Source organism: Chlamydotis macqueenii, chromosome 13 (assembly GCF_036417535.1).
Source record: "Chlamydotis macqueenii isolate bChlMac1 chromosome 13, bChlMac1.mat, whole genome shotgun sequence".
NCBI classification, from domain to species: Eukaryota; Metazoa; Chordata; class Aves; order Otidiformes; family Otididae; genus Chlamydotis; species Chlamydotis macqueenii.
In genome coordinates this window covers 16,978,665-17,523,710 of record NC_141568.1, presented here as the reverse complement: position 1 = coordinate 17,523,710, position 545,046 = coordinate 16,978,665, and the positions used below count along the sequence as shown (strand labels likewise).

The 545,046-nt window shown below is 39.1% G+C and overlaps 10 protein-coding genes across 25 annotated transcripts; 6 read left to right on the top strand and 4 right to left on the bottom strand.

The window, feature by feature from the left end:
- The first annotated feature begins 27,307 nt into the window (after nucleotides 1-27,307).
- On the top strand, nucleotides 27,308-60,591 carry LPCAT2 (lysophosphatidylcholine acyltransferase 2). The gene is made up of 14 exons (XM_086757967.1): nucleotides 27,308-27,421; nucleotides 34,278-34,417; nucleotides 35,488-35,705; nucleotides 37,026-37,138; nucleotides 39,674-39,734; nucleotides 40,696-40,754; nucleotides 42,061-42,095; nucleotides 44,482-44,536; nucleotides 47,808-47,890; nucleotides 48,422-48,547; nucleotides 49,678-49,831; nucleotides 56,641-56,739; nucleotides 58,577-58,718; nucleotides 58,987-60,591. The coding sequence occupies exons 1-14, from the start codon at nucleotides 27,314-27,316 to the stop codon at nucleotides 59,229-59,231; spliced, it is 1,638 nt and encodes a 545-aa protein (XP_086614093.1). The 5' UTR covers nucleotides 27,308-27,313; the 3' UTR covers nucleotides 59,232-60,591.
- CAPNS2 (calpain small subunit 2) lies at nucleotides 51,073-52,163 on the top strand. The gene has a single exon (XM_010125833.2). The coding sequence runs from the start codon at nucleotides 51,330-51,332 to the stop codon at nucleotides 52,074-52,076; it is 747 nt and encodes a 248-aa protein (XP_010124135.1). The 5' UTR covers nucleotides 51,073-51,329; the 3' UTR covers nucleotides 52,077-52,163.
- A 24,498-nt stretch (nucleotides 60,592-85,089) lies between the features above and the next one.
- On the top strand, nucleotides 85,090-501,659 carry SLC6A2 (solute carrier family 6 member 2). 2 transcript variants are annotated; one of them, XR_015259980.1, is made up of 15 exons: nucleotides 85,090-85,546; nucleotides 107,593-107,724; nucleotides 112,046-112,283; nucleotides 125,819-125,957; nucleotides 126,770-126,904; nucleotides 131,385-131,488; nucleotides 134,043-134,167; nucleotides 134,890-135,002; nucleotides 137,592-137,720; nucleotides 140,369-140,468; nucleotides 148,181-148,281; nucleotides 150,697-150,864; nucleotides 153,712-153,783; nucleotides 155,385-156,908; nucleotides 501,643-501,659. XR_015259980.1 is itself a non-coding variant. In XM_086757868.1 (14 exons), exons 1-14 carry the CDS (start codon nucleotides 85,090-85,092, stop codon nucleotides 155,406-155,408), a joined length of 2,037 nt encoding a protein of 678 aa, XP_086613994.1. In that variant the 3' UTR covers nucleotides 155,409-162,846. The 2 variants fall into 2 exon arrangements, 1 of the variants encoding a protein (XP_086613994.1); XM_086757868.1 differs by lacking the exon at nucleotides 501,643-501,659 and having other exon boundaries at nucleotides 155,385-162,846.
- Nucleotides 218,424-268,729, bottom strand: SLC12A4 (solute carrier family 12 member 4). 4 transcript variants are annotated; one of them, XR_015260046.1, is made up of 25 exons: nucleotides 268,441-268,729; nucleotides 248,289-248,383; nucleotides 246,542-246,673; nucleotides 239,970-240,116; nucleotides 239,325-239,379; nucleotides 238,846-238,976; nucleotides 238,167-238,408; nucleotides 236,067-236,281; nucleotides 234,875-235,039; nucleotides 234,693-234,791; nucleotides 232,468-232,525; nucleotides 230,893-231,067; nucleotides 230,251-230,369; nucleotides 229,656-229,754; nucleotides 229,185-229,304; nucleotides 228,344-228,448; nucleotides 227,152-227,320; nucleotides 225,886-226,081; nucleotides 225,008-225,177; nucleotides 224,696-224,827; nucleotides 224,480-224,587; nucleotides 223,500-223,684; nucleotides 220,751-220,884; nucleotides 219,412-219,587; nucleotides 218,424-218,686 (listed from the first exon to the last, which is right to left on the bottom strand). XR_015260046.1 is itself a non-coding variant. In XM_086758288.1 (25 exons), the coding sequence occupies exons 2-25, from the start codon at nucleotides 251,979-251,981 to the stop codon at nucleotides 219,496-219,498; spliced, it is 3,315 nt and encodes a 1,104-aa protein (XP_086614414.1). In that variant the 5' UTR covers nucleotides 251,982-252,087; nucleotides 268,441-268,568; the 3' UTR covers nucleotides 218,424-219,495. The 4 variants fall into 4 exon arrangements, 3 of the variants coding, with proteins under 3 accessions (XP_086614414.1, XP_086614415.1, XP_086614412.1); XM_086758288.1 differs by adding an exon at nucleotides 251,810-252,087 and having other exon boundaries at nucleotides 218,424-219,587; nucleotides 268,441-268,568; XM_086758289.1 differs by lacking the exon at nucleotides 268,441-268,729 and adding exons at nucleotides 251,810-252,087; nucleotides 267,886-267,979 and having other exon boundaries at nucleotides 218,424-219,587.
- Nucleotides 278,583-318,066, bottom strand: LOC104484737 (dipeptidase 2). 2 transcript variants are annotated; one of them, XM_086758332.1, is made up of 11 exons: nucleotides 317,969-318,066; nucleotides 289,204-289,351; nucleotides 288,315-288,441; nucleotides 287,324-287,453; nucleotides 286,854-286,995; nucleotides 285,883-285,952; nucleotides 285,202-285,378; nucleotides 284,579-284,666; nucleotides 283,845-283,920; nucleotides 282,056-282,191; nucleotides 278,583-280,859 (listed from the first exon to the last, which is right to left on the bottom strand). In XM_086758332.1, exons 2-11 carry the CDS (start codon nucleotides 289,338-289,340, stop codon nucleotides 280,671-280,673), a joined length of 1,272 nt encoding a protein of 423 aa, XP_086614458.1. In that variant the 5' UTR covers nucleotides 289,341-289,351; nucleotides 317,969-318,066; the 3' UTR covers nucleotides 278,583-280,670. The 2 variants fall into 2 exon arrangements, with proteins under 2 accessions (XP_086614458.1, XP_086614457.1); XM_086758331.1 differs by lacking the exon at nucleotides 317,969-318,066 and adding an exon at nucleotides 292,792-292,949.
- On the top strand, nucleotides 305,200-320,828 carry LOC104484738 (galanin receptor type 1). The gene is made up of 3 exons (XM_010126901.2): nucleotides 305,200-305,907; nucleotides 307,535-307,600; nucleotides 320,449-320,828. Exons 1-3 carry the CDS (start codon nucleotides 305,200-305,202, stop codon nucleotides 320,764-320,766), a joined length of 1,092 nt encoding a protein of 363 aa, XP_010125203.2. The 3' UTR covers nucleotides 320,767-320,828.
- Nucleotides 323,409-325,656, bottom strand: DDX28 (DEAD-box helicase 28). The gene has a single exon (XM_010126902.2). It carries the CDS (start codon nucleotides 325,617-325,619, stop codon nucleotides 324,012-324,014), a length of 1,608 nt encoding a protein of 535 aa, XP_010125204.2. The 5' UTR covers nucleotides 325,620-325,656; the 3' UTR covers nucleotides 323,409-324,011.
- On the top strand, nucleotides 325,588-357,084 carry DUS2 (dihydrouridine synthase 2). 5 transcript variants are annotated; one of them, XM_086758193.1, is made up of 16 exons: nucleotides 325,588-325,725; nucleotides 326,163-326,302; nucleotides 330,434-330,479; nucleotides 331,854-331,945; nucleotides 332,899-332,942; nucleotides 333,739-333,799; nucleotides 336,749-336,796; nucleotides 340,120-340,185; nucleotides 343,350-343,420; nucleotides 343,874-343,960; nucleotides 345,998-346,166; nucleotides 347,121-347,242; nucleotides 349,928-350,071; nucleotides 351,257-351,344; nucleotides 352,009-352,082; nucleotides 355,912-357,084. In XM_086758193.1, exons 2-16 carry the CDS (start codon nucleotides 326,180-326,182, stop codon nucleotides 356,117-356,119), a joined length of 1,443 nt encoding a protein of 480 aa, XP_086614319.1. In that variant the 5' UTR covers nucleotides 325,588-325,725; nucleotides 326,163-326,179; the 3' UTR covers nucleotides 356,120-357,084. The 5 variants fall into 5 exon arrangements, with proteins under 5 accessions (XP_086614319.1, XP_086614318.1, XP_086614322.1 ...); XM_086758192.1 differs by lacking the exon at nucleotides 355,912-357,084 and adding an exon at nucleotides 353,290-354,071; XM_086758196.1 differs by lacking the exon at nucleotides 355,912-357,084 and adding an exon at nucleotides 352,709-353,432.
- Nucleotides 383,157-458,520, top strand: NFATC3 (nuclear factor of activated T cells 3). Of its 3 annotated transcripts, none has more exons than XR_015259991.1 (11): nucleotides 383,157-383,466; nucleotides 400,293-401,424; nucleotides 415,247-415,409; nucleotides 430,501-430,700; nucleotides 431,904-432,076; nucleotides 432,829-432,969; nucleotides 435,365-435,420; nucleotides 436,062-436,188; nucleotides 437,148-438,200; nucleotides 442,240-442,325; nucleotides 447,065-447,158. XR_015259991.1 is itself a non-coding variant. In XM_086757905.1 (11 exons), the coding sequence occupies exons 1-11, from the start codon at nucleotides 383,367-383,369 to the stop codon at nucleotides 456,225-456,227; spliced, it is 3,372 nt and encodes a 1,123-aa protein (XP_086614031.1). In that variant the 5' UTR covers nucleotides 383,157-383,366; the 3' UTR covers nucleotides 456,228-458,520. The 3 variants fall into 3 exon arrangements, 2 of the variants coding, with proteins under 2 accessions (XP_086614031.1, XP_086614032.1); XM_086757905.1 differs by lacking the exon at nucleotides 442,240-442,325 and adding an exon at nucleotides 456,103-458,520 and having other exon boundaries at nucleotides 447,065-447,166; XM_086757906.1 differs by lacking the exons at nucleotides 442,240-442,325; nucleotides 447,065-447,158 and adding an exon at nucleotides 456,103-458,520.
- ESRP2 (epithelial splicing regulatory protein 2) lies at nucleotides 480,516-526,915 on the bottom strand. Of its 5 annotated transcripts, none has more exons than XM_086757863.1 (17): nucleotides 526,620-526,915; nucleotides 526,223-526,375; nucleotides 525,153-525,281; nucleotides 506,707-506,820; nucleotides 504,741-504,855; nucleotides 503,908-504,006; nucleotides 503,732-503,786; nucleotides 502,779-502,889; nucleotides 501,949-502,081; nucleotides 501,727-501,769; nucleotides 500,892-501,193; nucleotides 499,237-499,458; nucleotides 497,841-498,027; nucleotides 496,420-496,612; nucleotides 495,244-495,421; nucleotides 484,895-485,006; nucleotides 481,726-481,887 (listed from the first exon to the last, which is right to left on the bottom strand). In XM_086757863.1, the coding sequence occupies exons 2-16, from the start codon at nucleotides 526,355-526,357 to the stop codon at nucleotides 484,917-484,919; spliced, it is 2,106 nt and encodes a 701-aa protein (XP_086613989.1). In that variant the 5' UTR covers nucleotides 526,358-526,375; nucleotides 526,620-526,915; the 3' UTR covers nucleotides 481,726-481,887; nucleotides 484,895-484,916. The 5 variants fall into 5 exon arrangements, with proteins under 5 accessions (XP_086613993.1, XP_086613989.1, XP_086613988.1 ...); XM_086757862.1 differs by having other exon boundaries at nucleotides 497,829-498,027; nucleotides 526,620-526,914; XM_086757867.1 differs by lacking the exon at nucleotides 484,895-485,006 and having other exon boundaries at nucleotides 480,516-481,887; nucleotides 497,829-498,027.
- Between the last annotated feature and the right edge of the window lie 18,131 nt (nucleotides 526,916-545,046).

Below are 545,046 nucleotides of genomic sequence, written 5' to 3'. Positions count from 1 at the left end.
CCATCCAGATACAACTTCCACTCTGGGAAGCTTTGGATTACTACAGACAACTCTCGTCTGGATGAACCAGTACTATTTTCACCTGTGCCAAAAGAAAAGATGGCTCTCCTTCTGAGCATCCTCATTCTCTCCAGAAATCATTAATCACCTTCCCAATTAGTCCTGCACCAGAGTCAGCAAAACAAGGCACAGAACAAAGTAGTTGTAATTGCAGAACGTCAGTATTCCAGTTTTTACAGACACTTGCCAATCTTCTCAGGACTGCAGGATCTACTGAGCCATAGCAGGGGTGTATGGTCTGTCCTGACCACAAACATTTTCCTATACTAGTGCTGAAAATATTCTGTAGCTTTAACGACTGCCAGGAGTTCCTTTTGAATGCTGCAGTAATTTCTCCCTAGAGAATTTAAGTTCTTTGTTTTAAGCATCCTCAACAACCATTCCGTCAAGATCTTTACGTTCTTGTGTCAATACTGCCCCAAACTGCAGGCTCTAGCATCCATATTTAATACGAAGAAGGGTTTTGAAACATAGATATATGAGAGGAACACTTGCAATGGGCTTTTTCACCTCTGAACTTTCTAAAACACATTTCTACTGATGACTGAAGTAGTTTGCTTTTTGTCTACAACTTACGTATATGCTTTGAAACACTGGCAAAACTACCAGCTTACCTTCTGTAATAATAACACCGTAATCCTACAAAGCTCCACACATCTGGTGCGTTTAAGGAGTTCTGCTCAGCTTCTTGTTTTGTTCTTGCCTGTGTAAATCTGATTACTACATTACTGGCAGAAACAGAGAAATAAATTTTCTATCCTTAAACCAACACATACTTCTTTGGGTTCAGTTTCAGACCTTAACCCCATCGCAGGTCAGTTGTAAATAAATCTGCATCTGTTCATGAACCGAAACATTTGTCAGATTATCACCTACATACATCAGAGGAGCTGGAGGAGTATATTGACCCTTCTCATTAACCTTGCACTTTTGACCTGTGAAATGCCAGAAGTCACCAAATGTGTCCTGGAAAGGTTCTTGGGTCTAATACCACTAGCTGGCAGCCACTTTTAAAACGTCACTGCTGGAACCCAGAAACAACCTGCTCCACCTTCAGGATATCACCTAGTCATGATAATGGAGAAGAAACTTAAAAATTACTTTAATGTATTTTCTGCATTTCTGCTGAACCAGATCACCCTTCCCAGGCCAGCTCTATTCACCTCTCTTGGGCACTGCCAGATTGTGCCCTTATCAGCGAAGCCACTGCCCTTGCCTTTCCTGCCCTCAACATGTTTCTCCTAAGACATTTTCAGAACTCAATCAAGATTTTTACCTACTTTTACAGAGAAAGAAACAACGGCCAAAAGCACAAGCGTTTATCTCAAAGCCATATAAAGTCTAGCACAAAACTCTGTCAAACCCTTACCCAACTTGTTCTACTTCTACAGTTTTATTAAATTGAAGTCAGATTCACTGAGGACTTTTTAGTGTCAGGGTAGAGTTGCACACATGCTGCACAGGGGCCTGCTGCAACACAGATAGAGCTCAGACACTCTTGCTCCTTGAGCTGAAGGAAATTTTCTATACAGTTATGAGCAGGAGAGGTTGTACGTACCCAGCAGGGCAGCTCCAGCCTAATGGAGTAAAGGGCAGCGGTTTAGTAACCGCTCTGTCACAACACATAAAAGGCAGCCAAGGCTATAATGAAATGCCACAGTTTAAACTCTTAAGAGAGATAGCAGCCTGAAACAGTTTATGTCTCACTAACACTCTGTATTTGTTAAAAATATATTTTCTTCCTGCTATTTTGTCATGATTTTACAAAGCAGCAGTTACTCACAAATTTAAGCAATTGACTGTAACTGTGCTGTTCTTTAAATAAGGAGGAGGTAAATCCTTTGGGCCCATTTTGTACAAATTATTTCTATTTACAAACCCAGACATGCATGATTTTAGCATTAAAGACTACGTGAATGAATGTTCTTCTGCTTTTGGAAGAGACGAAGCCAACAACAGACACTGGGCTCTGTGGGATCGCTGCAAATGCAGGGAGTTATACCTGCAAGGGGAAGCAGTCTGCACCAGACCGTTATGTAAAATGCCCATAAGTACTAAGGTATTCCAACGTAGAGAACTGTAGTAAGGACAAAAATATAAAACTGGGACAAACTCCCCAAAACAACAACAAAACTAGCAACTCTGAGACTCAGAGAAATACCAAAGTCAGGCAGAACTCAAGACATTTCAAAAGCTGCCAGCAAGGTTTCTCCACACCAAGCCTGTCAGAGTCACATGCTATTACTTGAAATACATCTCCTTCTGGCATCGCCTTTAAAACAGAACTGAGAGCAAAATGGTGGCCTGGAGAAGAGAAGGCTCCAAGGAGACCTTATAGTGACCTTCCAGTACCTAAAGGGGGCTTATTAGAAAGATGGGGACAGACTTTTTACCAGAGCCTGTACTGACAGCATGAGGGGTAATGGTTTTACACCGAGAGAGGGTAGATCTAGATTAGAAGAATCAGGAAGAAAAGTTTTACGATGAGGGTGGCAAGATGCTGGAACGGGTTGCCCAGAGAAGTTGTGGATGCTCCACCCCTGGACGTGTTCAAGGCCAGGTTGGAAGGGGCTTTGACCGATCTGATCTATTGGAAGATGTCCCTGTCTATGCAAAGGGGTTGGACTAGATGATCTTAAAGGTCCCTTCCAACCCAAACCATGCTGTGATTCTGTGAAACTAACTGATATAATTTTAAGAGGTATACACAATAGCTTGTTTAAACTATGTATTAAATATATGCCTGCATGTGTACACACATAAACACACATAAAAAATAGCTGACAGCTATATTACAATAACTTATATAACATTAGGGATTTAATATGTATGTTAGAATAGAATATTCTAGGTTCAAGGGGACCTACAACAATCATCTAGTCCAACTGCCTGAATGCTAATTGACCTTAACCTGCTTAGGACATGGCACCAGTTTTTCCCTTCTCCATAAAATATGCCACATTCTGAGCAAAGGACAATATGGTGAGATAACAGTGCAAGTATTCAGTCTGCACAGGTCTTCTTCCTTGGCAGCACTAGTGGAGAGAACAGTCAAGAATTCCAAACTAATCAGTTTATTGGGTTTATTGCTCAAACAGTAAGTCATTTCTCCGTAGGTGCAGTAGCTGAATGAGTGACCATTCAATAGGTCATAGCAGCATCTACCAACACTACCAGTCTGGTCAGCCTAACCAGCACTGGGAGGGCTGTATCCATACTACCTGCCAATATAATCTCTGGATCACTCTTTCAGCTCTTTTTGCAAATCCCCAAACTCCTTGAACACTTTAAAAGATCAGCTTCAGTCAGCTTCACCATGTGCATGCTCAGACTCTACCAGAAAACCAACAAGCCACTCTGAAAAAGGGAGACAAGAATAAAAGGCTTCACACCACTACAAGTCTGCATTCCCCCGCTGCAGACGCTGCACAATGAACCAGAGGGTGACAAAACAAAAAGCTGTCGAGCTTTCAGCTGTTACTGCCCAGTGCTTTCCTTTGGGATTTCTCAGAACTACTCCTGAGTGACTAACTCACTTTGCTGTTAAGAATTTGCCAGCATTGCCAAAATAAACTTAAAATTGTAAAAGCTTAATTGTTTTAATTCACAGTTTGCCCCTGGAGTTATTTGGCGGTGGTCTCCCCTTCATAAAAGACAGGAATTCACAATATCAAGCTATCCAAGTGGGCTTGTTTTTCAGGTCTCTAATCACTGCTTTAACCTTGGACATCTTTATTGTGTCTTCCTTATGCCCATTACAACAGCCATAACACTGCTGCCAAAAAGGCTGAAGCTAGAAAGCAGTTTCTCATTCCACAGTTGGATGTCAGGCAATGACAAAGACCCAGCAGCTCCACTGCACAAAGTTTCTGGCCAAGGAATTAGGAGATTCAGCCACGGATCTCCCATCCAGTGTCACATCACACAGTTAGTTAAGCCACGGAGACATTATTTCTTCTGTGGTTGTACTCGTAACAGACAATTCTAGCCACTGTCTGTCTCCATTGCTCTCCTTTCCAAGTCCCTGAATTTGACTTATGCAGAATCCCACCACAGTGGAGTCCCCTGCTATGGGACGGCAGCTGACTGTTGTATTAGGCAAACCAAGTTGAAGCAATTTACCGAGAGGCAAGTCTTGCATGCAACAGGAAGACAATCAGTCTGCGTTCCCTCTGCGGTCAATGCACTAACTGCTGAACCTAGTCCTCTAAAGAGAGAGAGTGATTTCTCACTATTTGAAGACTTGGCAAGGCTCATTAAATCCTTGCATTTCCATGCTTTCCTTTTCCATTAAGAAACATCTACTTTTCAGGGCCACTGGCAATTCTCTTGCTCAACAGCTCAGAAGCATGAAGTAAGGGGACTTTGTCTGTTGTTTCCCATGCGGTCAAAGAGTCTTCTATTTATGTCCTTTTAAAATCCTCATTTGTATGACTTCGTAGGAGTATTTTCTTTGGGAATAACGCCTTTCATCTACTCTTACATTTAGATGCCTTCCCATGTAGCACTGCATAGCACTGTCTCGGTCATCTCTCTATCTGTTCTATCACTGATTATGTGTGTACAATTGTGCCTTAATTCTATGCTCAAATAGGTAAATTCCAATTCCTCTCACTTTCATGCAGTATTTTTACATCTAGGAACATCCTGAAACTAAAAGGGAATAAGTTTCCAACCCAAAAGCTAGAACACCTGCCCAATGGATCTTCAGCTTTCAGGCTTTGCTTTGGCTTTTGCTTCAAGCAAGTCCTTTGAGGAAACGCATGATGTATCAAAGCACTCATGGCCTTTACAGATTTTGTTTTGGTTTCACTGCACTTCTACCACCTCTTTACTCTTTTGTTCTTTCAGGTTTGTTTCTTACATCAACAACTAGACATTTGGACCAAAAAAAAGAAACTGGCAGGGAGGAGTTAGCCATTACCTGCAAATCACCAGTTCAAACCCACTCTACGAAATAAGACCATGTCACCTTCAGATACTTTCGTCTACATAAACTATTTTCAGTAAATTGTACATGTACATGAAAATGTACATGTAAGTTCTGTACTATGGGCAGAAAAACTGGGAAATATCAGATAGTAGAAGTTGCAAGCAGATTCTGTGCTTGATTTGCTGTATTTTTTTTAGTGAAAACTTGGGATTAAATAGAACTTTTCCATTTAAATCTCAGCACTTCCCTGGCTGTTAATACATCTGCTACATAGACTCTTGTTTTCTACCTTTGATTCCAATTTCAGAATAAGGGAGTTTCAGCTATATGTATTCAAGCCAGAGAGGCCACATAAAAAGTTCAATGCCAACTATTTTATTACATATTTATCCTAATAAATACGTGTAGATATGTACCTATATTTGTATTTGCGTAAAGTACTGTATACTTGCATTAAGCAGAAGTTCACAGTTCAGTGTGGACATTTAGTACGCAATGCATAGCAAACAAGCAAGACATATCCCTATGTCAAAGGTCCTAACGTCTAAAATAAGACAAAAAGTGTGGCAGAAACTGGAGAAATGTGGTAGAATAGCGCGAGATATTTACTCTATCTAGATCTCACAGAAAATCTATTACAGGCACAGGAAATCAAGAGCACACCAGGATTTAGGTCATATTGCCTAACATATTTAGGAGCCAAAAAATTACAGATAAGTCTAAACTAGACCAAGGTAAGCAACTCCTGCTCAACCCCATAGGGGTCAGCAGGTATCTGGCCACATGATTTGGCCATGTTGTTTTGGGTAAGTCTTATGCATACATGAAACCTTAGCGTGTGTGATTATCTCAAGACTTCAAAACAAGGTTCTTTTATTCCTTTTAAAACTACATTCTCTTCAGGATAAAACAATGCTTATCACAGTAGGGTCATGCTCTCAGAAAGTACCCTTCACTTTGTCTACTATGAACACAGTCCATCTTGCCATGTGGCAAACATGCTTTTCTGAAAGATAACCAAGCATTTAATAAAAAAAACACTCTGCCACTCACAGATGGCATTCTTACCAGGTTACCTTCAATACAATAAATACAATTGATTTTTCCGCTGTGTTAGTAATTCTTCGCATTAAATTATTGAAACCCACACTCACCAATACATCTAGAAAGCTATTAAATATGGATTGCTTATACTACTCTGAGGTCTTTAGTCCACCATGAAATAAACACTGCAGTGGATTTTAGCCTGTTGAAAGCTTTCAGCATGCTAGAGCTAATGAGCAAACAGTGCAAAAGCACTTCATCAGTTTTCACAAGATATTGTGATAGGAAATTCAACCAGACAGGCAGGGTAAAACTGCGCAGGCAAACTCCTGTCCAGACAAAGTGTGAAGCTTGCCTGGCCAATCTGACATCCATTTGTGGTCTTGTCTATAGCATTATTTTTCCAACTGCTAGCTCCTTACTTGACACCCTTCACTAATGGCAACAGTAAGAAAAGTTCTGGGCACAAGTTTTCATGATTCTGCAGTACTAACCTCCCACAACATAAAATAAACATTATTTTGCCTCACTGAGTTCAAGTTTTCCACCAAGACAGGTCCCAGCATTTGGGACTGTATGTCAGAAGTCCAGTTTTCTGGAAAAAAAAAACCAACCAAACAGGAAAAGAAAAAACAACAATGCAATGGTGGCCCAGAAACTTAGCCAAGGAAGCCTCCACACGCTGATGATGCCAACAGCCTGGGCACTGTGGGTTCCTCAGGTTGCACGTGGGCAAGGATCCCATCATGGCAGCTTTGCTGCTTTCATAGAGAAGGAAACTCACCATTTTTGAGAAAAGGATTCCATACACTTGTTCCTGACCCTCCCTAGGAGAACAATGGCTCTGTGCCACCGTCCTTCCAAGCCACACAGATGCCTGCAAGTAGGCTTAGTTACGGTACCCCTAGTAGCCCAGACTGCCTTGGTCCAGCCATGGCCTCCACCATGTGAGGGAACCACATAATGGGCAACTCTGAGAAAGAAAAGCTGTGTAACTAATTCTGCTCTGGACCACCCTCAGAAACACCACCTTGAACACCAGCTGAGCATGATGGCTGACTGGTATTGCACAATTAACATTCCCAATGAAAGCATTTCTCCTGTGACCTTCTTGGAAAGCTTAAGCAATATGAACATCCCAGAATCCTTTGCACAAGTGTGACAAAATACACTGGAGACACAGTGCTACAGACAGCGCTAAATAAAAACTATTTGCACCCACTAAATGAGTTTGGAGAACCTACTTGCACCAATTGACAGAATGCGTGGCTCCAGCATTTAAGCCTGGATTCAATTAGGGGGAAAAAATCCCATAACTAGATTCAGGAATGTGAAAAGTTCCTGAAAACACAGGAAAGAATACTCCTAAAATTGAAAGCTGTGTGGATTCTGAAACTGCACAGGGCCTCTGTGCCTGAAAAATGAAAATATTTCTCTTTAAATAATTCTAGGCCTTGAAAAGTTCTGCTCCATAAATTCTAACCATGCAAAACTGGGTGTGATCTCAGAGAATTAAAACTAACATCAAAATAAATATTGCTAAAATATATTATGTTTCTAGGGCACACTGTCAGCTTTTAGTGTTCCTGTGAAAACTGTGTCTATTCAAAGACTGTTACACATAGGCAGTGAAGTCCTGAACTCATTGAGAATTTTTCTTTTATGAAGTTGAAGTGGTCTAGAGTCAAGGGAAAACATTCTTTCTCACCTTTTTAAACTTCACAGGTAAACACCAAGCCTAATTCACCTTCCTCAGCTCTCTCTGGAATATTTCATTCCTCCTCATTAGTATTTTACTCACTGCTGGCAAAGGAATCTGAAGGGCTTAAGAACACACGTTACAGCATCCATTTAGGTGCTCATTTTTTAAATTAACTTCAGTTTTTTAATGTGTTGAACTGGCCCTAGTTTCTCTACTTACAAAATTAAAGGTCATGATTCACACTTTGTAAGCCTACCATGTATCCTGACTAAATACTTTGCTATATAAGTGCAAAGATCTCTCAAAGTCATAAAAGAATCCAGAGTCCCAGCTCCATATCCATTCCACAGCACAATACAGCCCCATAGAAGAACCGCCTCCCCACATTTCCTAATCCAAATTTTATGAAAAAAAGAGGCCCTCTTGGGTTCACACTCACTGTGGGAATACAGTCTAGTTTTTCAAAATGAGATATCACCCAAAATGGACCAATGGGAAATGCACTGATGTTTTCAGGTATATCTGGAATTCCATGATTAGCAAACTGTTCACAACTTCTATTCAATTTTTTCATTGAGGTGATACATGAGTAAAATTAACTGCGGCAGGTACAGAAGTAGCTCCTAGAAACTAAGATGCTGGTTTAATACCTGTATCTTCATAGAAGATGTAGCTCCCTTGCTCGTCAATGCTAAAATTCTTAAGAATTATATTTAAATAACACGGTATGACCTCAATAACTGTGGCATGAGCTGGGCTGCTGTAGACACCACATGGCACACTGTGGAAATGCCAAAGGAGCCTCTGTAGAAATTATGGTGGAAATAATGTAACTAAAGTTCATGAAACTTAGACTTATATTTTTCTAAGTTTGGAAACAGGCTGCACCCTCACCAGACCCTTACGTACAATCCCAAGGTAGGCAGCTTATTCAGAAGGACATTTATGAAATGTGGATGTAAACTAGAAGTGTTCCTGACGCTCAAGGAGAGAACGGCCTCTGCAGTGCCAAGAAGTGGCTTTACAATAATTGATGGGTTTAGAGCAAAGCGAGGGAGAGTTACTGCAGTTGACACAGCATTGCTTCTAGTTTGATTTTATTTCTAGAGTCAGCAACCAGGCTGTCATACACAAACATCTGAAAAGAAAGCGATTCTGAAACACTTCACTTTAGGAAAGGTTTTCAGATAAACTATTGAGTCCAGTAACCAGACAAACAATGCCACTTGCAGGCTAAAATGAATCACTGCACCAGCCACCCTATGGAGCTCATTCAGTGAGAAATGATGACAAGAGCCTTCATCCAGCCCAAACCCACTCCTCCCCCACAGCAAAATCATGGCCCCAGAACAAGCCTGTACCAAAGGCAGCACAGAAAATAGCTGTATCCTTCGGTCCTTGCTGCAGAGCAAGAGACTGCCAAGCAGGAGGCTTGCAGGATTTTGTTCTCTTTGTGTCAGTTCTTTTCGGGTAATACCAAGCTATTCAGAAAGATTAAAGGGTATTTAAACATCAAAAGGAACACATATTTTGTCGGGAATAAGTGTGAAAATGCATTTACAAAGGCATTTCTTTAAAGAGAGGGAGAACCGTTGTATTATCTTGCACGGCTCTCATCTATACTCTGCTACATATACTCTGTGCTTATTTAGTGGAAGCTTTTCCCTCCTTCCTCCCCACGTCCCTCAGGCTCTGCATTTCAGTGACCATCCCTCCAAGCCAAAGGAGGAAAGTCATCCAAAGCCACACAGCCTTCAGCCAGGAGAGGGTGGGGAGCGATTGAGCCGGGTTCAAGGCATTTCCTCCTTGTAGGAGGTAAGTCCCCCACAGCAACCCCTGCCAGTCTGAGAAGCAAAGATCGTCTTCATAGCAGCGCAGTGTGCTGCCAGCAAACCTCTGCTCTGGCCCACATCTCAGCAGTATCTCAGCCATGCACTATTTATATTCCAACCCATTATCTGTGTTTTTTTCCAGACGTGCACAATGTTAAATTCTTTGTTCTTTAAACTGATACCACCTGAATGTAATTTTAACGGGTCACCTTACTGCAATTCTCTAGTATAATTCAACACATGAAACTGTTTATTTAACTCTACAATTCCCTTCGCAGTCATTTTTTTTTAGAGATTTTGGCATGTGACTAGCATGCCAACTCCTCAGCCAGGAGAATGGGAACTTAGGTAGACCTTGTCTCTATGAACGAAAGGTATGACACAACTACGGCATCATAGTGAAAACAGCGTCTGAAATATCTTTGTATGCTTGAGAATAGAGTAGATACGGTGAGAAATCCTGCTGAGTAGGAGTGATGACTGCTGCACGCTCACACCCCTTACACATGACTTTGGAGAACACCAGAAGAGGAAGGGCAGTGCAATCTAGTCTCGGATTAACAAGGAAACTACAGAGCTACCAGCCAATAACTTCACAGGATTGACCAAAACATACAGAGCCCATAAGTGAGAATGACCACAGAAAAGGGAAGTGGTAGAGTAAGTGGATATCTGAGGTAAGCAGCCCCATGGTTCACCTCCACAGAGGTTATGGCTGTTTCACCCTTGGGAAACCAGCACTGGTCTTGTCTCCCCCATGTCATCCATCCTGTACACCACTCAGCACTCACTGTCGGATCCTGAGGGGCAGCAGCATAAAGGTACACCTTGAGTCCAAAACTTACTCTTCTCGATCACACAGCTTTCAGAGCAGCTGCCACACTTAGGAAGATACCAAAGCTTCAAGCAGCATGGAAATATTACAAAGTATTGACAATATAAAATAAATATTCAAGCAGCTCAGAACTCTGATATTAACTACCTTGCCATTAGAGGGGCAAAGCAGAGGTCTTCCTTCTGCCTTTATTTGCAAGGGGGAGGAGGGGGCATCACAGGAAGAGGAATAATCATAGACAAGGTAACAGATTAATTATTACTATAGACAGAACTACTGAATTCCATTCCACCACTTGGGCGTGTTTCACACAACTACGAAGAGTTATCGGGATACAAAATCAATACAAAACATAGACCATGCTCCTGGCAGGCTCTTTACTGCAGCAGATGTTTGCCAATGAACAGAAATTTAACTGTGCCTTGATGGCATTTCATTATCCTGAGCTGAAGAATATCACTAAATACTTCACATTTCTATAGATTAATCTGTTCTCCCTTACTGTCTAATATCCATCACAATCTAATCTATACTGGCAAGGCCTCTCCATTTCCCTGATGGGATGGGCACATACTATTAACATGACCAGGTTTTATCTGTATCATAGTGGCTATTCACAAATACACTTTTAGGTTATAAAAATGCAAGATTATCTTGTTTATTAGGGGGGGGAAAAAAAACAACAACATTGACCTAGAATTAGACACAATAGCATTGCATTACGGATAAAGAAGGGATGTTCTTTTCTTCCTTAATATTTGCACGGTATTTTAAAATATAACTTGGTCTTCATGTTGACTTTGGGGAAGGGAGGGTTAAAGTGAAGCCCCCCCACCCTTCCTCCCTCAAAGTGCTTTGGAATAGTAGATACCCATTTCAACATAAACGTGGTACACCAAATTCTGATTGTGCATATGCTCAGTACTGGATTTCTAGCTTTTACTCATGAAGGAACATTGTGATAATTGAGCGTCATCTCCTTAAATGTCCCCTCAAATTTCAGCCACTGATTACTACTACATCTATCACAGTCACTTTTAGACAGGCAACAACCCTTGATTTAAAGACTGTAAACAACGGAAAATTTACCACATCCAGTGACTGTCTTTTTAAGCACTTCTGTTTCCACAATGCCATGAATGACAGGTTATTTTTCATCCACCAAGAAGGATATGAGGAAACCACAGGACATGACTGGGTTCCAAACCATGCTGTTTACGAACTGTGTGCAAACATACAAACTCTGGTAGCCGAGTTTCTATCCAAAGCCCTGTGTCAGACCTCCAGAGCCCCAGAATTATGCCATTTATACATGTGCACAAGAACTTCATATGAAGTTCATATCCATTCACATAGAACATGCTTTCAACAAATTTGTCCATAACACTTTTTACTCTTGAAGATTATTGACTGCAGATGTGTTTCTTAAAATGTGCTTCACGTTAGTTTGCTGATGGCAACTTTGTTTTATAATATACAGCCACTCAGGCTAACACTGTGCCCTAAGGAGAAGCTAGAACTACTTGGTCTTCCTAGAACCAAAGCATTCAACAAGGCTAACTTCACATTTTCACAAGTTAAATTAGAATAAATTAAATAATACAGCTATTAATTTTATTTATAAAAAAAAAAAAAATGTGTTTCCACCGTACTACTGTGTCCATCTTTTCAGGTAGACACGTATGAGGTCTGGACTTGTCAAACCCCAGTGAGACTTGGAGTCAATGAAATGATTCCTCGCTAGAGGAAGAAGTAAAAAGAAGCTCCTGCTTTCATCAACTTGCAATATTGTATGTGGTTGACACATAGTGGAATAAACAACTTTAAAACAGACGGATTGTCAATCACTCCATATTAATCCACGTTCATTTTATCAGTTCATTTGCCCACAGCAAAACCTAATTCCAACCTTTCCAAGGCTTCTGACGCAAAGTAATACAATGAATGATAAATAATACAGCTTACATACAAATTGATTTACACTTTTTTCCTTATCATTATTTGGGAAGTCAGCAGTATTTTCTTTCCAAAGTCTCTACACTACAACAACAAAAAGCCATTTCATTAAGTGCATTACAGCCAAGCAACAGAGGTAGAGAAGCAATTTCTTCAAGAGCTGAGCACAAACACAAATACAGCCTACTGGCATGGGTTCCGTCAGTCTAAATATTTTAAATCAAAGCAGCTCTGTATGCAATTAAAAATAAAATCAGAATAAATCTAAATATTTTAACATCAGGCAACCTCCATTCTACATTAAAAAAAAATTAAAAATTATATGTTCTTAAAAATCAACTGAATGGCAACAGGAAACCACAAAGAAAAACTCACTGGAATTCAGACATGGGATTGTGTTTCTCAGCATATATATTTTTTGTCATTAAAACCTATTAGTCTTACATCTCCATACCAAGGAGTAGTTCAAGAGCTTTAAGTAATAATAACAACACTATCTACATCAAGGCACATTATAAACATGAACTAATTAATCCATGGGGCTCTTCTGGGAACTGGAGAGTTTGCTGTGGAGCTGGGAGTCTAGGCTGCCACAGGGAGAGGCACCAGCTGCAGAACGCCACCTTCTCTGAAGAGCTGCAGAGCAACCACAGGCATCTGCTGAGCCCTCCCCCTAGAAGACTTGCATGGTGAGCAACAGGCAGGGCAGAGCAGAAGACAGCATGACCATTCTCCTCATAATTATGGAGCTTCTTAATTCTGGTGCAATTATGGGCAGCTAGTGGTAGACTACTAGTGCTAGTCCAAAAGCCAGCAGCTTTTCCAATGCAGCAGCAATAAAGAATCTCGCTGGTGTCATGACTCTGCCTTTGCAGAATGCGTAGGAACAACAGAATGCAGTCTCCATTTCAGAAAGACAGGGTCAGAGTACTCGGCATTCAGAGTTATTGACAGAAAATGCACAACTACTTGTTGGACTTCTCTCCAGAAAACATGATAGGAACTTCTGCACCTGTGGCAGTATGTTCTAGCTTCTTACTTAAGACACTGTCGAACAGATAAAGCAATCGATCAACCCACCATGCAACAGAGCAGCCCAAAATAGTGATTAGCTTTTTCATTATTTCAGTAAGACTCCAACTCATGCTGTACCAAGGCTCTGCTCAGGGGCATTTGATTACACCACTGTGCCACAGGATATTGGTAATGCTTTACATTGTTTTTTCTCTTTAGTTAAGCACAAGTTGGAACACTATTGCACAACTGTACATGCTAAAATCCCTGGCCTTTTATCTTGAAGTTCCTTAAACATGTTTATTGTCCCCTTAGAAGCATTTAAACGTGGCCACAAACTCTGTGCTTAACCATGCTATGACATAGCCTCTTTATTTGAAGCTCTCCAAGCATATTCAGAGGTCTTGACATACAATTCAACTTATTCATGCAAAGAGAGAAAGAAAGTTTACTATGAGATAGTTAATAGGAAGATGAAATCTCAAAAAAAAACCCAAAGAATTCACCAATGTTTCCATTCTTCCTTCATTAAACTACTTTCTTCTATGATGTTATCTCCAAGGGAGATGTGCCTTAGGTCTACGTAAAAGCAAGCAACTTGGCTTTCACGGATACGCACTGTGATTGCCAGTTTTGGCCACAGTGAACAGATCTCCTAAACCAGCCTGAGAACCGAGCCAACCTCACCTAATAAACCACCAGCAGATTTAAGAACACTGCAACTCTAACCTTTTTCTAGACCATGCAAAACTAAGCAATCACCACATCACTCAACGTAATACAGGTTGCAATATTATTATTATACTGCTCCCCTACAACATTCCCCTTTGGAAAGAAGGAGAAAAAGAGAAAGCTCTGCATGACAGATAACAGTTGTCTCACCTGAAGAACTACAAAAAGCTCTCAGATGTTATGTGACAGAGAGTAGTACAAAAGCGTAAGCAGAATATAAAACTGAAGTGGAGTCTCTGCCTTTCATTCTGAAAATATTATTCATATGATATTTCTGCAATGGATAGAGTCACAAACTGGGCTGTTAGACTCTACTCTTTTTTTAAAAAAAACTTGTCTTCCCACTTGGTTCCCAAATGGGTCCTCAAGAGATGCAAACGAAACATGTTGAAATGACCATCAAGGATATTTGCAAAAATTTGTAAAACAAATTAAAGATACATTTTCAAACTTTTGAGGCTCTAAGCCCAATTTCTTGGGAAACTAAAACTGGTGACTGGGAGAGTTAGTACAGTTACTGCGGCAGACTTCAGGCAAGGGCAACGCTGGCCTTGCATTTAGGGAAGGAAGTCCTTTGACACCAGAGACAGCTAACACTGAAAAACAACTGGCAGCAAAGCATTAACACCTCCAGCATCCAACTTTAATGCATTAATGGTTACACTAACCCTTGCCAACCTCTGAGCAGCATTCTAAGAGATACTTCAGGGTAAAGTAAGTGGATAAAAATTCTATCAAGGAAGAGGTGAACAGAAAGCATTCTTACGGAAAACCTAAATGCTTTCTACTAAAGAGTGATAAGCGCTCAGAAATAAATCTTGTGCCATACCTTATCTGCTAAGAGTGAAGCTATAAAACCTGGAGCAAGACATAAAAAAGGAAGAGGCAAAATGAGCTTATTAGCGCCCTTTTGAAGGTTTTTACTTCCTCCCCTCTCTCTTATTTTCAAAACTTGAACATATGTAAAAACATTGTGCAAATCGGTTCTCTAAGGCATTCTTGCTCTATGGCCACAAGTGGCAATCCAACAAGCACAGAGAGAGGTTTCAGAGATTTTATTCCGTATCTCATGGCCTAAACTGTGTTTTAGCTTGCTTGTAGGATTTACCACTGCGGTGAGAATACATTTTTTAAAGAAAAGGCAAACACTGCTATTTACAAAGAAAACACATTTCCCTGCCTACTGATATACAAGCTCTTAAGAAAAGTGTTTATTGAAATTTAAGTCTAATAAAGCAGTGGTTCAGTAGATTTCAGATATTCATGGCAGCACATTTTCCTTCAGAGGTTCTTTGTTTTGCTTTATCATTCATGACATTTCATATAGCCTGTTATGAGCTTTTGCAGAGGAACAGCACTTCTACCAGAGCAGCAAATTGCCTGGGTGGGAGAGGTTGATGCTAAAACATTATTAAAAGATCTTCCTTTCCAAAATAAGAAGTGAATGCAAAGGCATAAAATCATCTGGAAGCACAAATCCTTCAGAAAAACATCAGAAATAAATGAGGGATATTCTGATTTTTAATAAGAAAGTCACCTGTGCACCTGTCTGTTAGCTCTGCTTACTATACAGGTCTTCAATGGTCAGATGAAACACTGCACCATGATTTAACAAGACAGTACATACAGGTTAGAAAACTTTCCAGATTTCTGTCATTTATATGCTGAAAGACTCCAGCTGACATGGCCAGAGCACAGTTTTCCAAGACCAATTCCAAGGAGTTCTAAGCCCCCATACCAAAATCAAAATCTGAATTTATTTAAAATACCGATATTAATATTCACTATTGTAGCAACACTGAGATTAACATGACTTTCAAATCCTGATAATGGCAGCTTCTGGAAATGATTTGCTGCCCTGCCTCTCCAGCCCATTTGGTGATGGCTTTGATATATAAATTGTTAGCAGATCTATACACTCTGAAATTCTTCAGAGCAAAAGCCATGCTTCTTGTTTGACTTCATAACTGTCAGAGGCATCTCGCGAATATCAATACATTTTAAACTAGATTTATGCTGGGGTAAATCTCCACAAGGTCTTTTTTTGGTTTGTTTTTTGCTGAGATTTTTCTGTCTTTCTTTCATCCTACTGGTTTCTCCCCATCTACTCTCACTTTTTAATTTCCACAACAGTGGTGTACTGTATTTATCTGTAACTTCTTCTATGGATCATATGATCCATTTTAATGGCACACATCCTTTCAAATGACTTGCCTTTGTTCAATTAACATACTTCATCTTATGTTCACTTTCTGCCAAAATCCCTAGGCTATTCAAACATTCTTCACCCTGCATGTTTTGTTTGCAGGCAGCAATGAAGCTAACAGTTTCCTTAAAATTTCAAATTAATAAATCCCTGAGTAATTAGTTGAGATAAAGTGTCTATACTGAACCATTGGACTGCGGGGGTGAGGACCAGCACCACATAATTTAGCCTTCCAAAAATCCCAGATCCTTAGTTTTGGAAACTCTTGTATTGACTTAATGCTTCCTGACAAAGGGCCTGATCCTCTTTGTGCTGAAATTAGTGACGGAACTGCCACTGACCTCAATAACAACAAGGTTCCAACGCCACTAACCCAAGGCTTTGTTATTTCAAATTGCTTCAGTACAAATCATAGGCATTAAGAAATGTGTCTCCACCTCAAAATTAAATCCTTTGGGTGTGCAGCGGTAGATAAAACCACTTTGCACTGAGATAGCACTTTCTGTTTCAATGCATTTTACAATTGATTATGCCTTTCAATCCCTTCGGTAAGATAACCACATCGTACTACAGACTGGAAAGCCAGCACAGAGTTGCTGTCATTTGTCCAGTGAAGCATGGGTGAAATTCCAACACCCGGTCCCTGTGGGTCCATGCCCCTCTGCTGCTGGGAAGTAAGCTCACAAGTCTCTGTAACTAATCACCATTTCTCTTTTTGAGAGCTGAGCTACAGCTCCATAATCCTTTGTTAACATCCGTATCTGTGATCTGATTCCACAGAAGGAAAAGAGGTTATTGTTTTACTGCTCAAGGCCCAGTCCCAGTCTGTTGAACCTGCCTCACATATCATTGTCCAAAAGCTTCTCCAAGTCAGCTGGGTAGAGCTTAGGCAACGTTTCTAATCCTAAAGCACATTTCCAGACTCAGATCTTTGAAATACGGAATTCCAATGCTTGGGCAAAGCACCTGTAATCAACATCTGAAATCTCCCCGTTACATGAATGCCCTTCCTCAGAGCTTCCCCTGCCTTTTGGCTTGCCACCAACTTTGGCTACAGTCAGCAGAAAAAGCAGAATGTTTATTCTTAATGCACAACTAGCAGCAGGTCCCTGAAAACCACAAAGTTACATCACACCTTTTCCCTAGCGTTCACCCCTTTTTTGCAAGACTGTCATTGCTTCCACTCTTCCTGCCCTTTTCCTCTAAAAAAACATTTCTTTTAACCTGTACCCTAATGCTTACAATACGTCTCTGCTCTGTGCTTCATAGCAAAACTCTAGGCTGGTCCCTATGTCACATCAACTTTATCTGTGAGTACCTGTGCAGAAGAGACACTGCCACCGTCTTCATGGGTCCTGACTGCCAAACAGTATGAATACTTGATCTTGCTTTAAATTACCCAGCTTTCTCACCATCAGCAACAAATCTGCAGCATTTGAAAAGATGATGAGGTTCAGGGCAGTTTACATTAGCATCAGTTGAGCTCACACACCTGAATTTTGCTGCTCTCCTTACAATCTTGCAGCCACACCTGTCTTACTTATTAGGATGGCTTCAGTGTTGGCACTTTAAAGGACATCCAGAAACTTGTTTGAGCGAAGCAGCTATCTGTTAACACTAGAAATGGATGATCTTTGGTCATGTTCAGACTTACATCAATACACAGCGTAAAACGGACTCCATGGTTTGACACAACTTGTGCTGTGTCCTGGGCTTCCTACTGGTTTTGTTCAGTCACTGATACCACTGAATCTTCAGCTTTTTACCACTAAGCAAGTTCTTGATGATTTTCTCATTCTACACACTGTAAAAAGCCCATAGACTTCAACAAAATTATCTAAAGTTGGAGGACACCTTCCTACAGTTGCTAGATAAAAAAGGTTTATTGCATGCCTTCCTTTCCCCCCCTTAATTATAGTTATGAATGTCTTACTTTCCCCAGATACCTAAGCTGAGTCACAGGGAGCTGGTCAGAAATACCTCACTTCTCTTGCTTTTTTGCTCCCAACTCCTCTTTATTTCTTGCAAATGTATAAACAGAATTGGCCCGTCTGCATACTTGCTCTCCTACTATTATGGTGTACTTAAAACTTTAAATAATATGACAAAAATATGACTGCAGTATCTTTCTGACATATGGATGGAGTTCTGGAGGGCGCATAGTTGTGGTAAGAAGGGTTTGTTTTCCTTAGCTGGAGACACATGAGTTATACATTACTGTGAGGCATATCGCATTTACAATTGAATTTGCCCTGTTAAGACTTTCATACCCTCGGATGCAGAGCACAACTGGAGCTGCTTCTGCCAAGTAAGTTAGGAGACATTAATGAAGCACGCAGAACTGCTGCTGTCTGGAAGAAAGCTGATGGCAAACCAACAGACACAAGGTTTTGTTATATAATTTTGATCTGAACTAAAATAGCCACAATGCCTGACTGTACTGACAGAATCTCTGTGAAGGAGCTTGTGTTTAAAGTGGAGTTCTCAGCCTAGTTCTCAGCCTAGGCTGTGGCAAGACACCCATTACAACCCTTTGGCTTTGGAGTTGAGAAGAAACAGTGACAAGGCCACAAACCTTGTGTGACGATTAGGAAAGGAATGAGACAGACTCTAATTTCACTTAAACAGAATAAGCAAGATAAAGGTTTTCTCCCAAAATCTCCAATCTGCATCTCTTCCAAGCTCTGCTTGTTGCCCAGTCACGCTCCTGTTTGCATTACAGTTGCCAGTAGTGCAGGAGAACTGGTGCTGCGCTCAAGGATAACTGCCCTTGCGCTGGCGCAGCCCCTCTGGACACCAGTGGTGAGGAGGCGGTGGAGGTGAATTGTGAAGGTTGTTACAGGCAAGATAACATAAAAACAAATGAGCTAAGGGTAGCCCTGCTTTCTAACAGCTCCTTCCTACCACAGGCCTGAGGTAACCAGAGACTGGGCAAGGGGCCAGGCAGGACTGAATCTCTGCAGCCAAAGACTGGTGAAGTTGTTGAAAGACAATATAAAGGTGTTTTTGTCTCAGCTATCTGAGAGAGCCCCAGAACTCCGTTCAGACTGTAGAAGGCATCTCAAGAGGCATGGACTTGTCTTATTATTTAAGGTGTATATTGGAAGTCACATATTTGAGGCTCTTAAACTCAGCTGGGTGCTCTACTAGGAACTTGAGCAAATGCCTCAGTGTGTTGCTAGAGACTTTGGGCATTTATTTATTTTTCATATTAAGACACAAAGTGAAAACATTCTTCAGAGGCCATACTATACCATAAATTATTAAGAATTTTTTCTAATACTGACAGCTTAAAAATTGCATGAGCTGAGTCGTGGAACTTTAGAGCTGGAAGGAATCCAGCCCCTTCAAACACAGGAGCTAAAGTGAACTCAGATAATATCAGTAGAGACATAAAATAATTTAGTATACTGAATCAGTTGTTCTTTTCTCTTTCCCTTTTTCCTTATTCCATATAAAACTCCTGAAATTATTCTTACTGTACAATGCAAAATATAAACTATTTGAGACAATAAATGTGCAAGTAAACAAATATAAATATTTTAAAATATAATAGTGTACTAATAAAATAAAATTGTCTGCACAAATATAGAAATCACAGTGCTAATGGCAGCTTCCCATACTGATATTATAACCACAAAAAGGCTTAAAGTTGTGGTCCTTTTATTTAGATGACATAATATTGCATTTAAACAGGAGGTTCAAGAGAAGAGATACTTTAATTGAAGCAAAGGATTAAAGTTAAGAAATGGAAAATTCTGATTACCAAAGAAACAGCTTCACTATGAGGAAGAAATAAACATACACAACAACCTTTAGGCTATGGGAAATTCTCCTGAAGAGTATGCTGAAAATCACATTATTTGAGGCACTTGACATTCATCTAAATTTAATATTTATAAGTGTAGCATGAAGAAAACACTTGCACTTGTAGTGGGAAGGAGTATTATAAATAACTTTTCCAGATCTAGTTTCTACTGACAATAGGATCTACAATAGCATGAAATGAACAGAGCCTAGCATAAACTTCCCAATAAACAAAAGAAAAGGAGTCACAGTAGTTTATACAGATCAGTATCCATATATATCTATCAGTTATCTGACAGCAAGCAGCTTTTTATGACATTTCCCAGCAATGTAATGATCACTTAATAACAGAGGCTGGATAGAGATGACTAGGGATTTATCGCCCTCTTGTGAATAGGAAAAAAGTTACAATCTTTTAGCAAATGAACGTGCAGTTGTTGCTGCTACTAAAGAACCCTGTAGTAAAAACATACCTGTACAATTAATAAACATAAATTTGGATTACTAAAGGTACAACCACTGGTTACTGTAATAATCCATAAAGATTTTATCAGAAAAGGATAAACTGCAAAATTAAAAATAATTCAATTCAAATCAGACCAAACAAGGTATTTTTTCCATTTAAGCAGAAAGACAGCAATCTAAATTCCACAAAATCACTGCCTACAGCACTGAAGTCAAATGGCACAGACTAGCTCAAAGGTGTGCTAACCCTCCCTGATTGCAGTCCCAAAATATGCTTCTATTTCAAAAGGAGCAGGAGGATGAAAACATCTGGTTTTGCCATGCAGGAGAAGACGTGGCCTTTCAGCTGCAATGAATAACCATGGGTCTAGGTCCAACTTTGTTTGCAGACCCCAGTGAAGTTCCCAGAGGCAGGACTAGGTGTGTCTTAGTGCAGCACTCCACAGCAGCTCCAGAAGAAAACAGGCTAACACAACACTGGGAAGCAATCAGAGTTATTTTTAAGGATCTTCCTCTTTGTGGCACTTCTTTCTTCCCTGCTGCTCTGCACCCACTCAAGGCTCCTTTCCCTCTCTCTCTCCTGCTCCTCTCCTTTCCAAAGAGACCACTGCAATCATGATAAAAAACATTAAATGTTCAGGCAAAGCCATCACCCCTCATCTCGCAGAACTCCAGAGATGACAGAAAGCAAGGGTCAGCACCAGCCACTGGACACCAGGGTTTCCATTTCACACCTTGCACAAAGTCTCTGGCCATCTACGTCATCCCTTTTTCATGCACCCTTTACTAACATTTGGAGGGGCTGGACTAAAGGATTTTAAGAGAACACTTCCAACCTAAACAATTCTGTGATTGCTTACTCCCACACACTTCTCTCTGTTCCCTCATAAGACGAAGTGGCCACTATCCACTGCCAGTGTCCTCTCAGAGTCAGTCTATCACGTAACTGTAGGCTGTCCCAGGCAGGCACAGGCCCTTCCTGCGTGCATGCACAGCACATCCACTGTGTTAATATAAGTTAATTCTGTTCTTCTGTCACCACATCTAATAAAAAAAAACGTTTTTCTTCTGTACCTCTTCAACAAAGAAATCTTACCAAAACTCTCTCCTGAGATTATTACCAAGCCATAATATCAAGAAGCCAAGTGCCATCTGATCATGAATAACAGACAACTCTCATTAGGAAAAGCAAGAATAACGCTGTCTTACAGTAATACAAGAGCTTCTGTCTTGGTTATGCTGCCTTCCCTAATTTATAATAAACAAAGCATAAATCCTATCCAAATGAAGGCATCGAGTCCTACTAGCAGAACATAATAACCATTTCTACAAAAAGCTATGCATTAATACCACTTAGCATAATAAATATTTAAAATGATACTGCAGTAAAGAATACAAATTCACCTATGTCTTCCCTGTTCTTAGTAGTGACACTTAATAAACACAGCTTTAGAGCTACTATATTTAAATGTAATTAGTTCCATACATTTCCAGCTTAATAAGAAATAATACATATTCATTTCTGCTCATTAACAGTCGGTATATAACTCTTAGCTAATGAACATTCAATTATGTTCCCTGAATACATTGTGGGATAAATTCTCTTTTTGTTGCTCATATCAGTTCACTTCATTTCAGTTGCTTCTAATTAAAATTCTTTTGCCTCATGTAGACAAAACTGGGTTTTTTTGAGTCCCTGGAGTCTTCTTTAAGAGTTCTGTTTTATCTTTATGTACAGTCAGCTCCCTAATTAATGCTTTAAATAGGGTAAACTTTACTGAGGCTCCTAGGTTCAGTTCAAAGGAAAAAAAAAACAGTTAATTTTATATCTCATTCTCACACAATTCACTGGAGTCTCTCTTTTTCTTGTAAATCTACTTTTTTCTTTTGTTTTCAAGTGAATTCAATAATCAGGGAAGGTGCCAGTTTGAGAGCACTGGGAGTTGGAGATCCCCCATCATCAGTCTAGAGCTTTCCTTACCCCTTGAAACAGAAGAGAAATTCTTGTCAAGTCGTCCAGTTCTGCAGCCAGCTCAGGTGGGGAACTTTTACAGGAGGATTCTCCAAGGGGACATACTCAGTGGATTCCCTGAGATAATATTACCTTTATTTTCACTCAGCATCAGCAAGACCCAATGATATTTTTCCCTAATTTGTTAACAGAGCTAGCTCAGCAATCTATCTGCCTGTCTAGGACCAAAAATGTAACACAAGTCCTACTTACTCCACCGGGACTAACAACATGCAACCTCATCATTTACTTAAATGCCTCCCTTGCAGAGGTTGTTATTAGGTACGACTTGCCAACTGAAGCCACCAGGTTCTTGCCTCTGATGTTACTTGCCTTCTGCCTGTTAAGCAGTGCAAAGAGAAAGGAATTCAGCAGAAGCAGCTTCAAGGAACTCCTAGCATGAGGTTTTCCTCTCTGGTGCAGTATCCTAGGACGTATTCTTGGACTATTTTGCCTATACCTATGGGCCAGATTATCATACTTAACAGACAGCAACTTCCCTCTGATGAAAACAGCTAGGAACAGCTCTCAAGTGGAGCGAATCATTTGGAAATCTACCAGACAAATGCTGTGTGAATCCTATGTGCACCAATATAAGGGATGTAACACCAGCACAGGAAGTAATTTAGGGAAAAAGGGAAAGAGGCAAAGAAAGAAATTTCTGTAAGAGGAAATGTCTAGGAATACCCAGGAGAAAGCTTAGATTTAAGGGTGTTCCAGTTCTATTTAGCATTAAATGAAAACTCCAAGATACACGTATCTCTGCAACTGTCTTGGAAGAAAAGAGAAAGTGTGTCTGGGTTTGTGTATACGTGCATGCACACGCGTGTCCCTGCTTGGATGGATACATGTATGCCTGTCAGTACATCCTCCAGGCCACAAATACCTGAGCACTGTGAAACAAACAGTCCAGAACTGCTTTTCTTGTTTGAAGTCATACTAAAACAATAAATTCTACTGAGGGACGTGCAGAGCTAGATTCCCAGCAGACTGAAACTGATAGATAGAGCCCTAATGAATTTACACCATGTGTTATCCAGTCCACTGAACATTCCCAAGGATGATGTTTTTTATTCAATGCTAAAAAGATATTAGTTCTAAAGACTGTTAAGTAATGCTTGTTTCAGTTACCTTCTATAATCAGATCTTTTTTTCCCCAAGGTCTGCCATTTAATTTGTCCTTTATCAGTACAGATCTTGAAACAGTACAGGGTAATTCTAATTCCTCTTCCACAATAAGTATTTTTTCTACTATAGCAGCTGATATTGTCTGCACAACAGACCATGTTTATCCCTGTAGACTTCATCAAGGAGACAAGTACGTCCACACTGCTTAGCGCTGAGCCTGTATCTCCTCAAAGCCTCACACAATGCCTTTCTGATTCTGAGACAGAACTATCAAAAATGTTTATGGCTTTTTATTTAAAAAAACCTGCCACAGTGCCATTTACATAGCGTGATACTGAGGTTGTATGTTGCACGGCAAAGGCACAAAGACCTTTGAAGGTATAGGCTTACCAAGATAACACTGGAAGACTGTCCCAGGTGGAGAAAGACAAACTTGATGTGACTTGCATCACGCTTTTTGGTTGCAGTGGTCCCCGGAGAGAACATGCTGTCAGCTGTACCCAAACTGCCTCTTGGAAGGCATTAGTCGGCATTCTTCCAGGAGGGAAGCAGAGACTGAACCGGCATTAGGGCACCATGGCCTGTAAAGAAAAAAAGAAGTTAAATTGACAACAGGAACACATTGGCAATCTACTTCTGTTCTCATACCCATTTTGCACAAGTAGTTCTACATTTAATATCACAGAAAAGAAAGAGGAAAATCAGAATGGTACTTTGCACGAAGAAGTTCTGTAGCTAGTCCTTGAGGAAAGGTTGTTGTTGTTGTTCTTAGAAGAAGTTAACAGGTGCTGCCCTAACTTTTCTGTGCAGTGGTATTACACGTCTGCGGCCACGAGATGGCGGATTTTTGTCAAATGTAAGCAGGGAGCAATTCAAACACAAAGCAGGTTTTCAATTTCTATATTAAAAAATACCTCTGTGAGAGTGTTTATAAAGGTAAGACAACAGCTCTAATCAGAAGAATTAAATAGGGAAATGCTAAAAAGGGCAACTTCTTTTAGCTTCTGGCTCAGATTAGGAATTACTGATGGAAGATTTTTTAAAAATGTTTGCAAGGATTTCATATTCTGCAGTATATGATTTTGTCTGCCCCATGTTTTATAGAACTGAGATAGACTAGAATTACTTTGAAATTACTATAGCTTTTTAAAAATCATTATGATAAGAAGATCTGTTGGGATACATTTTTACAAATGCCAGGAAGAGAGAGTAAACCATCCCAAAGGCAGCTATGGTGAGGCAAAGATCTTAGTCCAATTTAAACTGTATATATAAATGATATTAAAAACTATAAAGCTCCACAGACTTTTTAAAAGCTGTTCATATGAGAGAAGAATCCCTATCTTACACTACGGAAATGTTTACTGAGTTTTAATGTATCACTAATACAATTCACTTGGATTGTGTACAGAAGCTACACCTGGATCCAGAGCCACTTTTCTTACAATACAGGCAATGTAGGTTAAAGCTCTTCAAGGAAAGCATACAACTTCCTACTGATCTGCAGAACTAAAGCTGTAGCTTCAACCTAGAAAATAATTAGTAGCAAGCTAATGCTACTGTTCCCTTGGTGCCCATCTCTAGCACCATATGCACCTTCTGGTGAAGGAAAGATATTGAGGTGGTTCCAGACATCAGTTTCATAAAAGCTTGGTGGTATTGTTCATTTTACCATAAATTCACAGACTAAAAAGGAATTACTATTCAAAAGAGATGCTGACATCAATTTAGCCAAAGAATTACATATGATCGCACCTTCTCACATGTTCTGAACATTGAAACTTCTTTTCCACTGTGCATGTTGGTGCCTGTGATGTTAAGCCTTTTTGATGGTGCTGTGGCTAATCAGCCTTAGGAGAGTAAAACAGTTATAATCAGTATCATTGTTTTTAACAAAAGTCCCAGTCACCAGAAACATTATTCTACAGAATAAAAGCAGCACGTCTCTAAACCCAGATGTTTCAGTATTTCCCAGATCGCCATCACCATTTTGTAGGGACAAATACAGTGTTTCTTAGAACTCCGTATCTCAAAGGACAAGTAATTGTTCTGAAATGGAGCCAAGAGTTATCATGTATCACTGTGAGTCACGGGGTCAGGCTGGTGATAAAAAAAGCAGATGCTACATAGGGATATATAAATACTATGTGTCAGACACAAATTAATCCTTCCTGCCCATCAGCAGCACTGGTCAGCCCTCCTAGGGAGTAGTACTTCCAGTCTGAGTATTTCAAGAATGTTGTGGACTCACTGGAGAAAGGCCAGAGGAAAGCATAAAGAATGATCAGATATCTAGAAACTATGGCCTAGAAGAGAAAACCTGAAAACACTAGGTTGTTTAGTCTAGCGAAAGCTTGAGGGAATCATAACACTACACAAGCATGCAAAAAGTAGCTGCAAAGATGAAAGCAAACAGTTCTCACATCCACTGAGAACGGATATAAATTGCAATGAGAAAGACTCTGCTTAGATACAGGAAAAAAAAAATCATTTCAAGAATTTACCAGAGAAGTGCTGGAATGGATCAGCTAGGGAAGTCACGGGGTTTTAAGAAGAGCTTGTACAATCACCTCTCAAGAATGATGGAAGTAGAATTGATCATTCATTCTCCTCTGGAGTTCCCCCTAGCCTTACTTTCTGTGACAGTTGTGCTGATCTGCTTCGTATACAGCTCTCGGGTTTCTCAGAGCACAGTGCTGGTTGCAAGGACTGGCAATCACAGAGAGACCCTGGAAACCAGCCAAGGGAAATCCTACACTGGTCAAGCTTCCACTATAGGCATGCTTCAGTTAGGCCAAATATATAATTATGATCACTCCTTAATCACCCGCAATTGCGAAACACAAATAATAATTTTATAATAATCAAGTTTTATTAATTCTGATTATATCTTTGTGGAAGAAGTCATGTCAAACTGGGAACTGAACTATGAGACATATGTAATTATTTTTGTAACAGCAGTAAAAACAGTCCAGCACCATACAGAGTAACGTTGTGTTAGGAAGTAGCAGTATCTTTGTGTGAAGAACAGATCCCACCACAAAAGTGAACCAATGCAGTCTCAGACCAGCGCTCCCTGTGCAGTCGGGCTGCTGGCTCAGCCCCTCGGCCGGAGCGAGCTGCCGTCAGAACCTAAACGCCCGTTTTCTAAATATGGTCGGGCTGAAACTTCTTTCGGGCTGGCGCCAGAAGCAGCGGCACTGCACTGGAAGGCGTGAGTGGCAGGAGGCGGTGAGAACGGAGCGTTTTACCGCACTGCTCAGCCTGAACCGCCCGGCGCCTGGCCTGCGGCCGCCCGCCCGAGTCACGGCTGTCCCTGCGGGGGCAGCTCGGGGCCCACCCGCGCGGGAAGGGATCGCGGGTGAGCCAGCACCTCAGGCCAGGCTGTAGTGGATTTCTAGACCTCACCCACTCGAGCCCGGCACCTCCCTTGGGTGTCCGCCTGGCACCTCCCGCCTCACCTGCCCCGGGAGCCTGCCCCGAGGCGGGGCTCCCCGCGGTGGGCAGGGCCGGCCGGCCCGGGCCGGACAGCCGCGCCGCGGCCCCCCCGGCGGCTCATGCGCAATCGCCCCGGGTGGCGGCGGGAGCATGGCGCCGCGGGTGCTGCCGCTGCCCAGGCAGCAGTCCTTCTGCCCGCCCATCGTCCCCAACCCCTTCGTCTACCCGGGGTGCCTGAGCGCCAGGGACAAGCTGCGGGTAAGGCTGGCGGCGCGGGCGGGAGAGGGCACCGGGGCCAGGGCTGCCCGGTGTTGGGACGCACGTCGGGGCGGAGGGGAGCCCGGCCGCCGGGGCAGGCTGTCACCGGTTTTCTGCCAGCTTGCCTAAAGCAGCGTTTCTTTAGCCGCCCAGAACCAAGGGATTGTCGCCAATGCGGCGTGGAGGCCCACGGTCGGTTTAAAAAGACCTCCTGGCGATGGGAGCATGCGACCGTGTCGATAAATACCGTTTAAAACTGGCGCTTGCCCCGCCCAAGCCGCTCTCCTCCCGACAGGAGCACGGGGGCTGCGGGGCCTACCCTGCTGCCCGGTTACACCCAGCGCCGAGCAGCGGAGGGACAGTAGCAAACCTGGCACTCGGTTAAACATCTACCGCTCCTGTCCTTTCCAGGAAAATGCATCTAGTAAAAGTACTTCCTTCCCGAGTATGGCACCATTTGCTTCCTGATCTAGTCCAGTGATAGAGAGCAGAAAATGAATACATTATATAAATAGTCAAAGCAAAGATGCAAATGGTGTTCTGTGTAAAAAAAAAAAAAAAAAAAAAAAGTCACTATTTTTGAAATGAAGTTCTTCAAGCCATGGTTCCTCAGAGTCCACAAACTGCACGCTTGCTCTACACACACACAGGCATATTCGCTTCAGACTTGAACTTCTAACACAAGACTTGCAACAAGCTTTTAACAAGACTTTGACAACCATTACAGATGACACTTTACTCCTAGAGAAAACAGGAGCCTTGTTGGACTCTGGGTTGCATCCTGTGCGAATCACAGGAATGAAATACTGTCCATCTATCCACGGTGACAGATGCCTGAGCTCTAGATGAAGATGATGATGACTTCTCTTGATATGATAAGCTAAAATAGAAAATAACTTTTTACAGTAATCCTGTTTCAGACGCTTAATTCACTTTAGGCTGATATTAAGCCTGGGTTGGGGAGGGGGCAGTTAATCTCTTAGTTCCATATTGCAGTGTGGACAACAAAAAAGGTATCCCCAGTTCCACTGGATTACTGACTGGTGTCACTGGGTGAACTGAATTAGGCTTCTGAGCTGAATGTGCCCCAGTACAGCTTGTGTACAAGCGCACACAAGACCCACAGGGTACTTAGACAATACACAGGATTGGCAAAGCAAATAGTATTTCTGGGCTTTGATTTTTAAAAATATTCTCTTTAAAAATTGAGCTGATGAACCAAATATGAACTGGCATCTCAGTGAGGACAATGAGGATGTCAGTGTGTAGGTGAACTTAGCATTTTCTGCTGATTGTTATAAATATCTGAGGCTGATGTGCAACTAAATATTTTATGTTTCATATAGCTCTTCCTCAATTTATAAACAATGTTTGCCCTGAAGGTAGCGGGGTGGAGGAAATGTAAGAAACCTGGAAAACAATTTCAAGTCCTTTTATCCCCTATGTTTTACTAGCATCCTGAAACACATTTCAAGTGCATCTGAATCAGTAGCTGTAGGCAGGAACCCTGAGGTAAAGAAACCAATTTCTTAATGAGGTTCCAGAAATGGATGGCTGTCTATGCTGGCTGTTCTTTCTAGAGGATACACAGACTACTTTCATAAGCTTGCAATTTTAACCTACAATTACTATTTTAGCTATAATAAATATATCCTACTTTTTTTTTCCTTCAGGAGGAAGGGAGTAAAAACATGGGATGTCTTAGAGCAAAATACACTCCATACATAACTCCACAGTGCACCTGGAAGGAAAAGCATCCATCTGGGTCAGGGCCCAGTGCTAGTGAGCTTTGAAGCAAAACTGCAGTCACAGAATTTTAAAGCAGAAAGACACAAGAGAGACTGAAGAGAGACAACCATTTGGTGTCGTTTGTTGCTCCCTTCTGTTCTTACTCCCCTATAGTCATGGAGACTTGGATACTTCCTACTCTCTGCTTTATCCTGTAAACCTCTGTTCCTCTCTTGCCTGGCACTATGTATCGGACCAGCTGGGAATCAGAGCCTTACCCAAGACTGTTACCGTGAACTTCAAAAAAGGGAAGTTTCCCTTCTCTTTCCATTTCAATCCAGTGTAGTATGTCTCCGTTCTTGCATGTTAAAGCATTGTTTTGTTATAGTCCCCCTGTTCTACACTCTTCCTTTAGCATACACTGATAAAAATAGATACAATTTCAATAGATACCTCCCTCTCTGGGAGGCCAAAGCTGGATTTTTTTTGTATGTTGGTGAACTCCTTGAATGTAAAGGCTGCTGTCCCGTGGTGAATGGAGCTTGACAGTGAGACAGGATAGCTGCATTTCATTCAGCTTCAAATATAAAATAGGCTGTAGCCAGACTGAAAAGTGGAGTGAGAAGATTTTACAATTTTTTGCCAGTCCTTGTATTGCTAATAGTTTACCAGCCACTAAGATTTTTGTCTTTCTTTAGACTGTGCAAAACAAGGATCAGTTGTGCTGTGCTAAACATCTACACGTCCCAAAAAATATTTTAAAACAGTTGTTCAGATACTTCTGGTTTCCATCCTCTGACTGAAGCTGGCCGCAGTTAACTGTTGGAATTTTTTCTTTTTTTTAGTTTTAGTTCTGTTCATCATGATTGCTCACTTGCCCTCCTAACTTCTGAACTGCAACTGTAAAGCACAAACACTGGGAACATCATTACTAGGTTCCACTTTATTCAGAAGAGATGCTCAGTGGATTTATGTCATGGTGAACTATGTAACGGCCCAACCAGCACACTAAAAGCGTTATTTTATTTTTAACCCTGTGCTTGTAAGTAAGCAGCTAGAGTCCCTGGCAGAGAGCTGTGACATACTCTGGATGCTCATGGAAGACCCAGTCTTGCTATGTGTGCACTGCTTTGGGAGACAGTCGATCTGCTCCCTGTTTCAGATGTCAGGGGAGTCCATTTGGAGTTGGGCTTCATTCTGGTCCCCAGCCTGCTCTTCTGCTGCTTCCTGGATAACTTCTCAGCAGCTGAAGTTGAACAAAATTTCAAATTGGACTCTGTGGCTTTCTGATAGACCTGCTCTCCCCTTCCCCAGTTCCTGACATCAGTGCCAGTGCAGTCCCGTGTATTGCCCAAGGGTCAGTCAGCTGTGGGAGTGGGATCTGGACTGCAAGCAGTACTGACTGCAGCAGTAATGGGCTATGCAGTTGCTGCAGACACCTTAAACAGAAAGTACACAGGTCACTCCAAACATGGGAAAAGGCTCTTTGGATGATTCAGAATAATTCTCTCTTCATTACTGTATACAGAAGCTGGAGTGCCTCTGATCCTACTTAGTAGTTACTAAACTTTGAACCGATGTTTTCTTCTGTATGTTTTTCTCCTATACTCTTGCTTTTCTAGCCTACCTTGACCTTTCTCTTTTCTGTCCTTTTCTTACCCTACTTTGCAGCTGATGGAGCACAAATCAACTCTGCCTCATTACACAGTGACCTAGAAAGCCAGTAGCTTGCATCAGCAAATCAGTACCACCTGCACATCTGCCTAAAATAGATTAGTGAATTTATTAAAGTTTTGAGGAAGGGATTGTTTTGCTTTTGTTACTGCATCCTTTATTTTTCACTGTAGGTCAGTGCATATATATTCTTTTTTTCATAAAGAAAAAAGTTATTTTAAGTCAAAACACACTGATTTATGCTAATGCTCTTCATTCTGTATAACTGAAAGCAGCTGAAATGTTGAACTGGGACTATAGAACATAGTACAAGAGGATGCATATGGAGGAAAAAAAGGCACATCGGATTTTGGGAGACAAGCAAGGAGTCTTGGTTGGTTTAACTTGCTACCTGACTTTTTTAGATTTGCCACAACTGGCGCCGAAGAGAGTGGGAGCAATAGATCTCCAGGGCCAAATCTGTCATGCCCAGCTACTGAAGGCATTTCTGTGATCCAGAGCAGTCCTTTTCCTGTTGTCCATGAAGTCATGGTTAAGATTCCATAGCTAGTTATATGCAACAGTTATATAAAAGGAGGAAATAATCATACCTGAATGTTCAGATCTCTCGTGGAAATATGTTATATGGCAGTGCTTACAGCACATAAGCAGCAACACCAGGTACCTGCTTCTCATGCTTATCCTCATTTACACTGTGTATCCACTGTCACTGTGCCTTTTCTAACACACAACCTACTCCTGAAGGCCCAGAATTCCTGTTAATCCTTGTCAGTATCACAGAGTTTAGAGCCAGAGGCCAGAGCCTCTCCTGAATATTGACAAGAGGACAGTAAGAGGACATTATGTGAAGACTGAAGAGATTTGGTGGGAGGGAAGGGACCACGATGATGAAAGGAAAATTAGAACCAACCTACTATATCAAAGAATTGGATAAATAATACTCAAAGATGCTTATATTCCAAATGTACTACAAACACTTGTTCTTTTTTAAATAAAAGAGGTAAATTAAAATCCACTGTGTTGCCTAACTATCAATAGCTTAAGTATGTAAGGTGCAAACTATTTTGTAAAACTTATTATTAAAAGCCTTGCTTTTTCTGTACAGCCATTGCTAAAGAGCTGACTAGAACAGCTGACTTTGAGAAGAACACTGTTGTTCAGTTGTAGATTTTCTAAAAAAAAATAGTAAAGTGTAAAAAATAGTAAGTTCACAAGCATAAGCTAAAACTAGCATAACTCTCCTTCAGTAAGGAGAGTTACCATACTTCTCACCTGATGGAGCTGTCAATCTGTGACCACTGATGCATGCTCATATAAGTTTTGAGGGACTTTCAGAAACATAGGCCAAATCAAATTTTAAAAATCACTCCTACGATTCAGCTGGGGTATGTATTGGTTCGTGCATATGTATGTTCACAGAGCTGATCCTCAGTGAGTGGTAGCTGAGCTGGCATCCTGGTTTCACCTGGGATGGAGCTATTTTTCTTCCCAGTAGCTGCTGCATTTTGGATTTGATATGTGAAGAACATTAATAATACACTAATGTGATTAGTTCTCGCTAAGAGATCAAGGACTTTTTCCAGCTTCCCAGGTTTTGCTAACGTGCAGGAAGTGGGGTGGGGTATGGCCAGTACAGTTGACCCAGGCTGGCCAAAGGAAGTATTCTGTGCCATAAACACCATGCTCAGTATGTAAGGGGGGTTGGCCGGTGGGCAGCTCTGTCGTCCTTTCTCTTGGGAAATCGCTAGTCTGAGATCACTATTTGGGATCGTTCCGAGATTGCTCTCGGTTCTGTTCTATGATCCCTGGTCAGGATGGGCTGTATCGGTCATTGAGTCACCAGGCAGTGAGAAATTGTGCATTGTTTGGTTTGTATATTCTATTATCATTATATTTTACTATAATTATTAACGTTACTAATATATATGCTATTATTATATTTTCCTTTACTGTCCTAGTAAACTGTATTTATCTCAACTCACAAATTTTCCTTTCTTTCCTGTTCTCTCCTCCATCCCATCTGGGAGGGGGAGGGTGAGCAAGTGGCTGGATGGTACTCAATTGCTGACTGGGGTTAAACCACGACAGCTGGATTCAGTGCCAAAAGGAGTTGAACCAGTTAGTAGCTTACCAGGAATGCTAGGCTATGACTTCCGCATGCTAACACAGCTCACCAGCCTCCCAGACCTGTGCTTGCTCAGTCTGCATACTGCTGTGTTGCGCCATAAAGGCCAACCTTCAGGATATAGTTTCTCACCTAATTTACTAGGGTAAAACAATTAAGAATTTCTTCCTGCCCTACCCAGTACCACAGCTAGCTGTTAACAACCTTGTGCCAATACACCTGTTTCCTGGAGCTGTGCAGGAAAAAATGCAAGCTAAAAATTCCTTAATAGGGGGGGCTGGGCTGCTATTTGAGGATTATTTGCAACTAGGGCATGTTAGTGTTTCTCCTTCCCCTTACTCCTCTTACAATGCATATGAAGAAGTGGTGAACAGCAGTGTTGGCTTGGATCTGTTTTATACGACTTTTGCTACCTAGCTTGGCTGGCTGGGACTGCATCAGAACTCTCTTGAGTAAGTTTGTTTTCCTTCAAGTTAAAGCAAGCTAACAACAGTTTTGTGATTGCAGGGAGAAAAGGGAACTAAGCTTTCTCAGTTTATCCTGAAAAATTCAAGGAGGTCCTAGCACAGAAGTTAATATCCAAGATGCTTCGAACAGAAGGCAAGGAATTAATCTTCATAATCAGAAGGGTTCTGCTGTTTGTTTACTGTGGGCAGTGAGCAAACCACTTCCAAAGGCTTCTTGGGGTAGCCAAGAGCTGCTACCCCAGCTTCCACAGGACTGTAAAGTCTGAACCTTTGCTGTGAACCACAGGTTCAGTTTTACTGAAAACTCCACTTTGCTTAAGTCCCAGCTAGGCGAAATGAAGTTGTGTTGCGTGTACACTACTCCAGGCAGTAGTAGTGAGGATCGCTTGCAGCAATAGTGTGACTTAACACAAGATTTGTCATTTTGAAAGGGCAAGAGTTCATTTTAGTCATCTTAATCCCACTTGGCTTCTAGACAGGCAGCTAGTTACAGAAGGCTCTGTAGTGGAAATATCTGTCAGCTGGGCAGACTTGTCTGGGCTGGTTGTATGCTGCAGACCGAGTCTAAATGTAAACTAAAGCCAGCAAACTGTTTACCTGTTCTGTCTAAAAACATCCAAGCCAAAAACTCTTATGCTCTGACATTCTGGTTCTACCTGAAATGGGAACCCGAACATGAAAATTAAATGCTGTGAATGACTGACTTCCCCATACGAACACTGGAATCATTAGCGCCTTCCTTACTAAATCACATAGCAGTGACGTTAGTATTTTAAAGTCCATATAATGTAACTACACCGAACTCAGTGTCATTCCTGTTGATACCATTTCTTAATATTTTTTTCCCCTCTTTTTTTTCCAGACTGTTCTTCAGGGGATTGTTTTGCTACCCCTCCGTGCCATATGCATTGCAGTCATTGTACTGCTAGCGTGGCTGTTTGCGTCAATTGCCACTTTCCGTCAACCTGGAAAAGGATCTGTGCCACTTAAAGGATGGAGAAGGTAAAAAGTGACCAATATCTGTGAAAACTCTGTGCTGCCTTTTTTTTTCTTAGTAATACAAAACCAGGGTCTAAAGCTTTTTTTATTCCCCCCTCACTCCTTTCCTCGTTTTGATTAAAGAGGAATCCTCAGTCAAATCTTAGTTCTACCCATTTAGGTGAAGCGACTTTTTGATGAATGCATTTTACAACAGTGGGGAAGCCTTTTATATAGGTAGATTTTCAGTTGTCTTGAGGCTAAACCAAATCTGTATAAAAATCTTTATAGACTATTGGTAGCCCAGGACTTATTTTAGTAATAATACTGATAGGAATATTTTAGTAAAGAAACTCATTAAGAAAAGTATTTGGTAATGTTACGTAGGCTGAGTTTCTGTGCAGCCTTCGTCATTCCTGCTATGCTATAATTTATGAAAAAAATTGCTTTGACAGCTCCTCTCTTAGCTATGTTGCCCTTAAAGGAGTATTTTACAGCTGCCTCTGTGGGTTCTGGGTTTCAGTCACTCTGCTTCTGACCTCAGAGTAATGCAGTTCCCTTCTGGCTGTGATGCACTGCAGCTGCACGCAGGAGGAGACACAGGAAGTGAATTCTAACAAGGCCAAGAGATTACAGAGTCCCATGAAGGGAACATGTTCCAGTAAGGGAACACTGTCATTTAATCTTGCTTGTTTAAAACTGATAGTAAGAGAACAGTACCAGAGTTACCTAAGTTCGTACAAAAAGGACACTAATCTGCTAATTACCCACCCCCCACTTGCAGTAGTGTTATGCTACAAGGCTGTAATATACAGCAAGAGGAATAGCATACCTTGGAGGAGGGTTTAGTGAGGTGATGCACATTGCCTTATCTTTAAATATATAATTGCGTTTCAACATGAAAAGGTGACGTTCCTCTCCCTACTCCTACTTCTTCTGCTTTAGCCCTACAGTGTCCCAGTGAGTATTGCCACCCTGGGCCTGGCCCCAGTGCTGGTGAGAACTAGGAAATCTTTCCTGGGTTTCTGTTTAGAGTACAAAAGAAATACTAACTAGAGGTGGATGGATGATATTTTTGTGTTTCTGTTTACTAGGAGGATGATCCAGACAACCCTCTCATGCCTAACTCGTACCGCATTCTTTGTAATGGGTTTCCAAGTTAAAGTAAAAGGGAAAATAGCAAGTCTACTGGAAGCCCCGATCTTTGTTGCAGCTCCTCATTCAAGCTTTTTTGATGCCATTATTTGTGCCCTTACTGGAATGCCATCCATAGTGTCTAGAGCAGAGAACTTGTCAACTCCGGTATTTGGCAGTAAGTATTTATGAAAAAATAAAATGTTAGAAGACAGTAGTGTGACAAGGCCAAAAATTTGATCTCTGAAAGTGATTTGGGGGCAGACTTTTTAAATCCTTAGGTTGCAAAGATCTTGACAGATTTTTTTCCAGTCAAATCCCTGAGACAAGTTATCTTTCTAAATTGGTCAGAATGTCTAAAAGAATGTTGTTTCTTTTCAGAGATGACATATATTATCACTTTAAATTGCTTTATACTGAAAGCATGTTTTGTAACTGCTTGGGCTAGAGGCTTTCTCTTAAAATTCTGCCAGTAGGTAGCTTGAGAAATCTGTTCTACTGCTCTCTTTTAACAGTGTGGCCCACAAATGTGGAACACGGATCAGTGAAGGTTATTGCAAAACAGACCCAAACTACAGCAGTCTGGAAAATACTGTATTTATAAGTTTAAACTTGCAGGCACTGTTATGGATTTTTTTTTTAATGGGAGTCAAATTGGGAAAGAATAAAAGAGAATTTACTCAAAAAGGAAATGCAGAGAATGCAAAAGATCAGATGACTCATGCTTCTATTATTTTCTTCTCCTTTTGGCACAAAAATAATTCCTGCTTGCATTATTACTAGAATCAGCTGTAGACTTTCTGCTGGCTGTATGTCTCTTGTCTCTACAGGGCTCTTAAAAGAATAAGCCAACAGTAACTCAAAACTAAACTCAGCAGGCAACACAGAAAAGTGACCTTGTAGGAAACAAACTGATAATATATTGACCTTCTCTTAAAATCACAGGAGTGGGACATAGAAGATAATTCTTCCCCAAGTTTCTCATCTCAACTCAATAGGTCCACATAGTCTGATGTAGACTTCTGATGAAATGAAGGTTGTTTTTTTTTTCTGTAATTTACACAGAAGTTGTGTATGCTTTGTAAATGAAAAGGTTACTTGTTGATTGCGGCCTGCATGAGTTAGGCTTGAGCATGGCTCACGAGCAGACACCCGATCAGGTCTTTTCCTTAGAATTGTGTGGAAATGCTTAGGGAAAGATAACAGCAGTACTAGCAGAATGCACTGGAGTGAATTTGGCATGTTTATACCTACTGTAAAAGCTCCTCAGCTGGCAACATAGATGTATCTTCTGTGTTTTACTTCTTGTTTTGCAGAATGAGGACAAGAATATTACTGTTCTTATCTATTTAGTCTGAAAGCTGTTTGTGCAGAGTATTATTCTCATACTCTCCCGGTATGAGAATAATATTTTTTTTTTTGCTACAAAGGATCCTTGAACCCATGTGTTTTCTAAGCACAAGCATAAGACAGATAAAATTTTTTCTGTCTTTCGCAGCAATCTTAAATTCCCTTCAGCCTGTATCGGTTTCTCGTCAAGACCCTGATTCACGAAAGAATACAGTCACCGAGATAACTAAGCGAGCATTATCAAGAGGCCAGTGGCCACAGGTAATAAATACACTACTACTGTTCTGTCATGTATTCATATTCCATATTCCCTGTGCATCATAATGCCGTGAGTGCCCAGTAGGATTCTGTTGATGTACTAAGATGAAGTCAGCTCTCAGGTATATGACTGGTTTAGGAAAGGAAGACGAGAGGCTGGTGCCCAAAAAGAGTTTTGTCATAACAAATAGGTCAGTTAAAATCCAGACAGTACCTATTGCTGTTCCAAAATGCAGATGCTCCTGACCTTCTCCCTGTTTAAGACTTAATGTGCTGTCTTCGGTGCAGCAGATGACTTGGATTGGTATATGTGAATCAGTGTTCTCAAGCTAGCTGATGTGTGAGAAGCTATGTTGCAGAGCTGTGCTCACAGCAGTTTGGGTATGAGCAGTTGATGAGTAACTCAGGCTGTCCAAGCTCCAGCATGAACAGTACTTAAGCTTAAAACATCATTTCACATGTGAAGAATAGCTGAGGTGAAACTCAGTTCAGTCTTTAGGTTAATAATGCAGTAAAATCAGGACTTTTAGATTGGTCTGAATTGTGATAAGATTTTAACATGGAAGCAATAGTTACTGATTCTGCACACTCTTTTCCGTGGTCATTCCTCAGCAGCAAGCTGCTGTTGCACTTCTAGGCCTTGGATGGCTTTCCATCCTGATGAGCTAATGGGGCAGGGGTTGCTCAGGAGGGAGAAGAATGATAAGGCAGCAGCTGTGCTGCTTTTATGATAGGCAGAGGGCTGGGATGGAAATCCGCATCCTTTGCAAGAAGAAAGACCTGAAACAGCTGTGAATCTGCTAACATCTCATTTGGCAGTGCCTCTCTGCTTTCCTCTTTTGCACTGACTATAGTCTGATGTTGCCTTCAGATACGACGAATACAGTACAATTGCCATGCTTGCTGGACACATATAGTCAGTGATATAAGACCTTTCTCTAAAGATATCCCATGTGGATTTGTGTATAAACTCATGCTTTGTGTTTTGAATTAGTTCTTGACTTGATTTCTTAGGGGTTAATTTGCTTAAAATAAAAAAAATTAAAACTCAAAATAGTGACTGGTTCAGTAGCTAAAGTCACAGGATCTGTTTAGTCATAGTTGGCTACTTCCTAAATGGTTGAGGAAAGTTAACTTTGCCTTCAATTTTGTTCCAATGAATGGCTCTTGAAGAAAATTAAGACAGGCTAATGAAAAAATAGACTTCAGTAGCAGGTATGTCTATGGCAGCTAGAGCTGAATGCACTGCTGTACTTTCTGAATAGTCTCTAGAAACAGAACATTCAAGGGTACCTGCTTCTCATCCTGAGAGAAGAGCACCACCTGCCACTTTTTTTTAATGGCATTACTTAGACATTTCGTGCATCACTTTCACTTAGTAAGCATCTTACAAAAACTTTTTAGTTAATGTTTGGGCACTTTAATTTGACTTATAAATTGATTTTTCTAAGCTGCCATCAATATTTTTAGAGCATCCATCATTTTTTTTCAATATGTCACCTATATGGAGGATTTTAAATATGCACACTTTAAAGCCAGGAAGGCTTCTTTTTTTTTGTGCTTACAAACTACACTGATGCTCATGATTTGCTAAACTGTAATGGATGAAGTGATTTCAGCAAAGCTCTAATATACCTAATCTCTGCTGCAAACAGCATGGGGAGGGAAGGGGAATTTGGCTTTACACCAATTCTGCACTTAGGATAAAAACTAGATCTACATTTTGGCATAAATAGTCAATGAGTCAAGTAATCTGGGAACCTCCAAGACTGAGTCAGCAGTACAACAGAGGGTGTCACTGGGTGATTCCTGGTCCTCTGCCCTGGCCACACCTTCCTCCTACTCTTTCTTTTTGTTTTCTGAGAAACTTGACCACAAAATTATGTCTGTCATATCCTCTTCAGAGTGCCTGGGCTGCGTTCTCTTAGCACAACAGAAAAGAAGGTGTAGCTGAATTCCCCATTCTCTCCACCTAAAACCAAAACATAGCAGGCTGGGCAGCACTTGTGCTTATTAATAGCATGAGGTTCTGATTATTGCTTCTCCCAACCCTGTACCAAAACAAAGGGGAAGGAAGGAATGGTTGAGGGAGCTGGCATCTCGACTCATGTTTACAGCGTCTGTGCCTGTAAATGCTCAGGTACCTTATGCACTCATGGCAGCCCACACTCTTGATGTCTGTACACCCAGCAGTTCAACAAGGAGCTGCCAGCAGAGGAACAGGTCTTGTATCATTACCGACACTAAACATTTCAAGTGAAACATTGGAAGGCTTTTGTACCATATTTCTGAACTGATAGAGGCTTTTCCCCATAACTCCTCTCTTACAAAGCATTTGTCTCCAAATCAAGATGGATCAGGTTATTATTACTGTGAGCACGCTTCACTTGTTTGTTCCTTTTGAAACAGTAATGATATTCTTGTGATGCACTGTAACATGTCACAGAACTTGTACAAAAAGTTAGCCTTTATGTAACTGATGCTGAAGGATAATATTTTTTTATGAAATGCCTGTGTATCTTTCTCTTTAAATCCAAGATACTGATTTTCCCAGAAGGCACCTGCACAAACCGATCCTGCCTGATCACATTTAAACAAGGTGAGAGATGTTGTTGCGTCATTGTTGGAAAATGTGTGAAATATTATTTTTTTATTTCTAGTAATGTAGTAATGTCTTACATCATTAAAGTGGCACTAAACCCACTATTTGATACTACTCAGTTTACTTTTCTGATTTTTTGTATTTTGTAGGATGCAAAACACCTATGATGTATATGGTAGTTGCTTGGGATTTTTTCTGGGTACAATTTTTATCTAGTTTATTTACCCAAAAACTTGACTGTGATTATTATGAGATGAACTACCAAAATACATGCTATTTACTATGTTCTTTTAGCTCAACTTTCAGTTGTGCCAGCTTAGATTCCTGTCTGTTTTGCCATGCAAGATGAAATCTCGTCCTGTAATGCTCAGTGAGGCAGGCCAATAGATTATCTTTAACACAGAAAGGTACTTGATAGCATCACGGATCATTAGATTGTTGTGCTGCACTTCAGTTAAAGGCATAGTGCTCTCCTTTCTTACTGTTGTACAGTGTCTTGGGTAGCAAAGTTACAAAACCAGTACTACCACCAGTACTTCACTTACAAAGATGACCAGAACAGGGAAGGGTTCAGGAAGTGCTCAACAGCCTTGTGAGCATTTAATCCTTTGGAATGAATGCCAGTTAATGGCGAGATAACAGATAATACACAGAAAAAGAGTTTAAACAATCCAGGAATCTTAGGCAGCTTTCTCCTTGAAATGAAGACTAGCCCTTTTCTGTCTTGTTAGCTGCACTGCTGATGTAAAAACAAAATAAAACAAAACCACAAAAGACAAAAAGACCCCCAAAACTCCCAAAAAAAAACCCCAAACCAAACCAAACAAAAAAACCAAAAAGAACACTTCCCATTTTAAAAATTTCTGCTCCAGATACCACGTCTTACATGAATCACTTCAAACTCCCAACTGCTGTATTAAGTTCAGTCTTAACAATGAGTACTAATTTGTGGTTGCAGGTGCCTTCATTCCACGAGTCCCTGTGCAACCTGTGTTGCTCCGATATCCCAACAAGCTGGTAAGCAGAACATTCTTCTGTCACTAACTAGTAATATGGAAGTCAAAATCCGGACCTAAATGGTACCTACAATAAATATTTTGTATTGTCACTGAAGAATCTGTTGTCCTGAGCTTTAGCACTGGAGAGCTCCTGGAAGCAGATGGGCTTCCTGAGTGTCCCCAAGGTGTAGCTGCTGTTCTGATTGTGAAAAATGTACTGCTGGGTTTCTTAGCTCTAGTTAAAGCAAGAGGGAGCACAGGAAAGTATTGCAGCGGAAGTTTGAAACTTCCTGCAAAGCCACAGAGCCTGTACTTTGAAGTCTAAAATGCACACAACTTCCCTACTAGTCATGATTTTTTGTCAAAAAACTCTTACTGCAAAGGGGCCTGCAAAGTTTCTGAACAAAAGCAAAGCTGAGCCGTGCAGTACCTCTAACACCCCCTTCCATCAGACACCTGAGGACGGCAGCTTTGCAGATCATAGAATCATAGATGGTTCTTTTCATGCAACTTTTTCTTCTTCTGCCAAGTAAATGGTTACACTTTCTGCCAGGTACAGAGGTACAGACGTGTGGGTCTGCTTCACTGACAGGTGTAATGCTGGGACATGAGTCTAGCAACTTGTTAATTTTTTTTTATTATCTAGTCATCCAGCAAATCCAGAAAAGACCAAACTTTTCATTCCATTTTTAAGATGAAAAAACAAGTGATTGTTATTGTTGTTGTTATTTACAAAGATTCCTTTGTAAAATCCTTTTACAGATCAATTTCAAAACAGTGAAGTGAACCGCTAAAGGGGATTAGTATCACATTTCACTGATAGGATTTATGGATCTGCAGTATACATTGTAAAAATAAAATACAGGAAGTAACAAACATAGAACAAGAAAAAGAGGCAAAGCAAAAAAAAACAAAGAAAAAGTATGGTAGATTACCTATGCAGAAATGTCCTTAAAAACTAAATCAAACATATTTATGAGGGTGCCTTTCTAAAGAGACTGGTGAAGTCCTCTGGAAAAGTCTAATAAGATTATTTTTATCTTACTTATGTTGTTTGGATCAGAATGAATGATTTAAATGCAGAATGATTAATATATAAATTTTATTTCCCATTGTTGACATTATCAAAAGTCTGCCACGTTATTTCCAGATTTTTAAGGCAAGGAATCCTAGTTGCCTTGACACCTTTATTTATTTTCACTGCAGGACTGTAAAACCATCATCTGCTTTTACTAAACTTGTGCCTGTTTTATATTGTTCCTTATCTGCTCTCTAACTTTCATCTGGTTCTGTCATACATGTCTGTGTTTTATTTTTTTCCTTAGGATACTGTGACCTGGACATGGCAGGGCTATTCATTGTAAGTTTCTTAATCCTACTGAAAATTACATATATATTTCCCCCCCCCCCATTGCTAAACAGTCTGCCAAACAGACTCAGCTAAGCTAAGACACATGTTCTTCTAGATTTGTTTTTATGAGGGGGAAATACTTGAGGATAATGCTGTCATGCAGTAGCTGCCCTATCTGAATGGCTAGAGAAAGGGTTTGCAAATGGGGAAGCATTATTTCCAGCTCTGCGACCATTTTGTTTAATTTTCTCCTATGGTTTGCATGTTACACTAGAGCAAAAGAAAGATTTCAAGTTCTTTTTCTTTGGGAAACAATCATAGTCATCAAAATCCATAGATGTTTACAGTTTCCCACATGGTACACAATCCATTAAAAAAAAAGTTATCTTATCCCCCCATGCTTATTAATTCCTCCATCTCATTTTAAGTCATATGAGAGTAAATTAAGAAGATGGCCAAAACAAGTATTAATTTTCCCCATCTTTTCCCATTCAAACACCTAGGATTCTTCTTTAGATATTTATTTTTGTCTGAGTCAACAAAAGCAATTGTTTTACGATCCGAGTGAAGAGGCTATATATAGAGAGTATCTGACATTGAAATATTATGAAAAATATTTCAATGAACCATTTAGGCAGTGGATCTGTGTTTATTTCTCAACACAGATGGCCTTCTAATAGCCTAAAATATTTTATTAGCTGCACTGAAAATATGTCTGGAAAATACTTTTCACCTTATAAACATTCATTAAAATGTGGATTTGCAGAATCCATACACCACATTTTCATGTGGAATATGTAGTGTATCTAACCACAGTAGTACTGATTTACTAAGTGACTATAATTTTTAAGGCAACTAATTTTGAAAAATGTCTGAACTAGTGGAGCAGATCATAAGCACCTTTTAAGCTATCATTAGTTAATCCTAGCACCTGCACACTTACAGAACGCACATTAGGAAAGCTGACCTAGATGAAAATGTCCATCTCTGTTTCCCTAGAGTTTTTTCTATTATTATTATTGCTGTTACAGTTATCAGCATACCGAGTAATGAACACTGACATTCAGTAGCATACAACAGATTTCCCCTATGAAGGATTTATGCTGGAAGACTGAAAAGGAGCTATGTCTTCAGTTAGGAGAGACGGTGTAGGAATAGGTGAAGAAAGAAATGAAATTAGAGGTATTCCTGTAGAAGGGAGGCGGCTGCCTATTCACTAAGAATTGAGAAATGCTCTAAGTCTGGTGGCTGGATGAAGAAGGCTCAAATCGAAACCTGAGAGCAGATGAAAGGAGCGTGGCAAAATCGTGGGAAGGGAAGGGATGGATGAGGTAGAATATAGAGATTCTTAACAAAAAAAATAACTGGAGCCAGGAGAAGAACATTCCCAACACAAACCTGCAGGTCACAAAATGCAGAACTGTCACACTCTGTAAAACTTCTGGATATTGCGGCCAGGATTAGACAGTACTGGTCTTCTCCAAAATCTCACCCAGTTTCTGCTTTCACTTAGTACTTCTTTCTTACTTTTGTGCCTTACTTGGAGGAATACCTCATGTTATGTGTTAGAAAATCAACTGTTAAGAGTGGATTCCTGCAGAAAGTAGAAAGGATCCCTTAGTTGTTCTCCTACCTTTTCCTTTTCTCTTTTTTATTTCGTCCAAAACAAGAACAGAAGAAAGACTGCTTGAAGGTTTTCTATTATAATTTACCTGATTTAAAGTAAAGAGCAAATGTGCATTTCTGCTTAAAAATCACAGTGAAAAGAACAAGTCAGAAGTGGATATGGTTATGCTTATCCTCTTTCACAGTTTCTTCCTCCCCCTACCTGTTGATATTAAAATTTATGACTTTTTCTGAAAGTATTTAAAGTCCCAAACTTACTGACACTTCATTAGCACGTTTTTGTAAACACTACTGTAATTTGCAAAATGGCTGGCGAATACTAACAAATCCTTGCTCCAGTTCTGCAGAAAGAAGTTACTGGTCCTATTTTGTGCATGAGAGAATAAAAGATAAAGTAAAGCTACTTCTCAGTAGCTTTGAAGCTTTTAAAGCTCTTAAAGCTGTAAAATCCAATATGTATTCACCTCTTTAAAGATAAAATAACATACATATATTATGCTGGCCAAAGAACGGTATAGTATTGTTAATATGCATGACAACAGACAACATGTTGCCTGCCTAATGAGCAAGCAGCAGGTATACGCAGAAGCCCTGTAGAAAAAATGTTGAAAGCAACATTTCAGGGAACTTCACTGCAAGGTACTTTAAAACTTTACCCAATAGTGGCTGTGTTTTCTGTTAGTGCTTTAAAAAGTTTCATCTACTGATACGCAAATACTTTGTTTTTAAGTCAAGTGTATTTTTCTTCCTCTTTCTTCGTTGCTTGCAGAAAAGAGCTGTGCGTAATGACGCTGTGTCAGCTCTTCACAAGAGTAGAAGTTGAGGTAAGAATTAGAAATACTTTTGTACTAAGATTCAGCAACCAGAGAATTTATACTTTAATGTAAATGTATTATTCACATTATTAGTCACTGCTAGTGAACAATAAACAAATGTCTCAGAAATGAGAACAGAATATATTTAGATTTGTTGTCCATATCTATGTGTCACTTAATCTGATGAGTTCCTAAAAGAAAGCTATCAGAAATGCCTTTATTTTTAAAGCATTGTAAAATCATTGCTAATTATCCCCGCATGCATTTTACAGATGTTAAAACTAAGAATTCTAATATGTTCTGTTAAAGGTAACAACTTACCTCTTTTTCCCACCTTCTCATTTCCCTGCTCCCTTCAAAGTATCCTTGTATTCCTCACCATCTTTCCAGACTGAACTCTAAATGGTTTCTGCAACTAAGAGCTTACTTGAGGACTCTAGTACTTGCACTGGGGAGAAAGCTGAGCCTTGTGTAATGAACCTGTTCTCTTGATCGTTAAAATCAGCTGCAGAGCACAAAGGTAGATGAGTGATGACTGAAACAATCTGTAACATCAGTACACTTACTCTAACTGCTCCCTGCCAAAGAGTCAACGTTCAAAACCCAGTAAGCAAGGAAGCACGTAACTGAGGTGCAATCGGTTTGTTAAGTGTTGTACTTCACATTTCTTACCAGACCACAAAGGATTGTCAGTGTGGACTAAATTGGCTTAGCAAACTGGGGAATGGTAAAATTTCAGACAGGTTTTGCTCTTTATTTGCAAAACACAGAATTCAGCAAAGTTGTGCAAGGCTTTGTGAATACAAGCAGTGTTGCTACTACTACCAATTAGTGATATGGTCTTTGTTGTGAAACAGTGACATTCATTTTAAGGGAGCATCTTGTTACTGTATAGTATATGCAGTAGACACATTTATAAAAGGTGTACTAAAAAGCCAGTTCTTCTAATGACTTTGTACAGAAGGACATATCTATGTAATTTATATATGTGGGAGAAAGAAAGAGTTCATGTAGACCTTCTAGTAGAAGGTTTATTTTCCCCTACTTCAGAGCAGAACTCAAACTTGCCTGTTACAAAATAAATCTCATGTTCCAAAAGGTGAAACTGAAACATGAAAAAATATGCAGCTTTGACAGCAGCATGTGTCCCCAAAGTGGAACTAATTTCTTCATAGCAATGCAAAAGTCCTTCCATTTCTAAAAAGAGAAGGGGCTGATTTGCCTGGGGAAGGAGGGAATCATACTACTCCTAAAAGAAGTGGACATTTCTGTTGCTGTCCCATATTGCGAGCTTGTCCTGCAGTCTTGTGCTGCCTCGATGTTCTGTGCATGAACAGGGATGTTCCTGTAGTCCAAGGGAGAACGCGCATGTCTAGTCATATTCTAACAAACTGTGGAAATGGAGATGAAACAGTGAACCTGGCAGTGAGTTTTAGGGCTGCAAAAGATACAGCATTTGGCAAATTCTGCAAGAAGAGAGACTGCGTCAAAAGCAGATCAGAGAAGTATTTTTGCTCCTAAAAGAGCTGTGAAGAATTTTTCTTACAGGACTGCAGTTTGACAGGGAAGGTATACTTACTAGTCTTCACCAGAAAAGCAGCGGGGTGTGTGTAAGATCGTGCCTTCCACCTCAGGAGGCCAAGAATCCAAATTCTTCATCTCCAGCTGTGGTTTCTGGCAAACTGGTTTTATGAATAATTGTAGGTTTTTTGTTTTTTGTTTTTTTTAAGGGGACAGAGGTGTTCTTTAACCTACTAGAAATTTAGGTTGCTGTCTGAGCAAGACCTCAGTCTCAAGTTATGTAATCACCACTTTCAAGATCATGACCCATGTTTTCAGAGATAAACTTCTGAGTTATGACTTCATCTCACCCAGTGATGACACAGTTCCCTGTGTCTGTACAGTGTGCCTGTGGTTCCTCGATTTAAGAGTTACATGACTTCTGAAAGGGAGTTGTATAAGCAGGGACCTATGCCAGACTAGAACAGAGCTGGCAGCTGCTTATACAAGGAATGAAATCTCAAACCTCCATGTGAACAGCTGGACCCCTGCTGTCCTTAAAGGGGAGAAAACTTTTAGCTCTAAACAGAAAATTGTTATGGCTATTTGACAGATAACCAATTCCATAAACTTACTGTTTTTAATCACAAAGAGGCAGCATCCCCTAAAAACAAACATTAAAAGGCTGTTCAGGATGGGCTGTATTTATATGGGACAGTTTCAGCTCTATTAGTGCAACACCAGCAACTGCAATATAACTGAAGAAACACTGACACATAATTAGCAACTGTGTCTTCCAGTGAACCATGAACAACACCTTACACTTATTGTAGAATTGCTGTGCTGTAGAAGTTAAGGGCAAGATAGCAGTGTGGGGAGTAGCAGAACTGAGATAAATTATAACCGTAACTGAGAAAAGGCATGGTAAACAGAGCTGCAAGCAAACACTGTAGACTGAAGTAAAAGAACAAAATGCTCTTCCACACAGACTACTTTGCAAACAAACAGATGCTGATTCATGCTGTGTTAGATAATAATTCATCTACAGGGCATTTTTAGTGTAATGCTACTTCAACTTCTTATATACTAACATTGAATAAATCCTCAACAGTAAATGTGTTGCAGTTTAGATACATGGGGTGTTTTCTATGTTTGGGAGGAAAAGGGGTTGTTTTGGGGAGTTTTTTACTCTCTGTTTGGAGTTTCCCAAGTTTTACAGTATTTGTATCGGGTTAGTGCTCTACTTACGATTCAGAACTATGATTCCTTAATGTTTTTATCATGGAAGAAAAACTTACAGGAAACTTATCGGTCACATGCTGGCAGATACAATTAACAGGCATGAGGCAGAACTGCAGAGTGTATTTTAAAAATTATAAACCTTACATACCCTATTGCAGTATATAACATCGCTTATCAAGGATCTTTGAAAAGGAGTGTGCAGTATTTCAGACACACATTCTTGCCAATGTAGCATTTAATTTTCTAAGTAAGTATGCATTTATTATACTTTCCTTCTTTGGGGCTTTGATTTTTCGTATCAAAAGCTTCTACCACTCTTTAAGAGGCAGGTTTGGATGAAGTATTTGTGTGGCTAGGGCAGAAGAGCCCGAGTGGTTTCTAAGGCGGTTGAGACCTCTAGTGTCCAGTTTCTTTACTGCATAGCTGATTTTTTTTTTTTTCTCCTGTTTTTCCCCCATCCCGAACAATAACAAGAAATTGTCCATGTTGCTAATAAAGTGGTGACTATTGAATTGATTGGATAACTCATCTCTTTCAGTTTCTGCCTGTTCATGTTCCTACTGAGGAAGAAAAGAATGATCCCATTCTTTTTGCCAACAAAGTCCGGCAAACCATGGCAACGTATGTAATCAGTCACTAATAAAATCTTTGAGAACTTTTCTTTCATATCCAGCAATTCCATATATATCCTAGCCATAAAGTACAATTAGTCAAGTCCCAGGTACTATATCTAGAAATTGCTCTAGGTTTTCACTAAGAGGTGTCAAATTCCTATACTAAAACACTCTGTTTTCACATGGAGCCTACAGAAGGTTGTCTTACACTGGAATATAGTATGTTCAATTCATGGAAAGCTGGAATAAATTGCTCCTGTATTTGCTTGGCAAGAATAAGTGGGAGGTTTGTTCTCCAGGGTTACTGGGCTGCATTTACAAGACTATAAATCTTAAAACATAATGTAGTTTCACAGTATGGTTTCACAGTTTCACAAAATGGTATGTATTGCTTTATCCTACTTGCAGCAGTGCAAGAATGAATAATCGTTTGTTTTGTATATTAGCATTAAAGCCAAACTTAGAGAAGGGAAACAGTCAACTAAAAATAATTTGAATATAAGAAAATTATTTTTCTTTTTCCTTTTTTTTTTTTCAGTGCTTTGAATGTGCCAGTCACTGATCACACTTTTGAAGATTGCAGACTGATGATTTCAGCAGGACAGCTGACTTTACCCATGGAAGCTGGGCTGGTGGAGTTCACCAAAATTAGCAAGAAACTCAAGTAAGGGAAGTTCAGCTGTTGGTAGCATAATTATTGCAGTGCTGCAGGTGTTGATGGCTATCTACAAAAGGATACATTTCCTGACAACCGACTTGGCCATGTGTAATATAGTGTATTTATGTATGCAACTTACATACTTCAACTGTATGGCAATCAGAGATGAGGAAAATCCTAGTAAAATCTAATCCCAAGTAGTTTTTGTGGGCAGTGTTACAAGAGGAAAAATGCATTTTTCTGATCTTTTAGATTTACCTCACCAAAAGGGGAGGAAGGTAGAGCAGTACGTATTTTAGGCACTTGATGGTAATCTTGGGACCCAGTTTAAATTGCTTTTGTGGAAATGCACAGGCAGTGCGTGGTAGGAAGTAAAAAACCTTCTATTTCAGCCAACGGCTTACTGTTCTTAGTTGTACTGTGCAGCCATGTCTTCCCAGTGGTGTTGACTCTTTCTGTCTGGATGCAGTGGAATTTGAGGACAGAATCACTTAATCATACAGTAACTCCATCAAATAACCTAGTGTGGCTGTGGCCAAATCTGAAGTACGTGTGCAGTGAATCTTGACTTACTACAGATTTGCTATATATCCATTTATAGAACTCTCTGGAGCAGTCTTCAGTAGCTACATGGCAATCCTAATTATTCTTACCGAGATGCAGCGGTGTATTTCTGCAGAGAGATCAGATACTTCTCAAGCTGTAGCAATGCTAGCGTTTGGGTAGAGAATTAGCTAATATAGCTGAGATCTATTCCCTTCTGTTACGGAAGTATTCACCCTAAAGCATGATACAGCAAAATAATGCTGCATCTAAGTTTATGGTAATAAAAAGCTCTCTGCTAGACTAGCCTAGTAACTGGACAGATGACTCCAGATTTGGGAAGTTACTCTAAAGAAGTCTGATATACCCAAGCATAGAACTGCCTGCTTTTAATATTAATAACTGAGGGGAGCAGTCCTCAATTGCTGATTTCATGTAAAATATCAGGTTGGAAGTACAGCTTTTCTAATGCTGTACACACATGCTCTGTTTGGCTATTTTTCGTCTTTGAACACTGTAATAACTCCTACTGAAATTCCATCTGTCCAAGATCCGCTATATAGAAATATCTCCTCTCCCTCATGTTTGCATAGCCTAAAATGGAATCATGTCAGAGAGCAGTTGGATACCTTTGCTGCTATTGCAAGTGCTTCCAAAGGGGGAAGAATTGGGATTGAGGAATTTGCGGAGTATTTGAAGCTGCCTGTTTCAGATGTCCTTAAAGAGCTGTTTCTACTCTTTGACAGGGTGAGTAGTTGGTTAACTAACTTGTTGACAATGTTTTGTTAAAAATCACCTCCCAAAAGGATATTTAATTCATTATATCCAGCTTTGTAAATGTTTCTTTGTTAGCAATTCCTGTAGGCAAGATAGGTGACTCTTACAGTTTCCTTCTTAAGTTTTGATGGGAAAAGGTTGGTCAGTTTGTAGCTTGTGAGATGACAGCCATTCCCTGGAACAAGTTGCTGCACCACCATCAGATTATAATCTTCATGCTGGTAATGGCTGAATATTTCCTTTTGCCTACCCCAGATAATGAGCTTATGTACACTCCGACAGCTTAACTGACGTAGCTGTAAGCAGATAATTTAAGGCAGACTGAAGCTGACTAGAGTGTATGTTCCTGCTGTGTTTGTGAGGGGTACTATTGGACATTATGAGGATTCCTCTTGCCTATCTCCAGCCATAAAGCATCTGTTCTGATCATTTAGACTTTCCTCCACAGTTAGTGGTGATCTCTCCCATTTTCTGCTTCTCTTTGAAATGAGAAAAACTGCTCTGTGGATGTGCCCCTCAGAGTACACCAGAAGCATCAGTGACTACAGTGGACTGTAGAATTCATCTTACTTCTAGGCTACAGGGCAAGCAGCACATTGTACTGCAAGTGCTTATGAACTAGAGTTTGTTTCTTGTTGTAGGACAAGAAACCTGTCCTTGGGAGGTCATTGCATTGTACATGCTGATTAAAACTGTTTCAGGATTTTTCCTGATAAAAAGTCTTTACAAGCTGTAAAAACAGAGAAGAGTCAGATGTATTTCCTTAATTGCGGAATGCAGTGAAGCTCTAGCAGAGCTAGGTACTCATCCTTTCTTCATTCTTGCCTCCTCATCTTGGACCATTGCCTCCTATGAACATGTAGTCTGAGTCATGAAGCACAGTAGATACCATAGAAATATGGTGTGGCAACCAAAATAATTAAGGGCAATCAAGACTCCTTTCACTTTCCCTATCTGGCGTAACAGCGTCAGTGACTAGAATTAGCAATGTAATGCTCAATTCACTAAAAAGTTGAAGGCATAAAAGATTGCAAGAACAGACGAGACTCTAGTAAAGCTTTCACTGCATTCACCTTTAAAGAGACCAGCTTAACTGAGAATAGCCACACTAAGGTGGCAAGGCTCTCTTCAAATTGCTTCAATTATGAGCACAGGTATTTTGAGACTTCTGCTCTGTGGCTTTCAGCCTCATCGTTGTTCTTTTTTTTTTTTCTAAAAAGACTCCTCAAATCACATAAAGTTAACTATGCAGAGAAGGAAAAAAAAAAGAAATAGAGGCGTACCAACAATTGGCAGAAACTACTGAGACCTGAGATAACTCTGGCAGCTGGAGACATGCACAGACACGGTGAAGTCTAAGCACGCAGATAAGCTGTGTTCTGCCCACGCCCAGCTCAGACACAATTTGGCTTTGGAGAGTTACAGAAGCACTGGATCTCTGAGTATCTCCCTTGAAAACATCTTCGTGATGTTCCTTGCTAAAGCTTTGCTGAGTGGAGGAAGTGGTGGTGGTCATGGAGGGAACCTTGCACGTGGCCTTGGAGGTCTCCTAACTGGAGGTGGACGTGGAGGGAATCTTGGAGGACTTGTTGGAGGTCTTGTCAATCTTATAAGTGAAGCAGCAGCTCAGTATAATCCAGAGCCACCGCCACCTCCTCGCAATCATTTTACAAATGTAGAAGCTTATGAGAGTGAGGAGATCAGACAGTTTCGTCGCCTTTTTGTCCAGCTGGCTGGAGATGATATGGAAGTGTGTGCCACAGAGCTAAGAGACATCCTAAACAAAGTCGTTTCCAGACATCCAGACTTGAAGACAGATGGCTTCAGCTTAGACACATGCCGCAGCATGGTAGCCGTGATGGACAGTGATACAAATGGCAGATTGGGCTTTGAAGAGTTTAAATATCTGTGGAACAACATCAAGAAATGGCAATGTGTATACAAGCAGTATGATACCGATCAGTCGGGCACTGTTGGGAGAGCTCAGCTGCCGGACGCCTTGAAGGCTGCAGGGTTCCACCTGAATGAACAACTCTGCCAGGTAGTTTTGCGCAGATACGCTGATGAGGACGGTAGCATGGATTTCAACAACTTCATTAGCTGCTTGGTACGACTGGACAGCATGTTCCGGACCTTCAAGTCCCTGGACCAAGATGGAGATGGACAGATCAGAATGACCATTGAAGACTGGCTGCAGCTGACCATGTATTCGTGAAGGCGCAGCAGAGAAGAATAAGCTTCATCTGGAAGATATACATGGAAGACTACAATCCTGTACTAGAGAACTGTAGTCTTTTCTTTGTTCTAAGGTAGATGTAGCTAGTGGTAGATAGCTCAGCTTAAAGTGTTGCAATTCCTCTTGTGCATGTATTAATCTGCTTTTCTGAAGGGTTTGTGTAAGTTGGACAGCTGCATAAGTCTGTCTCAGAAAACTATCTCTAGACTCTGAAGTGAAAGAGTATGTTGAAGTTATTTCTTCATGTAAAGTGGCTTGTATTTAACTATTATATTACAAGCTCCTAAGTTTGGTGTTGCTTTGTGATGTTACTGTTCTGATTTGTCAGCATTCACTAAGCTAGAATAAAGCTCTGCTTGCCTGAAGGCAATCACTGGTAAAGAGAGTTGTGCAGTTATTTCTAACAAGGGGAAAACCATGAGAGTTGCAATAACTATAATGATCAATGAATTTACATAATCATATTTAATTTCCTTCCTACTTCTGCTTTTTCATGCTTGTCTGCTGAAGCAAAACCTGAATGGTATTGTCAGTTCTACTTGCTGGCCAGGAGAAAATTGAAGACTTACATAAGGCTACTTTTACAATCTTTTCCTCTTTCCTACAGTTCCATTACCTAGTCTTTTCTCTCTTTTCTTGAAGCCTTATTATAGTTATAATGAAACCAACTTCGTATTTAGCAAAGCTTGCTTTTTAATGCAGTCACATAGCAGAGAGCCAGCCAAAATCAACCTCTGGCTGAGTTAAGTTTTATCAGCGTACAGCATCCCTTTCAAGCTAGTTACGCAGTTCTGTCCGAGATGTCAATTTTTGAGTAAAAGAAAAAGGAATAATATGAACTGTCGAAGGTGCATTTCTTGGAATTAAGGATTACACAGTTATGAAAACAGCTCTTGTGCTGCAATGTAAGAAGGCAGGTTTCTCAGCAGGGCTCTGCTGCTTTAAAAGAAAATTGTCTAGGGTGTGTACTAGCTGACTGGAATGTGAAAGGATGAGTGCAGTAGGCAGCCTGCGCACTACATGCAGGCTCCAGATGTAAGAGTCCACATGCCCCTGCCCCTCCCAGGGAGGCATCGGTGACTAATAGAGAAACACCATGTAATACCTGCAGGGCGTCTGAATGCTAATGGGGTATTGTGGTTTGGTTTAGTTTCTAAATTTCCATAGCTTTGATTTCTAAATCTTGCAGTTACACTTGGCAAACAGTATTTTCCAAACTGATGAAATCTCCTCCCTTATGTACCTGCGGAAGCCTTTTACTTGCAACTTAGGAAAAAGTAACTTCCAACTTTTGCTCAGACTTTTTTTCTCCTGCACTTTGTTTAATACCATACTGGGTGACAGAAACAGTAAAAATATTCATATTCGCCCAAATTGTGATGAAAGAGGTTAATTCCTTCTTAATGGCATCCACTCCCCTCCTAGTTATTCAATGGAGAAGCACAAAGTTATCCACAGTAGCTGTGAGTAACAGAAAACTGAACACGAGGGAAAGTGTGATACCTCTAGGTGAGCACCATCCTACCAGGTGTGTTTCAGAATTTCTCTTTCTGACCAGTTAGAACTTGCATGTAGCAACAGGCAGTGGAAATTTTGGTGTTACAGCAATAGCCTCTTAGATGTTGAGCCTGGATACGAACACAAGAGGTGCATCTGCAGTTCCTCCTCAAATGGTCCAGTTGTAGCCCCTCTACAGTAGCCCTGTAAGTGACCCAGGGTTTACTCAGCTAATCAGAACAGGAATGGCTAGTGCGCACACACACACACACTCTTGAATTTTCCTGTTGCCTTACATAGTGAGAAAAAAGTTTTGGGGCCATAGTACTTTAAGCTTTATTGACTGAATCTGTCTTGCAGAGAGCTTTGCCAACTGCGTAAAGCTGACTGATTATCTAGCCCTAATCTCCTTGTGCAACTCTAAATGGGGACTGTTTATGACAATGCAAAGTTTCTTGTTTCCCAAAGTGTAAGATTTACTGTATTATATTAAAAAAAACAAATAAACAAACCCCTAGTTACCATAGCATGCTATAGTGAAAATAGTAGCAGAAAACTAGTTAGCTTAAGTAAACAAGGATTGTTGAGGCTGTGCTATGTTTTGGTTATTTTGTGTAACATAAATACAAATATATAAATATTGATGTTCTACTTTGCTATTTAGAGAATTGGAGCTCAGCTCACATGTTGCTTCCGTAAAATATTCTCGGGTGCGTAGGCTGCAAACACGGCTAGACACGCATAGAAAGACTATTGCAAGTGCTTGTTTGCAGCGGTGCTACAGGAGCACTGAAGGTTTTCCTGCATTTTCAGTTTAACTCCCATCTCTTTTTTCCCAGCAACAGCCCTATCATTTCTCCTTAACCAAAATGCCAGAGCATTTGGAAGTTAGCCAGCACCCTAGGGTTTAGCAGAGCTAGTCACAACATGATCTCCCAAGTATAGTAAGTTTATTTCCCAGAGTTGTGTGTATCATAAATACCGCACTCAGTTTTGATTACTGGGTTTTAGCACTTTAGTAAAAGTAATATTTCCCTTATTAGCGATTAACCCACATAATTTTTCCATGTGCAGCCAAAGCTGGGTTAACTGATTTCAGAAGTTGTTTTTTAATGAGACTATTTTATTTAAAGTTTACTTCCAATTCTAATGGCATCAAACAATCCTTCACTAAGAACAGAGTCTATAAAACTTTCCAAAAATAATATGCCATGGAACTTTGTACACTCTTGCTTCAGTTGTTTTAAGAGTTTAGGTTTATAACAACAAATTTTTAAGTTAGATCTATTATTATTATGAGAACTATAATTCAGCCAAAATATCTAAGTGAAACTCTGCAGCACAGTGAGAGCACATATTTGTAAATAAAATTTGAGAGAACATTGTCCTTTTCTAATAATTAAAAACTGTTAAGTTTTATCCCTTAGACACACATAGACATGAAAGTAACTTAAAGACTATTCATATTTTTGCTAAAAAGTTTCCTTAAAATCACAGGCCTTTAAAGTACAAGATGTCCAAAGATCGCATGTCTTCAAAAAAGTTTGGTTAGACCATCAATATAAAGAAAGTAACAGTTGTCCATGCAAATAAGCATTGAAGGCTAAATGAAATTGTATCTCAGCAGTTTTAAATCCTGTCAAATAGAGCTTGATGAAGAAAAGCTAGTACTGAATCCACTATTACACACATTTTGTAATCAAGAACTATCTTAAGACCTAAATTCAATAACAAATCCCAATTTCATAGAACCCAAGATTTTCAAAGTGCTCTCCAGAGCAGCCTTAGCATTTCTCCACGGGCAAGCTCCATATTCCACTATTCAGCAGCAGAAAGCCAAGAACAGAAAGGTTAAGGCTGGTATGCTCAAGTGGGCATTAGAAGTTGGTAGGAGAGCCAGAAATAGAGTCTAGATCTGGCTGCTCACTACAGATTTACCCAGGAGACCACCCCTCTCGCTCGACTGGAAAAGCTTTATGCTGTCCTCAGATTTAGGGAGTCCACTTTTTAAAAAAATATTTTTCTTCTTGAAATGTGCAGCGCATTATCCACAGAAGGAACTCCACTTTACACTTTTGTTTGCTTTTAAGATGTTTTTGATGAATGCCCTTATTGTGAATGTTCCAAACTATGAGCTACTACTAATCATCTCTACTATGCTTTCATTAACTACTGTGTGTCCCTTCACCTAACGCTTCTTCCCTAGACTGGATGCTTCCCAAAACACTCAAGAAACTTTCAGTGTGGTCACAGGAACACTACTGACTTAAGCATGTATTTCAATGGGCATCTGCCATTTTCCCTATCTGCAAATATAATGCAGCTTACATATCACTTAATCACTTACATATCAATTAATCACTAATACCATCAAAGCAGGCTGCAAATGTTTTGTTGATGTAGCTTCATAGTTAACACATTGAAATGTTCATTCAGGTCAAAACTGGAATTATCAGAGAGGCTGTTACATGAATTCATTACATTTCTTGCTTAAAAGGTAGGACAGGATGTAGGGCAGTGCATTTGCTTCAAAGAAAGGCTTAAGATAGACCAGGTAGATTTACTGCATCATCAGGCTGAACTTTCACTGGCATATATTTTATAGCTGAAGGTTCTTAGGAAGAATTAACTCAAGGCAACAGCCTCACTGTTCTCCTGTTTATTCTAGGATGTTGCACTGGTCTCTGAACTTTAGCAAACGTTCCAGTGCTGCAGGAACTGTTTCAGTTACCTTAAACATGTGTATTCCAGTTCTTCCTAGAGGCTTCTCTAAAACTTCTCAAAAACTTGTAAGTTGTCTTTTTGATTGGGTGTTTATAAGACAGAAATTGATACTCAATTTCTAGCTATTCAAAATACATATATTGCTGCTTCAGCCCTAGTATGACATATATTTAGCGAGCTGTTAGTATTTTTTCCAGGAAGAACAAGTACTCCTAGCATTGTAAACCATCTTAGTGCATGTTGTATAGTTGATTTGTATAACAACTTTTAAAGTGATTTGCTATATAAACTATAACTACTGCCATACATACTTTGGTTACAGAATGGAGACGGCACCATTGACTTCAGAGAATATGTGATTGGTTTGTCTATTCTTTGTAACCCGGCCAACACAGAAGAGACTATTCGGATGGCATTTAAGGTAAGTTCAATTTAGTGTAAATCTGCAAACCTGACAAATCAAGACTGACTGTACACCTAGCTTTCAAATCATAAGCTTATAGCTTCAATCTGTTATGCAAATGTGAGTAAAACTCTTAAACCAATTGACATTTAGAGTATGAAGGGGAGGGGGAGAATTGCAGGCATGAGCTTCATAGAAAAGGGTTTCAAAAGCCATGCGAAGGCACTAATGAATATGTAACTTGGCAGACTAACTCCAGAAATGATTCAGCAGCACTTGCAGTTTTTTTGCCTGAGGTTTTTTTTTTCTGCTGTGATTCTTCAATGTCAAAAGTAGACAATAGATGGAGCAATATCCTCTTGTGGGTCAAGTGCTCTGTAGAGTCACTGTTGTTAACAAAGACATGGGGAAAAAAAAAAAATCAAGGAGGGCTATTTAGGACTGACACATCCAAAACTGGGCTGATTCTAAGAGAATCTATTGGCTTGTACCATGGTGTGCTGATAGTACAAGCAGTCAAGGAGCAGTAGCTCCTTTCAGATCTCCGTTACAAGCAGGCAATATGTGACCAGGGAGGCCCAGGATGTGAATCCTCAAATAGGAAAATGCTTGAGTGACTTCTTTTTTTTAGGAGATCTTTGACACAGATTCAGTTCTTTTATCCACTAATCTGTTCTTATGAACCATATTGAACAATACATTTGAGATATGCATCATGTTCATCTTAAACTGGACACTTTTTAGTACTGATGCATACTTGAGAAGTAACAGAATTTTTATGGCAATTCATTATATCCACCGGCTGCTTTACAGATAAGCACTACAGCTGTTCAGAGTGCTTTCTGCTTTTTCAAGGATGTTTTATCACTACAGATTCCTGTGGAGAAGCAAGCCTAGCAGTTATTGTTGCCATTTCATTGTTTTATTTTCTAGACTTTACTCTTCAGTATCTTAACAGTTGTGCTGATTATAAAATTAGTAATTTGTTTTAATTCCCAGTTCCAGCGGGAAATGGCTGGTTCAGCTGGTGGAAGCCTGTTTCAGTCTAAAATGGAACCATGGGTTTCCTTTTGCTACTTGTTTTCTCTGCCACTGAATGTACTTTCCTTCGCTATGGGAAAGTTTGCCTGTAGCAAGTATTTAAGAATTACAGCCAGCCATCCCTTGTGTTTCTCAAGGGGTTGATTCATAGCAGATGCTTACTATCAACTGCGCTGGGAAGTATGGGACAATCAGTGTACATCTACTGCCTGCATTCCAGTCACAAAAATTCCTTGTTAATTACACTCATTCCTTAGTAGGTGACAGACCACATATACTACAATTTAGGTAATTTATTTCAGAGTATAAACTAGGCAAGTTTAATCTGATCGTAACTTAATCAAAGTTAACTTAATGAAAATGACGACGGAAACCTAAGACATTCCCGTATACAGTGGCTGAATCCAGTAGACCCTTAGCATAGCTCACGGTAACAATTAACATAACCTTTGTTTTTATGTTTTGTTTTGTTTTTATCAGTTTTGTATGAGTTTTATTACTGAACTAATGCTGTGAGCTTGGTTTGTTGTTGCAGGTTTGCTATTCTTCTTCTCCTATTGGAGAATATTCTAATCCCAACTACAGCATGTACATTGCTTTGCTGCTAAGTGTCTGCTTAGTCTTATTCCAGAGAAAATACATAAAATCTTTTGCAAGAGAAAGTAGCTGAGATGCAACCAGTCTCTTTGAATCCCAGGCGTTGTTTGCAGATCAACTCTTGAATACTAGAAACCTAATATGGGTGGCTGATGTGCACAGAAGGTTCATAGGCAAACTGATGCTGAAGTATTTCTACTCATAATGTCTTTTCCAGCTCTTTGACATGGACGAGGACGGCACTATAACGGAAGATGAGTTTGCTTGTATCGTTCAGTCTGCTCTGGGGGTGCCTGAGCTTGATGTTTCTATGCTCTTTAAAGAAATAGATGCAGATAAGACCGGGAAGCTGTCCTATGGTAAGTTATGTCCTTTTGTAATGAAGAGTACTCTGATAGTCATGTTGACTGGGAGAGTGTCCTACCTTTTTTCTCCCTAAAATTATCTGATGGTTCTCATACTCTGTTTCTGGGGAAAACTGCTGAAGCACAAAGACTTCGTGTGACTTGCCTGAGATGCTTCAGAGGAAAAGTCACTGAAGATTGGCTTCAATAGAAGAAGCAGGCACTGAAATTTTCTTTGATTCTGTTGCTGCACTATAGTATCTGTATTTTTTATATTTTTCAGATAAGTTCAGGGACTTTGCACTCAAGCATCCAGAATATGCCAAGTTGTTTACTACATACCTAGAGCTACAGAGATACCAGATAGATATGGAGGAGGATGACATTGAGTCACCTGAAATCAAACACAGCCCAGTTAGAAAGAGTACAATCCCAATTCCAGAAACAACACCAATTGCAAGAAATAAAGTCTGTCCTGAAGGCAATGAAGAGGATAACTCCAGTACCTCTGACAAAAAGGATGACTGAGAAGAGTTAAAGAATTCAGCTCTTGAAATCTACAGGATTTTTTCCCTAGCTATTCATAAACAAAATTGATATAAAATAGAGATGGAAGTTATAATTTAAAAAAAAAAAGTTTCTTTTTTACTTTCACATCAGGAGGAGTTATTCCTGTTTGCGTGTAAGGGAAGAAACACTGTAACGGTTCTGTCCTTTATGTCGGTATCACAGTACTGGGAACATCGTTCACCGTCTTCCAAGTTCATGCTTCCACAGAAGTAACAGATGTGCTAAGAGGGGTAAGAGGTACCAGCACTGCAGTGACCTCTCAGAAAGGAGACTGAGGAGTCCATTTGTGTAAAAACAAGTGGAATTTTTGGTGCTGCTTAGTTCCTCTACATCCTCAACATGTCTTAAGGGGAAAAAAATTATGCCAGAGTCTTTTAATTTGCAATATCCCTTAGCCTTTCTCAAGTTTCTGAGACACACAAATGAGTTACCAGAAGCTGAGAGTTGAAGCTGATGTTTTCTTTTAGCTGTCCTTAGATTTCCCTTAACTACTTTGAACTATAAAGCCTAAGGTTCTGAGCAAGACATGCTGATTCACTGATGTTAACAGAAACAGCTTTAGGTTTAAAGGCTAGTTAAAGATGGAAATGGCTGCACTTCCAACGACAGAAAACTAACTGGAATTCTAAGATAGCAGCTCACAGTCTACCAGAAGATGCAGACAGTAAGACTCAAGAATTAATGGACTATTTCAAAATAGATTACTAGATGTTGTCTACAGTAACGACTGTTCAGGATCACATTAGGAGGAACATTTCAAACATCAGCCTATTTTTATTCTAGTAATTATCAACAGAGGAATGTGACCTTGCTCTGCAAATCTTAAAAGGCAAATATGCACTTAAGCCGTAGTTCCAGTAGTTAGTATCTACTCTGAAGTTGTCTGCTAGAAACCATGCTTGCATTACTGTGCCATTTCTCAATATATTCTTTGAGTTTGATTCAAAACCAAGCTCTTCCTAGTCAGTTATTTGAGTATGTTTTGCCTCAGTCCCCTCTAGTGCACTGGAAATTGGGCCTTTACCTTTTTCCGTCCTTCATTTGAATGCACTTTATATAGTATTTAAAATATATAGGTATTTGCACAAGTAACTTTTAAATAAAAACTTGAAAGCGGTGGAATGACTAGAGTATCTAGTACCAAAAATAACCAATTTTCAGCAGGTTTTATATATGAAACTGTAACCTCTGCCTCTAAGTTACTGCTTGCGTTGTCTGGCTGCAAGTTCATTGCCATGTTTAATATTTCTGTGTTTATAGTTGTGCCTGTCCTGATGTTTCACATGCTTAAAATAAATATCTATTTTTTGAAAGACTACTAGAACAGCTAAGTCTTTTTAGTACAGTGGGAAGGGTACTCTGTCTACCTTAAGGGGCTTGGGGGATTTCCAGGAAATCATTCTTATGACATCTTACCTTGATAAACACAATGCAACCTGAAGTTGGCATTTTTAGTTCTCAGTGTGATGGCACTTTTATTTATGGTAAGGGTAGAAAAGCAGGACAGAACTGATGCTCTTCCAAAGAGTTACTTCTGATGACTGTCTCAGCCAGAGGGGATATGATACAAAGAAGATTTGCAGGTACATGGAGAGATACCACCATTTTCTGATGGAAAACAAAGCATTGCCATTTAAAGGTAAAATGAGTGACCTCAACCATAGTTGAGAAGTAACAATCACAGCTTTGTGCAATATGAACATTAGGAGAGGATTTTCTTTCACTTTAGAAAAGGAGAAGCAGGAGTTACCCTAACCTGGCTGTACAGTTCGCTGGAATACATGTTAATTTCTTGGCAAAGATGCTTTTGCCTAGCGTGTTAACCCCAGTCATCAGCTTTTCAACCAGCAGTAACTTTTTCAAAGATGACTTCTATTCCAACCAGTAAGAAAAAGCTAGGTGGGTAAAAATGACAGACATCCACTTCAACGTCTTGGAATGCCAAGGGTGCCTTAGGCATGCTCCTGTTGAATCCAGCCACCTTCAACAGATGGAGCACTATGCTGCCCAGTAGCATAGCATATTTAGGACTAGTGATTTCATAAAAACCTATAAGTCATGCAAGCACTTTGCAATCAAAGCTAAAAATATTATGTATATAAATCTACGTATCACAATAGTTTAAGGAGGAAAGGCCACAAATGGGTTTGGTATGTAGCAATGATTCAGCTATGCTCTGAAGAGAAATCAGCTAAATGCTAGAGACACTAACTCAATATACACACATCTGCTTGATGTGCAGGAAGGGAATACGTTAATTTCTAGGCATCATCGTGCCTCAGGGAGCTTTTAAAAGGACCAAACTAAAAGCAGTCTGCAATAAACAGGCATTACATTAAGTGGCAGAGCAGGAACTAAACAGAAGAGAAGGTTAAAAATACTAAACAGAAAATGGTTCTCAATCAGGCATTGAGGGATGACACCTTTCTGCCTGAGACTTCCTGAGGTGCTTCTTAATTCTACAAGGTGCTTAAGGATCATTTTGAGTCCCACACAGTAAAGCTAGAAAGGTATATTTGGTCCTGTGTTAACATAGGAACTATCATTTATTTAATCAGTACTCCTCTGTCCTGCTGTAACATGGATTTTATGATAAATCCTTCACATATACCAAAATAAGACATTGTAAAGTATATAGAAACTAGCAATCTTAACCGAACAAGGGTGAGAATCAGATGAGGACAAATCCATTACAAGAGGAAACACAACTAGTTCTCAAGAACAGAGGTCCATGGGCTGCTGTTTTTCATGTTTTCTGATAACTTTGTACGTACACTATCAATAAATCTCATTTACATTTTTTAAAAGCTAGGCTCCTGTTAATACATGAAAGGCAATGGTGGGTCACCTAGAAAAGCGGACCTTCCTTGTTCACCCTGGAAGAAGGAAGATGTTACTACTGTAAATCCTGATCAATTTGTTTAAGGAAGGTGAATCAACAGGGTCTCCACTGGCCAGACTACAGGTTGATTTCCAAGGGAAAGATCTTCTGATCCAATAAAATTAAAACTGTATTTGCACTTCCTTTGCTGTTATCAGTGGCACTGCCTAAAAATGCAGAATTAGAGATAAGACACCCAGGTTTCAAGTCAGATCATACTGCTATATCAGATCTGGTCCTAAATGGCCAAAACCACATAGTTCCTGGCTGGTTGCTGTCCATCAGTAGAACTATGAGGGGCAGTAACACTTTCAGAAAGCACCCAAAAATGGATCTCCTATTCTCACAGCCAATAGCTGTGCAGCATCAGTCAGAGGTACCAAGCCAGGCAGCGGCTGCTGCTTCTGAGCTTTTGTACTCATCTACAGTCATCAGAACAAGTTAGGCACCAAACAGATATCATCTACCTGGACTTGTGCAAAGCTTTTGACACTGTCCTGCACGACATCCTTCTCTCTAAACTGGAGAGGCATGGGTTTGATGGATGGACCACTCGGTGGATAAGGAGTTGGCTGGATGGCCGCACTCAGAGAGTGGTGGTCAACGGCTCAACGTCCATGTGGAGACCGGTCACAAGTGGCGTCCCTCAGGGGTCCGTGTTGGGCCCAGCCCTGTTCAGCATCTTTGTCGGCAACATGGACAGTGGGATAGAGTGCACCCTCAGCAAGTTGGCAGACGACACCAAGTTGTGTGGTGCCGTCGACACGTTGGAAGGGAGGGATGCCATCCAGAGGGACCTTGACAGGCTGGAGAGGTGGGCCCGTGCCAACCTCATGAAGTTCAACCAGGCCAAGTGCAAGGTCCTGCACCTGGGTCACGGCAATCCCAGGCACAAATACAGGCTGGGCGGGGAATGGATTGAGAGCAGCCCTGAGGAGAAGGACTTGGGAGTGCTGGTGGATGAGAAGCTCAACATGAGCCAGCAATGCGCGCTTGCAGCCCAGAAAGCCAACTGCATTCTGGGCTGCATCAAGAGAAGCATGGCCAGCAGGTCGAGGGAGGTGATTCTGCCCCTCTACTCTGCCCTGGTGAGACCCCACCTGGAGTACTGTGTCCAGTTCTGGAGCCCCCAGCACAAGAAGGACACGAACCAGTTGGAGAAGGTCCAGAGGAGGGCCACGAAGATGATAAAAGGGCTGGAGCACCTCTCCTATGAGGACAGGCTGAGAGAGTTGGGGCTGTTCAGCCTGGAGAAGAGGAGGCTCCGGGGAGACCTGATAGCGGCCTTCCAGTACCTCAAGGGGGCCTACAAGAAAGATGGGGAAAGGCTGTTCAGTAGGGCCTGTTGCGATAGAACAAGGAGTAATGGTTTTAAAATAGAGGGGGATAGATTTAGATTAGAAATTAGGAAAAAATTTTTTACAATGCGAGTTGTAGAACACTGGAACAGGTTGCCCAGAGAGGCAGTGGATGCCCCATCCCTAGAAACATTCAAGGCCAGGCTGGATGAGGCTCTGAGCAACCTGATCTGGTTGGGGATGTCCCTGCTCCTTGCAGGGGGGTTGGACTAGATGACCTTTGAAGGTCCCTTCCAACCCTAACCATTCTATGATTCTATGAAATGGTATCCCCACAATGTTCTGTGGGTGTTACCTCCTCTCCCTTATCAGCCTGCTCTATAACATGGTGGTGGGGGGAAACATTCAGCGATTCCCAAATGGTTTGCAAGGGAAATCTTGCAAGATGGCTGCATGCTCTGTGTGTTCAACCACTAATGACCGTTCACGGGACTGCTGCACTGGGTAGTGGCTGCTTGGCCACACCTGCCACCTGCCTAGTAATTCCCATCTAAAACAAAGCATTCCCTGGCTCTCAGAAATCAGAGCAACATTTGTTGAGATCTCTTTTTTCTATGGTGGTCAGCACACCAGGGTCCTGTTCCTGGGTAATTCCTCAGGCACTATGCCAGTGCAAATAAATACACTATTCTGCCTGAGCAGGCTTCTAGTGGTGTTTGCATAGGTGCCAAGGGCTACTCAGAATGCATGGATGTGGAAAATTAGGGCCTAAAGCTTAGAAACTAAATGTTAAAAATGGCATTACATACACAAATACACCCACACTCTTCGGACAGTCTGCCCGTGAACTGTTTGACCACAGCCTTCAACAAGGAAAGCAGCCTGAGATTTCACGCCAAGAATTACGTAGCTTTCACTTTGAAAATGCCACAGGAAAAACTTTAAGATACACTTTTAAGAATGGTTTGGGAGGTTTCTAGTTACACTCTGAATGATTCGCTGCGAAGGTTGGATTTTGGTCAGTGGCCTTTGGCTTACATTTTTCCTGTCAGTTTTGCATTCCTTGCAACAGCCTGCCTTTCTCTCCACTTTCTCTCTCCATGTTTCTGTCTAAAACATAGCCAGTACCACCAAAAGCTGTATTCCACAATCATTAAAGTTAAGAAATCATAAGATTAAAACATAAAAATTACTGAATTGGGTGGGATTCAGGGGGCACATGCAGTATTCAGGTAACTACTACTGGCCTGCAGTAAGAGCAAACTTGTCAAAGGTTGCTAAGGATTTTAATGACATTTAATTAATTAATTTTAGATCTTTACTCAATGAAATAACATTTATTAGACTGACTAGCAGTAGGCAGACGTTTGTCAGCAGTGCTTAAGTTGGCAGACTCTCTGTTACTATACATAGCCAGAGAGGCAGAAAGTAAACATCTTAGGGGATTAGCAGCTATGTTCATAGCTGAGATGAAATTTGGACATTTCATTAGTATAAGATTGATTCTGACATTTCACAAAGCCAAAATGCAAACAAAAAAAAGTGTCTGATATAAATACAGTATGCAGCACTTACTCAGATAAAGTTCAAGAAGCGCAGCAGGTTTAGTGCCATGACAAAGGAAATACAGAAGGGTCATTTAAGGACCCAACTTCTGCAAAGCACTTAAGTGTATGTTTAATCCTGTGGGCAACAACCAGATACTTTGTACCTACTAAAAGCACACAATAATACTAATAATTAGAACACATGAAAAATTTCCATGGCTAGTTACGGTTAATAGCGGTAAGAATTATACTGCCTTTGCCACGGAAAATAATATCACAAATTATTAAATTTTATGAAAGTTTTAATTTATTGTGCCATCCTCTTACTTTAAGATATTCTGTAACAAGCACAGCTTGCCTGGTGAGACTTCAGAGACACATCACAATGTCATAATAGGAAATACTTAATTACCTTAGCTAGGCACTAGCTACTGATGTCTTTTTCTAAGCCCTGCATGCCACAACAGGTCGAAAGTAAATATATGCCCATCCTCTATTCTCAAATCACGATCATTCTACATTTTCATGCTGTTACAAGCTTTCATGTGTTAAAAATAAATCAATTACGTTAACTTTTTTAAATCTGTTTGTTTTTATTAGACTACCTAGAAAATATTCTGTTGAAAATCTTCTTTGTCAGGTTAAAATGCGGTGTAAAGCTACACCTGCACGCTCACTGCTTTGTTCTAAACTGGACATAGGTAAGACCAAGCATGTTTCTGTTGTTTCTAGAAGTCTCCCTGAGCATGCCATCTCTTGAAGTTATACAATGGCTGCATGAGACTCAATTTAGCAGTGTAGCAGTACTACAACTACATCAGAAATCCTTCTAACTAGGGTTTTATATAGGAGATTGTGGATTTGTATTTGCTAGGAACTGGTGGTAAAATTGAGGCATTTTGAGAATGTTCCTTAGCTTATGTTTCATTGTCAATTTGTTATTAGCAAGAATACCTAATAAACACACACAAAATTTATTCCTTTCCTGTAAAGCCAGCAAATAGAATTCATTTGCAGAAGTGAGAATTCATTAGATTAAACCTGTCATTGCAGGTGTGGGCAGAGGAAGACTGCCTAGCCTTGTCATATAATCTAGTCCATCGCTTAACAACTTCTGCTGTTAGAAAAGTTTTTTCATAGTCCAACCTGAATACTTCTGCAGGTCTTGTGTTCACCTTGCTCAAGGAGAACTGATTCATTTCTGCTTTTCTGCAGGGTAACTATTTATATCTGTACACACATATATACGCAGAGCTTCTCATGACGCCTGTTTCACTCATGCCTCTCCCAGCCTGCCTTTCTGAAGTGAAAAAGCAAAACCCCTTTCATTCTTTCCTCACAGCTTGCACTTTCTAGACTTCTTTCTATTTTCATTTAAGTTCTCCGGAGATCGCATTTCAGCTCCAGCTCTACCATTCCTCAGTACACTAGAAGGCTCTCTTTACATAGTTTGAAGCCAACAGTCCAGCTCATATACACCTAGCACAAGGCTTGGCTTTTGTAGAACACCACAGCATTGCCCACTCCTATGGGGGGCAATGGTTGATCTCTAAGCTCTAGATCCTCTTCTAAAGAACGGCTCCCTAACCAGCTTCTCCCTTTCTCTCTTCCTACAACTGCTCATTCCTGCCTACTGCAGTATCTTAGCTTTATCCTTACCGAACTTAAAAGATCAGTTTATCGGGAACATTTTGATCAGATCAGATTATTGTTAAAAAGAGCTTTCTTGTAAAAAAAAAAAAAAAAAATTACTTCCCTTTTGTTAAGGACATTATCTTCCTAAAACTTCACCAAGTATCTGACACTGCACTAGAAGCAAAGCACTACAAATTATAGAGACATGATGAAAGCTTAGAGGCTATAATTGTTCAAAAAGAACAATTTCCTTTCCAAAGGTAAACATCAGCCTTGCAGACAAAGATAAGGCCAAGTGCACAATTAGATACGAAAGTCTGCGCTTCTGCTCGTATCTCCTGATATCAAAGATTGCAGGAAAATTCAAAATGTTTTCTTAAAACGTAAAAAAGAAATGAACAGGAAAAAGTGTAGGAGACTAGAAGGAGTCATATCAGAATGGTCAGCAGCTTTTAGGAAAGCTGTTTTCCTCAATGCCGGAAGTCTTTGAAATGGGAGATAACCAGCCATGAACTACAGCAGCCATTCAAAGCAGAAATAATTTAAAATGTTTAGATTTTGTATGCTGGTCTTTTGAATGAAAGCATGCCAACCTCCATAATGTTATTTAATTGCATGCCTTTGACAGCCTGTCTCTTGTAAGCAGAGCAGTATATTATCAATATACACTGGGGAGAGAGAAACAGCACTTTCACCTGAACACAGGTTTGAACTATTATTAACTCAAAGCTACACCAAATCTAAACCAACCTTTGAAGTGAGGAGCAGGAGTCATTCTTTCTACCTTTGCTAGTGACAATTTAAAAGGCAAAAGTCTTCATATAGTGGAAACTTCTCTTTTAGTAGAAAAGATACTCTGTGGGCCAAAGAGAACCTACCCCTTCAGACAATGGCAAGTAATAGGAGACACCTTTGACAAAACTCTCCGTTATTATTCATTTTATCACAATAGACTTCTCAGCTCTAACAAAAGAAACAGCCATTGAACTAAGTATTGTATACAGCACATAAGGGTTTCTACCTCTCCTGAATATTTAAGTTTATAAATAGACAAGGCAAAAGGAAAGTGACTACCTTACCAAAACTTACACAGGAGGGCACTGCCATAGCAGAGATAGAAACACAAGAGTTCTGACTCCTGATCAAGTGAATTACCCATAGGCGGTTGTGGTGTCCCAAATCTCATAATCAAATTTGACACTGTCAGCTTTAGCACTCCCACTGATTTTTTTTTCTTCCAGATGAGAAAAGGTGAACACAGCATTAGATCATGAAAAGCACAGATTAAAATGGATTTGATCATTTATGGCAAGATGGTGCATTTAGGCACGTTCACCATCTTTTTCCCTATCAAAATATTTGTACTTCTTACCTGCAGCTATCTCTGATCTGCTTGCTGTCACTAGGCATTTTCAGTGATATCAGTTCTTATTCTTTCGACCATTATTTGGTGCATGCTAAGGTGCCAAAGAAAGAGACCTCTGGTCTCCATACAGTTACACAGGGGTACGTAGGCAAGCTCTGCCTTAGCAGACACCAGCCTGCCAGCACCGGTCAGTGTCTGACCTTCTGGTGGAGTCAGTCAGTCTCAATTTACTCTTCTTGCAGTCTACCGTGAACAATTTCACAGCAGACAAAAAATATCCCTCCCCTCCACCTAATCTCTTATTATTTTCCCAAGCGGAGTCCATCTAGCTTACATCAAAGAATTGGTCTCGTTAAGCCATTGTTTTATAAGTCTGCTAATATTTTTCCTGTCCATAATACAGAAGACACTGCTGATAGAAATATGTCAACAGGAAAACAAACAGGCAGCATTTGACATGCTATTAGTCCCAGTCTGGGTGGATAAATAAATCATAGATCAAATATTCATAAGGGGGAAAACACTGTTTATTTCCACGGGATTCATTACGCACACATCTCCCATACAGCACAGCGACAAACACATCCCACAAAAAGGATGTCACAATGTACCCAAGAAAGGGCTGTTGATGTGACGAGGACAATGTATTCCCTCCTTAGAAAGTGCTTCAGTCTCTTGGGAATATATCACACTGGTCATACAAAACAAAGCCAGCTAGAAGTGTTCAGCTATATCACTGTGTAAGGCAGGGTAATTCATCAAGACTGAATCATTCCTAATCACTGGATGTTTCTCTGAAAGTAATTTGTGCTATAAGTGCAATATTAAGTATTTCACCCCTTTCTTCAAGATACTGAAACTCCCACACTATTCTTAGATGAAAATATATGCTAATCCTCTTCTGGTTCTACATGAGGCCTACCCATCAGGATATCCCACCATCTTCTAACTAAGAAAAAATAAAATAACTTAATGCCATTAAGTTGTTAATCATCTACACATATTTCATCTCACAATGTTCTCCATAATAAATGATACTGATGTAGCAAAACTCAACCCAATTTATTTTGGTGATGCTTCCTAATTAAAACATCAGTAAAGCAACCACCTTGGCAATTGTTTCAGATGCAAATTAAGTATAATCAAGCCAGGAAGACAAGGTTAGCATCTCCTCCTAAAAACAGTGCTATTGCAATCAGGTCACTCAAACTCTAAGGAATAAAACACATACAGATGTGGGGGCTGCAGTTACTAGAACTGTCTTCAGTGGTGAAACGAGCCATCAAATTTGAATATCCATTTTGAATATTGATGCCTGTGATCCACTGGTGGCACCCACTTTCAGACAGTGGGCAATGATTAAAAAAAAAGCAAGAAGTTTTTTCTATTTATTCAGAAGCAGTTACTTCAGAGGAAGCATCTCAGATACGTATTTTTACCTTGATTTCTGGATAATGGCTGTGTGGAAGTGCCCAGAAACAGAAAGTCATGTTTAAAACTCAAGGGTACTTCTGTGCCTAAAGCACTATTTCCAAAAGCCACCTGTAGTTTAGAGGACTAGTTATAATTAAAATACATTTTTCAGTCCGTTTCTTCAGACTGAAGTGCAGAGCACAAAGAGCGTATGATAGAAGAGAAGAAAATTCCTGTTAACTCCATTTTAATTGTGAAAATAAGCTGTCTGCTGAACCTAAGCACGGGACTGGTAAAAAAGTACAAGGTGGTCTTCCTGCACTGCTTTCTTAGAGCAAAGACAGACTGACAAGAAGCCAGGCAGCATCCACAGCATTGGTGTAATAACAACTCTCGTCCTAGTAATGTGGTAACTGCAACTAGAGGCAAAGCAGCAGCGTGACACAGCCTGTTTGGCTTACAGGTATCTCCTCTTGCCAAATGCCAAGTAATTTTCAATCAGCATTGCTATGGGGATAATGGAAGACGTTTGCCACCCAGTGCAACAAAGCCCGTGTATTTTCTTTGCTGAAAGCCTCATTTACGCACGAGGAAGCTCATCTCATTTATATGGCACAGCAGCACATTGACTTAGTTATTGCTACTGAAAGTCGGTGCCGGCTCACAAGGCAGATCTGTGTGCACAGGATTTTTTCCAACAAAGGCAACTTCCATTCAGTTCTTTCATTATTTAGGGCAGGGTGAGGGAACGTTGCCATGCTGCCATATTTTGCTCTGGCCTCTTCTTACTTAGGACCTTCTAATATGACTAGTCAATGTTCATCACCATTCTCACTATAGCTTTGGTTTCTCATTAAGTGATAAATGGCTCAAAAGCCAGTGCATTTCTCTGAATCTCTGATAACCATGAGAGCACGTTTAATGAATAGTTTTAATTGAACACATTCAGTACTCGGTTACACCGCAGACCTTATTCTACAATGAACTGGCCTTATTTACCACTCCTGCTGTATGCTTGTAATCACATGGTGTGTCCCCTACACTGGACTGGATAAAAATATTTTTCAAAAACTGTGCCAAAAAAAGGAGCAAATACAAAACACTAACCTAAACCGCAGCCTTCCAGGAAATATTAATGCTCTTCCAGGCAATATTAACGCTAAACTCAAAGTAACTTCAGTCACATAACTGGTTCAATGAATGTCTGGCAATTAGCAATCTGAATTTCATTTGTTTCTACAGAACATAATAAACTGAACTTATTTCTTTTAATCTTTAAAACACTACCTAAACGGCTGCTTATTCCTCCCAGATTTAGTCAGTGCTCAGTCTTAAGCCACAAAATCATTTTGATCATATCGCTTCTCCTCTACCTTCACTTTCTCCATTTCTGCCTCTTCCCTGTACAGAATATTAAACACTGGAAGTAACACAGATACGTTTACATTTCAAATAACTACACTTACTAACTGGAGGCAAAGAGACTATACGGCCTCAATAAAAACACGTGTATTCAAATCACATCTGTACATCACAGTGGTGTGTGAAAAACAAAAGAACCAACGAACCCAGAAATACAGCAAAAGCTATGCCTAATGCTAAACAAATGGAATTGCCCGTTTATCCCTTCCTTGGGCCTTACTAAGTAAGTTTCTAGGAGAAGAGCAGCAGCTGAGGCTTTTTCAGAGACACATGAAATGACATCTCCTGACTCTAGGAACAGGTCTCCCTTGTTTGTTTGTTTTAAAAATCATTAAACAATCCTGAAACTCAACTGCATCCCTCTAGAGACATGTCAAGGGTGATTTTTTTACATATTATAGGCAAATGCTCACAATTAAAAACAAATGTGTGGGGTTTCCTTAAGAAACTCCAAATAAGGTCATACACCAAGTATGTTATCAAGGTCATTCCCTTGCTGCAACTGAGTAAAGGATGCATTCCAACAGGAGATCACATAGTAGACTTTAACAAATTCAGCAGACTTCAAGGGAGATTCAAAGGACGGCTGCTTCATTCCTGCAAAAGGAACCAATTAAAGACCCAGTACTAAAAGGAATTTTGAATGTACTGCTCTTGAATGAAACAATGTTTGAAGAAGGAAATGAATTTGTTTATGAGACACATTGTTGGCTTTGCTGAGTTTTACCACAACAGTTTTCCTCCAGGAGGAAATACATTATTAAACAAGAAGGAAGAAAGCCTCTCTCTATCCCAGCAAGGCAGCCTAACCCTAATGGCAGCAATGACATGGTAAGGCTCCTACCAGAGTTTTATTTGGCACTTTTAATTATAAACTCTCCAGAGCTGCCAAGTTCCAATTTACATCCAAATTCCTTCCAAAAGGTTGGGATTTTGACTTGAGCCTATTACATATTCTTACCTGTTTTTTCTCTAGGGTTTGGACTGGCCTTATGTTAGACATTTCGCAAAGCCTGTTGTAACAGGGCCCCAGACTCCACCAAAATACAAATAATTCATTCAGCACAGCATCTGACCCTTCGGGACACATTTTTTGGAAGCTGTGTTATCAAGTATATCTGTCAAGAAACAGGCCCCAGAAAATAGGTCCTACAAACTGTACACCAGAATCAGATAATTACATTGTATGATAATGAACTAGCACAGTTAAGGAAGCATCAACGCTGCCTTAGTGGTTCCTAAAAGTAAAAAAACTGAATTAGTGTGCCATCAGAGCTGTGTTGTTATACCACAGAAACAGAGCACGAAGCTTCCAGCACTTCTTTGTTCCTGGCCTCATACTCATTCCAGTAAGACGACTGTGCCCTGCTGCTGCCTCTGTAGCTCTGACCCCTTTTCTCCTTCTCCCCGTAGGGGCTGCAGAGACTTACCCAACAGTGGGGACTGGAACCAAGTTTTGCTGAGATCAACTTGGAAGAGGGAAAAAAGAAGGAGGGTAAGAGAAAATAGGGAAAAGTATAAGATAAATAATATGGGAGTCAGTGGTTAATGTTAATGATTAATTTATTGAGAAAGAGAATATTGAAGTACTGTTGCTGCATTAAACCCTGCTTTTGCCTCCTTACAGACACATAAATCAAGAGCTGCGGGGGCTGAAGCCCTTAGGAAAGGGAGGTGTTGAAGACAACTGCAGCAATTCGAGAACCAAAAGACGGTGGCAAACTAGTAACTGACCTAGATGTGGTAAAATACAGGTAGTTTTGCCGTCAGTAGCCCTCTCCCTGATGAAGTTATCAACCATACCAGCCTAATTTGGTTCTATCTTCTTATTTTCTCTCTTCTAGCCTTGTTAAGTCAGCATGCACTGACATAACTAAATGCACAATAGTCCTTCTAAGTAGAGTTTGCCTTCCAAATTTTACCTAGGGTCTCCTACAGCACAGCCTTGATTAATAAAAAGCAGGAAGCTTCAGAGAAGTTACACATTCAAACAAGTCATCCTTTCATCCTCAGACTCCCCTATAATTTCCTCTGTACTTGTTATTTTATTGAAAGGGCTCCTGTGCTAAGCAGAGATCAGAGTCTAGCAAATACACTAACCTATTCCTTCTCGCAACCTAAACAAACCAGCTCTTAGCTGACAGCACATCCAAGTTCTAACCAAGCAGTACCTAAACCTAACTTTTATTTTTCCTCTCTCATAAAGAAAAAATTAAAGAAAAAAGGAGAAGCCACATTTCCCAACTTCCTCTGAGAGTTTTGAGTCTAATTCAATTCATCTGCATCACACTGCCTTAGCTTGGAGCGCTCGCTGGAAGGACTCTGAACTCCTGACTGGAGCTGAGCTCAAGGCAAACCACACTGCTGCGTGGCGCAGCAGGAGACTGAGCCCCTCATAAAGAGGTACTGAATATATTCAACACTCCCGCCCCCAGAAAATCTGCAAACTGCTAATGAGATGCAGAAGCCAGGGATGAGACTGGCCCTTAGATTTCCTTCTGCAGTGTGTACGGAATCTCAGGCAGATCCTTGTCCAAACTTTGGAAATAAAAAACAAACAAACAAAACAACAGAAAACACTGGGATCACAAAAAATTGTTAAAAAATAGCACTGCCTACATTAATAATATGCAGACTAATAATTCACAACGGCCTGTCATTAACAGCAAAAGCTTCTTTGAGGAATTAGAAGTGAGCATGTAGAACAACTCACCGTTCTATGCTGCTCAGTAGCTTACACTGTGTATATGCTTGTATACCTTGATTTTTTGTAATAATGTTCTAGTTTGCTTTTGATTTGACATCTTTTCACACATTCAGCTCACTCTCCCTCCTCCACCTTTTTTATTTTTATTTTTTAAATTTCCATATGCTACTTTATGCAGGAAATTTCTGCACTGTACAGTTGCAGGACAGCACAACTGAGTGGAACATTATGTAATTAGGGCCTGATCCCAACTGCTTCCCCATCTCTACCTCCCTACCATGGCAGATCTGCAGAACATGAATTATCTTAGAGAGGTTTTGAGACGTCTCCCTGAATGCTCAAGTGGAAAGAGGCTCAAGTGGATTCCCTCTCCTGAAGACATTCAAAACCAAATTGAAAAACTCTCCTAAATTAATCTGGTTTTCTTTCAAAAAATAGTAAGGCATTTATTTTTATTGCCCTTCCACTTTTGAGCCCTTATAGTTCACATCTGCAAGCTTATGAGCTAGAAATGTAACTTTTTATTATTGAATGGAAGCTAGGTTTCTAGTAGAATCCCATAAATTCAGGAGGTAGGACTTTATGAAAATACCCCAAAATATTGTGAGGTTTGGGCAAGCTGGCACAAAGATGGAGGATCCCTGGGGAGCTGCAGTACAGCAGCCCATCTGCACCAGGCCACACCACCCATCAGCCCTCCCCAGCTCTGTTCCAACTCAGTCTCAGCACCAGGCACTCCCTGGGGCTGGCACTCCCTCAGATTCTCTTTGAAAAGAGATTCCCTCCTGCGGGAGATCCTTTCAGAGCACGCGCTGCTGTTCCACCCTGTGCTCATTTCTCTGGGTTCCTCTCTATGGCCAGAAGAGTGACTATATTCTATCATCCCAGTTCCTTCCCTTAGGCAGGGAAGGCAGGCCCAGGTCCCATCCCACGCCCACTGCACTGTCCTTAGTGTACGAATGGTGCCACTTAACACAGACGTGAATGGCTTCATTCAGGTTCCCATTCTGTACCCAAATCCAAAAAGAACAGTGGCCACAGTTCACCAGAGGCAAAAGCACAGATGAAGGGTAGGTGGGGGCATAGCACAGTGTTCTGCCATGCTTCGAGATAAGCTGTGCAGCAATTTACTTTGCCTTTCTGGTGCACAGTCATATTCCCTATGCCTAAATTTGAAAAATCTGAATTGGAGACACAGAGAAGGTAGCAGAATACTCTTCTGCTGAGATTACATGGACTAATCAATTTATAACAATGATCTGTGAAGGGGTATAAAAGACCACCACTGGGATAAAGAATGGGGAGAATGCAAATGCAGATGTTCACTAAGAAAGAAAAGGAACATAACTGTCAGCTTTTCTTAACAGGTTAAGTTTTCCTTGTACCTCATGAAGTGCAATGGGACTCCAGACAGCAACGTGGAATCCCAGTATTACCACACTTGCCACCATGACCCCTTTGTTCTCTAATGTGTGTCAGAAGGGCAATTATCCCCATATTGCACTACCCAGGAGATGGATTTCAGCTAGAAAAGAGACTGTATAGTCTGTAGATATACCCTCAGTCTACAGAAAAGGTAAGAATTAACTTTCAGAGGATCTGATTCTCTCCACGGACTAGCAGATGACCGTAGTGAAAGCTGAGCCACAGTTTCAGTATCTCTTCTCCTGTCCCTCTAATCTGTTTCCACCGTAATCTTCTGTCCCTGCACATGAGCACAGGATGAAGTCCACTGTTGACCCGCTATTGCAACAGGGTTCTAGACTCTGCTATCAAATGCGTCACAATACTCTCTCAGAAACAGCACAGAAACTGTTAATGACAGTATAGAGGTGAGTATATTCAACTTCCCCATCACATTTTCCCAATGAATGATAATTTTTGACCTTGACCACAAGCGATTATACACTCTCTCACCATAACTTGGACATTAAGAAAATGCAGCATGCAAATCTTCAGAAAGCAAAGGAGATTTTTTTAATGTTGAGCACACGGCCAAATGCCCCATCTTTCCTTCAGAGTGTAACATCTCACAGTTAATCCTTCCTGCTGATCAATATCTTGGTATCACTGCTCTTTTAGTACATAAAAATTGAAGCTTTGGTTCGGAAAAGTATCATCATATTTTTAAATTATATAATTTTATGTTTAGCCATTTCTATGCTTACGTTTTATTGAGATGCGAGCAATGTACTTTGATTAAGAACAGTTTGAAAGCTAATCACAGCAAGGAGGGACGACTGCATGTTTACCTGCTGGTAACAGCTCGGCTCATTTATTTGAAACAAACAAAGAAACAACTGATTCTTCAAGTCTACATCTAACTTCAAAATCAGCATTTTCACTCCCCTTCCTTTTACATCAAAGATTCTTGTCTGCTCAGGACAAGGAGCAATCAGGCAAAATTTGGTATTAGCCTTAGGAAACCTACATGAAATTAGTAGGTCACAAAAGTTTCAATTCCTGGAAATGGCAGAGAGACAGAAGACGTCTGGTGTGCAAGAGGACTGTCTGTCAGAGGAACGTCTGAGGCACAGCAATGTTCTAAGATCTAACATCAGCTCTTCCATTTGTGCCACAGCAAAACCTTAACTAAAACATTATCTTGACAACATTTCCTAGACTTTGATTGCTTGACTTTGCAGCGGGGACTGGCTTTTAACATTAACAGTCATCGGTCTCAAATATATCCTTTAAATCAGCGTATCTGCTGCAGCATTAAGGAAGTTTGTGCCTTCCTTATTTTCAAAGAGGTGTCTTTAATTTCTGCAGAAACCCACCGAGCTCTAGACTTTTTATAGGTCTATAGCATTTGACAGGAGTAAGAGAACAGGCACATAAGCCAAGACCCAGCTTCCCCTAAGCGCCCTTGCTGAAGTTCCAGGTGCAGCGGCAGTGGCAACGGCGGGGCCGGGCAGCAGCTGCGGGTGAGGCGAGGCCGCAGGGAAGGCCCGCCGGCAGGGGGCGCTTTAGGGCAAGGCAACCGGACCCAGGCCCGCCCTCCGCCCACAGCGCTCGCTGCGCGGGCCTGCAGCCTGCACCCCCGCCGCCAGCCAGGGCTTCGGCCGGGAAAGCACAGCCGCCCAGGAACCAGAAGCCACAGCACTGTAATTATTCTCTCTCTAGACACTTACTCAATAACCCCGAGCTGGACAAACGCAACCCCATCCTGGTACCTGTTTTACCTGCTCTCTGGGACACACGGCAGCAGAACTTGCTACAACATCCTCGCCGAGGCAATAGCGTCTCTGTCGATTTGTCTGCCTCCTTTTCTCAATTTCAGTAGTCACGCAATTACATGTTTGCTTTAATATATGTACACTCAAAGTAATAATAGTCATGTAAGTATAAGCTGACTTTAATATATGTATGCTCAAAGCAATAATACTTTTTTTTCTGTATCTTTTCTTTGCAAAATAAGGTTAATGCCTATTAAACCATTTGTGCTTAGTCTGGAAATGTACAAAAGGAATCAGAAGTTAAGTGAGTAACAATGGGGAAATCCTGTCTTCTACAACCCTTCAGTATTTCCATCCACATTAAATACAGACACGTGGGGGGATTTTTTCAAAGTTGCTCTCACTGTGTGAAGTTTGTCTCTAACTTTCCAAAGAACAGACATAGCTAGAAAATATAATTTTTTTCACTCGATTCTACAGCCTTCCACTCCAGTACTACTCCATTTGCTAGTGTTTAGGCACTGAGTGTCTCCAGAAGGAATTTACTGTATCCTACGTTACACTTTTGCTTTTACTTGCTTCTTCTAACACACAGACACGCATTGCACTCCCAAAACATCAACAGCTCTGGGTAATACGGCTGTCACAGTGCAGCCTGCCCTTTCCATCTTTAAGCTGGAATGCAGTGATACATACAGGCACACAGCTGCATGAAAGCGTGAGGACTGCGGGTCGCCTATGCTTTTCAGTGACAAATTATTTTAGATGCACAAGTTAACACAGAGATGGCTAATTATAGGGTTTTTTTCTCACTTAGAAAACATGTCCCTTCGCCAGGGATGTGCAATTTGGTATCCCCTCTGCTCTCTCCCAGCACTCTCTCCTGCTGATTTGGAAACTCATAGCCTGTGTACTTTGAGAGCTCAAGTGTCCACAGTCCCTAACCACACTTAGGACCTAAAAGTTAACTTGTTTTACCCAGACTTGCTTTTTCCCAGGTCCACCTTCCTTCAATTCAGCTTCTTGCTTCTAACCTTTCAGCTTATCAGCATTGATTTATTTAATATAAAGTACTGTGGTTACCTTAGATCAATTATACCTTTTTTTTTCTGTGCAATTTCCAATGCTTAATACATCTGTTACTGCTCAGCCGCAGGGACAACTTGTCCAGCTGGATCCTAAATTATTTCAATCCTTAATTCAATTGTATTTTTGCCACAGCCCAACCAATGAGCATAATTCTTTTATGGCTAAGAAGCCTCTTTAGAAATAATCCAATAGCCCATATTAAAATATAGGTCATTGTGAAAACTGCCAAGTGCCTGACTTGTCATAACTTTGAAGACAGGCTCTGAGTCTCCCTCAGCATTGCTGATTCTTTCGGTGCTTGGAGGCTTAATTTTAAAACAATCAGCTCAACAAAAACAATTTACTTATAACTGTCCAAACTAGTCAACGTTAGCTGGGAAGCTCATTTGCTACTTGGTGCTGCACTTGGATAAATGCTACAACTGAGGGCAACTGGAGGTTTCCAAGTACTAAATCAGTTTGCAACTTTAAGTATTTAAGGACCTGTTGCTATAGAACTGCAAAGGCTTTGGACAGTAAAAGTAAGTAAAACCCATTCAAACCTATACACGAGGTGACCACATGGAAATACCTGTAAGATCAATGTGTAAACTTAGGTAAGGCAAAACATACACAAAAGTTAAACTTTGAGTTCAAGTAATACTTGTGATGAGACTTGGATCCTTTTGAATGTTTGTATTTTTAAGATTCACTTTGTTTTTAAAAGAAATAAAGAACTTGTCTTGTTCAGTGTGTTGGAGGAGACTTTTCAGTTAGATACCAAGGAATTTGTCCTTCTGTCTCAAAGAGATGGAATCATAGTATCAATAGCTTAAGGAAATCTGTTGCCTTAGGACCACTGAAAGACACAGTGGTCCTTCCTCTCCAACTACCAGCAACAGAAAGGTAATTGCTTCTAGGCAGATAAGGTGACTCAGACTTTTTTTCTGTGCTTATGCATGTTCAGCATCTAGCACAATAGAACTCTGATTTGGGTGTAACTGCAGTGTAAGCCTTGGGCAACAGCAGTGTGAGTTGCTGCTTATACGCCTTCCATTATTGAAAAGGCAACTTTATTGAGTGCAATTCACTTGTTTCTGAGTACTCTTGAAAAAGCTAAAAATGACAGACAGAATTTAAGTAAGTGTGGCTTTCATTTCCACATCTCCTCTCCAGATCTGTGCATACTATTCTCGCTGGCTACAAAGGGAGTTCTGTTCCTATACCAAAGGAAATAATTTTGTCTCAAATATTAAGCCTAGTAAAAAGCACCAACAGTTAATAATTTAAATGTTCTCAGTGTTGGTTGGGCTTTAATGTAAGCAGTGGAATCAGCTGGTTTGCATTTGGAAAAAGAATCAGTTCTATTCTATCTTCATATCTAGGTGCATGATGCCTCTTAAAATGAATGAAGCTACATAAAGATTAGCTTTGAATATGTTCAATAAACAGTGTAGGACACAAAAAACGTAACACCAGAAGCCCGTGTTAAGGTGCCTATTTCTAGTTAAGCACAATATCAGTGCTCATTCTCAGTCTTTTTTTGCAGCCTGCAAATTAGACGTATTTTACTTGCTGTACAAGCAGAGATACCAGCAAGAGACTGGCACCAAGAGAAAGGACAGGTTCTCCCAGCAAGCAAGGACAGATTGCTCCTCTTTTCTTGTTTAGTCTTTTCAATAGGAGGAAAATAACATCCAGCACCTTGCCATCAGCAGTGCAGTAAAAAATCTAATCTTAGGATCATCTAAAATTCAACAAGTTTTCATATCATTATATATTTTGGGTCATCTCTTCAGTCTAGCTTTGGACATTGAGCAGCTGTCTTGTTCAGGGTATGCAGATGACAGAAACTACAAAGCATCTTGCGAAAGCCTTGATTTAGGGAGAAGCATATAGTCCCACGGTAAAACACTTTTCATGAATTCTACTCATAGGCATATAAGCACAGAAGACTGCTACATGCAAAACGAGCTTCCCAAAGGAAGCCAGATTAATCTGGTACCTTACTCTGATAACTGCCTTTTATAAAAGCAAGGAAAACGTGGTAGATATTAATCTATCATGACTTCACAAAAGCAGCTGCTACAATGACACTTGTAATTGTTAGTCTGAACAGAGGAGATAGATAGAATTGTTAAGACAGGAAAGGAACTGACTAAAGAGGATATAATACTATGTTGTGCTATAAGGATAATTACAGGCTTGGAGTGAGATTACCCATCCTGAAAGATCTGTTTTTGGGAATAATGTTATTAAATATTTGTATTAATAATATGCACCCAAAAGTTTGTGCTTGCTAATTAAATTTGGAGATGATGAAGTTGGCAGGTAATATTAAATCAGTGAAGAATGGGACTCACACAGGAAAAAAAAAAAAGGAATCCTAGAGTAACAGGAATGGCATGGAAGCAAACAAAATAAAATGTTAAACTTGGTCTTTAAGGATTAGGGAAACATGAATTTGTTCTGTAAACTACAGGACTGTCATCTGGAAGTGACAGAGCAGTACGACTTGAGTGTTTGTAACCTGCCTGTGGACAAACATTTAATACAGGCGAGTGCGATCCCCTTCTCATTAAAGTGTTGGCTGATAATCCTGGAAATTACTATTGTTTCACTAAAGGCTGGTAAGACTTCACCTGAAATCTAGGCCATTTTTAGTCAGGAAAGGTTTATTCCAACTAGAAAGGCAAAGATTACATGGACATACAACATGGTGAACCCAGAGGAGGGACTACAGTGGACCCAAGTGTTCTGGTTCTCTTACTGTCCAAAGGAGGGACTAGGTCAGTGTGTGCCCGTGCTCCCTTCTGGACCCTGCACCTGGATTCTCTCCTGCGCAAGCCAAGACGAAGGGAGGAGGATGGAGTGCACCTTATGCACAGTCAGGCTGAAATTAGGAGTGCTCCCAGTTTCACTCCACTTATACACAGCTTCACAAATTGCTCTCCTACAGCTCTCTCTGACATAGAATAAACCTGATGCTAAAGCAGCAGCAAGAGCTAGTGATTCAAAACAGGTAGAGAGAAAGAATATTGCTGAAGCTAGATCGTAACTACATCTGGTGTGAAATGTTCCAAAGTAGATTTATAATCTTTAAAAGATAGTAAGTGCTAGTAAGCTGGAAAGAGGCCAAAGTGAGGTGAAGAAGGTGTGCCTGCAGAGAGAGGGCAGTGGCGAAATTGTGAGGAATAAACCTCCTAGAGTTCAACATCATCCTCTCCACACACACACACATATTCTATATGTGATTAAACAATAAACACACCGTGGGAGAGCTTGCTTGGGTGACAATGATGGCTCCATCGAAGAAGGTCACCTGATGGCAGGGGTAGTAGATCCCAGGTAAAATAAGCTTAGGAGGCGTGTTTTTGTGACAATCTCAAGCAACTTGATAAGGAAGACAGAAACGCTACTGTCTCAAGAAACAGGAAGAGGCCTTGTCTTCCCCTACAACTCTGAATTCTTGCATCAATGGAATATCAAAACATTGTGGAGTGCTTCTGCAATATTTATTTTCAGTCTGAAGACAGCTTGTAACATGACAGACATTGACTGACAAAATACAGGGCTGGACCAACACAAATGGGCCCTCTCAGAGATGCATTTCTTTGGCTCTAGGGAAGAGATACTATGACAATAGCCTGCTAACAATACAACACAAAGCTTTTAAATACTAAGTAAACACTACATTTGGAATAGCAATATGATTTTAGAGATACTATGAAGCAAACCTGCCCAATCTAGTTGCAACAGTCCAAGAAGCTAGAGTTGATGCATCTCCCGTCATCAAAAGGTGCTTGATACAGTCCACAGCACAGTATCCTTTACCTGCTAACGTAGAAAGATGGGCACCCCTGCCACTACCATGTTCCCATCACTGTGAAATTGTTTTAATATTGATTCAGTCAGAAGGCTGTTGTCTACTTTGTTCCCAGTTCCTACAGCAACTGTCTGTTCCCCGAGTTTCTTTTATCACGGAGTAACCAAACCTAACTTCATTCAGCTTATGCACTTTGTTTGAAAAATCTTTAACCTTTCAGTGCTGGTGAGCCCCAAGGCCACAGAGTTTCTGTGGATGTACCAGGATGTGAAATTAAATAGTTGGTGTATATGTCCCCTGCCCCTTTTTACTCTTTTCATTATATATTGGATTATAATAAGAAAGTGATGTCCTGGGTCTTCAAGTCCAAATCCTAGCCCTCAGAAGCAACTTCATCATACAACTCTGCTCATAAAACAATATCCTAAAACCAAAGTCTTTAGTTCCTACTGTATTCACTGCTTTGATAGCTAGAACACTTCTTTTCATTTTCCAATTAAATTGATCATTATCTTCTCTCCTTTGGGTTAAGTGTTGGTGGTTGTGGGTCTTTTTTCTCAGTGATAGTTATTTCTATTTATTTATAAAGCAATCATATCCCCTCTTAGTCACTGCTTTGTTTGTCTCAACTGCAAAGATCTTCCATCAAATATATCAGACATAAAACAAAGCAAGACTCTTTCAGATGCACCAACTATAAAGTGCAAATTCCAACATATATACATATATGTTGCAAGTTCCAATATACAGCCCTTCTCAAAAGCCCATTCATAGGAAGGACAGTAGCCAGTTCCTGTAGTTCCGTAACATCAGTGGCAGAGGGCTGTGCTGCCAAAGGTGGAGAACTCAAACCCTGCTGCCAACTAGCAAAGCAAGCCTTCATACCAGCAGTTAATGATGATCTGGAAGCACCAACTAAAATGTTTATGTTGGGATGTTTTTTTCTTCGTAGACATTAATGTATAAGAGTGGCAACCCCATCTTACTGTTACAGCATCCAGTATATTCTCCTTTACATGGCAAAGAAAACGATAGACAAGAATTTGAATAGCTGACGACTAACCTAACAACACTTTACTATTTGCTAAAGTAACTATAGCCTATTTCCCAGTCAACACCAGAATATCACTGACAGCCTGCCATCTTGCCAGGCTCCATTGAGGTTTCTAAATACAATATTCCCTTTTCTGACTTCAACTCTACCCGCTGTCAGGCTCCATTAGGCATAACAAGATCCAGACAGAGTCAAGATTAAGCAACTTTTTTTATAAAATCCAATTGAGGACTTTCTTACCTTGAGGGTGCAGCAGATATTACATTAACCAGATTGTGCACACTTTCCACGCAAGGACTAAAGGCATATATATATATGCACAGTGACTTAATTCTCTTAGGAAATAAGCGTGGGCTTTCTAGATTCCTCCCACCATAGACATCATGATCAAGCTCAGCTAATTGAGACCTTGTGGGGAAAAGGGTGTTCCTTAGCAAGGCCTTACTTTTCCAGAAGCGATATGTGAGTGCTGTTGTCTAGCGTAGGAAGTCTGTGCAGATTATTAATGCAGTAATAGTCACGTGGAGAGAAGGGAACCAGGTTTAAAAAGCTCCTTACTGGCTAGGCTACAGCTTCAGCTCCCAGGGAGACTGCAGTCCCAGAGTGGCGGAACCAAGAAGGAGGAATCCCTCTTCAGTCATCTTCCCCCTCCCCATAGGTACCAGGGAATGGGACAGAGACATCCCCAGTGCTACCTGGTGAGTCTGTCAACAAGATGGCTTCAGGGCACTGCAGCTGGGAGTGGAGGTTCTCCTTATGCCCAGAACAGAGCTTGTCCTTTATTTGCTATGGGACAATGGGTATGCAGGCTGACTGGGGAGCGTGGGCGTATCTGGGGGCATTGCATATAACACGGGTATATGTTGGATGCATCTGGTGGCTATGACTGATGGATGGTATGAGGAGCAGGCAGCAGTGGAGCTGCACGTGAGTGTAAAAACGTGGGTTGTACTGCATGGGCAAATAGCAAGTGTACTATGTAATGACTGTGCACAAGGGAAATACTTGCAGCACATATGGCATGAAGCATCAAAAAGAATAGAGAAAATGGTTTTATGTGGTGTTTTCAGAGAAGATGAGGACAGGAAACCACAGAGTAACCAAAAGAAGACGTATGAGCTGCAGGTTCTAAGCATGCAATTGCTCTGAAACAGTATAGCCACTGCTCAAATACTTTACCCAGAGAAGGGCTTTGGGATCCAAGTCACAACTTGGATCTTGGAGCTTGAACCAAGAGCTTTCTGTGAAGGCAGAAAATCTGAAAATTCTCAATAGCTGTCTTACTAGCATCTTTGTAATCTGTGGCCTAAAGAAAGAAGGGGAAGATGCTGATATGCAAGTTTTAACTCTGAGTTGAAATTATTTTTCACATTCCAAGTTTGCAGATATTCCTTGAGAACTCTGACTAGCACCTCTCTTCATCTGTTTCGATTGTAATAGTGTATTATCAGTCGTAGCAGACTGAATAAGAATGGTAGGCTGTAACACCACCCAGAATCCTCTGCGATCTGACCTGTTCTCACTGATGGCAGGCAAAAGGGAAGCTACTTAAAATTGGGGAAGGGGAGCCAGTTTCTGCCTTTGGTGCCCAAATTTTATTCCTTAAACAGACACTGAAAGTACAGTTACTGCCAAGAGCTGTAACAGGAAGAGCCCCTGAAAACCCCTTTTCCACAGCTGTATTTAGCCAACTTTTGGCACAAATCACTGTTGTTCTGCCAGCTAATTATTTGTTCATTTTACACATAAAAGACCCAGGTCCCATTTGGAATAGCAGCAAATATTTGATGTCCTGCAAATACTTCAGCCTGACAGCTGAATAACGGTTTCCAGGACAGAAAAAGCTGGGCATCCGTTAGTACTGGCGTAGCAGTATTAGCAGTGTCCAGCTCTGCCATTCGACCTGCACCCCTGCAGGTTCTGATGGCAAAAGCCAAATTCTACCGTTTAACTAAAGCCACGCTAGCAGACAGGGGAAAGCCAGCTCCGTATCGCAGCTCGGCCGGGCAAGAAGGGAAAGAGGCAATCCAGATTAGCTCTACCTGTTGCCTGCTAACGGCACTTTCAGATTGCTTGACCGGGGACACCTATTTTGCCTCGCAGCTCCGAGCGCCCCGCAGCCCGCGGCCGGACAAGCCCGCAGTGTCTAACTTGAAGCCGAAACTGCCGCTGGCGGGCAAGGCGCAGCGCGGGGCCGGCCGGTGCGGGGCTCCGGCCGGCGGGGCAGGTCGGCCCGGGAGGCTCCATCCAGCCCGGCCCGGGGCGGCGGGCGGGGTGGCCCAGGTGCTCCCGCGGCTCGGCGGGCAGCGCTGCCGCGCCCGGCTGCCGGCCGCTCCCCCGCGGAGGAAGGGCGCGGGAAGCCCCGCTCCCCGGGGGCACCCCGGCGGGCGCCGCGGTCCCCCCTCTCCCGCCTCATTTGCATGGCTCTTATTACGGCCGTGCCTCGCTCCTGCCGCGCTGACACCGGCGGGCTGGAGCGCGGAGTCGCCTCCAGCGGGAAGTGCACTTCCGTTATCTGCGCTCCCGCACCCCGCCGCGCCCGCTCCCCCTCCTCAGCTGGCTCTCTCTGGATGTTTAAGGCAAGGATGAACAAACAGATCCAGCCCGACCGCAAAGTGTCGGTGGTGGCCCCCTTGCCGGAGCGCACGGGGCCGCCGCCCCCGCGGAAGGACGTGGAGCTGATCCTGGTGAAGGAGCACAACGGGGTGCAGTACACCAGCAGCAGCCTCCTGCCCGCCGCCCCCGCGCCGCGCTACGCCCCCCAGGACAGGGAGACCTGGGGCAAGAAGATCGACTTCCTCCTCTCCGTCATCGGCTTCGCCGTAGACCTGGCCAACGTCTGGCGATTTCCCTACCTCTGCTACAAAAATGGAGGGGGTAAGAGCACCGCTTGCGAGGTCTTTCTTCCCCGGCCCCAAACCCCAAAGCCGCGAGGGCGGCATCCCCTCCTTCTTCCCGGAGTTTCGAGGAGGGGGGGGAAGCCAAGAGCCCAGGCTCATCCCGCCGCGCCCGGGAGCCGTCCCGGCCGGCGAAGGGCGCTCTGTCCCGCTCCTCCCTTTGCCAGCCGGCACTGCGCGTCCCGCCGAGCGGGGCACCCGCCGCGGCCCCGGGCCCGGCAGCGCGCGGGCCGCCGCTCCCTGCCAGCCCTTGATGGGCAGCGCTGCTCGCACAGCCCTCGGAGTTGAACCGAGTTGTGAGCACAGGCGTATTTGCCGTCTGCTGCCGCTTCAGCCTGCTTAACACTTTTTTCGTTCGCAAAAAAATAGCATCCAGAGGGGGAGAAAAACACACCACAAACACTCGAGCAGAAAAACGGCATCTAGAAAAGTTAGCGCCGGATCACTGAAAGGTTTCTTGGGGGCAGTTTTAACGTGGGATCAAGATTTTCTGCCCTCTATTCTGAAGTCTGGGGGTTCTTCTCCCCCCACTCAAAGTAGGTAGACTTGTTACAAACAAAACCTCACCTCCTGCCCGGTTTGGCAATGACAGCAACAGAAATAATTACGCACAATAATTGCAGTTAGCTCAGATTGCCTGGCACATCTTCAGTAAGACCTTAACTCCATCATCCCCTTCCATCTCCCTGAGACAGGCTGCGTTGTCAGCGATGACTCCACACGGTGATGGAGTAACACCATCTGCGAGCCAAGCAGGTGCCCGGGGTGCTTTCAGATCACACATAGGAAGAACAGACCCTGCCTAGCAGATGGGGGACTGTTTGTGTGAATGGGTGAGCGATACCGGCAACAGAACTGCTAGATAGAAAGCGTATTCTGTAAGATAGTTATGTATGTCTTGATAGTGTGGTTGCTTGGTGATAAAGGCTAATGGTTCACACTCGTAACATAAAATACTTGCTTCCCGTGAAAAGAGCACTGTAGGATGGGAAAACCCCTATCAATTAACATGCAATTACACCCATCCTTGGAACTTAATAGGATACTAGAAAGGGCTGGTACTGAAACACTTGGTCTAGTTTGGTACCTCTAAAACTTCAGAGAGGAGTCATAAAATCTCTCTGCTCACCACCCAGACAGGCTGAAGAAAGTTAGTACTGAAAAATGACCCCATCCTTATTTCATTATGTCCAAAAATAATTCTAGCAATTCACACTACAGCAGCACAATGCATCATGAACCCAGCAGGTTTCCACAGCGTCAGGTGCAGGTGTAGCAGCAGCATCATTCATACCACTCAGTGCAGATGCACCATTGCCACATCTCCAGGTCATCTGGCGACTTTTAGGAAAAGAGAGATATATCCCTATCTCACATTACACAAGGTCACACCCAGAGTGCTTGAACTCTTCCATGGGTTTTTTTGGCTCACTTAATTTCCTAACCTGCTTCCTTTATAATTTGCTGCTAGCTCAGGCTCGGGAGGTAACAGTCTGCACCTCTCTTGCATTTTGTTTAGTCTCCATGTCAGTTCAGCTAGAAAAACCTGAGTCTTCATTAGCATCTTTTAATTCAAATACTTCCAAATTGCAGTGGAGAGACAGCTAACTACTTCACAGCTACAAGAAGCACTTTTCAGTGAAAAGTTTTCCATACCATCAGAATGAAGTCAGACTTTTACAAGCAAAGGTAGGGAGGCCCTATGCTATCAGAGTCTATAGGATGACTGAGAACTGTTCACTGATACAGAGATTATAAACACTCGTTTACTCTGCTTTTCAACAGAGAACAAACCACAGTATGAAGCATCTCCATTAATACCTAGGATGTCATTCCTAAACACACACAAAATATCACAACATCCTTTACTGTCGCTTAAAAGATTTATTTTACCATAAAGTGAAAGACGGGATAATCCCGATGGTCAAAAACCATCAACAACAGGCTTTTCCTAAGGGGGTGTTCTCATGGAGGCCATCGGCTAGCTGAGCTGGACAAAGACACATCAACTGTGGCTAATAAGACAACAAACTAATTTTTACAACTTGATTGTGTTTTGCTTAATGAAGTTTAATCACATGAAGATATTGAGGTTATTTTTATTTTTCTATGCTCTTTGATAGAGTATGGCCATCAGCATATCAGTCGTGACAGCATTTCCAGGACCTTGCTCTGAGAAGTGCGGAATAGAAATATAGCCAGGGACTAGTTAAGAGCTCTCTTCCTTCTCTATACAATAATTGTGTCTGTGCTATCTTAAAAAGTTGTCATCCATTGCCTCTCATTTTGGACAGACAAATATATGAATTTTGTTTAGTAGAAATTCCTGCAAGAGATTCAGGCTCTCCAAGTACTGAGTTTCAAGCCAATTCAGTCTCTTTTTTTCTGTCAAACTGAGTTGGGAGCTTGTTTGCTTTGTGGGTAACTTTTCCTACATGAGCAAAGAACATGAGGCAACGGGCAGAGCTATGAGATATTGTTGAATTTCATTGCTATCTTTCCAATCCTAAATCAGAGATATTCTTAAACATTTTTTTTCCACACTGCTACTGTAGGAGGGAACCTTTTTAGCACTAGAGCAAGTTTTCCTACCTCAAAAGAATAATCCAATGGGTTTCATGTAACTGCTGGCTTATGTATCCTAATACAGAAGATGTAATAAAAGTAAAGGACTGACAGACATGGAGAAAATTGAATTTCATTACCTTAGTAGTTTTCCTGTACTGCCGAGCAAGCTAGAGACAAAATCAGGTGTCATTTCTATACTTGCATAGCATGCCCTGACTTGCTCTTTAAAAAAGTTTATGAAATGCTCATTATAGGGTTATAGTTTGCCATTTGATATTTATAAGGAGCTACTAGATAAAGGAAAGAAATCAAAACAGTTTAAACTTGAATTGGATGGCACATATAAAGTAAATCAGTGAAAGGCGAAAGGTTTCCTTTCTTCTTCCTCCCTCAGTTTCTCTTTATTCTGAAAGCCTCAGCAATTACTCAGCCTCAGCAACTCAACTAGAGTTTACTTTAGACACAGATAGCAAAATGTGGGTTACAAACTTGTGTATCTTCAACAGATTGATACAAGTGAAAAGGAAGTATGTTGCAATGCCACAAGTCCTAAGGTATTTTCACACTTGTTTTCAGCATAGCTTGTGCTATCTAGCAAAAAGAAATTATGTTATCCTTCCAAAATCTACTCCCTCAAAGGTTCTACAAATGCTCTTAAATGTTGAACAGTATCAAGGACATGGATGTGGTAGAAAATGGCATCCTCTTTTACATCTGAAATAAGTTATGTGGGTGACGTGTGGACTGTTATGTTCCTAAGACTGGCTATGATTAATTTAAAATGCCAGCAGACACACTAACGGCCTTTCCATGCTTGTAAAAATAGGTGGTTCTCAACAAAGCGTGAGAACTTACAGGAATTCAGAAGGAAAGTATAAATACACACTGTATTCCTTCATTCAAAGTTGAATTTTACAAGGACATGGATGTGTATACATCCCCACCTTCTTACTAGCCAAGTCGTTGAGTTTCTTTCTTTGATAAACTCCAGGGAAATTTTCTGATTAAAAACTAGACATACAGGCTTTTTGGGTTAAATCTTGGAAGTTCCACTCATACAAAACTCTGATTGTTTACTTCAGTGAGTTTTACTCACACGAGGCATATATGACCCAATGGTAGTTATACAGACTTTTTTAGGTTAGGTAACTTTGGAAACAGCACGGGTGGTGTTAACAAAAAAAACCACCTGTTTGTACTTTAACAAGCTCCCAGGAAAAGCTGGAGAGTAAGACGCATCCAGCAGCACTAAAATGCTGAATGAATAGCCAGAAACATCTGTGTTTTGGGAGTAGCCTGCTGAGAGACCCCAGAGGGACTTCTGCACAAAGATAGATGGCAGAATGTAACCCTTCTGTGAACAACTGTGATTTTTGGAAACATTCTTCAGCTATTAAAAAAAAAAAAAATCCTCAATCCTTCGTAAGATCTAAAAAGCTAGTGCGTTTATTTTTTGTATTAGTTACCTACTTCCATAGGACTTGCCTGCCTTACAAGGGCAGAGACGGATCCAGTGGCTGTATTATATTATGAAACAGGCCACAGAAAACTTTCAGGACAGTTTAGTATGAACAGACTGGATGAGATCTTGCCCTCACTGACTTCTGGGAAGCAAGATATGCCCACTATGTGCTCTAAACTACTTTATAACATGATAGGGAGGCTCTGTACAGATGGTAAAAGTCTGCAAGCTGTCATTAAGCAGAGAAGAAAACACTCCAAAAGGGGAAATTCTCAAACACCACCTTGTCAGTTTGGCTGATCAATAAACACCACAACTCACATGTATTTGACTGCTCCTCACAACACAAAGGAAAAGCATTGTTTGCAGCAAGTCAAATACTTTTTGTGCTGTCCATTTGTGAGAGTTTCAAGGAGCAGGGTATGTCACTGGAGAAATCATCAACTACGGTTATTTCTGCTGGCTATTCTCACAAGTCCTATATCCTCATTATAACTCATTTCTGGCAAGAGCCCATTTTTCTTTTTTTAAAAAGACGACTCCCTAGCTGTATGACTTTGTAAGTGATCAGCATCAATATATCAAAACAAGTCTTTATAACATATCCAACCTTTTAAGCGCTCCCCAGTTCTGTAAGAGGCTATGATGAATTAAAGAATAAGAAGCCTATTAAAATTAGACTCTCATCAACTTAGGGAAAGATTTACCCCGATATTTGGATTATACCTAAAATTTTACTGATGCCAAATGAAGTTGAGTAATGCCTAGTATGATTAACTGTTGTGCTCACAGTGGGGGAGGATGATATTCAGTATTAGTTAACAAAGCTATTGTAGTTTTTGTACAGGATACTTTTAGTATTAATGTTAATTTTTGTTTCATTTTCCTGCATAGTCATAGGCAAAATTAATATTTGCCATTGAAATATGTGGAAAAAGAATTTACCAACATAAAGTACTTTTTTGCTGAGCCAAAAGTATTTACAAGGTCAGTCATGTTCAGACTACTCATTAAGAAGCATGTAATTGTCGGATTAGTCACTGGAGACTTAGTGTATCATAAGAATCAGATTAAGCTTTTCATGAATTTACGAATAGCTGCAGATAAATATTTTAACAGTTCTCTAGCTATCTTAATATATACTTTTAATTTCCTCTGAAGCATTATTTTTAAAGTGGTTTTGGACCACAGTATTTCTAGAAGAAATGGTTTGTTTCAAAGAACAGTTTGCCAGTAATCAATACACTTCAGAACAGAAGTATCTTACAATTTACCCTAATGCTCCTTTCCTATTGATACTTCCATAAGCTGTAATGCAGGACTGGGCAATCCACAGCACAGGTACCACAGACAGCACAGAGCCAAATCCAAATATCCTCAAACAGCACAAAGGCAGGAGCCAAGAGCTGTCACACATTGAGAATGACACCAGGGAAAGTATCACCTCCCCTAGAGCTGTCAGTCTGGCTAGCGCACCGCTTCACCAAAAGCAAGCTATCATGCTGACCAGCAGCACGTCACCTTTCTATTAGGCTCTATCCCCTGTATTCTGCCCAGTGTCTGCCAGCAAATTTCATCACTACTTTGAGAAAGAATATAATCTGGCACTTCACACTTCGAAGGTGGGTGACCTTTGCCTTGTAACATCAGGGTTTACACTCCAAAGTAGCATTTCATGGTGATAACGATAAATCAGCTTTGAAGTAATCTCACTGCAAAGCCTACGCCAAGAGTTTGACTCATCAATCAGTCAAAGCTTGGATGCAAATCTAGTGATTTTGGTTTCCTAATAAGGGATTTTCGATTCCCGTTAGCACATCAAACCAGTGACCTCAGACAGGTTAAACTGTTATGCTGATCTCCACACTGTGGCCATGAGCTTTGGCCTCTGAGGCATTGTGTGACATTGGGGACAATGTTCAGTGGTGTGGTGTGACAGCACCTCCTTCCCCAGAGCTGGATTCAGTGGCCAGCTCACAGTTACTCTCTGCTGTTTCCCACATGACTTCATCACTTTTCTTTCCTTCATCAGCCACTAATCATCTGCTGTATACAGAGCATAGATTCACCAAGGCTCACCAGCACTGCTTCCAGAAAAGTTTTTTGTCCCTAACAGTTAGAACAAGCCTTACACTGACAATTTTACAAAGGCTCTAGAGATATACAAACATAGACAAAATTAATAGTATTTATTTTTAGGTTACACCTTAAGAAGACCACCCTGTTATTAATGCAGGGCAAGCATTCAGAACCGAGGGGTCCTCCAGTCAATCACAAAAACTGGTTTTCTACTTTTGGTCTTCCACATTGCCCAGACAATTAAAAAAAAAAAAAAAATAGACCAAAACTGGTGTGAACCATGTGAGCTGTTCTGACAAAAGCAAAGATACCTCTTTCTAAGCACACCGAATGAACACATTCTGATTACCACTCAGAACCACTTTATTCTAAAGTAAGAGACAGAAAAGACATCAAGTAGTATATTTGGTTCCATTGTTTGGAAATATCTCTGCTTAAGGTCTTCCCTCTACCCCCCACCTTCATTCCTGTATGCCCTTCTCAATTCTGCCAAGACTGAAGTACTGAAATATCCCTAGAGAACCATTCCAATATATGTATCCCTCCCAGACAAGTAAATTCTGAAAGTCACATTAGGAAGCCACCTACGTTCATATTAACATCTACTAAAACAGACAGAGGAGTTTCTTATAGTTTGGCTAGAGATCTCAGGTTTTGGATACTCATTCAAGTTGAAATAGCAGGCACTAAAGTTTCTACTCTGTTTTCACACTAACATCTTTTTAAACTCTTTATTAAAATTGCTGGGAGCAATGGAAAATAGAAAGGCCATATCAGGAGTGTAGCAGCCAACAGCCCTTCTTTACTGAAGAAACCAAAATACCTCCAAGGAGGCCGAGACATGGTCTACATGGTTTTGGGGCAGAATTTGCCTTTCATCTTTTGGCAAAATATCACAAACTGAGCTGTCAGTTCACTGAATATGTGAATACAGCTCCAGCAGTCTAAAGATGTTATTTCAAGACAGATACTTTCCCCTCCCCATACTTACACCGATATGAAACAGAATGCTAATACAGCTACTTACACATAAAATCAGAAGGAACATACAGCTTTAGTGAGTGTTGAGATATGCTGTGAGGGAAATGATGATTAAAGTCAGTCCACAAATTACTGAACCTCTTGCTGTGAATTAAAATGGAAACAAAAGGTTTAAAGAATTTTCAGCAGTTCTGAGGAGAAACATCAAATAGCTCATGCCTTCATTTTTGCTGCGTCTAATAGGAAGCACATCAGCAACTCCCAGTTCTAAAGCCTTTGTCTCAGGTTAACCAATTGATTAAATAGTTAAGAACTGTAGTATGACTCTCTAATATCAGTTTGCACTGTAAACTCCACAGCTTTTACATACATTGTAATCATTAGATGATGTACCTAACTGCTCTCAGCACTATTATAAAATAAGAAACCATAATCAAGTAGATTCTATACTTAGAGATATATTTATACTAAAATATTGTAATTCAGGAGGCAGGAGACAAATTTAAATGGAGTTTCTTTGTAATACAGTGCTACATCTTTTACTACTACCTTGCTTTTAGTACTTTCCATTCTCTCTGTATATATCCTTCATATAGAATCTACAAAACCATGATAATGGATATGGGGGAATCTCGCACTGAAAAAGACAAACGTTACGATTAACTTGCAATTAACTCTTGACTTCTTGACTTGAAATGTGACAAGAAATTATTATTATCCAAGTTGAAAGAAGTTGTATTCAGGACAACTCCACTGCCCCAATCCAGTTTCAATGAAAAGTCTGTAAAGATTCCAGGAATATCACACTGATTATAAACCTTCAGTTTCCCTTCCTCAGGGCATTTGGAGACAAAGGATCCATGTTAGTAGCCTATTACCCATGTCATGACAACCTGTAATTCCCTTCTCCAACTACACCTCCTTAATCTTCCCCTTTCCTTCTCCCTCCCTCCATATTAAGTCCTGAACCTTTCATAACAAGATTTCATCCTAATTGTGTAGATCTTATGCACCAGTGCCAAGTCAAAATGGTTTCAAAAGAAAAGCTTTACTGAATCTCAAAAATTGAATTCCTAAAGATCGACACCTGAGTCCTTCAGGAAATCAGCACCAAAAATGCCGAGACCTCCAATAATGCTGAATAATCCCTGTTCTCATGGAAATTCTGGAGAGATAACTGTAGTATTATTCAGCATCTTAACTTCTGTATAGATTTAACATACTTAATTTTTAGCCATACAGATTTTGAAATCTTTAATCCGTAAAGAAGAGGGAAAGAGGTGGGGACAATGGAAGGGAAACACTTCAGTTCCTTGCCTTGGGACATAGTATTCTTCACAAAGACCATAGGAAAGAACCTCTAAACTACTTATCAAAGCTGTCCTTTGTTTTATTTTCACTCTTCCTTCTCCTTTCCCCTATTCTCTATTTCAACAAGTTTTGCAATCTCTCTCCTGAAGCATGACAAAGTTGACAGCACAGTACTTCACTTTGAGAACTAGGGCCTACCATTCAGAAACAGAAACTGTCAGAGGTCTGGCTACGTAAGCCACATACTTCTTTACACTTATATTAATCCAAAGCACACTACCAACTTTCCAGTGCACGGAATTCCGTGATAACATGTTACTAAACAAAACTCGGACAGGATTGGGCAGGCAGTTGTCTTTTGCCAGTCCATAAATGTTTTTTATGACAAGCGTTCTGATTGCTGGTATGCAGTACGACAAGCTGCCCTCATTATACAATAAGCCTTTTTATAGAGGATGGTAATTTTTCCAGTGCTGCTACTCTTTAAGGCTGTATGAGCACAACCACTCACTTCCAAAAGTACAAATGATTGCAGAAGCTGTGCTCTTAATGTAGGTATTAACTGGTTGCTATTGCTTGGCTGTTGTTGAAAGACGCACACTAATTTAAGTGTCCAAAATAGGATCCAACAGTACCAGACCGGTGGTGTCAGACTACACAAGTATAAAGCCTTTCTTGGACAGCTTTGTTATAAACTGCTTCCCTAGAACTAGCCCAGCATCAGAAGAGCAGTATGGGCTTGATCCTGCCCCACTGATGTTAAGTACACAGGAGTTGTGATTTCCACAGCAGAAGAATATTATTCCTTTACAGTCTTTCTCTCAGAGCTGGAGAAAAATACTGCATGATTTCCAAGCACTGCAATTAATGACTGAGTAAAAAGCCACATCTTGTTAGTCTGAGAAACAGCTTCTGTGGCATTGATCAACAGGAAGGATTGTGGCCGGGTAATTGCAAAGCATTCATCTTTACTGAAGTCTGCAGAACTGTGGGAAGCCACTGATTTTCTGGCCCATCGGCAGCATGGAAGAATACACCCTATCTGATTGCCTCACTGGCCATACAAACAAGCGGTTACCATGGGCCTAGCATATGCAGTGAGAAAAGCAGCCAGCTATTGTGTATCTTATTCTTTGCTAGCTATTTATAATTTATTCTGCACTTTCTGAACTATGTGTACTGAATAGCACTCTTCACTGATTTAACTTTTATTTCTCTTTCTCTTCTGTAATCAAAGACCTGTTGCAATGTCTATCCTGAAGCATGCCAAAGGTGACAACACATTCGTTGCCCTTCAGATCCGTATCTCAAGGAAAAGTATGATACTGATTTCCAGTCAAAGTCAAATTCCAGTTTAATAAAAAAAGGGAGAGGGGCTGCACTTTTTCACACACCACTCGAGGAGAATAATGGAAAACTTCTCTCAAACCACAAGGTGGAGCAGTAGATCCTTATAGATCTTGGTAGATCTTAACCTGATCATTAATGTACCAACAACCTATTGCATTTATAGAAAAAAAAGAATTACTGGAGGACATAACAGGGTGGCTCATTACTTTCAAATACAGAGCTGCCCAGTAATAGCAATGATTATTCCCAAGCAGAGCCTTCTTGGATTTCCTGATTAATTTCATTTATTAGGACATGATAGGAGCGGCAGTTTTTACTGACATCTAATTCACATCAAGGAGCCGACTTGTCAGCATGGGCACAACGACAGCAAGGAGACAATCCATTGATAACAAGATGTTACCCCCTGAACACATTTTTTTTAATTTAATACAACATTGAAATGGAGATACAGTCTCTTCCCCCAAAGGAATGATACAGGAGGAAATAATTCCTCAAATACTAACTTTAGGTGGTTGTTCTCTGCAATTCCCTCCAAAGATTTACCTTCGGAAGGCAAACAAGCTCCACACAGACTTTCACTACCATTCTACAATAAACAGCTATGTTTTCGATTGCTTTTTCTTTTTTCCTTTTCTTCTTCAATGGGACCTCTTCCAGCAGGTCCCAGCACCTTGCCTTCTTGGCAGAAGCATCATTATTTCACACCACCAGTAACAGAAAGCAGAGAGTTTCAGTGAGCAACAGAACTAACTCTGATATTAGAAAGTTCAAGGCCAAGTGTTATCAGAACATCAAGTTCACAGCTTAGAAGATACTCAAAAGTATCTTTGCTACATGACTCTTTGTCAGCATGCAGGATTGTATTTGTTTACCGATGTCCAATGAGACTGATGCTAGAAGAAAGCTCAAAAGCTCACACCCCCAGTTGAGGGGTGCTTGTAGCTGTACGTAGGCATCTTACAAGAGTTATGACAAAACTAAGGAATAGCTTGTGCTGTGCAGTGCTTTTGTCTCCCCTCTAAAAAGAAATGCAAATGTGTCAATGAGATCATGCCACAGGTGCTGGTGAGACCAGAGACACTCCAGGATTTTGTTTTGGGGAAGAATTTGATTGTTTGCTGCTTTTCCACAGCTTGTTTCTCATTTATGCATGGCTTTACAGCCTTAGTTAAAATCAATAGATTGGTAAACCACAAGGGAGAAATCCTGACCCAGCTGAAGTCAATGGGTGGTTTTTTTCCATTGACGTCACCAGAGACAGGATTTCAACCCAAGTAACAGACGTCTCTCTCTTAAGGACTCCTAAGCAGACAGAATTTCTAGACTAAGAATTATGTGAGAAGAAAAACAGAGTAAAGTAATAAAAAACTATTCAGACTAAACTGATGTAGAAGACTGCCACTGACTAATAACTGATCTTCACTCAGTGCAGTAACTCAGTACTTTACCTAATAAGCAAAATGTCAGGACTTACATAGACAATGGTCATTATTACACAAAATTAATTTACTTGGTGAGAGTTAGACTATGACCTTGGCATTCTCCTATGTAGGGCTCAAGCAATAAAAAAAAAGTACTATTTTAAGAAGTGGTTTTTAGTCTCAGAGTTTCATAGAGACAAATGATTAGGCAAGAATCTCTTTCTAGCTCTCAAGGCTAAAGAGAAAAGATGGGAAAATACAAAGCAAGTACAAGACTAAAAGCCAGCAGGCAAATAAAAAGATTGGACTAGAAGATCTTACATTTTAAGGTATTTTAAATTATTCTGAGGCCTAACACATGGTTTTCAAACTTTTGAAATTGGCAGCTGGAGAAATACAGCTGGCATCGGTTTCTCTCTCTCTCAGCTCTTCCCTAAAATAAAGTGACAGAAAACAGTTGTTATCAGGCTATTCCTAAATTGCAGGTTAATTCTTCATTGATGCATACAGAGGCTGTTGACAAAATCACTGTCTCTAACCCTAAATTAAGAGATTGGGAGACCTTCAAGATCACCTTTTTCCTTCTAAATACTGTTTTACAGTCATGACGTATTATGCATATTTATGTGTTCAAAAGCTGTTTAGAAATATGAAAAAGAAAAATAGTTGTGTGATATGTTGAAAACACCAAGCTCAGCCACACTGATTTATCATAAGGTCTGAGTAATCTGTGAACAAAATTGCCGCACAACTTGCCCTAGCAAAAGTTTGCACTGTGATGAAACAAGAAGGATTTTGCTTCAAACTGTTAAAAGGCCTCTGCTTCATCTTGGCAGTGAGCTATGATGGGCCCTGAGGTCATTTTCACATTCTTCTATGGCATTTTAAGCTAGGAGGCTCTGTTCAGAATGGCAGTGACAAAGTATGTACTGGACAGCTGGGACTGAGAGGAAAATTTACTTTGTTGCTTGAAGCCTATTAGGAAAATAGTCCACTAAATAAGAGCTAACATAAAGCTCAGGTTTCTAATTTAAATAAAAACTTCTATCTGATTAATTCCCACAGAAGAGAGAGAATAGTGATCAGAAAATGAAGGAAGAGTGTTGCTAGCCAGTACAGCTAGACTGATGGAGAACTGTCGTTTCATACTGCTCTGTGTGAGACCCAGTTCACTCTTTGGAGCAAGGAAATTTCAAGAGAAGTAGTTCTTACAGTCTGCCTGTTGCAGGGGCGCTACTGAAAAGTTTTGCTTTGTGCCCACAATGCCCAAATTCTCAGAGACTCCACCTGATGGCTCTGCGTGGCACACAGAATCTTACCAGCACTACCCTACACTAAATACAGATTATTTTTCCAAATGGAACGGTTTTCTGTGAAGAATGCTGTGACAGTTTTTGTCAAATTCTTCTGTTCAGTGCTAATACAAAGGTACAAAATAAAGTACCACACCCATTTGGAAACTACTCTTGCCCAGACTTTCTAAAATTTCAGCACAATCCAATAGCAACTCTAATCTTTGATAAGAGGACAGGGTTTTGCTTTGTTCTAGGCAATTATGCAGTAGTAGCCATCACTGTAATGGTAAATTTGCCAAAACTGTTGCTAACAGTATCACACAGTCATAAAAGTTTACAAATAAGTAAAATTTTCTTCTGTAAGACAAATGTTGCATCAATTTAATTTATGGCTAGATAGCATACTATCAATTTCAAAATATGTGTGAAATGTGTACTTTGTAGTATACGCAGCATGTCTAAGAAATATAGATGTACCAGAAAACTGTACATAAAGAATACTTCCTAGTAGTATTGACAGAAAACATAGTGGGGTTTTAATAACACATGGAAAATGGCTTTGTAGTGTACGTAACTGTTTGACTTCTACTGTAAGCCCTGTATAAACATGCATTATATGTAGTTTACAGTATAGTTATTCTGCTTCCTGGAGCAGTGTCAGAAAGAACATTCATCCTGAAGGCTTCATTTATAATGACTGAGAGTAAAGCTTTGATTTACTAGAATTCTTATAGATAGGAATGTATAACTGTCTCATGCTTCCGTGATAGAACATAACCCTTTATTGACAGGAAGAATTTAAAGGGTTCTGTTGTGCAACAGTTTGTAAATATTAAGATAATGTAGTACTACACCATTACAAATAAACCTCTAATAAAGCCTAGAAGGAAAAGGAATGTTTTACTTTGGTCATTGAGTCCAAAAATTGGAGTTACAACTTAAAATTGGATTAATCACTAAATGATAATACAAGCTTTAAGTGTATCTCAGAGTGTTTATACTTGATTCTTCTCTAGCAGAACTTTAAGGCATTTACCTCCTATTGGTTTGTACATTAATCTTCTTGAAAGCTGCCTGGCACTTGTCTAGAGCTGATTTAAGATGTCTTAAGCACTTTGTTTCACCCTGGCACAGTTATGAATCTCATGCTGCCTAAAATAGGTACTGTGTCCTCTCCAGAGGCTTCTTAACTTGGGGGCTGTTTTTTATTTTGACAACTTGCAAAAGAAAAGTGGTGTTTAAGAGAAATACCGTCCATCAGAGGTTGTGTTGTGAACCAGAAATTGCACTGTTACATATACAGAACATTTAACATGCTTTGTATCTGTACATCAGCTACCACTGTGGCTCTCATTAGCTCTGCAAAGGCAGTCCTATCACCTCATGTTAGGCACCCAGCGCAGGTGGCATAACTAGGAGGTCAGTCTCCTCATGTAGAATCACAGAATCATAGAATGGTTAGGGTTGGAAGGGACCTTCAAAGGTCATCTAGTCCAACCCCCCTGCAAGGAGCAGGGACATCCCCGACTAGATCAGGTTGCTCAGAGCCTCATCCAGCCTGGCCTTGAACGATTCCAGGGATGGGGCTTCCACCACCTTTCTGGGCAACCTGTTCCAGTGTTCTACAACTAGCATTGTAAATAATTTTCTCCTAATTTCCAATCTAAATCTACCCCCCTCTATTTTAAAACCATTACCCCTCGTCCTATTGTATACCCTATACAATGCACACCAGACAGTAAGCAGCTCCCACGAGGGCGATACTGAGAATGTTAGAAAGAGTAGAGGAGCCAAAGCAAGGACTAACACTGCCTAAATGAGGGGCTGAAATCCACAGGATTCATCCCAGGCTCTTTTCTAGTCAGGTGGCGGAACATCTTGGGGATATAAACTGAGCATTCCTGAAGCAGCAAATGCACAGCTCAGAATGTGGGTACCATAACAATGTGGGTACAGAAAGTGTCCACATAACTCTTCAACCTGCCAATATGTAAACCTGCTACACCAAGTACCACCTATAACCTGGGAATTTTAGGCAGAAAAGCAGGAATCACTATTACATAGTAATTCACTAGTTCAGTTCACGCAGTCTCTTTGGATTATAAAAAGAAGGCTGAAACACTTAACGGCACTTAAGCATCTTCACAGGAGGGAAATAGAAAGTATTGCAAGGTATTTTAATTTATCAGAGAAAGCACTGCCACAATCAAATGTCAGATATCTTCAAATTAGAAATAACAAATTTTTTAATTTTTTTTTTTTTTAATAACACCGAAGTTCTTAACCTCTGAAATAAACCACCAAAAAAAAAAAAGCAAAGTATCTGCCTGGTATCTTCAAATCAGGATTCTATGTTTTTCTGCCCGAAACACTGGTTTATGTGAAACAGGAAGGCAGATCAAAGTATCTAATAATTCCTTCTGGCATCAAAATCAGATGGATCCATGAATTCTGAAAATATTCTTTTTCACTGAGCTGATTGAGACAAAACAAACATAAATGAACATACAAGTTTTCTGAGAAGGGAGACAAAACTGTGACTAACAATCTGTATCTGAACCAAAGTAAAACTGTAGTTGCCAAAATCTCCCTGCTACCAAGCAAGGACTTCTCTACCCTTAAGAGACAGCTAAAGCTGATGAAGTAGTATTTCCCTTCATGTACATTAGTATATTCTGTACATCACAGAAAATAATTATTCAGTACACACACTACAAGGAAAACATCCCAAGAGGTTATGTTAGGGATTTTTCTAGTGCTGGAAGCCAGCAAAACCACCTTATCTTGATCCACAAGCTCACAGCAAATAGCTTCTGATGTCTTCATTCAAGAATATTTTTAGCCATGGATCCTCTGCCACCAATAAATCAGGGTACACGTTGATAGACACTTGATTTTGTACATCTTAAGTACAGCCTACACTTTACATGGGTGGTTTCACTGATGTTCAGTTGCAGGTGAATATATCCTTGCGTCACCCCTAATAATTGCAAGGTTCGGGAAAAACACCAATAGAACAGTCCTTTTCATAAAATGATAGAATGGTGTTTTTTCCTCTTAATTTAACATATCTTAAGCTTCCAGTCATGTCTATTGTGAAGCAGCAGCGTTCTCCAGCTAGGCATCTGCACGCTGACCCGGCAGCGCAGTACTACACGCATCCCCTGACCAGCACCTTCCAAAGAACTTGTGAACTAGAAAGTTTGGCATTTTGTTCCCAACAGTGTCAGCTGTTCCAGGAAAAGATACTACCACTTCTACAAACCTTATCCTATTAAACATTAGTAATAGGGACTTCATAAATCACATAACAAAACTTTCTCCAAGCTGGCTCCACATTCCAGCTCACTTACTCTTTCATTTCTTGTTTAAACCAGACAGGTAGTTAAAAAAAAAAAAAGCCACAAAATCAACAAGATGGATTTGGGCAGGAATGTTAGTAGCTAGACTTTCACATTGTTACAAACTCCAGATTATTTACTTACCAAACTACTGTCAAAACTCACCTTGATCCCAATTCATTTGTTTCATAACAAAGGGGCCAGCTTCAATAGTAACTCTGCTATAAGCAGGTGATGTAAAAACAAAAGCTATCACTGCAACCTTGTAAAGCAGATTTTTGCACTTTCTGTGGTCACACTTATGTCAGAAGATAGGAATGGCTTCATTTCCCAAGCTAGCAGCAGTGACAGTGTTGTGAAGGTCAGCAGCAGGAACCCCTCACAAAGCTCCAGACCTCTCTCTGCCACACTGTCCATCTTGGATGAACATGATTTATATTCTCTCAAACCCACCATGTCTCTTTATTTATTCTTTAATTTCCTATGAAACAACATAGGCCAGGGTTCTGTTCTTGCATGTTCCTGCGATTATCTTTAAACTACACATTGCTGTAAATGTGATTATTTCATTAATTTATGTAAATAGGACCTTAGCCAATGACTTGGGTGTTATTTATGAATGAATCGTGCTGCTCTGAGTGGCTGGGTATATTTAACTCTCATTAATTTGTTCAAAATAGCTACTAATGGGTTTCGTTAGCTCATTACTCTTGTAACAAAAAGCGAAAGAGATGACTGGGTTTGCTTGGAAGGGTGTGGGTAACCCTTTCTGTTACAAGCCAGTGACCAGCTTAGAAATACACTGCACTCCAAGTCACTTCAACTGATTTCAAGGCAGTAGCAGGTTAACAGCTCAAGACAAAAAATGCAGGCTTCAGTTGGCATCAGCCCATGAACAGCATTGAACCATTTCTGGCAACTATTTGTTTTCACTTTCTTTTGAGTGAAAGGAACACTATTAAAATTGGAATTCTGGAAAAATTGAAGGCTCTGAGCCCAAATGGAGAGTAGAAATATAAATAGGTTCAAATCTCGCAACAGTTTGTTAGAGGGAGTAGCTAAATAAGGTCTTCAAAAGAAACATGTCACTCATGATGCTATAGCTCCACTGGTTTTATGATTCAGAAATACTTTCCATGAAAAAGGTTGTGTACTTGGAAGATTTTATATGTGCAAAGTGCCACTGAAATTTTTATAGTATGTCGTGCAATGTGTTTTGCAGGAAAAAAAATGTTATTTTGGACTATTATAATTAGTGCTGGCTGGGCTCAACATCATCATACAGGTGCTGTTAAAATAATCATCATGGCTTTGACACTGAGGTTACATCACACTCCTTTACATCTCTGACTTCTCTTTGCTGTACCACACAAACACTTAATGCTTTTAATCTCTGGTCAGTAAAGACATAGGTCTACGCTCCCACCCCTTCTTCCCAGGAGTCAGCAGCAGCCTCAAGATTGCCTCCTTCAGAGGTGCTCTCAGTGACTGTGCAAGCCAGCCGGCAGCCAGTCTGCTGAAGAGCCTGGCTCTTCACGTACTAGGAAATGCCTGCCTTTCCAATTACCTAGTTCTCCTACCTATGGTGATCTTGTACAATCTAGATTTCAAGGTCTCTGCATTGCAGGCTTCCTTTTTTTATTCACAAGAGTCTGCACAGAATAGAGTTTTCACCCATTTTCCTTGCTGTCTGAGCAAACATACTACATTCTATTAATTGTTTGCTGATACTGTTTGAAGTACTATTTATTCTGTATAAAAAAACCAAACAGCATTTATCAGATACAGAGATTAGCTTGTATTTCAGTTCACCAGTTGGGAGATCTTTGCTTTTAGACTCTTTTCCTGCACAAATACTGGAAACAGTCCTATCTGAAAATACACTGCAATATTTGCTCTAAGTTTGTTGTTTTAGCAGACATGCCTGCCAGTTAACATTTTGACTAGAATAACCATGGTAACAAACACAGAAGGCTAACCAGCACAAACAGTTCAAAGTTGTTTCAACTACCCCTGCCCTGGCCTGCTTCTCATATGTGCATCAACAAATCCTTTTAAGATAATAGCAGCCATTTAAATGACCTTTTTTCAGTCATTAGTAAATCTGTGTTTCTTTCTTTCCGGTATTTAAAAGTGAGAGAAGACCTCCTTGTAGGACTGGGAGGAGGCGTTTTCCTCTGGTTCCCACCCCCCCAGGATGCTGGGAATGCTGAAGAAGAGAGGGAGGAGACACGTTTTGCATGGATTCTGTTATACAAAAATTAACAAGTTGTGTTGGCACTGAACACAGGAATGCAAAGCCAGTCTTCTATTTTGTCCTGCACTAAATGTAATAGTTTAAAAACAAACAAACACCTTTGTGCAAGTTTCACACATATGGTCCTTGTAGAAGCTGAGGGTTTGACGCAATCTAGTTCTGCATAAGACACATGCCTCTCTTAACTCCATGTATACACTGGTGCCTTAAAGGAGATATATAGATCTCAAAATCTGTTCACAGAGAGATGTAGCAATTTGCAACAGTCCAAGCCCAACCTGTGGCTTTTGAGCTGCATGTGACTCAGTAGCAAGTCAAGTACAGCTCTTATGCCAGGGCTGGTTAACATATGTTAATTACTCCAGATTTTTAGCTCTAAAGGGAAGTTAGGAACCATTAGGGATTGCCTCGTGCGACACTGTGTGCTCAGCCCCATCCCATCGCAGAGTGGGAGAGTGGAATCCCCTCGAGTGCTATCAGTATGTTACTGGCAATGCAGCAATCCCACAGATTGCATTGCCTCGTCTCTCTGAGGTAGGTAGATCTTGGCAAACTAGTCGGAAGTGTTGGCTAAACTGCGTGCTCCCTAAGAGTTCAGCTGTCTGGGCTATACAAATCTGACTGGCCCCTTGGATTCATGCAATTAAAGCACAGCCAGTGACACAGTTGGCATCCTGTCACTCTTCCTAACACATTTTTACTTCATAGACAAGGTAGGCATTAGCAGCGAGGCTGCTCCTTCAGAGAAGCTTGGTATGATGCTCAAATTCACACCAGTGGACCAGGAAGCTGGTTTGCCTCCTCCCTGGCCCACAGGATGTTAGAATCACACACAGGCAGGATGGTATGAAGTCTCCTTCTAAACACCACCTCTTGATCTTAACACACTGTACACAAACCAGGCCTATGATGGAACTTTTGTGTAATCACACAGTGAAGCTGATCATAGATCCCATATATGCTGTTTATAAGCATTTGCACACCATTCCAGCTTGCAGCAATTTGAATGATACTTTGACCATCATTTATTTTCTGCTGAAGTGCTCATTCTCTCAGAAAGGGGTTCAGTGAGCACCATAAAGTTTCATTCTGGATACTGGCTAGGAAGAGAAGAGCAAATATCAAGATATTTACAAAATATATGCCTTTTTGGCATTTTTTTGCCTAACCAGAAGCTGCTAAACAAGAAGTTTCCAGAAGTCTCCAAAACATTAAGTCAACTTAATGTGACTAAGCACCCTTACTTTGATATATATCTCAATTTCAAAATACTTCAATCATTTAGTTACCTGAAGAGTAACCCAGCTATAAAACCCTGACATACTGTATAACTGCTCTTTGCTGAAAATTACACCACACCTTATTAATCCCTTGCGGGGGCAGGGCAGGGGAAGAAAAAAAAAAAAAAAAAAAAAAAGAAAGAAACCTCCTTTAACTAAAGCCTGGAATGACTCGTAGCCTGATAAATGACACTTAAGCAAGTATGCCTAAGTACAGTACACTTCACAGTTCATGATGGTATTAGTCATACTCAGAAAAATGCGTATTTTAAACTAACATTTAATATGTATGTCCACTACACATCTTCAGGATTAACTTTCTCAAAAACTTATTTCCCTATTCAATTTGTGGAATCATGTCTTCCACAATCTCTTGACATTAAAGTTAATCAACCAGCACTCTGTGCAACTCCACACCTCCCAAATACAAGCTAGGTTTGTGAGTCAGCTCCACACACTGTTAATACTATCAAAGCAAGACAAGTATGGCACTTCAAATGCTGTCACTTAAAAGAAATCTGACAGTAAGAGCACCTAAAATATTTTTTCTAGATACTAGATATAGTGAAAGCAATATGTAGTATCCCAGATTGATCTAGCTGAGTATGTTTCAACATTGAACAGATCTCAGAACTGAAAGGTATCAGATATTTGTTGAATACAATTTTTTTTTCTCTACAACATTCAAATATATGACAGTTCAACATGACAGTCATACAAAGCAGCGTATGAATGACACTTAAATATTATTAAAACACTCACATAAGCTACACTGGTACTGTAGTAGCTTACGTGAATGCAGGTTGCCTTCACATGACACTCCATATAAATAGCACGAATAAGAAGATTCTTGCCCCGAAAATTATACAACCAATCTATTTCAGGTTTTAGGATGCTTTAAGCTATTCTTTATTTCTGTTGATATACCTTGACTCTCTGTTTCATTGCAAGATTTCAACTTTCAAATGCCTAAACTTACAACTGAATGCTCAATACGTTGTCCTTACCATTACATGTTACTTTTAGAAGTAGATTTGTGGTATGACTAAGAACAGAGTTTGGTTTTCCATTCTTATTCTCCAGTATATACTCAAAATTCCCTCTCTGAACAGTCATGCTAGGCAGCTCACACTAGTAATATCTGTGTAAAGCAAACATGAAAGTTAAAGGACTATTCAGACTTTTAAAAGCACAACAGTACTTTCAGAAGTCCTTTCTAAGTACATAGTTCACTCTGTTTACTGGCGTGTTTTAGATAGCTATAGTCATGCTTTTATATAGACTACGCATACCTTCTGTAAGTTTATATATCTAGAAGCAGTGCAAACTTATTTCCTTTTGCAAGGCAAGTTTCCAAATTACTAAACCAATACAGCAGATTTTAGAAGTTTGCAGAAGTTCCTACTACTTGGTATTGGGAGAAATAGACAGCTCCTGCTGTTTTTTCTTTTGCTGAACAATTTAACCATTATTTTCACAATTTAGTTTCCTTTTCATGGGTAACTCCTAAGGAGAGCAGTCAGTCATTCAGAATATGTAGTTATTTAACAAAGCAATCTAATAATTTTTTTTATACAAATTTTACATGATTTGAACTGTTCTGGACCAAGTATGCTATGCAATAAAATAAAAACTACACTTTACAGGTACCACAAAGCAGAGGACTGAGATCATCCAGTTATTAAACATGACACCAGCTGTAATTGTATTATAGTAACATATGTAGCCATGCATGGGAGGAAGTTGTCTTTGTGTGACCTGGATCAAATAAAATAGCTAAGTAATTTTCAGATAGTTTCTACATTAGGGAATCCTTTTGTATTTAAATTGGCAATACTTTTTATGATGGTAGCACTGATACATCAGGATTTTTCCACAGGTGACAGTTTCTGTGGTATGAACTCACAGGAGAATTTGAGAATCCTCAGTCAAGTAAAGTTATGTATTCCAGGAAGGTGCAAGCAGCCCCAGCACTATCCTGCTGCAATAGAAAGACACTGTACTTGAGCCCAGCAGTGAAACCGGACCAATCCTAGTACATACTCCACATAAATGGCGATTAATATCACTAAGTTGGAGGACTGCGTTGTCTAACACATTTCATAAGAGTAAGGGAATTACTATAGCAAAAAACCAAAACATGCCATGGAAGCCCAAATTCCATGACTGACCAGTAGTGATTCATTTTCAAGCCAAAGATTCCTGCAGACACCTTACACAGTATGATTTACACCACACTTACAGGAACTTGCACTTTTTTTTTTTTTCTTCTGTTGCTGGCCTCCATGCTCCCTTTTGAATGTACTATACTAAAAAAAAACTTAACAAAATTTTTCATATTCCCTTTCCCATTTAGCTCTTCAAGTGTGTTTGTCCCTTCAGTTAGGGATTAATTTTCAGGGGCACTCCCTCCCCCCCACCCCCACCCTTGAAGTCAGAAAGCAGAGAGGAAACATCAGGGGAAATAGGAGCTGTGCTCTACAGCTTTCTTCAGAGGTTCTGTCTCTAAGACCTTGAAAAAAATACAGGAAAGGGACAATAGAACATTATTTCTTCCTTCTTGATATTTCCTTTCTGCTTCCCAAAGGCAGTGGCTTTGTCTTTAGCCAGTAAAAGTAAGCAGCAGAGAAAGCAAAATGTAAGAAACTCATAGACTTCAATGTCTATTCTCTTTCCAGGTGCTTTTCTTATTCCGTATATCCTCTTCCTAATCATTGCTGGAATGCCCCTGTTCTATATGGAATTAGCACTGGGACAGTATAACCGAGAAGGGGCTGCCACTGTGTGGAAAATCTGTCCAGTTTTCAAAGGTAAGTGTCCCTCTGCTCACTTAAATAGCACCTTGAGGATGCCACACACTTGTGATCACAAAGTAAAGGTCTCTCATCTTTCCACAGACAGCATGATATTTGCTGACCTTTCCCCAACCCTTGAAGTCAGAAGCCTTTTTGTTATCACAGGTGGAACACAAAATGCGAAAAGCCACAGAAATAATTGTCAGGGTTATTGCTGAGCAGTGCAACAGAGAGCAACGAGGAAGAGCAGTTCAGCCCTGTCCTCCCTTTCCTGTGCATACTGGGAAGTAGGAGGAACTGGGTATCTCTAGGTGGAGGGAGAGGCTGGCAATGCAAACATTTAGAAATACTAAGTCTCATCCAGGTCAGTTCAGCCCTGTTTCCGCCAGTGACTAACATACCCACTGACTCCATCCAGTTAATTGTGTGGCGCTTTCTCTGCAAAAGTCGGCATACCACAGCGGTTAGAACACTAAAATGGAGTTGTGAAGACTGTAGTTCAGCCTCTAGACTTGCAACATCACATGAGTTATCCATGACTCTATATCTCAGTCCTCCTGCCTATGAAATGGGAGCAATGATTCTGACAGACTTTGTAAAGGGGTTTTCAAATCCAGCAATCAAAAGCACTTACTAAAACCTGAACATTATTATTACTATTGAGTGTTTTCCACTAATGTTAACTCTCCAGTGTCACTGTGGAGTGTTGTCTTGTGCACTGAGTTGCAATCATTCTCCAAGGAAGAAATAACCAAGGTTAGGTGTTTGGATACTGATCAGGGTGTGTGTCATTGATCACGGATAAAGGGATCTCCCTGGGAGAAAGAAGCCATATGCTTTCTGTACATGAAACAAGTATTTTTTTAAGGAGCCTCAAGAATTTTCTGAAGCATTGCTTACCAGTAAAAAAATGTGAGTTCCCCGACATCTACACCAGATTATATCTAAAATCTTACATAAAAGCCTTTTCAACACAGAGCTATCTGAAATGAAACCACTCAAGCTTGGCTGATCTTAGAAGCTTAAAATTCAGATCATGTTCATCCCGTGACTGACAAAAGCTGAAAAGCTTAACAATAGCAATCCAAACTTGGCGGATCCGGTGCTTGAATAGGTTACACTAAGTAAATGTTAGCCTTCTTTCTCAAAATACAGCTTTCCTCTTCAAGAAGGCTAGTGCCACAGAATAGAACTGCAGGTTTTCTCTTAACAGTGAAATCCAAAACTCACAGCAAAATTAGAGTTATAATAAAAAATAAATAAGCAAGCTAATAAAATATGTGCCCAAAAATTTTCAAATGAATTCATATAGACTTACCTAGCCCTTCTATAATTCCTTCACAGGAGCCAAAATTCATCCCAGCACCCAGGAACCTGATTACCCTTGCTCAATCAAAATTTCTGCCACTATCAGTTAACACCTTTGGATGGCAATGAGGATTTTGAAAACCTAACAGCAAAAATTAGACTTTAAGTATCTCCATGTGTTTGAGCCAAATACCACTGTGCTCAGAAGTACTCTATCTGTTAACTTCAGGATTGAAAAGATGATGAGAAAGGAAAATAGGGCTTACTTCATATATAGTCTTGTTGACATTCCAGCTGTGTTTTTAAGCTGACATTTTCAAGGTGGACTGAAAATCAACTACTGTTGATTTTTAAGTGTTCTCATTCCTAGGATATAGAATAGTATACGTTATTTGAGTCTCAAAAAGTAACAGTTACATTTACATCTCAGAACTAGTATAAACTCAGTACTTTTAAAGTTTTGACCAAATCTTCTGATAACATATAAACACATTTTACTGCCAGACTCACGCTTTTGAGTTGTTTCTGGGATAACTCAAATCCCGCACTCAAATGAAAAGTACACAGTCTACACAAATTTAGAACAGCTTCTCTAAATGAGTAGCACTGTAGTACTAATTTTAGCTACGAATATTATTGCTATGAACTCTAAGGACTCTACTTCTAATGAGATGCTCTCATAACACATGCAATTAAAAATATACCCTGTAACTTTTGCAACACAGTCTGTTTTCATCGCTGCATTTTCCAAGGTCTATTTTAGAGTGTGGGTGGTGCAGCATTACTTTTAAGAAAAGTTAGAACTAGAAACAAGAGAGCAAATTCATTTCTAAACATTCTTATGATTTCAGAGGACTGACATTTAAGAGATATTTGATCCAGTGTTTTTGAATCTTGATATTAAATGTCTATCCATGTCCTCTTGAACTGGAGAAATTTCAGGAAGACTTTTTTAAAAAATAGATATGATCTCATTTCAGTACAACATATATTATTCATAGTTAGCATTTTAACATTCAAATTAATTTTTAAGAATTATCCTTTTGGGTGATTTCCCTCCTCCATTCTATTGATCATAAGGTATACTAGAATTTGAGTGTTAATGTACTAGATTCATTTAAAAACCAAGGATTTGAAGATCCAGTTTCATCTTTACTTTCACAATCTTTTCCCCAGCGATAGCGATGAGCACACTGGTCCATGTATTAAAAGCCTCCTGAAGAGCAAAGCGTAACTTCAGTATATGCAGCAGTCTTTGAACTGTCAGCTCCTTCAGGGTCAGCATCTGTTCCTTATGCAAATTTTAAACCAAGGATAATACTCAAAATGTGTGCTACTTCCTTGCTTTATCAAGAAATGTGATAGCCTAATAATCTCCAACTGCTACTTCTCCAATACAGTATCTCCAAAAACACTAAACCAAAGAAAATTTGAAGTAAGGGTTTACACTTCTATACTGTGACAGTACAGTGATCATGGTCATAAACCAGCTGTAGTCTCTACCTGTTCTATTTCATAGAATCATAGAATCACAGAATGGTTAGGGTTCATAGAATCATAGAATCACATGGTTGGATGGGACCTATAAGATCATCTAGTCCAATAGTCTTCCCACTACCATTGCTGCCACAGCTACTAAACCAGGTTGGAAGGGACCTTCAAAGGTCATCTAGTCCAACCCCCCTGCAAGGAGCAGGGACATCCCCAACCAGATCAGGTTGCTCAGAGCCTCATCCAGCCTGGCCTTGAACGTTTCCAGGGATGGGGCATCCACTGCCTCTCTGGGCAACCTGTTCCAGTGTTCTACAACTAGCATTGTAAATAATTTTTTCCTAATTTCCAATCTAAATCTACCCCCCTCTATTTTAAAACCATTACCCCTTGTCCTATCGCAACAGGCCCTACTGAACAGCCTCTCCCCATCTTTCTTATAGGCCCCCTTGAGGTACTGGAAGATGGCTATCAGGTCTCCCCGGAGCCTTCTCCAGGCTGAACAGCCCCAACTGTCTCAGCCTGTCCTCATAGGAAAGGTGCTCCCGCCCTCTTATCTTCGTGGCCCTCCTCTGGACCTTCTCCAACTGGTCCATGTCCTTCTTAGGTTGGGGGCTCAACATAACACATACAGCTTTAGGGTAGGATTCGGAGAACAATGCTACACAGAGTAAAGGAAGAATTATATAAGCCAAGGTAAAGCAAGCTTCCTGAACAATTCTGGCAACAAACTTAAGTACTAAATGAGAGCAGAACAAAAGCTTCTCCCAAACCACAAGAAAATGCTCATTTTCATGAGGAGAACGTGCACTCCCTGCGGCTCTCTTGCTAAAGGCACCCTCCAAGCACACTTCACAGTAGGCAAAAATACAAAACATGTTCAAAGTCAAAAGAGAATTCTTACAGTGGTGATTCTGTAATCCTGGGAAATAATAAAATGGTTTGAAGTTGCACACAGTTTAGCCCCAAGCTTGATATTCACCAAGATCTACCGGCATGCCCAAGAACCACTTGGACCCCCTCAGTGGAACAGCACAGACTGTTTCATGCATGTTTTGGACTTAGCTACATGCTGATGGAAGCCAATCTGGAGAGTTACAATGGGAAACAGGAGAGGGATTGGTGTCTGTTCCAAACTAGCTCAGAGTGGGAACATACGGCATAGGGAAATTTCACTTAAGTCTCAAGCTTTACTTTTCCAATAAAAGTTGCCAAGGACTCTGACATTACGAAGATGAAGTGTGTTTCACTCCTAACATGGGCTTGCAGTCTTCTGCATTGGAAGCAAATCAGCAATGGAGTTGTATAAGTTCAAATTTTGACATTGCACTGGATTTGCTAGAAGCTAGTCATTTTCCAAAATCATTAATGTAATTTTTTTGTCCACACGTGTTTATATAAATGTCAAAAATTCCTTTTGTTGGTCTGAAGATCTAAAATGAATCAGCAACCATGTATGTCTGAGTTTAACTACAGTGTTTGCATATACTGTTGCATGCAAAATGCCATGTATAATCTAGTTTTCCTTTATCTTTAGGTGTAGGCTATGCAGTGATACTCATAGCTCTTTACGTGGGTTTCTACTACAACGTTATCATAGCTTGGTCTCTGTATTATCTATTTTCATCATTCACATTTGAGCTCCCCTGGACAAACTGCGACAACAGTTGGAACAGCCCAAACTGTACAGATCCCAAACTCTTCAATGCATCAGTACTTGGCAATGGCACCAAATACTCAAAGTACAAGCTCACTCCTGCAGCTGAATTTTATGAGTAAGTGTTGACTTGACTTTACTATATATTCAAAATTCTACGTCTAACAGTGTTTCCTCCAGAAGGTAAAACAGCTTAGCATCCAGCCTCTAAAATAAGCGTAAGACTAAGGTTAAAATGCAGTTGCAATGTTGATCGTTATTCCTGTATAAGTGAGACTCTTGCCTCTGCAAGCTTCATTTTTTCCAGTGCAAATGCAATATTTGCCACTGAGCAATATAGAATTGGACAAGACATAAATCTTCCCCGATTTTCCATTTTTGTTTGCACCAACTTTGCCAGGGCAAGGAAAAACAGCAATATTCTCACAAAGACCACTGCATGCCAAACTGAGCTGACTTTAAGGCTTTAAAATAATCATTTGTTCAAGAGACTTGGCCTGTTTCTCCACTTGTAAAATAACTTACAGCAGACCTCTGTTTGCTCAGCTGCTTCAATAGTTCAATGAAGTGAAATGAAGCACTAAGCAAGGAGGAGAGTGCCACAGTTGTCGAAAGCTGGGCTTTTTCTAATTCCTAAGCAAAAGAGCATCCTGTAATATAGGCCAAGACAGGCAAAGGCACACTCAAACCAAACACTTGGAATAAAAACCAAACAGGTATATAAATTAGCAACAGAACTGTAAAACAAATACATCAATCTGTGATTAAATAATGGCATTATGGACCTTTAGGTGAAAATGGGATTTGACCAGGATAAAGAAAGGAGGGTATGTATCAGGTTAATTGAATCAGCTGCTGAGTTAATCTGAATAGCTAGTTAATATTTCTGTGTTGGGAATAGAAAGATATCAGGGCACACGGTTGCTGAGCAGGAAGTCCTACTCTGTAGAAACAAAGGGACACCGCTGTCACTATAAATAACCTAGTGTGTGTTACACCATGCCTGGCTACAGCAGGGATCTTGAGGGCTGTGTTTACAGCTCTGAAACATCTGTGGCTGCTATTTCTCCTCTGAAGACAGTACAGTGAGAGATCAGTAGTGATACACAAACTGTTTGCAGGGGTTTGGGTAAACTAATATTGAAAACAATAAGGGGGGTTGAGTTCAAAGGGACTCACTACAATGGCAAATAATGACAGGAAATCTAATGCCCTTACAGAGACAATATATGATGTGTTAATAACTCAAATGTAAAGAGAGAACATTTATAGCAGAAGGCTATATACTCATGCAGTCGGTTAAAAAACCTAACTTTGAAGTGAACTGTAAGAAATTATACATTCAGCATCTTCAAACAAACTGCATTATTACAGAACTTTCATGTGAATGGGTTTTAATAAAGGTTTTCTCTATAAATTTCTTGTGCTTAAGCCTTTGTAAAGCAGAATACAATCCTATATTGTTGCTTTCCTCCATGATTGAAAGCAGTTCTACGCATTTTCTGTTATCACATCATGCTTGGGGTACAATTTTGAATTTGTGGTGGGTGAGATAGTGGCAGAATCTATTCACAATATTTTGGTTTAGTTACACTGATCTGAAATGGCTCAATTTGTGATTCTGTCTGCACACTGAAACTTGAAATATTAAGGTTCTTTCCTCCCCACGAAACAGATTCAAGGTGCAGTTTTCAGAAGTTAAGAATAAAAAGAGAATTTGACATTTCATTATGCTTTGATCCCTGAATTTTGGGGCAGTAGTTAAGTCCCTAGGCAGCAGTTAAGTCCCTAGGCCCTGTACTTATTATTAACTAGAATATATTGCAAAAATGAGAACAATGACCACTCAAGTAACACAATCTATAACATCTGCTTCCCCAGCTGTAAAAACAGGGAATCACAAAGGGCATTATGTTCACTTATCCAGTATTTGGATTAGCTCATCAAGTCCAGCTGTAAAAGCTCAGGTGCGGACCTAAACTTGTGCAAAGTTTGGTGTATTCACGTCCGACCTAATAAAGACAGCTCAATTCAGAAAATAGTGTTTCTTGTCTTACGTCAAATAATCTTCCCATGGTCTTTTTACGAGGGAGAGTTGAATCTTCTGATTGTAAAGTTTCATATTATGTGCAACAGGGTCAGGAAATAGAAGTGATGATGCAAGGCTAAATCTGCATCAGTAGAGTGAGTTTACAGAATGACATACCATTTTTGGACACAGCATATTGTTAAGGAATAGTTCAAGTAAGGGTCTTGGCTGGCTCCATGCTCTCTAAAAACCCCTTTAAGTAAAGGCTGAATATTCCTATAAGAATATTGAGGGTCCTTGAACTGCTGCTTGAACACTGCTGAACTTAACCCAAGTGTTTGTGTAGGAATTACACTTGCTTCTTCCTGGTATATAGCCATTAGTCACTTCTTAATCAACTAACCTTTGCCAGAGGAGAACTACAGTTCCTGACAGAATAGTCAGGTCCATCTATTCCTTACAGCCAGAAATCCTAAATTATCAACTGGATAGCTAACTGATCCCTCCTCAGTCACTCTGTGAATGAGTAAGAGTTTTTAAGTAACGGTATCATTAAGGCACTGCTTTCCAAATTCTATGATCATGTTTACTTTCTTAAGATTTGTATCCAGTGTTGCAAGCTATTAGCAATAACAGAAACAATTTCTTTTCGGGCAATGTATTTAATATGGCAGATATCAGATTTTGAGTTTTGATCAGTTATACAGAGAAACAAGGAAATAGAACAGCTACTTTCTACCAGAGGAAAAATCAAACTACACTACTCAAACCCCAGTGGGATACCTATGGAAGCCCAGCCTCTGCACTAACACAACAAAGTATGATAATTAGCATTATTAAAACAGGGACTGAAAACAGCAATAGCACTGGAGCCCACTGTAAAAATATCATAGAAAGTGAGTGATTTTGTCAAAGGAGGTTAAAATAAGTTCCATTATTCTTCAAGGCATACAGGAGACCATCCAATTTGGAGTATTTGGGGCCATGTTTTCAACCACAGTAACCAGCATAACAAGAACTTGCTGCTCTGCGTCCCTGGGATGCACTGCAGCTGATGGAAAACTTAAGGATGCTAAATGCCCAGGCACTTGAGTATTCAGCCTCAAGACTACATGGGAAGTGGTACAGCTTGAAATTGGTTCTCTAGGTTGTATATTTAGATTAAGAATACATGCAAAGTTTTGCCTTCTGGTGGGCAGACTGAACTGAAGGCAGAGAGACCAGAAACACCAAACATCTATTTTGCAGTTGGAGAATGACTGAAAAGAGATACTTCCAGAACAGGCCACAAGCAGAAAGCTGCTGTGGTTACCCTTAAGAGAAACACACACCACTTCTCTCTGGGACGTGATTCCTTCACACAAAGCTGGCTTGAGCATGAACTTGGAGTAGATTATTTCCTAAAACCATGCAGCTACCAGAGCTGACTGTCTCTATCTCCATCAGCACAGGAATAAACTGTACAAAGAGGTGGAAGTACTGTGATGTGGCAGTTCATCTAATACTTCAAGAAAGGAACCTCTAAGTTCAACAGAAATATGCTGATTCTCACCACTTACATTGAGTGAGACAAGGGAAAACTTGCTAAGAATCTAGGACAAATCTTTCAGCTGTCCAGTGTTCAGCAGGGAGGGAAAGCAGGGGAAAACCTCTGAGCTTCAGACTTGGAAGAAATCACCTCAAATTGCAATTTCCAAGCCAAGGCAGTGACAGACAGACTTTGACAAGCATATTTGGCTTTTGTTTTCAAGCCTTAAGAGTTGGGCAACAATTCAGATTGAAGTGGTTCTACACTTAGGCTTTCTAGAGTGTCTCATTTTACTAAACCTGGTTTCAGTCATTCAGGCTTAGTTCAGGCCAAGCTGCCACTGACTTCAATGAGACAGTTGCTTACAACAGGAATACAGGATGGAATTCCCATTCCATTACAATGCCTCTAAAATATCTTCTCTTCATTAGATATTGTTAAAGTCAATTCTAAAGTATTTTCACACTGCAAACTTGGCAAAGGAAGCACTCCAAAATCTGATAATGACTGGTACCCTTCTGCAAGTATTAGTCATAACAGAAATCCAGATAGGAATAAAACATCAATTCCATGTTTCTTTGGAGATGCGCATTACTTCCCTCTTCAGTGGTTTGGAATTAAACACACAAAATGCAAAGGACCTTCTATCTTTTCAACATATGTTAAAATAATTCATGATAAACATTTTTTTTTTTAAGAAAACAAGTGCATGACCACAAAAAAAAAAGTTCCCCTGTCTGCTTCATATCACTCCTATATAAATACTTTATCTGAATACAGCCATATTTTATGTTTGCTCTCTCCATTCTTGTGTCTGGGAGAAGTTTGTTACCATCTTGCTTTCATTTACGCTGACAATTAAAAAAATACCAGTTTGGAGGAACAAAAGCACCATTCTTCTCACAAGGTACTGTGCCTGTAAAAAATCACGATCTGTTGTAGGAACAACTTCTGGCAATTTTTAAAAGAAGCCAAATTGTTAACAAATGTACTGAGCTATGACTATTTTCCTCTCATAGTACTTTTTCTCAGGGCTGCAATTCATTCTTTCTGCATAAGAAATAAAACCTATTTTTACAGGGAATTTTTTGTGCTAGATTCAGTAAAGGAAATTCACAGAATTCACAAGTCTGCCCAGATGTGAGTAATTGCAAAAAGCTACCTAAGAACAAGGAATAAAGATAACATTCAGTCATGGTAGAGTATGTCTATCATATTTATGAACACAAATTTATGAGTGTGTGAACCAAGAATATCCTGAAAAAATCCTCACCTTATATAGCAAAGGTTACTCGTATAGATCAATAGATTTATGCTTTGTGGTACAAGTCTTCATAGGAAATACCACCACAGACCACGGGTTCCACATAGTTCAGTAACACATCAAATGGACTGATCAACACTATGTGCTCCAAAGATAGACGCAGGAACCTATCCCCATAAAACAATTGTGAAGCAACCTCTCCCAAAAGAGAGAAAAAAGCATTTCAAAAGTAAGCATAAGCAATTCTGCTTATAAATGCTTATAAAAACCACACAACAAGAACCGATGAGAGTGGATAGCCCTATATTCTGTTAATCACATCTGGTAAGAAAAGACTCTAAGCTCATGCTAAACAGGATCAGCAGTTCTCACTGATATACCACTTTCCTGGAGAACAAACCTCCACTGAATACATCTGAAGCTTCTTTAAGAAATTTCTTCACACAACATCCACACCTTATAAACCAATTTGAGAGTCTGTAAGCAATGAGAAATTAAGAACCTTTGCAGACATCTAGACTTACTCATCTTTTGCATCTTAATTGAGAGGAAAGCTGTCAGATGTTTCTGACAGGTTTGAAGTTGAGAAGCAGTCATCGATTTATCTTCATAGAGATCACGCAATCAAAGACTAACAACAACTCTAGCCAGGTTCTGTACCTACACCCCTAGATAGTCCCTTGCATGTAACTGAAGAACTCCTCTGATTCCAGTGGGCTTAGAATCAGGTCCATTATTAAATCCTTTATGTGTGAAATTTATGACCACCTTGCTGAAATAGCAACACGCAAGCTGCTTTAGAAATCAATTCTATACTAACTACACAGGCCTATTTAGGAAATGTTCAGGTGCATTGTTTACACATCTTTAGTCTGAAACTAACATATTTGCATCCCTACACATTGTATATTTTCTTTTTGACTTTTTTGGCCTCAACCAAGTAACTCAATCTTTCTCCTTTTGACTTAGTGTGCAGAAATTTCTGGTACAAGTATTTATATGCATAGCATAAAAGCAGCTACTCCACAAACATTTACATGCACAGCTTTGACATTTCCTTTTCACGTATGTTCACATCTTCACATTTGTTGACCATTTACTAACACAAAGAGAAAAGAAGTTAAATGTGAGTACAGTGAAAGTCAATACATGCAAGTGTGTACACATGTTCTTAGGCTTTGGACAGCTTTCTGGAAATGATTCCTAAACCACAACACAGACTTGTGTAGCAAGTCTAGAAGACTGGAAGAATGACCACTTTGCCAACTTAAACTTGCAGAGAGGGTGTATAAGATATTGCAAATGTCAGGACCTGCACGTTATGCTGCATGCTTGCTTTCTGCAAACTTGTAGAAGGAATTCTAACTGCTTATCTTTACATACAGAATCCCATGTAGTTTGGTCATGGTACCAGGCTCTGAGCAACAATTACAGCAGCTGGGGTCAGTGCAGCAGCACCTCCCCTGTATTACCTTGATTTGAAATCCTGGCAAGCAGAAGCAGATCCTTTCTCTGTGGAAAATCTCCACCTGCACATATTGCACAAGGCAAAGCCAATACAGGTGTCACATACTACTAAACACCCATTTATTTGTATTCACCTGTTTCTCATCAAATGTTCTCTACGACACCATACTGACATAGTATGACCGCTAGTGTTTTATGTGTTGCTTCCAATAGGGAAAGTGTTTGCTCATTCAAAACTATCACACCTAAGCATCAACCCATGAGAAGGTTACAACTTAACCTCTCTGCTGTAAAGGACCCAGCTTTACAACAAATGTCACACCATAAAGTGAGCATTCATTTGTTTAAAGCTGTCAGCGGCCCTCACTTAGTAGTGCATGGGCCTATTCCTATGGTTGACTTTCTTCTGACAACTTATGTCTTTCCATGCAGCTCTTCTGAAATCAGTAAAGCTTCATGAAAGTTCAACAGCTTCTTTGTAGAGGCTGGGGCTCCTCTTTCATGACCCTTCTGTCTGGGGCACTGCATAGCCCATTGGGAACGCTGACTGAAGCACCATTTAACTTGCTGACGAAGGGCTGGGGCAGTGCGGACCACATGTGCTCTATCTGCTTTGCCATGTATCCTCAAACAAACTTTTTTCAGTTCAGCATCCATTAGATCTATGGAGGGGTGAAATTCAAGCATTTCCATTCTATCAGCAAATCTCAATGTAATGGATTTAAAAGTAGATTTTGAAAAATCTCTTTTTTTCAGAGTGCTGTGCAGACTTGAATGTGCTCAAGTGTGGCACAAATAGCAGGGGAGGTCAAAATTATTAAGGTAATGGGAGAACTGAGCTACGTAAAGACTTGAGTGAGTTGAGATAAACGTTCTCACAAGTGAATGAAGAGTTTAGTCCTAGTGGCTACATATAATTTAAGGATTATTGTGATTCAAAAAGAAATACAATTTCATTCAGTACGAGTAATAATTTATTATATGCCAGCCAGGGTGCCACTGGTAAATTATCCTTCTGTAAGCGATTCCCAAAAATCTAGCTTGAAGTTCATTATACAGCTCCATTCTCCAACACAAGAGGGAGCTGAAATATCTTGAGAGACAGAAAAACCCAGACAACAAAGATGTTGGCAAAAGAATCCAACGGAGCTGGAGTGATTATGTCCAGCTGAACCCCAGCTGGCTGCTGCAGAGCCTCTGGCCATGCCTCTGAAGCATTCCCAACGCTCCAGGGTGGGGGAGAGGTATGTAGTGCACAGGTAGCACCGCACATCAGATGGCTTGGCACCACTCTCCCATGTTCCTGGCTACAGGAGAGCACTCTCCCAGAGTCAGGCTGTCCTTTTGCATTGCAATGATGCCATGCCCAGAGCTCTTTACAAAGCAGAGGCACCCAGCAGGCCAGATAGCAGCTCTATGGTAGAGCTGTGTTTGAGCCAGGCTAACTCTACTGTACTTTGCTGACTTCATTTGGAGCCAGTCTGCTATCTCTGCACTGAACTACAGTGAGGAGACACTGGTGTTCCATCTGCATGGAGCCAATTCAGGTCTGCTGGGTTTGCGCCACAAGCTCTGCCCCATGCAGCTGTGGATATTCACCTTGTGGACACAAACTGCCATGGAAATAGGACAGCTGAATTTAAGCAGTGCTGTACCTGAAGTAAAAACCCCTGGAGCCTGGCAAAATCCATGCAAAAAGAACTCTATCTACGCCTGCTTAATGCAGATAGCTTAACCTTCCACAGATAAAAGTACCAACTGTATTTTATACTCTGAAGGAAACTGGCAGCAATGATGACTGAGCTATGGTTGCCCAAATATATAACAAAAGAGATGCATGTAGGAGAGCCTTCTAATTGAGCACAATTATCATGCTTCAAATTGCCTTCTAAATTGAGTATGTAATTTAATTTCTATAGATTGCACACTGTATACACTGACAGTCCTTTCAGCATCTTCAATCTACAATTTGCATTAAGTTTTATATCATAAAAAACTAGTCTAACTACTAGCATAGGGAAGAGAGCTCAGGAGACCAGGACTATATCTATTTATACCTTAGCCAATTTGCTGATACTTACTCTATGCAAGCCATTTGGGTTTGATTCCGTAAAAGTGACTACTAACTTTTAGAAGTACTTGGAAGTTCTTATAAGTACTTAATCTTTTACTTAATATGTTAACTAACAAATACATTTATTAGTTAACATACTGATTTGCCAACAAGTTGATGACATTTTTGCAATCTGAATAAATCTGATACAACACATCTAAAAATTGTTTAGATTAATGACATCCTATTGATCACATCAGATTTAGGCAAATAACTTTTGCCTTTAATAGAAAGAGAAAGGATGAACCTACAGAGCTGTGTAATCATATTTGGATTGAAACCTAAAATTATAATTGATTTGAGATTGGAAAAAAAAAAATGAGGTCTACTCCAAGACCTTTAACTTGATCTGTTTGTACAAAACCTTCTAAATTTCCACAATACAATCATGTATATCTCCTTGGGGATGAATAATACAAGAAGTCCTTAGATAGAATGAGTCTGACAAAAAAAGTCTAGGAGAATTCTACACTTCTTACCTCCTGTTCTCTGGCTACGGATTGAATGTTTTGGAGTAAACAAGATACAGAGAAATTTTCAGATCACAACCCTTGGCATTTCTTTTTCCTTTGGTTTGGTTCTCTGTTTATACTCAAATACTCACCACTTCCATAAAGAGTGCGTTCTGAATTGCTCAGAATGGAGATAAAGCTAAGGTTTATAATAATCCTTATTTTATAGATGGAAACACTAAGACAGAGGAGAATTTATTGGTTCCAACATTACCTATTATTGGAATTATGACTGGGTCCTTTGTTTACTGAGTCCTACCATGCAGCTGCCCCACTGCCTTCTCAATAATTTGTCTTTAGTAGTGTTTAAATGTGAAAGCCAAACACCTGAGCTTCCTGTTGGCTCTTTGCGATCTGACACCAAATTAAAGAGGACCCAAGTGCTGCAGAAAGACAAAACAGAAGACAGTGGAACCAGCAAAGAAACTGCTGATTTCAACAAAGGTGAACTATTTCCCTTTAGCTGAATGCAGTGTAGAAGTAAGGCAAGAATTGGTGCCACAGTTATTGGGTGACATGGGGAATCTTCCCAATAGAGAGAACAGGGAAGGAGAAGACCAGAAGAAATCTCCCAAAGAGAGAAACCAGAATCTCTCAATGCATCTTCAATGTGAAATCCCTTTGTGTTCCTGCTCCTCTTGCAGACAGGCAGAAAGACTCTTGGGACCCATATTTACACTGATGTACAGTCTCAAAGTCATTGCAAATGTAATTTACACTCCCTTACATGGCATAAATCAAGCTCCTTTGCACAAATTCCTGATTAAAAAAAAAAGTTAGTATCTAATCTCTAGTGCATGTTCTTTGATTCTTGGTGCTTTACTTACTAAATATTGCTAGAGCTCCAACTAGAATATCAGAAAGCTTAAACAATTTATTACCTCCTCTTGTATTTTGCTCAGCACAATATAATAGGTCTCTGTTCTACTTTCTGTCAGCTCCAGCTGTTAATGTTTATTCTCAATCTTTCCCCCATGACATTTTTGTCTCCTTTTTGCACGTAACCCTCATCTACTTTCATTCTTTGCTCAATAACAACGATCTGCAGGCAAAATACTAATTCAAGTTGTCTTACTGCCTCTGTTTTTCCCTTTCTCTTTGACTCAGAGTTGTAAATTATGAGAGTTTATTTTGTTAGCAGAACTGGACAAATATCTCTATACTTACAAAACAAGAATCACTTTCAGAAGCATTTACTTAAGACATTCTCAGTAGCTTTGGACATAATTTAAATAAGTTGACAGACAACAAAGGCTGATACTAGTTGGTACTGTATCTCTTATAGTTCCCTGGCTTAGGGACTTAACAGAGAGCAGTTTATGCCATTTTGTCTATGGCTTGTACATGTCTTTATAGCACTGGGAAATGGGACAATCCTGCAGCTAGTGAAGGCAACCTCGGTTCAGAAATGGATGTTGGCCACATTGCATTATTCTGCTGTAATACCGAAAGGCTGAAAATTCAGATGTTTTGACCTCACAGCTCCCTGAATGGGGAATCTTGCAATATATCTCTTACTTTATATTTTCCTCTTTGTGGCCAGTATAAGGAAAGGGACTGAGTATAATGTAAAGGGGCCAGTCAGTCATGGATTTATCACTCAACCTGCCTTAACAGAGAGAGGCTAAAAAGAGCCTCAGCTGCTCCTAATGTGAAACAAGAATAATTGTGGCATAATTGAGCTAACTGGATTTCCTATAGCATCATCGATGTATGCTAACTTGGATGGACATGATGAATGCAACGTTCTTTTCCAATCTGCCCTTCTCAAAAAATGACTGTTTTTCCAAGAACATTACAGAGCTATATCCTTCAAACCAAGAAGGTTTAGTCTATCTAATACTTTGGCCACTGCTTCTCTCCTCCATCTCTACAGATGTCAGCACACCTTAACCTAAATCGCAGTCTAGCACTAGATCTTTTACACTTCATGGTGCTGCTGGAACAGAAATGTAGCTTCTAATAGGCAAACGTTCACTAACATACTTCCCAGCAACCCTCAGAAAGGGCATCTTTCAGAAAGTTTCTATGACTTACCTTCAGAGGTCACAAAGAAAAAAAAAAAAAAAAAAAAAGAAAAAAAAAGAAAAAAGGAAAATGAAGCAAAACCCGCCAGAACTATAGCTCAGAAACAGCAGCTGTCTATGGAAATTTCCTTGCTTAGCTGCCCACTTACACAGCTGTTTTGACTGGTTACAAAACTATTTTTCTCTTCCTTTTTTATGATGTCTTGCCCTGATTAAGGGAGCAGAACTCTTGGAATGGAGATTCTTCTGAAAATCCTAGGATTCCCACACTTGAAATGGCAAGTTCTGGCAAATGTTCCAAACAGTAACACACATCGCTAGCTGCTTCTTGGAAAGCAAACACAAAAGGAAGCAGGCTTCTTTACAAATCCAGAAAAATATTTGGGCAAGAAGAATAAAAAGTTAAATGGGTACAAAGAATGCAAGTTCAGTTTCTGTTGTCCTGAGTAGACATCTACACATTATAATCCATAGGACTTACTTTACAAGATCAGCTCTGATAGCAATAGCAGTGTAACTGTGATAGCACAAATTGCTAAAACCCTCCCAAGATCCTGGACAAGTGTTCTGATCAGAAGCCTCCGAAGCTTTCCCAGCTACACATATCACTGCCCAAGCTGGTAAGTTTAGAATGGAATCAGGCATCCGTGCACAGGATTCACTCACACCTGTGGATATTCTGGCAAATGATACTTTATTAGCAGACATACAAGTAGCTTTCACTCACATTCTAAGCAAAAGTTGACTGAGACCTAAATATTTATTTACATTTAATTAAAGACAACATGTTTTTAGATGAGATATCAGAACGTCTGCCTCTATGTTTTACTATTTCCACAGGTAACAGCTATATTGTTATATAGCTATATTGTTGTGTAAGAGTTTAATGCACCTCATACTTTCTAAACAGGAACATTCTTGAATATATGCCACAAACACATGGTCACTACTCTTGAAATGCCTCACTTGTTATTAGCCTTACAATACCACAGAAACAGATCAGCTGCTTCATTTAGGAGGATGCTTTCTTCAAGTATCTTCTATCCAATCTGGGATATATCACAAAAACAGTCCAAAAATACAGCATTTCTTATTAAACATGAGAAACTACAGAAGCAGAATTATTTCAGTTCTTAGTTGATCATATCTTGATGCTTTAGGAATCAAAAGGGAATTGTATGCAACTCTTTCATGTTACTAGATGGATTGTTCTAATGGACCTTAATTTTTCCAGCATGTTTCTACAGTTCAAGTAGTACAGAGACATTTAAGTTGACACAGGTTTACCCTTTCTGGGAACTTGTTCAACTACCTCACTCATCTCTGACTTGATAAGACAAGTGCTTAAGTTAATTCTGAAGCACCATCTATCTAGTAAGAGATTGTATGCAGACAGCAAATAAGGCTGGAATTATACTGGATTTAGTCTCTACATGTCTGCAGTCATTCAGGGCAAATAACTCAGTACTTCAGTTTCTCTAAAACGTAGTTATCTTCATAAAACATGCCAAGGTCCTCTAGTGAAAATAGCTTATTTGATTTGATTTGTCCTATCATGGTGCCAAGAAAAGCCAACAGAGATCAACTTTCCATTTTACCCCAAAATTGCAGAGTAAATAAAAGGTAATAGAGAAAAGGGAGGAGACGAGGAAGGTCGTGACCATTTTATCTGGATGGGCACTGAAAAACTGAGAAATTGAATCCCCCAGCCAGCATCCTGTAGATCCATATCAGAACCAAGAGTTAGCTCTGCAATTCTCATCTAGTGCAGGGCTCCAGCTGCAATGCCATTCCTCTTCACAAATACAGCTTTCAGTAAAGCAAAATATTGCTGCATTTTTCAGATTTGAAAAAGCAGCAAGAGACACTTCAATAGCATAGAACTGAGTTAAAGGAAGGGAGATCCACTATAACATCTCTCCTATATCCCTGTGTGTTTTGACAACTCTAATTTTAGATATCACTAGCCATAGGACAAACATCCTTCTATATTTCAATCAATTTCACTGTGTAGATGTCAAAAGAATTAGCTTGCCCTGGTAAGCAACAGAATTTCCTCTTCTATCACCCCACTGTCTCAGTGAACAACACAGAACACTACATCCAATTTAAATTTACCAACTGTTGCTTTTCCTATCCAAACACTTTTCTCATTTGGAGCTTTACAATGGCCTATTCAAAAATAAATTTCAAGTAACTTTGCAACTACTCAAGTTGTAGGAAGCCAGCTGTCTGCTTATCTAGAATCACAAAATAATTTATGTTGAAATAGATCTCTGAGGATCATCTAACACAACTCCTTACCCAAAAGCAAGGCTAACTTCAAAAGTAAATCAGTCTGCTCAAGGCCTTTACTGGCCAAGTTTCAAAATCGCCAAAGACAGAGATTCTGCAGCCTCTCTGGGCATCTGTTCTGTGTTCAAGCAAGAATCAACAAATGACATTTCCAAAATCCCCAAACAATTCCAGTGAAGGATAGAGTGCTATCATTATGGCGCTAAACAGACATTGAAGGGCCAGTGAGACCATAAAGGCATTGTGGGAAGCAGCACAATACATGACTTCACAGAACAGATTTCACTAACTGCTAGCAACGTTAGTAGGGCAGCTACTACTGCAGTGCAGCATCCATTTCTGCTGCCTACAGGATGAGATATGTAAAAGCCTTTTTCCCCCAGTGACTTCGCTTTGTTTCTGTGTATCTGGTGTGTAGGCGAGGAGTTCTGCACCTGCACGAAAGCCGTGGAATCCACGACCTTGGCTTGCCTCGCTGGCAACTTTCCCTCTGCCTCTTGGTGGTGGTAATCATTCTTTTCTTTAGTCTGTGGAAAGGCGTGAAGACTTCAGGAAAGGTAAAGCTAATATTGTCCTTCTCAACTACATTCTTTGTGTCTTTTAATGTCTCCTAATTTTAGAAAGCAAGAGACTAAATCACTGCTTCTGAGGAATCCTTGGGAACGAAACCATGTGAGAGGCCTTCATATACATACAGTGGAAATACACAGTCCCAGTTCAGCCTTTATTTTGTTTATGAGTTTTGCTTGTGCAATGTTCTAACTGGAAATTTTATTAGCATATTATTTTCAATTCAACATTAGTGGCCTCATCCAGAAAATATTTTGAAACACTTTAAACTGTCTTAAATCTGCCTCCTATCCCTAGCCAAATGTAGTAATGTTTTGAGAGTTTAAGATGCTTTGGTTTTATACATAAAATGCCATGACAAGAGAAATATCTGATGAAAGTAATTTGAAATTACTCTTTGGCATCCCTCAGAAAACACCTCAACAGAAATTCTAGGGTTGGATACATGTGAGAGCTTTTTATACATTTTTCATGAAATCATCACCTAACATCTTGCAATGACTGCATTTGTTTAGAAAATTAATGTATGGCTGAACAGCTCATCAGCAGTCTAACACATACTGGTAATGTATAAGCATTCCAAGTCCTCTGTTTGTCAAAACTGTCTCCCACTGGTATCTGTAAACATACATACATAAAGACTCATGACACATAACAGCATTTTCCCCCAAGACATCCCATAAAGAGCTTTTCCATCAAACTGAATGGAAAAAAACAAGAAAGTGCCAGCTGTATTTTTCACACGTTCTGAAATCTTCTGTAACAGGTGATTAACCTTTGGGATCTCTGTTGTCTGCAGGTTGTTTGGATAACAGCCACTTTGCCTTATGTTGTATTATTTGTCTTGTTAATACACGGAATAACCCTACCTGGTGCATACAATGGAATAAATGCATATCTGCACATAGATTTTAGAAGACTAAAAGAAGCCACAGTAAGTGTACACTTCTGCTCTCATTCCCTTGTTATTATTAAACCTGTTGCCCCTGTTATGAAAACTGAAAATATTGGAGCTAATTTCTGAAATTATATAGCCACACTTCCGCTTTTGCATGAGCACTACTCCACTGTCGCTGATCGTTTAACTTTCCAACACTGTCTATAACAGGACTATCTCAGCCTGAACCCAAATTGTTCTGATCACAAAGAAAACTGTATGAGAGCAGTTTCAGGTGTGGCTGTCCCTTAAAGTCCACGCTTTGATTGTGCACCCTGTAAACTGCAGCATCCTTTATATATGAAAATTGAGTCATACAAAAATTTAGTTCTCAAAAGGCTAAGAATTCCCTCAAGAAGAAACTTTCGCTTTTTTAATCACTAGGTTAAATATTATTAACCTGGTAAACAAAAATCCCGGACTATTAAAATCTTGCTAAACATACTAACTCACCTAATCATAATCCTTCATACAAATGAGATTTTCAGTATGAAGTTCTTACTATGGAAAGTAACGTACATTTCACTGTATCGTTTAACATCATTGCAAGGCATTCTCATCAAATATACCCAAACCAACTCAATTTGTGGAGTACCTAAGAACTATTATTTCATCTATTGTAAAGCAAGATCTATGAGTACAGTCAGTAACTCATGAAATCACCAGAATTTCAGACCTACGAAGAACAATGATCTGGTGACTACAGACAGATCGTACTATTGTGCTATTCTAAAAAAATCATAAATCATTTATAAGATAGTGGTTTCTCTGTGGATTGGTCACAAGGCCATTCAAACGGTTACAAAACTGAAAAGCAAGGACATAGCTCTACTAGAAGGAAATCAACTGTCTTGAAAATTCGCAGCTTTCAGAGATGTTTGTGGTCTGTACATAGTTGCACTGTACATTTCCTATGCATCCTGTCTTGATTTTTCCTGAATAATTAAGAAGGCAGACAAAGATCTTGAGTCTCAGAATACAGACCTCTTTTTATATACTCTTAGCAAAACAATCTTTCCTTGGTTTCATAATACTAAATTTGGAAACTGGCATTTCTCCAACAGCAGAGGTTATCATCAGAACCCAGACCCCATCTCACTCATTTTGGAATAGTCAAACTGAACTTCAAACATGGGACTTTCACCCACCTTTATCACCAAGGCAGTAGCCACCTCAGTAGTTTACCCTTATGCATACACATAAATACAAAGTTGCAAGGATGATCCACAGAAGTGCTTAAATTTTTCTTACATATTTTAAGTGTTGTTTGGAAAAAAAAAAAAAGAAAAAGAAAAACAAAACACCACACATCACAAGTTCAACTAGATGTCTATGGAGCTGTGCCAGCTTGCATCAGCTCAGTCTAGGCCTCCATAATCACAGCTGCCTTCTGCTTTTCAAAGGGTATTCTGTGCACTGCTCTTTCTTGGCTTAATATTTCTGCAGCTGCTATTTGGATGACCCTAAAGCTTCCTGTTTCTAAGACTAAATTTTCCAGACAACAACAAAAAAGTTACTCTAGAAGAATAAAAGAGTAAAGATCAGTTATAAGGAGAAGTCTCACAAACTGCTTTGTCACATCATCCTTTTTCCTGCTCTGAGACTGGGATACTTGCTGCTGCAATAGGCTTGTATGTTTAATCTTCGTCCTCAGGCTCCAAAGAAATAAACTCCTGCTTCAGTTCTATGTCAATGTGTCCCTTAATCTTTCTGATTTACTTTTTTTTCCTCCTAAATGAAGAATCTAACAAAGAAATGTTGTAAGTCACGTAATGACCTACTGAGGGTTCTGCCAATGCTCTTCTAAAAGACCTTAGAACAATGTTAAGATCCACCTCATTTTATAGGGCCACACACTGCACAGCACTCAGCAAGCCCTGAGACACCTCATTGTCAGGGCTATCAAATCCACAAAAGGTGTCTCTATAAAAAGTAGAGAAAAATATTCACCTGAGGACGTCTTAACTAGACCAATGCCTAGCTATATTCCTGGCTGAAAGGCCAGAAGCTACAAAGCCATAATATTCATCTCCACTGCACAAATGGACACATTAAACATCTGTGTGGAACAGCAAGTACACTTCTGTTCTGCAAAAGGAATTGGTGCTAAATACAGAGTTAAATCAGACATGAGGAAGACACTTGCTCTTCACACACCTTAACAAGTTTCCTGAAGATTATATAATGTCTGGGAGTGCACACAATGTTCCCCGTCCACACAGCAGAGTAATTCTTTAAATCCACATACGCAAAAAAGAATGTGCACAAAAAGTAAGGCATAAAAAAACATGAAGAAAGTTGGAAAAGATTGATGACTGTTCTCCTGTAAAATGTTTCTATTTTTTCACTTTTAATGTATAGAAAAATTACATCCCACCGTAAAATATAATAGACTATGCATCAGTCAGAAACCATTCAGCTGAAGTCAACGGAGAACATGAGTGTAAACTGCAGAAGAACCAGCCCCGCTGTCTTATTTCACACCCTGCTTGTTACAACAAAGGGAATGGTTTGCATTTAATCTTAGTTCTAAAGGAATTTCTGGTTTCTGCTCTTTTTTTCCCTTCACCTTGATCTTGTCAATTTATTTCCTAATTGACTACGAGCCAAGACTCTTACTCAACACATACTTAAGCATATGCATAAATCCTTTGGTAGGCAGCAGGTGCTAACCTCTTATTGAGTCAGGACTTAAGCAGATGCTTAACAGTGCTTGAACGGGAAGAAAGGGGAAGTATAATGAGTACAACTCTGCTGACAAGACACAAAAGAGCTAGAGAACCACTGAAAACAAGTGCTTTATGGTGGCAGCATGCAGATCTAGTTACAGTTTAATAAAAATTCATTCTAAAAAATTTCAAGTACTTCATTAACAACACAAGTTATGGAAAGTTTAAAAAAAAAAAACAAGTAAAATTATAGGAAGCTTTGCATCCCTTCCTCTGCACTCTTAGCCATATAAACGCTCTTCAAGAGAGTACAACCCAATTTGATCTCAGCCTGTACTTGGAGATAGAACATTAAGATGTAACTGGGTATATAAAAGGAATAAGCTAAGAATTAATTTTACAGGATTGTTTTGCTATTTAGTAAGATAAATCTATGATACCCAAAAGCCCTGTATGAACTGCAGTTTGAGAAAAATCATATTCACCTATCCACTGGTTTGCAATGAACATATCATAGATTGTTCTTCATATTACCTTTCAAGTAATTAACTCAACAGTTCATTAAATTAATTTTCTCTACAAATCCAGAGTTCAAGTAATGGTTCACAGTCTTCAGTAGGCAGTAGTTGAAAGCATCTATCATCTATGTTGAGAAAAAATAGATCACTAGCACAAATGCTTTCATATATCATGTTAGGATGTGATAAGGCACTCTCTTTCCACTGGGTGAAATACGAAAGCTTAGCACTAAATTCCCAATGCAGATGGAGTGCATAAGCTGCTTAGATTGGTTAGAAAGCCACTGCTGAATGGATACACTGGATCTGATTTTGTAGAGATGGATGGAGATGAAATCCAGTGCTTTTCATAGTCTTGAGCACTCGCCAGATTTAATCAATCATTTAAGATCTCCTTTTGAGAAACGTTGGGGATTATTCATTCTGTTGACTTCATCACCCTCATTGAAGATGCTTGCTTAAATATCTCTGTGTAACAACTGAGTAAGTGAAACCCTCATTAACCAGGATAGACTATTTTCAGCTTTTACTTCAGGAGACCAGCACTGGCAGTGCATTGTTCCTGACCACTGTTTGCAAATCTTGAGTGGATCTTGCCTGGAGCATCACTTTAGAAAATGTTATAGCATTAAAAACATGTTTTCCCTAGTGGACAATTCTTAAAATGACCAAGCTGCATCTAAACTGAAATTTAATAACTATCACAGGAATAACTCCACCTCCAACTAAGAGGCAAAGGTGACAGATAACCTACACAGTTCAGTTGACAGCATGTCAGCTGGGCTTCATTTTCTGAAATAATAAAGCATCATATAAAGTATACTAACAATCCCATGAAGAAAGCTCTCTTATGGGAAAGAAAATGTCCTGTACTCTTAACCCATTAACTATTTTTAGTTTTCTGGTTGTACATTCCAAACTAGCTTGGAACAGGAACTATTGGAAATGCATTTCTCACCTGGGAGGAAAAAAAAAAAAAAAAACATGTAATCATTTCAGTACCCAGTAAAAGCTCAGAAGTACAGATCCAAGTGGTACCTCCCACAGCAGTAGCAGTGTGCATGCACTGAGAACCTGCCCACTGCTTTGGCCCTTACCATTTTGGGTTAAACCATTTCAGACCACAACTGTGCTCCATGTGACATCTTATGGGGGCTGAGAAGCCCTTACACTCCCATAAGCATGAGTGCCAATCATTTTTCAAAAGCCAGTTGTCTTGAAGACTCTAGCATTTCTCTGATGTATCTTTTGGACTCAAATGACACTAACAATGTTGGTGTCATTATGCAGGTATGGATTGATGCAGCTACTCAGATATTTTACTCTTTAGGAGCTGGGTTCGGCGTTTTAATTGCATTTGCCAGTTACAATAAGTTTGACAACAACTGTTACAGGTAAGACAGCATGATACTATTTTACTCTAACTGCAGCTGGAGTAAGTACTAAGCTATCTTTTTATCTTCAGTCATTTATTAATGATGGTCTGTCTTGTGTGGACATAGCAACCAACCCAAATCTTGAAACACTGCCTTCCTTACTGAAATTTTAGCAACAAGAACCTGCCAAGATATCTGCTGTACAACAAAACAGAATGGGATTAGTTTGGACTTTATAGACAGCTGTGTAAACTGTGTTTGCCTTTCAAAAGTACCATTAGGAGCAACAGTGAACACAGCATGAAATCTTATTGGTCCAGGAACTAAAAGTAGAAGGATTCCAGTTTCCAGAAGTGTTTTTGTGCTTCGGGATTATATTTCTGATATTTTATGCTGAGCTCCAATTTAGGAATGCACTTTAAATCAAGTCTGTTTGTAAGTGTTTTGCTGAATCACTGCCATGGAAATTCAACTAGAACTGTACCTTCTGAGAACTTCCAACATTGAGAAGCTTTGTTAACATCTCATTTTGGAATGGAAACAAGCACCACTGTAAATTTTCCCATGAAATATAAATTCAGAAAGTACATGCATTATAAATACATTTTGAACTGAAGGACAGCAAAAGAAATTTAAAGTGAAAAGGTACAAGAAATTATATAGATTTCAATTGCCTTAAACAGACTGAAAGCCAAAATCGTGGAATACTTCCACTAACTTTAGAGAGCTTTGTACTTCACCCATAGCGACTTTAGGTTGTCAGCTGATTATTTGCAGTGGGTAATATTACCCGGTTTGAGAACCTTTCAGTTAGAATGCCAGCCATAGCAGTCTTCCAAAATAACACTTATTGTCTTCTGCAAATAATTTTGCATTAATTTCATAGCAGCTCCCTATATAATTCTGTATTCTAATTTTGCTCTGAAATAGAAAAAATTCACTTGAATCTAAGAAAACACCATAGACTATATGTGAAATCATATTATTTAATTTTTAGCTTACTATAGTTGTTCAATGTTGCTTCATAAGCCTTGCCTTCCCTGTAAGAGTAATCTATAGTTTCATTAAATACTGTGGTTTAGTTCTACCCATAGAAGCAAGCTTCAATTCAGTAGCATTTACAACACTTAAAAATATCCTTCTTTTGGTCAAATAACTCCATAATGTGCTGACATATTTTGTTCAAAAGGCTTTCTTGAAATGGAACAAATTGAAAATAGTCCTGTTTCCAAATGAAGGCCATAACTCAGTGCTATACTGTCCCATCTATGCTTTAACACATCTTCCTTGAGAGGAATAGGGTCAGTAATGTAAGGCAGCGCAACAATACTGAAAATCAGGGCCAGAAAATACAAGAGTCTGTACTTAAATTATGATCTAGTTTTACATGCAAAATCCTGAGAGCTAGCTCAGCTCAGAATAAGGAAATAAGCCTCACTTAATCCAGTATTGACTAAGCAGAAACAAGCATTATTCACTTTTATAAGAATGTTTTTGAGTTGTGGGAAACAAGAAATACTATTGCCATCTTCTCAGTGACAAATACCTAGGAGTTTTCTTCTTTAATAACTGAAAACAATTTGAGTTTATGGGTCCAAACTGGTATCTCTTGATCCTGCAGCCTCCCCTCAGGAGAACACTAAGAATTGCAGGACATAAATTCTTCAGCATTATCAAGACAAAGTAATATCAGAAAGAGGATAAAGTTTGGTGTATGGCACCTATGTTTCTGAGTAGTGTAACTGACACAAGGAAATCATAGTTGCTTTCTGCTTATTAAACACCACAAATGTTCACAGAGCCATGTCCTCTGCTGTAAAGGTCATATGCAGCAAAAGATTACATACCAGACAGTGTGCAGATAAGGCAGATATCTAAAGACATATGATCCACTTATCTTCAAGCTAGGTTTGGTATATAGCTTATGAATACCCAGGAAAACTGATAGGTCAATCATAATACTATGGCAGAGTAATTAAAATCCACAACTTTGTACAATCATCACTATGTGATGCACACTACAATATTTAACCTTTAAGCTCAATTCACTACTGTAACAATCTGATAAACAAGAGTTGTGGGTTTTTTTTTTCAGAAAAGCCTAGCTGACTTAATACATGAAGGGATCTCATTACAGATTAAGGATGATTATCCACTGCCATCTGAATGGCAGTACAGTTTGCTAAAAATGCACTCCCGGAGTTGTTTGAAAATACTCCTGAATGTGAGCTCATGTGAACTGATGAATAGTAAGGCTCTTTCACTTCAGGCCACTCTCTCTCGCTATGTTACAGCTACCAGATAGGATGATGGGATTACTCTGTAATATCTTTATATAGTGTTGGGGTTTTTTGTTTGTTTTTGGTTTTTGTTGTTGTTGTTGTTTTAAATCAAAATAGTAAACAGAAACATGTAATTTTTCAGCATACTATGCTGCTATGAGCTTTTGATCATCAGAATAATTGCACAATTAGCATTTTCATAAGAATTTTCCTATCACTATGAGACAATATCCGTCTAGTTCTTAAAGTGGTTTTTTTTTTCACTGGGCTGTTCTTCTCTCCATCACTAGGGATGCTTTGCTGACTAGTACCATTAACTGTGTCACAAGCTTCATCTCAGGATTCGCAATTTTCTCCATACTGGGCTACATGGCTCATGAGCACAAAGTTAAAATTGAGGACGTAGCCACTGAAGGTAAGAATTTAATTTTATACTAGTTTTACCCCTTTAAGTCCACGATTTCTTTGCAAGTATGTTTATACTTGTTTCAAACAAGTGTGTGAAAATCTCATGGAAGTGACCTGAATTAAAATTACCTGGAACTAAAACTCTGTGTGAAATGCCTTGCTGAAATATAAACTCTAAATGGTATTGATTCATCTTGCCTCTACTGAATTGAGGTTCCCTGATATCCTGCCCCTCACAAGTTCAGCCTGTGCAACAAACAGGTATTTACCACTGCACAGTATCTCAGGAAAGTATTGCTGTTCAGTGCCACAGGTTACTGTTTTGGATGGTTTTGGAAAGCTTAGCTATAGAGTCCTTCCACTGGTAAGAAGTCACTCATTATTTCAGTTCCCGTATCTCTCATCACATCCAAGAGTTCTCCTGCCAAACAGTGGAGTTAGACTACATAGTTGAAAAATAGCTAGTAAGACTGTGAATCCCATAAAAGAAAATTAGAAGTGGAAAAGAATGGGACAGATTTTTTACTTCAAAACTGTAATGAGTACATTATTAAAGTATTTTGGATATATTTTTGGTATAATGCAAAATTTGTTTTAACAGCTACTCAGTGTGATGTGGACTGATGTAAAAGTCAACTTTGACATACTTTATATTATTAAAATGACCACCTACATGAAGCTAAGAAAGATCACTCAGTAATACTTTTTTTTTTTTCTTTTCTATTTCAGGAGCTGGTTTAGTTTTCATCCTGTATCCAGAGGCAATTTCAACTCTTTCAGGATCCACATTTTGGGCTGTGGTATTCTTCATCATGCTCCTTACTCTTGGCATCGACAGTTCAGTGAGTATTTTCTCCTTCTAGCCTTGAGATTTTTCCTTTACTGTTATATTCTGTAATGGAGAGGTATCAGCCCCTCTCCAAACAGGGGCTTTATTACATTCCAAATAAACTTCTGTACATTCCCTGCATCTGTTTCACAGTCACAGCCAACATACCAATAGTATTATTCCTGGTAGTATATTTAAAGACTCACAATATTTAATACATTTAGGAAAAGATCTGATCTTTTACAAGCCAGAAAATAATGACTCACTTCTGGTTTTTTATGACCGTACAGAGGGGCTGTTCATCAATGATTATTACTATTTAAAGGTATAACCCAACATCACTGCTATGAACCAGTATTACTATGAACCTGCAATAAAGTTTTGGAATCCTACAAGGTTTTGGAAACACAAGCCACAGCAAGACACTGAGTAGAGTGGTTTCTAGAATAGCCTTTTACATCTGCTGAAATTCATTAACGTGCTCAATACAGACAATATCTGAAGGTAGTCTGATTTTTTTTCTACAAGTCATGATACAGAATTTCCTGAAATTTAGTCACAACTTAAAAGTTTCCAAAATGTTTGGATGTTTTTTATTCCAGACCAGGTTCAATTAAGTTTGTCTTTATACACCAAGATCTGGATCCTTATTCAAAAGTTTGAGGCACGATTATATATGGGTTTTAGCTTGGTCATTTTTCAACTGTAAGCAAACATGAATAATGGAAAGGAAGGGTTTAGCATGGTGAAAGGGCATGAATGACCAGTAGGAATAGGGCAGCATTAAGAAGAAGAAGAAAAATCATGCTCAGAAGTGTTTAGATTCAAAACAGTTAACTTGGCAACACAGCAGTAAATTTAAGGCAATGTAAAGAAACATCTGAGTAACAAAGACATAGGGCTTTAGACTGCAGAACACACTTTTCCTACAAGTGGAGAAAGCTTTCTAGTGGAGCTAAATAAAATACTATGCATTGACAAACTGCGGCCAAGTTTAGCTCTTTCTTTATAAAAGGGGGGAGACTTGCTTGTTCACGTTTTGCTCAGGATTTTTCATCATTTACCTAAGAAAACTCAGGTCATGCAGTATTTTTATGGTGGTCTTCTTAACTCTCCTCCAACATTTGACTGAGCAAGTCCCTGATGGGAAAATTAAAATTTTTAAAGCTAAAAATCAAATAACCCCAAAGCTAAAGAGGAAGCATCATATATGAATACTTTTACTCATGCATATAAGCCTGCCCTGGCACAGAAAAACAGACAACTGTCCAAAAATGGAATTGTTAAAATGTTTAAGCAAAGAGAAATCTGATCATGCAAGTTTAAGCAAGCAGCAACGAAAAATGTAAATAGAACAAATGTTTGCAAACATTTTTTGGAGTAGGTATCTAGCTTGGCACAGGGAATTAACAAGCGGCATAAATCATGATACATTAAGAAGTGGTCCTTAGCCAAAATAATCCAAGCTGTTTCCTTCCATTTTCAACTTCTTCAATACCATTTAAACGCCAACACAGTAACAACTTCTGAGAACATAAACTATTAACCCATCCTAACTGCAGGGCACTCACTGACGCACCCCAGACATTAGGAAATACAAGCCTACACTAGGTTTGGAGACATTTTATTTGTGAACAGTAGTTACTTTTAAAAACCCAGCAATTTGGCTGTAGACAGGAGTCATTCAAATTCTAGAGAGACAATTCTCTGCTGCTGATTTAAACCAGAGGCGTTGGTTTCATCAAATTTTTATAGGAAAGGGATAGGCTATGTCAGCACCTGCTAACCAACTACTATATTGCAGCAAGCACTCCAGGTCTTGCAACAGAAGTCTTTCATCAACAGAAAAAGCATGGAATATTATTATTCAAAAATATTAAATAAATTTATTATGACAGGAGATTGGAATTCATTTGCACAGTTTCTTGGTGGAGAAGGGGCAGAATATTTTCACTAGTAGAAAGAATTTAAAATCACAACCACCTACATAACCCAGCAATTTCAATAAAAATTTGTAAAGTATGTTTCCTATGTTGCAGAACAATGGTTAATGTTCAGCATTAACTTCTAGAAAGCAAAGTAAAATTCTTTCATGTTATCAACAAAAAAAAATTACATCAAGGTTCCTATGTAGTGATTCTTCCAGGTCTGTAAAGAGTTTTGTCAAACTGGACTTGGTTAATCAATGACTGAATTGAATCTTTCTTCAGTCTATTTCCCCTAGGTGCTTGTTGTGTCTGTCTTTGTATTAGAAATCTCTTACGGATCATGGTTACTTAAGCTACCTGCTTTTTTCCTGAAGTATATTAAAATGTATATAATTTTTCCAAAATACGGTCTACTTACTATCCTGGTAAATCACCAAAGGGTTGGCAGCAGACATGGCTCTTGAGCCAACAACCATGGCACTTCATGTCCAGTTCCTTGACTCAGTTCTCTACCATGAGAAAATAAATTATACTTCAGAAGGCCAGTGATTTACACTGAAGTGTCAGAAATCATAGAGTGGTTGGGAATTAAGTATACGAGCTGCTTTACATTCTTCAATCTGTATTTACAAGTCAGTTGCGTTTAACCAGAGCTCTTGCCTTCCTTTTCTCAGATGGGTGGAATGGAGGCTGTCATCACTGGCTTGGCAGATGATTTCCAAATTCTGAAGCAGCACAGAAAGCTCTTCACCTTTGGTGTTTCTTTTGGCACTTTCCTACTTGCCCTTTTTTGCATCACCAATGTAAGTACAACAAAAGTTTTCACCAACAAGCTACCTTAAAAATGCAGTTAATCTCATCCGATAGAAATATGAGTAGGCTCAGGTGACTATTTTTGTTATAAATTTTAATTCTTATACAACTTTGTGGTCAGAACATTACTTTTAGTCTTCTCCACATGAAGCTTCTCTACTTTTCTGTACAAGATCATTAGTTATCAACCAAAACTACATGTGTTTGTTCCAAAGAACTGTCTGCACTACTCCTGGTTTTGTTTGGTTTTGTGTGTGGTGTTTCATTTGTTTTTTTTTTTTAATCACATTAAATAGAACTCTGTCAAGTGCTTATTCCTGTGTGATGAACTAAGAATTTCAAGAGGCAGACCCTTACTCATCTGGCTATTCTCTTCTTGAAGCAAATAAGAAGCAGTCACTTTTTGGGAAAGGAGTTTAGAATAACGATCTCTTTACCCCTATGTGCTTCTTAAATGTTCTTTCATGTGCCTAGATCTTATCTCTTATTCCTAACACCATAAAAAGCGCACAAATAACTTACCCTGAACTTCTAGCAACCCATATTTAGCAGTACCATCATCCTGAATGATCTGTCCTTCCAGGCATTAAAAGATGAGAATCACAGTGTTCCAGGTTAGAGAGAACTCTCTTCCCCCCCCGCCTTTTTTTTTTTTTTTTTTTTTTTGACAAAAAAGCAAAAAGTCTTGTAAGCAAAGACGCCAAAAGCGCCAGAAAACAACTGAAACTTGAGGTAGCCACCTTTCCTAGAAGCGGTTTGGGATCTATTATTAAAATTATTGAAATGGCATAAATTTAAAAATAACAGAGCTCCTCTTACAATAAAAGAATATCCCAATATTTTTACTCCAATTTCCTCAAACTGGAAAACACTGAGACACTAAAAACATAAGATCATTTAAAATACCTATCCTTTTAATATCATGCTATCTCCATTGTTCAAAGTTTCAAGTGGAATAGAGTTTCCTGAAGTACAGGATCAGAAGAAACTCAGTGTCAAAGAACCTGAACAGGTGTCAATGGATGCAATTCCACTGCCTTCAAGTGAGCTAAAGCAGTTCAAGATAACACCCTACCTCTAGCTTTTAAATAACGGCACGTGTTTTTACTTGAGCTTACTCCAGCAGCTGGAATGCACAAAACTGCCCAGACTTGTCCTAATGTGTTGGTTCACATAACTGAAGAAGAACATTTCTAATGTGTACAAAATAAAAACCGATACCATCACATTAAATTAATCTGTTGATTTTGTCCCCTGAAATTTTAAGACTGTGTTTTCAAAACATGTTTCTTACAAAACCATATCTGTCATTCACTTTTCTAAGTCTGACAGCAAAGACATTCATTTAGAGCAGGTGTAGAGCAAAAACAAGAGGTCAAACTCAAATGTCATTCAATAAGCAACATTTTCTTTCTAACACAACAACCAAAATTCATTCAGTTTCCAGACAAGTCCCCACAGAATTAAAAACCTAGACAAGGCTTAAGTACTGTTCTATTTTTGTAAATATGCACAGCTGTTTCAGAAAACCATATTTTTATAAGAAAAAAAAGAAAATTGATTGATTGTAGAGATTAAATTCACCTAGAGAATTAAGTAGTACAAATGCTATTTATACCATTGCTAAAAACATGGAAAATAATTCCTTTGTTCCTCCCCTTCTAAACAGGCATAGCCAGACGAAATTTGGTTGTAAAAAAAAGATTTCTGCAAAGATTTCAGTTGCTTCCATGTGACAAAGCATGTCCTGAAACACCTTATTCAGGTTCATTTTGAAACAAGTAAACATACCATGGTCTTCCATTCCTCATTAGCCTGACCTAAATAAAATGAACAGTAATTTACACAAATTCATACCACATTGTAAAATGAGGCAAAAAGCAGTCAATTGCAGCTAAAGAAAAACAATCAGTGAAACAAGACTATAGCAAATGCATTTACAGTTCTCAGTCACGAACCACTGAAGAACAGAAATGTGCTGTTGTGAAGGAAGATGATTTGATTTGCTCTCTCCACTGGGCAAACTCTTGCTAATACCGCAGCAAAGAAACTAAACAGGGAACAGCTGCTTCTTTGCTGGGCTGGTAACAGAGACTTAACATGCAACTGCTCCCTTTGCAGGAACATTGGAAAAGAGAGATACAGGCACTCTGGGAAAAGACATCAGTCTAAGACTGCAGAATAATTTGCCTTAGGAATAAACTGAGTGATAACTGCTTGTGGAAACTCTTGTAGCACTCCATTCCTGCCCATAATTTAGAAAAACTGTCATTAACTGCTCCAGATAGGCCCTGTCCTACAAGACGCTCAGCATTCACGCAAACGGCCCGTGCCTTCAACTTCCACTGAAGACATCGAGTGCCAAGAGTACTCATTAATCATGCCAAGCTGAGGCTTCTGTTTCCCAGTTCAGTGATGACATAGGTGAAAGGAAGCCTCTTCAAAAGGGTTCCAAGTCTGATTCCACTATTTTGTATGCAAATATGAACCCACATCTGCAGCATCGGCTCCATATTAAAATACTTGGGTTAAGATAATGTTTCAAACAAAGCAGATTTCTGTTCACCAGATACTAAACTACTGTGATGATTCTATTTGTAACTTTGTTTTGTTGCATCTTTTAACTCCCCAATGCTAGGGTGGAATTTATGTGCTCACACTGCTGGACACATTTGCAGCTGGGACTTCAATACTGTTTGCTGTTCTAATGGAGGCAATTGGAGTTTCCTGGTTTTATGGTAAGCACTTTATCTTACACCTGCAAAATCTTTACTAAAATTCCAAGTGTTCATGACAGGCTTATACATTGTTCTAATGGAAAACAGCATAGCCTTGTACATGTGAAACCACGACCAGCCAGGTTTCATATAGTGATTTTAATTCAATTTACAAATAGTGACAGGAATGCAGACATTCAGTGGGCCAAACCCTGCACAAAGCCAAAGAAAATTATCTGGTGAAGGAGACTGCAGTGGGATGGAAATATTGCTACTTTTGCCAATATTTTGCAGCTGTTAACATAGTTGATGACTTGCAGTAGCAGGTTATACCTGGTAGTTTCACAGCAAGTAGATTAGCCTAAATATAGACTCACCTGTTCCTCCTTTCCATGATTTCCCCAGGGCCAATCTCAAGATTTCCCCATGCAATACAAATAAAGGTAGTTTTTCTTTAAAGAGTTATAATTATTCCTACATTAGTCCCTTTTGTTTGAAAGAATATTCTACTTTATTGTAAAATACCAGTGGTTTAAAATTTATCTTATAGCATTGTATGGAATACTCTACAGTCTAGATGCTAGAAATAATACAATTTCTAGTATTTCATACCAATTAATGCCACAAAAAAGGAGCAGTAGTTGGCTTTATCCCCAGTATGGCAGGAGCATGCAGGAGTCTTTAGGAGCGTGCAGTTGATCTCTGGCACTAGGCTGTAACCACTGTGTGCCAGAGTGCAGTGATGTGCTGAAAAAAAAATACGGCTCATAATTTAAATCAAGTCTCAGAAGATGTGCCCATTTTACTTAATAACTTCCCTGGCCTTATTTGGTCTTCAATATTCTTTTCCTCCCTGAAGTAACATAAACAAAAAACAAGACACTTGATAAACAAGTTTCATAATAAAAAAGAAAAATACTTTTTTCTTTCCCACTGTATAAATGACCACGATGATGGCAAACAGCCACATTCACTGCCCTAATCCCATATGAATGTACCTGGATAACCTTAACTGGGAAAAACCCAACAAATTGAAGTTGTGCTTTCCACCACAATACTGATTTTGGCAACACAACAGGACACTGAGTCTGCCTGAGCCCAGTTCCTTAGCCTACAGGAACCTCACAGTCTTATCAAGTGTCCATTGTTGTCTATTTTCACCAAGGAAAAAAAAGCCAGTCCTCTGCTGTAAGTGACAAAGTTGACTACCACTACTCATAAAGAAGTGAAACAAAAAAAAAGCTAAACAGAATATTTGAATATTTGATTATATATATAGCCTAAACCTCTGATTATAAATTTACACAAGTGTCTGGCCAGTGGGTGTTCTCCCCATCCATAATTCAGCATTTAATAGGTAAAGTGTTTTTAAATATCTAAAGTCAGTGTTTCAAACATTTCCCTTTTCCTCTCTGTCCCCAACCTAGAGGAGTTGGTTCTTCTAGCACTGACCGAGCGTTCAAAGTTTCCCCTGTCATATAAGAAGGTAGGGCAATTTATAGCCTCAAGCTTATTCACTGGAAAAGATGTCGCCTCCAGAAGAGCAGAAATTTTAAAGTGCTGTTAAATCACCAAATCAAGCAGAAAAAAAATCAAGTTATAACTTAATCTGAATTAGGCATGTCTTGCTAAAGAAACAGTGAAAGTTATTTTTCCTTTCTTTTGGGAAGAATGCTATCAGTTCTTTAGCTCATCACAGATAGGGTTAGTATAATTATAAGGACCCCCAAAATAGTAGCTCATTTTCTCCAAATAAAGCAGTAAGATTCTGCATCTTAGGTCTTACACAAGTCATCTCACTGCAACAGTCCAACTGTCTGAAACTGCTTGCTCCTAGATCAATCATGATTCTTGAGCATTTCTTTTCTTTCCTGATGTCCTCTTAATTCTCAAGTCTACTTTCTGGCTGGCCACAACTCTTTTCATTATTACCAGGTTTCAATGTCATAGCAGCCTGCAAATCTTCTTCCCATAAAAGTCTGTACTGAACTAGCTGCTCTGTTCCCCAATAAGATTGTTTTTCCTCTGAAAGTCAGCTTCATTTCTATTCAGAGACAGTGCTCATAGTTAATGTACAATTCAGAAGGTTCTTAAACATTATCATTCTTACTGCCATTTACCTCCCTCAGTCACTTCATTATCCATCCATGCTGCACCACCATAGCCGTGTTAGTCAAACCCTCTCTTGCAGTTAAAAACTGTTGATGAGTGAATGAGTGAAAGAATGGCATTCATGCGTAAAGCTGTTCAATCTACTAAAGAAACAGTTTTTATCTTTAAAGCAATAATTCTGTCATCCAACATCAGCACGGAGCTAGCAGCTCATATGTTTTTCTCTCTCAAAAGAGTGGAGGCACTAGATTTCACAGATGACTGTCTAATCCCTGTAAGAGAGCTGAATGCAGAAGAGTGATCAGAGCTTAGCTTGGAAGCAGAGGTATAAAAATATTCTTCAGTTAGTAAGGGTAAGTTGTTATCTGCTGCTGCTGAAACAGGATTTACAGCACTTTACAACAGGTAGGCTTTGTATGTGGTTCACAGACAAAGCCAGGGTTACTAAAATTTTGTTTATTTGTTGCACCTTCTGTCCTTCATTATCCTTTCCTTTTTCCCTCCTGCCTCCCCATAATGAGGAAAATAGAAATTAATTTGTATTAAGCAGCTCTCAGATGTTTTTACTGACACAGCATGACCTGTTGCTTTATAAAAAAAACTTACTAGAGCCCCAGGTGCTATTTAAACTGATTACATCTGGCATGGTCTTGTCTACCTCTTTTTTTTCTGATAGACCCCAGTTGCTTTAATGACCCAGCCGAAGGCAAGCATTGACATTTTGGCACAGACCAAAAAGGTGGAAATTTAGTCCAAATTATACCCATGACCACTTACTGTGAAGTTTCTTATTGCAAAAGCCACCTGAATGGGTAAGAGAAGGGAGATTTAGTTTGCTTTACTATGCAGATGTATTTTAGTTATGACTGCTAGCTTGTTACTATTTTCCTCTTGTGCAACACTGATATCATCCCTCCGATTAATATTTTTAAGAAAATCCAGACACTTCTCCCACTGACACAAACTGCTCTTCAGTTTCACTACAGGAAAATCTCTACTCAGATTTTAATGTGAATATCTCCCGGAATAACAAGAATAAGCTCAGTATGAGCTAGAAATTATCTTCATCCTCACCTGTAATCGCATTGCTTTCATTTACTTAAATAATTTCCAAAATTGGTCCCCAACACTGAAATTTCAGACCAAAAGATGCATTTATTTGGAAAAAAAAAAAAAAAGAAAAAAAAAAAGAAAAAAATCTAAGGTCAACTCTCTGATTTTACAAAGGAGAAATAAATTAACTAAGCACTGACTGCTGGTACTCATTTTTGCTCACAGATGCTTTTGTATGGATGTGTGCCTGGCATGGGACACAAAATATGAATGCATACATTTCCATAGAAAGGAAATACAAATGAGGCAAACCAACCCGGAGAGCTTACTGCACTGCCATAGTGGGGGAATGCTTCCTACTTTTCTGCTTGCTTTTACACTAGCACAGTTGCCCTCCTTTGGGAATGGTACTGGTATGGCTTATTCCCTCACTGCCACCAGGTGAGGATCACCAAGAACAAACAACAAAAGTGCTCCAGAGTAACAAAGGAGACTCAGGAACAAGAAGAGACAGTTGTTGTTACTTCACTACATGGCTAATCAACAGATACCTGGTTCTGTGCTCTGTAGGATTTGCAAATGAACACCACACAATGGCTTTTGTATTCTTTTTCTCTTCTTTCTCATGTTCCCAATGCCAGTGGTCACTGAACTGTGTGAAAAAAAACAATCTCTTTCCTCATCTTCTCCTGGACAAGGGCTTGTATAACTAGGGTTCTGCATTTAACAGATACATGCTCATTAGGACAGAAGGGGCAGGTGCCATCTTTATGTGCAGAAGAACAACTCAAATGCAGTGAATGGATGACCGGATGGCTGACTGCTTGCGGGTCAGGGCAGAGGCCAGCAAGCGCAACATTGTGGGGAATATTGTTACAGAGCACCAGATCAGAGTCAGGAAGTAGAAGTAGTCTTCTTTAGGCCACTTACAGAATTGTCCAGATCAGACCTTGGTTCTCACAGATGAAGGAATCAGTAACAACTTCTTAGCATACATGCTGCTGACCAAGCCAGAAGTGACACTCTTCTGAATCTACTTGCACTCAAAGATGACCTGCTTGGGGATATAGGCAGCAGGCTAAACAAGTCAAAAGAGTGACCTGCCAGCATATGAAGGCCAATACCATACTGAACTGTAACAGAAGCATAACTAGGAGATTAAGGGAAGTGACTACTCTCTTTTACTTGGCACTTGTTAGACTGCACCTGGAATACTGTGTCCTTTTTTAACCCTTAATAAAAGGAGGGAGTGTTAAACTGGAGAGAGTCCAGTGGTGGGCTACCAAGATGTTCAGGAGATGCAGCACATGCCCTGTAAAGAAAGTCTGAGAGAATTGAGCTTATTTAGCCTGGAGGAGACTTAAGGAGGACCTGACAGCAGTCTTCCAATACCTACAAAGAAGTTATCAAGTGAGTCAAGTGTTTCACTGAGGTGCACAATGGGAAAACAGAAGACCATGATCACATTGAAAGGGGGAAAATAATTTTTCTATATAAGGATAATTACACATTGGAACATACTGCCCAGAGAGTACTTGCTCACTCTCTTCTTGGAGGTCTTCAAGACCCAACTGGACAAAGGCATGAGAAAGCTGTTCTGAATTGTGCTGACCTTGACTTGAGCAAAAGACTGAACTAGAGACCTCCCAAGAAGTCCTCTAACAGGAATAATTTCATGGTTCTATGACGTGCTGTAATTTCCAAGGGGCAAAATATAGGAGGGATCAACTAAGCAGTTTCACTACAACTCTTTAATTTGCATACAAACTGTGTGAGCCCATACACTCCCACACAAGTAAAACTCAATATGGGAGAAAAATCAGTGAAGTAACATTCACAGGGAAAAAGAATTAAATACAAAGTAACTTCAAGCTTGATTCAATATACCTTTTTCCATACTACTGTATTATTTCAGTGTAGTTAATTTGATTTCTTGGATTAATTGAAGTCATATGGCATTAAAGGCATTATTACTATTTTTTACTTTCCAAATTAAAAAAAAAAAATCCAAGCATATAAAATAATACCATGCATCACATAGTTAAACAAGACAGGAGGGGAAAACAACACATACAAAGATTGTTTGTAAGGATCCAAATGACTGCTGGAGCTATGACAATGCTTTTTGGAAACATGCCCACAAATTATTTCAGCTATGGCCACTGAGCAGTTTCACCTCAGGACCAGGACCCACTCAAGGGCTTCTGTGCAAGTGAGTGCTGCTGAAGCCATTTGTTGAGCAAAATGACTTACAGAAGTCTAACAGGCAGCAGGCGCAGGAGGTATTGGTAACATGTAGACTTCCATTCTATCAGAACTCTGATCTCTGCATGACTGAGATGAAAGAAGGCTGTCCCGAAGTGAGGAGGGTAACTTGCATTTATAGCCAACTCTAGTTTTAACTTTCTTGCTTATCTGTTCTTTTTTATATATTGATTTAATTCCCTTGACAGCACAATATTATGTATACAGAAGACAGACCAAATTTTCTGTGCTCTTTAATAGACCATTACAATGGAGACCTTCTCAGGCAGCTGCAGTATTTATTAGTTTGGAAATTACACTGAAATTCTCTTTGGGTTTAGTGTATTTTAACCAGGACCTGATCATAAATTTTAAGTATCTCTTAGTGTTTTTCACTGAAAAAGCAAGGAGATTATTTCCATATTCAACACTAGGTCTCTAGCAAGTAATCTTGAGTTTTGTTTGTGGTACGTCAATTCTTTCCTGTAACTAAATGAGTCACCCACAGTTTCAGTTCATCGTACAGAATCACAAAAAAAAACCCTAGGTAAATGTTTCAAGAGCTGGAAAAAAACAAGGCCTACAGGTAGCATCATCTGTAGCTACACCTATGTTCTACTTTAGAGTATAACAAATTACAAACTAGTAGCCTGATATGACAGATTGCACTAGAGAGAACTATTTCTCTGTGAGCCAGTGTCTCTAAGGCATAAAATCAGAGATTGTTTTCTTTTTAAAGAAAACTGAGAAAGACAGGGTTTTTTTCCCCATTTTGATATCAGGGATACTCATCCCATTCTAAAATAAAGGGTGGAAAATAGCATGTGCTTAAACTTTTGCAAGTACCTCATACTGGTTAAGTCCAACCAGAACAGAACCAATTAAAAAAAAAAAAAAAAAAATGGAAAAAGCTACCATTCAAATGGATGTTTTATAGTCACCATAAAATGCATGTTTGCTTTGCATAGTAAATTATTTAATGTCAAAAGTGTTCCAATAAATACTGAAGAAAGAAAATGTCACACTGAAGTCTGGAGTATTTCCAAAATTCCAAAGCATGCGAGTTAACATGAATTAATATTAGTAGATTAAAAAAAATATATATTTCTCACATACAGACAGCTTGATAGCCTTGTAGGCTACTCAGAATGTTTAGCTACATCAGGCTAGTGTGACTCACAGAAAGCACGTTATACTTGTGTAGTGCTTCCTAATCTATTCAGACACTTGTTAAAAACTTTGTTCTGGTGCCTCCATTTCTCTGCGCTGCAGTGCAGCAAATCCCACTGCAGGTAGCTAACATTTGAGTGATTTTGAATGGGATACTGTTACATAGTTTTCCTGACAACAGAAATCTTGGCCATTACTTCTTGCATGCTAATATACAAAGTCTTATACTGAAATATTGTATGCTACTATGAAGGTTTTGCTAATAACCAAGCAATCAAACCATCCATGTTTCTAAATCTATATTCTGTATTTCTGGTGCAGTGAGCAGGACTTATCTTTTATTTATGTCTTCATGCAATGATTTTCATGTTATCCTCTGCTGTCTTAATTACTGCAGCAGATAAAATTCTGACTACTCTTGGTTTTTACTGACATGAACAGATCATGTATCTTCTAAGGTAACTACAACAGCTAAATAACCAGATATTTAGACAAGTACAGAGGTAACAATTTTAGAAAACTGTAGTTGGTATTATAATTTTCAAAAACACACAGGATACTCTAAAAAAGGCCATCTACTTCTAGCTGATGTAGTTTTGTACATACACTGAACAGAAGTAGCATGTACACAGTTCCTGGGAAAGGTGATAGAAGGTGAAATTACATTTGTTATAGATGTAATCAACATCTGTGGCATTTAGTGAAACATTGAAAGATAAGTATGCTACTAAGTGGAACAAATAAGCCTTCTTTGATAATTAAGAACTGTATGAATCTACCTCATTATTATAACAGGCAGTTTCTGTGAGTAAAGGTCTGGGTTCTCTTTCAGCGTACTCATAATAGTACTAATTAATTAGGCTACAATACATAAAAATGAACATCACATTCATAACATAAATTCTAGATATTTGTGAAATTGCACTTTTCAATGGTAATGCTATATGCATCAGACCTTAAGTGCTCATAGGCATTTAAGTCTTGGCTACAGTCGTGTCAAAGACACACCTAGTCTTTGAAAGGAGATGAATGTTGTTATGTCTTATGACTTGGAAGTCATTATTGTCTGCTTTCTGAAAAAGCAGATGTTTTGGGGTATGCAAGCATCTTATCAGTTTAGATTTAAGCCAGTCTAATGCTCACATCCTTTCCAGGCGTGGACCGATTCAGTGAAGATATCCAACAAATGATGGGCTTCAAGCCAGGCCTCTACTGGCGATTGTGCTGGAAATTTGTTAGCCCTGCTTTTTTATTGGTAAGTGTTGGTAATTATTTTATTGCTAAAAGAATGCTAGTATGTTGCTTCCTAGAATATACAATAGGTACCAAGAACAAGATACTCACCGCTATGCCTCATGTTGTCAGGATGAACAGAAGACACTCCTATTTAATCTTTTTTTTTCTCCTCAATTGCACTGATTATACTTTGTATAATACATTTCAGTTTTGAAAGAGAAAATCCTGTAGCAGGACTTAAAGAAAGCAGCTTTTCTTAGGGAACACTGAACACCTCAGCATCTATGCATATTAAACATAAATCATTCTGCTGGGAAAATAAACTAACAAGGGATAAGAGATTGTGTTAGCAAGAAATTATTTTTCCTTGGAGGATACCAAGATCCTCAAATTGTGGAATGACACCTTAGAATAACTAATATGCAGCTACACCCAGAATACCTATGTGAAACACTGAGGAGATGTGTTAAATGTACCTTGTAAGCTGCTTGATATGAAAAACAAGTGCTTCATTACCTTTTGGGGTGTGGGGTGGGGGGGAAATCCCAAAGTATGAATTTGGTTGCTTTATGTAAAGGTTAGATTCAGAACTAAACTCTAGTTTTATATTGAGATCTTTTCCTATGCATATTTGTAAATCAAAAGGTCAGGGTGAATAATATGGAAATTTTACCTTGCTATCATTTTAGGAGACTATTTATTGCATTAAAGCTGTTCATTCTTAAAGCAGTACTGGTATTCCAAAAACACATATACTTTTATTATAGTCTTCAGGTCCACATTCTTCTTTTATATAAAAGTCTCCAGCCACAATTCATCACTAAGCACCTACTCAGTATTAATTATCCTTTTAAATACTGTTCTATAGAGTAGCTTGTATGGAACTATATCCTGCAGCACTTCAGACAGGCTGACTTAAGCAGAACAGAAAAAATGCTGCACCAAGCATCCTTAGGTTTTGCACACTAGGAGACTCTTGAAAATTTAATTTTACAAAGAGTAGAGTTTTAGCAAGCTAGCTGGAGAAAGCTGAAGTGACTGTCAGTCTAACCTTCAGGTAGCTTAATATTTTTTGGTAAAATGGCCCCAATACCTTCCTACTGAAGCCTATAAACATAAGGGTCAGCATGAATCTGTAGGTAATGCATCTTTCAGTCACCGCAATGCATAATTATTTTTTCCAGCTGGAACTGCTAAACTTGGAACATATCAACTTAATTACTAGGTACCGATATATTTTAAAAGGCATGGGAATGATACCATACAGGGTAGGGGACATAGGGCAGTTTTGTTATAGCTGTTCATTTTCTCAGTTTTCTAAAAGGCAACATGGACATTACAATCTTGATTTATAGAGGAAACATAAATATAATTTACCTTCTTACACACTATCTTTTGGGTTCATTATTCAATACATTAAGAAAATAAAGCAAATTAATTTAGAAGTGAAACTACAAAGATGGTCACTAGTGTGAAAAAAGGTTGTCCACCATTAGCCTGCATAATTGAAAACTACAAATTCTAGAAATTTGTTCACTTGATGTAAGAAATGTCATTTTCATATCACCTTTATGAAGCATACAAACTGCCTCACCTAGAGACAATAAGCATTGTAAACAGATTTAAAAAAAAAATAATCAGATCTAATTTTATATATATATATATAAATGTTTAGGGTAATTTGGAAAAAGCTATGAAATTGTCAGACTTCAGTATAATTCTTGCTATAAGAATCCCATGCACGCTTCACACAAAGTGGCCCCTGTTTTGGACTGGTAATGTATTACAGCAGTTCCTAACGATAAATACAATTCTCCAAGATAAAGGTAAATTGGAGTTGGTTAGGGATCTGGCATTAGGAGATATCTCCTTGAAGCTTTCTCTCCATACTGTCTGCAGCTATGTACCATCATCCCAAGAAAAATCTCAAAATAGAATTAACATTTTTCTAACTGGATTTCACACTATTAGCTTCCTATAACCCACACCATTACTCCCCTTGTGTAGCCTTTGAAGTCCTAGGCTCAAAATACTCTATTATGAAATTTCTATATGGAGCAGAACATATAGGCCTGGAGAAACAAATCAAAGAAGTCTGCATATTAGACAACCATATGGATTTAATAGGAGGGAAATAGGGTGGTACTCCACTCTTTCCTTCTTGCATCTAGTATTGAACAGGCTAACACCATCAGGGAAAAAGGAAAAAAAAAAGAAATAAAAAAAACCAAAAATGAACTTTTAATTTAGTAAATGCGTCAAGAACTTGAACAGTTTAAGTAATAAGAGGCACAAAGTAAACAGGATGAAGGTAAATGGTAAAGCTGGGTTGAAATATAGCTTCGAGTGGCTGCCTAATAAAACACATGAAATCAGTTCTCCACTAAGGTTCTCCATCTCAAAACTGTGGTTCATTTTATTCTCTCTTCCCTAGTTTGTTGTGATAGTCAGCATAATAAATTTCAAACCTCTGACCTACGATGACTACACCTTCCCTCTCTGGGCAAATCGCATTGGCTGGGGAATAGCATTATCTTCAATGATACTTGTGCCTGCCTATATTATCTATAAATTTATGAATGTGCGTGGGACCTTTAAAGAAGTAAGTGGAACAATAATAAAATGTCATGAAATGTTGCCTTAAATGAAATGGCTGGATCTAAGTTGGCAGTTTGTTTCTCTTACTCCTGAAAGTTATTACTTAGGAGTGACCTTTTGGATCCAACAGTCAGATGGACTGGAGTTTTGAGCTAGAATTACTGCATGCTGTTTGAGTTTCTAGATAGAAACTGGCTTTCCGAAAAGCACCATAATAATTCTGATAAATGATTTTTGATGCATATAATTCATTGATTGATTAGACTATTTCTTCCTTATTAACAAAAAAAAAATATACAAATCATGGTATTTTCGTATTCATCTCTGAGATATGGTCTTCACACAGTTTTACCTAAACAGAGTTCAGCCCCAGGTATGCTTTATTCACTCTATACTGGAGTGTTCTTAACTGTTATATGTACAAAGTTAATTCAGATGTCTCCTATCGTAGCATTACAAGAGTCTTTAAACACATATGCACACGCTGCGAGGGTGGGATGTGCCCACAGAATAGGCCTGTGTTCAGGACAGCCATTGTTCATTTAATAAGCATCCTGCAAGGACCGAAGAAATGCCTTACTGGGTCACAGCAACAGCTCTATTTATCCCAGTACTCTGTCTTTAACAGCAGCCACTTCGTATTTTATTTTCTCTGTCAAATACGTACCCTTATCCTCTTATTTACTGGAATTATTTCAACATTCTGCCAAGGCTAGAATTAATGCAAATCTTTCTATTGTGTTCACTGCTAATATCAGAATGCTAGAAGAAACTTAATATTCAAGATAGACCAAGATGCCAAAATAGATCTGGAAACAAAGAAAATTCTGATATAGGCACCACTTATGGTCTCATCGATCCTGTTGCTTTTTAACTACTTCAGTAAAAGAATCAGGGTACTAGACAGCAGCATCTTGCACTACATAAACCCACCACGTGCATCATATGCCAGGTCTGTACAATGAATAAAGCAGAAACTGAGGGAGAAACAATTATATTAATTCTATTTAAAAGAACCTGGTTTTACGGGAAAAAACGCATCCATGTTTCCTTACTGTTCACCTCCCTATACTTTACTTATCAGTTCAAAATGGCACGGGATTAAGGTTCACCAATAATATTAATTTAACCAACATATTAATTTTACCATCACTGTCATAGTAAATTATCTAGAGTCTTAAAACTTCTAATGGTGCTCAAAAGATTCCTCACTACTCTACAGCATCAATTTTTGTCCCATCACATGTCACAGTTCTATAACCTAATCTAGGTTATACATATATATATACACACACACACATATATATATATACACACATATATATATATATATATAAAAAAAATAAATAACCACATCCCCCTTGCACTGATCTGGCAAATCCACAAGGGAGAAATGCCTTGTTTCTGAAACATTACAGTCACCCCACTTAATGTTCACCTCAGAGGAGTACCTCAAAGGGGTAACTCCTCTTCACCTGCCCTGTTTTCATCAGCTCCAACATCTCACTGCTGTGCACAATTTCTAGCTCTGGTTTCTAGCAATTCCAAAAGCACCCTGCTTTGTTCCATTCCTGGGGGTTTACAAACCCATTTTCTAGTAGCACCTAAGTGTCAAAGAATAATTTGTACTGGCCTGACAGGCTTTGCCAGCTTGCACTAGTTTACTGATATTGGGATGCATAAGCCTTTGGCAAAAACCACATTTTCTCATTCATTTTGTAGTGTCAGCAAGTTCTGGTTTGTCTTCTACAGCTCCTGTAGACAGTAACTCTTCAGTCTCTAGATGAGAAAAGGCTAGTATATTACATCCAAATAATATCATAAGATATGATGTGCTAACTTGTGTCTCTTAAAAGTATGGGGAAAGATACGCTCTTAGTCTAATGGGAACTCCTTAAGTTGGTTGAAAGTTCACGATAAACCAAAATCTACATGTGATCCCAAATGGCACAGCACAGGGTAGATAAGGGAGATGAGCTGGGAAACAGTCAGTACCTCCTTCCTCTCCCCCTGGGACCAGTTGTCATGGCTTAGCCCCACTCAGCAACTAAAATACAACACAGTCCCTCACTCCCTCTTCACCATACCCCCCGCCCCGCAGTGGGATGGGAAGGAGAATTGGTAAAGAAACGAAGGCAAAACTCATGGGTTGAGATAAAAACAGTTCAAGAGAACAACAGAGGAAAATAAAACAGAGATGGAAAACAAAAACACAAACGAAATAACAGAAAATACTTAAGCACATAATGTACAGTACAATAGCTCACAGTAGACCCTGATGCCCAGCTTCCTCCTGAGTAGCAGGAATCTTCTGTCAGCACTGTCCCCACTTTATATACTGAGCATGATGTAACATGGTGTGGAAGAGCCCTTTGGCCAATTTGGGTAAACTATTCCAGCTGTTAGCTAATTAGTAAACTATCCCAGCTGTGTCCCCCACCCACTCCAGTCCCTCTCCCAGCTCAGGTGAAAATTAACTCCATCCTAGCCAGAACCAGGACACTAGTCAATGCTATCACAGCACTAACAGACAAGTATGAATTTAGGGGATGTAAGGCCTGTGATAACTTGTTCCTGATGTTCTTTTCCATATGCACTTGCTAAATATTTGGACTTAGTATTTGCATAAACTTTCTACTGTTGCTTCTTATATTAAAGGCTAATACCAAGGGGCTTATCATAAGCTTGTTCTCTCAGTGACTAAGTTAAAGGCACAGAATGCAGTGATATTAAAGATTTAAGTTGCCGTTTTAAATAAAGTTCATGCTACTTCCCCATTATAGATCGGGGATTACAGACATAATCCCACTTCCTATGGCTGACTTTTTCCTCTTCTTCCCATCTGGTTTAGAGACTAGCTTACTGCATCACACCTGAAAATGAGCACCAACTCGTGGCCCAAGGAAATGTCAGGCAGTTTAAGGTTTGTACTCCTTTCACCATGCTTCCTCTCCTGCTATCAACCCTTTCCTGTCTTTAGCAACAACTACAGGTTTGCACCAGTCTCCTCATAGCATATACTTCTGCAGGTCTGTGGTTCTTTATTTCTGCCAGCATGACAAGATGCAGGAGGCTCAGTACTATACACATCAGCTCTGTTGGAAGGCTTTTGGCACCTTCCTTCCTTAACTAAGCAGAACCCACAATTTTACAGATCACTTGAATCCAGTATTTTAGGTTGTATTTGAATATAGTGAGATCTCACCAAGAGATTAAGGTATCTCCAAACTATCACGTGCATTTGAACAGGTCATAGCCTCTCTCTCAGTTATTGCACAGCACTCTGAAGTCATGCTTCCTAAACTTCAATTATGTACCACAATGCATGGTAAACAGCAAAACAAGTATCCAGTGTCAGAGCTTAAACAAACAGCCATGATGAAATAATGTGCTAGGTTATATGGAATAAGCTTTCCCCACAGGCCTACGGCTGATTGAAAACATTGCTGGAGACTTCTTAAGCAGCCATGAAGAATATCCTATAGGATTCCAAACACTGTTCTCCTTTTTGCAAATAAAATGAGCTTACTGAAATAAAGTCCTTTTTGTAGAAGATAAAAAGGATGCAAATATGAAGCTTGTTACACTTATCAGCATTCATGCCAGACCACTTCTGTCTTCAAAGTTGAAAGCAACTAGAATTATGCACATCACCTCAAAACATGACCCAGATTTTATAGTGATGGTTTGTATGTTGGTATTTAAAAAAAGAAATTTGCCTTTTGCTTACTCTGAAAAATATTGTTTGAAGTAAAATTTTGATTTTTAAAGGAGGTAATCCAAGCATAGATTATGGGATGTAGAATGCAAGCAGGAAGAAAAGGCTTCCTGTTTCACGACCACAATTTATTTGATGTGGCCAAGAATATGTAGTAGCACAGCACCTCTTCCTGCCTTTTCTTTCCCCTATTTCTGCCCTCAGTTGTCTGAAGATTTAATGTTCCAGCTCTAAGTAATAACTTGATTTTTCCAGAGGTAGATGTTCCTGTGTGAATGGGCTACAAACAGCCACTCCTACACAGTGCTAGTCTTCTGAACCTAAATCTATAATGGCAAAAGGAAGCAAATTAATTTCACTTAAATTAGAAAAAATTGCCCTCACAAATAAATGCCTAATAATATCTCAAACCATGTCAAACACTAAAGCATATTAATTTGTTGCTGTCTTCCACAAACAGCTAGGAACAGCTTTGTTATTGCTAAGGCATAGTTAATGATTTGTTCATTTGTTTAAGTTTGTAAACAAAATACTGACGACCATAACCAAACAAGCACAAAAATTTTCTTCTCGTGTACCTTCAGCACTTCTGAATCTTAAAACTGAACTGAGAGCTGAATAAATAGCCTTTATATTCAGCACATTTATCACTGCAAACTTGTACCCACAGAAATTAAGTTATAATCCAGCCATTATTTTGAAACCTCTTTGTAACTCTAGATTTGTCAACTAATGTATTTAAAACATCTCTCTATCATTATTTGAATCAGTAATGTTATTAAACAAGTACTTCTGTTCCCTTACAGCTTCAACACTGGCTAACAATATGACAATCGACAGGTTGAGGAAAAAGCCAATATATTAAGCTAAACTGGGAATACAGAGAAGTCAAGTTCAAAGCTCCCTCGATTACGCTTGGACCAGGCTGGCTCAGAGCTTACCTACTGACTCTTTGAGGGAAGACATCTGCTCTCTTTTCTCAATGCCTCCCTTCTATTACTTGGCTTCAAGCGGTCTTTAAAGACTCCATTTAATTTTTCTTATATCCTTTGGTGCCATGAGATCCCTACATGACCAAAACCTGTGAGTTTTGCTATTGGCAGAAGTGGAGGAGTGGGGAGCAGAGAGGGGAGGGAAAAAAACAAAAAATAAAAAAAGCAATCAACATAACTTAAATGCTCTTTTATTGTGAAGAAGTGAATTAAACATTTCTGACAGTAATAATTACTTCAGATATTCATGCCACGACCTATTTTAAACCAACAACACCTGAACATTCTTAGATCTAAGCAAAGAGTAATCTCAATTATGAGGAAAGAGCAACTTTAACTATGTACTAATGTCATTAGCTTTCTTGCCATACTATCCTTTGGGATATAAGTTTGCATCCTTCTGAAGTGAAGACTCAGTGCTTCATTTTCAGTGGTTTGTTATTAGTTTCTTCTCTTGGTGAAGAAGGTTGTCTTTGCTGTCTGTATATGTCCATGCCATTTTCTATCCAGTTTAATTATACAAGCTGAATAGCAGCAAGAATAGAATTCCTTTTGTAGCTAAGTACAGAATACAGTGTAATACCACACTGTACTTAATGAAAAATATATTCCCTTATATCAACAATTACAATGGTTTTATCATATGATCCATACTCAACTTTTACAGCTAAGTATGAAAGTTACATGCAAAGAGACAGACTTTCATCTTTTTATCATATTTTGTTCCAAATAAAGAATATAAAATATATAGGAAGAGAAAATTATTTTTTAGAATCACCTAATCTACCCAAAGGTACCAAAATAACAAATTTTGGCTTTTATTCTACTGCTATGAACATGCTATTATTATAATCTAACCTGGATTTACCTACCAAACCACAGCAAGATTGTGTTGACTAATTTAGAATAATATTTTAGGCATACTCAGCTCTCTAAGCTGATTCCAGCTCTTCTCTCTGCTAGCATTATGCAAGGTAGAAGATACGGAACAAACTCTGCATTTGGGTGCTGTTCTTATTCTGTGGTCACTCATCACTCTAGTATCTTCCCAGTGATCACTAGATTGGGTAGCTTTGTGTTATTTCTTGTACTTATTTATCACTAGATGTATAGTAATTTTCAGTAGCTTCTCAACTGAATCTAGTCCAGACTTTACCTCTGGACCTTACCTCTGATTTTTTTTTGCCTTTATACATTCAATTTAGCTTGTCTTTTAAATGTATGTAGTGCTTCCTCTTTTTAAAAAGACCACTTGAAAGGATGGGGCTTTTTTATTTATAATACAATTTTTGTTGAGGTTTTTTTTTTTTCCCTTTTTTAAAATAGCCCAGTTTAAAAGTTCCATGTGATTTCGGCCTTTTCCATTTAACATTCATCTCTGTTCAAAATAATTGAAGTGAAATTTATCTCCTATTTACCAACATAATATAATACTTCGTAATGTATCAACTTGTTATTTTAGGGGTTTTGGGTGGGGGTTTTTTTGGTGATTTTTTCTGAGGGTTGGACTAGATGACCTTTAAAGGTCCCTTTCAACTCAAACTATTCTCTGATTCTATTGTCCTCTTCTTAAAGTGTCTCTGTGACAAATATTTTTATTTAAACACTGTTTTAAACTCAAAGAATACTTTCTTCTAATTATAAAGCAAGTCATATTTTTCTGGCCCAGCTGATGCTGATAGCTGTTTAAACTCTTATTAAATATATTTCAATAATAAAGGAATTTCAAATGTTGCAGTTCTAGTTCTGTAATCACACAAGAAGCCAAACAGTGAAAATACATTGAGGGCTTCAAAAAACCCATCCCACCAACTTCATAGTTAATCCTATTTTTATTGTTTGCTAAACTACATAAGAATCTCTTCATTGTTATAAAGCTTACTTTTCAATAATCCAGCTGCTTCAGTTACTGGCTTGGCATGGCTCAAAAGCTTCTTAAAATAGGTAAAATTATCAAGGTTTTAAACTCTTGAGGGTTCTCTAACATGGAACTTTAATAGCTTGTCACATTATACATTGTTTGGTTTGCTGATAATGGAAGTGCTAACAACCTGCATCAATGTTCACTTGTGACACACCCCATCACCGCCATCCCTACAGTCAAACCCATGCAGAAGTTACATTTCATCACTGCTCAGCTCTCAAATAGGAGCAAAGCTATCTTAACATGGGAGTGAAATCAGCTTTACTCAGCATGTTAGGATTTGACTGTATTTTTAATACCTACTCCCAAGGCAATTACATCCTACATTATTTTTACTTCTATTACTGTATAATTTCTTAGATTTAGTGTAGTATTTATAGCTCAGGACTCCATTGCACTATTTTCATCTTGTTCTGAAGTTTTACAGACAAAAGAATTTGCAATCTACACAGAAGACAATAGGCAAATCAGAGAAAGCAGGAATCTTATTACTAGGAATAGCCTGAATGAAAAATAAATATAATACTCATTGCATCACTGCACAGATAGGCTTTAAGTTCAAGATGTTGCCCAAAGGAAGTCTCCCCAAAAATAATATGACTGCTGTCCTAGAGATGAAAAACAATGTCTTCAATTCTCCACAGAATAAGATGCTCAACTACCTCATGCCTCTTGGACAATAAATGATGCCCTTAGACACAAACTAGCATCCATTGAAATAACAAATACCTTTGTGAAGATCAAGTTATGTTCTTTTGCTTGACTTAGAGGTACAGACAGTCCAATAAAAAGCCACAGCTCTAGCACCTGGTTCCTCTTAGGCACCTGCTTAGAGCTGCCTAACACATTTTCAACATGGAAAATATCAAATGCCACTAAGATACGCATCTCCCTTCAGTTCATCCACTTGTAGTTTAAAAAAAAATAATCACCCAGTAATGTCCTTGTCACTCATGTGGTTTAATTGCAAGTCTTCCTCTAACTCAGTTGTGAATTTTCAATCAAGCTGGTCACTCTTTTCATCAGCTGTACCTACTGTGGGAACAGACCCACTCTGGGGACTGGTGCTCTCCCACATATATAGCAAGTATACGCTGATGGAGTAGGCAGCCCCCTTCCAAAAGAAGAAAATTTCTGATACACCCTTATTCAAGATGCAGTATTATCTGGTTGCTAATTATGTTGGCTGTTTTGGTAATAAGCCAGTGGGAAGAACTGAGTGAAGCAATTAAATAGCTCATTTCACAGTTCTAAAAAGTATTTTCTTGAAAGCCTTTTTGTAATCTGATAAAAGAAGCTGCTGTCATACATTAGCATCTCTCTTCTGACCTTCCTTCATGCCAGTGAGAAAGACCTGCCTGTGATCTATATTTTTTTATTATGCCACAGAAAGTTAGTTAGCACCAAGGAAAGAGATCTTCCATTTTCCTTGTATTCCTCCTGTTGTCATTCAGCAGAATAACTTTTTATGTTCTTGGTAGTGTTCTAAAGCTACACTACAAGAACTCCACAGATTTAGATTTCTGGTAGAAAAAGTGGGTCTTTCATGGGCAACAGTCCAAAACAGCACTAGTGCTATTTAGTGTTCAGCCCGTTTGGACCATATGTTTTCTGTCAGGCCTTCTTGTGCTCTATCATGTCCCGAGGCACACATCCTGGCAACACTTGAAAGACATCTTACCATAGTGATGGATTTTGCAGGAAATCCAGGATCAAACATTATATTTTAAATATAGAATGTAGGATAAATACTTGGCTGTTACTATTGTACATGTTCCCTAACTGCATGTGCAATCTATGTTGTATGTAGTTTTCCCAGAGGAAATTCCATATAATTGGTCATTTCTTCTCAGTAAAATAAATGCTATTATATAAGAAGGTCAAACCTAAACATTTTGTATATACAGCCACTTCTTATGCTATTGTTTTGAAATGAATTAAGTTGGGGGTTTTTTTGTACTGTTAGGTTTTAGGAGACCATATAGAAAGTTCTTATGCTTTTAATGTCTCTTCTGCAGTTCATTCAGCATTAATTAGCTGATACTTGCTTTTATGGGAGTAGATAGCTTTCGTTCATATACTGGACTGATTCACAAAATTTCATGAGGTATTGGCAAACATTTAAGAATTTCTCTCCTAAGAACCAAATTTAAACCGTAGATCAGCAATTTCAAAAGAAATTAGACTTAGAAATGTTTCATTTGCAGTCCCCTATTAGAACATTTTCAAATGGGCCTGAAGGACTCAGACTTAAGACAGTTACCACAGCTCAACAAATGACAGTATATAATCTACCTACAGAAATTATGTGTGCACTCTGAGCTTCTTGGAGCAGTAAAATAGGATATTTTTGTTACAATACACTTCATTTTCTCAGGGCTAAGAATATTTATGGTCTACAGATCAGCTTACATGCAACAACTCAATTTCCTTAATTTAAAGGCCAACATAGTGGGAGTCTTGGCTATAGTACAGTGAGACAGATATTCTGGAAACGCTTCCAGAAAGTCTCCTCCGAAGCAAAATACTTCTTCAGTCTACCTTCCTCTGATTCATACTCATGTTCCTGTTGGTGGCTGTGGGATGACCTAGCTAATCAGTGGAAAGTTAAGCTGTTAGAATATGAAGCCAAACTGTTTATAATACATTACAGAAGTCAGAAACAGGACCTTGAAGAGAGCTTACAAGGTTCCTATCTATATACAAGCCAAAAGTAGCATATGGACTATTTTAAGCAAAGCTGGCCAGAAATCACCACACAGGACCAAATCTGCGAGATACTTGGACACCTGAATGATTACAGAACTTCATTTACTAAACTAATATTAGCTGGTACATGAGAAAGCCAGCCACATTCTGGCTTCCTTTAGGGAAAAGGTACACCAGTACAGGATACTGCAAAACAGTTGGGAAATCTTTTTAGAACTTAATTTACAGAAGTTAAGCCTTCATTTAAGCCCTGTTACATCTGTGACTTTGTATCACTGAGATTCATAGAGGATCATATACATGGAATAGTTCTGTCTCAAACACCCATGTTTGAGTGTTTCTGTGCTGTAGAAAATAGGGGTTTGTTCAGCCATTTCAATCTGTTGTAATTCAGACTTCAACTGGAACACTTCACCAAGCACTTGCCCCCTCTAATCCATATTCTCAAAGGACAGTTTTTGCTGACAATCAGCCAAGCCTACTCAGACTGACCAAGAAGGCATGCACATGTTCCTTAGCTGTGATTAGATGTACAATTACTTGGCTTTGCCTGCTTAAGCTTAACTGGGGAATGACAAGATTTGCCATGCACAGAGAAAATTTTTCTAGGCCAAAAAAAAAAAAAAAAAAAAGATTTTTGCACATTGTTCCTAATAAAAATTACATCAACATAAGACCAAGATCTGCAGCTGGTGATTAATTTGTACGGTGTTACTGTTCACTGCCTGAGATTGAATTTAGATGCATCTACATGCATCAGAGACTAATACAGAGAACTAGATGGCAGATAGAGACATTTCAACCAGCAGAAAAAAAAAAAAGTGTAATATAGTTGCTTTTAAGTATAGACTTCCATCAGCTTTCCTTTGCCAGTTAAAAACAGAACGTTTAGATAAATTGTAATCACTGTATGATGGACCTAGTAGAAGCACACAGAGGAACAGAAGACAGCCAGAAGACTTTAAGTAACACAGATGTAATTTTTGTATTAAGTGAAACTGTCCTCCTTAGAAGAACATGGAGGTGTCTAGATGCAGGTGTTGGGATGGAGCCAAGAAGGGGAGAAACTAAGAAGCTTAAGGCTCAGTCCAGCAGTGCAGCCATCAGGTGAGGTAGCCATTACAGCCATTAGTTTTCACGTTAAGAACAGTGGGCCTTTTTAGCCTAAGCACCAACAGCAAGATTGGGCCACCTGTGTGCTTTGCTTTCCTCCTTTGTAAAGGCTTTTCTTTAGCTGCCATACTAAACAAAAGTTGCTTAATTTCTTTAATAAGGGAACAGAATAAATTCAATGAACTAAAAAAATTACTAAGCCTTAAGCTTGCCCTCTTTTAAAGGTGTCGTGTTGTTTCTTGGTCACTGCCAAGAAGCCTCAAACTTGCAGGTGACATGCATTTGTAATTTCTGTTGCACTCTCTGTGCTCCTATCTGCAAGACATAGCTTTTATTTGCTATGGGTAGTATAAGTCACAAAGTGAGAATCTCCAAATAGTACATTTTGAAAATAACTTCTAATAGGTCCAATGAAGATTTGCCTTACAAATAAAAGCTTTATAGTGAGCATTTACTTGGCTTACACCAGTGTTTTACTTAATTTTTAATGCCTTTTTATAGCAGTGACTAGATTTTACCTTAGATAAGGGTACCTCTGTATAGGAAATATTTTAATATTCTTACCAATTTTTTTAATTTTCATAGAATATAGGTGTATATTGTAAGGCGAGAAATTCAACTTTGATATAACAAGCTTATCACACAAGACCTATTTCTCCATTATAAGATTTTGTAGTCAGCCAGTCTAGTTAAAAAATACGTTGGCCTTTCACATTTTTACATTTATAATCAAAGAGGAGAACATTATCTACAGCTAAATGCACATTGTAGCACAATATTCTCCATTGCTGCCTTAGTCTCGTAAAGGGATGTCATGCGTTTTTAATTTATAATCTGAAAAACCAAAAAAATCCAGAGCATCCTTTTTCTGCAATTTTGTGTTGTTAGACAACTCAATTAAACCCAATGTGTTAGCGTCCAGTACGTCTACTTCCAAAGCAAGAGATCACATTGCAGTTTTCAGGAATAAGTTTATATATGAGTTCAAAACTTGCCACCAGTAAAAATACTCTCCAAAGCACCCCAGTGACCAAAAGAGTCCAAACACAGCCACCACATTTCCATGTCTGATTCCATTAATTGTGCAATCTGGAGGTTCATTTGCCTTTTATTTTTTTTTTTTTTTTTTTTTTTTTTTTTAAGTCTTTGGTTATCTGGGGAAAATGGCATTTCACTTTTTTTTTTTTTTTAAAGAGAGACACCTACATGCCCATGTGTGTAATTAGAAACAACTACTTTTCTTATAAATATGGATATGGATGTGTGTGATGTGTGCTGGTTAACTATAATTAAAATGCTGATAACGATGGTGAATGTAAAGTATTTGTCCTCATTCCTCTGTCTTTCTGTGATCAGTGTAAATAAGAACTGTTTTAAGCTGTGCATTAATGTAACAGATTATTCCAATATTGTGTATAAAATTATTTAAATAAAATCTGACAAATATGCACATAAAAAGAGTATAAATAAAAGTCTTATGTACTAAGAATTTACTTATGACAATCAATTAAAAGCTGAAATTAAAGTTTTGCTTGTTGTCAGTACTATTCCTAGTTAAAGTTTCACGGTGACAGCTGGTTCTTGGCTCTGCAGCTGTCTCTCCAGTGGTGGCTTGCTTGCCTCCCAGGGACAGGCATTTCCAGAGCACGACTGCCTGACAGCAAGGCACACAGGGCTTCTAGAATCCAGTCTTGAGCTGGCCTTGAAGACTAGCAGACACTAAAAACAAAAGGCCAAAAGCAAGAACCATATACAGCTCTCAACCTTCATGAGACAGGTCACATCTTTTCAGTGTCCAGTGGATGCCGTGAACAGATTAATTTCTACATGTGAGCTCCTTTCAGAAACCTAATTACAGTAAAGCAACGAAGCTTTCACAACCACACAATGAAAGGAAAAAATCAAGACCTATCTACATATAAATTTCATACTAGGCACGTACAGATATTAATCTACTTCCCTCAGCATTTTTTTTAACAGATCTCCATGTTATTAAGGTAGTCTTCAATTGTTTATATTCCTCTACTTCCTTAAAGCAGTGAGAAAAACAGAGTTTATATTATTTTTATTACATCTGAAAAACTGAAAAACAATATTTTTATGCCAGTTTTTAATAATGTAAAACACTTAAAACCATAAGTCAGTATTAAAATAATTCAAAGTTAATTAATTTCAGAATATTTTAAGTGTTTCACAAAAGTTTCTTTTAATCTATTTTGCTGTTCAACAAAAGCCTGTTCACAAAATTTTCATTTTTCACTACTCTACATTCTCCCATTTACCATTTTCACCCAGCTTTAGTCAACTGGTACGTCCTTTAGAATCAGCATTAGCGTACTACTATAAAAGTAAAACCAGGCAGGGCTTCCTTAAAATAATGGAGGAATTTTGTCTTCACGAAGTATTACAGAAACCAAGTTTCTTGTCTGCTTTTGGATAACTACATCACCTCTTCTGATATTCCCCTAATTCACTCTGGAAGCAGGAACTTCAGTTACATCCTTTTTCAACATCCAAAACGGAAGAGGCAATTAGGTACTGATGCTGCTAGTAGTAAAGACAACTGCTTCAGCATTTCAGATTCTTCAGCCTCTCGGATTCATACAGGTAAACATGAAATTTTAATTTGCCCTCTTACCTAAGCTAATATTTATAACCTAAGTTAATTTAAAATGCAGAAAAACAACAAAAATTTTATCTTTGAAAAGAAAATTTAAGGCTGGGGAAAGGTCAGAATATATCTAGTTCTTTTTTCATTTATAACACAAATCAATAAGGCTGCCAAAAAGTTAAGACATTACACTCTTGTAAATGCAAAGAGAATGGAGAGGGAAAAACAGACGTGATGTGTTTAAAAGTAGCAACTATAAGTAACAAACACTTGTTTTAAAAAGTCTGAAGAGACTTTGGCCTTCAGAAGAAGAGACATCAGCCTTTTTTTTTTTTTTTTTTAAACTAAAAATGTACTGCTGTAATTGAGGGAGAACCAGAAATGCTCACTTGCTTAATCCATCAATGTGTAATTTCAGCAACAAATCAAAAGTAATTCCTAGAGAACAGAAAGGCTCTCTGCTTCATCACCTGTAAAAACAGTGATAATACTGCCTAGCTCCTTAAACTTTTGCAAGATCTTAGACCAGAGCAATGGCATACACAAGCCAAATACCACAACTCTTTACTCCTCAGTTATTAAAACTTACTAAAGCACCAAAACCCCCCATGATGTTGTACCCTCCTATAAACTCAGCTATATTTTGGAAAGAAGTTTGCCTTAGCTTTCTTTCACATCTGCACTGAAAAGTATTATTTTTAGTTAAGGATTTTTAATCATCCAAGTGGCAAAAGCACTTAGCCTTTGATAGGGTCTGTATTTTACATGGTTCTGAAAGTAACTTCAACAAACTTTTCCAACAAAACTATCTGCTGCTGCTGCCTGCTTCCTATTCTCCCAATTCAGCCATATGCCTGCTTCTCTTACTCTTATTTTCTTCAGCACTATTTTCAAAGTCACCTATGAATTCTGTGGGGGTTATAGCACCCTCATGAAAGCAACCAAATAGCCTCTTTGTGCCTTTACCTTCCTAATACACTCATAAAAGCCAGTTATTACTGTCACTTCTAGAAATCCCAGGCAGATAAATGTCCAGATCCACAAGACACACCTCAGACATGTCTTGGCCCACAATCTCAAAGTCCACCATCTCCTCTCAGAGAGCTCTCTCTCCAATAAGGTTCCTCACACACGTATAGGAAGCTTACTACCTAACTTAGTACTCTGGATTCCAGTCTGAGAGTTAATAACTTAAGAACTATGCCTTGGGATGCCAAGCCCCATCACGGGTCCTGCCCTCAAACGTGGCCAAAGTTGCAAAAGAGATCATTTCTCTCACAAGGCCAGAGACAGACTTACAAAATCACTGTGTAAAACAGACTAGAAAAAGAATGGCCAGCCACAACCCTTCAGCTAATGTACCACTGCGGCTGTCAAGTTATATTCTGTTATTTCTTGCTACGCTGGCTCAGGTATCCATCTCTGTATTTAAAGTCTTGTGAGTGAAAAAAAGATTATATTGAATTTAGAGAGAGTGTGTCACATTTACAGTAACTACTACAGTTTTCCTCTTACATCCATACTATCTTTCCCTATGCTATCACAATTTATTGCCTAACCACTTCCCATAAAATCATCTTTATGCTCTTGCTACCTGATTAATATCTTTGGCATAGCAAAATGTGTCAGTGCCCATTATGTTCCTTCAGAATACAGGAATAACAGCATATCGTATTTTTATAGGCCCAGGAAGCATGTACATCCAAATATTGAGTATTTTCAACTGAATTATTCTAGATAACAGATTATGTTTAGCATTTTGAAGCACAGTTCTCTCAAACTGCATAGCAACAGGGCAAGGAACCAATCTTCTGGTTTTATTCGTTTTAACTATCCACCTCGGCCAAGAATGAAAATCTGGACCCATCATGGACTCAGTTAAAGGAGCAATATCGTTTACACAAACATACACAAATAAGTTGCTGAAGGGAACAGCCATCATATCTTCCACTTGCACATTCAAAACAAATTGACACATTCTAGAGCTGCATAAAGTTGATATCTAGCCCAAAAAACCCCATTATGCCAAATGCAAGCATAATCTGCATGGCGGTTTTTACTTCAAGATTGGAAAACATGAGTTGTGGGCAGATGTACAAACAGAATGTGATGAGATGTGACAGAAATATACACAGCTGGTGCCATGACTAAATAAATTACTGTGCTAGATTTTTTTAGGAATTACTATTGGAGGATAATCTTGCTAGAGAATTCATTTTCTTCTAACTTAAACATTAAGTTTTAAATGCCTTAAAATACAGAGAAAGTCTCACATCCAGGCCATACCATTCTAAATGCTTTAAATATATAAGAAAATAAAAGCCAAGGTTTAAAATGTGGAAGTATTCCATCCTGGAGGGACAGAACTGTGTATTCACAGTTACTCACATAAGCAAGCACTGCTATTTGCTGCTCATTACACTATGCTGTTTCCACTATGAAACATGAAAGGAAATTATCTGAAAAACATATGCCGAATAGTTTATTCCTTAAACTCCCACCTACCACTTGTCATCTCTTCCTTCAAGCTTTCATAGTAGCATCACTTCCAAAGGACAACTAGAGCAACTTACTCCAGAGTCAAATATGGTGACACACTAACTGCAGAACCATCTCCCCCAAAAGCATGAAATGTTTAAATAAGCAAACATTTCCTCAAAACTACATTTAAGAATAAAACTTGAGTCACTGGTGATGCAGGGTTTGATTTGATGTAGACATGGAAAACTAGCTGAAGAAAAGGAGTCCCTGCTCTTACAAATCACTTGGAGTAAGTAGCACTTGTGCAAAATAACAGAGACCCAATGTTAATTCTGCCCTTCTCATGGTTTGCAACAAAGATTCAAAAAGGTGGCAATAATTTTCTTCTTAGATGTCTACACAGCATCTATGGAAATATTTCCACATTTTAACAAACAGTTATTCCACATTACACAAGTCACCATCATTGAATCAAACTGGAAAGCTTATACACATCACCAGACTAAAAGTTCAGCCACCCACGAATTCATCTCTCTTCAGTGTCTTGTTAAAATCAAATCATAAAATTTACTGTCTTTTCAGGCAAAAAAAAAAAAAAAGTATGGTCAAGCCATTGATTTTCACTTCAGTAAAAATTTATTTCTCAAACAACATGGACAGAAATCAATTTTAACCAAAATATGTGACACTGCATACATTTTCAGAAGGCATCAATGTTGAAGTTTTATTACTTGCAGTCACTGAGACTCAAAAACCAAAACATAATTTAAGATACCTACATAACAGTGAAACATTTTAAAATTAAAATCCATTTTTTGTAATTACTTCTATTTCTGCCAAAGCCAGAAAACAATCAAGCAGGGAATATTGTTGGTCAATACTGTTTTTCTAAATTGTGATCACAAATTTTCTGCAGACTGGCTTGTAAAACAAGACTTGAAGTCCAAGTTGTCTTAACTAATTGACACATAATACCAATACCAGTCCTGAAAAATTTGTAAGATTAATGCTCAGAACTAGGTTTTCAGTTTTATCCAAAAAAGCACTTGCTCTCCACAAATACTAAGATGAAAATTATTGCTTCTACAGATATTTCTGCAAGCAACTATTTGCAACAGTATTTACAAATGTGAACCTAACAGCTCACAAACAGAAAACAGAACTGACATTGTGGTCTAATGTCCATGAATTATGTTATTTATGAACAATTTTGGGAAATATTTTTTCAGCTGTGCCTTTGCAATTCAGACATCTTGGAGTACAACACTAGACTACCCAGTTTTATATGCTGATTTTTGGTCCTTGTGACCATTTGCATGGCCAATGTTGCATTTCCAGTGCTGTGGAGGAGTGTTCAGTTCCCTTGGGAACTTCTACATTGCGTACATCTGCACTTAAAAAACCACTACTGAAATCAACTTTCATTACATGTTCCTTTATTCTAACACACAGAATACCTTTTATTAATAAACGACTTTGTGCTCTTCTCCTGCCGAACTATTTCTGCTGTAAAGCCACTTTTGCAATTCACTGATTCCAGGCAACTGAGCAATACATCAGGATCATGGATGAATTCAGAGTACCTTCATATGGAGTCTTAATTCTGTGAATCCAAGCAAGGACTAGGATTTTGACAGTGACCAGCATTACTGACATGTGACTGGTCTTTTATTTTCCAGGCCTATTAATGCTGTGGATGATGAAGGATCAGCTACACTAGCCTAAATCCCATGAAGATCTATTAGAGTCATTGGAGATTGTTTACACCTTTTTCTACATATCGGTCAGCCTTTTTGAACATAAGGCAGGTAGAATTAAGGCCCCATTTGACCTACTAGCTCCAAATTCTTCAACCTGAAAGATTAAGAATAAAGGGATAACATGTTTAAACAGGTTGTTTTTCCAGTTTAGTGTAATTATTTCAATACAGAGAAAAAAAAAAGATCTGTGGCTGGGTTGAAAAAATCAGAAGGAAGAAATATTCCCAACCTGAATGCTTCCATTGAGTAATTCCAATGCTGTTTATGCAAGGATTTGTTCTTGTAATATTTGCACTTTAAAAAGATTGATTTTCATATAGAAGAAAGCTTGTGAAAGAGCCTGGCTCACTACTTGGCTTTTAAGGAAAAAAAAACAAAACAAAACAATTTGTGTCACTGCTTTGTTTATTCACAAAGAAAAAAGGAGCATGTCTAAAGAAGGATTCGTAATAGCTTATTCTGTGTTACTTTCAAAGGATGATTATTCAGACATTGATGATCTACACAAATCATTCTCGTATTAGGATGCATGTGACATCTACATATTCACTACAATGACCAACTATACCATTGTTAAAGAAATAAGAAAATCCCACATTTTCCTCAGCCATGCATAATAGTTCATCATATCAATGCAATAAGTGACTTTTAATCAAGCTATTCTCTGAAGATGTAATAACTAATTTTGAGATCCTATTGGACATAAACCACATTCAAGAACCTCTGACTGCAACATATCGCTTCTAAAGCTAACAGCTGTATTATGCTGCAGCAGATGTTTTAGGAAAAAAAATCAAAATATAAAAAGCCACAATCCTAGTTGCCAAATCAATTAAGTTTAAGACTGGCAGTTTAATTTCAATAACAGAATTGTCACCTACACAAAGTTAGTAAGGTGCTTTCCACTGACCTTTCCAAACGCCGTGAAAATAAAACTTAGATGAGGAGACATGGAAATTACATAGATTTAAGGGAACACTGAGACAACACAGTGAAATTGGTGTTAGTCAGTACCTGCACATTCAACATTTTCTGTACAATAGGGAATAAGGCTTGAGGAAAAGCAAGAACACTTTTCGGAAAATGTCTTGCTTTCAGTTTTTCTGAAAACACTCTCAACACACAAAGAAAGAGGTTGCTGTATTCCTCATTCCCATATCCAATTGATAGGTAGGTACTTGCACAGAATGCAAGAGATCTGCCTCCGAATCACCTGCTTGTAATCTCTTGAGTGGTTTGTCTGTCTACAGAACATTATTCCTTGTGATTCAGCGCTGCAGGTTGTTTTTCAGCCCAAATATTACAATGAGCTGCTCCTGACCCTGTTCTGAATCTGGCAGTGACTATGCAGTTTGTTACAGTCACCTGGCTGTAACTTTGACTGGAAATTCCATTCCCTTTGAAAGTTTCACCTACATTAATATATTGCCATTACAGTTTGGTTTTCATGACTCATTACCTTTTACCTAAACCTTCTCAGACAGCTAGAGTAGAAATAAAGCATATGTACATAGGAAAAGGAAAAAAAAAAAAACACAAGAAGCTATAATTTCTGACAGAGAAAAAATACTACTACCTTTCAAAGAAGAGAAGCTTGACACTTAATTCTGTGATGCCCATGAAATCAAGTCTTGAGAAATTTATGTATTTTGACATTGATCACGACTGGAAACAATCACAGTTATGGCTATTCAACTACAAAACTGAAAGCTTCGTAACTGATACTGCATATTTTCAGCCATTTTTTTTTTAATTTGGAAAAGTTTAAAAAAAAAAAAATCACAGACAGGAAAAACTTCAGGAACCAAGAAAAAAATATATATATATTTGTATTATAGTCTCTATCCCTGAAAAAGCAGAATTCTCTGATAGTATTGACTCCCTTAGTGAGAGCTGTCAATCTAAAGACCTCTGCAGCGAGGCTGAGATACCATAATTCAAGATGAAGGAAATTTCCCAAGGATTCAAAAGATATTGGACATACAATGTGGGACTAAATTTAACTCTGTCTCCATAGTTCCCCCTCTTCTCACATGCAGCCTTAAGTAAGAGTTCCACATCTACTCAAACTTTACTTTGATATCTTATGGTCTGAAGAACACTTAAAAATTACAATGAGACATCACTTAAATATAATATTTTGTACATTAAGAATTTTACATTTAAGAAAATCATGTACTATTATTCTTTCCAACATTATTGAAGATATTAGAAGAGCAGAAGCCACACACTCCTGTGCTAGTACTTTTAAAATTTTTCTTTTTCTTCTGATGGAAACATATCAGTTGCCCCACTAACATTGCAGTCAGATGATACACTTTTGTCAAATATCACAAGCCACATGGTGTTACTTGTCATCAATATAATGTTAATCAGCAGTAACCCTCATACTATTATTACACATAGAAGCCTATTCAAAGAATGGAATGTCAAACAAGTTTTAATAACAAGAAACCCTCAAATCCACACATGTTGGCACAACCTTTTAAAAGACCTAAAGCAGCTTACCTCCACAGGCAAAGCTGACTACTGCTGACCTTACTTAATATAAATTACCTATTACTTACAGTTTATCTGCATATAAAACCTCTGCTACAGCAGCTGAAGTACTTAATCTGCAGATTGATATATGTACCAAGAGCACTCTTTTTCATTGCCAAGTATCCATCTTTTCTCATTAGTGCTTGCAGCTGAGCAACTGTTGCTTACAAGCAACAGGCCACCTTAAAAATATGAACTCATCTATCTTTAAAACAATAAAATTTTACAACTAGGAAAGCTATCCTACACTTCCTTCTAAGCTTGACCATAACAACCTTAGGTACTTTACTGATCTTTTGCCACAAAAGTTCCAATAGTGAGTGCCTAAGTATAAATATAGTAGAGCTTAAGGATAATTTTTTCATTCTGAAAATCAGTTGATTTTCCTACAAATGATGACTTTCTGCTTTGGTACATGAAAAAATTGACCACAAAACATGCATTTTGCAAAAGATGTTTCAAGTCAGCAAGATAAAGTGGAAGCTACTGACAAAAGTCTTCCAAGACAATGGAAGCACCCGTTGCCCAGTACGTATCAACACATACATATGTATATACAGATGTACAGAAAGAACAGAAAGGGAAAAAAAAAAAAAAAAAACAACAACAAACAACAAACAACTCTATGCAAGATCAAAAGGTCCAGGGATGTCATTATGACCACTAATAACTTTCAAGTCAATTGTTAATTGAAGAGCTCAACAAAAAATTTATACTGGCATTTCACCCCAAGAGTAGATAAGAGACATGGAAATGAGACTACAATTTTGGCAAAACTGATACAGGTTGACAAGCGTGAGAGCCCATGAACTGGAATACAGCAGCCACCTGACAGAGTATCAGCTTCCTCCTGAAGAAAGTTTGTGATAAATCCTACCCATAACAGAGCAAGCCTTACTCTCCACTGTTATTGCTATCTCACATGCAGTGACCATCACAACCCTGCCAGGGTACCCAGTGTTCCATCAAGTGACAAAGTGAAGTGAAAAATCACTTTAACAAATTTTAAATAGTACCACAAAACAGTGATGCTTCATTCTTACATTTATATGGAGAAAACCAGAAAATCTAAAATAAAAGAGCAAAGATTTCATTATGGCTGTTAATCATCATGCATGAGAATCCTGGGAGACTGATGTGAAAAATTCCTTACAAAAATCTACTCTAATTATGGTGCAAGAGTCACCAAAACAGAGACAGAATTTAAGTGGCTCTCTAGGAACACCTGACTCAAAGGATATTCTGAGTGCAAGTGGCCCAGTTATACAGAAAGGTTATGTTCTTTCTCAAAGTGCAATATAAAGGGGAAGAAAGGCTGTCTGTTCTATATATACTTAACTAAGGCTAATGCCTCACTCTCCAAGAAGGGAAGCTTATCTTGAATCAAGGCTTAAAGTAAATATGGATCATTTCCCTGCAACCAAGTACAACCATTTCCTGGCTTCTTTCCAGAACGTGAATCAGAAGAACCACAGATTAGAATTTTTGAGCCTGAGGTGAAGCAGACATTGACTCCAAGATAATGGATCTTGTCCTGTTTTTAGTTCCTAGAACTGATTGATTTTTCTGCCACCTACTGTCTTCATTAGAACTTTGGTCCTGAGAGCTGAACATTAAGTCTTCCATGTTCTGCTAAGAGGTCACTGATAGCTTCCCTTAAGCTTCTGCTTTCAAATCTTAAAGTTAATTAAACCTGATGGCAAACAGTACATTGATGGAACTTCACAGCCAGTTTTCAATTCTGCTGTCACTAAGCTTTCACCATCAGTAATGAAAATTCTGAACAGGACAAAGGCATTGTAGGGCTACATGGCGAGAAACACAGATCACCAAGATTTCCATGTAGTGAAAGGAGAGCCCTTTAAACAAACATACAGCACTAATGAAGTAAGGCCATGGCACACATTGACATCAACCCTGCTCGCTGACACTACTACTGTCCACAGCTGCACTGCACCATGCTAGAGGTTACTGCCTTGCCTTTCCTGTCACCTCTGGTTTGCCAGCTATGCAACCCATGCACGGGTTTCCTAATCCTCTTTACTCAAAAGGATTCAAGTCAGCTATGTTATTTAAATTGTTTGTGCCTCATTTTGTCTAGAATAAGTGACAGAGCAGTTGTACAAGAGAAAGTTAACCTGCCATCCCTTTGAAACAGAATGAAGCATTAAGATTTCTGTAAAACATTCCTTAATCTAAGAAAACATAGATAAGAATCTGCATTTGAAGACTACGAGGTTTGAACATTAGAAAGAGCTGATTTTATTTTATTTATTATTTAAATACTAAACTTGGCTCCCTGTTTTCAGTGAGCTTCAATGGCCCCATTCCTATTGGGATAGTAAGTAAGGCTGAGAAGTAACTGTATAACAACTTTGATATCTCATTTTTTTAAAGAACAAACTGTTTTTCAATTTCTCTTTGTCTCATCCAAAAGAATGACAAGAAAAGCTTGGGTGCTGATTGAGTGCCAGCATGCCTACCTAGAAAGGCCAGAAGCCCACATTAGGCTTGCTCTAGTTTGAACCACTTAAGAAGCTTAGGAATTTAAAACTATATCTAAATCACTGTTTTGCTCCTTTGCTTTTTGTTAAACATGTTACAGAGCAAATAACTGAATGCACCTACTGAACTGACCCTGAATCCCTTAAACTACTTTGTTCTTTGTTTTTAAATCTATTTTATTTAAAAATTAAACTTGAAATATTAATGTCCCTCCTAGGCACGTAGAATAATCTTCTTTATCCAAGAACAGAATGAGCTGTTTTCTACTCATCTGATTTGGTGTTTTTGTCCTTGCAATATGCCAGTTCAGTAGTTCATATTTTCCTCTGACTTTTCAATGCTTTCCGAATCCCAAATGACATTACCCTTTAAGTAGACAGGGCTGTTGTCAACAGAATGAGGTAGCACAGAAAAGTCACTGTATACAAAGTTAAGAAACAATTAAGCAAATAAAAAGAAAAAAGAAAAAGAGTCATGATCAACCATTTTTGCTCCCATTCACCCCTTCTGTGCAGAGCCCTGTTGGAGATATATTTGCTCTGACATTCCTCACAATAGAAATGAGCAGGCAAGTTCAGGTCAGAAAGAGTTCAGTTCAGGCTTTATTCTGTGGGTTAGGTTTCGGGCCGGCTTGGTTCCCTACCCCCTCCCCGCCCCCAGACACTGGAGTCCCATGTATAACAAAACTTCAAAGATACCTTACTCCCTCTTCTAGATGTTTTGCTTTAAGTAATAGCCCTTGAAACACCTTTTGAGATATTGTATAGGGCCTGTCCCAAAGACTTGTGAGATTTATGTTTCATATTTTAAAGAGATATATTTAATTTTTCCCTGGGTTTTGAGTTCTAGTCCTTGACAAATGAGTTATCATTGCTATTTTTCATTGTCTATCATTAGAACCTATCCAGCAGCAAAACCAGCTTGATTTCCAGGAATATCTTCAATCCAGCTACATGTCCTGTAGCTAGAGCAGAAAACACTTCTTGTATTATTTTCTTGTTAGCAACCTCAGTCTCCATAAGATTAAAATTAGAATTGACCAAATGAAGGCCTCAGTCTAACAAAAATGGCTAATGAGTTAAATATTTTGTAAAATACAGACTTTTTTAGGCAAGAAGTTAAAGATTCTGTCAAGAAAACTAAGCTAGCCCTCCCAAAATTCTGTTTCAGAAATTTTTTCTTTACAACGCAGAGAAGAGATTATTTACTGCTTCACTGTACATGATGTTTTGCTACAATTTCAGCAAAAATATCCTTTTATGCATACTGAATAGCTAACTTCTGCTCCTGTATTTAATGAGACTGGAATATGTTATACAGAATAAGTACAGATGACAGAGAAAGTTAAATGACTTTGACTGGATCCAGAGTTCCTTTAACTCATACTACATTCCCATTTCTGGGGAAAAAAAAAAAAAGTTGAAATGACTACCTACAAGGATGTTTATTACACTGCACATACAAAAAAAAAAATGTTCTATACAGATTTTGATCCTTTATACATCAAATCAGTAGAAATTTACTGCTATTAATTTCACTGATTTTCTCTCTACTTGTATTGGGTTTGAAACATCTCTCAAGTTTGCATAATCCTTATTTAAATCTCTACTTGTCATATTTCCTTTTTTAGTCAAAATTATAAATAAGAGATGCACAGAGTCTGTCAGACATTCCCAAGGATTTTCTTCCTTTATTTCTGAAGGACATTATTTAACAGTTTTTGTATGCAAGCAGAATAAGCAGTTATTACCTAGCTAGAACAAATGCATCAGGAGGGTATCAAAGTATTTGGAACAGAAATTACTACCCAGTATTTCTTTATTTCCAATACTTCATTTCCAACATTGCAATAAAGAAAAACTGATGTGAACTTAACACTAAAAATCAGAAAAATATCCCTTAGTATTATTCAAGGCATTTCAAAGATCTTCTGCAGTTTGAATATAATCCATCTTCAACAATGATTATATGCTTGAGAAAATCTGGCATTTCAACAGTTCTTTAGCCAGCTATTTTTCTTCCAAACTCCTGGTGCTATCTGATGTTACAAAAGCTCAAACTTACAAAATTCCTTCAAATTTGTTTAAATAATAAAAGTCAGTAAATTGCCCACAAACCACAGTATAATTGCTGTGACTGCAACAGTTTAATCCAATTCAAAAGAAAAAAAAAATTTTCATTAGCTGTCTGGTATCCAACTCATTCAGACAATTTCAACTGTAATCTAATTCACGTAACATTAATCTGTCTGGTTCCTGATCTAAAAGCTACCATTCTCAAAAACTTGCACCTGATCTTATTTTAATGTTTTCAAGCTGTGTAAAAACCTGTCAAACATCTTCCAGAAGGAAAAAGTATGTGTAAACACACTACTTCAATTCTTGTGCAAGCTTCCACAAAAGCCTTTTCCATGATTTATAAATATTAAACATTAAATGCAATCCCAAATTTAAGGTAGTTAAGAAATATCCAAGAAAGTAAAGTAATTCCTGAAGCTAAAGTTCCTGCAATGTGTTTTTTCTATATATAATCATTACTAAAGTTTGTACATATTCATACAACACACAAAATACAACAGAATAGCCTGATATTAAATAATGCAATGTGCCGATTTATAGAAAGCTTCTTTACCAGAGGATTTCCAGAAACCTGAACTTTGTAAAAAAAAAAAAAAAAAAAAAAAAAAAAAAAAAAGCCACAACAACTCTCAGATGCTGTTCCAGTTTTCTCCAAATCTCAGAAAACACTTAATTCCAATCCTGTCCCTATTATGATTCAAGTACACAGAGTTATAGATTGCTCCTTACTTCTTGCTTATGAACTTTGTGTGCTCAACCAGTGAAAACTAGACTGATGCGTGTTCCCTCCAAGAGAAAATTCTTATACTAGACCTGGCTATAATGAACTACAAACTTAAAGCCACTGACCACAGTCAGCATAACCCCTACCGATGGGACTTCCACTGTTTCCTAAAATTTCCAGAGTAGCAATACTTTCATAAAATACCAACCCAGAAATATACCCAGATTGAACTGTGTGAACGTATCTAGTGAAAGACGTTCAGAAGATCTGCAGAAAATTCTCAAGCTTGGTCATTCACCAAACAGCCAATCTCCTTTGAAACATTCACAAAGATAAATTAAATGTAGGACTGAGGAAATACAGGGGAACATCCTGCATGGAATTCAACATGAAATTTGGAACTGACAAGTCTCTGCAAACATGAAAGTTTTTTTGCTCAAAGACTGAAAGAAGCTCCTGAGGGGCTGACTCCCATTCTACCAATAGCCTATGTTAAACTCCTACAGAATAATTCAGGACCACAAAGCTGTGCAACCATGCACCTTCGTAAAAGTGCAGCTACAAGCTCAGATGACCATGCTGCCTTCATTTGTTTTGTGTCACATATTAAAGTCACAGGACAAAGCAAATATCTAATATATTATTTAAAACAATGGGCTCACAACCTTCTGCAGACACCACCACAGAAGTTAAGGTGCACTGAAGATTGCTCCAATATCACTCCATGCAAGCAAAAACATATGAGGAGACACAAATAGGAAATGTGTGTTAAAAGCACAGTCCTGATCAGAATTTACAAGAGAAAGAACTTTGAACAATAAGTGCATTCAAGGATTTTGTCTGTTTAACAGAAGTTTCAAACCAGGAATAAAAGGAGGGGTGAAGGGGTTGTTTTGTGAGCCACTAACAGCTTGACAGCTGTGTTTTGCAGCCTAATATATAAAGCAGATGAGCAAAGCTTCCAACAGTTCATTATGATTATGCTTTTCTATTAACCATGAAGAACTTTAGACTTTCTTCTGTTTAGATCAGTTGTTTTGTTTAAATCTTATTAATTATAAAATTTATATTTTACACAAATACATGAAAAAGGCATCAATTCAAGAACATAGCAAATTAATTTCTGAACATTTAATCTAAAATTATAGTTACTCCTATAATTTCACACTAAATGTGGCTATATTTTGCATTCTGTACTATTTTAAAATAGTAAACAAAGTTGCACTGTTAGCTTGTCAGTTGAGGTAGTAGAATGACATCCACAGTTTATTCTATGCTTTTGTCAACTACAGTACAAGTCTTGGTAGATGAATACGTGAAAATGTTTTCTAAACATTTTTAAGGAATTACAAACCATATCTTACTTTTTCTGAAAGAGAGATGACTCTGCCCTTTTCTCTGAGAAAACAAACGGACTCTTCTCATGATCTCACTTGAAACAAATAAAAAGCATATATAAACTCCTAGAAAAATGTCTCTAGAACTACACAAGCATCAAGTTGTGGACATATAATTGTGCTAACAAACAGATAAAAGTTCTTAATTAGTTGCTGCTGGAATTATTTTTAAGTTTTTTGTGGTTTTTTTTTTTTTAATCTGGAACAGTATTAGAACTCTAAAAGGAACCTTTCCTTTCCCCATCTTAGTAAGATCAGACTGCACTATGAGAAAAAAAGTCTCACCCATTTATAAACAAGGTTTACTATGGACTATGCAATACAATTCCTATAAATAGCATTTTTCTTGTCAAATATCTATCAAAACTAATTACCAAAACATTATTAATTGTTCCCAAGTCACAAGATTAAAATGTTTAAAGAGTTCAAAAACACAGAAAGAAACTGTGCTCCTGCTATAAATGGGCAAAGAATTTCAAGCCTCTGACCTGGCAAGCAAAACTGAAGCACAAGAAAAACTGTAACCTGTAAAACAAAATGACCACTCCCTTCTGAATAAACAAAACTTGTATGCAGACATGAAGACAACCAAACTACCAAGGGCTGTGTTGAGCTGCAGAATGGCTTTACTGCCCCAAAAGGAGCACTGGTAGTAATTCTATCTTCAAAACCAGTCTCCATCACAAGCTCTTGTGAAGTACAACTGACAGGGCTAGACCAGGAGGAAAAGCAGTAACTTCAGGACTGCTATTAGAACCAGTCTCAACACACATACATTGCTTTATGTTGACGTGCAAGATACACAAACATTGTGACTTCTGTCTCTTAAGACACAGATGCCTAAGAAACATACCCACTTAGCAAAAATAACACAACACGCAATTTTATTTCAACTCATACATCCTTTTCCCCATGTCTTGCCAACTATAAGTGAGCCAGGTCACATGCCATTTTCTATGCAACAAAATTTTTTTAAAGTTGCGGTTCCACCACAGCATAGGGTTCCCACATGAAAAATCATTGCTGGAGAAGCTGGTATTTATCCTAGGGTAAGCTGAAACACACATGCTTTTGGTGCATAACATGACAATAAACAAAGCTTGCTCTATATATTTTCTGGCTCACAGATAAATACCATGCAATTAAATGTCAAATTAACTTGCATAGCAACTGCTAATAGTTTTCACATATTTGGAAAACAGAGCAATTGTTGTCTGTTACAAATTACTTAAGGCTGACTCATTCTCAAGGTTTCTTAGCACCATAGGGCCCCACAATTTTTTTGTGACACTGCCTGGCTTTCATAAAAATAACACCAAAGAAATTTTAGGAGTAATGATAATAAAGAAGCCTGACATAACCTACTGGGGCTTTTTATTATGAAAACTATTTAGACTACAATATGTAGAGGCAGAGGAGAGCTCTTTAGCAATAATGAATAAGTACTTTTAGCCTCAGGAAGCACTTCTTTGTAGCATATCCTACCCATACCAAAATTTGGTGTTAGATACAACTGTGAAGTACCTAACAGTACAAAATATATATTTTTTTTTAATGTGGAATAAGTACTATGCAATTTTAAATGCACAACATCAAGATCCAGAATGTTACCTGAAGGTACATCCACACTCATAGCATAGGTTTAGGCAACCCTGCCATGCCTTATTCTTCCCTATAAAATTAATGCTATGGTATTTAATTCCCTTCCACAAATAAACTTATTCATAGAAGTTCTATGAACCCTGCAAAGGAAAAACAGTTAATTTAATACATTTTCTCAGCTTTTCTGGTTAATACACTATATACAGATGCTGCACTTGATTGATTTCAGTTGCAGCTTTCTACTTGCATAATACTGCTTTTCTCTCCCATACAATCAAAAGCAATAAACATTTTCTGTACGTTTGCAAATATCTTATTATAAGTTTGTTAAGTTATTTTTTCCCCAATGCAAGCCTACTTCTAACTTCTGCTCAAGCACAGAAAATAGCAGCTAACTCCAGATTACATACGTAAATGCAAAAGCAGTTTCAGGCCTAATGAACTTATACAAAGATTAGAATCACTCAGAAGAAATGTAATATATTAAAAAGTAGGTTTAACATAACTATAATTGAATAAATGCAGCTATACAGACAGATATGAAATGTGCATTTTACACTAGGGGGAAAAACATTGAAGTAATTCAGTTTTATACAAAACATTGAAGTAATTTAGTTTTATACCATGTGTTTTCACATGGAACAAGCTTATATCTGTACACACTTAAGCAGCAATGAGAGATAGTAATTATGACGAGTAATTAATAATTTTAGAAAGCCAGTGGAGCTAATCTTTACAAATTCCATCTGTGACTGCTTCAGCTTGAGAATTGCTCCTCAAATTCCAAATTTAAAAAAGAGCAGAATGTACACAGCTTGAGGTCTCCGATATAGGTGTTTAGTAAAGGATCAGTGTATATTACATCCAGATCTAACATGCCTACAGCACATCATAGTTTCCTCCTCTGTGTGCAAACCTTGATCACTTAGTATTTTCCCTTGCTGGGCATAAAACAGGGTAGAATTTGATTTATTTAAAAGCTAGAACTATAAATCTTTATATTTGCAGTGATTCAGACATCTCCCTTAAGTTATAAATGAGGTACAAAATGTTTGTTTACACAAATAAGTCATTATTTTACTGAAAGTTGCCATAGACACACTATTGACCAGCATGGCAGCTCCTGTTGAAGTAAACAGGGCTGAGAAGACAAGAAGATAATAGACCATAGGATTTAAAAACTAAGTCCCGTTAATCTACCTCTTTCCCCTCCAGTATCAGAAAGACACACAACAGCTGGGTCTGGAAAGCAAGGGAGATTCAAAGGTTGGATTGCTAAATCATTGTCTGCTCCCTTTTCTTTTCTATACATGTATTCACCACCAGGGCAAACAGTGTTGAGACAAATACCAGACAACTATCAGCATACTTTGCTGAAGATAGCTGTGAAAGGACGTCAGCAAGAAAGGAAAGCTTTTCAGATTTCAGAGACATTGCCACAGGAATTTCCCCTCGCCCTCAACATTTTGAGGTCTTCACAACTAAATATGTATTTTAGATATTAAACAGTTTCTCATACATTGTTGCTATCAGGAAAAGCAGCCACAGCACCAGTCACACAAATAGATGATTTGGTTCTGAAAAGAACCCTTAACATTATATCCATAAACAGAGAAAAAAAAAAAAAATCTAATTAAGTGATGCCATAAGATTTGCAAAAACACATGACATTTAAGAATGGACAACAATCCATACCTTTCAAATATTTTGTAATAGTTTTTTTTGAATGAAGAATGCCTTATTTGTTCTTACATCCTGATCTTAAAAAAGAAATAAGCACTCTTCCATCAAACGAACATGATGGCTATAAAAATGCACATAAAAACTAAGCAAAAACCCTGCTACTTCAGGTTGATTTTGTTCAAAACAAAGAATAATTCAAAAAGATAAGGGTCTAATCAAGACAGGAGTGTGCTCTGAAATGAGAACTATTTTTTCAACATTTAGTCTCCTCATCTTGAAACTTTTCTGTTTTATGAGTCTTTATAAGCAGAACCTGCTACATACTGTATAGCAACTACAGATGTAACTGGCAGTTTCACCTTCTGGAGAAAAAAAAAAAAAAAAGTAATTTATGCTGTCATCTTTTAAACTACAGACTATACATAGTTCTGCTGGGGAAAGACATTCTAGGACAGTTTAAAACATGGTAAGATTTGTGACTAGTTCTCCAAACCCTTTCTTTCCCACTCATTCTCTAAAAAACAAAGCAAGGCTATGGATTTGTATTGAAGATCAATAGATAAGCTCACAGAAAATACACTCTTAATTTTCAGAGTTCTTATTCCTAAAGGAGCCAGTTAAGCATCTTTAAAAACATCCCCTCAAAAGTAAACAGAAGGAAACAGAAAACTATTGATGGTGTGTCACCTGCAGAAGGATTTCATTAGTACAGCAAGAGGGCCTTTGAAAGAAAAAGCTGCTTCTTCCTTGCCTTCTAGTCAAAGGTGAACATCCAAAGCTCCAGAGCTTTGGCCGTGGAGAGTTTGGACTGAATCAGGCTTTCTGAAAATACGACTAAGAAGAATCCGTTACAGCTGCTGTATTCACTTCTTTCTGGCTGGAGGAAGAGCCTGACACTCCCTTTTCCCTGTCATTAGTAGGTCATGTAGGTGTTAATGTCATCAGGAACTTTGCTTCAAGTTTTTTTGCTCTCCTAGATTTTATAACCAAAGACAAAAAAGTAAACTTGCCTGTGTGATCCACTGTAGCAGTAACAATAACCTTCTAATATTAACTCCTTACTGAAAAAATGTATCACATCTAAGAGATTACCATAATAGGACATTTTTTTAGCCCCTATGCATTACTGAGAAGTCACTGCACTATTTGCAGAATCCTGCAGGAAGATAATAGCTCATTAAAAATAAGAGGCTGGAGAACAACCTTATCTACCAATTCCAAAAGTCATCATGGGGCATATGAGGTCAGTTTATACCCTTATGTCATCTGTCTCACAGCATTAATCTTTCCATGACACAAAGAGACTAAAGCTGCTGGGAAAACCTGCAGGCACCACAGCGTCTCCAGCAGCATTTCAAGGCCACTGACACAGCACAATTAATCAGCGTGTTCAAAAGTGCGTTCCATAGAAGTTTTTCATCTCCATCTATATCTGTTCCCCTTGTAACTGTAGAGCACTGATCACATTTATAGTGCAGCACAGCTGCACTGGCTTCCAAACAATTTGGAAAGGTGAGGGACAGCAGTATCAACAGAGAAACAGTATAAAGCAGAGACTCAGTTACAGCTTTTTCTTTGAGAAACAGCCATGAATGACCTTCCTCCTATGACATTCTACACACAGACTGCGCCTTGCTTATGCATGAGTGTCCCTGCCAGCTCCTCTTCTCCCTGCGGTCTGTGCAGAAGGCATGCTACAAGCTTTTTTTTTCCTTTAAGAAAGAGACAGACAAATTGGGTTTGCCAGAAAGATATGCAAAGTTACACAGCTTTCACTTCAGAGGTCCTACAGGCAGTTATGTACAGCTTCAGAACTAGAACTATGACATTGCACCAGAATGCTGATATCTCTACAGACTTAAGATTATTTCAGAAGCAAAGGCCATAATGCTTATTGTTGTATGGGAGTTATAAACCCAGCTCCCCTTCTCTTCCAAAGGAATTAGAGGATAGATGGCAAGATTCACTTCTTACCCTTCCACAGATTCCACTCAGAGAGAGGCGGCTCATCATCAGTGTGTATTTTACCCTGCTCATCCAGGTGGTCAAATCAGAGTCACCTGCCATTCTCACCTATCATTTACACAGATCATCTCAACAGTCTCTTCTGAAGAAGCCAGGATGCTGTTGTCTCTTTTCAGTTCTCGCCTCACTTTCCTCAGCCCATTCAAGATTTGTGCATGAACATCAACTACTTGCCTGCTGTTAAACCTATTTTGTTTTCCCATTCAGATCTCTTCACTACATTTTTCTTCTCACCTACCATATTCTACCATACATAGACCCTTCTGTTTTGCCAATTACTTCAGCACAATTGAATATTCCAGGACTTTGTATCACAGCTTCCATAGATTCATCTTCCACGCGTCCCCTCTGTCCCTAGACAACAATTCTGGCAAGAGAGTACTTTCCCAATTAGATCGTTTTTCAGGACTTACAGGACATATCTAGTTTTGATCCCCAGTTATGTCAATGGTGAGCTTCATATCATTGAACACAAGATTTCGGTCACCAAAGACATTTCATACTGAACTTTATGTAGCAGGGAGTCTCAAATCTTTTTATATAGTTAGAACAGGGAACAAGCTACTTGCCCATTTGTAATATCACAGCTTCCTGTCCCAACAATAGCAAAGAAATTATGCCAAGGATTTTAAACTCTTATCTTGTAACTTAGCAGACAAAATGAAGAAGTGATCAAAACATGGCTATCGATCTATGGATCAAAGTTTGGTAAATGCTGCTTTAAAAATATCACCACGGCTCAGAGATAATAGCCTTTTGCGTGGTGTCTCTTAACCCATAAAAGATTATTAGAAGCACTATATCTATAAACTTGCCCATATATCTTATTAATGCCAACTGAAATTATACTTGGGTGTGGAGTACAGAACAGATATCTAAATCTTTCATCTTGAATCAAAATTACAAATAATGTATTTAATAAACTCATTTTAAAAATCCTAATGGACTTCAGCAGAACAGGAAAGATGAAAATAAAATATCAAACTGGGTTTTAGTAACGTCTCTCATTGTACATAACAGTTCTCTATGTCAGGATAAGACCTCAGTAAAGCAAGCCAAACTCTTTCTTGCCCTTCTCACATATGTGACTGCAAGGGTAAAACCCTGCATTAAGTGTTCTTCCATAGACTATGCATCTGGGTTCAGTAGAGGGTTTGGCTCTGATAATGGAAAAGTAAAGAAACAAAGACCTCAAAACAAGTAGATGTTATTGCTCACACTAACCCAAGTCTTCAGAAATACATTTCTCCCCTTTTCCTTAGCAGCTCCTCCACATAAAAACAGCAGAAGACAGAAGACTGAATGAGTCTTCCATTGCGCTGAATAAATTTAGATTTCTTTCAATCGAAGAACTGGTTAGACATTTTGAGTCTCTCAGTGAGAGACTCTTCACTCGGGGAGAGACTCTTCAGTAGGGCCTGCTGTGATAGGACTAGGGGTAACAGTTTCAAAACAGAGGAAGGTAGATTTAGATTAGATATTAGGAAAAAAATTTTTACACTGAGGGTTGTATAACACTGGAACAGGTTGCCCAGAGAGGTGGTGGAAGCCCCATCCCTGGAAAAGTTCAGGGCCAGGTTGGATGAGGCTCTGAGCCACCTGATCTAGTCGAAGATGTCCCTGCTCCTTGCAGGGGGGTTGGACTAGATGGCCTTTGAAGGTCCCTTCCAACCCTAACCATTCTATGATTCTATGAGTTACAAGTGCTTCTGTTGAGTCTGAATAGGAAAACAAACAGCCACCTGCTGCCTTTCATTGTTTCCTTCCATTTGTTAACATAACTTAAGTCGTAAACTTGAAACATCATATTTTTTCCATCATTCACACACCTTGTAATTCAAGTTGTTTGTGCAGTATTTAAGATATACAATGAACTGACATGCCAGAGAATATAAATCATTATAAATCCTTCCATTCATGGAATTAGAGATGGCTTATACAGGGACTTTATTAAATAGTTTTCACCTCAAAGGGGAAAGAATCTCAAATTAAATTTCATGGGGGATTTCCTTCTGGAGACTGAAATATTGCAAGATCCAACATTAAGCCATCCATTGAGCACAGTTAAAGAATCTTGGACTCTTTTTTTGCAGGTACAGAAGACAGAAGATCCCCACCACACATTCTACTTAATTGAAACAAATCAGTAAGTTTGGCAGAGTCACAGTCAGGATTCCCAAAGCCTTAGCAGGCTCTGAAAAAAAACGCTGAATTATAACAAGATATATAAAATCTCCAGGATATATTAATAATCACATTTAAGAAAAAACTCAAACATTTAAGCACAGCATTTTGGAAGTTATAGGAGGAATCTAATGGGGTTTTTTAGATTATTTCTACATCAATGAATTTTAACCAAATAGATTTTTTTTAAAGTCAGAGTTGGCATTATTAGTTTTTGTTCAGCAGTAATGCTGAATTTTCTTATTTAAAAAAAACCCAGCAATCTGCTTACAGTTCAACACTATGGTATAGGATCACAAAGTGCTTTTAGAAATAGCAGTAATAGCTCATGTTGTTTCTTTTATGAAGAAAGCCAAGAATAGCAACAACCAAAATATACTATGCATTCACAGGAATTCCTCATTCTACAGAAAAAGCTTCAACCCAGCAAAGTTCCATGTAGAGCAAGTATACTTTGGCAAGCTATGATGTGCAGTTTTCCTCAGCCAAAAGGCATTCACTTGAACTTCACTCACTTCACTTCCCCATATGAAACTGAGGATGGGGATTCCTTTTACTATGCACATAGTGCAGATGTGAAACTTTGTGGCACGGATCCTCACCCTAGACGTTTACTTTGTTGGGTTAAAATGAACAATCAGGTACCCATAAGATATTAAGATTCTACAGAAAGTGTATTAGAAGTATATGTGAAACAACCATATGCACTGGAAGCGAGAATGGCACTGAATTAATTATTTGTTTAGCTACGCTGGTTTTCCCAGTATCTCCCTGACAGAAGTGTCATTTACATTCAATATTACACTAAGAAAATACTTTCCCTATAAGCCCTTCATCAGTGGTCAGAAAACACTGAATAATTGAGTATAGTTGAAGTTCTCAATAGGGAAACCAATAGTGGTCATCATCTAAAATAGTCGGAGAAGCCTCAGTAGTCTCTACAAATGTCATAAAAATAATTTTCTTCCTAACACTAACTTCAATATGCCTTTTTTTAAAAAAAAAAAAAAAATCATTATCATTTAACTTCTTAAGCCTTGAGAACTAAGGCATAGAGAGGTGAGGAATTTGCAAAAGCCTCATTCATGAAGGAATGAGATCTCCCAAGGTCCAGCCTACTACTTCTGACCATTAAAGAACAGTTTTAATACACATCACATTTCCAATCAAACAAACAGGTTACCTCTTGCTGAGTGTTTCTTCCTGCCTAGAGCAAAATGCAAATGTAAGCAGTAAGAAGCAAGTGCCAGTCTATATGGCTGACCTTATTTCACTGACTATAACCATCAAAATTAAGAGCTCTGTTTCCCCAATAGCTGTAGTCCCAAAAGAGGATACCACCTTTCAAAGATGACCAGATTGCCAATAATTTGTTAAAGGAATTTAAGCGAGGCATTTAAAACAAATAAAAGTTCCAATGATTACTATTAAAGTGTCAGAACTCTGTGGTAAATGCTGAAACTATTGACATTTTAAATGTCAACTATTTTGTATTTCCAACAGTATAGCAGAAGCCCTTTATCATTTAAAAGGCACTGTGAAATTTTTTTAAATTTCATAGTTGTGGAATTTCTTTTTAATTTTCATCAATTCATTCACGACAACACTATATACAATTTAATTCAAGCATTGTGTCCCAAACATAGATTATTTTATTTCCTCTTTTATGGTAGCCAGATCAAACCAAGGCAAAGCCCTTCTGGTACTTTTTATTACAGTGTCATCACTTGTCTTCCTTCTGTCTAGAGAACATAATTTCTGAAGTGCAGAACTACAACTGTGCATGACTAATGCCAAACTGGTAGTAGTCTCACCACCATCAACTCTGTGGTGCAGTGATATTTCCAAAATGATTTATTCCAAACTCAGTCTCTGGTCTCCTTCAGTTCATTTCAATGGAAGAAACTGGACAATACTGACCGTGCTTGATAACTGCACCAGTCGAAAGCAAGTGATTTGGGAAATGCCAACACATCGCTCTTCAAAATACTACACAAATTAATTCTTATGGTAGTATAGGTTCCAATGCTGAGAACTGTTCCGCGCAAGCAGCTTTCCTCACATATGTTCCACGGAAGAAACGTAGGTCCAAAGGCCTCCAAGGAGAAGACTGCTCCAACTACCCATAGCATTAGCCAAAATTAGTGATTTTTGCTTATCTTAAAAACAACACCAACATCAAAAACACTTCATATGTGAAAGTAACTTAGTTTTCTGTGAGTTCAGAAGTGTCTTTACCACAGATCTGCAGTCTCACAAAACTTGGTGACAGCTGACCGCATGAAAGCTCTTCCTCTCTCTCCCTACTCTGCTTCCAGCTAACAGCCCTTGCTCACTTCGGCTTACAAAAGAATAGAACACGGCATGTCATTGGCAATCATCGGACACATTAGTGCTTACAAGCATTCCTTGAAATAAGTGTTTCCTACACATTAGAATAAATTTTCCAGGAGTAAGAATGTGAAGCCCAAACACATATTGGGGAAACCCTTGCTAGACAGCAGCACTGGAAGATTTTTCCTGTGTCGCATTAATCCTCAGCATCAGGTTAATTTCTCAGTTTCCCCCATTTCTGCACTGTAACAAACAATGCTGAAATTGTATCTCCAGGAGTGACTAACATCATTAGATTAGCAGCTTTAAGATCATTCTCAAATGCAGTGCCTTGGGACGAGGTTAAGTTATAGGTAACTGCTATAGATTGTATTCCTTCTTTGCAGTGCCACTTCCAAACTCTCTCCATCACTTTCATTGTTCTGACAACTCCCCCACTGCCTCAATCTTTACCTTCATTTCTGTAATGCTTAATTCAAATCTCTAGACAGTAATTAGTATTTGCTTCTGCCTACAAAGCTGACATTTCAATTGCCTTGAAACTCAGATTATAACAAAACTATGCAGGAGAATAATGGAGAAAAATAGCACAAACAAGAGCCAGATTATGGTTTAGATGCAAATGAAGAAGGATTTCCTGGTAACAGTGGACAAAAACATTAGAGTGGACAGTTAAAAATGCACATAGTACACTTGCTTGCTTCCAAGTAGCTACTTATTTGGGCATAAAAAATTAGACTAGCATACAAACTTACTTCCCTCAGTAGCGAATAAATACGATAGTGTCGGCATGTCATCAAGTTATCCAAAAAGGGATTCCAACTTTCTTTCCAATATCCACCTATGTCAACTATCATGCTAAGTACAGATACCAAGTCATAGTAGTTTTACTATACTATAAATGATGCTTTTCCACTGCTCGAACCCCATGCTTCCAGGCCCACATTCAGACTAAAAATTATTCATATTCCTGATCATTTCAGAGTTAACTTAGTCAAGCAGTTAATAAAATATTGAGCAGAAATACTGGATTGTGAAGCTTGGATCACAGTTACACATAGTATACAACCTTCCTTTTTGTACTCCAGCTCTTTTTCTGTATCCCTTCTTTCTGTTTGTCAAGTACATTCAGAGTTGGATGGTAAGACATGGTTCTCAGAAACAGTCTTTCTGGCCTTCCTTCCCCTGAGCTTCACCCACCTTTTCTCTCATGACTGATACAGGCTTAGCACAAGAACTGATAACATTTTCATACACAGAGTAAAGGGTGGCCTCCTGTGCCAGTTCAGTAGGATAAACTGGCACTTTTCTCCTGCTACTAGTTGTAAAGTAGAAGCAAAAAATTCATCCAGGTATGTGAATTGGATAAGGACTGTGGAATGAACAGGGCTGGTAAAGCAGCTTATCATCTCTGAATCCTTGTTTACAGTCTTCATAGCCTGAATTGTCAAATACCTTAGAGAATACATTAAGAAGCATGTCAGTGATCATAGTCGGCCACTGCTAAAAAAAAAAAAAACCAAACAAAAAAAACCAAATAGATAATATAATTTCCTACTGATTCCATTGCCTTTGTTTTTAGCGCCGATCTCTGTAATCTTCAAAGTGTGGGGCTTTATATTCTAAAACTATTTAAACAGCTTAATGGTTGGCATTTCTTAAGAACTCTGCTTCTGTAACAGGAGAAACTTTGTAGTGGCTTTGTTACAGTTGAATCAGTGCTGCTGTTATCAGCCTTTTTCAGTGGAGGATGTTTTATAAGAATATAAATATTTCCATGGAGCGGAACATGGAGTGCTTCACTCCTGTATACCACCACCTAGCTTCTACCTACAGCTGTAGGGCAACAGACTACTGCTTTTCAAATTCAAGCAACTGACAAGCTGCAGGAACCTGAGGATTGATTGGTTTGATGACACTTGAAGGCCTTCCCAAAAGTAGAATTCCAATCCCTTCCTTGATTTTTGAGGCCTAGAAAGCAGAGTCCACATTAATATGTATGACTACTGTGATTGAGCACAAAATAGATCAGCATGTATTGATGACCATGAATAAAAATCTTCAAGTTTAGCAATTCACTGTACATTTCATGTAAACTTTCACATACAGAGCATGTGAATCCTGTTATTTTCTGAGGCACATGCTCATTTCCAGTCTTTCATAAATGATGCTGCACTGTATTCAAAATTGTGGAAGGCTATGAGTTATGCTTAAAACATAATACCTCTCAGAGCTGAGGGATCTACAGCTACAGAAAACCCATCTTTTTGTGTTCACCTGAAACAGACTAGTTTCAGCAGACAGAATTCAAAAGATGACAGACTCACAGAATGGTTTGAGTTGGAAGGAACCCATAGAGGTTACCTAGTCCAATTCCCCTGCAAGAAGCAGGGACGTCTCCAACCAGATCAGGTTGCTCAGAGCCCCATCCAACCTGGCCTTGAATGTTTCCAGGTACAATCTCTCTGGGCAACATGTGCAGATGTCGTTTTGCAAATCACAAGGCACTTAATACTTCTCCCCTGTGACAAGTAGCAATAGCTAATTCCCAAAAAGTTTCCTATAGGAAGGCAAGTATAGATCTTCTATCTTTTGATAAATCTCTAAGGAAATACCCTTGAATTTCTTTGAGCCTAGCTGGTTCTCATTACAGAGAAATGTACAGACAGATACAGGATTCTGTGATTATTTTGCATATTCCTTTTGACAAAATTCAAGTTTTACGTAAGTAGCAGAATCTGAATAAGAACTTTTGCTTTAAGTCAAGCAAGGGAGCAGTATGCACGTCTTCAGTATTCAGGAAGCAACATTGTCCATGTGCAACAGAATGAGCCATCTCAATTGCTACCACCTCTGGTTATCATGAAATGCTGCAGTTTCAAGTGAAATCAACACAAATCTCAAATAGAGACCAAACATGCACAATTTGACCACATTTGCTACTGGATATGACAAGATTTGAAGTGAGGGAAGGGTTATATTCTCAAGCTTACAGCGCTGGACTGGCATCGGAGCTAGGCAACACTTTCAGACCTCATGTCACCCTCTCCCTCTGTGACCTTGAACAACTATAAAAGGCGAGATTTCCAGTAGGCTAGCTTCCATATAGAAGCTTCCATTGTAGGAGGACAAGATTTTCCAAGAGATCTTAAAACATTATTAGATGTTGGCTCCAAATCTTTGGTTGTTGATCTGCATGCATAAAATTAAAATTCCATCTCCTTGCCAGGACTGGTCTGTCATAATGCTTCAGTGCTGTAAACTTCAGAGGCTCTCATTATGCATTTGTAGCTTTGCATAGCACAACAGAACTCAGATTTAGGAGGGCCTCTAGCCATAATACAGAGAAAACTAAGTCAGATTCTAAATAAACTCCCTTTCCCCGCTTCAAGTGGCTCATTTACTTCACTCACTGACAATGCAACAACCCCAGGAGAGAGGTAACAGGCAAAGGAGGACAAACATACAAAAATATTTGCCGTACTCTTTCAAAGCAGTAACCAACGTCCTACTGTTTTCATAATCGTTGCTATGTCAAAGGTCACTTATGTTTAACTAATGAAAAATAAAGCCAAGAAAGAACAAACCAGCAGAGTAAAAGAAAATGAGAAAAATAAAATAGATTTGGGAAGTACAAACAAAATGGAGTAAATGTGAAAAAGGAAAGGGCTAACATGACTCAACAGTACAACTCCCAGATGGTCTAAAGAGACATTTTTGGATATAAATGTATGAATGAAATCACATTAAACAAATACTACCCTTGACATTTTTCACTCTGCATCTTACACCTTTTCTTGGAATTTTCCATTGCAGCTATACTTCAGTCTGCAGTGAAAGTCCATCAGAAGTTTGAAAAAAAAAAAAAAAAAAAAAAAAAACATTTGATTTTTTTTTTTTAGTAGAAAAATACACACCAGTTTAGAGTAAATACTTGCCTGATTTATTGTTTTTAGTAATGTCATTTCTAAGTAACAGTCATTTCTACACGCCCAAATATAAACTTAAAACATACACTTAAAACAAAACCTTAGAAAATAATTTGAAGTTTGGGAGATGTTTAAAGAATCACCAACTCCTTAGCTGGATCATGATCAATATTAGATAATCTAATACTGCCAACAAAAACTATTGATACCACCTAAGGAGAGTGAGCAAAGAAAGTGAGAGATGCATTCTTTCCAATAGAAAACAAAATGCCTCTCAACTGAAATGCTGACAGAGTGGCCGAAACAGTAAGTAGCTTAATAGACCAATGCATAGTAGCCTGAAATGGTAATACACAAAAAGAAAACTAATACTATTTGAAAAACCTCACTGTAGCAGAACATACCAGCAATCTTCCTAATTCAAGACACCCCAGCAGTTTGATCAATGGCAAAAATCACGGGAGACATCACATAAGCAGTTGTGGTATTTGTTTCTTCCCACTATCTACTAGCTTCTTTTTGCTGTAAGGGGATTTGTCTTTTCTTGTATCCATCTAATTACATGTCCCTGAGCATTCTGCAATTCAGGGGAATGCTTACCTCTAAACCAAACTAAATAAGCTTCTGCACCTTGTTGCATTGAGTTCCACAGATTGGGAGTTAAAATATTTGTTTGGATAGAGAACACAAGTCAACACCATTTTGAGGCTTATAGCTATGCCTTCTTACTACAGTTGCAGTCACAATAAGGATAACCTTATTCAGTGCCTGAGAACAAATGAAAAAAGTATATTGTAAGCATCTCCGTCAGTACACATTGGGGAATCTAGGCCACAATCCAGGATTTGTTATTTCTGTAAAGCAGGCTTGCAGGTCATTGTCTCACGCATCTTCTAGACTGTAGCCCTCAAAAATTTCATTTTTGTTTCACTCTGATGACTTCAGTGATCTGGCTTCAAGGGTGTTCCCAGAAAAATAGCCTCAATGGAAAACTACAGGAGTGGTGAAATGCAGGGGTGGGAGTTTGCAGCCTGTCGGGGGTGGGGCTATGGCAGCCTTTCACAAGCTAGTTTTCTAAAAAATTGAAGTTACCACATCAGCACAACAGGAATTTATGAGCAATTAACCTGAGCCACTACAAGATGCTTCTCTAATATTTCTAATCACTCCAGAAATTACTTTAAAGCACCAAGGACAGCACAGCATAATATAGACTAACTACTTAATACAAGCTTTTCATGGCACACAGCTTGTTTTTGAAGCCACATAACTTAGTATTTGAAATGAGCTTACCAGGAATTGTTACGCCATAACAAAGGGCACACAAAGGTTGACTCTGAGCTCAACTATTAAAATAGATAGAAAGTTACAAGCATGAATATGAGCTAAACAGAAAGGCCTACTGACACAAGCCACAAGCTTGTGCATTGTCAACAAACAGAACACATGGGGCCACCAAATGAAACAAGTGTTCAACCCGACGCTTCGAGAAAATACTTTCCTCAAGAGAGGTTCTTTCAGTAGGAGTCCTGAGCCTCACCATCACCTCTGCTGAGCAAGCAGGGAAATTAACACAGGAAGTCCCACTGTCTCCCATACACCTGACTTTCCTCTACACTTTCTTCCAACTGCCCTATTTCTTCACTCAATCTTCAGTTCAACTACACCATAAAAAAACAACTCCAGAGAAGGGTACAGCTTATCCCACTCTTCCCAGCTAAAGAGCAACACCAGACCGCAGGTCAAAACAGTACCTATCACGTGCAAGCTCAAAGCATTCATCTATGAATGATCATAGCTGGTATCGCAGCTTTAATGCCTTCCCTTTGGTTGTTTAATTTTTCCTTTACTGAATACTAGTCAACTTATTCATAAATCAGCATGAAATATTTTGAGTTATGGAACTGAGCCTGACGATGGAGTCTCAGTTCTTAAGATCTTAGACCACATTTAATGGCTCTGCATCATGCTTACACATTGTTCTTTCTAGAGGATTTTATTTCTTCAAAAACTAACCTACCACTGCCTTGCTCTCACAGAGCTGTGAACAGTTCAGGTGAGAGAAAGAGACTCCAGATTTCCACCAACAGATCAGAAAGGAGTAGAACTTGATTTTCACAAGCACTGGTCTTGCATGTTTCCCCAGGCAAGACTGTCCATAAAGCATTCTAACATCACATTTCAGTAATGACTGATATCCTAATCACTGTGATAATTCTTCCTCCCTAGAGGACCTAGGATCATGTTAGATTGCAGCACCTGACACATGTTCTCCGATTTCATTCTTTCTCTTAAAAGGAAAGAATTAAATTCTGGGTAACAAGTAAGTATATCAGATATTGGTTTGATTTGAAGTAACAGAACACCAAGATATAATAAAATGTAACCATGCAACCATACCAAAGTTGCTAGTTTCCTTTCTCCCAAACCAATGATCTGAAACAAATATAGATTTTCCACCTACAGAGAAGATACATTGTTTCAAATTTATTTGAAAGCAGAAGAAGTTGAAGAAATCTGTAGTGTCTTACAGTAAAACACCTATAAAACATTATGAAGTTTTACAGGATCCTCAAGATATCTTCATAAGTACATTTTTTAGTCCATGGAAACAGTCATGTTATCTTAGCAACTGAGCTGGCTAAAGAAAGTACAGAGAATCACATTTTTAGTATTAAATATATGGTTTCTTCTCTGAGGCAGAAAACATATGAATCTAATGCCCAATACACAGTGAAACTATTAAATAGTACATAATATAGTAGGGAGCCAGATTCAATGACTTCAAACATTCCCTAATGCTATTAAAATAAAGGGAAAAAAAGGTGAATTTTTTGATGGCAAAGTCAGTTCAGTTTTCAATTTGTGCAGATGAGCTTCAAAAGGTCTGGATCTGACTTAACATATAAGCTTGAACTTTTGGCTGCTTATCTGAAAAACTAGAAAGCTCAGGAGAGCAGGCATTTTCATGAGCTTTCTAATATCTCACAAGGTAGGGTACGAGTGGTGAAAGAACAGGAGGAAAAGGAAAAAAAAAAAAACCCACAAACTTTTGCAGTATCTCATAGCTATGGATTTCCAAGCCTGCATAAAACCTAGAAAAGTAGAACACCACTAGAACATAATACAGTGAAAAAGGAAAAATAACATTTTTAAGCTTAATTTTGTTAAATGAGGCCTGGCAAGAAAATAAGAATTCCTCTAACCAAAAATGCTGCAGTTTCTACAGTTTTATTCTGCATCCAAACAAGAACTTTAAATTTCAAAAATAAATTTTAAAAGACAGCAGAATTAGAGAAGTCAAAACTAACTCAGCAACGACAGCCAGCAGTAGGGCACTCATTTTACAGTTACTTCTCTCTTTGGTCCAAATCTAGAAAAAGAGAAGTTTGAATCCATGTCCACAGTAAACGTTCTAATCCTAGGTATTCTGGAATAATTTAAAACCTTTGTCTCCCTTTTCGTTCTTTGGAAAAGGAGCCACAATTAATTTTTATTTTACTTCTGCCAAACTATATAAGTAATGAATACAAGCTCTTACAGGGACTCCAAACACTCCCCACCTACAGCAGCATTATCATTTTAGTCCACTTTTACTTACCCATTTACTTATTTGGCAGGTACCACATATGTATCTTTGAGAAATAACAAATAATTCCCTGACAAAACTTTTGCTGGAAAACTACATTTTCAATTAAGTTTTGGTCATTTGGGTTAAAGTTCTTCCTTAAACATTTTTAGTGCATCAGATATGTCTTCTTTTTTTAATTAGTCAATTTTCTGCTGCTGTTTTTCCTGATTTTAAATTTAATTGATTAATTCCCGGAACTGCTGCTGCTTGCCTTGCTAGAGTTTCGCCTTGAGTTCAAATGGAATATGGTTTTCTCCTTTTCAGTGTCTAGCTAGGGTGTATTCCATTCTTAATACATTTCCCTGGAACAATGTAGCAGTTGAAATACCTGGCTAGTAATCATAGAATGGTTTGGGTTGGAAGGCACCTTAAGGATCACCTAGTTCCAACTCCCCTGCCCTGGGCAGGGACACCTTCCGCTAGACCAGATCGTTCAAAGCCACATCCAGCCTGGCCTTGAACACTTCCAGGGCCAGTGCCAGTGCCTCACCACCCTCAGAGTAAATAATTTCTTCCTTATGTCTAATGTAAACCTACCCTCTTCCAGTTTAAAGCCATTACCCCTTGTCCTAATACTGCATGCCCTTGTCAAAAGTTTTCTCATAGGCCCCATTTCTAGGTCATTTCACCTTCAAAGCATAACACCAAACAAGCATTAGTTAAAGCTTCAGAGGTATGTTTTCAGTTCGGAAAAATATCAGGAGCCAAGTAAATACAGTTAGCAGAAGAAAAACTGGTTTGGGAGAAATAACCAGAAGACTAAGCAATGAAATGCCAATGTTAGCAAGCTAAACTCCTATTAACAGTACTTTCTATCAAATGAATCCCTAGGTGAGCTGAGGGAAGAATTAACACTATTCTGAGCCACCACACTGCCATTCTTGAAAAGAAGATAAAGGACTGAGTACCTTCTGACTACAGAGGTAATTGCAGCAGGTCTGCTTCCAACCACATTACCAGGTTAGCAGTGGAGACAGATTCCAAACTGCCAAGTAATTACTAAGCATGAGCACTTTCTTACTTTAAAAGCACGTAACAACACACAACCAAAAGTATATCCAAAAAATAGCAGGAAACAATGGTCTGTTGGTATTTACTGAACAATTTGGGCAAGTGTAACTGCCCGTTAGCAGAAAGGTGGTATACCTGCTACTCTTACTTAAGGACAGATGCTTACATTGGGACAGAAAACTATTCTCTGTTGTGTTTGCCACACTCTGACATTCTTTTTTCTTGATGATATTTACATTTAATAAAGAAATAAAAATATACATTGCTTTACTCCATCTTGTACTTTTGTACCCTCTTAGAAGATTTTGTAGCTAAGCAAAGCCATAACAAGGGTTTTTTCTATAAACCATCATATTGGCAGAATGTCAATGTCATACTTAAAAGCTTTTAGATCTAGATTTAAAAGTAACTCAAATAGTCAAGAAAATAACAGTTGAGACTGTCAACAGGACTAACTCTCCACATAATTTTCTTAGGGCAATAAATGAAATGCTTCAAAACAAAGTCCAAAAGACTTATTAGCCAGCGACTTCATAGACACCTCGCTAGGATTTCAGCAGAACTGCTTATATGCCAGAAAAGCTGAGAGAATGGTTTTAGAAAAGCCACCATGTTGTCATAAGTAACAGACCTGCTAACTTAGTGTTATTACACTAGTAAAACAAGGCAGACTATGCCAGCAGGGCTCATAATTGCAAACAGGAAATGCTTGGAGAAAAAAAAAAAACAAAACCAAACATTAAATCCATGCCACTCTTAGGACCTTGTTTCTGCAGTATCAGCTGTTGTTGTTTTAGGCTTACCTTGATGACATGCTCATTGTAGGAAGTTCTGATACTGTCAGGTCATAGGCTGCTCCTTCAGGAGCCTGAACATCTACCACACGGTAATTTCACCAAGGTCTCAGCAGTAAAACTAGAAGAAATTTAAAAAGCAGTTTAGAAGTCTCATTTTTAGGGACAACAGCCTACATAAAAAGACAACAGTTTCAAAACCAACACCTCCTACGGAATCACAAGAACTAAAATTTTTTAAAAAATATTTATATATATATAACCCTGCAATCTTAACTTTTGACCATAATTACGTAGGTTAATTCATGTTCTCACAACATTTCAAATACATGGGGAGAAAAATGTACAAACCTATTAGGAATACTATACAACCAATATCCTACCATTCAGTTTTCAGAATTTGCTCGCCCGGGACCTAATCCAAATTTCTCATCTGTTAAGGGTAACCTAAACTATATATGATTTGCTAACTAGAAAGAAATAAGGGGCTTTTTCTATGGGTAGAAGTGGGATAAGAAAAAAAAAAAAATTAAAAAAAAAAACCAACAGAATGTGTTCAGTTTCTTTCAAAAATAAAAGGCTCTTCTTGTCTCATTGCAACAGAAATAATTGAAGTACTCATAAAAATACAAATAATGTTTTATACAGTCACAGAATTTTCCAGCAAAAGTTTACGGGTGATTGAGTCAGGACTTGTTTATGACCAAGTACATCAGTAGATCCTTGCCTAGAGCTACCTTTTAAGATTCTGGCTTTTGGTGATAAGCCATCTCTACTTTCACGCACTGCAAGATAATCAAGGCCCTAGATCTGGATACAGTATTTACTTCTTTCATTTTTTTTTTCTCAGAGCTCCAGCTATCAAAAGTGCCACTGCTTTTTGTTAATAACAGAACTAAAAAATCTTCTGTTATCACACCAAATCTTTGTGCTTGCCATTTGACACTAATCCCTCACTGTGCCTGCTCCAGAGTAGCTGAGAAAACGAAGGCAGACCAAATGTCTGACCCAACCAACATCTCAAACTGTTCCTCAAGCTTTTCTATTGTACTTGCCAATTTCTGCTCAGTGTTTATAAAGAAAACAATTTCAATGAAGCAAACAAGCACTACTACCATAAACAAGATTCAGCAACTTAACTACCCCTTACAAGACAACCGCCAATTCAAAACTGAAACCTGTACCTGATGTAGCTGAAGTTGTATCTGTTAAATGAGGAAAAAGATGGGAACTCCATGATGCATCACAGTTGCGTATGAATTGTATTTTCTCTAACAGCATAGCATTTACACGTAACCTGAACCTATGTGACACGTTGTAACCTGAATCTGCAATTCATTTACCATATTTTGAAGTTCTGAGTGTATTTTCCATTTTCTCTGCAGGCGAGCTCTTCTCTGTGAAGTACACCACGCCGTCTCTCTGCCCCAGCGTACCAGTAAAGCAGGAACGCTCCTGTGCCGTCCTGAGGCACTCCCGGCCCGCCGAGCCCGGTGAGGTCCTCCCGACACCCCTCGCTTGTAACCGAGCTCCCCAGTAGCCAGAGCTGACCAAGTGGTTTTCGTAAGCAGGTGAGAGACCGAGTGCTGCCGAGCAAGGAAGTTTCAGAGCCTGCCTGCATACACCGACAGAAGCCGCCGGCGAGGTTAAGCAGAGCCGCTGGCAGAGACCCGCGCTCAGCTTCTACCGCGGAGTTCCCGCCGCCTGCGCGCGGCTCTGTAAGCACGTGGGGCCGAGCCGCCTCGCGCCGCAGCACCCCGGCGTGCTGCAGCTGCTGCCGCCGCCCGCGAGCTACCGACACGCGCCCGCGGTGACCTCGCTCCCGCTCGCGGCCGGGGCGAGAGGCGGGAAGCGCGAGGCGCACGCGCACAGGCCCGCCTCGCGCTTGCCGCCTTTAGGGATCGCGCGCGGCGCCCTTCAGCTCGCGCTTCCCGCTGCGGCGCCATGAGGGCGCGGGGCCTCCCGCCGCGCGGCCTCCTGGCGCCGAGCGCGGCGCTGCGGTGCAGCCCTACGAGAGGCGTCAGCGGGCAGTGAGGCGTCAGCGGGCAGTGAGGCGTCAGCGGGCAGTGAGGCGTCAGCGGGCAGTGAGGCGCAGCGGGCAGTGAGGCGCAGCCCGCCCTGCAGGCGGTCACGGGCGCGGGCTGAACCCAGCTGCCCGAAGTTATTCCGAATTGAAGGCCCTCGTGAAGTCGCCGCTGCCTCAAGCATAAAGCTTCCCTCTCTCCATACCGGTTTTCCACAGCAGCTTGAGATGCCAGAGCACTTGTTTACTGGAAAACTGCCCTCTTGCAGTAACAGCCTGAGCAATGAATCAGAGCTTGCAGAAGCTGACAAGGTGGAAAGTTAAGTGCTAATTTAACTCTCAAACTTGTTGATAGACAAGTAGTCACCTGGCAGACAGATCTGCTGCAGCCTTGAAATGTAGAGTGCTGAAGGCTACACTTTTGTGCCTTTTTTATAGTTAAAAAAATCTACTTATGCACACTTTTAGCCTGTTCAGTAAAGCTATCATTAGCTGTATTTCAAATCAGGTGATGTGCTCTTGCTTTCACCCCTGTCCTTTATAACTGCAACAGGAGAATCCTGTGAGGGCCCCAAAGGTGTATCAATTAAAAATCAAAATCTTAAATTCTGGGTATTCTTTCGGATCTTTACATAGACAGTATCTGTGTCTTCCAATCCCACTAACTGTAAAAAGCCAGAGGTGAATAAAGGAGAAAAGAGGGCAAGAGGAGTAAGATACGGGTCCTAGCAGTCAGTGTTTTCATAAACATTCCTGTCTAAGCAGTTGCTGGATGTAACTAGAGGTCAATGTCCACCATCTATTTAAGTATCTGGAATTAGATTCACAAGTAACATGCCTATAGTAAATGCCTTTTATCAGTGCAAATGAAAACTGAAAGGCGGGAGGGGTCCCTTCCACCTTGTCTTTTAATGCCTACACGCCTGCCTGGCAATCAGCTGTAGCATTTAGGGTGGAGGGAAGATGAGAAATAACCACTTATTATTACAAATTCATCAGTAACATTAGCACAATTGTCTAACTTGGTAAGCTCCATCTCGCCAAATATCAGCAAAACTAAAATTACTGTTTTCCCCTTACTAACCAGACTTCTGGACTAGTTTCATGGTGGAAAATGTTATTGATACCATTTTTCAGAAAAACATTTTTACTAATTGTGACTTATAAGCAGTTAGTAAATGCAGCAAATTGGAAAATCCTCCATTATGTCTTTCCATGTAAACACTTAGAACTAACGTGACCTTTGCACTTGCTGTTTACTTTGTGTCTAGTCTCAAAGTATATTTTGTGCTAAAAGGTTCTCGAAGATTGAACACTGTGAGAGAAATTAAAGTTTTGTTTATTCTTACACAGGTACATTCTAGTATGGTTATTCTTTATACAAAATTTTTGGGAAAGTCTGCAGCTACTTAGAAGCTGTTAAAACTGATTAAAGAACACAGCCCTACTTCAGTGCTGTAAGACTGCCGTTTAACATCTACATGAGGATAATCCTTTTAACAGCATCACAAGTGTATGTATATACTTAAGTATCACTTGCTCAAGAAATCTATGCCCAAACTCAAACTGAATAAAACCTCATTTGCTGAGCTTACTTTCTGACAGTGGCTTCCACTCTGACAACTCGTTGCTCTCTTCTCAAACTATGAAAGTTTTGCTTTCACATACTGTGGTATGAAATGCTTTGTCTATACAGTAAGGAGCAGAAACAAGGTGAGTACTTCGCACATGGTCTGTAGTCATGCACCTCCATTCAAGAGTGCATGGCTTGCCATTTTTATTAGTTGTGATATTGTCAAGTTTTCTAATTGCTGCTAAGTTTCATACAGTAAGTGTAGTTGTTATGCTGGAGTCTTAGAATTTGCATTCACCTGATGAAATCTGTCTATCAGGGGTTAGAATAAAAATTCAAGTCCCCTTAGCTCACCACAGCATGAATGGAGAATAAGACATTGTAAGAGAAAGTAATACCAAGTTATAGCAGATATATTCTGCAGTTTCTCCTTTTTTTTGCAGGCTGTGCAGCACATTGAAAAGCTTGAGTCTTCTGCTTCTGAAGTAGATTCCTCCTTGTGCTTTTCATCTGGTCTGATTCAGCTGAAGGAATTAAGTTACAGCAGTTAACGTTTTCTTTTAATCACATACACAAGGGACAAACAAGACTGTTTGTACAACAAGACTGTTGGAAAAGCAATTGAGGATGTTTGTTGTTGTAGTGTTTTTTAAGACAAACTAGAACTTGGGTATTTAGCCAGAAGTTGCCACATTTTACTTCCTTATTCCCATGGTCTAACATGGGAATAGATTATGAAATAAATGTTTGGAAGTTAGTCAAGCAAGGGACTGCTGGTTACTACATTACCAAATGATAGGGTCTGTTAGAGGAAATTAAAGGAGCAATTTCCTGTCTTACATTTATTTCCCTTCAGAATTGCTAAGTGAAGTAAATCTTCTTTAACTCAGCAGGTATTTTTTGTGATCCTGGCCACACAAGAAGTCACTAAAAAGTCAGCTAGATAAATGAGATAGCACATGTCTAAGCAACAGCTGTCAGCTGAAGACAGTGTTAACAGGTAGGGCAGACTGCTCTCCAGTTCCATCAGTTGGACAGAAAGGTAACCAGCAGGCTCTGTACTTTTAGAAGGCCTATCTAGTGCCAAGACTCTTCCATGCTACTTTAGGAGGAGCAGAAAGCCTATGCAGGAAGAAACATGCATCTTTGGAAGGGGGAGGATATGCTAAGATTGTATAAGAGTCCAAGAAGTCTTGTCATCACGGGGAGTCTCCACTGTTCTTTGTGGAAGACCTATCACCTTCCCAGTATCCCAGTTCCCACATGACAAAGTGCACTGAGGCCATACATTGGTAGCTTACATTCACAGAAAACTGGACTTAAGTCATGGTCTATGATCTGCAACGATTTCTCCATTCCCATTCATACTACAGTATCCATTGTGAGAATGGCAGAGGTGAAGTATTTTAACTTAGTTGTAATGAGGAAACATTTTTCCCTCTGCCCTCTCAGCAGGATGGCCTGCTGGCTCAAAGTTAACACCGAAATCTCTTATTACAGGAGGAGGTAAAGGGTTGCTATGTTGACTCACCTAATTCTGGTACTCTGCATGTGGATCATTCTTAGCAATACAGACCTTCATTGTCCCTATAAACACTGAGTGGCAGGAGGAACATGCAATTCCAAAAGCTTTGTCTTAAAATTCTTTTCAGTCTCCTCAGGGGTCATCAGACCTCTTTCATGACTCAAACAGAATAGTAGCAACAAGAACTAAGTCTGTGATTAAAATCATGGGAACAATGGCAGATGTGTGATGCTGAGAAGGCTCACAAGCAACGTGATCAGATGAATATTCCTTACTGCTTTTCCATACTGCAGTGTTCTGTCAGATGGCATTGCCAAACACCAGGTGAATCTAGTGAATCATTATTACTATCTCAGTAAATTCAGTATTCTCATTTTTCTTGTTTATTTTTTTCTTCTTCTTAAGCTGATAGAGACTATAAACCCTCCCCTACACACTTTGCCTCTGCTAGCCTAGAAAAAACAGCTGAATTAAAGCTAAACAATGAGACTCTGTTGTCATCCACAAATATTACCAAGAACAAAAACCCTAGTGAGGGTGAAGCATTATTTGAGCTAAAGGGCAGTTTACTTATGAGAGCAAGTGGCTATAAACTGGGAATAAATCTACATTAGAAATTAGAAGGTTTGGGAAGAGTTCTTCAACTAGACCTCATATCTTAGTAGCTACACAAAAACATCCTGGCTATTTGACATGTGGAACTCTAGTTTGAAAGGAATGCATCCTGTTTTCCCACATTCACAGAATAATTAGATTAGTTCTGTCCTGTCATCTTTTACAGCTTACCGACTTCGGGGCAAGCCAGTATGCTGCCCTAAACTTCATATATGAACCAGTTATTTTATGTCAGCTGTTCTGAGAACTGACCATATTCACAGTGCATTCTCTGGCTAAAGAAAGTCATAATCATTGCAAGTCTAAAATATCAGAAATTATATCTCTGATCATTTCAGTGCATGACCTGAGAGGTCTTCCAAGTGAAATGTAAAGACTCCTATGAAGAGTAGAAATAGGGTATTTTGTTAGCAATGAAAAATATAGAACAAAACAAGCTGTCAGTGCAATCGTACGCATACATTGAATGTAAAGCCTTATTCCATGAGGTTCTTCAGGTTTCAGACTTTGTCCTGCCAGCATCCCTCCTGGAATTATCCACTGTTCTTTGTAGTAGAAATTTCCTAATGGCAGGGAATGCACTACTTTATCTTATCTACTTCTTCAATAATCACATTCGCACTGAAGTGAATGTAACAGTGGTGTCTTAGATAGGTAATAGTTCTATTAACTAAACATAGTGAATGGATAAGCCTGAACAAAAGTCAGTGGTTGACACACAGTACCCCGGGAATATTTTGATATTTAGGAAAGAGGGGAGAGCAAGCATAGTTTGGGAATAAGTGCTTTACTGCATGTCATATTTCACCATTTTGTTGTCTATCATAACACTTACTTCCTTCCATCACCACAAAGCATTATTGCAAAAATCCTGCTGGCCTTCTAAAAGTTACTTGACTTTTCACAATTTCTCCATACATTCTTCGCTCCTACAGCTGAAAGAAAGCCCACAATGCCACATTGACAAAGCTGTCAAATGAGACATAGTAGTTTATTGTTTACTGCAAGAACCAGTCTTGGGGACAAATGAAACAGCAGAGGCTGGACTCCGCCAAAAAAAAAAAGCCAACAGGACAGCTGTGCTAGATTTCCAGGATGAAATCTCTGGTGCATATCAACTCACAGGTCTGTTGGGTTCTGTATTGTTTAGGAAGTCACACTGCTGCAGGGTTTACATTGCTTTCATTGCTGGTAGTAGCCTTGAGCAGACCCTGTCATTTCTGAAGCTGAAAACTCCATGTTCCCATCTAAAATGGGGTTTCAGGAAGAACTGGGAACTGTAAAATGGCCACTAAAAGCAAAAACAAGATTCCTGGAGGCAACTTAGTAAAACTAAGCAAAACTAGAGTTTGGTTAGTCTTGCCTCCTGCCGTGTCAAAAACACGGCTAATTTTAGAACATCTAACTTAAATCTTAATTTCTTAGTACAGTCAGGAGCATTCTCCATAGATTATAGATATTAGTTTATAAAGCCAAGTTCACAACAGGCTTGCGATTACCACAGAAACTTCATCACATCTTATCCCTTAGTTGGGTAAAAAATTTCTCACTCCAGACAGATTTAATGAGACAACATAAACATTATGCAAAAACTATATAGAAATACAACCTTCTTTTTCCCTATCCACCCTACACAACCTTTAATTCTCATCAGTGTCAGCATCCACCATAACTAACAGTTGTTCCTACCCAGTAGAAGCACACTCCCTACTGGCCACATTCTGACTGCAGCTCGCTGACAACAGACCCCATATCTCAGTAACTAGGCTAAGAGAATTAATAAAAGGCTGTTTGGGTAGAGGGGAAGGCAGAATTTGCCTCCTTCCTTTTAATTTTTGCTCTCTTAGATTTAATATCTTTAATTTCAATCAAGTGAGCAGTTGTCTCCGCACTTAAATTTTTCGACCATACAGCTTGTCAGCAGTACATTCTTCACAAATCAGACTTACTAGCAGCTCACAGGACATCTTTAACATTGATTACTTCACATCTTTGTATTTCCTTTGCAACTTTCAGGGAAGAATACAACTGGTCCCAGTTTTGTAACAAACTTTCAGTGCAACAGGAGTACAGATTGGTGCGTCAGTCACATGGGTACCAGGGTTCCAGAAACATTGCTACACTACTTCTGTACAGCTCCGGCAAGTGCTTTGACATCTTTCTTAAAGAAAGGGTGTGGGTAGAATAATTTATTCTGATACATGGCTGTCAAAGTGGTGATTCTGTGAAACAGAAACTCCACAAAAACTTTTGGCAAAGATCTGTTTTGTTCAACATGACAACCATGTACACATCTGGAACAGGGCAAAAGAAATCAGATATACAAGGATGCTGTGAAATTTACTTCATTTCAGGTTTTTAATCATCAAGTTTCATCGTACAAAACATCTTATTTTTTTACTTTGTCTCATTTGGGAGATGTTTTTATAAACAGAAGTTTTTTGCATAATGTGGAAATTTTGTCTCTCTGCCAACTCTGATTATGGTTCTCACACTAAATATATCATAAACATGTATTTTGGCAGGGGTAAAATTACTGTCTTCCAAGTATAAAGAAACCAGAATTCTGCTGGTTTGAGCTGTCCCAGCTCCACCTTCAATTCATTGTCCTTACTTTTCAACTGTAAGATTATTTTTTTTTCTGTTGCTTCAATTGCAGGAAAAAATCTAGGTACACTTAAGTCATGCATACCACTTTTTACTGTAGCTGTCCATCTAGAAAAATATATACTTAAAGTATTCTGAAACTTAACTATTTCAAACAGAAATCTATGCTAAGGATACCCAGACTTTTTTTTTTTTTTTTAAGTACAGCTATGAGAAGAAGCAGTGACAGCAGGGGGCACAGCTGCTTTGTGACAACCTTCTTACCACTCTGAACTAGCTTGTTTACCAGTAATTTGTATTCCCAACAGAGGAACTGCTCCTCTAAGCCGTAACAACCAGCTAGTTGATTAACAACCAGCTATTTGATTGCCACATCTTTTATGCAGGTCAACCAAAAATACTGTAATAAAAGCTCTACATGCAAGTCATTGGTTTCTGCATATTCTTTCCTGCATTGTACAACAGAGGGACTACAGCACTCAGATCATCATGGCACGCTGAGGAAAAAGGTGTTTTCTGTACTCTATCATGGAAAAGGAGCTGTGTAGGAGCCCTTCCCAGTGCATTTGCAACCCTTGCTGTTTAGCTCCCGTGACTTAGAGAACTACTGCAATAGTTCATATTCAGAAGGCGCAGGAAAGCAGGAGACTAAACAAAGGCAACCAAATTGCTTTTTTTCCAGAGCAGCAGTACTGTCCATGCCTTGCTGACTTCGTCTCATAGAAACAAAAAGACGACAAGCTCTAGCAGCATTAGAAAGGCAGGTGACAGCAAAAGAAATCATACTACTCTTCCTCACACACACAAGCAGTACTAGCATCAGTTTTTAGAAAAAAAATGTGGAAGACAAGCCAGACTCTAGATCAGTTTGCAGTCATTGAGAGATGACAACCTGGAAGTCATCGAATGGGATTGAATTCTAGAAACAGCATTTCATAATAACATTATATCAGACCATCTATACTATCTTTCAGTGAGAGAGGAGACATGAGCTCCTTTGTTCACTCTTCTGAGCTTTTTGTAACCGTGCAGGCAAAACTTAGATTTCATATAGGTTATCTTCAGCACAATTTCAAGACTGGTACTGCAGGCTAAAGTTTCTGCTAAATTGCTACCTTTTTTTCAGTTGCAGCATGTGGGTTCTTGACTATTCAGGGTCAATGGTCCTCAATGTGAACTCCAGAAAGGAGAATTTGTCCACAGTCAAGGATGCTTCTGTTAGTAGACTGTTGTTAGTAACTGTTGTTGCAGACATTTGCTCTCATAAGCACAGAAGATGTAGGAACTAGGCTATTTGAGATAATCTCACCCTGTCAAAGAAGTCCTTCTGACATGTAATCAGTTCTCACTTAGATACATATTTATACAAATCTCATTTATGCTGGAAAGGCTCATAAATGAGTGCCCTCTCTAGAACTTGTAGGGAGGTGTTGGTGAAGAGAACAAGTCAGCAGTGTACTTTCTACTTGCTTGAAAGCAGCCTTAATAGACATTTGCAGATGTTAAGCTAGGGAAAGGTAAACAGGACAGGTGTTTTGTTTACAATAACCAGCCAACCTCACTGGAGCTTTAATGACTTAATACCCATCTTGGAACTTTGAAGACTTAACATCTCTTGCAATAGGCTATATATAGGCTGTTGAGACTGAGATCAAGAGACTCCTTCAATTTTACACATTAAAGACTCAAATATAAGAGTTTACTGTATGATAGCACATGCAGGATTTAATATAACGAGACCTCTCTGAATGAGCAGTTTCGCCTGTTCTGTGACACATGCTTTGTGACAGTACACTGTTTGTGACCTATGTAAGAGTGTAGTACTACAAACAAGCTCTTACAGATCAGTTACAACTCTCTCTCTTTCCCCTCCCCTTCCCAACCTGAGAAACTTCAAGCTCAATACTCAGTAATGATCATTTCAGAATTAATTTCTTAATTGAAAAGCCAAATCAACTGGTCCTTACAAGATACTACAATTTCTTCTTTTCCATCCCACAAGTTAGACATCAAAGTAATATTTTTTCACCAAACTCTCTGACCATTTCCTAAGATAAGTTGCAGCAGTTTTCTGACAGACTAGCCAGATTTAGCACCTAAACCAAAATTTAGTGTCAGTATTTCCAGTAACCCTCAAAAGTACATAGGAGCAACAGGTTACCTTTTATTCCAATTACTTGCAGATCATTTGTCATTGGTTCTCTTTATTAGTTCTATGCTCCTTTGGCCTCCTCACTCTTTCATACTCCTGCTTCTTTAAGGATTGAGCTCTCTAGTGATTGTGGGAGCACAAGTTTAATCGTGCAAAAGCCTTGTGTTTGTGCCAGATCCTACATAAATCAATGTCAGCTTTGCTCAATGCTGATACTGGAACAACAGAAATTCTTAGAAATAAGGAAGAGAAAACTGTGTGGGATTACCTCAAAGCTAGAATGACAAGCTATAGCATCCTATTGCTTGAGCTGCAGTCAGCTTTTTCTTGAAGAATACTTCATATCTTGCTTAGACTGACAGTGAAAAGGCAAAGGTATAGCACTGTAGTGCCTCATTCTCCTGTAGGCCTCACACAAGAGTCAGATTTCTGTCACTAGCTTAGCTGACAGGGCCTGGTTGGTTTTCTTTAGCTGCAGGGCATCTGGTGAAGCCTCTAGGCTGTTTACTCAATAATCTTGGCTTCTAATAACCAGAAACACAAATAAATGGCACCAGCAGCATTTCTATTTCTCATTGAGGCATGCCGTTTTGAGAAGCTAGACCTTATTATCACTGAAAGCAGCATTGTAATGTTTGGTTAGCTCTGCAGCAGCTATCAACAGTCAGTAATGCAGGTATGCACATAAACAGGAATATAAGCAAGGCAGTTTGTTTATAAACTATATCTAGTTTATCCTTTGCATAAAGGCTAAGTCTAAGCTTTTCAACACAAAAATCTGTAGGCCAGCGTAGCCAAAACAGTAGGATTAAGTAGTCAAACTGCTTCTCACATCTCTCTCTCAATAGGAAGAGTTTTTGACTGATTAATTTGGAGGCTTTGCGCTTTTCTTCTTTCTACCTTTCCCAGTTAGTTATTCTGTGAAACCGCCATGTAGATCTTTTAGATTTTAAAAGCAGTGGTTTACCTTGCTGTCCTACAAGATATCTTGTACATGTCTTGCTCTTCTCTTTTATGATACCTGAGGTCATCCTCCACATTTCCTCTCCTTACAGGGCTGCTCTTTCAGGAACTTGGTCATGTCTTTCAAGACCATATAGTCGTGTTTAATAATGATTTGGCTAAAGAGAAAGGACACCAGGGAGCCCATTTTCATATTTGCTGCTGATAAACTACTTAGTGGAGGAGTTGGCTTTTCCATCTGAGTTATAGGTGTTTCATGTGCTTGCCTCCTCCCCAGTTACTAGTTCATAGTAGCGATGCACATGCTTGTTAACTCCCTCCAAACAGAGTCCCTAAGGTCAAACTCTTTTCTGTGAGTACCTGCATGTGACGTTGCACAAGTAGTCCCCACAGTGGTTCTTAGAGTTTATTCTAAAAAGACAGAAGAAATAACAGACAGTCACAGAGACAGTATAGCTACTCCAAGAATCCAGTTGCACCTTTGACAGCAGCTTGCTATTCCTCCAAAAGACCAAAGTACTCAAGAACTCAGGTTAGGAAGCAGGAACAGCTTTAGTCATGGACAGCACATGTATTACATAAATTACTTCTCACAAATTTTGTGAGCAAGAGCTATAGTCTTGCAGAATTCTCACATAAGCACTTGGAGTACTGCACCATAAATAGCTTAAAATCCAGAGCACTAAAGCTTCTGGGTATCAAAGATTAATCAAAATCCCAAATCATACTAATCATAAACCCTCCAAGCACCAAACAAGCTAATGCAGGGAGAAGCAGAGTTTGCTTTTGTAAGGAACAGTAAGGCCAATAGTTCTTTACAAGCCTTATATGACAACCAGTACTTCCAAAGAGAGAAAACAGTGAAGGATAAATGACTAACCACAGACAGACAGTGCAGCCATACATCACCATGCTGTTGCAAATAACTTCACCATCAGGGAGGAAGCTCTGGTATATGTAAGACTCCATTTTATCCAAGTCAAAAGTTGCACAAGCCAGAAACTTCAAGAACACAGTCACAGCCTTGAGAAAACAGGACTCTTCCTTCCACAGATGGTATTAATACTCATCAGAAGAGCTGCAGACTTGAGTGGCAGTCACTGCTGGCCTATAGAAATGCTAGGTAGCTAATTATCATTGCTATTCTCTGGACCTAGAAATTCTGCATCACCTGTGGTGCACACAGATGTCCTGTCTGAGTGTTCAGGATTCTTTTCCACATCACCAGTAGTAACCCAGTGGTGAGTTTTGTTGCTCTCGTGGTCCAAAATATCCAAAGTAGCTAGGGGCTACAGCCAAGTAGCATGCAGAGGGCAACTTGGAGGCTGGACTGTAAGCATTGGTATCTCAGAAAGAGTGCAAACATACAATATGGAGAAGGTACTGGAAAGAAAATGCTGGAGGCCCACCAAGGAAAAATGTGGAGTAGAGAAGGGTCAGCCTTTTGCTGAGGAAAGAGAGCCCTTCTCTTAATTTTATCTAGAGTAGGTCCTGAAACAGAAATGAACTCAATAATGTGATAGGCCTAACAGTGGTACCAAGGCAAATAGGCCACTATGAACGGAGTGGCACTACTGACAATGTCTATTCACGTTTGGCTGTAGTGATATGCTGAGCATCTGTCAAGTTCTGTTCAAGAGACCTTTTGTTGAAGTTCATCAATTCAGGGAAAAATAAATTTCTTCCTGAAAGTGAGTGTTCAAATATGAAACTTCATGGAGTTACCAGTGAACACATAAATAACACGTTTTGAAATGTGGAAGAATGAGCAACATTTAATTACACAAGTGCAGTTGTGAACAAGAAATTACATAAATTCCCAAAGCTCCTGTTTCTACAGTATGTCCTGAGCATATCCTTATTTTCTTTCAGAATTCAGAAGGCTTTTAGAAGCGGCTAAAGAGACTGCTAGAGATATGACATACATAATGTCACTTTCCCAGTGACATTAATGGAAGTTGCATCCATTCATAACATGTTTAACATTTATTACAAATAAAAAGCAATTACTAAAAAGCATGGGGGTTTTCCTTGCTGCTGAGCCTGGCTGCAGAAAGGCAGAAAGTACATGTACTGTCAGTACATGTAGCAGTAGCCACTGCGCCATCTGTGTTGGTGTCAGATTTTTTTTTTTTTTTTGCTGACGTGAGAAATCTCAGCTTCTCCCTGAGGATGTACATGATCCATCAGGCGATGACGGAGATGAATTTTATTTCACATTTGTGGTACAGCAACAAAGAAGACATTAAACCCAGCCTATTTTAACTGTCCTTTTGAAAATAATGGTTATTTGAACACAGAACTAAGGGACCTGACTAGAAACTGGATTTTTATGTTGCTACTGTCTGTTTGGTTTTCAGTGGTAAACCAAGCAGTATGAAGAATTATGTATTTATGCTAGTAAATCAGGTTTTCAGATGTAATTCTGATGAGGAGAGGAGTTCAACACAAGAAAAACAGGTACAAGTAACCTGTGGAGGTGCCCTCAGCCTGCAAAATTTTCATCCAAATGCAATTTTAATCGAGTAACTCAGACTCAGAATATTCTGTTTGGAGTCATTTCTCATTTTAAACTGAACATCAAGTGTTCATTTTAAACTCCAAAATTTAGTTGAAATTGGCCCAGGCCAGCACGATTACATCTGAGTCTTGTTTTCAGAGGAGTTCAACAACTTCTGTGAGCTCTACTATCTCCAAATTTGTACATGTCACAGGCTAGCTGCCCTAATGCAGCAGATTTGGAGTCTCTTTATGAGTGTTTGACACAGGTTTCTTTGATGATGCCAGTTGTCGTAGTTCAGCCACAACACCAGTATACAAAATGACTTGGACATCTGGGGTTGAGGCATGTCTAATTCTCTAGTTACAAAGGTGAGCTAGATTTCTTGGCCAATTTTGGTGTCTGTGAGATGCACCTTAAAACATCAAGAGAAGGACAACTTTGCTAATATATGTAGACTTTTTCCTCTAAACCTTTTATCTGTAGGACTATCGACTTCTAAGTTTGTTTTTTTTTCTAAGTTGCCCTTTCCACTTCTTAGAAAATTTGCCAGTGTATGCCCAATTTAAAGACATTATTGAGTTTTCCTAAAAATACTGACAGGCAAGTTGTAGTACCCAGGATTTGATTGTGGACATACGGTTAGTAACAAGATTTTAATTGGATTTTGATACTTAAGCCTAGTGTGAGAAGGGTCAGTCTCTTAATCGGGTTAGACTTTGAAGAGAGGAGTGACTTTTTCCTCCTTACACACTCTGCACTAAAAGCTGCCTTTTTTTTAACTAGATTGCAACACTAAATGTAACGTGATAAATCTTGGCACATTATCCTGTATTAGCTATAAAATCACACGCACAAATTTATTTATTTTGTAACCCTGCAGCACTGAATTGCAATATGAAAAAGGGCACTGCACACGTACTCCTACTAGAATAAACTCTTGGCATAATTACAACTGTCCAATTAAACAAGCACTGTGAGTTCTAACAGGATTTTTTCTCTCTGCAATCTTCACTGACAGAATTCACACAGAAATAATACTACCTCTAACTTCAGTCTCCCAGTAAGTTTTCTTTGACTTACTAGTTCTGTGTAGATCAGAAATAACAGCAAAGAGCATAGCTTCTACTGTAATTTTTGTTCTAACTTCCTGCAAAATGAGAGTTTCGGGAAAATGAGCACTACTCCTGGTGTGAGAGGAAACCTGAAGGGGAGGGGAAAGTGCAGGTGTATGAATTCATGGCCTTGGAGGGCATGTGGTCTAAAACTTATGACTTGGCATTCTCATCTCACATGCCTGTCCTTCCTCCACCTCCTCTCCAACAAGTACTAGTCTTTACAGCCATGAGACGCATTTCAAGTAACTAGATCTTTCTTACACAGTTTTCAACAGCAATAGCGTTTATGTACATTAAAAGATCAGAGGCTGTACTTTGAATTGATCTCCCTGATTTTGCGTATAACTTTACATTCACCGGAGTGAAGGAGCATTCAAAGTGAAAGATGTCTAACTGTTACAGAAAGAATAACCTACTTTCTCCAAAGCCGCCATTCTGGGCTGCCATTGTACCCAAGGTACAGTCTCTACAGGAAGCCAGAAGGATTTCTGTGCAGGAGACAGGAGAAGATGCAAACATCAGAATTGGAATTAGCCATATTAGGCTTTCAAGACGGCGTTACATTCTCTCAGTATGCATTCTTAAGATGTATGGCCTGATTGTACAGATGCTGAGGTAAAACACTTCTGGTTCACCCAATTATGTGGATTTTATGCCAGTTTCCCTTCATTACTGACATAACAGCTGGCAGAAACAAAAAAGCAGATGAAGGGAGTGTTCTGTTCCCAAACACAAGGAGTAAATCATGCCTGTTTAAAAGGAGTTGTTTTTAAAATCTGAGGAAAAAAAATACATTGTAGAAACCATGTACTACTCTGGGAACAATATAACTGCTAAGCTTTGCTCACAGCAGAACCTTACACAGCTTTACCTTTAGTGGGTGAAGAACAGGGTCTGGGAGTTAAACTGAATGCACCCAAGAGACAAATTGGAGTAAAGCTCATCTGCTTTTTATTTTCAGTATATTTGTTTCAGTTGGCTGGCCTAGCTGGCCACTTCAATAAGCTCTTTTGAGGTGAGAAATATGGAGATAAGTAAATGCTTGTATAAATGCAAGCAAGTTGTTGAAAATAGTAATGAATGGAGCCCAACCAAACACACTTCTGTGAAAAACAGAGCTGAAGCCACTCTGACAAGACAAGAGTTGTGCCAGTTTAAAGTCCATAAACAATAAACAGGGCCGTGTTTCACCCCTAACACAGCTGGCCTCTGAGGAGGCTAATTGAACATGTCCTTGAAAGAAAAGAGCAGATAAGCCACAAAGAGTCATATTGTGGGAACAGTTTGTATGGACTCCAGTGAAGGACATGAAAGGAGCCAACTAAAAATACATTCAGCCCTGATTGTAGCCGGCTTATTTTGATGGGGACTATTTACATGTTCCATTTAGATCTTTAATGTTTCTGTGGTCAATTTCTTTCTTTGTTTATAAAGCCTCAGTAATTGATTCCTTATTAACTTTTTTTTTTTAATCTAATGGAAAGCAAATCAAGGTAATTAATCTTCATAGCCATATATGTAAAAGCAGAACAAAATAAATTCTAACACTTAGGAAATTGTTTCAGATGTGTAACATGAAAAGTGTATGTATTTGTCTATATGAAGCAGGTAAGTTTGGCAAAAAGTACTATATCTGTGTGATTTGCTACCTTGTTACCTATATTAAGTCTTGAGTTTAGAATTTATGCCTCTCAATTTTAAGCTGTAATTCTTAAAATCCTTACTGTTGCTTGCAGATTAAGAGTGGGTCTTCTGTAGAAGTATTAACTGCCTGACATTTGAAAGACCCAACCAGAAATGGCCTCCCACAAACAGATTATGAGAGACTGAGGAGCAATAATCAAGATTGGTTCATAAGCTTATTGACTTTGTGTTCTTTATTTCTTTTGCTATTTCTACGAACTATTTTTTTGTTCACATTCTCTGCTGGCTGCTGTCTTTGCCTCTTGTTGATGCATAATGCAAAGGATTAAGTTGTCAGAGGAGGACTACACATTGACAACATTATATACAACATCATACACAACTGCTCAGTGTAAGTCACTATCTGTACAATAAATACAGATACTCTCGTATTAAATCACATGGCAAGCAGCATTTGTTGAGAGAGGCTCACCTCAGCTCTTGCTTTTTCAGTTTGCTGAAGTGAAGAGCTTTGCAAAGGTATGACTTTTTGAAACTGAAATGTCTGGGTTGGGTTGGAAAGAAGCTGACCCTGACCTCCTACAGAAGTGCCAAGGACAGGCCAACCCCATCTTACAAAAATACAAAGCTAATTTTTCGCTCGAACCCTCCAACTGAGGTGCATGTGGCACATGCCCTACACTATGACAGCTGTGGTTCAAATGCCTCCGATACTTCACTGTATTTGAACCTTGGAGAGTGCCTTATATCCAGAGGTGTATGGACAATATTGTGTCCTATTGGCAGTGGTATTTTATTGGAAAAAGGAGAAGCTACATCAAGTGGGCGTCTCCCATCTTGGAGCTGGTAGGCAAAAATATCTGGTGAATTGTCTACTTTGGTTCATCTTAAAAAGCATCGCTTTATGAGGACTGACTTTGCCAGACATTTAACTTTTATCTCGCGTCCAGTACTACAGTTTAAAGAGGAGTTTAAATGGTCATAACTTGTCACTGCTGCCAAAAGGCATCCTCTCCCGCTTACATTTCTTTTAATGTCATAGAATGGCTGGCCTACTTGTGTGACACAGATTAAAAGCTTGACACCTCTGCTTGAGGTCTCTAACTTTGTTACTAACCCATCAGCAAGGCTATCTCTGTGGGCTGTGGACACATCCTGCCACGTTTCTGTTTCTGTAGCGACATCTATATTATTGACATTGCTAGGGAGTAGCAGAGAGCGCCTCAGACCTCATGGTGTCAGGTACTCCCAGCTATCTTGGGAGTCCCATGAGATGGTGCAGAGAAGTGAAGGAGACTCTCAGACAAAGCTCTATGCAGAAATGAGTTAGGGACACCTCCCATTGCCACTCCAGCACTAGCCAGGTACCTGTTTGCTTACGAAATTGTCCTGTTTGCTCAGCCTTTCACCCATTTCTCAGCTCAATTTTCACCCATCACACATAGTAAGTGCACTGGCTGTCTAGCACTTCTTGAAGCACTAGGACAGGCTTGCTTCAGGAACTGACAGAAGAAATTAACATCAGGCCTGCCAGAAGCAAGCAGTGTCTGCCTGGCTGGCAGGCGCCTGCCCCAGCCAGACGAAGAGACATGCACTTATGACACTTTTCCCAACAGCAAGAGGCCCGCCTGCGTTATTTTCAGGGTGGAGAGATCATTTTGGACAGAAGTTTCCAACCATAGACCCCATTTCAGTTGACTGTCCACTGGCAAGGCGTATTCTGTTCAAAGAGCTGCCTGAGCTTGGAATATGATGGGAAATTTTCTTCAAAACCTCGTTACCTGCTGGACTGCACTGTAGTTCTGACTGCTGCTGTCTGATGTGGCAAATCCAGAGCGATGGGATACATCTCCCCTGGGGAAAGCGGCACTTTGTATTGGCAGCATCTGTGTATGGACCTCGGCCAGTGACTATGCAGGGGGATAATTACTTCAGAACGGAATGAGAACTTCTGACCTCTGGAGCACAGCACGAGGCAGTTTTTCTCTTCCCAAGGGAACTACTGAAGAAGCAAACATTATTATGGATGACGCAGATGAGGAATTGTGAAATGGGGGCAGGGGAGGATGTATTGTTTAAATGGAAATTTTTTAATTTATCACATTTCATTTCCTATCAGTGCATCTAGAATACAAAGAAGTATTGGTTAGATGAATAGCATGAGAAATTACCACTCAACATTAATTTCCAAATAATCTGTGTAAGTGCTGTGGTATTTCTCAGGCCTGCAGAACCACCAAAGGCAGCAGCCCAGTGCCCTCTGGTGGGTTCCGGTAGCTAAGGCAAACCAGTGCAGTGCTAGGAACACGGCCGAGCAACGCACTGCTCCTCACAGAAAGTAAACCACTTTTTTGATTGCAGTTTTGATTGCAAGTTTTCTAGAGAGGAAAGATAAAGCAAAGGGACAACTTCGTGCTATAGTAGTATTTTTTTAGCAACTCACTAATTATTAAAACTATAGACGTTTTAAGTATAATTCTCTATACCCCCAAAGAGCTTAATTCAAACTTTGTCATGTTGTGGTTTCATTGCATGTTCTCATCTTCTTACCAAAAAAAAGGATTTGGTGTAGGGACAGAAATGGAAGATGACCATTCAGTTACCTTCACAGAAGCTGACTCAACTAGAAATTACCTTTTTCAATGATGTTTTTCTTACGCAACCTTTTCCATGCTACTTCCAGTTTTCACTGACATGCACCCCCAGACTACACTTTGACGTGAGCAAGTCTCAGAGGAACTTATTTTGAACCTTCTATATATAGATATGTCTTACATAATTGGAGCCTATTAAATCCTTAGGGTCCACACAATGCTGAATTAGGGGTTTTTTAAATCCACATTGCATAGAATCACCTCTGACAACCTAACCTAAAGTATATGTAAAGATATTCACTGGGTTGGTTTGAACTAGAGAGACATGGGTTTGATGGATGGACCACTCGGTGGATAAGGAGTTGGCTGGATGGCCGCACTCAGAGAGTGGTGGTCAACGGCTCAACGTCCATGTGGAGACCGGTCACCAGTGGCGTCCCTCAGGGGTCCGTGCTGGGCCCGGCCCTGTTCAACATCTTTGTCGGCGACATGGACAGTGGGATAGAGTGCACCCTCAGCAAGTTCGCCAATGACACCAAGCTGTGTGGTGCCGTCGACACGCTGGAAGGGAGGGATGCCATCCAGAGGGACCTTGACAGGCTGGAGAGGTGGGCCCGTGCCAACCTCATGAAGTTCAACCAGGCCAAGTGCAAGGTCCTGCACCTGGGTCATGGCAATCCCAGGCACAAATACAGGCTGGGCGGGGAATGGATTGAGAGCAGCCCTGAGGAGAAGGACTTGGGAGTGCTGGTGGATGAGAAGCTTAACAGCAGGCAATGCACCCTTGTGGCCCAGGCGGCCAACCGCATCCTGGGCTGCATCAAAAGAAGCATGGGCCAGCAGGTCGAGGGAGGTGATTCTCCCCCTCCTCTCTGCCCTGGTGAGACCCCACCTGGAGTACTGTGTCCAGTTCTGGAGCCCCCAACACAAGAAGGACACGAACCAGTTGGAGAAGGTCCAGAGGAGGGCCACGAAGATGATAAAAGGGCTGGAGCACCTCTCTTATGAGGACAGGCTGAGAGAGTTGGGGCTGTTCAGCCTGGAGAAGAGGAGGCTCCGGGGAGACCTGATAGTGGTCTTCCAGTACCTCAAGGGGGCCTACAGGAAAGATGGGGAAAGGCTGTTCAGTAGGGCCTGTTGCAATAGGACAAGGGGTAATGGTTTTAAAATAGTGGGGGGTAGACTTAGATTGGAAATGAGGAAAAATTTTTTTACGATGCGAGTTATAGAACACTGGAACACATTGCCCAGAAAGGTGGTGGAAGCCCCATCCCTGGAAACGTTCAAGGCCAGGCTGGATGAGGCTCTGAGCAACCTGATCTAGTCAGGGATGTCCCTGCTCCTTGCAGGGGGGTTGGACTAGATGACCTTTGAAGGTCCCTTCCAACCCTAACCATCCTATGGTTCTATGATTCTATGATGTTAAAAACATACTAAAGCCACAAACAGATTACTTGGGTCAGGTAATAAACAGATGGCGCTGAAATCCTTTTGTGAGGTGGTTATGTCATTCAAATACATAAAATTTCATAAGGAATATGTGTATGTTTTTCTCAGCATGTTTATATCAGAAGTCTATATTTGGTAAAATAAAGTTAGTATCTCATAGTTAGACCTAACAGAAGTCTCAAGAATAAAAAAAAAAAAAAACATGAACTTATTTAATTGCTCTTATAAAAGAAAGCTGTAAGATATAAAAATGATGTCTCTACAAATAGCACACTATTTACAACTAAGCAAGCTTTATTCTTTCCATTGGTTGTAAATTGTGAGTGAAATGAATTTTGGTTTTCAAAATCCAAAAAGTAAAGACTGTTGTTTAAAAAATAAAATGAAAATTACCCAGTAGGGAGCACACCCTAGAGCATCCGGCTCCCATTGGAAATGTCCTATTTCACAGAGAACAAACTTAGGCTTTAACTATAAAGCTCTTATAACAGCCATTTTTTAGTTACGTTCTTATTCAAGATCATAGCCTGGATAGTTTCTCAGATTTGTGTCTCACAAACCAGCAGTACTATCGCTACAGGGCTGACAGAACTAGTATACCAACTAGCAAGAGCACCTGCATCAGGAGAGTGTCAATCCCCACCTTTCTTTCCATACCACTCATCCATCCCGTGGAGGTTAGCTCACATGTGTCCCTTGGATGGGATTACTGCTTTCCCAGACAGCCAGAAATCTTGAGGGGGTACCAGCTTGTGTGTGTTCCATAGCCTACAGGTACAAAGTTCTACCTGGCTGTTGCATATGGTAGCAACTCCAGACCCGCGAGCCTTCACTCTGGCATGCCACCAGGCCGCGTTAAAGCCTAAGCTGGCACCTCCACAGTGTGGCATGTGCACCATTTGGGGGAGCACCAACACCTCTCCACCACCTTCCCCTCGCACAGTGGATCCACCAGTGCCAATGCGCTGAAGTCAGATCACAGCAGTGCTGCGCAGGGAAGGACAGATGGCGTTTTCCCAGGTAATTCACCATAGCACACAGAACAGAGAACAGGTTCAAAGTGTATGCAACATTTTATTGAAAAAATACGAATGCCCTGTACGTAAAGTACAACTCAATGGGCTTGATAAAATCTCCAGAGACTTATTGGTTAATATAGGTCTTCTTTTCTTCTTTTTCCTCTAAGGGCATAAAGCATACAATGAAGCAGCAGGTCCCCTGTACTTGTGCAAGTGCAATCCCACCGCTGTGCGTGCAGCATAGCGCCTGGTTCTACAGACGGGACTCCAACATGCTCTATGTACTTTGATGGATGGTCTGCAAGAAATTTAAAGCATGGAAAAACTGCACAGGACTGGTTCTTCAATTCGCTGATGATTCAAAATTTATTGTGAGATCTGTTATCCTAAGCACTCTGCAGCTGCGTATCCAATATTTCTGACAAATAAATACAAAAATAAATAGGGATCTGGCCTCACAGAACCTCAAGTCTCAGAAGCAACACAATTTGTAGCAAGCTACATACATAATTTCAACTATATCAACATAATTTACTTAAATCTCTATCAATAAATGTATTAAAAGTATAAATTCTTATCCAATACTGAGAGTTTAGTTCTGGAAATAAACCCAGAAAAACAAAGATTTTTCAGTCCTCTCTTACAATTTAGTGTGCTCTTAGAAAATGCTTTATAGCTGAACTTCAGCAGAAACTAGCTGCTATATAACATAATTCTGTCCCCCAAACCTAATATAAAAAGCTTTTAAAATCTTTTTACAGTAACTGGCTTTCATGTCCTAACTTTACATACAGTTACTAAAAATACCGCACATAGCAGTGCTGACTAAAAATAGGTTTAGTGTTAAAACTACATGCACAAATGCTGGAGTACCGAAGCAGAAACTGAATAATGTGGCAGCTTCACAATTAACTTATGTTGCTAATTGGATGGTGTGACAATACTGCAATCCCAAAAGATATGTATGTTGCAAATGGAAAGACAACAAATAGGACTGGATGAGGAGAAAGTTAGGCAAAAAACCTTTTTTTCTTCTCCATTTAAAACTGGAATGTCCATTATCGCCAAGAAGGTAAATGTAGACCGGCATTAGAGGCTTGTACTAAATCAGGAGTAAATTGTGATAACTTCTCGTCCGCCTCCTCTAACAAGTAACACTCTCTCCAGACCCTCAGTCAAGACTTCAAGGAACTCCATGTCTGTTTCGGTAAAGTTAAGGACAAAAGAAACATAAACCCCAAAATACACAGTGGCTGGCCTCTCTACCGGGTACATGTGACAAGGCTTTGCTAGCGGGGAGGCTGCTGGGGCATGCTGTGTGAAATGAGACCAGGGGCTGCCCCCACGCTGCAGAGAGCCAGTTTCAGATGGATCCAAAACAAACCCACCGCTGCCCAAAGCTGAGCCCGTCAGTGGTGCTGGTGGCACCGGGTTACACAGTCACACTGCCTCCCAGCCGCTCGCCATGATTATTGAGTGTTTTTCAGTCACAGTGGCTCAGCTTCGGCAGGGAGGGGTGAGGGAATAAGCGTCCTCACCCATAACCTGGAGTTTAAAGTCTCTCCTGAGCTGCAGGAGCTGTGGCAGAAACCCCCTTATGTTAGGAGGAATGTGTTTATCCTTTCTTTGACCAGCACACTGTTGTGAAACAGACACTACTACTACTACCTAGATTTAGGAGAAAACAATCATTTGGTCTGTGATTTGTGACTCGTGACATACATTTTTTGGCATAGGCCAGTGAAAGACTTGCTAATTTAATGGTACAAACCAAGGCTGAAGAGCAGCTGTAGACAGAGAACTGCGGTGCCAGCAGGCTCACCAGACCACAACTCTCAGCTCTGGCCTTGCTTAGAGGCATGGTGCAAGTGTCACTTTAAGTGCCTAGACACTGTGGGTTTGAATTTTCATCTTACCAGAGCATTGCACTAGGAGCTAAACTCCCAAATTCTGATGTATGAGCTATGCCTGAGATACACCCTCTCCTTCATGACTTCCTGTTCACTTGAGTTCTGACAATGCCCTGCCCAGAGCGCTGGCTGTTGTGAATGCCTTCTTAAACATCTGTTACATCCACTACTGAGAATGAAATTCACTAAACTAAACTAAATTCAATAAATAAATTAATTAAAGCAAGTAAGAATTTAGACTAGACTGAATTCAAACCTACAAGGCTTCCAGAGCAACCGGTGGCAACTTGTACTTTAAGCAATTACTACACAACAACCACAAGCCAGTACCCTCCACTCAGCGGACGCTCTGTCACATATTACAGCTTGACAGCATTTGTCGCATAATGAACTCAAGAGCACCAATTAAAGGAAGATCATCTATGTGGACCAGGCCTTGCCTGAAAGGATACAGTTTTCATCACCATCAGTATTCTTTGGAGGACCAGGCATGTTGAGGAGAACAAGTCTGGCATCATGGGATCTATTTACAATAACTTCATTCAGCTTCACTGCTGTGTGCATTCTTCGGACATTAGACTGGTTCCTGTAGAAGAAGCACATTCAGACTTACTGTTAGAAACATGCCTCTGAAAGCTAATGATTAAAAAGGCCCTTAAAAGCATAACTTAAATCTCCTAAATACTCTGTTAAATGTCAACTCAACACAGTAAATTTGTTAAAACTTAATGATGAAGATACAAGAGAGATCTCAAAGTTCTTCAGGTACTGCTAGTTTAACGGTTTTAAGATCCATGGAGTCGAGTCTCCAGTTTATGAAGTTATATTGCTCTTCAAGAAACAAATTTTACAAAAATCATTTACAGTCTTGCATAAGAAGTTAAAATGCATTTGCACAAAAAGAACGTGCTCTTTGACCACAGACACTTGTGACTGCAGAGCCCTCTCTTCTGGCAGCCCTCCCCCAGATCCTCTCACTCCCATGGCAGCACAGACCATGCACCTCCCCAGACTCAGGACCAGAAAAACTATCTCTCAGAGACCCATCAGAACTGAGTAGGAGACTGGCACCCCTGTGCTCAGTTCACATTTCCCATGAGCGCACTTGTCTCTGTGTTGAACAGCAGTTGATATCTCCAGAGAAAGCCTGGTTTCCTACAGATTGGCAGGCTGGATGTATGCCCGCTTATGGGGCTTTTCTGGTGTACAGTAAAGATTTTAACCTCTCCTTCAGCTGGATACTAATCAACCTCTCCGCCAGGCTATTTACAAGGAACACTTATGACCCAAGTATCTCTACAATCTCAATCATGCTTTCAAATTTGAGTAGCCACTTGGTTCAAGAGATATGGGAGAGAAGGGAATAGATACAGCATGACCTCAGAAGCCTCTGCTGCTTATGAATCCAGGCTAAGAGAGGTAACAGGATTAATTATTCAGCATATATCATCACAAAATAACACCAATTTATGCAGGAACAGAACTGGAGAGCATCCTTCAGAGATTTCGAGCAAGAGAACGTTTCCTTCCTACAGGAAATCAAGCATTTTTTTTTGTAACGTAAAAGGAAAAAATACATAAATAGTCTTATCAAAAGGAGAATGTATTTGCAGCTTTGATGATTTCCACTTTTTTTTTTTTCATTTTAATATAGTAAAACCAATATTCTATAGTTTTGTTAATTCAGCTTTACATATTGTAAGTGAAAATCTTTGGTAACCTTGCTGCTCTTCTGAATATTTATGTTTGCAAAAAAATGTTTTATATAGACAGAAAATACAACGGTAAGAATAACGTTTATTATACTAACAAGACAATTTACCCACTTTGAATTACCTCTCTGTTATTTCATGTTCTTATTTAATTTAGAGCAAGGACATCCTCTGTCTTCACATCAGCTTCAGAAAGCCAGGGATAAGACAGAGGCCAGACTACGTTTACAGTAAGCGAGGAAGAAACCAGCACCAGAAACAATATACTGTTATTAACTACATATAGTTTTGGAAAAGTAATCGAAAACTAAAGGTTTGGTATTCTCTAAAGTGACATTTAAAATTAGCAGCTCCCCAGTGATCTGAAGGTGTAGGCTGTAAGAAAGGGTTTGTTTAGTGTCCAGAAACTGCCAGAAATAACATCATAGTGTTGTGGAGTAAGAGTTTCTCTAAATGAGTAATGTTTCCCACTTCTTGTGTCATACTCTGCTGATGAATATAGATTCAGACCTGTAATTGTTTTCTATCCCAACTTAGTTCTTGTTAGGACAACACTTACAATTTGTTATGTGCTATTTATAATGATACTTAGCTTAAGCAGCTAATCCTGCTCCCTTCAAAAACTTTGCTAAGACTGTTCAACTCTAACTCCTTTTCTTCCATAATTACATATAGTTTTCCTGCTTTTAGTTGGGAAAATTAAGTCTTCCCTCTCAACTACCTTAATGTACTTCTAAGTTAAATGACAAACTTACAAGTTTCCCCACTCTCTGAAAGCATGGAAGAGGAAAAAGTACAAGTAGTTAACACCAAATTTCTACAGCAGAATTTCTACAGTATATAAACTATGTATGATTCATCCTAAACCAGATCTTGAATTCTCTCTGGAACTTTGCCAAGTATGCAAAGCTGACTGAGTGAACACTTCATGTGAGATGATGTATATCAGAGAGGTCACAGGAGATTCACACGTTTTTATACAAAGCCACAAACACAGCTTTACTTCTAGCTATTCAAGGGGCACACGTGGCAATACTAACGCTGTTGTCACATGTCAGTACTCCTTCAACAGCAAGTCTGTCTTAGAGGGTTTTATCACACACATATTCTATTCACAGTCATTCATCACCAGCTCCATAGCTTCTTCCTTGCTGAGTTAAACATCCCCACTACACCTTAGATCAGTGAAATTATCAGTCTGGTTTTCAGTTGTGTGTTTTGTTGAGGTATTTGGGAGACAGGAGGAAAGTTTTAATAGGATTTAACAGCTTCAACTTAGAATTTGATATAGCAAGTAAAATATTGAGGGATGCTTGCCACATTTAATTGGTTAGAGATTTCTCAGGCGGCTAACTGCCATATTTTCAGTAGTCAGGTCTCAATGTTTGTTGCACAAGTCTAAACCAAGGATTAGGAGACCAAAGATAATAAAAGCACAGCACATCTAGAGTTTCAGGAGGTGCAAGCTATTGACTCTGACAAGACTCACGGCTTAATGCTGATGAGATCTCTAAAGTTTCCCACAGCACTGCCTCGGTTCCGCTTCTCAGCGTCACATTTCTCTTTTGTCCAGGTCATCTGGATACTCTCAGGAACTGTGTCCCCCTCATCTTCTTCATCTGAGTAGAGGCTCTCCAGACGTGCTACTGAATGTCTGTCCTTTACCAGCTGAGCCTAGAGGGCACAAGAATGACACAGTGAACTCAGAGACTTTATTATACATTCTCTGATTCTGTTTAAGCAACAAAAGACTTTTTATTCCATTGTATCCTTTATTTTGTACAGTCAATTCAGCATTTAGAACAGGTGTGATATCAAGCATCTGCCCTAGCCAATAATCTTACATACCAATCTGATGGGTGTAAGCCATGCGGAATTTGGACTAACGGAGGCCTGTATCTGTACAAGAAAAAAGACGGTCTAGCTCACATCGTGACATGGTCTGAAAGAATGGACAAGTCTGCCTCAAAACTGACAACAAAAAAGAGCTGGACAAACACATGCAGCAAAATCAGATCATCTGCGCCCCTCTTAGCTACATGTCCTAAGAGTCCAAACTGGAATTAAATCCTCAGTAGGAAACCAGGATACACTATAAATTGGGACAAACCCCAGACATCCCATATAAAGCACAAACAAGGTCAAGAAAGGGATGAGACTTACATCCTCAAGTCACTGAGCATCATTAACATCGCAAAGGGGAACACACAATTCATTTTTAGAGCATATATGCTGCCATCATTTTCTCCCAAAACAAATAATTTCTTAGCATGATTTTTGCAAACAAAGAGAGGCTACTCAATGACTACATGCAATTTTGGCAAAGAAAAAAGCTACACTAAAAGTATTTCCTTACATCTTTAGAACACAGGAGTTAAATTTAAGCAGCAGCTATATAAAACACTACCAGGAAGGCACCTTGTGTCATCCACCTCAGCAGACCATAGCAATCAGCAACAAATGACATACCTCCCTTTCCCTCTCGGTTTTCGTCAACCTCATTTGCCTCAGCATCTGAGATCTCTGCTCCATCATAAGAGTTCTCTCGTATGTATATGCTGAGATATCGCTATTGTGCTGCAGAAATTAAAAAAAAAAAAAAAAAAAATACTGTGCTTGTAATCAACTCACAACCAAATGCCACCATTTGCATTATAAAGTGAAAAACAGGCTCAAGCCTCTTACCATTTCTACCACTTCTACCTCTGCCTCTATTCGGAGCTGATAGAGGAAAGTAGCCAAGTCCTTCTTCATCTGGATGCTGTTATCATCCATTTGAGCTACAGTAAAAATTCTCATTTTGCATTTTCTCCAAACCTGATGAGGGAACGTAAACTCTCAGTATTTGAACCAATAATATTTTGCTCTATGAAACAGAAAATTATCAATATATCCACCCTTGTTTATCAGTACAGGCTCTACTACTGGCCCTTGTTTCTTTCAACGAATGCACACAGAAGTAGTTGGGTGACAAACATCTGTTGTCTAGCTCCTTACTTTGTGCTGTTTGAGAAGAAAAGGAAGCAACATCAACATGCCTCCATCATGCACAATCCACCACACGTCAATGTTTCCTTCATTGTAACGCTCATGGTTGCTGGGGTAGAAAGACACGTTTTTGGGAACCAGCAGAGCCAGATGGGCTGCAGTTGTGCAGCGAACAGTACCTGCCCAAAAGAGGAAGAGGAGATAGTTACTTCCAATTCTGCAAGAGGAGTTGTTTTTTTTGTTTTTTTTTGTTTTAAAAAAAAAGTTACTCACTGAGCAAACGTCAGCAAACCATAAAAGTAATCACTTACCTAAAGGAAAGTATGTACAGCAAGGCTTGCACAGACAGGTCGGACCAAATGACAAAGTTAGGATAAAGCAGACTTACAGAGGAACACAAGCCCTATTTCATGTTTGAAACAAAAGCAGCAACATTCAAAGCTAAGTATGAGGAGAAAGCATCTGCTCTAATTTGACTGTGTTAAGTAACTGGACCATAGGGGCAGGAGAGGGATATAGACAAGGAGAGTGTTAGCTCCAGTACCTAAGAGAGATGGATAGGTTAGGACCTATGAAAAAACAGAGATTATCTAGGAAACAAATTACAGTTTGCCATGAAAGCAGTATCTCTCAATTTTGTAATTTTTTACCATCCATTAGAGAGGAATTTTAGCTGCTAGATTAATCTTTGAAGACCTACAAGAAGTGATATTTCAAACACAGAGCATTTTTGTGAGAAATTAGCTACTTTACAATCAACACTAAACAAAACAGACTAAAAACCAAAACGAATTTCCCAAGAATTCTGTTAAAATCCCGTCTGTACCATGTGTGCAATAAACATCTCTGTTCACAATGTTTCATCACACAGAACCTTTAAAGCTCACCTATAAATGTCTTCCACGACCTTGGATCTTCACTTTGTCTCCAGCCATACGGCCATCCCAGAACCACAGTATTATGTTTCATGCCCCCTAGTCCACAGGACTGGATCAAGTGGGCAATTCCTTCTCGAACTTTATTGGCTACAACTACTTGACAAAATCCTTTCACCTTCTCAATGTCCATCATATTCTTAATAGTCTGCAAGACAGACAAGGAAAAACCTCACAACCAAAAGGAACTCTAAGTATTTCTTTATTATGTGCTTACAAGGTAAATTCCTGGTTCATAGGCCCACAGGTAAAACACATTTCAAGGCCAAGTTCTGTTCATCCGCTTTCCTTAATAAAACAGAAGAGAAAATACCCACTAATTGGGAATAATACTTGTTTACAACATGCATAGTTCCCTTCCAAAAATAATTATTTCTAACAAACTAAGATAAGGGTTTTTTGGTTTGTGCTACAATCTCTTATTCAGAGTAGCAGTTGGTGATATCTGTGTTATTATCTCACTTTCCATTTTCTAATCCTAAAACACTCACCTTTTTAAACTCAAGGTTAATTAACTTCATTAGAATTTCCAGTTTCAGATTTCTATGTAACATGCCATATTACTATATTCAATTTACAAATGTAAGCACTAACCCCCCCACACCTATCAAGAATACCATACCCTTTATTTGTTTAAAAACTAAACTTGCTCAACACGCAAGTGTATGATTTAGTTTTCCCTTTATAACATTTTTCCTATATAAGAAGCCTCTGGGGAAGAAAACAGTGATGTGCTGATACTGTACAGAGGTAAACAGGGCTATGATGTCATGTTTCCACAGTGAGGAAGATGAAATGATTTATTAACAAATTTTCAGGACCATCCTTTAACGCTTTTTGTAAGAAATTTGTCACCACACTGGAAGAGACACAGCACATTTGCTAAGTTTGTAATAACTGACGATTATTGGAATGTTTCTCAGTACGTTCAGAAAACAACATAGTCCTCTTCCCTCCACTAATCAGCATACATAACTTCCACAGTAATTACTTCTTCTAAATGAAGAAGTTCCGTGCAGTAAGGCTGATCTTACTATACTCCCAAAGCCACAACTGGCAGCTGCACCATATTTGCAAGCCCTTTACTGAACAGCCGTGGTACTCCTCAGCCAGCCCTGTATTTCATGGAAGCCTTACTGATACGCTGTTTTCTGTGTATGATTATGGAACTCTTCTGCCCATTCACCTCTTGTTACTTTAGGAATGTAAGAGACTGACCTGTTCAGCAGCCTGGGCTTCTCCGTAAGTTTCCAAGAAATTCCCTTGGATCACTGATCCTATGATAGTCAAACCTTTGCCAGCTTTCAGCTGAGATGCAAATGTTAACAGTCTAGGATATTTTACATGCAAATCTTCATCAAGTTTCAGAAGCACCAGCAACTGAGGCCTGGAGAAAATAAAAAAAAAAAGAGAATGTATTTTTTACTAAGGCTTTAACTGGAACACTTCTAAAAAACCACCTCTCTCATTACTTTAATTGTGTTTGAATATTAACTCTATAACAGTACCTTCTTTCTATCTCACACATTAGAAGGATTTTAATTAATATTTTATTTCTCTTGATTCAAAGTAGATTTGAAGCATTGAGGGAATTCTGCTGCTGCCATCGTTTTGACAGTCATAAAACCCATTTGTGTAATTAGCTTAAGAGGCTTGCATTAGTGTTTTTTTTAAGTGGTTGATTTTCAAGGCTCTTTTAAGTCCTATTAAAGCACACACTGTTCATACTGCAAGGCTGTCCTTCCAGATGTATCTGGGTACTTGTGCCAAACAGTTGGGAAACATTAATATTTTCATCTAAATACAGATCCCACTCGCTTTCTGTCCCTTAAGATATTGCTGCACATCAATTAAGTTAGTTTCTGTCTTAAGCTATGGTTCAGCAAGTATAAAAAGATTTATAAAACTCTCTTCTTTGGTAGCTTCCTAGTCCTCTTGTTCAGAGCCTAAGAGTTGTGCGATGCATAACTGAGAGGAGGGTTCTGTCCCACTTTGTCTTCAACACACAAAGCCAGTGGGAAAAATGTTGGCCACTGTTCTGGTTCTTAATCCTATAATGAAAGCAGTGGCTTGTTTGTGCCCCCTGTGCAAATTACCATGGGCCTCTGGACCTCTATACTCAGAGATCTCCACAGTTTCCCCAAGCTTCCCTTCTGAATTCACCAATTCAGAAGACGATTAAGATCCAAAGGACATGAAAGTTCTGCCCTTACATGGCCCACACACTAGGGCCTGGGCAATAACAGGGCAGCTTATATCAGACTCAATGCTTTTTTTTTCTTTTAAAAAATATCCTGGGCATCTAAATTCATTCACACAGACCAAAAGCATCTTGTCTGGAGTCCAATTTAATTCCTTAAGTGTAAGAAGACAATCACAACAGTGCATTTTATTAGTCTAAAATGAGTACCTCCAGTTCTTCGTGTGTGGAGGGCCCTCCTCCAGTCTGAGTAAGGCGTATCTTGCTGCGCTGAGTGAAAGACCCCGGATACCATCACCCCACTCCTTCTCCGCACTGTGAAGAACACACAATTTAGCCAACACATGGTTTCATGAGCGTTTAATTGCACACTTACAGTCATTCTATAGAGAAATCATTACCTTATAATGGGTTTAATAATGCGATACACAGCATGCATCACAGGTATATTTATCATTTGTACAGGTACGTCTGTGCTACCACCTATCATACGAAATGCCAATGTTTCAGTCAGGTATACACCACAACACCTTCTGTCTTTAATTTGCAATCAACACTGCACTACAAAGAATGCTTCCCAGACAGGTATTTCAATACCTGATTTGTTAAAAGTAAGTTACACTGCCGTACTACAGCCTGACTCCATCAGATAGTAACAATCTCAGGCAACCTGCAGATTCAGCGTCTCAAGGACTGTTCTAGACAGACCGTTGCACCAGACAAACTGGAATAAGATAGCTGCCTCCCTAGGTGTTCAAGGCCTGAAGTAATTACGTGTGACAGACAGCAGAAGGGTAGATCCCAACCAGGGTTTCTGCTTCCTATGACTCTCAACTTTCACCAAATGCCTTTAGAGGCTTAACGACAAAGCACTTCAGGGGCTTTTGTTTAGCACTCACACAGTAAAACGATGAAAAAAAATGAAGTAGTAAGAGAAACCTCCTCAGTCCTACCTCTGGACAGTTCCTTCTCCCAGTGCAAAGACTAGAGGTAATTCATGAAAAACAGACCCAATCTCCTTCTCACCCTTTTCCATACAGTTAATACTTACCCTTGGTATTCAATGTACTTGTAAATCATGCCTGCAATGAGCATAGCTACCAAAGCGTAATACCAAGACGAAATGAACATCAGTGCCAAGCAAATACTCATGCCCAAAAATGAGAGGGCCCTAAAACAAAAAGCAAAGGTATTAGTGAGTACTGGGGTAGAAAAGCTTAAACACAAGTCAATTATTCTCTTGCTCTTTTTTCTTTAAATTGTCTATTCTGAACTGACAGTGAAAGTAAAGCTTCAGATGAATCTCCCCAGTCCCCAGCAGTTTTAGTATCTTGTTGTTGGAATGAAATTCTGATGTCATTAAATATCTGAGTCTGGTCCACTGTGAATAGTACATTGATGTATTCTTGTCTAGAACTGATATCCAGAGAAATAAAAGATGCCCACAACCCTCCTTGAGAGAGCTCTAAAATCCACACTGTAATGTACCGGCAAGACATTCGGCGTGCTGCTCTTTCCTTACCAGTGATAGTATTTAAATCGAGGTCGCCAGTTTGGAGTTCTAAGAAGTGTTTGCACTGCACACGCGAGATTAACAAAGAGGTAGCACATCAAGAAAAACCTGCAGAAGCAAAACAAGTGCAAAACTTTTTAGCACACAGATTTACAGATTCTGGCACATATTATAATCACATAAAGGATTTCCAGTCAAAGTACGGCTGCCCTGTCACGTGTGACTACCCCTCTGATTTTTATTAGCCTGGACTATCAGTATAAAGTAGTTACAACAGTTTTTTAATTGGATCAAGTTAGATCTATCCACAATATCAATGCTATCTTTGTTTTGTGATAAAAATTTCCCAAAGAAAATAACAATCCAGCTATACTAAAAACATGTTTATTCACAGAACACTCCAGAGTAGAAGCAAATAGATTTACATGTAGAGCCTGAAGTCAGAGAATTCATAGAAATAATAAAAGTGGAACTCAGGCTCCAGAAATTTGCTTTACTGGTTTAATATATGGTTCTGAAAGACAATCAAATCAGCAAAACTTAAGAGCATTGCTCTTTCCCTGCCCCCTTCCTGTTTTTTTTTTTTTTGCACCCTGTTTCTTACATTGAGAGAATTGGAGCCACCATGTCAAGCGAGGCAATAAGGATTCCCAGCTCAGCAATTAATGCTGTTAACAGAAGAGCCCATGTTGGTTCACCATTCGCTTTTCCATGACCAAAAATCTGAAGAAACAGGAATATTAAACATGTTTTCCAAGTAGTTCATAAGGTTATAATGGAAAAAAATAATTACTTTTTAAAAAACAACACTAATTTTCCTACACACTTTTTTCCTCTAGAACAAGGGGTCAAATTAGAATCATAGAATCACAGAATGGTTTGGGTTGGAAGGGACCTTCAAAGGCCATCCAGTCCAACCCCCCTGCAAGGAGCAGGAACATCTTCGACTAGATCAGCCATTATTCTAATGGCTTCCTGTGCTTCACTGAATTAGATGTTAGACTTCTTCATAAAATTACCATAAAATTACCATAAACTACACCTATTCAAACACCTTTAAAATGATTCCTAGTTTGTAACAAAACAAAACAAAGTATTAAAATAAAAAATACTGAGCTTCACTTCAATGCCAGGCAAACTAGGGAAAACAAAACTGATTTCCAAGAACATAAAGTCAAACACCTGGTCAGTTACTGTGTACAGAACACCTTTGGCTTTATTTTGTTTTCTTTTAACATGTACAAACCCAGAGAAAAGGAATGATGTTGTCCTTCGCTATCGCCTGCAGCAGCCGGGGGGCTCCGGTAAGGCTCTGTAAACCTGCGCCGCAGGTAGAGAAGAAGGATCCTATCACAATGACCCACGGCGAGGGCCACGAAAGGGTGCCCACCACTAAGTTCTTGTTCACTGCATCACCGTACCTGCAGAGAGGAACAGTGAGACGTTCATATTCAAAGGAGTATTTTGACACTCATGTTTGTTTTTTGGGGTTAGTTTTAAGATGTCATTTAAATATTACATATTTTCTTGATTAGGAAATATAGAAAGCAGTAATCGATCTGAGTTTCTTTTGATACACAGATAGGAAGTGTTAGGGTTAGGTCAGACCCCAAGTGTTTGGGTTAAGTTAGACCCTCAGTGCCTGCAGCCCAATTTCAACAATTAAAAAAACTTTCGTAACTTACATTATTACCACAACGTTATTTTCCACTTTCACCTAGAAATATACAGTTCTTAACAAAACAGTAAGTTTGGTGTTTAAAATACTCAACGCAATCCAGTATCAGACATCCTTTAGGAAGACTTTGGGGTTTTTCTGTTTGGCTGGTTGGTTTGGTTTGTTTGTGGGCTTTTTTCCTCAAATATATTCACAAGCACTTCATTGCTTGTCCACTGGAAAGAGTCCACCAACATAAAGGAAGTGGTCTGAAGAAGCACTTGTGGACTCCAGTACTTGGAACACTGTTTTTGGGTTTACAAAAATTTTTGACAACTAATAATTCCAGGGCAGAGATGACCAAATACCAAATTTTGTCCAGTTATGTTATGTCTGGTTGTATTTCTTAATTTGGTTTCTATGCAAGAAAATAATCACAAATGCTATGAGGAAATACGTCTTCCTATGAATACCACCATGAGCAATACAATATATACAGATATAGATGCCTCCTATCTGCCTGTCCTTTAGGAATTTTCTTTGGCATAGGTCAGGGAATGTACACTATACTGGTCAATGACTTAGGGGGCCATGGTCAGGGAGCACAGGAAAGATTAGGGCAACTTTGCAAGCTATTTGCTAACACACCATGGGCTGAAATCATTTCAGCTATTTAGCGTACACTATTGACGTCACCAGTACTTTTACAAAAATCAGCAGTAGCGCCTCACATGGCAATGAAGCCACGTTTCTGTGACTCGGCCAGGAAACAGCTTGCAAATAGTAATTTTGCCAAATTCAGTAATTAACAAAAAGAGGACAACAAATGAAAAAAAAAAAAAACTGTTTTGTATTTTGCTTCTCTATGGAAAAGAAAGTAAAAAATAGAAAAATCTGTAGTTTACTGTTGGGGACCTGATCTTTGAACAAGTAACCCTAGAAAAAAAATAGGTTTGGGGCAGGGTGGGAAGGAATTAAGACACAGGATGGAAAATTTGTATCAAATCAAACACTGTTTACAAGTTACATACATATATGGTTTAAAAGGCACCTAGAAATAAAAGCCAAAAAAAGTGAGGGGGCAGTGCAGCACAAGATGGGAAAGAACACAGCTTCCCTGAAAAAAAAAAAAAAAAAGGAGAGCATTAAAGCAGTAAAACTTACTTATCTCTCAGGACTACACCCTCGATGCAGGCTCCAAACAATAATACACAGCTGAAGTCTTGAGTACAGAGCGTGCTAAGGAAGTAGGATTTATTTAGACATTGCAGATGAAAACAACCACACACAGCACTGTGGAGAGTTCAGTGTGTGCCTCTGTCCTACGGCATTTGCCCTGCAGCATCTCTGTAAGTACATCGTAAAGCTGGTGAGTGAACTAACGTCTCACTGCTCACTTATACCTTCTAATAGCAAAGTGACAAAGTTATTATCCTAATTTTCAATTTTTAAAAAAAGATGTTAAATGTTACAATAAAGGAGATATCTTCAGACACAAGAGGAGAGAGAAAAGCAAGATATTTTCATTATTTTTTCTTCTATACTAACACATCAAATCAACATTTACATATAAAATTATTTCCTTTGAAGTTATTTTGAACATACAGCAAATCATTATGTTGCACTTCCTCATTTTGTGATCTCTGAGGGCATTCACATCACCAATAAGTCTTTGAATATTGTGTTTGTTATTAAATTGTACTACTACTGCATTGTGGAGTACAAAATACTTCGGGATTTTTGTTTCGGCATTCCTGTAAAGTTTTTTATCTTGTGATTTAGGTTTACATGAACAGTTAAATCCTAAACTCTACCCTCTACCCCTGAAATTCAATTGTAAAATACAAAGAGTGATGAAAGAGGAACAATGATCACTTCTAAAAACTATGGTGTAAGCCCTCCACTGGGTGGCGTATTAATATCTCCGCATACAGTCGCTCATCGCAAAATAAGTTCTGTACTGCAAATACTTTAACGCTAGAGGTGGGGGTTACGTCCGTGACCTGTTTTAATATTTATTACATTCATAGGAAATGCAGACTTCTCGGTATAGGGCCAGCTCCCAAAGTAAAACCTGCAAAAGGCTGCACTCCTAAGAAGCTGGGACAAGCGAGCTGGGATCCTGACTTACAGATTGGCAAGGTTTGGCAAAAACCAGGTTCAAAACAGCACAATTTCCAGGAGAGTCACCATCTCGGCCAGCTGCCCTTTGGGTGGGATTTACTCAGAAAGCTCTTACAAAGACGTTTTGAAGTCCTTGCTCATCTTAACTATATTAATTCCCTTTTGCCTTTTTTTTTTTTTTTTTAAATCTCCTTTGCTGATAAATTGCAGTTAAGGACACCAACAGCTAGCTGAAGCTGAAAGACCTTGGCTTCGTCTCTCCTCTAGCAGGAGGAAAGAGCTTAAGGCAGTCTTTCCTAAGCAAAGCTCCTGTGGTTCTAAGCCCTGAAGAGTTTAACCACGTACAAAACCCGGCAGCTTCAACAGGGAGAAAGGCTGTTCCTCTGAAGACACACTCAGCACCTAGAAATCTGGTACGAGGAACATTCTCATTCTGCAGATTAAGTACTCCACTCTCAGTGGAAACAACGAGTCATTCACAGCTACATGGAGCTCACTGCCGAGCGTGGTGTTAGTAGTACTTCCACGCAGGCCAGCTGGGGATGCATCTAAATCATGGAATAGCATTAAATCCGATGATTGTGTTAAAAAAAAAAACGGGGGAAAAAGAAAAAAATACAGCCCTGTAAGCTGATGTAGGATGATCTTGTTTCACTGACTTCAAAATAAATACATGAATTCATTGGTACCAGTGAGCAGCTGACTCCACACATGACTCTTCCCCCTCCCTGCAAAAAAAAAAACCCCACACTTGGGGAATATCTAGTAGATTTCTAACTTCAGATTATCTTGCCCCAAATTGTTCAAGAAAGCATATACTCCTCAATGTCACTCAAACCAAAAGGTGCTTTATTTAAAAAAAAAAAAAAACAAACAAAAAACCACAAGAAAAACCACCTGAAATTTATTATCTCTCCCACTTAAAGCCTTCTCTCATCTTAATGGTCCACTGCATCCTAAAAATATATGTTCCTGCATTCCACCAGCCTGAAAAGCTATAGACCACTGTGCAGCAAAGAAAAACAACGGAAATATACAAGAAGAAAGCAAAAAACCCAACACAAAAAGGAAGACAGAGAACAACAGGATAATAATTCTGATGCTTTCAGCTTAAGGACTGTGTGGTTGTTGGTTTTTTTTTTTTTTTTCCACTGACCAATCATACTCACACTGATAATTTAGTCACCTGAAAGCAGTTCTACAAATCAGATACACAGTCATTTATCCGAGTCACTTACAACGTGCTACCAATTTTAAAAGGATACAGACTAGTGATGTGGTGACAATAGCAAGAATTGTTCCAACGGGAATGGACTTCTGTGCATCTTTGAGGTCCCCTGATCTGTTTGAACCAGCCATGATACCTGAAAGCACATTTTGGACGTAAGATCACAGGAGAGAAGAAAGCTCAGAGACCCAAGATGCCCTCTCGTCCCAGCATTCTCACCCGTCACTGAAGGGAAGAAGATGCCAACCAGCACCATGAATGAAGTAGCTATATCTGAAAGCACATAGAGATGAAGGTTGTTCTTCTGGCCTGCTACGTCAACAGATGGGTGATGTGCTTTCTCCAGTATCTCTCCTTTCTCCAAATAATTGCTCCATAAGTTGTCTTCAAGGTTATTACCACACCACAAAAAAGAAAAGCATGTTTCAGTTCAAACCTGTTCTCATTATAATGGGTCTACAACTGAAGATCACAAATGTAATTCATGCAATTCAGTAACCAACACAAATTAAAACATAAACAAGTTACATGAAAGAAAAATGTACAGTGCATGCTTTCAAGACAATTTGTAACAAAAACAATAAATACTTATGAATAGCCTACAGAAGCCTAAGCACCTTTTATGCTTTAGTATTACTAAGTGTAACATTCTTTTAACTTCATACCTATTTTAACCCCAAGAAATACGCTGCATGTTTTTAATGAACGACCATACCCACGCACTCAGAGAATCCACATTGCTCAGAGAATCCAAAGCAGCAATATTGACCAGCTTTCGAGATAAAAATGGATTTGCTCTTCAGACAGTGGAAGAACCACAGAATTATATGGCCAGCATTTGAAACTTCACTAATAAATGCTGAGTCCGTTTCAGAAACTAGGCTACTGGTTTCTGCGCACACAGGAACCTTAGGCACTCAGCACCTGCACAAAGCAGCTGTTCTCTGGAGTTCACTTCAATAATGAACACTTCTCAGTGGTACCATATTCAGGAGCAGGCAAAGAAGGAGGTACGCTATTTTTACACAAGTATTCTTGTCTTTCAGGGCACAATCTTAACCTGTCTGAAAAGGAGAGTCATAGCTACACAGAATTCTGAAAAACTTTAAACAATTTACTCATGTTAGCATAACTCACAATTATAGCTGACTTTCTGCTGAAATTATCAGACATACAAGGCAAATTTAATCAATTTTACAGCAGACAAGTACTGTATCAGGAGAAAAGTGCCATCTACTCTTTTAAAAGATTATAAGACTTGGTTTTCTTTATTGAAGATAATTTTCTTCACTGTAATGACATTTTTTCAGTCCCTCTTTCTTAACCAGCAGGGAACAGTTCAACTCATTTCAACTGCTCAGCATGCCTCCTCTTTAAGGGAAAAAAAAAAAAAAAAAAAAATCCATCATACCTTTTAAAATGCCACTAGCAGCTCCTGGAATTCCTGCTATCTCAGAGACATTGTTCATCAGGAAATATTCATCGCAGTTCTCGGTGGTTAGGTTTGTACTGTGGCAGAAGAGCTCCCAAAGCTTAGAGGCCACAGTAATGTTATCCTTAACTATGGTTTTGGCACAAACATCAAACTGATCTCTTGACAAAGTCCTGTTGCCCAACATGCAAATCCTGGAAAAGAGACATGAAAACCAGTGTTGTTATACGGTACTGGGAAAAAGAAATCAGCTGCTCCCCATAATTCTTCTTTCATACGATGGAAACGTCAAGTGGCTCTAGTCTGCTACATCATTTCTCAGCTTCAATAAGATGGCAGTAGCAGGACAAAGACTGTGCATCTGTTTCCTTTCGGGGTCAGAAGTACAAAGCTATTTTTTCCAATAATTTTGGGAGAGGTATAAAAAGCTACGTTAGTGTGATTTATTTAATTTGGTAAATTTGCCTTAAACAGTGAAAGGGAAAGATTAGGCATTATTTTAGTTTTCAGTTGAACAGAACTACTGAAAGGGAAGAGACCTGAAGAATACTAGCATTCAAATTAATAGATACTTAGAACAAATTGCATTATCCCAGTTTCTGTATAGTAGCACTCAAATGACCCCTGACACTTCAGCTTCAGAATTAGGAACATATATTTCAATCACAATAAGCAAAAGTTTTTCTTGTCAGAAGATAGATGCATAACTGCTAAAATACTCCAGTGCCTGTGTGTTTCACCTAACCACAAACATAGTTTATTCCAGCACTTAAAAATTTTAATCCACTTCTCCAAGATGGTTCCACAACACACAGTGATGTAACATAACAGCTTGCTGCCATTAAAGCTCATTCAGCTTCTCTTCCCAGTGCTAGAAAACATCTACAAATAAATTGTTTCTTCCATTTTAATAAGTTTATTTGTTTCACAAGTCTTATCAGTGACTAAAGCCAGGAAAATGGAAGAGACAGGGCCATTTTTGTAGGGCTTGCAGGCCTGTGAACCATAACTTCAGAGAAGCCGTCCCCTCCAGAATTAAAAATAAATACAGTATCTTCAGCAAAAACTTCAGTAAAACAAAAACTTCAGCAAAAGAAAAAGAAAGCCCAAGGAAGTAGGACTGGGAGAACACTGAAGAACAATCCAAGAGACGATGAGGGGAAGGTAGAGACACTGTTTTATTTTTACTGCTGTAGACCTGCCACTGCTGTAAAACATTATAATCACTGTGCCCTAAATATCCAAAGGGAGCACTTGAGGGTTGTAAGTACTTAGTTATGGTCACCACATTTTGAGATGTGAATAATTATGCAGACTCAACTCCTCTATTTCCATTCCATTCATCTCTTGTCAGCAGTATCAGGAAACACTGTTTGCGTTTCTGGTAAAACGTATTATTGCTGCTCCAGCTCCGAGTTTAAGAAACTGTATTACACGTTTAGCTGCCAACACGCCAAGGAGCACGCGTTGTGTTCAGAGCAGGGCTACTCACATGGCAGCCTAATCTCCTTTCAGAGCAGGAGGAAGTTTTGCCCGAGCCTCAGCACAGCCCCACCATAACACCTCCCACATTCCCAAGAGATGCCCTGTTTCTCAGCAGAAGCTGCATCACACCACCACAGTTTCCAACCACGAAGGCAGCACATCATGTCTGACTGGCCCGGGGAAAATGGACCTGTCAAATTGCTTCCTACGGAGAAAGACTGCCATAAATAACCTGGCAAAATTCTTGCTAAAATTTAACTCAACAGCCGTAGGCCAAGATACTGGACTGTCTTTGCAGGAAGCAGAGAAATGTCAGCCTCCATCAATCTGCATACTCACCACGAGACTTCATTCTACCGAAACAGTTAAAGAATGTAATAATGCATTCATTTTAGCCTAAGAGACTTCCATTCCATGAGACCTGCATGTGGAAGACTATCACTATCACTGTATACAGCTAAAAAAAAATCCAAAGTAATTCACAAAAAAGCTAGCTGAACAACAAATCAGGCACAAGTTTTAAGAAACTTCCATTGAATCCCCCCTTCCAGACCTGTAGGCAAAGCTATACCCCCATTGAGAGATACTACTCACGGAAATTCAGGTGGATCGAAGATGGACTTGATAGCTCCAGCATAAATGGACAGGATGGATATTACTACGCAGGCCAAGAAGAGGGAAGCAAATTTGTTAACATATTTCACACCTACAAAGACCACCACTGCCATCAGGATGAGGAATACAGTTCCATACACCCTCATGTTGTTCAGCATAGCACTGGATGCATCGTGGGCACCAGATGGATGAAAAATTGCTGCTTGTGGCACAATATATGTCTGAAACAAGAAGAAAGCAAGCTGAAGGAACACAGCAACAGCACTCTGCCTATACTGCTGTAGTGGTCATGTACCTATAGTAGAAATGGAGATCACTTGCCGACTTGCAACATGCTTTTCGCCATGAATCTTCAGTTTACAGGAAAAGTCCAAGGATAACGGCCCATTGTATTTCAGTAGTACAACTAAGCCAACTTTATCAATGACTTTTATTAAAGTCATACTTCCATCTGTGTTTTCAGAAGAGCTTCCATTCTGGATGCCCACAGAGTGTGCAGCTTCCCAAGGGAAGCACTAGCAGTACAGAACCGGACACCAAGAAACCGAGACCTTCTGGTCTCTACCTGTAAATGTGTATACGAATATGAGACAAGAATACTGTGGTATTTTCTACATGCTCTTTATTTTAAAAGCAGGACTACTCTGGTACTACTCACCAATAAAATCTCAATGGCACCAAGGATATACATTGCTCCTGCAAATGTTGTTCCCAAATAAAAGCACAGCCCTACAGCTCCACCAAACTCTGGGCCTAATGACCTGGAGATCATGAAATAGGAGCCACCAGCTATGAAACAAGGAAAGTGAAAGTAAAATTAAAATTTATTTATGGTTATAAATTTTAAAATATTCATAACAAGACTACAGCAAAATTACACATGTGTATCTGCTTTTTGGGAGGTTCAATTGAAGTATCTTTTTGCACAGAGATAACTAAAAACCAAATCAGTTAATCTTTAGCCTAATTAATACTAAGAAGAAATACCAAGTATGAATTCAGGCTTTTTATCCTGGCTTAAGCAAACGTCTCCGGGGGGGGGGGAATCACATTAAGGCTTACAGAAACTTTAACAAAAAAAAAAAACAAAAAAAAAAACCCCACAACACAAATTAGAAGTTTGCTAACTATGCTTACCTGGAACAACACCATTTGTGGCAATAGCACTCATTGATATGGTTGTCAGCATGGTCTGGGGAAGACAAGGAAAAGAAAGCAATTGTGTCAACAACATTTTTAAAAACAACTTATTTCTTGTTAGAGCAAAGCCGCCACTGCATACAGGACACAATATTTCTATTTATTCTGCCTTGACAGGTGATTATCTGAAACAAAACAAGGGCAGCAGGAATTTAATCATCAAGCTGTTGAGACTTCTGCTTGAGAGATGACCACTGCTTTATCAAGTCAAAAAAACGGGTGTCTGCAGACAAAGCAAGATAAAATAATGCAGGTGTCCCTCCATCTGCAGAGCTGAAATTCCAACAGAGGCCAGTCCAGCAAAGCAGGCAGCCATGACCTGGGACGGGCACAGAAAACGGCTGTTTGCTTAGCAAACACCATTTTTAAGACTGTGTCTATCCTAGAGACACTTTGTCAGTTTAGAAATACCAGCAAAGAAAAAAAATAAGAAAAAAGAAACCACATGGCTACAAACATAGTAGAAGTGTCTAGCATAAATATGGTTTATCTTTACACATGCATCTACAATGCAGCTTCTCCAAGTTTCTCCATGGTTTCACAGAGGTTATGTTGCATGCATTATTTTACCTAGATACTTACACAACAGCAGCAAAGCAATACAATCAGGAAGGACTGAAGAACTCCAGCCATTCCCACCATCCAGGTCAGCCGAAGGAAGAGAATAACCCCAAAGATATTCTGCATGCATGGTAAATAGACCCCCATCAGGGTGCCCATGCTGGGTGACTGAAAAAAAAAAGTTCATTGACATTCATTAATCGGAATCATTCAAAGCATAGATAACAAAAAACCCTTCTGTTTTTCAAATGGTATAAATCTGGGAAACATAAGGCGGACACACACAAATACTATTCTGCTGGACTTCCACAAAAGTAAGTTTGCTTCCATGTGAAGCAAAACTCCAAACACCAAGAATTTCTGAACAAAATGCTGACCCTGTCACATCTTCACATTTGAATTATACTCAGCATTTAACACCAGTTACTAACAACAGAACATACATGTATTCATTTGATTGTAGAACCACAGTTTCTAGTATGAAACCTGTTGAGTGCTGCAGACCCCGAGTAAGACAGATGCTACCCGCTCCCCAGAGTTTACAAATGAGTTTCATGGAAAATATACTTTTCTGAAGTTACAATTAGAAAAGATTTGGAAACAATCTGGAGACATGCATAATGTATTTTCTTCTATTTCATATATTCCATGTAAAACTAACGATTCTGCCTTTCTTATGTTTAACATTAGCATCAGACTCCAAATTACTTTTGACAGTGACTGAGAAAATACAAGTTAGTTATGTGACGTCACAGGAACTGCACGTGACTGGCATTCAACATAGTATTTTGTAGAAGTCTCTTTTGCTCAAATAGTTATTGTCAGAGGATAGCCAGATCCAAAACAATGATATCAAAATGCCCCTGATAAAGGTTTTATTTCCAGGAATATACAAGTGCTCCCTGCATTGGCACACCTGGCACTAGCAGCAACTCAGAGCCCCAAATCTCTCGTTTCCTGCCACATTTCATTGCTTCTGCTTTCCGAGGCTTTCTTTTGCATTTAAAATTATGCAGAACAGTGAAACACAAGGGAAATAGAGACTGTAACGTCTCAAAAGCTCATCCCTTTTCACATTTCGTTCTATAAATAAAATTGAATTCCAAAACATCACAGATAGACAGCATTTAAAGAAATCCACGAACAATTCACTAAATGAGAAGGATACCCCTTGGAGGTGACAACACTTGTTCAAATTTTACTCCACATAGCATTAACTAAAGGCAAAAATAAACAGGGAACATGCACCCTTACAAATTACTCATGAATCAAAAGCAATAGTACTTAAGACAAGTATATTACTCTTGAAACAATAAAATGGCTATGAAAACTTTGCTCTTGCCTTGTCGTCACTATGGAAAAATTCAGTTACCTAAGAGTAGTCAAGAGTCTATTTTACTACACAAAGCAAAATCCTAGAAAAATCAAATGGTTAGATCATCACCAGGTCAAAATAAGCATCCTAGGAATTTAGTGCTTCAACTTGCAATTACATGTTACAATTCAGAATTTCCCCATCTGCATTAGGGATTTGCCCTGCCAGAGATGAAATAAAACTCTGCCTAGGAACATGATCTGAACAGTTCTCTGTTAGAAATGCCAGGAATTGCTGACTGAATTTTTTTGAAGTCAGTTTTGAATTCCTTGCATGACTAAAGCTAAATCAGATCAACCAGATTTCCCCGTACACACTTCAACTCAGGTGAACCTCCTGAAGTAAAGTGGGCAACAGAACCACGCGCTGACGGTTTGCAATGGACTTACCCTACGCGACCTACCAGCATGGGGCCAGAGAGATGTTACTCACCTGATCTAATGCCACAGTATAAAAAAACAACAACAACAAACAAACCACAACCCTAAAATGTCACCTGTCATTTGTACAAAAATTACTATCCTGTAGAACTAACCCAATGAACTTCGTCAAGATTATGTGTAAGGACAAAAGGAATTGTTGTCTTCGGATGCTAACAGAAATGATACTTGTATGTAAGTATCCTCTGCGGGGTAAGGTAAGGATTTTTAAATGAGTTGTTCCAATGCTACGGTGGAGTGCGATCTTCTCAGAGTATTCTTTACAGCGTACCTGTTTCTTCAAGAAGGGGAGGTTTAGACACTTTTGATTCAAACATCTTCATGTGACTCACACTGTGTCTTCAACTGCACAAACATTAACTGAGAAAGGACTAAATAACGTTGCCAGGCACTGGGCAGATTTTGCCCCGTGTAAGGGCTTCCTATTGTCACATTAACGTACTCTTTGCCTCGCTTAAAGAGACATTCCACATAATTTATCATCTATCTGGCCTTTCCTCCACAACAACTCTGAACCCAGCAGCCAGCATCATCTGACTTTATCAGGTGCGTGGGTATCTCAAAGATAAAGGAGTTTCTAGGAGTTTGTCAAAACTGGCACCTGGGAAAAGGGAAGCAGCCCAACCTATTGCTCCTACACAGGGGAAGCAAGCAGAGCACAGTTATTATACATTCTATACAACAGTTCCCCAAGCACTATCAAAGCATCTCCTGCTTGCTTTGCGTAAGAATCCACCTTAGCTCAGCTCTTTCCTATCTTCCGCCCTAAGTGGTCCCTGTAGCTTTGCTCTACTGTTCATCATCTTCTCTCCCTCCCTCTGAAGTGGCCTCCTATGCATATCAAGTTACAAGCTAACTTCAGCCACAGGGGAAGAGAAATGGTGCATTACTTGTACAGTTATGAGCCTCCTGCAGAGCAGAGCAGCCTAGGAAACGCATCAGTGTCCGCCCACAGACCAAACCCAAGCCACAGTATTACTAAATGTACCTCAGGCATAAGAGTTTACTCCGGATTTTCTTACGCTGTGGAATAAAAAATACTGGTATGAAAGAATGATCCACAAATATCTGAACCAGCTTGATCACAGCAATATTTAACACCAGTCATCCACAGTGACCTGACTCTTTTTCATAGCATCTTATGCCAGTACGTGATTCTAAGCCAGTGCTGAAGCCTCAACAAAATGCAATCTGAAATAAGAATGGTATTATGTTCAGTCTCAGCAGCTACCAAATGAAAAAAATTAAACACCCTATGCGGCATAAAAGAAATAAAACAAAGACATTCTGAAGAACACTGCTTTAGATCACCTAAGAAGGAACAGAAAAATCTCGAAAACAGTCTCAATTTCAGTGATGCAGATCATGTTTCCGCTCACTCTAATCAGCTGCAGACACATAATTGATATAAATATTGATCTGAGTCTGAAGGACACCATTTCCATCGTGCCAGTGTGATGGGTTATCAAAGCACTTGGCTGCAGGGCTCAGGGACATCAATTGGCAATGACAGCTCTGGCGATTGCTCTGTAGCACGAGGACAGACAGCAGCGCAGAAATGAACTGCCTTATTAAAGATACATGAACTAAAATAGTTAATCTAATTTCTTCTATCATGAGACGGGGACATTTTTATAGCACTGCAACCATTAGGTGCTTTAATACAAGACTGTATTTAGAAAACAGAAAAAGCAACTCAATATCTACCCTGCTACATGACGGAGCGTAAATTTTACCCACTGTGTATCTAACACAGAATGCAACCATCAAAAGTATTTAATGAGAATGCTGAAACAGGGCCATATGTTTATATTAAGCTGTTTTGCACTGAAATTGTCCTGATCTTCATTTGCATCTTCCACAAACACTGCAGCAATTATTCCAAGAGGTTAGAGGGGGAATAGTCATATAACGTATTTTCCAGAGCTTCTGGAAACATTCAGGTCTCTTTTGGTCTTGTCACTGTAGAAAGCAGGTGCTGACAACATCGATCTCCACAAGCTAAAGCACATAATTCTCTAGTCCTTTAAGTTTAAACTTTTTAAGAGAGATTTCATTTTTTGGATAGTCGTCCCTCAGAGGTTTGTCCACTTCATGTGCACACAATTGCCTTGTCTCTTTTTTGTGTGTGTGTCTGTGCACTTCTGTTGGTTTGGGTTTTTTGTGGTTTGTTTTTGGGTTGGGTTTTTTGTCATTTGAATGGATACGATTTGGCAGGCACGGGTGTGCTAGGTCACAAAAAGGTATTCACCGAGAGATCTGTCTTACCTGCTCAGACAGAGAATTACATATTCACTCCCTGAAAGGAGCGTTCTCCTCATTCAATTTTTTAATACCAGATCTAGAGTCTGCTCACCCTCCTTGCTCCAGTTCTTGTCTATGAGATGCCAATTCCAGTAAGTGATACATTGGGACAGGCAACTTATCTTTTCTCACACTGGCTGGGTACGTATTTGCTGAGTGTACCCAGCACAGCATTCAGCAACAAGTCAGTTAACAACGCTGGCACTTAAAACCTGCTATGGTGCTGCAGTGGATATTCATGCTTCTGTACTGACACTCAAACAGGAAGGATAAGGCAACAGCAGCGCATTGCTTTATACTTCAAAGATGATTAAAAACAAACGTGTAGAAGAATCCCATCTGCAGTTTCTGGATACCTTCAATCCATAGCATTGTACAGTTACTGCATTTGAAATTTTTGTTTTTAATGGTTATAAATATCGGCCAAGTTAATATTCAACCATCTTACATTCTAATAAGATCTTTAAACTTTCATATTGCTTGTAGCAAGAGATGGAGAAGAAATTCAAACTACAGTTATGATGGCATTTATCTTAGAGACAGACATGCTAGGCAAAGATTCACTTAAGGAAACTGCAGTGTTTACACGGAAAATATTGAGCTATTAACACAGGATGATATTGCCAATTTTGGAATGGTGACCCAACCCATTCTACAAAAAACATCGGAGAAGCCTGCAGTCACACATTTCTTGGATATGGGAAAGCATAATTCAGAACAATCCAGGTAGTAAGCCCAAACTCTATTTTACCATAGAAGCATGGACAATAGTCCTTTTTTATGGCAGAAAACTATTTGAAAATACACAAGTGTTTACATAAATCATATCTAGATGTAGAAATATTAACACCAAACCTTACATGTTACTCTACGTGGGATTTAAAACAACTTCTCAGTTTCCTGTTATTTGCCCCATTTTTACCTTAGGAAGCTGTACTACATTTGCTTTAACCAACTTCACACTACAGGCCCATCACCAAATTCTCACAATTCTTTTTCCAACAGGGAAGTAAGTGACTGCCTTTCAGATGAGACTGCATCTTACTCTGGTATTGTGGTCAAGCAATTAATAAGGAAGTAAACAGCAAAAGCAATCAGAATTTCCCTAAAAATAGTAAGGACTGTACCTATTGTATCCCCCTCCTTTCTACCTTTGTTAGGGTAACAATCAATCTCCTTTTGATAGTAAGAGGCTGAAAATTATTTTAGATTATGCAGTAACACCTTAGTAACAGCTGATGCCTGATATTATTCCCACCAAAAGCATGCTAAATCAGAGATGCAGCTGACATTTCATATTAATATTGTGAAGGTAAAAAATCTGGATAGACTCAGCAATTAGTATAACAACAAGTAACACATAGAAAATTCACAGTTAAAACGTTTAAATTACTTTTTAAATGTAAGCTTATAGTACCAGAACGCAGTTACTGCACCTAGACAACCTTCACTCAATCTTGTAACGATGTCATATTAACCACAATATTACAGTACTTCAGTGCATGCAGTCTCAGATAAATCTGAATTTTAAGTTCTATGTCGACTAAACAACTTTGTCAACCCCAGTGTAAAACTGTGCAGAGTAAGGAACTGGAGTGTGAAAAAGGGAGCTGGAATACAGCATTTAGCATGGGGTAACAGGCATTCTCTTGGAGAACAACATGCTGTTTTTCAACACTATCACTGCCATCTCTCTCTGAAATGGCTCAAACTTTGACAGAGCAGTAACACAAAATCTGTGTAAGTCAAATGCTATCTAAGCTTTTTGTAAAACATTCTTTTGACAAAATTTGCAAGCAAACTGACAGGCCTGCAAGTGCCATAAAATGCAACCATTCCACTTGAGGGTTTAGCAGCAACTGAAACACTTGCCAGACTGCCAGGGCCCTAGGAAGAACAGTTAGAACATAGCCCTCCTGATAGAAATCTAACTACCAACAATCAAACCTCACCCTCCACTTAGTTATTTCAAGGCCAGCCCAAATGGGCTAACCATCTAAATGCAGATCCTTGGGGACAGAATTCAGTTGCCTAAGTGCCTAACACCAGAATGACTCTTGAGCTGCCCCAGGGCATCCAATCTGACCTCCACCCACCACTCTAGAAGGGTGTTGTCTACTGCAAGTCTTGTGTCATAACTACCGGGCTTGTAGAGATGTGTCAGATACTGCTGGGCAGCTAAAGTAACACTAGGAAAAAGCTGGGTGTTTTGTTTTGTTGTTTATTTCATTCACTGCCAAAAGCCTATCCTACTTACCCAAATCCATGCTAACTGCACTGTAGTGCACAGTGCGTAACCACTACTACATCAGCCCCAATTCTTTGGTAACATCTGGTTACCTGCAGAGTTCTATGTTATTTCTAGTCATGGCTCCTGACAGGTTCAGGTAAAGCAGGAAGGAGCCTAGGTCCCCAAAAGTCACATAGCAAATCATCCTGTTCATCACCCGGCCATGGAGACAATCTTTACTTACTTTTGATACTTTCTTCTTTGAGCCATCAGTATTTTCTGCTTCTTCATGTTCCTTAACACCTTGGGTAAGATTCGTGTAGTTGACCAATTTGCCAAGCAGAGATGACACTTTTGGTCGTATATCAAGTTCTTCCTGTGGAAGAAGACAACTAGTCAGCTTCTGTAATTCACAGCATTTATGAAGAGTGGCTGGGGTCATGCCTTCTTTGGCATGCCTGAAGCTGCCAGGGAACACACCAGGAAAATCAGCCTGGGAATGAGAGACTATTTCATTGTGCCTGAACCACTAGCAAGAGGATTTAATTCTCTGAACAGAGAGCAAATCTGACAGGAAAAGCCTATGCAAACAGATCTGCACCCTTCTCCTTAAGTGCTGAAAACCATTTATTACAGAAGAAATCTGAGCCTTAGGACTGTAAGAAAATAGATGTGTACCTTGCATGTATCTCTACTGTCAGCTTACCTCAACAAACACACTTTTAAAAAGGTCAAGTTGCCAAATAAATCAGAGATTTAGTGATTACACTCCGGTCATTGGAGGCATGCATGCCTTTGGGAACATACCTGCTCCTCCTCCTTTTTGGTACCATACAAAGAGCCTGCAGCCCTGGTGTGGTACGGTGTTACTGCTTATGAAAAAGGCAGGCATGTAGCTAGCAGCAGCCATGCCACAAGTGGCCAGCTCCTTATGATCTGCACGTGAGTTTATGCCAATCACAGATTTACCATGCCTTGGAGGGAGAATACACTATGCATGCGTCAAAGTCTTTCAGATCAAGCACAGTGCCTGCAAACGTGGTTGGTAGCATTTCCACGGCGAGTTCCTACCTAGCAGCAGGTTCGTTATACTTGTCCAGGCTCTAGGCCATGCAGCTGAACAATGCAGATGCCAGCCTGGTGGGGTGCAGAGCCAGTTGAGGCTGCCCCACACCGAGTTCCCAGAACGGGAAACACAGGGTGCATGTTGCCAGTACTGCTGTGAAGCTGTAACTCAGAAGCCCAGCTGGAAAGCAGCTGCAGAGCCATACAAAGACTCTCTGCACCACTCCCCAGCACCTGAGCGTCTAAAAACATTTTTTAGAAACTTGATCTTAGTGCACCATGATATATTTGCACTTACTGCCGTGCCAGTGAGGTGCGGATGTGGAGGAGAATTCTGCTGGACTTGGTTTGGCCTCCCACATGAGAGTCTGGTCTTCTCTACTTCCACATGGAAACAGTCATAGCTCTCTGCCTCACAGTCCCAAGGGGCTGTGATATCGGAGCTTTTTCATCACATAGGGTATCTCTGCCTACTGGTACCTCAAACAGACATCCACCCACAAAAAAAAAAAATAAAAGCATGTGGGGAAGAAATACGTATTTCTGATGCACTGCAGTTGTACACAGGATACTCAAGCTAATTTGAGTATTTGAATTTAGGTGCTCCCCTACAGAATAACATAGGCCTTCTTAACACAGTAAATCAATGCATGTTCATTTTGCACACTGAGTAGCTCACCGTGCCACAGCTTCACTATTTAAACTATTCAGGTCACCTCTGGTACCATTTTATTCTCCTGCTTTGTAGACATACCCCTAAAACACAGGAATGGCTCTTAGATCTGCCATGCAGTGAGAGTTAGGTGCTGATCCACTGCCTGGACCTTTGCAATGCTCTGCCTTCCACTTAATACGATGTGCTCATTTCCTCCCACCTTGGAAGACCACAAATCACATTAGAAGTATGAAAACCAGTTAGAAATTACCTCAAACAAGGCCAGATTTCTGTCATAGTAATCACCTCCCTTGCTAGCTTCTGAACTGTTCAGGAAAGGACTGTTTTCTTTGTGGTTGCCATGACCTGCAAAGAAAAAAAAGCAGCAGGTTTTGATAAGAGCAGAAAGACAGATATCCCAAGGAAACTCTGTAACCTTGAGAAACCATAGGGAATAAACTTGTTTGGTCAATTGAATCTGTTTCTTTTTAGTATCTAAAGTTATGCAATGTTACCAATATCAGAGATGTTACTCTCAAGGTAGAGTTATTTCTATTTCTACTCCTCTGTTTTCATTAGAAGTGAATAAAAAGTCACATCAAAGTAAAATTTACAAGTAGGGTCACAGCTAGAACATATCTGTACCTTTATTCTCTACTGTTCCCTTTATAACTATTTCTTATATAGAACAGTGACAAGTGAAATGACAGTGCTCGTGCACTCAGAAATCATTACCAATGCTCAGAGCAAGCTCTCAGCAGTCTGTCCAACAGATTAGGCAGATTTAGTAAAACTGCACAATTCAAAGACTAGATCCTGTTACTACAATACAGGTAAATATCAAACAAAACTTCCCCCTTTCTTTGTTATTGGTGGGGTTTTTTTGTTCTTTGGGTTTTCACTATGCTCACTAATCCTAGACATCAAACGTGCTCACTGCATGCTATCCTTACCCTTACCGTATTTTGAACATTTAGATTGTGCATGCTTCAGACTCCTCCTAATGCTTTTAAGTTAAAACCTAACATCAGGTACCATAAAAACCAACCATTCATGTACGCAATCAACAATATTTAAAAAAAACCCCATAGATATACATCAGCAGAGCTTTTTGCAACAAGCAGTACCTTAAAAAAAAATAAAATCAAGAGTACTATAGGACAGAATGAGCTCTGGAGGGGTGGGGGGAGAGTATTCAGAAATTCTCTGACCTGTGCCTCCCATTACACTCTGCTTGACGAAGAAAAGTTTCTTTCTTCTGCCTATAACTCTTCACTCCCTGCTCTTTCAGCCAATACAAACTAAAGATGTTTCCAAGAATTTCTGCTTAAGAAAGGATCAATCCAAGAATACTTTTTTTTTTAATTTACAAAAAAATAAACACTAAAGAAATTGAAAATTAAAGAAAAAACTTATTACCTCAAATGAAAATACTGCAAGTTAAAGTAGTATTGTACACTGACTACATAAAAACCAAGAGATTAAACAGATGGATTTTTTGGTGCATATTTTCAATTTTTAAGGTAATGAATTCAACAAGGCTACACTAAATTATTTTAATATAATTGAAGTGAAAGTATCTTTGCATTTTGAAAACCAAATCAACTTACAAAAATGAACCTAACAGGCAAACAGGAGACTCCTCCCCCACACACAATGATCAGCACACACCACACGGTTAGAAAAGTAATTGCTTTAAGCAAAAAAATTTGAGGAAGTTCAAGACTTTCTGAGGGGAAGGGATGCTTGGGAATAAGCACAATTTGCTGGAAATTGCTCACAGGTGCTTTGAACGAAACTGTTAGAAAAACAATATTTACAAACAGAGGTCTTTTTAAGCTTCTGGAAGAAAACGTTTAGCTCACCAAAAATATTTGTAGATAGCAGCCTGCTGTGTTTACATGCTATGGTTTTTCTCACACCAAAATGTTAATTAGCAGCTGCCTTGCACAAGTGGGCTCAGTTTATTTGCTGACCCCACCTACACATAAGAATGTTTACATTACTGTTCACTGTAGAATTCTTTGCACAACTGGAAAAATATCAGCAAGCTTAGCCACACAGCATCAAATTAAAATGTTTATTAACTTCAGCAAATGTAAATATTTACTAAAAGCATAAAAATTACTTGCTTGATCTATTTGTTATGTCTATGCTGGCAGAAGGAGAATACAAGATCAATTTTGTTGCAATATGCATTGTAACCTGTGCTGCAGCCCACTCTGTCCTATTGTGGTCGATGTACATTTGCGATTTTTGCTGAGGAAATTGAGTTCTCTGATATACAGGTTTTACTCATGAAACTGGACACAGGTTCAAATGATAGTGACAACATCAACAGAAGTATTGTTTACTTGATTCTTCAAGACTTTGGTCTGTGCAGTATCTTCTCATCATTACACTTACCAAACACAGCAAGGTCATGAGTTACTTTGTTTTATTTTGTCATTTCCTGTATACTAGCTCTGGTAACTGAAAGTTTGAAAAATCAGACCAATTAAAAAAATAAAAAATAAAAAAATCACTGAGTGAGTTTTAAATAAATTCTTTGCTGTCTTCATTTTCCTGGTTCTACCATCAGGGACCTTACCTTACAGATGCAGGTTACCATAGGACAATGGGCGTTCCTTTACTTGTAATGCTTACAGAAACTCTCATCCTTTTTACGCATAAAATCACACTGTTGTCAAGATAGCTCATCCATTCAATCTCAGATTTTTATGTAAGATGACAATTGTTTTGCTCTTTCAAAATGCCAAGCCTCTCATCACCATCATCAGGATAACTTGTCCTTAGTTAAGAAAGATCACCTCATACCATCTCTCTGAGCCTGACAAAGACCAATGCCTTCAGATGAATCTCTAAAGTTAACTGGCATTATATTTAGATGCATCTTCATTTTACCTCCAGTAAATTTTTCACAACTGGTTTCTTCAGAAGCTTGCTCACTCTCAAAAAGAGCTTCCAGCTTCTCTCTCATTCTCCATTTGGATTTTCAAGCATCACCCAATTCCTTCCCATTAGACTTTCCCTCTGAATTTGACTGCTTGGTGTGTTTGCTTTACACATCTTCCTACACACAGGAAGCCACACAAAGCAAACTGCAACCGAAAAATCAGTAGAACTAGTGACTGGAAATACAGTAGGTTTTTGCAATCACTAGGGCACATGTTTCTCTCAATGGAAAAGTTCAGACAACAGAGCAATACAGCTCTGGCTCCATTATCCTGAAAGTATATACAGATAATGAAAGCCTGCAAACAATGCAAAAATAAAACTGAACTTTCAAACTACATGATTCTACTGATCCTATGAAATGCCACATTCAAACCCCTCTCAAACACTGTGCACTTTCTACAGGAAGCCAAGGATTAAGTTTATATTCAAGTTCTTTACGATGACATCCTATTTTAACTTCACCAATATTTAGAACTGGGTACTGCAGGGATATGTGGTCATTCAAGATGAATACTACATTGCTAAGTTAAATACAGCTAGTTAAATGATAGTCAAAATCACCTTCACCACAGTTGCACGTTTGGTGCAATCTTTACTTTTCAGACATGTACTAAATCACAACATTCACATGTTCATCTCATTTTCTCTCTTTCCACATTGTGTTTCCAATTTTATGAGTAAAATGCAGATGAGCATTTCCTGAACAAGAATCACAAATGTACTTTGACAGAATAAAGTGGGCTGCAGCACAGTATATAACATGTACTGCAATAAGAAATTACTCTTGTATATTCCATCTGCCAATGCGCAACACCAGCAGCTTCAAAGACTTACTTGCATGGGAAAAGCTTGTCATCTCCATCAGTTTTGGAAGAGAGCGGAGGTGACCTCGGAAAGCTACTCCGGGGAATTCTTGCCCCAGCTTCACACGAGGACAGTTTACATTCTGAAGCATGAAGTCTCCTGGGCAAGCACCATCTTGTGACATGCGTACAGTTTTCGACATTCTTAGTTATCAAGTCTTTGGTCTTGGATAGTAGCTATGTGGTGTTAGTTTTCATCATGTAAGAATGTTTTGCAAGGAACATTTCGAAAAGAGGGAGCTAAATACTCTGCAACAGAGAATAATTTATTTACCTTAGTCCCTAATTAATCTCAATTTTTGAGGCAGGCGAGCTATATTCTAAGTAGGTTCATGTTTACTCTTATTTCGTTGTTTCTCAGTCTTTTTTATCTTTCAGTAACAGACGCGTTTTATTTCTGAATGCTACCAGTTCTCTTCCAAACCAAATAATTCTACTTGCAGACACCACTAGAATTACATAGTTTATCTAAAGATCTCCACCACAGTTCCCTGAACTTTTTAGAGCTCCCCTCTCAGGTATGCACACAGGTCTGTAGAACAAGGTTCATCATGGTGCAGGTCACCTGAGTTCCATAAAACATCAACGATGGTCCATGGAACAAAATCTAAAACCTAAAAATCCTGAGTATGCGTACTCCCATACATGCAAACACACGATCCCAAGAGACAGAATAAAAGCAGTAAATGGATGTCCAAACTTTTGCCTAGCTTCCATCTTGTTGCCAAGAAAAAACACTGTGGCAAAACTGTACTGGACAGCCTACTGACTGGTTTTATTTTGTTCTTCTCAAAAGGTTTATGTTGTCTTTATTTTTCAAAAAAGACTAAGAACACAGCTGACAGCATTCACATTACTGCTTTCTTTCTGGAAGGGGATTAGGCCAGAAACAGTTTCACTGCTTCAGCATGCTGAGTGCAAGTCAATGCATTTTCTTTAGTAACTAAGGGATGAAAACCAGAATTTAGAGAGAACTACAAATAAAACACATATATGAAAGTAACTATAAGAATGACAGACTAGTGAGGATAAATGCAAGCTGAACAATTGGGCCCTGTGAGACCATCCTAAAGACCAGGAGACTTCACAGTGATAAAGTCTGCTCAGCCAGACTACTACAAGAACAATCATCCCTTTGAGAAGGTGGCAGGCTGCATGACAACCTGTCAAGGTTTTATTCTCCTCTATCGTCAGTTTCTGAACTCCCTTAAAGAAAACTACCACTCCCCTACTTCATCATGTTCAGTTAAAGAAGGGGAAATTAGTACATCTTACAACAACTTCAGATCTTTCCATTTGGACATGACTAACACGCAGAGAGGCTCACCTAGTTCTTAGGGAGGCTCTATCTACCTGACAAGTTAAGGCACGCTGAAGGCACAGATGGACAGCTTTAGTCTTGCCAGCACAGATAACAGCAGCAGTGAAAACACGGTATGGTAATGCTAATTAAGCTGCAGTAAGGCTTACAACATTAAAAAAAAAAAAAAAAAGATTCCCAAGATTGCTGTACACCAATCACAAACTTAAGTCACTTTGCTTTTACAGGAACTTATCTGAGCTAATTAAAAGAAAGTAGGCAGAGGCACCCACACCACGCTCCCCTCACAGCTCCGCTCCGAGTATCCCAGGAGGAAAGCACGGACCCTCAGACGTGCTTCGCTACACAGGCAAGCTGAACAAAGCTCCAGGTGTGGCTACCACGTGTGACGCTGGCATGCAGCGTTGTCATAATCCTCTCTGTCTGAAATATCAACAGCTAAATCTTAACTCAGGGGCTAAATTTCTTCAAAGAATTTTAGCGTGAATCAGAGTATAGATCAGAGTTAGAACAGAAATGCTAGGCTTGACAAAGAAACAAACCTGTTGGTTTATTTACCTTTTTATAACTGACAAACAGCAGATATTCACTAGAAAACCAGCTCAAATGAAAGCCCAACACACGTCCTCTCAATATAATTTAATTTCTGGAGCAGAATAAGAGCTAATATCTCACTTGTAACTGTACTATGCATGTACAGACTCCTTTGTGTACACCACAACTTAAAAAAAAAAAGCATAATGAAATAGACCATACAGTAGCTAACACCACTTTTTTCAGTCATTCAGACACTATTTTGCATCACTGGCCACAAGGCCTGCAACAGCTAGTGACAAAACTGAGCCATTTTCATGCACAGAGGACATTATTTAATCTTGGACTTTTTTAATTAAAAAAAAAACAACATATTTTTAATATGCCATCTACAAATAGCACTGAAATTAGAAATGAGAGTTGATACCCACGTGGTTCGTGTGTGATTCCTTTAACTCGATTTCAGCTATCTAAACAGCAAGCAGTTATATTCAGCATACAGGCTTGCTTTTCATTCAGGAAGAGATGGCTCAACCAGCTGATCCCTGCAGTGCCTCTCCTGTACACACATCTTGGCATGCTGCAAATTACCTCAAAAGAGGTCCTAATGTCAATAAAAACCTAGTTTATATATGGTTTAAAGTATGCAAAATTTATCCTGCTTCAGAAAGCAAGCTAATTCTGTTCTCATTTTTTTATGCTTTTCCAGATTTTCATGTGCCAAGATCTTCTGCAAATTTCTGCACAACTGGTAATCAGGCCAGAATTCAGTCTGATTTTTAGACTGCAAAACCAACATAGCTTTGCTTAAACTTACTGTTCTCACAAGACCTAGAAAGAAATGAATACACCCAAGATAGGTATTTTACAGGAAAAAAAAAAAAAGTTAGAGGAACAATGGGATTGCTGTAAACAGAAATTATTTTCAGGTAGACTATTTCTGCCTTGCATAATCAGGTAATTTTATTAGTCATAGCATTATTTTTGAAGACATTTGTTCACAGCCTTAAGAATAAAGTTTTAATATAAAAAACCATCACTTTGGGGCTTTTGTTTGTTTGCTTCTACAAAATAAACTGTTTTAATACAGTTCTTCAGAAAGCACTTTCCAGATGTTAACAGTTATACTACTTTCTCAAACACCTGTATTGCGAGATAAAACTTGGTTCTCTCCAAAAGGCTGGGCCATGTTCAGCCAGCATCCCTCTCATCGCCCAGCCGTGGCAAAGTTTTGCAGAACAGAGTATTGCTGAAGAAAAGAAAACCCTAAACAAGTTTCTTGGCCTATGCGAGTAGTTCAAGAACCTGATATCTCCACATTTCAGCAGCAAAACATTCAAGAGTTTTGTTGAAGTATATCAAGAGACTGTCATATTAACATAACCTAACAAACGTGTAGATGACAGTTTGATTTCAAATACATTCTAAATCTGCTTATATACTTTATCTACGTGGCTCGGCTAAACAAAACTCTTACTCTCAAAACTGTTCTGAAACCTCTTTCTTGGTTCATTTGGGAGACTATAACTAATAATTCAATTTACAATTATATTTTTGCAGAGATCATTATGTATAAATCTCATAAACAGAAATCAGATACTGATTCTTTTCTTCAGTTACTCACTTTCAAATGCCTTAACAGTCCAAAGTAGAGAACTTGTTTAAAAATAATAAAAGAAAGATAGCCTATTACAAATGATTGTTTCTGTGTGTGGACAACACACAGCTAGCCAGAAACATGAAGCATCTCTAACAAGAAAATTCTGATTACAAACTCATTTATGGCAGCAGAAGAGGCAGCTGACATCATAAATCTGATAATGAGGAATACTTATTTTCACTCCAGCTACAAAGTAGTCTATATTATCCAAAGCACTTTTTTTTTCATGCAAAAACAGAAGGTCATGATTTAAAACTTAACTTACAGATTTTTCAAAACTAAAAATGAGAATTTAATTATTTTGCATTAGCAAAAGATTGACAGTGACATTCCAAGCTCAGAAAAAGAGTTCTCAAAATATTTTGAAAACAGTAATTTACTAAGTTCCTGGGTTGGGGGTGGGGTGCTTTAGGTGTTTTTTTTTTATTAGGAGTATTATATTTATATCAGAAATAGGAGAAACAGGAAATAAATAGTATTGCATCTAGCTACCCAGAACTCATTCACACTACAGACTAGGCATTGGTCATGAAATAACTGAAATCCGTTAATGCCAGTGCACTTAAGACCTTGAGCTACCAGGCCTTTTTCACCGAAGATGGCAGAAAGCATGAGCTGCAAATTCCTGGCTGACCCAGTGTTTTATGAAAATAAAGGCCAGACTTGCACTAGATAACAATCCAAGCAACAATAAGGGTGCATGAGAGGAAAGAACAGCAGAATGAAAAGACAGATCTTTACCTGGATAGCTTCTAGGCAGCAGAGATGCTCTGTACTTTAGACACAGGCTCAAACTACCAGTTTCACTGACGACACTGAACTCTTCATATGCTAGACCCAGAAACATGTTTCCACGAGAAACTGCCGTTTAAATGCCAAACTATTGACATTTATGGGTATTTTAAGAATATAATGTGTTCATTCATAATTTTAAGACTAATATAGAACGCTATTTACTTCACTGTTAAACTGGTATGTCATTAAAGTTTTGAGTTTACTGAATTTTACCCACAAAGCGAAGGCACGCTTCTTAAAATTCATGACATGCTACACTGTAGATAGCATGCACATACTTATAATCTGCAACAGCTTTGGCATCTACAAAAGTGATACAAACAAAGCACAGCTCTACCAAAAAGTAAATTTAAAAGTTGTATTGGTGATAATCTAATAGTTCCTCAGAAACAGTTCTGAGTTCCAAATACTGTATTTGTTTGTGTGCTGCATGAAAGAAAAGCCAAGGCTTTCCTAGACAACAACTTATGCAACAGACAGGCTACACCAGAGTACACACAGAATGAAGTGTACGATGAAGCACGTATCTTTCATTTATCCCTGGATAAACCCGTGTGAAGTTACAATCAGACTTCTACTGTACTTTGCAAAACTAGATTAGAGAACAGCTTTACCAGGCAAGTTGACTGATACTACACCACTGAAAGGATCTAGCAATTTAATAATCCTGTGTTTCGCAAAGGGCAACGATTTTATTCTTCAGTTAAGATACACTGATAGTTTCAGAACACTGTAATCCTTTGTAGGTATTAATATCAACATGAAGTACTTACCCTTTAGCAATAGCTCTTTGCCATTTTCTGTAATTTGGTTTACCATTATTCTTCTTTCCGCTCTTAGTACATGCTTTAGTAAACGCCTTCTCTGTGAAGTCCTGAGGATCGGATAAGTTTAATAATACTGTATTCCCAAAAGAACTTTCTTCTACCTCCTCTGACAAACTGACTGCTGGCTGCAATGTTGAATGGAGCTGATCTCTTTCAGGAAGCAAAATAGTTTCTTACAGAAAGCTAAGCCGACACTGATATAATCCTGGCATTATAATCCTTTCAACACTGAGAAAATACACAAGTGTCAGGATTTTACTGAAAATGCTATTTGTGAAATCCAAACCCAGCCACATTTATGAGGCACATTGCCAGCTGTTTGCACACTTATTCAGAAAAGTGTGTGCCACGATCTGCTGCTTGCTGAGTGTGGAATCAGACAGCATTTTAAACCTGCTAATGTCACAAAAAGTATGGCTCTGTGATGCTAGCCCTCCAGGCATTTCAGCTTTCAAGTGAAAACAGTGATGTATTTCTTTCCATCTTCAATACTTTTTAATATGATTACACATTCATGGACAAACCATATGCAAGATCAAAAAAAAAAAAAGCAAAAAAAAGCATCAGCACTATGAAATGAAGGTTTATATAAGATACATAAGTAAATATTAACTTAATGACTTTAAGCGGTTCATAATTACCAGAACCCCCTCCACTCTGCTCATTCATAAGGAGGTCCTCTGGATACCAGCACACACCACATGGAGACTTATCTACACTATACAGTAGGTGCAATCACCAAAAATGCCTATGTAATTACAGATGCCAAGTCACTTTTGATAAATTGGATTTAGGAACTCACATCACTTGGAGGCTTTCATAATATAACTTGTCATTGCCAGCTGAAAAAAAACTCTGTAAAAACAACCTTTGTACTTCACTGCAATCCACTTCACAGGTTCTTTCATGTGGAACGACTCCAAATCGTTTCTCACAACTCTCCTCCCTGAAACTCCATCCCTTCACATGCATGAAGGCACCTCAGATACAGCACACCGTGTATCAAAATATAGGGAGAAGCATTCTAGCATTTTCCCTGCCTCATGAAAAGCCTCCTACCTCGCTGTAAAATATTCTCACTTAGTCTAAGAGACAGCAACATACACCTGAGACCAGCATGCAGATTTCATGCAATATTCAATTCACCTTTCTCTCTGATACCAGTTACAGAAAATTGTTTTCAGCTCTATACCTGTTCAGCTGACCATGGCTGTGGAGTAAGATGAGAGAACAACAAAAAAATCCAAACTCAAAAAGAAGCACCCCACAACACAAACCACAATTTCAGACATATCTGCTCCCTCCCTTCCAGCATATGTGCCAAAGAAACAATTGCACAGGCAGAAAGCATGGAGTGAGAAGCAGCAGATGGGCACAGTGACCATCAAGTCAACACTGCCATCAACTCAAAAACCTCCTACAGAGAACAAGTGGAGATAGTGAAGAAATGAGCCAGGGTGCTAAATATGTCCAGACATACAGAAAATAACAGGAAAAGAAGGTTTAATTACTTAGAAAATTTCAATGTATGTACATTCTGTGCATTACATACTATACATTAACAGACATCTACTGTCCATTCCTGGAAGACAGTAGATGTTTTATTAGTTTTCAGTTAACTCATATAGAAAGTGCTGAATATCAGATTTCTCTTACATTTGAGAAGTACTTTGTTCCACGTAAAAACAAAGAGTGAGAGGTTTGGGTTTTTTTAACTAAGGAAAGAAAGAAAAGGGAAGGGGAAAAAAAAAAAAAAAAGAGAAAGACAAAAAAGAGCTAAACTTGTATATGCTCCAAGGATGAAGAGCTGACCTTTCAGTATGAAGTGTTACGAACAGCCAAAACTCACTGTAACTCCGGTCATAATACTTAAAGAAAGTACAAGTCAGCATGAGACTCCTCCAAACAAAGGAAGTAACTCCATCCCACTGAACATTTTAGAGGGTGAGAGGGTGGAGAGTGCTCTGACAGGACACATGATAAGCAAACAACCACAAGTACTTCTAAAATACATATATTCAAACACACATTTATGAAGAGCTCACAAGCCTTCCAAAACAGAACTAAATATTTCAACACTGGCTAACACGCAGCACAGACCAAGACCAGGTCAGGTATCTGGACAAGACAGAGTGGCTTTTATCATCATTTTAGAAAAAGTTCATCCATTTGCAAGAGCATCACAGCAAAATGAGTACAGCACATAAGTTTACAGAAACTTACCAAGAAGCAATGGGCAACATTAGATCACTTGTCTTCTGCTCCACCAGTCAGAAATTAAATCAAGCACATGCAACAGAACCTAAGTCAGAAGAAACTCAGGGACATGTGACAGTGAGCTTACTCCTGCTCAACATATGTTTCTATCACAAAGTCCAGAATACAGTGTCTTAAAAGGACAAAGGCAGAATAGAGGCGCAGAAGACAAATAAGAATCAAGGGAAAGGAAGGCATCCTGTTAGGGGGGAGACACATGAGTGGTATTGCTGCTGAACACTTCATATTGTAAAATCACAGACTGAATGTGAAAACCTTCGCAGAAGAAAGCTGAAAATATTCGAAAGCAGTAGGTTCTTAAATCAGAACTGCAAGACTATTAAGGAACCTCTACCTTTGTCCTTTAGATGGAGTCTGTATATAAATATATACTATATTAGAAGTGATCTCAGTTACATTATGTGGAAGTGGAACAGGAAGGCAAAGTTCCTGAATGCAAAGGTAGAAGGCAGAGAAGAAACAGTAACGTGCTGTCCTCCATCAGAGACACCAGCAGCTACACCGTCTCCTTGAATTACTCTGAGTCCTGACTCAGATCTGACGTCCTCCATGGAAATCCAGAGGTGGACTTTGCACACAGTAATTAAGCTTGGCGCTGCTCAGCTTGCAAGCACAGACAGGATCACAACACAAAGCTGCATTGCTATAGATAATTTTATGAAAAACAATTATACTCTAGGGCATAAAAATTGTATTTTACTGCAGCAACCAGCAATTTAAAATACGCAATGGCAAGTCTCCGCAAGTTTGCCCTCCGTCAGAGTTACCCAAACCCAGCAAATGGGCAGCTTCTAATGGCACACCATAAAAATCCTTCTTTGTCTTTGACATAAAAGTAAAAAGCAAAAGTTTGGATGGAAGCAGTAAAAGCTGCTTCACAATAAGGAGCTACCTGTAATGAACAATGTCCTAAATCCCTCAGATAAACACAAGAAATTGCTGGCTACTGGTAGGAGATGAAAAAGTAGGTTGACAATTAGACTGGAGGGGAAAAAAAAACAAACAAACAAACAAACAAAAAAAAAACCCACCACCCCACACATACAGTTTTGTTCTGGCATAATTAGCTTGAATCTACACGTAGTACAGCATGGCTCTGCCCTAAACACAGAGCTCTGCGTCATCTCCCCCCTCCCAGGATCTCGTTATACAATCTCTGCTACAGTTCCCTGCAAGCCAGCTTCTAACATCAGCTTACAGCTTTGATTCTAATTTTCAAAGTAATCGATGGATTGCAACCTAATTATATTACAGACCACGTGTCAATCAATTAAAGAGCTGGGCTTCTAGGACAATGCAGGTCATCCGAGTGGAGCAGGGAGAAGGGGGCAAATTAAGTATTCTGGATTCAAGTGACAGACCTGTGGGACAAACTTCCAGGGAACACTAGGCAAACACAGAATCTGAATACCTTTGGAAATTCTGCTAAGCCATACCCAAGGCAAATGAGCTTCCCCCTTCTCCTGTCGGGGCACTGTGACCACCACAAGAAAGATGGGATGGTGACCGCCCCCCCCTCACCAGTACCAGCAATCTCCTCCCTCACCCCTTGCCTCAGCTGCCCAGCCCACCATGGCACTGGCCTCTCCTCTTCTGCTCAGGAAAATGCTATTTCACTTACATTTTCAACAAGTCCAAGGCTGCCTCCAGTCAGCAAAGCATAGCTAACTTGGCAAAACCGCCAAGTTATCAAGCTTCCCCATTCATCCATAAGCTAATAGAGTCAATGCTCTTTTGGGGCAATTAGCGCTTTATTCTGCACATCGAGCTCCCCCTCTCTGTCCTGTAGAGCAGAATGAAGATCAAAAGATGATTCACAAAAAAAAAAAAAAAAAATCCACCAAGTACCCTTAATAGCAACAAAGATTTTGGGAAAAAAAAAGGTATTCCCAGAACTGTTCTAACCTACACCTACACCTCTGTTGCTCAGACATGAATTAAGACTGCTGGAAAGTAAATAGTAGTCTTTTCCATGCCAAACCTAATACCTACCACAAAATCTAAAGCTTTGTTCTACAACCTATTATGAAAAAATGCTCCTACTTTAACTCAAATTAACTTCTTTTTATGGTTCAGAAGTGACAATCTGAAACTTGGGAAACAATGTTTAAAATAACTGTCACTCAGGACAAAGAGGCAATAGACAGCCTACAAAATAACCTCTGGATCGGTGTGCAACGGATGGCTGAAGAAAAGGGACCTGTACCACATAACAGTCTACAAAATGCTACTGCATCCAAAATCCAGAGAAGTTTACCCTACATCCATTAGAAGAGCTGTATTTTTCCTGGTCACGTAGACTTTTTATATTTAAAGACAGAACATATTAAACGTATGTCAAGTCTTTGATTTTGCTGAAAGACTATTTTTTTTTTTTGTGTATGGTATTTCATTATTTTGCTTGCTGAAAAAGAACACCTTGTTTGCTTAGCATTTGCTACAGCAGCCACTGTGAAAGATGCATGACAAAATCCAAGTATACTGAAATAAATAATCCAAAGCAGTTCCACTGAAAGAACAAGAACAGTACTACTCATTGCTAAGGGATCACTTAGTATGATCTTAACAGACATCTATTGAAAACTAATAATTAAGAAAGAGATTTTACTAAACAAAATTACAAAAAATACTAAAACTTTCTGATCTGTGAGAATAAAGATCAGCTTAGTACAACTAAGAGACTCAAAATTTCTGATTCAAAGGTTACTGAAGACAATGAAAACGTTCCTAAAATGTAGGTATAACAGGCTTTAGACCATGTCTTAAAATGGTGCAGGTTTTTCTCCATAGTTCAGGTCACAGATTAAAGCATTTAAAGAAAAACCTTGAACCAATAGGTAGAAGACACAAACACTTTGATCAAATAAATCTTAATCCCACATATTGGTGACAATAGCAATTTTTCTGTAGCATAAATGAGTCTGCACATTAAATTAAGAGGTGTAAATCTTCAACTTGGTCTTGGCAGGGGAAACTCACCAAACGCAGCTGCTCTCTCCATGGGGCACAAGGTGTCCCCCATTTTGTTGAACAGAATCACGGAACAGAATCACGGAATGGTTTGGGTTGGAAGGGACCTTTAAAGCCCATCCATTCCAACCCCCCTGCAAGGAGGGGACATCTCCAACCAGATCAGGTTGCTCAGAGCCCCGGCCAACCTGGCCTTGAATGTTTCCAGGGATGGGGCATCCATCACCTCTCTGGGCAACCTGGGCCAGTGTTTCAAAAGAAAGCAGTCATCACTAAGTTTGATCTTCCTCAAGGTTGTTGTTGTTGTTCTTTAACTTCAGCAAATTGTATTTATTATGTTTGGCTACATTTCCTAGTCAATGAGGCTGCAAAGTACCTTAATCTCCATTTCACATGGAATTTTTAAGCAAAAGCCAAATTTAAACTTAATATTGAAGAGCATGTAAAAATGTATCCTTTAATTTTGCTGCAGTCGGAGAAAAAAAGGAAAGGTCACTAATTTAAGGAAGTGAAACAGTGAAGAAATCTGCAAGTGGAAATTCTATAGAACACACACAACTTTATACGAGAGAGATATGTATCACAAACATAAGAAGCACTAAAATTTATTTGAATTTATTTAGAAAAGTGCTGAGATTAAATAAAAAAATATAGCTCCAGCACGTAAAAAAAAAAAAAATACCCAAACTTAGTCTCAACTCAAGTTTGAAATGGCCACTTAGGAAGTCAAAAGGAACAAGCATTTGTAGGTAGAACTAATTGGAAAATCCATGTCTTTCCATGTGCAATTGCTTAGCCTTCTAATACAGGTGTTCTCTGATACATAAAAAATCAGGAGCTACAAAAGACCAGCAGAGGCTTTTTGGTGGTTTGTGGGTTGTTTTTTTCTTTTTTTTCAATCTTCCCTTAGTTTTTTGCAACATACAGAACCACACATACACAATTATGGGAGTTGCTTTCAAATCACTAAGAGATATCACAAAGATCCTTCCCAGAGCTTTTTGAAATAACTAAAATACCAGAGAACCCACAAGAAAAGCCCATGTTTTTCTATATTTAGCCAAGCCTCCTGGCTGCCAGCCGTTGGCACCAAGATTCCCTTGGTATCGGACAGCTGCAGCCTCTCCAGCTCTGTCTTAATCACCCCAGAGGTATGAAAGACATGCTTAGCAAAAGTAACAGTTTATGCTGTAACATGAACTTTTCTTTTCTTAGACAAGCGCTTTTATAGAATAATTAAACCTTACAAAAACGCAGGCTGCTAAAAGAAACTTGAGGTATTCACCATGGACTCTATTAAAATGAGCTTCTCTGAGAAATTCCTTCGCTTACAGGCTATGAAGAAAGTATATACCCTCTCCTTCACCCACCCAAGTTTTATAAACAGCTAATTATCTCCCAAAATACTTCTCCACTCTCATTTTTTACATACCACACCCTTATCTTTCCTTATCTGAAGCAAGAGTCCACTTATCTATGCACCTGTATCACCAAAAGAAGTATTCTGGAGTTTGGCACTGCTATGAGTGCTGTGCTGATCGCCAATTACACAAATAGGAATGAAAAAAAAAACAAACATAGGACTTCAAAAGGATGACCCTGCTGCTAAGACCCCTGTCAGGATCCACACTTCAAATTATAACCGTTGCTGTGTATCCTACAAGTATCTCACAAGTAACCTTTATGGAACAGGAACCAATATCCACATATTTAGCACTGACAGGAGACCTTTAATATCTCCAAATTTACACATTAAACTTTCTAGAGATGGAAAACAGATACCAAACTTAGTAGAACAGAACCCCTCCCCCCAATCAAAATGCAACTAAATTGAAGAAGATGCAGTCTCTGCACCATTTACAAATCAACAGAAGAGACAGGTCACTGACATCAGCGTATTTCTGTTCTCAGGTTACTTTCTTTCCTCCCAAACAATTCAGAGCTTCTGCATCAACTCCTCCCCAGGCTGCATCCTCCATTACTTCTTTCTGCAGTTTTGAGGCAACATGTAAAATGCTGAAGATACATGTGCTACAGAGGTTATGCAAAAATATCCCACTACTGTAACAGCACCATTTACCCACTTTACTGCTAGCAGAAGTTCTTGAATTTAAGATTATCTAAAATATATTTGAACACGTTTCTGTTGCTCCTATTTAGCTGTACTACCTAATCCATTTTATGACTAATTTTATCTGATCTCTGGACTTTGCCAAAACAACTACATAAAAGAATTAAGCACTTTGAAAAGGAATTTTTGAATTATTTATGATTTATGTATCCCCATTAAAAGTATCTCCAGACATATTTTATGTAAGCTTTATTTCAAGTCTTGCAAAAGACTTAAAACTAGTAAGTTGCCACATATTAAAAAGCAGTGAACCAGGAAGAAGCTCAAAGTAAAAGCGCGCTGCTATCACACCAGAACTTTCTTTATCTATCTTCTCGAAAAGAGCTTGTTTCAAATGACCAGCATAATCTGCTGCGGCACGGTACATACCGATGCAGACTGTAAGCATGAGGAAAAGGTCTCAAGTCTAGTCAGAAAACTATGGGCTGAAAGGAAGCCATGTGATACTGAAACATAAGCAGAGCAATTCATTGGCAAAAACCAAGGGTGGCAGCTGACCAAAGCTGGTTAGTGACACCAAGCTGATTAGTGTCTCGTTTCCACAAACAAAAGTCCCAGGAAGATAAGTGACTTCCCACAGGACACATGACATCGCCGCACTTTGGTTAACAGGGTGCACAATCACTGTGGAGTTGAGATTCCTATTAAAGCAAAGCTTATTTGTTTTTTTTAAACACTATTCAGACCCCACTGTCCCTCTTCTTACTCTGTGTACCCAACCTAACATGTTGGCATTATTTCAAAGAGCAAAGAGATGCCAAATTCACATTTCTCATCCCTGACGATCCATAAAGCAGTGCTCACATGTTTATCATAGGATCACAGGATAATTCTTTGTACTTCTTTTTTCTAAATGGAAGATGTCAAAATCTATTACAAGCAGTGCCAGTCAGTGGAACCTGCTTAGAAAAAAAAAGGCTGATTTTATTCACAAGCAAGCACTGGAGCTGTCTCGGAAGGCTAAGTTATTGCATGCTGACTAATGTCTTCTTATGGAAATGGATGCAAGAAATTCTATTGCAGAATGGCTTCATGTCTGCAGTGTTTAGATGACACCATATCACTTGATATCCCAAATAAAGCAAAATTCAGAAAAAAACATTCAAAAACAAGGCTATGACAAACAAAGGTTGCAGTGAAAAGGTCAGAGTGAAATACGAATCTGTCAGAATCACAAGCAACAGCCTAAGATACTGTGCAAGGAGTACTGGACAACAAAGACACTACTTTGCATGCTGTTCCAGACCAGCTATAAAGAGAGTTACATTACCATGACAGACCACATGCTTGAAGGGTTGTGTTGTTACTGAATCACTTTAACCCATCTCTGATCAAGCTGAGCAATCCGAAGAAGTCTTTAAACAAGGTTCTGAACTGCAAGCTGACAAAATAAAATCTTCCCTGGAGAAGATTCACCAGAACAACTGCAATCAATTCCTCATACTGACTATGGTGGCACTACTTGATCGCATGGAAAGACTGGGCAATTCGCACTGCTCAGGCAGCTCTGTGTGCATTCCTGCAATGCCAATATTAATTGTACGCACTTTGATAGGGCTACAACCTAAAACTCTGAAACTGTGCACTCAAGTCAAACGAAGTTTACCTTATCTGGAATCAGAGGTGTCACCAACACCAACAAATCCTCCACGAGCCCCGTAATGAGCTCCACAGAAGGCTCTGGAGGGTCACGCTCTTCCCTCCGGTCTGCAGGCTCCAGCCAGGGCTAAACATGATAGAGATACTCTGTCATACTCACATACTAAACATGTGAGATACTCTGTCTTCAACAGGAGCTTCCCATCTCCACCAACGCTCCCTCAGTACAAGAGGCTACTGTACTCTGCATAGGAAGTAGAAGGAAGCACCAAGAACCAAAGGAATAACACAACACAGTTCAGATTCCCCTCTACAAAGCCATAAACCCAAGGAATCCCAGAAGAGACAGAAAAAGCTAGTGGGGAAGAGCGTACTTGTCAGTACAGGTAGGCAAGACAGCGTATCTTTATACGTACACCCCGAGGATATGAAACAACACTTAATTACTGTGAAAGTAAATTAAAAAATAAAAGGCAGTTATAGTTCAAACAGAAACAGAACTAACTACTATATATTAATAGAGATGTTACTAGATATTTATCAGTTTTAAAATAAAGAGGCCCAGATAACTTTCAGCAGCATGGTTCAGTGCTGCAGTCAGAATAGCAGTACTTAAGAGACTGTGGTTTGCCAGCTACTGACAGACTGCGACAGCGAGCTCAGTATCTTGAAGCGTGTTGTTTGCACACATCCTACAGGCAGTCTCCTAGCCAAATGACAGGCACTTTGAGTTGACCTTCCTCTATCCACCATGGCAGTAGCTTCCTCAAGTCACACTTACCAACCCATGACCAAAGCTAACTAGTAGAAAAAGTACTCCATGAGGTCTCCACCTCACCCTGCTGAGATGAGTGAAAAAAATCTGTTAATTCCATAAATATGAACTATATGTTTAGTAATCCAAGAGTAAAACAAACCTGTTATACAAAATGAAGTCAAGGCCCTGCATAGCCTCTTGGGCTAGAGTCTCAGATTTTCTGTGATAAATCAGGAAAAGCACCTACTTTCCATCATTCCAAAATGCCCACACTAGAACTGGAAAGAACTGACATAATGGACATGAGGCCTACGTAAACTACTTGGTACATGACATCTAAAATGCCTTTGAAAACTATAGAAATAAGAAAAAAAAAAAAAAAAGAATGGTAGGTATGGGAGACTGAAGCACAGATTCACAGAGAACACAAGGTGACAAGGCAGAAACTGGACCTTGATCTCGTGACAATTCAGTATCGCTCTGCAAAACAACCCTTTTCTCTTCAGCACAGTCCTGAGCAGTGTTGGCTCCCTTTAGGGACTACTGTGCATCCAGTAACACTGGCATTCTGAAAAGTTTGACTGCACGGGCAAGGAAGAACAGGTCAGGTGTTTACTGCTTTTTCTTTTGTTGCCTAGAGTCATGCATGATTCACAGAGGGCAAGTCAGATTCACCAGCTGAACCCATGGGAAGATCCTCTTCCTAAAGGTTACAGAACTAAACACAACCAAAGCAGAAAAGAGAAACAAATCCCACGAAGAGTTAAACCCATCTTTTACCAGAACTACTCTGCTCTCCAAATTGGAGTGTCCTTCATTTTCTCACTAGAAACACTCACTGTATATAAACTGATTTATACCTAAAAGTCACAGCAAAACATCCAGGCTGAGCACTGATATTAGCTGCCTGATTAAAGAATGTACTTCTCACCACCCAAAATCTCCTCCTACTTACGTGATCCTCTTCTGCAATTGGAATAAATTAACCACTAACAAAAAGCAACTCTGCTTAGCAGGAGCAGTTGTGAAAGCCACACAGACACAATACACATGCTGTACTCAAGGGCCCGGTTTGAGGGAGAGAGACCTAGCTGGGCAGGTGTATTTTTTAAGGTGACATAAGCAAGAAAAAGCAGTCATCTGAGATTTGGCTAATTTAACTGAATTTCTTATTACCCGTTTATTTTGGCAGTGGAGCACTGAAGATATCTGAGCGTTATCTCCACGTACTCTTATCGCCTCTGGAGACTGTCGTTTGTGGGAGCAACGATAAGGCCCGTCCCCCCGCGCCGGCCCCGCTCCCCGCTCACCCCGGGCTATCAACAAGTGACTGCGGAACGGAGGGAATCCCCGGGGCGGGGTCCCCGCGCAGCGGCAGGTCACCCCGTCCGCCCGCATCCCCAGGGCACCGCCGCCACCGCTCGGCCCGGGCCGCCAGCCCTGACAGTCGCCGACAACGCTCATCCGCCGGGGCCGCGCTGCCCGGGCCCCCCCACCCCACCCCGGCGGCGCGTCCCGGCCCTGGCAACGGCGGAGCGGCCGCCCGCCCCGGCGGACCCCGCGGGGGCTCCTCCTCCGGCCGCGGCGACCCTCGCAGCCTCCGACAGCCGCTACCGGCGCCCCCGCCTTTGTCTGCCGCTGGCAGTGAAGCGGAGCGGGGGAGCCGGGCTCGCCCCAGGAGCGGCCGGCACCGCCGCCCCCCCACCCCCAGCCCCAGCCGTGCCCGCTCACCGTCGGAGCTGACGGTGTCGTAGGAGTCAGTAGTGGCGGGGGCCGCGCTCGGCTCCCGGTAGTCCACCCAGCTGAGCCCTTCTACGCTGTCGTACTCGCTGCGGTGCTTGTCCTCCACCGGCACCACGGTGAAGTGCGGCATGGCTGGCGGGGCGGCGAGGGCTCCCCGCGGCACCGCAGCGAGGCAGGCGGGACGCGGCGCGGAGCCGGCGGCGCATTCCTGCCCCGTGCGGTCACTTCCTCTCAGGAAACCGCGCTCCTCAACTCCACCCATTCCCCTCCGAGCGCCGGGGCGGCGAGGCGGCGCGGCGGCCGCCGCCCCCGGAGCCGGCGGGCGGGCGGGCAGGCTGGGGCCGCCCCGCAGCGAAGACCGGACGCGGATGGAGGGGTGGGGGGGGTCGCTCCGCCGGGCGGGCGCTCTCAGCAGCGGGGGCGCGGAGGAGGGGCCGGAGGCGGCGAGGCGTTGCGGGGAGGGGGGAGTCTTCCTCCTGCAGTCATCGTGACAGGAGCCGGCCCGGGGCGGCGGTAGCCGCTGGGAGCGGGGCGGGGCGGCCCCCCTCCGCCCGCGGCCCTCCCTTGCCGGCGCTGCTGGGCCGCCTCGGGGAGGATATTTCCCTCCGCCGTGCCCTCCGATCCCCTCCCCCCAGCCGCCATTTGCCGGGCGGGAGCGATGCGGCGAGGGCGTTGGCGCGCCGCGCCCAGACCCGGGGGGCGGCTTCGGGGCGGGAGGCGAGCTCCGGTGGTGGGGCCCCGCGGCCCCAGCAGGCCCCGTCGGGCGAAGCGGCGCTTCCGCTGGCGGCTGCCGGGGCCGGGGAGTCCTATGCGCTTCCTGTCAGGGCCAGGTGGTCGCGAAACCCCAAGAGGGGTGGTGCGAAGAAAACAGCAGCGAGGGAAAGGCTGGCAGATGAAGCGGGAGCGCGGCCGGGCTTTGAAAGGGCAGAGCGTGCCAGTTAAAAATTGCCAAGCAGACGGTTAAACCCTGGCCTTCGGCTGATCAACAGCACACTGGTCAAAGGCATGCTGTCATCCCGAGAGCACGTTTGTTTTTATGCAAGTTATCATTAACTGCAGATGCAGCAGCAGTCCCTGCTTCCTGTGTTTGTGGTGGCAGTGGGGTGGTTTCTCTTGTGCTCTCTTCTCTGGCTGCATGAAACCCTCAGAAGTGAAGATGGCAAACAGAGCAAGCCCAAGGAAACAGGAAACATGGCTGCACAAAAGGTGTGAGGCGAGCACGGGGTAACATACTATGCTGGGGAAATTTGAATGCTGGCTGGTGCCGAGGGTATTTCTAGCCACATGCAAAGCAGACAGTTGCTAAGGCAGCAGACTGCCAGGGCAGATGAACCGTGGCCCTGCTGCTCAGGCAGGGGCCTGGGAGTCTGGGCCGCACCATTGTTTTGTCCTGCTAATGGAGGCAATGGGGTGAGCCACCCCCTCCCAGCAGCTGTGGCGGACGCCTTGGTGGCGGCAGGGTCCATAAAGCCCAGGGAACACTTGCCTCTCAACCTCTTGTCCCCAAGGGAGCAACATTCAATTTTGCCTTCACATTTGAAAAAGCTGGCGCCAGCACTGGGCATCTTGGCCTTGATTTAGTGTACAGTAGCCTTCACATGGAGTTTAAACATTAATTAATAGTTAATAATGATATTTATTGTCTGTGTTTGAAAGCTAGCCTTAAAAGTAAAAGGATCCCTTTTAATACATTATGTAATCATCAGAAAAAAAAAAAAGCTCTAGAGAATAGTTTGTGCATTTTACTAGGGAAGATCAACTCAAACTAGTTCTGTAGATATTTTACCAAAATACTGCTTAATCAAGAAACCTGTGTACAGCGACAAGTAAATCCACTACTGATGTAAGTTTGTCTTCAGATTGTGTTGGAATCTCTGGGAGGATATAAAGCTTAGAGGAGAGGAAGAGGGTAAGACTAGACATTTCCTGTGCTCGAAAGAACCTTATCCCAAGCTTTCTGAATTTGTCCTGCCTCTTTGACAAAGCAGCCCCCACGTCACTGGGGGGGGCTCGTGTAATGAGCAGAAGAGAGACAATCGAGGGAGAATGCTTTGTTAACGAGAACTGAGTAATAATTCTACTTTTAATTACTTGGGATTTGAAATAAACAAGAAGGATCCATGCTGTGGAGTGACTGCTGCCAAGGGGGCACAGGTCTCTCAGTTCACTTAACACAAACTTGCTGGCAGACCACCTCTGGGGAAAGCCAGAGCAATTCCACCTCTTAGTATTGATCAGACAGGTGGAAAGACTTCTAAGACTCCTGTGCTTTCCTATAACCTACATTTTACTTTTGTCTCTTTGTTCTGTTAAGGAAAACAACAATGATCTTCTTGTGGCCATGTGTATCTCAATAACAGACTCATCAGTTTTGGAGGAGATAAAAAGACCCCAGATTTTCCTCTATTCAAAACTTAGGGTATCTTTAAGACCTAGGGTGAGGTTGGTTTTTTTTCCAGTAACCCTAAAATGAGCACATTTGTAAATACAATCCCACTGAGGTCTGTAAAGTTTTACTAGCAATTTCTGTGGGCAAGTTAGGCCAATTTTGATAATCAAGAAAGCATTGCTGTAATTTTAGAAGCATTAGTTCTGACAGACTGGAAACATGCTAATAAGACACTTAGTCCACTGTCTTATCTGTAGCAGTATTTTCCCCCTGGAGGAAAGTGGAACAGTTTGCCTAAATGTAGCATCTTCTGTTTAACCCTCCTTGGTTGAATTATATTTTGTTAGTGTTCATAATAACTATGACCTAATAAGCTACAGTCCACCAAGAAAACAGGAAAATTAAGTATCAATTGATAGGGGGCTAATAATTTTGTATAGAAAAAGATAAAGATGATAACTCACCATTAAGCAAGTTAGTTCATGCTTCATCTTCTGTCTTTTTCTTTCCTGTTTTCCACTTTATAAAGCTTTTGAGTGAAAGTGTCTCGTCTAAGTAAGCTGTCCTAGAAAAAGGAGACAGGGATTATAAGAAATAAGTCTAAAGAGTTAAATGTTTTTAAAGTCATGCTTATTCAGAAAGAAGAATTAAACTGGGCGCTTCCTTCTCATCTTGCTTTGAAAGCAGGTCAGGCAAGGAGCTGTCTTTCTTTAGGTACCCAAAATGCATCTATGCCACCACAAAATATTTTAGTATCATGAAATCAATGGCACTGAAATTGTACTCCATGAGGGCAAAAAATAAATAAAATCAAGCTCATGCACATATAGGAGCAACTCCCCTCTCTGGAATGGAAACTATATCCAAATGTCTTGGGAGACAATTTAGCCCTAGGATACTATTCAAGTTTATTGAAGCAAAAATATTTCTTTTGTCTAAAGACAATGGTTCTTTACTGACTGGAAGAAAGCCCATATTTAAAGATAAGTTATCTACCCATATCAACTTTGTTGTTTAACATCTGGTTTGTAAGAGAACTGAAATTGTAACCTGAGTGATTGACTTTTTTTTTTTCCTGAGTATGAATACGGATTGTTACTTCTGAATGGTATGGGTGGCCATCATAAGCTTAAAAGTTGTCTGATACAAATATGAGGCTGGAATGAACTAGATTATCTCATTTACCTGAGGCAACATTGCTATCTCATTGCTATCTCAGGAATGAAAATTACCTGTTTTCTACAAAGCTAAATGGAATTTGTGATCATGGTTGCATATGGGTACAGACTGGTCAGTGAAAAAAAAAGACAGACAATAATATTAATTTCCATTCCCCCTCCCCCCTCTCTCCACACCACACACCTCACCCTACCCCCAACAGAGAAAAACTGCACTTCTAAGAAAAAGTCTGGTGGTTTCACTGTGAAAAACATTGAGACCAGCTTAGCAGAATCAAGGTTTATTAGATGAGAAAAGGTCTGATTTTTCAATACTCTAGTGTACGTTAACTGCATCAGTGGAATCAGCAGCCTAAAGATCAGCAAAGCCTTTTTGATCTCTCTGATGCATGATCATGAACTGTTTTTTAAATGGTTTATTACCTACAGATCATATAAGCAAAGACACAGTTCCATTCTTAATTAGTAAGCCACTGGGTATTTGTGAGCTACCTTAAGTAGGTATAAGCTTCCAGCTGAAAGGTCACAGAGCTTCCACAGTAAACAACTATGCCAATCGACTCAAAGAAAAAAGTTGTATGAGAAACTGCGAGTCTCCTAGAAGGGTAGAAATGTGGTATAAATTCTCAGGGTAGGCAAGAAAGGTCCACTTTGCCTTGAACACTTATTACAGGTGACACCGCTCAAGCATTGAAAAAAGCAGCTTAGCTTTTACAGCCCAGCACGAGACAGTGACTGCACGCCGCATCGGCTGTTAGACACAGACTGACTGATGCGTGCAAGGTGTGTCATCCTTTCCCTGACAGACAGCAATCCACCGGTTCTCGTGCGGTGCTTATCCAGTCATCCTAGGAGAAAGTGAACATCGAATTAATATCAGCTTTAGTGATCACTTTTAAGGATATAGTAGAGGGAATAGCCTACCTCAGCTCTCGCAAGGAGATGTAGTACACGCATTGGAAGGCCCTCGTAAACGAGCTCTGGAGTACTGTTAGCTTACGGACTTACAATATGTGATGTTAACCTCGATCAAACAACATCAAAAAGTAACAACTCCTCCTCAATGAAAGTGATTTGCCATTTCTTTAAGGATAGGAAGACCCAGCATCTGAAACTGTGTTTGAGGACAGCTTATCTTCCCTTCTTCCTGAATTTCATGGGGAGACAGCTAATTTTGAACTAGTTTATTTTTTTCTAACTAGGAAAATCAAGGCCAAGAAAAATGTAACATCCTTCGAAATAAATATGTCATGAAATTACAATTCAGATTTTTTTTTAAAAATCATCCATAAAATTGTGTTGCCCCAACCTTGTTTGGACTGCTTTATAATAACATGATACCTCATGTAGAAACTTGTAGAAAGTTTAAAGTAACTTTCTGACTGTAATGTTTATGTCCCCAGGCAGAATGTGTGGCCTGCCTAGAGCTAGATACACAGAATGCGCTGCCCTAGAAACCTGAGAGATAACATCTGTGTATCCAAAATACATTAAACTCATTGAGTGGAATACCTGTATTCTGATGTTTTAGACAACAAACATATTGCATCTCTGTTAAGACAGACCAGTATAATGCTTCCCTCTTCTTTGTCAATGGGACAATTTATGAACTTACGCTTTGAAACCATGGGAAATTTCTAAACCATGTGACATCAAAAGTATTTCTGAGATGTCCTGGATTATCGAGTTAATAGCAGGGTAGTGGCCTATAAAAAGTATATTTCAGTTCGAACAGGATTGTTGGTTAGAGGAATGGTTTGCAGATTTAGACAGCATAGACCTAACAGTAAAAAATCTCTGAGAAACTGAAACTTTGCGCAGTTAGGCACAAAGCCCTGATACTTGGAAGAATTAAATACTTGCAAGTTTTGAAGCCAACATAATTTTTAAAAGCATAAATACAGGTATTTAAAACTGTGTAAAGAGGAAGGCTGGGATATGCACAGCAGTGGATTTGTAACTATTATTTATTATTTTGAAGGATTTTTTACACTAGAGTGGAACCTAGGTCACAAATAGCCTGGAGCTGACAATCAGAAAAAAAAAAAAAAAAACAAAAACAAAAATTGCTGCTGCCAAGGTACAGCTTCCCTGGGCATGAGGCTTGGCAGAAATTCTGCAAGCTCACAGCCAGCATTTCACCATAGTCATCTCCCATTTTCAGCACATTTCTGCTTCTCCACATCCGAGGATCACACCAGCCTTGGGGACAAAGTAGGCCAGAAACTGGCAACCTGGCTGCAAAGGTTTCTAACTAGATCGGGTTCTATTTCATCCGTGACAAAGATAAGCAGTTGCTGCAAGAGGTCCTTTGGAAATGATCGCAACACATACATCCACACACGTAAACGACTGAGAGCAAAGTATTAAGAGCTTATAGGAGATGCAATGTGCGATCCTCCATCTGGCATTTCCAAGAGAAAAATAAGGCAAGGAAAGATCACATTATACTTACACAGGACTGCAACTGAAAAATTTATTGTTGTTCTCCTAGAAAACCTGTTATAGCTTAGACATTAGAAGACCACAAGAGGACACTATGGTGCCACTTCAAAATTTGTTTACTTCAAGGAAGTTCTGCCCTACTTGTAAAATTACTCATAACTGTATTTGGTATGTGGAATAGCCATTTCTATAAAGATATCTTAATCTCATCTTTAGAGGCTGAAAAGTTACTAAGTCTTTGAGAATTTTTTTTTCCCCTACTCAATCAGATTCTGTAAATTCAAATAAGAAGAACTGGATCAAAGATTTCTTCACTAAACTTGCTAAACATTGCAGTAATTTTCAGAGTGGGATTAAGATGCTGGAAAAATACTACTCAGTGCTTTGTTGTGGTCTTCTCTTTATTCTTTTTTCTTTTTTGGTTTTTTTTTTTTAAGAGATCAACTTTAAGTTCAGTTACGTTTTTAGCATGGATGAATTTGCCATGGTCTATTTAATTTTTAATAAAGGGCTCAAAGAAGAAGCTGAGCACAGGCCTAGACAAGATTCTTTAAATGATGAGTTTAACTATAGGCGGACACTCAGGAAAGTTAATCCAAATAGACTTTTCAAGGCTGTGTTAAACTTTTCTTTTTTCCCCCAAATATTTGTATTCCAGACTAAAGGGACCTTCTTTTGATTTGTCTGACAAAACCTGTATTTAGCTTCAGTTTTAATCTTAGCTATTTTAATCTTTACTTTGTTTCTCAGCAGCAACCCACACAGGAACTTGAATTCTTGCTTCCTGTGCTCTATACTTTTCTTTCATTGCAGAACTGGTTAAAGAAATGCTTTATGAAAATAGTGAGACCAGGTGCTGAGAAAGGGCTTCAGAGAAAAATACCTACCCATCATATTGGGGAAAGAATCATCCTAGCCAAGTTTACAAAACAATTTGGGGAGAAGCAACAGAAACAGAGCAAATTTAAGTGCCCTCTCATTTGAGTTCTGATTGTCAAGGCGACAGCCTTGATTAGAAGCAGCACCATTTCGGTGATGGAAACTAAATGCTGAATTTGGTTTACTTAGCTTTTTTTTTTTTTCCCCTTCACTATTTGTAGACTCAGGACAGAAGCAGCTGAACCAAGTCTAGTATCTTTCTGCAGTCACAGCTTTATGGAAGAGAGATGGTTTGTTGCTTTTGCTTTGCAAGCAAAAACAACTTCACAGGTTGTAGTCATTTCTCAAACAGCACAGGCACTGAGGACAGAACTGCTGCCTTTGCAGTTTAAGTGCCAGGAAGTGAAACAGGCTATGAACAGCTCATCTGGTAATACTGGACCAAGTGACTGAGAGATTGTAGCTCAATCACTGAAGATCCTGGACATCTGTGAAGTATAGAAATGGGACAAAAATGTTTTCCATTGCCACAAATTTTGTTTTTCCTCTAACAGAAATTACATAATGAACTTACAAATAAATATGAAGGTTAGTAAAAGCTTTTCCATTTCTCTGGTTTCAAGAGATAAAAAAAGGAAAACTATAGGAGCGCCAAACACCCTCCACCATCTCAAGTTGTTCTATGTAGATGTCAGGTTTATAGGTAAGATATCAAGACAAAAATCAAGACCAGATGAAAAAAAATGTAGTTCTTGAAACACTGAATTAAGCCTTCCAAAATGCTTCAGTAAGGGTTATCCAGTACCACAGTCTGTCCTGAAAACAGTTCAACGGATCTACTAACATACTGCTTTGGGTCTGCAAATTAAATAATTAAAAAAAAAAATCTTAAGAGCAAATAAAAGCCAGTTAGTGGGAACAATTTTCTGGTTATTTAATTTTTTTGTAGTTTAGAAATGTTACATTTTCAGAATTTGAAGCAATTTGATAATTTCTGTATGTATAAATCCAGAGAAAAGTCAACAGAGGAGCTGCTGCATTCAGTAGCAACTGGAAGAAGTCCAAGTTGCTGCAGTCTCACACTGCTTTTCCGCTCCTCCCTTCTACTAACCCTGCACATGGTTAACCCAATCACTGACATGATCAGCAGGAAACCCATCACTTGAGGGAGGCAAACCGTTCGTTTTCAGCTAGCTCAGCTCCCCAGACCAGCTTACCATATAGTTACACAAACACCAGTGCTGTCACAAGGGAGAGAGGAGACAACATGCAACAAAGAAACAGGGTAGGACTGTAGCAGCCGAAGCTGACACTGCTATGGCACTGCACCTTGCTGCAGAACGTGATGGAGATGCAATGATAGCCGGCTTTTGAAAGCTGATTCTGTGGTGCAAATGCCCACTGAACCTTATGTTTAAGATCCAACAGAAGTTAATAAGCTTATATTTATATAGGTGGTTAGACTTAATGGATTATGTTTACTGACCTTGGAACACAGAAATACGCTGGCATATTGTGTGAGCAGCTCAATGTTATGCAAGAAGGAATGCAGATGTTAAGCACAGTTCAACAGTCCATATCCAATGTAAAATATGCAAAAATCCTTCCACAGCCCAAACAAGTCACCTACTGAGTAGAAGTTAAATAGATGAACTGAACTACTCAAATTTTACATAACAGATCAGCTGTATATGTTAGGTCAGCGATAGGCTTTTTAGGCTTGGTTTCTAGCATCACCACTTACCCAGATGAGATAACTGAAATTTAAGTTGTTTATTTCAGTGGATGCTACAGCCCATTAGTCTGGAAAAGCATAGTGCTGGGGGAAGGGCACTGACGTCAGCCTTTTAGAATCAGATCAATAATCTGCATTAATATGTCTGTATTTTTTGGCTGTTCATATCACACATGTGAAAGCATGAACCTTGGATTGTTAAAGATGCCTTGCAGTTTGGGTCTTATTTAGAAAATGAACCTGAAGTACTTCATAGTACAGCGATTTTCAGGTTTACAAAAATAGTAATAACTATTTTCAGAATTTACATTAGCACAACTCATTATTTAGTAATAGTAAATAATGACTTTCATTCTTCCTTCCTTTTGGCAGCCAAAGCTTATTACAAAGTTGGTATCTCAATTATATCTGATACCTCACTGATACCACTAGCCATAATAGAACCTGTCAGTTAAGCTAGCATGCATTTCAAATTACCAATGCAAATTGTTCTTATTAATTGGTGCAGGGCAAAGGCATTCAATTTCAGGATGAATCACCCTCTCCATTGGGAGGCGGAAATCAGAATGCAATCATTTTATGCTTCAGCTGTTAGAAGTGCAGTGTTGTCACTTCTACTACAAGCTGCTGTCAGTAGGACTGGAGACACTAGCACTCCGACCAAAGGGTCACTATAGTTTTTCTGACAGCAGGCACAGCCATATCTTAGATGATTTCACTAGAATTTACTGGAATTCTAATGAGATTACTTTCTACCATGTTTCCAGCTGTGTGATTTTGATTGTTTAAGAACTGCATCTATTAGATAAGCTAGATACCATGTGCGTAATCACTGCACAATGCACAAGATTCCATTTCTTGTTTAATGATTTTGCACTCTGCTGTTGGTTTCACGCAAGCATCTGCCTGAAGCATTCTGAATTAACATTGTAACTAGTAATGGAAAAAGGGACTTCTAGATCATCAGACATCTGTTCCCCATATGTTCTCTATAACTTGACTAGCTTGACCAAGTGATTTGCTGCAGGTAACACTGTCATCATGGACTCACTGCAATCACCGAGTCATCTGTGTTCCCTTTCCATAGGCACTTGCTTGGACTTCTCTACAGGTTAGGTGGTATCAGAGTGAAGATGAGGCTGACTGCCTACATCCAGGATGCTCTAGGGTTAAAACCTACCTGACTTTCTCCTGCCTACGGTAAGGGATGCTACCTTCCCTTTGAAGAGCACACCCAGAGCCCTCCTGATACCACAGCCTTCCTTCTGAAGCAGAGTTGCACGGTTCTTTCATGGTTTCGTGGAGTTCTGAACATTTACATTGTTTTGTGAGATTATACCAGTATATATACAGAATTTTAAACAATATTTTATTTAAATTTCATGTATATGTTTTGCCACAAGCTTACAAATTATTAATTGCATAAAGCAGTCAAACAAGTGCAATACACTGTAGGTAAAACAAGGAAATAAATACAAATATCTATACTATGGTGGAATCAGTCATATAAAAGTATTATCCATATCATTAAGAAAAGGAATATGTTTTTAATCCATTCTGTAGTATGGAAAAGAAAAGTAGAAATTAGCGGGCAGGGAAGTGACAACACAGTAGAAAGAAAAAGTCTGGAAGGAATAAGGAAGCATCTTACATTTCAAGTATGTAATGAAGTTACTGTCACAGTTCTAATTCTGTGAAAAGACAGCATGGATGGCAGTTTTCCAATGGCTTATGAAGCTATCAGCAGAATCACTGATGGGAAGTAAATATTTTCCCTATTGGATTCATCATTTCACCAGTAAAACAAGTTCTGATGCCAGTCAAGCAGTATCAGGAAGGCAAGACTGCTGAGTCAGTGCAGTAATTCTCCACTGTAGATGCATAACCAGGATGAGTATTTATTGAGAAACTGTTCTTAAAAACTTGGCTTGTATGCAACTAGATTATTCAACATGACTTGTAAAGAATTCAGTAAGTGGCAGTGGTATATTCAGAATATACTTACCAAGGAGACCACCTTATCAGAAGAATTATTGAAGCTTCATTTTGAAGCAATAGAAGAACAGTCATCTTCCAGAAACCCTGCTTGTACATGGAATGTAAAAATAGCCGACAGGAGCAGTCTCAGGTGACTTTAGAAAACAACTGATTTCCCGTTTCCATTCTGTTCATGCTTAGCCTTGTCTTCAGTTGTTAAATACTTTGTGTTTACAAATGCCGTCCTTAGATCAACTACAGGACTCCTATTTTATACTAAGGCTAAATTCTATAGATGTAATATCAGTAACTAAAAGCACATATCATGGGATAAAAATCACAATTAACAGCAAGTATCATGAGAAGGCATTTATGAGCAAGCACTGAGAAATGACCTTACAAAGATGTAGTGCTGCCATCTTACAGTTTCATAATGAATCTCAGGATAGTTGATTAAAATTCCAGGTTTGAGCCATATTAGCCTACCAAGAATAGGACTGTTGCAATATGTGCTCTACTGTGGAAGAGTAGCTTCTAACCTCACATACCTTGCTTATTTGCAAACGTGTTCCAAAGGCTGAAACAGCAGAAGACTTATAATAAAATATTTCTTTCTAATCTCATGCCTGTGAATCCTTTGACAATGGTCTGATTTTAGCCAGCTAGAATAAAAATAAAATAATAAAACCTGTTATTGATAAATATGGTTGTTTAAATGTAAAAGGATTTCCACAAAGCTATGGAACATTATAACAACATTTTTATTGAAATACTGATTTTATACTTTTCAAACCACAGTAAAAATATCAGAACAAGATCTCACCCTCTGAGTAGCCAGAATTCCTGCTTTGTCTTGGCTTATTCTTGCTCCCAGCTTGATGAAGATGCAGCAAACAGCAGTTCCCAAATTACAGAAAAGGATCTACAACATTGCACTGACCAGTCACCTGTACCTGAATACCAAACACCTACCTCCACCCTTCAGTAACTCTCCAGTTGCCCACTGTCCTGGTCAGGATTTAAAAATCAGAGTTTAGTACTGCAGGATGGATCCCTAAAGCTAGTGGGAGGCATGAAATCCAATTTGAAATACCTATGTTATCCATCTTGTCATCCTAAAAAAAAGCCAAGAACAAAACCAAAAACAAAACCCCACCAGGGAGGCGGTCTTCTCTGACTAAGCCATCAACTGATGATGAAAGTTGTATGATTTAACAAGTAGTAATATCTGAAAATATCTCTGCATAGCTGTCTTAATCATATTCTCTAGTTCCTGTGTGGAATTCCTGATTCTGGACACCAGTACTTATACCAAGTGCCACAACATGGGCATCAAAACCATGTGTCATGCATTAGAGTATTTATTAATTAGATGTGAACACTTCCATGAGCCATGTTGGTCCTGGTTTAGCCAAGATGATACAGAACTTATCACTTCACATTCTAAATGCTTTTGATTCAACATTTAAAATCTACATTAACTTTCAAGTATGCAGGTGTATTTATAAAAATTACATTTAAAAAATTAGCATAGCTTTACATTAACAAAATCCCAAAAATATAACCAGTTGCACTGCAGATTACTCCATCTCTCTCTCTCTAGACTTCATAGACCTTATGATTGATAACACACTATTAAATATGATATAAATGTCAGACTAAAATGTTGTGCCACAGAAGGAAATCCAAAGGACCTGGAGTTCTGAAGCTGATAATTATGGAGGTCTAGGCGACAGGAATTTTGAACTACTTCTTCCGGAATTTCACTTTCACCTACATCCATTTGTCCACTAATGTTCCGCACCTAGAAAAAGTCAAAAGGTTGCTCCTGAAAGCCAGACTGGCACAACAGCAAAATGCAGCTAGCAAATTCAATGCTATTTCAAGTGAACCAACTCAAACTGTATTGCAAAAACACATCTGAATGAGAGGAAATCAACACAGTTATCTTGGTGTTTGCATTCCTATGAAACACTTCCCAGAATGCAGTACAGATACATTTCAGGCAGAAGTCACGGGCTTGGCTGTTTTTGCCTTGGCTCCCTCCGCATATGGATACATTAGCTGGAAAACCTAAGGCACCCAAACTTATGAGCTTTCTTCCCTGCAGTCAGCTCACAGTCTCAAGACAGAGCTTCAAAGATTTCTAATTTAGAAGGAAAAAAAAAATTACTAAATCTCACAGATCTGTTAGGTGTGATGAATTTCAGCCTCTCCTTAATGTCAGTCTGCCACACATGCAACTCAGCATTAGGTAGATATTTTGGCAGATTAACTGGAACAGCACAAATTTCCCTGATTTCTGTTCATCAAAAAGGCTACTGGAAAAAAGATCACTGTGAAATATATCTTGTCTATAAGGCTTTGCATATAATATCTACTTCCTTGTCCCTGTAAATAAAAACAGTAGGAGGCAAGCAGTTGCAAATTTCAATAGAGGCTTTTGAAAAAGTTACCATTTAGGGGGTCCTTACTCTCATCCTCTCTCTCCTTCCCTCGTCCTTCTGGATTAGTTTCTACCATTTACACTTAAAGCTCATTGTGATCTAGTTATGTTTATGGCTTGTTAGTATTTGGTCATGGCACAAGCCTGTTGGACAGCAGCCCAGTCCCATGACAAGAATTAAATTGATTTGCAGGAGTCAGCATTCCTTACTGCACCAGCGAACACAGCCAGACTGTGACACTGGTATGTCTTCAGTTTCTCCAAACCCTGAAGTGATTCTATTCAGAAGTCAGTGATTTGTACTTATTAGATTACTACAGAGAGAAAAAGTCCCAAAGAGCTTTGTCCGCACTCTCTCACTTTCCTTTTTTTCTGCTAACACCCTCTTGCCATCTTGGTTTCTTTCCCAGCATTTGGAATTATTGCATTAAGTGCTTACATTCCCTCATAACTCTCTCTGAGGGGGGGGGGGGTGTGGGGAAAGGAGCAAGGCACCAAAAGTTCCTCTCCCCCTCTTAGTAAGAATCAAGATTCACTTCAGTTTTTAATCTTACATTTTCCACTTCCCTGAAGACACGAAGAAAGTTCTCCCGTAAGACCCCTTTCAATTCAGTTTCACTCCATCCTCTTCTAAGAAGTTCCTCAATCAAAGAAGGGTATTTAGAAACATCTTCCAGTCCCTCAGGGAAACTGTTGGCAAGAGTCACACAAGAACATTCAACACACATCATAGAAAAAAAAAATGTAGGAAAATATTTTTTTTAATTATTCTTTTGCACATATTCACTCTTGGAGTGAGCTCGCTTTGGACCCAGTTATTTCTCTGAGAAGTTTAAAAAAAAAAAAAAAGAAGAATTCAACTGATTTAAAACAGAGGCAGGACTAGGACACAATTAAAGGGTTTTTCTGCACAGGATCCAATTAGCAGAACAAAATTGTGTATTCTGGAATGAAGATGCACTTGTGTACAGGCAGAACAACAGCATGGAGGATATTAAAACAAAGCAGAAGAAAAAAATCCACAAAAAATGCACTGATCCAGTCTTTATATTTGGCCTTCAGAGTAAGGGAACAGCTGCATCACAGATGGAGCTGGTGCAATCCACTTGTGTAACTGAGAACAAAACAGAACCTGCAAACACGTGATGAGCTAAGGAGCTGCAGGCAATTTTGTGTACTCCGTTGTTTACAAGGTCATTTTTTCCAAAGAAAATACAATTAGAATAATAATATTGTTTTGAATTCAGCCGTTTAGGCAGTGAAAAGAAAGCTATTCAGAACTCTCTACTGAAGAAATTATAATAAGCAAAATTGACCTATGTCTCGTGCAAGTTCTTATCACAATGAAAAGAATTAGAAGCAAGAAGCTGCAAAATCTGCATTAAAGAGCTGCTTTAAATTATATTTCCATGAGTCTTTGACTTTGTTTTGAGGTAACATATTTTCTGCTATTTTTCTTTTCTGTGGAGATGTGGTAATAAGAAATCAAGAAACTCAAGAATTCTGTATCAGGACTTAGGACCTTAACAAGTGCACCACCAATTAAACTGATGGTCTTTGTGAAAATGCATGCAATAAAATACATCTTTTTGTGGCAAATCTTTTATATTGGATATTATCGTTTCAGAGCTATGACTGGCTAACTCTCATGGAAGATGACACACTGTTTTTGTGGTCCTACTTTACAGATGTGAGTCTCACTATGATTTTCATACCCAAGTGTGTCTGACTTCAGGAAAGAAAAACAAAGGAGGAAAAGGAGGAGATGAAAAAGCAAAAAAACTTTAAGGGTTACGCCAGCAAATGCCACCCCATCTGCATTTTATTTCCTGTGCTGTAACAACACTAGCCCAGGAGTGAGCAGGAGAGATTATGTTGTAAGCTGTTCACCATGCTCTGCTTGCCTCAAACACTTCCCGAGCCCCAAAAGCAGGCGTGGTTTTACAGCCCCAAAACACTTTAGGCTTTCCCCAGTAGAAAGTAAAAGTGGAAGAAAGAGTTTTGCAGCATCTCACTGGGCTAGCCCATTTTCTGTCATTCATCCTTGGCTGCTGCAGGAAAGTACCCTCTATCACTGTTTTTTATGTGCAAACCACTGCCTAGAACACACAATTGCAGAGTTCACAAGGAATAACAATCCATTTCCACATTTGTAGCACTGCTTCATACAGTTCTAAAAAGGAATTATTATGCCCCTCTTTGATAAAATTTGTTTTAGTACTCATCACAAGACAACTTGCTACAACTCTTTTAGTCTGCCTTCTTTTTTTCCTCCCAAAAAAGGAATCAAAACCTTCATCATTTAAGGAGCAGATCTCAATGTATGTTATCAATTTGACTAACCGTTCCACTCCATCATAGTCACCACCAATTCCTATAGATTCTGAACCTGCAATTTTCTTTATGTGGTCAAAATGATCTGAAAGAAAATATCAAAGAAAACAATATCAAAGCATCCAGCAAGAAGAAATAATACAGTTCAGACATATTGGCACTAGGTAACTGTACTCCTTAATCACGTATTCTTAATCAAATCCTTTTTTAAAGAAGTCAAAAGATATACTGATAATAGGTTAAAATTTAATAATGCAGTTGACATGTTCTGGCTATTTACTGATGTTTAACTAGATGTTATCTGTTATTAACCACATCTTCAGCAATCTTCAAAATAACAGCTACATTGATGAGATACAAATGAGGAAAAAGACATGATCATCACAGCACATTATTTGCCAATAAGTAGCCCACATATACGAACAGATTTTTCGTTATCCATCACATACCTATGTTTTTGACTTGCTTTTAATTACAAAGGTTTAAGATGTTTTCCAGAAAGTAACAACTGCTTTGGGGATTAATTGTTCTTGGCTCCATTTGGGAGCATCATGTCCTCCAGCTAGACACATTGTACCACTTGTTATTGTTTAATGAATATTAGCTCCAAAAATACCTAGAGTTGGACTAAGGTGTGCAAAGGAATAAGCAAGGAGTATAATTTACACTATCTCAAAAATGACACGGACAGCAGAAAATACATAGAAGCCACCCACAGTAACAACAGTATATTAACTTCAAACCTGCAAGGGTAGAAACATTAACTACTTTTCTGCCACAGGCCAGTACATCTGCATTGAAAGTCACCATAATAATTCCCTTCTTCTTTTTCTGAAAGATATTAAGTGATAGGTGATAAGTGGACACTCATGTGTCCTGCAGACCTCATGGGCATCTCATATAGATCCTTCTACATGCGTCCATCAGTGAGCATAACAACACTCTAAGTCAAAGCTCAGATGGCAACACAAGGCTTTACCTCTCTGTTCTTCAGCCTGGATTCATTATATTGCCATGTAGCCTGAATCAGCAGAAGTCCAGTGACTACATCAAACAAACTGAACCAGAATTTCAGAATATTTGCAAACACTTCATTTTTGTAGCCAAAGACAAAACACAACCCAAAGAAAATGTCTCAGAAGCAAATATGTAACTTACAGCTCAGGGATCTGCTTATAAATTCTATTTAAAGATGAGAAAGTGACAAGCAAACACAATGACTTGTATGCACAAGTTTGCCTCAGACTAGCCAAACATTGCCATTAAAAAAAAAAACAAAACAAAATCAAAATACAACCAATAAAACAAAACCAACAAAACCACAAAGAACAAAAAAACCCCCAAACCTAAAAAACATATTGCTCACCAGTTGCTGGAGGATATCATCAGGAACATTTCTTGGGTGATTACAAATAGAAAATGCTGAGGAATGGCTGAAAATTACTGGTGCTTTTGAGATAGTCAGTGCAGCTTTTGCTGTGGAATATGATGTATGAGATAGATCTATCATCATACCCAGGCGATTCATCTCCTTTATCACTTCCTAAAACAGATTTACAGACAACAGTGTCAGTATTACATTTCCTTAAAGGAAACCATTTAGCTGATATACGTAAACAGGAAAATAAATTCTGCAGCTGCCAGCTAGTCCTAAACATGCTGTGCTTGTATGGGTTTCTATTTACCTATTAATTTAATAGCAGTTTATTCACTCACTGTTAACTAGGACACCACCACATGCTCAAAACTTTTAAAGCTTAGTCAATCTGAAATAAGTAATTTGAACTGTTATTCCCATCCCACTACTTCCACATATTAATTCATACATCTGATGTATATTAAAACAATTGTTCTAATTAAATCCAGCACTTTTTCACCCTAAGGAACATCACCGGGAATTTGCCTTGACTGAACCCGGATCACCTCCTAACTAGCAAGAACTTCCAGTAATTATTTTTTAATGACAAGTTGTTTTTGAAAAGATAAGGCCAGAAGTTGTTAGTTGCATGAGAGGTTGCTTAGATTAGCATTCAAAAGAGATCCTTACTTGGCCAAATGCAGTCAGACCAGTAACACTCGGATAAAAGTTGTGTATTCCTTTAGATGATGATTCAGACCTTAAAAACGGGAGTGAGAGAGGAGAAACATAATACTATTTTGGAGACTACAGTATCAGCAACTGACACTTCTTATGCTAATAAAATCACTACCAATAAAAATCACTACCATGTCACATAGCCAAATGTAGGGGTAATGAACTACATAACATTTATCTTGTTCACACTGTTTTTTATCTTCATAACTGTTTGCTGGATGTTATGCCTTCAGGTTCAGAACAAACACAGTTGTATGTTTGTGATGTAATTCAAGACAAGCAAAAAGAGATGCTTGTCAGAAATTTTCTGATGAAACAAACCTTAATCAGAAAACAAAGATATGCTGAAATGTCAGTTAACTGTTAGCCAGAAAGGTTGCCTCTCAGCTCTCTTTTTCTCCTTTCTTTGAGCCAGTACAAGAAGGAATTTTGTCAATCCAGCAAAGAGTAGATGCTAGTATTCTGATACAGGTACTAAGTACCCATCCCTGTAGCTGCCTATGAGACCTGCACTTTTGAGCTGCCCAGAGAGGACAGCGTTGAAGGCTGTTGACTGCTGAGTTCTTAAATAGCAATTACCCTCTTTTATCTACATCATATGCATCTTTAGTATTTTTTTTTTCTGGCCTGTTTTGCCCTGTGTAACTTTTCTAATAAAGCAAAGGGGATAGCAATTTTACCATCTTTGTGTCGTTAACGAGGCTTATAAGTTCCTAAATTGTTAGCATAACAAGCAATATGTAACAGATCCTTCAGTCTCCCACTTGACACATGGCAAGTAATTTACCCCAAAAACCTATCATCCTTGACTTGATTCATAGTCTTTCACAGGTGAACTCTGTGTCTGAATCCATATTTTCCCCATCTTGGAGCTGTCACCACTCTGCATTAGACAGTCACACGAACACATGCATGTTAGTTACCAAGGTGTATTGCAAGAATGTGTTAAAGTCATGTAACGAACACCCAGGTCATAATACATCCTCAGTGTTGCCAAACTGCTGTCAATGGAGTGACCACCTTCTATTCCAATCAAACATGCGATTCTTCTACTGTCAGAGATACCTGGGGGAAGAGAATCCCATAGTAATTTCATGACAGATACTCAGCACTACTGAGCAACAACTGTTATTGTAAATTGCAAGCAATAATAATACTGACATTTTCATAGAACGGGACCTTATACTGATGCACGTTTAAATGGTAAATTTTCTTAGGACTGCAGTGGGCCAGGACTGTGCAGAGTCAGTTATTGTGGTTCAGCGGAAAAACGGAAGTTAAAGTTACTGTTTAAACCAAGATAACTTGCTTGCTTGCAGCTCTCTGTCTGTCTTCTGCACATACATCCTGCAATCTCATTAAAAAAAAATTCTCTTACAAGAAAGAGCATCACCTTTGGAAGTTGTCACAAGTTCAAGCTCTTTATAGCTGCTACACATTCTCTTGACAACATCAATTTGCTCTAAGGTCAGACGGACAGCATCCTTGTTCTGAGCGCTGCAAAGAACATACACTGACCAAAACTGAAAGAGACATTGACAAGTAAACTAGATAATTTGTGTTTCAACTTGGAAACTTTCATTTCCTAATAGTGAAGTTCAGAAGCACAGATCAAAATAATTCCGTACAGTTTACAAGGGAGTTAGAATCATAGAAGGGTTAGCATTGGAAGGCCATCCAGTCCAACCCCCCTGCAAGGAGCAGGGACATCTCCAACCAGATCAGGTTGCTCAGAGCCTCATCCAGCCTGGCCTTGAATGTTTCCAGGGATGGGGCATCCACCACCTCTCTGGGCAACCTGGGCCAGTGTTCCACCAACCTCATCGTAAAAAATTTTTTTCTGAATATCTAATCTAAATCTACCTTCCCTCTATTTTAAAACCATTACCCTAGTCCTGGCGCAACAGGCCCTACTGAAGAGTTGTTCTGGTTTTGTTAGTGAGGGGAGAGCGGGAGAGAGACTGCGTAGTCTGGTCCCGATCGGGGCTGAACTACGACAAAAGTTTTTCCCCCTTTTCGCCAAGTTGCCCCTACATTTTTTCCCCCTCAAAGTAAGAGTTGCGATGCAAGGTAAGAGCATCCACTCAAGACATGATGAAAGCCTCCTCTCCACAGTACAGACAGGAAAGTGGGTATAAGTTTACTTTAATTTACTTATCACAAAACAAATGCATCTGTTTTGGTTAAGGGTACCTGGATTATAAACTACAAACTTTTGAAACACAAATGTTATGGAAAAGGGTCTGTGGCTTTCCAGTTTCATTGCTTTTTTCTTTTTCAACAGAAGGAGCCAAAACGAAGGCCAGGAGTACTTTTGTGATTGGGAAGGGACGGAGGCAAATGTAAAAATATGTTCTTAGTCTCAAAAACAAGGCAGTACATACCTGAGCTCCCACATAACCAGCCTGAAGTTTTGCAAGGTTTGTGTGGGTCTTGTTGACTGTGCTTAAGTTGACTCTACTGAGTCTATTTTGGTAAAATATTCTCAGCCGCAGTACAAAGTCATTGTGGCTAAAATTAAAAACAAATAGGGCTTGTGATAGAAGTATGTTGTTTCCCTTTTAACTCAACTGTAATTTATTCCACTGTTTATACTCCCTTAGAGCATTAATTACCAATAATCCTTACAGTAATATATGCTTAAAAGTCTCCCTTCTTTTGCAAGAAGCTTTATTTCTTAATTTGGACAGCAAGAAACTTTTTTTTTTTTGCTTCTCCCATTTTTATAGCTGTTGTGTTTCTGTATCTGTTTTTCTCCCTATCATTTCTAAAGGAGGGGAAGAACTGAAATCAGCCACCACACTCCTTAGAAGCAAGTACTTTGTGTTAGAATGATCAGTGCTGCCTGTGCTAAAATAATCAGTGTTTGTTTTCCCAGCTCAAAATATATTCACCACAGACATCATTCCTTCAGGTTGTAAAGGTGCCCTTTCAAAGTATGATGCCTGCTTTCCACCTCTGCACAGAAGTCATTACTAACGAAAGATGCCATTAAATTCAGGAAGGAGACAAGGACATTATGTAAAGGGAAACAATAATTAAGTGGAAAAACCTGAACAAAGATCACAAATGCATTTAGAACAAGTTGATCCTAAGCTGATCCTATAGTAAGTACCCTCAGAACCAAAATTCCTTCCAGATAAATCACTGCAACAGTAACTAACTGCTATGTGCTAGTAACAGCCTGTCTCTACTCATCTAAACACACTTTAGCATTTCCTCCTCGCATGTCAAGATTCACAAAGAGAGTATAGTTGAACATATTTTACATACCCATCAATTAAACGTGTATCTTGCATCAGGTCGGTAGCTCGCTCTCTGATTGATTTCTCATAGCTGAATGGCACAGTATCAGAGAAGAACATCAACAGCCACAGCAACAACTTTGTTGTATTTCTCTTCATTTCCATTTTCCAGTTTGCTAAAGCAAAGAGATATCACAATTATTTGCTGATGACAATGAAACAGCAAAATTTCCAGTCTGTGGAGGTTGTAAGCTTCATAGTATAGGCAGAGCCAAAAAGCCTCTTATTCCAGTAAGGCTGACATAAATTGAGAAGGAGGGCAGCATACGGTTACACTGAGTATTCCCACATCAGGGAGGACAGAGCTATAATCACAGAAATCACAGAATGGTTTGGGTTGGAAGGGACTGTTAAAGCCCATCCAGTCCAACCCCCCTGCAAGGAACAGGGACATCTCCAACTAGATCAGGTTGCTCAGAACCCCGTCCAACCTGGCCTTGCACGTTTCCAGGGATGGGGCTTCCACCACCTCTCTGGGCAACCTGGGCCAGTGTTCTATAACTCGCATTGTAAAAATTTTTTTCCTCATTTCCAATCTAAATCTACCCCCCACTATTTAATGAAGCAGGATGGTGATATCTGCCATATAAGGATGTGACAAGGGGGTAGTTTGCTCTTTTAAAACAGATACATTTTAATGGAAAGTTTCACAGTAAAAAAGGAAAGTTTTTCTGCATGCTTCTGTCAGTTACCATCTTCAGAAGTATTGGCCCCTCTTCTCCTTTCCAGCAGGGAGTCCAGACCTCAGTGCAGAAGGTTCAGTAAACAGCTGCTATTTAAGTGCAGCAAATCTCAGCTAGGAATGGCATTCCTTTCATCCCATTTGAAGTCCTTATTTTCCATCTTACTCTTTATTAAAACACTTAATGACAGCCATTACATTAAGACTTAAATTTGTTGAATTACTGTGCCCAATCAAATAGATAAAGTGCAATAAAATAGAGCTCACAGCTCAAGATAGTAACACATCCTAAAAAATTAAGAAAGCTCACCCTCCCTCCCCTCAGCCCAGTTATGCCGAGAGCTGATGGAGATAATCCTAGTGTAGCTCTGAATCAACTATCTCAGATCATGGCAGCAGCATAGTGGCAGCAGCACAGGAAGCACATGGTGGCCACGACCCTAAGTAAAAACTTCCTTGCTGATTGTTGGCAAAAGCATAGATTTTCCCTATTCATTAAATAATAAGAAAACATAATTAGTAATACATAAGTATTAAACATCTAGCAGCAGAACACATGCATCAAACTATGAAGTATGTTTTTAAGAAAAGATACCAATCCCTTTGAAATTCACACCTTGTCATACAGAGAGCCTTTCAAATCTTTCTCAATTGTTGCTTGAAATTCCTTCTGCCATCACCCGCCCAGAATCATGTCAGATTTACCTGTACCCCTGCTTAGAAACCTGCTTAGTGCTGTATTACAGTTTATAATTTCCAACCTGCTATTTCTTCCCTACCAGAGCAAAGGTGAAGTGCCACCAAGCAATGAGAAAACATGATGCTGTTAAACTTATTGCTTAAAACAGGGATAAAGGGGAATAAGTACAGTAATGCTTGGAAGGCATTTCAGGTTCTCTAGGGAAGAGAAATGAAAAAGTAAGAGAAAGGAAGCTTGTCGCAAACTTCCTGGGAAAGAAGAATCCACTTGGGACAGTTAAGAGTACTTCCCTATATAAAGTCACTCAGTTTTCAGCCTTAAATTCAAGTGCATCCTTGAATATGTCAAAAGCTATCCACCAGGCATGTAGACTGCAAGTTTTTAAGATGCACTATAACCTCAGCTGGCAAGACTTGTTTGCAACTGAAGTGCAGGAGCCTTATTGCTGAGACAGGAAGTAATAAACTTTGCTTCAGCACAAGAAAGCCTCTTTGAGTGTCTGTGCCACAGAGGAGTTTACCCGCCTCTCCCTCGCAGATGTGTTAAGCAGCATGCTTAATAAGAACTCTCAGTAGAAATGGCCATCAACAGTTTTTAAAAGAGAGCTTTTTAAACACACTATGGGCTTTTTTTTTTTTTTTTTTTTTTGTGCTGTCCAGTCTAAAAGCAAGCACTTTGTTTTCTTCTGGTCGTGGCAGGGAAACGAAAGATTTTGGTTAACAGCAATTACTGGAAACACAAACATCCTCAAAATCCTTCCTCAAATGGGAGTGTAAACTTAGAGAAGCAGTTTTTCTTCGATAAACAAGCATCAGAAACATACATGCATTGTAAGACCCCGAAACTTTAGTGAAACTGTACTTCTACAGAACTATAAAGGATAGAGAACAATCAGAAGTTGTTTCTTTTCAGCTTTGTGGCAGCTGTAGAGATTTCCCTCAAATGTCAAAGCACAAATACTTTTTTACCACAAGTGTGGAAAAAAAATAATTGTATCTCTAATCTAGAAAATGCTCTGCATGCAAAATGTTAAAAAGGAAAGGTAAAAAATTGCCCAAGCATCAGAATTCTGGCAAGGTGGCATCACAAAGGCAAATTAGTTTATGCAGGCATTCTTTGGTTTCAAATTCCTCAAACCAAAATATAGATCAGATCTGCAACCTAGATCTCTAGAACTCTGTCAGATCCTGACAACGTTATTCTAAAGGGAACACTAAGATTTTATAGCTTAGATACTCTGTGGCATAGTACAGTATAACTGCTATTCCAGAAGTCCACATTTGTCAGTTCAAAATGCTTAATGAGAAAGAAGCAAGCCTTAACAACACTGTTCTGATGGTATAAAAACTGCTACATTTTGTGAATATTGGTCCAAATATTTACGATTTTTCCATCATCCATTAAGTCCACAGCAATTTTCAGGAAGATATTCTTCAAGCGGTTTGACTGCTAAGAGAAATTATACTTATCTATACATGACCAAATCGCCATTCTGTGTGTTTGTACAGAAATGCTATTGTTGGTAGCTACAATAATTTCCTATAGATTTTCTATATAGAAGTACCTTGTAGGTTTCATGCAAAATATTCTTTATACTTTGACAGTAAGGCTCATTTACCTTTGAAACTATTTAGGCATAAAAATATGGGTATATCAACATTCAGAAATCAGCTATTGAAAATTGAAGGAGTATTGCAAACACTACACAAAATTAAGAACACGGTATATTAGGTAACCCTATTTAAACAACATTTAAAATATTAACCCACACAGCTTTTTTCCACGCTGACTGACCATAGTTAAAAAGGAGAAGTTGCCCTGAGATGTATAGCTTTTTCTTGTTTCATAGAATCACAGAGTCGTTAGGGTTTGGGTTGGAAGGGACCTTTAAGGCCATCCAGTCCACCCCGACCTGCAAGGAGCAGGGACATCTCCAACCAGATCAGGTTGCTCAGAGCCCTCAGGCCAACCTGGCCTTGAAAGTTTCCAGGGATGGGGCATCCACCACCTCTCTGGGCAACCTGGGCCAGTGTTCCACCACCCTCAGCGTAAAACATTTTTTCCCCAATATCTAATCTGAATTTACCTCCCTCTATTTTAAAACCATTACCCCTTGTCCTGTCACAATAGACCCTACTGGAGCCATTACCTAAAGGCTCCTTAAAAGAGGTTACCTTATCAAGAAAATGCAGCTGAGTCAAAATCAACATTCCACTGCGCTGGATGCAACAGCTAAATATCTCGGCACCAAGTCCTCCTAGCATCAAAGCAGCAACCAAGAACGTTCTACATTTACTTAGCTCAATGTGCCACACCAAACAGGCATTTGGAGTTTTCCCCTTTCAGAGAGAAAAGCTGTGGTGAGAGAGCTTTCGGCTCAGCTACCACACAGGCAGGAACCCACAAGCCTCGTTTTGTGTTCAAAGCCCTCCCTCTTGGGGCTGGCTGTTTGTGCAGTCCATCGTGTGTCTGCTAACTAACATATAATGTGTTTAACACTGCTCTCTTTATATTGTTTTAGAAATAGGTGCCCCTCATCACAGAATAATTCAGGTTGGAAGGGATTTCTGGTGGGATGTCATCTAGTCCAGCCACCTGATCCCAGCTACCCTGATCCCAGGGTACCTTCAAAGTCAGATCAGGTTGCTCAGGCCCTTGTCCAGTGGAGGTTTTGATGCCTTTAAGGAAAAAGATCATACAGCCTTTTCAGGCCCTTGTTCCAGTGCTTGCTTATTCATATTTTGATTATTATTTTTTTCCTTATATTCAACGGGAATCTCCCTTGCTGCAGTCTGCGATGCTTGCCTCTCATCCTCTTGCTGACCTGCTCTGAGGAGAGCATCTTAGATTTGAACTTTGAGTAAACACAGGTACAAATATGCACCTTCCTGCTGACCTGATTTTGCCACTTTGACTATACCCAAGTCAATAAATGTCTACCTCTTTTAACCATATCTGCTGGATTTTAATCAGGACTTACAGTTACCATATCTGCTGGATTTTAATCAGGACTTACAGTGCCATATTTGTAAAGGTCAAAATGCTCACAAGTTACAGGTGACCTTTTCAAAGATACTTATGTCTTCAAACCTACTGGGACTTTTCAATTCCTTTGTGGGTGCTGACAGTTCGGAAACAAATACGTGCAAAAACATGATCTTGCAGTTTCATAGAAGATAAGGTTTGCTTACGAGCATTTTATTTTACTTCATGCTTTGTACAGAAAGCCAAAAAGGGCATTGAGCTTTTGTTATAATTCCATTGCAGAGAAATAAGCAAGTCTCACAATCAAAACTCACACAGAGCTGTTGCTTAAGTAATGTCTTAACTGGAACATACACCCATCTAGTTCCCGTAACTGGAAAACTTAAAGAGAAACCTCCATATCACCTGGAAGTCTGCTGCACATTGCCAATTTGGTAAACCTTACTTATAAACATTTCCATCAACTCAAGTGGACTAAAGAACTCTAAACAATACAAATTTAGTATCGTGAGAAAAAAACAAATATTTTCTTTAGAGAATATACTCTACCTATCTGAAGTTTGATCCAGGCCAGGTCCATTTTTATGCCTATGACAGGAAACTGTCTCCCAAATGTAAATTAAAGCAGCAAATAACAGACTCAGATTAATTTTCCCACTTGTGGTCTAGTTCTAGCTCACATCTCATTTTTAATTTTCAACTTTTCAAATTCTTATCCCCTTCTTCCAAAGTACGTAATATCGCACAGCCATCGTTGCTTGCAACTTATTTTTCCCATTTTCTCAATTTTCTCTCCTTGCAAGTTTAGTCTCTGATCTGATTTCTATGTAAAACACTACATTTCCACATGCCTCCAGGAAAACTAAATTCACCAGCTCCTTTTTCAAGAACAATTTTTGCTGAGCCACTAAGCTCCTGCTTGGCCTTCTAACAGCTCACCTCTTTGCAGATTCAGAACGTGACTGATTTTTAAAGGTGCTAAAAGCCAAATTCTTCCTCTGGCTCACAGTCGGGTTTCTTCTATCTTTTTATTCCAATAGCCCGGGGTGAGGCTTAGCAGCTGTTTGTGTATAATAATTCTTCTAACGGAGCATTTGTGAAGTATGTCCTTCCTGCAGAGTCCATCTGGCAGGACTGTTCCCTTAATAAATATCCTGAGAGCTATCTTTATTGTCCACAATGCTGTTACACAGCTGTCTCTCCCTGATAATAGCTACCTCTGTATCCTTATATCATGTTGTATTTACCTCAGACACATTTTTGAGCAAGCTGAGAAGCTATAAAATAACTGCAGCACTTACACTCATACTTGCTGCTGTCAGGGCACAGAGGGCTAACATTATATGTTGGAACTATTTTTCATGCTAGGAAGGCTTATTCCAGCCACAGAGCAGCTTCACTAATTTAAATACTTAACAGTCCAAAGCGCTAGTGCTTTTACTACCAGCACAGATTAAACTGTAGATTACTACAGCTGGGAAAGTAGGGCTTTGCAAATGCAGATGCCTGCTCTGGCAGCCATTTTTAACTGCAACTGGGTTTCTCCAAGGAATCCTTATACTCTTATCAGCTCATGGCATCATCTGCCCTGTATGCCATGCCAACATTTGGCATGGATATAGTTCTGTGTGGGAATATGCTTTAAAACCATATACAGTGAGATGGCTTAGGGACAGTAGTATAAAAGCTGCCAATCAAGTATCCAAACTTGGTATCTTTACTTCCATGTAAAGATTGCAATCACCAAGACTGTCAGTTTAGCATTTCTTGAGCACAGGCATCAGTGTTTTAATTATAAGCTGTTACAACATCTTAGGAAAAGGAAATCAAGATTTGTGTTTGCATAAAAATAGCAATACAGTCTTAACTATTGCAAATGATATTCCATCTGTTTCTTCTACTGATGTCAGTTTCAGTTCCTAAAATGGAGTGAGTTGGCACTTGGAGGGGAGGTGGTGATGAGACACTTCTTTTTTAACCTATTTAAATCAGTATGGTTGCAACATACTTGTGAGAAATATTAATCTACGCTTGTGAAATCAAAGAGGTTACAAACCAAGTCAGTAAAAACCTTATTTTTCCCATGTTACTCTGTCTTGTGGGTGGCTGAAGCTGCCACAGTTTCATGACTCTAGCGTGACCAGCTTCTGTGAAAACAGTTCAGATGATGCCGTATACTCTCAGGATATGTACATACAGAATCATATCAGTTGACAACGATAAAAAAATGCAAAAGAAAGAGGAAGGAGTACAAAGATTAATGTTCCTCTTCACAGATGCCAGTGTTATTTTCCCATGTTCTGAACAGAGAAAAGGCTTCAAACAGCACATCAAGATGTCACAAAAGCTTTGTAGTCCCTAGGAAAGAAGCTATAGCTGAATGTTTCCTACAGTTGAAAGCCAGTGCCACAATGAAAGCAGATACTATGCAGGATGAACACAAATGAGTACTACACTGACACCATCAATGACTCACGTCAACAACTTTTTTATACAAATAACAAAGTTTTTGTGGGTTCTCCTGGCTCGATACTCCCACAGAATTAATTTCTCTAGTGTGTTGGAAAGAAAGACTGAGGAAGCAGCTGTAGAAAAAAAACTTGCAATAAGCTTATCTGTTAATTTAAGTTATGCTTATTTTAAAATACTAGTACTATTTACAAGTGATGATGCCCAAATAGTGAAACAAACCAAAGGAAGCATCTGGTCTCCCTGCTTTCTGTTTGTTTAGCTATACATTTGTTCTACAAAGGTATTAGGTATCCAGTTTAATTCTTTTGATTCAAGAAAGGTGAAAGTTCGTGACACAAGGTGGCAGCAGGTTCCCCATTAAAATCATCCCTAATCTGTGATCTAATGACAGATTGCTAATTGTCAGGACTGTAGACCATTTCTGTAAAGCAGGATGCAAACTAGCTTGCAGATGGGTGAGGTTTTGTTTGTTGGGTTTTGGTTTTCCCCCCAAAACAAGAAAATAAGAAGAAAAAAATCTTTATCAAAAGCTATGTAAGAGATCACAAAAGCCTTAAGCACAGCCGAAGTTGTTGCCTACTCAGTTCAGGCATTATAACTTAAAAGGCTTCCAGAAACAGTTTTTTTTTTAAAAAGTTCTTAGAAAATTTGTTTTCCTGCTCTAGATTGATTTCTATATAAGCACTTTTCCTTGTTTAAAAACAGAATTCTCAAAGCTCTATTTCTGCCACTTTCCACTCCATTTTTTCAGCAAGAGCAAAGCCATTTATACCTATTTAAAGTAGCAGCTGCCCTTGTGGTACTAGGCATCCATAGCCATGCAGGGCAGCAAAAGCTCCACTGAATACCGTGCTTCCCGCTAAGCACAAGTTTCAGAGCAGAGCCAGTCCTTTTGGTATCAATGAAAAAACCCAATTTAGAGCAAGTCTACTTAGACAGCTTCATTTCTGCCACTTAATAACAGGTTGTTGTTTTTTTCCTTTTAGTTTCCAAAACTTTGCTTTGAGTTTTTGGGGGATGTGTAAAAGTCATCATCATTGTCTCTGATCTGCAGGTGATGTCCAGGTAATCCCTGACCCAAGTGTGAGTCCTTATTCCTTCCCTTCCTTCCTTCACTGGAGCTCGTGCCCTGAAACACAGCAGCTACAGTTTTTGGAGATGTTTTACCACTGCGCTCACAGCTGACATACTAAACTGGTATAAGTTTGGATTCTACAATAGTAATCTATCTACCGAGTCACATGCCTGAGCACAGATTACAGGACGAAGGAGAAGAAGAGGAAGCTAAATAGGAGTAGGGCTATAGGAGGTCTAATATTGACTATTATACCTCACTGTACTACAACATAGCTACAAATACAACAGACATCCATTACATGTTAGGTTTCTATTGTATTTACACTGAAACACATTCAGGTTCTTATACCAAGATTCTAAATATTCAGTTGTGTGCTTGTCAATTCATTTGCAATTCCAAAAGGCTTATGCAAGGACTTTTATTTGCTATCTATCTGCAACCAACTGTACTGGGTATGTGCACAAGTAGAGGCTAGTTTCCTGCCTCAGAAGTATTATGAGCCTAAATGCAGCATGGAAATAAATTGACTAGTTGTGCCTCTTGTCCAGACCACGCTGAACAAACTGGAAACTAAGTAAAATTGCTCAAAATCTGTCAAAGGTTTTCAGTGAAATTATTAACTCAAATCTAAAAAAATCTAAAATTTGCTGCAAGTATTTTAAGTTAGCTGCACAAGCATGTGCTCTTAAACAGCCAGAGCTGTGGGCAAATAAGAGATCCTATATATAACGCTGATTTTTTTTTTACAGAAGTGTTGTTAAGAGACAAAGTACCTTTGTCTTGGGATGTCTTTGTTAGACTAAAAAATTTCCAATTTTAGGATCCATTGTTTCTGAGGTACTTTATCATCTATATGCCACTGGGATTTTGCATAGTCATACATGTGCAAATCAAGATATCTTGTTCTTTTGTGCAAGGCTAGAATGTGAGACATCACTCATATCACTTTGACCACACTTGGTTCACAAAAGAGCCATGCAGAAAACCACAGGAGCACAAAGGAAGAGATATGTTGTCTTGAATCTGACGACAGGAGCCAGGACACGTTCCTTATTCTCTACAGAATAAGCAACAAGTATCAACAAGCATCCTGTTTTGAGGTTTATTATGGTTTTGGCATCTTCTGTCCTAGTTTTATATACCTGCCAACACTGCATGCCCAACAGTCTCTCTTTCGTAGCTTTATTCCAATATAATTTCTTTTAGAGCCAAGATCATAATTTGTTACTCAGTTAGTTGGTCGTAATTGAATAATAGTCTTTGTTAAACAACTTTACCTGTCTTATTAAAAATTAAACTGCAAAATAAAGTCTGCAAACAAAGTGTGGATACAATGCTTTTGGCTGTTGAAATTGAGTTGTTTTATTTTTATGATAAATTCCAGGTAAGGCAACAGTAATTTGTAGGGTATTTATAATCAGCAATAGCTGCCATGCATCTACTTGACCAGTGAGGAAACCATGAAAAAGTCACCTGAAGGATGTATCCCCACACTAAGGAGCATCTAAACTGCTGTGTATTAAACCAAGACCTGCCTCATCATGCCTGTGATAGAGCCAGTTTAGGAGAGACAGGGAAGTCACCAGTTCCTAATTTACTTAACTGCTTCAAAAGAGGCTGCCAAAGTGCCTAAAGCAAAGTCAATGGCATCACACACTTCAGTTTACATAAAGAGAGCCCAACATTTCTACACTGCTGCTTTTATTCATCTGTACAGCCATGACACCTACTACACAGAGAAAAGACACTGTCTCACTTTTGACTTCTTACAGTTTTCAAATAGCCATTGCTTCAAGAGTGGAGCTGATGGGACTTAGACTGTTGACTAAGATCTAGCTGATGCTCAAAAACTTTCACTGAAGTACTAATTTAATTTCTTAGCATCTAATTCATCACATCAGCATGGCAAAAGATCTCTGTGGATATTTTAAGCATATTCTAAAGCAATTGGAAAGTATTATTACCAATTCTTTACCAAAAGGAAAAGGTTTCAGTAAAAGGTGTAAAACTAACAAATCAGAGGTAGCTGAACAGTTCGACTTCAATCTTCCTAGCCAATTATTCAGCTTGAATATATTTCTGCCAGTAGGGCTGAGTTGTACCTCACTTTGAAGAGACTCTCACTGGAGCTCACAGAAAAACATACTCAAGACTTCCTGTCATGTACATATAGTTAACCTAGATAATCTCAAAGAAAGTTAAATGAAAGAATCAGATCTTGGATTACAGGGTCATACACTGGGGGAGCTGAAAGACTTCAAACACAGGTTAAGTTAAAATGGATTCTGACAAGTTACCCTTTATATTACCTAGATCTGCTGCAATGTAGAGAGAAGGATGCAAGTTATTTATGCTATTCATAGATAGTTTTGAATTACATGATTGTTTGTATGTAACAAACATGGGAGAGTGTTTTTAATTAAGCTCCATGAACTTTAGAGAGTATCTAATCTGGATGAGCTGGATAAGTTTAGGCATATTACAACCTTCCCTGACCTAAGCATATACTGCATACTGAATCGAAAACCTATACTATAAATCAGTGCATGTTTCACATGACTTACATTCTATTCATAGTGAAGAAGTTAAATTAGAATAAACTGAACACAGCATGAAGTTAAACTGTAAAAAAGCCATTTTGAACACTGAACATTCAAGTCATAGAAGACAGGGAGCAAAAGACATCCTGTTTTTTCAAAAAACGGTCCCAGCCCACTGTATAGAAAATAGAGATTTTTAAAAAAATAACAGACAAGCTATTTTAGCAGAGCATATGATGTGTGTAACAGTTATCGAGAGCCCTAAGCCTTTTACCAGAATGTATATTTAAGTTTCCTTCTTTAGCAGATAGTAGGTTCTGGCATTGAGAAATAAAGTCTTTATCTTAGCATACAAATATGAAACAACAACTCAAGAGATTAAAGAGCTTGGCAAAGAGATTATTATCAATTGTTTTAGTACCTACATGGTAGACTACTCAGAGGAAGATTGGACAAAATGTTTCTGCTTCCTTGATCTGCATCAGGTTCAATGTGATCTGCTTATTATCAACATCATTTTCTGCCTTGGAGACTGACACTACAAGTCATTATAAACCAGTTATTTGGGGATGAGAAAGGCAAATTTCTGATTTGTTTTGAAGCTTTCTACAGACCCATTCTTAAAGACAACTGTTTGAACATGAGCCACATATGCCTATGTTTTAGGTGACACCAATTACATACACACTGAAGTAGTAGTTCTTTAGAAGTTGTTGGGTTGGTTTTTTTCTTTTTAATTCTATCTGTTCCATAAGCTTCTGAATAACTACCTTATTTTTTTCTTGTACATCCAAGAATGTTCTATAACATCAGATTTCTCTCCTTACCACTACAGGTAACTGTTTTCACACAGCCTACATTATTCAGGAAATGAGTTGTTTTTTTCTTCTGACATACACTGCCTGCACTCAATGATTGCATATAAGCACGTCGGGCAGTCAGCATGCAGATTACATATTTAGTCCCATGGCCTGAATCTCCTATAAAGCCTCCTAAAAGATTTTTAGAAATGCTTCCTATTTTAAAGGCATTCCCTCAGGGAATGAAGACTGAGTCCTTAGCATAATTTATGAGCTAAGACACCTGCAAAATAGATGGACTGCTCACAGGTAATTTCTAGTGAATAATCTGAAGATGTTGCAACATACAGAATAGAAAACCATTCAGCAATACCTTCACTCAGGTACTGAGCAAAACAAAATAGTTTCTCTGTTCCATAAATCTATGTTAAAGTAAACTGATGGTATACTTCAGCTCCCTCTCCCAATCTATTAAAATAAATGAGAGAAAGCAGGAATTTGCAAGAGCTGACACTCCTGGAGAGAAGCGTACTCCTGAGCGCAGTACAGGTACAGCACTGAAGGACTTGGAACCAAAAGGACTTTTCTTAGTTCAGAGTACCTTCTACTAAATCAGCTATTTCTTTGATTAACAGTCAAAAATCAGTTAGAATTTTATCTAAATCTATTTAACCTGTGGAAATAGGTTAACAGTCTAATCATTTGAGGGATGAATAATAACTTGGGATCATCTCCATGCAGATTTTAGAGTGAAATATAATATGAAGGAAGTAGTGCCAGATCAAAACATTTCCAGAGAGCAGCTTATAGTTTAGCTTATGTGTTTGCTAGGAAGTAGTGCATGCCAATAGAAGCCAATTATGATCTTCCTGTTCTTGCTGGGGATGGAGAGCAAGGAGCACTTTTGTGTGGTTTGTCACAATTTCAGTATTTAGCCTGTATTTACATTCAAGACTGTGCTTTGTTTTGCCATTATTACATGGCTGTATACTCCATGAGCATAGGTATCAAAAAGCTGAACCATGACTATCAAAATAGTAAGTGATTTGCAACATACCTTTCAGGAGCTGAAAGACCCATTAGCAATCAGAAAATGGACACATTAGTTTGTACCTACACAGACTAAAAATGTTACCATTTAAATACTACCATCTAATGTTTTGGGTTTTTTCCCCCCTATCCTTGTTCCTAGGGCTGTCATTTTCCCTCTCTTCTCCTTACTGTGGGATTGCCAATTTATCCATAGAGCTCCAGTACTGTCCTGTCTAAACAAGACACCTCTGATGCCTGTTTAGTCAGAGACTCAGCATGTGAGTCTAATGCTTTAATTTAGCCCAACATCAACTCAGACAAAGGCAACAGCATGTGGCTTCCAGTTCAGTCTTCATCTAGGTGATGTCTGTCAGACCTCTACCTTCTTCTTTCCTCCCACAGAAAATATTCAGTTTCTTTTTCCTACATCCTGTTGCTCAGGTTTAAATGTTTGTTGTCTTCATCCAGGAAGCAACAGAGAATTTGTAGTGCTGAGATGTTCATGCAACTAAATACACAGTGCATTAATTTTTGCTGGTTTTCAGGTGAAACACCACAAATTAAAGTACCACACAAAACGTGGATGCTCCCAGCAAATCAGACATTACAGGTTCACTTGCTATTTGTCCTCCTGCACTCAGTAAAGTGACTTGATCTTCTCCTCTAATTAGACTAATTAATATGTCTTATAGCAAGTACTTTGTCTTGGCATGGTTAGTTCCCTTCCAACTGCAGTTGGGCTATGAATTCTCAAGGACAAGGGATTTCCCACTGTCAAAACCACAGCATTTAAAGCAGTTGAGAAGCGGTAAGAAGAAGGAAACAGAATACTGAATCTTTACCTTTCTTGCAATTTTTGAATGCCACGGTAAGCACGGTTTCAGGATAAGTTTTCAGCAAAGCATGTAAATTACTGCTGGACACTATTTCTTCCCAAGTAAGACCAGCCAGCCTCCATCTGAAGTCAGATTTGCAGCATCTCAGTTCCCTAGTAAAAGCAAGCAGAGGTTTTGCATCTAGTTTACTGGATGTCTAATTCAGCAGATCACTGGACTTTCCATCTAGAATATTCACCTTTCCTCCCACTCCCCCAGATATAACACTCTCACTAAAAAGAAAAAAAAAAAAGCCACACAAAACTAGTGTAGCCTAGTTTTAAAAAAAAATGTGAATAATATTCTGAAGATGGAGAAGAAACCTGGTAATGTCCATTCTGTGAGAATTTAGGAGATTTTTGAAAATTTTTTCACAAATCTAAACAATCCTATGATCTCTCGCTCCTCACTGCTAGAACTGTGTTGTCCTCTGCGCATTTTCTGCTTAGTACGCCATGCAAACTTTCAGATCTGCAAAGCTGTTTGTTCTGCAGGTGACATATGCACGCAGTTCTCAAATTTCTCCATGCATTGTCTCAAATTCCCTGCAGCAAAAACTACTAGTGCTGCAGTTTTTATTCACGCTCTCATTTGCTGTGATTGCTACAGGTGCTTTTTAAATAATATTTTCTAGCGTGACTGCTCAATAAAGAAAAGGGAAAAAAAAAACCAAAACACAAACAGATTTGAAATACAGAAATAGCTATTGAAATCACCTTCAGTGGCCTTCTCTAAAATGTTACATAAAATTATATGAATAGTGTTACAAAAAGTAACCTTACAGTGGTCACATTATCACAAAAGGAAAAGCAATTTAAATTTCATGAATTAAGGTGTGTAGGTGCACAAGGATGAGAGGAAAACAACAGCAGATAGAGTTAATTACTGATCGGTGGGATTTTATGAGGGAAACAAAGGACAAGTACCACCACAGGAGCTGTCTGAAAGCAGTGAAGGAGGTGAAATGCCAGTAGATGGCACTCAAATCTGCAGCACAACCACAGAGCTTGCAGGGCTCCTGAAACATGGTGCACTGCAAGCAGCTGAGGGCAGAGACCCCAGCAAACAGACAGAAGATTTGGGGGACTGGAAGACATAATGGTGTCTGATGTGCTGTGCCACAGCATGCAAGGCAGCCGGGCCACAGAAGACAAAGAGAGCTACAGGTGGCATGCAGGCAGCTGGTCCAGCCACGGCGATCTGCTCACTAGCACACGACAAGGATAGATATATTTTTCCCTTGCAACTTAGACATCTTGCACTCCTTGGCCACTTCCCACCTCACTGCGTAACTATCCTCAAAACTATGGGGGGAAATAAGGAGTCTAGCTTCATAAAAAATTTTAAACAAGAGTATATCAGAACAGCACTACCTGCCTCTCAACAAGAGCTTAGAGACAAGTCACAAGGCAGGGCAATTCTCAGTTCCTGAACTTTGTTTCAAAAGTTAAGAGGCTTCCTCCAGTCTAACTGCATCCACAGGAGCCAGTGGTGGACCACTCTGACCAAGTGCCTAGACTGAAAATAGACGTGAGTGTTCTTCTGTGCAAGAAGTCCTGTATGCATAAATCACTGTGTGCAGGTACTGTTAACGCTTGCCTAAACTTTGTTCCCTCCTTACTGCCTGTAGAGTTCCCAGAATCCCCTAAAAAAATATGAGGAAACAGACCATTAAACCAAAGTTACTTAGTGCTTTCTAAAACATAGGTACTGGTTGTGTAAGTAAGCATCAAAACCACAGTAACTAAGCTATTAATCCTTAATAAAAGTTCCTTTTAAAAAAGAAAAAAAAGAAAAAAAAAATCTCTGTTCCCTGGCAAGGGAATATTACAGCTGCTCACAGGTATCAATACTGAACGTTTCCTTTTCCAGTGCAGATGCTCATGGCACTACTGGGCTGAACTGGAACATCTTTACAGCTGGATCAACAAGATCTATGAATATTTAGGCACTAAGCAATTTGGGCAGATATCCAGAAGTAGCAGGACCCAGCTGCTGAATCTAAGGGTCTCCCATATTTTTGTGCTGAAAACACAATTATCCAGATTGCGTTATGCTCTAATGTGAGCACATTAAAGACTATGAAACAAAAAAAAAATAAATCCTGCTGTTGATAAAAAACCCATACTTTAGCCTTTTTCCTCCTCATGCAGCCAGTTCCAATGATGCTCTTCACAGAACTGCACATGCTCTCACACAGCAGCTGCTGCTCGACCGATCTCTTTGGATGAGAAGTAGCTTTTGCTCTGCTCTTCCCTTCCTCCTGAGTAGAAGTGTATGGGGCGAGAGCTGATCAGGGGTTGTTTTCTGAAGGGCTTAGGTCACAAACAGCATTTGTTCTCAGGGCCACAGCTCCGAGCAGAGCTGGGAAAGCAGGTACTACAGCCGTAGATCCAGGGACTGGCGTGGGAGGGAAGCAGAAGAGGAGGGGCCTGAGGAAGCCGAGCTGCAGCCGCTTTGCCTCTGCTCCAAGCTCCCAGGGCTGCCTCATCCTCAGCCCTTCAGGCACGGACTTTTTCTCTGCCACATGAGCTCCTCCAGCAACAACTGCTAAACCTGCAGTTACTTCTTGGATGAGAAGATTCCTCATCCCCCTTTTTTGCCAGTTCCTGGAATAATCTGCACCAGAGACAGACAGAGCTTGGAAGAATCATCTGAAGAAAACTGCTCCCCAAAGGAAAGACACAGAGCATTGGAAAACCCAAGCATTCAGCCTCTGGCCACCACTGACAAACATAGACTTGCCCGATAGCAGTCAGGCTACAGTGACTGCTCCCTGCCTTCCAAGCAGCGTGGCTCCATGGAGGAGCAGAAAGACAGCTTTGTGCTTTCCCTCGGAGCTAACACCAACAATTGCAGCCTTGAGACTAACCAAACAGGGGCTCCAGCATGCTGGTCAGGAGCAACCAGGGGTGGCCCAGAGGTGGTGATTGTACCAGTGCTTTTTGGGTTGATTTTCCTCCTGGGAATGGTGGGAAACACATTGGTGTTGGTTGTTTTGGGGCGTCTCCGGCCTGGAGGACGCCCATCGCGCAGTGCTACCAATATCTTCATCCTGAACTTGTGCATTGCAGACTTCTCTTTTCTGCTCTTCTGCGTACCCTTCCAGGCCACCATCTACTCCCTGCCAGAGTGGATCTTCGGTGCCTTCTTTTGCAAGTGGGTTCATTACTTGGCCATGGCAACAATGCTAGTGAGCATCTTTACTCTGGTGGCTATGTCTGTGGACAGATACATTGCTGTCGTCCATGCCAAACGTTCACCCTGCATCCGCAGCAAGCGCAACGCTGCCCTCGGTGTGGGTGTCATTTGGCTGCTGTCTCTACTCATTGCCATCCCTGTGGCTCAGCACCAGGCCCTCATGATTGGTCATCAGCAAGCACCCAACAGCTCCTTCTGCTGGGAGCAGTGGGCAGATGGTTCAACAGCCAAGCAGATGTACAAGATTACCATCCTGCTGGTGGGATACCTCCTGCCCCTGGTGCTCATCACCTGCTGCTATGCCAAGGTGGGTGAGAGGGACATGAGTAATATTTAAATGGAGGGAAAGATCCATCCCAGAGACCTGGTGGTTTGGATGTGTACACTCCAGCTACCCAGACAGATCCAATCCTTTCCATATTCTCTCCTGGTATAGAATATTTCTCTGAGGCAGGGGGAGGGGAGGAAAACTGAGAACGAAATTACACCAGCTCAAAAAAAAAAAGGATTACATCTGCTAAGCTGACATCCAGCCTGACACCCAAATCCCTTAAAGATTCCTGCTGCTTTTCATATTTTTCAGTTTGCACTCCTTTGATAACAAATGCTTGTTCCTGGCAAGAGGAAAGATCCATGGAGGGAGGGACTATGCAGAGAGTGTACAGAAACAGTATTAGATAAAAACATCACCTCAATTTATTTCTTTCCTTCCTCCCCCCCACCCCACTTATCGACACAAAGCTCAGACACTGTCTCACAAAGACCTACCAAAAGAGATCTTAGGATCAGAGTTTTATTCAGCAATAAATTTCTGCTTCTCTTCTTGTGGATTGCTATTGCTCAAATTTTTTGTTTTCTTTACTGGTCTTTAGCATGTTTAAGACTGATAGTAAGTCTATGAGTTGTGCTAGCATGCAGAACAGTTTTTCTGTGAATTTTGAATTAATACGCTATTGTGCGGTGCCATGGGACTGCCATGGACCAGACTTCCCTGTCACTAGTCAGTTGCAGGTCTACTGTCTTGGAAAAAAAGTTTTCCTGGAATTTAAGTTCAATGTCTGTTTAATAAAAAAAAAAAAACATTACTTTCAATACTAATATGTTCTGCTATAATCAGTGCTAAGGACAGGACAATGCACTTAAGAGATTTAAGCAAAAAAATCTCTAAACCTCAGGCCTTGCTTGTCACAAGAGGGAAAAGCCACTAGAGCTCTTCACTCCTATCCCTGTAGCTCCAGCTGTTTGTCCCCTCATTGCCCTAGGTGACCACAGCAGCAACTGGAAGATGAGCTGCATTTAACGGAGGCATTTTTTTTTTGTTAATTAATTGCTTAAGAAAATTTAATTTTTTTAGCTTCAAAGGCCAAAGTATAAACATTGCCAGATTACTGCCGTGCTGTAATCAGGTTTCAAAAGATTGATATAGACATTGTTAACTGAGAATTTCCCCACAGTGACTTTCTTATAACTCTCCCTCTGAAAGGAGAACCCATTCTGACTGCCTCATTTGTTAGTGCTGTGTTCAGGAGCGGAGGGACAATCACACCAGCGTACAGTACTGGCAGCCTGCTCTCTGCCTATGTATATAATCAGTCCAGAGAATAAACATAGATCATCTGATGCACAATCTAAATTTCAAAATCCATGGAAAGACTCCTGTGGATTTAAGCATAGTGCCAGCTGACCTCTTAATATATGCTGAAGTACATCTTCTGGAAGCATAGGTGTTTTAATGCTTTTTCCAAAGCTTGTTTTGTGAAGGAGAAAGAACTGTGGAGGGCTTAATTAAAATTTTCAAAGCATAAAATTCAACTTTGGTTGAAGTCATGCAAAACCAAATATTTTAAGTTTTGGTGCTTGTATGAGAAGTTCAAATACTAATATACACAATTTCATTTCCCATTCAATATATTGCTCCTTTTTCCCCCCCGAAGGTTTTATATCATCTCCATACGAAAGTAAAGAACATTTCCAAGAAGTCAGAGAGATCAAAGAAGAAGGTAAATATCTTTGGTTTAATCTATAAATTAACTACAATATAATAGATATATCAGGTTTCTAAAATAACTAATAGCCTTTTCAAGCTCCACTGACTACTGAAGTGTCATTCATGTACCAGTCTTTCATCTCAGGTTCAGAATTCATGTTGACAGTTTGTTATATCTTTGTAGACACAGAACATAATGATGCAATTATTAAAATGCTATATTGATTCCTATATACATGCCTGCTAGACTGCCTTTTGCTTTATTGTGCTATAATAGAACCCCACAAATACAATCTTTTTACATTGGCAGCTGGTAAGATACTCGGACTATATCTAGGTGTTCTGAGTACATCTCAGCAAGCTAAAAGGAAAATACATAGAATCGTAGAACACTTTGGGTTGGAAGGGACCTTCAAAGGCCACCCAGTCCAACCCCCCCTGCAAGGAGCAGGGACATCTCCAACCAGGTCAGGTTGCTCAGAGCCCCGTCCAACCTGGCCTTGAACGTTTCCAGGGATGGGGCATTCATCACCTCTCTGTGCAACCTGTGCCAGTGTTTCACCAATGTAATGCGCCACACACTATATTTCCCTGATAGGAGTTACTCTCCCTTTCCCCTGAGAGTGTTTTTAATCATGTTTTCTGTGTTTGGTTGCTGAGTTCACATAACAAGCACAAAGCCTCACAAATGCCACTTCTTTAATCTGCTTATGCCTGACCCTTATTGAGAATATTATTAGTCCAGCTCATTTCATTTCAATTGAGTTCTGATAAACACTCTTTTAATCACCTTTTCTAAGGCAATAAATTATGCAAGAATTAGCTGCTATGTATTGCCTGCTGCAGGAACACCACCAAACCTAGATGAACCAGACTATGTTGAAGAACACCATGTCTTATTTTGCCTACTGACTTTCTGTTGAACACTGATGCTGACACAAATATACTGCAAATTAGAATTTGAGAACTAAGAGTATAATTTCTCAGCAGATAGTGCAAACTACAAGCAGAAAGCACTGTTAGAGTCTTGTGTGCTTAACAGCTACCATGACAAAAGGCAACCAAGATCTGTTGATGATTTTGTTTATGTAAAATACAGTTAATAAAGTGTTAAGAAACACTGTCATTTGGCATAGAATAATTTCATGACTTCACAAATTTCATAAGTTGCTTCAGGTCTCAAAATCACCAACAAATCCCTCAACAGTCTGGTTGGTTTAAATTCCCCTCCTATGTTTCCTTACCTATATATTTAATCATAGAATAGAATCCCAGAATCATCTAGATCGGAAAGGACCTTTAAGATCACATGAGTGGCACACCACCCATTTCTTTTCTATATCTGAAGAGAATGCTACCAACAGTCGAAAATTACTGCTGTCATTTTCCTGTAAAGCAGTAAGCTACAGAATTTTATGACACTTTTTTCAGGTGTATCTGCATTGTTTTCAGATTTGACCTGTAAATTTAGATGAAAAAACAGATCTACAGTTTCTCCAGCTTTGGCTTCTGCATTAGATATGGCTAAGAGAACAAATCTTTAAAAACTATTTTTTACTTCAACTGTTCAAACATGTTAATGGTACAACACTTCTTCCTCCCTCCCCTTACATATTTCCCTGTCCATAATTCTGGAATGCCTAGTGGCAGTTCTTGTTCCACTTGGCACAGTTAGGCCTAATTAAATAGGTGATGCTTTCAGATGAAAGAAAAAAAAAACATCAAATACATTCCTCTATGCACACACATCGTCTTCCACAATTTGTCTCCTTCCAGCACTTCCTGTGCAGAAATTGCTCATGTAGATTTTCTGCAGGCCAAACAGCATCTTTAATGTACCCATTTCAAGTATTTTTTGTTTCAACCACTTCTCCTACCACTTTATAAGGAGTGTTTCATGGGTAGGCTGCAGACACACTCAATTCCTGCATATGCCTTCAAAGTATACTTGAAACACATTGAGTGTCAATCATTTAAAGCCAATCTTAAGAACACTTCACATCAGAGCCTAATAGGAAATTCGTATGTGCGTGTCTGTTCTGTTAAATTAGCTTCCTTCATGTGTACTTAATTGGTCTGTTAACAACAAGTAGTTTTATTTGGTTTTAATTCATGAACTTCATCAGAGATTAAGTGAACAGCTTTTGCTTATTTTGCTCAAAGATGTTTGATAAATGAATCTTGCTCCATGTTTGAAAGGTTAATTTAGCATACACAGAACATCTAGCTTGTTCTGAATTTAGTGTGTGACTTCAGGAGCTAAACCCTAATTGCCTTGATCTATCAAAAGAAAGCATAACGTAACAGCGAAATCTTCCAGTATGAGGTGATAAAATTACCTGATTCACATCTGTTAATTCACAGTGTGTATCTTGACGACACTGATATGGAAAAGAAAGTGTCATACTGGTATAAAAGAGTACAGTCTGGAATTATATGCACTCAGTTCTTAACTCATTTCTGTAATTTCAAGGAAGCAGGACACTTGAGCTATTATCCTCCTCCCACCCTGAAGGGAAGGGGTTTTGTGTTTGGTCTGTTTGGGTTTTTTTTTCTTTTTATTTTTTTGTTTGGTTGGTTTGTGGGCTTGGGGTTGTTTTCTTTAAAACAGATAAGTAGTAAATTTTCCAAACAGCTATTTGTTCAGATCTCACTACATTCATCTGGGCTACACACGTGAGTAAGTCTCAAAATAATCAAACTGCAGACTCAAGAGTCCTTAATGAACAAGATTTTCCTGTTAAATAGTTGCCTGCATTACCACTGCAGTTTGTTTTGCCATTCAGAATTACAGAAACTATATCATCTGTTCTGCTTTGTGCTGTACAGACTCCTCAAGAGAGAACACTTCCAAGATAAAACATAGTTAAGAAACAAAGCAAATGCCATAGAGCTTAGGGAAGGAACTTCTCATAAACAGTGTTCCACATGCTGGTTGAAAATTATTCCCCATTATAGGCTGCTTCTAAAAAAAACCAGTAATATTGTGTAAGATTTTTTAAAATGTTATGACTTATGTCTGGACATATGGCTTTCATTGATCTTGTTCGAGTCTTAGTATAATACTCCTCCCTCCACCTCCAAATCCTGTAAACACCGATAACAAGCAGAAGAGACATTATCCTAATTCACCTAGTTTGAGCCACAGAACACAGAAATGCATGCAGTAAGGAAGTATTACAGAGACAAACCCAAATTCAAGCCACCTGAATCACAGAAGAGGTCACAGAGGAGGTGGTATTTTATCTGCTATTAGTACACCCTGTGAATCTTGAAACAATGCATGCATCTGGATAAGGCCGACAACTACAGAACAAGTGAGAGACTGCTAGATGCAGACCTACAGCAATTTCTAAAGAGGTGATGGCCAAATGAACAGTCACAGTGTTGTGCAAGTATATGCCTGACTTTCCTAGTTGCATTGCTGTAGCAAAGAAAGCAAAATAATACTGGATTTAACTGAATCTGAGCATGTGAAGTATATTACTGGAGCCCAGATACTTGGTACTGTAGCTCGACCTCTCCCTTTAAAGATCATATTGTAACAGTAATTTTTCTCTGACACAGCATGGTTTTCCAAACATGCCTCCACTGCGCAGTGCTCAGCCTTCTGTACAGGCTTACCCAGTGTGCGCTGTCTGCACCCAGCAAAGGAGCACCAACTGCCCAGGGACTGGGCAGAGCTGCATGTGCAGACAGGCATGCCTACTGTCTGCTAGCTGAGTACGGAAACAAAACCTAGTTAAAAGTTAAAACGATTGTACATTTTTTAGCTATCTGCACAATGAAGAGGAGCTCTGACACATATGCATAAAACAGAGAGGCACTGCCACACAATTTCCCCTCAAGGGAGCCAAGTCTAAAAGTTCCCAGTGCACACTGGCATACGAAGCATCTTCTCGTAAATAAGTCTTAAATGCCAGGCTTGACTTCAGCAGGATCCAAGGACTCTGCTGTTGTCTGCCAGACAACATTGCCACAAAATATACTTAGGGTTCCAGTATGGATTTCATTCTGCGCATGGTGTTTGCAGAGTCACCTTTCTCTTCTCTTCCATTATTTGTGATCTTTCTGCTGTCTATCATTGTCCCATTTACCACAATATTGTCCTGAAAGTCTATGTTATTTGAAGATATGTAGGGGCTAGAAGGACAGATAGGAGGGCCTTGTTTTCTAAGACCAACCTACTTGTGGGCAATGTTTAGATACGTTATTGTAAAGTTAATTACAAACACTTTTTTTTTTAATGGGCCCAGTTTATGGATAACCCAGAGTGCTCTGACAGCTCCCCTCCCTCCACCCTGAGTCAGTGTTCAAACACTAATTGAAAAGAACAATTTTGTCTTTAACAGAATCCTACAGATGATATACAATCTTCTAGGCACATACATCACCCCCACCAAAAAAAAAAAAAAAAAGCATGATGATGTTCAAACTGCTACAGCAGTTCTTCAATTTATGCACACTTGAAACTTTGTAAACATTTCCCTTGAACAAAGTTTGTTGCATCCTTACTTCATATTCCATTATCAAAAGAGTTTGACCTTTAATTCAGATTCCTACTTTGCAAATTTTTATATATGCTTGCCATCTACATATCAATGCTGGACATGCTGATTTTAATGTGCTTTTCCATTTTTATGTAATATTTGTGCATTAGATCAAGGAAGACATTTAGGACTTTTTTGCAAGCGTAAGCTGAAACTCTGCATGATGAACTAAGACTGTTCTTGCAGAAGATACATGACCATTTCCCCATTTAATGCCATATAGCTGCACAAGTTTGCCAGCCTTAAAATTGAGAAGATGTGATGCTGCAGAATTCCTCTTTGCAGTTTGGGATAATCATTTGAGGTCAGCCAGCAAGACTACATGCTAAGAAATCCTGTGCACCCCTCTATCACAGATAAAGTATATTTCAGTTCTGTTACTTCCTTGCTGTACTCGGCATAACGCAGAAAGTCTATCATTTGGCTCCAAGGAAAGTTAACAATTCCCTATCTGACAGTGTTAAAAAGTGTTTCATAAGAGCCCAGTCCTAGGAACTCTGAACATAAATTTGCAGTAAATAAGATGATTTAACAATGGAAATTAATGCAAACCAAGGTCTATTCTGATCATGAAATAGCCCTGTGGTGTTTTACTGGCCTCTGGAGCACACCAGGGTTCCTCAGTGTTTACACAATTTTGTCCTGCGCATCTTTAAGGAACAAATATAAAGACCGCAAACTGTACAATCTGAAATGCTTTTTCAAGTTTAAAAATGTTTCTGGAGATGTGAATTTCCCAGCTATTTTGCAAACTCCCTTAAAAGGGCAGTAGGAGTTGTGAAACCTTGGAGCCAAAAGCTTCAGTTAATAGACTAATTGAGCCATTTAAAGTTAACAAATTAGTACTATGCTTTTCTGTTGTTTTGCTACAATAGAAAGGTGAATCACGCTTACCTGGTGGGAGAGCAGTGTCTCTTCTTTTGTTCTCTATTCCTTTCCTAATAATTCCTAAAATTTGATTTGCCTTATTTTATTAGTTTTTAAAATGTTCCCCTCTTCTAGCCACTACTTGAGAACAAAGCTGTTCACAAAACTATTATAAGCCCAAGATCTTACTCCAAAATTGTAATGGTCAGTTCAAAGCACATCGCTATGAAGCTTATTGTTTTCTTCCTCAACTCATATATTCACCACCTTACATGCACCTGCACACAAATTAGCTGTTCCTTGCTCCCAGAGCTAAGGAAACACAAATACATACAGAGTTGATTTGAGATGGTCACTGGAGCACTGCATTTTGAAGGTCATACAACAGCTTGAGGTAAAACACACAAAATTCCTTCAAGGCAGATGGGTATCCCTGAACATCCTGGCCAAGAGAGGAAGATAAAAGTTGCACTGTAACTGCTTTCCTATATGCCGAACTATTTCTTTGGCTTCTGTTCACAAAATGGAAGGTTTTCATATACACTTAATAAATGCCATGTTCAAGGCCTTGGCACTTGAACAAGAAGTACAGCAAAGGAGCATGGGAGATCCTGGGATCCATCCAGCAAAAAAAAATATTAATCTGAATGAAATCCTGCAAGTTGTTTTGCTAACAAGAGCCTAGGGCAGCAGGAATAGAGAGCATCATTACCAATTAGTGCGTAATAGGAATATCATCATGCTGACAGGCATTTATGAATACAAAGTGAGTAAGTATTAATGGCATCAAAAGAAGAGATTAGTGAACATAATCACAGAATGAGAGATGTGCAGATGAGCAGTTAGAACACAGCAAGCAAGCTGCTGGGAAATGAAGAGTCCACCTCTTAGCAATGCAAGTCATCAAAATGAACTGTTAACAACAGAAAATCTAGTTGCTTCAACGCCTTCTCTTCTTCATGACAGCCAACTGCCATCTCTGATTGCAAGAAAGAAAATACAGAACAATGAAAAAGAACACTTTCAGTGTGCTTTTCAGACCACTGAAGAGTAGTATTACACTCAAGTGTAATAAAAAAGGCCAAAAGGCAGTGAGAAGTGCTTCAGAAGTAATTAAGAGATGCATTTGCTTTGAAGCAGAGGAAGAGGAAGCTGCTACCCAACATTTAAGTTAGCTAAGAACAGGTATGCCCTTTTTTGAATCAGCTGTTTGAAACATTGTGTGTTTATCACATTAAGCATATTTCTGGAGATCAAATTGTGCTTTGGGACCTCTCTGTTAGAGCTTTTCCAATAGAAGGGAAAAGGATGTTTGCAAATGCATCAGGAGTCGTCGGATTTGTGAACAAAGGAGAGAAGAACCTAGTAGTTTTCACTTTGTGCACTGGCTTAAACAGGGACTCAGTACAAAGGGATGCTTTTGACCGGTTTCTGTCTTTAGAAAACAGAGGACCCCAGAATCTAAAGCCACAAGAATTCTTTTCCTCAGAAGTTGGTAAGTACCTCCAGCAGTACAGTGGTAGATTGTGCTAAGCCACATATACTTCCTGGGCACTGACACAGTGTACCTGCAGTATCTAAAAGCAAAAGCTTAGGGCGCCATGGGTCACTATTTTTTTGCCAAGACTTCACTACAGTAAAAGTACAATATATAGCCAACTCTGAAACTCTGTAGCTTACCCAAATCAAGTCTGGGGCAATCTAAACATGCACCAATTGTCTCTCAAACTTTAGGGAAAATGAGATACAAGTTAGAGATGAGCATAACAGGAGAGAGTAATTTATCAGTAAATCACATCATCAGATAGGCTTTGTATTAGAAGTTAAGAGAAAAGTCCTGGCCCACACACAAAGGCTGAAGTATGGTATGGTGTGAAGCAGCAGCACTAGCTAGAATAAGTCTGCCTTTGGACTCAAGCAGAACATTAACTAAAACTAGTTTTGGGGAGGATGACCCAAAGTCCAAGTCCATTCTATCCCACATCCTCCCAGAGAGCAGCAATAAAGGAAGGGTCAGCTATTACTTGCTGATAAGACAGTGTGGAAGGCATAGGCTTCTTTATGCTTCTTCCTTCAGAATCATGGAAGAAAAAAAAGAATAAAAAATTCCACCATATCCAGAAAACAGTAGTTGTCGACTAAGGAAGTCTACTTTTTCTGCAAGCTAGTGAGAATGTACTGCTTAATAGAAACCTCATTGAATGTTCTTTCCCATTTCTGTATGGCTGAGGGTAGGCAGTACAAATTGATGGTCTGATCAAATGGTGGCCTGATGGACTGAAGGAAGACCTGTAGCTAGCTGTCTCAAACTATGACTAGATCAGGAAAGTGGCCACTACCTTTAGACAGCTCTCTGTCTACCATCTATTTTAATCTCGGGAATGTTTATTAATCTAATGTATCAAGTATTTCTGACAAAAATAGGCAAGTCCATGGAATTCTCGAAGCTTGTGACTCCTTACAGGGCAATCTTAATTTTGCCCTTGACAATTTGCCTGACAAGCTGAAGCAGCTTCATTAGAAGCCTATCAAGGACAACAGCTCCAAATGCAATTAAATGCTAAAGACTTCATCATCCTCCAGAATGAGGCATCTCCCCCAAAAAGGGTTTTTAAACACATCTCCCGTTGCTTTTTGAAGGACAGGGGAAGGCTGAAAGCAAAAAGTAACTTGTTGAGGAGTGAAAATAACAGAAAAAAAAAAAACAACAAAGAAAAGCAGGAAAGCATAAATAAGAGTCAGATCACCTATAAAGATAAGAAAAGAATAAGCAAGGGAATTCTAGCCAATCTGTACATGGCAGAAATGATAAGGAGGGGAAATAAGAGAGAATGTATCTATTTATTTGACAGACAAAACTGCTTGACTCTCCTAGTCTCTATTTCCCACCATGCTACTGATTCAGTGTCTAGCTTAAGCACACTTACTTCATCTGTACAACAAATAATGCACTAATTTTGTGGAGTTGTTTGAAAAACTTCTAAAAGTATTAGAGAGTTAGATAATCCAGTAGTGGCCATTGTACATGTCTATTATGGACCCACTGAACCTTTGGAGATAAGCCAGAAGGCTGGCATTAACTGGGCACAGCTAGACCAACAGTAATCCATTAACTATGCAAATTATAGCCCACTGAACAAACTCAAACAGTACGCAAGCTACTTGGATCAGTCCTCCACAGCTGCTCATAATCTATATTAACATTAGGTGTAGCTACAAAAAAGTTACCACATTAAAAGCCAAACATAATGTTTTATTTCAGTTTCTTCTATCTTAACTAGATATTCCCTAACTTGAAAAAAATAGGCACAAGTTCTGTTTCCAAAACATGTTTCTTGAGTCACTAATTATGTATAATATTGCTTTAGTATTGTCTATGTTTTCCATTTGCAAAATCTTAAATACCTGGGCCTCAGAAACAGCTTTGTTCTAATATATAGCAACTGCAAACCCATTTTTTTAATACCCAACCCTATGTTAAATGCGTGGTTTGTTATTTCACAATAAAAGGAAAAAAAGAATCTACGTATATATCCCTTACTCAGAATAATATTGCAGTGCTTGCAGTCCCCTAATTTAAGCAGAAGGATGCTATGAAAGGTTGCCTTGGTAACAACTCTAAGCTACTTAACATTGATAGCAGGTAAAAAGTAGCACCATTATTGCTGGTGAAAGCTAGGGATGGGACATGTTTATTAATTATTTCTTCAGTATCCATTATACCACATAGGCAAGCTAGACTCCAGAAGACCACTATGTCTGTGTCTTTCAGTTCCATCAACCTCTAATCATACCAGTATATTTTTAAGGATAGCACCTGGTTCCCAGTATGGCCACTTTGAGGATATTTGGGAGCTAAGGTTGTTCACTCACACAGGAACATGCTTTGTCACCTCATATGTCAGATAGGATTCTAGTAGGTGAAACAAGGAAGCACCTGAAGTATGCCAGGTACAGGATAAACCTATAGGTTATTGCCTTTCAAAATTAATACAAACTTACTTGAGAGACATATTTGATAGAAATCCCTTCTTTTTTTTTTTTTCTTTTACTTGTATTGTAGGCAAATGTTTTCTCTTATCTGCAGAGAAATCTTGATCTGATGCAATAACATCTTCCTAGAGAGGTCAACAGATTTAACTGGCTTATTTATGTAGATAACACAAGTGAAGGTGGCACTTTTGGCTCACATCCAAACACATTTCCACTTCAATAATCATGTTTTTATTGCACAAGATCATTGCTGTAGGCTCTATGTAAACAGAGCAAAGATGGTGCCTGTCTAACATAGAGAAAACCCCTCTTTATCATGCAGTTGATTTTCCTACAAGGTTAAACCAGTAGAATAAAAAGCACCTGTCATGTAAAGCACCTTTTAGTCTTCCCCACATTACTACTGTCCTAGCAAGCAGAATATACTTTAAACATTTTAGTGGGATTCACTGAGATATAAGATCAGATTAAATGTATATTATAAACAATAATTAGAATTCTATTGTGCCCTCACATTCTGCAGGTTTTAATACTTTTATTTAGGAAGGTCAGCATAACATGAAGGTCCTGATCCAACTCCAGTTGTCTAGATAAAGTAAGCCCTAGCCAAATATTTAATGAAGAACTATATCTGAACACAGAAGCGTAGCAGCTGCTTAGAGCTGCAAGTGTCTTTTAAAGTATTTTGACAATTAAAAAAAAAAAATCAAAACAAAAGGTTTTTAAAGTTCTAAATAATCTTAGGAAATTTCAAGAGCATTACAGGGCAGTTACTAAAGTGAAACAGAAGAACCTGGAAGACAAATAGATTTCCTCTCGCTTCACCCCATATCTCCAACTCCTTTGATCAAGCGAGGTTACAAACATAAGACTTGTATGTAAACATTTTAGCAGTGCCTCCCACTGTTCTCACGTATGGGACTGTAATCAATTGTTACAACACCACATGTTATGCACCAAGATCTAGTCACCTTATATTCTTTCTGCTGTGAAGTAATGTCACTCTGCTCTTCCCTGGAGCATGCTGTCATTTCTCCATGCTGTCTTCATCTCCAGAACATGATCTCGGTAGTTATTCTGCAATACAGAAGCCCTCTGTTAGCCAGCATATATTCATGAACCAGGACACCACCACCAAAATACTGCCTGTGAGACATGCCTAATTTGACAAGTCATGCCAACTGTGCAGTGCTGCTGAAGAACACACAGAGGTTTTGCAGCAGCTGTCTTATTTGCTGCATTGTAAGGGGGTGGGGAAAAATATTTCCTTTCCCCTAAGAGACTGCTCCAGCTTATGTGTTTTGGTTTTAGCTATATGTAAGCCTGAGTCTTTAAAACTTCTATTTATATATTCTAGCATAACAGGTATACCGAGACAACACTACAGAGTGCTTTAAAACAAGATACAAAATCCTGCAGGTCTTCTCTAGCAGACAAAACAACTGCTAGATGTAGCCATTATAACCAGTGATTAAATAAGTTTTTGTCCAGTAAAAAAATTATCCCTGTTCTATAAAGTAGGTACACACTATTCACTTGAAATCATGCAAGGGAATTACTGACAGAAACATCAACCTAGACTAGTAAACCTGTAAACCTTAAGCTGAACAGAAGCCTAAGTTTCCCTTTTTCTCCATTGCTTTTCTGCTACTTGTACAACAATGCTCCTTAGGGGAAGGATAATATCTGCATATTTGCAAATCATTATATTTATTAAAATGACAAAATAAAAATGAGAAACACTAAATACTGAAGTTGAAAAGCACACATTTTGCTGAGAATCAGGTGGAGGGACAGGAGGAAAATCACCTGCTGTGCATCTGCTACAGTACCCCAAAAAGGGGGGACTAAACATGTAAAAAAACACTCACCTTCCATTACCATTATTAAAAACTCCTAAAGTCAGGTGGAATTATCCCTGTAAAAACATTAGGAAAGGCTCTCAGAGGCCCCAAGTCAGCAAACTCTGAGTCTTGCTAGGTATTCCCTGAGTGTGCTAGCAGTAAAAAGAGAAAAACAACACCCTCACCCTTCTTAAACTTGAAAAATGAGGTTCCATTCCCACAGGCCTCAGGGACATGTAGAAGGGAAGCTGAAGTGACTTATAGTTTAATTTTATTTACTGCAGCTTACAGTAAATAAAAGTCATTCTTCATCCTCTTCAAAGGCTTCCAGGAAAATTAAAAAAAAAAAAATTAAAAAATTTTAAAAGAGTGTTTTTGTTGTACACCAGGTTGAAGAGTTTTTGTTCAAGAGGAGAAAGACCTTTTCAATAAAGACTGAGTTATTTCTCGGTATGCATCCTGCAGGTCCCCTGAACATAAACAATATTAACAGCAATATTTTTAGGGCTAGGGACTTTGCCTCTCACCGCTTCAGGGACAGCGGTCAGCTGGACTCACAGCGCTGAAGCTCTTCACCTTCAATCCCTTCCCTGCCCAGGTTCCTCGCAGCCTGAGGCCCTCTCCCCAAGCTACCATTTCATTTCAACAAAAGGAACAAAACCCAAAAAACCAGCCTGCTAAATTTCACACTAAAAAAGCTCAAGCAGCCCACACCACCTACTCTGATCAAGGCTCACGCTGCAACTGCCTCTCCCTACATCCCTCCAACCCTGACAGGGCCCAGCCACCCCCTCATGCTGCTCCGCCATGTTCCTCCACCTCAGCCCTCGTTCCTCTTCCCCAGCCGCAGCTGAGGGGCTACTACAGCTGCAGCCAGCAGCTCACCTCCTGATGACCTTCATTTTGGTTGGTGACTTCAAAGAACACTGTTTTCCAGAAAATTTTACCTCAGGTCAAGCTTTGGAGCTTCCAAATGACAGCTTGTGATGGAGAAGAGGTGCTGCAGGGGCAGACCTCTAACCCAGCACACAGGCTGGGTTACCCTTGGGTAATTGTCTGGCTAGGCACATTTCTAACCAAAGAACGCTGCATATTTAAAATAAAATCATCCTCTAACCACTGTTTTCCTTGATTTCACCCCTAGAAGGGAAGCTACTGGAAAAATCTTTCTCTTCAGAAACATGTGGGGTCAGTCTTTGTGGCCACTCTTCCCAGTGGCCTGCTTCCTGGCAGACAGACTGTTTTCCCCTGCAGTTATCTTCAATAGCCGTAATGTTCCTCAGCCTCCAAATGTTAGGGAACATTATTTCCACTCTTCCATGTAACATAGTTAGCATTACTGTTGCAGTCTCTGTATTGTTTGAGGTTTTATGGGCACGTTGCCTATAGAGTTATTTGCTTGAGCCAAAACCAGGCAATCGTTTTTTTCCAGGGAGGAGGGTGGTTTTTTAGCATCCATTTTCATATTGTCATAATTTGCCCAGCCTGGCCATTATCAGTGTGGCCTGTGTTGTGCTGCCTTCACTACTGACAGAGGGAGGCAAATTCACTCGTACCTTGTCACTTGTTCATTGTGACCACTTAATACATGATCTCATCTTTTCCAGACAGCGCAGACGGTGCTTCTCGTGGTCGCCGTGTTCCTGCTCTCCTGGCTGCCACACCACATCATCACAATGTGGGCAGAGTTTGGGCACTTTCCCCTGAACAATATCTCCTTCACCTTCCGCATCATCTCTCACTGCTTAGCCTACGGGAACTCTTGCATCAACCCCATCATTTATGCTTTCCTCTCAGAGAACTTCCGCAAGGCCTGCCGGCAAGTCTTCACCTGCAAGTTGTTCCTGCGGCCAGTTCCCACTGAGAAACTGGTCAGAATACGCATGGAGAACTTCTCTACCACGCATTCGACCACCAACGTGTAAACTGCATTCATAAATACATTTCAGGAGGAAGAGGAGGGGAGTGGGCGCTGTCTGGGGAGAACAGGTATACTAGTGCATTTCAGGGAGCCATGCAGTCTGCAAAAACGTGGACTTTGTCAGATTATTGGAGTGCTAGGAGGCATTTTTCCATCTGGCTGTTAGGATGCTTGACACAGCTTGTACTTTGCTAGGCACTGGGCTACATGCAACAGAAGTCTCTGAATATGTAGTGCCTACAAGACAGAACTCATGTGCAGTGGCAGTTATGCCCCTAAAGCCTAAAAGAAGAGTTACACAGAAGGCAGAATATGGACAGACAAAAAAAAGAGCAGTTAATTATGTGTATAGACAGTCATTAGGATGTGAGCAATGAGTGATGCGACGTTTAGAAAGCACTGAAGAGCAGGCTGAGAAAAGTCAAACTAAAAAGTCTTTGAATATATCTTTGTTTCTTAAACAAGTTTGACCATATGATAGTTACATATATTTTTAGCTTACTAGCTGTGATAGGGTCTCTACATCTCCTTGAAAGCTTTGCTATAGTATTTACCTATTGGGTAGTAAAACCTTTCACATGTCAGTGATGTGGATGTCTGCATTTGGTGGCTCTGTACCAGCTTATATATCCCAGTGTCTGAATGTCTGTGTGCTCCTGAAAGTAATTACTGCTGTTAATTGCTGGCTCCAGTAGCTGTCTATTTGTGAGCAACAGTAGGAAAGTAGTATTTCTCAATATATGCTTAAAAGAACTGTGGTTTTGTTTGAAAGTAATATTTACAAAAGGCTTTATTGATAAACGTAGCATTCTTTATCTACCCAAAGCTTTTTATTGGCCACGTTAGTATACAAAAGTCAAAAGATTTTTTTTTATAAACTGATTTGATGAACAGTGCCCTAGCAACAATCAGTTTAGACCATTTGTAGAGTTCAAGCTTATTGTTTGTAAATATATAAAGTGCATATTACTTCAAAATTAAGAAGCATATGTCTGAAAGGAATTTTATTTCACTGTGTTGTCTAATTTGAATATTGTGTGCTGCAAACCAGACTGATCTGTCTGTCAGGTCTGTCATTCACTGTAACATGATTCCAGATTCATAGACTACGTTACTGAGTTTTTAAGCGAGTTACAGGAATTAAACTACAAATTATACATCTAAAAAACATATATAGTACACATCATCTGCAACAGTTAGGAAATTTTATCCCTCATCTGATTGATTTAATCTTGTAAAGGATTTAACAGCTATATGAGAAGACAAATACTTGAAGTTGGCCATCTGAGACCCCAAGCAACAATCTTTCTCAGAAACTTAAAAGGGCCACTCTGTATGTTGAACTGGGAAGTGTGATCACCATCACCAGCTGCCTCAGGAAAGAAAGACACTCTATGAAGCAGGTAGTAACTCAATATTTATGCTAACACGGTGAAGTGCTCCAGCTTTGAAAAAGATCAGAGTCAAATTATACAACACTTGAGATGGAGTCAGCCTGAGATTGGTTAGGCAAAACAGGCAAGCAAATATTAAAATTTCTTACTTGGTGTTCCTTGAATACAATTTACTTCATTTAAATTAATCTGTGTGTCTGCAGTTAAAGGAAGCTATTTCTCAGCTGTTCAGAGGAGCTGATACAACATAAGATCCATATTAACAAATGGAAATAGGATTTTCTGAAAATTATAATACTACAGATTTGTCCCCAGGTTTCTGGGGACTGGGATTTACTGGGTTTTACCCTCCTCCTATACATGAACAGTAAGCTCTTGCTTGTGGACACATAAATTGCCTGATTTGCACTTAAATGAACTTCAGATGAGAAGCAAGTAGTCCATGAAATAAATGTGTCCAAAATATAAAGGTTTCTAGTCTCCAAGTGGATCACTTTTCTATTGTCTTTCTATAAAGTTGAAAACTTTCTATTGTATTAAATAATTTTACTGCAACTTGTAACTTCCTCTGTGCAACGTGAACAGAGTACATGTGCACAATTTCTAGGATAAGGTTAAATAACTTTATTCTTGAGTGATTATCTGTGCAAATTTTCTGTTTAATTTTTACTCTAAGTATTCTAAGAGTAGCTCCAGCACCTTATTTTCTTTGAAACCAATGATTTGGATACTATGCTGTAATCTTTTCATTTAACAGCTTACTATTTGTACATAGAGAGTTTTAGCACAGGCTAAAGTGGATAGCACAGGAAAAACAGCCACTAAAAGAAAAGGCTCTGCTAAATCACTGCAACAGAAATCAGAGCTAAAATGCTGGTTTTGTGTGATTATTTACCATGGATACAAACTAGCAGCTAGATATGAAATAACCTCAGCCTCACTTCAGTCCTTTTGGTTTAAAACAGACAAGTAATAGTATGATATTCAAAAGAAATCTTGTAGTCACTCTGTTATCTGGGAGACATTAGAACCTGTGGGTCAACATACCTCTTTCATTTAACAGGAGACATTTTTTGGTGGGTTGGTTTTTTTTTGTTTGTTTTACAATCAGTTCAGAGATTAGATATGTCACTACAGCATGCAGAAAAAATAAGCAGAAAACATGTAAAGGCTTTTTTTATTTAATAGAACATGAAGCAGCAAAATCCCCTTTCTCAGTGAAAGGTAACCATAAAATGACAAAAATAAGACCTTGAAAAAGCCTCACACTTTATTGTGCCTTCTTGTTCCCACCAAACTTTAGGGGTACCTGGCCTAGAATTCTCTGAATGAACTGCTACATCACAGAAAATACAATATAATTTGTCCTTTAGTCTTTCTACATGTATCTATAATTGGTCAAAGTTATAACAAAGTTAAGAACATATTTTCTTTTTTTTTTTTCCTGCCACAGTAGTAATTTTTTAATAATGAATGTTTAGCTGCTGGTGAGGAGAAGCAATAAAATGAAACAGAGCTGCACATCATACAGGCACACTTTGATTCTGATTTGAATTTAAGTTAAAAGTCCCAGCAAAATGAAAAGATCAACTGATGAGATCATTATTCAGTCTTCTCCAAAGGCATTTTGTTACTCACTTACTAGCTTCCTTTCAGAAAGCCATGAATTGTGATGCCTATGGAAGTGACTAGTGCAGCTTCCAAAACAGTGCATATAGTTAATCTGATTACCTGGTTCCAAAACGCAATTCTCTATTCTTTCAGTCAAGCTCACACACATAAGCTCACTCCCTCTGCCCTACTGACTTCAAGCTTAGTCCCTACCAGGCTATTTATTACTATGTAACAACTTCAATCAACCACCTTTAGGTGGAAGCTCACTAATAGAGGAGTCCATGCCCGGGAGCCCTGTCCTTTTCCGGGCTGCAGTCTCTATTTTCCGCACCAGGTCCACATCCCAGCGATGGGTGACAAAACTAACCACGGCTCCAGGCGCCTTGCTTCCCACCCGTCCAACACGCCCCACGCGGTGCAAGTAGTCCTGCAGGGTGTCTGGGAAGTCATAGTTGACCACTAGCTGCACACTGCTGGTGTCCAGCCCCCGCGAGGCAAGGTCAGTGCAGACCAGGACAGACACGTCACCCTTCTGGAATGAGGCGAAGATGCCGGCTCTAGCAGCTGCTGACATCTGTCCCTGCAACCTCAGGTGCTTGATTTTGTGGTCATCCAGGACATAGCCCAGCCAGTTGACGGTGCTAGCACTGTTGCAAAAGATGAGGACAGCCCCGCCGGACGCTGGGCGCTCCTTGAGCATCTGCAGCAGTTCAGGCAGCTTGTCCTGACCTTTGAGGCGGACAAACTTCTGCTGGACGTGGGATGGCAGGCGGTGCAGGCTCTGGGTGGTGACGGTGATGAACCGGCTCACATCGGTGAACTTCCCCAGCGCCTCGCTCAGTCCCGCGGGGAAGGTGGCTCCGACCACCACCACCTGCGTCCTCGCCTCCTCGGGGCCGGCCGGCCCGGGGGCACCAGCGGCGAGGGGCGCGTGTGCCAGGATCTCCTCCAGCGGCCATGCGAAGGAGTCGTCCATCAGGGTGTCCGCCTCGTCCAGCACCATCCACCGCAGCCGCCCCAGGGCCAGGAAGCGCCGCCGCAGCGCCTCCCGCAGCGCCCCGGGGGTGCCCAGCACCACGGCGGCACCCGGCGGCGGCGCCCGCAGCTGCCTCCGCAGCCCGCCCGCCGCGCCGCCGCCCGTCAGCCCGCGCACCTGCAGCCCCGCCGGCCGGCACAGCGCCGCCGCCACCGCGCCCACCTGCGCCGCCAGCTCCCGCGACGGCAGCACCACCAGCCCGCGGGGCGACGCTGCCGCCGCCGTCTCCGCCGTCTCCTCGGGGCAGGAGAGCAGCCCGTCCAACAGCGGCAGCAGGTAGGCCAGCGTCTTGCCGCTGCCGGTCTCGGCGGCGCAGAGGGCGCTGCGGCCGCGGCGCAGGGCGGGGATGGCGAGGCGCTGCACCGCCGTGGGGCGGCCGATGGAGAGGCCCTCCAGGCCGGCCAGCAGCGCCGGCTTCAGCCCCATGTCGGCGAACGTCGGGCCTTGCCCCGCCTCAGGCGCCGACACCTGCAGGGCGGGAGCCGCCTCCTGCGAGGGCTCCAGCTGGAAGTAGTCCCCGCAGGCCTTCCTGTGCTTCCAGCCCGCCGACACCAGCTGCGGCTGCTCCCAGCGCCCCACCGTCTGCCAACGGGGCTGGCTCAGCTCCGGCCGCCGGCTCCGCAGCAGCAGCTTCCCGGGCCGCGCCGCCGCCGCTGCCGTAGCCTCCCCTTGCCCGCGCCGCCGGCGCTGCGCACCCCGCTGCAGGCGCATCCGCAGGGCCCAGGGGACGCGCACCACGCTCCCGGGGGGCTGCGCGCCGCCCGTCGCCGCCGCGGCCCGGGCGGCCGCTATCCCGCCGCGGCTCAGCGCCATGGCGGCCTCTCACGTGGCGGCGGCGCCGCCCGATGACGCCGTTCAGAGGCGCTGCCTCCCCGGTTCCCCCCGCCTCCCGGTGCCGCGCCGGAGCCACGCGAGGAGGGTGAGTGTCAGGGGTCGGGGGGGCGCGCGCGCGGCCGGTACCTCAGGAGGCGGCGGCGGCTCCTTCACGTTCGCCTTTTCAGCTGTCGGCTGAGAGCTGACCCCCGGGCCGCGCCCCGCGGGAGCAAACGTGGCCCCGAGGGGCTCTGGCAGAGCCGACCCGGCGCCCCTCGCTCGGGGGAAGGAGCCCGTGCGGCGGGGAGCACCCCCCCCCCCCGGGCCGCCCCCACGCCTTGGGGCCCAGGGCTCCACGCAACCGGCGCCAGAGCCGCGGGCGCCGAGTACGCGGCGGCGGAGCCGGCGGCCTGCGAGCTGCTGAGGGAACTCTGACAGGGTGCCGCACTGCCCCCGCCCCCGCTTCCCGCCGAAGGACAGTTCTGGGCGTTCACCAGGACGGACTTCCATGACACGGCTGTGCCCCTTGATTTCCTCTTTCAGGTGGTACCGCAGCAGCAATGACGGTGCACGCACCCCTGTGCTTTAGAGGAAAGACGATCCTGGCACCGATGGTGCGGGTGGGAACGTTACCAATGCGCCTTCTCGCTCTGGACTATGGTGCTGATATCGTGTACTGTGAGGTATGAAGGATGAGGAGATGAGGCGGTCTTATCCAATAACGTTAGTACAAATAGATTTTGTTTATTGTAGGACATTTTCCTTTTACGTATATTTTTCATTACAAAAATGGGGAAAGAAGGATCTCTGTGGCTTAAGGTGTTTCCCTTTGAGCAGTCCTCAAGTTGTAGCAAACTTATATTTTAAGACTGTACAATAATTTTAATTAATTTAAACAAAACACTTACCATAACAATTTCCTCACATTCTGCTGTGTCTTGGGTTTTGTTGGGGTTTTTTTTTGGTTGAGTGGTTTTTTTTCCTCCCCCCCGCCCCCCCCCCCCCGGAGTCATAACATTGAAGGAAGTTTTAGACCTACCTACCCTCTCACCCCCTCAGTTCTGCTGTGCTAACCCAGAGCATCCATATAGACCCCTCACAGCGCTGCTGTTCTTGTTGCTTAACACTTTTCTTAAAGCTGCCTGAAGCTGAGACTCCATTTTGCTGCAGTTATTATTGGACTGCTCTGTAACTTAGAGTCCTTAGTCTTCACTGTCCTTATTGTTGTAGTGCATCAGTATTCCCATTTTCCCCTTCAGTGCTATTATTATATTTTCTCAAATGCAGGTACAACTTACATGACTCAGCTGAGATTGTGAAAGAAATAAAAAACAAAACCAAAAAACCCCAAGCAGTAAGGAGTAAACAATGTACATAATAGTTTACATAATGTAAACATGGGTTAAATACTGTGTTTCCTGGAGAAAGTTTGATCTATACCAATAGAACAGGCTGAAACAAAGTGTCAGAATCAGGTTTTTTACAATGTTCTCCAGAAATCTTCACAGCAGTTGCCTCGTGAGTTAGCTCCCTGGCCTTTTTGGGGGAGAAAACAGACAGAGAGACAATATGCTCTTTTTATGTTGGCCACAGCTCACCTTTTTTCTCTGGAATTGCACATGATATTTAATCAGTTGAGTCAGCTTTATGTGAAAGAATAGTTATTGCTGGATGATTCAGAAGACATGTCAAAACTCAGTATAATAGTTACTGCTGTCTAACATAAAATTTGAATTAATAAAATATTTTTCTTTGATAAGCAGTAATTAAGTTTCCTAGTTTATGAATTACAACCTTTCTGCTTTACAGGGAGTTAAGTGAGAATATTTTTTTTTTAAATTCTCTGGGAGGCTAACAGTAGATCATTTAGAGAAATCACAAGGATGGAATTACAGAATCTAGAAGTAGCAGACAGACCAGTCAGTGGGTAAGGAATTGGCTGGATGGCTGCACTCAAAAGGTAGTGGTCAATAGCTCAACGTCCAAGTGAAAACTGGTGATGAGTGGCATTCCTCAGGAATATCTTTGTCGTTGACATGGACAGTGGGATAGAGTGCACCTTCAATAAGTTTGCTGTCAACACGCTGGAAGGGTGGGATGCCATCCAGAGGGACCTTGACAGGCTGGAGAAGGGGGCCCGTGCAAACCTCATGAAGTTCAACCAGGCCAAGTGCAAGGTCCTGCATATGGGTCGGGGCAATCCCAGGCACAAATACGGGCTGGGCGGAGAATGGATCGAGACCAGCCCTAAGGAGAGGGACTTGGGAGTGATGGTAGATGAGAAGCTCAACATGAGCAGGCAATGTGCTCTTGCAGCCCAGAAAGCTAACTGCATCTTAGCAGGATGCATCAAAAGAGGTGCAGCCAGCAGGTCGAGGGAGGTGATTCTTCCCCTCTACTCTGCCCTGGTGAGACCCCACCTGGTGTACTGCATCCATCTCTGAAGCCCACAACATAAGAAGGACATGAACCTGTTGGAGCATGTTTGGAGGAGGCCCCGCAGAGGATCAGAGGGCTGGAGCATCTCTCCTGTGAGGACAGACTGAGAGAGTTGAGGCTCTTCAGCCTGGAGAAGAGAAGGCTCTGGGGAGACCTTATAGTTGCCTTCCACTGCCTAAAGGAGGCCTACAGGAAAGATAGGAAGAAACTCTTCAGCAGAGCCTGTTGTGACAGGATGAGGGGTAATAGTTTTAAAATAGAAGGAGGTAGATTCAGACTGAATATCAGAAAAATATTTTTATATTTTTATGCTGGTGGTGGAGCACTGGCTCAGGTTGCCCAGAGAAGTTGTGGATGCCCCATCCCTGGAAACATCCAAGGCTAGGTTGGATGGGGCTCTGAGCAACCTGATCTGGTTGGAGATGTCCCTGCTCCTTGCAGGGGGGTTGGAGTGGATGGGCTTTAAAGGTCCCTTCCAACCCAAACCATTCAGTAATTCTAAGTCTTAAACACTAGAAGTGAGTCAGGCTTCACTCTCAGTATGTATACTTTTCCAGTATCTCTTACACTTGGTAGTAGTAAAGAACCTTGTTACTGAGCAGCTACTGGATTTCACTAACCACAAATTTGACGGGATTACTGCACGGGATAGTGGAAGATAGTAATGTAGAAATAATTGGGTTTGGGGTTTTGTTTGGTTTTTGGGGGTTGCTTGTTTGGGGTTTTTTTTTGGTTTTTTTTGTTTTTTTTTTTTTTAAAACCACACCAAACCACACACATAAAGGTATTGCTTTGCTTACTGCTGAAGTTACAGAGTATGAGAAATTTAATCTGGCACTGTAGACTGTATAGCTAAAGCAGTTTCTTTCACACACGCTTTTTGACACAATTCCGAGAAACAGTACCTCAAAACAAGAGGCTCTCTAACTTACTTAATAAGTTGCAGTATGTAACAAAACTTGTAGTGTAGAAGTTATTCCTGTAGCCAAAACCTTGTTGTACTTTTCATCTCACCTCAAAAATAAGGTCTCCTACGTTGTTTCTTCTTTTTTCCACATTACTATTGAGAGACAGGAGACTTAAGATGCATTTGACATAGACTAGTGTTTGCAGTTAGATATCTGTCTTAATAGATTTTATCAGGAAAACTATACTTTGTAGGTTTCCTTAAGAACTTACAAGATAGTATAAAATAGAGCAGTTGTTTTAGGTAATTATACTGCAGTTGTTTGGCAAGAGAACAGAATAAATAACTGCATTTTGTAACTTCATTTCTTATGCTAAGACTTCCATTTGTCCTTCTGTTTTTCAATCCTTTCCCTCCAACCCCCTCAGCATTTTAAAGCTCAAAGCTGTTTCAGAACTTAATGTCAATGGTACCTGATGGGAGGCATTAGTTGAAAAACCTTAAATTAAAAGCACTACTCATAAAAGCTATGATATAATGCAAACAAATTTGGATTAGCCTAATTTATTACCTTTTTAACCCTTACCTGTAAATCAGCAGGTCTTAAACATTGTCTTAGTTGCTAAAACAAAGGTTCTGTAGAAGACTAAACTTCCTCAAGTAATTAACACTATAGTATGGTGGGGTTTTTTTCTCACTTTATGTAACAGTTGGATTAACAGCTGCATATTTATTTCAGCAGCTAGCAAGTTATATTGGCTGAAGCTGTAGCTCTTTGTCAAGTAAAGGCAAGCAGTTTGTCTTAGAGGTCACCTATAATCAAGCTGATGAGATACATGTGAGAAAAGTATTCAAATCGTGTCCTTGATAATTTGATTTGTTTAAATCTGCAGTTAAGCTAAAATATGTAGATTGAAGTGCTGGGATTTTGTTTTAAAGGAAAGCCATAGATTCTAGAAGAATGGTGACTGTATGTTAGGTTCTCCTGTAAAGGTCAACACAAAGCTTTTTTTTTTTTTTTTGTCTTTTAACAACTGTAGAGACCTGTTAGAACTCAGAATTAAGATAAAGCAATTTTAAAGCATGTTACTGCTGATTTGTTCGCTTATATGTTTGGCTAGTACAAATCTACATGGATTCTTGAGGTGGTCTGTTACTGTACCATTAAGTCATGTTTCCTTTCCATGCTAGGTGTTTCATTCTACTTTGTTTCTGGTTTGCTAAATAGGTATTTGAACAAAATGGTTCTTCTAGGACTGTGTAAACATATGATAATCTAATATTATGTTTTCTATTCATATTTTGAAACTTCAATTGCATGTGTTGTATAGCTAAATTATTGTTTTAATTCGCATTTTTTTCTATATTTGCTATCTCTAGGTAGTTATTTAATTACATGGGCAACTGTTTAGAGCTGAGTGACTTAAATACTTCAACTCACTGAGATATTTTTATTCTTTCTTCTCAGGAGCTGATTGACATAAAGATGCTGCAGTGTAAGAGGGTTATAAATGGCAAGTATAGCATTTATTTTGTTAATATCTGTAAGCATTCTTTTTTCTAGTTGAGAGAAAAAATAATTATTTCTTTGTAGTAATTTTATAGAGATTACAATGAGGTATCAATACACATAATCTCTAAACAGTGTCTAGGGATTTAAAACAAGTTTTTGAAGCTCTGCTTTATACCTGTTTGCTGCTGCCCAGTTTCAAACTTTCAGTTTCCCTTCTTAAGGAATTTCAATAGTTCAGTCAGTGTCCCTCAGGAGAACCACAAATGTTTTTGGAGGACAGCACTAATGTATTAGTAACTGACAATTTGTTATTCTTTTTAGACCTAGCACAAGGTCTTTTTCTATCATTGATCTAGTTTATTAGAAGAATTCGATGAGTTTTCTGTTTAAGTCTTTGACACAGGTCAGATCACTGGATGTGCAGGTACAGGCCTTTCAAAGTGAAAGACTTTGTAATTTTAGCTCCTGGAATGATATCTTTCTCTTTTTATTAAGAGAAATTACCCGATAACCCTTCTCAATTCTGTATCTACATATTGGCTTCAGCCCTTATTCTCTACTGCCTTTGTATGCTGTTGGAGTAAAGAATAAACAGTAAAAAAACATTTGGTTTGGTTTTGTGGGTTTTGGTTTTGGTGGGGTTTTGTTTTTTTTTTCCAAGAAATTTATATGTGTATGCTAATATAAAATTCAATAAACTACTAGTATTAGTTACAGAGCCTTTTAAGTTTTCAAGAAAAGTTTGATAGTATCCAAGAAATAAATTCATTTGGACTACAGTAGAGATAGTTTCTAATAATGAATCTTTATAAATGTTAGCTGTTTGTGACATTATAATATACACATCTTTTAGTCTACTGCAATAAGGAAGCTAGGCATACAAAATCTCACTGTTTATCATTCTTTTATTAACTTGAGGTCCATGGGCTAGATTTTGCCTAACATGATTTTCACAGACAAGTTGTTAAAAGGTGTCTTTGAGACCTCCCTAGCCAAGTGGCATGAGAAACAGTTGCTTGCAGTGTCCCCACTGGGGAACAAAAGTCTACTACAAATCTACTTTCCCCTCGTATTCCTTCCCAGAAATGGTACCATTATGTTAATTCTGGCTGATTGATTTTTAAACTTGTTCTGGTCTGATACTTGCCCAAGAAACAGGCTGGGGGATGATTGGGGAATACTATCAGAGGGAAACAGCAGTGTGCAAGAAGTGTACTGCAAGGACAGGAGGTAGTGTGCCATTAATTCTGCTGTTCATGGAAGACTTATTTGATAGCTTTTCATTTATATACAAGTTACATAGTCCTATGATTTCCTTTATTATTACATTTGCATTTAATTTTTGTCTGGTTGATCTATTTCTCATTTTATATAGAAGTACTTGAAACAGTGGACTTCGTTGCACCTAATGAAAGAGTTGTTTTCAGAACTTGTGAAAGGGAGAGGCGCCATGTTGTCTTTCAAATGGTAAGATACCAACTGCAGGTACTCTTCTAATAACAACGTAGTTAAACAAGGTAGTGCTGGTAACATGAAGTCTAAAGCAGCTCTCTGTGTTGCAGACTATCAATTTCTTGATGCTTCAGGTGGAGGTAAAGTTTCACACCAGATGTGTTGCAGAATTTCTAATCTGTTGGTACACATGCGATGAAGATGCTACATTATAAGCTCTCCATACAGCTGTTTTCAGAAGAGGTGATTAAGATTAATTCTGTGCTCTATGACAGAAGCTGTTTTTTGTAATAGGTATCTTCGGTATATTTTTGGACATACAGATACCAAAATTAAATTATGCTGATGTTTGATCACATGTTTAAATCTTGCACTGTCTAGTAAACAGTCTTACTGGAAAGGTTGAAATAAATGGCATTGTTTAGCGTAGATAAGAGAGGATTAATGCGTGCATGAACATTGCACAAATGGATTAAAGGCTGCTGGAGAGAAAAAGAGAGTAGTTTGCTCTTTTGAGACTGCTCTGTGTAGGACAAAAGATGATGGGGGTGGGAGGGAGGGAGAAGTGTGGACTGCATTAGATATTGAAAAAGACCTTTTTCAGTGGTAATGATAGCCCTGGAATAGGTCGCTTGTAGAGGCTGTAGAATTGTTATTAGTGGAGCTTCTTAAGAACATGATAAATAAATATCTAATGGTCATGGCTAAGAACATTTGATACTGCTGTAGGTTAAGAGGGTGGAGAGACATCTCCTGATCCATTTTTGCATCACCTTTTGTCATTCAGTGGCTTACTCTAGTACGTGCTTCAGCTAAATGTTTTAGCTATCTGTTGTGCTGTGAATGGGTCTCTGTGCTTTATACTAACTATTTAGAGCAAATATAGTTATACGCATCTGCAAGTGAGAACTTTTAAAAATGAATTTGATGATATTTTATAATTATAAATCCTCTTGTTTTACTAACAGGGTTCAGCAGATGCTGAAAGAGCCCTGGCAGTAGCTAAGCTTGTGTAAGTAATCTTCTCTCACCCTCTTCCCACTATGGGTTTGTTTGAGGTTTTTTTTTGTGTACAGAGGAATTGCTGTGTAAGAGAGGTTTTCATCATTGAGAGGATCAAGGTAGATCTCAAGAAAAGCTCTGTAGGAGCTGCACAGTGAAGTGTAGCATCTCAAAAGGCCAGTGGTGCAATGGTGTAACTGCAACTTCTATTTAAGATAGTTCTTGCTCAAAGCAGCAGCTGCGTATGTTCTATACTGGGACCGGTAGCTTTTTGCTAGTGCAGTAACTATGTCCTTGATCTCTCCAACATGAAATTTCCCTGGGTATTGCACAGCTGCAAGTGAGACAAATATGCCTGAAAATGTCTCCTACTGTTTGTGGTTTGAAGCCCTCAAAGTATTGTGCAGAAATGAAAAGTGTCTCTCAAACCTTTTTAAAATATGTTTTTAGTCTCCATTTTAAATAGATGGACGTTTCAATAGGGCTTGCTTTAGTGGCAGTGGTGGGTATACTTACGTATACTTAATCCTATATAAACATGTTTAAGATGAGCATTTGCAGCTTCTGCACAACACTGGTCATTAAAACCTGTGGACAGACTGATCTTCAAACCGCTGTTAAAATAAATATGTAACTTATATAAGTGAGAAGCAAAAAATTCAAGGTCGAATAAAAACTTGACCTTAAATTCTCATTTAAGCTTTAATGAATGATGATGGAACAAATTTCCTGGAAAGATGTATATTTCCTGATTCTTGTTCTAATATGCTGACAAATATTTTCATTGTTTATTTCTTTTCTTTCAGAGAGAGTGATGTAGCTGGTATTGATATCAACATGGGATGCCCAAAAGAATATTCTACTAAGGCAAGTGGATTTTGATTACTCTTAAATAAGCTTTTTCTTTCTTACAGGTGGGGAGCGCAGACATGTTCTGCTTTTCTGGGTTGAGCAAATTCAAGCAGTAAAATTTTAATGCAGGTAAACTTCAGTTTGTTTTTTTGCAGTAAACAAGAGTCTTGAAGTTGTCTTGACCATAATACAGTAAAATAACATAGTCTGTCAGAAGTCTCATTTAAGAGTAGATTTGGTCATGTAATTAAACATACCATATCCTTAAGTGGGTGAGTACTTATGAAGTTTGTGAGCTCAGGTTAGTGTGGATGTGTACCACTGAGCAAGTGGTGATTGCATTTTTTGTCAAGACAACTGCTGAATATTGAGAAAAATGAAGTAAGGTTGTTAAGTTGTATCATTGTACAAAGATATCACTGAAGTTATTTAGAATTCTGAATACTCTGATAGGCTATGTTGTATGTTCCAATTAAAAGTAAATTCTGTAAGGCAGGATAAGATAAAGTAGGTTTTGGTTTTTTGTTTTCCTGAGGTCACTAATTTGTTGGGTGAGTGAAATATGTTCTACTTAGCGTTAAAAAAAATAGGAATCACAGTTTATCATCTAAGCAAGTAACCATTTGTAACTTAGCAGTGCTGAATTCCATTGTTGGTCAGTTTTAAGTGGGAGGAGGATGGATCAGTTAAAACCAGATTTTTTTAGGTATGCACGTACAATACTAAATTAGTCCTCTATTATTTCTGGCTGAAACAGAGTAGTCAAACTGGTTGTTCGCACTGTTAAGCAAGTTAGTGTATAGATAAAGTATCGATAAATTAGACTATGGAGCTCCATTTTCGTGTCAGATGTTCATGCAGAATAGATAAGAGAAATTTTGCACTTATTGTCAAATAAAAAGAGCTTCAGCTTAGAAGACAAACTTCATTCCAGGGAAGAAGCCTGGCTGGTGCATTTAAACTTTGTCCTCTAGTCTTTGTAGTATTGGCATTATTAGCACTTGGAGCAAGTTCTCTGTCATGTGAAGCTGTGATGCTTCATCCTTTAAACAAAAAAAAACAGTATACCCACATAGGTAGTACTTTCACTTCCCGATTCTGTGTTACCCATCTTTACATCTGGAAGCTTTTTATTGGCCTTTTACTAAAGCAAGAGTACAAATGTAAATGGTAACTTGAGATCTGCCCTAGTTCCTAGTATCAGCTTAAGCTTTTATAGAGCTTACATATTTTCTGTTGTCAAACCAAATTGCATGTGGACCAAGTAAAACTATTTTTTTTCCCCTCTCCCCTTTCACAGTAGGAAAAAATAAAATTCTGTGGCAGTTTGTTGTATCCAATGCATAAATACATAACCAGTTGAAATGAGATATCTGGTGCATGAAAGTGATGCTGTTAAAATGAGGAACATACCTGAACATACCCATACCTTGTTTAATGCCATGACTTTGTACAAACCCTACTCCGCATGAGTGTATCGTGCTCCTTTCTCAGTTTTTCAACCAAGAGAAAATATTGGAACATGTATTCTGATAAAACTACTTGAAAATAATTTATTTTAGACCACATGTAAGAGAGGGCTGATGTTTTTCCATCACAAAGATTGCATTTCCTTTGGAGCACATGAGATGTGTAAGAATGCTGGACACCTTTCTGGTGTCTAGTATCTTCACTTTAGGCATTCATGGTGTTTCAGCCTGGATCTCACCATGGTCAAGGGTGAAAGTACTAGGCAATAGTGCAAGAAAGGCATAGAATAGATCAGTTTATAGGGGCATTTTCTGTTTCACTGCTTTTTAGTTTTGTAGGTTGACTTGCACTTTGAAGAATAATTATTTAAATTCTTCTAATGTATTCCATCTAACTTGTGAATAGTTTTACCCACATACTTTCCTAGGGTTTTTCTGGTTTAGTCCCATTGACTTTTTTGTTTCAAAGATAACTTAGGAAAATGACAAGGTAGGTGAGGTATGGTGAAAAAAAAAAATTCACATTGTTTTAAACTCGAATTTTAATTCCCAGCCTATTCTGCAGCCTTTTTATTTATGTATTTAGATTCTGGGTTTTTTTCTGTGGTTCCTATGTTTTTCTGCCAGATGGTTTTTGAGATGAAGCGCTATTGCTAAGGAACTGTAGTCATGTTGAGGACATGTCATTAAATTCATAGTTATCTAATGGTATTTCCAGTAATGTTTTCTTTAGCTTTTCTTACTTTCTTCTGGATTATAACTAATTACATGGAAGATTATTTTATCCATCCACAGAATTATAATTAAGAAGAAAACACCAAAACGTCCACCATGTACTAGGACGAAAAATCAAAAATTCAAATGCTGGTGGCTGGTTATTCTCTGACAGTAATTTTGGGTCAAACAAGTTAGTAGAATTTTGAACTTATTTCTGGTGTCTGCCTGTTAGGCTCTAGACCTGTGTATGCAGATAAGGTAGTGCAGAAAGAGCAGCTAAAATACTACATTGTTGAAGTGTTCATCATTTGTGTTCAATACAGCCAGTTAATTTGTCTTAGCCTGTTTGTCTAAGTGTAGTGTGTGGACAGAAATTGCTGACATCAAGACCTCTCAAATATGGTGTATAATATTAAAACCATAAATCTGTTCAGCTGTCAATGAGTAGAAGCTGGATGAGTACAGTTGCTAAAAATGGCTTTTTGAAATCCTGTGTGCTCCATAAAGTAATGGGAGCAAGTTGGTGCCCTGAATTACTGCTTAATTATTCTAATACAGTTCTAGGAAATGTGTTTCACCAAAGTGTTCACTAAGGCTCCTGCAGTTATATTTTGCAGTTTTCTCTCTCTCTCTCTTTTTTTTTCCTTTTTTTTCTTTTTTTTTTTTTTTTCCTTCTTAGTATAGCATTGTGCTTTTGCTGTGGTCTGCTATTGGGCAAAATAATTGAGTTGATAAATGTCTTTGCTAAGTGTGTAACAGTTTCTGTATGTTTTCCTAGGGAGGTATGGGAGCAGCACTGTTATCTGATCCTGACAAAATAGAGTCTGTAAGTATTACCTTGTAGGTTTTGAGCTGCCTTGGAAAGTATTGTGTACTGTGCTCTCCTGGAAACAGGAATGAATGCATAGAAGACAAATTTGTAAAAGCTAGAGTGGAGTAATCAGTTTTGAATACTGAAATTGAGGTTATGAATAAATAATCCTCATTTAGTTCTCCTTGTCATTGTCTGGACTATAAAATTGCTACTTTCTTCCTTTTCAGTTTTAAACCTTTCACAATATGGTGCCATATTTGCACAGAGAGGAGTTTTACATGCATGTGTATGTAAATCTATATAAAACCCTATGTGAACCAGTATAAAAAAGGGTCATACATATTCTTTTCTATGTATATAAAACCCTGTATGAACCTCTCTATGAAGGAGATATGTGTATATATATATACATCTATGTCTATATAATATAGCTAGATATGTAATACATGTAAACATATTTTTTATAGATATATATTTTTTTTTCCCCCCTAAGGACTTCTAAGCTTCCTGAGATTAAACAGAGGCCAGACATTGCTCTGGGTTTTCAAGAATGTTTGTAGCATATAGTTGTTTTGTTTTCTTTCTGTTTAAAGATCTTATTCTTCACAGTTCAGATTAGTTGACTGTGAGCTTTATCTTGCTTCCCCTTAGCTTTTTGTTCCTTCAGAGTCCCTGAGGGCAATTCTAGCTAACAATTCACCTCTCAGTGAGAACTGAATCATGGTATACAGAGGCAAATGTTTCAAGGTAGTTAATCTTTATTTCTTGTACTAGCAAAAGTATGCAAATCTGGACCAAAGAAAACTACCAAAAGCATTGCTCTGTCTTTTTCCATCTGGCTTTTGAGTGTGTTTTCGTTTAAGGGTTCTTTGATGTTGGTCAGTCTTTTGGAGAGACTAGACTCTCTTCACTCATCTGCATGACTCTCTTTCTGAATGATAGCCAGTCTCTTTCCAATCCTTGCAGTTCATGCCTTTTCCTTCTGTCTAAAATGGATGTTGAGTCAGTCTTTCTTTTATAAGTCCTTCCTCTTAATCTAATAACACCATTCAGCTTTGTAGGCTAGTAGGGCTTCTACAGTTTCAACAAGCTGATTCTTTGCTTATTTACTCTTCTTTGTAAGCTCTGACATGAAAACAGATTGTTCTGTGTTACTCATTTCATTCTCTGAGGACGTGCCATTAGAAGGGCACATCATCAAAGTTATAACTGTGAGGGAGTGTTAGCCTTTTGCTGAATGTAAGAATCTCTTGGTGTCAAGAACTACAGTGTTAGCCAAGCTGTATAAACTGACCATTCAGCAACTGAAATCATTATTAATTGTGCCAAAGCAAGAGTTTAAATAGAATAGACTGGACCTGTTTAATTAGCTGTTGCGAAAAGCAAAGCTACAAGTGATCCAGTCTTGATCTCAAAAAGTTTTTAGAGAAGATTGATATCAATGTCAGTTTTTCAAAAGAGAAAGCAGAATCAGATGAGTGGTGTTATCTGCAGAAAGTCGGCTAACAATACAGGCAACAGAATTGGAATCAGAACCCGATTCCTTGAGGCCTCTATGGTGTTTCATGATTTAGGTAAGGGGGGGTGATACTATCCAGAATTAAATTGTAACTTATGAAGCATAAAGTGGTGAAGGCTGAAAGAAAAAAAAATTAGGCGTGGGAATTGAGAGGGAAATATTTAGCAGGCTACAAGTAAATCTGGCAAAAATATTTCTCATAGGAATGAGAGGCAGTTGTAAATAGGATTGCTGACAGCTTCCCTTCCCCTCTACAACCAATACATTTTGTTTTGATCTTCAGAAGAGCAGGAAATTTGGTGTTCAAAAATTTCAAATTGTTCTTTTCAATTTAAGATGTTAGTAGGCAGCAAAATCTCAGGCATGAAAATTACTCTTAGCCAACTACGAAGGGGTAACTAGACTTATAACCTGTAAAAGCCATCTGAAATTACAGCTTCAAATCAAGCTTTCCATATGATTAGGAAATTTAGGATTTGGTTCTTACATCGGAATCCTTAATGAGGCTGACACTGAAAACTTAGAAGGTTTGTCTGTGATGCTATTGTAAGAAAAATATTGTAGTGATGATGTTTGGAAAATGATGTAGTTTCAGTTTGACTTGTATGCAAAACAATACAAATTAAAAATACTAAAGGGAGGGGTTAAATAATTTTCTTGGATCTTACTGTTTTATTTGAGGGAGCACTACTGAGGAGAGATGACAGTGCAAGGTGACGCTAATTACTTGCCAGCTGTTCTAAGTATAAGAACTTGTGAGTGCTGGCTATAACAGCTCATTTCTGTATTGGGAACCTAATAAGTGCAGTAACATTAAACAAAATTCAAGTTTCATAGTATATGAAACAGAAATAAATAATTTACCTGCAATTCCAGCCACTCTATACAAGAGACGTACTCAGGGTGACATGCATGATAATATCTCAAAAAGAGTTGAAAACCAAGTATTTTTTCTAATAACAGTCAGGATCAGCTGGTTTCCACTCTTTTATTTAGAGAGCTATTGGATTTCTGGTACCATTTATTGTGTCATACAGTCATATCATACGTGCAGTCACAATCATACAGTGATTTAAACATGACTAGGCCATTGCGTGGCCCTTTTAAGTATGGTTTGTTGGACTTCAGCCTGTGAAAAGATTCTTTCTGTAGCTCAGTTCTTAAATGGTTAAACTAAGAACTGCTCATTTGTCTGCTTTTTCTGAGTTTGTTTTAATTAATAAAATGTGCTTTGTGTTAAGCACGGAATTTTGTTTACAATTTTTGGGTTTTTTTTAGAAGATTCAATGATGTTGTTACTTAATATTTTTCTCTATATTTTCCATTTTGAAGGCTTTCTTCTCTTTAAAAAAAATCTCTTTTTAGGGAATACTTACACTTAGTTTTCATAAGAAACTCACAACTCGCATGTAAGATGACTGTGAAAACAGTTTCATGAAAATGAAAAATGTTTACGCTTTATTTTGACATGATCAGAGTTTATTGGTCACCTTATATTAAAAGCAATGTTGAAACTCCAGCAGCCGTCAAGTGCTCTGTAAAAATCCAGTTAAAATAAAAAAGGAAGTGGAAATAAAAGTCACTTAGACTGGAAATATGTTTATATAAATATATATTGGATAAAATTATATACTCAATTACAGACTGCACATTTGTCTAGCTTGTAAGATTCTTTATAGAGGAACAGTAACTAGTGGTACATTGTTCTGATTTCTTTGTATTTCCAAAAAAGAAAGGAGGAGAGCTTTATTAATGTCACTATTATGATCACATTTTTGTCGTCTTTTTTTTTTTTTTTTTTTCCTTCTCTTTCCAGATACTGACTACCCTTGTTAAAGGAATTTGTAAACCAGTAACCTGCAAAATCCGTATTTTGCCCTCGGTAAGAACAGAAATCATTATGCTAAAATGTTTAGTTGTTGTTTAATTGTGTGTTTTGAAATCAATTAAAATATATGACATTCTAATATAGTGGCATTTTAGACCTGTTACTGTGAAATAACCCTTGGAATTATAATTTCTGTTTAGGATGCTATCATGACCTAAAGGGTTATCTGACCTGCGGGTGTACAGAGATCGTATTTGTGGCTTTGTTGGAGTCCGTGATACACAAGGACACAGAGGCTTTTGTCCTTTAAATTTCTCAACTTTATTACAGATCACCATAGCAAATATACCTATGATTAATAAAGCAAGATACAGATGTAGCTATCTCAAGCTATTACAAATTATTAGTAGCAATAATCAAGAGTAAAACAGCAATGATTAATATGGCAGCGATCAATTATAGCAAAAATCAATAACAGCAACAACCAAGTAGGTATATACTATTACAAGTTGCTACAAAATTATCACTAGTGAAGCAAACTTATCAATAATATAACAGCAAGTCTGGTAAATTACTTTTTAAAATATATGTATGCATGTTCATAGTAATAATATGAATATCAAATGCATTGGAAAGATCTCAGAAGGAGGCCAAACCATCCCAGACAGAAGGACAAAGTGATTCCAGAAAGGGACCCAACCATCCCAGAAGTAGGAAGACAAACTGAATCAACTCCAGAAGTAGACTAAGAGGGGTACCAGTAAAATAAGAGACTCACTCTGAACATGGTCTGTGTACTGGAGTTTGGAGTCAGCCAGGTGTCCCTGGCAAGAGTCCAAGATCTCATAGAAAGTTCATGCAGAAAGGTCAATCTGTTAGGAAAAGGAAAAGTGAGGCAGCATAGGGAGTTCTCAGAGAAGCTCCGTTTCGGATAAAAGTTGAGACATTTTTATGTTGTGGAGACAGAAGAGGGTGTAGGACACCACCCCTCGAGCAGCCAGTAGATGCTGTTAATTCCTGTTTTTCACCTGGGCAGCCAATAGATTATTTTCTGTTATTTCAGACAAATTTTTGGTTTTTTTCCAAACTCTTTTCATGTTCTTGTAGTTAGAACAGCAAGCGGCAGGTACAGATTCTTTCTTTCTCAGGATGTTTTTCCCCGTTTTCCAGACTATTTTTTACATTTTCAGATGGTAATTTGCTGATGTGGTTCCTTGTTTTTGCACTTACTGATGGTTTCTCAGGATGTCTCTGGTTTTTAGGTACCCAGCTGCACTTAACTGAGGATGCTTCTGGTTCATAGGCCTAGTGCCCAGGCTAACAGTATTCAGGGTGGCAGGCATTTTCTCTCTCAGTATTTTTCAGAAGACATTTTTTTCTGTTCAGTGATTTTCACCTTTCAACCAGGAACCTAGTTCTGACTGCTCACATCAGATGCCAAACTTTGTTTCTCCTTTCAAATTTAAAAAATCAAGAAAATACTAAACATTAGATAACTACACATAGTCTTATTCCATTGAACTCTGAATGTGGATACTTCTATTAAAAAAGTATTTTAGTCCTTTTTATTGTAACCTACTGACTTAATCACAAAGCTTTTACTGGTGGATAAGCACTAAATGAAAATGAAAAGGAAAAATGCACTCTTATTTTAGAAAACAACTGCCAAATGTGGAATTGACTGAGAGTAATGTCGTGTACGTAGGCACAGTGTGATGAACTTTGGATATCTTCATGGTCTGCTTGAAGTTGAAACGTCAAGGGGAGAAGACCAAGCCCTAATGCTACTTCTCCATCTTCAACATTCATGTTAACAATGAAGATTTCACTAATGAAATTGTGTTTACAGAAGAAGCTGCCTGTACTCTCTAAACTACTTATATTTTACACTGCAAGGAAATTTTGCATTACTTCTGATTTACTGTATGTGCAATGACAGCAATAAATACTACAGGTGATACCTGAATTAAAAACAACTTAAGCAGCTGTTATAGAAACTCTTTGATAGATTGAAGCACTGAAATTGCTAGCTTATACAAAGAGGTTCACTTTTTCTAGATAGATTCTTGGGTACAGTCATTCATTTCAAACAAATTGTGGTATGACTGTTTTATTGCTAAAGCTGTTACATTTTTTTTTTGTCAGGATTTTTCTAAAATTTAACTGTTAAGCATGTAGTGAAAATACATAGATTCTTTTTTCTGTTTTTGCAGCTGATGTATTTTCCTTAGTGGATTTCGTACATATTTTTAAACCTCCAAGAGATAACGTGCCTTCTCTTTTAATGACTGATTATTTTGCAAATGTGTATTTAATTACCTGCCTTGATACTGTGGTTGCATATGACCTGGATAGACATTTCTGTATATAGATGAACTGTAACTGCGTAGCTGTTGTTCAAAAGTAATTTACATGTGCACTTAAAATGATAAAGTGAACAAATGAAGCCTGTGTGAAAAGAATCAGTAGTTCTTTGTAGATGTTGTGTTTTTCAAAGACTGAATGTGCTATTTTTGTGATGAGCCACAAATAATTTTCAGCTGTTGAAAAGAAAATTTGCCTTATCTTTTTTTTTTTATTTTTTTTTTTTTAATTCTCGCTGTCCCCAAAGCTGTTTAAGACTGGCTAATCCAGCAGTGTGACAAATTTCTTTCTGTCTTCCTACCTCTTTGAAGCTATACCGGGAGCTTCCTCTTTCCCCTGTATTTGATTCTCTGGTCATGTATGAATAACATTAGAATTTTTAGGTACTACTAAACTTTTTTAAGACACATCTGAGAGGAATATTTATAGATGTGTGATTGCATGTTACATTGATTTCAGAAAGCATGCTTTTATTAAGATGCATTTTAATTCAATTACAGAGTAGTCGTTAGGGAGGACTTGCTAATCAAATGTTTTGTATAATTTTCAAACAACAGTCTAAAAACCTATTGGAAAATATTCTCCTGCTACAGAATATTGTGTTGCCAGGTTTGAGAAAGTTTTCAATCTATAGTTTCAAGGAAGTATTGAAAATCTATACTTATTTTTGCCATGTATAGTTTTTAATTGAAGTATATATTAAATGGTTATGCATCTTGGGAGTTACTGTTGAAACAGAGGAAACGTGCTTCTCGGTGAAAGAAAAGACTTCCAACACTTGTTTGTACAATAATTACATAATAGTTATTAATTTTTCTTTGAACTAAAATAATGTCATTCTGTCTCATCCTCAGGTTGAGGACACTGTGAATCTGGTAAAGAGAATAGAAAAAACTGGTATTGCTGCCATTGCAGTCCATGGAAGGTAAATTGATTTTAGGCAAGAGAGACTTAGAATTTTAGTTTGGTGAATGTAGCACGGTAACATATGACTAGAGTGTACTCCACATGTAATATGTGGTCCTGATTTCAGCTGTTAACTGAATGTATATTGTGGAAAATCAGGCCAGTAATTAGGGAATTAAATCACTTTCTGCTATTTTTCTAAAATTTTTGTCTCAGACCAAATAAAGCTAAAATTATCTTTCGTACTCTGTATCTAAAAAATTATCCTTATCTGGATGTGGAATTACAGTAACAATGTTTTAAAATGTATTTGATATGAAATAACTATCTTGTGTTGAAAAAAAAAATTACATCAAATATATAAAGTAAATAATCAGAAATAAGTGTCCCAATAGTCATGTCTGTTGTGATTCAGCTATCTACAAGTTCTATAGGAAATCTTTGCTCTTGTCTTTTTATTTTTGTTGGGAAGGAAGAAGGAGGAGAGGCCTCAGCACCCTGTCCATTGTGACGTGATCAGAGCCATATCTGAAGCGGTTTCCATTCCAGTAATAGCAAAGTAAGTTGGACTAATTACTTCTTGTTGCAAGATGCCTGTGTCTAACTTAAGATTTGCAAGAACAGTAAAAAAATCCTTCACACAGGGCAAATACAATGTTAGCTGTTACCAAAGATCAAGTCTGAATGGTGGTAGCAGTGACAGAAGTTGGCTGTATGAAGTATCACCATACCGCAGTTTTTAGTTTTTGAAAAATACATGGATTTTCTCAAGTATTGCTTTTATTGTCACAATCTGTCCGATGCAAGTTGTTTCTGATTGCATCCAGCGATTGAATTCTGTGTGCTTTTGAGCCCTGTGCAGGGACTGGTTATAATCCTACCACTGTATATCGTGGACACTTGCACACTAGAGATACCTGTCCCACTACTCAAAAACCGTGTTATGTTCTGTGGCTTCACATTCTCCCTAAGACCTCCTTAGACTCCAGACATATGGACATGATCCCACTGAATGTCTGCTTGTATTGATAGGTCCTTCAGTTACGCTGTGATAGTAAAATAAGGACCTCAGTTGTAGAAAGGTTTAGCTACAAACTGATAAGTTTTAAGAGCAATTTTGGAAGCAGAGGTAATGGAAAGTATGAAACTGTCCTGAATTGTATCTACTCTGTCTGTGGCAGTAGAATATCCGTGGCCAGAGAAGCAGTGTCCTTAAATTAAGTTCTTTTTTTCATTAATCTTCGGTTTTCATGGAGAAGCTGCATCTGTGCAAACCATATACTTGGATCAGGAATTTGAGAATTGTTGAACTGTTTTCCTGTTCATGTTTCTATGTAGAAAATATATTGAAAGTAACAGGTTTTGCTGTTAGAAGACCTGGTTCTGTACTGGACAAAATTCCATGTGGATAATCTTTGATCCACTTTTCAGTGGTTCATCCCCTTTCTAATTTTTGGAATAATTTTTAAAATACTATGGAATTAAAACAAGCAAAATTCACGTTATGCATTGCCATGAATCCTTTGTTTGCCCAGGTAAAAGATGAGACTAACAATTTTTCTTAGACTTTATGCATGTCACAGAAATGTCAGCTCTGTATGACTAATTTCTATGGTGTAGAAGTGTGCAATTAAGATACAAAAATACCAGAGGTTTATTGTTGAAAAATTGCTTCTAATTAATCCCTATATCAATTTATTTCTTTGCAAGTGTCCCAACATGCTAAACTAAGCTTAACTATCTTTTTTTGGTTTTTTTTTTTTTTTTTAAATGATTTCTCTGAAAAGAATACGGTCTTTGTTTTAAATCCACTAAATGAAACTTTTCCCTCTCTGAAGAAATGTAAATGTGCAATGTGGAGGCCTGCTTATTAAATCTATTTGATCCATGATACTTGATCCCTGCTGTAACTTACTTGGCTAGTTTTTTCAGAATTTTAACCACTTGTATCTCAAGTTTGGTCAGGAAATAAACAGGAATGATTAAAGGAAGTAGACTGGCGCTAAAAAAATATGCAAGAAAACTTTGGTTGATGCTATGATTTCTAGAAGAGTACTGTTTTTATGGAATGATCTTTCGTAAGTGCAGGAAACTTGCCTGTGCTGTCTTCACAATAGAAATGTCTGGTTTTAAAGTAATTTATCATTCTCTAGTTTTTATTTTGAATTTGACAGTGTTTTCACTTTTGAAGGGATAAAGATCCTACTCTTACTTTATAGTTAAAAAGTGCATCTTTTGTTTTACATTTGAAAGTTGTTGTGAAGGGGAAACTTGAAGAGAAATAAAGAGTTTTTTAAGTATTCTTTTTGCTTACTAATATGTGTGATTTGCTGATTTGAAAGCAGAGGCAGTGCAATAGGAGCAGGGCAACCTTCTTTTAACTTTACAGTGCTTTGTGATCCATCCAGAAGCACTACTTGTAATTATTCTCCATATGTCTCGGACCCATTTGTTATCATAGATTTCAGGTAATATCCTAAATAGACTCTGCTGCCATTAATAATGTAATGTCACACTGAAAATACAAGGCTGTGTTAAAAGTACAAGTGATAATAAATCAAACTTTCATGATTATAACAGTGATGTTAATTTCTAGTGGAGGATCTCATGACTTCATCAAAGAATACACGGACATTGAGAGTTTCCAGAAAGCAACAGCTGCCTCATCAGTAATGATAGCTCGTGCTGCCATGTGGAACCCATCTATCTTCAGAAAAGAGGGTCTTCTCCCCTTGAAGGAAGTCATGCAAGATTACATCAAATATGTATGTTTTTTGGAAGATCTTACGTGTAGTTAAGATGGTTTGGAATTGTTAATCCAAGTCTTACCCCAATATCTTAACTCCTCTTAATTTCAAAGACTTAGGCCCTGGGGATATTTTAACATACTGCTTAAGACCTAAGTCTTGCAAATCAACTACTGCTTTCTCTGTTTTGTTTTGTTTAGAAAAAAATTTTCAGAAATCTGTATTCAGAAAACAGTTTTTCCTGATAGTTCTTTTCTTACATATCATGCTCTTTAGCCCTAGTTTCTTGGGAATATTTATGAGGCTTACAAGGCTATCTAAAAATGTCTAGGAATTTGAAAAGCTAGTCATATGTAGGGTGACTCTCTTCATGTTACAGTTGTGCAAATAACATTGAACAGAGAAGTGAAGAAGTATTAAATTCTCAGTTGCTGCTAGATTAATTTTTAGAAATTAATTGCTTTTCACAAATACTGTCAAGAATTTTTAACAGCAGGGAAGCAAAGGGAATGATTTGCCAATAAAGTAATGCTGTATTGTAGTACTACAGCTCCATTAGCCGACTCATCTGTAATATCTGTTATAAAAATACACAATGTTAATGGCATATTAGGAAATTAATCAGAAATCTATGGCTTCGATCATGTGATAAATTCAATTTTTTTTTTTTAAATCTGAACTGCGATTAACTAGTTACTTAGTAAAATATCACTGCATTGCTAGTCAAAAGTATGCAAACTGGTCAACTCTTTCTTCTTAAGTATGTGAATAAGTTGAACTTCTGTTCACGAAAACATGCCAAAATAATAAGATTATACTCACATTCATGAGTGGCCTTGAATATGTTATTGAAGAAACTGTACATTGTGGTTTGCCTTTCAAAAACGATTTTGAAATTCATCAAGAGAAGTGAGCATTATATAAGATAAATTTGTTTGGTGTGTTTTTATATACTTTGTCTTTCTCCTTCAGGCAGTGAGATATGATAATCACTATACCAACACAAAATATTGTTTGTGTCAGATGTTAAGAGAACAGTTGGAAACTACTCAGGGTAAGAAGCTGCATGCTGCGCAGTCCACGCAAGAGATCTGGTAAGCATATACTTCAAAAATAGGAATTGTGCTCTCTGTCAGACTGTCTGCAGTACTGCGTGGGATTTCATACCTTCAGAATAAATTAAAAAATAATAATAATAATCCAGTTAGTGAGATGTGGAATAATACAGTAAAGTTTTCCAGATTTCCTCCATGCTCAGATGTTAAAGCTTTAACTCTAAAGCTGTCTATGTATTCAACGTACTAATTTCAGTGGTGCTTCACAAAGTGACAGGCATTTATCCAATATTTGCATTAACTGGTTTAAGAAAAGTTTCAACATTCTGTAGTCATAGTCTGGAGATTAATAGTGTGGAGCTTGTCTTCTTCCAGAGATAGATATTTATTTTAACTCTCACTTTTGCATGTGGGGTTTTTAATGTTACTGGAATTTTTATGACAAGATGTTTGCTTTAAATGAACACTTAGAGATAAACTCAAAACAATGTATGAAGGTCACCTATATGATACTTAGATCAATTTATTTTGTGTTGCTTTTCATACCGGAAATATCCTAATGAACAATTACAGCCTTTTTGACGAAATACAGTTGCTTTAATGAATCTTTTCATCCTGGACATCTGAAACAGTCTGGATGAAATTTCTCAAAGCGGGAGACAGAAAAAGAAGAAGGAAGAGTTTAACAGAAACCATAAAGTAGACATGTAATTAAAGAATTCACACAGAATGGAGGGGAATTCAGGTTTGGATCCATGCCAAAAATAAAGGTCTGAGCTTGCATGTGTCATATCCACATTGTGTGCTATAATTATCCTTCTGGTGGAATGGAGGCGAAGAGAGTCTCTTGGCTTTTATAAAATAAACAGTCTGAAACTCTTTATCTTACATGTATGAAAATGGTTAGAAGTGTTGGAAGCTTGAAATGTTTCACAAATGGAATTACTAGCAACCTCTGATCAGCATTCTGTTCACATTCAAAATGAATGGAAATGCCTGCAATCCTTTTGCCAGTTTATTACAATTCACAAATTTTGGCTCTCTATAACCACTGCTGTCCACAATTATTACATTACAGTGCAATGAAGGGAATTTGTATTTTATATATATAAAAGGAGCTGGCCTTCATTAATCATAAAGGAGCAGTGGAATCCATGAACAACATTTACACTTTGCAAGTTACTTTCTGCTTTTGCGGTATAAATAGTTGAACAATTTTTAGTATAGTAACTTACTATCTATTTTGCTTATAGCTTTCCAGTTTGGTTAGAAGAGATATAGTATAGAATGAAACTGAAACAATTTTTTCAATTTCAAATAAATCTTAACTAAAAGGGTAGTGGTATTCTCTACTGAATGAATAGTAATGCGTAGTATGTAAAAAAAAGAAATTGTAGAGCAAGAGTCAAGCCTTTGAATAGGTAATTAGAACAGTCGTAGTTTATACACATAAATACTGGATAGAGATCTAGTGTAAAACTTCTGGGTTTATGTGCTATGCCTAACAATTCTTTAGGGGCTTCAAAAATTGAACATAATCAGTTTTTGTATGTGTGATAGAATATAAATGTCAAAATTGGCTTAAGCAGTGTGTATGTGCATGAGACAGGGACAGAGAGCGAGCCACTTGAAAAGCTATAAAACTGCTTGCTGTCAGCAGACTCAGTCTTCTAACCACTGTTGTAAAAAGCCTACTAAAAAGAGCGTCCAGATAACTGAAGAACGTTCAGGTAATTTAAATGCGTCCACACATCTGCAGACAAAAATGTTGCTTAATACTGCTGCCTCCTGGTGGTGTTGGCATGCTGCAGCCATTCGAGGTTTTAACCTCTGTACTGAATGTGAGAAAACAACTGCTGCATTTCAGACAAAAAAATTTACATAACAGCACATAATAAGTCGTCTTTTCTTAGAAGCATCCGTTAACATTATTCAGCTTCATTTGCTTTTCCAATGAAAGCACTGGAGGTGGCTTTGTTGCCAGAATTCATTTTGTCAGTGAATAGCAATAAGCATTCATTCTCACAACAGTCAGAATGTAAAAGTTTTCTTATGCTGCAGGTTTTATTGTTGTTATCTGCAGAAAATGAATAGTCTCAGTTTTTCAAAATAGATGCAGACTGCCATGGATCTGAAATTGAAAAGGATTTGAGGCTCTTGCCTTTGACCTAAATCCTAGTTCCTTCGTCCTTTGTACTGGGGCTTGTGAATAATGCCCTGAAGTCAGAAAATCTGAGATTTCGAGGTACTTGGATGTTATAGTGTTTATTGCTTATAGAATTTTTAAATACTAAAATTAGAAGAAGAATTTATTTCCTGCTTTTGCTCATATTACCCTTGTGGAGCTGATGTACCAGGAAGCACTCAGAGACATTCTTTGCTTGATTCATACACAGTTATTAATTGAGCTAATAATTTGAACATGGCAAGATTTGTATTTCTAATAGATTCTGCCTGGACTTCCAGGCTGCAAATCGAATATATAGTGCTGGAAATGAGAACATTCTTTTTCCACTTGTATTTCAACAGCATCTGATTGAAGGAGAATTGAAGGAGAAACAATATAATGTCACTGTGCAGAATATAGCCACACTTTCATGTGATTCTCTATACATATATACTCTATTTAAACACAACTGATTTCTATACTTACTTTTCTCTATCATAATGTGATACAAAAAATTATAAGCTGATCTCTAATACAAAGGAATTCTGTTTGACTAGTGAAGCCTTTGAAATGGCTGACTTCTATGAAGAAACAACAACTATTTTCGAAGCAAAAAAAACATCTTTAGAAACTGAGACTCAAGATGAAGATGACGAAATGGAAGATCCAGGTGTAATAAAAATGGCTGTTAGATTTGACAAGTAAGCAAGCAAATTAAGATTTTTACTATCTTGCATCTGTAAATAAAAACTGAATTTGACAGTGCCTTAGAGGTTTTTTTGGAAAGAACAATTTGCATAGCAGCACTTATTGAGTGAGTTTTTATGAAACAATTTGTGTACATCATTACATAGTCACTAGCATCATCACTCTTCCTGTGCTATTTGGGTGGTGTTGTAAGATGTTCCAAGCTTCCTAAGACTGCTTAGTTCTCTCAGTTAACTTATCAAAGGGGGTGAGTGATTTAAAAAAAAAATTCAAACATCTATACTTAAAAGCATGTGAATATACAAAGATATGGAGTTCAGTTATTTTTAGTGCAATTTAACTAAAATACAATACTTTTCTAGAAAAGGTCCTGCACAAATTTTATCATACTCTTTTCTAAGCAGATAATGTGTGCTCATCTGCACGTGTGTTCTGCACGTGTTCCATCATAAGGTGTTCCTTGAAAAACACTTACGGAGTTATGTACAATGTTATTTTAAGTAACCTTTGATTATAATCTGTGAAGCCTATGGTAGCTTTCCACATTATACCCGTGTTTGCTATTTTTGCTGGTTTTGCTATTAAGTCTATCAAACACCTCAAGAAGAATGTGGTAGAAGATGCTCCTCAAATCCAGTCATAATGCTTTAATATTTACAGGATATGTTACCTGACTCCCAGAGGACTGAATACAAGGGTTTTGCAGTATTTCTTTTTTTTTCTACCAAGTACAAGGGGCTGTAATTCCATGTCAGTATCTGAATCAATGCCTATCTTTCCTACTCTTGTTTGTATTTGATAACAGAAGGAGCTTCTTTTCTTTCTTCTAGTGTTTAATCTTATATTGTTGCTTATAATAAGCAGTGCCAAACTGTACCTCTAGTCTGTGTCATGTATTTAGTCAGAATCTCCTTTCTGGTAAGTATCTTTTCTCTAGTTGTATTATTACAGGAGAAGAATGTTTGGGAAGAATTAAAAGAAAAGTTTAGATTTTATTTTAGATGCTATGTCGGGTATATTCCTTGAATTATCTAATAGGCAAGCAGCAGTTCTCTCATAATTTGAGCTGTAAAATTAAACCGCGAAGAATAACTAGTAGAAGTAATATGATAAGCAGCACTACCTGTTTTAAAATAGAACTCTGTGCACAGTTGTTGACCACAAATTTTTCTGTCTAGGCGAGAATATCCACCACAGATTACTCCAAAAATGTATCTTCTGGAATGGTGTAGAAAAGAAAAGCATCCTCAGCCTGTTTATGAAACAGTGAGTCAGTGAAGAAATCTTTTCAAATCTCTTCCTCTGCCTTTTCTATGAAACGGAGTGTTTTAGGGCTCAAGGTAGTAAGACATTCTGCTTTGCAGTGTGGCACGGCAATTGAATAAGCAGCTTCAAAAATGGTAATACACATGTATGATAATAGCTTATTTTACTAGAAAATAAAAATGTGTGAAAATAGCTTATTTTATTAGAAAATAAACATTTAGAAGTCAGACCTCCAGTCTGATTTTGATTAGTGTGTGAAAAAAAGTTGCTGTAACTACACGTCATTACATAGGAGTCCATGACTGACTGACTGATACTTCTGTGAAGTAAAGAATTTGGATTCAGAATGTTTCTTCTGTTGTTGCACACTGTTATAGGTAGGAACCATACTGGACAGGAGGAACTGCTTGGTTAGATGGGGACATTATTTGATTATTTTTTTTGTAAAGCAAAAAATATTTGCAGTTTGGACAATTTCTTCTTATTTTTTTTTAATTTTAAATAAGAAAGATTAAATTTGTGGTATGAATTGCAGTAATTTTAAAGATGTTACTTGATTGTGGTGTAAAGAAAAGAATAACAGGGAACTTTGACATTGTTTTGTTCTGTAAATAATATGACTGGTTTTGACACCCTCTTCCTTTTTAATTCTTTTTTTCTGCAGGTTCAAAGACCACTGGATAGATTATTCTGTTCAGTAGTGAAGGTAGCTGAGCAGAAATACAGATCAACTCTGTGGTAAGCTATGCTTAATGTTTTTTGCAGCTATATTGTAATTGTTTCTGAAATGTTGCTTAAAACTTGCAATGAAAGGGTACTCCAGTTTATTCTAGTTTAATATGAGTCAACTAAAAGCTACCTTTTAAAACTGTCTCTGGGAGGGAGGAAGGATTAAAAATTTTTGAGAACTGAGAGGAAGTAAGCTTTAGCATATTAAAATAAACTGTTACAGATTTTAATTAATGTAGTACATTAGTGCACAAATTGTATTGGAAGGGGAAGAAATTAGATGACCCAGTTTCAGTTGTGTCTGTGAAGAGTTCAGCAACCGACCAAGGGAGGGAGAGGGGAATGTTGGAGGAGGTATTCAGCCGTTACAGCAGATCTGTTCTCAAATGACAAGTCAGGGTTAAGAGTGAAGCAGAGGACAGTTTAATGACTTCTCAGAGATCACAGTTAATCAACACTTGTCTCCAAGGCTGCTGTAAAGTTTCATGACATTATTTTATACAATCATCTTTTAATGCTGGAGTTGACTTCAGGTATTTGTACCTAAGTAGAGTTTGATTTAACTGCAAAGCTGGAGCTTAGAATCAAACATTTTAAAGAGGACAGATGTGCACAATGATTACTGGTGTTTGCAGCATTCCTGTTCAGAGACCTTAGGAAGCTAAGCTTAGATGATATGAAACTTTTAGAAGAAAATATTTTCAAATATTTAATTTCACAAATGTGTAATCTGAAGTCCCTCTTGGAAGTGACAGAATTTTTATTACTATGGAACAGTTCCTGCTTTTGTCAGCGTCAATGAACTTGTAAACCTACCAGAGATTATATTTGGGCTGGAGTGTCTTTCAAAAAAGTGATCCTTCAACACTCAGTTTTGTTTAGTGATCATGTTTGTAAAAGTTAACTTTCTGAGGATTGCAACCACTTGGGCCAAACACAGTTGACTTCATACGTTTGAAATGAAGAGTGTTTGAGACACAAGACCTGGTAGAAACAGATTTTCTAGGAATATTACATCAGGAGTGATGCATCAACATTGACACCTAGCAAGATTCAAATAATTTCTGGAACTGACCTATTTTATTCTTCTACTGTGAGATCACTACAAGTGCTGTTTATTTCATGATGTTGCATTAGAGACAGGAAATGGATTATCTTTTGGGAGTGGAGAGACCAGTTTCTGCTTTTACCTGTGCTCTGTCTGCTTGCTCTTCAGGGACAAATCAAAGAAACTAGCAGAACAGGCTGCAGCTATTGTGTGTCTGAGAACATTGGGTGTCCCAGAGGGAAAGTTGTGTGAGGGAGAAAATCACCTGATTAACAAACGCAAGAGAGAAGACCAGGAGCGCTTGAATAACAGAGAACACGGAGAAGATCTTGTTGAACCTTCCCATAAAAAAGCTAATTTTATTGAAGAAAATTCTGATATGAATGTGCCTAAGATGCCACGATAGCATGGAATCAGAGGTTTCAGGCCCATGCAGCTACAAATTAGCTCCTGTTTGTATATCTTGCTGTTCACATTTAATTTGGGTTCTCTTGGAGACGGATAAATTCCCCAGTTGTGACAAATGCCAGCGAGATGTTTACTTGTTCACCACTCACTGTCCCTATGGTGCCTTTCAGACAGGATGAATTAGCAACTTGATTTTAAAGAACATTGAGAATATTATCCCAAATAATAAACTTTTTAAAATATCAGATATTTTTCAAAGCAATTTTGTCACTGTTTTTATTACTTCTTTTTTATTTTTAAGAACTCTATGGTGTGCTGGTAAGATGTATGAATACATAATCCATAAGAAGATGGATTCATTATGGAACTATGTAGTTAATCAGAAAAAATTCATGTAGGAAAATATTAGTAGCCAAGTAGACATAGTTTTGTCAAATAAGCTTTATGCATGTCTTGCAAGCTTTATTTACACCCATCATATATCAAGAAAAAGTTTTTTTGCGGAGAGAAGGACTTAGAAATTATAACACTAAGCATAAAAATAGCGGTCTCCTTTCATAATTTCTACTACCTTGTAAATAAAAGAGTGTGGGGTTTTTTTCCTCTTGTGTCGATGTAGAATATCCTGTATTTCAATTTGTGCCCATTGTCTCTTGCCCTGCCACTAAGAAGAATCTAGCTTCGTCTCTTGTCATCATTGTCTGTCTAAGATGAAAACAGAATATTTGGATAAATCCCAATTGTTATGGGTGGTAATGCTTAAATACAGTGTGGGCTTGTATAGCTGCAATTACTATGGGTTGGTGGAAATTACAGTGGATTGGGACCAATTTATAGAGAAGCCAGCCATGGGGAGCATGTAACTTCTGTCTTTGCTCATAGAAAAGCAACCCCCCCCCCCCCCCCCCACTCGGGAGAAAGTCTGCCACTGCTGATACAGATGTCTTTCAGAAAAGAGAGTATTATTCAATATAGGAGCCTTCATAACAGTATTTGTACCTTTTATGGGGCTTTTTTTTCCTGATATTTTGTTGTGTGACGTGAACATGCATCCTTTCTGCCTCCTTAGTGAAGTGTAGGCTATGTAGACTTCTCACATTCTTTCCTTCCAGCAATTGACTTAAAATGCAATTGAAAGCACGTGTTTATGGTGAGATAGGTGACTCCAGTGGCGGTTGAGAATGGGTAAAATTTGGTTTTGTATTGAACAGCTGAGCAGATTTTCTGTAGCATGCTGTCAAAAATTCACGTGGAACCGTAGTTGAAGAGGCCTAAACAGAGGCTGTACGCATACCCTCGGAGGTGGATGCTTTACTAGTCATCTTATGCTGCAGAGTCTGTGCCTTGGTTTGGTTGATGGAGGGAACTGGATAATACAGGACATACAGCTCTCTGAGCTGAAACAAATACTACATTAATGCTAGTCTGTGGCGTATATGTGTTGTATTTATATTAAATCAAGTGGATGCTAAAAGTTTTGGGGGGTGTGTTTCTGTTTTCTTAGAAGTGCATGTTTTCAGATCCTGACTTACATTATTATGTGGTCACTAATACAATTACTCCTATTAATTTGTTGTAGTAGCCATGTATGTTAATGAGGTCTGTGCTGCAAGTATGGATGGCCATAGCCAAGCCCCGCTGTGCATGCGGCAGTGGGTGTGAGGAGTCACGGGGTTGGAATGAGCATTCAATGCTAAATATAGACGGGCTGCAAATTGTAGGAAATGGCTAGAAAGCATAACCTGTTTGACATCCTTGATTAGTTTCAAAAAGAGCTAAAGTTGCAGTTTTATACCTGTGTGTGTGTGTGCAGGTCAGAATGTTTTGGTTTAATGACTTTGTTACAAGCTTTCACTCATTGTAACTGTATTACAACTCATGTACAACTCATATTATCTTATTTTGATCATTCACTTAATCCTAGCCAGTTCTGCTGATAGGATAGTTGTCATGTTCTCTTCTCTGCATGGATTTTAAAGTAATCACTTCAGTGCCCAGTGCTCTCTTTCTAGAAGTGTTTTAGTCACATTCATTTTAAAGAGCACGATACTGGTGATTCTTCTGTATGAGTTTCTCCTGCAAAAAGAGAGTTTCTCTTCTCTTTTCTGCTGTATGTTTTATAAACAGAAGGTGGCAGACTTTTTAATATTTTTTTTCAGAAAAATATGCTGACTTCTGCAGTATTTAATGATCCGGCCATTGCACTTCTGCATTCTTGCATAGGGTGGCAACTGAGACCACAGCTGGGTTGGAGGATATTTAACCTCAATTTTCAGAAATATTTTATTTTCTTTTATTTTATTTTTTTTTTTTTTTAATTAGTGTAATGTGGTGTGAATATCATACTTGGTCAATACTAACCAAAGCTGTGCTCTATTTTAGGTATTTGCTTAGTGAAAATGTTTCACTATTAATCCTATGGAATTCAGTGAAGCAACTGTTTCTTTTCTGTCACAAGGCTACAGCAAGCAAACAAAAAAGCAGTTATGTTTTATTTCTTGATACTGATGCAGCAGAAACTATTCGTAACAGTACCTGCCAAAGTGTGAACCGTGAGTATGGTGTGAACTGTAGCTTGTCCCCCCTGTAGCCTGTACTCTGCTTGTTAGAAACGTGAATGGGAATGCAAAGATATTTTTACTAGCCTTTTAGTGTGGATGCTCTCACTATGGGGCTACCTCCGGGGCCTTGCTGGTCGGAATGTTTTTTGGAATGTCCCGGGCTCTGAGCCCAACCCCACCCTGGAATGTGAGGTTAAATGTTGGCGGTACAAATACAGAGTTTGAATATCAAAATCCTAGAGTTCCCCAGTACTGCAATTTCAGAAAGCTGGCGAGTGAGCCACATGTCAGCTCAGCTGCTCTCTGATTCAAAGAGTAAGCATGCCTTAGGTTGCTGGGGGAGAAGGGGGAGGTAGGATGTTTTTTGTTTTGGTTTGGTTTTTACTTACCCGTTATGACCTGCAGAAGGGCATGCTTTTCAAAGACGTTAACTGGCAAGATTGCAAGAGGTCCCAAACAGGTGTTAGCTAGAAAGAAGCCTTCATTCACAAAAGCATTTTTTTACCACTTTAATCAAACCTACAAGCTCAACATACTTGAGAGTTGTTGCCTTATTAAACAGGAGTCTGCTTATATTTGGACTCTGAGTCTAGAAGCTGTGTTGATGAGATGGCCTGTAAGGCTTAAGTTTCCATTTGTACCATAGTGCAGGAGGCCAATGTTTGAGGCATTTATTCAGAGTTTCTGATGACAAAGCTGATGAAAAACATTAAAAGCAAAATGGGAAGCCTTTGAGGAGGAGGGAGTGCTTCATGTATTGTCAAGCAACAGTTGCCTAGGTCAGTTAAGGAGGAGAATTGATGAGCTCCAGAGGGAGGCTAGTCCAGTCATCCTTACTCAAAGGAGTATTAACCTCAGTTGTTTTATGAGAGGAGACTTAAAAAATATACATGTGTGGTATTCACTTAGCTCCAAATGAAGCTGTATTGTAGGAGTTAATGTGAATCTGCCTGTTAAATATTTATTGGATAAATAAATAAGTACTTTTCCCTTGCCCTTATGGGAGAGTCTCTGTTTTCCATTTTTAGGAAGTTATTGTCTGAGAGATATCCTCTTGTGAGAGTTTACAAAGCACTGTAATACAAATCTGACACTTGATTCATTTTAACTTAATTTTCCTTGATAGTCTCCATACATTTGTTAATGCTGCATGTAATCATTTTTAATATGAAAAATGAGCTTCCTGTTTAAGTGTCTTTAAAAACTATTGCTTGGTGATTGTAACTGAAATGGTTATAATCTATCTATAGCTGTGAACATGGATTTTTTTAAATTAGCATTCTATTGCGTAGAGGTGACAGAACTTGATTTGAGTACAGATCTTCAATCTGTACTTTTTAGCTGTTTTAGAACTGTATAAACATTGTACCTTTCCTAATAAGATGATTTTTTTTTTTTTTTGATTTGTAAAATTATCAATGCAGTGTTGGAATGCTGCATGTGCTGTGCATGGCTATATACTTGCCACTGTCTATTCTGTGCACTGGTTTTAGCAAGGATCGTTAGCATTTGGTCGTAGGTCTTTATGTTAAACTTCTTAAACAGAAACTGATAAAAAGGTTTTTGTTGTTGTGGTCTGAGGAAAGCAAGAGTTACGAAGATTAAACTAAAAGCTAGTACTTTTTAACTTTTTTTTTATTTTAAGTGTTGGAAAACACTCTTGAGTTAGGAAAAAAAAAAGCTCTAATCAAACTGAATTGGGAAGTTTCTCAGTGACTTATGTGATTTGATTCAGTGCATGCTTATTTACTTAAGAAATTAACTACTGCAGTTTTCTTTAAGTTTCTCAGGCAGCAAGGGCATGAATGCCATTAAGTACTTTACTGCTTCACTAGCTCTCTGAATCATTATAAAATTTAAAGCAAATTTCTTGAGCGTCTGTGTATCTGCTCTAGTTACATAATCATTTAAGTTCCAGGCAACAAACAATTTAAAAGCTGAAACCATTGTCGTTGTTTTCTTCTCACTGTGCTGAAATAGAGCCAAATCCTGGACCCTAGACAGAACACAAGTAAACATGTGTGGGTTAGAGGTACCTGTATGAACCACAAAACCCATGAGATCTTAGAAGTGTTAAAAACAATATGGGACAGTTTCACTTCAGCAGAAGCATGTATTTATTTCCCCTGTGTGACATACAATGGGTTTTTTTGGTAGTTTTTTTTTTCAGAAGTTAATTGAACAATCAGTCTTCAGATCCTTAGGTGAGCAGGAATGGCAGATGGAGTGTTCGGAGGGGCATCAGAATGGTATGATTTCAGAAAGCTGGAATATTCAGACTAAAGGATTAAGCCAGTAAATCACTGTACAGTTAGACCATGATGCCTACCTGTCGTATCAGTGACATGGTAATTCTAGTTTACTATCTTGCTGCCTTGTGACATTCTTTTATCGCAGCTAATACCAGCTTTCATAGTTTGCTCTGCCTGAGCATGGAAAATAGTTGTAGTACTTAAAGTGTTTATAGCCCTTAGGCTATATAAATACTGCATAATGGATACTGATTGAGATTTAATAAATTATCTTTTCCCATTAACTCTTATCAGCATGCCAAATATTGCAATGTAGACTGTAAAATCAGTGGTGGTTTGCTTACTGTTGTAGGTAACATGCATGACTATGCAGTGTGACCAGAGATGTGTGCATATCCTGTAACGGCAGTGATGGTGAGGTGAAGGGATAGAGAAAGGGAAAATTAAAAAACAACTAGTCACTGCTGTCTTTCTGTACAATAGTACTGGTTCAGCATTTACCTATAGATTCAGCATTTACCCATTTTCCTCATGTTCATACACATTATTTAAACTCTTGTGAGTCTGTAGTAGAAGGATTCTCCATTCTTTGTTAGAGACAAAATGTGTAATACATCATTTATTTAAAATGATGCCCTACGCTACTGCGTTACAGAAGCAAATGCAGCTCGAAGTATGATGGAGGACAATTTCCATTTCATTTCTTCTTGTAGAGAAACATACTGAAGACAAACAGATTTGTTCCATCCCCACTTTGTTGTTTGGTTTTTTTTTTTACATATCTTAATCTAAAAAAAAAAAAAAAGTTTAGATGAAAAGGAGATTTTCCAGAAAGGCTTGATGTATTTCCATGAAAGGAAGAGCTAACCTCATCCTGTTAAAAAACATCTTGCATCTTCATCTGTCACTGCTAGACTGCCATTGTGTACTGTTTCCCCCTCAGCCCAGCCTATGAATTCACCGGATCACCTGGTCGGAGAGAACATTTCGCCCACACAGTTCACTCTTCTCGCTTCCCCTGTGCTTTACAACCCCACATGCACCCTGTTGTCGTACTGACATCCTATATGGCCCAACAAAACACGACAATAATGACGTTTCTGGGTGAATGCATGTACAAAAAGTGAACACGCTCCTCTACAAATTTTTCAGGGTTTATGGGAGCCAAACCAGATCCTCAAGCCATGAAAACTTTCCCTCTGGGAAAATGAGAGAGATAAGACAGCTACTGTGTTGTTTTAGCACATTCTAGTCCTCTAATTATATTATTACAAACTGAGTACCTGGGGCCAATGGCAAAAGTTTCTGTTCCAAGGCCAGAATTCTCACCTAGGTCTGCAGTTCATTCCTGCTGGTTGCAAAGATAAAAGTGCCTATCGGCAAATGGGAGGGATATTCCTCAGTTTAGTATGCAGTAATACTCTGTGGTGGTTTTTTTATGGTTCTAAGATCCTAGTCACAAAAAGCAGCTAACTGTATTCCTTCTCGCATTAGTAAGCTTGGTTGGCTGTTCTCTGTGACTTAAACTGATTTTCACTAAATACAGCTCAGCCTTTAGAGAAGAAGTTGTCTGTAACTTTTTAACAGATTTTACGATACTGAAAAAAGCTAATCTTAGCTTATTGAGGCTACTCTTCACTCAGGTCAGTGTGGGTGGAGAGGAGAGGGTTTTTAAATGGTAATTCAGAAGAGTTTCTGCTCAGTTGTTTTGTTAGCATCACTAAGCTGAAGTTAGCTTTTGTAAATACCATTCTTTTCTTCCCCCTAAATATTTAGAGTAGGCATGTCAAGCTGACCAATCTTTTTATCTGAACATAAACAATCACCTTGTTAATCCCTGAATTTCTACTGCAAGCCTTTCTTGCATCCCTGGGTGAAGGAAAATGAATTTGGGATTCTGCTGTTACACCTGAGTTACTAGAACAGTATTGTACAGGTGTTGACTTCCAGTCAAGAAGGCATTTAGCTGGGATGACAAAGTCATCTCTCTGTTGTCTTCTGCCTTTTCTTGACAATGACTGCTTCTGTAGGTAGAAATCACTGAACAGCACACATACTTCTTCCCTGACTTCTGTAGTGCACAGCTGGTAGCATTTAACTGGTGTCACTGTTGGTTTTTGTTATATTACTTCTTCAGGCTGTGACGGGGGTCCTCAGGAACATGCGTGTATCCCTTCAGGGGCATCTAGTACAGGGGCCAAGCAGACAGCTGGGAGTGGCCACCTCTCTGCTAGCCCCAGGAAAATCTGCCAGCAAATGTCAGCCAACACCTGAAGTGCCTTGCTTGGCTTGTAAAGACTGGCTAGCACAGCAATGTAGCAAAAATGTCTCAGATGAATTATGAAGGTGGAAAACACAACTTGATGAGGGAGCCTTTGCTCTAGCCCCTGTGCTCATGATAATACCTATGCAGGTAATAAGGATGTTTTAACTGAAGTGGAGTGAGCTGCTGCTTCCAGTCCAGTTCTTAGCGTGAAACATCCTGCTGATAACCTCAGCACAAACATCAGTGGTAGAAAAATAAAAGAGCTATTAACTTCTTTTCCAGCCCTTTCAAATATAGTATCTCCAGATCAGGACTCATGGTCAGTGATCCAGGCGTCTGTGGAGTTTGTACTGTTACTGTCTGATGCGGCTGATCTCCTAAAAGAATGTAACGATTTTAATTCTTTGACACTTCTATCCAAATTAGCACAAACATTAGCAGGATGAGAAGGTACAGATCAACTGGATGTGCAATTGTCTAATATCCTCAACTGGGAAATGTCTGGCATATTTCTATCCAGTATACTTCTCATCTATTTACTGCTCAGTGTTTTGTGGACAAGTTCATAACCTTTGCATAGCAGATAAAAGCTATCAAGTTTATTCTGCTAATTTGCATAGATGAGTCAATTAATGAACAATATACAGTATTGAGCTCTGTCAACAATCTGTGTATATGTATTATAAATACACCCACAGTGCATCATGAACTGCTGTAGTTTAACATAAAACTAGCACCAAGAGGATCTTCCTTGATAAGTGAGGAAGTGGCATGATCTGTCATTAGTTTCCTCCTAGCGAGAAGCAAGTATCTTCAACCACATCTTTATAGACTCCCACGCCATTGTGGATATCAAGATCTTAAGCTCGCTTTATTTTAAAGGTCATCATGTGAGATCTAACACAGAATTTCTAAACTATAAACAAAACATAACTCCACAAAAGGAAAATGCAGATTATCAGAAGTGAGTGAAACTTAATACAATGTCTAAAAATAGACTCCAACGTGACCTTTATGACTTAAAAACATTAGCAATTATGCACAGGGTTTGGGGTTTTTTGTTATTATTGTGAGATGAAGTTCAGGTCTGTGTGGAATATAGTTGTATTGTCTATATTATAGCAACATCCAAAATGGGCCAAGTGTTAAGAGTATATGGAACATTTGCTATGAAGAATTTACCGTCTAAGAGAACAAATATGAAAGGTAGGGCAGACAGGATATAACTCTATACAAAGGGTGGAAGGTAAGGAGGAGCAGAAAGCTGACTGACCCATTTTTCACAAGAGTAGAGGAGATGCTGTAGTACATCTCTTTGTGCCTTTTGTGCTCTCTGTGGATGAGGTCAAGGAGGAGGAAGCTAAGGGACTCAGAGTGGGCTCGTGTCATAACCAAGACATGGGAGAAGGAAAAACTTCATATAAAACAGCGTAAAAAATGTGTGTTGGATGAACCATGAGAAGAAAGTTAAAATAGTCGAGGTTCTGGAACTGGGGTTACATGGAGTAATATCAATGTCATAGAGTATAATGATTTACCATCTCCCTGAGTGCTTTTATTGGGGATTTAGATATGGTTCTGAGATACTGGATAATGTCCTGAATTCAGATCTACCCACTACCAATATGGGAAATAGTGATATACTTAACAGGAGATTATTTAAAATGGAGATCAGCATTGTTTCAAGTTTTTGCTAGTTAACTATAAAGCTTTAGACTGAATTACTTACACAGGATGAACCACTGGGTAAATGAGATGGATTAAAGTAATGTATTTCAGATCTAAGTTCTCACAAACTTAAAAGCTATTCAGACTTGAAATTTTGCCTCAAGCTGTTTGAAATTTTTTTGCCTTTTTCTGTTTGAAATTTTTAAAGTGTGTGCTTAAAAAGAAGGAACTGGTATCCAGTACTTCATGGGGACTGCATGAGATTTTTCATGAAAGGTATTGTATTTTACTGAGATGGGAGGTGAACTGAAGAATGCCAGAAAGGGGTATTGAATGACCATCAGTTCAGCAAGTTGCTATCTGTCCTTGAGTCTCACAGGTGTATTAAAATGTTACTGTGTTTGAACTATGCTGTCAGTGTATTCTTGGGACTAATCATTCCTGAAACAAATAACACACAGTTCTCAGAGACACTCAAAGCTACTAAAGAAACTACTGCAGCATTCAGTTCAAACATGTTAAACACTTACTTTCTCGAAAAGTGTGGGGATGTAACTAAGGCAAGGTACTATGAAAGCTGACTTGACATCTATTCTGAGCTCTTTCCTTGAGCTATTTAGACTTACCAGTAATTTCATCCCTTTACAGTTCCAGTTCCTCTGTTATCATAGAGAGGTTGTATGTTTTCAAGGCTCACATAATATGCTGTGGTTCAAACCGAGTTATCGAGTCCTTGCCTCCTGCCTCTTGTTGCAGTCTTTGTTGCTTGTTACCTCCTCCGTTGTGACACCACAGACGCTTGCTTATGATTGATTTTATTTTTCAGGTGAATCAGTTCCCTGATCTGATATCACTCTGGGACCACACAAGTATGAGTGGTGGCACAACAGCAAGGATGGCACCTAGGCAAAAAAAAGGGTACCTGGGAACGGAGAGTGCCTAAGCAGGGGAAATGGAAACTGCTGAAGTCAACATTTTTCACCTAGGATAAGTCAGTACAACGACAGCCAAGAAGTACTTCTTGGCAGCCTAGCCTTTGTGTTTGTAGATCTTGTTTATGGGCAGGGTTCATATTTGTCAAATCTGAGTTGTAATTTTTTTTCATCAAATTATCCCTGCAAATGGTGAGAATTGTGGCAGTAGAGCCCTTGTGGGTAAGAACACTGTGCATGGGGAAACAGTTTGCTTTGCAAGCTCTGTGATTCCTGAGAGCAGCTAAGACAAATGTTACTTCCAAGTAGTTGAAATTGTATTGTTAAAATACCAGTTAAAATGACTGGCTACTGGCAGAACAGCCAGGCCAAAGCAGATCTCGGAGCTGGCTAAACTTCTCAAGTATTTGTTCAGTTTTGTAGAACATCATGCACCCTTGCAATTAAATCTGTGCTGCAAGGGTTCTGTTAGCAGCAGCTAATACAGCTGCTTTATAGCCAGGCTGGCTCTGCATGCCTGAGCTGTCGTGCTAAAAATGCCTACAGTGTACATACACTCTCAGTCACAATGGGAAAAGTTGGTGGGCCAGCATCGACATTATTTTATGGTAAAATAGTTGTAGTTCTGATGGACTACCCATCAATTTTGATGCTTATGGCAGCAATGAGAGTTTGTGATGGAAACTTCCATTTCTGAGCATAGATTATGATTTTAGGGAAGACTGTATCTTTTAAACCCTAGGCACTTTATTGCCTCTTGCTAGTCCACAGTAGGCACCACAGCAGGTGATAAACAATTCAGTCAAGTGTAGAATCTAAAATTAAATACCTTGTTTTACCTCTTCTGCCCTCCCACTACTGTGTGCTGGAAATTAATAGTATTTTGAAATTATTATTGAATCCACAGTATACTTCTAAATGTTTGTCTAGCGAATTACTGCTTTGGAAAATGTTTGGATTAGTGTCTGTATAATCCTCTGCCTATGATTTGGATACAGTGTGGTAAGTCGTTTTTACAAGCTGTCTTGTGAAGTCAGTTCTAGAAAAGTAACCTTGGACATTTCTTCCTGCTCCTGCATTGCCCTCTCAGTTCTGCAGGTGAAACTACGTACAACGATTTGGCTAACTAGACTGAGGAGGTGATGCAGGATAAAAACAAGCCTTGAAAAGAGAGTGGTTTGATTGGGTGGAATTTTTTGATAACCAAGGCTACTGCTGCCAGAAGAACTGCTCCTGAAGCACTCTTATTCTCATCTAGGATGACTTTGAATCAGGCTATATAGTTTCTGGGCTATCCAGGGCCCTGCAGTTCACATTACCAGATGCTTTGGACAGTGTCTCACTCCTAAATGAAAGATGAAAATAGATACTTTTTCAACACAGAAGTGGCAGCTGTAAGTATTTAAAGGGTAGATATTGGCAACTACAAATGAGCTGAAATGGAAGCTAAGTGGATTCTTGCATGGCTAACAGACAAATAGCATTCTTGTACAAAGTGAGTTGTCTTTCCTGGCAGTAAGGCAGAGTTGTTTCTTGAGTGTGTAACAGATGCTGTGCCTCTTCTGTATGCACATCAGATATCAGCATTTAGTGTTTGGAGGGGGGTCAGTCTGCAGGAAACAAAAGTTGTGGCAATTCAAAACGTGGTCAGGAGAGCAAATATATTTAATCTTGCAGCAGTTTCTAAGTTAAGTCATTTTAATTGTAAAAGATTGTTTTTAAAATAGAAGTGCCAGAGGCTAAACTCATCATTAGAATGTAAAGACTTTTTTTCCAAATATACAGTTGCCTACTCCTGTTATACTCCTAGGGCTTCCTAGTGAGACTTCACTCCTTTCTTCTAGATCATAGTATTCATTCACTTTATTTTGGGGTATTACTAGCCATGGTAACCAACTGTCATTGAGAACCTTGTCCAGTCCCTTGAGTAACAGGAGCAAACAAGAAAAGAACATTTTTCTTTCATTCCTTTCCTGAGGTTCTCTGATCATTTGCCACAAAAAGCAGATTATTTTGACAGAACCAGGTTAGGGAGTGGCTCCGTGTGTAGTCAGACTGGCAGATCTGAAAGGACTGGCAATTACAGGCACTGTGATGAAGTTCACCTCTTACTACGGATCAGCTGCACAAGCCTGTGTAATGTTGAAGTTCAGTAATGCTTCAGTAAGGCAGGGAAGGTGGAAACTCCATTCACAAGGTGATTTGTAATACCAGTTCTTTTCTCAAAGAAAAAGAGGCCAAATAAATGCTCAGTTTATGGTCCATATGATTTCTGAACGAGAAACTTTAAGTTCTGATTGTTCTAGACAGGCAAATGAGCTTGCTCCTTTGCTTTACTTGGCTATGAGTGAAGCCAGGGTTTGCAGAGAGATCCTCTGTACTGAACTGGTCCCAAAGAGCAAAAGAGAAGGAAAAATGTAAGGAGAAGAAAAAGGTTCAGGGGAAAGAATTGAAAGAAAATTTGTTCCAGGATCCACACTTACTTTTTTTCAATACTCTTTGATGCTGCTCCTGGGAATCTATTATTTTCTAAACTAACGAGGTGATGACATCTTCTACAGTATGTTTTCCTGATGAATCCAGGTACTTCTTACAGTTGGAAGGTGTAAGAAGGTGACAGAGAAACTAGACATTGTTATCTGTGAACCATTTAACAGATATCTGGGAAAGCGTATGAACTTTCTGACTTTATTCACTCTAGAACTTCAAGGCAGATTGGCAGAAGTAATACAGTTGGCTCCAGTCTCCATGTTCCTACTACATCTAAATAAGAGAGAAATACCTTTAAAAGGACTTATGCATTTTAGTTTTCATCTGACTTCTGGCTCCATATTTTTGTCTATAGATTAAAAAACCCAAACATTCAGGATTACCAAGAGTAATTTCTAAAGGGAAAGATTTGGAAGAGGAGGAACAAAACAAAAAAGTTCCCCTGTTCCCTAAAACAAAAGCATATTCTTTGGAATCTCTTTATAGAGATTCTATATAGGTAGCGTATACATCGGTCAGTATGTGAAAGGTATTCAGTCTAGTCTGAGTGCCCTTCAGAAAATTTACCAGGCTCTGGTAGTGTCACTGGGGAGGCAGATATGACCTGTAAACAGACTAAGTGTTAGGGATTACCTCCTACCTTATGGCAAAACAAGTACTGTATTATATGGAGTAATAATTCAACCCTGTATTCATAAAAGTGGGGAATGAGCAGCTGCTTAACAGTTCTTTTCTGAGTGTTACAGAGCTTTTAAAAATCTGTCTATGAATTTTTTTCCTACAAATGCCTGTATTGTGTAATCTAGTTTGGGGATAGGCAAACATACTGGATCTTGGAAGTTTGTAAATTTATATGTGGTTATAAAATAGTCTGCATATTTTAATTTTTAAATTTCCAATAAACTGCAAGAGTCAGTAACAAGAAGCTTGTTCATACAAAAACAGTATCAATTCCAACAGTATCTGGGGTTGGAAGAGAGAAGGAGAGACCTCCTTAAAGACTACACAAAGTAAGATTATTATAACAAGGGTCACAACTACACAAAGTGAATTTATTATAGTAATATTATATATAATATTAATTTATATATAATATTATAATATTTTATATAGTATATATTATTTTATATAATATTAATTAATAATAATTTATTATAATATAATCCACTTTTAAAGTGGATATCAAGTTGGTCCTCATAACACAAGTCTGAATTAAAAGGGGAGATGTTATTTTTTGGAAGAAAAGGGCAACATCATGTAGTTTGTGCACAGATAAAATGCCAGCTGAACTATGAGTTCTGATTACACAACATTGAGAGATATGACCCTTGAAAAATTGTAAAACTTTAATAAGAACTGTCCCTACTACACAAGCCCTGTGTAAACAAGCCCAGTTTTGCACACTTAGTAAATGTGCTATAATACAGGTTTGCAAAGAAGCAGCCAAAAGTGCATATTTTCAAGGATGTCACTGAATTCTATTCAGACTATTTAAATGGCACCCCCATGGTTTCAGTTTAAAAGAGTTTTATTATTTAAAGGACAGGTTTTGTTGCCATCTTTAACTGGTACCTTTTTGCTTTCCAAGAATTCTCCTTTAATTGACTGCCTAGATGAGCAGCAGAAATGTCTTATGCTCAGACAGGATGGCTGCTGCAGTTTGATGAACACCTTTTCTCGTGTCAGTGCTCCTCAATCCCCACCTGTCCATTCCCCACATCTTTGTCACTGTCTCAGTTGTGGCAGTACACTTGTTCATGGGATTTTGTGGTAAAACAGATTAGGGAATTGATACAGGTTAAAAACAACCTCCTCTCCACAACCCTTCCATCAATCCTCCAAACAGTTGTTCAAGGACAACAAAGGAGAAAGAAAAGGAAAGGAACAAGAAGCCTGGAGGCAAGGGTGGTTTAAGTCAGCGCTGCTGTCAAAAGCAGTGTTTATCATAGAATCATAGAATAGTTTGGGTTGGAAGGGATATTTAAAGGTCATCTAGTCCAACTTGCCTGCATAGACAGGGACATCTTTCAGTAGATCAGGTCAGTCAAAGCTCCATCCAACCTAAGCTTGAACACATCCAGGGATGGAGCATCCAAAACTTCTCTGGGCTTCCTGTTCCAGCATCTCACCACCCTCACTGTAAAACTTTTCTTCCTTGTTCTTCCAGTCTACATCTACCCTCTGTCAGTTTAAAATCATTACCCCTCATCCTATCATAACAGGCCCTGCTGAAGAGTTTCTCTCAGTCTTTCTTGTCAGCCCCCTTCAGGTACTGGAAGGCCGCTATAAGGTCTCTCTGGAGCCTTCTCTTCTCCAGGCTGAACAGCCCCATTAGCTACCTGGTGACTTGGATGTCTGTGACATTAGAAATCTGTTAAAGACTTCCCAGTAGAGTTAGTCCAAGGAAGTAGAAATGGTAGCCATTTGTTTCAGCAAAAAAATACCTCATCTGTCAAAGGGGAAAACTGTCATTGTGGAAGCGATGTGCTGTTTCTGTAGCTGCCCTTGGAGAGGCAGAGCAGTCTGTTGGAGCTACAGCATGAAAATGTATGTGCATATGATACCATAGCCTGTCCCTGCAAATAGATGTGTTTGTCACGTAAAGCTGTTGGTAAAAAAAAATTCAACAAGTCAAAGTAATTTAAAAGTTCAAGTTCCATTTTCAGAACTAATACTGGAAACTACATCCGGCTGACTTATGATGAAAGACTGATATAAGGCATTTTGGAAATGAAATTTATTTTTTCGAAGTAACTTATCTACTGCAGACAATTTACTCCGTCCTTAGCTAAGATCCTAGTCCTACTGCTGTGCATGGTCAAGCTTCATTTCAAGGTCCTGCTGTAAGAACTTGGTGGTTGTCAGTGTTGTTGTTTTAGGTTAATTAAGAGAGGCGTTTTTGATTTAGTGCTATGTAATTAAAAATCAGAAGTTGTCTTTCAAGTTGAATATGTGGGGTTTCTTTAACTTGTAAATTGAAAACAATGATTTCTTCTTTAACTGCATGCAACTCCTCAGTTTTCACCAACATTTTACTTTACCATCCCATTGTCTCTTTTAGTAACAAGAGGCAAAGTCAGTTTACATAGGATAAGAGTTTCACCGTAATCTTCTATTTTTAGAACTGAACTTTTTCCCCACGACTCTTGAAGACAAAACACCATGTGAGACGTTGACTACTCACAACATATTCCAGCTGAGAACAGAAATAAAAGTGCCAGCAACATCACAAATAAGTCTTTTTCTCACGAGACTTACAGCACATTCTTTTTCTGACAGAAAGCGTTCAGATGAATTTCTGAACTCTTAGATGTTTATCTGAGCTATACCCACATTTTTTAACCTTTTGTAGCTCTTACTCATATCTGAGACTAAAAAGTGTATTCATCAGGGCCATGGCTTAGAACAACAGTCATTCCTAGTGGATAGATTGTTTTCAGAGTGGATTGTGGGGAGGGGAATGCATTGATGAACTGGTGTCTAAATGCTTTAAAGATTCTCTCTTCATGTAAGTTTCAGTCTGTTTTGTCCTGATGTTTTACTATTGCATATCACTTCTGATAATTCTTTGAAGTGATTATCCTTCTCTTTACTGAATGCAAAATGTATCTCTAAAGCTAATGTTAACAAGAGAAAATCCTATAGCAAATAATTCAATAGTCCTATCTTTATCACTTGTAATAAACCTCATTATTTATTTTTCAGACTTCCTTTCTCCAAGTTTTGCTATTGAGGTTTTCTTTTAAAGTCACTGCAGCAATGTCTTCACAGCATTTATCCTTGAGATAGCATCTGTTCACTTATATACTTGCTCCCAGTTCTTTTACTGGCCTTTGTAAAGAACATTGATGCAATGGCAGTGTACAAGAGTGTTTCTCTCGCACTGTTGCCCTTTGTGGGCATGCACAGTATGGGTACTGCTCTTGCACGTTTGTCTCATGACACAAAGCATTTGGCAGCAGAACTAACTTCAGATACCCTTGCTCTGCGTTGCTTATTGCAGGCACTACACCGTCCCTGAACAGTTGTGCTGACAGAGCTTTCTGTGGGGCCACACTCTGCATCAGATCAGGGAACTTACCTGACCCGAACAATCCTCCCCTGCTCCTCCCAGTAAAGGACGAAGCTGGGCCAGTTCCCTTGGTCTGGCACACAGGCTGGTCTCACAAGTGGCTGTGCAGGTGAGCAGACGGCAAGCTTCTGCGGTGCAGAGGGCAGGAAGAAACCATTAAGCTGGTATTGCCTAACACCATATTCTTATTAGTCTCAAAGTACAAACATGTAAATATTAATTTATTTCCTAGTACTTGTTGCTATAACTGCGACTTAGCTTACTGGCTAGGTTGCTGATTTTAAGTATAAATGAGTAAAGGAGGCGTTTGAGACTTGGCTGTAACAATTTAGCATGTAGCCTAAATTACTTTATTTATTCAAATTGATTAAAATGTTGCTAGAGAAAGATCTGTACTTAATACACCTAGTTGGCATTAATGGCAGCCTGACTAACTGGTGCAGATCAAAGCTTCTTTTGCTAATTATTCTTTAATTGCTAAGTTAATAATATCTTTGGTTTGTTATCTGGCACAGTAAAGATATATGTTTAAAACAGCAACAAAGGTCCTGCAAATGGGGTCAGGCCTGGCTCTGTTCCCTAGATTAAAGGCGCTCTGGCATTCAGTCAAATTGAACCGATTCCAGTGATTTCTGTACTCTGCCTGACTTGGGCTGGCTTTTCCTGCAAGTCTTGTAGGTCAGAAACCTGTGATTGTGCATTTGCTGCTCTGCATTCATTCTCCGTAGATCGTGGTTTGAGCCAACCTGCAGGTACTCCCATGTTTTAAAAGCTTTTTTTTTTTTTTTTTTCTCTCTCTGCACTTTGGTGCAAGGCAAGCAATCAACAGTTTATGTTGAAGCAGCAGGCTCATCCTTATCAGTAGCTTATTTTTTTGAAACTGAGTATGTTCAGTTGGTACAAATTGCTCTTTTACTTTTTTTTTTAATGGAGAAGGTGTGTAGAAGGCACAACAGGAACAGGAAGGGGCTATATGCTAAGCCCTGATTTTCACATGTCTGTTGTGGACTCATTGCAAAATAGGTGCATAATGAGAGAGCTCTGGTACACACCCAAAAGATACCTCAGAGAACTGTCTCTGGGGCATAGGCAGGTGGGTTGTTGGTGAAGAAAATGAAGGTGATAAAGTTATGACCACGATACATGTTCCATCCTCACTTTCAAAGGGAGTTAAGGAAGATCTGCTGTTTAAGCTGTGTGGGCTAACATGGCTCATTTTTACTGTAACTGAAAAGGGAATGTTCACTGCTTCGCTGTGTTAGCTGTGTAGGTGGCTGGGAGAGGTGGCCTCTGCACCGAACCCCACAGCAATCAGACCAGGACATGCATCCATAGCCTCAGGAGCAAAGGCAGCAGGCTGAGCTGAAAAAAAACCTGCTGCTTCCAAAAGTAAGTGATTCCATTCCCACCTTACACTGCCTCGGGCAGAAAATTAACACAGCAAAAGTGAGAGAGACATTTCCATCTGGTTTGGTGAGTCAAGTCAGTTCTCTGAGGGTCATATGACAGAAAGCGTGCAGAAACCCTCCTGTCTGGAACAGAGAAGTGTTCGACTGGTGCAGATGTCTCACTGCACCTTTACTCTGTTGGTTCTAACGATTTATAACAAGTCATGCCGGGTGATTTGTGACTTTCTGCTGAAAGATGTTACTGTTCCCTTGTCAGAGGTATCAGATTTAGTGAAGTTTCATCTGTTTAATTTACTAGCTTGCCATACTAGTGGAACTGAAAGCTAATTAAGTCACTATTTAGACTGTGGACTATGGGGCTCATAGAAAGATGGTTAGCCACTGACTGTTGGACAGCTGATGGTCCCAGGGGTTCTCTAGGACCTTATATCAAAGATGCATGAAAACCAGCTAGCTGAGGGCCCTCCCTTGTGCCACTCGTGCTACCATATAATAAGCCAGTTCAGGGAACGGAGACAAAAAGTTGCTTTCTTTGGAGAGCTAGTTTGTAACTGGCTCACATCCCTGAGCTGAGTTACTGCACAGTACGCACAGCAGCACAAATCACTGAACAACTGAGGGCAGGGTGGAGGGCCAGGCTATGGCAACTGTCAACTAGGTTGGCTTAAGGTGTTACAGAAACACACCCTAAAATGAAGCACAAAAAAATAAAAACTTCCCTTCAAGAATACTGTTTTTCTTGAGTGTTTGAGCCACTACTGAGAAATGCAGAGATATTAAGTACAAAGGAATTTAAATCCTACACAATTCTAATGACATTTTAAATTTTGAGTCAAATTTGGGCCAGTTATATTACAAATATTGAAGTAGATTTCCCTAAAAGGAATTATTCCCACCCTTTTGTTTAAATATCTGTCATTCTGGTGATTTTATGGGTTAATTAGTTCATTCTCTGAAATGTATTTCTGGGATATTTTGCCTTTAACTACTTCGACCCATAACCACATGTTCTGAGAGTTACTTAACCTTTGGTCTTGTACAGTTTACTGGCAACCATTCCTTTCCTTTTAGGATCTTTCTTATTTGTGATTCTCTTAGCATTATAAACCACACATAGCTACTATTTCCTAACATGAAGCCTCACACAGTGAATTGATGATACATTTAATTAACTGAAGAGTTTTAGCTATTTCACAAAGTTATTGACACCAGGAACACTGTACATTAACACCAAATGTTTGACATCATCTACTGTAATTAGAGATTGTAATCCCAGATTAAAATAATATTAAAAGATGGATCAAATTTATTTTCCAGCTAAAAGACATAGGAAAGAGTTAACATTGCTTGGATATACTATATGAGGTTCTATGCCTTAACAAGTTTGGATTTCTTTCAAGTTTTACTCTAACAGTAACATTTCTTGGCTTACAGTTGTTTTCGACTTTAATTTCAAGGCTTAATTTTAAACGCTTACAATCAATTTTATAACAGTCTCACTATAATTTGTTAGGGCATTCCCAATGAGAAAAAGCCTAAGAAATCCAGTAAGGCTGTTTTTAATGCTCTGAAGGTATATAAATACCAATGTTGAAACTATTTTTAGTTTGATCTTTTGTCTGATTCACTGGAACATACCAATTGTTTTGTACCAAACACAGTCAGAGCCTGGTAGCCAGTTGAACTGGGTTTACAACTTTGGAAGCTGCTAGATGAATAACTTTCATGTACTGTCTTGACTGGAAAAGATTCATTTCCAGTTTATGGTCATACTGTAGCAGACACACCCCTCCCCTTGTGATAATAAATATGAAACAGTATTCTGTGATATGGGTCTTTAATAGATTGGTTTTGGAAAGTGCTACCACAACAATTTTTAAAGCATAAAATACACTTTTTCTTAATATAGGTAAAACTTTGAGCAAGCAATTTCCCACTTGGTGCCTCTGGTGCTTTAGACGACTTTTCCTTTTAATGTTTCTTGAACAACTGTATAAACCCAGAGGATTAAAGTCTGCCTGCCGAAGAGCACCAAGAAGGGCAGCTGCTGTTCTCTTCAGCATTTTTTTTCTCTGAGCAAAAGCATGTCAAAGCCTTCAGGACAGCTTAATGCTACTACATGCTAAAAAAAGTAATGCATTATAGCGATTGTGGGTACGTACAGTCCTGCTGACTACTTCCTCCTGAATCCCTGCCCAGCAGAAACCACTGCATGGCTGATGGATTGCTTCTTCTTTTTTAATTGAGCAAGACTGGAGAAGATGTATATGTTTTAATTCAAATGGAAACCAAGTATCGCATTCCAGAGACTTTGCCTTTTGTTGTCTGTGAGTACATTTAGTTTAGCAAAAGGGTTTATTAAGTCACGGACAAAATTTTCATGAAAGTACTAGTGCCTCCCTGTATTGATAATTTTATGTTAATTTATAAATATTAAATTAAAAAAAAAAAACACCAAACCTTAGTTCCACCCTTCTGTTTAAAAAACTGTAATTTTGGTGGTTTTATGGTTAATTCGTTCCTTTTTTCAACTGTATTTATGAGCTATTTTCACTTTAACTGCTTCAACCCATAACCTCCTGCTCTGAGAGGACGTTAACCTAATGCATATTACTACTGTGCGCACTATTGCTAAAACACGTTATTCCTCAGGACCCTCTGCTTAACTAAAATCTTTTTCTGTTACATGTTTCAGAAAACATTTTGGACTGTTCAGTTGCAGACTGAACAAGACTTGGAAAAGAGGATGTTTGGTTTTATTTAGATAGGAAATAGGCCAATATCATCCTGATATCTGTTACCACCAGCTAGTGTGCCATGAATGTCTGTTTACAGGGACAGCGTTGCCATCACACTACTGTAGTCTTTTGAAAATGTGTCATTTGTTGTCCCACCTCTCTTCCTGCTGTCTCAACGGCTGACCAGGTGAGGGTCTGTATGTATGGCCCCCATTTCCATTAGTTTATTTGCTGTGGCTCCATGGAGGGCACTGGCAGTGGTGCCTACATGCAAGTGTATTTACTCATTTCTTTACATTACTCTCCTTCTGTAACATCTTCCTCTTCTAGGTGTTTACATTAAAACCTTTATGTCTACTGCCTATTTTCTTTGTTTATAATAGGATAAAAGTTAGATGCCATATCAGCAGATATTTTGCCTGGAAAAATGATCCATCTTTTTGATAATGTTTTCTTGGCTTTTAGTCTATAAAAATAGAACAAGTAAGGGGAGACAGAATAGGCAAAACAATAATCTTAAAGTTTGGTATTTTTTCTTTGTAATTAGATAAATTCCCAGTTGGAATATCTTTCTTGCTTTCTTGATATTTTTTTTTCTTTCTTAAGTGGTTATCAAACTCTCTCTTTTTGTGAATTTTCACCCATTGGATTATCTTTATCAAAAACGTATCTTTAAAACCTCCTTATGTCCCTATGAAAGAACACTTTACTCTGTGCCATGCAATAGTTCTCACTTTTTTTAGATCTTACAAGGTTTTGCATTTTTTTCATCCAGATATTTGTTTCATAGCAGTGATTGCTAAAACTCTGGTTTCTTTTAGTCTTCCATCTGTGGAAAAGACCTTGAAGATAGTTTGAGAAATGTATGGCATCTTTTAATCTTCAGGATATTGGCTGAAGCCATACAAAATCAGTTCTGACCAGAATCTGTTTCCAACCAGTAGTTCAGCAGTGTTAGTCTGCAGGTGTCAACGTAACAAAGACACCTCCATCTCTGACATTGCACGTGTCAGTCTTCCTACTACAGAGGAAGAGCAGTGAGAGAGGGGAGGAGTGAGTACACTGAAATGTGCTCACTGGAGTTCACAGTGTAGGGCACAGGTTTGTTTATAATTTGCTGCCTAAACTGTACTGTTTGTGTTGGTTGCTTTTCTTTGGTTTTGTCAACCCAGCATCTTTTACAAACCTTGATTTTGTTTAAGGGATGTAAGTTTTCAAGGACAAAACAGCATTTTGCTCTGTTTCTGCTACCTTGTGGATGCGACATATATAGTACATAGAAGTGTTCTAATACTTTTTTTTTTGTCTTCCATTCTACTTTCTACCTAAATAGCTTTTAACTTTGATACAGTGCCTTTCTTTCAAGGATATTAAACTATGGAGGTGACTAGTTTCCTTTACCTTATATTCTTCACCTCCCAATTGTTAACTACCATTCTGGATGTAACTACTACAACATTTTCAATTAAACTGAATAAAAATAAAAATGAATAGTTAATTTTTTTTTACCAGTAACCAGTCCGGTCTTGAACGCTGTTAAGTGTAAACTAGATTCACAACCTAACTGATAAGGGCACATGATATATTTTATGCATAGTCATATCTTCAGCCTGCCAAACCCAAGCAATTTTAATGCCTCAAAAGGACATTATGCAATGAAGTGCATGAGAAAAAAAGATTTTGGCCACTCAGAAGGCTGTATCATGCTTTAGAATTGAAGTATGCTTTATTTTAAGATGAATCATTGTTAATGTCACGGTTTATACAATTGTTTCAGAGAAATTTCATTTTATAATGGGAAGATAATCTATTTAAGTTTGGCAAGGACTTCATAGAATTACTTACTGATCAAGTAATGTCATAATGTTGAATTTAACAAGTTTAGCCTTTTCTCTTACCGGTTTTCTTAATCTGAAAATATTTGTTCTGTAGCTTATCATTAGTTACCTCCTCATGGCTTATTGGTATTATTTTTTCTTAACATATGGGAGCACCAGGCCCTGGTCTCCAAAGGAGTAAGCAGCAGGTCAAACATTTTATTTTGCATTTGTAGACCAATTATTTGTGCATATTCAGACATCTGTGGCTTTTTTTGATAAGGAAAGAAAAAGGACTAATCATACAATTTTGTTTTGTTCACTGACTAGATGACACGAATCCTTGGGATAAGATTCCTAGTTTGACTACGTGTTAAAAAACCATTTCATGTAATCATTCATTGAAACTCTGTTGTTTTGTTCAATATAAATTAACAGCGAAACCATTCTTCATACATATCTGATGAATTAATATTTAGAATCTGCAAGTACAGCAAAAATAAATTAATTGTAAATGAGTGAACCTTTACTGAGTAATAATTCTTTCAGAGCTGACTGGGATCACTTCTTTAATTGAAAAGCTCATTCTCCAGCTTGGAAGGATACTGAGATAGTATTTAATCAGTTATTCCTTTCCGTGTTTTGTCTTTTCTATTTTCCATAAATTTTTAATACACAGCAGTACCTTATCCCAATCCAGTCTGATATAAAGAGCCAGGGGACGCAGCTAAGCCTATTCCTGGGAAGGGGTTAGGGTAGAAAGATAAGGACCAGGACTAGCAGCAGAATACCAGATGACTGACTGTAGTGAGGATTGATTCCATGACTGAATCGAATAGTTAAACCTCCCAGCCCTTGCTGTGTCAAAGAAGAATAAACTCTCCTACATGCAATCTGGACAGCAAGCTAGGCAGAAACTCAATCAACTAAAAAAATGAGAAGCAGGAGCTGCTAATGAAAACTACTGCCTCTATTCCAATGCAAAGGAAAAAATAAATGTAAACCACATGGCCGGCCTGTTGGACTTTATACTGGAATGGATCACAGCAAAAAAGACACACAAGCACCTGCCACAGCTAGGATATGGCAATTCTGTTCAACACTTGTTGCCTCTCAGCTGAAACCTGTTGTATCCAAATTAAGATTGGATCAGAAAGCTTTGGTCAGAAAGCTCATTAGGCACAGACTAAGCAAGTAGTGTGAGCACGTGTGATCTAATGACTGCAAAATGGATCCAGTTCCACGGAGACCAGGTAGAAGTCCAAGATCCAAGCTACCATGGAGCCTTTAAAGTTTCCCGCAGCGTTAGAACCTATTGTTTTATGTTAGCTTAGTCTGACCTGAGTCAAGGACAAAAGAGTTGATTTGCACAAGGCTGACAGTCCTTCTCACTGAAGAGTGAGTCCATCAGGCTTCGTACAGAAACCTGGGAATATGCATATCAAGAAAAGATTAGCAATACATTTATTCTAGTTTCTTATTATGAATTATGGTGAAAAGTTGTAATGAGGGAAAATATGATTTTGCTACCTCTGAACCAATATAAACCATACTGATAAAGAAACCTTAATTTACTGGTAAGCAAAGGCTATGTATCATTTATTAAATTACAATATATAAGGAGGAATGACATAAGCACATAAGATTGTGGTTATATCTAAACTAATAAAAGGACATCAAATGTGTATTTGGAATACAGAAAAACTGGTGCACCTTCAACTGCACATGCATTACCCTTGAAGAAAACCAAACCAAACCATATCATAGGAGTATCATAGCATATCTAGATCCTAGAATAGAATAGTTAAAGGCTGAGAGACTGGGCTTCGATTTTGCTAGGAGAGTTGTGTGATGCTTCTCCTTTTCCAGAGAAATTCCGGAGAAATACTAGCCCAAATCATCTGGCCAGGCTGCTCGACTGTTCAAAGACAGTGCATAAGGACTATTCCAGACTTGAGAGTCCTTACTCAGAGGCATGTGCAGTCTAAGTAAAAAGAGGGACAATAGAAGTTGTATTATCCTCACCTTAGAGAGAAGCTAAGGCAATGTTTTAAGTGTCTAGATAAATAGCAAATTACTTGTGCCGCTTTGAGGAAGTCTGAAGATCAGACTACAAGAAACTGGAAGCTTGGAACAGAACCTGTATTTTCTATATATCCCAGTCCTGTACAAGAGGACTGTTTGCTGGCTAATGAACAGTCAAAAATGAAAGTTAAAATACGGAAAAGCAAGTAAAATGCCAGCTTAGTCTTTGTATCAAGCCTAAGAGCTTTCATGAAACCTCATTTGAGTTTCCGCAAATATTTATCTTATGCAAACATCACTGTGCATTAAAGGAGTTTGTTCTTGTTCCGGTAGCAATCTCAGTTGTCATCTGATTTCACTCACAAACCACTTTAGGCTTTGTAATAAGACTCTAAGGTATCTGTAAAAGCAATCATTTCAGAAGCAAATACTCGTGCCTGGAGTGTCCTTATATACTGATATCAGTAATAATGCAGCTGATAATTTTATTTTGCTTTCACTTGATGATCTGAGAGCAAAATACTATGAATATAAAGACTGTGAAGAGAGCCATGCAGCTAAGTGCCAGATTTCTAGACCCTCTGGTCATTTTAACACGTGTGATGGTAACGTCCAAATGGGAGGACTCCAGCCTGCTCTGTAAAAATACAGAAATATAAAGCAGCAGCAAACTTTATGAAGTAATGTCTGCTTTACATGGCAGAATGTTAAACAAACAATAAAGCAAAGCAATGATTGTTTAATGTAAAAATATATTGAAGAAAAATATATTGAAGTGTACTAGTATGACGGCAGTAAGTTTAAGAGAGCAATGAAACTTCTTGGGGAAAACTGTAAAAATGGTTAAATGAGACTGTGACCTCATAAAGTTTTTATGTAGGTATGTTTTTGTCAGTGCATACCTTGTAGGCAATTTTATTTATTTATTTATTCTAAACTTTGTCATCTTTCTATTACAAATGCCCATTGATCAAATGCTGAGCACAAGATCTAGATAGGAGTTTTGTAATTAAAAGTCATGGCATGGGGAGTCTTAAAAGGATGACTGAAGATTTTAACTGAAAACTTAAAATTTATCCAGGTTCAGCCAGATTACTCCCTGTTACCATGTACTCTAATGCCTGAATTAGTCCTAATTTTCCTACAGAACTTTCCAGTGCTATGCAATCTACTTTTGTTTTTGTTTTCGTTTTCCTTTTAATTCCCCAATGGCAGAAGTTTCACATTTCACCCAGGCACTGGTAATTAGCCAAGGAAATTATTTTAAATGCCAGATGTCACATATTAAATATAAATAACCTATGACCTTATGTGCAGAATGCAAGCCCCTTTCCTATATGACTGCTGAATGTAACGTTCTTGAGCGTAGCCTCTATACTGAAATAGTACCTTTCTTCTACATAACACTGTTATGCATGCTTAAAAAATGGATGTGCCTCGTTAGTAACAAGAGATGTAAAGGCTGTGATAGTTTTGTTTGTATGCCATTTGCAAATCAGTTTAAGTGTGTAAGTACACATTCCCACTAGCCAAAAGATTTCCTTTGTTGTACTCATGTTTTTTTCAATAGCAGCTGTAAAAGGCATAAGCACAGATGCAGCCAGGGAACGCTATCTGCTGATTCCAGGAGTCTTCCTCTGTGCTTTCTCATCTGCCCTTTCCACGCCACGCTGGTGTGTGTGGCTTCTAAACAGGTCCAGATTAAACCACAAACAGGAACAAGATCAAGCACATGAAATACAACCTCATGCGTTATATTCTTCATTCGAGGCTGTTTGCTTTATTGAATCATACAGAACGAATGCCTGACCACGCTTCTTCCAAAGCCTATTCTGGCTACAGTTGCACAGCTGGGTTTGATTTGCTGCCCATAGGAAGGGGGGAGGAATCCCTATTACTCCAAGACAAATACAGATCTGGGATGTGGCTGCAGATCAGGAATTCCTAGCTATCCAGCATAGGATGATGTGTGGAAAATAAAACACAGCACAATGTAGCCCTCAGGTTTTTGGAGCCGAAAGTCACAACACGCCTAGAAAATAGCCCCAGTTTGGAAAGAATTCAAATACCACAGGAAGCACGTTCCTTCCTTCTCAAGGCACACGCAATAACTCCAGCTTCTGACCAGATCAAGGTGTATCCCCATCTGGATGCAATAACACAGCCTGAAAGAGGCAAGGACAGAAACCACTTCTGCATATTAAATAAATTAATAAATAAAAGCACCCCCTCCTTACAAAACCACCAGTGAAATAAAGTTGCTCTCATTACTGCCACCGTTTCATCTCTGAATAGCAAGCAAAAACCAACTCAGCCATCCATGCCATGGACCTCAAGCACAGAGGTTGACATAAGTCCCTGGAAGTTGATGTAAGCCCACGTCAGTCGTTTTAGGGCTTCTGCCAACTCACTTTCAGTCACATCCCAGTTACGCTTTAGCTGTATAGAAAGGGTTTGAAGGTGTTTTTCTTTTTACAAATTCAGATACAGAAAGGACGGGCATTTTGATGCAGTAGGACAGAGAGCAAAAAGAAAAATATGGTGAAGGCAAGGCAAAAAGAAAGGATATTGCTGGCAAGAAATTGAAACTCAGACAGCTATATCTGGTTTTGATGTAAAACGCTTTATAAAAGTTACTGTAAATAACTATTAATTGCTTAAATGCCACCTCACCTTTTACACAGTCTGTAAATTCTTATCTTGTTAGCTAGATGGTCATGACATAACCAATTACTCTTTTATTTTAGGATACATAGTCCTTTTTAATTAACAGCTGTAGGTAGGGCTAAAAGCCTTGCCTAATGACCTGTGTGTATCATCATTTTCTGAATGAATACCATCTCAAACAGGGGAGAAAAGATTTGTTTTACAGTTAAGGGAAAGGAATAGGACTGTAATATTATATTTTTATCATACTCATGAAGTATATACTCTGAGCATCTTATCAAAGAAGATGGATCAAATACTTGTTTGTGTTCAAATTTCCCCGTATAGAGACTACAAGTTTGGTTGTATTTTTCTCCAGGGACATGCATAATGAATAATCTACTGGTATAGCAGAACAGGAAACTGCTATGGTTACTCCACGTGCTGTAATCTGACACAACAATTATTTAACAATAAGAAAAATGCTAATGTATCTGCTTTGGAAATGTGAAAGATTACCCAGAAGTTTTTAGACAAAAATTAGCTGCTAAGAGCCATTTTATATATATTTTACCGAGTTGTTCATCATAGACCTGTTTTCATTCAAGAATGCATGAGGGTTTTTCTTAACCATGGTTAATCCAATTACACATACTTTTCCAGCTTGTCTTACTACATGACCTTGGATTTAGAGGTAAAAAAAGGCTACAGGCTGACTGGGTGCGAGCCTCATAATGGTTCAGGCTTCCTGCAGGAGAGGGAGTTGGCTACCCCGAGAAAGGCATCAACCTTTGGTTTAAGTATTGTAGGAACAGTAACTGTAGTTGCTTGTGTGTTTTAGATATAGAAATAGCTAGTGGTGTGGGGGAAGTCACAATGAAAAGGACACTGCATTAGAGGATTAAGTAAGAGATAAACATACGGCTGCTTTGTGTTCTGGGCACGAGAAGCAGCTTCCTATTTTCACTTGACTGTCTTTTTTTTACACAGAAAGCATCATATTAAAAAAAAAAATAGAACTCAGAACAGGAGTTAATATGATGCTTTCTGTTTCCGCTAGAATTACAAGGTCACAAAGTAGTTTTTCATTTAGGCTTAGATTACTGATCTTCCTTATGAGCGCACAGATAGATGGAGTGAACGGAACTCTCTTAAAAGCCTGCTGGACTGAGAATTTTGCACTGTAGCCCATTTCTCCTCACGTTAGTAGTCTTTTCTCAGTTTCTTTTCACAGTTCGTAAAGTTTTCTTCTTTTCACAATTTGTCAAGAGAACATCTAGATATAAATGCATGCATGGGATTATGGGCTAGATGACCTTTAAAGGTCCCTTCCAACCCAAACTGTTCTATGATTCTATGATTATGTTATGCCTGTTTGGATCCATCTAAATAGCAACAAATACGAAACGACCCTGTGCACAGAAACAATTTGAATTAGTTACTTATGACTCAAATGATATGATTAAGAAGGTATTAACAGATAACTCTAATTTCCACAGGCCATGGAGTCATGGCACACTAACTCTAGTTCAGTTAATTTTTCAACCAAGTAATGAAGCCTGGCCCTTTAAAAGATAGAGCGATGATATTTCTGGTTAATACAAGTTTCACAGTCCATGACATAAATAAAACTAAATATTTCATACCTACCTATACAGCAAATGTGACTGGCTGTGAGTAGGAGCTTAATTCCCATCAACACCCAAATATCAGCCCAAACCTAAAGTCTTCCTAGATCCCATATATTGAAGATTTCTTAGACTTCAAATTCCAAACGCATGGGGCCAATTATGGTTTCTACACTGCCATCCGCTGCTGGGAACTGATGCTCCTGCTCTAAGAACAACTTAATTTCTATATTATCTTTTGCTCCCCCCCTCTTCCCCCCCGCCCAAGCTGAATGCACAACCACAGGTGATGGCGTATCATTGTGCAGGCAGGGTAGTTCTAAAACATCTGTGCTCTTCCCAGTGACCACTCGGCCCCCTTTACTGACGGCATTCAATGCCAAAAGTACTTCAATTGGTTCTCTTTTGCGGTTGCTCCACCGGCCCCGTTTCCCGGGCACCTGGAGGGTAAGCGGCTGTCACAGCTCAGAGCCCTCCCGGCACTTCTTATCCAAGCGGCGCTCCTCAGCTGGCGCCAGCCTGCCCCTTACCCGGGTGGTTAACCGGTGCCACGACCACCACCCGGTGCCGCGCCAGTTTTCAGACGGCTCTAACGTGAAATCCGCGCTCTCACGCGGGGACTCCCGCAGCAGCCCCGGCCCGGCCCGGGCGGGGGCGGACGGCCGCCGGGACCCCCGCGCGGCGGCGGTGGCGGCGGGGCGACACGTGGCACGCGCGGCGCTTGCCCCGCCCCTTCGTGCTCAGCTGGCTCCACCGGATTGGGCGCCCGCTCCAGGCCGAACCGACCAACTACAGCCCCCGGCAGCCCTCGCGGCGCGGCGCGTGGGGGTCTCGGCGCCACGTGACCCGCCGCGAGCCGTCGCTCCTCCCTCGGCGGCGTCGGTGCGGGTCACGAGGCGCCGTCGGTGGCGTCGACGTCACCGCGCGCGCGCGCGGGCGCACGAGAGAGAGAGAGAGAGAGAGAGAGAGAGACACCAAGTGTGGGAAACGCCGGCGCGAGGCGGGGCGCCTGCCCGGGGGCACGGCGCGGGGGCGGGGCCGGCAGGGCGCGCGGGGCGGGGGAGGGGCCAGCCGCAGCCCGTAGCAGGCGCCCTCCCCCCCGTGAGTGACAGAAGGCGCCCGGGCACGGGAGCTGGCGCTGGGGCCGCAGCCGCCGCTCGCGCCGCCGCCTCCGCGCGCGCTGCCCTCCCCCGCCCGCCCCCCGTCCCGCCGCGGCGCCATCCGGTGTTATGAGGCGGCCCTGAGGGGTGGCGGCGGGGAGCGCAGCCCGGCAGCAGCCCGGCGCGGCCCGGCAGGGCGACGGAGGTCTGGCTTCGCCTCGCCGGCCAAACCCATGACTACGGCAAACTGCGGCGCCACCGACGAGTTCGACTTCAGGCTGATCTTCGGGGAGGACGGGCAGCCCGGCCCCGGGCCGCCGCTGGGGCCTGCAGGTGCGCTTCTCCGCGGCCGGGTCGCTCCCCTCCCGCCGGGCCGGGGGAGGGGGGGTCGGCTTCCTGTTTTCCTCCGAGTAAGGCCGGGGCGGGGGGGGGCTGCCGCCCGCCCCGCCGCCGCGGGAGGCGGGAGATCGCGGAGGTGGGGGAAGGCCCCGTCCCTCCCCCCTGTGCCCGGGGGCCGCTCGCTCGCGGGACGCGGGGCTGCGGAGGCGCCCCGGGGGCTGAGGGCGGCGACGCCGCCAGCCGGGCCGGGGCTCTCCGGGCCGCCCGCCGCCGTTGCAACTTTGGGAAAAGAGAGCCCGGCACTGGCGTCGTGCGGCAGGAGCCTCCCCTCCCGCGGGGCGCGGTGGCTTTGGGGAGGGAAAGGCCCCGGCGGGGGCGGGGGGGCGGTTTGGCTCTGGTGGGCCGGCCTCCCGCTCCCCTCCCCGGGCCGGCCCCGCGTCTCGCCGCCGCCTCGGGCGCAGGTAGCGGCGGGAGGAGTGGACGGAGCCGCCCGCCGTCCCCTCCGCTGCGGGCGCCGGGCTGGGGTCGCGCTGCAGGCGGGGGGGGTCCCGTTTGGCACAGGGCTGTCGTGGGGCTGGGCTGGAGACTTGGTCGGGGCTGAACCTCGCTGTTCCCCGTAGAGAAGGCATCGCGGTCACTCCAGCGTGATCCGGTAAACTTTGTGTACGTGCGGGTGTACGCGCGTGGATGGGCGAAACGCCGCGCGTGGAGGTGTGAGGGCTGTTCGGGCCCGTGTGTACCGACATACACACACGCGTTCCAGAGCGCTTCCATTCCGTTCTGTCCTGTAGCAGTGGAGCCTGAAAATACCCTTTTAAAACCCCTCGTATTTCTTTAAACCGCAGAAAATAAAGTCTTCCCTGTAGATGATGATGTGCGGAATCAATAAGAGCCAGCAGTGCAGTGTGTAGCGGGACCAGAGTTCCATGGCTTCGTGCTTTTTTCCTGACCCACTCGAAATAAGTATTAATTGGTAATGCGCTGTCTTAAGTCTAACTGGCTGGATGATAAGATAGCTCCAAATCATGACTGTATCCAGGCGAAATGATGCAGCCATGTTGTTTAGTTCTCCGACTCAGTTTTCTGCTTGATTAGAAAAAAAAAATGATACAGTCTGCATATCCTCTAGTGTGAACAGCCGGCACTAATTTGATACAAAATCTGTAACTTTCTCGATGCTTAGATTTAGTTTACAGATTCCTCCAGATAAGGGGAGATTTTCTTTGCTTTTTTTTTTTTTTTTTTCCAAATTAATGGATTAACAGATGGTGCTTTTGGGAAGAGGGCCTGAGTTCTGCTAGCTGAATAAGTGCATTACAGTGCCATATGAAAACAATGGAGAATGTTAACGAATTACAACAAAAATAATTACGACACCCCTATTTCTATTCTTTTCACATAAAACTAGTAGTCTAAACTATGCTCCTCCGTCAGTGATGGATGAGAATGAGAAAACAAGTTGCTCGGAAAACTAGAAATAGTAGTGGTACTCAATTAACTTGTATAATATTTGTATTTTGGTCAGATTCCGTAACAAACAGTTCAGCTATTACTCTGAATATAGAAATATAGAGAATTTTCAATGCTTGGTAAGTTAAAACTTACCAACTGTAAGGCAAATTTGAAAATGTGATACTCAGACCATGAACTGAGTTGTTTGCTGTAGCTTTCAGTAAGAAATCCTGCATCTGCATCCGTAACTCAGTAATTGCCCTATTTTGTGCAATACTGGAGATGATCTCATGGCCTTAAGGGGAAAGGGTTAGAAAAGGTATCTGGCTTCAAGTATCCTATTAAAAAGGATTGTCAGAGTTTAGCTGTGAATTCTGCCCATGCATTTTACATATGAAGAACTAGATTTTGTATAGGAGAGGATCCATACAGGAAATGTTATATTTTTCCCTTCCCCATCTTCCAGGTGTGTTAGGTGGATGAACAAAAGTTCTTAGAGCTCCCTAATGCATATATTTCATAATACCATATCGCTTGCTTCAATGATGTTGTCCGTTGCACAGCAAAGTAAGCATAAGGGTATTTTTTTTTTTCTAATCTGTGCTGATAATAAAACAGGTAGGTTACAGGGAAAGTTGCTTAATTTGAAATATGTAATGTTAAAATTACTAAGTCTTCAATGGTAATGGAGAACACTTGAAAACACATTCTCATGCTTCATGCTGTGTCTGTAGAAGTTTGGGACTGGCATCCTTGTGAAAGAAGTGTCTAGTACTAAGTTTTTGCGTAAATAACACGGAAATCTACATTAACACTTTCTTTTATGCTGAGACTGCTGTAGCGTTGTGAGGATTTTATTCTTCTATATATGTACATACGTAAGTGTATATATTTATATATTTTATTTTTACCTGTATCTTTAATTAAGAGCAAGAAAACGTGAGCTACTCTTTCATTTAATTTAATACTTTTTTGATTTCTAAGCTACTAAGAAAATACTAGTCTCAAGCAGTAGCTTACCCTTTTTATGACATTCAGAGGACAATAAGAGAAATTAAACCAACTGGATTCTGAGTTATATGGAACAATTTCAGTGGTTTGCAGGATAGTAGAACTGACATACTTAGTTTTGTGTTAAGTGGCAGGAATTGAGAATAATGTTCTGCAGTAGTGCTTGTGTACTTGATCTGAAAATTGTAGTTCCTGCTGCGGAGGGGAATGCGTGAAAGATGGTTTAGATAAGTCTAATACTGCAATATTTGCAGCATACTTCACGTGAAATCAAAGGGAAAGCTTGTGAAGTGAAGTGAAAATTTGCTCAGGTGGTTGCTAAATAAGATTGTCAGAAGCTCTTCAGCTGCTTTTGAGTAGAAGTCAAGTACCAAGCACCCTCTGCAAAATCTTGCTCTCTTTTTCTCTGACAGTTTAGTGTCCTTGTCCCAAAGAAGAAAGAAATTATCACTTTGATTTTTGTAGCGTTCAGCACTCAAAACAGATGGTGTGGTTCTAGGTACTAACACTCTTTTTCTGACAAAGTAATTTAGGTCTCCGGTGCCCAAAGATGATGCTATAGAGCATTCTGAATGAACTAAATCTCTTTGGTACACTTTTTCTTCCGAAACTGTTTGGTTAGCTGCAGTAGCATCTGATTGCATCTTACCACATTACATCAGTTACATTTGAAATGCCCGAGTAGGCATGTGAGTTACAGTATTGTTCAGGTCCTGTTCTGTCTGCTAAAATAGATTGTTGTGTAACTGACTTTGTCAGTTAATGTATTTGAGGTGCCACCATGTTTGGTCTTTTTAATTAAGAGATTTTTGAGGTGTTATACATGATACTTGGATACTTTCCTTCTGATGCCCCCATCCTCTTTATCCGCCCAGTTTTGCAATACTATTCAGTATAATTTTGGGAATTTTGCCTAGAATTTATTAAGCAAATAAACTGCATTAAGGTCTTCAAACTACTGTTAAAAACCCTGCTGAGGTTAAGGTATACGGTTTAAATGCCAAACTGTGCAAAAGGAGAGCAATTACAAATTGCTATAATTGTTTCTTTAGCTTTAATTTAAGTGTTCATTTTCTATTTCAAAGAATTGAGTTTTGACAAGGTAAGGGCCTTTAAAGAAATTGGGGTATGTAGTACTGAGCTGGGAATTCAGGTTCTGTAATACCCAAAATTATTTCTTGTTAGTATGTGAAATGGGGACTGACTTAAAATTAGAGGCTACAGACTGTTCAATATCCAGAAAATGAATTATTTAGTTACTTAGGAAATTCTGACAGATGAGTTAGTGATACTGCTGTTTAGGACACTGTCTAAAATGTTTCTGTTCTTTCTGATGAAGTGTTCTAAGAGCAAAAGATGGGGTAAGGTTTTGTTACTCAGTAAAACAGAGCAGTATGTGGAATTGCACCCTAACACCTTTTGTTCTTGGATTATGAAGTAGAGGAGGAGAAATTTGTGCTATTTTTCAACATAGGTAATCATCCTTGGCTGATTTTGTTTTGGGTTTTGTCATTTACCCTCCCCCTCCCCCCAAATATGAGTCGTTTATAAAGTACTAATAAAAGTGACTTCCTTGGACTTGTGGTTCATACTCTGTTTCATTTTCTTGGAAACTGTAAAACAAGCTGAAAAGAGGTTCTCTGTATTTCCTATGACTTCATAATTGATTAAGTAATACTATTTAGTAATCTTGTTACAAATGAATCTCACTATTTCTCTTACTCTTCTCCTGAGAAGTGTAGTATGGAAGATATCCTGGTTCTGTGGTGAATTTAGTGACAATTCAAAACATCTTCGTGAGCTGGAGCCTCACTCTAAAGGACAGTATATCTGGATTTGAATCTTTAGTTTATTTGGAAACTTCTGTACTCTTGTTCTCCTGTGAGGTTTCTTCCTCTACCTTAAAGCTATTAGCTTATTGGTTTGAGGCTGTTAACTGAATATCAAGATTGAATACACACTTTGGCATTCTGACTGCCAAAATAATACCTGATCTTCTTTTTTGAAGGTTTCCATGTCTGACTGTCCTTCTCTATGAGCATCTACGAGCTGCTTGGGCTGCTCAGCAATTATCTCCTGCCCATATATTAAGTGCTCTGTAGTGATGGTGGACACTGAGTTTTTCGTCGGGAGCTAGGCAGAGTTCTCTGTAGCAAAAACTGCCACTATATATGTGTAATTTAATTTAGGTATGCAGTAAAAGTCTTAAAACCAATGACTTGTACTGAAACACCACCACAATCCTTGTCTTTATAACTTTGCCTTGATCATAAATATGTAAAGTATTCTTCTTCACTTCTTAAATGTGTATTCATACAGGTATTGCTGTCAGGGATTGTTGGTAAACAGTAGAAAACAGCCTAAGCTGTTTACAGAAGTTTGTGGTGTGCTTGAACTTTTTGTTCTTTTCCCAGACATGGTGATTAAGGTAAGCAATACTAAGAAAGTTGTGGCAGGAAAGAGAGTAGTCTTATAATTAGACTTAGTGGAAAATTAAGATTTGGATGCTGGCAGTAATTGTGAATTTGAGGTGTGAGCTGACTGAGGGGTTGCTCTTGGTGAAACTTATTTTTGTGATCACATACTTGTGATCCAGAACTGCTACAAAGTTTGCTCTCCTTAGCTGAGTAGAAGAAACTCAAGAGACATGATCTTCTGAAGGCCTTTTAACAGACCATCTTGCACACTTGTATGGTTCACCTGAAGTTTTATTCCTTTTTTCAAGTCTGTTTAGATTTGGTTCCCTATATAAATGGGTAGGATTGAAAGTCTGCACAAGGTGGTAACTGTGTGGTTAATAAGTATAACTTGAGCCGTCCATATAAATACAGCTGTCTGCTGGTCTGTAAATATCTGCTATACGAAAGAGTGCTCGTGTGGATTAAGGCTAGGATCAACTGGTGCAACTTTAAGAAAGGAATGAATGGACAAGTTGCTTGAGTCAGTTTTTTGTTGGGTTTTTTTTTTTTTTTTTCCTCTAGGCACAAATTATATGTTTGAACAGAAATGTTAGTTTATGAGATATTGAGCAGTAAATATATTGTGATAGGAACCACCACTTGAGGGAAATTTAGTTACTATAATTTTATTTTACAAGCTAGTGGATGATGTGTGCACATAAAAGATTGACATGCAGGGACGCAATGCAAATCAGTCATAGGCTGTGGTTATATAATCTGCTGATGGAGGGGAGGAGGGAAAACTAGACAGCTGAATCTCACCAAAAACAGAGGGTCTGTGACAAGAAACTTGTGACTTCAGGGTAACTTAGATACTGAGGAAGAACCAAAGGAAAATGTGTATTAAAGTCAAATCTGGTATCAATGGACTCAGGATTGCCTGGCCGTTAAGAGTAACAGACTACGATGGTAAGCCTGGGAAGCTTATGTGTTTGAATATGTTGTGATTTTTCACAGCATGCTTTCTAACTGAAGCCTTGCCTCTTTGGTTAGTGCTTGACCAGGACGAGACCATTTGGAAAAATACCAAACTCTCTTGTGTGCTGTTGTGAGGCAGTTGTAGTTGCATCTGATCTAATCTCATAACTTTCATGGTTTGGCATATGGTTCTTGGATCAGTACACAGTGCATCAAGAATCACTATGTAGTGAGTCACTATGTAGTGCAGGGATTTGAAAAAGATCCCTAGTTTGACAAAATGTCACTTTATTTTGTGTGTGAATTCATAGTTGTACCTCACCCTCTGTCCCCCTTCCCTCTCATCTGAATTATGGATACGGTGCAAATGAAAACAAACCCTGAGAGCTTGGATGTGGGAGACAGGCAGAGTACAAAAGCATTTGTCCTCATACTTGTACCTTACAAATTTCTGAAAATTAGAAATAAGCTCTTCCTTTCTTCAAAGTAAAAAGTAGCCCTCTGCTTAAAACGTAACTGTCCTTTTCCTTTTGTTTGTCTTGTACAATTGCAAGCAGTTCATCATATCCCACATGAAGAGTAGCCAAATGAGTAATGTTGCTGTGAATGAGTGAGAAATGAGAGTAGAATGGGCCTGGGTCAATAGTAAGCAGCAGTTTGTCTGTTCAGAGCAATAACGTAAATACGGGAGTTGTTGCCTAAAGCTGCCCTAGTGGGCCAGGGAAGTACGTGGAGCAGAGTTGGCAGCGAGCCCAGCCTGTAGAACAACATCCAAGTCCTTGCATTTGTCCAGGCATGCCATGTGGGGTTCGAATGACAGTGGAATTTAAGATAAGTGAAATGATCGGTAAGCTAAGTAAAATTGCAAGGCAGGAGCAAGCTGATTAACAAGCCAGCGTTCTCTTCTACCTTTAGTACACCCATCCGTGAGTATTCTTGTGAAATACTGGTGAATTAGAACAGTAAAAAAAAAAGTAGACTGTTCAAAGTCATTCAGGGAAGATGAGTTTAAATCTGAAGAACTGCAGAACTGGGTTGATAAGCAGGCTTTTGGACTGTGTTGTGGCTTGCACATCTCAGGAGTTAACTGAACAGCTGAACTTAATCATTTACATGGCTCTTCTGATTAAATGTCTCAGTGGCATTGAAGGCTTATGGTTGCTTTTCAGAGAAAGGATGATAGGTGTGATAGGAGATACTTTTGCAGTTTTCTTTGGGAGTCCCAATCCTCATTTTTATGTACCTAGGGAAGGAAAGAAGAATCAACTTTCTGGGGATCTGACTAGAAACCCATGATCTTTCAGCAATAAATAAAAGTCTGGATTTGGTTTGGGTTTGTGTTGTGTTGCAGGTTTGTTTTTATAAATATATATATATTATTATTTTAATGTAGGAAAAAAACTTAATTTGAGGCTGCATAAAAGATATTTGTAGGTAGAAACGTAAGCAGGTGCTTACAGCTGATTTATTACTCTCAGAAATGTAGAATCATATTATTTGTATTAATATTTAAATTAATAGTAATTGCTTGTTTAAAAAATCGCTTTTCAGACAGCATTTTGAAGATTAGTCATCGCTTCTAAAAATGGGAGATTTTTAATATACCAAAATATTGCTGGATAGAGTTGGATTTTTCTCTTTGTCTTTTAACAGGTTGGTGGAGAGGGTTATTTTCAAAATTTTGTAAATATTTCTCTTTGAACTCACTTTTAGGTCCTTTCAAACCAAGATCTTTCAATTTTCTTATGTATGAGGTTATTCAGGATTGCAGGAGGGAAATACTTTTGAATTAACTGATTAATTAGTCTTCATGTTTTAGTGGCTGCTAACTTGGCTATTTTAGGAACAGGTGCTGTGAGAAATATATATATATATATTTTTTAAATAGCTTGGTAAATAGAAAAAATGGGAAGACCACTTAAACATAAGTTCAGTGATAAGCAGCATTGGTACTGTGCTGGAGAGGGAGTGGGATTGTGACTGATTGCAGTCGGGACAGGGCACAAATTGCTACCTTCTAACTGAGCTTGTTTTACAGAGTAACCCTTTGTATCTTCATACCCCAAGTGACAACATACTCTAAAAACAGAATGACAAGCTGATAACACAGAGTGCGTTTATTAACCATTAGTGACAATGATTCACTGCTTTTGATGGCTGCATAATGGGCTGTAATAATGTCTACATGATTTACAGCTACTCTTGTGTATCTTAGATGCTTTCTAGTAGTTGTTCCCTGAATCAAGAACACAAAGGAGGTGAGGAGGTGGAGTAACTGTATGATTACAAAAGGCCTTAACGGGGTCATTTTGGATAGCTGTACTCAAGTGACAAGGCCACAAGAGGATGTGTGGTTTAATCCAAAGAACCACTAAGAAAATCTGTCAACATTTTGTATTTTGCATAGCTTCTTTAAAGTAGGTCAGAGTCTCTGTATTTCATCAGTGTAATTCATCAAATTTAGGCTTTTGAGAGCAAATGCTACTGTCTTTCAAATTGCCTAGCTTTTTTTGGCTGGGTGTGGGCGATTAGGCTGACTAGGTGCAGTGTATGTGGTGAAACCTCCACTCCGGCTGGAATAAACACAAGCTATTTAAGACTCTGCAAAGAGATGCAGAGTTTCAGGGCTTGCATGTGGCACAGTCATAAGGCATGCTACTATGGTCTCCCTTGTATTTTGGGATATCATTCTGAAAGCTGCTGAAAAAATGGCGTTTGTGCTTTGCTTCAGCCTCTCCTTTCTCATTTGGCTATTTGATTCCTACTTCTGCCTGTTATGCTTGCTGTGTCAATCTTAGCAAAGTGAATTCAAGGTGTTTCTAATTCTACATTCATGTGAGCAGCTGGGAAAACAGGAAAGTTTCAGATGATCATTCTGGCTCATTTCAGTCCTTTGATGTATAGAGCCTTTGAGTTTCATGCACCTGAAGTCTATGTTAAAGCTGTATTATAAAATATATTGGTGAAAAGCTGTAATATTAATGATTTGAAATACTGAGTTAACTATATGGTAGGATTGCCTGCTGTGGCATGGTTTGCCCTCTGTCATGTTGTAGGACAGCTGCAGAAGTACACTGTAATTTTGCTGAGGTGTTAAAGAGTTCCCAAACTAGTTTGTTCAGATACTATCAATACCAGTTCTCAGCCTCTGTCATGCGGTGCTTGATAAACAGGAGATATGCCCCCATTTCAGTCTCCCCTCCTCTTACTGTGTAACCTCTCCTCAACTCAAAATTCTTGCCTTGGCTTATTGCATTCCTTTTCTACGAGTTTTACAAAGATCTCAGTTGATGTCACCATGCTTTCCAGTAAACTAAAATACCCATTTTCTTGCATGCTCCTGTCTTGTTTTGTTTGCTATGCCCCTACTTGTGCATTCTGATCTTGGAAGCCTGGGTTCTGCTCAGTGCTTGGTTTGGGACTGGAGCAGACTGTAAACCTGGAGGTGTCTCTGTATGGAGCAGGAGGTTGCTATCAGCAAGCTCATTGGTGTTACAAGTTGAGCAGTGGTAAAGGCATCCATGTAGGTAGTTAGGTCAGCATTTCAGTTTATAGGTACAGCATAAACCAGAACGTTGAATAACTGGAGACTTCCATGGAGTCAGTTAGTTTTGCCCACACAAAGGGAAGGGTTAGGCTGTGGATGATAAATTGGCCTATAATACCAAGAATCTAGACAAACCTTTGGCTGGCAACTACAGCACGTAATTCCCTTATTCTCCTCAATCACTATTTGCATAATGTCCTCACTTACCATTAAGATCAGTCTTCTTCCTGTGGGTCAGGCGCAACACATCAGTTTTGGAGGGCCCAGTCATCTCTCAGTTACCACGTCTACACGTACCAGGTGATGTGGGACTGCAGGGCTGCAGTCCTTTCACAAATTGTAACAGTTGATCATATAGAATAATGTACTTAATCTTCAGAACAGCAGTGACAAATAGGCTGTTAATACTGTGTGTTAGTAACTGCTGCGTGGATGTATCCTGTTGTTTTAAGAATCTCCCCAAAGGCCATATTGTATTTCTTAATATCTCTGAACTACTGAGTTGTGTTAAGCTGACTTTCTGTCTAACACTGAATGACAAATGAGGCTTCATCAAATGGGAGGGCAACAGCTTCCATTTTGTGTATGGGGGTATTATGCAGTAAAATACTGTGCCCTCTTGAGTGACGTACCCACAGAGAAAAAAAGGAAAAGGAGAGCCCATAGAATGTACAGGTTTAGAAACAAAAAGTAAATGTTTGGGTTTTTTTTTTTTTTGCCTGTTAGGAGTATTAATGAATGATCCTTAAATGCTGAACCACAAGCTCTATAAAGTTTTTTCATTTAAAGATGTGCTTCACAATTAACCAGAAATACCAGGAGAACTGGAGGAGGCACAGGTATAAGCACTTCTGGTTGCTATTTTCTGTGCTTGTAACTGAACTTAGAATGATGACTTCTTCTTGAACCTTACAGTTACAAGCTGGATTCTTTACCTGCTTTGTACATCACTCTTTATCAGTGTGTCTCAAAGCACTCTGCTATGTAAGATTATGAGAACTTATGTTTTTTTAAAAAAGGAGAAAACTTAACTGAGATTAACTCAATTTGCTACAGTGGAGGTACCATTTTATGAAACGTGCCTATGGCTTAAGCAGATGCATTTGATTTTCATGTTTAGTTAGTGAGTTTTTCTTACATGCCAAATAAAATTTCATGACTATTATTTCCCTGTTTGGAACTTAATCCTGTAACTTCAGGGTGAAGCTGTAAGACAGCTGTTCTGGTTTAAATGCATACCAGGCTATGACCTAAGGGTTTAGTTGCAGGTTAGGTTTTTATTTGGTAGTGAAAACACCTGCAGTTCCTGTCCTGGTTGCTCATTTCTCCCCATGTCCTAAAGCTTGCCATCCTGTCAGTTGTGTATATACAGGTGTTTACGTGAACGCACTACAAATCTGATTGCCAAAATCATCTGGGTTAAAAATACCTCTCTTCTCATTTCCCCTCCTGCTTTGTGTGTGAGTGTGTGTGGGAGGGTAGTTGCAGCTGAAAAAAACATAACGTAGTTACACCCTGAGAGCCAGTATGTTCTTATTTTATTCAATGTCAGTTGTAAACATTTGATATGCTGTATTATTCTATTGCTTAAACTGCTTAAACTAGTGCAGCTTCATTATTCCTCTCATTTCTACTGAGGATAATGGATTCTCATCCAGAGTAGAATTTGGAAAGGACTCATTGATGAGCTCCCACTGTTAAGAAGATTGTTTTTCTTGTACATTTCCAATATTCTTACTTGACACAAGAAAATGAGTGAAATTCTGATGGGCAGGACAGAGCTGCTTTGAGCGTATGTGATTGACAGAAGTAAAATTTATTTTTATCCTTTTTGAGTAATCTGATATGACCATGAAATAGAGCAGAAAATCTTTGAAGAGGGAGAACTTAATAAAATGACAGTTGTTGTAAATAATCCTTTTCTGAAAGCTTAAACTGACGTTATTGTCTTGTGTGTTGCTGAACTTGGTCTATGAGTATCTGTCTTCCCCCCTGCTCCACCTTCATACCTTAGTTGTTTTCACAATTTGTATTTTTTTAGTACTGTATTTCATGGCTTACTAATCAGTCATGCTCCTTATAAACTAATGCATTGCTATGGTTTTTAGGGTTTTGGGGGTTGTGTTTTTTAAATTGATGTTTAAGCTTGTAGGAGGTGTCTCTGGAGAACTTATAGGTTGCAACGGAAAACTGGAGTTAAATATCAAATGATAGAGCTGTAATGTGCTAGTGTACCATCAAGAACTCTGATCAATTGTCTTTTTAAGTGCACAAAAGTAAAACTATGTCTATTGGGTATTTTGGGTCCTTTGTGATGATTAAGACTCCTCTTTCATCCCAAGAAGTACAGGAACTGCTGTATATCAGGAGGATAATGAAATTTAAAACTTGAGCTGCATAAGCCTTTTTTTCTTATTTACAGATATTTCTGTGGCACTGTTTATAATGCCATCGTGTTCAGAAAGATAATGGTAACTGTCATGACAGAACTGAAAAACAGAAGAGGTTGTCATTCTTTTTAAAGTTTGGGGGTGGAGACAGATTATATGACTTGCCTGAGAGCACACATGATGTCTGTGGCAATACTCAAGCCTTTCCTCGTGCTATTTAAAGGACGTGATTACTGATCCTGTTTTCACAGTAGCATTTTTATAAGACCTAGGTCGTGTTGTGCTTTCTTAGTACCTTATAACAACTCCTGTTGTCTGAACCTGTTTGTTTATGGGCTTACAAACCTAGAATAATAAAGTGGTTTGGATAATTTTGGCCCAGGGCTTGTGTTCAGACATTTGATAATAATTGACCTTCCTTCTGTGGAGAAAAGTGGCTTGCTGCACAGCTGCACACATGCATGTGCCAGTACATGGCTGAGGAGTGAACAACTGGTGGGCAAGCATTGCTAGTCCTGAATGTGCAGTCTGATATGGCAAATAGCGAGTAAAATGTACTTGAGGGGCAGTTGTTCTGGATATTACTTAATTATATTTTCCAGTTAGACAGCTTATGTCGAAGTGTAGTTAGCAGCTTAGTAAAGGATGAGCCAGCACTGTTTTAATACTGAACAGGAGCTTCTGTAAACTAGCCTGTTTCCAGACAGCCCATGTACATTCAGAATGACAAACCTTCTGGTTCTCATTGATCGGATAACACAGATGCCTAATGCAAGATTGCAATGGGAGTCTGCAGCCTTGTATAGCATATATACACTATGTGAATATAGGGCATCTGCTAACTTCTGCGATCCCTCAGTAGTAAACCTGATCTTGGCAGGGTGGGGAAGGAGGCATCACTAAATTTCTAAAGACTCAGTAGCTTCTCTTTGTGTGGTAGTGTTAAAAATCTTACGTTAAAACAAAGCTGAGCTTCTTTCTGTGTTAGCTATGCAGAAGACCTCCTCCTTTCATTGTAAACCAAAATTTGTTTGACATGGTTTTGTTCTTGGGAAACGTTGACTTCTTGTTTTGTTTCCCTGTCTTCTTTTTACATGCTTAGTGGAACAAATAAATTGTTAAATACTACTTCTAAAACTGAAGTTAAACTTACTGGCCATAGTTCTTCAGTATTTTTTAACCTTTTTAGTCCAATTTTCTTTACTCTGCATTTCTATTGACTTTGTTGGCAATTTACTCAGTTGACTTTTACTAAAGAAGCAGCATTTAATGCACCTGCCTTTCCAGGGTCGTGGCTGCCTTTTGATGTGAATGGTGCTGATCTCTTGGCCTTTGTATTTTGCTGTGTCTGTCCTATCTAGCATCTTGCCCCCATGTGCTTGTGGTAGTTTTTATGCTCTGCCTTAGTGATCTGACCTAGTTTCTTTTTCTTTAACGCATCTTTCTTATATTTTATGGTCAGTGAAGGCCTCATGACTTGGCCAACTTCACTTTTTTTTTTACTGTCTTTCCTCCCCCAATAAGATTGTTTGGATGTAATAGTTCTCCTATTGAGTAACCAGATTTCCATAACTCCTTTTTTTTTTTTTTTTTTTTTTTTCCCTTGAGCTTTTCCATAACTCTTTTTTGCCTTGCATTTGCTTATGTTAAGTGAGACTTCTCTGAGTTTGTTTACCCTTTCCTTTCTTGAAGTCCTGTGTGAGGGGGCTCACTCACTCACTCCTTTCCATCTTAAGGGTTGTCAGCTGGTTTGTTTTTTTTGTTTGTTTGTTTGTTTTTTTTTACCATTTCTTTCACCTAAGTTATATTAGTCTTTGTATGTTTACTAGTTCCTTCAAATTGGTTAGAGGGCTCTTCCAGATTGGATTCTTTCTGCAGTCTTTAATAGAACAGAAATAGTTATTGGTGAATAGTCTAGCAGAATTAATCACATAACGTGTAACTGTCCTAGTGTTGTCCTTTGAGCAACTAACAGGTTATTTTAACACATGAGTATAAGGGTGAGGGTTTGTGTGTGCAAACTAAAATAAATCTACCTGTTTATTGATCGTGTCTGAAAATAATTTGGGTGATTTAGGCTTCAAAATAAATTGTTTCCACAGTCCAAAGCGTGCTTTTGGGATTTGGTGTTCATTAGAGGCACAGTTCTTACTCTGGATTTCTAGCTTCCTGTTTTTTGAGTGTGTGCGTGTATGCTGCTGGGGAGGGGTAATGGGAGAGCACGGTGCCAAACTCGTTAGAAGTTGTTTGTCTGGAGAGGGACCAAAGAAGCCTGAGTCAGAAGTGTGCTCTCCTGCCTTCTCCATCTCTTCCTCAGTTCTCCCAGCTGGTGTTGATAGTTCTATGCTAGTCTGATCTCTCCACCTCAGCTCCATGTAATGTAGATATTGAGTGTACATTTGCTTTTTTGTAAATCGCAGTGACACTGAAAGTGGAGAAATTGTCTTAAATGTTTTAACATTTCTCGATTATTGCTGCCAGAGCAATAAGGCTCTTTACAATGGTGAGAGTTTTAGCACAAGCAACGTGCTGCTGCTGTTCCTAAAGCCGTTAATGACAGTAAATGGTTATGCACAGGACTTGAAGACTTTCAATTCTTGTTTTCCTATAATGTTTTCATTTTTATTATTATTTCAACATTTCTGTACCTGTAACTGCTTTATTCTAAGTTTTGAGTAGCTGGACAATTGCTTTTATTAGGATTGCCTTTTTCCTCCTTTCTAATACTGAGTTGGGAAACAAGGACATCAGTGATCTTGCACATGAATATACTGATAGCTGTGGAAAGCCTGTAACTAACTCCTGTCTGCATTTCATATTTTGCAATAGGGGAACAGCAAAAAGAAAGACCTCCAGTTAAAGTTTTAAAAAATGCTTGTTATCCTAGTGAAAGGCTAGGGAAATGCAGTTTTGATAGTGTTCAACATAGTGAGCTTGTGTTGATTATTTGTGTGATATATGAAATAGTCCTTACTGACTATCCTGATCCTTCTGGTGTATGCATATTTAGAAATTAACCTATACTAATTTTTTGTGTGCTCTTAACACACATAATAGTAGTTAATGATACAATTATACAATAGAGACAATTGTTATATATGACTATGTAATACGTATATAAAATCTTACAGTGCTTACAAAACTACTTAGTACTATACTAATCTTAAATGCAATTTTGTGCCTCCTTTAATAATAGATAGATTACTAATAGAGCTGCTCCTGGCCTATGAACCTTCAACCTTCAGCTTTTTTTTTTTTTTTTTTTTTTTTTTTTAAGTCTGAGGAAGATAGTTGGTTCATTGATAACATTATGCTTTCTCTCCATTTGAAAATGCTTCCTTGTTTTCTCTGAGGAGATGCTGTTTTGTTTTGTTTCTGCTTTAGTTAATTTTAAGCTGATTGCTGTTAGTGAAACTGATAATAGAATGACTTCATTAACATACTTGGTTTTTTTCATCATGGAAAGGCCTAAAATACACGACTTCCTGTCTGGATCTTTTATCTGATTGTGAGAGAGACTACATTTATTTTAAAATATGTATTAATATTCTACTGATACTTAAGATAAAAACCATTTAAAAAAATAAAAAGCTTATATCCAGAGATGCAGTTAATGTCATCCAGTCTGGATTCATGGAAAATAATTGTATGATCATCGTGTCTCGTTGTCACATTTGACACAGGAGCATTTTAGTTTGCAAAAACATTTATGCTTCTGCATAATACTCCCCTACTGCTGGGGAAAAAAAAAAAGAAAAGCCCCAAAACAAAACCAAAAAACTACACACAAGACCCTAGAAACTGTATAATTTTAACGATGATGTTAAATGTTGGTGATGGGTCAAGAGCTCTCAAAGTGATTCAGCATTAAAACGAGTTACTGAAGTTGTAGAGACAGTACTCTTAACAGATTTTGAGGACAGTTTCAGTGCCCAGTGGGGGGGTGGTCCAAGTACATTTAATGTCATCTGCTAGGAGATGATAGACTAGTGAACTACCTGAGGTCTTGTGCATACTCACTTTTTATAATTATAGAGGGAAGGAACTAGTTTACAAGGGGAAGGAAACAAGAGTGGAAGCACAGTGGTTACAAAATAAACAAAAGCTATGTTTTCCACTCTTGTTTCAGACAAATGTCTCATACTGACAGTTAATTCAATACTGAGAAGCGAGGCAAGAATATTTGTTTCAGTGCTGTGAGACAAAGCTGCTGATTTCATTAACTGGACTTGCACACCCTCTCAATTGCTTGTTTGTTTTTTTTTTCCTTAATATTTCCTGTGTTTTGGATAAGAATATGAGAATATTTTGTTTTGCCTTTTTTATACTCGACTTGTGCTCAAACTTTGTGAGACTGCTCTTGAAAAAACGCTGTTCTGTGGGATGGGCACTTCAGAGTTTTCTAAGCAACCAAAAAGATCTTTGGAATAAGATTCTTCATGATATCTTCAATAATATTCTTTGTTAGGCCTCTTTTGATATAATGCTTTTAGTTATTTATAATCTTCACTGAAGTTTGAGTCAGTGTAAGATGCTTTCTAGTGTTAAAGGAGATAAATGCTTTGTATAAAATATTCCCATGCTTGTTAAGTATTGACTAGTGGGCTTGCAGAAAGTATCACAGTCTTATTCATGTCAAAGACACTAATTTTTAATGGATTAAGATTAAAAATGTTTAGTTATGAGTGGACTGTAGTTACAAAAGATAAAATTTAAATTGAGTCTTCCAGTTTAGATCCTTCCAAGATTTTAATCCTATTTTCTGTGTGTATTATATTTTCAACCACTGAAGATGTGTATAAACTGTGGAGTCTGGTTGAAAACAAGATTTGTGACAGAAAACTCTGCTGTGTCATATTTAGCTGTCAATATGGCTGGGGAAAATTTTAAATGAGGACTGAGCTTTATTTGGTGTGGTTAGTGTGTGGGAAATGTGTAGGATGTTGAAAACAGGCCCTACCTGGGAAACAAAGGATTATGTTTATTGCATTTTTTTCAAATATTGCATTTTGACTCTGTTCCTCTTTTTAATTTTGTTTTCAGATCTCGAGTCAGATGACTGTGCGTCCATATACATCTTTAATGTAGACCAACCGTCATCCTCTGTAAATCAGCCAATTTGTATTCCTCGCCATGGATTGCAGTCTCACTCCTCTCCTCTGTCACCCCCTACAAGACTTCAGAGTCATAAGCACTATGAAGGAACTTGTGAGGTACCAGAATCCAAATATAGTCCACTAGGTGGACCCAAACCCTTTGAGTGCCCTAGTATTCAAATTACATCGATTTCACCCAACTGTCATCAAGGGATTGAAGCCAATGAAGATGACTTGCACACAAATGGCACAGAAAATGAGTATATGGAAAGGCCTTCACGGGACCATCTCTATCTTCCTCTTGAGCCATCATATAGGGAATCATCCCTTAGTCCAAGCCCTGCCAGCAGCATTTCGTCCAGAAGTTGGTTTTCAGATGCTTCCTCTTGTGAATCCATTTCCCATGTTTATGATGATGTAGACTCGGAGCTAAATGAAGCAGCTGCTCGATTTACCCTTGGCTCTCCTTTGGCATCTCCTGGTGGCTCTCCAAGAGGTCCCAATGATGAATCTTGGCAGCAGCCGTATGGGTTTGGGCATGCCTTGTCACCTAGACAGTCTCCCTGTCATTCTCCTAGAACTAGTATTACAGATGAAAACTGGTTAAGCCCTAGACCAACATCAAGGCCCTCATCAAGACCTACATCCCCCTGTGGGAAACGACGACACTCCAGTGCTGAGATTTGCTATGCTGGTTCTCTCTCTCCTCACCATTCTCCAACTCCATCACCTGGCCATTCTCCCAGAGGAAGCATAACAGAAGACACGTGGCTAAACACTTCCATCCATAACGTACAAGGCCTTAATTCTGGCCTTTCACCATTTCAGTGTTGTACAGAGACTGATATTCCTCTAAAAACAAGAAAGACCTCAGAGGATCAGACTGCCACTTTATCTGGAAAAATAGATGTCTGTCCTGAAGAACAGGGTAACTTATCGTCATCCCTTGAAACTGCAGTAGATGATTGCTCTGGATCTCAACACACCTTGAAAAAAGATTTGCCCGGAGACCAATTTCTTTCTGTTCCTTCGCACTTTACTTGGAACAAACCAAAGCCTGGTCATACTCCTATATTTCGGTAAGTCATTAGAAAGTCCTTCAGAAGGCTTCCCCCCTGTTTTTTCCCTTCCTATGCATCTTAAATAGACATACAAATGTGCTTATATTTCAGTGATGCATTAAGACTTCTTAAAGAAAACTTCTGGTAGGCATGTAGATTATATAATTAGGAAAAAACAAGTTTACACAGCAAATACACATCTTTCTCTTATTTTCAAAATACAGTAGATCCATTGTAACATAGGATTATTTTTATTTAAATAAAACTTGTTAGCATACATGCACAGAAGCCAGCTAAATCAAATGTGCACACTTTGCAGTTCCATCTAATCTGAGCAGTTAACATTTTAAGATAGCTAAAGAAACCTGACTTTAATGGTTTATTTCTTTTTTTTTTTTTTTTTTTTTTTTTTTTTTTTTTTAATAATGAAAGAGGTGGGGAGTTTATTTGCTTTTGATTTTACTTGCTTCTTCGGGCTGCTAGAATTCTAGAAGTAGAACAGAGAAAATAAATTTGCATGCCACACTGAAAATCATCCAGAAATAATTGATTTCTGTACTGTAGTCCCAAGGGTGATCCTCCGTTAACTAGCTCTTTTCCTTTTGTAGTCCTGTCTTGTGCTAGCAGAATGATTTGTTGGAGGCTCAGAAGAGGGAACTAGTTCAGTTGAGGGAAAAATTCACCCTCCTTCCCATTCTGTTGCTTTTTAGATGGAGCAGTTCTGTGATCTTTTTAACCATATAGCTTCTGGAATCACTTTGCCAGCACAATGCAGTGGGTGGAGTAGAAATGAGAACTCCTTAAGCAGCATTGCTGCTGAATGGACACATACTGTGATTACTCAGCTCAAGTTATCCATTTGAGTCCTGAGCCTTTTTCTTGCTTTACTAGGTTTTAAAACTAAGGAGTAGGGACGTACTGGGATGAAGAAGCTGTGGACATTTTTTGTGTGGACATTTTATAAGAAAGGTGCATTAAATTAATATCTGTAAAGCGCAATTCCATATAGATGACATATTCTAGGTTTAAATGCCAGTGCTTCTATGCTAGTCTGTATTGATTTTAAAATAACTGTGATTAAAATAGTATCATTCTGTCCAGAGGCAATGCTTAAGATTTGCTCTTCAAGGATCTAGTGGATGAAGCAATTCTGCTTTCTTGGGAGGCAGGAGTGGAAAGGTAGGGCAGGATTCTCAGCATATATGCTTCATTTTGAAAAAGGCAAAGCTTAAATCCTAAAAGTTAATGACAAAATATAGTGTTCTTCTCATTGCAAAGTCATCTTTGCAAAACACTTGTTTTCATAGTCTATTTTTAATTTTAAAAAGAATGGCTTAGAAAATATTCATGGCTTTAACATTTTCCTCCCCTAAAGTAAGTGAAGCAAAATAAAGAAAGAAATGTTTCTGACCAATCTTCAGAGGTGCCCTATACGAGATGTTTTTTCCTGGCTCTGAGTTTCAAATCCTTAGCAGAAAACTAGAACTAACTATTGCGCAGTAAGCCAAGCTTACTGAAGAGGTATTCTTTTCGGGTATCTCCCTGAAAAGCACAACTTGTTGAAAAGTAGATGCTGGGTTTCATGGCAACATGCTAGTTATGTAACTCCCCTTTCTAGTGGCTTTTTCCAAATTCAGATATCATTTTTGCATCATTTTAAGGTCTTGATGTATTATTTCCTGATGACTTGTCAGATGAAGAAGCCTGTTGAAAAAATGTTTGGGAGTACCTGCTTTCATTTTCGGTTGAGTACATGAATTTTCTCAGGGGTGTCCATCTTGTGGAACAGAGAAGCACTCAGTCATCCTTTAAAGATTGCTATAGCTGACCCTTCCCATGTGCATTTTGGAAAGAGAACTAATGGAGAAAATGCAGCTGTAATTTTTACTATTGAGTACCTAAGAAGGAAGTTAGGAACACAAATGGGTGAAATATAAACCAATACTTTCAGTGTACAGTGAAACATCCTTAAAATAAATGGAGGAGAAGTGTATCGTAGCTTCAAGAGCTTCCCAAAGTGTAACTTCTGATGGGTAATATCAAACAGACTTCAGCATTCATTTTAGTTCTAAAAATGACTTTTTTAGTTTTACTGCTGAATATATTCCTGTGTGATGAGAAGGCTCATTTTGATTAATACAGAACTTCTGTTAATCTCAAAACTAAGTTTTGTATAAATCCTTTAGAAGTTGTCAAGTAGCTTAGATTGTTAATATCAAATATATTTAAACAATGCTCATTCAGCCACTTTGTCATTTTTGCATAACTGTATAACCACATTTTAATTTCTACTCTTCTCAGGAGGTATTGATTTTAGTGAGTATAAGTTATTGTTTTTCTTTTTTTTTTCTTTTTTTTTTTTTTTTTCCCCTGTAATGTTCTTCTGCATAACTGCTTATGAATAATGTGAAGTTTAACAGTAAGGATGCAAAGCTGCTAGCTGAAAAGTTCTGTTTTAACAGATCTGAAACTACTGTATTAACAGATAGATTAACTGTCTCGGTTTGTTTTGTTTTTGTTTTTTTTAAAAAAAAATTCTGTTGCAGCCTGCTCATCTGTTAATAAAGGTGTTCAGACTGCTACTAAAATATTGTCATTCTAACTAAAACAATGATTATTATATTTCCTTAATTGTGTATTTTGAATTGTATTATATCTATGAGCGATACTCAGCAGTCTGAACTTGGCATTTTTGTTAGCTCATAGGCTAACATAGTTCATAAAAGGTGAGCACAAGTGAAAGGTAAAAGCACATGAACATATAGGCATGTGGATCTATGGTTCTTTTGTGGGATGACCAAAATAGTTACAAAAATAGATATTCAGTTAAACCTGCTTCCTCTTAGAGTGGGGAGATCTGAGCAGAACTGAATAAAAATCAGTTTTACTGTTTGCATTAAGAAGTAAAAGTATTTTTTTTCAATGTCATAATTTATTTAAAAGCTGGTGCTGAAGAACTTCTCTAAATATAAAATGGGCAGACATGCCGAAGACAAAGACTAGGACCTATTCACTAAAATAAACTAAATAAAACTATTAGGCTGTATACATTTGCTGCCAAAAATGTAGTTTGACTATTGAATTAGTGGAAATGGCTGAATTGGCAGCTGTATCCTTAGTGAAATGTTGGAGTCTGTAGCAGCTGTAGCATATTCCAGAGGTGCTATGGGAATATGCATCTTCAGTATGTTAAAACATTTCATTCCATTATAATTTAGATGCTTATAAAGTAGGGAAGCTATGTTTACTCTTGCATTTTATGAATAAAAATGAAATGCAAGAAGAACCACTGTTTCTTAATAGTTTATGACAGTGACCAAATATATTAACTGCAATTTATATCTTTATTACATGTTATACATAGTAAAATACTAATTGTAATATAAATTATAATCTATATTACAATTAATAAGATCTTTAAATGTCTTGATTGTATTGTCAGGAACCAAATAGCACATGAAGCAAACTGGAGTGTTAATTCCAAGCATTTGAAGTGACTCTGACAAATGTGCACACTCAGCTGCAGTAAACGGACCCCTGGTAGAAATGAGGAAAACTTGCCTCACATGTGACATGGTGTGAAATGTGCAGATGTGCACTTTCTTCTCTGAATGCTCTCTAAATTTTTGCAAACCTGTTTATCTTTCAAGTCCTGACCATGTTTTCCTTATTCTGTGTTCAGTAAGTGTGCAGTATTTAACAAAATTTTAAAATGTGTCACATGCTTTTGAGCATTTCAGTTGTTTCAGATGCCATCCAAACAGCTTTGTTAGATGACAGCTTGTTATTTGGTCTTAAAGTTATTTCAAATTCTTTTATTAATTGAATTATCCCTTTCTCTTGCTCCTGTATTGGCTGTTGGAACAGAAACATAGATGATTCAAGTTCATTTTCTTATTTAGATAGTATTTGTCAGTATGGGTTATAAATAGTCTAGAAGAACTCCAGAAAATGTGTTTCTTCCTGGAGTCTATTCATATTCAAATATCTAAATTTGATCCGCTTGCTCACACTGAGGCACCTTCTGAAAGGGGTTAGTACACTCATGTGAATTGTCTTAAGTGTACCCTTAAGTCCTTAAAACTTTGTGAAATTTCAAAGTTTTGGTAGGTATTTAGAAGATATTTATGAAACATTGTAATACTGGTAAGCTCTTCAAGACTGATCCCTTATATTAATATTAACATTTTCTTGTTTAGATTCCAGTCAGTCTCCTCAAGTACAAAGCCACTGTGTTAGAAAGATGAGTAGCAAATAGTATTTTGAAGTTATATGTGTACTTGTTTTACAGAATTTAATGTTCTCAGTTAGAATGTGTATAGCTCTTCTGTGTCTGATCCCTCTCCCGAAGCAGGTTCATAGTTGGAAGCTTTCCAGAAAGTCTAAACAAAAAAAAATTAGAAAGTCTGTCTTAAAATACTTTTTTTTTTTTTTTTCCAAACTTGTTGAAGGGGAATTAAAAGAGTGTAGGGCTGACCCAGTGTCGTAGTTCAGCCCCGATTGGGACCAGACCACGCAGTCTCTCTCACTCCCCCCACCCTCCGAGAGAACAGGGAGAGATGATATAAGAAAAACGGCTCAAGGCTTGAGATAAGGACAGGGAGAGATCCTTAAAGTTACCGTTACGGGCAAAACAGACTCGACTTGGGGAAAACTATTCATTTATTACTACAAACAGCAGGAGAATGAGACAGAGGACAAGATAACCTCCCCCCACCTCTCCTTCTTCCTCCACTTAATATTATCTCTACCACCTTCCCCTCCCGAGCGGCACGGGGGGAAGAGGGAATGGGGGTTGCGGTCAGTCCATCACACGTTGTTTTACGCTGCTGCTTCATGGTCGGGGGAAGAACTCCTCACATTCCTCCCCTGCTCCATTGTGGGGTCCCTCCCACGGGCCACAGTCCTTTGTGAAACTGCTCCGGCGTGGGTCATCTCTTCCACGGGGTGCAGTCCCTCTAGAACAGCTGTCCCAGCGGGCCCTCCACGGGCCACAGCCTCCTTCAGGCACCCGCCTGCCCCGGCGTGGGGTCCTCCACGGGCTGCAGGTGGATCTCTGCCCCTCTGTGGGCCTCCATGGGCTGCAGGGGGACAACCCGCTCCACCATGGTTGTCACCACAGGCTGCAGGGGAATCTTGGCCAGGAGCCGCATTACTCCTTCCCCTCCTTCTGAACTGACCTTGGTGTCTGCAGCCGTTCCTCTCACAAGAAAAGTTCTTCACAACAGGCTGGCAGACACCTCTCAGAATCTCTTCATCATCCATCTCATCTCCTCTCCACTTCTTGCAGCTGGGCTGGGCTGAGTTGGGCGCACTCGGTCTCCTGGTTGAGAGGCCAGAGGGTGAGGCCTGCAAGGCCCATGAGGCCTGCGCCTCCCCCTGCTCAGCTTCTTCACATCTTCTGTTCTCTCTTTTTTTTTTCTTTTTTTCTTTTCTGTTTTCCCCTTCTTAAATACGTTATCGCAGAGGCGTTATCACGGAACGTTCTGCTACCAATCGGCTTGGCCTTGGCCAGCAGCGGGTCCGCCCTAGGCCCGGCCGAGTGCACTGAACAAAGGGGAGCGACTTCCAGCAGTTTCCTACAGAAGCTGCCACCTTAGGCCTCCCCTCACTAAACAAAACCACAACATTCCACGTCTCACCTCTGTGAATTACGTATTTAAGAATTCTAATTAACATACACGCACATCAACCAAAAAAAAAGAATTCCCTGCACCAAAATCAAAATATCCTCACAACACCAACAGTGGATATATCATGCAATTTACACACACTTGTCCCTTCACCACAATCAGAACATAAATTTCCCCTAATCCTTTTGCTCTTTTGTCAAGTTCAATCCCTGTTTTGCCCATTACCGCTCCCAATTAAACTCAATCCTTATCTCAAATTCCTCGAGCCATTTTTCTTATCTCTCCCTATTCTCTTGGAGCGTGGGGGGAGTGAGAGAGAGACTGCGTAGTCTTGTCCAGATCGGGGCTGAACTACAGCAGTTATTTTGGCACCACACATTGGGTCGTTGGGGAAGAACTCCTCACATTCCCCCCCTGCTCTGTTGTGGGGTCCCACCCCTATGCCACAGTCCTTCGTGAAACTGCTCTGGCGTGGGTCATCTCTTCCATGGAGTGCAGTCCCTCCAGAACGGCTGTCCCAGCAGACCCTCCACGGGCCACAGCCGCCTTCAGGCACCCGCCTGCCCCGGCGTGGGGTCCTTCATGGGCTGCAGGTGGATCTCTGCTCCTCTGTGGTGCCCACGTTGGGGCACCAAAATAACTGTCGTAGTTGAGCCCCGATTGGGACCAGACCACGCAGTCTCTCTCACTCCCCCCACCCTCCGAGAGAACAGGGGGAGATGATATAAGAAAAACGGCTCAAGGTTTGAGATATGGATGGGGAGAAATCCTTAAAGTTACCATTACGGGCAAACCAGACTCGACTTGGGGAAAACTATTCATTTATTACTACAAACAGCAGGATAATGAGACAGAGAACAAGATAACCTTCCTCCACCCCTCCCTCTTCCCAAGCTTAAAATTATCTCTACCACCTTCCCCTCCCGAGCGGCACAGGGGGGAAGAGGGAATGGGGGTTGCGGTCAGTCCATCACACGTTGTTTTACGCTGCTGCTTCATGGTCAGGGGAAGAACTCCTCACATTCCTCCCCTGCTCCATTGTGGGGTCCCTCCCACGGGCCACAGTCCTTCGTGGAACTGTTCCGGCATGGGTCATCTCTTCCACGGGGTGCAGTCCCTCCAGAACAGCTGCCCCAGCAGGCCCTTCACAGACCACAGCCTCCTTCAGGCATCCACCTTCCCAGGTGTGGCATCCTTCACGGGCTGCGGGTGGATCTCTGCTCCTCTGTGGATCTCCATGGGCTGCAGGGGGACAACCTGCTCCACCATGGTCGTCACCACAGGCTGCAGGGGAATCTTGGCCAGGAGCCGCATTACTCCTTCCCCTCCTTCTGAACTGACCTTGGTGTCTGCAGCCGTTCCTCTCACAAGACAAGTTCTTTACAACAGCCTGGCAGACACCTCTCAGAATCTCTTCACATCGTCCATCTCATCTCCTCTCCGCTTCTTGTAGCTGGGCTGGGCCCAGTTGGGCCCAGTCAGCCGCCTGGCGAGAGGCCAGAGGGTGAGGCCTGCAGGGCCTATGAGGCCTGTGACTCCCCCTCTGCGCCTTTGCCCCTGCTCAGCTGCTTCACATCTTCTCTCTTTTTTCCTGTTTTCCCCTTCTTAAATACGTTATCGCAGAGGCGTTATCACGAGACATTCTACTACCAATTGGCTCGGCCTTGGCCAGCAGTGGGTCCGCCCTAGGCCTGGCCGAGTCCACTGAACAAAGGGGAGCGACTTCTAGCAGTTTCCTACAGAAGCTACCACCTTAGGCCTCCCCTCACTAAACAAAACCACAGCACCCAGCAACCTCTACTGAGTAATTGATGTAATACAATACAATGCGTTTGGTGAGGACTTGTCAGTAAAAGTGCAATTCATAAGAGATCAGCAACATTTCTGGTGTTAACAACCATGGTTACAGTGTTCTGGAGTTAACAGCCATCACAGGCACGGCCAGCACTGCTGTAGGTAACATGGGGCATTTTGTTAGAAGAGTGGTCAATGATGATGCTATTGCAAATTTTTGTGTTTGGGTTTCTTGTTTTGATGTCTTTTACTGTAAACTTACAACTTTTAACATGAGTTGTTGGTGGAACAGTGAGGTTTAGGTTCTGTAAAACATCTTGAGAATCTGGGTTTTTTTTTTTCTCAAGCAAATAGGCGCTTTGTACGGTAGTAAACTTAATGAGTCATTACTTTTTTTTTCTTTATTTCTTTAACCTCTGAAATATTTGATGGGAACAAAGGGTGCTTTTGTGTCTGGTAGATAACCAGGCAATATTCATTATTTGGCAAAAATCTGGAAATAAATTAGTTTCTTTTACTGTGTCTTCCTTCATGGAATTCTTAGAGATTTATATAGTGATTTTAAAAGTACTATATAAACTGATGTCTTCAGACTGCTGTGTCACAAAGTGAATCTAGAGCACTGAGAACTGATGGGATATCAAGTAGTTTCTTTGTTCCAGTGGTGATGAACAAACAGACTGTATTTACAGTTCAGGAATCTCTTTAGTAATGGATACTTAATGGCGACTCAAGGGTGTTTTACCTGCAATTATCAGTTACTGCTGGAAACTAGGATTGCTTGACAATGTTGCTTACACTCTCAGAAAAAAAAGTACTTTAAATCTAGTGGTAGATGGCGGACTATATGGAAGAGTTGCTTCTCTTGTCTGAATCCTTCTCTTGGAAGTCTTGGAGTAGAGAGGAACAGAATTATATTCTGTTTTTAACATAACTATTGAGACTTCAGTATTCATTTTAGGAAGAATAAATCTTTCTGTGTGAGCGGACTATAGGCAAACTTAGTCTGCTAAGTAGTTATCTTATTCTGATGAATAGAAATAACACTACCTATGCTATGTTAGCACAACTTTAGAGTGAAAATATTTGCAAATCGCTGACTTTGAAGATAAGGACCCACTTAAGTGAGACAAGCAAGAGAACTTTGAACCTGTTAGATTTTTAATGAGTTAGACTATTGCTGTAATGTTTACACACCCTTAATGAATCCAGAGAAATTCAGGTAGTGTTTGATATGGGACCTTTGTGCTGTACATGTGATTCAGCTGTCTACCTAGTTCTGAAATGACAGAACGTAGATTTTACTTGGCAATATGCTGCATCAGTACTCTGAAAGCACAGTTAACTGTGGGTCTGCTAGTATAGAACAGTGATATTTTGAATGTAAACAGTATTTTAGAAGTCTATTTGTCAGCCAACTGGAATGGCCCTAAAATTCTTAACTCCAGAGGGAATTTTTCCACAGGGAAAATGTTGCTTTGTTCTAGGTAGTGAAGAGCAACCACAGCAGTATTTTGGCTTTACAAGCATTCTTGAAAAGGACTGTAGTATTGGATCATAGTTATGATGAGATTTTCAGGAGTTTGCAGTGTTGCAACATTGACTTGTCACCTTGCTGTTGGTTAATCTCTGCAAAAACTTGGGATGAGGAAAAGATGTGGAAGATCCATGGTATGGTCAGTGAGCTTTTTCCCACAGTGACAGATTTTCATGTGTTGGAAGGAGCTATAAGTGGACACTGTTATTTTTGCTGCAGCTAAGGAATAATAAAAGAATAGCTCTAGGAGATCTGTGAATCTCAACCAACAAAGGAAATAAGAACTTTCACAAGCATCTTATCTTTGAAAGGTTATTACTAGAATTAGTGACTACACAGAAGCAGGAACGTGTTCATACAGAGTAGCTATAAAGAGTTCTTATATCAGCTCCACCTGTGTTCCAAATCTTTCTAAGCAAGGAGTCTGGGGGAGCATTAGACTGAAGCTGAGCTAATTGCACATGTGCTTCAGCTGAGGAACCAGCGTTAGCAGTTTGCCTGCACAGAGCCCCAGCCCTTTGTCCAATGAATTACCCAGGAAGAGGGCTACCAATGCAAGGTAACTGTTTTAACTTTTTAACTGGCTTATTTTTAATGGCTCTTGCAGGCTTTGTTCTTCCTTCTGTCCCCTATGTACTGCTCTAGGGCCACAGACAAATGCAAACTTGTTTCTGAGGTTTGTGTTTTCCTGTGCAAGAGAGGCACAGTCAGCCCATGAGCTGGGCCCTGACTTCTGCAGGTCTGAAAATGGAGCTCCTTGTGGACACATTTGGCTGTCCTTATGCTGAACAGGAGATGTTTCCTCATCAGTTTGTGCAGCATGAAACAGTTCTGGTTTAGAGATAATGGTTGCAGAGGAAGAAGGTGTCAGTTAAATTAACATTGATAAAATTATCACTGAAGTAATAATTTTAAATGCAGTGGCTTCTTCCTGCTGGCTGCTGAAGGGTTTCTTCTTTACTTCTGAGTTTCTTTTAATAGTTGCTGTTCTCTGAAGCCTTTAATCTTGATGTGATAGGAGTGTGAGCTTTTGAAGGCTTGCATTGATCAGATTATAAAAGTATCTTGGTATTACTAGAAGAACATTTGTAGCTTTACAGATTGGTGCTGTTTCAAGAACATGCTAAGATTTGATTTAATGAAAGTTTTAGAATGATTGTCGCTCATTATTTCTGTTTCTTGACATGTGATTTGATGCTTTACTACTAGGTTACTGCCTTGTTAATAAGGTTTTTACTCATTTAAAGAAAACAACAAATTAGAGAAACTTCTGTAAAAGACGAAGTCACAAGCTATTGTAACAGTAATTTGGTGATGAACAGGGTATAATTTTGTAATGAAACCTGTGGAAGTGTCTACAAATGTGTTCATCCCCCATCAAGTATGAAAAGTGAGGGGTTTTAAATAACAAAGTTTATTATTTCTTTTAATCCTTTCCTCTAAAATGACTTGGAAAAAAACTCTGCAGTCAGCAGCTGATCTGAATTCTGGGTTCTGAATGCAAAGTTAAATGGTTTTATTGATAATACAAATGCGATTGTGCTGTATTTAAGCTGGAGGAGACAGAAAACTTTTTGTAATCCCAAATTTTTGCTTACTTCTGAAACAGCTGAGCTTCTTAAACACGTTCCAGATATTTTAAGAGTAACGCAGCACTAAATTCTGAACTTATGTAAGCTCCAAACTATCAGACATCATTGGAGTTCAATGCACAGTTTACAACTGATAAAATAACTTTGGCGAGTTAAAAGTCTAGCACTTTTACTGCTGATCCTCACCTAATAGTGTGGACTGAACAGTATTTCTGTGAGAACAGATCCTTAAATGCAGTAAAGCTAGCAGCTTCAGACTTACTTTCCCATATCCAGCATCTGGTACAAAAGTAGTGTTGCTTCACATTGAAATGTATTCAAAATATATGCAGACTTTTTACCTCTTGCCTGCCAAATGCTGACGTGATTCTTCTCATTTGATATTGGCTTCTACATGATGTAAGAAAACACAGGAGTTTGTAGACTGTGTTCTGATTTTTTTTTTTTTTTTAATTTACTTAATGTCCAAGCTTGTGGGTTCATGTGACTTTCAGAAGGTGACAGTGCTGGCTAGGAAGTTCCCGCTCTGCCTCCCTCCCACTCGTTCTGTTTGAAGAAGCTGTATAGACAACTGGGGCTCTGGTAACTTGATAGGATTCAAAAATTTACCTGTCAAAATGAAATACAATTAGACCAATGATCTAGTTCAATGTTTATCTCTGCAGCATTTGTCTCAAAATAAGTGAAGGGGTGATGTGGAAGCAAAAATACATTAAACTGATATCTTCACAGGGCAGAAAGGTGCATGACAGTATACCCTAAAACTTTTTAAGATTCCAGTGCTGCTGAGAAGTTGAGGGTGACAGAGACAGCAAGAAGAATATTCAGAGAGAAACAACAGTTTTGGTATCCAGTGTCAAACTCCAGGAGGAAGCAGCTGTAACTCTCTAGCCTGCTACATCTAGAAAACATCAGTTTGATGCAGCACAGCCTCAAAGGCTATGTAATTTATTTGGAGAACTGTGCTTTGAAAACCTTCCAGTTTTTTGATGTTTTAGGCATCTGCGCGTGCGTTGTGTGCTTGCTTGCTCTCTCATGCTGATATTTTCTATTTGTTTTCAAAGAATGACAAAATCTTGTCTCGGTTATTTTCCTGTCTCCATGTTTGTTCTAGTATTCCAAATATTTTTACAGGAGATAATGGGAATCTAATACAGCTTGTGCCACATTTTTATTAGTTAATTGCAGAAGGAGTAAACCTCTCTGAGAGGCTGTATGGAGAGTGGTCAAAAGCAACAAATACTTTCATTCTTTTGACTGAGTTTATTATAAAACTTTCAGTAATATCTCCCAGTAATCGGTGCAGAGTCTGTGGCGTGCGTGTTATACCAAGTTCTCTTAGGGACTGTATCTGTTCACTGTATCTATCAACTTTTTTGACATAGGATGTTTGGTTCTATGGGGCGGAAAGTTTCCGGAAGTACTAAAGAAAAATTTATTACATGCTACGTTTCTTTTTAAACTCTTGTTAGTATCTTCTAATCCTGACGTTTTCTTTCCTTTTTCAGACTGAAGACTTGAGTCCTCTTCTCCTTCAGTAGCTATAAAAGTGAATGGCAAAGTCTAGTTGCTAGCCAGTAGTAGCATTTAGGCAGTACGTCTTGGCCTGTGGTAAGTATCTGGAAGGATTGGGCTTACACTGCACTGCTGTTAGTTTCCTCTCTTATTGCTGACATCCCCAGTTCTCTCACAGTATGGCTGTGGAAGGACCAGTCATCAGACCTCCTTACTGGGGGAAGAAGAGTCCTTGCTGTACACTGAATGCTTGTGGAGATGATTTATTGCTCACATTTCTTCCTTTCAGTAAGAAGAAAGGGAAATGCTCTTGTTGCTCCCATTGCTCTCAGAAAGGTGCTTCAGGAGATAAGGCTTATTGTAATGTTTGCTCTCTCCTGAAGTGCACGGTAGAGGTACTCGATAAAGCAGCAGGTCAACAGGCTTGTAGGTTGCTCTCCTGTAGGAGGAGGCCAGCAAGTGATGCTGTTTCTTCTCCCTCTTTTCCACACTTAGTGACAGTGATTTTTGTCGTAAAAGGTAGATGTATGGTGCTGCAGGCTGAGCCCAAGTCCGTCCAGATACTTGCTAAAGACAGTGCTTTCTTTTCTTTTTTGTTCAGTCCAAATATTATCTTCTTTCTGATTGTGGATATGTTTTATAGGTCTTAGCTAAATTCTCCAGAAAGTGTAACTTGTCTTTCTTGGGCCTGTGGCTATTCACGTTTGTGGAAATTTGCACAGCTTTGGATTGGTGGTGGGGTTTTTCCTGACTTCCTGTAAAGCAGAAAGAAATGGAATTGGGTGTTCTCAGATGCTGATACAAATGAATATTTGTCCATCTCTTTAAAACCTAATTTGCTTTCCCTGTTGGTCAGAGTAAGGTAGTACAAAACTATTTTAATAGAAGCTTATTTTTACTGTAAATATTCTTGCTTGCTACATAATGCTATAAACGTTCACTTTTAAATGCTCATAAATTAATTTGCTCTACCAGGTAATTCCTGACTTGAATCTGACTGTTCATCGTATTAGAATCATAAGTCTATAAATCTATGCAAGTAAAAGGGTAGGTATGAAAACATTGGTGATATCATGTGGCTTATTTCCCTTTGACGTTCTTCTGTATTACTTCTGTTACTGCATTTTGTTCTTCTTCCCTGGAGTGACTTTGCCACTGTGTGTAAGGGTATATGTAATCTGTGGATAAGCTAAGCATGTACTTTAGGCGTCTTTGTTGTCTGTTGCAGTAAAGCTTTATCTTTAGACAGGACTACTGGCTTTAAAATTTTGAATCATCATATAGTGTTCATTTTAATGAGAGTTAACAAAGTGCAGTGCTTACCAGTCTTAGAAAAACAAAAATAACAAGCTGGAAGATAATAATGCAGAGAGTTAAAACTTAAGGACTTACACATTGAACTTAGACTGTTCCCTCTAAACAGTATTTGAACTTGCTTGCTAATATACTTGAGGATAAAAAAATCCAGAATTTTTTGGATTTTTTATTCCAAGAAAGGCATTATGAAATAGCACTGGTAATGTGAGGCAGCTATTGGAAATAAGAAATTCCACTCTAACAACCCTAGAAGAAATACTTAATGGAAGATTTTAACGCACCAGCAAAATTTTGGAATTTTCAAGTCACAATTTTAGGCTAATAGCTATACTTATTTGATCATAATTTGTTAGGAAAGTGACATCACTGTGTTTTACAGTGAAGTTACTTTGCTTGTACTGTGGCCAAATGGCGTAGCTTGTTTAACCATAGTGTGCTTGTCTTGATTGCAGCACATCTTCATTGCCGCCTCTTGACTGGCCTTTACCAAGTCATTATGGGCAGTGTGAACTGAAAATAGAAGTCCAGCCTAAAACTCATCACAGAGCTCACTATGAAACAGAAGGAAGCAGAGGAGCAGTAAAAGCATCTACGGGAGGACACCCTATAGTGAAGGTAGGAAGTCCAGCTTTCTGGAATAGAAGATAATTTTTTACTACAATTATTGGTATGTAGAGTGCTGTGAATTGTTACCTTGTGTGAAGCTTACAGTCCTTCCTGGGTAGGATTTTTCTCCCTTAAATCTAACCTGTTCAATACAAAAGATAATTTTAGATGTTTAAAAACTTACAGTTTGCTACAGTTATAGTGCATGTCACAATTTTACGCTGTATGCAGTTTCATGCTTGTGAATGGATTCACAGTGCAATAGTGTATTAGTTAACATATTCAACATGAACTTCAAGGAGGAAGGAGTGTGTATGGGGGCAGGTAAGAAAAGTCATGATAATGACTATTCTGAAATATAATATAGCTTCATTTGAATCAGAAATCATCTTTCTTTTGGTGTTGAGACAGCTTCTGAACGCTATAAATGCCTCTTCATGTTTTTGTTAGGTTATTTCTGTGAAATGATACCCATAAATTCTGTTAACTTTCACTTAAATGTTTGGAGTAAATTTGACTTGACTCTTCTGTTTCTTCAGCATGAATGAAAAGTTATTACTCACAGTTCAGTGGTAGCTATCTCCTTATAATAAGGCATCACCTAGTTTCATTAGATTTGGACGGGTTATCTGTAAGGGCAAGTAAGACTTATTTCTTGCTTTCTTTTTTTTTGACGTTTCCATTGTCTTAACAATATCATGCAAGCTTTAGTGTCTCTTAAATGAATTTCAAGAAAATACAGTAGTGCAGGCAACAGTCTTCATCTGGCTGACAGAGGGTGGTGATACGCTGTTGGGTAACTGGTACCTGCTGTTAACAGTTGCTTTGGCTGGGTTCTTTAGCTGATGCTAAATATTTCAATGGCGTCTAAAGTGTATTATTTAAATACTTTGCAAACGCCATCCAGTTATTGTTGAGCTCAGAAGTAGACATAAGGTCCTGCTAAACTAGACTTAGCTTCCATAAGAAAGCTTTGCTATCATGTTCTCTTTGAAGGGAGAGATGTGCTGGTTTGGTATTGTGGGTGTAACTGCACACAGTTATGTTATGTGCCACTCTCTGCCTCTGAGTGTACAAGTTTGTACACAAATATCTTACTTTATGCTGGGAAGACTTCTAGATTAGTTAGAGGTAGTCACTGATGTCGTCTTTAGTTGTCTACGGTGCCAGCTGGCTCATGCAGCTTGAAAGAGAACCCACCTTCTCGTTCAGTGGACATGGGGAAGATTGTGCTGAGGAACTCTGGAACTCTATAAGATGTCTGTTTACTTATTCACCTCAGTCTTGCTTGTTGATCTTTATCTTAATCTCAAACCAGGTTAAGATAAAATTTAACTCTTTATTTGTAAGTCAAACAATTGTAAAACAATTATCAAATCTTTATAAGACAAACAGGAAAAAAAAAACCTGATTAATTAAGGTTACAGCAGGATTTGTCTTTTTCCCCAAATCCGGGATGTTTTCTGGTGTTTTTTTTTTTTTGTTGTTGTTGCTTTTTGTGTGGTTTTTTTGTTTTTTTTTCTTCTATTTAGCAAAATGACAGTCAGAGTTTCCATCCTTAGACTTTCACTATAGCAGTCTATACACGAAAAACATATTTGATATATTTATCCTATTCTAGTGGTCGGAAGTAACTCATTACAATTTGAGACCAGATGCAAAGCGTTAATACGATTGGCACAATCAGTCCTCGTTCTCTTTTTCCTACTCATACTGTAGTATAAACATGTTATTGCTTTTTATCAAACTCTGATTCTTCTCTGATAGCTTCTCTTCCCCTAAAACAGGGCTGGTTATCTGCATCCTGTCTCCTTTCTTGAATGGAAAGATAACTTTCCATTTCCATTCTTAATCTGAGCTCTTCAGGTTCCCCGCAAAGTTAATCAATGTTTTCGTAATGCCATGGCCTAACCAACTCCAACTTTCTCCTGTTGTCAGACCTACTAGATTTCTTAGCATGGTAGAGACAAGGGTCAAGTGCTTATCAGAGAAGCTTGTGCTGCAAAGTAGAGAAAACTGAGGATATCTGGACGAGGCTGGAATCTGAAAGACAGCCAGGCACATTTCTCCATGTGGAGCATTGTATTGCTTTAGTTGGTGGAGAAAAAGTAGACACAAGTCTCGCATGCCAAGGTGCTGCCATTGGTATTGAATGCATCATTAATGAGGATAGAAACTTGAGAGATTTTAGCTGATAAGTCTCTGCTGAGCTTTTGTGAAATGCGTTCAGTTCCCCCCCCCACCCCGTGCTTGTGTCTTGCGCTAATATTTGCATGAAGGGAACTTGTTTTGCTGATGTTTGAGATTTGACAAATATATGTAGGCTTTCTTTTGCATATGGAACGTGATTCTTCTAAGCTGCAATACTACATGAAAGTTAGAAAAAAACAAATCCATGATCTATATGACTTACACTAATGATTTTTAAAGCTATTTATTTGCATTTGAATTGTGAAATACCTTGCAATGACAAGAATGCTGTTTTAAAAATGGGGATAGTATTTGTGTCTGACAGTCCCATGCTTAAACACATGGATTTTACTATGCTTCTCTAAATTAAAATGAATGCAAATGCAAATCAATATTCTGTCTTGCAGTCCGGTCTCTTCCAGCTGGATTAGAAATTAATTGTTGTGCTTGATGGGAGAGAGGAAGTTGTTATGAAACAAAACATCAGTTTGCATTAACTTTTTACTTGCTGCTGGGAAAAACTGTATGCTAAGGGCCAGGTTTGGTGGGAAGTAAATACTAAATAGCTGTAAGCTGATTAAATTACTTTAAATACAAAAGTGAAATATTTTCCAGCACTTTCGGAAGCTTATTACGCAAATCTGGTTCACTATATACATTTCTGTTTGTTTCTGACTTTTCTTTTTGGTGCTCTTCGCTTCACTCCTGATCATTGCAATAAAGTACTTGGCATTTTCTTGTGTGAAATAACTGCATGTTAACCAGTGTCAGAGACGACAAAGGATGTGGGTGAATAGAATAGAGTATTTCAGTTGGAAGGGACCTACAATGATCATCAAGTCCAACTGCCACGTCTTTGGGTGCCTGAAGGCCTGTGTGCTTTTGCCTTCTACACAATTTGTTTTGCTCTTGAACATTAATTTATAGAAAGCTAGAGTATTTACTTTCTGAATTGTGAATCCTCTGTAGTCCTGCATGTGCAGCTGTATTATTTAAACTAAAGATTTCAAGATAGTACATAGCTTCCAGTCATTAATCTATTAGTGCATGTCATTAATCTATTACTAATACTGTACCATACCTGTTGCTGGGAGACTAAGCTTCTGACAAATTTGGCATCATCTGTTGTGAGTACGTTTAATCAGCTTATTTCCAAATGTGAGGAAATGAAATAAGTGGAGCATCATGCTTTGCTTTGTAAGTCCACTGACTTTAAGGAAGCAAATTGTAAATGAAATTCTCTTGTTTTCAGCTTTTTTGAACCAAAATGTTCTAAATAGCAGATACCTGTCACTTTAATCTCTGCTTTCTTGGGAGTATGTTTCAACTAATCCATGTCATCTGGAACAATTAAATTTTACCTTGCTAGAGAATCTGCAAAATAACGCTGCCAGTTTTCACAGGGAAGGAAGAAATAACTTGGCGGAATCGTTAGCAAGAAGAAAGATGGCAGTTTGAACTTTTGTCATCCAAATTATGCCAGGAAATTTTGTATTACATTGTCAGGAGACACAGAAAGCCTCTGAGCACTGTCTGCCTTTACCTTTCTAATTCAATAGGTTAGAGTACTCACTGTACCCATCTACAAAGCCTTTTAAACACAGAGCTGCCATGTTTCACCTGACTGTGAATGAATGATCGTCACTGCTTTAATTTCCCACCCTTCCCACAGGTCAAATTGTACATAAGAAAATAATGTTTACACTTAAAATTTGCTAGAATGAGATTTTTGCTGTTAGCTAAAATGGTTAGAGTTCTTCATGAGTCTTTACTTGGAGAATGCTAATGATCAAAAACATATAAGCATTTTGGAGTAGGTGGGCACATAAGTGTATCTCAGGGATAGATTGTTTTTGGGGTTGTTTGTTTTTTTTTTTACTTTTGTATTTTAACTTTCTGACCTAAAATGACTTTTTTTTAAAAAAAAAAACCAACCAAACTTGTTTTGTATACTGTGTGCCTGCTGTCCCTGTCAACAACTGGTTTTGGGGTTTTTTTGTGGGTGGTTTTTTTTTTTTTTTTTTTTTTGAGTTTTCGTAAGTATTTTAAATTTGATTATATCTTTTGGTAGTAAATTCCATAAGCTGTGTTATGCACAAAAGGAGTATTTCCTTTTTATCTTTTGTATCCTTTTTTATCTTTTGTCCTGTTACTGTTGAAGGTGATATTCTTACATGATATTCTTCTTCGTAACTGTACAATGTGATATACTGATGTTAAGCTGAGGACTACTTGTTAGGACCATTCTGTGTGCAAGAAGGAGCATCTCTCCTGTGGCTGTTTAACACAGTGGGAGTCAGTTCGGGATGTGACCTGTGATAAGGGTAACTTATTCTAAAACTGATGATGTATCTGCAATAGACACTGTATAGCACTTGTACCCCATGCATGCAAGAAATTCAGAGCAGTGGTAGCTGTTAAGAATTTGCCTGTACTGTAGGTGTCTCTTTGCTGTGCTGTGAAGGGTTTAAGGGTAGAATCATTCATCAGTTCCTCTGTCATAACCAAAATTCTTACTGTAGTTGAGTCTGCAGTAACAGAGGCGGGGAAGCCTACATAGGTTATCATGTAACCTATAGGGACAACTGCAGTATTACAGCCGAAGAAAGGTGTAAGATCAAAAATTAAAGAAATGTTAAATAAAAATTAGTTTATTTAAATGGTTATGCACTTCTAGCCACTGACAAGCAAACAGTAACCTCCTGTCTGAGGTTTAATGGAGGCCTGTGAAAGAGGGACTGAATGTCAGCTCTGTTTAAAGTGACTGTAGAGCCTGAAGTCATGACTGAAGAGCTGCAGTGGAAGAAAAAGTAAACTAATTGCGCTAAAGTAAACTAATTTTGAACTACTTTGAAAAATCTGCAACAGGAATGTGTCCTCAAAAAGCCTGTCAAACTCTGCCTGAGTTCTGGTGGAAGAAACTATAACCTACACGAGAGGATCTAACTGACCAATGTCAGAGATGATCTGATAAAAACAAATTAATGAAGCATTGTCTAAATGAGTGTATGTTTCCTGGCCTGTAAATCTGCGGCTGCCGCCTTTTCCCAGGTGTTCTGTGTGGCCAATTCATGTAGCTACTTAAATAACAGGTATAATACCAGAGTTTCCTCTGTTCTCCAAGCCCAACGAACAGCACATTTTTTCTGTGTTTTGTGACCCTTCCCATTCTTCCTGCCTTTCACTTTTAAATTATTTTTGTCTTGAATTATTCCCTATTTTGTACATCACTAGAAGGCAGGCTGTATCCCAGCTCTAATTGCCTACTGTCGTTTGGTGATAACAACCCGCAAATACATCTAGAAGGCAGAAGGTACGTCCCAGCCTGTGTGAACCATGTAGTGGGCTGTATTGGGCAAAACAGTGACCTGTAGATGAGATTCTAAAAATACGTATCTTTCAAGAACAGCTTGATGACTATGTAGACATCATCTGCTTCAAAATCCCCAAAATAGATAGTAGATGCATCAATATGTTTTTTACAACATGTTTAAATACTCAGTCTAGAAAATGCAGTAATTAATGTGAAAAACGTTAAAAATGGCACAGTGGACAACACGGTCATCTGGTTTTTGCAGCATATGTTTACTGAAATGTGGTAAAGTAGTAATTTATTTCCAAAGTAAAACCAATTTATGGGGTTTTTCTATAGGTTATATGGGAATAACCTATTTCTATCCTGGAAATGTTTGCCCAAAACTGTCCATGGCATAATTTGGCACTGGGAATTGGTATTTCAGGAGTAGCACTTTTTTTTTTTTTTTTTTTTTTCCCTCTCCTTTCTTTCTTTCTTTCCCAGAGTGCAGAGCAAACTGCAGATGGATAGTGTATTGCGATGGCTAGTTAGATGTGACTGGCAATTCTGCACTGTGTGAAGTTGTACTATTAGGCTAACACTATTTTAGCTATGAATTGATCTCCTTATTTGGGTACCGTAGAATGGGACAGGACTCTGAGCTAAAACACTCTTCAGAATATGCCTGAAAGTAGTATTTAAAACACTTGCAATCCTGTCTGCAAGCAGCGAGTGACTGTGTAAAACTGTGAGATTTCAGAAATAGAAATCCAAGTTTTTAAACCTTCTGTATGCTGCGTAAACATAAGGTATCCTGACTAACAGTGCACTGGTATTTGCAGTTACTGGTTCACTTTATTCCTTTGCTGGACTAGTTTGTCGTTGTGATGACCTTTTAAAATGTTTTTAAAATTGGACTTGTGCCACTATCTAATAGTTTATTAAAGCTAGTTCCTTTTATGTCTCACTATTTTTTTCAGAATTGCAAAGGTCTGCACTATTTTAAAGTCTTCAAGTCAGTCTACTAGATAAGTTTATTTAGCAAATGAGGAAGGATGCTTTTTTGATGTGCATGCTTTTCCTTCTCAGTTGATGAAAAGGTACATCAAATAATCAAGTGACAGAAAATAGTCCTGCCCTTCAGGAAGGGGAAGTAGATGTTGTTTTGGTTTAATGTATTTAATTTTAAAATCAGACATGTAACTTTTTGTAACATAATAACATTTGCAGAGTCAGAATGAAATTTAAAAAAAAAAAAATACCGTGTGCTCTTAAGACCTTCTGAGCCAGTGATGGGGTATTGCCTAATAGATCCGAGTGGAATTTTCTTCCATTAATTTCTGCAGTTTCTTTTAAACGGGTCATTGAAGATTATAGGTCAGCACTCATTGCTCCTCTGCAAGGCCTCAAAGGACAACTGTGGTCAGTCTGAATTTCAGTATCTTCCCTGAAATCTAATTTCTTGAGTGTGTGTATATATATGGTTTAGTATATATGTGGTTTATTTCAAGGTTTTCAAAATGCAACTGTTGATAAATTCACAATAAATTGTACAACTGGTGTTTAGTTGTTATGTGTCTTCCATTTCAAATGATGCTCATCTTCATGTCTTTGGATCTTTGTGATCCCTTACATTTTTATTCCCAGGTCACTGATAATAGATGTGCTGTTCAGCTGGCAGAGGTAGCCCTTCAGCTTTTAAAACAGCAGTCTTCACAGTACTTGAGGAAAGTAGCTGCACAGCACTCAAAAGTGAAATTATTGTGGAGAAATGTCTGAAGAAAAAGTTTGCCTCTTCAAAGTTGTGCACTCGTGCCTCTGATATTGTTGTCCCAAAGACTGCAAGCTTGTGGGTCACATCTCTGTTGTCTGAGGGCAAAACATTTCAAAGGCAGGTTTTGTTTATTATTTTACTTTAGTGAGGTCTTAGTTCTTTACACAGCTCTGTGTTTCCTTCCCTGTTCTTCATGTTTCAACTGAGGATTTTTCTATGGATACTGGTGCATTTGGTGAAGCTAGGGTTGTTAGTAGTCTTTTGTTCACTGAACTTCTCACAAATTTTATCCCTGACATGGCTTGTATTTGAAGACTATGCCCTATTTTTAGAGAGGCCTATTTGTACGTAAAAGCTTTCTTTCTAATCAGCCTGCTTTACCAATCCAGTAATGCCATAAGCAGTTAATTAATTGTGCAAAGGGGAAGGAGCACTGAAGTGTTGATAGAATCTTCATCTTCAGTTAGCAAGCAAAGGCAAGGCACATAAAAGATAAAACATGGGTATTAAAACCCAGTGAAAGTTTGGTTAAATGTGGCAATTTCCTAGTAAATGCTGGGAAGTTTTGCAGGAAAACTGCTCTAAGAATATGATCAAATGGGGTTTGACAGTGCCTGAAAGTCATTAGTATCTGCTATTGCCTGATTGCTGAGCATAAAACTTAACTAATGAAATTATTTTTCTAACTCCTGCACCCTACCCCGCCCCACCCCAAGTTTTAGTTCCTTTTTTTTTTTTGTTTTCTTTCATTTTTAGTCTGAAAGAGTAAGCATATAAAACCCTCACATCACTTCTGGATTCAATGACACTATTAGGTATCGAGGTATTTGTAGATAAACAAAGGGGAGTTTGGTTCAGAAAACCAGACTACTTGAAAGTATACTTGTATTATCTGATAAGTTCCTGTTTACTGTTTTCTGGTGGATATTTTTCTGAAGTCTTGTTACAGATCTTAAGAAATTACATGTTGTGGATAACATTTACATTTGACTGGAGATTGGTAATACCTGGCCCGCAACAGTAAATGGAAAACATAAACAGAGCTTTCTTAATTTAAAAAAGGCGAGGAGGGGAGGTAAAACTTCTAAATATTAGAGACTAGAAAAAAGTCTTCTCACAAGCTTGTTGAGTGTTGCAAGTTTTCCTTTAGATCAGAGTATGGAACTGATGACACGTGGGCCAGGTATGGCCCAAATATAATCTGCATATAATCTGGAAAACTGCTAACTTTTTTCCCAGGTTGATGCCTCTTACTTAATGTGACCTATTTTCTTTCCTCAGCAAGGAAAAGGTTCTCACCACTACCACAAAATTCCAAGTTTAAATGCTGCTGTCTTTAGTGATCAAATTAATCTATGTAGTCTCTAATGTCACACGTTTTCCGTATGTGCATTAAGAAGACATGAATGCTTTTGTAATATAAAATACAACTTCTTGATGATCCAAAAATTCTCTCATTAACTTACCGTCTTTGTAGTTACTTGGTAAATATGGTGAACGAAGTATTGCCATGCATGCATGAGTTTACTGCATACACGTAGTAATAGGGCTGGAACTGCCTTGGCGTGAAGCTCTTCTGGCTTATCCTGTAGTGACCTTCAGTCTTTAGCCTTCCAGCTTTAGTTTAACTTACGCGTGCACTGACCTTTGCTATGGAAACGATATAGAAACACAAAAACAACTTGGCTGGGTTTCCTCTGCAAAGCAGTGGGTGGTGTGTCAGTATTCTGTTACAGAGGAGGGTTTCTAGAGGTCAGTAGCAGCAGTGCGCTGTAACTTACTACTTGTCTGCAGCACACCGTTTGTTACTCCTGGGAAAGTGGTGTGTCTTTTTTTTTTTTTTTTTCTTTTTTTTTTTTTTTTTTTAGTAAAATTAGTAACTTTCTGTTGTAGTGTACAGCTCTAGGATTGCACATTAATAGAGTAAAATGTTGGAAGGTATATTTGAAAATACACCTAGTGCTCAACCAGTAATTTAAGTTACTGTCTTTCTGTAAGTGACCTGTGACTGAATCTTGGGCAGGCTGACACTGTAGCATTGCATTGTAGTACATCTTCATCGTGGGGATTCTGTAGCACTTACCAGTAGGTTGTAAGATGCTTTGTTAATTTAAATACCTACGATCTCTGTAGAGAGACCTTGTGTTCTTATTTATATATACTGTGTATTCTTTACTAAGGTGAATTAAAGGTACGGGTACCATGGTTTCGTTAGGTACGTGAACAAAACATAGTATCTGTTCTGTCAAGTTAGTTATGTAGGTATTTTCATTGAAGAACAATTAGCATTTTTTTCACTGACTTAAATGTTTGGGCTGTTCAACATAAGAATTGTGCATAAAGCAGATGATTTATTGAAAGTCACCCAGCTGTCAATCAAACTAAGAACAATCAACATTTTCTTGACAGAGAACAAAACTGTATTTTAAAGGAATGCATTTTAAATTCAAAAATATGTCATATTTTCCTAATTTAAAGTTGATTTAGCGTAGTAAGTCTCCTTCATCATCCACAAGAGAGGTATTGGTATATATGGCAATTCAAGCTCCAAATAATATCATCTTTCTTTTGGGGGAGAGGTGACTCCATTCCTAGGAGATGGAAGGTAGTTCAGGTTCTGTGATAATTCATTTGCCAGTGGGGACCAAACGTGGTGGGCAGAAAGTTCTGCTTTGCTTACTGTGTAAAGGTTTTGTGTAGAGAGACGTACAAGGCTTACTGTCACCAGGATTATTCACAGAATGAATTTCAGAATCCTTTCATACTCTGAATGCTGAATGCACCTGCAGTTAAATAAGGTAAGCGTACTTTCAGGTGACTTAACAAAGTAATCCAGCACTGTCCTGGTACAAAATGGGTTGTCTTTAATTACGTGGTGCTAGGCACAGCTTGTCGGCTTCGCTGAAGGCTCGGAATGATTATGTAATACAAAGTACACAGGATGTGCTGGCATCCTCTCCATTTCCCACTCTACCCCTTGGCTCACTGGCCTCCCCAGACCCTTCTCTTTGATTACAGACACTCTAAATTTTCAGTTTTACTCTTGTGGAATCCGTGTCATGCCTAGAGTTGTCAGATTTAGACAAGATTTAAGGGGAAAAATGTGAATTCTAAAGCGCAAACTTGTATAACAAAAGTCGAGGGGTTTTTAGCTGGTTGTTTGGGGGTTTTTATCAATATGTTTTTGACAATATTTCTAGCTGCCTCAGAGTTGTAGCTAGCACATAGGGCTGTCTCATTAGCATCCGTAGCCTGTTAAGCTTGCTGTCTTTTTTTGTTGTAAATATGGCTGTTGGAAACGCAATGACACTGTGCAACCTGCTCGTTGCTCACTTAAGACTCTGATATGTTTCCTTTTTATGTGGCTCCTGCTACTGTGATCAGGGCCTGAGTTACACTCTGTAATGTGGGAGATGGAGTTACTCTTTTCTTCCCCACCTCCCAGCTTACTTAATTGCCACACTTACTTGCACACACTGATTATATTTATGGCTTTACATTTGTTTTTCTTTTATGCTGTTCTCTTTTTATTTTAAACCTTGAACAAATGCAATTAATCAACTGTAATGCAAAGTATAAATTTATATAGTCTCTGGTACCTTGTCGATGTGTTGCTTCTCTGCATAACCATATATGTATTTTCCAGTACCTTTAATGGGACTTCATTGCAGTTCCTTTACAGCAAGTTACTTGAGACAAAGCCAGAGTGTAAGCATCCAGTTGGCACAGTTTGGGGCAGGGGTCCTTGTTGGCTTGCTTGTTTGTTTTGAGACAGCTTTACACTAGCATGGCTTTAAGTATATATGAAATTTTCAGGGGTTTGCCCTGATGTTATTACAGACCATTTTTAATTATGAGATGCCTTATTTATATTTTTCTCTATGATAACATGCATAGGTGTCTTCTAAATTACTATTAAAGTGTATTCTGTTGCATTATGATATCTTTTTCTTGTTGTTTCCTTGAGGTATTGGGTTTCTTGATTGTTTTCATGTAATTTAATATATAAACCAGAAGGAAAGTGACTGAAGGTGGTACTAGTGTGTGGGGTCTTGTTGTGGGGTTTTTATTATTTCATTTCTTGTGAAGCTGTGGTCACATAGTTTCAGCTTTGATACAGGTAATGTATTGTAGTGATGCGAGACAGTCAGCAAGCACACAAGCTTGTATCCCAGGAGCATCATACAGAAAAATGCACTTGATAACAGTCTGATTTATAACTGATCTGTTGTTGGAGCGGGCATTTTTTTGAGACTTTCCCACGACTTTTCCCTCCTACAACATGCTTTGCAGAAACCAGGTCTTGCACGTCTTCCATAACATATTTGGGCAAGCATAGAGGGTGAACCTTTACTGAAGACTAATGGAAGCAAAACTAGTGGCAGACACAGCTTTGAGCAACTGGGATGTAGTATATGGCCATAGAGTCTCATGGGCAATACCATCGGAATGGCTGGCGTGGGGTGTATTTTGCCTGACCACATTAAGCTCCTGCTCTGCGTAGGCTTCTGCAGTGGGCAGTTTCTCCACTGACTGTAGACAGACCAGCTTAATTTTACATGTATCCCCGCCCCGGTGCTCCCTCATATCACTAGTATCTCTGGAACTGCTGTGTACACGTCCCATTGTTAAGGAAGGGGAAGATAGCTTTAATTGGAAATGAGCTTTGTCACAGTGACCCCATTTGGAAGTTATTCAAATTTTTGAATAGGTCTGGCTTGTAATTTATGTTACTCCCAGTATTAAACTGAACACATTTAACGAACGTCACATTAAGGCTGTATTCCATTGTGTTAAGGTTTAATTTTAACTGTGAGGGAAAATGGATGGTGGAGTCACAGTGCTGAGAACTTGGGACAAGATGGCTGCCGTTAATGCTAAACTAATTTATGTCCTTACATTTTCTTTAAACTTCTAAAATAGTTCAGAAGTAGAAATAGTAATAATAATAGAAATAATTGGTAGAAATTTTTAAAATAGTAATTTGGTATTTAAAAAAAAAATTGAAAGATGTTGGAGTCCTGCATCAAGTACAAAAAAAGGATCTTATGCAGTTATGTATTTAATTGATGTTCCACTGTCAACATGACAATAATGAAGTTTGTTGTGGTCTGGTTGTATTCCTGCAGTCTACAGGTGACATCTGGCAGACAAAGGGAGAGAAACCTGTCAGTACAGTGATGGTCACAGGAGGTTCTTTGTCTCCACAGTAACACTTGTAAATGCATGAATTGTACATTTATTTACATGGGCAGCAACTCGGATAATCTAGACTGTCTCCACTCAATGGCTGGGGGGGATTGTGTTAGGTTTGGTTTGGGATTTTCTTGCTGGATTTAGGTCTATTTGTACTGAGAATGCCAGTCAGAACAAAAAGATTTTACATATTTGACAGAACAAAGACCTACAAATAATAGCTATACATATATAAATGCAAATAAATGACGTCACGTAAGAAATTAGTTGTAAATGTGGCAGTTCTAGGACAGGACATTGTATTTGCTAAAAGCTGCTGAGACTTTTAAACATGGCTTGGCTTTTTGAGGCATATATTTTCCCTGCATTATAACAAGGGTCTGAAGGGGTAAGGATTGTTAAACCCATGAGGAGATGTGACTATTTGATTTAATGTTAAGTTGGTGTGTTCTGCTTGCCTGTGCATGCATGAATTCTTAAATCAGGTTGAGTTTAACGACAGAAACCACTCTGCTTTAGCACAGCCTCATTTGTAGTTTATATACAGTGTAGTACAAATGTAGTGTACATTTTATGGTAAAAATTGAACTGGACTGACTTGTTAAAGCCACAACAGGTGAGAGATGTTGTACATCTCCCAAGAAAGGTACAAGGAGATTTGAGGACAACTGAATTCTTTGTCTACCACCATGAAAAGCAGAACCATCTCCTTAGTGCAGTCATCATCTAGAGACCTCCCTGCCCAGAAAAGCAATAGAAGCAGTAATTCCAAACTGTTTCCTTTCTTCCCTGTCCAGTTACTCTTGTTTTTAAAAAGTAGAATGAGCATTTTCTGAGAGCAATCTCATAATAAGAAATAATGTATTAGCTCTAGCAAGCTTTTTGTGTTGTTGCTCAAGAACTGTTATATGCTGTAGCTTGTCTGTAGATTTTTTTTTTATCTGCACTGTGTGTCTTTCTGGAATTATTTTAGATTGTGTGTGTGTGCTGGATACAAAGAGGTGAAGAACAAGCCTTGGTTGTTGGTTTGGGTTTATTTGAGTGAGCTCAGTTTTATTTGTCTTAAGTAGTCTAGACTTTGGCTGTTCTGCTTCTCAGTCAGTCGCATTTAACCTCATTGGGCAAATGGGAAGAACACCAAAATGCAACCGCACTGTTGTATCTAGATGGCTTCATTAATGTGTATTACGTCTCAGACAAAAGCATTCATGTAAGGCTGGAAGCTTTGAGAATGGCTTTTTAAGTTCCAGGCTTTTGATGGAAACCAAATTTATGTTCTTGATGGACAAAAGTCTAATAAAAGGACAGGACTGGTAGGTGCTGTCATAGTCATAACTAGAAAGCAGGCGTTCATTTGCTGTACATCAAACTTACCACCAATAAGTAGTGCATCAAGATACGAGGAATTGACAGTCGTGCTTCCGATTGCTGGGTCTGGGTGTGTTTTGGTTTTTTGTATTGCTGACTGCTGGCATTTAATTACTCTTGTAAGTAGAGTAAATTGACATGGTTTTGTTTGGTTTCTAAGTGTTAGTTCTGTAAAGAGCTTGGATAATATTGTTGTGTGACCAAATAACTCTCCCAAGAAACAAAAATATTGACATGACAAAACCACATGTAAATAATGACTGTCTGGCTCTCCCTTCAGTTTGAACACAAGTTGATGTTGAAGTGGATTAAGTGTCACTTTGCTGCCTTGCTTTTTAGAAATTATATAACTTGCAGTGTGCACCAGTCTACCAGTCACGTAAAGGTGAAGTAGACTTCATAGATTTATAAGACATGTTTTAGAGGCTTTGGATTTAAAATTGCAGTGGCTAAAGGAAGCTTGCGTGTTACTGTTGTTTAAATTTGTTTCCTTAAATCTTGTAGAGAATGTTACCAATGTACTATCGTAAAACTAGCTTGGTCTTTTAGAGTTCATTTATTCTTAAGTTCACTTTTTTTCTGATGTTTCAACATGGCTTGTGCCTAGAATCACTACTGTTAGCTCAAGCAGTAGGTGGCTTTATGACAACTGTATTGGTGGTTAGTCTTATATTTAAGAAAAGATGCATGAATTAATGTTTCTCAAATTGTGTTTTTTTAAAACATTTTATTTGCCAAAAATAAACTATACTTGATTTTCTAGCTATGAATTCAATTGTTTGTCCTAACATAATACAATTGGATTCACAAAACCTCTTATGCTTAATAAACTCACTATTGCATACCATAGTAGAAAAACTAAACTGTACATGATTTTTTTTTTTTTTTTTTTTAGTATTTCTAGAATGTGTCTAGGTGTCTCTTAGTAAAATTGGTAATTTGGCTTTGATTAAAAACAATATCAGAAATTCACCTATAACATAGCATAGCTTTGACATAGAAATTCTGTAGAATAAATGATTCTTTTATCTTTGAGACATTAAAAAATAAAGATATTACAATATCCATTTGTTCCGGTAAATGTTGTTGCCAATATTTGTACTGGGGGAGAGAGATCTGTACTCTGTTTTCTGATTTCTGAAGAGATTGAAGAAGATTTCAATTACATACTACTCTTTGACTCTTAAGTCTTTGTACTAATTGTGCATTTATATTATGCACAAACAAATGCAGTAAAAGTCAACAAATTTTAATCTTATGTCTACTTTTTTTGTCAGCTCCTGGGCTACAGTGAAAAGCCAGTAAACCTACAAATGTTCATTGGAACAGCAGATGATCGCTACTTAAGACCTCACGCATTCTACCAGGTGCACCGAATCACTGGAAAAACAGTTGCAACGGCTAGTCAAGAGATAATAATTGCCAGCACAAAAGTCTTGGAAATACCACTTCTTCCTGAAAATAATATGTCAGCCAGGTACACTGCAGCATAAATTAGCTGTTTAGTTGTTACGTGTGTCTTTTTTTTTTTTTTTTTAATTTGTACAAAAGTGAGAGAAAAAGCTTGTAGAATAGCATATTTTCCACAACTGTAGCTCATGATGAAGATAAACATGTCTCTCTAAATATGCCAATATTAAAAAACAAATGTTCAACTAGTCAGAAGTAAAGGAGCAGAGAGGGAAGCTCATAAGCTTGATGGGGAGCTGGATGAGTGCTGCTGGGATTATACATCCCCATACAATCCATATGTATGTATAACCACACATTGTAGAATTGCATATGGGGTACTGGCTGGTAGAGTTTTTCTTTGATTTTACAAAGACATAGGACTTCTTTTTTTTTTTGTGAGAGTACAGTCATACAGTTTGGTTGCTTGTTTCTTGCTTGAATGTGGTGATTTCACTTCTGGTATCTTGGTAGACCTTTGCCTTATTTGGATTATTTTTTTTAGTTTTAGCAGTTGCGTTATTCTGACTTTTCAGGTCTTGCCAGATAGAATGTGCTGAATAATAGTTTAATGGTTAGTGATAGCAACAGTTAAACTGCTCTGTTCTAGCTTGGAGGGTCAGTGAGAAGAGTCAAGCACAATTATTTGTTTATGTAGCACTCTGATTTCTTACATAGACTTCGGAAGTCAGCTTAGATTTTCCTTGTTACAGACTTTGTACTAGTTCCATTGAATGCGATGAACCCATGATCATGTGCAAGATAACACTCCTTACAAGCTTATGTATACGTGTTTGTTAATGTATGTGTATCTCGTATCAATAATCAATATCCATGTGGAAGGGTAGCTGGGATTTGATTGCTACACTTTTGTCATTCTCTAGTTCTTCCTAAGGCAGAACTAAACATAGGTGTCCTGCTCCTTGTAAATGGTGTTCACTATGTTAAATAACTTGGAAGGTTAACCAATGTGCAATAACACAATCTTTTAAAGGTTCAAAAGCACAGCAGCTGGACATTTACGGTAGAAAATATTTAAATGGAGTACTTGTTGCCATTTTGATACTAACAGATCTTTTAATCTCAGACATTTAAGATAGGATAATGCGGGGAAAAAATAGAATGCTCGTCATTCTTTACAGAAGAAAGGCTTACAGAGTATACTTTGGCAATAGTTTGATTCATTTTCTTCCATTTCTCTTCTGATCCATCCGTCCTCACCTCTCTCCAGTATCGATTGTGCTGGTATTTTGAAACTTCGCAATTCAGATATAGAGCTCCGTAAAGGAGAGACAGATATTGGAAGAAAGAATACCAGAGTGCGACTTGTGTTTCGTGTTCACATCCCACAACCTAGTGGAAAAGTCTTATCTCTGCAGACTGCTTCCATACCTGTTGAATGCTGTAAGATTGCTTTAAATATACATAATTTATACTCATGTTTTCTGCATGTGTCAGTAGTATTGTCACTCTGACAATATTTATTGTCAGAATTATGTATAACAAGTATGTGTAAAAAAAAACAAAACCAAAAAACATTGTTTGTAAAGACCTAAATTACCAAAAATTAATATATCTTTATTTAATGATAATACTTGCCAAAGTTTTAGGTTTTAAAGCTGATACTGCAGTCACAGAACTAGCATCATCAATAGCTCCTGTATATAAGCAGAGGCAGCTGATATGTCTCAATGAAAATAAATAAATACCAGTTCATTTGCAGAAGTCTGTACTGTTACTTGTTGTTATATAGTATTATCTAATGAACAGCTGAACATCTAGAGAGTTAATTTGTTCAATGCTGGCACTAAGGAATCAATACATGACCTTAAACAATCTGAATTTCTCCTAGAATTCATTTTGTCCATAATATACTAAAGTAATTTTTCAACCAATATTCCTAAACTAAACATTTCATTTGCTGTAACAGTAGAGACTGTTGGGATTCATGACTTCTTGGTGTTTCTTTTCTGTAATTATATAACTTCAACAATTTAAAATCATACACAAATACAATCTATACATGTAAATAGATGGTTGTTTTAGTTTCATCCCTGATTCTTCAAGTTAGAAACATAAAAGAAATGTCACGATGGTTAAAATTGTGAATAATAATTCCCCCTCCCCCCCTTTTTTTATTTTTTTTTTAAAAAAAGCTCAGCGATCTGCTCAAGAACTTCCTCAGATTGAGAAGTACAGCATCAATAGTTGCTCCGTAAATGGAGGCCATGAAATGGTGGTGACAGGATCCAATTTCCTTCCAGAATCCAAAATTATATTTTTTGAAAAAGGACAAGGTAAATACTATCTTACTTTTTTTTTATTGAAAACAAAAACAAAACCACTACTTGAGCTTGGTTTTTCTAGTGAGTTTGTTTGTTTGTTTTTTAAAAAAAGTTAAGTCACAAGTAGTACTCTGAAACTTCAGTTTGGGCACTAATCTATGTGCTGGTTAGCAATTATTAATGAAATAGTACTTCTGATTCAGGAAAACAATTACAGGCTATTTGTATATTTAAAGATGCTGTTGACAGATCATTTTCCTTATTAAAAACTGAAAAAATGTAAGTGGAAACTAATGGAAATGTACTATTGGTCACTGATGTCAGGTACCATCTAGTTTAGTCACCGCATAGGAACTGACTTACTCCTCCGCTAATGAAATTTCTATTCTATTTAAATAAATATTAGTTAGAAAACCCTACTATTTTTTTTCAGTGTATTTGCATAAGACTTTACATAGAAGTTGCTCTTAAGGGATGCATTTTTTTAAAAAAACTCCCAAATCTCAGATTAGGGGTGCAGTGTATGCTTCAGCTGGGTCTATGCCTAATTTACATCTGTAAACAGGCAAGAGTGCACGTGAGTAAAACTTGGGCAGTAAGTAGCAGTATGAGCAACAGCAACCTTTTGTTTGTGTATCACACATCTGTGTGTTTGAGAAGCTGGTCAAGTACTGCATTGCCAAGAAATCAGTTAGTCAGTTGTATTACATGAGTCTTGTTCTCTGGAATCCAGCTTGAGTGTTCTAGGCTACGCTTGGTCATGAGTGAGAACTGCAGCAGGCTTGCACCTGTACATTAACGAAGTAAAGTTAAATTACATTGCAGGCTTGCATTTCAGGTAAGGTATACTAAAGTCATAGTGTCTCCTTCATGCAGTGAAATTTTTAGAAAAATCTAACTGCTTCCTACTGATCTCAGGAAATGACAAAAATTATTCCTTGGGAGGATAGTAATTATATTTTTCAATCTAATGTATAGGAAGTAGAATTTCAAAGTAAGCAAGAAACTTGCAGGTTCTGGATTAATATTTCTAAAACATATTTCTTTAAATGTAAGTACAGATTTGAAGGCTTGCTTTTCTTTTTTTTTTTTAAACCCATGTTCTTCCTCTCTTCCATCACTTTCATATTGATGCAGCTCCGTAAACTAGAGAATTTAAAACCCAAACAACCTCTCAAATCCTTTTCATTTTTAGTTTACTGCAACTGGATATAATGAATGTTTTGCAAGTTTTCTTTGGTGTTGTTTTGTGGTATACACAGGTGTGCGTGCACACACACTCAGCTACATACATGCGTATTACTCACAGATGTTCAGTTACTCAGCATTCCTTCCTGATTCTGTAGCTCTTCTGGATATACATCTTGATCTTCATATGTCTTACTTTACTTAGACTAAAATGCATGAAAAATAGTTCGAAGTTTAAGACTAGCTGTCTTAATACATGGAATTCCTTTTTTTCCTTTATTGTCCCTTTAATATAGAGAGCATAAGATTTGAACAACTTTTAAATTATCATTACTGTGGCTTGAATATCTGATTTGAACTTTCAGGAAAATAGTAGCAAAAGTCAATAATTACAAATAAAAGTTTGCAAACAAGTCCAATTCTTCTGCATCTTATTATTTCCTTAAATATTTACATAAAAGAAGTGGGTGTTTTTCATTAGCAAATACAAGATAAGCAGAGGTTTTAGGTAATAATGTATTTTGACACACACCTTGAATGCCTTTTAAAGAAGTACTGGTGCTAGACAACAGGTTCCCTGATAACCTGTACAAACCCCAGTAACAGAGAGAACTGAATGTCAGATGAAGGATAATGGGTTATGCTAGGTTGGAGCAGAGAGGGGTTCACCAAGGTGGTTTACTTCCCTCAACACAGACAGCTTGCCTGGTATTTGAACCGCAGGGTCCTTCAGTTCAGGGAGGGTGTGTGTTTTAAGAGTGTAGCCTGTGGGTATGTGCATGAAGACATGGCATCTGTTATCTCTTGCATGGTGACTTCACCTGTAAGTCATCAGCATGTTTGTTGGAAGAGTCACAATTGTTTGTAGTAATTTAACTACCTTTCAAAAATGTCTTTAGATAAATGGGGAAAAACCCCTCTGTACACTTACAGGACACACTGCCTCCCTTGGAATTGACTCTAACTGTACGTAATCAGCAGGGTCTGTTAAAAGTGCAGGATTCTGCACAACAGTCAGCTTACGGACATCTGCAGAGCTGAAACTCCTAAAGCATCTCTATACTGTAGTGTTTACAATGCATCTCTGTCAGTTGAATGGCCTCTATTTCACGAAAATAAATGCAGTTTTATATTAAGTTTTAAAGTATTTTTAAGATTAAGTATTTAAGTGTGTTAGATAATGCTTTTTGCTTGAATTATTTTAAATTTCTCTCAACAGATGGAAGACCTCAGTGGGAGGTAGAAGGGAAAATAATTAGGGAAAAGTGTCAAGGGGTGAGAAACAATTTTTCTTACTTTAGAAAGTTCTCTCTTTTAAAATGAGAAACTAGACATCTTACCGTTCTGAAATTTAGACTTCATTTAGTAAAGTAGATCATTGGCTGATTCAGACAGACAACTGGAGACTTCTAAATTGACTTAATACTATAAAGTAGCCATTAAGATGATGCTTTGAAGGAACTGGAAATAGTATGCTTGTTGTGAAAGCAATGAAAAAAGAAATTGAAAATTGAAAAAAAAAAACCTGAAAATAATTTTGCTAAGGTGACAAATAATTTCTAGTGCATTATTTTTTTTTCTTAAAAGCTGAATGATTCAAAAATGTGATTATTTGCTAGAGTCTTCTTATGCTCTGGCAGATAAACAAAGCATCCTTCAGATGATGTGTCTCATTAAAATATTACCTTTAGAACACTTGTGTTTAAAAAAAAAAAAAAAAAAAGAAAAAAGTCTCCAAATAAAAGTTTGCTTATAGTACTGTTTTACTATGTCATATTCATAAACTTGAAGTCTACCAATTTCAAAACATCAGTTTGCTTCAGTTTTGCAATAAGTGTTTTAGTTTTTTTTCTGTAATTAATGGCAGTTTCATTTGCATTTGATATGTACAACTTTGTGTTTCAACTTTCATCTAGGCAAACATCATACTTGAAGTTCCTCCATACCATAATAAAACCATTACAGCTGCAGTTCAGGTGCAGTTTTATCTCTGCAACGGCAAGAGGAAAAAAAGTCAGTCTCAACGTTTTACCTATACACCAGGTATTAAAAAAATAAAGAGGTTGCATTTTATATTGTTTTTCAGAGTAGACATTTGAAAATAATTCAGTCTTATACTTTTGACAGGTAGATAAGACTAGCTTTGAATTATTTGTAACACAACTTAAGAAAAACAGGTTTTGTGTTATGCACCGCTCACCCACCCACCCCTCCCCATCCCTCCTCAAAAAAAAAATCCCTCAACAGGTTTAGATACAAGGAAGACTTAAAAAAAATATTCCCCCCCCCACTGACACATTGCAGCATGTTGAGAGAAAATAGTTTGTAACTTAGCCAGAAGCAAAAACTGTACGTGTTAATTGTACATGCAGTTAAAACATCTTAATCCCTTCCATTTAGCACGAGGAAGCGGTTACCATTAGATATGCAATTCCTGCTCCTCTGCCTGCCACTTTGTTGTCTTTTAAGAAATTTGTACCCATTTAGAGCAGTCAGAATTCACAAGGTACCAGTGATGGCACCAGACCCCTTTAGTACTCTTTGAAGGACTTGCAGTCAGGTGTCTGAAGTGGTCTTTAAATTTGGGTATGGATATTAATGTAAACTTCTTAAAGCTAGTGTGCATGCTGACAAAGCCAACTACCATTAGTTTATGCTATTTAACGTAGGTTTTGCTCGCCTGTGCTCTAAAATTACCCACTTTAAGCAATGTTACCTAGGTATTTGGTACGCTAAGTATACATTAATTGTGGTATCAGATTTATGCAGTATTTTTCAACTATTCTTAAGAATATCAGCTTGTAAGATAGTTTCAGGACACAAACTATATTTTTGTTTGATAAATCCATATTTAAATTATGAAAATGAGAGCAGTGTAAAAGATGATAAATTAGAGCAAGGACATTAACAATGCTGTTGTGGCTGTTACACAGCAATTAGTGTGTATTTATCATGGGATACAAATGGGTAGGAATTGTAATACAGTGTTTTACTTTTTCTAGTTATAATGAAGCAAGAGCACAGAGACGAGGTGGATTTGTCTGCTGTTCCATCTTTGGCTCTGCCTCACCCAGGCAATGTCCAGGGCCTGCATCCTATCCGAACTCAATTGCCTTCACCAGAGCAAGGGCATCCACGTGACAATTTACTGTCTACGTCACCCAGGAGCCTTGTGTGTCCAGTTCAACCACCATACGCAGCAATGGTGACCTCAGCAGTATCCCACCTGCCACACATGCAAGGTAGAAACCTTAGTCCAAGTGAAGAGTGTCATGTTTTGCCTGCTGCTGTGGTTCAGTCTTTTCAGGTAACATCAGCACCTCCTGTGAGGCCTTCTTACCAGCCTATGCAGTCTAACGATGTATACAATGGACAGTCTGGTCTTCCCATGAACTCTGCCTCCAGCCAAGGATTTGATGCTATTTCTTTTCAGCAAGACACAGCTGTACCTCATTTGATAAATCTTAGCTGCCAAGCTCTACCACCAATGCAGTTTCACTCTTCAAATCCAGGTTCTGTGTCAACATCAAGTACAGCAGGGCACCCGCTAGCACACCCAGCTCATTCAGGACAGTCATCTTCTCACCTGCCATCGATGGGATACCACTGCCCAAGTGCTGGGCAGGGCTCCATCCCTTCTACAATGAGTCGGTCCCTTGGGCAGTCTTCTCCTCAGCTGCAGCAAGTCCCATACCATTCTACAAATCCAGCATCCGCTTCATCCCCATCCCCAACAACTTCCCACCCTTTGGTCCATTCACCGCTGTCTGGACCTTCTTCACCCCAGCTACAACCGCTGCCTTACCAGTCTCCTAGCTCAGGACCTGCCTCATCTCCCCCGCCAGCCGCTGTGAGTCACTCGGGCCAGCACTCCCCTCAAGCACACAGTCCAGCACTGGGAGGGCTTAACGCAGCGTCGTCCCTAGTACGCCACCCCGTGTGCGATTCATCTCCATTTTCATCAGATGGGGCAGCTATCAACATTAAACCAGAACCTGAAGATCGAGAATTGAATTTTCAAACCATAGGACTACAAGACATCACCCTAGATGATGGTAAGTGGATATAATATTTCAATACTGGGATATAAACTACAGAGTGGGTGTGGGAGGGTTGCTTTGTTTTGTTTAGAACACACTCCTCTTCACAAAAGTACATTTGTATCATCAAAATTGAGTTGTAATTTTGTGTACAAAACAATGACTTGTTTAAAACTAATTATATCAGCTGTAAATCTGTAGTTATACATTTTAAGTACTTTAGTCTAATTTCCCCATAGATCTTGGTTTTGTCATAAAATAGAGCTCAAGGATTAACTCCTACACATTGACACCTTATACACAAGGAATTTATTGAAGCCTCTTCTGATTGTCTTGCTGGTATGTTTCAGTGAAAGTCATAGTACATCTAAGTTGCATAAATGTAGTTTGGAGTCTTGCTTCTTGGAGTTGTCCCAGTTTTGAAGGGCAAGCTACTTTTCTGAAAATAAATCACATGCATTTTGGCACTGTCTTAGTCCCTTCACAGACATTCTGTAGATACGCTGTCATCATTTGGCACTTCTGCTCACAGTAGCTGTTTGCTTTCTTCTTAACACTGGCTACCTTTTTGAGAAATTCACTTATTTAACGTAAACAGAACAAGGACCTTTTAGTGCTACAGGCCAGACTGTAAAGTTCTGTACTTTTAAATACTTGGAGAGTCTTAATTTACAAAACTTGCCCAATGAAGTGAGTAGAAAGAGAGATCAGATCCTAAACGTCAGGCTATTTGAGGCATAGATGCAAAGCAATTTAAAGAACTGGTCTTATTAACAAGACTGGAATAACAGAAGGCTTGGCCTTAAAAGGTGTTTGGTGTGGCTGATGGGAATCTTACTAGTTAGTATCTCTTTTCTACAATAGCCTTAACTATTGTGGTGTTTTGGTTTTTTAATCATCCCTAGTAATTACTTAATTGCATCAGCAGTAGCATGAAGACTTAAACATAGGCCATCTGTTGAATATCCATGTCAGTCCCAGTTCCTTGCATAAATGGAGCTTTGCTACTGTTACCTCCAGTCAGAATTTAAAAATTTAGTAAGAAATGCCTTTAAAGACACAGCATGCTAGGAAGAAAATAGAGAAAATGATAATATAGGTGGGCTTACAGTTAAATGGCCACCCTGGTTAAACAAAGCTCTCTTTTTAGAAACTGTTTATCAATCAATTTTATTTAGAGAGGAAGAAAGGGGCTGATTCTATGAAGGACTTGCTGAGGGTAGAAGAGCAAGGCTTTATGAAACGGAATGCAACAACAAACTGGTACTAGAGGAGTGAGAAAGAATTCTATGTTTCAAGAAGTGTTATGTTAGAATCCCCTTTTTCTCATCCTTCTTCCCTCCACACCCACAAAAAAGATCTAGAAATAAATAAAATATAATTAAATAATGTAGTTAAACTTTTCACAATATAAGCAGAAGTGTTGAACAATTTATGAACGTCTTGGCAGTTTGTTTATACCTGTTCAGAAATTAAAATGAATGCACAGTAATGAACAGCAATTTTTTCCCCTATATTACAAATACTAGTTGCTTTTAGAAACTACTTCCATTGCTTAATACAATGAAATGACCGAGGTGTTTCTGTGCTGACAAATACAGCGAATCACAGGAAAAGCTGCAAGAGCCACACTTAAAGTGTGGCCACTTTTTAATAGCTTAAAAGAAGTGTAATCAATGAGTCAAATGACTACAGCTTTATTAAGTTATTTTTTAAAATAATGCTTGCTGTGGAAGATTAAAGAAGGCTGGAGAACTGGTGATTATACTATACACTCCTCTATGGAAAACTGAGCACAGTTTTCAATGCTAAACTGGCACTTGGCAGCAAGGATACGTTTGCAAGAACAGAAATTATTTCAGTTTAATATTGCTGCCATTTGATGACTGCTTGCAGCAGTTGGGTTTTGGTTTTTTGTTTTTTTTTTTTTCATTTTCAATCTGCAAATACAAATCAGATGTCTAGCCTGAAACCTGCTGTTCCAAAAATCTTGAAGGGCACAGTGACAAGAAACAAGCTGCTCAATTCTCTCAACATGAGTAAATGCTTCCTCCGCTTAATCAGCTTTAAATTAAAAAACACGTTTAGACAGGAACACTTTTTTTTATAATGTATTACTCTGGTTTAAAAAAATAATTTCAACATTTTTCTTTTGTCTATAATTGAATTTTAGTTGCCATACAAATAGACCTAGATACAAATAGCAAATAAGTTATTCTACATTAATGTTATAAAACTCAAAGAAAAAAAATCCAAACGTAATTGCATACATAAATGAATGTTGATACAGAATGTTCTCCCAGCTAATATATCAAACACCTGAAGGCTATATTTAGTTGGAAAATAGGTTTTTAAGGGTTACCAATTAAGGCAAATAAATCTCTCAAAATAAAACACTAAGGCAAAGCCAACTGAAAATTTCATAAATCATTTCTGGATTACTGACCTTAAATATTTAAGTCAGTAGTCTTTAAAAAAGTAAACAAAAAAACCTCAAAAAAACCTGAAAGCATAAATAATCTTATTTCTTTTCAGTAACATGCACTATTTCAAAATTAGCATAGCAGATATTTTCTTTGCCAAGAAAATAAATTATTTTAAGAAATTCTAAAAAGATTTGAGTGTTGTATGGAAGTGCTACCTCATGACAAAATAGTCCTGGAAATACTAAGTTGTTTAGCTTGACAGAGTATGATTATTTAAAAAAAAAAACAAACAAACAAAAAAAACAACCAAAACAACCAACCAAAAACCCCACCCCACCTATGGAAGCAGCAGTCTGGATAGTGGTTACACAAATACCTTTAAGCAAGGCTCCTAAAAGCAAATCTTACTGCCTCTTCAGCCAACATTCAGGCTTTTACTTCAAAACACACCAAAAACCCCCAAATCCACTGCTTAATTCAGAACTAGAAAGCTGCTTCATCCATCAGTGCTCAAGCCAAGAGCATCTGGATTAGTCTTGATGCAGCATCTCCTGGAAGGTGTAACACATCTGGAGTCACCATTTATAGCGTCTCTGCAAAGTCAGATATGCTTACCAATGACCAGAACAGGGTATGTTTTTAAACTTTGTTGTATTCCTTTGCCCTTTACCAGTTAGAACAAGCTGGGCTCTGTCCAGACTATGAGTGACAAAGGATGGCATAACGTAAAGGCAGATCCTCTACCTGGGTGCCTACATAAAGTACACTTCCCCCCAGAGTTTGTGTGGCTCTTTGTTTTCTTATTTTTCACCAGGATCTGACTGATGTCTTTAGGATTTTCTAATCTCCACCTTGAATTTGCACTTTTGTTTGGCTTCCTCTCTGCCCATCCTTTCTTCCTACAGGGAACACTTCCTAACTCACTTGAAGAAACAAGGGATCAAAATGCTTGAGGACACCTAGATGATTCAAATGATATTACAGAAAACATTTGAAACATAACACAGTTTCAAAGTTATTTGTATTGTGTGATACTACTGAGGTGTTCTGAAAACGGTACTGTTTTTCTGCATAGATCTTTGCAATAGTCAATCTGCACAAGCTGGTAAACTTTTGGACTGGAACTACGTAAAAGCAGATTCTTGCTCTTTATTTGTCCCCTCTGCTTTTCCTTCTCCGCACCCCCCACCCCTAGGATGTTGGGCCTTCTTTTTCCTTTAACATCTTTCAGCAAGTCTGCCCCCTGCCCAGCTCCCCTGGCTAGCACTTCCCTCAATAGATAGTGGAGTATTTAGGGCTGCAAAAAAAGTATAAACAAGGCAGCTGAAATTGCAAGAAACAAGCAGTTGGTCATTCCTGTCCTTTCCCATCTAGATCATCCATACTGTGTTCTGTTGTATACTCATTGATAAGTGTCCCATTTCTTCCTCACGTGAAAAAAAAAAAGCTAGTCAAAGTTAGGCTCAGTCTAGTTAGATGATGAGGCCTTTTTGATTTTTTTTTTTTTCCCCCTCACTGTTTTTGAAAAGTGTTCCTACAGTGGTAGTTTAGCTATCCTACTGTCAAGTTTTAGATTTAAATCTATTCTAATACTGTTGATCTAAAATTTAATCTCTTGTGTTTTACAGTTTAGGAATGAGCTTACCTTGGATTTCATGGCTTTCTACAGCGATGAAATTTCTAACATGTACAACGGTATTTAACCATTTTTAAGGTATTATGTTAGGCTATATTCAGCAAAACAGAACGACCTTCTACTAATCCTCTTACATTTTGTTACTCATTGCATCTCCATTACATAAAGCTGGAGATTAGAAAATCCAGTACGTGGATTTACTATAAATCATAACTAGAAATCCTCTAACTGTTTTGTGTACACAAAACAGTAAGTCTGCTTTGTCAGACACATGCCATGTAGAATTTTAAGCCATTTGCATCCATTCATTTTAATAGTTCTTTGATAACTGTCTAGTTGATAAATTCTCTTGCTGAGAACCTCAGAGATAATTCTCTTTGCTAGAAAATCTGTATGTCTTTACAGGTAGCTTTTTTTCTGTAGCTTCAGCTTAACTTCTGGAGAATCACGGTAGTTTCCAGAGAATCACAGTAGTAACTAATAAAGTATTGGAGAGTAACTGTACTTTGTATTTCTCTATATATTTAAAACTCCTGCATTTACAAGTCATTCTTAATTAAGGCAGCATCCTGCCAAACAGATTATTGAAGGTCTACAGAAACACAAAAACTGCTGAGTGCTAGAGTCTAGCTTAGTATGGAAGGGAACAGCTCAAACTTGTCTTCTTACTGGTGCAACTCAAACTTGAGATGCTCTCAAGATGTACATCTCAAAGTGTTGGTTTTTTTTACTATCTCCTAAGCACAGAAAATGTTGCATCTTGCAGCATGCCCAACGTGGATTTGTATGACAAGAACTGTAGCCTACATCGTACACAGAACTCTCAGATCATTCCTGTTGATAAAAGGCATTCTGAAAATCATACTGGCCTAAATTGGTTAGTAAGGTTCTGTTCAAATCCCTCCTTTCTTAGTATTCTGTATATTAAATAGATATTGTCAAGCAATATGGAGATAGCAATAAAAAGCAGTTTACAATTCTAATTATTCTCATAAGCTTACAGGCTCCTGCAGTGAGATGCTTAGGTTGAGTAAGATGGTAAGGCAGAACTACCTTCTCGGAAGAGAATGGGGATCTACTTTTAGAAATGGGTAAGTGTTATGAATGAAACAGAGAAAGATCCAGACACTGAGCAGTAGATGAAAAGGAAAAGATTGGAACAGTGAGGAAAGATGAAGAGACTTTTATCCATCTGGGGTTGTCAACAGTTAAAGGATGCTATGACCATATCTTCTAGTGGATTCACTCACTGTGTTCATAAAATGTATGCCAGCAAAGCATCTATTGAGAAGGCTAGTTACTAGAAACTAAATCAAAAGTAAGCTCAATTAGGTGCACCATCACAAAAAGACTCCCATTCAGGAATCAGAAGAGGTTAGAAACTTATTTGCTGAATGGAAGTGGCATGTCTACGGCACAGTGCAGACACTCGCAATAGTAGCAGACCTGGAAGGAATTAGGCATGCCCTTGCGACACTGGCAGAAATACGCTTAGGCACTTTGGCACTGCTTTCCGCTGCGCAGCATGCATCCTCTAGCTTTGAGGTTCACGCTTCACACTTACTATGTTAGGCTCATCCGTCTTCTTGTGTGAGAGAAAGGGATAAACATAGGACTTAAAGGAGTTAATTTCACTACGGTATCTAAATGCAGACTGTGATGTCACAACTATGATATGAACAGAGATATTTGTTACTGTACCAAAAACCTGCAGAGATCGTGCTACAGGCACATTCAGTCTGCCTGCAGAGCTATAAACATAATGTGCACAGGAAAATTATACTCGTCCTAACATTTGATACAGCCTTATTTTAGTGGTTAATTTAAAAAAAAAAACAAAGTACTTCCTAGTAAAGTTGGCATTGAACCTGAAATCACTAAAAGTAAGCTTGTCTTATGGCTTGAAATGGTAACTTGCAAGGCAACCCACCATGTCCTTGATAGTTTGCCACTGCAAACATTGCCGGAGCTATGACTGGTTTTGATCACAAATGAACAGGATCAGCTGGCTGCTCCACAGCAGAGAAGACTGAGGGTTAATTATAACCTAGCAGCTTTTTTTTTTTTTTTTTTTTTTATGGAAAGCTGACACTGTACTACCTGCTGGTCACTGGAGTCAAAACCAGACTAAATACACTGTACTAACCAATGTGATGTAGCTGCATGGATTCTTAACATGAATGCAGCTGATAAAACTCTCTCTGGAGTTGACAAAAGAAGGCCTATATCCAAGGAAGCGTGTGCTACAGTCTGTCCACAATATTCTTAAATGTTTACTGATCCTCATTACATCTGCAAACACAGCAATTCATTGGTCAGTCCTCTGGAGCACATGCATTCCTAGGTGGATGCAGCAATACTACCAAACCTAGACAGTTGATGTGATCTGCCATACAATTATATCAAACTTCTTTTTGCAAAGAATATTAAAAAACCCCACTCTGTGCCACTTACTCTAACGACACCGCAAACAATCGTGCATTTTAGAGTATTTTTTGGGATCTACTTTTCTACAACCAGTATATCTCCTAGTTTTAAGTCCCAATGCCTGCACATCCTTCTTCAGTACAGTAGTAGTAAAGGATACACAGGCTAAACATTTAATCAGATAGTGCTGCAAAAAGTGAAGCTGCTTGACTCCTGTAGGAGGAGATCCTGAAAACCAAATGGTATAACTCCAGTAGCTTTCTGGTCTGCCTATATCCATAATAGAACCCTAGTTTTAAGTTGACTTACTGCTTTGACCCAAATCCGGTGCAGATAATGGAGGTTTTAAAGTTTTTCTTAACCTTTCTTTACTTGAGAGGAGCCAAGACAAAGAGCCAGTTCATAAGAGTATGAATTTTTTGATCAGTTAAATAGATAGATCTATAGGATGTCAGTTTTCTTCATTTCTATTTACATTTAATAGGTTTTTATTTCCTTAAGCAATATTAAGATGTGTTCTGTACCCAAAGAATATAATACTGAAGTTAAAACTTTCTCAGATGTTTTTGAAATTATGAGGTAGAAAAGTATTTTTAATGTATGTTTACCTGGAACCTCAAGTTCTACCTAACTTATTTAAGTCTGCATTGAGCAAAATCCTTATGCTAATTACACACTTCAAAGGGCTGTTGCTTTATTTACCACATTTCACAAACAACAAATATTGTGTGGCCGAGGCAAGTGCATGCTTCATTCCAGAAGGTGCTGGCAGGGGACGTGTTACCTGTGCTATGTATGACATGGTTTGTCAGCAATTTATAAAGAAAAAATCCAGTACTGTCAGCAGCTTTGTTAGGACACAAAGAACACCAAAATCCCTCTATGTATGAAATCAATTAGTAAAATTATCAGAATCATATTTCTCTGCTAAAGTGACAGATAATCCTTACTGTATAAGCTGTGCAGACACTGTTACTTAAAAGACCTCATTAACTCCACTGTTCTCTCTGGAGGCTTTTTGTCAGTGTGTTTTGTTGTCTGCTCCCTTGAAAGCCTAAGCTTTAAAGAGGACTGACTGTAAAAGTCAGTTTGTTTCATCCCAAGGTAGTTTTCTGCCCCTCTCCCTGGATTAATTAGATCTTTGTTTAAATGTCACTTTCTTGCTGGTTCTACCATAATTGGTAGGAAAAAATGTTCCTTTCTTAATCTCCTTTTATTGATAGGAATTTGTCCTTCATCTACTCCTTTCCTTCAAAATAGCAGTGAACGTTTTCATTGAAACACAGATAATGCTTTCCACTTCCTGTTTAAATACATGTCACTTTAAAATATTAAGCATAAGTAATCACCTAAAGAAAAGTAATTTGAATTGCTTGAACTTCAGGAGGGACTAAGAATAGACTCTTCCGTTCTCCCAGGAGTCATCCCCTAGGCACGGCTTAGAAATCATGCTGGCAAAGCAAATGTGTGGCTCTATCACGAAGGCACAAATAAGCCAGTTTCCAGAGTGGTTTTGTTAATTGTACTAAAGCCTAATTTACTAAACTTGCACCTCTGTCTTGGGTAGGGTTAAAAGAAAACAAAACAAAGAAACCCAACCAGTATACTGTTGCAAGCTCTGCATAGTCACTAATCACAACTGAACAAACATGCACTTGTTGAAGTAATCACTCCTCTACATTCATTTTTCCTCCAGGAGACAGTTCAGTGAAATACAGTTCCCCACTTCCTCCCTGGTTTCTCACATTGCCTTGGTCTGACAGAGCCCCCTCTACCAAGATAACACTTCATTTTTGAGACTTCAAACTGTGTGTGGCCTGGCTGCAGATCAGTACCTTGGGCAAAATGTTCAGACAGTCTGACAAGTGAAGAGGAAGCTAACAGCTGTTTACAGCAACAGTTTCCTTTGTTTAAAGGATAGGAAAAATAAAGGTTTCATTTCCTAGTACTCTTTCACCTACCTTGTTCAGCGGAGGTCCTGTCAAGGGGCATAAGCCATTTGATTTGACCACAATAAGTAAAGCAGATTTGGAAAGTCACAGGAGGAATATTCTAAACTAACACAAATACTAAAATGGAATTTATGTAGCATGAAATGTATGATGATACAGCTAGGTAGACATCAAAAAACATTAACCATTACCTTCATGGCTCTGGCTGCTAACTGAAAAGTAACTAAATATACAAGATAAGTGATACTGTTTTGAGTAGACACTCTGATAATTTATAAATAGTTACTTATGTCAACATATGTAGTAGTTGTGAATGAAACTGAGTATTTAAAGTTAGTGCTATTAAAAGAAAACTGAAAGTCACTTCCTGGTTGAGTGAACTGTAACTTCTTGGTTTAGTCCAGTCAGTAGTTATGTCTGTCTTCTTCTCTGACACAGACAGTTTTATCTCTGACCTGGAATACCAGCCATCAGGTTCAACAGAGAAATGGACTCAACATTCAGCACTCATGTCCAACTCCTATGTGGAAAATCTAGAGGGTGAGTCTGCTTACTGAAATGCTTCAATGTTTGAAATTGGAGCACAAAGGAAAGGGGAAAGTGTTTTAATAATCTTAACATCTACAAGTGCAAGCACGATGTAATACTTAAGTATTGCTATAATTGGACACCTGTGTATTCTGAAATAGTTGTAAACTGAGAAGTTGTGAACCAGGTGTACACTCATTCAGTGAAAACCTCCACTTAAAAGTATATATAGCTGCCACAGAACTTCCTGAGTGCTGTAGGACCTAGTAAAACAGCATAAGAGGCTATGAAAATCTTAAGCTAGACATGGACAAGGTTGTAGAGTGGCCAGATCAGTTAACTATGAGAAATTTAGAATGCTTCTCCTTTTTTAAAAAGATGAAGCAATGTCAATTTAAATAGATGGAATATAGTCACATGCACTACCAATCTAAGTATTAGGAATACAGATTTTGCAAATAGATTTCTAGTTGAACGTGCACTATAATTGTGAAAGACTGTCTGGATTTATTTTAAGACACTTCTGGCTTTTTTATTTCACAGATAAAGACGACAGTTATACACTATGATGCTCTCAAGTAGTAGTGATACTGGAAACTGACACATGGTATATTGGTCAGGCTTGTATTTATATTCATTTTTATTAAGTGTTTTTCACTTTATTACAAACATGCATGAAATGCTAAAGAACTATATTGTCCCCCTTTTTTTTGTCTATATACACACACATATATAACACACTTTCCCCATAAATTTTTAAAGGGGAATACCTGTAAGTGTACAGTAGATTTGAGATTGTTAACAGTAAAGTAACCAAGCTCTGTGTAGAGCCTTAACAAAAAAAAAAAAAAAAAAAATCACACAGTCAGTGTGTAGACTGATCTTGAGTTTGCTCATGAAGCTAAAATAAATCATGATGTTGGTCTTTTGCTATCTTTCAAAAAAAACTGACGTAGTTCTGCTTTCCTTACATATGAAAATGCTGTTAGTAAGGTAAGTAGCTACTATTCAGAGTGGCAAAACTAGGGAACGGGCTCTGTACATTAAGTTGGCATTCCTATATTTTGAAACAGCAAATCAATTAGTAAAATATCAGTTATGGCCTAAGTTTGTGTTCTAGACTATACCCTGTGCAACTTAGTTTGGTAGGTACAGAATAATTGTTGAAGAGCAGGAGGTCTTGAAAAATGAAAACTCAATTTAATAATAAAATAACCCCAAATACCAGTATCCTCAACTAAAGAGTGACACACAGGCTGGCAAACGGCAAACTTGGAATTAGGAAATGTACACTGACAGGTCCCTTTTAAAAAGGGCACACAAACAGAAAACCAGACCCAGAGAGAAATATGCTTACACACAAATGCTAGCATCTGAGAAACACAACTGAGAAACATGGCATTAAAAAAAAAATAAATAATGGGTATTTGGTATAGGATAGATAGTCAGTGTGGTACTAATACAAGAGAGATGTTTACACAGGAGAGTTAGTAGGATCGTTCTGTACTTCGAATGCTTAGTGTCAAATCAGACAAGCTAACTGTATCAACTAGTAGTACAGAATGCTTACACATTTAACTTACAAGTTTAAATTGGGAAGAGTATAGCTTCTAAATTACAGTGCTGCATAGGAGAGCAACTGTTAACTATAGTGTGCTGCAGGAGATCAGACTATCTGCAAAGGCAGGAAATACACTAATGGAATACGTGAGTCATCCTTTATAGCATGGGTAAGCGTGGTGACTGCTTCATGGAGCACTAAGTCATGAGAAGAACCCGTAAGGGGAAACATCTCTTTATTTGGTCCAAAGATGCGTACAGGAACTGCTTAAAAAAAAATTTAAAAGTCTTTCTTTTGTAGCAGTTTCAACATTACAGGCGGTAACAAATGTCAAAAGGGGAACTATAAGAAAACAATAAAATTTACTTTTAAAATAGGTGGTCAAAAGGGTAAAATAGTTGCAAGCAGTTTGTGAACTCTTTATGAAGCTTCAGATTAAGTGTACAACTACTCTGTAGTGAGAGAGACTACAAGCTACTTCCAAATGGAGAAAACAGAACATGAAAATTATTAGGTTAAATGTGAAACCTGGCTAACAGGTGACAAATTGGGAATTCAGTTAAAATTAGATAAATGAATGTAAAGTTTTTTTGTATTGAAGTTCACAGTTGAGGAACTAGAGATTCTTATGCCAAAGTCCTTTGAAAAAGGGACATGTGACAGGACCTGTCTCAAGTTGAATCGTCAGTAAAAAGTTTTCAGAACAAAAAGATAAACATTCAGTGACAATTCATCTCAACTAGAGAACATGCCAGACAACACTTCTGAAAGAGTAAGCAACAATTGAACAGTTAACTGTAATGTATAACTTCTTGCTTAAATCATATTTAGAGCCAGGGGACTGGAAGTTGGTGAATGTGACACTGCTGCTCAGCTATTCAGAGTAGCAAAAACCAAAAACTGTCTAGAAACCTCTACAGGAAGACCTTGTGATTAAAGAAAATCAGTTAGTTAAAGGAGTGGAAATTAGAGTAAGGGAAGGAAAAAAAAAAAACAAAAAAAAACAAAAAAAAAAACAAAAAAACCACCAAACACACAACACCTGCCCCAATTCCATACATACAGCTACAAGCTCTCTGAACTATTCTCATTTAAAGGCATCTTGAATTCAAAATGGACAATTCTATGAGAACTTGCTCATTAGTGTGAATGTAGTCTTTTTAAAGGTCTTTTTTAAAAGCCAGGAACAATTAGGAAACCAGCAGAGAATGAACAAATGCTGCTATAGAGATCTGTGATGTGCCTACATCTTCTCCCTGATGTCACAAAAGAATTAGATGCATCCATGTTGTTGTTTTGTAGGGTGTTGCTTAAGGACAACTAGCATGACCAAAGATAAAGCCTTTACTTCTCATGTTATAACTGCAAACACCTATTTTGGAGATCATGCTACACATAAATGTGTTTTTATTCTAACATAAAATATTCAGTAAGGTGGTACAGGTATACAAGTTAACTGACAAATTACGGATTGTCTCACACAGAGAATAAATTGTGACTTTGTAGAATTAATTAAACAAACAATGGGAAAAAAGCATAGGTCTTATAAATGTATCAAAGCACCAGTTCCTCTTTAAAGAGCTTGTTACTCTAAATTCATAAATTTTTTTTCCAGTTTATCCAAAACACTCCACAACTTATTAAACGCATCAGCTTCACAATGTTGCCATGCTTTGTAACACAAGAGCTTTGTTCTGTTCAAATCAGCTAACGTGGATAACTTTTTATAGGTAAGAATTTCTCCTGAGAGGCTGGTCAGTACTACTCACAGGACACAGCTCTATTGGAACAGCTGATCAGATTACTACCCCTCGCTGTACGTGTCATTCACTGTACAAATGGCTGAGCTGGTCAACCTAATTTTAGTTTATCTTAAAACTCTGGATTGCAAATTGCAACAGTTTTAAGAGATCTTCATGAACAGTCTCGCTGTTCATGCAGCAAACAGCTGGAGCACTAACTTTATCAGCTGTCCCAGGGCAAGTCTTCAGCAACCAAAAGGCAAAGCCCTCAGCCTAAGAGATAGAAGGAGGGGGGAGAGGCCTCCAAAAGGAGCTGTGGCCCAGTTTTCTGTCAATCTCAGTGGCTTGGCTGTCTTTCACGTGTGCGGGCAGTAGGGACTTAAAAAAGCAAACGAAACACTATGTGAAATCAAAACAATGGGAACAACCCAGTAAAACAGAGTGTGTAGTTGGTCTTGTTTTACAAGCTTAACAGCAGATGCAAAAGTCAGAGCTAGTTGTCTTCTGCTCTGTTCTGTTGGTGTGAAGGTTAGTATGCTGCTTAATTATATTGAAAGGTTATAGGGGCTTGAGCCTCCAGGTGATTTTCAATGCAACACAGAGAGGGAAAAACAAACAAAAAACACCCACAAAAAAAACTTTGCAATACAATACTACAGTATCACCAGTATTGATGGGTCCAGTCTGATCTGTATGTAGCAAATTTTCTTCTCACCGTGTTAAATTCTGTTCTGCATAATCTATTTTTAACTATTAATATAAATTTACCAGCCAGCTTACACTATATATAAATACTAGGGAAGAAAAAGGTGAAACTATTGCAAATAAAGTAACAGCTGAAGTTCTGAAATCTGGGATGACTGCCAAAGAGGTCAACTAAATAGACATAGGAAGATTGTTAAAATCATTCCTGATTTTAAAAAATAATTTTAGAAGCTGTATTGCATTTTGATCCATGCCATATCTGACAAACAAGTTTTCAAAATGCAGTTATCACTTTTCTAGTGGAGGAACCTGCCATATTTCTATACAGTGTAGTGTGCCACCCTCGCTCTTGACCTGACCCAGTCATTATTTCAAGATTAGCAATCTGGATTGTTAGCACATAAATATTTGTTAACAGTTTTTGTGTTATCCACTCAATTGACACTGATCATCCAAAACAATTTTAAGTGGTCAGTGGATACTAAATGAGCACTAAATATTAACTAGACCTCTGTAATTATTCATTATGTAAAATATTTCTGGTTCCTTATCTCTTGACATTAGAGGTCCAGGGTATGGGATTAGCAGTCAGAACACCTGGCACCAAACAGCCAGTGATTTAATATGAGGATAAAAATAAAAGAAAAGAAAGATAGTAGAGTCAAGGTCCTACTCACATAACTGTTCACATCCCTTTTAAGTCTCATGAGATTGGCTCTCGTTAAAGACGCAACAGATATATAAACTACACAATAAAATGAACCTGGCAGACAGACCATAGAGAACCTTAACAACATACTCAAGATCCATATTACTGAATCCCAAACAAGCTCTGCACCTTCCCCTAGAAACACTTGCTGAAGAAAGAAAGGAAATTTTATGCAATAAATGCTTGTATTAAAAAAGCCACACATCTTCATTTCCCAGTATCTGGTTGCTAACTGGATGTCTTTTAAGGTTAAGCAAAAGGGCATATGAAATCTTTCTAGCCATGTTCATAGGACAGCATAGCCCATGCACCCCATAGTAAAAAAATAAGAGAGGTGGGATATAAAGTGTGTGTCTGAAAGTACAGAAAAGTTTTCTTTGGCTTGCAAAGCATCAGCAGTATAGCCTGAGCTCTCTCCTTTCTCAGGACTGTTGACTTTTACTTTCTCTCCCAATTTGTCACCTAAGAACTTGGATTTTGCTAGACAACATTATAGAAAACCTGTGTTTATGCTTATGAATTATGTTTTCAGTTTTTATCACAGATCACTAAATGTTCTGTGGTTGACCCTGTGTGGAAGAAGGTAATGTGTCACACTACCAGATACTAACATTTGGATTTTAGTATTTAGACTAACACTATTTTCTCCATCGCTAATTAATACAAAAGGGAAAGCACCATATGATTTCACCTTCAGTCTTGTACATTTCTGTGCAGGATTTTAACTCTTCTTACTGACTACATGATTTACATTTAAAAACTAATTTATACCACTCCACTGTCAGAAAGACAAGTTAATTACAATAATGCTGGTAAAGACAGGATGTCCGTCATAGAGAGCCAAATACTTCCCAATTTAGATAGATGCAGGCACCTCACTATTTTTGCTGCCTGAAAGCTGAGTTGTACATCTCTTCAGTGAGCTGTTCCAATGGACTTCCACGCTGCCTAATGTTGGTAAATATTGAATATTGGTTTTTTACAATGTTTTTTTTTTTTTCAGGCTTTAAAAGACCAGCCTTCTCTAAAACAGCTACTTTCCTAGTTTAAACACCCATTCCTCCATCTGCTAGCCTGCATGCTAGATCGGTACATCCCACTATCCCTGTTCATCCCTTCCAGTGATCACAAGCGTGTTGGGCCCATGCCTCACTTAGCCTGTTACCGCATCACTCCCAATACCGCCCTGCCCAGTTGTCTCAAGCCTGGCAGGCAATTGCACCACAAAAGGTCTGAGTGCTTTGATCTCAGCTGCTGGCTTCTGCAGGCTGTACTTTCTTTGGAGCATTTTTACCATCATCTGTACATAATCTAAATCAACACACAGCGTTCCAGAGTCTGAAGATTTCCCCCATCCATTTGTTGCTTACAGATTTCCAGACAGCTGAAATGGGCACTCTTGGAAAGTATAAAATAGGAAGATATGTTAGTCAGGAGGCTATGGTCTGTGGAAAAGTGAAAAAAAAAAAACAAAAAAGAAGAAAAAAAACACCACCCAAACTTTTGCCAGACAGAGCAGAAAAAGGATTCTGGCCTCTTATTTAGGCCTGCATAGCACTCTGACAGAACAAAGATCTAGTTATTACTTTAAAAAAAAAAAAAAAAAAACAAAAACCCAAAAAAAAAAACCCACCACAAACAAGCAAACAAAAAAAAAAACCGACAAAGCACACACACTGCTTGGATTTAAAAATTAGCAATCCTAAAAAAAAAATAAAAAATAAAAAAAAAATAAAAAAATCGCTGTGGCAAGTAAAGCTACTCCACTAGAATTTTCCATCTGAAAGAAGATGAGATACTGTGTTTCCCTTAGAAATGGTGCATGTTTCTAACTTAAATCCATATAAACACTATACATCTGTATTGGCTGCTTGATATGTTTCTAACTTAAATCCATATAGACATGATACATCTGTATCGGCTGCTTGATAAAAATGTTGCTGAAAAAATGTTCTCCAACAGCAAAATGAAAGGTATGACATGGAGCTATAAACCAGCTTCTTATAAACAAGTTGATGATTATTTTTAAAAAACAAACACAAAACAAAACCACACAAACTAACCTGTAACTTTAGTTTACTACTCTATATAATGAATTATGCAGAACTTTGGCAAACAGAACACCACGTGACCAGCTATTGTATCCACAGTGTAATGTGATTTGCAGAAAATTCAATGCCACATGGCTACGTGCTGTTCAGTTCAGCACCTTTGCCTGTGGGAACTACACAATGTTGCAACAGCATAGACCAGTTTGTTCCGATGTTGCCAGTACAGATAGGGATCATCTATCAAAATTTAAAGTAACTGTCTAATAATTTCAAAATATAAAAGGTATTTAGCTATGTTGCTTTTTGTTGTACTGCTCATCAAAGTTTTAGTAGTACTGAACAGCTGCAATGTTTGGCCTGCACAAAGCAACTGTTCAGTAGCGTACAGTAGACAATAGCTATTAGGGGTCCAGTAGTCAGCGCACACTAATGAGTGCCCTGACAGACACTGGTGGAGCACAGTTCTTATAAGTGAACATCTAAATTTTGTTTTTAAAAGTCTTGGTTTTTAAACGGCTCTTCCCTTATGCATTGTGTTGACATAATAAAAATACTTGGAAAAGTATCCTACCTGCAGTGACACAGTTTTCAGTGCCATAGTGCCAGTTAAGTTCATTGAATTAGAGATTTTTTGGAAGCCAAATAAATTGCAAGTTCTGTAATGCTCAAGTGAATTGGTTAGTACACAGCTTATCTGAACTGTTTTAACCTTTGGGCTGCCGCAATGTATATTTTTAATGAGCTGTCCTTGTTAACAAGCTTGTCCATGCAAGAGAATACTATTGCCACTGATTGACTTCTAGGTAACAAATGACGTCCTCCATAGTTGCATACGGGTATATGACGTAAGGTAATTTTAAAACCTTTCCTAGGTAAACTAAAAATATAGACAAAATTTGTTTTCAGAGTTGGATTTTATATACATTTATACATACTTCAGAGCATTCACAGTATTACTACATTTTCTTTCAGACCCACTTATGCTACTGCTGCAGCAAAAGGCAATGCTCTGACTGTTGAACACTTCATAAAGAGCAATTTACATTACCTGTAGATTGATTTTGTTATGCGTCTGCCAGACAGGAGTGGTTAGTAGGAAGCTAAATCCTCCTATGGAAAACTAAGGAAGCATTGAGAAGGGTGGTGAAGTGTATCGATATTGTTCTGTAAAGTTACCCAATGGAGAACAAAAGAGCAAAAGCCTAAGTTCCAAATCTTGCGATTTTCAATAGAAGCAGCTTACTAGCAAAACAAACTTCTTATTTTTTCTAAGAATGATCCTTACTCAACAAAAGGATCCCATTAAATGTCTGTTTATAGAAGGTCTAAACTCACTCATATCGGAGCCTCTTCTTTTATTACTATAATTCAGCATATTCAAAGCCTTGCTGAGTAAGAAATACTGTATACCTACTGCCACTCAGGCATGGAAAACGATATGATTGACTGCCTCTTTAACTATTAAATTATATTTTGGTTATCATCTAATATTTGTCTAAAATTTGTCATTACAATTTAATGTGATAATTTTTATCTCCACTTACAATATTATTCAGTTTTCTTAGTTAAACTAAGAAACTAATAGTTGACTAACCTTTCCTGAATTTGAATCACACATAGAGACACAAGCTGATGCGACCTGCATATTTGTCAATCTTTATTCTTTACTATAGAAAAGTTGACCGATAATTAAGGAAGCAGAAATGCAAGTCTTCAGAAAACTGGCCAATTAAATAGGTATATAGTATTAAAAAGACTATTCTGTTAACCCAAATCCAAGTTCTGAGGAAGTTCTGTAAGTAGCTTGAAAGAACCAAGAGTTATTAGAATTATTTTTTGTGCCTGTAACACTCTTGAACATAAAGTTATGTGGGGAAATCTGTACCAAACTGACCTGTGCTGTGCCTTTCCATTACCTGGTTGCCATGAATATGTATGCACTTATTTCTTCAAGTGTTTTAGGGTTTCTCCAACATGGATTACGGTAAGTACAAAGTGTAATACTAAGAGAAACTAGAACTTGCACAACTGTTACTGAAGTTAGGTTCCTCATTGATCCCTGTTACTTAACTGCATCAAGGCTTAGCACTGAAATATTTCTAAAAGGGATACGCTGATGAGTTCTGCCTTTTGGAAAGCATAAAACCAGTAACTTTTTAATTTTTCTTTTTTTTTTTTAGTGAATGAGATCATAGGAAGAGATATGTCACAGATCTCAGTGTCACATGGAACAACAGTGGCCAGCCAGCCTGCACATACATGTCCTGGATCTCTGGAGACAAGAATATCTGATGGAATTGAGTAACAGATAAGCTCAAAACTAAACGTCCATGAAAACTTCACAGTTTCTCCAAATATTTTTTCGTCCTCTTCCTCTTTAGACTTCCTGTGCTTCCGACTCTGTGGCCTTTATGAACTGGAACAGTGGATCCTTGCAAAGCCCTTTTAGTGGGTTACATTTTTTGACGTAGAGACAGAGCATTTATAATTATAGTTCCTCAGATGCTGTAAAGAGACTTCTTAAAATGGACACACAGAATCTACACCAGATATTTTAGTTGTTTTAAAGTTACAAACAAGCTTTGCTTTTTGCATTTAAATAGAATACTTTTATATTGTAAGTGCTTCAGATGTGTGGAAATGTTAGTTTGCTCTTATAATATTCACAGTACTGAATGTGGAAAAAGATTTAATACACATCTTCAGTGTGCTGCTTTCCCTTAGAGATAGTATAGTTTGTAACTGATGATTTGTAACACCTTTTGGTCATTTTGGAAAGCCTTTAATGCTTCTATTGTTTTCGGGTTTGTTTTTTTTTTTAATATGATCTTCCAGTGGCAAGTCATACCTGTCATCTGAAGCCAATGCCATGGAAGCCATTGTGTATGCAAATACTGTAGTGTTTTCTTTCTTAGATTCATAGGAAGCAAAGCCAAATGTAGATCTGCACTTGTTTATAAACTGAAAATGTTACTTGATAGGCTGCAAAAAGACCATTCCATCATGAAAGTGTTGGGATAGAAATGACATTCCAAAATTTAACTTTTATAACTTTGTGGATAATCTTCCTGTTCTTTATTAGCACAGGCTCCTTCTTGAAATAGCTTTTTCTTAGAAAGTTACATTTGTAATCAAATTTCAGCAGTAGGATTTTAGATTAAAGAACAGCAACATCAAAGCCATGTTAGATACAGGAGAAATTTTAATATTTGCTGAGGATCTAAGTGTTCCTGTTATCCCTACAGAAGATGGTTCTGAAATCACTGATTCAGTGGCATTCAAGTTTTCCACGCAATAGATCATTCGATCACATCTGTATCTTTTATATGCTGTATGCCTGACCATGCCACTTGGAAGTACTAAGGAGATGACAATTACAGTTCCTTAAATTTAAGCTGTTTATAAACATCAGTTGACTGAAAAAGTAATTTACTGTGAATTAGTGATTAGGCAGTATAATTTGCCCATGCTTAATTGTATATATGTGAAACAGAAGCTACCAAAGAATTACACAAGATTCACAGCAGCAGTAAACTTTGTGCTGTGCTCAAAGGATGCATTTCCCTTACCCACATAATCTGATACACGTGAAACAAACTGTTTACGTAGTTATTAAAAATCTCAGGCCTCTATGATTAGAAACCTAGGAGAGGATCTGAAACTGCCTGCTTAAGCCACAAACACTTCCCTCCCCCCGAGAAGACACTGTCGTTTACAAAGCTTTCTGATATGGAACATACAGGGTACAACAATCACGCAAAATAAGATCAGAAATACACTGAACCTCAAAACATTTAAGATGTTGGTTTTAGTTCCCCATTTGGGTGAGCCATGATGCTCTAATGAAAATCAAGAGCGAATACACTCAAAAAATTTTAAATATAGAAAGTGCATTTGCATAGAAATTATTTCAGACAATTGTGGACGTGTTGGTGGTTTAACACATGTGGAGCACATGCCTCTTTCTATAGGAAATTACTGTAGACTCTTAAAATTACAGTACAATGGTCTTAAATGGATACCATTACTAAATTATAATACCTGTAAGAGTAAACACAGATACTACTGATGTTGCATTTTGGCAGACAGTCACTGGGAAAACTTTCCATTGAGCCTTTTGCAGGCAAAACATTACACCTAAAATTTAAGTGAGCACCCAAGCAATACCATTAAAGTAGCTATAATTGCATCTTTGTAAAAGCTGAATCACGAACTTTTAAAAAGACCATACATTAAGTGGGTGAAATTATAAGTCTTTATCATGTACTTCCTTTTAAGAGCGCAGCCTAAGGCTACTGTCATGATATTTCATAGTTAATCAAACAACTTAATGCAAGGCCACTAGGTGTGTGCTGGGAATCTTAAGCATCCTCTTTGTGAATGTATTGTTCAATGGTGCAAATCTTTAATTTTGCAGCAAACAACATGGCAGGGCTGTAAAGTGTGATATTGTAATTGTCCCTCAGCGATGGTGCTTTACTCTGTCCTCTACTCATTTACATTAAAGATCCTAGAACAGGATTCTCATGCTCAGAAATACATCTACTTACATTTTTAACACCTTAAAAAAAAAAAAAAAAAAAAAAAAGAAAGCAAAACACCATACAACACTGTAAACTACGTAATTGTCTTCAGACTGTTTGCTGGTGGCAAGGCATGTTCCAGTTTTCATTCATGTATTGGGTCTTTTGCATTAACCGTTGTTTGTAGGAGAATTCTAACTTAAAAGCTTTTCATACTGTATGGGATTTATGCTCCTTTATCCTACTGGTACAGACTCTCCTTGCAAGTTCTCCAAGTAGCTGGAATTCACGCTGTACCTAAAATACAGGAGCCCAAACAATCCGGAGTTGCTATGCACTAAATTTTCTGATGCCTTTAAATACCTTGATGCCTGTAGAAATAGAGATGCTTTCCTATTTAAAATTGAAATAAAAAAATATAGCTTTGGATACTAAAGCAGTTTTGTATTTGCCTTGTAAAAGCTTCAATACAAGGGTCTTAATTTTATTTTAGCTTGTGTGATAATGTAGGTAAAGACTGTTAATCTTGTATAATTTTAGTGATATAAAAGCACACAATCTCTATTGGACTATGCAAATTTAATTAAACAACAGAACCTGGCAACTGTTGATGTTTTGTTGGCATCCACTTCCTTGCCCTTAAGTCCATTCTTCTCCCCAAGTACTTTTACCGAACTTTTTAATAATTTAGATTATCCTGAAGGAAAGCCTTAATGATGTGGTAGCTTTTCTATAAGGAGGGTCAAAGATCAATGGTAAAAACAAAAAATTAAAGGGTAGCATATTAATCTGGTGCGGGGGCGGGGTGGGGAGCAGAGTGATTCCTGAAGTTACCATAAACTAGCAATCTGAATTTCTGTAAACTTCCATCTTATCAGGGAAACTGCCATCCTTTTTAAACCAAAGAATGAGAATAATGACAGTTTTGTTCTGATACAAACAAAGCTTTGAAACTCTATTTTTGATACTCCTAATGGATGTCATTCCTTGAGGTTCAGAAATCGTTCAAATTGAAGTTTTATATTTAAAAATGTGGGACAATAAAGATTAAGTTCTAGATGTTTACAGAGCCTTGTATTGTAATTTCATGTACATTTTGTATTTTAAACATTTTTGTAAGTTATGATTGCAGTGCTACTTGCAGAAATAAAGGGAAAAACTTGCATTTAGGCTCTTAAATCATAGTGTTCAAATAAATAAAAAGAATGCAAATGTGTTGTCATTTATTTAAAATGCAGACCCAAACGTAGAGTGGGAAGAAACTCCCTATTTGTGATGTACTGGTAAACAGCTGTGCTCAGTTGCGACATAGCAGATGAAGGACATTAAATATTCCCCCAGAAGAGTGCTGATTTTGAAGCAATATGGTAAGAGTTTGGGGCTCAGCTTAGATCCAGCAAGAGGGAGCCTATACATACGTAATGAATGAGCAGCAGTGCTGTCAGAGTATCAGTTTGCACAATAAGTAGAGATTTCCTGTTTGCAAGCATCATTGTTTCAATTAGACAGTCACAAGATTATTTTGAGAAATTATTCCAGAAAATATTATTCAGGGAGCACATAATAAGCAGTAAATTCCATTCCTGAAAGGATATTATCGTAGGTAAGATGCAGTTAAACTGCTTCAGAAATAGATGTCAAAACTCCTACAAAGTCTAAATTATTAGCCAAATCTTGGCTGATCAAGCAGTACTGAGGTGTTCCAAACTCAACGTTGAAGCAAAAACTCTGCCCTTTTCTGAGCAGTGCACACCTGCCCGCGAGACAAAAGGAGCGGTGATCACAGTGATCTCCCGCTCACATTGCACACGGAGACATGGGCCAGTTTGGGATTAGCCTCTTATTTAGAGCACATGTCCTGACCAATTACCTTCACCTATGTTTTTTATCTATAAATATAGCAGAAAAGGGTAGCTACAGTGCCAATAACAGAATGCAAGGTAATTATATCTGAGTTTTACTAAAAATAGCACTAGCAGTTTCAAAGCTGTTCCACATGTTTTCTGGTATGATTACCCAGTATATAATTAGCATATACCAACACCAGTAATAATCCACGGATTGACTGCATGGACTCTACTGTCAATTCATGTCTGCTTTCAGCTGCAAATAGGCTGAAGGCTGATTCACCGAGATTGATGGGATAGGAGAGATGATAGGATATGCAGTCACGCCAGGGCACTTAAAGCTGAGCATGGCTGACCCTGAGCACTCACACTGACACCCATACCTGTTGTATTGCAGAGAGGAGACTATTCCAGGCCTTGTGAAAACATCACTTCTACAGTGCAAAACACTGGTTTGTAATTTCAGGTAACGACATTATTTCTCTCTGGTTAAAGTCAGTTCCTTTAGAAGAGTTACCAGAAGTTTCTCTTTGTTTAGGACTCAAACCCAAAGGAAGTGCTGGCAGAAATCAAGGCCTTTTATTTCTCTTATTACAATTCTACAATTACAATATTCCACAGCATTACTTGCACCTTCTGCTTCCCTCTGCTTGTTTCCAGACTTCTATCCCTCTCCCTGCCATCTTTCTCAGCCTATCTCAAACTACCACTGTATGCTTTGAATCCAACGCCTACCCCACTGTAATGAATTAGGTGAGGACTGACATCTTTTCCAAATGGTCCCCCCGTGGTGGTTTAGCCTGGATCACCACACAGTCTCTCACTCACCCTCCCCCTACCCAGCGGGACAGGAGAGAAATTGGGAAGAAAGGAAAACTCATGGGTTGAGATAAAAACAGTTTACTGAAATACTAAAAACTACAAAAATAACAGAATAAGGATATTAATATATACAAAATATACAAAATAAACAAAGTACGATTTCTCACCACCCGATGTCCAAATGACCAACGCAGCCCATCCCGAGCAGCGATCACTGAAACGACCCTGAGCAGCAAGCAAAGTGGGGAGAGCAAGCTAGCAAGGTAGAGGGAACGATGCCAGCAAACAAGAGAGAAGAAAAGGATGACAAGGGTGCCCGAATGGGTGCCAGAATTGAATGGAATGCCCCCTCCCATGGGCAACCCCCACTTATATACTGAGCATGACGTTTATGGCATGGAATACTCTCTTTGGCCAGTCTGGATCAATTATTCTGCCTGTCTTTTGCCCAGCTTCCCGCACCTGCACGTTAACGAGACTTTAACAGGACTTGGAAAGCCAGACAGTGTCCTTGGTCTCATTAACAACAACTGGTATCATCAGGGTGTTTTTATCAACACTCTTCACACACGAAATCCAAAACACACCGGCTACTGAGAAGAAAATTAATTCCATCCCTGCTGAAACCGGAACAGTATCCACCCCTTATTCCATACCATTTATGTCATGCTTATCGATATACACACAGATGTTATTATCTCAATCTATGAGCTATCCCTTCAAAGTCTGTTGAGAACAGCCCCCATCCTTTTTTTTTTTTTCCTTCCCCCTTTGGTTTCAATTAATTTCCAAGAATAATATTCAGGAACTAGTCACTGCTGTAGTGATTAAAGTACATTAAACGCCATTGAGAGCATACTCAGTACAATATGTAAAAGAAAAAGGATTTCTAACATATTTAAAGTCATACATAATTCTTTATACAGACTTCTCTGGTAATGGAAATTAACACTGAACTTTATTCTGCGTACTAGACTGGATAACATTTATCACTCTTAACGCACAAAAAGCATTGTCATTTGCTGAGATTCTCTAAGAAACAAATTATTTTACAATAACCCTGCTGTTACCTTTGTTACCAGTAACATCTGCTACATGTAAAAGAAAATGAAAGGAAAAAAATGAACCAGACTTCAAGATAAAGAAGTAATAAAAATAGGATACTTGCTTTGCAAAGGCTTGTATGTACCACAAATTTTGTTTCAGAAAATATTGATCTGCTAGAGAAGTCAAGCTACACAAGTTCTCAAAGCTGTTTCTGCAAATTTAAAGTTAAGTTTTTGTTGGTTTATTATTAAAGTTTATTATCTTTCAATATTATCTGGAAACAAACAAAAAAAAACACACAAAAAAAAACCCCAAACTACCTTATCTCTTCCTTATTGTCATTGTTGTGACATCTGCTGGTAAGAGCCAGAAGAGTGTGTGCTCCCATTACAAGGGCTCTCCCTCCAAAAATTCATAAAAATACCTAGTGAAGTGTTGGTGCAATTGAGGGATATCACAGAGAAATGCATACAGTCACAGATGCAAGAAAACTTCAATAGCTGCTGCCTAAATAAGCCAAACAGAAGTCACATCATGCTGCCCGTGCATAGCTTGGCCTGTTACTGAGCTACGGTAACTCCTGTGCACATTTAATAATTTAGTCCTGGCTTCTTAATACACTGCAGAAAGAGTTAAACCTTCTATATGGAAACGCTTGGAACTCCTCTCAGAAACCCAATCACATGTATGTGGTGATAACGAAACACAAACATAGCGGAGAATAATAAAACTGGGTGGGCAAATAAGCAAAGAACAACAGCAACAAAATCTGAAGAGAGGTGCTGTTTGTGTTTTCAGCAAGGCTTTGGTTCAAGACCAACCAATCCAATCCTAGTTTTTGTGACATCTTGAAAACCCACATGTACATATTTCTCAAATCACTGATTTGATGCCCAAGGGCCTCAGTCCAAAGATAAAAGGGAACCAATTAAAGTATAAAAAGTTTAGTCTGGAAGAAATCAAAAAGATGCACAGAACGAAAAATTCCGGAAATCTGGACAGGCTGATTCTCTAGGTAAGAAGGTAGGGAGCATGGGCTAAAGGGCCTGAAAATGATACAGGCCAGACAGTCTGAAAATATTGAGCAGTTCTGATCTGCAAAGAGGTCCTTGCCCCTTGCATCAAGAAGTTCAATGTCAACAGATAGTTCATCTTGCAAATAACTGACAGTGAGTATTTGAACCTCAGATGCTGATTGTTGGGTGTTTGCTTTTGGTTTTTTTCCTCACCAGTCTTAATAATCAGACTCCATTTTTGTATCTAATATCAGTGCAGTTCCATCCTCCCATGCACCCATACTTTTTCCTATCCGCCTGGCCTCTAGTATATGAGAAAAACTACCGTCAGTCTGTTCTTTTCTGTAATTTTTAATCATGTCATAATTTTCAAATAAATGTGATGAAACAATGAGACATTCATTAAAATATTGCAGGGAATGCAGTGTTGGATAATCAACAGTACCACATGAAATAAGCTGGAGGGAAAAGGGAGCAACTACTTTTAGAAGTTCTTGTGTCCGTGGAATGAGAAATGACTGATGACTTGGAAAGGTCCTTTTTTTAATAAAAAGCAGAGAAGACACAGAAGCAGACTGATGAAAATCCTGACAGTTGGGAAGTGCAATGTTTCTAGAGAACAGATAGTTTTAAAAAACGAGCACATCTACAGCTTAACAACTGTAGCATCTAGTACCAAACACACAGGTTCATAAGCCAAACTTCCTAACATATTAGATCTTCTGCAAGTAGCAAGAGTAAAGCGAGCATAGCACTGGCTTTAACACTAACATCAGCTTTCAGGATTTAATCTGGTATTGAGCATTTTTTAGGACAAGGCATGAAAGGTCAGGGTTGCCTACAGCTTGGTTCAAAAGGTGCAACGGATTCTCTCTGCCAAGGTGGCAACAACATAGCCAAGAAACACATGCAACACAGAACAGCTGAGTATTCTCCCGGTTCTCATACATCAAAATCATAATTTTTTCCTCACTGCAATAAAAGGATCTGTTTGTAAATATTCCATGAACTCTCTGGTGTATCCACCAGCCAAATATTTCTTACAATGTGTTGGAAAAGGACACGGCAAACTTCTTGCCTTGTTTTCAAGTAGGAAATTCTGTGAGTATGATGTAAGAATAGATTTTTCCAGTCTTCTGTCACTTGAACAAGTGCCTTCAAAGCTACTGCACAGCCTGCTCCAAAGCACTGGCTTTCTGTGATTTAGTGAATTATGTTTTTGTTTTAAGGTCTGGCATTGTAAGAAATGCATCATAATAAAGGGGTAACCATTTACAAATCAGAAACAGTTTCAGTTTATAGCAGATACACAGATTTGCAGTTTATCAAGACATACACCATGTGCTTCTTATGCAGTGTCTCCGTGCATACTGTTGCTCATAAGACATTCATCCTCACAACTGCCTGTTACTTACAACAGCTCCTGTTCACATCTGTGCTGTGTCTCTTAAGTTCTTGCAGTAATTGTTTCTGTCTCTAGCTGCACTAATTGGCACACTTACTGTTATGCCAATACACGCATTTGTGCAACTCCATGTTCCCACTGCTTCCCTTACCAGGAATAAAAATTTGCTTCTAACATCTTCAACAGAAAGCAAACATGAGAGGTCAAGGATAACTTTATTCAAGTAGCAACAAATACCGCCCTGTGACATTTGCCTGGCTGTGGTCACAGTAGCTGGATGAGGAGTACAAGTCATCAAGCCAATAGGACAAATAAGGCAATACTGAAACTGAATTAAGTGCTACTATGGGACTATTTTTTATAAGGATATGAAAAAAAGAAGCTATGCCAAGAATGTCATCATTGCCATCTGACCTCACCACTGACAGAAGTTATAATGGAAAAGTTGCACAAACAATGAAGGAAACAAGCAATCTGACACCGGCCAAGTGCTGGGCTGAATGACATCGCGGTTTGGGGAGACGGAGACAGACATACATTTTGTGGCTGTCAGCAGAGTTTCACTGAGAGTCTAAAAAGCTGATTGTCTGAGCCTAAACCCTTTGGAACTAATCCAGCTGCTAAAATGACGCTGGAGAGCAATAAGGTTTCCTTAGCTAGAAAGAGGACTACAAAGCATACAAAAGAAAAAAGAAAAAGAAATTTTTTTTTTGTTTCTGAGCAGATCTCTCTCCAATCACAGTCTTCCACTACTACAAAAGGTTAACCCCAACTCCTACTTCATAGCAGAAAGCGGAAAAACCTCTCGCCAAGTTCTTACCAATATTCTTTAGACAGCAATTAAGCTGTATGAAACACCCTTTAGATAAGCAAGAGTTAAACATATTGCTGGCTAAGCAGGGCATGTTCAAGTGTTCACTGTTCAACTTCTCTGTGCCGTTCTTGCCCTCCCTCCTAGATCCCCCCTACAGGGACTGTATCTTCATTGCTTTATAACACTTGCATGTATATTACACTGTGCTCAGAACTTTTTCCAACAGCACATGAACTCTTAGCAGTTCAAACAACATCCAGGCTAGCTAAGTAAAATGGAATTCTACCAATTGAAAAAATAAATAAATAAATAAAAATTAAAAATTAGAAATCCTGTTTGGCTGGAAGGACACGGCCTAAATACACTACAATAGAGTGACATTAAATATTTAAACAGTGACTAAGTCTTTCATAAAGTAGCAAAAATTAAAAAGGTAAATTTTATCTTTCCACTTAGCTTGTAAAATAGTTTTTAAGCTACATTGTGTTTCTTTAATCCAGAACACACTCAGATAGCTCAAGCATCACTGACGGCCCCTTTGCAGACAGTAGAGATCTGCTGCAGATGGGCCCAAGCAAGCAGAATCAGAACTGGTTACCATGCAACATAAAAAATGCTCAGTGGTGACCTTAATTAAAGGAAATTCCACAACTGAGATATGTAGAGCTCGCTTGTTCAGAGTGTTATTTAATGCAGAGATCCCATCTTTATGCCTGCGGTTCCCAAGAAAAGTCAGAGGTATGAAAAAGTTCACAATTAGACACAACTTATCCTTTCACCGAGTTTCCAGGACACTTCTCTGGAGTCTCTTTTGCCTAGCAAAAGAGGTGTGAGTGCTTACAAAACACATACCTGAATCCAGCTCATACTTTGTGAGCTTCCCAAAGGCACAGACACCGGGCACAAAGAGAAGTTGACAGCACACCAGCTGTAGCTTTCTATTCACAACTGAGAGGGAGGTTTAGGATCACATGAAGTTCTTATTATTTCTCCCCATTTGTATATTTTGAGTCACTTTATTCTCTGTATGACTCCCACAAAATAAACATAAGCAAGCAGGAACAGGAGATGAAATCTCACATGCAGAAAGGTCACTGAGGATCACAGCTTTGGCCTGCCTGCACTGAACCAAATAAAGCCGATCAGGAGGTTCACAACTTCCACAGTGTCCCTCTGCACCAAGCTGAGTGAGGCCACTGCTAGTTCTAATTAACCATGGACTGGACTAACTTACACCTTTTTCTGACCATGAAGAGCTATAGAAAATAGCCATTCCCAGAAGACGCTAATGGAATGACAGCTAACAAAGACACAATGTCTCCAACTGACAGCAAGATCTGAATTTCTGGTACGGCTGCTAGTACGGCAGTCACATAGACTTGATCACAGGGTTGAGGAGGACAAAGCAGAAGAGTTCAGCAGAGACCTGCTTTTAAAATGAGAGAATGCTAGGAAGCCTTCAAAGAGGAAAGTTTGGAAATCTGCTATCCATGAGCAGTGGGTAGCGCCTGGTCTCTATCACGTAATAAGCCAGTAACAAGCTACACACAACTACAGCGTGCTGCTTCCCGCATACGGACCCACACAGAACAGCGCATCCGAGCAACAGCATTCTGCAGCCAGGGGCAGCATGCATCAAAAGGAGAGGAAAGAACTTAACACCTCATTCAGTCAAAACCTAAGCAGTTTAATAGAAGAACTGAGGCTTAATACGGTGGAAACATACGCAAGGAAAACAGCCTTTATTTGAACTAAGAGGGTGGTCCAACTACCTCCTACTTAAGAGAAGAACAGGATCTGGAAGAAGAGAGGCAGCAGGAGAGAATAAACTGGTACAAATCCTCTAGAAGACTTGAAAGGGAATAATGACTGTAAAAGCTAAAGATGCCCCACCAAGAAGGTGGAAGACACAAAGGCTAAACCCTTTTAGCTCTTATCAGAAGGGGAAAGAGCAAAGCTGTTTACTGCACAAAGAGAGCTTTCTCACAGAATATAAATTCAACTAGACTAAACATGGGGTTGTTTGTTTATTTATTTCTACTTCTATGTCTTTTATTAAATAACAACAACATCCCCACCACAAAACCAAAAAACAATAAACCTGCTTGCTCTGAGCATTATGATTAAACACAGTATTCACAAGCCGAATCACACTTCACTCATACTAGTTAATCCAGGTAACAGCAAGGCGTTCCTTATCCTAACCTGTGGTGAATCTACAAACTGAGACTTCGGGACACTTTGGCAAGTGGCGTGGCTACCCAGTACTTCTCCCACTCAGCTGAAAGGGCAACAGAGCGGGTTTCCAACTCAAAAGGCACGGCTTAGGCCAGAGCTGACAGCACATGTGCCAGAGAGGCAAAAATAACTTCTAGCAGCTGTTGGCTGTACTGGAGGCTCTCTGCTGGGCAACCAGTTACCGAGTACACACTTGAACCCCAAGGCTCGCAGCAGGAAGAACATCACAGCATTGAATAAGCTTTGGCAAAATGGACAAAGACGTTTTAGGATGTACTATTTTTTAGTACTGTATCATAGACAACAATTTTGCTTTTAACTCACTTTCCATTATGAGATATTTCAAATAAATGCAAAAAAAATCATGTTAGTCACCAAGGAGAAAGCCTCCACTCAGCTGGAATGCAGCAAGTGTTTAATATTAATCATAGAAACTCAAGAAATTAAGAAATATCATCGCTAGTTGAAATATAGATGAGTTTCAAGTAGGTATTACATCATTATCTGAGTTTGTGCAGGTCACTAAGGTAAATGTTTTCTTAAGCAATTACCATTTGAATTCCATCAAGTTATTGTCCGCTATGTCCCTCAGAGATAACATAAACTCTCCGTTAAGTACTGTGACCCCCCAGTTCCCAGAACTCAATATATGTTTTGGTTGACATTTCAGGTCACATATATAAAGCATTTTAGAGCCTTATCAATTATGACGTGCACCTTTTAGTCTTAGTATTTCTCAACATACTACGTATTGATCACGAGTTGCTCCATCACTGATCTTTCCCGTAACTCAAACTGTCAACCATTGACAGCTTTATCAATGTTTTCCCTCCCTACCCCTAGACAGGTTCACCACTTACTGTCAGTTCCAAACCAGAGGAAATTCAAGGTGCTAAGAGAAGGATAATTGCTACTTTCCCCCTCCATGCCACTTAGTGAATCTATATTAGATTCTACCTGAGAGGAGAAGAGAATGACCAGTGGTACAGATCCTCCCAGTTAGGAACCCTAATGCAAAAGCAAGGATTAGACAGGTTGAGATGATGCACTCACAGCAGGTTTCCAGCTCTCACTGTACCCAAAAAGCAAGCAAGCTGTGGAAGGAAGCAAACATGTGCAGAGAGGGGCAAGATAGTGCCACTCCAGTGCTTATTTTACCTGCAACATAGATCTGCAACGGCAGTAATGCCTCCTGTCAGCTCTTTGGTTAGAGAGGGTTATCTCACTCCATCCCGCTGCTATTATTTAATATTTACTGTCCTCCTTTTGAGCTCCAAAATCCTGCTGTTACTGAAAGATACTCAGGTTCACCTAATGCCTTATTTATGACCCAACATCAAATTCACTCAAGTAACAGATGGTGGTTGATGAACCCTAGAAATTTTTAACACATGCTTCTCTTCTCAGTCTCATTAATTTATAAGTAATCAATAATTTATATATAAACAGTTAATTCAACGTTCTTTTCTTGTTCCTACAACAGTAAAGAACCATCCAAGCCACACGAAACAACTGCCTCAAACACCGGCCATGCTGAACAACTGCTCAGAAAGTCTCCAGTCTCCTCCTGCCACAAAAGGCACTGCCTGAAAGACAGTATTACACAACTGGTTCTTTCCACAAAACAAATGCACAACTGAAGAAAAGGACACATGAAGGTGTATTTGTGAAAGGCAGCATTAAATCTTACAGAACAGATTCCTGGTATTTCAAAATTTACAACAGTGTATGTTTCAAAAAAAATTATATTAGGAAAAAACCCCTCTAGAGCTTTATTTGTCTAAAAGTAGTGCAGAATTTTGCATGGAGAAGTCTCCCTTTGTAAGAAAGAAGATACTTGGCAAAAGCGGCTGGATTCAGAGGCACAGCCAGGCAGGGCTGATGATTCAGTGAGGGCTTTCAGGAAGAGAAGCCATTCTGAAAGGAAAAAACCTGTCCTTCAGGAAAAGAGCTTCCTGCTGTAGTAGGGTGAAGAGGAAATCCTTGTCGATGTCGGGAACATTTAAATTATTTTCTCTAAAAGTCTGCATAATTAAGGCTGGCCTTGGTTGGCCTTCCAGCAACTACTGTAGCCGCTCCTCTGGCTTTGCACAGCTGGAGCAATGTTTACAACAGTTGAAGAGCTGAGCTCTTCTCAGAACATGGTGGGTGGGCTGGGAACAGTAGGCACAAAGTGTGCTCAGGCCGCACAGCAGCAAACTGTATACTCACCAACACGCGTCTCTCCGCTCTCAGCTCTGACTTAAAAGCCAGACTATGCACCTCAGTTCATAAGGCACCCCTCAATACTTCCTATAAATATCTCCCCATCAGCATGTCCTCCCAGAAACGTCCATTAAATTACTCTTACAGCAGTGCAGAAAGGATTATTTATAAAGCTCCACATTAGCAATCTTTTAGGGAACGCTGCAGTAAGATAAATGCAAAGGTACTTTTTGAAAGGGAGGAATGCTTTCCCATCATGAAGCGTCAGCAAGAGAACATTATCTTCAATACTTTAATACATTTGAGTCAAAAGGCTATATGTGTGGTTTGACTATCAGTCTGAAATGGACTGCATTTACTGTACACACCTAGAAAAATTTAAAAAAAAAAAAAAGTTTTTTCTTTGGGCTTTTAAATGGAAGTCTGAACAATTCGGGGGAAAGAAAGGGATTTAAAAATAAAAAAAATAAATCAATCAATCACAAGTTACCAATCTTACTGTGTTGAGATACTATGTGAAAATAGAGCATGTAAACAAAGATAATTTTAAACCAAACGTTAATGCTTCAAATATACCCAAAACTAGATGAGCTCCTTTCACAAATGAAGTTTAGATTTAGGGAATAATCAGAGGAAACCTAGGCAGCGGTGCCTATTGCTTGGGCAGATTGCTGGTCTAGACTGCTTGTGCAATCCATTCAGAGAAAGGTTCAAGATAATCGCGCAACAGATAACTCTGTATAAAACGCTGGCTATGCGGAGGTTATGACGTGTCCACCATACAGAAGTGGGGTATATTCTGAAGAGGTAATATACAAAGAACAGCTCAGAGAAATGCAAGACCCTTAGATCTGAAATACAGCCTAGGCTGTGCCACAAAGGTGTTCTGGAAACACAATTTGAGGAGCTACTCATGAGCAAAGGGCAGAACAAATGCTTTCCTTTTGCACAGATTTTTTAATATCCTAGGTGTAAACTGCCCCTTCCATTCTCATATTAAAAAAAAAAAACAAACAAACCTACCACACTTTACCCCTTTTAGCACTGCAAAGCCACCAGTGACAGAGAGTATTTTGGATTATTTTCCATATTATTCATGGCCATCTATTTGCAAAGATGCAAACAGAAGAGCGAGGTTGAGTTTCAGATCTTAGATTTTATTTGTCATTCATGAAAAATATCTTGTTGTAAATCTATCAAATTTGGAGTGATTGAAGGGCAGCAAGCATGAGACTTTATATAATTTCTAAAGGACATCAGCAGAACCCATTTAAGAGAAACAAGGGAATAATTGGTATTCAGTCTAACATTATGTCTTCCCGTGAGGCAGACTGTCACACCAGTTACCGTTCTGCACAGCATGGCTGCTCACTCACAATGCTATCTAAACAGCATGGATCTGCAAAGCACTGTATTACCTGCATCACAAAAGGTACTGAAAAACTGATCTACTGGGTATCAGTGTTCCACTCGCTATTTGGGGGACTAAGGGTAAAGTGTTTTTAATAGGAAAATTTAAAAACACCCTATGGTTGATGTGGGTAAAAAATAAAAATGAATTATAAACCACAGAGTCTTATTTTTCCTGGGTACACTGAACAATAGAGAAAAGCATTCAAGTGGGGGCAGGGAGGGCAGTGGTTTTGAGCATTCAGGCAAAAAATGCAAGTCCTCTTACACAACAAGTTTATAGAATTCTATCTTTAGTGGGACAGTCTGTTAAACAGTAACCATAGTTTTCCTGTATACTTCACAAATTTGATATCTATAGCTAATATGAAACTGAATATTTCTGAAATTGGTAACAAGATACATAGGAATGAGAACAATTTCTGAAGAGACGTGCTGTGCTTGCTAACTAGAATTCAAAAGTTACTCATTAATTCAGTAATAGCTTTTCTGAGGAATTTCTGACTCAAATGCCAGCGTTACAAATTCAAGGGTTCCAAGAGCCAAGGGTGTCCACTTCATTATCAGTTCCATAATTATACCTCAAAGTTATATGCTTTTTACAGTGACATCAATACAAATATCATATGTTCCCTCTTGCTCAATAAGCCTTGTTCTTTAGGGATAACAACTGAGGTGCTCGCATAAGAAAAGCTGTTCCTTGGCTCTTCTTCCTGATTTCAAATCCAATTTCTTATTCTATATCTACAGGCCACACCTTCTTTTATGTTCAATGACAGACATGCAACAAACAAACTGCAATTGTATCTAATAACCTTTCCAGGAATTTGGTTTATCTTAATTGTCTCCAAAAAAAAAAAAAAAAAAAAACTAGAGTCCATAATTTTATAATCAGTTGTGACCGCAGCTCATGAGACTAGTAAGATGAGCAGAACGACCTCTGCGCTGTTAACTGCATCCCTACTTGTCCAGCTTTTTGACCTAATTACAGTCAGTGCTGCTGAGGCTGCATTGCTGGCAGTTCCAGAGCTCCTCAGCTCAAAGCTGGTTTAGTTAAATCTACAAAGTGCTTTGACTGATTTTTCTCCTCAGCTTCACTGTTCCATTTCTGGCTTATCCAGAACTACCTCAAGAACTGTCTGCCAGCAGCAAGGTCCTCTGCCTCCAGCTCATCCCATCCTAGCCACAGCATCAGCTAATACTGCAGACTGCCAACCTGCTTTTCCTGTTGAACACAGGTCAGAAACCATACCATCTTCTAAATCCTCAGAAGAGTGAAGTTACTCTCTATGCCACTAGCCGAAATAGTCTAGTCATTACAAACCCTCTGAAAGCCATGATATCCAAAATTTGAAGACTTGAAAGTTCAGAATCCTTTATTTTCTAGGGGCTTACTTCTTAAAGTAAGATCAGATTACCCCAAAAAAAAACACTGGCGTGCTGTCACAGTTCAACCTGAGCGGGTAACTAAACACCACACAGCCACTCACGCACTCTTCCCCAACGGGATGGGGGTGAGAATCAGAAGGGCAAAAGTGAGAAAACTCATGGGCTGAGATAAATAGAGTTGAATAGGCAAAGCAAAAGCCGCACACATAAACAAAGCAAAACAAGGAATTCATTCGCTATTTCCCATTGACAGGCAGGTATTCAGCCATTTCCAGGAAAGGGGGGCTCTCCATCACACGTAACAGTTACTTGGGAAGACAAATGCCGTAACTCTGAACGTCTCCCTCTTTCTTCTTCTTCCTCCAGCTTTACATGCTGAGCATGGTGTCACAGGGTATGGGATATCCCTTTGGTCAGTTGGGGTCAGCTGTCCTGGCTGTGTCCCCTCCCAGCTTCTTGTACACCCCAGCCTACTCACTGGTGGGGTGGGGTGAGAAGCAGAAAAGGCCTTCACTCTGTGTAAGCACTGCTCAGCAGTAACTAAAACATCCTTGTGTTACCAACACTGTTTCCAGCACATATCCCAAACACAGCCCCATACTAGCTGCTATGAAGAAAATTAACTCTATTCCAGCCAAAACCAGCACACACACTTCTTTCTCTCAGTCACCAGTATCTTTTAGCTGAACAAAAAGATCAAATTTAGAGACAAGCAGGAGTCACATTTCATTGAAAACACGGAAGCTGTGATCCTTATAATAAGCCTGTTCCTCCTCAAAAGCAGAGAAATGCTCTATTAGACACAGGAGCACTAACAGGTATAATTCTAACTTTTCACTGCTTGTTTAGGATATATCTACTTATGTCCTGCAGATCATAATCTAACCTGTGCTCCAGATCCCATCAGGAATATGGTGTGCTTGACTTCTGATAAGTCATTTCAGAAGGATTTAAGAGGTAAATATCACACACAAAACGTACAGCATTGTAAGTGACCTTACAACTTACATTGATCAGGCATAGACTACTTCCATGTCAGTAAAAATTAAGCATAAAAGGTAGTCCTGACCTTTCCAAAGACATTTTAAATCCATGCTATTACTACAATTAATATTCAATGTAGTATGTGTGGATTTTCACAGTAAAATTCACAACTACACAAGGACTGCATTGCATCAAACAAAAGAAAGACACACCTAACACAATGAGAGCGAGACCCACATTTTCAGAGCATGTTTAAATAAGAATTCATTGGATTAAGTTGTAGCAAAAAATGTTACACTGAACAGGAGACTCAAAGCGTCCTTTCCTCACTTAACCTCCCTGTGGCCTGACTAGAGATGAGTACACACCTATTCCTGGCCTGTCTTTCCGCTGTTCAGTTACAGCACACCTTTACTTTTCTCCCACAGTAGATCTTTGTGTATCCATGATGAAGGCAGTCCACACGTGGACCTAGAAGGACAGATCCCTAACAGTAAAATACTACAGCAAACATCAGGAAAAGATCTTATTCTTCCTGACAAGCCCACAAGTGCTAGCTTTCAATGCAGCAAAAGAAAGCTAAATCCTACTGCTATTCCATTGCACGTATCAGAGAGATTTTTCCAGCAAACCAATCAACAGTTTTTCAGAGCTTCTGGAAGAAAACTCCTGTAAGTTTCCCCATCCCCAAAATACCATCACACACTTTGCTCTTCCTCTCCTCAATTATTCTGGTGTGGTTTCCTTCCACCTCTAGTTCATTCTTGTGAATGATAGTAAAAAGAAAGTTTTCTTCATTTTGCTCTTTCATACTTTCAAATATCATTCTTTTAAAAGCACCCAGAGTAAAAATTTTGAAGATTTCTGCACATAAACACATATTTTTACAGCTACATTTGCACGAATTTCAAGCATTCTAAGTTATTTTAAAAGAGAATATACATATACAAGTGACTCATAACAGTAGCACATCAGCTTTTCCCCCTACCTCCAGCAAGCAGAAAATTAAGTGCTGGTAACAAGTAATGATTAAAAAATGAAAAAAAAAAAAAACCCTAGCAACAAGAATAAAAACTGTTCAAAGTTACAGTGCTGTAACAGCCAAGCCAGAAGGTAGGGACCAGTACAAGAAGTTGATATAAACCAGAACAATTGCACATTCATCAGATCTATTGTAAAAGCTGGTCTCCCAAAATAAAAGCCACGCAACATGTTGTTGTTCACATTTTTACTTATTGCTCAACAAGGGAAGAATGTCCTTGAAGTTCTACAAGCAGTAAAAGGCATTGAACATTCCCAGGCTTTTGACACCAGGTGGGCTGCATTTCTCATAAGTCTAAACTTTTTATTTTATTGGTATTGGCTCAACCTTACTAACTTTTCTCTAAACTCTCCCTTGTTTCTAACCATTCCTTCATACTTTCTGCTACCTCAACATTCTCAGTGCAGAGTAAGAAGCCTGAGCAAAATAAACACTCATTACACTTACAGGAAGAAGGAAAAGAAAAAAAAATAAAAGGAAAAAACCCCAGCATTTTAAAATTATAATTTCTAATGTCAAAAATTAGCAGTTTATATGCTTTCACTTAAAAACATACCTTGCAAATTTGCTTATTGGATTTTTTAATGAAACACAACTTTCTTTTATAAACCACTCACTTCAAGAGCTAATGATTTTTTCCTTATAGTTCTATTTCTATATTCAGATTTTAAACGAGTTAAAAATACCTCACTTATTCTTGAACTGTGTGGGAAACATCACGACACTCAATACAGGGAATGCTTCAAAAAGCAACAAAAATCTGCAAAGACAACTCACGTGTTTGAAGGCTAAGGGCTGTGGGAGAGAGTGTTTGTTTGTGTAACTTTTAAAATAGCGGAACTACTGATATACAACCCCCCTTCCCCCTCCCAGTCATTCCTAATTTCACAGAATTCTCTTGAACAGACGAAGCAGTCCCAAAATGTGGGAAGTGCTACAGCAACACAAGAAGATCTAACACTAAACATTAAAAAACCCTTTCTATTTTTACAATACCTCTTTCTACACTACGTACACATGTCTGAGTGATTAACATGCATGAGATCCTCCATGGAGAGAATTTCTGAAGACTCTCAGTCTTCATGGTGCTCAACACAACCAAAGAAAATGACCTGAGAGATGGGGGAAAGGCTGAAAGTGAAAACAAGTCTACATCATCAATTTAAGGCTTTTTCTGTATGAGGGGAAATGAATACATACAGAGTGATTCAGAACATCAGACGCGTGCCTTAAATGGATGGGCAAAGTAAATGTCAAGTCTGGTTCTCCTTACACGAGCTCCAGCTCCCCCCTGAGCCATATGCACAGCCTCCTCTGCAAAGGCAGAGTCAGGAGGAGGGCGAGTACCAGCATCCCTGTGTATCTGGCCACCGTGCCAGGACATCCAGCAGCTGTGGATCTGGAGCAGGCTGGAAGCAGGATCCAAAACAATGAGAACAGCAAACTTGCTCTCTGCCAGCAGAAGTTTACAACTCCTAGCAATGAGGAGCAGAACAAGCAGCTTGAGAAAGTCACCAGCTCTCAAACAGAAACCCCGCCAATATTGAGGCCACTACACCGCACAAGGAAACCAAGACCCACAAGGCCAAGAGCAAGTAAGCAAACCAGCAAAGCACAAACACCACGCTCAGATCTACCAGCTGGGAGCAGAGAGCCATCACCATCACATGCCTGTCCAACGTAGGCTGCAATCATGGGTTTTGCTAGCAAATTTCATCAGTCATGAACCCTTAATGTTATACTGTTGGTATGATTTTTTTTTTCTTTCTTAAAACCAGAAGACTAAAGAGTCATTTCTTGGTCCCTTAGTTTCTTATGTTCTAAGACAGTTTGTTCACATTTGGGTCACACTTAAAGCACTCCTGTTGTCCAACCATTTCCACTGGATTTCTCTTAGATATTGTAATCATTTGGTTTTCTAGAGCAATTTTTAAAAGTTTATTTTTCCAACTAAATAAGAGTCACATACTACTGCAATTTTCACAATTTGAGATAAATTTGTACATTTGTATTTTGATAGATTGCTTTGAAATACACAAATTCTTGTCAAATTCTGAAATATCAATGAATAAAATTGTGAAATATCAATGAACGCACCGCTCCTCACGGAAAACATTTAAAATAAAAAAACAAGAACAAAATAAAAATTAAATCAACTGGTTTATGGGAAACATAATGACCTCCGATTTTAAAACTAATGGACACCACATTATTTACTGACATTTGCATGCAGAAACTTCTACTGCAGTTGCTAACAGGGAAAGTCACAGGCCCCTAAACGTGTATTTCAAGCGCACTCCTTGCAAACCTTGATCGAAAGGGGACATCTACTGGTAGCAAAGATTAGTGCAGGCAGTAAACACCAAACCAAACAGTTTAACAAAATTACAATACCAAACTAAAAATTCACTGATGCTCCTGACAAATCTAAAAACTCCTACTCCTGCCACTAAACAAAAATTACTAAAAAAAAAACCCAAACCCACAGCAGAAAATATTATCTCAAAGACATAGCTAACATTAAACAGTCATAATTAAAACACTACTTTAGTAATGTTTACAGAATGGAAGGCATTTTATTTAAACTCTTTTTTACTATCAGCAGTCACACAGAAAACAACATCAACTAGCTAGATATTTTTTTTTTAAATCAAGTAGATCAAGTAAAATGAAAAAGGAATATAATAACACAGCAATATAAGAAACCACAATTAGCAAGCCTAAACTAACATGCCACCATATTGAATATTTACATTGTCCAACTGCATACACAGCTAAATAATATAGCGGCACTCACGTGATTATATGAAAAGAAAAAAGAAAAAAAAAATTTTAAAAAGCCTCTTGTTTATTTTGGGTTTGCTTTTTAAAAATCCATATAACAAGTAGATCTAAAAAAGGCAAAGTTTTAAATTTACTACTGCCAAACCTTGGCACATATCAGGAGAGTTTCTGTGTTAGAATACTTCAGGCTCTCTTCAGATGCAATCAGCTTTTAGAAGATACTGTAAGCGGTAGACTCAAAATTCACTAGCATGGACTTTGTCAAATACCAATCTATACAAAACAGGATGCAACTGGTTAAACAGCAAGTCTTGCGATTCATTTTAACTGACAGAAACAAAACAAATACTATTTCAAAAATGAAGGTTTTGAAAAGCTTTTTTTTCTTTAAAAATCTGGCGTTAGTTAGTTTCACTAACAAAAGTTTGTTGAAAAAAAAACTTGGTTCACATAAACAAAAACATATAAACAAAACTTACAAGCCTGTCTAGTGTGAGTGTGCTCTACAGGTGAAGAAATTCCAACACAAAACACCTGATCTGGAAACGCAGCTGCAACTATTAAAACAGAGAGTGGCCATTTCAAACTCTTCAGTCTCACCTCATACCAAAAAAAAAAAAAAAAAAAAAAAAAAAAAGTAGTAAGAATAAGCTATCTTCTCTCTAAACTGGGGAGGAACACACCATGGGATGACCAGGATACAAATAATTTCTAGGTAAAACTATCAGTATCAAGAGAGGTGGAGTAGAAATACATGAGTAAAGGTATCACCTCCAAACTAGCACTATCAGAAGTTCAAAACTAAGAGACAAAATACAAACAATGCTAACCTTGCTCTTCAATTGCAGAATACGGCAATACAAGCACAGTTAAGGCATTTTGCTGATTGTGAGCACAGAATGAGTTTCTTTTTGAGAAACAAGATTTGTGGCTGATGACAAAGTGTGAGGACCCTTTCTTTAACAAGAGTAACAATCACATCACAGTTCTTTCCCAAACTTCACTTCTTCTTTGGTGAAACAGTTAAAGCTTAACACTTTCTGTATTTTTTTTTTCTTATTCCATTAAGCTACACACACGTAAAGACAGTAATCCCTTTGATAAGTCTTCCGCAACACAGCATGGTCTAAAAATTCAATCACAAGGAATAACTGCATACATCAAAGAGAAGAAAAAAATATTTAGGCCTTACCCCAAGTTCCCAGCCTTCTCCAGTGACGTAAGCCATCATTCAGAAATGCCTGATGCAAGCATTTATGTTCCATTTGTAAAGGAGAACTCTTGGATTTGAAAGCCAGCTCATCAGCTATAAAGCCTCTACTGCCAAATTGCAGGTAAGCAGGTCCAAACTGAGAAGACAAAGACCTTTTTCATACACTCCTGACATTACTTCTGGGGCATGCTGCTTGTACAAGTGCAGCTGTAAAGGTAAGCACAGATTAACTTCCAGACGTTACCTGCCACACCTGAGCACTCTAACATGAAACATATCTGCCTCAACACAAGCCCTCCTCCTGGCCTGGGAGCACGCTCCCCCCTCTCACAGCTGAGGCACACAAACCCCGGGGGCAGGCCGCTCACCTCCACCAGGCCAGGAAGGGAGGGCTAAATTACCTGGGATTTATTCCTTAGCCTCTTGCAAGAAAACTTAAAAAGCCAATTACAAACACAGTCTGGTTGTGTGGAGCGGGGAAAACCAGTTTGCAGTCGGATGTCAGGACCTGGGGCGCGGGGGAGGGAGGCCGGCGTAGCCCCTAACATGGCGGCCAGGGGGCTCCTTCCCGCCACAGCCACCTGCGGAGCCTCCACGGGCTCCTCTACCCCCCTCCACCCCCGGAGCCGACCCCCCCAAGGAAACCCCTTTAGCACGGGCTGGTCTCATTTTTGCCGCTGAAACAAGCAAAACGCCCGGCGGCAGGTGAAGGCCTCCTTCGCCTTTAATCCCGCCTTGCCGTTGGGTGCCTCAGCCGCCGGGACGGGACGGGCCGGTCACGGCGGGCTGGGCCCGGCCCGCCTGAGGGGAGCAATGGCCGCGGGGGCGGGCCCGGGCAGCGCCCGGCGCCGGCTTTTTCTTAGTGTTGTTGGTTTGGTTTGGTTTGGTTTTCTTTAAGAAACTGGAGCAATACGCATTTAAGTGAGCGATCCCAGTGTCTACTCTTTTACTTTTTTTTTTTTTAATTTCATGTTTCTTTTAGGCAAGACCACAGAGTTTTCAATACAAGCAGGGAAGTGCAGAGTAAAAGTGTCCCCAGGGCTGGCCTGGGGGCTCCGGTCTAACCAAACTGCCATCACTGCCCCTGCAGTCGGTTTGCACAAGTACATAGGTACTGTACTGCTCAGGACAGAGCAATTTTAGAAGGGAGAAGCATTCTCCTCCGAGGCACATGAGAATGTTAATTATAACGGTGCAGTCCTCTCTAGTATTACTTTAGAAGTAAGATTTTTGGTCAACTTCACCGAGACGAATCTTGGAAACAGATGAAACAGTCACACTTTAAAATAATGAAAAAGCTTTCTCTCCAGTCCTAGCTGATTGCGATAGAAGTAAAATGGGAGGTTTTAAGGATGAAATGGCATCTAGCACAGAATACATCTGACTACAGAGAAACAAACATTTTTTTCTCCCCCTCTCCCATTTTTACTACAGAAAGGTTGTCTGGTTCCATTGTGACATAAACATACCATTTTGCGTAGCACAGAAAAGGGAGTGACTCATTAGGCCATTCAAATCCAAACATGAACACAATTTCAAATTCAATACTCTGGTACCAGGACAGAACTAAGCATGTAAACATTTACATGACAGTGCCTGAAAAATTGAAATACAAGAAATACAACTGCCTACAAGAGAAATATGTATTCATGCATATTTCTGGCTTACCAGCACATGCAAAAAGGGAAGGGAAAGAAAAAAGAAAAAAAGAAAAAAAAAATCACACCACTCATGCAAGGTACATAAGCTTACTTAAATCTAGGTAACAAAAACGAGTAAAAGGTTATTTATCAGAGAATGACGCTCCATGAAAATACAGTAAAACAAAGCATAAGTTACTTTCAAAAGCCAATACACATGGTAAGCATCTCTTTTATTTGTTGTGATATAAAGAAGCATACATCATTCAGTTCTTTTAAGTACAACTCAAATTGTACACTAACAAAAAAGATCAATTCAGAGATCCATGAACATGTCACAACAGGATTCATTACATTTTGCTCTGCTGGTATTGCACTTGGAATGGTTTTGAAGTAAGGCACAGTAAAAACAAAGTCATTTAGTGCTTCTACAGCAGATGTCTTTTTTTAAACACATGCTACATGACGTAAAAGTACTTCTTCTAGCTTATGTATATACACAAACACGGAAAAAGAAAAAAGCATGCACTAGAGGATTTAATTTCAACATATTTTGTTTCATAATATACAAATAAAGTAGTTTAAAGATGTAAACAAATTGCATGCACATAAACTAGAGCAAAATCTTTAATACAGTATCTGAAAGCTATTATGCTTAAATAAAAAAAATATATATAACTTAGTACTCAGGTTTATGTGCCATTTTTGTCCTGTAGAGATTAAAAGTTTGGGGCTGGGGACAGGGAGTCATCGGTGGTCAGGGAGGATTTTCCCGATTTTGCTATTGTTTTTATTTTTTTGCTTTACACATTGGCAGTAGTACATTGGTAAGAAAGACAAATATGGCTTTGGCAAAACAATGTATAATGAACACATGAGAAAGCACATTTGGGGTCCAGCATCCTGGTATTTTCCAGTCAAGAATAAAACAAAACAAATCAATATGATCTACACTTTGAACAGGGAAGCTATGCATTCCAAAAGACCTTCCTGAAGACATTTAAACTCTACAAAAACCAGACACTTTGTCAAGTGTAAACTCTTAAAAACTAAATACAGAAGAATCTGAATGACTCAAGCTTCGCTTTCGACTTCAAATGCTGAACAGGTTTCTCCCATGGCTGCAATAGCTGAAGTGCTATTAGATTGTCTTCAGAATTAACTAGATGCCAGGAGCAGGTTTGCTTAAACAAGTACATTAGGAATTAAGTAAATCAACTGCACAATTTTTGGTTTCACTTTATCTTTGGCATAGGATACGCCATTTTTCAAATTAAATACAGGACACGTACCACTCTACATTCCAACATATTATGCTGAAAAGGCACATTTGCTGCTGCCTGGGTGGCAAGGGAAGACTTATTTTTTTTGCAAAAGGCACGGTGTTTAGTGCGACATTCTTTCCCCAGCCCCCAAAGAGTGTTTAGTTAGACCAGGTACAGTTCTACATAGCGGCTTCCCAGGAGCTGTCCGTTTTTCTCAGCCACTGCTTTCTTAGCTAGGTCCAGGCTTGGAAAAGTCACCAATGCCTCTCCACTGGGCTGGCCACTAAAGTTGTAAAGCACGAGGATGGAATCTGCATGGAGCTGCAATAGTACAAGAAGACAAAAGAAAAAAAAAAAAACTATTAAGACCAGAGACCACACCTGGAAATATCATTTTTAATGCTGTTCATCTGGTTTGCTCCACTCCTGTGTCTGTGGTGAAGAGATTCTGGATGCGAGAACAGAAGGGAGAGAAGGGACCAAAGATTAAAAGCTTGGCTTGGAGAACAGCAGCAGCTCCTCTTATTCTGCTGTTGTGCTGAACAGAATGATGTAGACATAATTCCATGCAAAGATTTTGCTAGAGAACTAATTCAGATTAAAGGTTGACAAGAAAAGAAAGAAAGACTTAGATGTTAATAAAGGGTAAACAGAGCAAGAAAGTGCAGGCATTCAGTGAATAATGCTTGTACTACGTGGACTATTGTCCAAGTGACAAAGCTATAAGGCACATGAATACACATAGTTGAATACACAAAGTTTAAAAAAAAAAATTAAAAATACTAGAGCTGTATGAAACTTCTGTGCTGGGAGGATGAGCTGAACTTAACACAGGTATACAGTGCAAAAAAGATTGTTCAGTAAAACAAAATAAAATTTGGTGCATTCCAACTGAATTAAAGAAAGCTTTATTGTAATTTTAACAATGCAAAGAAAAAAGCAGGATAGCAAATGAGATTATTTAGTCATTGGAGCTGATTTACTTTGGAGTGCATCTGCTCTCATGAATTCTTAGAAGGCAGTTTCAAAATGCTGAGTTTAAAGCAGACATCTGTCTGCCCTATGGTACCCCAGCCATTTCTCACAACATGCTAGAAGTCCTTCCAAGATAAGTTTGGAAGCCCTGTTTGTTGGATAGAAAAGGATCTCAGTGAAGTTTCAAAACCAAAGGCTGAAGAATCAAAAGCTCAGCATACAAGAGAAATGTTTGTTAGAGAAATCAATGCCAGACAAAATGTATGGTCTATGCCAGAAAACCAACCAGTTTTATGAGTATTAACCCAATTCAAGTTAAGTTCATGGGACATATGTCCTCATGATTTTCTAACAGGTTAAAATATTTAAGAGTTTCACTTTTTAAAGTATTTATGCATGCCTGGTATGCTGCAAGAAATACCAGACTTCTCAGTTATTACCCACAGCAGTTTCTGATCAGCTTTACATTCAAACATAGGAAAATAAAGCAAGTACACATGCCAGAGCTTCAGTCACCCAAACACTTAGCAAGCAGTAAAAGTATTCTTAAGATATATGCAACACTACACTTGAGAAACTAAAAGCATGTATAAGAGAGTTAGTACAGACTTCATATCATTTCTTCTCACAGAAATGAAGTTAGTCAAGAAATAGCATGCAGAAACTCCAAAGACAAATAAAATATGTCTGAGGTCCAGTGCAGGTCTGGAAGTCATCTTGGTTTATTTCAGAATAACCCTGTGCTCAAAGAGAAAGTTGTACACAATTTGGGTTGAGCTGCAAGTCTGAGCTGAAAACCAGTCTGCTCTAAACCAGCCCTTTGCTGTAAATCCATACGGGATCAAGTCATTTCACAGATCAGCCCTGAATGTAAGTTTAATACTGCAGTTCAGAGTTAGCTGAAACCACACATGGAGCACAGTTAGACTGCTTGAGCACAGAGAAGAACTTTAAAGAGCAGTTTAAAGAGCAGCCTTGGTGCAATACCAGGGTGAGGATCTGGAAATTCATGTTATAAGAGTTGCATAGGAAGTTAGAAGAGAAGTCTACATATTCTGCAAGCAACATAATTAAAAGGGTTAAATAAAACCCTTCAGTTTCATTTTAAGACACCCTAGTTTCAGGTTCTTATTTATATAGACTTATAGATAGAAATATTTTCTTTATGCACATATATTTTTTAAAATATAGATTCAAATCTGTACAAATTTTTTTTCTGGATGTTTTGTTCTAAAAAGAGTGGTATCTGTACGATACTACTCTGGACTGCTTAGAATCCAGGATGAGCTACTCCACAAATTATTTTCTAGTCAAAGACTGTTTCCATCTCATACCTAGTACAACCCTACGGCTGATCTGGTTTTCCAGTCAATCTGGGTAAAACAAGAGAGTCAAACAGATTGTCCAAGGTCACATAAATATAGAAATGCTCAGAATAACAATGGCTGTTTCTACAGTACACCACCAGACCATGCAGCCTCTAATCCATCTTCTCCGTAGCAGATCTAACAGTGTCATGAGCAACCAACTAATTTGGTAACAATGGAGTTGATGGTGATTATGTGAAGGCAGCTTTATCTGTGAAGGTACTTCTATCAAGGCACAGTATTTGATTGTAGCTTTTTGTATTGGAAGTTTTGTGTATTTTTTTTTAAGGAGAAAAAAAAAAACATAGTAACTAGTAAGCAGCATTTTGAATTGAATACAATAATATTGGGAAGTCATGAACTCCACATAGGTTACAACAACATTTCTTTAATGATTACGTGTTAGTGCCAAAATCACAGGGAAGTTTACCATTAGCAAATTTAGTTAGTTGCATTAGAAAGGCACTATACCAAAGAAACCTCTTCTAAAAAAAAAAAAGTAATAGTTCACATTGCATTAGGGAGATCAAACAGAGAAATTAATTTCTAGACAGCTATGTGATACAGGAAAGAGAAAGCTAGAGGTCTGGGTTTTTTTTGCACATACATTTGTGTGTGCTTTGTAGCCCTATCAGTAAAGAGATCATCTTCTATTGCTATGCTGAAAATAAAATATTGGATTGAAAGCTTCACATGAGAAAGAAATACTAACAAACCCTTCTGAAAGCTTAATGCACCGTTTGAGCGGAACCAGGCAATCACACTACCGCCACCACTGCTGTCCCACCAACTACAAATCACAGTTGGCCTATTTCTTTAGGTTAGTTGATTTTTTTAATAGGACAAAAGCAAAAAGATTAAAGCAAGGATCCCAATGCAAGCTAAGATGGGGAAAAAGCCATAAGCAAAAAAACTCTGTATCACCAAGCCCTTTGTTCCCTTCCCATTCACCACTGGAAACCCAGTTTCTGCCAGTTGCATCTTACCTTCTTCAGAAGTTACAAAGAGTTACAAACAGACCCACTCTTTCGGTGCTTGTAACACACTCCTTGCTTGATCGCTCAGCTGAATAAGGCCATTGTAGTCATCAGGTGCATACTACAGTACAAGTGTGATATATGGTAATCAGCAAGAGAAGGAACAGTTCTGGTACAGCAAGCCACACGGACAATCATTTGCAACCATAATTAAGAGCATCAGCTATAATAACTGGCAGGAGACAGTGAATTTGACAGATACTATTTTTATGCAAGATAAAAAAAAATACATCAACTGAATTACTGGTTGTAGAAATAGATTTCAAGTAAACGCATGCAGGGAATATTCTAAACTGTGCATTTGAACTGTTCCCTATCAAGGAAGGGAAGTAGTTTAGAACACGAAGTGCTCCTTTTTTCATTCTACTCATGAGACGGCAGCATCGAGTAACAAAAGTTTGCATAATAACGTTTCCAGTAATGACTCTCACTGGGACACATGAACATCTTTCAGCATGCGTGCTGAAGTGGGGGATTGGAATAAGCGTATGGATCTCATTCGGATCTTTTACGGAGCCACAGAAATGAACTGCAGCTTCTCTAGGGCCGAGTGCTAAACACTTCAGCAGCCTAACAGACTACACGCATGCAGTTAAAGAAAAACACCTTCCAGCATGAATGCACTTCGAAGATAAAATAGCATTTATACTAGTATAGTATATTTCCATATAAGAAATAAACTGTACAGTGTAACTGCATCACGATAGGTTTGTAGTAGAAGAATATTAAAATAAAAATAGTGCCTGTACAGTACAGTCACACCAATAAATTAAAACAAAAAACCCACATGTGGATCAGATCTAAGAAATATTGGGGATCCTGAATCTGAACAGTAATCATGCATACTATTGGAGTAAATAGATCTTGGGGAACGTGAAACATTGTTTTGTGTCTATCTTAATCTTTCCAAAATTACATACGCTGGAAAGGGGCTGAGCATAATTGCAGATGCTACAAAGACTACTGGAGTGGTTCCTGTAATCCAGAAGACAAAATGTTCAGCATAACCCAAGTTACAGAATGTCCTTTCAGTGGCAAGAAGTTTCCTGTCTTCCCCAAAATGGCTGGTTTGCACTAACATTTTAGAGGATTGCCAAATGCACACAACGTAGACATTCTATGCTGCCTTCCTTTGATATTCCTACGACACAAAAAGTCTCCTGCCAGCTCATGGAGAAAAAGCCATTAGATTTGGGCATATAGGACACATTGTATCCATCCAAAGTGAAGTTGAAAAGAAGAAAACAAAACAAAACAAAAAAAAAAAACCACCAACCAAAAAACACACAAAAAACCCCCAAAAACCAAACCCCAACCATCACAGTATACATCTTCCACAGAGAACAATAACCAAGAACCCAGAGAATGCAAAAGAAAAGAACTTCCCAGAATTTTTACCACTGAATTCTAGCCACCTTCACATCTAGACCCATGCCATTAAGTAAAAGACAAATACAAGAAATGTTTTCTAAAGAGTCCCTGCCAGGGCAACCAGACCGTGCAAATATTAGATTTATCAGTTCCCAGACCTGCCCTTGAAACAAATCTACAAAATGTAAGTTTACTCTTTGGAAGGAATGTCTCAAGATAGTACATACTTTAGATTATCGGTAGATGTACAGTAGGTAAAGGTCTATAGTCCCTTCTGAGGGACAGTGGTTAAAAGGTTACACTTGAAGTGCATAAACAATGAGGAAAACATCAAAGTAGGAAAACTACCCTGCACAGAAACAAGTTGTCGGAGCTTAGGCCTAGGTCTAAAGAAGAAAGAAAGAAAGAAGAAAAAAGAAAAAAATCAAAATACCTAGCCATTGAAGCATCTTCTAATCACAAGATAGGTAAGAGACTGCAGTTAATTAAAACAGAAGTTGTGGAACACTAAGTTCTACAAACTTACAGATTACTGCAAACCAAGCTAGGAAATTAAGTGAGAGAATTCTTATTCCCTGGGAATGAAAGGGAAACTACCCCGACTTGCCTGAGGAAAGACACGAATACTTCTGATTCTGTCTGCATTTCAGAAACCCGTAAGAACAAAACAAAACAAGAACATCCAATCACACAGGATAAACAGCATAAACCCAACAGTGAAGCTATAAACTCATTGCTCAATATGGAAACACAGTTTTGCTAGCTTCACCTGCAATGCAGTAGGCCAAATTCTGCTTCTACTTAGATCTGAATACCACCTAGTGATTTAACCCCCCAGTATAACCAGTTGCAAGTTCACTGAGCTAGATTCTAGCAGTTTGTTTCCTTCCAATAAAAGCTATTGAGACCTGAAACAGTATGACAATGCAGAGACAATATGAAACTTCACATTGTATTTTCAAATCCTACTTTTAACTCACAAGTAAGTGGTATGAAGTTACCAAATACTGCAATAGTTCCCCTTAAATTTAAGTGAAATTAAATTAAAAGCAGACCTCACTGTTAGTGGCTCCACTACTCTCCTCTTATCCCAGTGTCATCTCATTCCCACCCTCCTCACTTCTCTGAACTGAAACACAGCCTCTTTCCTCAGAGCTGCTGCCTTCTCCCCTCCTCCTTTTGAGCTCACAGTTCTTGGGGGGTTGGACTTCCCTTCCAACCTAAAAGATTCTGTGATTCTTTCTCCCCCAGGAGCTTCCACTCACTCTCAGTATGCCAGCAGTAGCATTACAATATAGTGGTCTACTGGAAGGACGCAGTAGCAGATCTTGCTTTTTAAGCCATTACTTAAACTATCAAACACAATCTCTATCAAAGTTTTCCTTCATCTCATTAAATTGGATACTCTCACCTGCTCACAGATGATGAACATAGGAGACCTATTTCCTAGAACGTCTGGAGGACAATGCAGAAATAAATTCAGACAATAGAGCAATTTCTCTTTTCCCCTTGAAGTAGCCATCAAGAAATCTAAATTAGTCTAGTAGGGAAGCTGGTACAGAATACCATTGTTAAATTAAGAGCTCCACTAGAAAAGTCATCCTCAGAGTTAAAAGAGATGAAGGTGTGGTTCTCAGCACGCGCTCTGGTGCTATACTGTCTTCTTCCAGTGACCAGAGATGGGAGCTAGCATCAAGAAAGACAGAAACTAAATATGGAAACTACATATGGGATAAGGTTTGCATTTAGAACCTAACCTAGGAGAAGGAAGCAAACCAGAACCTTTGCAAGTGGTTACTCAATAAGACTCCAGGGTCAATAATGAGCTCTACAGCAGGCTGCAAGATGGCAGGAAGAATATGTGTATGTACTGGGGAAAAAACTGCAGCTGACTGGAAGAGATTACATTGGATAGTAAAGAACGGCATTTCCTGCTCCCTACCTTCTTCTTATCTCCCCCGCAACAGTGGGGACTTTTATAGCTTAAAACATGTCTCTTAATAATGGCAAAATGATTTTTGCTGGAGGACATGTTGCTTCTTTACTGCATCAGTGGTTTATCTTACAAGTGTAAGGTAAATACTTCTCAAGGTATTAACATTTGAAATGGCAGAGATTTCAACTCATGTATATTAAACAACATCTTACAATAGACTATGTAAGTGACAGATGTATATTAAATAACACTATACTCCTCCCTCCTAAAGGAGATGGCCATTTCTGACCAACAATTACATCCAGTATGGTAGCATCTCCCAGACAGACTATCTGCTCTGCTTACTCTGGTGCAAAACTTTTTAAGATTATAGGAATCAGAGACAGACTGGTTAATAAAAAGGTAGTATACTATAATCTCTCCTTCTACATGTTTCTTTTTTTTTCTTCAAGCTACTTTATTTCTTTCAGGAATACCTGTTATGTTGAGAGGAATATGGGACTGTCCTTGTCCCATCACAGACTGTGCACAGATTTAACCAGGCCGCTAACTAGTGAAACATTGATTTCCATTTAATTTTTGCAGTTCCTACAGTGGACATTCAAAGATCAGTCTAAAATAGCATATGCAAAGCAATCCAAGGGAAAAAAAAAAATCCATTGCTAAAAACCAAATTAAAATTGGAAAGTATATTTAAGAAATGACCCAACTGGGAAAAAAAAAAAAAAAAAAAAAAAGGGGAAACAAAAGCTAAAATTAGTTCCCACCTGGAAAGGAAAACATCATAGGCAAAATGACCTCTTCAGGATTGCAGCTGCAATTCTAGCCTAAACTACCAATAATCTATCACACAACAGTTCCCAAAGAGAAGAAATCCATCTCTTAGACTTTAACAAAAGTCTACATAGAGTAAGTCTGTGTTCTGGTTTTGTTAGTGAGGGGAGGCCTAAGGTGGCAGCTTCTGTAGGAAACTGCTAGAAGTCGCTCCCCTTTGTTCAGTGGACTCGGCCGGGCCTAGGGCAGACCCGCTGCTGGCCAAGGCCAAGCCAATTGGTAACAGAATGTCCTGTGATAACGCCTCTGCGATAACGTATTTAAGTAGGGGAAAACAGAAAAAAAAAAAAAACAGAGAAGATGTGAAGCAGCTGAGTGGGGGGCAGAGAGGGGGAGGCACGAGCCTCATGGGCCTTGCAGGCCTCACCCTCTGGCCTCCCGCCGGGCAGCCGACTGGGCCCAACTCGGCCCGGCCCGGCTGCAAGAAGTGGAGAGGAGATGAGCAGTTGAAGTGAATAAGATGTAAAAAGGATCCTGAGAGGCATCTGCCAGCCTGTTGTGAGGAATGGCTGCAGACGCCAAGGTCAGTGAAGAAGGAGGGGGAGGAGTAATGCGGCTCCTGGCCAAGATTCCCCTGCAGCCTGTGGTGAAGACCATGGTGGAGCGGGTTGTCCCCCTGCAGCCCATGGAGGTCCATGGAGGGGCAGAGATCCACCTGCAGCCCGTGGAGGACCCCACGCCGGAGCAGGTGGAGGCCTGAAGGAGGCTGTGGCCCGTGGAGGGCCCGCTGGGACAGCTGTTCTGGAGGGACTGCACTCCGTGGAAGAGATGACCCACGCCGGAGCAGTTTCACGAAGGACTGTGGCCCGTGGGAGGGACCCCACGCTGGAGCAGAGGAGGAATGCGAGAAGTTCTTCCCCCAACGATGATACAGCAGCGTAAAACAACACGTGATGAACTGACCGCGACACCCATTCCTTTCCCCACCCTGTGCCGCTCGGGAGGGGAAGGTAGTGGAGATAATGTTAAGCCCGGGAAGAGGGAGGGGTGGGGGGAGGTTATCTTGTTCCCTGTCTCATTCTCCTGCTAATTTTAGAAATAAATGAATAGTTTTCCCCAAGTCGAGTCTGTTTTGCCCGTGATGGTAACTTTAAGGATTTCTCCCTGTCCTTATCTCAAACTTCGAGCCGTTTTTCCTTATATCATCTCCTCCTATTCTCTCGGAGGGTGGGGGGAGCGAGAGAGAGGCTGCGTAGTCTGGTCCCCACCGGGGCTCAACTACGACAGTCTGGAATCTGATTTAATGACTAGGTAACTGTAACCTTTGGCACAAGAGTCAGGAGAAATACCCTAAACTGGCTTTGCCACTGAAGTGTATCAACTGTACCTTTAGAGTGCTGGTACACGCACCGACAGCCACCCGAATGGTCTGGGGACAGATAGCACCTGAATGTTTGTGGAAGAGACCGAGCAATATGTAATGCCTGTTCCCAAAAATACAGCTTGAAGATGGTGCCACTTAGTCTGTTGCGTCAAGCATGGGAGGCAACAGACAAACAGCAACCCCTAATTTACCAGATCCAGTCTCACAGGTGCTTTCTCCACACTGGCAATATTTCCAGGTGGAAGATAAATTTAGGAATAGAGCAAAACAAACAGCATGCCGAGTGCATGGGGGCGAGCATATAGTAATGTCTATATTGTCGGATTACTTTAGATACCAATAAGTGGGAATTCTTCCTCTACCACATCCTCTTTCCCTTCCCAAGTCAGCGGGTGCTACGTCTAGAATCGGCACACAGACTATGGGGTATCCCTCTCAGAGTACAAAGCATCAGATTTCAAAAGGAACCCATAGGAAATAGAGAATACTTCTTTGTTCAAGCATGCATTTCAGAGAAAAAAAACCTAATCCCTAAAAAGTCAGTAACAATGAAGCCTGCTGTCCTGATACAAGAGAGAAATTTTGTTAATGTCCTTGGAATTTAGCCATCCATCCACTTCCCTTCATCTCCTTATTACCATTTTAAGCACAAGCCACCCTCCTTCCCTTCCAACAATGAGCCTTGAATTCTGGGTCTCTGAAGACTTGGAGGATTAATATACTGCAAAAGCTCTTTTTAGCTGCAGATAAAAAGGCACCTAAGCCCAGTACAGGCTTCAAGAATAGTATTTATTTTAATAACAAGTACACAAAAGAGTTCTCACATTTCCATCCTAGCCTTTTTACAGCAAATTCAGGAGGCTTTAAATAAAGCTCATATGGTTGACCATGGCCCGTAAATCTTTTTTTACTAGTTGTGAATGAAATATACACCTAAATAACAAGTCTGCTTTCTAAGAACTAATGCACATGGTCTTTTTCAGGCAGACATGCGTTCACTTTACATTCATGCCAATCTCCAAGAAACTGGGCAAGTACCACTAAATGCATGTCAAGTCGTAGCTAAGACGACAGTTGTGAACTAGGTACTGGTCAGCTAAGACCATGGGCATGGTTAAATTATATCTACTTGTACATAAACCTGCAGGTTCTTGTCAGAACACCGGCTCTCTCAATGTTAGCAATAAACCTGCATTCTCATAAGAAAGGGAAAAAAAAAAAAGTTAATTATTTGGAGACTAGAAATATTTCTTATTGATTCATTTAGTGGCTAAAGAGTAGAATCCATAGAGGATTTAGCCAGTAAATAAAGAAAAACAATTTTTGGTGAAAAATTCTGTTCTGTTCTGCACAAACAACTTCACATACACCCATCACCCAACTACTACACCTGTTCCTTCCTTATTTACTTGATTTCTCTCACTGCTTCTACAACTGTATAGAGGGATGGCCTAAAGTAACACTGAAAAGTCTGTGGCATGTAACTACTATATTTGCACCATTTCTTCCTCAGATCCCATAGGATCTGAAATATGAATTATTTCTCTTAATTCTACAAGGGTCTCTTCACAACCGCATATTTTTCAAATCATAAGAGGAGCTTCCTGTAAACACCCATAGATCCTTTACTTCAACATAATGCCCAAAGACCTCCATCGGCTGATCTGCTGATGGTGCAGCACTTCTCAGAGCAACTACAGTCTACAGAGCAACACCCCACCCCCCCCCCCCCCAGTCTGTGGGGTTTGTTGTGGTGGTTTTGGTTGTCTTGGTCTTTGTTGATTTTTTTAAGTATCCTTTAGCTATGTATCCAGTATATGACTGAAGTCAAATCGACAGCCCTGTTGCATTACAATACAACTGAAGAGCAGTTTAACATGAATTACTTACTGAATTACAGAGCACTAATATTCGCTCTTTTGAAGATTACAGCACGCTACAATATACAGAAAGGTGATGGGGAAAGTTGCCATCTCCAAGATTTACGATTAACATTCTTCACGGGTTTTTTTTAAGACTGTTTAGTGCAAGATACACTAAACACATGCAAGCCGGAAGGAATTTTCAACAACAAAAACAAGAAAGCAGAACTACAAGAAGAAATCAAGCTGCTAAACGACTAAAGAAGAGGCTAGTGCTGACAAAATTAAATGAAAGTTAAAATGCGAAATGCTGATCTGCAGATTTTAACTTTTTTTTTTTTTTTTTTTTTTTTTTAGAAGCATGTACTGATGTTGAGACCAGCTTGTTGAAGCCCATGACAAGCAGTCTATCTATTAAGAGGCAGGTCTGGTATGAAAGGTGCTTTCACTTAAAGTAGCAAATGTGCATACATGCAATACACAGAGCCCATGAAGACTGAAGAAAGAAAACAGAAGAGAATAAAGCAACAACTAAAACTTAAAACCTGTTCCTTTTAGACAAGGACACACAAAGACAAAAATCACCCTTCAATCTCAGCATCTCCGATCTGGTTCCCAGAATACCAACATTGAAGCCCACTGAATACCAACATCAATTAGTTATACAGAGATTAAAACCATGCCCAAACCACTGACGATTTATCAGGGGCTCACTTTATAAACGAGCAGAAGCATCGTGCAGTAAATCCTTGGGCAGCACCAAAAAAAATGAAAAAATAACATGGAGAGAGGAAAGGGGAGGAAAAAGGAAAAAAAAAGATTAGTTATTGCTCCAGAGGCACAATATTGTCCCAATACAGTAAGGCACCACCTCTTTTTTCCCCTAAAGGAATGAGCAAGTATAAAACTAGTATTACCACGTGCAGGACTCCAAGAACAATTCAAAATAATTCCTTGGCTCCTTTATAACATATTGAACCCGATCTCATTTGGACAACATCTTCTAAAGAAATCAAAGAGGTGACCAATTTAATGACAGTAACTGATGATGACAGAAGGTTGCAACAAAATAATATAGTTTTCACCTTGTGGCAAAATTTCTATCCACTTGAAACATTTAATTGTGCAATACAAACACTATGAACTGCTCTCCAAATGCAGACGCAAGGAAAAGAGCAAATTCAGCACCAGACCCAAAGATTCACTGAAGTGAAGATTTAGTGGAAGACAGAGCTACTAGACATTGTCACTGACCTGTTCCATGCACAGACAGGTTCAGGTCACATTTTTCAATGGTGCACTTAACACTTCTAGCTGAATTTCAATTTAGAAAATAGGCTTCCTCACTTAAGGTTTTAATTAACCCACCATCCATCCACCAAAAATCCCAGTCAGTTGGGAGAAGAAAAAAAAAAAAAAAAAAAAAGAAGAAAAAGTAAAATATCAGTGGCTAAGCAACAGATGAATAATTACTACTGTTTGTCTGCAAATTATGAAAGCTACAACTAACTGAATTTGGTTTGAACTCTGGAAATAACTATTGAAGAAAAAGCCCTGAAATACAATGACATTTAGCTTCTTTTTAATGTTTGTCAAAATTCATCACACTTTTTAATAAGCTAACCTTCAAATTTTTCCACTGAAAAATCAAGTATGCGAAACTACTTTCAAACCTAAATGTAACATCGGAAAACAGGCCACAACAGGTAGAGCACTCTATCTTCCAAATACTCAGAAATTGGAACATATACATTTAAGCATCAGTCTACGTTTATTTACATAGCAGATGTGTGGCTCTACAAACTGAAGGCCATTGTTCTTCAAAAATCTTAAAGCGGGGGAAAAAAAAAAAACCAAAAAAAACCCCAAAAAAACTGAATGTTTTGTTTTGCATTAAAAAGAATCCATCTGCTTCTTACCCGTTAGCAATACCACTGTTATCCAACTTACAGAATTTTGAAGGATAAACATGCAAAAATTATTGTCTTTTCACAAATATGACTTGAACAGTGGTTTGAGACCCACCGAGAGGGTTTCAAGTCAGGGCTTCTGAGTAGTACCAAAAGAGCAGATTTGGTATTTGTGGAAGCACTGTTATCCACAGAAGTTAAATACTCACCAGAATATATCATATTCAATTATCTTTCCTTTTAGCAAACACGTGATGACAAAACATGGGTATAGAGACAATATCCTCAGAGATAAAAGGCATTAGACATGGAAAGACCCATTCCATGAATTCAAGTAAGTACTGCTGGAAAAAAACGGTGCTTTTTATTTAAATAAAAAATAAAAATAAAAAAAAATGTTCCTCAAGAAGATAAGTTTCTACATGTTTGCTCACTGATAGAGCATTGAATCAGTACACACTACCTGAACTTAACTATAGCATATAGAACTTTTGCTATCAGTATAAAACAGCTTGGAAAATACAATTTTCCTTTAGGTTGCAATGTAAGGCAATTTTAATGGAAAATGTTCCTGCCAGTAAGCAGAATAACTAGTCCTTGAAAGAGAGTGTCTGACAGAGGCGCCTGTCTCTTTCCTTTTGCAAGCAAGTCACCACACCTATGTCACAGCCCTTTATACTAGAAATTTGCTCTCAGCAGACTAAGTCTTGAAGGTCAAACACTGACCCTACCTAGGGTTCCCACCAAAAAGTGGCCAAGACTGAAAGCTTCTGGCAGCCCATTTGCAGCCCCACTTGCACTGGGGCTCTGTGCCTTTTTTCCCCTCTCCAAATTCCAATCCTAACCCTAGACACTAAATCATTGCTTTCAAATTAGGATATGTTTAATATATAAGAGAATGCAAATTCTATATTACAATTTGTTCTGAAAGTTAAATACACAACATTGAGCTTGCACACTTGCTCAGCAATTTCCAAAAGAACTCACTTGCCGAGCTGATCCCCACTGATCATTACTCAGAGGTCCAAATACAATATCAAGGAGAGGGACTGCATACTAACCTGGTACCCCTGGAAGAAACTGAGTATCTCCTTCATTCCTGTGTTATATGGCAAGCCCTGCATACGGACTAATGCTCCAGGCTGGGGCAGAATCGGAGTGTGGGTGGCAGTGGCAGCAGCAGCTACAGCTCCTGGAGGAGCTGCAATATACCCCACCGTGGTAGGGGATACTGGAGGACTGAAAGAGAAGGAGAGGCAAAACCATTAGGAAAATCATTAACTGGTTTTAGTACTCGGAACAGGCAAAGATAAAACTGAAAATTTACATCTCTGAAAAAGCCCAAAAACCACAGAAAAACAAGCAGCGCTGATGTGGACTGCTTTGTGGACTTTCTTCATTTCTCTTCAGCATCTGATAATTTACTTTTAGAGAAGGGAGGGAAGGGAAAATAGCTAATTTACAGTTGAAGACAAAGAGTGGCATTTGGTATTTCATAGGGGAGGAGAAAAATCATAGCAGCAGATGACTTGTTCTAAGATTATTAACAAAACCATGAAGAAAAAATGTGAGGGGGGAAAGGGCCCAAATCTGGTACTTCTGAGCCACAAAACAGTGAGTCAAGTAGCATCTCTGGTCAGGGCCCATCTAGCAATTTACCAGATACTCAGGCTAGTAAATGTGACAAGCCTAGGGACTATCACTGAACAAGCTGTTTCCCCATGGACCCAAGCACCAGGCTTCACTGAGCCACGTTGATACCATCTGTGGGAAGGGAAAAGGTGGAGATCTGCTTTGCTTACACATGTAAAGTGTTCTTTGCTCTCAGTGATATAAGAAATCAAACCTAGTACACACCTATGATGAGGCTTTCAGTATGGTAACAGTATTGTAAGTATAAGAACAAAGTAAGGGATGAGGGTAGAGGCATGTATTGACACAGCTTCTCATTTGGCCAAGTAACAGAACTGCCTTGATGACATTGCCCCTGTGCCAAAAACGCTGTTAAATATTAGACCAACTTTATCATGAGATTCAAACAGAACCTACAGAAAAGCCAAACTTCATTACAAGGCCACAGAGAATCAGTTAAAATGACTACTGCCTCTGCTGATGAACATCACATTCCCAGATTTATCTACACCAGTTTAAATTTAAGAGCTGTTCACAGGGGACCACACAGTTGCCTGCTCCACTGAGATGAAACGTCAAAAACAGCAGCTAAGTCTAGGGGTTACCTGGGATAATAAGCTGTGTAATTCATATAAAGCTGAGCAGCCTGAGCTGGGTAATAGGTAACAGTTGGAGGAGCCGCTGCGGAGGCCTGGGGAGTCCTGGTGGTTGGCAAGAGGGCTTGTGGCTGGTAAAGCGCTGCCTCTGCTGGGATCACAGCTGCCGTTTGGAAAGCAGCATAAGCTGGTGGAGAAAGACCTAAAACCAAATCCAGACACAGCAACAAAACCAATCAGAATGGAGAGCTCCGCTATAGGAAAGGAATTATTCACCCCGATGTGGTAAGTACCATCTGGGCACGATTAATGAACACTTGAGCAAAGACTGCCCTCTCGCCTCTCCCCTGGAGACCCCTGCTACATCACCACGAATGACAACTGGGGCACTCGAAACGCGCAATTCCTAAGAGTTCACGACTCCTAAAGCTGAGCAGCCTTGTCCGTATGTAAATGAAAAGTAGGGAACTTCAGAGTTATTCAAAGAAAGCATAAAGCCATGTGCATAGAGAAAGCAGGCGTGCACACCAACACACCCTCTGTTCTTTCTAACAGAAGTTGTACTCTGTGGGACAAAAGCACCATAATATTAGCTACAGATGGGCATCCATGTCTTCATGTATAAGCCTCCTGCAACTTGAAAAAGTATTTTTAAGATATAGCAAATGGAAAAAAAGGATACCCCACTAGATCACTAGTCTGATGCATTTTGATTAACAAATACCTGATTTGTATAGGAACATTAAGCTTGGCTTGGTGTGCAGCCAAATTGTTTGTATATACTGTATATGCCAGTTTTTTAGTATTTTGCAAATCCACATTGGTATCTCCTTTGTGATTTGGTAGTAAGACTAATTAGAATGGTACAGTAAAGTTCCAGTATAGTTCCACAGTAAAGTTCACTGTAATCTTAAATAAAACAAACACAAAAAAAGAATTCATCCAGCTTGATCACTCTATGGATTGTTAGTGTATCATCCCAGTGGGTGTTTTCCTTCAAAAATAAGCCCATAGAGTACCTTCTCAATGCTCTAAGGCAAGACAGCAAGAGCACTCATCGGCAGCTAGAATATAGAATTTCTCCCCCTTTTAAAAATCCCTCTAATTCCAAGTAGGTTTCACTACAGGCAAGTCTACTGCAGAGCTCAGAAGAACAGTACACCCATAAAAAGCAAAGTGTGCAACAATTTCACTGGCAAGGCCTTGCTGCCCTCTACTCACCACCGAAAACACAATAACAGTGCCTCTGATCAGTCCCCATTATTGCCCAAAGGGAACAATTCCAATCTCAGCATGTATACAGATGGATGATTATTGATCACGGCAAAACCCAAGTCAAAAGGTGAAAGGCCACAAAGCTTCAGCACCTACCACATATCAGCCTTTAGCAGCAGAGAGCAGAAGAATTGGAGACTTACATGGTAACTTACATGGCGGTGGGGATAAGCCACTACGATTTAAAGTGCCACCCATTAAAACAAAGTTCATCTCCTCTCCTGAACACTGGAATACTTCCACATAACGGTCCTTCATCATTTTCTTGTGACATTTTTGAGCCACCATAAAGGCTTTGTCAGCAGATTTCATTTGGATAAAAGCATCACCTGATGGTCGTCCCTAGGGCAGAGGGGGAAATAATCCCAAGTCAATCTGCTATTCAAACACCCAGAGCACAAGAAATGCAGAAAGTACTGAGATCAAATGTCTACTGAAAGTTTGTACTGTTCTTCCTCATCTGGCACCAATGACTAACAACAACTATTTTTAGAAGCAGAAAGACAAGGCTCACGTAACCAGCACCCAGCTAACACAACACTACTTCCATCTTCTGCAGAAAGAAATAGAGAATAGTTTAGCATGGAGACAAAGTCTGGAGGCCTCTAATCCAAACACTTTTCAAAGCTTTCACCCATGGCCTTCTCCACTTCAAATCTGAGCATCTCCAGAGGTAGAGATTCCACAGCATCTCTGGGAACCTGTTCAGATGCCTATGTAATTTTTCCCTGTGATTTTTTTTTTCCCTTTTCACCCAATTGGAATTTTCCTTGATGCAGTTCATTAACAGTGTCTCTTATTCTTTTGCTGTGAAGCGCTAGGAAGAGTCTGGCTTTGCCTATATGACAGTATAAAGCTCCAGACATGCTTTAGGTGAAGTCCGTTAGAAATTTATTTCCAGGTCTGATTTTTTGCAACCTGATAGATATTGTTGAATTATTAAAATATTAAAAACTTTCCTAACAAAAAAAAAAAAAAAAAGCAGAAAAAAATATAATAGATCTCTCATGTTTGTTTTCTTTAATTCCTCAATATTTCGGTGGCTAATAGAGTTAATTTTTAACAGAAGACAACAGGGAAAAAATATCCCTATGATTAAGTCATTAAGATATATCCAAAACAGTTTTTAATCATCAACTTCCTTTAAAGCCTGAGAAGTCTCCAATCAAGTTAGAAGTTAGGCAAATCTAATTTTTCCACAAACACCACTCAAACACCACAGCTGCCATTGAGCAGAAACCCTGAAGCTGACAGAGCAGCTAGGCCATCTAACACGGAACATTTGTCTTGTGTATTTCTAGCACTTGGCTGAAACACAAGGGACTATTTAAGACAGCCTCCAGGATAAAGCTATGATTAAAAGAACAAGCTTCATCCTCCTCACTCTTATGCACACATACATAGAAAGAAAATCAAGTGTGAGAAATGAGGAAGAGACAATGAGAAATGAGAAAGCACCGCCAAGAACAGGTAAGCTGTCCTGACTCTTAACCCTGTTCAATAACTGGAAATAACTGCGAAGTTAGCCCTCCCTTGCAAAAAAGCTGCTACCTGTTGATTAAGGACCATGTGAACTCCGTGGGGCTTAATATCAGCTGTGGCATCTCCCATAAATTCCAGGATGTCATCAATGCCAGCAGTGTAAGGAAGGCCTCTGAGCCGGACACAGTCACGTATGCTACCCGCGGCAATGGTATACGGTGGGGGTATGACAGGAATGATGGGAGTTGGGAGAGTGGGAATAAGAGGCGTTGACATATATCGATTAAGTACCTGTGGGCAAAAAAGCACATTGATAGAGATTTACACATCTGGCCGAGCACAAATCAATTCTCACAATACTATTTCACGTAGTTAAATCCAATTCCAACATCAGAAAAATATCCAAACATTCTTAAACCAAATTATTGTGGATAGTTTCCTGGCAGGCATTTGAAATTTCAAAAATTCAGAAGGGGAGAGGAGAAATCTAATAAATTTAATTTACTAGATCCTAATAACAGACTTTTCTAATCTCATTGTAAAAAGTTACAATCAGATTGCAGTTCATTTTACGATATCCCAAAAAAAGAACATCTAAAAGCCACATCTGTGGTAATAAACAGAGATTGTCATATACAGTTCTTACTCAAATTAAGGTAAAGTAAAACTAGTAATTTTAAAAGAACTGAGATCTGAAATAACTAATAAGTAAAAACACTAGCTCTAATTCATTCACAAAACCTGATTGGTTAAGTGAGGGTGCTTGTTTTTTTTAAAGAGTGCTCATCTCCAAGGACAGTGTTACTGAGAGGGGGAAAAAAAAAAAAAAAAAGTAAAAAAAAAAAAAAGAACTATAGGTGACCTTGATCTCAACATTTTATTTTCTCTTGACTCATTCCCAAATGACAAAGGGAACATAACTTGCTGTTGGGGCCTACTGCTGAAAAACATATTTAGTGATGATTATCAGGAACAAAGAAACACATTCCACTGAAAGAGGTACCAAAAAAGAGGTTACAAAGCTTTAGTTTTGTCAATAATGATTCAGCCTAGGGAGTTTGTCTCAACAGAAGCCACTTTCAAGAATCTACTTGTGGCACACTTCAGGCCAGAAATCTTCTCCCTCAGTTGTGTATAGAATATTGCAGTTGCTTTCTATTACACTAAGTAGATGAGAGTTGGCTTTACCTCTTGTAATCACTCAAACTAGTAACTTGTAATTCCCTAAGAAATAATCTCTTGCACAAGCAGCAAAAGGATTTGGGTGTCACCCTAGACAGCTGTCATAGAGGAAGAAGTAATGACATATTGGTAGAATATAATAGCCTCTTTCTCTCATGGGGGGATTGGGGGAGAGGAAAAAAAATGTCACCATACTGTTTCACTTAGTCTTCACAATACATATATCAGATTCCATTTTTATAATTATTTTTGTTATTTCTGTCAATTTTTAAGATATAAAGAAAATTATCCAATGATTTTTACTTTACAACCAGAGGACTTAAAAAAACCAAACCAACAAAACAGTGGCAGTAAAAAAAAAAAAAAAAAAAAAAAAAAAAAGCTGTGCAATTTCCCACGGCAATCAGGGAGCACATATTGCCCTTTCTAGTACTTGACATCTTTAATAGACTTGAATGGTTATCTACAACGTATTTGCATGCAATTGTTAGAACAAATGTTTTAACTGTTCAGTTTCAAGTCTTACAGCCAATAGTTACAACCTGTTGGACTTCTGCTGCTGTGCTCCTGAACAGTTCAATGTAACGTTTTCCAAGTATTTCTTTGTGCTTTTTAAGTGCATTCTGTGCATATTCTTCACAGGAAAACAACACAAATGCATCTCCTGTGGGCCTGCCATCTGGGTACTTGACAAAGAGGAGTCCCTCTTTCCCTCCTGTGACTGGGCACTCCGGCCCCAGGAAGCCCAAGACGTCCTCCTGAGTAGCAGTGAATGGAAGGCCCCTCATCCGGATGATAACTTGATTCTCCTTAGATAAAAACTGGGCCACTTCATTGGAGGTGCCTGGCAGAAAGATTACAACATACAGTCAGCCAACAACATAGGGTCATGCTGGTCAGTCAGTTCCACAGGACACGGAGTGGCAAAGCACTGAGGAGCAAGAGGTAAGTAGCTAGCAAGAAACCCACAGAAGACCTGAGACACTACTAACTTGGAGTAATCTATTTTTAAGTGGAAATCCCTTACCCTGAAAGTTTCATATTTTAATGAAATTGGAACAAAGATGAGATTAGTGTGAACTTATACGAAGTGCACAGATACTTCCACTACAAAGGCTCATCTTCTTCCCAAACAGCAAGACCTGTCCGTGAACATCACGGCCCAAATGCTCACAGCTCAAATTCAACCATGTGAAACCAGAACTTGACAGGGTCAAGTATTCTTGGAAGGCAAAACAGGAAAAGCTACTTCATTATCCATTTGTGTCCTCAGTTAAGAAGAAAGAAAGAAAGAAAGAAAAAAAAAAAACCAAACCTCAGAATTACAACACATTCTTACGAAGTTAAGCAATCACACTGAACTCCAGCATCACTTACCTCCTGCAATTTTTAAGAATTCTTCCCCAGTTGCTTTGTAAACCTTAAAAGAAAAAAAAAAAAAATACAACATTCAATTCAAACACACACTTTTCCACATGTGAGAGAATTGTATTTTGGTACTTTGAGCAAAACAAAAGTGCAGTTTGTTCTCATTTAAAACTGTAGTCTAAAATATCCAGGTTGCTTTCCAAAGATTTGTTTCAAGTCACTACTTTTTACCTCAATGTATCTGCTACCCATGTGATGCTTATGTCTTTCCAGTGCAAGATCTCTCTGTTCAGAACTGACAAACCGAACTAATGCCTCCCCATTTCTTCTTCCTTGAGCATTCAGACAAAGAGCCACACCACCTCTAAAAGATAAAGCCAGCAAAAATAAACTTAGTTTGAATCTTTAATACGTTTAATAAATAATTGTGTAAGAATAATAAAGAAATCAGACTTTAACATGGTGTTTACAGATTGTACTATCCATAATTTAATTTCATTTTTAGTGCAACATAATTATACTGCAGAATCCACTTCAGCGAGATCTTGGAGCTCATGCTGTTCACTACTTTCTCAGCTTCCATGGAGATGTAAATTTGCAAGCCCTTCCTATCGTCTCAGAGATGCAGATTTGAATTTCCTCATACCTCTAAATAAAGAAATGTTTTTTCTCAAGATATATTCCTGATTCTCAACACTTAAGTGACAAGTATGTTAAATTAAACCCACTCTCTCTATACACACAAACATGTATGTATACACACACACACTGCCTTGATCAATGCAGCAGGAGTTTCTCCCTCTAGGTATTAGCAATAAATGAACAGATGTTGGTTTTCGATTGATAAGTCTCTTTTCGTCACACACTTCAAAACTCTTTCTTGCACACCTAAGGCTGGTAAACCTGTTCAGTTATCACGACCATGGGGCGGGAAGGCACCTGGGTGGGGAAAGGCAGTAGAAGTGAGGACTCTAGTGGTGGGATGTGGGGGACGTGTGTTAAATACTAAAAGAACTTGCTATTAAAGACAGAGTGATAAAGACAAATTCTTATTATCTTACTTGGCAATGTTGAGTCCTTTGAAAAATCGAGCGATATCTTGGTCTGAAGACTGCCATGGCAAACCTCTGGCACGTATTACTGTCTCACTGTCCACTGTTTCAGATTTACTACTGCACAGAAAGAAAAAAAAAAAGCCAAAGTAAGCTTTAATCTCGGTTTTCCATTATCTTACCAAATTTCAGTTTGAAACTAATTTAACTTGTAAATGAAGCGTTTATTTGCTGTTGAGACTCTTCTAATTCCATTACTCATTTCAACAAAGAAAGGAAAGATAACTGGGATAATCCTTTTATATATACAATGCCTAAGATGCACTATGTTGTCACCACATTGCAGTCCCTTATAAAAAACAGGAAGACTGTCTCAAAGTGAAGTAATAAGGAATTGGACTAATTTTATTTGAAAGCTCTAACAATCCAATATAGATTATTATAAGGCAGTCCTACATATGAATAGGTATTTCTTATGCTTAAGATATTCCAATCTCCAGTTACTGCAATGTAACTTTGTAACTAATTTTCTTTGTGAAAACAAAGAACCACTCTGCTTCTTCTCTCCCTGACCCCAAGACGCAACACAGCATATTAGACCACTTCAGCAGCATCATGTAGTCCAGCTGCTATAGGGTGCACTAGCCATTACCCCTGTTGACTTAGGGAAGGTTCACAAATATTTCTTCACCGCTGGGTAAGATAAGTCAGCCTCACTGCCATGCAAAACAGAAGCTAGAGAACAAAGAGCATTTAACTTGCGGTGACTTTAAAGAGACAGACTAAAGTACAGCATTTAATATACCAGCTACAGTCTGTCTACACTAGACTACTGAATGCACTGTTCCCGTTCTCAGAAATCAATCTACTTTCACAGTGACTGTGGAGAAATATTCACAAGCTTTCCTTGCTGTAGACAAGACTCATCTTCAGTTGTAAACAACTGTGACAAGGGCACTTACCAAGGACCTGTTTCGTACTTGTATTTCACGGTTTCAGGCTCAGTAAATACGTGAGCTGCAACAAAACAGGAAGTTTAAATATAACCAGGGTCAGTGATTACTTAAGAATGACAGTACCACTGCCAGTTCTTCTAGAAAAGAAAGATTTCAGCATTCTGTATAAATAGTTCACTTACTACAATTTTCAGAGAGCATGCTGAAAACGATAGCCACCATGGTTTTCACTTGCCACACGCCAAAGTCCTCCTCTGTTTCATCTGTCCCTAAGCCTAGATCTAAAGAGGTGATTATAGAAAATAACAGACTTGCACAATCATTTGTAGACAAGTCATAATGCTTTTCTGATATTAGCATAGAACTGATAATCAAATTTACTGGTCTTAGCGAGGCCACATGACCATTAGACATTTGTTATTCTGCTCACAAACTGGTTAATATTCACTTTAATGGTCAACAGTCTGAAAACTATTGATAGCTTACATCATTTCAGTGTTAACAGTTAAAAAAAAAAAAGCTGAATAAGTTCCTATCACTTCAAACATCACTGAACTTTAATCACATTCAGCTGGGCCACAACAATCTTCCTAAAATTTAGATGTAGGGTTGTTCAGGTTTGGTTTTTTTTTCCTTTTTCTTTCAACTCAGTTCAGTCAGGGTCATACAGAGAACTATTACTACCTGCAAACAGAAGCAGCTTGCAGGCCAGCTAGTGCTGAAAAGACCCACTGATAGCCACACCTTTCCTTTAAGATGAAGTATCAATTCAAGTGATGTTTTTCTTTAGAGGATTTACTAAATATGGTTTAGAACTCAGCACTAGACTCAGATTGAAAAATAAAAATATTACAAGCTGAGCCACTCCCCCCAACACACACTTAAGCAAACATTCCTTCCATTTTACCTGTGAGTTTTTAAAACCCACATCTTAGTTTAGAAGAATAAAACTTGTAATGATCACAGAGATAAAACCTAAGGAAGCATCATTTACTCTGGGGTAGCAAAAGGATACATTCTGCCATGGTCTTGATAGTCTGATCTTTCACGGCGGCTGAACTAGGGTAGCACGCATGAAATTCTTTGCGCAGATCATAAAAGGAATAGAAGCAGTCTGACAGCAGGAAGTTCTAGAAGGAAGGCAAAAAGTTTATTTTGTACACACCATTCCTTTACATTCCAATTAATATTTCTGGATTGAATAAGGCAGCCTCAAAAATCACATAGTTGCTTGTCATCAGTTTGTCTATGACATACCAGTTTAGTTCCTTTGTAACACAGTTCAAATTCCATAGCCTTACAGAATTAGATCTCTAGATGAGCAAACCCAAAGAGCTTCTGAGAGGCAGACCTGTGCAAAAATGCTAGAGAAGACTGCTGGGTGAGAAAGGAGAAAGAAAAAAAAAAAAAAAACAAAAACAAGAATCTAGATTTTGCTGTTTTATAAATACTCCCATTTAGGATACTGTATTTTCTCTTTTGTGGCTACACTGAAAAGCAATATTGTACCAAAACATGATAACAAAGTTTAAAAAAACATCGTTGCAGTGTACAAAATATCTTCCAGTAACTTAAACACATTTATTCATTACTGTTGCATATTGGATAAGAACTACAATTATATAACATTATAAAACAAACATTTAAGTAGTCTTTCACTCAGACATTAGCTTATTTTTTCAAGGAATAAAACAAATAATTCTAGTCTAATTAACGACTTTCTCTCTCACACTCTAATTGTTTTACTATATAAAAGTTTTACTTCAGTCTAGCTAAACATCTGCCTTTGTAAATAATTAAGAAAAGTCACAAGGTAATGCTTCTGAGAATGCTACGAATAGCAATAGCTAAGGTCTGTGGCTTACTAACATTTAACGTGCAGGGAGATATAAACTTTGGCAAATGAGAGAGTATTGAAGGAGGAAAAAAAAAAAGATAGAAATGAAGTATTAAGAGACTCGACACCTGATCAGATCCATTCCATGATCTGGTATGGACAATTATTTCTTGAACAACATTACAGTGTTTGTTTTGGTTTAGTTCATTTGTTTCAAGAGGAAAGTACAAAGAATTACCCACCAAAAAAAAGTACTATCATGTTTGGATGTTAAATTCTTGCATCCTTACTTGCCTCATCCCTACATAGACATGCGCTTTTCATAAATGCCACAGTGTTATGTTTTAATATAACACAAATGCCAAACGAATATTTGTAGAAACTCAGCATGAGCCAATACCCTTATATAGAGAAAAAAAAAAATACAACTGATCAGTGAACTCCTTCCATGTCAGCAGCTCCCATTCCTGCGGGGTTCCTGCAGACCCTGCCAAGCAGGCTAACTCCGGAGCCACCACCCTGCACAAAGGCCAGATTCCTCTCCCTGTGCAAGACAGCCTGCTCTAAGGCCTTGTAGGAACTTGAAGTGGAAACTGCTGCTTCATGTGGGAGTAGCAAATAAGCTGGAGCACTGCTTCCTGCTGAATAAATGCAGATGGGGAACCACTGCCATTCTCCAGGGCAAGTCACTGCCTGCGTGTTTACTCTCTACAGGACACTGACACATGGCTCCTACCAAGATTTCAGATCTTGGTAGAAACCCATGGCTCTGCACAGAAGCTGTGGTTTAACTCAAGCCTAAACAAAGCAATCATACTCCATCACCTCTGCTGAGGTTATCTTTGCTTCTATTTCTTGAGACACAAAATTCAGAGTACTTGTATTGTTCCTGTCTCTATCCTGCCTTTCCTTATTTTCCTCTTAATTACGCTCATCTGGGAGCCCTCTAGTACCACAGCTGACTTCCAAGAGCAAGTGCCAAGAACTACTCTGCTACTTGGAGCTGAGACAAGGAGTGGATCATCTTAAACATTCTTGGAACACCGTAGTTCCCAAGTTTGAATTGTGTTGGTCATCTCAAACTCACATAAGCTGTTTTCTTAAAACAGAGTACTGCCCTTCTGCATCAGTTCTGATTTCATACCTTCTTAGATGTTTCTGGGTGGAGGACTTGTCGAATGAGTAACTGGCCATCAGTGCAGAGTGTGTAAGAGCTCCTTCCAAATACTTTCAAATCACTGGATACCAGCTGACTAAACTGAAAAATAAAGTGATAAATTTCATTGTACTGACTGATACAAATAACTTAAAAGAACTTACCATTATTACAACACTTTTTTTTTTCCCCCCTAAAGAAAAAAAAATAGTAATTCAGCACTTTGTAACAACTTTTGAAAAAACATGATGGAGAACAGACATGGGCTCGTGCTAAAGGTAGGCACAGGAACTATATGCATTTGTGGAACAGAAAATAAGAACACCAACAAGTAGGGTAAAAAGAACAACTAGGACAATATGTCAGAATTATTAGTTCATATGAAAGGTCATGGTATTATAATGGTAATGTACAAAATCTGAACTAACTACAATAAAAGCTGTGAAATATTTCAAAGAAAAACCTTTCAAGATCAATCACAATACTGATTTTGCAACAGCCTTTCTTCACCTATGGCACCTTTGACTTTGGTTATGTCTTCAATATTTTAATTTTGAACTTCAAAATGAAGAAAAGTTATCCATCAGGATTTACTGATGTTTTCAGAGTTATATGCTAAGAGCATCCAAACAAATTGTGGTCTAACATCTTCAAAAGTGGAATTATAATTGAGTCAGATCCAAGTCAATTAAGGGTCTTGGTAGAGATACAGTGTTACAAACACTAGATAAAACAAAATTATTCCTTACTTGGAGTCTGGATAACCCCTAATAAGTTAATTCTCAAGAGGAAAGGGCTCCATCTGTCTTGTTCAATGTTCTAGCCTTTTATTACTCCATACCAGTGTTAAATTCCTTGCTCCTAATAGACAACCAATGTATTATAGTACCTACGTGTATCAAATCAGTAAATAGTAGCTTGTTAGCTAACTTTCAAGGGGACAAATATAATTATTCTTAGCTTCCCTCTTGGTGCTACTCCCTCCCAGGAAAGCATCACCTCACAAACAAAGCAATAATTAACAATCGTAATGCAGCAGCCACCCAGTGTTCTCAGCGATAGCTTACAACTCCAAAACAACCACCCCCAAAAGCAAATTACAAGCCGACTTGAAACTCAGACAATATCTTTATGCTGCCTTTTAACCTGTGTATGGGGGGAAAAAAGGGTTGGTTTGTTTTATCATCAACACATGGGACACTTGACATAGTTGCAGTCTCTGCTCAGGAAAGAGGATGTCCTAATGATCTGAGCCCACAGCTACACAGTATTCACTGCGCGAACAAACGTTGCAGCATCTGCATCCCAAAGGTAAAGCTCCACAACGGAGGAATCGGGTACTGAACATGATTCAGTAGGAGCAGAGATATGATTACCCAGTTTCTATTTCAAAATAACTGCTCAAATGCAATTCAGGCCCTTTTCTAGGCTTGGACAGCTAACCAGTGTTCCAGTACCATTGTGAGTTCAGAATATCAAGACAAAGAACCACAGGGCAGAGCTGGATAAGGAGAGGCACATACATCAACATCCTGTGTAAGCTGCTTAATTTGCAGTTATATAAACAGATATAAATATATCTATAAAATGAAGTTATTTAGTATGAAACAGAAGACATTTGAAACTTTCAAGAAGTGTCAAATATGCCCCTCTAAAAAACCCTTTACAATTCTCTGCACACTACCAAAACATACAAACCCAAACACCTCCCTTCTCAAAAAAAAACAAAAAAAAACAAAAACAAAAAAACACACACCCCCAAAAACAACAACAACAAAAAAACAACGCAAACTCCTGCAGATTCAGAAAGCCAGTTTTGTCCTGCTTGCTAGTTTAGGTTGCGTTCCTACCACAAATTGAAGTCTTGAAGAACCTTGAGGCTATAAAGCAAATCATTGTTTAAGGATGATGTAAAGTCCGAAAATGGAGATCTGAGAGTGCTCAAAATACCTCAGCTGATGTGTAAACACCAGAAAAAGAAGAAAATTCTAGAGGACACAACAGGAACCACTTCAGAAATGCAGTTGTGGGGACTGCCACAGTCACAAATTGACAACAAATATTCTCACCACAATAACAGACATGAGGAGAATTTTCTTCTTACTAAATGTAGCACTTTATTACTTTATGTTTTAACTTCTGGGCACAGTAAGGAGCAAATATTTGAAAAAAGGGATTGGAAATGGTGATAGGAATTAGCCTCTAGAAGGTGTACAGGGATTCTTGCCAAAAGGAAGCAGAGTCTTACTGATGAACAGTAATAAAACACTCCCCAAACCTTCAACTTTGTACCCTGTGCTTCTGAGGATGCACAAGAGCCCATATAAAGAGTGCAATTAGGGAGCTATTTTGATCAGATACAGGAAGAAATCCAACACAATTCCTTGCTAAGGGAAGCAGCAAATATACGCAGCCTCCCTCTTTACAAATAAAACGTACGAACTGTAGTTCAAAAAGTCTTCACCAACTTAGAAAACAAAAGGTGAAAAATGTTTGGAGAAGGGAGAAAATTATCAGGGCAAATTGTGCAAGTCAAGTTGGTAAAAATCAAAATTGCTAGTCTGAAATATTAACAGATTAATTTTTGCAGAGGGTGTTTCCCACACAATGTACAGCTGAAAGACAGATACACAACTATTTTCAGAAGCCCCTGGTGAGAAGACGCCAAGCAGAGTAAAATACTGCATAAGGAAACCGATAAGCCCAATACTCCAAGTGTACTACGGTTTAAAGGCATGAGAGGCAGCATTTGTTTTTAAGTAAGCCTAAGCATTTGCACTGCATATTTATTAAATGTCAGTGATAACCTTCAACATTGCAAACTCCTTTCCAATGGGACAACTGACATGTCAAAAAAATTCTCTACTTTTCTTACTAGAAGCCAGCAGCTTCAAGTGCCTTAGATAAAATGCCACAAGGTTGGCAGGCCTTGCTGAGTGCTTATTTAGAAACTTCTATTTTAAAAACAGCCTTTTTCAAACTTTGGGGTGTACTGCTCCAGAAGAGGGCAAAAGGAGTGTGGGAAGAACAGTCAGGAGACATAAGCAATCCTTCCCATCCAAACCAATTTAGCTGTTGCACGGGTTAACTGAGGAGAGGAACGGGGTAGCAGAGCATGAATGGGAAGATTTACCTAGGAGAAGAGCATGGGGCAAAATAGCAAGCATAACACTGCCACAGAGGAATGACAGATATTTGAGATTAGCCTGAACTGGCTTCTTTCATTTGCATGAGATGCCTCCAAATTCCGGGAAAGTTAGGTATGAAAAGTATAGCTGTGGACCAACTTGTCTTACTACAGATTGCACTGGACCTTTAACTTTTTCATGCAACAGATACAGCATATCACATGTATCAAAAGAAGTTAAAGCAACCAGTGCAGATGTGTTTATAAACCCACACTGAAATCTAAGTTAAGCAATTCAGCGTTCCTGTGGAAAAGCTATCTTCAGTCTCCTTTTCCCCACTACAAATTTCAGGCAGCGTCTCAAAAAACAACCTTGAACCAGCATACACCCAAATGTAGCAAGCTAAGGACAAGTTAAGACCAGTGCCAGATTTACATTACACTTTTCTGTCTCAGATGTTGAACAACCTGTCCACAACTCCATCATTTTATAAATTCCATCCACATCTCCTTCACTCCACTAATAAAAACCATCCCAGCTATTTACCTCCTGTCATTCATCTTCGTGCTGCCCTCCACAGCACTCCCCCACTTTAGCATGCAAAGCTGCCCCACCTTCAGATTTCCTCCACCAAGCTAACACACCCTATGCCTCCCTGTTAATCTGCTCATTTCATAGCAACAGAGTTCTACAGAGTGTTGACTACCCCTGCTTGCATCTTGCAGCCAGCCCTCATTTCGACTGCAAGAACCGCAGTGTGTTGGCATCACCTCCTCCCTTTATTGCATATTCCACCAGATCAGTCTCTCTAGCAGAGGTCTGATTAATCATTCGGTATTTAAAGGAATATGTTCAATAATTCAACACCGAGATTGAAAAATGAACAGGGAGAACAGGAAGAATCAAACAAGCTGCTCTGTACATTCACCTCCACGAAACCTAAAACAGTTCTTAAAGTGGAGAGAGGCAAGGACGGAGCTGGAGCACCAGTTTGAAAAACTGGCTAAACAGGATTTTGGTCATGTAGCCCAGAGTACAAAGAGAGCGAAGAAACATGTTTCGCCAGCAGCAAAGCTGGATGGGAGCCAGCACAAGCTTCTGTGTTTTCTGCAAATGAATCCCAAGTGGCTGAAATGACACAGCCTCCTTCGCGTTGCCTTAACTATGACTGAACAAAGCTGGGGATCTTAGAGAAACAAGATTCCTCATTAAGCTCTTTCTACAGTTATGATGCACAAAGCACTAAAATAAACCTCTGGCTATTTGGATATTCCCATTTCCCTAACTAAAAATAGCTCTCATCCTTGAGAAAGGCCACTGCATCTGCGCTGTATCTGTGCCTGGCATGGTAATGAGATACTGAGATAATTCAGTTGCAGAATGCATGCGTGCTGTCAATGGAACCATTTCTAAAACACCAACATTCTCTAGGTGTTCTCTCTTCAATTTCTCTCTGAGAAATAACAAAAGAATTTGGCTGCTTCTTACTCATCAGACCTCCAGCAACTCCGAGGGTGCCTTCAAAATGGGACCCTTGCCTTTAGCAATGCACAAAGTTTCTCTGTTTTGCTTCTTTTAGCTCTACTGACTCGTCACAGCTAACAGCACCAGATAAGACACAAAACTATTCACAAAGTTTCAGAATTAAAAGGTATCCTTGCAATTTAACCAGGTCTGGAATGTTATGCTAAAGCACGTCACAAAAATGCAGAAAGGAGCTTAGCTTATAGTCCACACTTAAGCTAGACATGCATCTATTCCCAAGTAGAAAGATGAGTTATTAGATTTATCAATGTTCTTTACACAAAGGATGGTCCTCATGGGGTGGGGACGTGGTTCCAAATCGTGGTATCGACAGGCACGTCACTAAATTGCCCAGAGGTAACAATTTGGTGATTACACATGAACACATGATCAAGTTTCTGACAAATTAGCATATCAAAAAATGCTCATTTTGACTTAGGTAGGACAAATCACACCTGGTTCAGCCAAAAATTATGATGCAAGACACACAGATGATACTTGATCTGGGATAAAGCCTGCCAAAAGAATTTGAACAAGCTTAGCGTTCTAGATCAGTCTTTCACAAAAAAAAAAAACAAAAAAAAAAACCAAACCCCAGCTTATTCAGTAGTGACATCTTTTGGTCACTATTAAAAGAAAAATTTTGAGGAATAACTTAGAAGAGGAGTTATTTTGGCTCACCTAAGCTCATATATTCCAATATATTCTCTTGAGCTTAAAGAACTCTTATCATTAATATGCAACTGTCCTAGAGAAAGTGAAAATATACTCACAGATCTGTAAAACACACAGAGATGAAAAAACTTTTATCTGAGGCACTTAAATGTGAACTGCTTACATCTTTTTTGCTCAAACCTGGAAAATCATCTACACATGTAGACTTTCTAAATTTGTAAAATTATTTCTTAATTTCAATTCACTATATCGCTCAACATCTCCTTTAAGTTCTGAAATTTGTTACATCTTAGTAGCATAATGAAGCTTGAGAGACTAGGGGCTGTAGTCCATCAAATGGATTATCAAACAGAATTTACCAAAACAAATCGATAATACTATAAGATCTACAGAGACTCGCACATATATGGCAGTGGTTTATGTTGTAGAAACAACTTAAGTGGCAACCACATAAAGCACTTCTTTTTCAATCCAGAAATATGTGAGTTCACTCTCATGCATACCCTCACACTTCACCATATGTGACTTGTCAGTTCAAAAAGAGATCTTAAACTTTTCTAATTGCAGCTTTCCTAGCAATGAGACCACACACTTCACATACTAACATCATAGATACCACCACTTTGCAATGAACATCACATGTGCTTTGACTAAAGCCATACAGCTTACAGCCATCTGTGATATCCAGCCTTGCTTGTTAAAAAAAAAAAAAAAAAAATCCCCAACACATCTTCACTTATTAGACATTACTGTAATTCACTACATTAGAGCTTTAGACTGGCTTTTAGGCCTTTGGTGTGGGTCATTCTTTGCTTATAGCATAGAGCATATCAATGATCTGCCTTCCTTCCAGTAAGAGAAGCACGGAAAACAAACTACAACCTTCAAAGAGGTCTCTCTGAAGCTTCTCTACTCCAAGTTCTGCTTCAATGGCAAAGATATTGCTGTTCTCGACTCAAAGGCTGATTTTACGGGAAGTCCTCTACAACTTTTTCTATGATTGTCTGAATTTATTGCCAGAGAACACCCAAAACCAACTACATAGTTGCAGGTGTAGTTCCTGAAAGAAGCTCTCCAGTGGTTGAACACTGAAACAGGCTGCCCAGAGAAACTGCACAGTCTCTATTCCTTGAGATATTAAAGACCCAACTGGACATGGTCCTTAGCAGTCTGTTCTAGGGCTGGACTAGACAACATCTAGGTCCCTTCCAACATCAGCTACTGCGTGATTCTCTGATCTCTGTTTTGCCTACTTGCCTACTCAGCAGCCATAGTAATGATCATTACATCAATGCCACCATAGTGTACACATGTCAGGGGGTGCGTGTGTTTGGGGAAGGATGTATTGTCTGGAACAGAAGGGAAGGAGAGGAAATCAAGAGGCGAGATACAGCCAAATTTGATTAACAGAACTTCAATGCCACCAAAACATAAGCAAGATTGGAGCACCGCTGGAAAACAAACATCCAGCAACCCTGAAGGCTCTAATACAGCATAAGAAATCTCAAGAGTAACAAGCCATGGGCTTGGTATTCAAAGCTCGAACACACACAACATACCATGACATGTTAACTTTGGGAAATATTTTGACTTGGACTTTGTGCCTCAGACCCTACACCCATGAGGGTTTCACATTTATTTACAATACTCTCAATGGGCAGTTTTCTGCTCCTTCACTCTTCAAACCCTGGTGATAATGTCAGCCTTATCCATGCAATGGAGGAATTTAAAGCATGTCAATACTACTGGGAGGTGCACAGGCTCCATCTCAGCAGTATTTACAAGTATGATAACCCTTTAGTGTGCTAGGTAACTTTTTAAACAGAGAATCCTATAGTAAGCCCTTGCCTTTGTTCATCTGTTAGCTGCTATTCCACATGGCCGATAATGGATACATGGTGACCTTGTACTGAAATTGCTGTATGGAAAAAAAGGAAAAAGAGCGTAAGCCACAGTGCACCCACAAGCTGCAGCTAACTTTTTTCCCTTCTAGCAAAAAAAAAAAAAAAAAAAAAAAAAAAAAAAAAAAAAAAAAAAAGGAAAAAAATACTGTATTTAGATACTATTCAGAAACAAATATCAAAAAGAAATTGCCCCTTGGATTTATTTCTTTGCAGGGGAAACTTGCAGAAGATGACAGAGGCAGCCCAGGTCCACTCACCAGAAATGTTCTAAACCAATAGTGCCAGTTTGATTTCTCCTATGAAGAGGAAAGCAATTTTTTGCTCTACTGAACACTAATGCTCGAGATTATCTACTGACTGAAGACTAGCCTGGACAAAAGCATGGTTTTCATTTCCAGCATGCCACAGACTATATAACTGTGCTCAATATGATCAGTCCAGTTACAGATCACCTTATGCCTCTTCAGGTTCTATAAACTGTATTAAATAACTGAAGGAGTGATCAGTTGCAATGGCCACCATAAACACACAAGAGATAGAGATATGTACATATCACCCAAAACCAGTCAGAGTTCCCATTCAACTGCTGGAATTTGACAAGTGTAAGAGGTTTGCTCTCCTCAGTCTCAAGGAGATGCAGGATGTGGCACTGAGCTTCACGCACTGTGTAGTTCCAGGAACTAACACCACCCTGTCTTCCTCCTAAGTGTCATCATACAGGTCACCACAGAGTTCTCAAGTCAGGAAGGCTCAGAGCCTACATACACCTCTTATGACGACTGCAAGAGTTCAAGGGAGAAAAGTGTAAGGTACTCTTCAAGTGTATCACATCCTTCCATTCAACAAAACACAGAAAAGTACTATAAAATTCATCATACTTCTTTGGAATTACATAGAGGGTCTGGAAACTTGAAGCTTAGGTGAGGGAAGCCCACAGCTAATTTTCTGCATAAAAAAATAGGTTTGTTTAGCATGGTTCAGCAAAACTTCCAGTATGAAATACAGAAGTGGAACACCAGTTGTCATGCTTTGTCTGTCCAGTGACAGTTTGTAGAGGACAGAAAAGAGACTGTTGTGACTGAGGACTGCGATAAACTATCTTAAGGGTGAAACTTCCACATCATTTCTTTCTTTGGTTTATTTTCATTTGGCCTGGGTCTTTATGCAGCAAAGTAAACAATAGCTAACTGAAAGTTTTCATTCTTCCTAGTAAAGAATGCAAAAATCTAACCTTCTGCCAAGACAAAGATCTGTCCAAGCCATGCCACTTGAGCATTTTATGACCATTTTTGATTAATTATTTCTTAGATGGAAGTTCACAACACCAGATAACTTGCATGCTTTCCAGCTATGGTATCTACAGCATCTAATTCAGGTAATGCATTAAGCATAAAAGGCAAGACCATGGTTCAGGCCATCTAAATGTCACAGCAATCAGGTCACAGCTTTATCTTCAAAAGCACAATCTGTTTTAATAAGAGAGTGTTGAAATATGCAGAGTACTCCACAAATAAGCTACTTGAAGTTAGCCTTGTGTAAGATAAAGCACCCCAGTCCAGCAACGTAAGTATTTTATAGTTTCTGGGTTTACTTTACTACTACATTATGTGTCAGGAAACTGCTAAATAAGGAAGTACTTCCTGAGGTAAAATAAAGTTTTCACCTTTAAATTAACCTGTATGAAAGAGGCCACTAGCTATCAAAAACAACAAAATAAGACAGAAGAGAGGCATATCTTGCAGAACACCTTAGCATTTGTTAGTATAGATTACTCACGAGTCTGACTTTAAGGAAAAGGAAACTCTGGATGTTAGTAATGCAAAAAAATCCATACTCTGTCAACCTTTTACCTACATTTCAAGCAGGATTACAATGGTGCCTCACACTCCTCACAGGCTGCTTGCTATCAGCTCAACTCACAGAGCAAGTCATTACAGCCTGAAAGACAAAGCTGAACATACTTTCCGAACTCTAGGTTTTAATTAATGCAGTGACTGCAATATTTCCTAAAGTCTTGATTTGAGCACAAGCTCGCTCTCAGTGTTCTCTACCTCCCCCACTCCCACTTACCTCTGTTTCAAGGACAAACTTTCATTAGCAATTTGATCTTTAGCACCGGCTCTATTGACTGTAATGCATGGTACTGCTCTATTTACTCAACACTACCTCATTGTTTGTAGTGCAAGCTTAACCAGTTGTAGGAGAATAGCCAATATCTGCAAAATTAAAGCATTTTTTTTCTATTGGGTTGTTTTCAGATTGGTTTTGTAGTAATATCCATGGAAAGTAAGAAGAAGGGGAGACAGAAAAGAAGACGTACCTATTATCCACAACTCTGTTTCCTTCAAGATTCTATCATACTTCCACCTCTCCTTTAAAAACTTACAGTGTAAGAACACCGTAGGCACGGGCTTCCCTGAATAACAGCCCGGAGATCTACGAAGTATCTTTGCTTATACAAGCATCCAAATCATTTTTGCTCAAACTCTAAAAAGCAAACTGGCTCTACTCTGCTTCAGAAACTAGGGAGTTTTCCCTTCTTGTTCAACACGTTTTCACAAAAGCATAAAGAAGTGAAAGTAGATCCCTAAGTCAGCTTGCCTTTAGTCTCCAAAATGTTAAAGTCACAGATTAGGACAGCAACCCCATGCATCAGGAATTTATTATGTTTGATAAAAGGGAAAACGAGAGTAATAAATTACTATCTCTAAGATTTTAGCAGTCCATAACTGAGTCAGATCAGAATTTACACTTGGCCTTCCAAGGGATTCAGACCTGTCCAGTACAGAGCAAGGACATTAACAGTGACATTATTTAGATGTTGCTTCCTCTTATAGAACTACATCCTCTTTCAGGTAGCTTCTTGTTTCCAAAGTGAGTTCATTAGAACTGAAAAGACTCAATAAGAGTTGTCTGGAATATGATCACACAGCTTCTTGTGATCTGAGGTTTATAGGAAGAGATGGTTGATTTATATTTTTCTTTTGTTTCTTTAAATATACCACAACAGCAGCAGTTTTCTGCACTTCATATTTACACGGTGCCGCTTCATGTGCTTTACAATAAGCAAAAGTTCATCCTGTAACAGTTTGGTTTCTGCTGTAAGAAACAACATTGGCTAATACACGAGTAATCAATCAAGCAAGCCCCAAAACTCTGACATAATCCTATTCTTGTGACTGGTATGTATTTCCCATTTCTCATGCATCGCTCTCCAATCCAATGGGTATTTAACTCAAGAGATTTGATGCGCTATACACTGGTTTGCATCTCTCTTCATCTGCAAAGGACTCAAATTAACTTTCAGGCTTTCAGGTACACAGCTACAGTAAGATCTACTCACAAAGCAAAACCTCCACAGTGGTTTTTGCACTTTTATTTTCCAAGTTGCACACTATAGCTCTACTTCACTCTTAATGCAATTCATTGCAACAGAATTACCCATCACGAAAGTAATTCTGCCATAATTTCCATAAAGATGTTTAATTTCACACACTGCCAAGGTCTACACAATTCATGACAATGTTAAAGCACATGCTTGAATTTCTCTAGAGTTAGAGCCAGAGAATGGAAACACCAATAATTAAGTTTTTATTTCAGTTCAGTAAGAACAAAAACACAATTCGGAGACTGCCCTAGAGCTCCAGTAATAGAACCTTGGTTTTTAAGCTAATAGGTGTTCAAAATCATCACAGGAGACAAGTTTTTGCAAAAGAGAAGTCAACTGTTTCTTAAACTTACAATTAAATTTCTTTCCAATATTTTAGTGCTAACACAATACTCATTTTTCAACCACTTATGCCCCTCTCTGCCCACTGTAGCTCTTCAAAGAAAGGTAGCAGGGGTAAAGAAAAATGAAAATATTTTAAAATGGAAGTTTGTGAGAAGCAGCAAGGCTAGTTTTGGTTTTTTTGTTTGTTTGTTTTGCCACTCATCACAAGCGGTGAGCATTTAAATTTCAATTCCTAATACCTTTTGCATAATATTTAGCTTATAGTTCATATTTACCTTCACAGCATATGGATTTAATGAATGAGGGACAGAGTAGGAAAGAAGTTGTTTATAAACAAAGCACGAACAGAGGCTACTGTATAGAAGTATACTGGAATAAGTTGTGAACTGTTTAAAGAACATCAACACAGATTTATCAGAACAAAGCTCTAAAAATTGGTTTGTAGAGCAAACAGGACTTCTGATTCATTACCTTCTTAGGACACAGGCATGAAGTTGCCTTTCAAAGTATCAGGACTTTCCTCCTTTCTTGAAATAAGGTTGTAGCTAACAGAAATTGATCATGAAGGAAAACAACATGGTATCTCTGCAGTTTCTATGCAAAGCAGCAACTATTATGAAAGAAAAAAGCTTTTCCAGAGCAGACAGGAGATGGCAAAGACATACACGTGAGGAAGAAGGAGAATTACTGTTTGTGTTTCTAATTAAGATGCACAAAAGTTCCAATTTTAACTACAGAAATAAAAAATAATACAGGCCTGACATTATGTTACTAAAAAAAAAAAATAATTAATCTCCAGCATTTTTAGTTTTGGCCACCACACTGCTTTGCTAGCAATATCAACTCCAGCATCTATGCGTCACTCTCAAACCTAACTGGTCAGCAAAAAAGCGCTGCAACACGTTGACAGAGGTATTGCCCTCGTTTGGCAACACTCAGCTACCCAAGACCTTCTGCATATAACTTAAGGGGTTTTTTTAAAAGGAAAAAAAAAAAAAAATAAGTAAACCAACCACAGATGCAAGCCTTTCAAAAACTGTGACAAGAACCAAAGAAAATGCTACCAGAGGAAGAGGGAAGCAGACAACCCTGAGTATCCACAGTTTTCTAAGCTGCTTCCATGTTAATGTGTGAGAACTGTTAGAAGCACTGCATGGATATTTATTGTCAAAATGGTAGAATACAAATCCTTGATTCTTTATTTATTACTCCTCAGCCATTTCTGAAAACCCTGACAATAGTTCATTAACATAATTCCAGTGACTTTTTCAGCAAGTTAGAGGAAAGAAATTCAAAGTATTTGAGGATCATGTTAATCCAGCAACCTTTGTATTAAAAGGTTTCTACCCTGTGTTTTACTGTCTTCCAATGACTTTTTTAAAAGTTGCAAGTACAACTTCAAGAGAGATTCAACTGTTCAGATATATTACAGCTGTGAGAACACCCAAATATGCTTCAAACACTGCACAACACCACACTGTGTGAAGAGAGGCGTTTCAAGCTATTCTGGACAGGTCATAGTAAAGTTTATTTTTCTATGTATGCTAATCCACCCAGACTCAGTAGGAGATTTCATGTTACTGTTTAACTTCACCAGAACATCAGCAGCCTCCACTGTCTTAAAAAGTCTACTCACGCTCATCCTCAAACCATTTATTCATTTCTAATGAAGAAGTAAATTTATTTAGGAAATTTATTCACTTTAATTAGTATCAGCACTTCTAATTTTAAGATAAGAAGATAGCCCAGCTAGCCAAGACTACCACATCTTTATACTTGCAAAGAAAAGAATCTGCAGCTTTAGACAAATTCCTTCACCTAATTCTCTGCTCATTCTGAAGTGAAATGCACCTAGATATAGAAACAAAGCAAGGTTTAAGGGAATGCTCGAGGAATTCAGATAAAAGTATTGCAGCCTTCAGAGAAGCTAAGGTTATTGCTTTTCCATAAAACCAAGAAGAACGTAAATGCTCCCAATAAATACGTCCACATAATCTACATATGTATATTAATTCATATATATGTTATATACACATAATAGAGGAACTGTTTCTGCTATTAATTCTTCTCTGGTTTTGAGAGAACTGATTTGAGTGTTTCAATAATAATGTAGTGAGAGCTGGGTAGCACTGAGGATTTATAAAGGGAAAAATAGTTTACCTATACTATCAACAACAGAATTACAACTAGGGCTCTGAAACAAAAGTCAGCCATTCGTTTTCAATGCTAAAGAAAAAAAATTCCTTGCTGTAATAGCCTGGAAGCATTAGCACATCCTTACTGCCCCACAATAAACAATTGACAATGTTCCAATACTAAGTATCAATCATAATTTAACTAACGCTCATCTAAGTTTATGAATGGAAACAGGAGCCATTAGACGTTAATATACAGTAAGAACCCTGCATAAGGCTACACGCACACAGTGCACTCAGCCTCCTGGGAGAGCAGGAGTCTATCGCTCACCTGCCCTGACAACCTGGCCACCTCACCTCTGTCAGGAAATGCTCAGTGCTCACTGCTGATGCTAAACCACGGCTGCAGTTTCACCGTACAAACTGCTTGGTGGCCAACTCATCTTAAAACGGTTCTCTCCTTTCACCTATGCTGCTTGTCCTTCGTGTGATGGCTGCCCTCAGGAAAACTACCTCGTCTGTCGCACCGTACATCAGACAGAACCGCTCAGAACCAGAACTGTTTTTAACGCAGAACAGCACCCTGCTCCAGTCTAACACACAGCCCCTAAAACTTCTGTATTGACAGGACCCAGGTGAGGGAGGTCCATGTAGCAGCACTCACCTAAGCGAAAGGTGCTGCTAAGAAGTTTTCATACAACTGCAGCTCGAGAACATGGTGCGGGGGCAGAAATACCTTACGCTGGTATCGCCATCAAACATGTTGGATCATGAAAGTACAACCAAAGGGTGTAGCTTCTTGGGACGTGAGCTTGGACAGCAAAGGAGCTTAGAAGTTCCCACCCTACCTGCTCTGCTCGTTTCAGTGATCCTGTTTACAGCACAGCTTCACAAAGCGTTTTACTGACATAACAAAAAGATGGCAAAGTATAGCGCAGGGGCAAGAAAAAAGCTGGCTTCAGCACTGAAGCCAAATCTTGTGAAACTACACCCTAAGTATTTCTTGTGGAGAGAACAGCCTGCTTGGTAACACTTGCTAAAGGTTTGCCAAACACCTGCTCCAAAACTTCAGAACTCAAACCCAGCAAATATTCCAAAATACAGGCTCTGTTAGGAGTTTTGTTAAGGTGATGAAGTCACCAAATAATCTGAAGTTAAAAGACCCACCACAAGGCTCAAAAAAAAAAAAATCTAAAATAATTTAAAAAAATCACTCTGCATTTTCAAGCTTTTTTTTTTTCTGCAGTCTGAAGATTCAGAGGTGCATTAAAAAAAACATTAAAAAAAAAATCACTTATCCAAAATGAACGTGTGACAGCTGGCAAGTGAGCCAAGAAAACTTTCTGCTAGCACTTTGTGAAGAAGAGGCTGCAGAACAAGTTTCTCTTAAAAAAAAGTTGTAACCGGTTTATCAGGTTAGAGGAATTCACTGGTTCTTCCGCCTCTCCCCCCACCCCATTTGTTTCCAAATGCTCATCTAACCAGCTTGTTTCTTGCTGAATTTGTTAATATGTGAGAAAATAAATTGCACCTGCAGCTCAGCTGGATGATCAATAGGTGTCCAAACATGCTTTAGCAAACAGGTGATTTGCTATCACCTGATGAAGTGGCAACCCCTCAGTATTTTCAATCTGTGCACAGTTTCGGAGAGCAGGGAGGGGGAAAAGGCCCAGCTATGTCTTTCTGTGTTCAAGAAAATGAATCAAATCTGTCACTGATGTATTGGATTCAGTGTAGAATGCGATGAAAGACCAGCAAGACTAGGACAGTCTTTCAAACAATTTTTTAATACTTAAATGTCATTCCATTGATGAAATTTGGATGCTTTCAATAGGTCCAAAAGCAGACCCAGCTCTCATAAGAACCTCTCTCTTTTTATGTCTATCATTCAAAGTAAGACAGTAATTACAGTTAAATACTGCAGACAGCTCTCCAAAATTGTTAGCTCTTCTTAGACTTACCCTTTGTCAGGGAGACATGCAAATACTGCCTTGCAAAAGGAAACTAACATGTCTTAGGGCAAGTCATGCTGATTCAGCCAGGTTTTCAGTATGGGAAGGATTAAGAAATCCACAACACTTTCAACTTAGTATTCGATCTTTTAACTTAGAACCCCCATGGCTAGAATCAGAGAAACACACGAAGGTCAGCTTTTTAATGGCACAGTAATGGGGCTGAGAGAAAAGCAAAGTTCATTTTGGTTTTGCTCTTTGAAAGAAAGCTTCCATTCCTGCAAGGTTTCAGAGAGCAACCTGAAAATAATCTTCTCCCTTAAAAGCTTGGAAACTGGGAAACCATAAAGCTCCAGCAGTTATTTACAAAAATATAAACAACACGCTAAACAAGCCAGTCCTGTGATTTGTGGATCTGAACAATGAAACCTAGCAACAATGTCCCAGTAATGCAGGAAGAAACATAAGACGCTATCCCTTTAGTAAGTACTGCAGGCAATGCATGTTCAGAGGCCTACATCACAGGCTCAGGACAGTTCCAAACACACACTTGATCTCCTACTTACTTTGTTAAAAGAAAATCCTCACATTTTTCTGCTCGGTAGCATTCTGCAACTACAACACCACATCTCAGTCAGCAGCTATAAGTTCACCATTATTGGTCCAACAACAAAGGTAAGTTATTAATGCCATTTTGAACTAAATCCATCAAGCAGACTGCTTCCAAAGGGCACACATTTTATGACTTCAGGTAGCTATTTCCCTAATACTTGTACATTACCAGGATCTCCCCTCCCTACACAAAATATAGCTATCAAAACACTGCACATCACCTACCAGAAAATACGGCTGGATCCCACAAATGCGCTAGTCTCTGTGGAATCAAATGCTTGTTACCCTGGACAAGTACAGTATTTAAAAACTTGCAGCAAAATGTATAGAGCACACACTGCAGCAAGTAGCTCAGTTATTTGGGGGTGCTGTGCTTCAGAACCTCACTTCGTAAAATTACACAATAAAAATACATTGGTGGGGAACCCTATTTTAGAGTATTTCTGAAGACAAACCCCAGTAGTAAGTCGTGTGAGATGTTACACTGTAAGAATATGCAGTAAAATTGAAATGATGCATTATTTGCTGAAGCGCCTTATCACAAGCAGAGTAAAGGCTTAACCACAGATTACAGGCTTTGGTAGACCCTATCATTGATGGAAAATGAACTAAGTAGTAATAGAAAGCAGCCCTCTGTGGTCAGTGGAAAAACTCCAGACACACAGTAGCTCTTCTACTTTTTACCAGTTACGAAACACAGAATCAGAATCACAGAATGACTGAGGTTGGGAGAGACCTCTGAAGCATAGGTAAAAGTTACAATGGGTTTGTGCCTAGCGATTCTCACTTTCCTCTACACATAGAGACTGGGAACCCAAGGCAAAAGCCAGAAGCAGGCACTGAAACTTTCTTTTACGTGATTGAGATGTGTGCTGAAGTGAGTGATTTTCAGCTGCATCATCACATTTTCTACCACAATCCAAGCAGGGTGTGGAAAGTTAATTTCACATACTCTACAACATTATCTCAAATCAAGGTACAAGTCTACTTCCTTTTCCTCCTCCTTTTCAAATAACCACTTCACCCACCAGTGCTTTTGCTAATCAAAATGCTTAACTGAGGGAAAAACAAAACAAAACTGTGTTGACAAACACCCGACTCATCCTTAAAATACATGATGCAATTAAAATACTTGATGGACTCATCTTAAAAAAAATGCAGAAAAGGATCTACTATTAAAGAACATGGAATTTTGGTTTTTGCCACTATTGGAAGTGGGAGGGTGAATTAATTCTCTCCTAACTCTCACGGGGTCAGGACACCAGGAGGCAAAGGGAGATGAGCTTAGGTAAAGCGTGTTCCAGAAGACCTATGATGAACTGGCCACATCACAAGTGCATCCAACAACTAACAGCAAAACCATTACTTAGTTGCATAGATATGCCAAACAAAAAGCACAAAAATTGTTGTTTTTCAAGAGTCTCTACCCACCTACACACAAAGGTAGTATTTCCTTTTATTTGCTAAAGCAGACCCACCTACAGTGCAATTTACGGCAATAAGATACAATCTCTCATAAAGTATTGAGTATAATTAAAGTGTGTCTGTTATAAAGGTAAACAGAGTGTACTAGGCTAAGCTGTTCCAGATGTCTTTAGTGCAAGATCTGGGACAAGATCAAACCTGCAGCTGCGCATTTTCTCAGGGGTTATTTTGAAGCTTTTAAAAAAAAAAAAAAAAAAATCATCTCTCAGTCTTGGACTCTGGCAAGACTAGTGCAAGCAGAATAAATGCCATCTGCAGTTAATACTGACAGATCTTAAGACACATAAAAATTTCACATTTCTGTTTTCAAAGATACTCACTCAGAGGGAAGTGTTAACCATTCAGTATCAAAGAGGGTTAGGACCTAGTCTGCCAAGTTATCTGTGTCACCAGAAGTTACAGCAACATGAACCTGTTCTACTGCCTAAGCAAGTTTCTTGCCGAAACACACCTACGAATGATTCAGACAAGGTGTGGAATGCCAGTTTTATATGTTACACAAAAATGCACTATTGTATTTTTCCATTCAAGCACATTTCATATATAGAAAAGACAGCGAGAGAAAGCAAACTTTCAGGAACTGCATATGTATACACTACTTGCATTAAAATTTTTTAAGTAACTTAGGGCCTCTTGAACCACAAGGAACATACAAATTTACAGATTTACCGTCTTAGCGTGACATTAAGTGAGCCAAAGAGCAAAATACACAAATCATAGGGAAAAAATCCAATTGCTTTATAATCCACTAAACTAATTAAGCTTATCTGGAAAAAAAGAGTGATATACAACACGCACAGCTAATGTTTTATCAACATATAGTTTTGAAGAGTTCAACTTGCTTTAAGAATAGCCAGCAAGAAAAGGTTTTTAAATACATACTATAGCAGTGAACCTGTAGATTAAAATATACCACATATATTTTTAAAGTTTGATTAGCACTGCTAAATTAAGTAGTGCTCGTATGATCTTCATTTTATAAAACCTGAGTAAAAGAAATGTGGAATAAAAGTAAACTCATTAAAATAATCAGAAGCCAGACCTTCCAAGGACTACAGCATGAATTCCAATATTCTGGTATTGCACATAACTGTCTTAAGAATTACAAAGTTCCCATTTCAAATGGTTCAGGTCTCTTTTGGGTTAGCTTTAAAATAAGCACAAAACCTCGCTAGCCATTTCAAAGGGAAAGGCAAAATTAAAGTCTATTTCTTTTATCAAATCCATTGAATCTCGTCCCCAGGCTTCACCCTGAATAGCCCCTGCTCCCATGAGCAGCACCTCACCTGTTGGAGAACCCGGTCTAGTGGCTCAGCTTTCCCCAGTCCCTCTGGTGTTAAGCCACTCACTTCGCGACACTGGTCACTTAAGTCCAAATTGTCTGCTTTCACCAGGGATTTGTGTAGGGTCCCTACCTAAAAACATTTAAGAAATGATAGACAAAAGTGAGGAATAATCGAATTAGCTCCTTTGAACAATGCGTTCAGATTGCAGAAAAATCAGAAGGGTGCAGTATCACGTTCCCGCTAACAATGGCAATGAGGAAAGCGGTTGTCGATTTCACAAATCGAAAACTTGTGCCTGGGTTGCCTTCCCTCCCGCCCAGGAGAGCCACGCTCTCTGCTTCGCTGCGTCAGAGCCAGTTTTCATGGGAGGCCTTTTGCACTTAGCACCAACTTTTGCGGGAGTTGATAATTGCAAAGGGAAGATCACATCATATTATTAAGCCAGTTTCCTCAATCTCTCCACGAAATCCATAGCCATGTTTGTTTTATCAAAGCCCTTCATCTCTAGGGGCTTCTTGTTTATGAAAGGGCTTTTGGAAAAAAAATTACAGCATATTTTCGGATTAGCATAAAAATTAAAAGAATTTGGTATTCTCTTCGAGGTTATCCAAACATTGGTTAAAAAAAAAAATAAAAAAAAATAAAAAATCAACTCTCCTGCAGCAGGCCGCAAAGGGTCCAACGGTTGCCCTGAGCGAACTCCCTTGAAAACACGCAGGTCCGGAGCCTTCGGAGGGCAGCTTTTTGTTTTCAAGCTTCAAAAGTCCGTGGACATCTTCGAACTTGAAGCTAGAGATGTTTTGGGGGGGACGGGACAGGGAGGTGGCAGCGGCCAAACTCTCTTTAAAAGGGACTTTTTCCCTTCAAATGGCACAAAAAGGACCTTCTCGAGTGCCCGAGCCGGGGAGTGCCTGACCCCCGGGCACGGGGGCCCCGCTCCCCCCACCTCCCCTCCCCTGGGTGCATTTGTGAAATGAACAAACGGCTCCGGGCAGGCGGCGAGCGGCCGGGCGAGCCTGCTCGCCCCGCGCCCGGGGAACGCGCCCTCGGCCCGGGTGTCGAAGCCATACCTTCTTGCTGGGTAGATCCACAACTTGCCACACCAAGAGAATTAGTTCCCTCTCATCCGAACCCAGTTTAGCCCCATATGCACCAGCTGTTGCCCCAAACAACACCACCAAAGAGTCACTGTGCGAAGCCGTCATGACCACAGGGGGAAACAACTACAATCAAAAGCAGAGGTCAAAAAAAGAGGGAAAAAAAAAAAAAAAGACAAAAAAAAAAAAAAAAGACAGACACACGAACAACAAAAAAAGAATAAAAAACTCCCACAAGGCTCACCCCCTACCTCCAAGTGATCAAAGGGGAAAGGAGCGACCGAGGAGTCACGGTATCAGGAGAAGAGAAAGAGCAATTTAGGAGGTAGGGTGCTTGAGAAAAAAAAATGGAGAAAGCTTGCATCCCTACCTGTTCCCGGTGATCTCCTTCCCGGGGCTGATTGGGAGGCGAAATTAGCAAGCTGTGGGTTTCTCTCCCTCTGACATCATGCCAGAAGCCCAGCCTGGGCTTGGGCCTTTTTTTTTTTTTTTCTCTCTCCCTTTTTTTTTTTTTTTTTTTTTTTTTCTCCTTCCCCCTTCCCCTTGCCTGAGTTACCTGCCCCCGGTGCAGCCCATGTGACTCTAGTCAATCTCCCAGCGGGCCCAGGCCATTGGGCCTTGGGAAAAGGTGTAGGAGGGACGGAGGGAGAATCAACGCCTGGCTGATCCGGCCTGATTGGTTTTTGAGGGAGATCAGAGGAAAACTCCCATTCTCTCTCTTTAATTCTGCCCGCAGGAAGTGCCTCTACCTGCTTTCAGTTTTGCGGGATCCCGCCTGGCGCTGGGCGCAGGCAATGCGCGCTCCGGCTGCGCGCCCGGCGGATGGGGGGACAGGGGGACGGGGGGTCTGAGCGGCCGCTCCTTTAAAAAAAAAAAAAAAAAAAATCTGAAGAATATACACGTACGGTTATTAAAACACAATCTACGAATTTGCTTTGAAATGCAGAAAACAAAAGTCTTCACCCCCTTCTAATGAATCGCCTTCGTGCACGTTGCCGTGTGCGTACTGAGCCACCAAGGCCAACGTTCGTGCACGATGAAAGTGCAGCATTACACAGGAATTTTTAAGGGATAGTGCAGGCAGAAAGTGCTTTGCATTTTAGGCCCTGTTCTGCATATGGTTTGCAAACGTGGGTCCTAGTAAAACAATTTTTCTTTTTGAGAAAGGCTGTACCTGGGATGTTTTGCAAAACAGGAATATTTGCTGCCTGTATTTGTACTCCCTGTGTTTGCCATCCTGTAACTGCGCAGCAAAGAACTATCTCGGACTGCAGCTAGCGCCCAGGAGATGGGCGGTTTTTCTCTACACCTCTTTTCTGTTTCACAGATGAGACTCTACAATGGGAAAACACCACCTGGTTTAGCTGCTATAAAAATACTCCTCTAAACATTTCTGCTCCATGGGAACAGCAGTAGTATTTGTAACATCGGGGGCTGAGACAATTTTTGGAGACTGTCAAACTCAAATTTATTTTAAAGCAGAAATTAAATAAAAAAGTCTCTAAACTGTTTCGACCATGCTATTATTTTCCCTATTGCCACCACTGACGTGTTGGTAATGATTTTTAAAGGCCAAATGCTGCAAGTTACACTAGTCATAATTTTTCTTTTGCTTAATTAAAACTTCGGTCTGTACTTCAATATTAGTGTTGTGTTGAAATACAATTTTCACTGAATGGAAAATGGTGCTGCTCTTTAGCTACTGATGTGTAGCACAGGAAAATGCAGAGCTGGACATTTAACTGTGAATATCTGATGGGTTTAAATATTAATATCACATTTTCTCTTCTTCAACATGCTAATTTTATAATTGGTTAATTATAGCAGTTATTATGGACCTCCTTTGGCAAACATCGATTCATAAGCTAACACCATCACCAAGATTATTTCAATTTATTTCAATGAAAGTAAACTAGAGTTCAACGATACTGTCTCATGTGAATTATCTTAGAATTCATGTATTGCAAGTATCCCCCGAGCAGAGGCCATGCAGAGACCTTCGCAGTGCACAGGTGTATCTCACTGAATGTTACAAGCTAACTGTTAAATGGCTCTGAGCTGTTGTCTCTGCTGCTTACATGTACAGCTGCCTGAAAAGCAGTCCTGAAGAGAGATCCTTGCTACAGAAAGGGAAAATTCCTAAACAGTCAGAGATGAAAACTTTCATCTGTAACACATATATATATTTAAATATTCAAAATGTTTTCAGCAGTATATTTTCAGGCATTGCTGAATTTACACAACAGCAATATTTTCCTCTGTCAATACATATCTAGAAGTCCTTGGTAGAATAAAAACCTATTCATATTTCTTTGGGTTAGTTATATCCTTTGGATATAGTGGTAATGAAGCAGCATAACAGCTGTTCATTGTGTATGGGATGATTCTTATCCCTTAAGCCTGTGATAAGAACTATAAAAATACACCGACTTCAGGTGTGAAACTGTTTCTCTTATCCCAATCTATTCCTCCCCTCCCAAATACACATATATCATGGGGGTGTCTGTGGGGAGGCAGTATCTGTACACATAAATGTAAACACCGATTTTACCTGTAGCTATGTTCACAAAAAAAAAAAAAACAAAAACAAGTCTGCCACAATTTAGCTGCCTTCATGAGGGTGCCACTTCATAGCTCTAATATGTAACTACTTCATACAAAATGGGATTATAATTAGCAGACTTCTACAGGAGATCATACACATGATATATTCTTGGCCAGCTTGACATATGCTCACAGGCTTCAGTGAATTAGCACAGAGAATGCCGATACATACGTAATTGCCTTTTAGGATCTAATGTGAAAGAAAAAAGTATCATAGTTCACTTATAGCAACATGTTAAATTAAATAACTCCTACTCATATCAATGCCAAAGATCCTTGAAAACTTACTTGAAACCTAACATGGTATCAAAAGCTAGTGAGCCCAAAAGCTTATATGCTTTCCACAGTTATATTAGCTCATCTAATAAAATGTAGTATATCTTCCTAGAAAACCCATCTGGTTTCTACTCTTAGACTATCTTGTCTCATATAATTCTACTGTTATTAACTTATGTAAACTACTCTAGCTAAATGGACTTCAAACATATTCTAAAATGTTTAAAAGAAAAATCCAAATAAATGCTGGTCTTCCTGGCATTTCAGACGTTTTCAAGTATCAGGTGATGCAACTGGTTTCCCATTCACCTCATTCACCTTCTGTCCACAGCTCTCCACCTCTCTGCATGCAACCCTTAATTATAGCAGTCTCTGCAATGTTATTGATCTAAAATCTTTAGCAGAATGAAATTGCATGTCTCCACAGAGCAGCAACAGGATCCACTTCCTGAAACAGCATGTGGAATAAGCTCTTGTATACTGAACATTAGCAAAGTTAATTTGTAACCAAGATCTTGCTGAAATAGTTACTGCTCACCTTTAGCTTTAATCCTGGCAGGCATATTTATAGGGGTTCTTGTTTGTAGGCGCCATACAAAGTTAATCTCATAAATGTAACTGGGTGGAGAACAAAAGGTTTAAAGATGGATATTCATTGTTACACAAGTTCAGTGTTGGGATTATTTCATTTGTTTCTTTTTAATCAAACAGAACTGGAAAATAGAACGGTTTTACAGTTGGATCACATGAGAACGCTGAAGCAGCTCATTAAATGCATTGTACTTGCAATGGACAAATCTGTAGTGACAATTCCATTCTTACTATAGAAACTACACAGTTTCATCAATCAAGACAAAGGTTAAAAAAAATAGCAAAGAAAATACCACCCACTGCCCCCCCGCCCCCTTTACCTTTACTACATTATTATTAAAAACCCCCATGGACTGAATGTCCTGGTCACTGAAGTCCTTTTGTTCTAGCCTAACAAAAGGAGTACGAAACTTGGAGACATGAGATCTGGAGTAATGTCCTGGCCACATTCAGATCTACAGCAATACTTCAACTACCTTTTAGGGAAACTAAAAGGCAATCTTTTGTTCCAAACGTGTATGATATTGAGAAGTTATTTGTCTTCCTTATGAATATTTTACTCATCAGTTAAAAGGAAGACAATGATGATGATGTTTAACCTTGTAAAATGGTTTGAAATGCCCTGAGAAAAGTGAACTAACTGAAGTTGGGTCTAACTTCAAAATTGGCTGTGCTGGCAGGGCAGGGAGGTTGGACCAAATGACCTCCAGAGATGTCTTCTAAGCAAAATTATTCTGTGGTTCTGAGAAGCAGAGATGCTTAATTAAATAAGTATGGAGCCCTGGTGTTTATCTGCACAACAGGCATAGTCGTAAATTCTCTGTGTGCCCCAGCATCTCCAAACTGAACTCGCACAAGAAGTAAAAGATATGTAAGTGATCTGTAAGTAAATGTGCAAAGACATTTAGATCTCATACCCATTCAGTCCTTGGCTCCTGGATGGGATTATAAGCAACTGTAGCAATATTTTCTGAAGGAGGAGCTTACCGTAAACTCCTGAAACATAAACCCGTATGTAAAGAATTTTCTGGCATACTTTCTTTAAAAGCAAATGAGTGGGAAAGGGCATGGGAACAACTGCTTAACCGTGTTCTTTGATTGCTGTCCAGATGTTTGGAGAGATCTGATTTTTTGGTCTGCCAGGTAGGTCTGTCATTATTACAATGAAGTGTAGAAGCCTTGAAATAATTTCCACTGGGATATTCACATAAGCTTGGCAATATGCAAAAGTGCTTCAGAAAGGTGGGTTCCAATGGATTGTTACTGCAGATACTGGCCCCATCGAGCCATACTGAAAGTATTCGCTTAAAATCCTCTATCAGTTGGAATTGAATTTCTATTGACTCCAAGGTAAATTAAAACATAAAATCGGTGACTAGGCAAGAGAAATAAAAATTAAATTACTTCCCCTATTATTTCACATAGCGTCTCTCCTTTATGGGGTGACAATCAATCTAGTGTTTTAATCCTACAAAGGTTTTATACTTGCTCAGCTCCCATTGCAGTATAAGTATTTGCTGTTTAGCCAAAATCTCCAGATTATAGCTATTGGGCTTTTGAAGATATACGCATTTACTTTTCTGTTAAACTTACGGACAGATCAAACATGCATGCATAGCAGTGTCTTTCATTAATATTATCATAGATTTACATTGAAGTTAACAGTTTACAACAAACACATCGTGAATTTAGATTTTTCTCTCATCGGAAATAATGCTTTTATTTAAATAAGTTACTAAACAGTTTTCTGGAATTAAAATCATTGAAATGTTAGCTGGTGAGGACCCCTAGAAGTCCTCTTGTCCAACACCGTGCCCACAGCTGGCCTACTGCCAACACCAGACTGAACCAGCTGACGCTTTGTCTAGCTGTGTCTCCCCCCAGCTCTGAAGGGCAGAGATTCCAGACCCCAGGGGATGACCTGTTCCAATGCTGCACTCCATTGCTGAAGAGAAACCTTCTCCTAGTGGCCAATCTGATCTCACTCCTAATTTTTTAAATAATTCACTGCAACTAGTTGAGACAGGATCTTTAAGCTGTGGTACGTTAGACAAGCCATGAGATACGATTTCTGTTACCTAATGAGATGAATATGGAAGTACTTCCTGAACCTTTCAACCTCCCTTACCTGTGATTTAAAATTCACTTTGTGTGAAGCTTTACTGCCCCTAGAATCTGCCTAAACAAATTTTCATTCCAATTCATAACTTTTTTACTAGTCTCAGGTATAATATGAAAATGGAAATTCAATGGAAAATACTATTTCTGTGGCAGGTTCTTAAGCAAATTGATGTTCAGCCTTAGATTAAAACACTTCTATTCCTAACCCATCCTCTCTTTGTCCATTGAAAGGACACAGCAGTTTACAAGTCTGTCAGTGTGACTGTATATCCAACAGTAAAAAAATTTGCTTTTTAATAATGAGGTTTAATATAATGAGTCATTTGCTACATCAGCTATAAAGGAAAAAAAACATTACCACCATCCTTGCTACGACTACTACCGCACTTCAGTGAAGAGTAAATACAGAAACTGGTAACACAATTCACTGCAGTACCTAAAAGCAAAAATGCTGGCTTTCATTCACTACAATTTAAATACAATTATACAGAATCATCTTATTAATTTCTAAACAATAAAATTTAAAATTACTTCACACATTTAAAGTTCAACAGGGTAAACCTTATATCGTCTTCTGAAAAGATGAAGTGGTTAACTCCTCATAACAGAAAATCAGAATGACCTAGTATCTACATAAAGCACTTAGTTTGCGCCATTTTATACTTCATGTTTAGACCAACTCAGAGACTTCCAGTCATAGGAACAGTAAGACAGGAAACCCACCAGGCCTTTAACTTTTTTCAAACTAATTTTTGTAATCTCTCCTTCAATAAATTGATGATATTCAGCCCACCATACTCCCACACATAAACGCACTGTAGATCTAGAAAGTTCTCAGAAGTTCATTGAAACACAAAATCACTGCTGTTTCAAAGTGAGACAGCCAAAGCCATTTGGAACTTTGGATATCCAACTCCAGTCACCTCGCATGCAAACATAAAAAACAATTAGACAACACAAGAAATGTAAATGTCACGATCTGCATCAACAGATCTGCACTGACTGAGAGCTGACAATCAATTCTGCAACACAGCTGTGATGAAAGAACTGGTCATCAAGTGAATACAAAAGGCTGTACAGTGGAAGTCCAAGTTGCTCAATGAAAAACAATCATAAGAATTACACAATTAATGATGAATTTATGCAAGTCACATTTTCTCAGGCTTTACTGACAACTGGCTGACAATGGCCTCATGAGAGTATCTTGGCAGAAGTTATTAAGCTCTGACTTTTTATTCAGATTGTACCACAAGCTCTCAGCTGACTTAAAAACCTTGATAAAAAAATGAGGGTGTGTTCCCATTTGATTTAGCTGCTCTGATATCTAACCTGTTTCTTCATTATAATTTAATTAAACTTATTCCACATACAGATATGCTAACACACATCTTTTTCTCACCACAATATAAATAGAAGTAAAATATAAACGCAAAACTTAAGCAAAACTTAACCACCTGTTGAAGTACTTAGCCTAAGTACTAAGTACTACATCTTGATTATGTTTATTTTACTCCACTTCTACCACCAGTTGTGACATACTTAAGATCTGACAGGGGCATTTCAAACATGCTCTATGTCCTATTCTATCCAATCACAAGAATGGAACAATTTCTCCAAAGAATGAGGCCTCTGATACAACTTTTGTATTTTTGTTTTTACTGTCTTTGTCCTGAAAGTATGTGGTCTTTAAAAAGTCGTCTGACTTGTTACTACCAGACTCCAGCAGAACGAACGTGCCAATTTCTAGGAAGATTAGATGAGTTTATTTTCTAGTCTATGATTTGTAACTTGATAAGACAACTACAGCCTTTTGCCAAGATATGTCATTTTTTCTACAGCACCTCTAAATGCAATTGCTTGCATGGAAGATTCCAGTTTACACTGAACTGTATTATATAGCCACAGTTATGTCAGTAGAATCATCAGATTCTCACTCAAAAAAATTTCCTTGTTTCTATTCAACAAATTCTCTCTTCACTTTAACCTCTGAGCATGGTTGAGCAAATATCCTTCTTCCTTTGGCCTCATGATGGATTTTATATGCTGTGGAATATACAGTGAAAGTAGGATAGAAGTAGTGTCTTTACTGATACATCTGGCTGAAACTAGAGTGTCATATGAATTCCTAAGAAGAAATATTCTCAAATAAACATATTGCACAGTCAGTAAATGCATTCAATTAAAAAAAAATAAAAAAAAATTAAAAAAAGAAGAGGACAGACAGCTCTACCTAGATTAGTCCCTTTGGCATACTGCAGAAATTTTAAATTTAAGATGCCTGATGCAATTTGGTGCATTTTATCACTTAATAGCCACAGAATTGCTTTATAAACACAGATAATAGCTAAGCGCATGGGAAGCAAGTGCAGTGAGTTCTCCCCCTTCCCTTCCCAATGAGCTGGAGTTGTGATAACATACCATGACAGAGCTGTTTTATAAGAGCCAGTACTACCACACCTCCTTTCCACAACCCTCTGCTAATGTGGCACACCCTTGCTCAACAGGAAATGCCACATTGCGTGCAGTCATTCCTTGGTTTTCTCAACTCATTATTTCAATCTTAGTGTGACACCGTTAACATACATTAAGATTTTCCCTTTTCTAGACTGAAATATACGGTGGTGAGGAAAGGAAAAGAGCCCGGGGGCATACGCAAGAGGTTGCCTGGCACAGCCTTGGGAGGGGCTACACAGTGGCTACACAGTGAACGTACTGGTAATGCTCTGGGTGATGTAGATGCCTAGGACATAACTTTAATGTTGAACCACTCCTTTCCATTCTCCAGTGCTTTGCTTTGCGTGAGCAGGGAGGCAGAGGAGTCCTATCTACTCCTCCATTATTTTTCAGCATGCACTATAAACAAACATACCTCCACTGATGAAATGGGAATAGCTAGGAGTTGCTTGGGCCTGCCACATACTGTGCTCTTAAGCTGTAGGTTTCATAATAAATGTTTGACATAAATATAAATTTTAGGCATATCTTATTCATCCAGCCTCAGCTATTCATTCTTACCCCACGCTTGGCTCATTGTCCCCTCTGATTCTTCAGCACTATTATTCGTGGGGCTACATTGTGAATCGGCTTTGAAATATTGATCCAGCTCCAGAAAGGATCTGATTTGGAATGCATCTGATTCAGTTAAAACCAAACAGAATACCACACCACCTCATTTTGGTAGAGTATTCCTTAAGATGGATCCATTCCCTCATTTGGTTCAGAGGTTGGTCCCACAAACAAAAACAAGACAGTGACTCACTGGAATGGGAAAACTGCTGCCCTGTAGTATCATGAATCCATGGCTTTAGGGCATATCAAGCTTTTCTACATTCAGTTTCTACTGAACACCTGCAGCTGTCACTAAGGGCATCCAGGCTGGCTATCAGGGCTACTGATGAGTCACGTTGGGTAGCATTTTACACCTACTTTGTATAGAACTGTTGTTGTAAGTTGTAAGACTGTGAAGATCAATGTTCTTGTCTCTTCAGATCTCCAGATTACTTTCTATCTAGGCAGGAGTCCCTATCTGAGGGTGTATCTACAGTAGGAAAAAAGCATGCTTTTGCCATGTAGATACCTGGAGAAGGGAACACTGTCTATAAATTAAATTCTTGCTAGACAGATGAAAGTACCAGCAATCTGTTTTGCATTGTGGAAGAGTTTAACTTGTGCTGGTCAGCTTCTGGTAAGAATACATAATTTCCTTTGGGGACTACAAGGTAAAAGGACTCAATAACAAAGGGAGATTTTTTTCAGTATTATGGGTTCTGCTCTGTACCTCTCAGTGTAAGATAAGCCATTCTGCACACAGTGATGAGATTTTTAATAAATTATATAGGGCTTTTCCTCTTATTTAACATTATGTTTGTGATAAAATAATGTGTAAAATTAATCTCTTTTTCTCAAAACACATCTTGAAAAAAAAGACTTTAAAAAAACATTCCTTTGTATTGAAAGCACAAAACTTAATCTATCCAACCCTCGTGAACTGTTGGGTGTAGGGGAACAAGGTGGAGCCCAGGAGCTTCAATCAAAGATTAGCTGCTTTAATCAGAGAGATGTGAACAGCTTGCATTCTCAACTTTTGATTTCCACAAAGCCTGTTTGTTTTACTTAAGGCTAGTTTACTACGCCCCTGTTACCATGGAATTGCTAGGGAGCTAAGCCACACCTTTATGAACATACTTAGCACTTCCTGCACAGTGCAGCCTTAAGAGCAGTCTCCTTATACGCCAGAGAGATAACTGGAGGTAAAAGAGCATAAACAGCAACATCTTAACATCTTGGCTGGCTGGCAAAGCCAGTGCACATCATCTGTCTTTGTGCTCATTAAATAGTTCACACAAGGCTTTGGGGAAGTGTTTACCATGAGATGCATTTTTCAAAAGCATTCGATGCTTAGGATACTGATAATATGTTTCCTACCCTTTCATCAGTTTGAATTCAGCTCTTCCATTGGTGGCTTCTTTGAGAGCAGAAGAAAATGAATTGGTGGGTTCCTCTCAAATCCCTCTGGGCTGATACAGATGCCATATTAGAGTAATTGCAGGCTGACTGGCAGTTCCAGCAGACAGGATAAGGGTTCATTATAGGCAAACAACCCTTTTGGTGCTCTGGGGCAGCATCGTGGTGTAATTGCTAGATCACTTGCATACTGCTTTTCCTGGTTCATCTGTAATTTAAATTATTTTATAAAAACACTTGTCAGTCCTGTTGACGGTCAGTATTTACACGAATCTCAGGAATCTTATTGTGTTTGTTGGGTTTTTTTTTTTAACTGTAGTATACTTAAAGAAACAATTTTTAAACATATACATTCAGTACTAAAAAAAAAGAAAAAAAATCAAAGCACAGAACTCACTGCTAAAAATTAATCTGCCTAAAAATGCTTAAAGCACACCAAACATTCATATTAGAAACCTTCCTGCTGATGAATCATTCCCATAGTTTCAAAGATTTCCCCCTTTACTCTTCACCCTGATTCAGGATATAAAACCATCTTTTGTTTTATTGCCACTGCATACTGCAAATGGGACTTCAGGTTACCACCGAGTGTTTCTTACAGTTTTTGTGACATGTTACAAATTATAGTAGCTTCTAAGGCTTGGGTGGATAGTAACAATGATTAATAAGATACAGTTACTAGCACAGCAGTAAGGTGGGGTAGGTGTGAGTAATTGTATTCTGTGGGAACTTAACCAGAATCCTCCAGCTCATGGGCATGAAAGTATTTTGTAATCACAACAATTAAAAGAATGGACAGAAAATAAACAGCATTTTAATGCAAATTTCCTTCAGGATTTGTTTAAAGAGAAAAATATTTACAGGCAGACAACTATAGAAGGAAAAAAATTGGTAATCAGTTACTTTATTGTTACTTATGCTTTTCTGAGAATGGAACTTGCAGTACACATTAGGACAATGTGTGTTCAAACACAATGGGAAAGGATTCATATTTTAAGAATTACAACTTGATGGGACAGGCCTAAAAGCTGTAGAGGAGATAGACAATACATTTGAGGATCCATCTCCATTGCTTCAAAGGAACAGCAGTCTCCACAATAGTCACAATATTGGGAGGGTAGCGGGGGGAACAAGGAGGTTGTGAGCATATACATAATGAAACAAAACTAGTAGGTGTAAAATAACAGCCTGTTTCATTTATTTGCGCAGTTTATCTGTAGTAGCAAACAAAGCCCCAGTATGCAAACAGCCTGGGCAACTGGGGTTGAGGAATGTATTCCAAGCTCTGCAAAGATTTCATATGAAGCAATACCCTTTTACGGGGATTAGTTGCCTTTCTCAAGACTAGGCTCAAAGGGATTTACAAAACCACTATCGACACGCACTCAGAGTCATAGAGTAACTTCTTCATTGCTGTATGGACAATATGCTGCATATGATAGACTTGTTTTTTCTCTCAGGTAGAAGAGAAAACATCCCTTTCTTAAAAGAATCCTAAGGGACTGGTAATATGTGGGTTAAGCAGGCAGGATTATACAGTCTCAGCTGAAAAAAAAAATCGTATGATCACCGACAAAAAGTGTTAAGTCTATTTCAGGAAAATGGATAATGAAGCCAATAGTTCTGCAAGTCAGGCCCACAGTTCCTGGTCCTTGGGCAACAAATATTCATTGTCAAGTGCTGCTATTGAATACAAAATTTGCTCTTCAGTCATCGTTTGTCTTTCTACAATACAATCAAGGCTAGATGACAAAAACTATTTATCACATTTCAACAGGGAACTTGGCTTGGCATTGAGCTTCATGGTTTTTGCAATGGTTGAGGAATACTGAGGCAAAGGATGTGTACTGGAATGCCCTCAAACTTACAAAGCCTCAGTTGCTGCCTTCATTTTTAATGTGAAACAAAAACTTCAGCATGTATCAAGAAATATTAGTGTGAGGGTGAAACATTGAGGAGTTTATTCGATCCACTGTCCTTGAGTGAGACAAAACCCAGTAACTGAAAGACTATTGTTTACACATGAAGGAAAATCAGAGCTTGGGGATCTATTTGTTTCATTTCTTTGGCCCTTTAAAGGATAAAGACATATACAAAGCTACTTTACATACTGTTTGAACAACTTCAATGACTTCAACATCAAATTTCAAATAATCAGAATATAACAGTTCAGTTTCCTAATCTATTTCCATCTTATTTCAACCAAGATAACACTAAGCTCATCAAAATACATGATCCCGTATTACAGACAAATACATATGTATATTTACATGCATATATACATAGATCCTGTATTATATATTCGTTTTCTTTCCTCACCTTTCTGCTTCCTCAGAATTTTCAAGTTTGGTCCAAAGGCAGACACTTGATCTGTTCCCTTTTAGCATTTTTGGCTTCCTCAGTCTCCCTTTAGTTTACATTTTTCTATACTTTCTCTCAAGTATCTGAAAATGCAGAGAATTAGCTGAGTATATAGCAACACAGAATGATCAAATGTCTGTAGAGATCAAATGTTTCCCACAACAGTATTACAAGTATAAATTGAATGCATACTTAATACATCATACATGACATACAGTCATTACTGTCCCCTCTTCCCTCCAATGGAAGAAAGTGACACTTCAAAGAAAAACTGCCTTAACAGGGTGAAATTCACACCTGCTATAATGCTCTTAGACATGTAATATTTTTACATTTGATTTGAATGTGACTCTCTCACTTTTCTACCAGCAGTACACAGGACCCCTTTTTAAAATGACTGTCCAGGAGAAACGTGCTCCTTCCACATGAATGCTTCTTTATGATATCTTTCCCACACCCCTTCCAGCACTGACTTCACATTTAAGCAGCTTCACTCTGAAGTTATTATACCTATGCAACTGTTGCTCCTTGTGTAGCCCTTAATCACTTTCCATCTGGATTATGCTGTTTTCATGTATGTACTCTGCATAAGCCTGCACCTTAAAACACCTAATAAAATGAAGTTCACATCAGTACAGCAAGAACTACTTCTGAACTGCTTGACTCAAAGCAATTTATTTATTTTCATATGTTAGTTATGAATTACAAGTCCTACATAGAATGGGTGTATCATCTCTTTTGTTCCTCATGACTCCCTCCTCTGTGTACACACACGCCAACACATGGCCACAGTCGCAGTTCATGTGCCTCCATTTGATACCCTTGATATAACAAAAGGCATGCCTGGCAGAATTCTCTGTGGGGATTCAGAAACTCAGGATATCTGCTCCTACTTGGAAATAGTGTGAAATTATATCTTAGCCACAACCCAAAAGACATCTGCTTGACAGGGCCTTTGGAAGGGGGTGAGGATATGCTTCCACTGATCAAGACTGTAGAAAAGAACTCTCTGTATATCAAGTCAACTCCAATGGCAGGCTTTAGTCCAAAGCTGGATGATGACTGAGTTTTTCCTTGGCTATGCAAAGATCCCAAATGTGATGTAAACCACAAATTCATGTAAAAGATCTTGTATTTCTTACCACTTGCGCAGTTTCTCAAGAAGTTTCATTGTGACAAGACAGATGTCAGTTGTGAAGGCAGCACTCAGCTAACTTGTTACATTCAAGTTCAACTATTGCTTCCTGCTACGCAGACTCAATAGAACTCCGCAGATAAAAGACTCCAATGGCCCTTGTAAAAATTCATTTACTAGTCCTGAATAGTACACGGGTGAATTCCTGCTGGAAGTTAAAGCAAGAAAGGAAAAACTTTATTGCCATTATTTTTATAGACTTTAGTTACCTTATACTTCCTGGACTCTGGAACCATTCTGAATAACGAATGCATTGCTAGTGTCATGCTTGATGTACCCTACTACTATGCACTATTTAGATGCATTTGATTCCACCATGCTAAGTAAGATATGCAGTAAGATATTACAAGTTTATTTGTAATACTTGCCTTCATTTTCATTTTGAAAATTCCAGAAGTGTGTTCTTTGCCCATGGCTAAAGGATAGAATTATATTACTGGAACATAACTGTCATTTAATCTCTGCAAGACCACACACTGGCTTCGGCATGCAGTGAAGTATGCTCTAAAAAGCTGAAATTCATGTGGGAGGCTTTTAAGTAGATGCATTTTGTGTTTGGCCATGAAATGATGAACCTCTAAGAAATGCTCTGGAAGATGGTAGTGGCACAGTATCCCATACCAGTGCTCTGCAGTTACTGTTCTACCTTCAAATCAAATGTAAGTCCTATCAACTGAACCAACATCTCATACTGGATTTTCTCCTATGGACTCATTCAAATAATAATCCATACCAATTCATATGTTGTTCAGGAAATAGTAGAAAGATGTAACATTAAGCTGTACCTAGACTACTTTTATGGCTGAACCACCGTGCTGATGAAACACCATTCAGATTTGTAAAGACAGTCTTAAATGACTAACTTCACATGAAGAGAGTCTTGCTTTTGTTTGTTTTACAAAGCATTATAGAAGAAATCTCTGCTCAAGAGTTGCACAACATCCTTTGTCTTCTCTTTCTTTTTGCTTCCTTCAACTTAATTCTAGTAATTCTCCTTAATGCTTTGGGAAGATGACAGTCAAATTCTACCCAATGATTAGACTTTTCCCCCAGGTTTTTGTGTTCCCTGGACCAATTTGAATTTTTTACCCTGAAGAAGAGTATCAAAACAAGTAGATGTATCTAAAAAATATAGGAGGCATGTTCAAACAGTAATAAGTCTCACACTTCATATGCACTACAAAGAAAACCACAGGATAATAGACACATCCAATTTTAAATATAAAATACGTACTTTTATATACATCTAATAATGACATGTGGGAATCAGATACTAGACTTTTATAATATAGAGGTGATAGACAGAAGCCTTGAAGACTCCATGGATATTATTTCTCTTTCCCTTTTTGAACAGGCATTTTTCTTTACAGCCCACCCAGAATTAGATCACTTCTTAGGCAGTGACTGTGCAATACAGCCAAGGCAAGAGGACAAACATACTGCTGTTGCAGTTGCACTACTTACAGTATGTCTGAATGAGGCAGGAGGAGAAACTTGTTAGAAAAAAAAAAAGTCTTTTTTTCTTGAATTGTGGCTCCAAAAAAATGAAAGTTTACAGTCCATAAGAACATTCAGCAGTAGCAGTGTTTGTTAATAGAAACACTACATGACATACATTAAACGTCCATTTATTTGCTCAGTTTAGCTTTCATCATTAATACATTCACCTTTACAGCTGAAGAATATGGCATCCTCTGCTTGAATATTTTCTATGGAGACCTGGGTAGTTAAACTGTGATGCAGAAGGCAGACACAATTCACAACTTAATTCAACTCTCATGAGACCTGCAGTGAATCATTTTTCATATTTTGTGTGAAATATAAGTAGTTAACACAGATGTGTCTATAATAGTTGGCCTGCCAAAAGCATTTAAAAGATCTACTCAGCCTCAGAGTAAGGAAAATGTTTCCAGACCTGGTATAGATAAAGTTTACTCTGTGAACAGTTTTGTCAACTGAAAACAATAATACATCACATTTACTTGTCAGAGCTTCTACAGCAGGAAGTGCAGCCTTCTTGGGTCTACTGTCAGAAGAGGCAGGTACATGCTATCTAATTTCCTTCAAAGTCATCTGCTTCAGTTTAAACAGACAAGAAAGACATTTTATTACATTTGAGATTATTTTACCTGTAGAGTACTAGGGAGCATTCATTAGAATCCTTTCTGCTGACAGAACTGCTCCAGAGGACAGGAACAAAAAAAAAAAACACCAAAAAACAGGTTATGGGTGATAGCACAATCAATCTTAGCAGCATTGCTATGAGAATGCTGGACTAGAGTTTAAGAAACCGCTAAATATTTCTCTGCCACTTTTCATCTCACTGGGCATAGTAAGATCACTGCAAAACTGCCTGAGAGTATTTTAAGTCTCTGTATGTTTTGTTTCATTTCACCATATTACCAAGGGAAAGTTTCAAAACTTTAATAAATATAGAGACAATACCTACGTCTAAAACTTTAATGGTTTGAATTGAACGAGACCACAGGCTCACATGACCACCTGCAAATTTGAATTGAATGCTGAACTTAAACTCTGTCCATAAAAATCTTTAATTTGACACTTGCCTTTTCAAGCAAAGCTTCTGAACACAATTTTTGAAGTTAAATACTACAGCTAAGCTGGTTTAACAGCTTGCCACTGCCAGAAGTGGGAGGCCCTTCTCGTTTCCCCACTCTTCTCTTTCCCAGCTTCTTGTAGCCCATTTCTTTGTACCTGCTGTGGTTGTGGTCAGACTTTAAGCCAATGCAACTTGCTAATTCCTCAGCAAAACACCTTTCAGTCACCAGGCTGACTTTGTTCTACACAGAGCCTGTAACTGCCAGAGCCTATATAAATAGAGGGGCATAGAGTCAGGAGTGAGAGTAAAGAGTCTCCCCCTCTCAGCAAACCTTAAGACTGGCCAAAGCCACGATGCAACATCCCTCTCATGACTTACACACCATAAAAAACGTCATTTGGTGTTTGTAACCAGGAATTTAAAACTTGTTTTGGCAAGTAAATTTTTTGGGGAATTTTCAGAAGCCTTGACTCCCTAACCATCCTTTAGTTAAATTAAGTTGCAGTTTCACAACGTTTTTCTTTTTTGGAGTCAGTTGGCACTGGAAATGCTATTTTAACTATAAGCTGCTTTAGCAAGTACTGCTGTGAAGAAGAATGATGATATTATGCTCTTATAGGGTCCTTCGGACAAATATAACATTAGTATGAGAGGTGGTACAAAACCAGACTTCCCTACGGGGTTATAGCTATGGGGTTATGGCATATATTCTAATCAGTTTAGCACAGACCACATTGACTAAAGACACAGCAGTAATTTACTTCAGATGCATGTACAGAAGTAGACAAAGCAACAAAATGAGATCAGTAAGAGGCCAAACTCTTCATCAGTTAATGAGTCATGCACTCACAGCTACTTAGCAGTACTGTGAAATATCCACAGCAACTATTTCAGCCCCTAAGTCTTTCAAATTACTTCTGGAATTTTACATTTTCAAATATTTTTGGAGTGGTAAGCTAAAGCACAGATGTAACAGCTGAGGAAAAAAAAAGTACAGCACTATCCTTAAACTTTTTATATCCCCAATGTATGAGACAGAAACTGATCTTGGACAAGAATGTAATTGTTTCCCAGAATATCACAAAAACCTGAGGGAATGAAGGACAGATCTTCTCAACATACCAGATGCATGAGCATATGTATTTTGAGTATTCTCTTTAGGTAGTTCTGAGCATGCATCTATTGCAGTACGTACAGACACACCCTTTTGATCAGCTACTTTCTTTAAGTATAATTTTAGTCTGCTATGAGGTAATTAAGGTTTTCAAGAAGGGACTCCAGTCTGATGGCTGGAACACTCATTTTAGAAACATCCTGTCCCTATTTGTTACCCTGCTTTGCTCATGAATAAGTACCATGCAGCCAGCTTTTTTCCTCCCCATCTCACCTTTTAATAACAAAAGCAGCCTCAGGCCATCAGCCTTCCCCATTATCTCTTAATCTTCAGGAAATAGCTTCTTTCTCAATTGTTGTTGCTTAACTAATGCAACATTTAACACCCCAGATCAATCAGCACTGAGCTACTAGTAAGCTTCTGACTCTGCTGCCCCTTACTAAGTTTACTGAGGAAAGTGTCAGGACTCAGATGACCTTCATTTTGGGTCACTCTAGAGCCCACATTTGCCTCTGATAATTTCTTACCTCCTCCTCTTTTGAATCTCTCTAGATTCTGGTAAATGCAATTAATTTCTATGACATAGCTCATTCTGATCATCACAACTCAAGACATCTATATAGTTTTTGTTTTTCTTAGCTGGAAAGGTCCTAGATAATGTTTTTGAAGTTTAAGAATCCAGGGTTTAGTATAATATTTACAGTGATTCCCCTTATGACCTTATTAAACACCAAACTAAAGTATTCTGTTGGTAGAGGCACTGAAGAGATAGCAGTTCCACTGAACAGAAAACAATTCTTCTTTCTCATCTCAGCTTAACAAGATACTCCAGTGGATGATGGAAACAAGAGGACAGCAGGATCAACAGACTTGTTATGAACCCCTTCCTTCACAACATGCATATATATTTATATATACACACACACACATATACATTTAAAATGTATATTATATATGTACACAGACTTTTTTCCCCAAGCAGTTATTCAGAAGGATGGCCAATGATGAAATTCCTTGATATTTTTGCTAGAGTTCTAACTTGTTCCTGTGCATACCCTTGTCTGTTTTCCCCTCAATTTCATACAGCAGAATGGCCTAGGTGTAATAGAAATAGCATTAGTTAGCAAGATCTTGTCTTCAACAGTTAACGCTTATAACCAGTAGATAGAATGACCCAGAAATCAGAAAAGGAAGTCTCCACTTTTTTTTTTTCTTTTTTAACTTCTATTCTTTTAACTCCTCACTATCCCAACCAGGAAGAACCTGTTGTCTTTCAGGCAATTTCTCTACCAAAGCTTTTCTTCAGTCGTACACGGATCTCAGCCAGGCTGCTCAAGGCGGGAGGCTGCGGGCTGCGCTTACCGAGCAGCCTCTAGCGGCTCACCACAGGAGCTACCCCAGGCTACAGCCTCACCGGCGGCAGTTGCAGCAGGGACCTGCTCACACACCTCGTACAGAGCTGTCCAGGATGTTCCCGACCACACGCTGGCCTGTGAACAAGCATGAAGAAA

Coding starts and splice junctions, on each gene's coding strand:
- LPCAT2 (XM_086757967.1), top strand. CDS start 27,314: ATGGCGCCGCGGGTGCTGCCGCTGCCCAGGCAGCAGTCCTTCTGCCCG. Junction 27,422..34,277: donor GCGCCAGGGACAAGCTGCGG/GTAAGGCTGGCG, acceptor TTTTTTTTCCAG/ACTGTTCTTCAGGGGATTGT. Junction 56,740..58,576: donor CTATTCGGATGGCATTTAAG/GTAAGTTCAATT, acceptor TGTCTTTTCCAG/CTCTTTGACATGGACGAGGA.
- CAPNS2 (XM_010125833.2), top strand. CDS start 51,330: ATGTTCCTTGCTAAAGCTTTGCTGAGTGGAGGAAGTGGTGGTGGTCAT.
- SLC6A2 (XM_086757868.1), top strand. CDS start 85,090: ATGGCTCTTATTACGGCCGTGCCTCGCTCCTGCCGCGCTGACACCGGC. Junction 125,958..126,769: donor GCGTGAAGACTTCAGGAAAG/GTAAAGCTAATA, acceptor TGTTGTCTGCAG/GTTGTTTGGATAACAGCCAC. Junction 134,168..134,889: donor TGAGGACGTAGCCACTGAAG/GTAAGAATTTAA, acceptor TTTCTATTTCAG/GAGCTGGTTTAGTTTTCATC.
- SLC12A4 (XM_086758286.1), bottom strand. CDS start 268,714: ATGGGTGGAGTTGAGGAGCGCGGTTTCCTGAGAGGAAGTGACCGCACG. Junction 240,117..246,541: donor CAAAGAAGAAAGTATCAAAA/GTAAGTAAAGAT, acceptor TTTTTTTTTCAG/TCACCCAGCATGGGCACCCT. Junction 238,409..238,845: donor GTGCCATTGAGATTTTATTG/GTGAGTAGTACC, acceptor TTCTTGTTTCAG/ACATATATTGTGCCACAAGC.
- LOC104484737 (XM_086758332.1), bottom strand. CDS start 289,340: ATGGAAATGAAGAGAAATACAACAAAGTTGTTGCTGTGGCTGTTGATG. Junction 285,953..286,853: donor CATTCTTGCAATACACCTTG/GTAACTAACATG, acceptor CCCGTTTTTAAG/GTCTGAATCATCATCTAAAG. Junction 283,921..284,578: donor TAATGTTTCTACCCTTGCAG/GTTTGAAGTTAA, acceptor ATTTTCTTTCAG/ATCATTTTGACCACATAAAG.
- LOC104484738 (XM_010126901.2), top strand. CDS start 305,200: ATGGAGGAGCAGAAAGACAGCTTTGTGCTTTCCCTCGGAGCTAACACC. Junction 305,908..307,534: donor TCACCTGCTGCTATGCCAAG/GTGGGTGAGAGG, acceptor TCCCCCCCGAAG/GTTTTATATCATCTCCATAC. Junction 307,601..320,448: donor CAGAGAGATCAAAGAAGAAG/GTAAATATCTTT, acceptor CATCTTTTCCAG/ACAGCGCAGACGGTGCTTCT.
- DDX28 (XM_010126902.2), bottom strand. CDS start 325,619: ATGGCGCTGAGCCGCGGCGGGATAGCGGCCGCCCGGGCCGCGGCGGCG.
- DUS2 (XM_086758192.1), top strand. CDS start 326,180: ATGACGGTGCACGCACCCCTGTGCTTTAGAGGAAAGACGATCCTGGCA. Junction 331,946..332,898: donor GCCATGTTGTCTTTCAAATG/GTAAGATACCAA, acceptor TTTTACTAACAG/GGTTCAGCAGATGCTGAAAG. Junction 346,167..347,120: donor TGCAAGATTACATCAAATAT/GTATGTTTTTTG, acceptor TTTCTCCTTCAG/GCAGTGAGATATGATAATCA.
- NFATC3 (XM_086757905.1), top strand. CDS start 383,367: ATGACTACGGCAAACTGCGGCGCCACCGACGAGTTCGACTTCAGGCTG. Junction 415,410..430,500: donor GAGGACACCCTATAGTGAAG/GTAGGAAGTCCA, acceptor TTTTTTTGTCAG/CTCCTGGGCTACAGTGAAAA. Junction 438,201..447,064: donor AGACATCACCCTAGATGATG/GTAAGTGGATAT, acceptor TCTCTGACACAG/ACAGTTTTATCTCTGACCTG.
- ESRP2 (XM_086757867.1), bottom strand. CDS start 526,357: ATGACGGCTTCGCACAGTGACTCTTTGGTGGTGTTGTTTGGGGCAACA. Junction 501,770..501,948: donor TGGGTAGCAGATACATTGAG/GTAAAAAGTAGT, acceptor TTTTCTTTTAAG/GTTTACAAAGCAACTGGGGA. Junction 496,613..497,828: donor ACCGCCATGTAAGTTACCAT/GTAAGTCTCCAA, acceptor ATTTGGTTTTAG/GTCTTTCTCCACCAGCTTAT.